Raw genomic sequence first — 492,615 nt, forward strand, 5'->3', positions numbered from 1 at the left:
TTACCAGAGGTCCACTCCAGACCCTGTTTGGCTGGGTGTCAGCAGCGGTGGCTGCAGAACAGCGGATTTTTGTGAGACCACAAATTCAGCTTTCTGATAGTTCCTCTGGAAGTTTTGTCTCAGAGGTGTACCCGGCCGAGTGAGGTGTCAGTCTGTCCCTACTGGGGGGGTGCCTCCCAGTTAGGCTGCTCAGGAGTGAGGGACCCACTTTAGGAGGCAGTCTGTCCGTTCTCAGATCTCCAGCTGCATGCTGGGAGAACCACTACTCTCTTCAAAGCTGTCAGTCAGACAGGGACATTTAAGTCTGTGGAGGTTCCTGCTGACTTTTTGTTTGTCTGTGCACTGCCCCCAGAGGTGGAGCCTACAGAGGCAGGCAGGCCTTCTCGAGCTGTGGTGGGCTCCACCCAGTTTGAGCTTCCTGGCTGCTTTGTTTACCTAAGCAAGCCTGGGCAATGGCAGGTGCCCCTCCCCCAGCCTCGCTGCCGCCTTGCAGCTTGATCTCAGACTGCTGTGCTAGCAATCAGCGAGACTCCGTGGGCATAGGACTCTCCGAGCCAGGTGCGGGACACAATCTCCTAGTGTGCCGTTTTCCAGGCCTGTTGGAAAAGCACAGTATTAGTGTGGGACTGACCCGATATTCCAGGTGCCGTCTGTTACCCCTTTCTTTGACTAGGAAAGGGAACTCCCTGATCCCTTGCACTTCCCAAGTGAGGCAATGCCTCACCCCGCTTCGGCTCGCGCACAGTGCGCTTCACCGACCGTCCTGCATCCACTGTTTGGCACTCCCTAGTGAGATGAAACCAGTACCTTAAACAGAAATGCAGAAATCACCTGTCTTCTGTGTTGCTCAGGCTGGGAGCTGTAGACCGGAGCTATTCCTATTTGGCCATCTTGGCTCCACCCCTTACCAGTTTCTTAATTGGATTACTGGCTTCAAGGTGGCACCCATGGAGGAACAGCATCAGGAAAGCATGGCATTTCTAGGGCCTAATAAGAAGGCATAGCTGGAAGACAAAAACATATCCCCAAAATTAAGGGTGCCATTTGTGTACTGCATCCTGGATGCCCCCCAAAAGAGGGAGATGCTATGGGAGAAAATAATGTAATGCTTCTACCATGCATGTCATTGCAAAGCAACCCAAAGCCAATCAGCCCATTTTGAAATCAGCCCATTCTCCATGGGAGTCTCCCCTCAGTTGCGGGTTGGGATGTTTCCATATCTTCCAGGTAGCCAAGAGCATGCTTCTCTAATCCAAAAATCCAAGAGCCAAGCATCCCTCTTAACTGCCATTAGCCATTCCTTAAAGTATATTTCCTACCTGGTTATTACACACCAAGACTAAAAGCTCTCAAATAATGCAAAGTAATTTTTGATACCTGCCAAAGTAAAAAATGTCAGGTAATGTAATGTAAAACAGAACACAGCCTTAGATTTTGAGAGGGATCTATTCTTTTTCAATTCCTAGGGTTCCATGAGAAAAACAGAGGTTTTTCCCAGAATGGGGTCTGTGGCACCTCCTCTGTTTTTCCCTAAGAGTCTTAGGCTGTTAGAATTTATCTTAGGTTCTCTCATGTGGGCATCAAGAGTGTTGAGAAGACGAAAGTGGAGAAAAACTATTCAGTCAAGCGAGAAGAAAAAAACCTTTTTTTCTTTAGAAAAATAAGATCTAAGAAGAGAAAAAAGAAACCACAGAAAGGTATTTTAAATATATGTACAGTTTGGATATCTGCTTTTAATGAAGTTGATTTTAACCATACAGCTCTTTAAAAAATTATTTTTTAAATATCTAATTATTAGACTCTAGCCAGGACAGACAGTCAATATTCCTTGCTTTTGAAATTTACCTCAGGTAACTTCCCATGTGAAATTAATGTTTTAAATAAGGTTATAATGGATACATAAAGTGTTTCAAAGAGATAGTAAGCAGTTTCTTTTCTTTTTTTTTTTTTTAACAAGATCTAGAATCTTTCCAAGGTAGTTTGAAGGTAAACTCAAGACAAGAAATCAAAAGTGGTCCATGGGGGAAAAAGAATCAATAAGTGGCAAAAAGTTACACAAATAAACCAGAAAAGACTCATTCCCTAAGAATTGAACCCAGGCTGCCATTGTCAAAAGACAAGGCCTTTGCTACTGAGTTACAGCATTGAGCAGTTTCTATTGCTTTTCCTAGAAGAAGCCTAGAGCAGCCAATTTTGAGCTTGCAAAGGCTTTTAACTGCTCAAGATAACTTTTAGGGTTAACTATGATATGAACCCCCAAATTCCTGTCCTCTGGTTGGCAGAGACCAAGAGAAAGTATCTCCACATGGTCACAAGTTTGGACTCTTAAAGACATAAAACAAGACAGATAAATTTCATCTGGTATTGGTTTCAGGGACACACAGCAAAGTTTGTAACTGAGCAGCCTGGCAGGCTGGCTTGAAAAGTGGGCTTACAGGAGTCCTAAACCCACATTCTATTCTGTGATTCCCTTCTCTCCATTGCAGAACAGCACAGAAAGACAAATTCTTAGCACAAAGTACACCAGATTTGCTACAGCCTAAGACTAGTCTCAGAAATCCTTTCTTCTATTAATCAAACCCTTGCAGAGGAGAGAGTGATGTTTATCATTTATACACACACACAGAGAGAGAGAGAGAGAGAGAGAGACCAGAAACTTGGCTGGTAAGAACTTCCTATCCTTTTTGCTGGCATACCAGGTTTCTGTGTCCCCTTTCTCTGAAGCTTCCAGAAGAATGAAGCAGCTTTTGATGACCCTGCTTACTGTGCCATAGCTGTGGGGGCCAAGCCCTGTCACAAAAGAAAATCATCCATTTCTATTTTGTGGAACCATAGGCAAAAGCTTCTCACTTTTGCAAAATGCTGCCTGACAGGTTGCATGGGGAACTGAATTAATATTTTCCATCCCAGCCGAAGCAAAATACACATAACAAAACAGACACTAGTCACCTCGTTCAGCACCCAATATTGACCTGGCAAGGCTCAAACTTTCTCATGTTGGTTCCTATAGTCTTTGATCCACTCCAAGTGGAGAGGGATGACCTCCAACCAGTAATTAAATGGGTGGTCTCTGGGCAAGATGAAGACTGGGCAGTCATCCCATATCAGGCCTGTTGAGCTTTCTTCAGGGCTCATCAGATGTAACCTGACTTATGTAGAGTTCTCTGAGTTAGGCCTGCTGCACTTCCATGAGCAATTTCCTCAGAGATCCCCTCAACATATGCAAACACACACACAACAAAGACAAGACAGACAGAAGGCCTTTGAGACACAGATTCCAGACCCAGTCGCAAACCAAGAGTATTCCTCCAAACAAGTCTCCTATTCTCCATCCAATTAGACACCCCACCAGTAGACATTTCATGATGGGGCTAAAGACAGACACCCCATGATGGAGCTACAGACAGACACCAACCAAGAGACAGCAGCACCTCCAGAGAGCTTGACAAATAGGAGAAGGAAGGGGCTGTTGGCAGCATCTAGAATCCTCACCAAATCAGACACCCCATAATGGGGCTACAGCTACAGACACTCCATGACAGGGCTACGGACAGACACCCAATGATAGGGCTACAGTCGCAGACACCCAGTGGTGGAGCTGGAGAGAGACACCCTACCGTAGGGCTACAGACAAACATTCCACCATGGAGCTACATTTATGGGATATCTCCCAGGACTATTTTTCTATTGCAATTAAATTCATGCACAATGGATGAGCAGCACCCCACCAGTAGAGCCAGTACTAGAGTCAGCCCCCAGTCCAAGAGAACTAGGTGGCCACTTGGGCTGGCCTCTGGATCTGTTGCTGGAGGGAGTCTACCAAACCATGGGCAGGCAGCCACAAGGGCAATTCCGAGCAAGCCCCAAATTTGTAACTGCCCAATGAGTTCACCTTGCCTGCTGCCTAGACAAAGCCAATTTATCAAGACAGGGGAATTGCAATAAAGAAAGAGTAATTCGTGCAGAGCCAGCTTTGCGGGAGACTGGAGTTTTATTATTACTCAAATCAGTCTCCCCAGGCATTCAAGCATACAGAGATTGGCGTTTTTAACGATAATTTGGAGAGTGAGGGAAAACCAGTGAGTCAGGAGTGCTGATTGGTTGGGTCGGAGGTGAAATCTTAAAGGGTCAAAGCTGTCTTCTTGGGCTGAGTTAGTTCCTGGGTAGGGGCCCCAAAATCAGATGAGCCAGTTTATCAATCTGGGTGGTGCCAGCTGGTCCATCAAGTGTGGGGTCTGCAAAATATCTAAAGCACTAACATTTCATTTTACAATAGTGACGTTATCCCCAGGAGCAATTTGGGGAGGGTCAGAATCCTGTAGTCTCCAGCTGCGTGACTCCTAAATGATAATTTCTACTTTTGTGGCTAATTCGTTAGTCCTACAAAGGCAGTCTAGTCCCCAGGCAAGAAGGAGGTTTCTTCTGGAGAAGGGCTGTTATCTTTGTTTTAAACTATAAATTAAAAACTAAGATCCCCCCGAAGTTGGTTCAGACCATGCCCAGGAATGAAGAAGGACAGCTGGTAGGTTAGAAGCAAGATTTTAGGTAAGATCTCTTTCACTGTCTCAGTTATGATTTTGCAATGGTGGTTTCACAGACACACTGCTAATCCTCTTACCTAATCCAGTAGACTTTGCCCCAGCCCTTGAAGTTGTCTCCCCCTGGCCCGCCCAACATACAGGGCACAGCCTGTACTTTCACCAGTAATCACCCCTTCCCCAAATGCACTGGAATCCCACAGATGACAAGGCCTCATTTCTTAACCAGGATTTGATAAAGTGCTCTCTACAGCATAAAAGCCCCCCAAAAATTTGATGATGAGGACAGATCAAGCTCTGGAGCCCCACTAATGACAAAAAAGGAAGTGTGTGTGTGTGTGCATGCACGTGTAGGTACAGGGTGGGGGAGCATTACAAGATGTACAAAGCAGTGGAATGGATTTTTGCAGGGACTACTTATAGAATCAGTCAGGTCCTTTGCTTTTAGATACCTCCCACAGCTCTTAGCTGTGCATGACTGATTCCTTCAGTAGCTCCTGCACTTATCAGCTAAGCAGGTCTTGCTTGGAGAGATGAGGTACTTGCCTTCACTTATGCACTGAATTTAAAACCGAGTTTAACTCTCCTTGCTTTATGGGGTTTCCTCACAGTCTTCTAAGCATGTCCTTCCAATGGGTGAAGCTGAAGGAGAAGACCCCAGGAATGGCTTTAGAGCTGAGGGCCACTTTAAGGAGACACTCCTTGGACTTTAAATTATGAAAACAAAACACACAGAACCAAAGCAAAAGCCACTGGAATAATGACGTAATGGCCACACTGGAGTTGTATTTGTTTTCTCCTGAGCGGTAACATTTTAAAGCTGTTGTGAAGGTTGCTGCCTGGTAGCAGAGATTTGGAGGAGGGGAAGGCAAATTTAGAAATATATTCTATGACTAGGACTCTTTATAGAAAAGGTAAAAGGATGAATTGATAAGGATTCTGTTTTTCAGAGCAGAAGAACTTGATAAGGAGTCTTAAGAAACTGACATTTTAAAAACAAAAAAATCAAGTTGTTATTATAGCATTGTGACACTTCTGCACAATTTCCTAACAAAGACCAGCATTCATAGTGCTGAGGAACAGACTTTTCCAGGCATTTTACTGAATAAGCTGTAAAACGCTGCCTTTGCCTTTGCTAGTGGCCTGCTTGGCATAGCTTCTATGGGCCTCTGCTTAACTTTCCCAGACAGCACAGCACTTTGAAACACTCTCCCCACTGAATACAACTAACAAGTTGTTGATAAATCTCTAATATCAAAACTTATTTGGATTCTTACCAGGCAGGGGAGATGCCATGATCATGAAGGTGGTTTTTCCAGGGTGAGGCTCATCCATTGCATTCCGTAGGTGTGCTTCCCACTGTGATTTCCCCAAATGCGGGAAACTCGACTGCATAATGTGTGGTAGTGAGGAACTGTATTCATGCTTTCCCCTGGGGGAAAAAAAAAGAAAAAGGAAAAAACTTATTTGGAGTTTAAAATATAATTAATTAAAAATTAACCCTGTGGAGTCACATATCTAGGGGAGATTTTGGTGTATCACCGATACTGGATCTGGATAACCTGCAATAACCCAGTGTCTGTGATGGGTTAGTCTCCCCTTAACTTATCACAGATACTGGGTTATTGCAGGTCTGGATTACATAGTGTACTAACAAGAAAAATCAGTGTGCCATAGGTCCTTGGTGTTCCGAAGGTCAGAACAGTTATAAAATCCTGACTATGGCTTTCTCCATTGCTTCATCAGCTATTCAGTTACTCACACCAGCTATTCACAACAAAAGAAAGAAGCAACCAAAAAACCAAAAACCATAAAGTTTCTTGAAGAACTTGGAAATAAGGTTGACAACGAACATTAAACTAGTAAGATCTGTATGCAATAAAAGAGATTAATAGAGGCCACCCTGAGGAACCATTAACACACTTTCTATTAACAAACCTGAAGAAAGCACTAAGAAGAGTTAGGAAAAGAGAGTCAGAGAGCAGGAATTTTAGTCTAGAAGTATCCAAGGATAGAGGCACTTTGGTAGTGGTAGCAGGGCTGGTGGCATAGGAAGAGTGGAAGCAAGGAGACCAGTTGAGGTTCCTGCTATATACCAGCTGGGAATGGTGATTTGGACTTGGATAAATGGTGGAAGTGGAGGTGGAGTGAAGTAGACAGTTCCAAGATTTATTTTGGAGGTAGGATCCATGGAACTTTGTAAGGCGTCAGCTTATGGGAGTTGAGGAGAAGATAGCAGAAAGGCTGACTCCCAGATTTCTGGCATGACTAACTGGAAGGATGAAGATACTCTCAGCTGAGATTTGGGGAGGAGCAGATTTGGGGAAAATGTCAAACGTGTAATTTTGGGTAGGCCAAGTTTGAGATGATGTCTTTGTCTATTTTGTGTTGCTATAAAGGAGTATCTGAGGCTGGGTGATTTATAAAGGAAAGAGGTTTATATGGCTCATGGTTCTGCAGGCTACACAATAAGCATGGTGCCAGCATCTGCTCAGCTTTTGGTGAGGGGGATGCAGGTTGCCTCCACTATTGGCAGAAGGGAAGGGGGAAGGAGAGCGAGCATGTGCTGAGATCACATGGTAAGAGAGGAAGCAAGAGAGAGCAGGGAGGTGCTAGGCTCTTTTTACCAACCAGTTTTCATGGAACTAACAACCAGCATAATAGAGTGAGAACTCACTCACTTTACCTGCCCCCACCACCCCACAAAGGGAGGGCATTAATCTGTTCATGAGAGGTCATCCTTCCTGACCCAAACATTTCCCATTAGACCCCACTTCCAACATTCAGATCAAATTTCAACATGAGGATTGGGGAGACAAACATTCAAACTATAACGTTCTGCCCCTTTCCCCCCAAACTCATGTCCTTCTCACATGCAAAATACATTCTACCCCAATAGTGCCCAAAGTGTTAACTTGTTCCAACATCAACTTAAAAGTCTAAAATCCAAAGTCTCATCTGAGACTCAGGGCAAATTCCTTCCAGCTATGAGCCTGTAAAATCAAAAACAAGTTATTTAATTCCCAGATGCAATGGTTGTACAGGCATTAGGTAAAGATTTTCATTCCCCAAAGGAGAAATTGGCCAAAAGAAAGGTAACAGGCCCATGCAAGTCTGAAACCAAGTAGGGTAGACAGGCAGACATTAAATCTTCAAGCTCCACAATAAACTTTGACTCCATGTCCTGCATTCTGGGAACACTGGCCTGAGGGATGGGCTCCCAGTGCCTCAGACAGCCCTACCCCTATGGCTTTGCTGAGCGCTGTCTACATGGCTGCTCTTATGGGTTGGAGTGAGTGCCTGAGGCTTTCATAGACTGAGGTGCATGCTGCTGGTGACTCCATAATGCTAGGGTGGAGGCCAGCAGCCCTGCTTCCACAGCTACTAGGCACTGCCCTAGTACAGTTTCTCTGCAGTGGCTTGCCCCTGTGGCAGGCTTCTGCCTGGGCATTCGGGATTTCCAATACATCCTCTGAAATCTAGGTGGAAGCTGCCAAGCCTCTACCACGCTTGCATTCTAGGAGCCTGCAGACAACACCGTGAAGAAGCTGCCAGAACTTAATTAAGGCTTACGCTCTCTGGAACAGCAGCCTGAGTGGTACCTGGGGCTGTTTGGAGCAATTAGAGCTAGAGCTAGAGCAATTGGGATGCTCCCCACATCCTACGGTGGCACAGGGCAAAGCACCCCAGGCCTGTCCCCTGAAACCATTGTCCTCACAGGCCTCTGAGCCTGTGGTGGGAGGGATGACCTCAAAGATTTCTGAAATGTCTTTGAGGTCTTTTCCGCATTGTTCTATTAGCACAATTTCCCTTTTATCCACGGTAATCTCTCTAGCAAGTGGTTGCTCCACATCACCCTTGGATTCCTCACTTGAAAACATTCTTTCCTTCTCTACCACATGACCAAGTTATAAATGTTCCAAATTGTTTTGCTCTGTTTCTTTTTTAATTAGAAATTCCACCTTTAGATCATTATTTTGCTGCTGTATCTGATCATAAGCTGTTAAAAGTAGCAGGCTGGGCACGGTGCTCACGCCTGTAATCCCAGCACTTTTGGAGGCTGAGGTGGGTGGATCACGAGGTCAGGAGATCAAGACCATCCTGGCTAACACAGTGAAACCCCGTCTCTCTAAAAATACAAAAAAATTAGCCGGGCATGGTGGCGGGCGCCTGTAGTCCCAGCTATTCGGGCGGCTGAGGCAGGAGAATGGCATGAACCCGGGAGGCAGCGGAGCTTGCAATGAGCGGAGATCGCACCACTGCACTCCAGCCTGGGCAACAGAGCAAGACTCCATCTCAAAAAAAAAAAAAGTAGCCATGCCACTTCTTGAATGCGTTGCTGTTTAGACATTTCTTCCACCGGATACCCTAGGCCATCACTCTTAATTTTGGCCTTCCACAAAGCCCTAGGCCATGAACACAATGCAGCCAAGTTCTTTGCTACGGCATAATATGGGCGACATTCGCTCCAGTTCCCAATAAGTTCCTCATTTCCATCTGAGACTTTGTCAGCATGGCCTTTACTGTCTATATGTCTATAAACATTTTGGTCACGACCATTTAACCACTGTGTAAGAAGTTCCTAACTTTTCCTAGTCTTTTTTCTTCTTCTGAGCCCTCCAAACTCTTCCAGCCTCTGCCCATTAACTAGTTCAAAGCCATTTCCATGTTTTCAAGGATCTTTATAGCAACACCCACTCCTCAGTATTAATTTTCTGTCTTCATCTGTTTTGTGTTGCTATAAAGGAATACTTGAGGCTGAGTAATTTATAAAGAAGAGGTTTATGTGGCTCACAGTTCTGCAGGCTGTATGATAAGGATGGCACCAGCATCTGCTTCTGGTGAGGGCTTCAGGCTGCTTCCACCCATTGTGAAGGTAAAGAGGAGCCAAGGTGTGCAGAGGGTACATGGTGAGAGAGGAAGCAAGAGAGAATAGGGGGTGCCAGGCTCTTTTTAACAAACAGCTTTGGTGGGAACTAACAGAGCAACAATCCACTCACTCACTCTCAATTCCCCAACCCCAGAGGGAGGGCATTAATCTATTCATGTGTCGTCTATGCCCATGGCACAAACTCCTCCCATTAGGCCCTACCTTCAACATTGGAATCAAATTTCAACATGAAGTGTTGGGGGACAAACATCTAAACTATAGCAAATGCTTATAGCAGACATCCAGGTGAAATGACCAAGCAATAGAGGGCACGTGCTATGTAGGAGACTGGGAAAGTCTAGGCTTGAAGGTCTAGATGAAATTTGGAAGTCATTGGTATATAGACTGTATTGAAAGTGGTAAGTGAGAATAAGATAATCTAGGGACTGAACACACAATTTGAAAAAGGACATAGCTCAGGTCCAAGCTCTGAGCATCAAACATCAAGGAACTAGGAAAAATGAAGAGGAAACAGCAAAGGATCCTGAGAATAAGTGAAGGCACAAAAAGCAGTGTTTTAAGAAAAAAGTGCTCAAGTGTTTAATACTGGTAAGAAGTCAAGATGGAAACCAAAGAATATCTAGTGGATTCAGCAACAAGGAGGTAATTGGTAATCACGCAAAACGAGTTTTGGTGAAAAGATGGGATTGGGAGCCATATTGGGACAGGATCATTCATCCATTTATTCAGCAACTATGTAATAAGTGTCTATGACATTCTGGTACAAGGTGCTGGGGATACAATGAATCTGACAGACACAATCCCCACTTAGGGGAGGAGAAGCCATTAAGCAGATAATCATAGAAGTAATGACTCAAACACAATTATGGTAAGGGCTATGAAGGAAAAGAAAAGAAAACCATGAAAGTGTGTAGCAGAGGAACCTAGTCTAGCTTGAAAGCAAGGGAAGTTTGCCCTGAGGGAGTGATAGATAAAGCTGTACTTGAGAGACTTGAGTTGTGACAGCAGTGAGGCTAGGGAGGGAGATTGTATGTTCCAGGCAGAAGGAACCACAAACATGGAGTCCAAGAGGGTGAGACCATCATGAAAAGTCAGCAGTGTGGCAGAATCACAGCGAACAAGGAAAGAGTGGCACAAAACAACAAAAACAAAACAACAACAGCGACTAGAGCCTAGCAAGTGACCCAACCCAGGGGTTCACATAGATCACACTGTAGGAAATGCAAGGGTGCAGGAAGAAAGGTAGTAAGAAGGCCTATGGCTGAAGACCTTAGGGCAAAAGCTGGAAAATTATACTTCTCTAGGGTGAGGCGTTCACTCTGATGTACAAAGTCTATTTTTTTTCAAGCAAAAAATAATCAAATAGCACTAACTTTTATTCATTCATGTGAAGTCACCTGAAATGATATCTGTTGCATTTAAATGCTCATTAACAATATAAATGACTTAACAAATCCATCTCAATAGATATTCAATATTCCACTTAGATAAGTCACACAGCCTCATGACAACTCACATAACATATATAAACAGACAGAGATAAACACCCCCTCCCCCTCAGTTGATTTATTCAGCATGTTAGAGCAGTGAAGAATGGTTTCAGTCTTATAACCAAGTTAGAATGAAGACACTGGCCACATAATACACATGCTCCATTTGTAAAACAATTCTGAGTCTTGGGCAACTGTTCTCTTGAAACCTTACAGTTTTTAAAAGCAGTCATTGTCGAAAGCTGGGAGAACTTAAGTCTTCTCAAATGAGCATGTGAATGAATGGAGGGAGGTAAACAAAAAATAAAATTTAAAAAGATGAGATCTGATATGGGAGCAGCTGGATAAGAAACTAAAAAAGGGGCCGGGTGCGGTGGCTCACACCTAGAATCCCAGCACTTTGGGGGGCCAAGGCAGGCAGATCGCTTGAGCTCAGGAGTTCGAGACCAGCCTGGGCAACATGGTGAAACCCTGTCTCTACAAAAAAATAAAAATAAAAAATAAATACAAAAATACAAAAATTAGTTGGGTGTGGTGGCACACGCCTGTAATCCCAGCTACTTGGGTGGCTGAGGCAGGAGAATCACTTGAACCCGAGAGGCGGAGGCTGCAGTGAGTGGAGAAAGAGAGAGAGAGAGAAAGAGAGAGAGAGAGAGGAAGGGAGGAAGGTAAAAAGGAATAGTAATTTAACGTTTATTTCAGCTATAATACAGGTTATTCTGACTTCAAGGTAGCATCACATGGCATACTTCTGAGTCAATTCTCGACATATTCTGTTGTGTTTATCTTTGTGTGTTTATATAAAAAGGCACAGTGAGACATTTCTAAACATGGCAGGATCTCAAGAAATATTGTTTCCATGAGCTTTCCTTGAATAAACTACTAGAAGATGAACTTCAACCAAGAAATAAATGGGAAAACTATGGCAAAAAGAGAGGTCATCAAGAGCAGGATTGGGAGAAGATGAGAAAATATTCTAATTTCATCATTTATTCATATTAGGGGATTGATAGATAATGCCTAAGAGAGGAAGATTAAGTATATACATTATAAAGACAATCACAAAATAAAAATATAACCTTTCCAGATTTTCAGAAAAAATAAAACCAAATACATACCAGAACATCAGAATTTTTAAAGGATCTATGAAATAATGGAAGGCATCATATAAAGTTATATATATTAATAATTAACACCAAGTATTACAATTTGATAAATATAAATGTGCTAAACTAATGTATTAAAATAAAATAAATTTCAGCCAGGCTTGGTGACCCACATCTGTAATCCTAGCACTTTGGGAGGCTTAGGCAGGAGGATTGTTTGAGCCCAGGAGTTCATGACCAGCCTGGGCAACACAGTGAGACCCCATCTCTGTTTTTTATTTAAAAAATAATAAAAATTGAAAGTAAAATAAAATAAATTTGCATTAAATCATAAAGCAAAATTCAACTCTATGCTGTACACAAGGGATCCAAAATAAAATCAATCAGAAACCTTTACAAATGTAAATTAGAAGAAAGCAATTGTTATAAGTTTTTTTTGTTTTGTTGTGTTTCTCTTTCTTCCTTTTTATTTTCTATTACACTTTAAATTCTAGGGTACATGTGCACAATGTGCAGGTTTGTTACACAGGTATACATGTGCCATGTTGGTGTGCTGCACCCATCAACTTGTCATTTACATTAGGTATTTCTCCTAATGCTATCCCTCCCCCAGCCTCCCAAGCCCTGACAGGCCTCGGTGTGTGATGTTCCCTGCCCTGTGTCCATGTGTTCTCATTGTTCAACTCCCACCTATGAGTGAGAACATGAGGTGTTTGGTTTTCTGTCCTTGTGATAGTTTGCTGAGAATGATGGTTTCCATCTTCATCCATGTCCCTCCAAAGGACATGAACTCACCCTTTTTATGGCTGCATAGTATTCCATGGAATCGCCACACTGTCTTCTACAATGGCTGAACTAATTTACACTCCCACCAACAGTGTAAAAGCATTCCTATTTCTCCATATCCTCTCCAGCATCTGTTGTTTCCTGACTTTTAAATGATCACCATTCTAACTGGTGTGAGATGGTATCTCATTGTGGTTTTGATTTGCATTTCTCTGATGACCAGGGATGATGAGCATTTTTTCATGTGTCTGTTGGCTACATAAATGTCTTCTTTTGAGAAGTGTCTGTTCATATCCTTTGCCCACTTTTTGATGGGGTTGTTTGTTTTTTTCTTGTACATTTGTTTAAGTTATTTGTAGATTCTGGATATTAGCCCTTTGTCAGATGGGTAGATTGCAAAAATTTTCTCCCATTCTGTAGGTTGCATGTTCACTCTGATCACAGTTTCTTTTGCTGTGCAGAAGCTCTTTAGTTTAATTAGACCCCATTTGTCTATTTTGACTTTTGTTGACATTGCTTTTCGTGTTTTAGTCATGAAGTTATTGCCCATGCCTATGTCCTGAATGGTATTGCCTAGGTTTTCTTCTACAGTTTTTATGGTTTTAGGTCTTACATTTAAGTCTTTAATCCATTTTGAGTTAATTTTTGAATAAGGTGTAAGGAAGGGATCCAGTTTCAGCTTTCTATATATGGCTAGCCAGTTTTCCCAGCACCATTTATTAATAGGGAATCCTTTCCCCATTGCTTGTTTTTGTCAGGTTTGTCAAAGATCAGATGGTTGTAGATGTGTGGTGTTATTTCTAAGGCCACTGTTCTGTTCCATTGGTCTATATATCTGTTTTGGTACCAGTGCCATGCTGTTTTGGTTACTGTAGCCTTGTGGTATAGTTTGAAGTAAGGTAGCATGATGCCTCATGCTTTGTTCTTTTTGCTTAGGATTATCTTGGCTCTGTAGGCTCTTTTTTGGTTCCATATGAACTTGAAAGTAGTTTTTTGCAATTCAGTGAAGAAAGTCATTGGTAGCTTGATGGGGATGGCATTGAATCTATAAATTACCTTGGGCAGTAAGGCCATTTTCATGATACTGATTCTTCCTATCCATGAGCATGGAATGTTCTTCCATTTGTTTGTGTGTTCTTTTATTTCATTGAGCAGTGGTTTGTAGTTCTCCTTGAAGAAGTCCTTCACATCCCTTGTAAGTTGGATTCCTAGGTATTTTATTCTCTTTGAAGCAATTGTGAATGGGAGTTCACTCATGATTTGGCTCTCTGTTTGTCTGCTTTTGGCGTATAGGAATGCTTGTGATTTCTGCACATTGATTTTGTATCCTGAGACTTTGCTGAAGTTGCTTATCAGCTTAAGGAGATTTTGGGCTGAGACAATGGGGGTTTTTAAAATATACAATCATGTCATCTGCAAACAGGGGCAATTTGACTTCCTCTTTTCCTAATTGAATACCCTTTATTTCTTTCTCTTGCCTGATTGCCCTGGCCAGAACTTCCAACACTATGTTGAATAGGAGTGGTGAGAGAGGGCATCCTTGTCTTGTGCTGGTTTTCAAAGGGAATGCTTCCATTTGTTGCCCATTCCATATGATATTGGCTGTGGGTTTGTCATAACTAGCTCTTATTATTTTGAGATACATTCCATCAATACCTAGTTTACTGAGAGTTTTTAGCATAAAGTGCTGTTGAATTTTGTCAAAAGCCTTTTCTGCATCTATTGAGATAATCATGTGGTTTTTATTGTTGGTTCTGTTTATGTGATGGATTATATTTATTGATTTGTGTATGTTGAACCAGGCTTGCATCCCAAGGATGAAGCTTACTTGATCATGGTGGATAAGCTTTTTAATGTGCTGCTGGATTCAGTTTGCCAGTATTTTATTGAGGATTTTTGCATCAATGTTCATCAGGTGTATTAGTCTAAATTTCTCTTTTTTTGTTGTGTCTCTGCCAGGCTTTGGTATCAGGATGATGCTGGCCTCATAAAATGAGTTAGGGAGGATTTCCTCTTTTTCTATTGTTAGGATTAGTTTCAGAAGGAATGGTACCAGCTCCTTTTTGTACCTCTGGTAGAATTTGGCTGTGAATCCGTCTGGTCCTGGACTATTTTTTTATTGGTAGGCTATTAATTATTGCCTCAATTCCAGAACCGGTTATTGGTCTATTCAGAGATTCTATTTCTTCCTGGTTTAGTCTTGGTAAGGTGTATGTGTCCAGAAACTTATTCATTTCTTCTAGATTTTCTAGTTTATTTGCATAGAGCTGTTTATAGTATTCTCTGATGGTAGTTTGTATTTCTATGGGATTTTAAATTAAAGAGCTTCTGCACAGCAAAAGAAACTGCCATCAGAGTGAACAGGCAACCTACGGAATGGGAGAAAATTTTTGCAATCTACCCATCTGACAAAGGGCTAATATCCAGAATCTACAAAGAACTTAAACAAATGTACAAGAAAAAAAACAAACAACCCCATCAAAAAGTGGGCAAAGTACACGAACAGACACTTCTCAAAAGAAGACATTTATGCAGCCAACAGACACATGAAAAAATGCTCATCATCACTGGTCATCAGAGGAATGCAAATCATTTTTTATTGTGGCTATTTGATTCTTCTCTCATTTCTTATTAGTCTTGCTAGCGGTCTATCTATCAGGTTGATCTTTTCAAAAAACCAGCTCCTGGATTCACTGATTTTTTTGAAGAGTTTTTGTGTCTCTATCTCCTTCAGTTGTGCTCTGATCTTAGTTATTTCTTGCCTTCTGTTAGCTTTTGAATTTGTTTGCTCTTTCTCCTCTAGTTCTTTCCATTGTGATGATAAGGTATTGAATTTAGATCTTTCCTGCTTTCTGTTGTGGGCATTTAGTGCTATAAACTTCCCTCTACACACTGCTTTAAATGTATCCCAGAGATTCTGGTACATTGTATCTTTGTTCTCATTGGTTTCAAAGAACATCTTTATTTCTACCTTCATTTCATTATTTACCCAGTAATTCAGGAGCAGGTTTTTCAGTTTCCATGTAGTTTTCCGGTTTTGAGTGAGTTTCTTAATCCTGAGTTCTAATTTGTTTGCACTGTGGTCTGAGAGACAGTTTGTTGTGATTTCTGTTCTTTTACATTTGCGAGGAGGGCTTTACTTCCAATTATGTGGTCAATTGTGGAATAAGTGTGATGTGGTGATGAGAAGAACGTACATTCTGTTGATTTGGGGTGGAGAGTTCTGTAGATGTCTATTAGGTCTTCTCGGTGCAGACCTGAGTTCAAGTCCTGGATATCCTTGTTAGCCTTCTGTCTCGTTGATCTGTCTAATATTGACAGTGGGGTGTTAAAGTCTCCCATTATTGTGTGGGAGTCTAAGTCTCTTTGTAGGTCTCTAAGCACTGGCTTTATGAATCTGGGTGCTCCTGTACTGGGTGCATATATATTTAGGATAGTTAGCTCTTCTTTTTGAATTGATCCCTTTACCATTATATAATGGCCTTCTTTGTCTCATTTGATCTTTGTTGGTTTAAAGTCTGTCTTTTCAGGGACTAGGATTGCAACCCCTGCTTTTTTTTGCTTTCCATTTGTTTGGTAGATCTTCCTCCATCCCTTTATTTTGAGCCGATGTGCATTTCTGCACATGAGATGGGTCTCCTGAATACAGCACACCGATGAGTCTTGACTCTTTATCCAATTTGTCAGTCTGTGTCTTTTTTTTTTTTTTTTTTTTTTTTTTTTTTATTATACTTTAGGGTTTTAGGGTACATGTGCACAATGTGCAGGTTTGTTACATATGTATCCATGTGCCATGTTGATTTCCTGCACCCATTAATTCGTCATTTAGCATTAGGTGTATCTCCTAATGCTGTCCCTCCCCCTTCCCCCCACCCCACAACAGTCCCCGGAGCGTGATGTTCCCCTTCCTGTGTCCATGAGTTCTCATTGTTCAATTCCCACCTATGAGTGAGAACATGCGGTGTTTGGTTTTTTGTCCTTGCGATAGTTTACTGAGAATGATGTTTTCCAGTTTCATCCATGTCCCTACAAAGGACACGAACTCATCATTTTTTATGGCTGCATAGTATTCCATGGTGTATATGTGCCACACAGTCTGTGTCTTTTAATTGGGGCATTTAGCCCATTGACATTTAAGGTTAATATTGTTATGTGTGAATTTGATCCTGTAATTATGATGTTAGCTGGTTATTTTGCCCATTAATTGATGCAGTTTCCTCCTAGCATTAATGGTCTTTAAAATTTGGCATGTTTTTGCAGTGGCTGGTACTGGTTGTTGCTTTCCATGTTTAGTGTTTCCTTCAGGAGCTCTTGTAAGGCAGGCCTGGTGGTGACAAAACTTCTCAGCATTTGCTTGTCTGTAAAGGATTTTATTTCTCCTTCACTGATGAAGCTTAGTTTGGCTGAATATGAAATTCTGGGTTGAAAATTCTTTTCTTAAAAATGCTGAATATTGGCCCCCACTCTCTTCTGGCTTGTAGAGTTTCTGCTGAGAGATCCACTGTTAGTCTGATGGGGTTCCGTTTGTGGGTAACCCGATCTTTCTCTCTGGCTGCCCTTAACATTTTTTCCTTCATTTCAACCTTGGTGAGTCTGACAATTGTGTGTCTTGGGGTTGCTCTACTCAAGGAGTATCTTTGTTGTGTTCTCTGTATTTTCTGGATTTGAATGTTGGCCTGCCTTGCTAGGTTGGGGAAGTTCTCCTGGATAATATCCTGAAGAGTATTTTCCAACTTGTTTCCATTCTCCCCGTCACTTTCAGGTACACCAATCAAATGTAGATTTGGTCTTTTCACATAGTCCATATTTATTGGAGGCTTTGTTCATTTCTTTTCACTCTTTTTTCTCTAATCTTGTCTTCTCACTATATTTCATTAATTTGATCTTCAATCACTGATACCCTTTCTTCCACTTGATCGAATCAGCTATTGAATCTTGTGCATGTGTCACGCAGTTCTCGTGCTGTGGTTTTCAGCTCCATCAGGTCATTTAAGGTCGTCTCTACACTATTTATTCTAGTTAGCCGTTTGTCTAACCTTTTTTCAAGGTTTTTAGCTTCCTCATGATGGATTCAAACATCCTCCTTTAGCTTGGAGAAGTTTGTTAGTATCGACCTTCTGAAGCCTACTTCTGTCAACTCGTCAAACTTATTCTCTGTCCAGTTTTGTTCCACTGCTGGCGAGGAGCTGCAATCCTTTGGAGGAGAAGAGGCGCTCTGGTTTTTGGAATTTCCTGCTTTTCTGCTCTGGTTTCTCCCCATCAGGCAAGGCTAACATTGGGACAAACAAGTGTTAAGGGGTACAAATAGATAATCTATAATGATAAAAAATGCAGTTCACCAGTTACAATGTTATGAAAACCTAAGCACCAAATAACTTAGCACCAACATGACTGTTAATTAAAACACAAAATCACAGGATATACAAGAAAAAATGGAAACATTGTAGTAGAAGCCAAAACGACAGAGAAGGGCTAAATAGCATAATTAATAACACAGATAAAACTTGGTACTCAAGAAAGAGAATACACCTTTTTTTAAATTATCTGTGGATAAGTCACAAAAATTGACCATTTATTAGGCCAAAATGAAAATATTTGTGAGGTATAAACTATAGAAATAGTACAGATAACATTGTCTAAATACAAGGCATTAAAAAAGAAGAGAAGAACCGGGTGCAGTAGCTCATGCCTATAATTCCAGCAGTTTGGGAGGCCAAGGCTAGTAGATCCCTTGAGCCCAGGAGTTCGAGACCAGCCTGCACAACAAGGTGCAACCCTGTCACTACCAACAACAAAAAAAAACAGAGAACACTTTATAACTTGTTTTATGAGGCCAGCATAACCTTCATATCCAAAACAGACAAGGACATTACAAGAAAGGAAAATTACAGGCTGATGTCTCTCATCAACATAGATGCAAAAATTCTGAACAAAATATCAGCAAATCTAATTGTATTAATACATTCAAATTCAAAGCATGTATAGTTTTTTTGTTGTGTTTTTTGTTTGTTTGTTTTTGAGATGGAGTTTTGCTCTTGTTTCCCAGGCTGAAGTGCAATGGCACGATCTTGGCTCACCACAAGCTCTGCCTCCCAGGTTGAAGCTATTCTCCTGCCTCAGCCTCCCGAGTAGCTGGGATTACAGGCATGTGGCAAGACACCTAGCTAATTTTTTGTATTTTTTGGTAGAGACAGGGTTTCTCCATGTTGGTCAGGGTGGTCTTGAACTCCTGACCTCAGGTGATCTGCCCGGCCTCCCAAAGTGCTGGGATTACAGATGTGAGCCTCCACACCTGGCCAAGCATGTATAGTTTTTAAAAGCTCAACAACATGATCTGATGTGCGGTCAGGTTTGATCCACTGTTGTACATGATACAAGATGTCATCATCACAGACCATAATAGTAAATTCCCAGTTGAATTGCCAGTTTAGAAGCTTGACTTTTCCCAGTCACTTCAGCATTATGTAGGAAAAGACTGAACTTTAAAATCAGACTGATCAGGGATGGAATCACAATTCTTTTTGTTGTTGTTGTTGCTGTTTTCACAGATTCTCGCTCTGTCACCCAGGCTGGGGTGCAGTGGCTCAATCTCAGCTCACGGCACACTCCACTGCTCGGGTTCACGCTATTCTCCTGCTTCAGCCTCCTGAGTAGCTGGGACTACAGGTGCCTGCCACCACACCCGGCTAATTTTTTATGCATTTTTACTAGAGATGAGGTTTCACCGTGTTAGCCAGGATGGTCTCGATCTCCTGACCTCCTGATCTGCCTGCCTCAGCCTCCCAAAGTGCCGGGATTACAGGCATGAGCCACCGCGCCCAACTGAAATCACAGTTCTTAGAATTTACTAGCTATGTGATTTTGGACAAGTTACCAAACCTGTTAGTGTCAGTTTTTTTCAGACGTAAAATAACAATAACACTAACTCTCTGTAATGTTCATTTGTGGAATTAAGGAGACAGTATTTATACAGGCAATATGTTGGGATGACACCCCAAAGTATCCCTAAAACTTAGAATAAAATCAATGGGACCCAAATAAAAAGGAGGAGGTTAGACACCAGTAGAAATGACACAGCCAAAGAGATTATTGGATTATTTGTGGGTGTGTAATAGTTTCACCAACACCCAGATCAAATTTAAGTGACCTGGGTATACTGTCATCTCTGGAAAATAGGAACTGGACTGCACTGGATTAGGTTAAGTCTCAACCTAATCAGTTGCATAATAACATAGGAAGAAAACAATGTGCCAATCCCCACAGTAGGGACACCCTAATTACAGACACGGAGGCATCAGGCCACTGAAGCAGGGTGGCATCAGCCGTTAGAACCATGGAGCCTCCCCTACCCCACCCTTCAGGTTTCATGCTCACTGGGCCACCTTCTGGTGACATTTTTACAGATGTGCCTATGGAAAGGGGATGACATGATGAGCCAACAAGCACATCCATCAAATCCCCTAGAGCGGTATCAGTGGAAATCTAAAAGCCCTGGGACTGGGACCTTGGCCACCTCACTGCCCTTAGTGCCTGGGTGATGCTAGAGAGGATATTTGTAAGCCTCCATCTTTTTCTCCCATCCCAGTCTAGTCAGTTTATATGGCAATGAGGTGAGGAAAGGAAGCTTTGGTGATTCAGGTTTCTGGGGTGGCCACTACATGATTCATCATGACAAGACTGTGATGATGATTTCTCAGACTTAGCAAATACTAGCACTTACTCCTTCTGAAGTAAAGCAGGTCCATTATGAGATGGTTTTTTAATATGGCCACTTCTGGTATCTTTCATTTTTCAGAGAAAATCTTCTATAACTCAAACTCCTTCTCCTCTCCTTCCTTAGAGCTGCAGCCTTGTTTGCTTCTTTCATCTCCCAGAATGCAGTCTGAACTTCAATCACTTCCACTGCCCCCCTTTTCCTCCACACGACTCTTTTTCCCATGATCATTCAGAATACTTGTCACTGACCCTATGGAGCTCTCTTTCTCCACAGTTCATTTCCCAGTTTCACTTTCTCCTACTCAATGATGTCCATCTCCTACCCATTCCCAGGATATGCTGAGTTTAACGACAGTCCATCATGCCAGAAAGACTAGTATGTGCCGCATGAACGAAACACTGTTTATTTTTCATGGTACAAAATGTAATGTTTTCCTGAAGGGTTGTTGTTGTAATCTCTACCTGTACCAGACCAACAGACAGGCTGACCTTTAGAAGGTAAAACAAAACTTCTTCCTTTTCAACTCACCCCTCTCACCATGCCAGCCTCTAGGGGTTGGCAAATAAGGAGGTAGAGCTTGTTCTGTTTGATCAGTATTCTTGCACTTAATGATCCTTATGTGTTCCAGCTTTGGCAGTTAAATCAACGATATTAATTTTGTTTTCAGTATGTGCAGAGCACCAAACCACAAGAGAAAGTGCATGACAGACAGACTCCTTGTCCTGAAAGAGATGACACTCTATGGGGAAAGACCACACCTACTCCAAGAATAGATACAACAACTCAAATGATTCAAATGGAAAAGCAGAGTGAGTGTCACCCTTACCACAAGTGCAGTCATAGGTGTGCTCCCCAAATCAGCCTGTACGGAGGCTAAGAGCATGGGCTCTGACACTTGCCATCTGATTTTAGGCAACCGCTTAAGCTCTCTAAGCCTCTTTCTTCTCTGTAAGATGGGATACCCATAGTCTCTGCTTCATAGTGTTGTAGTGAGGATTAATTAGCACATAAAAAGTGCTTAGCACAGTAATAATAATAGCTAGTTTCTTAAGCATTTACTTTATACAACTGTGGTGGCTAAATAATGGCCGTGAAAGATATCTAGGTGCTTATCCCTGGAATCTGTGAATGTTACCCTAATGGAAAAAGGGTCTTTGCAGATGTTATTAAGTATCTTGAGATGGGGAAATTATCTTGGTTTACCTGGATGTAATCACAAGTGTCCTCGTAAGAGGGAGATAGAGGGAGTAAAATCTAGGAAGGGTTTTACTGAGGAAGGCAGCAATGTGATGATGGAAACCAGATGCTATGCCGCTGGCCCTGGAGATGGAGGAAGGTGCCACTTTCATCCTAACCTAATGTAAAAATCCAAATTACAAAACAAGTCAGTGAAAAGATAATTATTTTTTCCTTGTTGCAACTTCTTTCACTCTGGACCCTGGGTTATGGGGTTATGGGATTCGTGAGGAGTGGTTTTGGAGAAAGCTGTGGCTTGAGGCTCTTCAGGTCTCTCCCTGGCCTAGAATAAAGTGGGTCAGGAAGGTTCTGCACATGTGAGTACAGGGTGTGGTGTGTGGTGAAGCCTAGTGAGGATGGTAGATTAGTAAGTATGATCCCTGGATTCACCTCCCCACCATCAGTGAGGAGATGGGAAGAGGTGAGAGTTGGATGAACCAATACAAGGGAGTTCTTTAGAATAGTGCCTGGCTGTATTCTTTTCCCATGGCTGCTGTTATAAATTACCACAAACTTGGTGGCTAAAAACAATACACATTCATTCTCTCACAGTTCTGGAGGTCAGAAGTCTGAAATCAGTGTCACTGAGCCAAAATCCAAGTGTCTGCAAAGTCGAGCTCCCTCCAGAGGCTCTAGGGGAGAATCTGTTTGTTTCTCTTTTCCAGCATCTAGAGCTGCATTCTTGGGCACCTTCCTTCATCTTGAAAGCTGGCAGCGTAGCATCTTGTTTCATTCATCACCTTGCCACCTTTTTCTGTATAGAAGAAGTCACCTAGGTAAGCAGTATGCTAACTGATTAATGATCAAAAGCTTAGTTGCTATTATGGAAGACTCTACCAGACCGGCTCCTTATCATTGCCATTTAGAAGCTATTTGTGTCTTCAAGGAAGCTGCTTGAAAGAAACACAAAAAACAAACCAACACCCTGTCACATTTGTCCTTGTCGCCTGAGTCACAGGGAAACACAGAACGGAGAGAACCAAGTTTCCTCTCTGTGACCTGACTCCACCATAGCCTAGACCCAAGTGATACCTATAGCACTTCCAAAGTCCCTGGGAGTTTGGATCCAGGTCAGGACTGGTAAATACCAGTGGGACTGGGTCCCGGCTCAGTATCAAAATCTATGTTTCCCCCAGGGGTTTTCCAAATTTCCTAGGGTACCTGACCCTGGGGAACAGCCTTTAGAACAGCACTGTCCAATAGAAATACAGTGGTCTCTTGGGATATGCAGAGGACTGGTTTCAGGACACCTCCAATACAGCTACCCAAATCCACGATGCTCAAGTCCCTTATATCAAATGGTGTAGTTTGTGCTTATAACCTACACACATCTTACTGTATACTTTAAATCATCTCTAGATTACTTGTAATACCTAAGACAATGTAATTCTATGTAAATGGTTGTTATATTTTTTAAATTTATTTTTATTGTTGTTATTTTTTTCTAGATATATTTGATCCGCAGTTGGTTGAATCCACAGATGCAGAACCCACAGATATGAAGGGCCAACTGGATAATGTGGGCCATGCACAGTTTTATTTATTTATATTTTTAGAGACAGAGTCTTGCTCTGTCACCCAAGCTGGAATGCAGTGGCACAATCATAGCTCATTGCAACTTTGAACCCATGGGCTCAAGTGATCCTCTTCCCTCAGCCTCCCATGCAGCTGAGACTACAAGGATGCATCACCATGCTCAACTAATTTATTTATTTTTATTTTAGAGATGAGAGTCTACACCCTATATTGCCCAGGGTGTACCTAACTTTAAATGGTCAAGTAGTCACATTAAAAAAGTTTAAAAAAGGCCGGGCGCAGTGGCTCACGCCTGTAATCCCAGCACTTTGTGAGGCCGAGGCGGGTGGATCACAAGGTCAGGAGATTGAGACCATCCTGGCTAACACGGTGAAACCCCGTCTCTACTAAAAATACAAAAAAGTAGCTGGGCGTGGTGGTGGGCACCTGTAGTCCTAGCTGCTTGGGAGGCTGAGGCAGGAGAATGGCATGAACCTGGGAGGCGGAGGTTGCAGTGAGCCGAGATCACGCCACTGCACTCCAGCCTGGGCGACAGAGCAAGACTCCATCTCAAAAAAAAAAAAAAAAAAAAAAGTAAAAAAAAAAAAAAAAGAAACAGGTGAAATTAATTTCAACAATATATTTTATTTAAACCAATATATCCTAAATATTATTTTAACATGTAATCAACATGAAAATTATTCTGTTTTTGGCTGGGCACAGTGGCTCACGCCTGTAATCCCAGCACTTTGGGAGGCTGAGGTGGGCAGATCACTTGAGTTCAGGAGTTTGAGAATAGCTTGGCCAACATGGTGAAATACCACCTCTGCTAAAAATACAAAAATTAAAACAAAAAATAAAAATTAAATAAATACAAATACAATTCAAAAATTAGTCGGGCTTGGTGGCACATGCCTATAATCCCAGCTGCTCGGGAGGCTGAGGCACGAGAATCACTTGAACCTGAGAGGCACGAGGTTGTAGTGAGCAGAGATGGTTCCACTGCACTCCAGCCTGGGTGATGGAGTGAGACTCTCTGTCTCAAAAAATAAAAATAAAAATAATTCTTTTTTTTGTGCTAAATCTTCACAATCCAAGGTGTATTTCACACTTAATACATCTCAGTTCAGACTAGCCACATTTGAAGTGCTCACTAGCTACATCTTGCTATATCAGACAGCACAGGTCTACAGCAACTTGACTTGCCTGCTCCTACCCACTCTACCTCACACTCTCATCAAATGCAGAGACAGAGCCAGGGATTTGATGAGAGGTGGGCCAGAAAAGCTCAGGGGGCTTTTTTTTTTATATAAGGCAATAAAGTATGTTGCCCAGGCTGGCCTCAAGCAATCCTCCTGCCTGGGCCACCCAAAGTGCTGGGAATCTGTAAAGGTGTGAGCCACCATGACCACTCACTTTTTTTTTTTTTTAACAAATCTTTGTTGTATATATTTATGGCGTACAATGTGATGTCTTGATATATGTATACAATTGGCATGATTAAATCAAGCTGATTAACATATCCATCACTTCACTTACCTACTATTTTTTATAGTGAGACATTTGAAATTTACTCTTAGCTATTTTGAAATATATATTACCATTGACTATAGTCACCCTGATGTGCAGTAGATCTCAAAACCTGTTCCTCCTACCTATCTGAAATTTTGTACCCTTTAATCAACAATTCCCCGTTCTCTCCCTCCCCACCTTCCCCTAAGCCTCTGTTAACCATTGTTCTACTTTCTACTTCTATGAGTTCAACTTTATTAGATTCCACATATAAGTGAGATCATGTGGTATTTATGTTTCTGTGCCTGGCTTATTTCACTTAGCATAACAGATTCATCCATGTTGTTGCTGGAAATGACAGGATTTCCCCCTTTCAGGGCCTTGTTGTTATCATGGTGATGCTATGAGTCCACCAGGAAAAACAAAGTTGCCCTTCTTCTGAACCATCCTGATTTTTTCCAATATCCCTCTTTTCTGCCCTGCAGAAACCAAGGACTAGTGCTCTCAGAGAATTTGACTTATATATTATTCTAGCACCTACTTCACTTTGCCTTACAGTCAGTTGTTTATATTTCCAACTCTCCAACCAGATTATAAATGCCTTAATGGAAGGGTCCCACTCCCTGTTATCTCACCTTACAGGAAAAGAAAAAAAAGCTGTGAGTTTAGCACTCAGTCATCAACAAATGTTTGTTGAATGAATGCATAAATGAATGAATGAGACAACCCTAGCAGGGTTGATGAATGTGTATTATGGAAGCCTTCGTTTTATCTGGCACCTCCAGGTCCATACAACCTGCTTCCTAATAGTGAAACCTGTCAGGGTTGGGTTGGGTCCAAGTCTGGAAACTGCAGGAAATACTTTCCTTTATCTTCTGGATTCTTACACGTATGAATTCAATTCATCATATAGTTCCTGAGTAACTCCCATATTCCAGGCACTGTGCTAGGTGCTGTGGGAGCTGCAAAGATTAGTAAGAAATAATCCTTGCCTTCAAGTACCTAACAATGTAGTAGGGGCCTTTGGCAGGTGAACACAAATAATTATAACTTTAGATTGAGTAACCTAAGTGCTCTGAGTGGACTAGACTCCTGTGGGGAGAGGGGGCAAGAAGAGGAGTTTGCCAAAGAAGTTTCATTGAGAGATATCCTTTGAGATGATGCCTGAAAGAAGGACAGTAGTTGGACAGATGGGAATGGGGGGAGGGAAAGAAACAGCTTTTAAAAACCTGACAAATGGGCTGCGTGTGGTGGCTCTTGCCTGTAATCCCAGCACTTTGGGAGGCCGAGGCGGGCGGATCACGAGGTCAAGAGACACAGAGCATCCTGGCCAGCATGGTGAAACCCCGTCTCTACTAAAAATACCAAATTTATACGGGCGTGGTGGTACACGCCTGTAGTCCCAGCTACTCAGGAGGCTGAGGCACGAGAATCACTTGAACCCCAGGAGGCGGAGGTTGCAGTGAGCCGAGATCGCGCTACTGCACTCCAGCTTGGCCATAGAGCAAGACTCCGTCTCAAAAAAAAAAATCTGACAAATGACGAAGAAACACAATACAGAGTAGGTACGGTGAGGAGCCTAACTAGGACAAGGAAATGAACCCGATTTTAAAGATAAGAGCAAAGTTAAATAAATCAAAACACTGTGACAAGGAAATGGACCTCATTAAGAGGGGTGAGGGCCCCACAGTTGGCAGGCACCCTCGTTTAAGTCAGCAACACCATGAAGAAAAGCTCTTGAGATTGGGAATTCCAGGAAGACATGAGATCTGTGTCACACCTTCATCTGTGTCACACCCTCATGACTACAGAGGCAAGGAATGGAGGAATAAAGGGCTCTCTGATCAAGAAAGAGGGAATCTCCTAAAGACTGTGACACAACCGGCTGGGCACGGTGGCTCATGTCTGTAATCCCAGCACTTTGGGAGGCTGAGGTGGGCGGATAACGAGGTCAGGAGATCGAGACCATCCTGGCTAACATGGTGAAACCCCGTCTCTACTAAAAATACACACACACACACAAAAATTAGCTGGGCATGGTGGTGGGCACGTGTAGTCCCAGCTTCTCCAGAGGCTGAGGCAGGAGAAGGCGTGAATCCAGGAGGCGGAGGTTGCAGTGAGCCAAGATCGTGCCCCTGCACTCCAACCTGGGTGACAGAGTGAGACTCCATCTCAAAAGAAAAAAGAAAAAAAAAAAAAGATGGTGACACAACCAGATTGAGCAAAGCCCCCGAGTGACAGAGAAAGGATGAGAAGAGATCAGATACGCTGGCAATAACTTTATGTAACACGGAAGACATGGGCAATATTCTGGCTAGTGAGTACTACATGCTCTGGAGATTAGGGGAACCATACGAACAGGAAATCAAATAGCAGGCTGGGAAACCACGCCAGGGTGGGGAGATGGAAGAAGAATGGAGACAGTGATAGTGAGGACTGGAGTGTAAATTCTAAGTGACAGCCTTTTCCAAGCCACTAAGGTCAGGATCCGAGGCCTGGAGTAGGGTAGGTGGTTCTGAACATATCACAAAAATTGTACCCACAACAGCGGGAAAAAATTCCAAGACTGATGTTGAGGCAGGTGTGCAAAACAAAAGCAGAGACAAGCTGATTTAAGGCAAAGATTTATTTACTTTCAATTTTATTTTTAAATTTCAGATCCACCTAATGCCCTGAGCAGTTTTACTTCAGAACAAAGAGGAGGCCCCTTTACCTTTCAGAGCATGCACACAAGGGAGCCTGAAGAACACACACATTCTGCATTCAGTGATACACCATAGCTGTAAAGAAACTAATAAAGGCAAGCATGCATTGATCATGTGGCACATGCTAGGCCCTGTGCAATGCACTTTTACAGGCATTTTCTCATTTAATCCTCCAATATTACTATGGCATTATATTACTATCTTCATTTCTCAGATGCAGAAACAGGTTACATAGCTCACTAAAATGACAAAAACTAGTAATTAGTGGGGCTGTAGGAAGATTTTTAATATTATAAAATCATTATTTTTCACAGTTATAGGACTGCTCAGATTTCCTCTTTTTTATGGTAGTTTTAGTAAGATATATTTCCTAGAAATTTAAATAGTTCATGTAAACGTTCAAATTTATTGACATTAATTTGGTCATAATTTTCTCTAGTTTTTTTAAATGTCTCTAGAATCTGAGATGTATTCCTCTTTTCATTTTTGATATTATCTGTGCCTTCTTTCTTTTTCTTGGCCAATCCTGTCAGAAATTTATAAATTTCTTTTAGTCTTCAAAACTCAACTTCTTGATTTGTTGATCATTTCTATTGTAAGTTTGTTTCCTATTTTATTAATTTCTTCTATCTCTACTATAATTCCGTATTATTTCCTTCCTTCTATTTTTTGGGGGGTTTTTTGGTGATTTTTCTTTTTTCGATTTCTTTCTTTTTTCTTTCTTTCCTTTCTTTCTTTCTTTCTTTCTTTCTTTCTTTCTTTCTTTCTTTCTTTCTTTCCTTCTTTCCTTCTTTTATTTTTTTTTTTCAGATGGTCTCGCTCTGTTGCCCAGGCTGGAGTGCAGCAGCACAAACATGGCTCCCTGCAGCCTCAACATCCCAGCTCCAAGCAATCCTCCCACTTCAATTTCCTGGGTAGCTGGGACTACAGGTGCACGCCACCACACATAGCTACTTTAAAAAATTATTTGTAGAAATGGGGTCTCCCTGTGTTGCCCAGGCCTGTCTCGAACTCCTGAGCTCAAGCAATCCTCCCGCCTTGGCTTCCCAAAATGCCAAGATTACAGGTGTGAACCACCACGTCCAGCCCCTATTTTCCATTCTTTTACTTTCAACATTTTAACATCCTTAAATTTTAAATTTCTTTTAAGAACAGCATATAATTATTTTAAAGCCCTTGCTGCCAAAAGTGGTGTTTTAATTGAAGCATTTAATCCACTTACCTTTAAGATAATTGTTGATATACTAGGGTAAGTAATAAACATTTCTACCATATATCTCCCCTAAAGAGAGAAAAAAATTTCCTTGGGAAGAAATGAGGGATAGTACACTGATGCCATCTACTGAAAAAACTAAAAAACTACTCCCAAGTAACATTGTTTCCATTAAGCAAACTTTTAAAAAGCTTTTGTTCAAGGTTTCAACTATGTTATTGTATTGGATAAACACATTCTGCTTTCAGCTATTCATAGATTCCTATCTCTTCCAACCTGTTAGGGTAAAAATGGAGCTGTCATGAACTCTTTGTGTCTTAGGAGGTAAAAAGCTCCCCAACTCTATCTACTTTCCCCACACTCAATAGCCCCAATTTGAGTGTTTTTTGGTTTGTTTGTTTTTTAGACAGAGTCTCTGTCACCCAGGCTGGAGTGCAATGGTGCGATCTCAGCTCACTGCAACCTCTGCCTCCCAGGTTCAAGTGATTCTCCTGCTTCAGCCTCGCAAGTAGCTGGGACTACAGGTATGCTCCACCATGCCCGGCTAATTTTTGTATTTTTAGCAGAGACGGGATTTCACCATATTGGCCAGGCTGCTCTCAAACTCCTGACCTTAAGTAATCCACCCATCTTGGCCTCCCAAAGTGCTGGGATTACAGGTGTGAGCCACTGCGCTCAGCTTTGAGTGTTTTATTGAACTTAATTTTTTAAGTAAAGACTGGGTTCTTGCTATGTTGCCCAGGCTGATCTTGAACTCCTAGCCTCCAGAGATCCTCCTGCCTTAGCCTCTAAAGTGCTGAGACCACCATACCTGGCCCCAATTTGAGTTTTCAAAGTACCAGTTTGATAATCATTTATCACTTACTTTGTGACAGGAACCAGAATATGCTAATAATAATGAAGCTGTATAGCTTTTTTATTGAGCACTTACTAAGTACCAGGTACGGTCCTAAGCACTTTACAGGTATTACCTCACTTAATCCTCAAAATTTCCCTATAATTTTGGCATTAAGATCCCCATTTACCAGGAAACTGAGGCACAGACAGGTTAAGTAACTGGTCCAAGATCAAAAACTAGGTAAGAGTTATAGTTGGAATTTAAACCAAGACAGTCTCTGAGTCTGTGCTCTTAGCCACTCCCTTATACTGCTACTGAGATGCAATGCCCTCTCTAATACAAAGGGTATGAGTTCAAGTATCATTTACAAGCATGTTTGCTGTGGTTTAATGTAGAATGCAAAGTAAACAGAAAAAAATAAGGTATTCTAGGGAAGTTCTGTAGATTTTAATAAAATTATTAATAGCTTTAGGTGGGTTCTCCTATCCAGCAGTAACAGGATGATACCTGTATCGCTGGGCCACTAGGCCTTTCATTTAAGTACTTCAAGGAATCACTCATACAAATAGAATTTTCTGCTAAATAGTTATTTCTGGGAATTATTTGTGCCTAGTAAAATTTTATAGACTCACAGATCTGGAAGATCCCTTAGAGATCTACTACTCCAGACCACTCATTTATAGTATTAGCAATTATCTTTGAAGGTGGTTTTGTTTGTTTCTTTGTTTGTTTTTTGAGACAGTGTCTTACTCTGTCACCCAGGCATACAGTGGTGTGATCACAGCTCACTGCAGCCTTGAACTCCTGGGCTCAGGTGATCCCCCTACTTCAGCCTCCTGGGTAGCTGAGACTAGAGGCACGTTCAGCTAATTGTTTGTATTTTTTGTAGAGACAAGGTTTTGCCATGTTGCCTAGGATGGTCTCAAACTCCTGGACTCAAGCTATTCTGCCATGGCTTCCCAAAGTGCTAGGATTACAGGCATGAGCCATCACACCTGGCCTGGAGGTGGTATTTTAAGGGCCTTTTTCTTTTATTTATTTATGTGATGTTTAATTTTTTACAAGAACATATCACACATAGTCAGAGAAATAAACTTAAAGATGGTTATTTCTGCTAAGATAAGTCAATGAAGGAAATAATAGTCACTTCAACAAATGGTGCTGGAACAACTGAATATCCACATGCCAAAGAACAAAACTGGACTCCTACCTCAAACTATACTAACTCAAATCATAGACCTAAATGTAAAAATTAAAACTATAAAACTCTTAGAAGAGAATGTAGGAGTAAATCTTCATGATCTTAGGTTGGGCAGTGGTTTCTTAGGTACAAACCAAAGGCACAATCAACAAAAGAAAGTATAGATAAATTGGACTTCATCAAAATTTAAAACTGTGTGTTGCAAATAATGTCATCAAGAAAGCAAAAAAAAAAAATACAAACCAATCCATGAATAGGAGAAAATATTTGCAAATCATATATATGATAAAGGACTTGTATCCAGAATATATAAAGAACTCTTATAATTCATTAACAAAAAGACAATTAACCCAGATTAAAAATGGCAAAGGAGGTGAATAGATATTCTATTCTTTCTATTCAATATTCTTCAGAAGATATTGAAGTATATTCAATATCTTCTTTTATTGGCTTCTTTTTTATCTCCAAAGAAGATATAAAAAATAGCCAGGCTGGGTACTGTGGCCCACGCCTGCAATCCCAACACTTTGGGCAGCTGAGGTGAGTGGATCACTTGAGTCCAGGAGTTCAAGACCAGCCTGGGTGACATGGCAAAACCCTGTCTCTACCAAAAAAAAAAAAAAATCAGCCATGCATGGTGGCCTGTGCCTGTAGTCCCAGCTACTCAGGAGGCTGAGCCAGGAGGATTGGTTGAGCCCAGGAGGTGGAGGTTTCCATGAGCCAAGATCATGTCACCGCATTCCAGCCTGGGTGATAGAGTGAGAACTCATCTCAAAAAAAAAAAAGCGGGAGAGATAGCCAATAAGCAGATGAAAAGATGTTCCATATTATTAGCCATTAGAGAAATGCAAATCACAGGAGACCACTTAACACCCACTAGGATGGCTATATTTAAAAAGACAGATAAATGTTGTCGAGGATGTGAAGAAATTAGAACCCTTATTCATTGCTGGTGAGTATGAAAATGGTGTAGCTACTTTGAAAAACAGTTGGCACTTCCTCAAAGTGTTAAACATAGTTATTACATGACATAGCAATTCCACTCTTAGATATATACACAACAGAAACAAAAACGTATATCCACATACAAATGAAATGTTCATAGCAGCATTATTCATAGTAGATAAAAAGTGTAAAGACCTAAATGTCTATCAGTTGATGAATAGGTAAATAAAATGTAGTATATCCATACAATGGACTATTATTATACTTAGCAATAAAATAATGAAGTACTGATACATGCTTTAACATAAATGAACCTGGAATACATTATGCTAAGTGAAAGAAGCTAGTCACAAAAGAGCATATATCGTATGATTCCATTCATATAAAATGTCCAGAATAGGAAAATATAGATAGATAGAAAGTAGATTCATGGTTGCCTAGGGCTGGGGTGTGTTTTGGGGGAATGGGGAGTGACTGCTAATGGGCAAGGGGATGATGAAAATGTTCCAAAATGTTCTTTTGGGAATGATGAGAATGTTCTAAAATTAGACTGTGGCGATGATTGTACAACCCTGTAAATGCTCTAAAAACCACTGAATTGTATACTTTATATGAGTGAATTGTAAGGTCTGTGAATTATTATTATTATTATTATTATTATTATTTTTTGAGACGGAGTCTCGCTGTCACCCAGGCTGGAGTGCAGTGGTGCGATCTCGGCTCACTGCAGGCTCCACCCCCTGGGGTTCACGCCATTCTCTTGCCTCAGCCTCCCGAGTAGCTGGGACTACAGGCGCCAGCCACCTCGCCCGGCTAATTTTTTGTATTTTTAGTAGAGACGGGGTTTCACCGTGTTAGCCAGGATGATCTCAATCTTCTGACCTCGTGATCCTCCCGCCTCGGCCTCCCAAAGGTCTGTGAATTATATCTTAATAAAGCAGTTAAAGGAAAAATGGCTATTCCATTAAATTGGAATATCAATATGATTTAAGATGCCATTCTATCTATTCATTATTAAACATTGAGATTATTTTCAGTTTTTCACTCTGCTAAATAATAGTGTAACCAAGCACTCCATTACAAAGAACTTTTTACTAAAGCTGCTATTAATCTAATAAACATGTGATGTCACTAAAGTCACCTACCTCACTTTAAGGTTACAAATCTGTCAATACTTTACAGATGTAAATAAATGGTATCTTCCACACAATTCTCATCCATAGACCAAGGTCAACAGCTTGCCCTTAAACCTCAATTATAATTGGTTTGGCAATAATAGGCAAAAATATAGTGACTTAAACAAAACAGAAGTTTGTTTGTCTGTCACATAAGTCTAGATGTAGGTAGCCCAAGGCTGGGATGGCAGATTTCTCCACAATATCCTCAGGATCTCAGGCTCTTTTCAGTCCACTGCTTTGCCAACCCCAGGGTATGGTTCTTGCTCTTATGGACTGAAGTGGTAACTACCACATCCTCTAAGTAACAGGCTGAAAGAACACAGAAAGAGTGGGAATGGAAGGAAAGGGAGATAAAGAGTATGTGCCAAGGCCTTTAAGAAAAGTTCCCAGATGCCATTTCTGCTGTATATCCATTGGCTAAACCACACTGACATAGCCATACTTAATTTCAAGTGAGACTGAGAATATATTCTTTATTCTTGGTAGCATGTGCTTAGATAGAAATTAGGGGTTCTGGGGCCAGGTGTGGTAGCTCATGCCCATAATCCCAGCACTTTAGGAGGCTGACGCAGGAGGATCGCTTGAGCCCAGGAGTTTGAGACCAGCCTAGGCAACATAGTGAGACCCTGTCTCTACAAAAAAAAAAAAATTAAAAATTAGCCAGATGTAGTGGTATATGTGTGTAGTCCTAGCTACTTGAGAGGCTGACGTGGGAGGACTGCTTGAATCCAGGAGTTCAGGGTAATTGCTCCACTGGACTCCAGCCTGGTGAAACAAGAAAGAAAAGAAAAAGAAAAGAAAAGAAGAGAGAGGAAGAAAGAAAGGAAGGAAGGGAGGGAGGGAGGGAGGGAGGGAGGGAGGGAGGAAGGGAGGAAGGACGGAGGAAAGAAAGAGAGAGAGAAAAAGAAAGAAGAAAAGAAAGAAAGAGAAAGAAAGAGGAAGGAGGGAAGGAAGGAAGGAAGGACGGAAGGAAGGAAGGAAGGAAGGAAGGAAGGAAGGAAGGAAGGAAGGAAGGAAGGAAATAAATAAATTAGGGATGCTATATCATCCTGGAAAAAAGAGAAACAGACATTCAGAAATTAACTGGCAGACTTGGCCAATGACTCATAACTTATCTAATTACAGAAAACAATACCAAAAGCTAGAAAAAAAAATCTAGTCACAAAAGATGAAATAACTAAGATGAACGACACACTAAATTAAACAGTATAGGAAATGACTATGCTTAATAGTTGAAAGCATCAGAGCAGACATGCTTGCAAAAGGATGGAGAAATAATCAAAAATTCTAAAGTGAGGAGAACATTCTTTTTTCTTTTTTTTGAGATGGAGTCTCCCTCTGTCTCCAGGCTGGAGTTCAGTGGCGCGATCTCAGCTCACTGCAACCTCCACCTCCCAGGTTCAAGGGATTCTCTTGCCTCAGCCTCCCAAGTAGCTAGGATTACAGGCACATGCCACCACGCCCAGCTAATTTTTGTATTTTTAGTAGAGACGGGATTTCATCTTGTTGGCCAGGATGATCTCAATTTCCTGACCTCATGATCTGCCCACCTCGGCTTCCCAAAGTGCTGGGATTACAGGCATGAGCCACCGCGTCCGGCCAGAGAACACTTTTTATAAGGATATTCAGAGGCAATATCCATCAGCTACATTAAAGCAATTTTTTAAAAAAGGTTACGTGAGCAATGACTAAGATCATATTGCTTTTCACTTCCCATTAAGACAATAAACTTAAAACTAGTTCAACTTTGCTTATTTTATTTTTTCATATGCTTCTAATTCCTGGAAGGCTTATGTTATCACTGATTTTATTGTGTCTGACAATATTTCAAGGATATAGGTTACATTTTGCTTTACTATATACATCCAAAGATATACTCACTTTGGGAAACAAACCTAAAAAAGTGTTTCATTATAATTTTTAATTTACACACGCATAATATATCAGAAAAATACTGGATACTCTCTTTCAAGAAATTCCAACATATACAACTTGGTGTACCTTTACTTAATCCTGTAAGTCATTAATTTAAGATTTATAGACAGGCTTGGTTTGTATACAAGAAACAATCAATGGTATGTAACTACGATAAAGTATTCAGGAGAAATGTGTTTCAGGGAAAGATAATTAACATTTAAGGTTTTTGTCTTTTCTGTTTTTTGTGTAATTTACAAGATCAGAAGGGCTTAACCACAGATGTGAATATAAATAAGGAAAAGTTATCATATGGAAAAATATAATTCTCAAATGCTGATGCCAAAAGTAGTGTTAAAATTTTGTATTATGAAATTTATGTCATGGGAGAAGGGCCAGGGCCAGGGCCCACATATACCTAAATGGTCCAAGCACTAAAAAAAGTGTGCATTTTCTTTAGATAATCCTACAGCTGGTATTATTCACTTGCTTGGAAGAAGTACAGTTCTAAGATGATAGCTTCACAAATAACACTGTCATTTACAAGTCACAAAAATGTAATAAACCAATCAGACTCTATATAGCATGGCCATATGAATAAAGATAACAAACTGCCTTCTTGAAATCACTGCAACTCAATACTAATGAAACTGTCTAGGGTCAATGGTCTTGTAGTCTGAGGTGTTATCTGAGCTCACTGTTTCACAACCAAGAAAATTAAGGAGCCCGGAGACAAGGGTGAGGTTGGAGCAAAACTTTTATAAGCAAAAGAAAGAAAGCTCTCCACAGTGGAGAGGAGACCCGAGTGGGCTGCTCTTTTTACAGTTGAATCCCAGTTTTTATGTGAAACTCCCCTCAACTCTGTAGCTGTTTGTGTAACTTCCCTTATCTATGAAGCTGTGTATGTAACTCTCCTTATCTGTGTATGTCTTGGGTGAGCACAAAGTGCAGCTTCTCTTGTTTGTGTAACTGTAGGTCTGTTTTAGGTAAGCCCCCCACCTCCCTGTGCAAGTTCCCACGGAGCCCACCACGTAAATGCCTGAAAAGGGGAGGAAATTTTTTCCTGAGAGCCTGCTAATCACACAAAGAATAAAGGCTCTATGCTGGGCCTTGCTTTCTTATCAGTGCAGCTGCAGTTTGGTTTTTCCCCAGGCTGCTCTATTTATGCCTGTAGCTGTAATTTTTTCAGGCTGTTTCTCAGAGGACTAGCCTTAGTGGTCTGCCTAACTGATTTTTCCTTTTCTTCTCCCTCACTATTTCAGCTTATTTAAAACACAAGTATGTTTGCTTGTTTCTGGGTCTGCTTTGCGGATCTGCAGTCCTATTATACCTGGCACAGAAGCTACAGCATATGCTATTTGGGAGAGTGGGGAAGTACTTGCCTAGAAAATCAAGAGGGTTGTGTTCCAATTCTGTTTTGGCCCCCAGTTAGTCCCCCTAAGTAAGACATCTTCTCAAGGTCCTTATTTCCTCATTAAAAGCAATAAGTGAACTGGACTCGTTCTTTAAGTTCCATTCTAGAACTGTGATTCTAAGGTGACTTGCAGGTTCATCTAACAAGACATAACACTCATAGTCTGTTTATGTTAAGTCGCTTTTGAAATATTTATTATCAGAAACCATCCAACATGAAATATGAATTATTAAAATGTTTTTCTTCATGTTTCAAATCAGAAACAGTAATTCAGAATTCAACTAGCATCCTAATTTTTAAAATCAAAATAAGATGACCAGAATAATAAAACTTAGCATTCACAGTATTCAATCTAGAAAATATATAATTAATAGAATGTTAAAGCCAAAAGAACATTTGAAAGACAGAAAGAGAGAAGGGGAGGAGAGAAAGAGAGAGAGAGAAGAGAAAGCAAGAAAGAGAAAGAGAGAGACAGGAGGAGGAGGAGGATTGAGAGATGGAGAGTTTGAGATTGAGATTTCTTATGAAATGTATTTTAATGACAATTACTCCTTAACAACTCTGCATTGAGAATATTTGAACATATTGTTAAAAGCTAGGGGAAAAAATGTCAAAACACAGAAGCAAAATGATTCTGTATTTCCTGAAGATATATTCTGAGAAACAGAAAAATTATTTCCCATTTCTCTATCCCCCAGTACCAAAAGGGAGCATTTTACATTATGCACATCTCGATAATATTTTATAGAAAATAAGTGCCAAGATATTTACAATTTAATTTAATATTTCTTCTTCAATTTGTTTTTTATAGCAGACATATTAATTTCATTTTGAACATGATATGCCAAATATCCTGAACTTCCAGGAATGAAGTCATGTAGCTCCCCAAGGAATTTCTTCATGGCATCAATTGATATATAACCTACAAAATAAAATTAAAAAAAATAGATAGATATATACTTGAAACCCTCTCATACTATTTGCTTTTCAGTGTCTTTGATTTATTAGAGTTAAGACTTCTAAAGAATGTTTTTAGAAAATAAGTAAAAAGAAGAAATAATACCAGTGAGAAGATTCTCCATGAAACCTTATAATTATCAGGGAACACCTCCTCTTCCCCTCCCCACAAATTTCTGCCACCTTTTAAAAGATTAAAAGGTGGATTAAAGCCACTTTGACTATTGAGATTGTGATGTCTAGGTTGGGGCTACAACATAAAAGCACTTAGACCAAAATAACTGGGAAGTGTATCTAGCTTAGAGGGTAATCACTTAGAACTATCCATCCAACTAGCTACTAACAGTGCAAACAGTTCAGCTTCCCTGTTTCAGCAGGCAACACTTTCCTGCACTGCTAACGCTGGAACAGGATTCTTTTAACAAAAAAAATTAATGAAAAATCGATGTTACTGCTCAGTCAACAAAGATCATGGGTGAGAGTAATTTTGATGTCAATTAGTTATCCAAAACAGATATGAGTCATATAAAAAAATGCTGCCTAGAATGGAGACAGCTTAAGGACTCTATGACTAGGCAATATTAACTTGATATCTATTGCTTACTATTTAAATGATCACATTTTATGTGTAACACAAGTGTTTGTGGGTTTTACTAAAATTGAAATCTAATTTAAAAATAAATATTGTGTGAAAAAAATTCTGATAAAGCTCAAGGATGACTGAATTTAGAACACCATACCATCGAGATCAACAGGATATCCATGTATCTTGTTTAATCATTTTTAATAAAAAATAATAAATTCACAGTTAATAAATTAACTATCGATCCAAGCACATAAAATTGACTAGTATCTTTAAAGATATTTTAATCATGGTCATTTACTTTAGGAGCTCTTGAAGCACTATTACTGTACTCTATGAGTTCATAATCTTTGCCTAATGGCTATGTATCTGTGTAAAATAAACTAGTGCAGAAAAATATCACTATTAGTGTTTAGCTAATTGCACATATACACTGTGCGAAACCTCTGAAGATGTGTGAGGATAGGAATTTAAAAATTACTACATTACTAAAAAATATTCCTGTAAGTATAAGAAGGATAGGACATTTATGGCATCAGAAATAGATTATTGTAGCATTTTTGAATAGTTAAGGACTTTAGGATGAAATGGACAGAAATCTAATTTAAACTAACTAAAACAAAAGGGGAGTTTACTGGAAGGACATTGCCATATCATCCAAGCTGTGAGGAAGGCAGGCATATCGCTGGGACTCAGAGTTAATTAGAACCAGCTATGATCGCTCTCACCAGTCTGAAGTTTTTAGGGTTTTTTTTTCTGGTGCGTGTGTGTGTGTGTGTGTGTGTGTGTGTGTTTTGACAGGGTCTTATTTTGTTGCCCATGCTGGAGTGCAGTGGCACTATCACACCTCATTGCAGCCTTGGTCTCAAGGTTTTCTCTATGTATTAGCCTCATTTTCCTTTTTGGAGGCAAGTTGGCTTTCTTTTCATGGTAGAAAATATGGCCAATGACAGCTCCTAAGTTTTACATCTCAGAGTTTTGATCACCTAAATGAGAATGACTTGATTTGCTATGTTCCACATCTAAAAATCCAGAAGAAGATCTGCAATTAGCCCAGTTCAAATCAGGCATTCACTCTCAAAGCAAATGTTGAGGGTGGGGAGCAAGCTCATGTTTAAAAAAATGTCTGTCCCTGTGTTACCCAGATAAATTGGGAGGGAGAAGGGAATTCCTAAGAAAGGCACTCCTGGTGGACAATCCCACATGCATCTGTGATAGCCAGCCACCCAGTGGCCCCAACTGATCCCCACCTCCTGATATTCACAGTCCACTACCATTTTGTACTTGGTTTGATCTGTGTAACCAATGGCATATGACAGAAGTGATGCAATGTCACTTCTGAGAGTCGGATGTAAAAAAGACTATGGCTTTTTTTCTTGGGCATGCTCTTTCTTATTCTTGGATTTTTCACTTTGAGGGAAGCAAACTACCTACCATGTTGTGGATGGTCCATATGGAGAGGCCCATTTGGTGAGGAGTTGAAGCCTTTGGCCAAAATCCAGCAAGGACCCAACACCTGCCAATAACCACTTGAGTGACGTTTGAAGTGGATTTTCCAGTCCCAGTTGTGCCTTGGAATGACTGCATTCCAGCTAACAACTTGACTGCAACCTTACAAAAGGCTATGAGACAGAAGTACCCAGCTAGGATACTCCTGGATTTCTGACCTTAGAAACTGTAATAATACATGTTCACTGGGTCAGGTGCGGTGGCTTGTGCCTGGAATCCCAGCACTTTGGGAGGCCAGGGCAGGAGGATTTCTCAAGCCAGGAGTTTGAGCCCGACCTAGGCAACACAGTGAGACCTCATTTCTATAATAAATAAATAAATAAATGTTCATTGTTTTAAGCTGCTAAGTTTTGGAGCACTTTGATTTACATCAATAAATAACTAATACAGCATCTATTACAGATTTCCAAACTTTTAATTATCAGAATCTTTTGATTTGAAAATTGTTGCCAGCAAAGTATTCACAATTATTAGTAATTGCTTTTTTACTCTTATTAATCACATATGTAACTGTCAATCAGAACTTCTTATCATGGGTGATAATAAGTGATATTAGTCTGAGAAAATTTAATTCCAGTCAAAAGCTGAAAACAAAACAAAAAATCTTTTGATGATTTAAGGAATATTTGGCAATGTCTAGGGACATTTTTGGTTGTCACAACTGGGGGAGAGATGGGTGATGCTATTGGTATCTAGTGGGCAGAGGCCAAGGTAAATATGCTACAATGCACAGGACTGACACTCACCTACCCTCGCCCTAACAAAGAATTATCTGGCCTAAAATGCCAGTAATGCCAAAACTGAGAAACTCTGTTCTAGGCTATTGCCCCAACTTGTATTTTCTATAACAAAAGACCACAATTAATTCTATTTTCAGAAATTTAATAGCCAATGTGTTGAACCCAACCCATTCCAAAGAAGAGATAGTCAAGTTTCAGTCACAAAAATTGATACCACAGCCTAAATCAGAACTCTTAGTCACTAAATGTTTAATTAACACAAGCTGATTTTTTCCAACAAGAAGTTATTCCTTCCTGTGCAGCAGATGGGCATGATAAAAAAAAGAGAAGTACTCGTCATTTCACATCAAAATTAAAAACAAATACATTATCTCTAAAAATGAAGATTTCTTCCAAGAAATTGCTATTATTTAATGCAGAAATACAAAAAAGGAAATTTATTCAACTGAGCAAGTAAAAAGATTAAAAATTTTTAGTTTAGTTCTACCAATAAAATTCACAACAGAGTATTACCACAGGTTGAAATTATACTTTTAAAATTCTGACTAATTTTTTAATGGCTTTTTTTTTTTTTTTTTTTTGAGTCGTAGTCTTGCTCTGTCCCCCAGGCTGGAGTGCAGTGGCGCGATCTCGGCTCACTGCAAGCTCCACCTCCCGGGTTCACGCCGTTCTCCTGCCTCAGCCTCCTGAGTAGCTGGGACTACAGGCGCCCGCCAACGCGCCCGGCTAATTTTTTGTATTTTTAGTAGAGACGGGGTTTCACCGTGTTAGCCAGGATGGTCTCGATCTCTTGACCTCGTGATCCGCCAGCCTCGGCCTCCCAAAGTGCTGGGATTACAGGCTTGAGCCACCGCGCCCGGCCTAATAGTTTTTTAAAATTTGTTTTTGTGTTACACTGTTATGTCTTTTTGAACAATCAGACTGTTTCTTTATCCAGCAATAATACAAAAAGCAGCACTATTACATGTCCAAATGTAGGTATATGTCCTTATCTATGGTTGATTTTAATATTTATCATTGCTCTTTTAAATATATTAATAAACGTTTGGTAAGTCCAAATGAACAGGGATAGTAACATGGCAAGACATCTAGGATTTAGGAAACTGTGGACTAGCTGCAAGAGGTAGTTTTAACATTGCTAAATACAGAGAAAATGATAAATATACAAATTATTTTTTAAATAAGCTTTCAAAAACCCAGACTTTAAAAATTGCTCCTTTAAAAGCAATTTTTTAAAAATCTCTATTTTTGGCCGGGTGCGGTGGCTCATGCTTGTAATCCCAGCACTTTGGGAGGCCGAGGCAGGTGGATCACGAGGTCAGGAGATCGAGACCACAGTGAAACCCCGTCTCTACTAAAAATACAAAAAATTAGCCGGGCGTGGTGGCGGGCGCCTGTAGTCGCAGCTACTCACAGAGGCTGAGGCAGGAGAACAGCGTGAACCCTGGAGGCGGAGCTTGCAGTGAGCCGAGATTGCGCCACTGCACTCCAGCCTGGGCGACAGAGCGAGACTCCGTCTCAAAAAAAAAAAAAATCTCTATTTTTAAAATTGTTATCAGTGACTCCACTGAATACTACTCAGATCAAAGTATCTAAATATCCATCTCACTCAACACAATTCAAATCCCAATGGCCACTTTTCAGTTGGTTCCCTTGGTTCTATCCTCTCAATGTCAGCCGTGGTTAGTTGTCTTCTCTTTATGTAGGGCACTAGGATAGGAAACCCAAATAAGGAGTCCATGGATATCTGGGTAATCCATGTATAGACTTCTGGGCATCTCTGAGCCTTTTACAATTATATGTAAAGTTTGTGTGTTCTGTTTTTGTTTGGTTTTTAAAATATTTATATATTTGATATTGAATGGAATGGCAGTGTGTGTGTTATGTTTGTATGTGCGTATGCTGAGGAAAGGGGCCTATGTTTCATCAGATTCTCAAAAGAAACTCTGATTGGAGCTGTTCATATAATTTATCTTCCAAACTGGGACACTTGAGAATTAAAAACTAATGCCAGAACAACAGCATAAACTGGGACTGTCTCATGTAAATAGGGACATGTGGTCACCCTACCTTGATACCATTGTTTCAGCACAGAAAATATAAAAGCATATTCCTGGGTCAATTCTGCAGGTAATTTATTCAATATATAAATGACGTGTCCTCCATTACCAGGCTTAATAGAGAAGGCTCTACTCTCTAGGTATCTGAAGTACAACAGCTTTATTCAACACAATATTCCCTTGTTTCTTCCCTACCTGAGTTTACTCTAAATTTTATTTTAAACTACCTGTTACCATGTTGTTAACTGGGTAATTCTGTAGAGGGAAGTACATCTGCTTTTCTACAACTGGAGTTCTTATCAAATGCTTTTCTGGGCTGTAAAATAAAACGTACAGAAAGTCACATATACATAGTATATATATGTATGTCTATATGTATTATATTTATATTAAAGTATATAAATAAATATTTATAATACATATTTACATTTACTATAGTATATTACACCACATATGTATATATTTGGATTTGTTTTACAAGTGAGAACTTATTCCAGGCAATATATATAGTGATTTTTAAAAAATATATAGAATGCTTCGCAAATTTGCATGTCATCCTTGAGCAGGGGCCATGCTAACCTCTGAATAGTTCCAGTTTTGGTATATGTATTGTCAAAGTGAGCACATATACAGTAATTTAATTGCTCTTAGATCAGACTTCAGTCTTAATGGGTGAAAATGTTAATTATGAACTTCTTTTGTGCTTTTAAGTAATATAAAGACCCATATAGATATTCTAGTGTTCTTGGCCACTTCACAAAACAAGTATTTGAGTCTATAGAGTCCTGGGTCTTTTTCTCAATATCCCTGAAAGTACAATAATGCAATACTATATATTTAGACAAAATACACATATACATATACAATATTAAATCTGCCAAAAGAAAAGCATAGTAGATTCTATTTTAAATGATCACAATATTTTTGTTAGTGTTCAAATAATTGGGCCTCTATTAACTATTATTTCCATAGTTTACTATAACAACTAAAAACTGATGTCTAGACCAGGCACAGTGGCTCACACCTGTAAATCCAGCGCTTTGGGAGGCTGAGGCAGGTGGATCACCTGAGGTCAGGAGTTTGAGACCAGCCTGGCCAACATGATGAAACCCCATCTCTACTAAAAATACAAATCAGCTGGGTGTGGTGGCACGTGCCTGTAATCCCAGCTACTCAGAAGGTTGAGGCAGGAGAATTGCTTGAACCCAGGAGGCGGAGGTTGCAGTGAGCCAAAAACCTTGCCACTGCACTCCAGCTTGGGCAACAGAGCGAGACTCCATCTCAAAAAAAAAAAAAATTGATGTTCTAATTATACAATTATAAAATCTAAAAAAATTATATTCTTATTTTTAAAAGCTAAAAGGTGACCAGGAACAGTGGTTCACGACTGTAATCCCAGAATTTTGGGAGGCAGAGGCGGGCAGATCACTTAAGGTCAGGAATTTGAGACCACCCTGGCCAACATGGTGAACGCTGTCTCTACTAAAAATACAAAAATTAGCTGGATGTGGTGACAGGCAGCTGTAATCCCAGCTATTTGGGAGGCTGAGGCAAGAGAATTACTTCAACCTGGGAGGTGGAGGTTGCAGTGAGCCAAGATGGCGCCACTGAACTCCAGCCTAGGTGACAGAGCCAGACTCTGTCTCAAAAAAAAAAAGCTAAAAGGATCTTGGCTAAAAGATCCTATTTTCATTCATGCCTTTTTGAACAGTCACTATTCAAAAATGACAATGTTTACTATACTTAGACCACATATAACTAATAATGTAATTGTATAAAAATAAAAACCTCAATAATTAAAAATTGGAGTCATCCTTAAATTTATTATTTTCCTAAAAATCTAGAAGTACACTGAGTAATAGCAAAGGCTTTATTTTCCATTTTTAAGGTCTGGTACAGTAGCTCATGCCTGTAATCCCAGCACTTTGGAGGCTGAGGCTGGTAGATCACCTGAGGTCAGTAGTTCATGACCAGCCTGGCCAACATGGTGAAAACCTGTCTCTACTAAAAATACAAAAAATTAGCCGGTTGTGGTGGCGCATGCCTGTAATCCCAACTACTCAGGAGGCTGAAGCAGGAGAATCACTTGAACCCAGGAGGCAGAGGTTGCAGTGAGCCGAGATCGTGCCATTGCACTCCAGCCTGGGCAACAAGAGCGAAACTCCATCTCAAAAAAATTTAAAAAAAGCTTCTATTTCATTTAAACTCTCTCAAAAGAAACTCTACTCATTAGGATGAGATCCTACAAATAAAGCAAAATTGTGTTCCCAGAAAAGTCAGGGACCACCCATTATTTAATTCTGGCCAAACAATAAAAGATAAAGGGAAAAAGAAGGGGGGAGGATGAAAAGGAAGAGATATTGTGAAAGAAGGAATACTTTCATTATTTTATTTTATTATTTTTTTGGGGGAGGACAGAGTCTCGCTCTGTCGCCCAGGCTGGAGTGCAGTTGCGTGGTGTCAGCTAACTGCAAGCTCAGGCCTCCCAGGTTCAGGCCATTTTCCTGCCTCAGCCTCCCGAGTAGCTGGGACTACGGGTGCCCGCCACCACACCTGGCTAATTTTTTGTATTTTTAGTAGAGACGGGGTTTCACCGTGTTAGCCAGGATGGTCTCGATCTCCTGACCTCCTGATCTGCCCGCCTGGGCCTCCCAAAGTGCTGGGATTACAGGTGTGAGCCACCACGCCCAGCTGGAATACTTTTATTATTAACAAATGATATGACTATGCACCCTGAAGAGCCAAGAGAATCGATTAAAATATCCTTAGAATCAATTAAAATATCCTTAGAATCTTAAGGAGTTCCAAATGGGTAGATATAAGACCAATACCCTCAATTCAATAACTCAGAGTGGCTGCTTTTGCTGGTAAAGTGGAGGTTATCTTTAAGGAAATCGGAACCTGTGGTGATCCCTAGCAACCTGATCTGTTTTTGGCTGTTTCTAAGCATTAGGGAATGGAAACTCGGTGGTGGCCTTAAGTAGCCTGGTTTCGGGCTCTCTTGGATGCACTGATAGAAGGTGATACCTGTATGCTAAATTATGAGAAAACTCCAGCAACTCCAGTTTCAACATATTGAGGAGATGCTTCTGTTGCTTCCCAATTTGCCCATATGAAGACATCAAAAAAGGACTTAAGGATTCAGAGAAAGAGAAATCTTATGTTAAAGAAAAGAATTAGATTTTTGGAAGAAAAGCTTATAGGAGCTCAATTAGATGAAGAAACAAGTTTTGTGGAATAGCAACAAGTAAATAAGGCCTATTATGTATATTGAAAGATTTGCATTGAGAGATGATTTAAAGAGCAAATTGGATAAAATGAGTAAACACAACTCTGAATCTTTAAAAGTATTGAATAAACAGATGCAATCTAAAGAAGTAGAACTCTAGCTAAGGACAGAGATGGAAACTCAACTGGTGATGAGGAATTTCAATCCACCTTCATCAAACTGGGAGGTGGAAAAGTTAAGCTGTAACCTGAAGATCCACGGTTTGGAACAAGAGTTGATGAGGAAAGAGTGTAATGATCTCAAAATAGAACTACTCAAAAAACCAAACAAACCTATCTGTATCAGGAAGACAATCTGAAGAGCAGAGATCTCTGAAGAGTAAGAACTTCAAGTGATAATATGTAGAATGTATACTGGCAACTGAAGAGATAAATGTCTAATTTATATCTGGTGACTCAAGTGCTAGCTGAACTATTAAGAAAACTGGAAACCCCAACTGCAATCAAGAAAGCCTGCACCTCAGTAGGATGCATTGAAGACCCTTGGAAAGACGGCACAAAACTGCACATGATGAATTTTACTGCAATATATACAAGACTTCCCCTTCTCTCACCAAATAGCAAAGCTCTTTGTTATACTACATCTTCCCCTTTACCAGGAGATATAAAGGTTTTATCAGAGAAAGCAGTCCTCCAATCACGGACAGATAATGAGAGAGCCATTCCTAATGAGGGCACACACTCTTATGGCAGAAATTCTCTGGAAGATCATTTTGAGTATTCCCAATCCGTCCTGACTCAAGTGAGACAGCATTTAGGGAAATTAAAGTAAAATTTTGCCTTCTAACCAGTGTGCCACTACTGCATTACTTGGATCAACATAATCAAAATTTTCTTTATAAGACTTAACTCTGTAAAGACTCATCATTTGATCACAAGGACACTATCTCTTAGTGGTTCTCTCAAGAAATTACTTAATAAACTAAATGTAGATTTTGGTTAAAATTTTGTAGAGTTCTTCAGTACATGCATTTGAACATACTGTATGATATTATGCAGTTTATTTCCGGTATGAAAGAATACCCTCCAGCTCCATATTCTAAGAAACAGATACATGCTACTAATTTTTTTTTTTTTTTTTTTTTTTTTTTTTTGATACATGGCCTCACTCTTTCACCTTGGTTGAAGCACAGTGGAATGACCATAAATAGCTCACTGCAAACCTCAACTCCTGGGCTTAATCAATCCTCCTGCCCTAGCCTCCCAAGTAGCTAGGACTACAGGAGTACACCACTACACCCAGTTAACTTTTTTTTTTTTTAATCTTTCGTAGCGACTGGCTCTCTCTCTGTTGCTCAGACTGGTCTTGAACTCCTGGCCTCAAGCTATCCTCATGCCTCAGCCTTCCAAAGTGCTGGGATTACAGATGTGAGCCACCATGCCTGGCCTGCTACTATACTAATTAATAAATACCTTGGGCCCAGAAGTTCAAGACCAGCCTCAGCAACATAGTGAGATGCCACCTTGACAAAAAAAAAAAAAAAAAAAAAATTAATTAGGCTGGGCGAGTTGGCACACACCTGTAATCCCAGCACTTTGAGAGGCCTAGGGGGGTGGATTGCTTGAGGCCAGGAGTTTGAGACCAGCCCGGTCAACACTGGAAAAACAAGTTTCTATTAAAAATACCAAAAAAACCTGGCTAGGTGTGGTGGTACACACCTGTAGTCCCAGCTACTCAGGAGGCTAAGGCACGAAAATTGCTTGAACCCAGGAGGTGGAGGTTGCAGAGGATATAGTGAGCCAAGATGGTGTCACTGTACTCCAGCCTGGGTGACAGAACGAGACCCTGTCTAATTAATTTTTTTAATTAGCCAGGCGTGGTGCCACACATCTGCGGTCTTAGCTACTCAGGAGGCTGAGGTGGGAGGATTGCTTGAGCCTGGGAGTTCCCGGTTGCAGGGAGCTATGATCATGCTACCTCACTGCAGCTTGGGTGACACAGCAAGATCCTGTCTCTCTCTCTCTCTCTCTCTCTCACACACACACACACACACACAAATTAAGTAAATAAATAAGTAAACATAAGGTGTTTAAGAAAGAAAAAAAATCCTCTTTATACCATAATTTCCACATCTGATAATTTACATGAAGAAAACTATCAAAAAAGTAGAGTAAGATTTATTTTTTAAAAGATGTTCATGGAGGTGTCATAAAAGTAACAAATTCTAGGCCAGGTGTGGTGGCTCATGCCTGTAATCCTAGTGGCATTTTGGGAGGCTAAGGAGGGAGGATCTCTCACTTCAGCCTTGGAGGTTGAGGCTGCAGTGAACTGAAATCACGCCACTGCACTCCAGCCCTGGGGGGTCAGAGTGAGCTTTCGTCTCAAAAAAAAAAAAAAAAAAAAAAAAAGGTTAAACAAAATGAAATGCCATATGCTGCCATACACATCATAATATCAAGATTTTTCAGCCAGGTACAGGTGGTTTATGCCTGTAATCCCAGCCCTTTGGGAGGCTGAAGCAGGTGGGTCACTTGAGGCCAGGAATTTGAGACCAGCCTGGGCAACATGGCCAAATCCCATCTCTACTAAAAATACAAACAATTAGCTGGTGTGGTGGGGTGGCATGTGCCTGTAGTCCCAGCTGCTTGGGAGGCCAAGGCATGAGAATTGCTTGAACCCGGGAGGCAGAGGTTACAGTGAGCCGAGATCACGCCACTGCACTCCAGCCTGGGCAACAGAGTAACATTCTGTCTCAATTAAAAACAAAAAACGAAGGTTATTACTGGAAAGGTTATTACTGGGAGAGGATTTGGGAGAAATTAGGATTTTATACTAATTCTGTACTGCCTGATTTTTGTACATCAAGTTTGTATGATGTAAAAAATCAATGTCCCTGGTACTATGCTAACAAATGCTTCAGCGGGTAAATTGAGGGTATATTTTATCTGTGTTCACACTGCACCCTCTGGTGTTTCCACAAAGAAAAGGCTCTAAGTAGACACCTACCTAGGGTTTATTCATATCCTTTGTCCATTTCTGTTGTTTTTGGATTGGACATATTTTTCCCAGATTTGTAATACCTCTTTGTATATTAAGGAAATTAGCCCTTATGGGAGAAAAACTTGAAAAAATTATGTAAATTACATCGTTACTTTTTATTTTGAAGAAAGATAACTACTATTTGATCATTTATATTACAGCAGCTAAATACCAGACTGTAGGGTGCCCCAGTCCCATCCTCCCCTCCCCCAATTCCACTCCTGGCTTGCTTTCTGTGTCCTGACCAAAAATCACAGAGTGCTTTGACTGCTCTGTGACACAGCCCAGTGCAGGGTTTTCCCATCGGGCTTGAACTCAAACCAGGACCTTAAACATTTCCAGACACTGATAAAGGTATCTAGGTTGCTGCTCAAAACACTGAAAGAAACTGGCCTCAGCCCTGAGTCAGATTCCTTAAACCCTCATATAAACTCCATACCCAGACCCCCTCACTGTGGATATACCTAGGTAGAACACCCCTTATATCTCGTCCATTGCAAGGATTGGTGCAATGCTCTACAAGTTCCCTCAATAAATGCTTTAGACTGATTACTCCAGTTAGTGGTTCTTTCTTTAGAATCCCAACTTGGGACAGTTTGGGGCACGCCCTTGTGGGGATTCCCCTGCCTCCACTTTTAGGTTGACTCCGACCACAGGTTTGGAGGGATAAAACATAGACTTCTGAAGAACCAATGTTCCCTATGAATATTTGAAAACCAACTGAATTGGAAAATATGGAACTAGGACTAGATCATGTAAAAGCCTGCAATGAGAAGGCCTCTCATAAACTGGTCCTAATATAACGGCAAGGCCATGTTTGTTTGTCTTCTTAAATTAATTTCTTGTTTTTCTTTGAGACAGAGTATTGTTCTGTCACCCAGACTAGAGTGCAGTGGCGTGATCACGGCTCACTGCGGTCTCAACCTCCTGGGCTCAAGCGATCCTCCCACCTCAGCCTCCAAATAGCTGGGACTACAGGTATGTGCCACTATGCCCAGCTAGTATTTTAAATTTTTTATGGAGATGGGGTATCCCTATGCTGCCCAGACTAGTCTCAAATTCCTGGGCTCAAGCGGTCATCTGGCTTCAGCCTCCCTAAGTGCTGAGATTACAAGCATGTGCCACAATGCCCAGTCTAAATTTAATTTCTTAAACCAACGTAATATATTACAAGCAATTTGGAAAGAAGAGGGAAAATCACTCATCACTTTTCATCCTAATTAAATTACTGCTAATATGTAGTGTATTTCCTTCCAAGTAAAAAATATATTTTAAGATTCTTTTGTAGTTCATAAGCATGATGATTGGGTTTTCACACACAGATACACATAATTTTTAAATGATTTATTAACTGTTAACATACATAAAATCCTTGTCTCCTTTCTGCAGAGACAGTATAGTGTGCTATATTATGAGATAGTATAGTATTCTACATAGTAAATACCTGGTATAGTATTTAATGACTACCATTTAAATGAATGGGCTCTGACTCAGTTCAAATCCTGCTTCTCCCCTACTTAATAAAGTTTGTATGACTTTGGGGAAATTGCTTTACTTTCTAATCATAGATCTCTTTTTTTGTATAATGGGAATTATTATAATGCTATCAATCTCATAGGAAAACTGAAAATTGAATGAGATAAGCACACAATCAGTGCTCACAGATTTCTACATTGAATTGAATATCAATGAAGTTTATGAATTCAATACCTTTCGGATAATTCTTTTTTGTGCTCTGTTGCTAGTTCACTGTTTTCCCTAAGGGTCTTTATTTCATTTGGTGTTACTTCATCATGCTGTGGATAGAAAAATAAATCACATTTAAAAAAATCGTCATTCCAATGATCCAATCAGTAATGTTTTTAAAAAGGAAAAATAAACTGGCAATATATATATCAAGAGTCATAAAAATATTTACACATTTAAGTCCACTCAATCTAGCTTGGTGGAGAAAATTTACAAAATTTTGTCCACACACACATGTAATTATACTATATATTTTTAGAGACACATAAAGAAGACCAGAATTTTAAATATACCAGCTGTGGTTATGTCAGATAAGTAAAACTTTAACTGATTTTTTTCTCCTTTCAATTATTGAAATTTCCTCTAATGTGGTTATATTACCTTCTAGTCACAAAAATAAGGAAACAAAAAAACTTGCTACTAATTTAAACTTTCTTAAAATCCTTGACTTAAGGATTCCTGTGAGCTACAAATCAAAAATATAAAGTAAGCTGAACAAATTATATTTCTCCTTCAAAAGGACAGTGAAGTATTTAGTTGTAAAGACGTAAAATAACTAAATGTATGTTAAGCTTTTACTAAATAATTCTGTGAAAGCAACTTAGATACTGGTACCTATCACATAATCTATTTATTTTATATACCAGTAAGAAGTTTCTTTTTTTTTGAGACAGAGTCTTCCTCTGTCACCCAGGCTGGAGTACAGTGGCACAATCTCGGCTCACTGCAACCTCCGCCTCCCAAGTTCAAGCAATTCTCCTGCCTCAGCCTCTCGAGTAATTGAGATTACACGCACCAGCCACAACATCTGGCTAATTTTTTGTATTTTTAGTAGAGATGGGGTTTGCCATGTTGCCCAGGCTGGTTTCGAACTCCCAAGCTCAGGCAATCGGCCCGCCTCAGCCTCCCAAAGTGCCAGGATTACAGGCACGAGCCACGGCGCCCAGCTACCATTAAGAAGTTTCTATAGTTAAATAAAAACTTAAATCCACTCCAAACAATAGTAATGCTCCCCAGATTTACCCTTGTTATTGCCATTCAGTGAATACCTTCCACGTATATATGCTATGGTTACATGATTATAATTGGCTAATACTCATATCAACCAATATTTTGAAAGAATTGAAAAACTCTTTTATCATGTAATAAAATAACTTCTAGAGTCAACATCCATACAAGCATGTTTTAGTAATTTTTTAGTAGAAAAACATTGGATTGGGTTAGAGCTGAGAAAATTTGGCTCCACTTTGCTAGTATCTGCCAATGTGTACTAAAATGGGTCATTATATTTTCTTTACCTTAGTTTTCTCGTGTATAAAGCTAAATGATGAAATTAATGATCTTTAAACTCTAAAGTTCTGGTAAAGTCAATAATTACCACCAAATAACAACCACTGCATTACTGCTCACGTTCCTGGAAACACTGTGAAAAGTCAAGGATTAGATATTTCAGTCCTTAGTACAGCATACTATTACCTCCTGGGCAAAAAGACTGAAGGAACTATTATTTTCAGATGATGATGCCTTGGGAAGAAAAAGCAAATTAATGACAGAAATATAAAATATATAAGTTGATAGCCTGATTTTGGACATAATGTAAAGGTTTTCTATATGATATGGCTGTGGGTTTAAAGTTTTAAAAAATAAAAAATAAAAATGAAAGATTTTCTCCCTAACTCTTTATTGTGAAAAATTTCAAACTTACCAGAAAGTTAAAGAATAGTACAATAGGCCAGGCGCGGTGGCTCATGCCTGTAATCCCAGCACTTTGGGAGGCCAAGGCAGGCGGATCACAAGGTCAGGAGATCGAGACCATCCTGGCCAACATGGTGAAATCCCGTCTCTACTAAAAATACAAAAAGTAGCTGGGTATGGTGGCAGGTGCCTGTAATCCCAGCTACTTGGGAGGCTGAGGCAGGAGAATCACTTGAACCCAGGAGATGGAGGTTGCAGTAAGCTGAGATCCTGCCATTTCACTCCACCCTGGTGACAGAACGAGACTCCGTCTCAAAAAAAAAAAAAAAAAGAATAGTATAGTAAATACCATATACCTTTCACCTAGATTCACAAAGTGTTAACATTTCCAACACCTTGAGTGCCTCCTCTCTCTTTTTATTTTTGTGGAACCACTTGAAAACATTTGCAGATATGACATTTCCACTCTCTAATACCTGGCATGTGTTTTCCAAAAATATACATTGTTTTATCTTTACAACACCACTATCACACTTAAGAAAATAAAATGTAATACAGTATCACCCATTATACAGTTCATTGTTAAATTTTCCCAATTGCTCTCCAAATGTCTTTTATACCTCTTCTTTATTTCTCTTAATCTACTATGCTCCTATTGTTTTTTTGTATTTTGTGACATTAACTGATGTTAGAGTCCAGGTCAGTTAATTGTTTTGTGGTATGGTCCATATTCTGGATTTGTCTGAATGTTAACTCATAATTAAATTCGGGTTAAATGTTTTGAACAAGAATACTACACAGATAATATTGTGTATTTATTATATCATATCAGACTGAACATAATGAAAGGTTGCTCCAATATTGGTGATGCTAAGTTTGCTAAGTTAGTTAAATGGTGCCTGCCAGATCGCTCCATTGTAAATGTACACTGTTTAACTATGTAACTAATAATCAATCTGTGGGTGATAATTTAAGATCATAGGTTTAGAATCCATTAATGACCTTATCTAAATCAATTATTATATTGAGGGTTTTTAAAATGGTGATTTTTCTATTTTATCTTTCTTTCTATATTTACTAGCTGCTATTTTTGTAAAGGAAGATTTTCCTTATCCCACCCTTATCTTCCTTATTTTCTTCCTTCTTTCCTTTCTTCCTTCTGTCCGTCCTTTTTTCTTTATGTCTGCTTTTGGAGTATCATATACACGTATGGAATGCTTCACGAATTTGCGTGTCATCTTTGTGCAGGGGCCATGCTAATCTCTGTATTTCTGATTTTAGTATGTGTGCTGCCGAAGCAAGCACATGGATGCTTTTTACCTAACATATTATGATCCAGTATTGTCATTATTAGTTTTAATGCTCAATTGTTCCCAAATTTGACTATTACCTAAAGATTTTGAAGTAAGTCAAAAGCATAAGTAAATCTGAGGCAGGATGGCGAAAGCTACAAAACAGCTATTTTTCCAGTATTGTACACTTTTTTTCTTCTTCTTTTGGTTAATTAGGCAGCCCCCGAACCAGAATAGGTTCAGACAGACTCTTGTACACATTTATTGAGGGGTGTTATTCAAAACATTGAACAAACAGCACATCATAGGAATTAACCAATCAGAGTCCACACTGGCAGTAAAGAACTGGTAAATGGCAGGGCGCGGTGGCTCACGCCTGTAATCCCAGCACTTTGGGAGGCCGAGGCGGGCGGATCACGAGGTCAGGAGATTGAGACCATCCTGGCTAACACAGTGAAACCCCGTCTCTACTAAAAATACAAAAAAAAATAGCTGGGCGTGGTGGCGGGTGCCTGTGGTCCCATCTACTCTGGAGGCTGAGGCAGGAGAATGGCGTGAACCCAGGAGGCGGAGCTTGCAGTGAGCCGAGATCGCACCACTGCACTCCAGCCTGGGCGACAGAGCAAGACTCTGTCTCCAAAAAAAAAAAAAAAAAAAAAGAGCTGGTAAATACTACGCACCTATTATTCTCTTCGTATTACTAACAGAAGCAAATTTTCAAGTTTCTTATGGGAATAATTTTATTTACACAAAATAACCTCAGTTTTACTAACGTACTACTATAAAACAATGTCAAACCAAAGAATATTCAATAACAGCATGTCCTTTAAATTTCTTATTCTGGGCCGGGCACAGTGGCTCACGCCAGTAATCCCGGCACTTTGGGAGGCCAAGGTGGGCAGATCACTTGAGGCCCGGAGTTCGAGACCAGCCTGGCCAACATGGTGAAGCCCATCTCTACTAAAAATACAAAAATTAGCCGGGCACAGTGGCACACGCCCATAATCTCAGCTACTTGAGAGGCTGAGGCAGGAGAATCACTTGAAACCAGAAGGCAAAGGTTGCAGTGAGCCGAGATCGCGTTGCTACACTCCAGCCTGGGAGACAGAGTGAGACTCCGTCTCAAAATAAATAAATAAATCTCTTAATCTGACTTATTGGTGCTAACATGTCACAAGTAAACATTTTAAGGATGACTTTGCTTTCAGAAAATGTTGAAACTGCAGATTCTAATCAAGTACCTTAATTTACTCTTACCTTTTCTATCAGAAAATGTTGGTCTTGTTCCCAAATAAAACTACCAATTTTTCTTCTTATTTCTGTGATGAGAAAAACAAATCCAATACTGGTTTGTTTGTTTTTTTTTTTAGAATCTTCTGAATTTTGCTTAAAGTCTGAAATTTCTAGGCCAGTGTTATTCTATTTGCAACAAAATCACATAACACACTTGTTAAAATGCAGATTCCTATTGAATCAGATTATTGAGGAGGAGCTCTGGAATTTGCGTTTCTAACAGACTCTCCAGATGATTCTAATACACTTTGCTAATCATTGTTGTAGATGTTTCCTGCTAGAATATATCTATATATATATTTGTATCTGTATATACATTAGATATGTGTGTGTGTATATATATATAATATATACATCATTGAGGTATGTTCATCCACTCTTTTTATATCTATATTTGTATATACATATATATTAAATATACACCAATATCTATATCTGTATCATTAGATATACATTAGATGTGTATATATATGTATGTATAGATATACCTCTGCATTTATAGATATATATATAATAATGCATGTATCTATATAATGCATTAGCTATATATTAGATGTATATCTAATGTCTATATAGCTATAGATATTGATACAGATACACATATATAGATATAGATATAAATAAAGGGTGGATTAACAATATGTCTAGTAAACATGGGTACAGGAATTCTACAATGGTCAGCATGTCAAAGGACAATGTCATCATCCAAAATCAATGATCTCAAAAGTTTTCACAGTAGCCAAAAGGACAAAAAAGGTAATATTACTCTAGACTTCTGCTGTCCAGTATGGCAGCCACTAGCTACATGTAGGTACTGAGCACTGGAAATGAGTGGTTAATCCAAATTCAGAGGTGCTGTAAGTATGAAATAAATACAGGATTTTGAAGACTTAGTATCAAAAACAGAATGTAGGGTATCTCAATTTTTATAGATTATATATTGAAATAATATTTTAGATATATTAGGTTAAATAAAATATATTCCTAAAATTAATTCTACTCACTTAATTATGTAATTAATTTTTTTAGAGGAGGTGGTCTCACTACGTTGCCCAGGCTGGAATGCAGTTGCTCTTCACAGGGGTGATCATGGTTCACTGCAGCCTCAAATTCCTGGGCTCAAGGGATCCTCCCACCTCACCCTCTAGACTAGCTGGGATTACAGGTGCATGCCACCTCACCCGGCTATTTTTTTTTTTTTTTTTTTTTTTGAGACGGAGTCTCGCTCTGTCAGCCAGGCTGGAGTGCAGTGGCGCAATCTCGGCTCACTGCAAGCTCCGCCTCCCGGGTTCACGCCATTCTCCTGCCTCAGCCTCTCCGAGTAGCTGGGACTACAGGCGCCCGCCACCACGCCCGGCTAATATTTTATATTTTTAGTAGAGACGGGGTTTCACCGTGGTCTCGATCTCCTGACCTCGTGATTCGCCCGCCTCGGCCTCCCAAAGTGCTGGGATTACAAGCGTGAGCCACCGCGCCCGGCCTCACCTGGCTATTTTTTATTCTTAGTAATGTGGCTACTAAAAAATGTGAAATTAATATGTGGCTCACATTTGCATCTCACACTTCTACTAGACAATAGGCAGACTAGAAAGGTATACTTTTAATTTTTTATAAGAGGCATGTTTTCATTTAAAACAGATTTTTGAAAGTTTAAATACATGTTAATATAAGATGCTGAACTCAAAGATAGAATAGGAGTGATAATTTAAAATCATATAAGTAAATAGGAGTGATAAATTAAATCACAGCCATTCTACAATATAAGCTCCTTGAAGGTGGGTATTCACTGATTGGCACAAGTAGTTTTTAAAATCAATTCCCCCATCCAGCCATTAATTGATTTATGTAACGACTTAGAACAATTTAGTGTTGTTACTTATAAGTAGGTTTCACCAGGACATCGACTATGGAAGGAACCAAATCTCTGGGGTTTCTAATGGCTTTTTTATAGAAATAATTTTTAAGTTGTTTGTTTTCTTTTCTTTTTAATACTCTCCTCACTGGGAATATGTACTCATCTTCACTCTGTCTTTCGGGAGATGAACACGTATCTATGATATGTATGATAACACGTATCTTGATATGTAGGCAAGCTACATATCAAGAATTGATATGCTTGCCTACATATCAAGAATTGGGTAATAATACAAAACCTACCCATGGGGTAGTTAAAGTTAGCCCAGGCCAGGCACAGTGGCTCACGCCTGTATTCCCAGCACTTTGGGGGGCCGAGGCAGGCGGATTACTTGAGGTCAGGAATTCAAGACCAGGCTGGCCAACATGGTGAAACCCCATGTCTACTAAAAATATAAAAATTAGCCGGGTGTAGTGGTGGGCGCCTGTAGTCCCAGCTATTTAGGAGGCTGAGGCAGGAGAATCGCTTGAACCCAGGAGGTGGAGGTTGCAGTGAGCTGAGATCACACCACTGCACTCCAGCCTGGACGACAGAGTAAGACTCCATCTCAAAATAATAATAATAAAGTTAGCCCAGAAAAAATAGGCAGGATTTGGGTAGAAGAACAGGATAAGAAAGGGTGTTCCAAGCAGGGAAAACTAAAAGCACCAATCTCAGAAGCAGTTTATTTACTTCCCCATCCTATTTCCTAGGGCTGCTGAAAAAAATGATGTGAAGGTGCTTTCAAATGTATTTTAAAAAATACAAATACATAGGTTTATTATCATAACCAGTCTTTAAATATCAGAAGAAAAAATTAGAAAAATAATGAAGAGATTCAAAACTAGCAAAGAATACATTTATTAAATGCTCACCATATCAGACAACTTAATATATTATCTTATTTTTAGAAATAATTTGAAATTATTAAAATAAATAGAGACAGTGTCTCACCATGTTACCATGTTGCCCAGGCTAGTCTTGAACTCCTGGGCTCAAGTGATCCACCCACCTCAGTTTCCCAAAGTGCTGGGATTACAGGCACGCCCTACCACACCCAGCCTATTATCTCATTTTATCCTCAAAACAACTTCAGAGAAGTAACTTGCTAAATGATCACAAAACTAGTAAGCATCAGATCCTAGCCTGTGAAGGCAAGATCTGCATCTGTTTTATTCTCCACTGAATCCCCAGCACCTACCCAGGTTGAAACCTGGCGCACAGGAAGAGCTCAATGAATGTATGAATAAACAATACATAACCAAAGTCAGGATATACACCCAAGGCAATCTGATCCAAAGTCCATGCTTTTTCCACTTAGGTTAAATAGATATAAAATTCAAAAATATGTGACTGAGAACAAAATAAGTACAGTTGAATTTGGCTGTTTAACAGAGATTAGCCAGATTTGGCTGTCTGACAGGGATTGGCTGAATGATCTTTGCTAACCTTTTTGCAGGCACGCAGGAGGAAGAATGAAATGACCCAAAGCCACCGAGTTTTTTATTTCGGCATTAGCTACTGCAGAGAGATAGTAGGCATGAAAAACTGTAGCATTATCTTCTATGTAATCAAGGCTCTGATATATTCTAGGAGAAAGAAAGGAAATATTTTAGGTTATGAAAGAAACAAGAATGTATTTAACCTTTCAAAAGAATAAATAACTGGAAGTAGGGAGACAATTACATTGAAGCATACATGTATGCTGTCCTTTTCTGGCAAGGAAGGAAAAACATATGGCATAAGATACTACTTTCTGGGGACCTATATCTGGCACATCTCAGCTTTACAGGGTTGGTTAATGACCATATGAATTAGGAAACTTGATCTAAAACGGTCGTGTTTACTGGGCATCAACAGTGGATTGAGCTAGCAGCCTATGGGGCTTATCCATGGTCATTGCTATAAAGAGGGATCAATTAATCCTGAGGTGAGGAGTGTGCATGCAGTCAGAGAAAGCTTCACATGTAAAAAGCAACATCTTTTCTATAGGTGGAGATAAGAAGAGCATTACAAGAAAAAGACATGCATGAAGGCACAATAATGGCAGTTCGAGTTGACTGGGCTACGGAAGGCATGAGAAAAACTGGGAAATAAACAAGGTAGGCACAGCCACGATCTAAATCTGTAGGAAATCAGCGGGGGGCGGGGTGGGAGTGGGGAAAGGAGGGTGGTAGGGCTCTGATTTGATGTCTGGTTTGTAAACGAAATCTGACAGCCATGCGAAGGGGGATCTCAGGGAACAGATTCGAGGCACAGTAGCGGCTTGGGAAGTTACTTTGATAGTCCTAGCCAAAAGGGAATTAAGGTGCTACTAAGTTAGTGGCAGTGAGGATGAAGAACAATTACAGGGATCTAATTCATGGTATTCGGCCACTGACTGATTCATGGCGTAGGGTTGTTATTCAAAGTTTTGGAGAACACAGGCCCTAGCCCAGGTATGAGGGGAAATGAGAAGATTTGATTTAGACATTGAGTATGAGGGGCCTTCAAGGCGCTACATGCGGGTGTAGAAGAGGCAGCTGGAAACACACACTTGGAATTCAGGAAGAGGCCCGAGGACCAGAGAGAAGCCTGTGACACTGCAGCAGAAAGGAAAGGAGGTTGTCTATTTCTTTCCCTCAAATCTAGGACTGAAAACTTGCCCGTTTCCAGTCTCACCCTATCGTCAATATTATTTATTTATTTATTTATTTTATTATTTTATTTATTTTTTTTTGAGATGGAATCTTTCTCTGTCACCCAGGCTGGAGTGCACTGGTGCCATCTTGGCTCACTGCAACCTCCGCCTCCCGAGTTCAAACGATTCTCCCGTTTCAGTCTTCCGAGTAGCTGGGATTATAGGTGTCCGTCACCGCGCCCAGCCTCATCAATATTTATTAGTGGGCTGCAACTTCCATCCCTAACTCCCGGCTCATCCTAAGATAAGAGGCACTGCCAGGTCGCCCTCAGTACCTCAGCGTGTCTGGGTGCGAGGCATCACAGCTGAACAAGAAGTCGGCGGCTCGCGGGTCACTGATCGTTCCCCCTTCAGCCACTGTGGAGGTAAGAACACAGGGTGAACCTATCAAGCACCCGGGACCCAAAGCATCAGAGAGAGGAGGATGCTCCCCTCACCACCTAACCCGCTGCTTCCACTCAGCTTCCTACCCCAGAATTGCCTCAGATCGCGGCTAACGCTACCGCAAAACCAACCGCGCTGCCCTTGAAACATGGCGTCGCCAAGCCTGCCGAGACGTGAGAGAGGAGGCCGCAGAGCTGAGATCCCTGATTGGTTCCAGGACCAAAGCCAAGCTCGATGATTGGTTCTCAAGAGAAATGGCCGGGAAAGGCCTGAGGCCCTCAGATGAGGGACAGTCACTACCAGACTGAGCTGACTGGTTCTCGGGATCACTTAGGGGCCTCTCAGCCTTCCCCTGATAAGAGGAGGGCGGCGACTCGAGTTGGTGAGGGTTTTTTTTTTTGTTTGGTTGATTTCGTTTTAAATTTTGAGGTGGGGAGTTTTAAACCCTAAATATTAACATAGTTACCATGCTGTATGTGTACAAGCATAGGGCAGATTCCGCAGCATCAAGTATTATTTTTGAAGCAAAATTCATTTCATCATTTCATCTATAAATGTTTCACTTTGAATCCCTTAAAAGTGAGGACTTACAAAACACACACACAACCGCGACACCATTCTCGCACTTAAAAGATAGTTCAATATAGTCAAATAGCACCAGTGTTCAAATTTCTGTTTTACTCAAAATTGTTTTCCTTTTACAGTTTCCCGTCTCTTACATCAGTTGTGATAAGTAGTTATATTTTTCTGGTGTTGTGTTCCTTTAAACATTAAAAAATTGTTTATGTAAAGTTGTCCATAAAATCTTTCACTTTTTAAATATCTGTGGGATCTCTAGTCATGGTTCTTGTTTTCATTTTTTTGTCCTTGTTTTTAAATTTTTCCTCCTACTTTAGTCACCTGTCTGACAATCTTTTTCATTTCTGATACTGGTTATTTGTGCCTTCCCTTTTTTTGTTTCCTAGTCTGATTGGAACTTTGCCAATTTTTTAGCTTTTTCAAAGAACATACTTCTGGTTTTATTGATATTCTCTTCATGTATTTCTTTTCTATATCATTAATTTTAGCTCTTTATAATTTCCTTCCACTTTTCTTTCTTTAAAATTGCTGTTCTTAGGCTGGGCGCAGTGGCTCATGGCTGTAATCTCAGCACTTTTGGAGGCCGAGGTGGGGAGATCACTTGAGGTCAGGAGTTCGAGATCAGCCTGGCCAACATGGTGAAACCCCAACTCTACTAAAAATACAAAAAATATCTGGGTGTGGTGGCGCATGCCTATAATCTCAGCTACTAGGGAAGCTGAGACAGGAGAATCTCTTGAGCCCGGGAGGCAGAGGTTGCGGTGAGTTGAGATCACACCACTGCACTCCAGCCTGGGTGACAGAGCAACACTCCACCTCAAAAAAAAAAAAAAAAAAATGCTGTTCTTTTTCTAATTTCTAGAACTGGATAATTATTTTTGATCCTTTATTTTTCTAATATGTGCATATAAAGCTATAAATTTCCTTTGAAATGTGTGTCACATGTTTTTAAGAGGTCTTTTTTTATTATTATTCAATTCAAAGTATTTTCAGATTTCCCATATGAGTGTTGTGACTTGTGGATTATGTGAAATGTTTTTAAATCTCTAAGTACATATGATTTTCTAGTTCTCTAGTTGTTATTGATTTCTGGAGTTCGAGACCAGCCTGGCCAACATGGTGAAACCCTGTCTCTACTAAAAATATAAAAATTAGCTGAGTGTGGTGGCACGCGCCTGTGGTCCCAGCTTCTTGGGAGGCTGAGGCAGGAGAATCACTTGAATCCGGGAGGTGGAGGTTTCAGTGAGCCGAGATTGTGCCACTGCACTGCTACAGCGTGGGCGACAGAGCAAGACTCCATCTCAAAAAAAAAAAAAAAAAGGTGTTTTGTGTGATCTTTTCTCTTGAAGACCAGAAAGAGTTTATCTTTAAATGTTCCATTTTACTTCATGTGCCCTTCACAATTGTAAATTATTCTTCACCTTTTTTATCCTAATACATGCATAGTTACATTGATATATTTGTTTTTAGCCATAACAAGTTTTGATGTGCATTCTTGACAATATTGTTTGCTTCAAAATCTACAAAGGCTAATGATTTTTCTAGCTTATGACTTAAAGTTTACTGTTTCAAGAGAATTTTCCCAAATACTCAGTTGACTCAAGTTTATTTCAGCATAAATGTCTTGCAACCTACTTTTAAATATTATCTCTTATTAGTTTATTCCATTGCTTTATTACTTTTTTGCTGGGACTCCAACTTTGTGAATAGTGCCTTTGCTTAACTTTGATTTCTTTTTTTTTTTTATTAATTTTTTTTGAATACAAAAACAATAAACATTTTCTAAAAATACATACAAACAAAAAGATGCGTATCAAACATATTAGGAAGGTTGCACATGGGAAGTCGGGGAATAGAAATGGGGGTGGGAGTTAAAATAAATGAGAGAGGGACTTTATATGGATCAGTGATAATAACTCAATCCTCTATTTGACAAAGAAGAGGGAGAAGGAACAGGAAGAAAAAGAAAGTGGGATAAAGGATCAGAAAGGGAGGAAAATAGAAAAAATTAGAGTATGACTCCAGGGTAGACCTGTTTTGTTGTCATTGAGTTGGTTGGTTGGTTTGTCTGTTGTATTCTTCATGTTTCGCCAAGTTGGCCAGACTGGTCTCGAACTCCTAGCCCGAAGTGATCAACCCGCCTCGCCCCCCAGAGTGCCGGGACCACAGGCGTGAGCCACCACGTCCAGCCCCCACATTGCTTCTGGCCTCCGTGGTAGACCTCCCAGACGGAGCGGCCAGGCAGAGGAGCTCCTCACTTCTACCCACACACGGGGCGGCCGGGCAGAGGGGCTCCTCACTTCCCAGATGGGGCGGCCAGGCAGAGACGCTCCTCACTTCTTCCCAGACGATAGGTGGCCGGGCAGAGGCGCTCCTCACTTCCCAGACGATGGGTGGTCGGGCATAGGCGCTCCCCACTTCCCAGACGATGGGTGGCCGGGCAGAGGCGCTCCTCACTTCCCAGACGATGGGCGGCCGGGCAGAGGCGCTCCTCACCTCCCAGACGATGGGTGGCCGGGCAGAGGCACTCCTCACTTCCCAGACGGGGCGGCCGGGCAGAGGCGCTCCTCACTTCCCAGACGGTGGGTGGCCGGGCAGAGGCGCTCCTCACCTCCCAGACGGTGGGTGGCCGGGCAGAGGCGCTCCCCACCTCCCAGACGGTGGGTGGCCGGGCAGAGGCGCTCCCCACCTCCCAGACGGTGGGTGGCCGGGCAGAGGCGCTCCCCACCTCCCAGACGGTGGGTGGCCGGGCAGAGGCGCTCCCCACCTCCCAGACGGTGGGTGGCCGGGCAGAGGCGCTCCTCACCTCCCAGACGGTGGGTGGCCGGGCAGAGGCGCTCCTCACTTCCCAGACGGTGGGTGGCCGGGCAGAGGTGCTCCTCACCTCCCAGACGGGGCGGCCGGGCAGAGGCGCTCCCCACCTTCCAAATGGGGCGGCGGCCGGGCAGGGGCTGCAATCCCAGCACCCTGGCAGGCCAAGGCAGGCGGCCGGGGGGAAGAGGCTGCCGCGAGGCCAGACCACGCCACCGCACTCCAGCCCGGGCAACACCGAGCACTGGGTGAGCCAGACTCCGTCTGTAGTCCCAGTACCTCGGGAGGCTGAGGCGGGCAGAGCACTCGGCGTCAGGAGCTGGCGACCAGCGTGGCCAAGATGGCGAACGCGTGCCTGCAGCGAAAGGAGAAAAGGCAGGCGGTGGCGCGCGCCGGCAGTACCAGGCAGTCCGCGGCGTGGGCAGCAGCAAGCCGAGTAGATTGCAGCCTGCGCCAGAGAGGGAAAGGAAGGAAGGAAGGAAGGAAGGAAGGAAGGAAGGAAGGAAGGAAGGAAGGAAGGAAGGAAGGAAGGAAGGAAGGAAGGAAGGAAGGAAGGAAGGAAGGAAGGAAGGAAGGAAGGAAGGAAGGAAGGAAGGAAGGCAGGCAGGCAGGCAGGCAGGCAGGCAGGCAGGCAGGCTTAACTTTGATTTCTACCACTTTTCTGTGACCTCTTCTTTCCTTATGTCATTTTCATTATCCAGGTGTTTTTCTACCTTTCTTCAATGCTAGTCATTATATTTTCATTTGAGTCTATTCTCCTTTGTGACCTTGTGGTTCCCTTTTTCTTTAGGAGATAACTTTTTCTTTCTTTCATTTATCTTCCGGCTTTAATTAACTATATTTTCATTCCCTTATGTTTTTGCCCATTTTTGTTTGTAGTTTTAGATATGTGACTCCAGGGGCTTTTCATATCCACAAATGCTTATTTGAATAAATTTTATTCTATTTGAAGTGTTGGCTTAGAATTTTATTCTGAGTCATAGTTATTTTATTTGGGGAGATTTGAATTAGTCAAAGTATACTGGATCTGATTTTTAAATTTGTTTATTAATGATTTACGTAAGTTACATGAACTTGAAAATTTCTTAGACTGATTTAAATAATTTATGAACACTCTTAGACTGATTTAAATAATTTATGAATACTCCTGACCTCAGGTGATCTGCCTGCCTTGGCCTCCCAAAGTGCTGGGTTTATAGGCGTGAGCCACCACACCTGGCCTATCAGACCTTTCAGAAACAACATACAAAGCAAAACAATCATGAGGTGGGTAGCAAATTCAAAATACTCTATAATATACACAGGGCTTTATATCCAGCCAACTACCCTTGTGTAGTACCAGGACTACACAAGAAAGTATTAAAGATATAAGAACATATAAAATCATTTACCTACAAGCCTTTCTTGAAGAAACTACAGGATGAGTTTCATCCAAACAAATAATACTGGGAAATCCTCATTAAAATGATGAGTGTGAGTATTTACACATATTGTAGCTCTAAGGCTAAAATGAAAATAGGAGAAGGGTGAGTTACTAATATGGAAATCTTATGTATTGTGTAAGTTAAAAATAATGAAACTAAAAATGGGAGGAGGAGAGAGGGAAAAAAGAAAGTAGAATAAGTTAAATTTTTTTAAATACAGAAGCAATTAATACAGGACTTGTAGAAAAGGAAACACAGCAATTATAATAAAAATAATTATAAAATATTGTGATACAGTTGAGGCCAAATCTATCAAAAGTCATACTTATCCATACGAATGGCTTAACTACCAAAACAGGACATCACTTTGAATCACAAAATACAGCCCAAATATTTGCAGAATATAAGAGACACACCAAAACCAAAGTGATTAAGAAAGGATAAAAATTTACACACAAGGCCGGGCGCAGTGGCTCACACCTGTAATCCTAGCAATTTGGGAGGGTGAGGTGGGCAAATCACCTGAGGTCAGCAGTTCAAGACCAGCCTGGCCAACATGTTGAAACCCCATTTCTACTAAAAATATATAAATTAGCTAGGCATGGTGGCGGGTGCCTGTAATTCCAGCTACTCAGGAGGCTGAGGCAGGAAGGCAGAGGTTTCAGTGACCTGAGATCGTGCCATTGCACTCCAGCCTGGGTGACAAGCGCAAGACTGTCTCAAAAAAAAAAAAAAAAAAAAAAAAATGCACAAAGGCATACTAGGCAAATGAAAACATTAAAAAAACAAGGTATAGCAATCCTTACGTAAGTAGTATTCAGGCCACAAAACATTAAGCATGACAAAGAAAGCAAGCTTTTAATGCTAAAACCCCATTCAGGATGAAGATACAATACTTATGAATGTCTGCATACAAAAATCACATTCTGTGTAAATAGAAATCGGAGGCACCAATCAGAGGTAAATAGAAATCAGAGAGGCACTAATGAGTAGTTAGGAAGGCTGTCATCATTGGTAACTTTAAAACTCTACTCTCAATACAACACAGATCAAGTGGACAAAATAACTAAGGATATAGAAGACCTAAACATCATACAATCAATAAGAAAAATCTTAAGAATAACTACAAACATTACACCCTTAGAAAATATACTTTTTTTTGGAGACACAGTCTCACTCTGTTGCCCAGGCTGGAGTGCAGTGGCACGATCTCAGCTCACTGCAACCTCCAACCCCCTGGTTCAAGCAGTTCTCCTGCTTCAGCCTCCCAAGTAGCTGGGACAACAGGTGTGTGCCACCGCACCTGGCTAATTTTTGTATTTTTAGTAGAGACAGGGTTTCACCATGTTGGCCAGCTGGTCACGAACTCCTGACTTCATGATGCACCCACCTTGGCCTCTCAAAGTACTGGGATTACAGGCGTGAGCCACCACGCCCAGCCTAGAGTATATATTTCGTCAAGAACACATAGAATAGTCACAAGAAATTATCATATAATAGATTACAAAGACATATCTGCAAGTTCCGTAAGTATAAATATTATAAACAACACTTGCCAGTTACAATGCAATGACGCTAGAAATTATTAACAAAGTCATAAACACAAACACTCTTTCCCATGAAAAATTTTTAAAAATTGTTAACTATGGAGTAAAAGGGGAGATGGAAAAATTCTAAAAACAATGATAATTAAAATATTACAGATCAGCATCTATGGGTCCATTTAATGTAGAAATCAGAGGAAAATTCTTAGCACTGAGCACTGTATTAGACCATTTTCACACTGCTGATAAAGAAATATCCGAGACTGGGAAGAAAAAGAGGTTTAGGTGGACTTATGTTTCCATGTGGCTGGGAGGCCTCAGAATCATGGCGGGAGGTGAAAGGCACTTCTTACATGGTGAGGGCAAGAGAAAATGAGGAGGAAGCAAAAGCGGAAACCCCTGATAAACCCGTCAGATCTCGTGAGACTTACTCGCTATCAGGAGAGGAGCACAGGAAAGATCTGCCCCTATGATTCAATTACCTCCCCTTAGGTGGCTCCAACAACACCTGGGAATTCTGGGAGATACAATTCCAGTTGAGATTTCAATGGGGACACAGCCAAACCATGTCAAGCACATTTATTAGAAATGAAAGAATTCAATATATGATTTAATTTCACAGATGGAAAATATAGAAAAGTAATACAATAAAAAAGTAATACGAAAAACAAAAAACACAAGAAAAGTATAATAAAGATGAAAGGAAAAGTAAATGAGATAGGGAATAGAAAAACAAGAGTGAAATGCAGTCATTTCTCCAATTTGGTCCATGGAGAAGACAGACCGATATTGGAGAATGATAGTGGATTATCATAAATTATTCAGATGGTGACTCCAGTTGCAGCTGCTCTTCCAGATGTGGTTGTGTTGCTTTAGCCAATCAACCATCCCCTGGTACTTGATTTGCAGCTACTGATCTGAAGAATGCCTTTTTTATTTTCTTTATACCTATTAGTGAAGACCACTAGAAGCACTTTGATTTCAGCTGGCTAAGCTAGAAATACATTTTTGCTATCCAATCACAGGTGTTTATCAACACTTCAGCCTATACTTGATCACCTTTCCTTTCCACAGCACCTCACACTGGTCTATTACTTTTACGATATTATATTGCTTGAACTTGGTGAGCAGAAAGTAGCAATTACTCTGCAATGTAAGTGTCTCAGGAAATAGATCTCATAAATATTCATGGACCTTCTGTCTCACTGAAGTTTCTAGGGGTACCATGGTAGGAGAATCCCTCCCAAAGTGAAGGAAAATTTGTTGCATCTGGCCCTCCTATGACCACAAAAGAGGTGTAATCCCTACTCGGTCTCTTTGGAGGCAAGATGTAGCTCATTTAGGTGTGCTATGCCAGCTCATTAACCATGACCTGAAAAGCTGATAGTTTTGAGTATAGCCCATGACAAGGGACAAGAGAAGGCTCTGTAACAGGTCCAGGCTGCTACATTTGTATTACCATCAGCAATGAGATTTTTCCAATAAAGTAATTTTTGCCAATTTACATGGACGTAATAAAATATCTTGCTGTATTCCTGCTTTTCTTTTAATTGGTTATTAAATGGCATGTTGGCCATTTGTGCTTACTCTTCTGTGAATTGTATGTTTGAGTCTGTTGCCCCCCATTTTTTGTATTGAGTTGTCTTTTCCTTATTATTTTATAGAACATTTTTATATTCTTTAGATATTCATTCTTTCTCATATGTTACCAGAAAATAAACCAAAAACAAAAGAAAGCAAAAAAAAATACAGATAATTTTCTTTATTTTCTTTTCTTTTTTTTTTTTTTTTTTTTTGAGACAGAGTTTCACTCTTGTTGCGCAGGCAGAAGTGCAATGGCACAATCTCGGCTCACCACAACCTCTGCCTCCCAGGTTCAAGTGATTCTCCTGCCTCAGCCCTCCCGAGTAGCTGGGATTATAGGAATGTGCCACCACGCCGGGCTAATTTTGTATTTTTAGTAAAGACTAGGTTTCTCCATGTTGGTCAGGCTGGTCTCAAACTCCCGACCTCAGGTGATCCACCCACCTCGGCCTCCCAAAGTGCTGGGATTACAGGCATGAGCCACCGCGCCTGGCCTATTTTCTTTTTTATAACTGAAGTTCTTATTATTATTTTAGCAGTTGTCAACTTAAATAATACACAGAAGGACTCTCTAAAATAAAGATATTTGAGAACAAAGGATTGTGATGAGAATATGTGTGCCATGGTAAACTATGAGCACATTCAGGGAGGAAATGGAAGACAATCGTTTTTAAAGGTAATAATGAAGAGGTTTACATTATCGTTCTCAATAAAGGAGATTCCAGTCCAAGGTTGGACAGGCAGTTGCTAGGCAGATGTCATCACAGAAGCATTTTTTGTATAAGGTTACAATGACCTTTGTGCAAAGTTGTGTTTTTTGCAGTCTTTTGTGATACTTTTTGTTATCAGGCATACAAGAATTAGAATTCTCTTTTCATGGCCTTCCCTGGCTCTATTTGTTAAGCTTTCTTTTTTTTTTTTTTTTTTTAACATTAATGACTCCATTTTGATTTTGAAAACGTTCATACAGTATTTATCATTATTTCTACTTTTTGATTCGTGTTTTATAACAATTTTAAGAAATCTTTATCACAAAGTCTTCTTTATTTTTTATAACAAATTTAGAGTATGTCTTTGCTATTATGACCTTAACCCTTCTGGAGTATTTTGTAGATAATAAATTATATGAAGTAAGAGACTTTTTTTTTCTTTTTTTTTTTTGAAACAGAGTCTCACTGTTGCGCAGGCTGAGTGCAGTGCTGCGATCTTGTATCACTACAGCATCAGCCTCCTGAGTTCAAGCAATCCTCCCAACTCAGCCTCCTGAGTAGATGGGACTACAGGCACGTGCCACCATGCCTGGCTAATTTTTCATTTTTTTTGTAGAGATGGAGTCTCACTATGTTTCCCAGGCTGTTCTAGAACTCTTGGACTCAAGCAATCCTCCTGCCTCAGCCTCTCAAAGTATTGGGATTATAGGCATGAACCACCACATCTAGCCATATAAACTATTTTTTTTTTCTCTCATGTGGATAACCAACTGTCCCAGCACCTCTGCTGTCCTTCCTCCTTAGCCTTCTGCTGTGATAACTTCATCATATGTAAAATTGTCCTCAATGTTTAGCTCTGTTATGTGGCTCTCCATTCCACTCCAATGCTTCATTGATTTATCCTTGAATCAACACTAGTGTGTCTTAATTACACTTTTATGGTAGATTATATTGAATTACTGAAAATATTTCAAAGTGGCTCGTAAAAAAAAAAAGAGAAGATATGACTTCTGATAAATGGAATTTTTCCGATTTGTATGGATCGGGGTTTCCAGTTAGATGGTCAGATCTTCCTATGAGATGGTAAACCGTCCTTCCTGTCTGCTGGGATAGGCCCTTGAGCTTCCCCTTCAGATGCTTTTGCCTCTGCTTGTCCTTTACTCACATCTTACATTGTTAGGGTCAGCATGCGAAGGAGTTCCCCATGAGAATTTTGATGGGATTTCACTGAATCTATAAATCCTCTTGGGAATTATTCACAATGAAGTATAATTATGTAATTTTACAGAGATGGACATTGTATGAGTCTGCTAGGACTGTCATAAGGTAATACCACAGACTGGGTGGCTTAAACAGCATAAATGTATTTCTCACAGTTCATGAGGCTGGATGTCCAAGATCAAAGTGTGAGCAGGTTCGATTCTTCCTGAGGCCTCCCCACTTGGCTTGTGGACGCCACCTCACTGTGTCCTCACGTGGCCTTGTCTCTGGGCACTGCATCCCTGGTGCCTCTCTCTCTTCTCATAAAGACACCTGTCCTATTGTATGAGGGCCCCACCTACACGAGCTCATTTACCTTTAGGAGCCCCCTAAAGTCCCTGTTTCCAACTACAGTCACATTGGGGGTTAGGACTTTAACATATGAATTTTAGGGGGACACATTCAGCCTGTAGCAGACATTTCAGTTGTTTCTCGTGTCTTAATCTAATTCAAACAGCAGTGAGAGCTTCAGTAATCTCAGCCTCTGCCATCTCTCATAGCTGGGTAACTACTAGCCTTTCACAGGGTCTCACCTTGCTTGCTGAGGGTAAGTGTTAAATCACCCTTGTGACTGGCAGCTTTAAGCAAATACCTCATGAGGTAATAACCTACATTGGTCACATTTATTTTTTATTTCCTTTTTTTTTTTTTAATTGAGACAGAGTCTCACTCTGCCACCCAGGCTGGAGTGCAGTGGTGCGATCTCTGCTCACTGCAACCTCCACTTCCCAAGTTCAAGGGATTCTCCCACCTCTGCCTCCTGAGTAGCTGGGATTACAGGTGCCTGCCACCATGCCCAGCTAATTTTTTTTTTTATATATTATTAGTAGAGACAGGGTTTCACCATGTTGGCCAGGCTGGTCTTGAACTCCTGACCTCAAGTGATCCACCCGCCTTGGTCTCCCAAACTTCTGGGATTACAGGCATGAGCCACCATGCCGACCTCATTTCTTTATTGCAAAATAAATAGATAACAGAATAAAAATTTTAAGATGTAAACTGATATTAAATGAAAAGCATCTCGTCTTCCCTTCCTATCCCACTATCACATACCTCTTAATTTTCATAATTTCCATTACTTTCATAAATAAGGGCTGTTTCTTTTATGAATTACTGAAAGCAATTCAAACTGGCCTGTAAAAAAGTGAAAATGAATGACCTCTGAAAAATGAACATTTTCAGATTTGTCTGGATTGGGTTTCAATTTCAATTTTTTTTCTTTTTTTTTTTTTTTTTTTTTTTGAGACAGGGTCTTGCTCTATCACCCAGGCTGGAGTACAGTGACACAATCTCGGCTCACTGCAGCCTCAATCTCCTGGGGTCAAGCAATCTCCCCACCTTAGCCTCCCAAATAGCTGGAACTACAGACATGCACCACCACGCCTGGCTAATTTTCATCATTTTTGTAGAGATGAGATTTTCCATGTTGCCCAGGCTCGTCTCAAACTGAGCTCAAGTGATCCAACCACCTCAGCCTCCCAAAGTGCTGGGGTTACAGGCGTAAGCCAGTGTGCCCAGCACTTTACTGTCTTTTACCATTTATCTCTTATATGAGATGAAGCACAGTGATTCACCAGGCCTGAGTTATGTGACTACTTTTATGGTGTGGACTCGGATGGATAATGTGTTTTCTGGAAAAAAAAGAAAAAGAAAAGAAAAGAAAGAAAGAAAAGAGAGAGAAAGAAAGAAAGAAAAAAGAAGAAATAAAGAAAGAAGAAAGAAAGAAAGAAAGAAAGAAAGAAAGAAAGAAAGAAAGAGAACACAAGATACAGTTAACAGAAAAGGAAACAGGCGATAGGTAAGTCAATGTTACAGATATTCACATTTAATGACAATTTAAAATATAATGCATATATTTCTTTTTTCCCTTCTCCCACCCTTTATTTTTTTAGACAGAGTTTCGTCTGGTTGCCCAGGCTGGATGCAATGGTGTGATCTCGGCTCATCACAGCCTCCGCCTCCTGGGTTCAAGTGATTCTCCTACTGCAGCCTCCCGAGTAGCTAGGATTACAGGCATGTGCCACCACACCCGGCTAATTTTGTACTTTTAGTGGAGACGGAGTTTCACCATGTTGGCCATGCTGGTCTTGAACTCCTGACCTCAGGTGATCCACCCGCCTCGGCCTCCCAAAGTGCTGGGATTACAGACATGAGCCACCACACCTGGCCAGAAGTAGATTTTTTTAAAGTTAATACATGATAAGATTTTGCCGGGCATAGTGGTTTATGCCTGTAACCCCAGCACATTGGGAGGCTGAAGTGGGAGAATTGCTTAAGCCCAGGAGTTGGAGACTAGCCTGGGCAACGTAGTAAGATCCCATCATTACAAAAAATAAAATTTAAAAAAAAGCCAGGTTTGGTGGCCCACGTCTATCGTCCCAGCTACTCTGGAGGCTGAGGTGGGAGAATTGCTTGAGCCTGAAAATCGAGGCTGCAATGAGCCATGATCACACCACTGCACTCCAGCCTGGGCACCAGAGTGAGACCCTGTCTCAAAAAATAAATAAATAAATAAATAAAGATGATATTTAACTCATTAAAAAGAAAACTGGCAAGGTGTTAAAATCAGTTCAAAGGACAATCCAGGAGAGGTGCGGTGGCTCATACCTGTAATCCCAGCACTTTGGGAGGCCAAGGCAGGTGGATCATTTGAGGTCAGGGGTTCAAGACCAGCCTGGTCAACATGGTGAAACGCTGTCTCTACTAAAAGTACAAAATTAGCCAGGCATGGTGGCACGCGTTTGTAATCCCAGTTACTCTGGAGGCTGAGGCAGGAGAATCACTTGAAGCCGGGAGGCAGAATTTGCAGTGAGCCAAGATCATGGCACTGCACTCCAGCGTGGGCAACAGAGTGAAGCTGTGTCTCAAAAAACAATGAACAATAACAACAAAAAAAGGATAATCCAGGCCTTGTTCGGTGGCTCCCAGCACTTTGGGATGCCAAGGCAGGCAGATCACCTAAGGTCAGGAGTTAAAGACCAGCCTGGCCAACATGGTGAAACCCCGTCTCTACTAAAAATATAAAAATTAGCCAGGCGTGGTGGCATGTAGTCCCACCTACTCGGGAGGCTGAGGCATGAGAATTGCTTGAATCCAGGAGGAGGTTGCAGTGAGCTGAGATTGTGCCACTGCACTCCAGACTGGGTGACAGAGGGAGACGCTCAAAACGAAAGTGCTATCCAAAGAACAGATCGGGAATATTAACATAAATGTTTAAGGGAAGGTGAAACATCTTTCTTGCTTTTTGTTTTGTTTTGTTTTTTTAGATGGAGTCTTGCTCTGTCACCCAGGCTGGAGTGCAATGGCATGATCTTGGCTCACTGCAAAGTCCACCTCCCGGGTTGAAGCAATTCTCCTGCCTCAGCCTCTGTAGTAGCTGAGATTACAGGCACATGGTTGTAATCCACCACACCCGGCTAATTTTTGTATTTTTAGTAGAGACGGGGTTTCACCATGCTTGCCAGGCTGGTCTTGAACTCTTCACTTCCGGTGATCCGCCTGTCTCCACCTCCCACAGTGCTAGGATTACAGACGTGAGCAACTGCGCCGGGCTTGAAACAGGTTTTTCCTTGGAGGTGGTGGTAATGAAGGGGGAGAATCGTCACTCCATTGTATGGAGTTCGTTTGCATATGTATAAACAATAATTATTTTCCTTTTTGTTTTCTTTTGATATGGACTCTTGCTCTGTCACCCAAGATGGAGTGCAATTGTGCGATGTCAGCTCACTGCAACCTCCACCTCCTGGGTTCAAGCAAGTCTCATGCCTCAGCCTCCCAAGTAGCTGGGATTACAGGCACCTGCCACCATGCCCAGCTGATTTTTGTATTTTTAGTAGAGACAGGGTTTCACCATGTTGGCCTGGTTGTTCTGAACTCCTGACCTCAAGTGATCCACCAACCTCGGCCTCCCAAAATGCCGGGATTACAGGTGTGAGCTACCACGCCCAGCCTATTTTCCATTGTTATAATTTATCTGTAATTTATAAAGTTGTAAAATAGGCTGGGCGCAGTGGCTCACGGCTGTAATCCCAGCACTTTGGGAGGCTGAGGTGGGCAGAGCACCTGAGGTCAGGAGTTCAAGACCAGCCTGGCCAACATGGTGAAACCCCATCTCTACTAAAAATAAAAAATTTAGCTGGGTGTGGCGGTGGGTGCCTGTAATCCCAGCTACTCGGGAGGCTGAGACAGGGAGAATTTCTTGAACCAGGGAGGTGGAGGTTGCAGTGAGCTGAGATTGTGCCACTGCATTCCAGCCTGGGCGACAGAGCGAGCCTTTGTCTCAAAAAAAAAAAAAAAATGTAGAGAATGTGGATTTCTAGAGAATATGAAGGGAGGACATTGCAAAACGAAGCAGCCAGGGGGAGGAAATATCCTGGAGGAAGTTGAACTTCACTCTGATTGGGAATCTATCCAGGTTGAAGCCCCTCTACAGAGGTCCCCAGAATGCTCCCCTCTTTCCCCACTGAGTCGGCTGGGAAGTAAAGTCCAAGATGACAGCTACAATTGTTCCCATGTGGAAGTGTCCTCCAAGGGATCCAAATAAACTTAGAGTTTTCTTATCCTGACTGTGCCGACAAGGAGAATGGCCAACCCGGGTACACAAAGTGGAGGCCACTGTCCAGTATCTCTTGGCAGGTCACACTCTATCCTTTTCTGCTCACATCAGCTGGGCTGCTAACACCTCCCAGTAATAGTGTATCCAGGCTGGTCACCCGATGATGGTGTCTTGTCCATTTGCAAGGCCCAGACCAATCAGCAGAAGTGAAAAACTCACCCCACAATTTACTGCTCCTAGAACAAATTCTTTGTCTTGCTGATAATTCTCTTGTGCGTAGCTGAAACTACCAGCTCTGGGACAATGCGCATAACTTTGCATGGATGATAAAGCTCCATTTATTTACTTGGCTGAATAGAGTTATTATACTATTACTTCCTCTATGAGTTTCTGACATAAAGTCAGACAAACTCAAATGCAAGCTTATTTATTTTTATTTTTATTTATTTATTTTCTGTTTCATGTAACTTTTTATTAAAAATCGTTTTTATATTAGACACATGTTTACAGATACCATTTTAAGAGGACCTAAGTCATACAAATGTGGGCTCTTGGCTTGCTTCACTGAATGAAGATAAAGATATAAAAACCCAGATCTGTCTGAGGGTAGTCATTTAAAGACAGCCGCTACGTGGAATTCTCACAATTGTTCTTTTAAGGGATATTTTAAGCCTTGTTCTCTTATCGTCGTAGGTAAGTAAGCACTTGTACCATGAAAACTGTAACCTGTACTTCAAGAAAACATTCACATTTCTGCTACAAGAAAAGGTTCTGATGATTTAAATGTTTAAGGCTTATGGCAGCTCTTCAGAAAGAAAAAGGGTCTTCATAAGATACAGAGATAGGCCGGGCGCGGTGGCTCACGCCTATAATCCTAGCACTTTGGGAGGCCGAGGCGGGCGGATCACGAGGTCAGGAGATCGAGACCGTGGTGAAACCCCGTCTCTACTAAAAATACAAAAAAATTAGCTGGGCGCAGTGGCGGGCGCCTGTAGTCCCAGCTACTTGGGAGGCTGAGGCGGGAGAATGGCGTGAACCCGGGAGACGGAGTGTGTAGTGAGCCGAGATTGCTCCACTGCACTCCAGCCTGGGCGACAGAGCGAGACTCCGTCTCAAAAAAAAAAAAAAAAAAAGATACAGAGATAGGGAGGCTGAGGCGGGTGGATCGTGAGGTCAGGAGTTCAAGACCAGCCTGGCCCAGATGGTGAAACCCTGTCTCTACTGAAAATACAAAAATTAGCCTGGCACGGTGATGGGCACCTGTAATCCCAGGTACTCAGGAGGCTGAGGCAGAGAATTGCTTGAACCCAGGTGGCAGAGGTTGCAATAAGCCGAAATCATGCAACTGCACTCCAGCCTGGGCAACAGAGCAAGACTCAAACAAACAAACAAACAAAAAGTAACTAGGAAAGTGTTTTACATGTGGGCTTATTATAAGAAGAAATTTACTAAAAGCTGAAAGATGGGTCTCGATAAAACTTGCTGATTCAAAGAAAGTGGATGGGAACTTTACTGATCTTGGTTTAAAATATCCTGAGTCAACTGCCTTATGAGGTGGAAGGTCTTTCTTTCTTATTATATGTACACCTTTAACTGAAGAGGTGAGAAAAGCTCCATACTGTGATGCTATGATTTCCCCAAGGCTTACCTTCTATAAGCAGTCAGTGATAAAGTGCCGTTGACCCGCATTTGTTTAGAATTATTTCATTAAAATTGGGGTATGACCTAGCAGTTTATAATAAATATTTATGGATAATTTTATTGGCTTTTAAAAGATACTGTAAAATTGACATATCTCAAAATGGAGTTAATTTATATTTACAACAAACCAAACACAAACATCAATTATGGAATTACAGGGTCACATTTTAATTCCTGAATTTTACAGTTTAGCATTAATATCACCACATGTATACAAATGGTGTAAAACAAGCACAGTGGTATTTTTAATACAAAATAAACATCTGTTTTATGGAAAAACTATACTTCATATCTACACAGGCAGCTCATCTTTTCCAAACAATAGCCAAAATTAAAATTAACTACAAAATCTCCAAAACAGGGGAAACTGCTTTAGATTAAACTATTCCAGGAAAAATGGACCCATAACACATTACAAGGGTGATCTAAAGATTGTGGCTGGAATTACTGTTAAAATTTTTCTTCCCAATGCATTAAATTGTATTTTGGGGACATTTTTCTCACTTTGGCAGGATCTCAGATCATAGATGAGCAAACTAACATTAAAATATTTACAGTTAACTTGTTGCTCTAAAAATAAAACCTTTTAACTGTTTGCCTCAATTTATTTTAAAAATTCACTTACGTACATGGAATGTGCCTTTACTCTTCTTAAAAAAGCAGCTTTCATATCACACCCTTGTTTACAGAAAAGGTACATGTGCTGCATGCTGACTTTGACACTTAAGTAGCTTCTTGGATCAAAATGGCTTCTAGATACTAAATGCCACTTAATTCAGCACTATTCTTTGTTGGTCTGTATAAGTAACACTTTAAAACTTGCAGCTCTGGAAAGAGAGAGAACTTTACTAACAAACTAGAAAGTGATTTCAAAGTATCTTCCACAAAAGATTGTACTGGCAGTTGAAAACATTCTATTCGACCCACTTTCAAATTTCTAGAGAAAATCATTTTGGAATACTACTGTACTGATTCTTGGCCTTTGTTGTCTCTAAAAGTGCTGATTTTAACATTATCTTAAAACTGTCCAGTTTGAATTGAGCTTGTTTTCATCAATATACATATTGAAAACTCCTGGTGTAGAAAACTCAACATGTGCTGAATACGGGGTGTACTTCCCTTCAACTACCTAAAAGGCAGAACTTTTGTTAAATCTTAAAGAAATGGTCCCAACAGCTTAACTTCATTTTTTTAATGATAGTTGAATGTGTTTTCCATAAAAATTTCTTTTAAAAAGAGGCAACTGATTGAAACAACAACATGGCCATCACCATTATAAAAGTAATGTTATTGAGTTTACAACTGAAGTTCCGTAAAATTGTTTCTAGATCGATACCCCGAGGAGCAACCCTGCATTATTATATCAACCTTTTCCCCTCCCCTAAACCTTCTCCAAAAAAACTCTGGATTAGCACACTGAGCTAAGCCTCTGTCTCAAACAAAAAAAAAAAAAAGGAGGGGGCAGTGAAGAAAGAGGATACCAGCAAGATGCAGGAACAATATGCCTGGTGTACTAATACTTGTGTGAAAATATATTTTTAAATACTATTTAAACCTAGATGCTGAGTTTGCAGACACTCTCAGAAAAGATACACAAGAATGCAGTCACACTGGTAGTCTCTTGGGAGGGGAGCTGGGGCCGGGAGAAGGAAGGGATAAGAGAGAGATTTACTCTTCACTCTAGGTCCTTTGCATCTTTGAATGTTGTACTCTGTGCATGTACTATCTATTCAAAAACAAACACAGATAGTCCCCAGCTTACGATAGTTTGACTTAATATTTTTTGACTTTACAATGGTGCAAAGTGATACCCATTCAGTAGGAACTGTACTTCAAGTACCCGTACAACCATACTGATTTCTACTTTCAGTATTCTATAAGTTACATGAAATATTCAACACTTGATTATAAAAGAAGCTTTGTGTTGGGTGATTTTTCCCAACTGCAGGCTAATCTAAGTGTTCTGAGCGTGTTTAAGGTAGGTTAGGCTAAGCTATGATGTTCAGTAGGTTGGGTGTATTAAATGCATTTGCAACACGATATTTTCCATCTACAGTGGGTTTATTGAGATGTAACTCCATCATAAATCGAGACCATCTGTACAATACACACAAAGGGACACGATTCTGCCTTAAGACGAATAAAACTCTGATACAGCCTACGACATGGATGAACCTTGAAAACATTATGCTAAGTGGAATAAGGCAGACACAAAGACAAAACTGTATGATACTGCTTTCATGAGGTACCTAGAATAAGCAAATTCACAGAGACAAAAAGCGGAATAATGGTTACTAGGAGCTGGGGAGTCACTGTTTAATGGATACAGAGCTTCTGTCTGGGATGATGGAAAAGTTCTGGAAATGGATAATGGTGATGGTTGTACAGCATTGTGAATGCACTTTAGTGGCACTGAACTGTACATTTAAAGTGGTTAAATGGTATGTTTTATGTTACAAACATTTTACCACAATAAAAAAAAACAAATATAGGCTGGGCAGAGTGGCTCACGCCTGTAATCCCAGCACTTTGGGAAGCCAAGGTGGGCGGACCACTTGGGGCCAGGAGTTTGAGACCAGCCTGGGCAATATAGTGAAACCTCATCTCTACTGAAAACACAAAAATGAGCTGGGCGTCAGTTAAAAGAAAAAAATGAAATATATGCATTATATTTTAAATTGTCATTAAATGTGAATATCTGTAATATTGACTTACCTATCACCTGTTCCTTTTCTGTTAACAGTATCTTGCGTTTTTTCTTTCTTTCTTTCTTTCTCTTTTTTCTTTCCTTTTTTTTTTTTTTTTTTTTTTTTCAGAAAACACATTATCCATCCCAATCCACACCATAAAATTAGTCACATAACTCAGGCCTGGTAAATCATTGTGCTTCATCCCATATAAGAGATATATAGTAAAAGACAGTAAAGTGCTGGGCACACTGGCTTACGCCTGTAACCCCAGCACTTTGGGAGGCTAAGGTGGGTGGATCTCTTGAGCTCAGTTTGAGACGAGCCTGGGCAACATGGAAAATCTCATTATACAAATAATGAAAATTACCCAGGCGTGGTGGTGCATGTCTGTAGTTCCAGCTATTTGGGAGGCTAAGGTGGGGAGATTGCTTGAGCCCAGGAGATTGAGGCTGCAGTGAGCCGAGATTGTGTCACTGTACTCCGCTTGGGTGACAGAGCAAGACCCTGTCTCAAAATAAAAAAAGGAAAAGAAAAAATTGAAACCCAATCCAGACAAATCTGAAAATGTTCATTTTTCAGAGGTCATTCATTTTCACTTTTTTACAAGCCAATTTGAATTGTTTTCAGTAACTCATAAAAGAAACAGCCCTTATTTATGAAAATAATGGAAAATATGAAAATTAGGAGATATATGATAGTGGGATAGGAATGGAAGATGAGACGGTTTTCATTTAATATAATTTTACATCTTAAAATTTTTTTTCTATTTATTTTGCAATAAAGAAATAAGGTCAGCATGGTGGCTCATGCCTGTAATCCCAGAAGTTTGGGAGGCCGAGGTGGGTGGATCACCTGAGTTCAGGAGTTCGAGACCAGCCTGGTCAACATGGTGACACCCCTATCTCTACTAATAATACAAAAAAAAAATTAGCTGGGCATGGTGGCAGGCACCTGTAATCCCAGCTACTCAGGAGGCAGAGGCGGTAGAATCCCTTGAACTTGGGAAGTGGAGGTTGCAATGAGCCGAGATCACACCACTGCACTCTAGCCTGGGTGGCAGAGTGAGACTCTGTCTCAATTTAAAAATAAAAAAGGAAATAAAAAATAAATGTGACCAATGTAGGTTATTACCTCATGAGGCATTTGCTTAAAGCTGCCAGTCACAAGGGTGATTTAACGCTTACCCTCGGCAAGCAAGGTGAGACCCTGTGAAAGGCTAGTTACCCAGCTATGAGAGATAGCAGAGGCTGAGATTACTGAAGCTCTCACTGCTAAGTTTGAATTAAATTAAGACATGAGAAACAACTGAAATGTCTGCTACAGGCCGAATGTGTCCCCCTAAAATTCATATGTTAAAGTCCTAACCCCCAATGTGACTGTAGTTGGAAACAGGGACTTTAGGGGGCTCCTAAAGGTAAATGAGCTCGTGTAGGTGGGGCCCTCATCCAATAGGACAGGTGTCTTGATGAGAAGAGAGACAGGCACCAGGGATGCAGTGCCCAGAGACAAGGCCACGTAACGACGAGGTGAAACAGGCGGATCACAAGGTCAGGAGATTGAGACCATCCTGGCTAACACAGTGAAACCCCGTCTCTACTAAAAAGAAAAAAATACAAAAAAATTAGCTGGGCGTAGTGGTGGGTGCCTGTGGTCCCAGCAACTCGGGAGGCTGAGGCAGGAAATGGCGTGAACCCAGGAGGTGGAGCTTGCAGTGAGTAGAGATCTCACCACTGCACCCCAGCCTGGGCAACAGAGCGAGACTCTGTTGCAAAAAAAAAAAAAAGTAATAGACCAGTGTGAGGTGCTGTGGAAAGGAAAGGTGATCAAATATAGGCTGGAGTTGATAAACACCTGTGGTTGGATAGAAAAAATGTATTTCTAGCTTAGCTCGCTGAAATCAAAGTGCCTCTAGTGGTCTTCACTAATAGGTATAAAGAAAATAAAAAAGGCATTCTTCAGATCAGTAGCTGCAAATCAAGTACCAGGGGATGGTTGATTGGCTAAAGCAACAAAACCACATCTGGAAGAGCAGCTGCAACTGGAGTCACCATCTGAATAATTTATGATAATCCACTACCATTCTCCAATATCGGTCTGTCTTCTCCATGGACCAAATTGGTGCATTGAACAGGAATGTGGTGCAATCATCACCCCTGTATCCTAACGGTAGCACTGATTTCTGCAATCCTTCCAGAATGCGGTATTGCCTGTGGCTAATTATTTTTATAGAAAGAGCAGCACTTCTAGGGGCTTCTCCTTGACCTTGCCTACCATAATAGCCCTTACTCCACGGGTTGGAAAACTGTGGATTTGGGGATTCTGCCAGTTGCTGAGACTGTCTCTTCCAATTATGAATTCCAGAATTAAGGAAATTAGTGCAGGTTGGGTTCAGGGAGACAGTCGGTCAACTATGAGACAGGTCTGAGCTAAAAGTCCATCAATCACCTGACCTGCATGAAGACCTATTCTGACTGATGGGCCAACAGGTAGTATTCATCTTCAGGAATTAGTGTCAGCTTAGAGCCAGCAATCCCTTAAAAGTCTTATTACTTCCCTTTCCTCAAGGCACCCACTGTGACAAAGGACTGTGGGTGCCTTTGGGGATGGCTGGGAGGAAAATCAGCATTACAAGTTTCTGACATTGTATTGTGTTCCTTCCTCAAGGGAACCTTTCCTCTTAATTCAAAGGAAAGAATTCTATAAACTGGTTCTAGTTTGTGAATTGATTGTGGAGCCGTAACTCTCTTTTGATGATTTAAGTCAGACTTCTGTTCACTGGACCTAGATCTTTCTGACTGCACAGGCTAATGAGAATTTAGTAAACTGGCTGCTGTGGTTTGGATATGGTTTGTTTGCCGCCACCAAAATAAGTGCTGAAATTTGATCTTCAAGGTGAGGTGTTGGGAGGTGGGGCCTAGTGGGAGGTGTTGGGTCGTAGATGGTTTGGTGCTGTTCTCACAGCAGTGATCTAACTTTATAACTAACTTATATCACAGCCTGATCTAACTTTCTATTGCTTCTGCCTTGATCCCACTTAATGTCTATATAAATTGGGATACTGTTATTAAAATAGGTTCTGGTGAGACTCAGCAGTGTCTTTCAAGTCAACTACCTCACAGGGGGGCGTTACATGTTCTTCAGGCAAAGGGAGGTACCCTCCTCAGCTGAGTGCTGAAGGGCTGCTTTGACCAGGGGATGGAGAGGGGAGAACTCCGTAAATTTAGTTTGAGGTCCACTCTTTCACTGGGGGCTTGCCTGTGTTTCCCCATTTCAATCTTCAGGGTTCAATTTCTTCTCAATCAATGTTCTAATATTAGCAGATACCCTGGTCACTAGGATTACCTTTAAAAAATATTGCTGCAGGCCGGGCACGGTGGTTCACGCCTGTAATCCCATCTCTTTGGGAGACTGAGGCGGGCTGATCACAAGGTCAGGAGACGGAGACCATTGTGGCTAACATGGTGAAACCCCATCTCTACTAAAAATAAAAAAAATTAGCTGGGCGTGGTGGTGGGCTCCTGTACTCCAGGCTACGGGGGAAGCTGAGGCAGGAGAATGGCATGAACCCGGGAAACGGAGCTTACAGTGAGCTGAGATCACGCCACTGCACTCCAGCCCGGGCGTCAGAGCGAGACTCCGTCTCAAAAAAAAAAAAAAAAAAAAAAAAAAATTGCTGCATTTGATTCGCCAATATTTTGTTAAGAAATTTAGCATCTATGTTCGTAGGGATATTGTTTGCTTCTGGGGTTATGCTGGTCACTTAAAATACGTTGGGTACATTGGGAATTGTCCATTCCTTTGTTGCAATTGTAATAGTAGCTTCCTTTTCATTCTAGATATTAGTAACGTACTAAAGTGTTACCAATTTTATGGATCGTTACCAAAAAAACCCTTTTGTTTTCATTGTTTCTCTCTATTGCTCATTAGCTTTCATTTTCATCAATTCCTTCTGTCACCTATGTTTTTTTCTACCTACTTACTGTCATCTAAATTTGCTCTTTTTGCTTTGCTTAGCTTCCTAAGATTTAAATGTAGCATTGACATAGAGCTTTTGCTTTATTTCCTAACATATACATAAATCTATACATCTGCACTGTTTTCCATACCTCTCAGAAACATCGATACGCTGTGTTTTAATTTTCATCCATTTCGAAATATTTTCTGTTTTTAGTTGTGATGTGTTCTTTGAGCAATCTGTTGTTTAAAAGTGAGTTGTTTAGCTTCCAGATATTGGGGAATATCTAGATGTTTTATTTCTGTTAATTTGTAATTTAGTATAAATTTGGTCAGCAAACATATTCTGTAAAATTTTAAATTTTAAAGCTTATTGAGCCTTGTTTTATGACGCAGTATGTGCAAAATCTTGGTAAATATATTGCATTTGGACTGGAAAGGATATTTATTCTCAACGTTTAGGATTTTTATAAATACATTTTACTTTGATTAAAGTAGTTGATGGCATTCATCAGATCATTTATTTGGAAATGGTTTTTTTTGTCACCTCTTCTATTAATTGCTGGAAGATTAGTATTAAAATCTCCAACTATGATTTTGGAGTTTCTTTTCTCCCATTAGTTGTTAAATATTTTATATTCTACTTCTGTTTGGGGGCACATGTGTAGCGATAATTTTTATGTATTACTGATAAATTGACACTTCTAACATTATTAACTGTCCTTCTTTGTCCCTTTTGTCTTGATGTTTGATATTTACATAGAATTTTTTGCTTATAATGTGCATGGTATTTCATTTCCCATTTGTTCAATTTCATCTATCTGTGTCATCATATCTAAATGTTGTACCTAATAAACAAGAATTCAGTTGTTTCTTGCTTTTATATTCTGTCTGGTCTTCTGTGCTTTTTGGTTAGGGTCATATACCTATTTACATTTAATGCGCTACTAATATAGTTCTATTGAGGACTGCATTTCACTCTTGTTTTTCTATTCCCTATCTCATTTACTTTTCCTTTCATCTTTATTATACTTTTCTTGTGTTTTTTTGTTTTGTATTACTTTTTTATTGTATTACTTTTCTATATTTTCCATCTGTGAAATTAAATCATATATTGAATTCTTTCATTTCTAATAAATGTGCTTGACATGGTTTGGCTGTGTCCCCATTCAAATCTCAACTTGAATTGTAGCTCCCAGAATTCCCAGGTGTTGTTGGAGCTGCCTAAGGGGAGGTAATTGAATCATAGGGGCCAATCTTTCCTGTGCTCCTCTCCTGATAGCGAGTAAGTCTCACGAGATCTGACGGGTTTATCAGGGGTTTCCGCTTTTGCTTCCTCTTCATTTTCTCTTGCCCTCACCATGTAAGAAGGTGCCTTTCACCTCCTGCCGTGATTCTGACACCTCTCTAGCCACATGGAAACATAAGTCCACCTAAACCTCTTTTTTTTTCCTAGTTTCAGGTATGTCTTTATGTCTTTGTCAGCAATGTTTAAATGGTCTAATACAGTGCTGAGAATTTTCCTTTGACTTTTACATTAAATGGACCCGTAGATGCTAATCTGTAATAATTTAATTATCATTGTTTTAGAATTTTTCTATCTCCCCTTTTACTCCATAATTAGGAATTTTAAAAAATTTCCTCCGGAAAGTCTGTTTATGACTTTGCTAATAATTTCTAGTGTCATTGCATTGTGACTAGCAAGTGTTGTTTATAATATTTGTACTTATGGAACTTGCAGATATGTCTTTGTGATCTATTATATGATAATTTCTTGTGACTATTCTATGTGTTCTTGACGAAATATATACTCTAGGCTGGGCGTGGTGGCTCACGCCTGTAATCCCAGTACTTTGGGAGGCCAATGTGGGCGGATCACAAGGTCAGGAGTTCGTGACCAGCTGGCCAACATGGTGAAACCCCATCTCTACTAAAAATACAAAAATTAGCCAGGCACGGTGGCACACACCTGTTGTTCCAGCTACTTTGGAGGCTGAGGCAGGAGAACTGCTTGAACCAGGGGGTTGGAGATTGCAGTGAGCTGAGATCGTGCCACTGCATTCCAGCCTGGGCAACAGAGTGAGACTGTGTCTCCGAAAAAAGTATATTCTCTAAGGGTGTAATGTTTGTATTTATTCTTAAGATTTTCCTTATTGATTGTATGATGTTTAGGTCTTCTATATCCTTAGTTATTTTGTCCACTTGATCTGTGTTGTATTGAGAGTGGAGTTTTAAAGTTCCCAATGATGACAGCCTTCCTAACTACTCATTAGTGCCTCTGGTTTCTATTTACACAGAATGTGATTTTTGTATGCAGACATTCATAAGTATTGTATCTTCATCCTGAATGGGGTTTTAGCATTAAAAGCTTGCTTTCTTTGTCATGCTTAATGTTTTGTGGCCTGAATACTACTTACATAAGGATTGCTATACCTTGTTTTTTTAATGTTTTCATTTGCCTAGTATGCCTTTGTGCATAATTTTTTTTTTTTGAGACAGAGTCTCGCGCTTGTCACCCAGGCTGGAGTGCAATGGCACCATCTCAGGTCACTGAAACCTCCACCTTGTTAAAGCGATTCTCCTGCCTCAGCCTCCTGAGTAGCTGGAATTACAGGCACCCGCCACCATGCCTAGCTAATTTTTATATTTTTAAGTAGAAACGGGGTTTCACCATGTTGGCCAGGCTGGTCTTGAACTGCTGACCTCAGGTGATTTGCCCACTTCACCCTCCCAAATTGCTAGGATTACAGGCGTGAGCCACTGCGCCCGGCCTTGTGTGTAAATTTTTATCCTTTCTTAATCACTTTGATTTTGGTGTGTCTCTTATATTCTGCAAATATTTGGGCAGTGTTTTGTGATTCAAAGTGATTTTTTTTTTTGGTAGTTAAGCCATTCGTATTGATAACTATAACTTTTGATAGATTTGGCCTCAACTGTGTCACAATATTTTATAACTATTTTTATTATAATTGCTGTGTTTCCTTTTCTACAAGTCCTGTATTAATTGCTTCTGTATTTAAAAAAATTTAACTTATTCTACTTTCTTCTTTCTCTCTCTCTTCTCGTCTCATTTTTAGTTTCATTATTTTTAACTTACACAATATATAAGATTTCCATATTAGTAACTCACCCTTGTCCTGTTTGCATTTTAGCCTTAGAGCTACAATATGTGTGAATACTCACACCCATCATTTTAATGAGGATTTCCCAGTAATATTTGTTTGGATGAAACTCATCCTGTAGTTTCTTCAAGAAAGGCTTGTAGGTAAATGATTTTATATGTTCTTATATCTTTAATACTTTCTTGTGTAGTCCTGGTACTACACAAGGGTAGTTGGCTGGATATAAAGCCCTCTGCATATTATAGAGTATTTTGAATTTGCTACCCACCTTATGATTGTTTTGCTTTGTATGTTGTTTCTGAAAGGTTTGATAGGCCAGGTGTGGTGGCTCATGCCTGTAATCCTAGCACTTTGGGAGGCCAAGGCGGGTAGATCACCTGAGGTCAGGAGTATTCATAAATTATTTAAATCAGTCTAAGAGTGTTCATAAATTATTTAAATCAGTCTAAGAAATTTTCAAGTTCATGTAACTTACGTAAATCATTAATAAATATATAAAAAGTCAGATCCAATCTACTTTGACTAATTCAAATCTCCCCAAATAAAATAACAATAACTCAGAATAAAATTCTAAGCCAACACTTCAAATAGAATAAAATTTATTCAAATAAGCATTTGTGGATATGAAAAGCCCCTGGAGTCAGATATCTAAAAACTACAAACAAAAATGGGCAAAAACATAAGGAAATGAAAATATAGTTAATTAAAGCCAGAAGATAAATGAAAGAAAGACAAAGTTATCTCCTAAAGAAAAAGGGAACCATGAGGTCACAAAAGAGAATAGACTCAAATGAAAATATAATGACTAGCATTGAAGAAAGGTAGAAAAACACCTGGAGAATGAAAATGACATAAGGAAAGAAGAGGTCACAGAAAAGTGGTAGAAATCAAAGTTAAGCAAAGGCACTATTCACAAAGTTGGAGTCCCAGGAAAAAAGTAATAAAATAATGGAATAAACTAATAAGAGATAATATTTAAAAGTAGGTTGCAAGACATTTATGCTGAAATAAACTTGAGTCAACTGAGTATTTGGGAAAATTCTCTTGAAACAGTAAACTTTAAGTCATAAGCTAGAAAAATCATTAGCCTTTGTAGATTTTGAAGCAAACAATATTGTCAAGAATGCACATCAAAACTTGTTATGGCTAAAAACAAATATATCAATGTAACTATGCATGTATTAGGATAAAAAAGGTGAAGAATAATTTACAATTGTGAAGGGCACATGAAGTAAAATGGGACATTTAAAGATGAACTATTCCTGGTCTTCAAGAGAAAAGATCACAAAAAAACACCTTTTTTTTTTTTTTTTTTTGAGATGGAGTCTCACTCTGTTGCCCATGCTGTAGCAGTGCAGTGGCACAATCTCGGCTCACTGAAACCTCCACCTCCCGGATTCAAGTGATTCTCCTGCCTCAGCCTCCCAAGAAGCTGGGACCACAGGCGCGTGCCACCACACTCAGCTAATTTTTATATTTTTAGTAGAGATAGGGTTTCACCATGTTGGCCAGACTGGTCTCGAACTCCAGAAATCAATAACAACTAGATAAGTAGAAAATCATATGTACTTGGAGACTTAAAAACATTTCATGGCCGGGCACGGTGGCTCACGCCTGTAACCCCAGCACTTTGGGAGGCCGAGGCTGGCGGATCACGAAGTCAGGAGATCAAGACCATCCTGGCAAACACGGTGAAACCCCGTCTCTACTAAAAATACAAAAAATTAGCCAAGCATGGTGGCAGGTGCCCGTAGTCCCTGCCATACCTGCGCCAGGGCCTGTGTTCTCCAAAACTTTGAATAATAACCCTACGCCATGAATCAGTCAGTGGCCGAATACCATGAATTAGATCCCTGTAATTGTTCTTCATCCTCACTGCCACTAACTTAGTAGCACCTTAATTCCCTTTTGGCCGGGACTATCAAAGTAACTTCCTAAGCCGTTACTGTGCCTTGAATCTGTTCCCTGAGATCCCCCTTCGCATGGCTGTCAGATTTCGTTTACAAACCAGACATCAGATCAGGGCCCTACCACCCTCCTTTCCCCACTTCCTCCTGCCCCCACGATTTCCTACAGATTTAGATCGTGGCTGTGCCTACCTTGTTTATTTCCCAGTTTTTCTCATGCCTTCCGTAGCCCAGTCAACCCGAACTGCCATTATTGTGCCTTCATGCATGTCTTTTTCTTGTAATGCTCTTCTTATCTCCATCTACAGAAAATATGTTGCTTTCTGTATGTGAAGGTTTCTCTGACTGCATGAGCACTCTTCACCTCAGGATTAATTGATCCCTCTTTATAGCAATGACCATGGATAAGCCCCATAGACTGCTAGCTCAATCCACTGTTGATGCCCAGTGAACATGACCGTTTTAGATCAAGTTTCCTAATTCATATGGTCATTAACCAACCCTGTAAAGCTGAGATGTGCCAGATATAGGTCCCCAGAAAGTAGTATCTTATGCCATATGTTTTTCCTTCCTTGCCAGAAAAGGACAGCATACATGTATGCTTCAATGTAATTGTCTCCCTACTTCCAATTATTTATTTATTCTTTTGAAAGGTTGAATACATTCTTGTTTGTTTCATAACCTAAAATATTTCCTTTCTTTCTCCTAGAATATATCAGAGCCTTGATTACATAGAAGATAATGCTACAGTTTTTCATGCCTACTATCTCTCTGCAGTAGCTAATGCCGAAATAAAAAACTCGGTGGCTTTGGGTCATTTCATTCTTCCTCCTGCGTGCCTGCAAAAAGGTTAGCAAAGATCATTCAGCCAATCCCTGTTAGACAGCCAAATCTGGCTCATCTCTGTTAAACAGACAAATTCAACTGTACTTATTTTGTTCTCAGTCACATATTTTTGAATTTTGTATCTATTTAACCTAAGTGGAAAAAGCATGGACTTTGGATCAGATTGCCTTGGGTGTATATCCTGACTTTGTTTATGTATTGTTTATTCTTACATTCATTGAGCTCTTCCTGTGTGCCAGGTTTCAACCTGGGTAGGTGCTGGGGATTCAGTGGAGAATAAAACAGATGCAGATCTTGCCTTCCCAGGCTACGATCTGATGCTTACTAGTTTTGTGACCATTTAGCAAGTTACTTCTCTGAAGTTGTTTTGAGGATAAAATGAGATAATAGGCTGGGCGAGGTAGGGCATGCCTGTAATCCCAGCACTTTCGGAAACTGAGGTGGGTGGATCACTTGAGCCCAGGAGTTCAAGACTAGCCTGGGCAACAGGATAACATGGTGAGACCCTGTCTCTATTTATTTTAATAATTTCAAATTATTTCTAAAAATAAGATAATGTATTAAGGTATCTGATGTGGTGAGCGTTTAATAAATGTATTCTTTGCTAGTTTTGAATCTCTTCATTATTTTTCTAATTTTTTCTTCTGATATTTAAAGATTGGTTATGATAATAAACCCATGTATTCGCATTTTTAAAATGCGAATTTTAAAATTCCTTGAGCCCAGGAATTTGAGGCTGCAGTGCACCATGATCTCCCCTGTGAATAGCCACTGCATTCCAGCCTGGGCAACATGCTGAGACCTCCTTCTCTAAAAAAATTAATTGAATAATTAAGTGAGTAGAATTAATTTTAGGAATATATTTTATTTAACCTAATATATCTAAAATATTATCATGTCAATATATAATCTATAAAAACTAGATACCCTACATTATTTTTTGATACTAAGTCTTCAAAATCCTATATTTATTTTACACTTACAGCACCTCTGAATTTGGATTAACCACTCATTTCCAGTGCTCAGTACCTACATGTAGCTAGTGGCTGCCATACTGGACAGCAGAAGTCTAGAGTAATATTACCTTTTTGGTCCTTTTGGCTACTGTGAAAACTTTGGGATCATTGAGTTTGGATGATGACATTGTTGTTTGACATGCTTATCATTGTAGAATTCCTGTACTACCATGTTTACTAGACATATTGTTCATCCACCTCTCTTTTATATCTATATTTATATATCTCTATCTGTATCAATATCTATAGCTATATAGACATTAGATATACATCTAATATATATCTAATGCATTATATACATACGTATGCATTATTATATAGATATATATCTATATATGCAGATGTATATCTGTATATGTGTATACATATACATCTAATGTATATCTAATGATACAGATATAGATATTGATGTATATCTAATGTATATGTAGATACAAATATAGATATAAGAGTGGATGAACATATCTCAATTATATATATATATACATCTAATGTATATAGAGATACAAATATAGATATAGATATATTCTAGCAGGAAACATCTACAACAATGATTAGCAAAGTGTATTAGAATCATCTGGAGAGTCTGTTAGAAATGCAAATTCCAGAGCTCCTCCTCAATGATCTGATTCAATAGGAATCTGCATTTTAACAAGTGTGTTATGTGATTTTGTTGCAAATAGAATAACACTGGCCTAGAATTTTCAGACTTTAAGCAAAATTCAGAAGATTCCAAAAAAAAACATATTGGATTTGTTTTTCTCACCACAGAAATAAGAAGAAAAATTGGTAGTTTTATTTGGGAACAAGACCAACATCATCTGATAGAACAGGTAAGAGGAAATTAAGGTACTTGATTAGAATCTGCAGTTTCAACATTTTCTGAAAGCAAAGTTATCTTTAAAGTGTTTACTTGTGACATGTTAGCACCAATGAATCAGACTAAGAGATTTATTTATTTATTTTGAGACGGAGTCTCACTCTGTCTCCCAGGCTGGAGTGTAGCAATGCGATCTCGGCCCACTGCCACCTTTGCCTTCTGGGTTCAAGCGATTCTCCTGCCTCAGCCCCCAAGTAGCTGGGATTATGGGCGTGTGCCACCACACCCGGCTAATTTTTGTATTTTTAGTAGAGACGGGGTTTCACCATGTTGGCCAGGCTGGTCTCGAACTCTGGGCCTCAAGTGATCTGCCCACCTTGGCCTCCCAAAGTGCTGTGATTACAGGCGTGAGCCACTGTGCCCGGCCCAGATTAAGAAATTTAAAGGGCATGCTGTTATTGAATATTATTTGGTTCGACATTGTTTTATAGTAGTACATTAGTAAAATTGAGGTTATTTTGTATAAATAAAATTATTCCTATAAGAAACTTGAAAATTTGCTTCTGTTAGTAATAGGAAGAGAATAACAGGTGCATAGTATTTACCAGTTCTTTACTGCCAGTGTAGATTCTGATTGGTTAATTTCTGTGACATGCTGTTTGTTCAATGTTTTGAATACCACCCCTCAATAAATGTGTACAAGAGTCTGTCTGAACCTATTCTTGTTCAGGGGCTGCCTGATTAATGAAAAAAAAGAAAAAAATAGTGTACAATACTGGAAAAATAGCTGTTTTGTAGCTTTCGCCATCCTGCCTCAGATTTACTTATGCTTTTGACTTACTTCAAAATCTTTAGGTAATAGCCAAATTTGGGAACAATTGAGAATTAAAACTAATAATGACAATAATGGATTATAATATGTTAGGTAAAAAGAATCCATGTGCTTGCTTCGGCAGCACACATACTAAAATCAGAAATACAGAGATTAGCATGGCCCCTGTGCAAGGATGACACGCAAATTCGTGAAGCCTTCCATACGTGTATATGATACTCCAAAAGCAGACATAAAGAAAAAAGGACGGACAGAAGGAAGAAAGGAAAGAAGGAAGAAAATAAGGAAGATAAGGGTGGGATAAGGAAAATTTTCCTTTACAAAAATAGCAGCTAGTAAATATAGAAAGAAAGATAAAATAGAAAAATCACCATTTTAAAGCCCTCAATATAATAATTGATTTAGATAAGGTCATTAATGGATTCTAAACCTATGATCTCAAATTATCACCCACAGATTGATTATTAGTTACATAGTTAAACAGTGTACCTTTACAATGGAGCGATCTGGCAGGCACCATTTAACTAACTTAGCAAACTTAGCATCACCAATATTGGAGCAACCTTTCATTATGTTCAGTCTGATATGATATAATAAATACACAATATTATCTGTGTAGTATTCTTGTTCAAAACACTTAACCCGAATTTAATTATGAGTTAACATTCAGACAAATCCAGAATATGGACCATACCACAAAACAATTAACCGACCTGGACTCTAACATCAGTTAATATCATAAGATACAAAAAAACAATAGGAGCATAGTAGATTAAGAGAAATAAAGAAGAGGTATAAAAGACATTTGGAGAGTAATTGGGAAAATTTAACGATGAACTGTATAATGGGTGATACTGTATTACATTTTATTTTCTTAAGTGTGATAGTGGTGTTGTAAAGATAAAACAATGTATATTTTTAGAAAACACATGCCAGGTATTAGAGAGTGGAAATGTCATATCTGCAAATGTTTTCAAGTGGTTCCACAAAAATAAATAGAGAGAGGAGGCACTCAAGGTGTTGGAAATGTTAACACTTTGTGAATCTAGGTGAAAGGTATATGGTATTTATTATACTATTCTTTTTTTTTTTTTTTTGAGACGGAGTCTCGCTCTGTCGCCAGGATGGAGTGAAGTGGTGGGATTTCAGCTTACTGCAACCTCCATCTCCTGGGTTCAAGTGATTCTCCTGCCTCAGCCTCCCAAGTAGCTGGGATTACAGGCACCCGCCACCACACCCAGCTACTTTTTGTATTTTTAGTAGAGACGGGGTTTCACCATGTGGGCCAGGATGGTCTTGATTTCCTGACCTCGTGATCCGCCTGCCTTGACCTCCCAAAGTGCTGGGATTACAGGCATGAGCCACTGCGCCTGGCCTATTGTACTATTCTTTAACTTTTTGGTAAGTTTGAAATTTTTCACAATAAAGAGTTAGGGAGAAAATCTTTTGTTTTTATTTTTTGTTTTTTAAAACTTTAAACCCACAGCCATATCATATAGAAAACCTTTACATTATGTCCAAAATCAGGCTATCAAACTTATATATTTTATATTTCTGTCATTAATTTGCTTTTTCTTCCCAAGGCACCATCATCTGAAAATAATAGTTCTTTCAGTCTTTTTGCCCAGGAGGTAATAGTATGCTGTACTAAGGACTGAGATATCTAATCCTTGACTTTTCACAGTGTTTCCAGGAACGTGAGCAGTAATGCAGTGGTTGTTATTTGGTGGTAATTATTGACTTTATCAGAACTTTAGAGTTTAAAGATCATTAATTTCATCATTTAGCTTTATACATGAGAAAACTAAGGTAAAGAAAATATAATGACCCATTTTAGTACACATTGGCAGATACTAGCAAAGTGGAGCCAAATTTTCTCAGCTCTAACCCAATCCAATGTTTTTTCTACTAAAAAATTACTAAAACATGCTTGTATGGACATTGACTCGAAGTTATATTATTACATGATAAAAGAGTTTGTCGATTCTTTCAAAATATTGGTTGATATGAGTATTAGCCAATTATAATCATGTAACCATAGCATATATACGTGGAAGGTATTCATTGAATGGCAATAACAGGGGTAAATCTGGGGAGCATTACTATTGTTTGGAGTGGATTTAAGTTTTTTTTTTAACTACAGAAACTTCTTAATGGTGGCTGGGCGCCGTGGCTCGTGCCTGTAATCCTGGCACTTTGGGAGGCTGAGGCAGGCCAATTGCCTGAGCTTGGGAGTTCGAAACCAGCCTGGGCAACATGGCAAAACCCCGTCTCTACTAAAAATACAAAAAATTAGCCAGACATGGTGGCTGGTGCATGTAATCTCAATTACTCGAGAGGCCGAGGCAGTAGAATTGCTTGAACTTGGGAGGCGGAGGTTGCAGTGAGCCGAGATTGTGCCACTGTACTCCAGCCTGGGTGACAGAGGAAGACTCTGTCTCAAAAAAAAAAAAAAAAAAAGAAAAGAAACTTCTTACTGGTATATAAAATAAATAGATTATGTGATAGGTACCAGTATTTAAGTTGCTTTCACAGAATTATTTAGTAAAAGCTTAACATACATTTAGTTATTTTACGTCTTTACAACTAAATACTTCACTGTCCTTTTGAAGGAGAAATATAATTTGTTCAGCTTACTTTATATTTTTGATTTGTAGCTCACAGGAATCCTTAAGTCAGGGATTTTAAGAAAGTTTAAATTAGTAGCAAGTTTTTATGTTTCCTTATTTTTGTGACTAGAAGGTAATATAACCACATTAGAGGAAATTTCAATAATTGAAAGGAGAAAAAAATCAGTTAAAGTTTTACTTATCTGACATAACCACAGCTGGTATATTTAAAATTCTGGTCTTCTTTATGTGTCTCTAAAAATATATAGTATAATTACATGTGTGTGTGGACAAAATTTTGTAAATTTTCTCCACCAAGCTAGATTGAGTGGACTTAAATGTGTAAATATTTTTATGACTCTTGATATATATATTGCCAGTTTATTTTTCCTTTTTAAAAACATTACTGATTGGATCATTGGAATGACGATTTTTTTAAATGTGATTTATTTTTCTATCCACAGCATGATGAAGTAACACCAAATGAAATAAAGACCCTTAGGGAAAACAGTGAACTAGCAACAGAGCACAAAAAAGAATTATCCGAAAGGTATTGAATTCATAAACTTCATTGATATTCAATTCAATGTAGAAATCTGTGAGCACTGATTGTGTGCTTATCTCATGTAATTTTCAGTTTTCCTATGAGATCGACAGCATTATAATCATTCCCATTACACAAAAAAAGAGATCTATGATTAGAAAGATAAGCAATTTCCCCAAAGTCATACAAACTTTATTAAGTAGGGGAGAAGCAGGATTTGAACTGAGTCAGAGCCCATTCATTTAAATGGTAGTCATTAAATACTATACCAGGTATTTACTATGTAGAATACTATACTATCTCATAATATAGCACACTATACTGTCTCTGTAGAAAGGAGACAAGGATTTTATGTACGTTATGATAACAGTTAATAAGTTATTTAAAAATTATATGTATCTGTGTGTGAAAACCCAATCATCATGCTTATGAATTACAAAAGAATCTTAAAATATATTTTTTACTTGGAAGGAAATACACTACATATTAGCAGTAATTTAATTAGGATGAAAAGTGGTGAGTGATTTTCCCTCTTTTTTCCAAATTGCTTGTAATATATTACATTTGTTTAAGAAATTAAATTTAGACTGGGCATTGTGGCACATGCTTGTAATCTCAGCACTTAGGGAGGCTGAAGCCAGATGACCGCTTGAGCCCAGGAATTTGAGACTAGTCTGGGCAGCATAGGGATACCCCATCTCTATAAAAAATTTAAAATACTAGCTGGGCATAGTGGCACATACCTGTAGTCCCAGCTATTTGGAGGCTGAGGTGGGAGGATCGCTTGAGCCCAGGAGGTTGAGACCGCAGTGAGCCGTGATGACGTCACTGCACTCTAGCCTGGGTGACAGAACAATACTCTGTCTCAAAGAAAAACAAGAAATTAATTTAAAAAGACACACAAACATGGCCTTGCCGTTATATTAGGACCAGTTTATGAGAGGCCTTCTCATTGCAGGCTTTTACATGATCTAGTCCTAGTTCCATATTTTCCAATTCAGTTGGTTTTCAAATATTCATAGGGAACATTGGTTCTTCAGAAGTCTATGTTTTATCCCTCCAAACCTGTGGTTGGAGTCAACCTAAAAGTGGAGGCAGGGGAATCCCCACAAGGGAGTGCCCCAAACTGTCCCAAGTTGGGGCCAGTTGGGATTCTAAAGAAAGAACCACTAACTGGAGTAATCAGTCTAAAGCATTTATTGAGGGAACTTGTAGAGCATTGCACCAATCCTTGCAATGGACGAGATATAAGGGGTGTTCTACCTAGGTATATCCACAGTGAGGGGGTCTGGGTATGGAGTTTATATGAGGGTTTAAGGAATCTGACTCAGGGCTGAGGCCAGTTTCTTTCAGTGTTTTGAGCAGCAACCTAGATACCTTTATCAGTGTCTGGAAATGTTTAAGGTCCTGGTTTGAGTTCAAGCCCGATAGGAAAACCCTGCACTGGGCTGTGTCACAGAGCAGTCAAAGCACTCTGTGATTTTTGGTCAGGACACAGAAAGCAAGCCAGGAGTGGAATTGGGGGAGGGGCGGATGGGACTGGGGCACCCTACAGTCTGGTATTTAGCTGCTGTAATATATAAATGATCAAATAGTAGTTATCTTTCTTCAAAATAAAAAGTAACGATGTAATTTATATAATTTTTTCAAGTTTTTCTCCCATAAGGGCTAATTTCCTTAATATACAAAGAGGTATTACAAATCTGGGAAAAATATGTCCAATCCAAAAACAACAGAAATAGACAAAGGATGTGAATAAACCCTAGGTAGGTGTCTACTTAGAGCCTTTTCTCTGTGGAAACACCAGAGGGTGCAGTGTGAACACAGATAAAATATACCCTCAATTTACCCGCTGAAGCATTTGTTAGCATAGTACTAGGGACATTGATTTTTTTTACATCATACAAACTTGATGTACAAAAATCAGGCAGTACAGAATTAGTATAAAATCCTAATTTCTCCCAAATCCTCTCCCAGTAATAACCTTTCCAGTAATAACCTTCGTTTTTTGTTTTTAATTGAGACAGAATGTTACTCTGTTGCCCAGGCTGGAGTGCAGTGGCGTGATCTCGGCTCACTGCAACCTCTACCTCCCGGGTTCAAGCAATTCTCGTGCCTCGGCCTCTCGAGCAGCTGGGACTATGCCACCCCACCACACCAGCTAATTGTTTGTATTTTTAGTAGAGATGGGGTTTGGCCATGTTGCCCAGGCTGGTCCCAAATTCCTGGCCTCAAGTGATCTACCTGCTTCAGCCTCCCAAAGTGCTGGTATTACAGGCATAAACCACCCGTGCCTGGCTGAAAAATCTTATTTAATATTATGATGTGTAATGGCAGCATATGGCATTTCATTTTGTTTGTTTAACCTTTTTTTTTTTTTTTTTTTTGAGACGAAAGCTCACTCTGACCCCCAGGGCTGGAGTGCAGTGGTGTGATTTCAGTTCATTGCAGCCTCAACCTCCCAGGTTGAAGCGAGAGATCCTCCCTCCTTAGCCTCCGAAAATGCCACTAGGATTACAGGCATGAGCCACCACACTTGGCCTAGAATTCATTACTTTTATGACACCTCCATGAACATCTTTTTAAAAATAAATCTTGCTCTACTTTTTTGATAGTTTTCTTCATGTAAATTCTCAGATTTGGAAATTATGGTATAAAGAGGAGTTTTTCTTCTTTTTTAAACACCTTATCTTTATTTATTTATTAATTTGTGTGTGTGTGTGTGTATGTGTGTGTGTGAGAGAGAGAGACAGGATCTTGCTGTGTCACCCAAGCTGCAGTGAGGTAGCATGATCATAGCTCCCTGCAACCGGGAACTCCCAGGCTCAAGCAATCCTCCCACCTCAGCCTCCTGAGTAGCTAGGACTGCAGATGTGTGCCACCATGCCTGGCTAATTAATAAAAAAAAAATTTTTTTTTTTGAGACAGGGTCTCGCTCTGTCACCCAGGCTGGAGTACAGTGGCACAATCTTGGCTCACTGTAACCTCTCAACTTCCACCTCCTGGGTTCAAGCGATTTTCGTGCCTCAGCCTCCTGAGTAGCTGGGACTACAGGTGTGTACCACCACACCTGGACAACTTTTTTTGGTATTTTTAATAGAAACATGTTTTTGCCATGCTGGCCAGGCTGGTCTCAAACTCCTGGCCTCAAGCAATCCACCCTCCTAGGCCTCCCAAAGTGCTAGGATTACAGGTGTGCCCCAATTCACCCAGCCTAATTAAATTTTTTTTTTGTCAAGATGGCATCTCACTATGTTGCTGAGGCTGGTCTTGAACTTCTGGGCCCAAGGTATTTATTAATTGGTATAGTAGCAGGCCAGGCATGGTGGCTCACACCTGTAATCCCAGCACTTTGGAAGGCTGAGGCATGAGGATAGCTTGAGGCCAGGAGTTCAAGACCAGTGTGAGCAACATAGAGAGACCCAGTCTATACAAAAGATAAAAAAAAAAAAAAATTAACTGGTTGTAATGGTGTACTCCTGTAGTCCTAGCTACTTGGGAGGCTAGGGCAGGAGGATTGATTAAGCCCAGGAGTTGAGGTTTGCAGTGAGCTATCTATGGTCATTCCACTGTGCTTCAACCAAGGTGAAAGAGTGAGGCCATGTATCAAAAAAAGAAATTAGTAGCATGTATCTGTTTCTTAGAATATGGAGCTGGAGGGTATTCTTTCATACTGGAAATAAACTACATAATATCATACAGTATGTTCAAATGCATGTACTAAAGACCTCTACAAAATTTTAATCAAAATCTATGTTTAGTTTGTTAAGAATTTCTTGAGAAAACCACTGAGAGACAGTGTCTTTGTGATCAAATGATGAGTCTTTTCAGAGTTAAGTCTTATAAAGGAAATTTTGATTATGTTGATCCAAGTAATGCAGTAGTGGCACACTGGTTAGAAGGCAAAATTTTACTTTAATTTCCCTAAATGCTGTCTCACTTGAGTCAGGACGGATTGGGAATACTCAAAATGATCTTCCAGAGAATTTCTTTTTTTTTTTTTTTTTTTTTTTTTTGAGACGGAGTCTTGCTCTGTCGCCCAGGCTGGAGTGCAGTGGCGCAATCTCGGCTCACTGCAAGCTCCGCCTCCCGGGTTCACGCCATTCTCCTGCCTCAGCCTCTCCGAGTAGCTGGGACTACAGGCGCCCGCCACCACGCCCGGCTAATTTTTTGTATTTTTAGTAGAGACGGGGTTTCACTGTGGTCTCGATCTCCTGACCTCGTGATCCGCCCGCCTCGGCCTCCCAAAGTGCTGGGATTACAAGCGTGAGCCACCGCGCCCGGCCCTTCCAGAGAATTTCTGCCATAAGAGTGTGTGCCCTCATTAGGAATGGCTCTCTCATTATCTGTCCGTGATTGGAGGACTGCTTTCTCTGATAAAACCTTTATATCTCCTGGTAAAGGGGAAGATGTAGTATAACAAAGAGCTTTGCTATTTGGTGAGAGAAGGGGAAGTCTTGTATATATTGCAGTAAAATTCATCATGTGCAGTTTTGTGCCGTCTTTCCAAGGGTCTTCAATGCATCCTACTGAGGTGCAGGCTTTCTTGATTGCAGTTGGGGTTTCCAGTTTTCTTAATAGTTCAGCTAGCACTTGAGTCACCAGATATAAATTAGACATTTATCTCTTCAGTTGCCAGTATACATTCTGCGTATTATCACTTGAAGTTCTTACTCTTCAGAGATCTCCGCCCTTCAAGATTGTCTTCCTGATACAGATAGGTTTGTTTGGTTTTTGAGTAGTTCTATTTTGAGATCCTTACATTCTTTCCTCATCAACTTTTGTTCCAAACCGTGGATCTTCAGGTTACAGCTTAACTTTTCCACCTCCCAGTTTGATGAAGGTGGATTGGAATTCCTCATCACCAGTTGAGTTTCCATCTCTGTCCTTAGCTAGAGTTCTACTTCTTTAGATTGCATCTGTTTATTCAATACTTTTAAAGATTCAGAGTTGTGTTTACTTATTTTATCCAATTTGCTCTTTAAATCATCTCTATTAATGCAAATCTTTCTTTTTTTTCTTTTTTTTTTGAGACAGAGTCTTGCTCTGTCGCCCAGGCTGGAGTGCAGTGGCGCAATCTCAGCTCACTACAAGCTCTGCCTTCCGGGTTCACGCCATCCTCCTGCCTCAGCCTCCCAAGTAGCTGGGACTACAGGCACCTGCCACCATGCCCAGCTAATTTTTTGTGTTTTTAGTAGAGATGGTGTATCACCGTGTTAGCCAGCATGGTCTCGATCTCCTGACCTTGTGATCCACCCGCCTCAGCCTCCTAAAGTGCTGGTATTACAGGCGTGAGCCACCGCGCCCGGCCACAAATCTTTCAATATACATAATAGGCCTTATTTACTTGTTGCTATTCCACGAAACTTGTTTCTTCATCTAATTGAGCTCTTATAAGCTTTTCTTCCAAAAATCTAATTCTTTTCTTTAACATAAGATTTCTCTTTCTCTGAATCCTTAAGTCCTTTTTTGATGTCTTCATATGGGCAAATTGGGAAGCAACAGAAGCATCTCCTCAATATGTTGAAACTGGAGTTGCTGGAGTTTTCTCATATTTAGCATACAGGTATCACCTTCTATCAGTGCATCCATGAGAGCCCAAAACCAGGCTACTTAGGGCCACCACCGAGTTTCCATTCTCTAATGTTTAGAAACAGCCAAAACCAGATCGGGTTGCCAGGGATCACCACAGGTTCTGATTTCCTTAAAGATAACCTCCACTTTACCAGCGAAAGCAGCCACTCTGAGTTATTGAATTGAGAGTGTTGGTCTTATATCTACCCATTTGGAATTCATTAAGATTCTAAGGATATTTTAATCGATTCTCTTGGCTCTTCAGGGTGCCTAGTCATATCATTTGTTAATAATGAAAGTATTCCGGCCGGGCGTGGTGGCTCACGCCTGTAATCCCAGCACTTTGGGAGGCTGAGGCAGGCGGATCACGAGGTCAGGAGATCGAGACTATCCTGGCTAACACGGTGAAACCCCACCTCTACTAAAAATACAAAAAATTAGCCAGGCGTGGTGGTGGGCGCCTGTAGTCCCAGCTACTCGGGAGGCTGAGGCAGGAGAAGGTGTGAACCCAGGAGGCGGAGGTTGCAGTGAGCCAAGATCACGCCACTGCATTCCACCCAACCTGGGTGACAGAGCGAGACTCCGTCTCAAAAAAAAAAAGAGAAGAGCAATGATAAATATTAAAATCAGCCATAGATAAGGACATATACCTACATTTGGACATGTAACAGTGCTGCTTTATGTATTATTGCTGGATAAAGAAACAGTCTGATTGTTCAAAAAGACCTAACAGTGTAACACAAAAACAAATTTTAAAAAACTATAAAATAATTAGTCAGAATTTTAAAAGTATAATTTCAACCTGTGGTAATACTCTGTTGTGAATTTTATTGGCAGAACTAAAGTAAAAATTTTTAATCTTATTTGCTCAATTGAATAAATTTCCTTTTTCGTATTTCTGCATTAAATAATAGCAATTTCTTGGAAGAAATCTTCGTTTTTAGAGATAATGTATTTGTTTTTAATTTTGATGTGAAATGATGAGTACTTCTCTTTTTTTTTTATCATGCCCATCTGCTTGCACAGGAAGGAATAACTTCTTGTTGGAAAAAATCAGCTTGTGTTAATTAAACATTTAGTGACTACGAGTTCTAATTTAGGCTGTGGTATCAATTTTTGTGACTAAAACTTGACTATCTCTTCCTCAGAATGGGTTGGGTTCAACTCATTGACTATTAAATTTCTGAAAATAGAATTAATTGTGGTCTTTAGTTATAGAAAGCACACGTTGGGGCAATAGCCTAGAACAGGGTTTCTTAGTTTTGGCACTACTGGCATTTTAGGCCAGATAATTCTTTGTTTGGGCGAGGGTAGGTGAGTGTCAGTCCTGTGCATTATAGAATATTTACCCTGGCCTGGCTGGGCGCAGTGGCTCACTCCTGTAATCCCAGCACTTTGGGCGGCCAAGGTGGGCGGATCACGAGGTCAGGAGATCGAGACCATCCTGGCTAACACAGTGAAATCCAGTCTCTACTAAAAATACACAAAAAAATTAGCCGGGCGTGGTGGCGGGCGCCTGTAATCCCAGCTATTCAGGAGTCTGAGGCAGGAGAATGGTGTGAACCCGGAAGGTGGAGCTTGCAGTGAGCCGAGATTGTGCCACTGCACTCCAGCCTGGGCGACAGAGCGAGACTCCATCTCAAAAAAAAAAAAAAAAGAATATTTACCCTGGCCTCTGCCCACTAGATACCAATAGCATTACCTATCTCTCCCCCAGTTGTGACAACCAAAAATGTTCCTAGATATTGCCAGATATCCCCTAAAACATCAAAAGATTTTTTGTTTTGTTTTCAGCTTATGACTGGAATTAAATTCCCTCGGACTAAAATATCACTTATTATCACCCATGATAAGAAGTTCTGATTGACATTTACATATGTGATTAATAAGAGTAAGAAAGCAATTACTAATAATTATAAATACTTTGCTGGCAACAATTTTCAAATCAAAAGATTCTGATAATTAAAAGTTTGGAAATCTATAATAGGTGCTGTACTAGTTATTTATTGATGTAAATCAAAGTGCTCCGAAACCTAGCAGCTTAAAACAATGAACATTTATTTATTTATTTATTTATTATAGAGATGAGGTCTCACTGTGTTGCCCAGGTCGGGCTCAAACTCCTGGGCTCGAGCAATCCTCCTGCTTTGGCCTCCCAAAGTGCTGGGATTCCAGGCACAAGCCACCGCACCTGACCCAGTGAACATTTATTATTTCAGTTTCTAAGGTCAGAAATCCAGGAGTATCCTAGCTGGGGACTTCTGTCTCATAGCCTTTTGTAAGGTTGCAGTCAAGTTGTTAGCTGGAATGCAGTCATTCCAAGGCACAACTGGGACTGGAAAATCCACTTCAAACGTCACTCAAGTGGTTATTGGCAGGTGTTGGGTCCTTGCTGGATTTTGGCCAAAGGCTTCAACTCCTCACCAAATGGGCCTCTCCATATGGACCATCCACAACATGGTAGGTAGTTTGCTTCCCTCAAAGTGAAAAATCCAAGAATAAGAAAGAGCATGCCCAAGAAAAAAAGCCATAGTCTTTTTTACATCCGACTCTCAGAAGTGACATTGCATCACTTCTGTCATATGCCATTGGTTACACAGATCAAACCAAGTACAAAATGGTAGTGGACTGTGAATATCAGGAGGTGGGGATCAGTTGGGGCCACTGGGTGGCTGGCTATCACAGATGCATGTGGGATTGTCCACCAGGAGTGCCTTTCTTAGGAATTCCCTTCTCCCTCCCAATTTATCTGGATAACACAGGGACAGACATTTTTTTAAACATGAGCTTGCTCCCCACCCTCAACATTTGCTTTGAGAGTGAATGCCTGATTTGAACTGGGCTAATTGCAGATCTTCTGGATTTTTAGATGTGGAACATAGCAAATCAAGTCATTCTCATTTAGGTGATCAAAACTCTGAGATGTAAAACTTAGGAACTGTCTTTCTACCATGAAAAGAAAGCCAACTTGCCTCCAAAAAGGAAAATGAGGCTAATACATAGAGAAAACCTTGAGACCAAGGCTGCAGTGTGATAGTGCCACTGCACTCCAGCATGGGCAACAAAATAAGACCCTGTCAAAACACACACACACACACACACACACACACACACACACACACCAGAAAAAAAAACCCTAAAAACTTCAGACTGGTGAGAGCGATCATAGCTGGTTCTAATTAACTCTGAGTCCCAGCGATATGCCTGCCTTCCTCACAGCTTGGATGATATGGCAATGTCCTTCCAGTAAACTCCCCTTTTGTTTTAGTTAGTTTAAATTAGGTTTCTGTCCATTTCATCCTAAAGTCCTTAACTATTCAAAAATGCTACAATAATCTATTTCTGATGCCATAAATGTCCTATCCTTCTTATACTTACAGGAATATTTTTTAGTAATGTAGTAATTTTTAAATTCCTATCCTCACACATCTTCAGAGGTTTCGCACAGTGTATATGTGCAATTAACTAAACACTAATAGTGATATTTTTCTGCACTAGTTTATTTTACACAGATACATAGCCATTAGGCAAAGATTATGAACTCATAGAGTACAGTAATAGTGCTTCGAGAGCTCCTAAAGTAAATGACCATGATTAAAATATCTTTAAAGATACTAGTCAATTTTATGTGCTTGGATCGATAGTTAATTTATTAACTGTGAATTTATTATTTTCATTAAAAATGATTAAACAAGATACATGGATATCCTGTTGATCTTGATGGTATGGTGTTCTAAATTCAGTCATCCTTGAGCTTTATCAGAATTTTTTTCACACAATATTTACTTTTAAATTAGATTTCAATTTTAGTAAAAGCCACAAACACTTGTGTAACACATAAAATGTAATCATTTAAAAAGTAAGCAATAGATATCAAGTTAATATTGCTTAGTCATAGAATCCTTAAGCTGTCTCCATTCTAGGCAGCATTTTTTTATATGACTCATATCTGTTTTGGATAACTAATTGACATCAAAATTACTCTCACCCATGATCTTTGTTGACTGAGCAGTAACATCGATTTTTCATTAATTTTTTTTGTCAAAAGAATCCTGTTCCAGCGTTAGCAGTGCAGGAAAGTGTTGCCTGCTGAAACAGGAAAGATGAACTGTTTGCACTGTTAGTAGCTAGTTGGATGGATAGTTCTAAGTGATTACCCTCTAAGCTAGATACACTTCCCAGTTATTTTGGTCTAAGTACTTTATGTTCTAGCCCCAACCTAGACTTCACAATCTCAATAATTAAAGCGACTTTAATCCACACTTTAATCTTTTAAAAGGTGGCAGAAAGTTGTGGGAGGGGAAGAGGAGGTGTTCCCTGATAATTATAAGGTTTCATGGAGAATCTTCTTACTAGTATTATTTCTTCTTTTTACTTATTTTCTAAAAACATTCTTTAGAAGTCTTAACTCTAATAAATCAAAGACACTGAAAAGCAAATAGTATGAGAGGGTTTCAAGTATATATCTATATATGTTTATTTTATTTTGTAGATTATATATCAATTGATGCCATGAAGAAATTCCTTGGGGAGTTACATTATTTCATTCCTGGAAGCTCAGGATATTTGGCATATCATGTTCAAAATGAAATTAATGTCTGCTATAAAAAACAAATTGAAGAGGAAATATTAAATTGTAAATATCTTGGCATTAATTTTTTATAAAATGTTATCGAAATGTGCATAACGTAAAATGCTCCCTTTTGGTACTGGGGGATAGAGAAATGGGAAATAATTTTTCTGTTTCTCAAAATATGTCTTCAGGAAATTCAGAATCATTTTGGTTCTGTGTTTTGACATTTGGGCTGGGTTTTTTCCCCTAGCTTATAATAATATGTTCAAATATTCTCAAGGCACACTTGTTAAGGAGTAATTGTCATTAAAATACATTTCATGAGAAGTCTCAATCACAAACTCTCCATCTCTCAATCCTCCTCCTCCTCTCTCTCTCTCTCTCTTCCTCTTTCTCACTTTCTCTTTTCTCTCTCTCTTTCTCTACTCCCCTTCTCTCTCCCCTGTCTCTTTCTGTCTGTCGAATGATCTTTTGGCTTTAACGTTCTATTAATTATATTTTTTCTAGATTGAATACTGTGAATGCTAAGTTTTATTATTCTGGTCATCTTACTTTGATTTAAAAAATTAGGATGCAGCCAGGCGCAGTGGCTCATGCCTGTAATCCCAGCACTTTGGGAGGCCAAGGTGGGTGGATCACGAGGTCAAGAGATCGAGACCATCCCGGCTAACACGGTGAAACCCCGTCTGTATTAAAAATACAAACAGAAATTAGCCGGGCTTGGTGGCGGGCACCTGTAGTACCAGCTACTCAGGAGGCCGAGGCAGGAGAATGGCATGAACCTGGGAGGCGGAGCTTGCAGTGAGCTGAGATCGCACCACTGCACTCCAGCCTGGGCAACAGAGCGAGACTCCGTTTCAAAAAAAAAAAAAATAGGATGCTAGTGGAGTTCTGAATTACTGTCTCTGACTTGAAACATATGGTGAAAAACATTTTAATAATTCACATATCATGTTGGATGGTTTCTGATAATATTTCTTTTTTTTATTATACTTTAAGTTTTAGGGTACCTGTGCACAACATGCAGGTTTCAAAAGTGACTTAACATAAACAGACTATGGGTGTTATGTCTTGTTAGATGAGCCTGCAAGTCACCTTAGAATCACAGTTCTAGAAAGGACCTTAAAGAACGAGTCCAGTTCACTTATTGTTTTTAATGAGGAAATAAGGACCTTGAGAAGATGTCTTACTTAGGGGGACTAACTGGGGGCCAAAACAGAATTGGAACACAACCCTCTTGATTTTCTAGGCAAGTGCTTCCCCACTCTCCCAAACAGCATATGCTGTAGCTTATGTGCCAGGTACAATACGACTGCAGATCCTCAAAGCAGACCCAGAAACAAGCCAGCACGCTTGTCTTTTAAATAAGCTGAAATAGTGAGGCAGAAGAAAAGGAAAAATCAGTTAGGCAGACCACTAAGGCTAGTCCTCTGAGAAACAGCCTGAAAAACTCACAGCTACAGGCATAAATAGAACAGCCTGGGGAAAAACCAAACTGCAGCTGCACTGATAAGAAAGCAAGGCCCAGCATAGAGCCTTTGTTCTTTGTGTGATTAGCAGGCTCTCAGGAAAAAATTTTCTCCCCTTTTCAGGCATTTATGTGGTGAGCTCCGTGGGAACTTGCACAGGGAGGTGGGGGGCTTACCTAAAACAGACCCACAGTTACACAAACAAGAGAAGCTGCACTTTGTGCTCACCCAAGACATACACAAATAAGGAGAGTTGCCGGGCGCGGTGGCTCACGCTTGTAATCCCAGCACTTTGGGAGGCCGAGGCGGGCGGATCACGAGGTCAGGAGATTGAGACCACGGTGAAACCCCGTCTCTACTAAAAATACAAAAAGTTAGCCGGGCGTGGTGGCGGGCGCCTGTAGTCCCAGCTACTCGGAGAGGCTGAGGCAGGAGAATGGCGTGAACCCAGGAGGTGGAGCTTGCAGTGAGCCAAGATTGCGCCACTGCACTCCAGCCTGGGCGACAGAGCGAGACTCCATCTCAAAAAAAAAAGAAAAAAAAAAAAATAAATAAAAAATAAAAAAATAAGGAGAGTTACATACACAGCTTCATAGATAAGGGAAGTTACACAAACAGCTACAGAGTTGAGGGGAGTTTCACATAAAAACTGGGATTCAACTGTAAAAAGAGCAGCCCACTCAGGTCCCCTCTCCACTGTGGAGAGCTTTCTTTCTTTTGCTTATAAAAGTTTTGCTCCAACCTCACCCTTGTGTCCGGGCTCCTTAATTTTCTTGGTTGTGAAACAATGAGCTCAGATAACACCCCAGACTACAAGACCATTGACCCTAGACAGTTTCATTAGTATTGAGTTGCAGGGATTTCAAGAAGGCAGTTTGTTATCTTTATTCATATGGCCATGCTATATAGAGTCTGATTGGTTTATTACATTTTTGTGACTTGTAAATGACAGTGTTATTTGTGAAGCTATCATCTTAGAACTGTACTTCTTTCAAGCAAGTGAATACCAGCTGTAGGATTAGCTAAAGAAAATGTACACTTTTTTTAGTGCTTGGACCATTTAGGTATATGTGGGCCCTGGCCCTGAGCCTTCTCCCATGACTCAAATTTCATAATACCAAATTTTAACACTACTTTTGGCATCAGCATTTGAGAATTTATATTTTTTTCCATGTGATAACTTTTCCTTATTTATATTCACATCTGTGGTTAAGCCCTTCTGATCTTGTAAATTACACAAAAAGACAGAAAAGACAAAAACCTTAAATGTTAATTATCTTTCCCTGAAACACATTTCTCCTGAATACTTTATCATAGTTACATACCATTGACTGTTTCTTGTATAGAAACCAAGCCTGTCTGTAGATCTTAAATTAATGACTTACAGGATTAAGTAAATTTACACCAAGTTGTGTATGTTGGAATTTCTTGAAAGAGAGTATCCAGTATTTTTCTGATACATTATGCATGCATAAATTTAAAATTAAAATGAAATGCTTTTTTTGGTTTGTTTCCCAAAGTGATTGTATCTTTCGATGTATATAGTAAAGCAGAATGTAACCTATATCTTTGAAATATTGTCAGACACAATAAAATCAGTGATAACATAAGCCTTCCAGGAATTAGAAGCATATGAAAAAATAAGCAAAGTTGAACTATTTTAAGTTTATTGTTTTAATGGGAAGTGAAAAGCAATATGATCTTAGTTATTGCTCATGTAACCATTTTTTAAAACTTGCTTTAATGTAGCTGATGGATAATGCCTCTGAATGTCCTTATAAAAAGTGTTCTCTGGCCAGGAGTGGTGGCTCATGCCTATAATCCCAGCACTTTGGGAGGCCAAGGTGGGCGGATCGTGAAGTCAGGAGATTGAGACCATCCTCGCCAACAAGGTGAAACCTGGTCTCTACTAAAAATACAAAAATTAGCTGGGCGTGGTGGGAAATGCCTATAATCCCAGCTACTCGGGAGGCTGAGGCAAGAGAATCCCTTGAACCTGGGAGGCGGAGGTTGCAGTGAGCCGAGATCGCGCCACTGAACTCCAGCCTGGAGACAGAGGGAAACTCCGTCTCAAAAAAAGAAAAAGAAAAAAGAAAAAAAATGTTCTCCTCACTTTAGAACTTTTGATTATTTCTCCATCCTTTTGCAAGCATGTCTGCTCTGATGCTTTTAACTATTAAGCATAGTCATTTCCTAAACTGTTTAATTTAGTGTGTCATTCATCTTAGTTATTTTATCCTTTGTGACTAGTTTTTTTTTTCTAGCTTTTGGTAGTGTTTTCTGTAATTAGATACATTATGAGTCATTGGCCAAGTCTGCCAGTTAATTTCTGAATGTCTGTTTCTCTTTTTTCCATGATGATATAGAACCCCTCATTTCCTTCCTTCCTTCCTTCTTTCTTTCCTTCCTTCCTTCCTTCCTTCCTTCCTTCCTTCCTTCCTTCCTCTCTCTTCTTTTCCTTTTCTTTTCTTTCTTGTTTCACCAGGCTGGAGTACAGTGGTGCAATCACCTTGAACTCCTGGATTCAAGCAGTCCTCCCACGTCAGCCTCTCAAGTAGCTAGGACTATAGGCGTATACCACTACACCTGGCTAATTTTTAAATATTTTTCTAGAGACAGGGTCTCACTATATTGCCTAGGCTGGTCTCAAACACCTGGGCTCAGGTGATCCTCCCGCCTCAGCCTCCTAAAGTGCTGGGATTATGGGCATGAGCTACCACACCTGGCCCCAGAACCCCTAATTTCTATCTAAGCACATGCTACCAAGAATAAAGAATATATTCTCAATCCCTCTTGAAATTAAGTATGGCTGTCACAGTGATTTAGCCAATGGATATACAGCAGAAATGGCATCTGGGAACTTTTCTTAAAGGCCTTGGCACATACTCTTTATCTCCCTTTCCTTCCATTCCCACTCTTTCTGTGTTCTTTCAGCCTGTTACTTAGAGGATGTGGTAGTTACCACTTCAGTCCATAAGAGCAAGAACCATACCCTGGGGTTGGCAAAGCAGTGGACTGAAAAGAGCCTGAGATCCTGAGGATATTGTGGAGAAATCTGCCATCCCAGCCTTGGGCTACCTACATCTAGACTTATGTGACAGACAAACTTCTGTTTTGTTTAAGTCACTATATTTTTGCCTATTATTGCCAAACCAATTATAATTGAGGTTTAAGGGCAAGCTGTTGACCTTGGTCTATGGATGAGAATTGTGTGGAAGATACCATTTATTTACATCTGTAAAGTATTGACAGATTTGTAACCTTAAAGTGAGGTAGGTGACTTTAGTGACATCACATGTTTATTAGATTAATAGCAGCTTTAGTAAAAAGTTCTTTGTAATGGAGTGCTTGGTTACACTATTATTTAGCAGAGTGAAAAACTGAAAATAACCTCAATGTTTAATAATGAATAGATAGTTGCGCCACTGCACTCCAGCCTGGGCGACAGAGCGAGACTCCGTCTCAAAAAAAAAAAAAAATAATGAATAGATAGAATGGCATCTTAAATCATATTGCTATTCCAATTTAATGGAATAGCCATTTTTCCTTTAACTGCTTTATTAAGATATAATTCACAGACCTTACAATTCACTCATATAAAGTATACAATTCAATGGTTTTTAGAGCATTTACAGAGTTATACAATCATTGCCACAGTCTGATTTTAGAACATTCTCATCATTCCCAAAAGAGCATTTTGGAACATTTACATCATCCCCTTGCCCATTAGCAGTCACTCCCCATTCCCCCAAAACACACCCCAGCCCTAGGCAACCATGAATCTACTTTCTATCTATCTATATTTTCCTATTCTGGACATTTTATATGAATGGAATCATACGATATATGCTTTTTTGTGACTAGCTTCTTTCACTTAGCATAATGTATTCCAGGTTCATTTATGTTAAAGCATGTATCAGTACTTCATTACTTTTTATTGCTAAGTATAATAATATTCCATTGTATGGATATACTACATTTTATTTACCTATTCATCAACTGATGGACATTTAGGTCTTTCCACTTTTTATCTACTATGAATAATGCTGCTATGAACATCTCATTTTTATGTAGATATATGTTTTTGTTTCTACTGCGTATATATCTAAGAGTGGAATTGCTGGGTCATGTAATAACTATGTTTAACATTTTGAGGAAGTGCCAACTGTTTTTTCAAAGTAGCTACACCATTTTCATACTCACCAGCAATGAATAAGGGTTCTAATTTCTTCACATCCTCGACAACATTTATCTGTCTTTTTAAATATAGCCATCCTAGTGGGTGTTAAGTGGTCTCCTGTGATTTGCATTTCTCTAATGGCTAATAATATGGAACATCTTTTCATGTGCTTATTGGCTATCTCTCCCGCTTTTTTTTTTGAGATGGGTTCTCACTCTATCACCCAGGCTGGAATGCGGTGACATGATCTTGGCTCATGGAAACCTCCACCTCCTGGGCTCAACCAATCCTCCTGGCTCAGCCTCCTGAGTAGCTGGGACTACAGGCACAGGCCACCATGCTTGGCTGATTTTTTTTTTTTTGTAGAGACAGGGTTTTGCCATGTCACCCAGGCTGGTCTTGAACTCCTGGACTCAAGTGATCCACCCACCTCAGCTGCCCAAAGTGTTGGGATTGCAGGCGTGGGCCACAGTGCCCAGCCTGGCTATTTTTTATATCTTCTTTGGAGATAAAAAAGAAGCCAATAAAAGAAGATATTGAATATACTTCAATATCTTCTGAACAATACTGAATAGAAAGAGTAGAATATCTTTCTATTCACCTCCTTTGCCATTTTTAATCTGAGTTGTCTTTTTGTTAATGAATTATGAGTTCTTTATATATTCTGGATACAAGTCCTTTATCATATATATGATTTGCAAATATTTTCTCCTATTCATGGATTAGTTTTTTTTTTTTTTTTGCTTTCTTGATGACATTGTTTGCAACACACAGTTTTTAATTTTGATGAAGTCCAATTTATCTATACTTTCTTTTGTTGATTGTGCCTTTGGTTTGTACCTAAGAAACCATTGCTCAACCTAAGATCATGAAGATTTGCTCCTACGTTCTCTTCTAAGAGTTTTATAGTTTTAATTTTTACATTTAGGTCTATGACTTGAGTTAGTATAGTTTGAGGTAGGAGTCCAGTTTCATTCTTTGGCATGTGGATATTCAGTTGTTCCAGCACCATTTGTTGAAGTGACTATTATTTCCTTCATTGACTTATCTTAGCAGAAATAACCATCTTTAAGTTTATTTTTCTGACTATGTGTGATGTGTTCTTATAAAAAAAATTAAACATCACATAAATAAAAAAAAGAAAAACGCCCTTAAAATACCACCTCCAGGCCAGGTGTGATGGCTCATGCCTGTAATCCTAGCACTTTGGGAAGCCATGGCAGAATAGCTTGAGTCCAGGAGTTTGAGACCAGCCCAGGCAACATGGCAAAACCTTGTCTGTACAAAAAATACAAAACATTAGCTGAACGTGCCTGTTGTAGTCTCAGCCACCCAGGAGGCTGAAGTAGGGGGATCACCTGAGCCCAGGAGTTCAAGGCTGCAGTGAGCTGTGATCACACCACTGTATGCCTGGGTGACAGAGTAAGACACTGTCTCAAAAAACAAACAACAAACAAAACCACCTTCAAAGATAATTGTTAATAGTATAAGTAAGTGGTCTGGAATAATTGATCTCTAAGGTAACTTCCAGGTCTGTGAGTCTATAAAATTTTACTGGCACAGACAATTCCCAGAAATAACTATTTAGCAGAAAATTCTATTTGCATGAGTGTTTCCCTGAAGTACTTAAATGAAAGGCCTAGTGGCCCAGCGATACAGCTATCATCCTGTTACTGCTGGATAGGAGAACCCACCTAAAGCTATTAATAATTCTATTAAAATCCACAGACCTTCCTTAGAATATTTTTTTTCTGTTTACTTTACATTCTACATTATGCCATAGCAAACATACTCATAAATGATACTTGAACTCATACCCTTTGTATTGGAGAGGGCATTGCATCTCAGTAGCAGTATAAGGGAGTGGCTAAGAGCACAGACTCAGACTATCTTGGTTTAAATTCCAACTGTAACTCTTATCTAGTTTGTGATCTTGGACCAGTTACTTAACCTGTCTGTGCCTCAGTTTCCTGGTAAATGGGGATCTTAATGCCAAAATTATAGGGAAATTGTGAGGATTAAGCGAGGTAATACCTGTAAAGTGCTTAGGAACGTACCTGATACTTAGTAAGTGCTCAATAAAAAAGCTATGTAGCTTCATTATTATTAGCATATTCTGGTTCCTGTCACAAAGTAAGTGATAAATGATCATCAAACTAGTACTTTGAAAACTCAAATTGGGGCCAGGCATGGTGGTCTCAGCACTTTAGAGGCCAAGGCAGGAGGATCTCTGGAGGCTAGGAGTTCAAGATCAGCCTGGGCAACATCGCAAGAACCCAGTCTTTACTTAAAAAATTAAGTTCAATAAAACACTCAAAGCTGGGCGCAGTAGCTCACACCTGTAATCCCAGCACTTTGGGAGGCCAAGGTGGGTGGATTACTTGAGGTCAGGAGTTTGAGAGCAGCCTGGTCAACATGGTGAAACTCCGTCTTTGCAAAAAATACAAAAATTAGCCGGGCATGGTGGAGCCTGCCTGTAATCCCAGCTACTTGGGAGGCTGAGGCAGAAGAATCGCTTGAACCCAGGAGGCAGAGGTTGCAGTGAGCCGAGATCGCACCACTGCACTCCAGCCTGGGCAATAGAGGGAGACTCTGTCTAAAAAAAAAAAAAAAAAAAAAAAAAATCACTCAAATTGGGGCTATCTAGTGTGGGCAAACTAGATAGAGCTAGGGAGCTTTTTACCTCCTAAGACACAAAGAATTCATGACAGCTCCATTTTTACCCTAACAGGTTGGAAGCGATAGAAATCTATGAATAGCTGAAGGCAGAATGTGTTTATCCAATACAATAACATAGTTGAAACCTTGAACGAAAGCTTTTTAAAAGTTTGCTTAACGGAAATAATGTTACTTGGAGTAGTTTTTTAGTTTTTTAATTTTTTCAGTAGATGGCATCAATATGATATCCCTCATTTCTTCCCAAGGAAAATTTTTCTCTCTTTAGGGGAGATATATGGTAGAAATGTTTATTATTTACCCTAGTATATCAACAATTATCTTAAAGGTAAGTAGACTAAATGCTTCAATTAAATCACCACTTTGGGCAGCTAGGGTTTTAAAATAATTATATGCCATTTATAGAAGACATTTAAAATTTAAGGATGTTAAAATGTTGGAAGTAAAAGAATGGAAAATAGGGGCTAGACATGGTGGTTCACACCTGTAATCTTGGCATTTTGGGAAGCCGAGTTGGGAGGATTGCTTGAGCCCAAGAGTTCGAGACAGGCCTGGGCAACATAGGGAGACCCCATTTCTACAAAATTTTTTTTAAAGTAGCTATGTGTGGTGGCGTGCACCTATAGTCCCAGCTACCCAGGAAGTTGAAGTGGGAGGATTGCTTTGAGCTGGTCTGTTGAGGCTGCAGGGAGCCATGTTTGTGCTGCTGCACTCCAGCCTGGGCAACAGAGCGAGACCATCTAAAAAAAAGAAAAAAGGAAGAAAGAAATTGAAAAAGAAAAAAATCACCAAAAAACCCCAAAGAAAATAGAAGTTAGGAAATAATACAGAATTATAGTAGAGATAGAAGAAATTAATAAAATAAGAAACAAACTTACAATAGAAATGATCAACAAATCAAGAAGTTGAGTTTTGAAGACTAAAAGAAATTTATAAATTTCTGATAGGACTGGCAAAGAAAAAGAAGGCACAGATAATATCAAAAATGAAAAGAGGAATACATCTCAGATTCTAGAGACATTTAAAAAAACTAGAGGAAATTATGACCAAATTAATGTCAATAAATTTGAACATTTACATGAACTATTTAAATTTCTAGGAAATATATCTTACTAAAACTGCCACAAAAAAGAAGAAATCTGAACAGACCTATAACTGTGAAAAATAGTGATTTTATAATATTAAAAATCTTCCTACAGCCCCACTAATTACTAGTTTTTGTCATCTTAGTGAGCTATGTAACTTGTTTCCGCATCTGAGAAGTGAAGATAGTAACATAATGCCATAGTAATATTGGAGGATTAAATGAGAAAATGCCTGTAAAAGTGCATTGCACAGGGCCTAGCATGTGCCACATGATCAATGCATGCTTGCCTTTATTAGTTTCTTTACAGCTATGGTGTATCACTGAATGCAGAATGTGTGTGTTCTTCAGGCTCCCTTGTGTGCATGCTCTGAAAGGTAAAGGGGCCTCCTCTTCGTTCTGAAGTAAAACTGCTCAGGGCATTAGGTGGATCTGAAATTTAAAAATGAAATTGAAAGTAAATCTTTTCCTTAAATCAGCTTGTCTCTGCTTTTGTTTTGCACACCTGCCTCAATATCAGTCTTGGAATTTTTTCCCGCTGTTGTGGGTGCAATTCTCTTTTTGTAATATGTTCAGAACCACCTACCCTACTCCAGGCCTCGGATCCTGACCTTAGTGGCTTGGAAAAGGCTGTCACTTAGAATTTACACTCCAGTCCTCACTATCACTGTCTCCATTCTTCTTCCATCTCCCCACCCTGGTGTGATTTCCCAGCCTGCTATTTGATTTCCTGTTCGTATAGTTCCCCTGATCTCCAGAGCATGTGGTACTCACTAGCCAGAATATTGCCCATGTCTTCTGTGTTACATAAACTTATTTCCAGCGTATCTGATCTCTTCTCATCCTTTCTCTGTCACTCGGGGGCTTTGCTCAACCTGGTTGTGTCACAATCTTTAGGATATTCCCTCTTTCTTGATCAGAGAGCCCTTCATTCCTCCATTCCTTGCCTCTGCAATCGAGGGTGTGACACAGATGAAGGTGTGACACAGATTTCATCTCTTCCTGGAATTCCCAATCTCAAGAGCTTTTCTTCATGGTGTTGCTGACTTAAACGAGGGTGCTCGCCAACTGTGGGGCCCTCACCCCTCTTAATGAGGTTTGTTTCCTTGTTACAGTGTTGTGATTTATTTCACTTTGCTCTTATCTTTAAAATCGGGTTCATTTCCTTGTTCTAGTTAGGCTCCTCACCGTACCTACTCCGTACTATGTTTCTTCCATGTTTGTCAGATTTTTTTTTTTTTTTTTTTTTTTTGAGATGGAGTCTTGCTCTGTCGCCAGGCTGGAGTGCAGTGGTGCGATCCCAGCTCACATTGCCAACATTGCTGGTGTGGGATGGAGTTGACAGTGTGAGATTTGCTAAGTGTTTCTGTGCAATCATTGTGAAAGCAATCATATCTCCAGAGTGAGAAAGGTCAGTGCCCTGTAGCTGCCAAACTTCACCACACGAAGGGGACATGAAGGGGACTGCCACCCGCAGAACACAAATCAGGCTAAAAAAATGAATATCTTTTGCAGTTGCAGTCAAATAGCACCGAATGTCAAATGATATTACTTTGGGAGATTGTTAAGCCCCCTTCTCAGTGCACAGCTGTGTATAAATCCCCTCATCTCATTTGATTAATCTGAGAGACGATAGAATATGTTGTTAGGCACAGAAAACGCGACTGCAATGTGATAGTCTAGTATTACTGAGCATGAAAATTCCTTTAAGTCCTGATTTTTTTCTGGTTCCACATTGTTTGAAAGTCGGGGAACACTGATCTTAGTGAAGGGGTGTCCTATATAAATCAATGTTAGTGAGTACATATATAAGTGAAAAATATGACTTGTTTATACAGTGAATCAGAACCCCCCCCTTCTACAGCATCAGAACTCTTTCTTTTACTCTCTTACAGCCTGTAGCTTGGCAGGAAGGAGACTATAATACTAGCCGTGTTTATCTCTAGCTGGTAAGATTACAAGTGATTTTTAACATTCTTTCTGTTATATCTTATACTTTTTTATAGTGGGCACATATTATAACAAGAACTACCTTTGTTCATTTAAAAGTGATCCTTTTCCCCAGAAAGGTCCCTGAGGAGACTTTTTCTCCCATCCTAAAATGGAGGAATGTACCTGAAATGCTGTGTGAAATAGATTAACTGAGCCCTGCCTAGGAAGCATGCCGCTTCTTCTTTTTCAAGACCTGCAGTCACTGTAGCCTGACAAGCAGTAAGAAATGTGATAATAAAGACGATGAGCCACTCCAGGGCTGGATTTCATTTCTAGCTTAATTAAATCCTAGAAACACACCTGACCTCTAGCTTTGAAGAGCTGCCGCCAAAGCCAGATGCCCTCATCAGCTCGGGCTCACCCTGCAGTGATTGTGGGAAGCCAGCCTGAAAGGAGAGGGTAGAGGGAGGCAGAAGCCAATGGAGATGAAGCAGTGGAGTCAGGAAGCAGTATTTCAGAGACAGCCATTTTATCTGGGAGACTGTCTGTTTGCCCTTCTGCTTAAAAGGTAAACAGCAACGCTAACCTACAAATATACTGAATCGAAATTCCTCCAACGGCACCCCACTGCCCTGCCACCTGTCCCCTTCCACCACCTCCTCTCCAGCTCCCTGCCCCCACCAGCTGTGGTAAATTGGGTACAAAGTGCACTTGGTTGGCACAAGTCCTGACTGGCCCATCAGTACACGTGGGCTGATTGGCGCCTCCTGCGTTTACAAACTGCTAGTTGCTCTAGTCCCTCAGCTGCTGCTGACACCTGATGGTGCTACCTGGTGTCTCTTTGTTTCATATCCCAGAGATCAGAAATTCTCCTGAAATATAAAGAAGAAAAAAAATCCTTGCCATGATTTATTAAGCCCAGAATTACGCAAGGAACTTAAAACTACATCGCCTTGTTTTCACAGCCACCTGTGATGTATTATCAGGGTTTTACAGGTGAGGAAATGCAGCTCCAGAAGAGCTTCTTAGGTAACTGGCTTATATCCAAGGGCTTGACACAAGGATCTGGGTTTATGGGATTTTTTGAGGGGGTGCTATCAAGAGAAGCCTGCAGGGAGGCATGGGGTGGGAGAGAAAAGGGGAAGGGTGAGCAGGGGTTTGGTCTCTGATACGGTTTGACTGTGTCCCCATCCAAATCTCATCTTGAATTGTAATTCCCATCATCCCCATGTGTCAGGGGCAGGACCAGGTGGAGGTCATCGGACCATGGGCGTGGTTTCTCCCATCCTGTTCTCGTGATAGTGAGTAAGTCTCATGAGATCTGTTGGTTTTATAAGCACTTGGCAGTTCCTCTGCTTGTGCTCACTCTGTCCTGCCACCCTGTGAGGAAGGTGCCTGCTTCTTCTTCACCTTCTGCCGTGACTGGAGGTTTTCTGAGGCTTCCCCAGCAATGTGGAACTGTGAGCCAATTAAGCCTCTTTTATTTTTAAATTACCCAGTCTCAGGTATTTCTTCATAGCAGTGTGAGAACAGACTAATACAGTCTCAGTATGCAATGGAGTGCCCAGGTTTGGGGGTCCAGGGAAGGTTTCCATCTGAGAAGGGGTCAACCGGGATTGAGAGTGTTATCACTGAGCAGAAAGTACCATCCTTTCCCCCACTACCATCTGTCAACATCTTCCTTGTCTTTCAAGAACCATCTCATAGTTTTTTTTTGTTTTGAGACGGAGTCTCACTCTGTGGCCCAGACTGGAGTGCAGTGGCATGATCTCTGCTGATTGCAACCTCCGCCTCCTGGGTTCACCCCATTCTCCTGCCTTAGCCTCCCAAGTAGCAGGGACTACAGGCGCCGGCCACCACGCCCGGTTAATTTTTTATATTTTTAGTAGAGACGGGGTTTCACCATGTTAGCCAGGATGGTCTCGATCTCCTGACCTCGTTATCCGCCCACCTCGGCCTCCCAAAGTGCCTGGATTACAGGCGTGAGCCACCGTGCCCGGCCTCATATTTTATCTCCTATGAAGTCTCGTGACCCCAATCTGTGATGATGTCCTTTCCCGTTTGGTTTTTGAGCAGTTTATACCTTCAAAAAGGTTGCCTAATTTTTAGAAAATAAGAGCATATCTATCTTCTTGACTCAAGTGTGAGCTTCTTGAGGGAAGAAATCTTGCCTTCTTTCATGTATAACACCCCTGCATTGTACACAATGCCTTGTCCATAGTAGGCTACAAACTAACATCTGTTGAGTTCAGTACTCCTTGAATTTGGGGAGCATTTCCTGGTGTTATTACTTTGGTCACAGTCATTCAACGTTAATACAATGTCTATTATTTGTGAATAGCTCAAGGGGCACTGTGTTGGTGGCTGCCAGTTTCACTTCCTGACCACCTGTCCAAGAGTCTCAGAGTCCATGAAACAGCAACAGGAAGGTGAACATCGAGGTAATTCCAGCAGAGGTTTAGTTACTGGACCAGGAAGAAAGGCAGCTACGTGGGGGGAGGGGAGGGGACGTAGAAGAAACAGGTTTATTAGAATCAGGAGACTTGAAGCACCACTCATTAGTCAGTTTGTGCAGCTATAAAATTGCACAAAGGTGCTGCCTGGCTGAACTTATGGAGCTATTGTTGAGAGTCAAAGGAGACAAGATAGGTTAACTCTACAGATTGTGCAGAGAAAATTAATACATGTTTATAACCAATGTTGGCTAAGAGGCAAGGATGGCAGGCAAAATGGCTTGGAATCCCTTCCTGATATTCAGGTGGCATAATTTACCTTCACCTGTGTGTGGACTCAATTCAGTGCCTCAGGGGGAAAAAAAGAGAAAAAGGAAAAGCACTGTTCCTTTCTCTTTGCCTCCTGACTTTAGGTATCTATGTATGCTATAATTAGGGCCCCAGATTACACCTCCAATTTCAGAAAGTTTCCTGTTTAATTTTACAAGGACATACACACTTTACAATGCCTGACACCTGCTTAAGGAGGCAAATGATTGTTTTGACACTGTGACAGTGGTAGAAAGTATATTAAAATATCTGAAACCTGCCAATGGGATAATTTGGATCTAATTCTCATTTGTCAGTGCAATGAGCTCTCCAGGCCGAATGACTCCCTGATGGTGTGCCAGACAGCTTTCCTGGTCCCCATGTGCTGGTGGAGATTTAGTTCCAAATAATTGTTACATTCCTCATTGATGACTGATTTTCAACCTTTAATGATAACACCAATTATGTATTGAGTGTTTCACTTGTGGATTTCTTTGGATAGGGATTTTACTACAACTCATTGCTTGAAAAATGGCTTTAATTTAATAGTAGGGTTATTCAGAACTTCACTATCCAGAGTGACCCTGTGGCTGACCCAAGGCTGTGGGACATAGGGCACAGAACTGGTACTCCTCTTCTGGGAAAAGGTGGCCAGGGAAGGAGGGATGGCCTAAGACACTGAGTCCACTGAAGCAGATAAAGAGCAAATCCAGGACATGAGGCAAAGGATCAGTAAGAGAAGTGGCCAGAAGCACCATCTTGTTTCTTTGGGTCAGATTTAGTAGAGATCTTGGAAATGCTGGGGGTGGAGAAGATGGCGTTGTTTCTTTCTGGGACTGCCAGGGCTGCACTGCTGAACCATAAACTTGGGAGCTGTTAAAATGCTCAGGCCAGGCAGCCTTCCACAGCCTTAGACTTGCTCAGGGTCTCCAAAGAACATCTGTTATGTTTCTATCATCTTGTGGATGAGGAAACTGAGAATCAGATTAGTGAAGTGGCTTGTTCCAGGTCACACAGCTCAAATATATTCAGTCCAGGCAAAATTTACTCGGCTGGATCTTCCAGGTGACACAGAAAAATGCTCCAGTGTCTAGCCAGCTGCCAAAAACCTTTTTTCACATCCTATTCAGACTTGTGATTAGGTGAATATTGAAATGTCTTTAAGATCTATAATTTCTTTTTCGAGGGGTATGTCTTAAATCTCATCTACCTGCGTGGACTAAATTGGTCATTGACACAGAAGGTTGGATTTTATTCTTGTTCATTTTACAGATGAGGAAATAGATCCCAAGAGGTGAAAGTGGCCTGTTTAATGTTACATGACTAGTAACTGACTCAGTGCAGTCGAGAACTATGAATTGGTCCATGCATGTTTGATTATGCTGGACTTTCTAGGTACACAGAGGGAGTTAATCAAGGCATTTGTAAGTCACTTACGGAGGCAAGGGTTTGTTAGCTACTCCTCTCAGGCAGAGGCTGGTGCCTAGTAGAGGGGGTAATGGAGGGCTGAGCTATCACTTTCCTGGGTCCTGGGATTGCACTACGTGGAACAGGTAGACACATGGGGAAACTGTTCTCTGAAGGTGAGAGAAACATCAGAGTTAAGACAGTCACAAATGAGAGGTTGTCCAAGTGGCAGAGGAAGAACAGAAGCCAGGTGAAATGTTTATACACACAGAAATTTAAATGCAAACAATGTAGAAGCACATACAATGAAAATCAACTGTTCTTGTCCCATCCCTTTTCTCCTCTGATCCACTTCCCACAGATGAGCCCTTTCTGCCCAGTGGTTACCTATATAATTCTGAATAGTATGTGAAACCTTTGTTTCTCCAATTATGAATTTTAAATATCAGCTATAGACTCCCTGTTATGAGTGGTAAAGAACTGTCTTCTCCCATTTTCTCTTCCCTCATCCTATTTTTATACTTATATTATTAGTTCGGGTTCTTCTATTGGTACGTTAATAATTTTAAAAAGTATACATCAAATGCTACATCTTGATCCATCAAATTGAAACCAATTTGACTTGCTGCTATGAGAGATGTAAGATGAAATTAGAAGCCCTGAATTTTCACTTTTCCTCCTACCAATTCTCACAGTCTTCCAACAACATCATTAAACATCATCAAGGTTTATTACTTTTTCATTGTATTTTATAAATATGTTTTGCCTGTGGCTTGAATTCAAAAATCAAGCACCAATGCAGGTCATTAGCAATATAATGATTATATATTATTCACCCGAAGACCAAGTAGAGTGACTTGCCCTTCTGAGATGAGAAATAACACAGAGCATCTGCAGCTTATGGCCACTGCCTTCTCAACACCAAAACTTATTTCAATTTGCTTCAGCATCTCAAAATCATGACATATGAATTTGCTTCATATTTGTAGCTTTTTGTATAGATTTTGTCTAAAGCTTCTAATTTTCTTTCATTTTTCTTATGAAAAAGAAACAAATTCTTCGCCATTTTACAAAGATGTTCCTGCTTCATCACATTACCTATCAAATTGGAATCTAATTTTTTTTTTTTTTTTTTTTTTTGGAGATGTACTCTCTCTCTGTCGTCCAGGCTGGAGTACAATGGCATGATCTCAGCTCACTGCAACCTCTGCCTCCCGGGTTCAAATGATTCTCCTGCCTCAGCCTCCCCAGTAGCTGTGATTACAGGTGGCTGCCACCATGCCCAGCTAATTTTTGTATTTTTAGTAGAGGCAGGGTTTCACCATGTTGGCCAGACAGATCTTGAACTCCTGACCTCATGATCTGCCCGTCTCGGCCTCCCAAAGTGCTGGGATTACAGGCGTGAACCACCGCACCTGGCCCTGGAATTTACTTTTTAATGGAGACTTTTTTCTTGGAACTCGATCTAAATGTTCTTGTTGGGGCTTTTTATTTTTCACAGCCAATTGCATAGTTCTGTCTCTGGTTTTTATTTTCAAAACTAGTCACTTTGGCCTACTGTTTTCATGGTTTCTGTTTTGTGTTTTTTTTCTTTTGGTCTCAAGTTTATCCTCAAGTATTTTTTTCCCCTCAGGGTGTATAAGGAGACATCTCTGAGTCTCACATGACTTAATATTTAGCCTTCACATTTGAGTAACAAGTTTTTGTCTAAGACTAGAGATTCAAGATTACTTTTCCTCCAGAGCATTGAAGCCATTTGCTGCAGGTTGAGTTCTCCAGAAGCAGAGATGGAGTTTAGGGAACAAAATATTTATTAAGGATCAACACCTGTGAAAGGAAGGCAGCAACAGCAAGATTGGGCTGACTGAGCAGTTGAACTGAGACACAGGCTTGAAAATGCCTCAGCCGACATGGCAGGTGCTCTGGGTCATGGGTATTCATAATACCCATGGATATTATTTGCTGGGCAGAAATGGTTGAACCCTTATGCCCTCCCTCTCTCTGACACCAGATACAGGTTGCTCTGGGAAGAGAATGACCTTGGGTGAGGTGGCTGAAGCTGACCCTGAAGGAGCTGACAGCTGGAGGCTGTGTGCTCACTGTAGTCCGCGCATCGGGTAGCAGGTCTTCCTTGAAAGGGGATCAAGGTAGTGCATCTCTATGTCTACCATAGCATTGATAGATGGTATTCTTATAAAAACCTGTTTTTTAAATTTTTTTCTTTCTCTATAAGATTTAGGACACTTTCTTTTCCCTTGGCGGTAGGGTTGCTGTTACGGCATATTTATGTGGAGTACAAAAAGTGTCCTTCCTCAGAATGGCGTGAACCCGGGAGGCGGAGCTTGCAGTGAGCCGAGTTCACACCACTGCACTCCAGCCTGGGTGAGAGAGCGAGACTCCGTCTCAAAAAAAAAAAAAAAAAAAAAAAGAAAGAAACTGTGGTATATTTATATGCTGGAATACTACTCAGCCATAAAAAGGAATGAATTAACGGCATTTGCAGTGACCTCGATGAGATTGGAGACTATTATTCTAAGTGAAGTAACTCATGTAATGGAAAACGAAACATTGTGTGTCCTCACTGATATGTGGGAGCTAAGCTGTGAGGATGCAAAGGCATAAGAATGATACAGTGGACTTTGGGGACTTGGAGGGAAGAGTGGGAGGGGGGCGAGGGATAAAAGACTACAAATATGATGCAGTGTACACTGCTTAGGTGATAGGTGCACCAAAATCTCACAAATCACCACTAAAGAACTTACCTAACCAAATACCACCTATACCACAATAACTTATGGAAAAAATTTTTTAAAGTAAAAATAAATAAATAAAACATGTTGCTTTAGTTCAGTGGCTGTCTGCCCCAGCCACACATTAGAATCGCCTGACAGCTTTCAGAAACTAGTGGCCTGTAGCCACTGTACACTGGGACTCTAGCAGGGTTTCACTTGCTAGAGATCTTTACTAAATTGGTCTTGGCTGGAGTCCAGGCATCTAAATTTTTTTTAAAGCTTCCTACATGAATCTAATGTGTATCCAGGGTTAAGAACCATTGCATCTTAAGAATAATATATTTCAAGCCTGGGCAACATAGTGAGACCTCGTCTTTACTAAAAATAAAAATTTAGTTGGGTGTAGTTGCCTGCACCCATAATCCTAGCTACCCGAGAAGCTGAGGTGGGAGGATCCAAGAGTCCCAGGCTGCAATGAGCCGTGTTTGTGCCACTGTACTCTAGCCTGGGTGACAGAGTAAGACCTTGTCTTAAAAAAATAATAGTAATATATTTCAGCTGTAACTTTTTATACCTTAGAAGTGAATTAATTTTTAGTCAGATTACTTTCTATTGGCATGCCTTTCTTTTTATGCTGCTTTTATACCCTTTAAGACATTAAGCAAGATTCCAGGCACAAAATATGTTCTTACTACATTCTGATTGAAGTGAATTCATAAAAAAAAACAAGGCAATTTCTTAAATGTAGTCTTAATCCTGTTATGGCTGTTTATCCAAATCAGTTGTAAATGTATGAATATTGTATATAACAAACTGCATGAATATTGTCTGTAGTATTTGCATTATTTTTCACATACATACATTTAAGCTTTTGCCCTGACCCCCTCCAAAAAAACAAAAACTGTGCTAATTATAATTTCAGAGGGCCAGTGCTGAAGGTCCTAAAAAGTCCCCCCAAAACTGTCAGCTATAGAGAATAAAGCCCATTTAGATGAGGACTTCCAAAGAAAGGAAATAGGGACAGTCAATCAAGAGTACTGTTGAGATCAATGATGTTAAGAATTTTAGACTTGGAACAAGCTCAAGGATGAGTATATTGGAGAGAACAAGATGCAAAATACTACTTAAATTATAGGCAGGAATGATGAAAAAGGATGTAGTCAAAAGTAGATGGAGGTTGGGTGTGGTGACTCATATCTGTAATCCTAGAACTTTAGGAGGTCAAGGTGGGAGGATGCTTGAGGTCAGGAATTCAAGACTAGCCTAGGCAACATAGTGAGACCCCATCTCTCAGACTGCATATATATATATATATATATATGCATGTCTCCTGCAGACAGATAAAGCAGGGAAATGGAACTGAGAAAGGAAGGGAAAGAATCACAGATTTGCTGGACTAAAATATATCTTGAGAGAATTCAAGACAAGATTATAAACTAGTCCAGATCATTTCCTACTTTTTTATTTAAGCCTGTGGAGCATGGTTTAAAATTACAGGACAGACATGGTATCTCACACCTATAATTCCAACACTTTGGAAGGCCGAGGCATGAGCATCTCTTGAGCCTAAGAGTTCCAGAAAAGCCTGGGCAACATGATGAAACCCCATCTCTACTTGTGGTGGTGTGCGCCAGTAGTCCCAGCTACTCAGGGTCTGAGATGGGAGGATTGCTTGAGCCCAGGAGGTTGAGGCTACAATGAGCCATGATCATGCCACTGCACTCCAGCCTGGACAACACGGTGAGACTCTGTCTCAAAAAAATAAAATTACAGCAGTAAGTTCTAAAAAAAAAAGAGAAAGATAAAAATGTATATCAAAAAATAATTAAATAGAAAAGTGAACACCTGAAAATTCCACTGCTAAGGGTCATTAATCTGGAAAATATGACAACATGATCATTTTTGGGCATATTTGAAAAGGGTTTCCAAACATCACAAACTGAAGTTGCAGTTTGCTGCAGTAACAGTAGCGTGATGATCACTCTCATGAGAGTGGCTCCTGTGTCATGAAAGACCCCAGAGAAGAATAATACCTTGAAAGCCTCCAGTGAAATCTATTTAGGATACTGAAAGAATGGAATTTGATTTGTGCATCCTCTTTTCATTATTACATAGTTCCCCATAAATTGAGAAGAGAATCCAGTGAGACTAGTAAAATATTTCAATACCTCTTTAATAACACTCTGAATTTGTATAATAGTAAGACTCATTACTGTGGATGTAAGATGTGCAATGGTTCTTTATTCTCTCCGCCATCATTAAGGCAGGGGCAGAAGTAGGGATAAAGTTTCTCCATGAAAGTGTTACTGAAGGTGTAAATGTGAGTCATGGTTTTAGCATCGTAGAAGGACACCTGTCCTCCTTCATAATCCAGGTATATGCCCACCTTCTCGAGGTTGTTAGTCAGTGTCAGACTGCAAGAAGGCAAATCCAGAGCCTTTAGATCAGTTTGGTTCCTTAGTCTTAAAAGCCAGAATCCTTGCTCAGGAGTTAGAGGACAGCTGCCCTTCCGAATGATGGATTCTCTGACAACTCCAACTGTCCATTTTGTCTTCTTTGCTACTTCTACTTCCCAGTACCACTTTCCAGAGGTAAAGCCTTTTGAGCCCAGCACAGCCACACTTGAGTCAAACCTCTCTGGATCATCAGGCATTACCTTCTTAATGTCACCGTGCCAAACGCTGGTTTGGCTTTTGGAGAGCACCAGATTTGGGTGAGCTGTTTTACGGTCCAGAGTTAATGGAGATAGGCCTAGTAAGAAAATAAAAGAAAGCAGAGCGTGGGAGAAAAGGGGGTAAACACAAATTCCCACAGTAAAAGTATTTCATATTCAATAGTACTTTATCTCCCCATACATATAGACTCAGGCAAGCAATTACTTATATGTTTTTTTTTTTTTTTTTTTTTTTTTTTTGAGGCAGACACTGTTGCCCAGGCTGGAATGCAGAGGTGCGATCTCGGCTCACTGCAACCTCCGCTTCCTGGGTTCAAGCAATTCTCATGCCTCAGCCCCCCAGGTAGCTGGGATCACAGGTGTGCACCACCACACCTGGCTAATCTTTGTAATTTTTTAGTAAAGACAGGGTTTCGCCATGTTGGCCAGACTGGCCTCGAACTCCTGGCCCCAAGCAACCCACCTGCCTAGGCCTCCCAAAGTGCTGAGATTACAGGCATGAGCCACCATGCCTGGCCACTTACATGCTTTTTATTGTTTGGGTATCCATGTTACCATATTCGAGACATTTTTATATTTAGGGTAAAAATCAGGGTTTACTCGGAAGTAATTTATGCTCTACTAAAGGAAACAATACAAATAATATAAACCTGTACTAATAAATATAAGAAAATACAAATGCCAAAGGGGTAAAAATTAGGTAAGGATGTTCTAGGAAAGCTTTCTGAGGAAGGTAAGTATTGAGTTGTATATATATGAGATGTATTTAGGATGTTTTGAATAAACAGAAAGAAATGGATTAAAAACAGTCACCTGTGTGGAAGAGAACACAAGAGCTTGCCTGTTAGACACAGGCAAGACTGAACTAATTGGTACAGAGTTTAGAGGACAATAGTGAGGTTTATTTTGGTTTAACAGATAATGAGATTTTTGAGATCTAGAGTGGTTTATATCATTGCTACTCATAATGTGGTCCACATACTATGTGGTAAACAGTCTGGGACAAAGATAGTATAGAAATTAAGAGTAAACTTTTAGAAACTTTCATAGCAAATTGACAGTAATTTTATGTCAGTTGAATCTAATAATTACAAAATTGGACTTGTACTTTGTAATCTTTGCCTTTTTTAATTGTACTTTTTCAAGTAATTTATATTGTATTCTACAAAAGTATCGGTCCATGACAGATTGAGATTTTTTTAATTGGCCCTTCATCACAGATAATTTTACAAGCATTGGTTTAGACAATTCAAAGGGCGGCAGTATAAAAAAGAATATCTAAACCAAATGAAGAGAGGTTGAAAGCTGACCAGCAAGAGGATGACACAAATTCCAGATGTGAGATCATTGGACATTGACATGAAATTTGATAAAGGAGACATAATAGCTATGTATGTTCACACAATGGACACAGATATATATATGCATGCAGTTGTTGTTATTGGATTTATTTATCCTTGGAAGCAAAATCAATCTAGTTTCTCTCTCTCTCTCTTTTTTTTTTTTTTTTTTTTTTTTTGAGATAGAGTCTTGCTCTGTCCCCCAGGCTGGAGTGCAGTGGCACAACTTCGGCTCACTGCAACCTCCGCCTCCTGGGTTCAAGCAATTCTCCTGCTTCAGCCTCCCGAGTAGCTAGGATTACAGGCATGCACCACCATGCTCAGCTGATTTTTTTTGTAATTTTAGTAGAGACAGGATTTCACCATGTTGGCCAGGCTAGTCACAAACTCTAGCCTAACTCTATCTTCTCAGAAAAGCCTGAGTCTTTTCCATCATCCCAGGGACTTCTCTTTCCAACAAGATGCTTTGAAGAATTAAGACTCTTGAATTTTTCCATATAGGCTAAATCCCTATCCCCTTACATATCCCCATTCACTTTGGGTTGTTAATCTTTCGAATGTGAGGACTGGGTTTTCTTTGGAGGTACCATAAAGACTTTTTAGCAACCTTTTGGAATCCCAGTCTGCTGTCTTTGCTAAGCCTCTGACACATCTCTAGCTAGTTCAGCATGCATTGGCTCTGAAGATTCCTATGAGTCAGTTTTTTGTCCTCTCTTTCCTTCTCATGCCATATTCATATAATGAAAAGTTCTGTCAGCTCCACCTTCAAAATATATCTTGTGCCCAAACACTTCTGACTACTTCCAGAAATATCACTGGCCTGGAAATACTGCAATAGCTTTTCACTCTTCTGCTTCCTCTCTTGCCCATCTGCACCCTATTCTACACATATCATGAATGAGATCATGCCATTTCCCTGCTCGGCATACTCTTATGTTTACCATCACATCTGAGATAAAATCCAGAGTCCTTACAGAGGAAAAAAGAGCCACCTGATTTACCTACCTCTCTACTTCATCTCCCACTACACCCTCCCTCATTTACTTTGATTCATCCACCCTTGCCTTTTGGCAGTTCCTTGAACATGATGAAGATCATTCCTACTTCAGGGTCCTTATCGTTTCTTCTCTTGTCCTAGAATGCTTTTTCCCCATATGGTTCACTCCACATTATTTGGGCATTTTTTCATGCAAATATTTTAAATTGAATAATTCCCTAAGCTAGAATAGGCAAACTACAACCAACAGGTTAAATCTGGCCCACTGCCTACTTTGTAAGTAAAGTTTTATTGGAGCACATTTATGACCATTCATTTATATGTTGTCTGTAGCTTCTTTTTCACTACAAGAGCAGAGTTAAGTAGCTGCAACAAAGACCATACACCTGCAAGGCCTAAAATATTTACTCTTCAAACATTTACAGAAAAAGTGCCAGCTCCTGCTCTAAAGCAACAGCCTAATTTATAAAGCTGGCAGAAAAGGAGAATATATGGATCTACAAAATAAGCAAAGACTTATAAAAAGTATGGAATATATTTTACAAAGGTCTGACCACAGTTACCATAGAAAAACGATTTCCCACTCTGTATAGAGGGAGAGTATATGGATAAATAATTCATTATTAGTAAATAGTCATATATTAAATCTCATTTGGTTTTCTTGATGTAAAATTATACCAAAAATTTAAAAATCAGTTTGCACTTTAAAAGATTGCTAGAAGTGAAGTTTGGCTTTACAGAGCAAAGTATACAGGAAGAAAAACTCTGTGTCATACCAAGGCAGCTACAATTTGCTGAGCAGAGTAACACAGAGGAGGGAACTTCACAGAAACTTTCAAACATCTACAGAGGGATTCTCTCAAGGCTGTCGCTGAGTACTAATCTGCACATGCATACAGTGAAACTCATCAAGGCCAGAGAAAGAACCTCCAGAAATCAGTAGACTGAGCAATTTCTGGAGCTCACACAAGGCTGGGAATAATTTTCAATCTTGCCAACCAGAATAGAAAAATGTCATAATATGTCAACATCAGGTAGGGTAATCAGAAGGGTATATTACTTTAGAAAATGGGCTAAGTTAGCCCTAGATTAAAGGCTGTTCTTGAGCCACTCTAACTAGACTTTATTTAAGCCTTAAAAGGAACAAAATGATTTCATACAATGTTAACTGCGTGCCAGAGTTAAATTCAATAGAACTGAAAGAACAACAAAATCCAGCAAATATAAAATTCACCAATATGAATTCATCAGTACGAACAATATGAAATTCATCATATTTGGCATCCAGTAAAAAATTACCAACCAGAAGAGACAAATCTCCAGGGCAGCAAAATTTCAAATAATTTACATTAGTATGCTACCCTCAGGGAGAGGCAGCATAACTACCCACTCTTTAAGTGTGGGCTGTGCACAGTGACTGCCTTCCAAAGTATACAAGTATAGAAGGAGGAAAAAAGAGTACAGTGGAGAAACCTGACAGACACTTCCTCAGCCAGGTGATTAAAGTCAACATCCATAGTCATAAATCATGTTGACGGTATGAACACTTAATGTAATGTGATGACAATGGCACTTTAACGCTACTGTCTTCCTCTCCAAACTCATAACCCCAATTTTATGAGGAAAACATCAAACAAATTGCAATAGTGCAGCATTCTTACAAAATATATGACCAGTACTCCTCAAAACTGTCTGAGTCATAAAAAATAAGGCAAGTCTGAGAAACTGTCACAGCCAAGGGGCACCTAAAGAAAATGACAACTTAGTGCAATGTGGCATCTTAGATGGGAATCTAAAACAGAAAAATGACATTAGGTGAAAAATAAGAAAATCTAAAGGAACTGTGGATTTCAGTTAATAATGTATCAATTTTGGTACATTAGTTGTTTAAAATGTTAAATCTAAGATGTTAATAATAGGGAAAACTGAGAATGGCGCATATAAAAAACTCAATACTATCTTCTCAGTTTTTCTGTAAAATTAAAAAATCTAAAAGTGTCCTAAAAAATAAAGCCCATTAAAAAGAAAAAGATTACTAGTCAGACAAAGCAGCAGGAAAATATGACTCTCAGGAGAACAATCAAACAATAAAATCAGGCCCAGAAATGACAATGATGATAGAATTAGCAGACAAGGACATTAAAATGGATAAATGTCTTCCATTTTTTCAAGAATGTAGAGGAAGGCATGAACATGGTGAGACGAGATAAGAAAGATATAATAAGACCCAAATGAAACTTCTAGAAATGAAATGTATATAAAATGAAAATATCTTGAACAATATTAACAGAAGATTAGACCATGCAGAAGAAAAGATGAGAACTTGAATAACAATAGAAACCATTTAAAATAAAGTGGGAGGCGAAAAAAGGCTAAAAAAAATGCCGAATATCAATGACATGAGGCAACTTGACAATATCAAGTTGTCTAAAATAGGTAAAATTAGACTCCAAGAAGGAGAGGAGAAAAGGGGTTAGTAAAAAAGTATTTGAAGTCATACCAGGTGATATTATTCCAAATTTGATGAAAATTACAAACCCTTAGATCCAAGAGGCTCAATGAAGCACAAGCAGAATAAATACAATCACACCAAGACCCCGTATAATCAAATTAATGGAAGCAAGTGACAAAAAGCAAGTCTTAAAATTAGGCAAAGAGGGCCGGGTGCAGTGGCTCACGCCTGTAATCCCAGCACTTTGGGAGGCCGAGGCAGGCAGATCACCAGGTCAGGAGATCGAGACCATCCTGGCTAACATGGTGAAACCCCATCTCTACTAAAAATGCAAAAAAATTAGCCGGGTGTGGTGGTGGGCACCTGTAGTCCCAGCTATTCAGGAGGCTGAGGCAGGAGAATGGCGTGAACCCGGGAGGCAGAGCTTGCAGTGAGCCAAGATTGCACCACCCTCCAGCCTGTGTGACAGAGCGAGACTACATCTCAAAAAAAAAAAAAAAAAAAGGCAAGCCATGGAGTGAGAGAAAATATTTAAGAAACATATATCTGATAAAGGATTTGTATCCTTTACAACTTAATAATAAAACAATTTAACAAAAATATAAAGACTGAACACAACCAAAAAAATATATGAATGGCAAGGAAGCACATGAAAGGATGCTCAACAGGATTGCTCATTAGGGATTTGCAGCCGGGCACCACAGCTCATGCCTGTAATTCCAACACTTCAGGAGGCTGAGGTGGATGGATCACTTGAGGCCAGGAGTTCAAGATCAGGCTGGCCAAGATGGCAAAACCTCGTCTCTACTAAGAATACAAAAATTAGCTAGGCATGGCAGTGCACGGCTATAATTCCAGCTACCTGGGAGCCTGAGGCACAAGAATCACTTGAGCCTCGGAGGCAGAGATTGCAGTGAGCTGAGATGCACCACTGTACTCTAGCCTGGGCATCAGAATGAGACTCTGTCCCACCCTCCCATCAAAAAAAGAGATAGGCAAATTAAAACCACAATAAGATACTACTATACATTCAATAAAATGGTTTAAATTAAAAAGATTGACAATATCAAGTTTTGGAAAGGATATAGAGAAACTGAGATTTTCATTAATTGCAGGATGGATAAAACTACCATGGACTACCCCATGTCCATCAATTGGCAAATGAGTAAACTGAATAATCATGATTATTGATACATGGAACACCATAAGTGCTCAAAAAGTATTATGCGGCCTGGCACAGTGGCTCACGCCTGTAATCCCAGCACTTTGGGAGGCTGAGGTGGGCAGATCACGAGATCAGGAGATCAAGACCAACCTGGCTAACACAGTGAAACCCCATCTCTACTGAAAATACAAAAAAATTAGCCAGGCATGGTGACGGGCACCTGTAATCCCAGCTACTCGGGGGGCTGAGGCAGGAGCATGGCATGAACCCGGGAGGCAGAGCTTGCAGTGAGCAGAGATGGCGCCACTGCACTCCAGCCTGGGCAACAGAGTGAGACTCCGTCTCAAAAAAAAAAAAAAAAAATTATGCTAAGTGAAAAAAACCAGACACAAAACACTAATAATGTATGCTATCACTTAGACAAAAATTTAGAAAAGACATATTTAAAGTGAAATAAAACATGTCAGTGAATGTTAGAGGCTGAGAGTAGAAGGAAGAGATTGATTGCAAAGGGGCATGTAGGAACTTTTTGGAGTGATAAAAATCTTCTATATTTCGATTATGGAGATGTTTACCTAAGTGTATATATACATCAGAGCTCATCAAATTGTGCCCTTAAAATTGGATAATTTTACTTTATGTTAACTATATCTCAGTATAGTTGATTTTTCTTCAATGTCAATTACCTGGAAAAATTTGTGATTTTTCATTAAATCAGGGATATATTTGTGATTTCTCATTGAATCACTAACCATAAACAATAATAATAATGATGAGCATGAATTCTATAAAAACTCTATTTAGAATTTTATTTCTGTAAAGATTTTTATTTAGGACTTTATTTGATGTTCTTGAAATGCCATGTGTGTTATTTTGTCTTGCTCAGTCCTTTGGTATCTGCAGGAACACAAAAACTTAGTGTCCTTCTTAGGTATGTTTATTTAAATTATTGGTTTTCTTCTGAAGCACTGAAGATCTAAACAATATTCTAAAATGTTCTACGCTGTAAACATCAAGCACAAAAGAAACTGTAAAGACCCAGTGTACATAAAAAGAGTATGTTCAGAAACCTTCTCCTTCAGAGAAGCCTCTGGGATTCATATAGCTGATTTAGCAAAACAAGATAAAATTTTGGCTGTTGCCACTTTTCATAAAACAGTCAAAATCATACGCTAAGAAGTAATTCTGATATCAAACTCGTATCTATTTACGAGCACAAAGTCATAAATTCTTAGGTCATGGCACTAGAAAAAATTCAGTCGTACCAACTAGCCTCCTTTTGGCCAAACTGTACCCCTTCCCTATCCCAGACTGTGAAAACCTAATTAGGGCCACAGAAGAGGTCCCACAGATTAAACATAGATTAGGAGCCTCAAGAACCAATAGTTACTACCCACTGATACCTGGGCAGAGAGTGTCCTGCATTTCCCTCCATACCATGTACTGGATAGGACCTTTGTACTGGCCCAGGTTCAGCTTTCTGGAAATAAGCCCTCTGGTTGCCAGCACCCTCATTCCTTGCTCCAAGCTGCAGGGGACATAAATCATTTATCCTTAGACATCCTCCAGAGACTCAAGGAATGATATTAATAGTACCATAGGGAAACACTTACCTATCTAAGAGAGTTGTGATGTCCTAGAAGAAAGGAGAAAGAGAGACATGAGATGCCTGTTCATCAACTCTCAAAATTTCTTTGGTGATACCAGCCACCACCAGAATTTGTGCAGATGGTCCCCAACTGATCTCTACCACCTTCTTCCATCTTTCATACACTTTTTCTAATCTTCATCCCTGATCCTAACCCAGGTTAAACTGATCTTTTGCTCTTTCTAGAGTTCCCTTCTACAGGGAGCGAGACAGAAGCCAATAAGACAATACTTAAGGTTAAGCTATCTTTACCTATACTTTCAAATAGTCTCCGAAGAAAAACACAGCAGGTATCCCAGTCCCAAGGCCACTTTTCCTTACTCTAGCTAATTAAACTTCTGAGTGCTGAGATGGTAACCAATGCTTCTTTAGAGGTGAAGCTTAAGGAAGCAAAGGTTAGAAAACAGCTTTTCAGACAGGTCAACTTACGATTGCTAAGAGCCAAAGATACAACTCAGGCTGCAACATTTTTATTTTTGAGAAATAAAGCATCAAGCTGTTTATGGAAAAATATTAAACCATTACTATATACTATGATTAATGGAATTTAAAAATTGTATTTCCTAAGAGGATGAAAGTAAAGCTTTCTGCTGTGCATATAGCTGAAGCAGCCTCCTCCTTTTCTTCCAGCGAATCTTAAAAGCACTATAACAGTTTTGTTTTGTTTTGTTTTCCCTGAATGTGAAAAGCCACTTCTGCATTCTTTCCAAATCTCTTCCCCCCTCTAGGTAGGAAGGTACCCATAATCATATTGGTGTGGATTCTCACTTTGAGAAAGTCGAAGGAGTTCTGTTGTTCCGTCTTTGCCTGAATGCTCACCAACATATCCTTGGCTAAGAGACATTGCTCCTGAAGCTGGCTCAGATTCAGCTCCATCTCCTCATTCAAGGCTTTCCCCTCTTCCCGGAGCTCAGTTAAAATGTCCTTTTCTTTGCTGTGCAGGAACTGATGCAGCTTTAAAAACTCCATGGACATATGTTGCTGCAGATGTAGCTTGTTTTCCTGGAAACCTCCATGATTATAACCATGGTTACTGCAGAGACTAGTGCTTGGGGATGGGGGCTAATACCACCAACACTCACACACTTGGGAAATACCATCACAGAAAAATGCATACAAATGGCTACTGAATATCAAATTCAACCATACTAAAATGAGTCCTTTGGGAGACTTACTCCTTTTCCAACTAATTTAATAGTTCAGAATGAAATAGTCAAAAGTGACCTCTAGTTTCCTATTGCAGTACTGAGATGGTAGACAATATCATATTAAATAAGACTGTGGAGTTAATCAAACATTCTAGAATGAATGATCATACCCTCCTAGATTGGTAAACCAAAAGCTGCCAAGTGGTACTGTTAGACTGGGGGTATTGGGAGGCTGGAAGAACTGTCCTTACCTAGAAATCAGAACTGGGGGAATGCCACTGCTACACTTGCAGCTTTTTCCTTGGGTGACCTCAACATCCTCACAGGGAAACCATTTGACATCCTGGCTTCTCAGTTCCTCATTCTCCCCATTTCTAGTGATTTCCACATTTATTGATACATTCCTATAGTCTCACCTAGGATTTTGTCACCCCCAGCAATTGCATCATCTCCAAAATAACTTTTTATGCACCAGGCTCACTCACATACTCCTATTGCAACAATTATTGGATCTCATTGAAACCTCCTATTCACCAATCCCTCCATTTCTATTCAGGAACTTCTACCTTCATGTCCTCTCTTATCTAGCTTGGATCCCATGGTCCATAATTATTATTGCACCTTTAAGACAGTCTTGGCTGGGCACAGTGGCTTATACCTGTAATTCCAACACTTATGGAGGCCAAGCTGGGAGGATTGCTTAGAACAGGAGTTCAAGATTGGGCAACATGGTGAGACCCAGTCTCTCCAAAAATAAAATAATTATCCAGGTGTGGCAAACTAGTCCCAGATACTCAGGAGGCTGAGGTGGGAAGATCTCTTAAGCCCAGGAGTTTGAGGTTACAGTGAGCCCATATCCACCTCTTCAGTATCATCTCGCTTAGCATATTCCACCTTTATTGGCCTTTTCTCTGTTTAACATAGCAGCTAACTTTCCATCTCAGGACTTTTCCATATGCTCTTTTCTATTCCTAGAACATTCTTCTCCAGGCCACCTCCTTCATATCCCCACTCACCCACTTCACTTGAGTAAGTTATTTATCCTTCAATTCTCAATTTTTAAGAGGTGACTTCTTCAGAGAACACCCCTCCCCCAGTCTAGATTATGTTCTCCATTTATTTGCTATCATCATACCCTATACTTTCATTTATAGTACTTATCACAGTTGTTATTTTATTATTACTGGTGAGATTATTTAATTAACAGCTGTCTCCCATCCCCAATAGCTAGTATTATGCCTGACCCACTCAATAAATATTTGTTAAATGAATGAATGAATGCTCACACTAATAGGAACTTTTACAACAGGAACAAGATTTTCTGAAGACATCATTACTTCCATATATCCTTATTCTTTCCCTGAGTCTACATATTTTTTCTTCCAGATGCCAAATACCTGAGAAGGCTCTTCTCCATAGAATAATGAATAAAGAAACAGAACTTCCAATTTAGCACCCCCAACCCCAACCTAGGGGCTGATTTGCCAAATCTCTAGCCATTAATGTTGTCCTAGAGTGCCTATGAAGTTGAAAGTGCAGACAATAGCTTTATTTAGTTTGGAAGAAGCTAAGAAATATCAAATCAACTGGGAAAAGCCTACAACCTTAGAGACCTAGTCCAGAGGTGTCTGGTTATAAACTCAAAGGAAATAAAGGTATTTCTTTGGACATAGCAATCTTTAGTGATTGATTTTTTTTCTGATAAATTCCTTTTTTTTTTTTTTTTTTTTTTTTTTTTGCCATAGATAAAGCCAAAGGCCAGACACATTTCAACCCCACGACGGTCACCTGGTGACTGAACCATCAAAAAGATCAGCATATTAGGGTAAAGGTTTATCTGCTCTGTTGATCAGCTATTAGGAACCTACTCCACCACCATATTCCTTTCCACCTTACAGACTCAGTTTTCCAATTCTATAGCCTAGGTACCATTTAGTGTGTTGATAATATATGTTAGGCACCTTTGTACCCATAGCTGAAGTTACATGGAGGGTGTGTTCCAGTTCTATCTCATAACCCCTCTTTCTTGCTCCTCACCTTGTGAGCAGCAATAGCTTCCTTCTGCATGTTCCTCAGGGACTGAAGCTCCTTCAGAGTTGTCTCCAGTTGACTCTGTTGGATGGCAAGCTCCTCCTGGGAATACCAAATAGAATTAACCCAGACTAACTCAGGAGATGAAGGACTGTAAAGGACATCTTCCCCAAATCCCCAGTGTGCAAGAAAAAAGCAAGCTCTTGCTGCAAAAATCTTCCCCTTCCCCTGTATCATAGTTGTTGTCTTGTTCAAGAATTGTGAAAAAGAAAAGAAAAAAAAAAAGGCCGGGTGTGGCAGCTCACATCTGTAATCTCAGCACTTTGGGAGACTGAGATGGGAGGGTCACTTGGGCCCAGGAGTTTGAGACCAGCCTGGGCAGCATAGTGAGACCTCATCTCAAAAAAAAAAAAAAAAAAAAAAAGAGTCATGGAGTAAATTGCAGCTTAAAACTTAGTTTTTCTCTCTTAGTAGCTAGCTACAGGGGTTTGAAGAAGGGAATAGAACTTTACACATTTTCCACTCTAGTTATATACTGTTCTCAGCATCTATAATTTTACTTGTGTTGTTCTCACTTGGAACACTTGTTTCTTCCATCTGCCCTTCCAAATCCAAATGATTTCCCAGTTCAAGTCCTTTCCCTTTCTTTCACTATATGTACCCTATTTCGTCTTTCTCTAATAGTCTCAGAAATTCTAAACTCTTAAGAATTACAAATGTGACAAAATTTAACTTTTAACAGTAGACTATCTTATATTGCTTCTGTTGTTTTCTTCATTTTAAACTTAACCAAATTTTGAATTTTTTATAACAAGAGCAATATCTTATATATATCCATATTCTATACAGTGTTTAGCAGAGTGCTACCATGGCAGAGTTTAGGTACAGATTTGACTGAGGCAGTAAGCCAGGGCTCCTCCACTGTTCCTTTCCTATAAGCAGCAACTCTAGAAAAAGAACTTTGCCAGATACATTGTACTTTCTGAGCAGTCTGGGCTTTCTAATCAGCATTTGAATAAAGGGATGGGGTTGGAAGAAAGAAGAAGCCCTATAAAATATTTTTCCTAGTTTTTCTAAGGGATTGTTCAAGGCCCAGAGTTCACCCACCATGAAGAAACGGACAGCATCAGAGATTGGCAGGAACTCCTTAGACTGCCCCACAGACAACCGAGCATCCTTGCATTGAAAGCAGATCAGTTTCCCATCTGGTTTACTGAACAGTTTCAGGTTCTCTCCATGCTCTGGGCACTGTGGATGGCCCTTGAGTAGGGGTAACTTCTTAATCTTCTCTACCAACTTGTCCAGTACAAGGTTGAATGTACAGTTGCTATACTGACATAGCATCTTACACTCAGGACAGAATGTTTCCTTTGTTTGCAGCCTCCAAAAGTCTTGGATACAGGCTTGACAGAAGTTGTGGCCACAGCTTAGCATCAGTGGGTCACGGAACCAATCATTGCACAGTGGGCAGTGTAGCTCCATAGTAATATCTTGTATCACCACTTTAGAGGGTAGGTGGGTGATTGAATCATTCATTTCAACATAGTTGCCTGGATCGATGTTGGAGGAGGGGTTGAAGGATACCTTTAGAAAAGAACAGCTAAAATGAGTTTATCTTTCTTGTTGCCCATTTTAACACTCCAGGATGATGGCTTCATTCCTAAAGGAGATGAAAATTGGTACAACTAAAGTAAAAGCACATAATCTCTCCTTTGAAAGTGAACCAGTAACTTGAGTGTTTTCTGACATTATAGTATATGATGCTATTTAAACCTTAATAAAGAATCAATGCAGAGGAAGAAACAGTACTAAATCAAAGAAATGTACTTTGTTGTACATCTCTCTCTTTACCCACTTTCCCCAGGTGTCTGTTGAAAGTTTTATTTTCAACTTCTGCTCTACTCGTTATTACATTTATTTTATTTTTGTTTTCTAGAAATTATGTACAAAGAATTGGAAAATCAATCAGATTCTTCAGTCAGTAGTATTCTATCATCAACTATCCAGGGTCCCCTCCACTCCTTTTTAAAAAACACATTTCAGGCCAGGCGCAGTGGCTCATGCCTGTAATTCCAGCACTTTGGGAGGCCGAGGCGGGCGGATCACAAGGTCAGGAGATTGAGACCATCCTGGCTAACACAGGTGAAACCCCATCTCTACTAAAAAATACAAAAATTAGCTGGGTGTGGTGGCAGGTGCCTGTAATCCTAGCTACTTGGGAGGCTGAGGCAGGAGAATCGCTTGAACCCGGGAGGCAGAGGTTGCAGTGAGCTGAGACCACGCTATTGCACTCTAGCCCGGGCAACAACAATGAAACTCCGTCTCAAAAAAAAAAAAAAAAGAATGACCAACAATGAACTGAGCCTAAGAGATCCACAAGACACTATCAAACAGACATAATAAGAATTCCAGAAAGAGGCCGGGCGCGGTGGCTCACGCTTGTAATCCCAGCACTTTGGGAGGCCGAGGCGGGCGGATCACGAGGTCAGGAGATCGAGACCATGGTGAAACCCCGTCTCTACTAAAAATACAAAAAATTAGCTGGGCGTGGTGGCGGGCGCCTGTAGTCCCAGCTACTCGGAGAGGCTGAGGCAGGAGAATGGCGTGAACCCGGGAGGCGGAGCTTGCAGTGAGCCGAGATCGCGCCACTGCACTCCAGCCTGGGCGACAGAGCGAGACTCTGTCTCAAAAAAAAAAAAAAAAAAAAAAAAAAAAAAGAATTCCAGAAAGAAAGGAGAAAAATGCAGAAAGAATGTTTGAAGCAGCCAGGTGCAGTGGCTCAAGCCTGTAATCCCAATACTTTGGGATGCCGAGGCAGGTGTATCACCTGAGGTCAGGAGTTAGAGACCAGCCTGGCCAACATGGTGAAACCCTGTCTCTACTAAAAATACAAAAAATTAGCCAGTCATGGTGGTGGGCACTGGTAATCCCTGCTACTTGGGAGGTTGAGGCAGGAGAATTGCTTGACCCGGGAGGTGGAGGTTGCAGTGAGCTGAGATCATGCCACTGCACCCCAGCTTGGGCAACAAGAGTGAAACTCTGTCTCAAAATATATATATATATATATATATATATATATATATATATATATATATATATTTTAAAAAGTAATGGCTGAAAACTTCCAAAATATGATGAAATTATACATCCAAGAAGCTCGACAAACTCCAAGCAGGATAAATTCAAAGAGATCCACAATGAGACACATTATAATTGAAGTGTCCAATGACAAGGAAGGAATCTTGAAAGCAGCAAGAGAGAACTGACCCTTCACATACAAGGGATTCTCAATAAGATTATTAGCTGATTTCTTTTCAGAAAATATGAAGGCCAAGAAGCAGTGAGATGACATATCTGAACTGCTGAAAGAAAAAAACTATTAACTAAGAGTTCTATATCCAGCCAGGCACAGTAGCTCACACCTGTAATCCCAGCACTTTGGGAGGCCAAGGTGGGCAGATCACTTGAGCCCAGGAATGACATGGCAAGACCCTGTTTCTACTTTTTTTTTTAATTAAAATTTTTAAAAATAAAGAATTATATATTCATGAAAAGAGGAATTAAGATATTCCCAGATAAACAAAAACTGAAGGAGTTGTCTAGTAGTCTTAATCTATAAAAAATGTTAGTAGATCTGCTCTAGAAGAAATGCTAAAAGGAGTCCTACAGGTTGAAATGAAAGGAAACTAGGAAGTATCTTCAAGCCATATAAAGAAGTAGAGACCAGTGAAAAAGTAGCTACATAGGTAAAGTCCAATATTGCAGTTTTTGGTTTCTAACTCCTCTTTTTCCCCTATTCAATTTAAAAGACAAATGCACAAAACAATAGTTATGTGTGTTAATGGATATGCAATGTATAAAGAGATAATTTGTGATAATAACAAAAAGGAGAAAACAGAGCTGAAAAGGAACAGAGTTTTTATAGTAAAATCTTTTTCTTTGTACTATTAAAACTAAGTTGGCATTAATTCACCCTTGATCATTATAAAGTTGACTAATTATAACCCCCTGGGTAACTACTAAAGAAAAAACTGCTAAGCAATATAAAGAAAAAGAGAAGAATCAAAATGTTATGCTAGAAAAAAATCAATCACAAAAAAGGGAAGTAATGAAGGAATTTAGAAACAAAAAGGCACATATAGAAAATAAATAACAATATGGCATATGTAAGTCTTTCTTTATCAGTAATTACCTTAGATGAAATAGATTAACTTCTGATTAAAAGGCAGAGATTAGGAAAATGGATAAAAATAATATGACCCAACTATAGGCTATCTACAGGAGACCCACTTCAGAACCAAATACACAAACAAACTGAAAGTAAAAAGTTGGAAAGATAAACCATACAAATAGTTACCCAAAAAAGATGGAGTAGCTCTACTAATATCAGGTAAAAAAGCTTTTAAGATAAAAATTGTTAAACTTGTTATAAGAATACAAAGAAGGACATTATCAAGGATATGATAAAAGGGTCAATCCATCAAGAAGATAAAACAATTATAAACATGTACACCCCCAACAACAGAGCCTCAAAATACATGAAGCAAAAAGAGACAGATTTGAAGATAGAAATAGTTCTACAAAATCATACAAAATATCTCTGAGTACAGTGCAATGAAACTAGAAATCAATAACAGAAGGAAAACTGGAAAATTCATAAATAAGTGAAAATTAAACAACACAGTCTTAACTAATTGGTCAAGGAAGAAATTACAAGTAATATTACAAAATACTTTGAGATGAGTAAAAACAAAAATACAGGCTGTGCACAGTGGCTCACACCTCTAATCCCAGCACTTTGGGAGGCTGAGGCAGGCCAATCACTTGAGCTCAGGAGCTTGAGACCAGCCTGGGCGACCTAGTGAAACCCTGTCTGTACCAAAAATACAAAAAGAAAAAACATTAGCTGGGCATAATGGAACATGTCCGTGGTCCCAGCTACTGGGGAGGCTGAGGTAGGAGGATCACCTGAACCCAGGAAGTGGAGGTTGCAGTGAGTCAAGATGACACCTACGCACTCCAGCATGGGTGACAAAACAAGACCCTGTCTCAAAAACACACAAAAAAACACAGCATGCCAAAACTTATGGGATACAGTGAGAACAGTGCTAACAAGGAAAGTTATAGCTATAAACACCTACATTAAAAAAGAAAGACCACAAATCTATAGCCAAAATTTTCCCTAGAACTAGAAAGAGAGGTACAAGCTAAACCAAAGAAAGCAGAAGGAAAGAGTAAAGAATAGAGGCAGAGCATGGTGGCTCATGCCTGTAATCCCAGCACTTTGGGAGGGCAAAGCAGAAGGATCACTTGAACCCAGGACTTTGAGACCAGCCTGGGCAACACAGTAAGACGTCATCTCTACTAAAAATTATAAATAATATTTTTTTTAAAAGGCCAGGTGTGGTGGCTCATGCCTGTAATCCCAGCACTTCGGGAGGCCGAGGTGGGCAGATCACCTGACGTCAGGAGTTCAAGACCAGCCTGGCCAATGTGGTGAAACCCCATCTCTACTAAAAATACAAAAATCAGCTGGGTGTGGTGGCGAGCACCTGTAATCCCAGCTACTCGGGAGGCTGAGGCAGGAGAATCGCTTGAACCTGGGAGGGGGAGGTTGCAGTGAGCTGAGATCGTGCCATTGTACTCCAGCCTAGGCAACAGAGTGAGACTCCATCTAAAAAAAAAAAAAAAAAAAGCCAGGTGTGGTGCATGCATCTGTAATCCCAGCTATTTGGGAGACTGAGGTGGGAGAATCATGTAAGCACGGGAGGTCAAGGCTGCAGTGGGCCGTGATTGTGCCACTGCACTGTAGCCTGGGCAACAGAGCAAGGCTCTGTCTCAAAAAAAAAAAAAAAAAAAAAAAAAAAAGGCAAAAGAAAAGAAGCAAAATAGAAAATAGAAAAACAATAGAGAAAAATTAATGAAATAAAAATGCGATTCTTTGGAGGGAAAATCCACAAAATTTAGAAACCATTAAGTATACTGATGAAGAAAAAAAGAGAGAAGATTTAAATTACTAAAATCAGAAATCAAAGTGGGTAAATTAGTACAGATCTTATAGAAATAAAAAAGGATTATAAGAAACTATGACCAATGGTATGCCAACAAATGAACAACCCAGAAGAAATGGAAAATTTCCAGAAACATACCAACTACCAAAACTGACTCAAGAAGAAATAGAAAATCTGAACAGACCTATAACAAGTAAAGAGAGTAGATCAGTAATCAAAATCCTCCCAACAAAGAAAAGCCCAGGACCAGACGGTTTCACTGGTAATCCTGCCCACTATTTAAAGAATTAATATCAATCCTTCTCAAACTCTTCCAAAAAAACAGGAGGGAACACTTCCTAATTCATTCTGTGAGGCCAGCTTGTCTTGGTCCTAAAGACAGATAAAGACATCACACAAAACAAACTATTTTTGGTTTTCCTTTTGCAAAAGAGTGAAAATACAACTCACATAATGGAAGAAAATATTTGCAAATCCTATACCAGATAAAGTCTATTATCCAGAATAATGAACTCTTACAACTCAATAGCAAAAAATAACCCGATTTTTAAAATGGACAAAGGACTTGAATAGACAATTATCCAAAGAAGATAAACAAATGACCAACAAGCACATGGAAAGATACTTAGTATTACTAGTCATTAGGAAAATTCAAATCGAAGCCACAATGAAATACCACTTCACACTCACTAGTATTGCTATAATTTTTTAATGGAAAATAGTATTGGTAATACAGAGAAACGGACTCTTGTACATTGTTAACTGAGAATATAAATTGGTGCAACCACTGTGGAAATCAGTTTGGCAGTTCCTCAAAAACTTAAGCAAAAAATTACCATAAGACAGACCTACCAATTCCACTTCTAGGAATATACCCAAAAGAACTGAAAACAGATATTCAAACAAAAACTTGTACATAAATGTGAATAGCAGCACTATTCACAATGGGCACAGGTGGAAGCAGTCCAAATGCACATTAACTAATGGAAAAGTGTGCCATATTCATACAATGGAACGTTATTCGGTCAGAAAAGGCAATAAAGTACTCATACATGCTACAACATGGATGAACCAAAAAAACATTATGCTAAGTGAAAAAACCCAGACACAAAAGGTCACAGACACAATAGGCAAGTCTATAGAGACAGCAGATTATTGGTTGCCAGGGCTGGAGAGAAGGAGATATGGGGAGTGACTGCTCATATCACTGGAAGTGACTAGGCATTGGGGTTTCCTTTTGAGAGGACAAAAATGTTTTGAAACTAGATAGAGGTGATTATTATACACCATTGTGAACGCACTAAATGCCACTGAATTGTACATTTTAAAATATTTATGTTGTATGAATTTTACCTCAATTTTTGAAAAAATGGAAGCTATAGGCCGAGCATGATGGCTCATGCCTGTAATCCCAGCACTTTGGGAGGCCAAGGCAGGCAGATCGCTTGAGCCCAGGAATTTGAGACCAGCCTAAGCAACATGGTGAAACCCTGCCTCTACCAAAAAAAAAAAAAAAAAAAAAAAAAAAAAAAAAAAAAAAAAAAAAGCTGGGCGTGGTGGTGCGTGCCTGTAATCCCAGCTACTCAAGAGGCTGAGGCTGGAGAATCGCTTGAACCTGGGCTGTTGAGGCTGCAGTGAGCCTAGATCATGCCACTGCACTCTAGCTTGGGCGACAAAGTAAGACCCTGTCTCAAAAAGTTAATAATAATAAATTGAAGCCATTAGATTCTGGAGCCAGAATTTTTTTTTTTTTAGACAAAGTCTCACTCTGTCGCCCGGGCTGGAGTGTAATGGCATGATCTTGGCTCACTGCAACCTCTGCCTCCCAGGTTCAAGCGAGTCTTCTGTCTCAGCCTCCTGAGTAGCTGGGATTACAGGCATGTGCCACGATGCCTGGCTAATTTTTAGTAGAGACGGGGTTTCACAATGTTGGCCAGGCTCGTCTTGAACTCCTGACCTCAAGTGATTCCCCAGCCTTGGCCTCCCAAATGCTGGGACTACAGGCGTGAGCCACCACGCCCGGCCCAGAGTCAGAATTTTTATACTGAATAATATCATTCTTTGCAGAATGCTATATAATGCCTTCCAGGGTGGGCTGCTATTTGATGAACAGCCACCAGAAGTGGCCACCAGAAGTGGCTTCAATCTCAGTGTCTAAAGGTCTAATGGTGTAAATAAACATTCAGTGATGGCAGCTTTGTTTCTATGCCCATACTTCCTGGGGCATAGAAATGAATAACATAGAGGCTCTGCCCATTAGCTGCTCATATCTGGACCTCCACTACATTTATGGGACCAGGACAAAGTGCAACTAGAAGTCCCTGGCTTCTATTTTTCAACTTGCATATCATCTTCCTCTGAAGGATAAAAAAATATAGACAGAAGATGGTATTCTGAGGCAAAATCCCTGAGTTTGTCCAGAGGTTACTCTCCTATTCTTGAGAGGAAAACTGGAGATCAGAGGAGTACGAACTTGCTCTGACACTCAAGTCATTGGTGGAATCAGGGAATTCAAACAACTCTATCCTGAAGGCCAAAGCTATTTCCATCTGCTATACGTCCACTTGAGAACTGGAGTATCCAGAACTGCTCTGTTCCTCATTCCTAACCTTGCGCATTCCCAGTTAGAAGTTTATATTTACCTCTTGTTATGGGCTTAGTTTCCCTTATATTCAGATTTATTCTAGCCAGGGGAACATGGCTAAACATTCTTTGCCTCATGATCAAATTCCATTCTCATTAATAGCTATTTATATTTCCCTCATTCCATATCTAGATTCTCACTTTTGTTGTCAAAATGCTTTTGCTTGAGTCTCTAGCCGTTTGCGCTATAGTTTCTCACATAGCCTGTGTTCCCTATTGCTGATGCCTGACCTTCCCAAACCTGGGTCTTGCCTGTCTGGACCTAATATGGCCATCTTCTCTTTGAATGTTGCCTTTCAACCATTCTCTATAGCCTCTTTTTCTGAGACTCCTATCAGACAGACATTGAAGCTTCTCACTCCAGTCTTTATTTCTATTTCTTTTTCATATATTCTAACTCCATAACTTTCTGTGCTTTGCTTTGGACATTTTCTCCCATTGTTGTTTTACAGATGCTATTTATTTTGTATTTCTCTAAACATCTTTGAATGAGGTGAGTTCTTCCTGAATCAGCTATTTGCAAGAGACTTGTATGAGGATGGAAGCAGGGTTATATTTGAGGCTGTTTTCTTTATAAAGCAATGTTTGCATGGGTTCTTTTTTCCCCATGATCAACACTGCAGGGTTGTTTGCAATGAAGAGTCTCTCTCCTCCATTATACCTCAGCAACAGACTGCTTTCTGAAAATATGGCATATTTGTCCTTGTTCAACTTCACCTTTCCTATGTCTCAAATCTGTGTAACAAATGTGTACAGGAAAGCTCCAGCTTAAGCTTGCTTCCCTGTTCTCCTTGTTCTGTACCAGGGCTTATGGGTCACGGCCAACAGGATGGGGTACTTTCTTTGGAAAAGTACCACCTCCCTTCATGTACGGTCCACATCCCTAGGCATCCTCTGTCACATTCCTGCTTGACTTTCACTATATTTGGCAGTCCTTCCTCATAGACTGTAGTTCAAGCTATTTGATGTCTCTAGATTCATTGCAAATTTTTTGTCTATTTTTCATTCTCCTTGTGGTTTTTGACTTAAAGAAGGATGAGTTTCTAAGAGAAGGGGGAAAATCAGTTTTTAATCCACCATTTAAAAACTAACAAATTGCTTTTGACACTTTATTTAACGTTTCTGTATATTTAAAGGAAGATGTGGAGGGGGAGGTGCGCGCACGTGCGCGCACACGCTGGGGATGGGCAGAATATTTCAAATGTCCTCAGTATATGAACTTGACTAGATTGGGAAATGGACTTTCAGCATTTATCAGTGTGGATACCTTTACTGAAAGATAAGTTAAATTTACCTCCAGCCCACAGGAATGGGAATGCAAAGTCAATATTTAGCAGTGTTATAGAAAATACTATGTACTATTCTTTGCACACTTGAATTTTAAACTAAGATTGATCCCTAATACCTGCTAGATATCTTAATCACAGTAGCTGTACTTCCCATAGTACATGCTAAACATCAGGCCTACACACACCATGTGGCGTCCACTCCCTCTCCTAGGCCACAGATGGGCTTCAAACTCATTTCATAGGCTGTCCAGCAATCCAAGACATGACCTAATACAAAAAGATGATCCGGCAAACCAGAACTTCTCATGAATTTGAATTTTTAAACAAAAGGAGAATCCAGAAGTCGAAAGTAAAAACAAAAGTTTAAAGACCGCCGTGAGGTAGTGCTTAGGACTTGAAAGAGGAAACAGAATAAAGGAGATGAATTTTCAACAGAAATCAGAAGAAATGCAGAGATGCAGGGTGGAGAGAGTCAGTTGGTAGAGATGAGAATTAGAGAGAGAAATAAATGTGGAGAGTGGCTGTATTACGTTAACCACAGCACTGTCCTTTGGTTCTTCCTGGATTTCTGTGCCTAGCAGGATGCCTTGCTCAACAAATGTTTATCCTCAAAGTAAGTGAAGTTACCTCTTCACTTAAGGTAACTTGCCTGAATTTCTGCTCTTGTAATGGACCCTCTACCATAGCATTCTGTTGAAATTTTTTCTTAGGGTGCTGAGGTAGAGTTTGCCAAACACTCTTTAATGACACTGTCAATCTCTATCTTCCTTGACTTATTTAACATTTCCTTTGGCCCTTGTAATACAATACTGTCCTAGTTCTTCTGCCTCTGACCACTTTCTTCTTACCGAGCCATTCATTCCCATATCTTTACATACAGTCTGTAAATAAAGATAACTCCCAAATCTCTTGAGCCCACAACTGGGTCCTTGGAAATCAACCTGACTGAAATGGAACGCATATTTCTCCCTAAATCAGTTCCATCTCTTGACTTCCCTATTTGTATTTATTGTACCAACAATCTCCCAGTTTTGAAATCTGAGTTATCTTTAGATATTTTATTCAATTATTTCTTCCCTATCATCTAATCAGTTGCAAAGTCTAATTATTAATAATTGCCAACCCTCCTCTGTCTCCAAAATCTTCTGGTGTTTTTCACAGCCTACCAAAATAAGTTTTTTGGTTTTTTTAAAAAGGGCCTCAGAATTTAGAATTCTCCATAACATGTTGAAAAGTCATATTTCTAGTCTTATTCCCCATGGTTTTATTGTACAATGAAAATTTTTAATTCACCATCCTTTTCCATATTAATAATTTACTAAAGGTTACATTAACCGGCCAGGCGCGGGGGCTCATGCCTGTAATCTCAGCACTTTGGGAGGCCGAGACGGGTAGATCACGAGATCAGGAGATCGAGACTATCCTGGCTAACATGGTGAAACCCCATCTCTACTAAAAATACAAAAAGTTAGCCAGGCGTGGTGCAGGCGCCTGTAGTCCCAGCTACTCGGGAGGCAGAGGCAGGGGCAGGAGAAAGGCGTGAACCCAGGAGGCGGAGCTCGCCACTGCGCTCCAGCCTGGGGGATAGAGCGCGACTCCATCTCAAAAAAAAAAAAAAAAAAAAAAGTACATTAACTATAAGATAATAAAAAGCTTTAAAAAGAAGATGACTTCATTCTTTGTACTAGGCTGAATGGGCAATTCTGTGGAAGGGAAGAGAAAAATGTCTTGTTTATTTTCCACCCCCTCAATATGTGCTTAGAAAACCAAATCTAGGGCAGGGTATGATGGCTCATACCTATAATCCTACCACTTTGGGAGGCTGAGTCAGGAAGATTGCTTGAGGCCAGGAGTTGGAGACCAACCTGGGCAACATAGTGAGATCCTGTCTCTATTTTTATAAATTAAAAAGAAGACCAAACCCAGAAAAATATGCCTATCAAGGAATACTCAAGTTCAAAAAAAAGACTGCATTTTAAGCCAGTCAGAGCTGTCTCAAAAACTTTAAAAAGAGATACATTCTGAATAAGATAAAACTTGTAGAAGAATCTGGCCACTTGAAGGTAATCTAGGAGAAGGAATACATACCAGAGTCAGTTTGTAATCCTAGTGAATGTACTGTCTTTTGAAGGTGGATATCACTCAGGAATTTTATTCAATGTGTTTTTAAAGTATATTTAAAGTATATAGTGGTTACCAAGGTGGGGCAAAGAGGAATGGGAAGTGACTGATAATGGGTATGGAATTTCTTTTGGGGGTAATGAAAACGTTCTGGAATTAGTGGTGATAATTGTACAACTTTGTGAATATGCTAAAAACCACTGAATTGTAAACTTCAAAAGGGTGAATTGTATGATATGAAAATATATTTAATGTTATTAATTGTTGATATTATATAATTGATTGGTTTTATATGGTTAATTCATCTTGCTAGCTGAGGGTTTGCCAATTCCCCTGACTTTCAATAATATATCCTTTTCTGTAAAACAAGGGATTAATTATATTAGCTAATGTTTACTGAGCATTCACTGTGGAAGAGGCTTTACATACATTATTTCATTTAATCTCAGAACAACCCTATGAGATAGGTATTATTACCACATATTTTAAGGAAACTGAAGCTTAGATTGTTTAAAGTATCTTGCCAGAGTCACAATTATTAAGTAGTGGGTCCCAGATTTGAACTATTTATTTGACCCCAAAGCCTATTAACCATTGAATCAGCAGAGAGCCTATCAATATGTTTTGTGGAATTGAATTTATTAAATGGATCAAATTTGTGAGGCAAAATATCTGCAATAACTTCCTACTGCTCTAGAGGGAGACATAGAATTGGAAACCAAAGGAGATTCTAAAATTTCTGGACCTGGAAATCTTTTAGGAAACACATCTACTGCCAGAAGTCTAACCTTAAGGCAGAGAGAGAGAAACTCAAGTCAGGAATTGATATTCATCCTTATAAAGCCCTGGCTGGCAGGAATCACTTTATAAGAAAGCACATCAGCAGGGTGCAATGGCCCAGGCCTGTAATCTTAGCCTCACTTTGGGAGGCCAAGGCAGGAGGATTACCTGAGGTCAGGAGTTCGAGACAAGCCTGGGTAACATGGTGAACCCCATCTCTATTAAAAAAAAATACAAAAATTAGCCAGGTGTGGTGATGCGCCCCTGTAGTCCCAGCTATTTGGGAGGCTGAGGCATGAGAATCACTTGAACCCTGGAAGCGGAGGTTGCAGTGAGCTGAGATGGTGCCACTGCCCTCCAGCCTGGGCAACAGACTCTGTCTTAAAAAAAAAAGAAAGAAAATATGTCTCTTCCTCCTCTGGTTCACTGTGCACATTCTCAAAGAGCAGAGAAAAGGCAAAGATTAGAGCTATGAAGTCCTTGGAAGCTTGCATAAGAAATCCTTAATTTTTACCAGAGATTTTTTTTTTCCTGAGAATTTTTGTGTTGTAAATTTTTGAAATCATGGTTAAGATATCTAAGGAGAGTTCATTTGTTGCTTTTCAACCTTTATTCCTTCAAAGTAATTTTTAAACTTTGATGGGCAGATTTTATGAAGAATTAACTTTGAGGGCAGAAAAATATAATTCATCCACAGAGACAAACTATATAGCACAGCCAGCTTAAACCTAAGAGCAAGACACACTCCTGCTTCATGAGTCATGCCATTTTCACATAAGAAGGCAAGATTCTGAACTTTCTGACTTCTTGGAGCTTCCCAGAATTGAAAGAAATTTTAAGCCATTTAATTCACTCCTTTCCAACCTCTGTCTGAACACCTGAAGTAATGGGAAGCTCACTATCACACAAACAATTTTTTTACTATTATGGAAAAGTGTCTATTTTCACTGACTTGGCCTTAAAGTAATAAGAATATTGTAGGTATAGGCAATAGTATTTATTTTTCCCCTAGAAATTATAAACAAAATGCCTACAGCCCTGTTTGCTTCAATAGCTAAGGACGGAGATGAGTAACAGCAAACCTAAAGGTCCTATGATAGAGGAAATTAGAAACTGATCTTAATGATTAATATAATGAAATTAAACTTTATAAGAAGTGGAAACTGGTGGAAATGGATGATAACTCAGGATTCAAGGGCCCCTGTGTCAACATTTCTTGTCGATGAATTTTAGTGAGTTTTTCAAGCTTTCATGTAGTAAATAGCATTTTCTTTTTTCTGACAATCAGGAAAACACTAAGTTCAGAAGAACATAACTTCCTTTATTGTAGCTCTGAAGAGGTCTTAAAGGAAGGAATTCAATTAAAAATGTTTATTATCTGAGTATCAACTCTGCCTTAAATATAAAATAATCAAATGTGAAGGTATTATAAGCAAACCAAGTTATACATAATAATTTTTAAATCTAAAAAATAAAATGATTACATTGATAATGAAAGTAAATTTTGTATAGTATATAGTTTAATTTTTCTCAAAATGTTTTGGTGGATTTCATTACTTTCCTACCAGCTTCTCTAGTCTAAATTATCAGTTATTCCAAGTCCTGGAAAGAGTATAGTAGCTACCAGCTGTCACAAGTTAAATACTTCCCTTCATGAATTTCCTTTTGTGCTCTCAAATCCATATCCTCTTCTATGATCCTGTTTTCCACACTATTCCTAGAAGCCCTGCTAAGTAAAAAAAGAGGGTCACTCGCCTCCATGAAGCTTCAGCCCACCCAGGGGCAGAGGCAGGCACTTGAACCAGAGCTCAGCAGGCCCAGGATGGCTGCAGACCAGGAGTCAGGGACCTGTTAGTTTTCAAGGAATGGGCTCAGAGCATGATGAAAGGAAGAAAAGTTCAGGAACTGGAGAGAAGCGGCAAGGCCAGAGTGAGGTCTGGCAGATTCCGTGACAGTTTGTCAGTTGCTTTGATCATCATTTGCTTAAGAGAAAGAGAAACCCTCATTAGAATACCCTACCTGCCCAACTTTTCTTTTGTAGGAGACGAGGGCAGCTCATTTAGATTCGAGTTGGTAGTCTAATCTTAAGGTTCATAGCTCCCCATTTCTGGACTAAGGATGCTCTGTGAAAGAGGAAACACACGTTAGCAGCAGCCTATATTAAGCCTAACTCATGAAAAATAACCATCTCACCCCTGTTCATGATCCCATCACACCATCAAGACACCAGCTGAGTGGCTTTAATAGAGAGCTAGTTCACCTCTCATATTCCAATGAAGCAGCCCTGACTTTATCTCTGAGACAGTAACACAGTCCTGGAAAACACCAGGCCCTAAGAAAGCAGGATGAAGAAAGCTTCATTTCATACAGCTTTCTTCAGCAGTTTTAGCTCACAGAGAGATGTACCAACACTGTGCTCCTGAGTGACTTATAAAGAGCCACCATAGAGCCAAACAGTTTTTCTTACAGTAATTCCTCTAACTCAGTATGATTTCGTGCACGTCTAGCTCCTGCCTAGCTGTCCAGACTTAATGACCACAGCTCTTTCCCCGGCGTTTGGGATTGCCCAAATATGTCACGCTTCTGCAGCTTTGTACATGTTGTCCCTTCGGATGGGAGTTTCCCTTCCCCCACACCCCCATCATTATCTCTTTACTAAACTCTTCCCTAACCACCCCCTCATCCCCAAACCAAGCTTTACCCACTTCCCTGTCTCTTGTAGAAGATATTTTGCTGGCTCTATACCAGAGGTTACCAACCTCAGCCCTATTGATATTTTGGGCCTGCAAGTCTTTAAGTTAGAGGGGCTCTCCTGTGAATTTTAGGATATTTAGCAGTGTCCCTGGCGTTTACACACTAGATGCCTGTAGCCACCCCCTCCCTCTCCAAGTCATAACAAAAATGTCTCCAGGCATTGCCAAATGTCTCCTGGGGGCAGGGTTTGGAATCACTCCCCAGTTGCGAAACACAGCTTTCCTTCCTTCCTTCCTTCCTTCCTTCCTTCCTTCCTTCCTTCCTTCCTCTTTCTTTTTTCTTTCTCTTTCTTTCTCTCTCACTCTTTCTGTTTTCTTTCTCCCTTTCTTTCTCCGTTTCTTTCTCTTTCTTCCTTTCTTTTTCTTTTTTCTTTTTCTTTCTCTCTTGCTCTCTCTTTTTTCTTTCTCCCTTTATTTCTCTTGCTCTCTCTCTTGCTCTCTCTTTTTTCTTTCTCCCTTTCTTTCTCTTTCTCTCTTTTTCTTTCCTTCTTTTCTTTTCTCTTTTCTTTCTGACAGGGTCTCACTATGTTGCCCAGGCTGATCTCAAACTCCTGAGCTCAAGCTGTCCTCCCACCTCAGCCTCCCAAAGTGCTAGGATTACAGGTGTGAGCAACACCACTCCTGGCCTAGTTTTACACATTTCTATAGCACCCTACATCTTTGTACATGTGGCTTTAACAGAGTGTATTCTAATTGTTTGATTGCATGTCTGCCCCTCCACTAAGTTGTGAACAACCGCAGGATAGGTAGTACTGTATCTTGCTCACCTTGGCAGTGCATGGCATTTGTTGGATCAGAACCTTTGTCAAATAAATGTCTATGAAATGCTGGTGATCACTTAGTCAAAAAAGTAATTTTGTTTCATCTTTATTATTTTTGTTGTTGGCTAAAACATTTGACAATGCTTAGTATAGCTGATTTTACTAAAGCCAGTGCCTGCACATTTTGGAACCTTTAGCCTAGGGGTAAGAGTACTGGCCTAGAAGATGGAAGCCTTGTCTCTCACCAGAGCACTGAGTAGCCTTAGCTAAGACATTTAACTCCTATGGGTATCAGTTCCACCTTCTTTAAAATGTGAATTCCTAAGACCCCTTCACTAACACAGTGAAACCCTGTCTCTACTAAAAATACAAAAAAATTAGCCGGGCATGGTGGTGGGTGCCTGTAGTCCCAGCTACTTGGGAGGCTGAGGCAGGAGAATGGCATGAACCCAGGAGACAGAGTTCTCAGTGAGCCAAGATCGGGCCACTGCACTGCAGCCTGGACGACAGAGCAAGACTCTGTCTCAAGAAAAAAAAAAAATTGCTTATCTCAGCTGGTGCTTGTTTAGCTGCTAAACAAAAAGAAAAAGGGACAGGGCAGAACTCCGTCTCAAAAAATAAATAAATATATAATAGAAAAACTTGTGGCAGTTAGAACATAGTTTATTCTTTAAGTGTAGGAGTGCATGACATAAAACTTGCCTGGCATGGCCTTAGATCTTACGAATAATTTGTTATTACCACAAAGGGTCTGTTCTGTCAGCCTTATGATCTTTATTTTGACATTAATGCTGGTCAGTTGTTGTGTCTAAACCATAAAAGAGACGGGGGTATAATGAAGCGTGTCTGACCTCCCGTCCTGTCATGGCCAGGAACTCGGTTTTAAGCTTTTTCTGGGGTCACTTTGGTCAAGAGGGGTTCCATTCAGTCGATTAGGGGGCTTGGGATTTTATTTTTAGTTTACAACTTACTTCACCATCTCTAGGGTGTTGTCTTTATTTATGTGGTCCAGAATGTCCACATGTGGCCAACTAAAAATTGATGACTGTAAGAAAGAGAAAGTTGCTTTAAGGACGACCCCAGTATCTGGCACACTCTGGCAACTGAAGTCCAGCGCTGAAACATAAAACCAAAGGAAACAAAAAGCAGTCTCAGAGCATATGAGAAATCAAAGAGATTTTTATACACTGCAGATAGCAATTTTAAAAATCAGTCTTTTTAAGCTCAGAGCATTGGATGCCAACAACCCATAGTTCCTGCAAGACATGGAAAAATCCAGCCACAGGATCTGTCTTGAGCAATAAGGCACACATCATATATAAATGCAGTGATACTGATGGAGGCTGATTTTTTTCAGACAAACTGGGCAGTGTTAGTATGTGTAAAGGAAGTGCAGAAGCACCGACTACAGATGTGGCCGCATTCTATAGAGTAGATGTGTTGTATACTAAGTTCAATCTCTGAGCATCCATCCATGCAAACTTGACACTGAATATAACCAGGTAATAGATGACAAAAAAAATTTTTTTGCAGGGAATTATGGTGGGCACTGTTGGTTATACATACATCTCTGTCCCTTTTCACTCCCTCCTCATCAGTGTTCACCACACAACTGCCAGTTTGGTCTTGGAGTGACCTTGTGTTTGCTCTTGGCCTCCTCCTTTGTTCAATAATCACTACAGAGTCATGGTGAGGTAGGTCAATCACTACAGGTGCTAGAGATTCACAGGTGAGGTCAGCTACTTAATCACTTTCCCCAAGTTCTATCAGTTCTGCATCCAAGGCTACGTTAGGTGTTGGGCCTCCTTCTCTGGCTGTAGGGAATGCTCAGGCTTGTCTGGAATTCACCATGCTGTCTCAGCTTATTATAGTATTCCATTGTGCTTTTTGGATTCAGCCTTAGAGAAGTAAGTGATCTGTGCCAAGGTTTACAGCAAATATTAAAACTCTTCAATGTCTCACTGTTGTTGTTCAGTCACTCTCTGACTTATAAGAATTTAGAGGTCAGATTTTCTGGCATATTTGAACTCTTATTCTGGGTCCAGTCCTGTCTTCACCTCCACAACTGCTGTGCTCCCACAGGGAGTGGATCTTCTGGGAGCCATTTGTAAGATAGTTCAATCTGAATTTTTAACTGAAAAAAAATGAGAGAAAAATTAAGCTTTAGTAATGTCTAAATCAAGACTGATAGTAGTATATGTATAAAATGTATAGCTATATATAGAGAATGTATACCCAAAACTTTTTATAGTTATGCATTTGAACAAAATTTGGAGACCACTGCTGTTGAAACTGAGTGCCCCTCCCTATTCCATGACCTGATGGTAGTGAGGAGGAGGAATCTAAGGGGCACTTACATGAAGAGAAGCACAATATCATTAAACACCCAAGAAAGGGTTACTACTTCAATTAAGAGCTTTTTCTTTTCTTTCTTTTTTTTTTTTTTTTTTTTTTTTTTTTTTTTTTTGAGAAAGAGCCTCACTCTGTCACCTAGGCAATCTTGGCTCACTGCAACCTCTGTCTCCCCGGGGTTCAAGCAATGTTCATGCCTCAGCATCCCATATAGCTGGAATTACAGGCACATGGCACTACGCCCGGCTAATTTTTGTATTTTTAGTAGAGATGGGGTTTTGCCATGTTGGCCAGGCTGATATCAAACTCCTGACCGCAAGTGATCTGCCCGCCTCGGTCTCCCAAAGTGCTGGGATTACAGGCATGAGCCACAGTGCTTGGCCCACTCATTCATTTTTTATAAAGTAAAAATGGGAGACCAAAAAATCTCCTTACACACTCCTAACAGCAAATAAGAAATAAACCATTTAGTCTACTTGCAGGTTCATCTTGCCCAGTGTTTTCTTTCTAACAGAGGCAACAAATGGAGTTCTGAAAAATTTATCCCAGATTGTCTTCTAGGAAAGAGAGGATGGAGTTCGAGCATTAGCCATAGAGAGGCTTGGTTTGGGTCTAGGCTCTGTGACTTTTGAGCATGTAAATCTTTGTAAAAATTAATTAGCTTATAATTTTAAAATAATGCATAATTAGTCATTAGGGAAATACAGATCAAAACCATAAAGAGATACCATTTCATATCCACTAGAATGGTTATAATAAAAAAAGATAAAAAGTATTGGTGAGGATGTAGAAAAATTGGAACTCTCATATACAGTGGTACATTCAGCTTTGGAGGACAGCCTAGTAGTTCCTTAAAAGATTAAACCTAGAGTTACCATACACCCAGCAATTCCACTCCTATATTATACTCAAGAGAATTGAAAATCTATGTCCACACCAAAAATTTATACACGAATATTGATAACCACATTTTATTCTCAGTAGCAGAAGAGTGGAAACAACCCAAATGCCCATTAACTAATGATGGATAAACAAAACTTAGTATATCTATACAGTAGAGTGTTATTCATCAATAAATAGGAATGAAGAACTGATCCTTGCTAAAATATGATGACCTTTGAAAACAGAAGCCAGTTACAAAAGACCACATATTATATGTTTCTGTTTCTATGAAATACTAATAGGCAAACCCATAGAGACAGAAAGATTGGTGGTTTCCTAGGACTAGGGGTTTGGGAGAAATGGGAGTGACACCGAACTGGTACAAAATTTCTTTTGGGAGTGATGAAAATGTCCTAAAATTGAGGTGGTTACACAACCCCGTGAATATACTAAAACCCACTGAAATGTACACTTAAATGTGTTAATTGTATGGTTTGTGAACTATATCTCAGTAAATAAAGATGTAAGCTGCCAAAAATGTTACACAATACAATGGGACACGAGCTGGATTTAGATGGGCAAACCATAGAACCTAGTGAGGAAATGAGAAGCCCAGCAGGAAAACGGCCAGAGCCCAGAGAAGGGCTTAGGGCTCTGCGCTCCCCTGCATGCCCCGGCCTACTTACCGAGATGGTACTTCTCTTGGGCCCCACAGACACCTGCTTCTCCCCAGATCGCTATTCTCGACTATTTGTGTTTCGCGACCAGCCTGCCCCTCCTCTTTCCCGCTCTGCCCAGGAAAAGAGAGCCCTCGGAAGAAACCTGGGCAGCCCCAGAAAGCAGTGCCCATCACTTTCCAGCTCCATCCACCCAGCAGCCCATCAATGACCTAGATATGCTGTCTGTTCCACCCAGTCCTGCCCGGTAGTTATTCAGCGATGAGAGAGTTAGGAAGCTTGCGCTCCAGGAGTGTGCCACTTTCCCGGCCCTCCGTGGCTTCCCAGTCCCGGACAGAGACCCGAGCAAGCTGAACCCGGGTGCCTGGCTACACCGGGCTGGGAAGGAGGACCGGGCGGCCGCAGGCCAGGGAGGGCAATTGGAGACAGAAGCACAGGGAGAGGGAGGCAGAGGAGAAGGTATTCGACGACGGACGCGCCCAGGCTGGGGGCGGCGCCCACAGAGCAGAGCCAAGGTCACAAAGCAGAGCGTCTCGGTGCAAACTCCCGGAACTGGATAGGCTAAAGCACTAGCCTGTCACCCTTTTAATTCGCTTTTACAGTTTCCGAACTGCCCAATCGAAACCCGAGCCCAGGGTCGCTCGTCACCGGTCTCTGGACAAAAAGCGCCGTTTCAGATTAGAAATCAGGACTTTCCCGTCCTGGTTTCTCTTTCTTCAAAGCCAGCTGCTTTCCGAGAAAGGGGAAGGGCAGGGTTGCTTCCCTCACCCCGCCCTACGCAGTGATGAGATCAGCAACTTCCCACTCTCTAGATAAGTGATTCTCAGTGGTTGTTCCAATAAAGTCACTTGGAGTATTTATTAAGAGGCTGAGGGCCAGAGGTCGCAGTCTCATGCAAGCACACTTAATGTATAGAAAAGCAGCCGGGCGCTGTGACTCACGCCTGTGATCCCAACACTTTGGGAGGCCGAGGCGGGCGGATCACTTGAGGTCAAGAGTTCGACATCAGCATGGCCAACATGGTGAAACCCCTTCTCTACTAAAAATACAAAAATCAGCTGAGGGTGGTGGCGCGTGCCTGTAATCCCAGCTACTCAGGAGGCCGAGGCAGGAGAATCGCTTGAACCCAGGAGATGGAGGTTGCAGTGAGCCCAGATCTCGCCACTTCACTCCAGCCTGGGCAACAGAGACTCCGTCTAAAAAAAAAAAAAAAGCCTGCATATAATCTGGGCTTACAAGCACCAAGGACATGTAAGAAGTGTGTTTTATATTTTTATATTTTTCGATTATTTTATTTCTTGAGTATTTATTGACCATCTACTACCTCAGGCTCATATACACTGAATTTTCCAGAAATATAACTACCAGGTAACTCAAAGGAAGATGTATGTTGTTTTTTTTATTTTTGGAGTTTTACCTAGAGATTTTCGCCATTTTAGAAAATTACACCAGAACCTGCAATACCATACCTGAATCTGAGCCATCAATACAGCGTGCCTCTCAGTCTTCCGTGCCGCTGGTTCACAGAGATCCTAGACAGTTGCAAGTGTCCCGCGTTTCTTTATACCAGCAGTGCAGCCAAGCTAGAGCATTCACAAGCTAAATTACTTAATTTTCATAATCATATTAGTAAAAGAATCACCACAAAACAATTGTTATAAAAAGAGGTTGTTGGGGGAAAGGGGGCTGTTGACTATGATTGGGGTTGAAACCTCCAATGCACACTGCAATCCTGGGGACGGTGCCCACCTCAGTCTGCCAAGCCTGAGCTTGGATACTGAGTTTCTATCCTAGAAATCTGTCAGATAAGGCTCCATTACATAAATGACTTGGTTGCTGCATCATCACTAGGAACCCTTCATTCTCTTAACCTTTCCTGGCCTCAGTAAAAAAAAAAAAAAAAAAAAAAAAAATACACTTTCATTCTGGAAAACCCCTATGCTGCCAGAAAAGAGCTCTACCTGTAGGCCTACCTTTGGAGGAACTGTCCAGAATGAGTCAGGGCCATCTTGTTATCGAAAGCCTTTTAGGGAAAGGGATTCTCCCGTAGTTTCTTCTTTCACCAGATCAGTGCCAAGAAGTTTTCCATTGTACAAAAATGAGTATCCCTAATCCGAAAATCTGAAATCCTAAATGCTCCAACATCTCAAACTTTTTGAGCACCAACATGATGCTTAAAGGAAAGGGTCATTGGGGCATTTTGGATTTTAGATTTTTACATTAGAGATGCTCAACTGATAATTAGCAAATATTCCAAAAATCCGAAAAAAATCCAAAATTTAAAACACTTCTGGTGTCAGGCTTTTCGGATAAGGGATACTCAACCCGTATCTCCCTGCTGTGGTAATTTGCTCTAATGAGCTGTGAAAATAAAGAACCACTGGAAGTAAAAGCAGTTGCCTGGAGTCTTGCATCTTACAGAGCCCTTCTCAGAACCACCCTAAAAGAGTGCCCGGCACAAAGCAGACACTCCATATTTATTTAACAAATGATTAAGTGAATAAATAAGTAAATTTATGATATAGGAATAATTATCCCATTTTATGGATATGGTGACAAACGGTCAAGTCAGTAATATGACTTCCAATTTCTTTTGTGGAATTAGGATTCAAACTCAGGTCTGAGTCCAATATCATACACACTGTAATGCTATCCCCTCAGAAACTTTGAACTTGTAATGGAAGTTTGGGGTTGCTTGTGTTATGGGCCCAGCAGAGGATGTTTACAGGAAACATTCCTCACCCCGATCTGGCTTTATGAGCCAGTCCTCAGCTTTTGCATAGTTTGCTGCTAACAGCTAGCATCTGCGATTACCCTCAGTCCTGCAGATTACCCTCAGACACTGGAGGGAGCTGGAAGTATCTCGGAGTTTTATGTTTCACCTCATTCCACAACCCTGGATAGCCAAAGACAGGCTGATGAAGAGCACCAAAGCCCAGCTCCTTTGTGTTGAGGCAGGAAAAACTCTGAGGTGTGTTCTTTGTTCTAGAGCTTCCCGTGTGATCAGGCTGAGTGTAGGACTTCTGAAATCACGCTCTCGCTTGGCTTCTTCCCATTCCCTGTCCTTCATCCCCCACTCCTTTACTGTTCTTTTCCTAGGAGCCCCCGACTTTTTTTTTTTTTTTTTTTTTTAGACAGTTTCACTTTTCTTGCTCAGGCTGGAGTGCAGTGGTGAGGTCTCGAAGAGCCCTTTCGTAACAAGTCATTTGCATCCAAATCTTTGGCTCAGGGCCTGCTTTTGCAAGACTCTACCTAAGACACTCACTGACTCTCAGATGATGAAAATGGCATGCACACTTGCAGACAGCTAAGGATTCTGTCTTAGTCTTCCTGTTGCTATAACAGAATACCTGAGATCAGCTAATATACAAAAAAAGAGGCCAGGTGCGGTGGCTCATGCCTGTAATCCCATCTTTTTGGGAGGCTGAAGGCTGGAGGATCACTTGAGGCCAGGAGTTTGAGACCAGCCTTGGCAACACAGAATCTATCTCTACGAAAAGTTTTTAAAAACTAGCGACGTGGCCGGGCGCAGTGGCTTACACCTGTAATCCCGGCACTTTGGGAGGCCAAGATGGGCAGATCATGAGGTCAGGAGATCGAGACCATCCTGGCTAACGCGGTGAAGCCCTGTCTCTACTAAAAATACAAAAAATTAGCCTGGCATGGTGGCAGGCGCCTGTAGTCCCAGCTACTTGGAGGCTGAGGCAGGAGAATGGTGTGAACCCAGGAGGCAGAGGTTGCAGTGAGCCGAGATCGCACCACTGCACTCCAGCCTGGGCGACCTAGCAAGACTCCATCTCAAAAAAAAAAAAAAAAAATTAGTGGTGCGTGGTGGTGTGCATCTGTAAGCCCAGCTACTCAGGATGCTGAAGCAGGAGGATCACTTGAGCCCAAGAGTTTGAGGCTGCAATGACACAATGACAGAGAAGATCCTATCTCAAAAAAAAGAAAGAAAGAAAAATGTATGGAAGAGGCTGAGAAGTTCAACGTTGAGGGGCTGTATCTGGTTTGCTTTGGGTGAGGGCTTTGTTCCGCATCATAACATGGCTAAAGATATCAGAGAGGCATCATAACATGGCTAAAGATAAAGATTTAGAGGGGCACAAGAGCGAGAGCGAAATTGGCTTTTATAACAGACCCATTCTCAGGATAACCCATTAATCATTAATCCATTCATGAAGGAGCCCTCATGACCCAGTCACCTCTTAAAGGCCCTACTTCTTAATACTGTTATATTGAGGATTAACTTTCTTTTCTTTGCCTCATTATTTTTTATTTTTTAATTTAATTTATTTTAGATAGATAGATAGATAGACAGACAGACAGACAGACAGATACGAGGTCTCATTATATTGCCCAGACTGCTCTTGAACTCCTCCTGGGTTCAAACAATCCTCCTGCCTCAGCCTTCCAAGTAGCTGGAACTACAGGTGTGTGCTACCACATCCAGCTAATTTTTGTTTGTTTTTGTAGAGAGGAGGACTCACTATGTTGCCCAGGCTGGTCTCAAACTCCTGGGCTCATGAGATCCTCCAGTCTCAGCCTCCCAAAATGCTGGGATTAGAAGTGTGAGCCACTTGCCCAGCCAGGATTAAGTTTCAACATGAATTTCAGAAGGGACAAACACTCGAGCCATAATAAATGACGAGAAAACCGCTTCAACTGTGCTGTGTCATTCAGTGGCAGCAAAAGTCCTCTCTGTTTTTCTAAGTGAAAACAGTAAAAAGAGGAAGTGCCTGTAATCCCAGCACTTTGGGAGGCCAAGGCGAGCAGATCACGAGGTAAGGAGTTTGAGACCAGCCTGGCCAGCATGGTGAAACCCCATCTCTACCAAAAACACACTCACACAAAAATTAGTCGGGCATGATGGTGCATGCCTGTATTCCCAGCTACTCGGGAGGCTGAGGCAGGAGAATCACTTGAACCCAGGAAGCAGAGGTTGCAGTAAGCCGAGATTGTGCCACTGCACTCCAGCCTGGGCGATACAGTGAGACTCTGTCTGAAAAAAAAAAAAAAAAAGAAGAAGAAGAAGTGGTCCATGTGGTCCGTAGGGGAGGGGAAGCCTGTACATCATTGCAGGCTTCAGTTGGGCCTGTGTGTCTTACCAAAGACATAGATAACTCCTCAGTTTCTTAGACTTTTTAATCACCTATGTTGTGGAGGACCAAAGATGTCTAATAATTGCATCCAACTAATGACAGGAGATATATAGAGTTTAGTGCATAGTAAGTGCTTAATTATGCTCGACTGTTATTTTAATTGTATTTATCAGTTTTTTTCTATTAGGCCTTCTCGTAGCTCTCCAAAGTACCAGAATAATTTCTATGCACAAACTTTTCAATCAAGGTAATCACAGATGTTTTATTACTTAAGATATCTAGAACCCAAATATTAGCCTTCAATTTTTTTCCTATAGGTCTAGACTCCAGGGAAAGACAATGCCAATTTTTCCCTCTAAAACTTTGATGGCTGCATCACAGACAAAATATTTTTTTATTATAGGAAACGGCTGGGTGTGGTGGCTCTGTAATCCCAGCACTTTGAGAAGTCAAGACTGGAGGATCGCTTGAACCCAGGAGTTCAAGACCAGCCAGGGAAACATAGTGAGACCCCTATCTCTACAAAAAAATACACAAAAAAATTAACCAGGAATGGGTGGTGCACACCTGTGGTCTCAGCTACTTGGGAGGCTAAGATGAGAGGATTGCTTGAGTCCAAGAGGCTGAGGCTGCAGTGAGCCAAGACTGTGCCACTGCACACAAGCCTGGGTGACAGGGTGATACCCTGTCTCAGAAAAGAAAAGAAAAAAAAAAAAACCTTTGAGTTTTGCTTCAAGGGTTTACAACACAAAAATGACAAGTAAAAAGCAACAGCCCAAAAATACTGTGAAAGTGGTTGTTGACGAAACTAGAAAGACATGTCCATTTGTGACATGTTTTCCTTAGGGATCATGAAAAAAATAAGATATAAAAATTATTATTTAACAGTAACCCCTTTTTTTTTTTTTTTTTTTTCTTTTTTTTCGAGATGGAATCTCGCTCTGTCACCCAGGCCGGAGTGCAGTGGCGCGATCTCGGCTCACTGCTAGCTCCGCCTCCCGGGTTCACGCCATTCTCCTGCCTCAGCCTCTCCGAGTAGCTGGGACTACAGGCGCCCGCCACCACGCCCGGCTAATTTTTTGTATTTTTAGTAGAGACGGGGTTTCACCGTGGTCTCGATCTCCTGACCTCGTGATCTGCCCGCCTCGGCCTCCCAAAGTGCTGGGATTACAAGCGTGAGCCACCACGCCCGGCCTAGTAACCCCTTTTTTAAAGGAGGATACAGTTAACCTTTGAACAATACAGGTTTGGGGTGCAAGGGTCTACTTTTTTTTTCCTTTTTGAGGGACTTTCTTCGTCGCCCAGGCTAGAGTATAGTGTCCTGATCTCTGCTCACTGCAGCCTCAACCTCCCAGGCTCAAGTGATGCAAGCGTCCACTTTTTTTTTTTTTTTTTTGTGACAAAGTCTTGCTCTGTCACCCAGGCTAGTGTGCGGTGATGCAATCTCCGCTCACTGCAACCTCCGTCTCCTGGGTTCAAGTGATTCTGCCTCAGCCACCCAAGTAGCTGGGATTGCAGGTATGTACCACCACACCCAGCTAATTTTTGTATTTTTAGTAGAGATGGGGTTTCACCATGTTAGCCATTTTTTTTTGAAGAGACTGGGTCTCGGCTGGGCACGGTGGCTCACACCTGTAATCCCAGCACTTTGGGAGGCCAAGGCGGGCGGATCATGAGGTCAGGAGTTTGAGACCAGCCTGACCAACATGGTGAAACCCCGTCTCTACTAAAAATACAAAAAATAATTAGCTGGGTGTGGTGGCAGGTGCCTGTAATTCCAGCTACGCAGGAGGCTGAGGCAGGAGAATCGTTTGAACCTGGGAGGTAGAGGTTGCAGTGAGCCGAGATCGTGACATTGCACTCCAGCCTGGGTGACAGGACAAGACTCCATCTCAAATAAATAAATAAATAAATATATACATACATAAATAGAGAGAGAGACTGGGTCTCACTATGTTGCCCAGGCTTGTCTCAAACTTCTCAGCTCAAGCAGTCCTCCTGCCTTGGCCTCCAAAAATGCTGGGATTATAGGCTTGAGCCACCATGTCCCACCTAGTTTGTTTTTTTAAAGTGGCTTCTTACATATATTTTCTAGAAACAAATTTTTGTTTCAGCAATATAGTATGGGTATTCTTCCATGTCAGTATGTAGGATCTACTTCTTTATTACTGATGTTGGGACTTGTCCATTTAATTTGCATTGCACGATTATATTTAATAAGGTTAATTAAGCTTCCAGTATTCCTCCTCTTTGCTTGCTCTCTTCTTCTGAAAAGAGGAACTAAGGCATGCTCCAAAGGAACTGTGAAAGTTGATCATACAAACTGGGTCATTTTTGTCTTACTCAACTAAAACAGAGTCAAGAAGCCAGGGAGAAGCACTCAGGGCACAAAACATTGTTCCAAAAATGCAATTTTCTGCAAGCCTGGCAGCTGAAACTGCCTGCTATCACCTGAAACCAGGTTTAACTAATGGCTACTGAAATGACCTGCTACAACTCTGAGACTAGTTCTGTTCATCGTCATCATTTGCCAGTCAAAACTTGCCAGCTCCTCAAAACCTTACTAGCACCAGTGAAATTTTCTCAGAGCAATAAGTAACATTTTCCCATTTTATAAAACCTTTTTGTACTTCAGACATGCCAAAGACCAGCTGGTCTGTGTGTATGCCCTGAGTTGCAATTCTTTCCTCCCAAATAAAACATTCTAATTTCAGCGATTCAACTCTATATTTCATTTGACTTTGACATACTATTACCTTGTAATATCAGCCAGCAGAGCAGCCCCTCACAAAATAGCTCTGTTGAATGATATGGAATGGAGAGAGAGTTCTTTATGATTGAACTCAATGGGTCTGTCAATCTTGGATGTACATTAAAACTATCTAGAGGTTTTTAAAAAAATAACACTATACCTGGGCTCCATACCGAGAGATTATGATTTAATTGGCCTGGATGGGAGTCTGGGAAGCTGGTGAGGTGTTGTTGTTGTTGTCGTTGTTGTTGTTGCTGTTTTTGAGACGGAGTCTCACTCTGTCGCCCAGGCTGGAGTGCAATAGCATGAACTTGGCTCACTGCAACCTCTGCCTGCGAGGGTCAAGCGATTCTCTTGCCTCAGCCTCCTGAGTAGCCGGGATTACAGGTGCATGCCACTATGCCCGGCTAATTTTTGTATTCTTAGTAGAGACAGGGTTTCACCATGTTAGCCAGGCTGGTCTTGAACTCCTGACCTCGTGATCTGCTCACCTTGACTTCCCAAAGTATTGGGATTACAGGTGTGAGCCACCGTGCCTGGCTTGTTGTTGTTGTTGTGTGTGTGTGTGTGTGTGTTGTTCTTATAAACTCTACATGTAATTTTAGTTTGCAGCCAGGTGAAGAGTTAATGAATGGCCTAGGTAAGTGTGGTATAATATGAAACACATTTGGTCTTTGTCCCCAGTTCCTGTCAGAAGTTCCTAAAAGTCTTTGAATTTTGAGTGATAGGAGTGTCTTTTGTTATTAATAATAAGCCTCTTTGGTAACCCTTGAGTATACGCTAATGAGGTTATACTCACTATAGGTTTGGGCCCCCAGATAGCCTCAGGATGGTGCTAGTCACCAGAAAGACCAAGAGATGAGAATATTAGTGTGTTGGAACTTCCACCCCCACCTATCCACCTCTGGGAAGGTGAAGGGGAGCTGGAGATCAAGCTCTATAAAAACTCTTGAACAATGAGCTTCCTGTTTGCTGAATGTGTGGAGGTTCTGGGAGGGTGGCATACACCTGGAGAGGGCATGGACTGTCACCACCACAACCCCCTACATATAGCCCTATTCATCTTTTCATCTAGCTGTTCGTCTGTAGCCTTTAATCTTTTATAATAGATTGGTAAATGTGAACTGTCCTAGCAAATTAACCAAAGTCAAGGAGGGAGTCATGGGAGTCCTGGTTTCCAGCTGGTCAGTCAGAAGTAGAGGTAACAACCTACAATGTGTGATTGGCATCTGAATTGGAGGGCAGTCTTGTGGGACTGAACCCTCAACCAGTGGGATCTCACACCATCTCCAGGTAGATCCCATCAAAATTGAATTGAATTATAGGATACCCAGTTGGTGTCTGCTGGAGATTGTTTGGTGTTGTTAAATTAAGTTTAGCCTAGGCAGGGCACAGTGGCTCATGCCTGTAATCTCAGTACTCTGGGAAGCTGAGGCCAGAGGATCACTTGAGGCCAGGAGTTTGAGACCAGCCTGGACAACATGGTGAAATACCATCTCTACTAAAAATACAAAATTAGCCAGGCATGGTGGCGCATGCCTGTAATCCAGTTACTCGGGAGGCTGAGGAACAAGAATCACTTGAACCCTGGAGGTGGAGGTTGCAGTGAGCCAAGATGGTGCCACTGCACTCCAGCCTAGACAACAAGAGGGAAACTGTCTCAAAAAAAGGTTTAACCTAAAGTTGCTTTGGCTGGGCGGGGTGGCTCACACCTGTAATCCCAGCATTTTGGGAGGCTGAGGCGAAAGAATTGCACAAGGCCAGGAGTTCATCTCTACTAAAAATTAAAAAACAAAATTACCCAGGCATGGTGACATGTGCCTGTAGTCCCAGCTACTCTGGAACCTGAGGCGGGAGGATTGCTTGAGGCCAGGAAGTTGAGGCTGCAGTAAGCCATGATCATACCACTGAACTCCAGCCCAGGTGACAAGTGAGACCTTGTCTCAAAAAAAAAATTAAATAAATAAATAAAGCTGCCTCCCTATGTAAGTTCAGGCTAAAGATTTCTCTCTGCACAGTGAACTGTAACCTAACTGGATGTGTAAACAGACTGTAACTTACTCTTATACCACAAAGCCTCAGCCAATCACAGGTGGCCAACTCTTCAAACCCGGTTTAAATGAGGCAAATGCTGAACTGCAACCAATCTGGCTGTTTCTGCCCCTGACTTCCATTTTCTGCACATCACTTTCCTTTTTCTGTCCCTAAATGTTATCCAACCATGTGGCACCCCCAGAATCATTTTGAACCTATTCTGGCTCCGGCAGCTGCTTGGTTTGAGAATCATTTTTGCTCAGTTAAACTCTGTTAAATTTAATCTGTCTGAAGTTTTTCTTCTAACAGAGTGTGGGGGAAAACCCCTACATATCTGCTCACAGAAGCGTTCTGTGTTAAGTGTAAGAGTAGAAATTTTAAAACTTTGTTTTTCTTTCAGAGTATCATCCTCCAATTTTTTCAGCTGAGTTCCTACAAGTCTTCCCCCAGATACCCTTGCTCCACTGTTTGGAATTACCCAAACCTGCCATGTGGCTGTCCTTCCTGGCTACAATGCCTGGAAACCCAGGCCCCACCCACCAATCAAGAGAACCACTACCAGCTTACTCTCAGCTCAGGCAAATGGCTTCTCTAACACCTCCCTAGATTTTTGTTGTTGTTCCTTGAACAACAAAATTTCTTTTTTTAAAAAATTATTTTTTGTTTTTTTTAATTCAGTTTTTTTGAATTGAGACAGGGTCTCGTTATGTTGCCTGGGCTGGTCTTGGACTCCTGGGCTCAAGCGATCATCCTACCATGGCCTCCCAAAGTGCTGGGATTACAGACATGAGACACCTCGCCCAGCCTGAACAATAAAATTTCGATTGCCAAGTTCTTCGCGCATACCTATGCTATATTCTTATCAGGATATATTTTAATTATTTTTTTGAGTGCATATCTGTCCCTCCGCTAAACTGAGAAGATTGGGAGCAGTGTTGTGTTTTATTTATCCTGTCAATACCTAGAACTAGCTAACTCAGATTCTTGGTCAAATAAACAAAGCTGGCCATCAGGTATAAAACTATGCCTTGAAAATTTTAAATCTGTTATTTGTCATTCAAAGTACAGTTGGCCTTCCGTATCCAGGGGCTCCACATCTGTGGATTCAGCAAACCATGGATCAAAAACATTGGGGAAAAAAAAGGGATGGTTGTGTCTTTACTGAACATGTACAGACTTTTTTTCTTGTCATTATTCCTTAAACAATAACAACTATTTGCATAGCATTTACATTGTATTAGGTATTATAAGTAATCTAGAAATTATTTAAAGTATACAGGAGGATGTGCATAGGTTATATGCAAATACTATACCATTTTATAGAAGGGACTTAAATATCCATAGATTTTGGTGTCCAAGAAGGGGTCCTGAAACCAATACCCCAGGGAGACCAAGGGATGACTGTATATCTTTCCTTGCTAAAATATTAAATCCTTCAGATACTTTTGCTCCCTCTTAGAGTCTGCATACTCCTCATGACCTGGCTCACAGGAAAGAACTCTGGCTAAAATATAGAAGGCTGGCCTCCCACTAGACAGCTGTGTCACCCCAACTATGCCATTTAACTTTTTTGAGCATCAGATTCCTAATCTGGAAAATGTGGATCACTGAGGCCCTTTACACTGTGAGCCAAACCCTATATACAAGGGGTTCACATTTTTTACCAAGTGGAACTTGAGGACTGTTTCCCTATTTGAAAATAAAGGGGTAATAGTGGGAGTGAGATATAAGAGACAACACATCAAGTTTTATGATTTATTTAACTTGTGGAACAAAAATAAACCAGATTAACCACAACCATGCCTTACTTTATCAAATGTATAAGAAGTAAATATGAATCTTATATGACAAAATGTTTCATTATAACAAACTTCCAATAATCCTGTCAATTATATTTCTAAATTTTTCCCCCAAATTCTAAGCAGAGTATGTAAATTGGAAGTTAACTTATGCACGCATAACTATCTTATCAAGCTTTGAGTGCAAGAGATTGAAGAGTTCAGATCTGACCAAGATGTTGATGTTGGATAAGAGAATTCTCTGCTCCCCAACTCTAAGTTGCCAGCCCTCCTAGAGCTACCTGCGGAGCAACCTGCCCAGATACATCAAACATGGAGACAGCACTCAAAGTAGAATTATAAAGAAGATCATGTCTATGTTAACATTATTATAACCCTATATTTTGTGCATAAAGTGTAAGTGTATAAGCATATCAATATTAAAAAGCAAGCAAGCAGAATTTGGAATTCATCCAATCCAAATGCCACATCTTCAAACCTGAAAAGAAAAAGGTTAGCAATGAATTTATTTTATTTGGATTGCAGATCTCATTACCAAACTTTTCTAATTTCTACTGTGTAGATCACTTTTTTAAAAGAAGTAACTGCACACAGTTCTCCAAACCCATTACAAAGAGTATATCCTGTTAGTGTATCCCTTTGGTGCTCCCAAAATCTTAGAAGAAAAAATGCTGATATGATGTTTTGGTCAATGATGGACTGTATATATGACAGTGGTCTCATAAGATTAAAATAGCATATTTTTACTGTAACTTTTCTATGTTTAGATACACAAATACTTATCATTGTGCTACAACTGCCCACAGTATTCAGTACAGTAACAGGCTGTACAGGTTTGTAGTCTAGGAGCAATATGCTATACCATGTAGCCTATGCGTGTAGTAGGTTACAACACCTAGGTTTGTGTAAGCATTTCTCAGAACATGTCCCCGTCATTAAGTAACACATGACTATATTAGAGTTCAGGTCCTGGCTCTACAATTTACTAACAGTGTGACTGGGCAGATCATCCACCTTCCCGATGCTCTCCCAAATCAATTCCCTGTTCTAGAATATAACAGGAGATTTGAATGGGTTTTCAGCATCAATGTACCCTGGGCAGTAGAATTTCATTGAAAAGCCTTTGGACTCCAACTAAAGATGCAGAGAAGTCCGAGTTCCTCCCTCTCTCTTCTTCTGGAGCTCTTTGTAGTTACATCTGTTATAGTATCATTATATCAAGTTACAACAATCTGTTTCCCTTTATCTCCTCTAGTGGCCTGGGAGCCTCTAAGAGGCAAACACAGTCCCCATACAGGAATGGGATGTGTGCAGAACTGTATAACTCCTCTCTTCTGCCTGAAGAATAAAACAACTATTATACAAAGGAAAAGAGTGGTTCATTTTCTCTTCTCAGCAGAGATGTCCAATGTGGAAATGGCAGAAGAAAGATCAAAACCTTGCAGAGATAATGTGGGTAACCACCTGCCTTTATCCTGCAATACCATACTGACAGTTCCTTTGCCCTCTCTGTAGAGGGTCAGTAATATGGCCATACCTGGGGCCATACGCCTTCTTCATGCCACTCCACAGGAGAAGGGAATGTGACCCTGTAGGATTCTTCTTTGCCCGCTAAAATGCTACTCTGTCAATGTTCTCCACATAGTGAGGGTTATCATGTTAGAGCTGTCTATACATAGTCCTCAGGAAAGTGAAACAAAAACATTTTCTTAAGGTCAAAAACTTACCTCCATGATGCTGCTTACATGTCGCGATCTATGAAAAAGACAGTGGAGAAAAAAAAAGGAAGACATTAAGTTTTACTTTTAAAATACCATGTACTAACAAATGTCTAAAATGGTTAGAAATAAGACTGGCAGAATAGGCTGCTGTTCCTACCCATGAATACCTTGTTTAGAGCTACCCAGCAGGAACAAGCCCTTCCTACTAGCCTCAGATACCAATCCAGCCAGAAAGTACTGGAGGAGTCCAGGATTATAGGATGCTAGGATAGCAGGACTTACAAACAAAGGCCTATACCTTCTTGAGATGTTCGTTAGTGCTAAATACACCTGAAGCTGCCACGAAAGCTAGAGGAAGGCAGTAGGTAAGAAGTGTTAAGAGTGTATATGTATTCGTGCAAGTGCTGCTGCTGCTCCCTGCTCAACTGCAGGGAAACTACTGGTTCAGAAACCATGCCGTGCATCAGTATCTCAGCAAGTGCCACTAATCTGATCTTTAAGGACATTCCCTGACAATCCCAATATGCAGATTGTTTATATCTGATGGGATGGGACTCATTCAGGGTAGTATGGCCATAGCCTTTTTTTATATCAAAGCAGCTTTATGATATGACTACTCATACACAACTTTCAGCAGCTTACAAAAGAATGTAAGACTTACCCCACTTAACTGTCTTGGGCTGTGACAAAGTCACATGGTTCACACGGCAGGCATACTCATCTTTTTCAGTGGGGGTGAATTCAGTGTAGTACAAGAGATAGAAAGACCAGTCCTTGCTGAAAGACAAGTCTGAATGCTCCACTTTTTCAATTTTCTTTCCATTCTTCAGCAAGTCAACTTCAATATCGGATGGATGAAACCCAGATACATAGCAATTCAGGAAATTTGACTTTCCATTCTCTGCTGGATGACGTGAGTAAACCTGAATCTTTGGAGTACCTGAGGAATATCGGGAAAAGACACATTAATATTGCCAGGGTATTTCACTTGGGGCTAACTTGGTGTCAAGCTACATCAGGCACCAAGTGTTTACATTTGGTCATCGATTTCTCCCAATTCCATTTCCGCTCTGGCCAAATGAGCTTCCACCTTCCCAACAAGCCACCTCCATTTTGAAGAATAAACCATGACTTGGTAACTTGGTATCTTTCCCTCATAATTCCTCTATACAGGCTTTTTTTTTTTTTCCTAGCAGATTTCTAGCAGTATCTTCTGTCACTGGAGATTGTGCTGCATTTTTAAGAGCCTTTTTCTGGAGGCTTTCAAGGACTTCTGATGCCTTCTCAGCACTCATAGCATTCCTTAACACATCACTCAAGAGTCTACATGATTTGGCCCCAAGCTACTTTTCAAAGTTCATTTCTCAGTTCATAATAGCCCCATCAAATTACTCATGTTATTGTACTCTGTTTCCAACCCTTCCATTTTTTTTCTTATGTTTACTCCTTTCTTTTTGGTTCCTGCTCCTGCCTTGATCTACACCCATCTGATTTTCTAAATTGTATGAAGTGTCTAGTAGAGTGCCTGGGACATAGCAATTGCTTTATACGGTGGCAGATGTTATTATTATTACCTGAGGTTCCTAAGTGGATCAACCCAAGGTATGTTCTTTATTTTTTTATTTTTTTTTTGTGGGGGGGAGGGATGGAATCTCATTCCAAAGCCCAGGTTGGAGTGCAGTGTGCAGTGGTGAGATCTCAGCTCACTGCAACCTCCGCCTCCTGGGTTCAAGTGATTCCTGGGACTACAGGCACACACCACCATGCCCGGTAGTTTTGTATTTTTAGTAGAGACATGGTTTCACCATATTGGCCAGGCTGGTCTCGAACTCCCGACTTCAAGTGATCCGCCTGCCTTGGCCTCCCAAAGTGTTGGGATTACAGGCATGAGCCACCGCGCCCAGCCAACCCAAGGTATGTTCTTACCAAACAACAAAACCTCTTTATTTCTGCTGAGGGTTTATATGCCAGACCCCTCTCTGATTTTGTACCTAATTTCATGAGCTAGAAAACAAAGAAACAAAACCTAAATGCATACAAGAGCTGGCAAATACCTTAAATGGTTGAGTTGGACCCGATAAAATACAACAGGGATAGGTGAGGACTATGGCAAATGGGACAAAACATACTTTCCATTATGACCAAATGGAGTAACGCATATGACAGTGCGATTTGCGTTTTAATTAGCATCCACAGGTGATTGCTGTAAACTAGCCAGACTGGGAATACATTGCCTAATGTTACAGAAACAGCGCTTTCCAAAATGAGAGGCATGACTAGACCATCCATGGGGAAGTGGGAAGAAAATATTATAAACTCTCTATTTTTCATCGAAAATGAAGAGAGGTGTTAGTGCTACTAAATACACAGATTGACACTAAATATATGTGTACAAAATTCTTTTAAATACACTTATATTCAGGGTACATGATCACTAAAAGGCAGCTACTCCTCCATGTCTGGGAGGCTGTGGGGAAAAGGAGAAGTACCAGGCCACCTTGACCAGATATATCTCTCTAGAAACACCCCATCATCAAGGAAAGGCTACTAGCCCCATCAAGAGGTGGATTGGGGAATCTAATGAAGACCTGATTTTTTTCATAACATTAAAAGCTAACAGAGCCCTTTGCATCTGAGCTTCTAATAATAAGAACATAATAAATGCCTCAGGGGTCAGAGCACACATTCATCCTGCCTGGAACTCTCTGTTTCAGGGAAGGCGGCAAGATTTTGTGAGAGCATCACTGTAATCTTTTCTAAGAAGAGGACAAGTATCAGACAGGCTGTGTTTGAATTTGGGCTCAACCAGTTACTGGCTTTATGACTTTTGGAGAGTTATTTAAGCTTCCAAAACTTAACTGAAAAATTAATTTATGCCCACAGTAAAACAAAAACAAAACCCACACACAGGTCAGAGGAGGAAAATAGACCTTCAGAGGCAATCACCATTACATGTTTCTTGTGGTATCTTCCAGAAATGGTCTATGCATGGCACGTATTACTTTGGAAATTTTCAAAATCAGATTTTTTTTTTAAATATCAGATTGTTATTTTTTAAAATGACATCTAACATAACCAGCAAATACCAGTAATGGTGATGATATATACATTATCCTTTATGTTGTAAATAAATTGTATTCAAATTAAATGCAATTTTCTCATGATCAAAACATTCTGCTTTCGATCATGTTTTGCCAGGGGAAAAGGTGAGAGCGCTTAGTGTATTGCCAGGTATTTAGAAAGTGCTCAAGGTCTTTGGTGTCCTCAACAGTCTTGGTAACCATCTTGGATTATCTTTATTAATGATTTTACAACTCCCATGACTGACAAACCTTCACTTCTTTCTTTCTTTTCTTTTCTCTTTCTTTCTTTCTTTTTTTTTTTTTTTCTTTTTTAAGAGACAGGGTCTCGCTCTGTTACCCACGCTGGAGTGCACTGGCGCCATGATAGCTCAAACTCCTAGGCTCAAGAGTTCCTCCCGCCTCAGCCACCGGAGCAGCTGGGACCACAGGCGCGAGCCACCACACCTGGCTAATTTTTGTTTTTATTTTTTGTAGAGACGAGGCTTCACCATGTTGGCCAGGCTGGTCTCAACTACTGACCTCAAGCCATCCTCCCGCCTCGGCCTCCCTAAGTGCTGGGATTACAGGTGTGAGCTACCACGCCCAACCCCCTCATGTTTTCAAAACCGAAAGTAAGAGGCACAGTACATCTTGGAAAGAACGAGGCAAAGGGCCAAAGAGGAAGCCCTCTGTACGAAAAGACCACAGGGCCCATGCCGCCCAGTTTGCTCTGGAGAATCTCACGCAGAAGGCAGGCGTTTTTCTTAAAAAAATGCACGAATTACAGCCAAAAGGCATGCGCTCCCGCAAAAGGCCCTGGTTAGGCTTGATTTCAATCTCGATTGCTGCCATTTATCCCCTGTGTAATTAAGCTTCTTAAAATCTCGGGGCCTCAGTTTCTTCATCTGTGAGAGGCAGAGGATAACCATAGTAGTTATCTATGGCGGAAGATAACTATTTTCAAAATTAAATGACGCAAAGCACGTAAAGTCCTTGGCACACAGAAAGATGTCAATAACGGGTAGTTCTTATAATTTTTTAAAAGTGACATGTGATGGGAACAAATAAGTTAATGATCTGAAACTGCTTTGTATCACAGCCAAGCATTCTACAAACGTCGCGTGCTGTTTCCTCGCCACGGTGTGGCCCCACATAGACCCGGAGATGCTAGGGCAGGCGAACTTAGCGGGCGCCTAGACGAAGTCCACAGCTCTCCAGTCCAAGGGAAGCAGAGCTGCAGCAGACAGGCTTACCCGGGCGACGCCTGCCCCAGACCCCAGGCGCCCCTCCACGCGTTCACAGCCCTCAGCGCCGCGCCTTTGAGACGAGCCTACCCGTCCCCCACTCCAGCTGTGCCCGGGGAGCCAGAGGCCCCGCGAAAGAGCGGAAGAGAAACCCTCCCCCAACCTCGGCGCTCTGCCGCTTATCAACGCCCTAAACTTTGTCCCGACCCTCCCGTCGCCATAGGCCAAAGGTCTCCCCTGCTCCCCGCCGAAAGTGGCAAGAAGCGCGCATCCCGGGTGCGCACCCCCTTCCCCACTCCCAGGCCACCCCACCGCTTCCCCGAGACCCAGCCCTGGACTAGCCCCACGGCAGGCCACCAAGGAGAACTTGGAGAAGGGAGGTCACGGAGCGAGAGAGCATAGAGAGGGCCACAGAGGGTGCGGGGCGGGAGAGGAAGGACCAGAGCGGGAGGGTAGGAGAGACTCACGCTGGATAGCCTCCAGGCCAGAAAGAGAGAGTAGCGCGAGCACGGCTAAGGCCACGGAGCGAGACATCTCGGCCCGAATGCTGTCCGCTTCAGGAATGCCCGCTGGGCGCGACGCCTCCACTTATATTCCACGCGTGCACAGCCAATCAGGACAAGGCCCGCCGGGACCGTCACCTGTCTCCAAGCCAGCGACGCAGTGCCAGGTTAGAGAGAGGGACTTTCCCGTTTTCAGTTTCCTTTTCTTAGAGTCTCATGATGTTTAAGAAGGCATGCACTAGATTGGGTGGGTTTGTTGTCTGTACATCGGCGCCCTCTGATCTGGGGTGCGCGCCCCAGCTTGGGACACGGGGAGCTCATTCTCGGACTTCAGGCTGGAGGCACCTTAAGGCCGCCCCCTGGCTTTGCAAACTGGCTCCAGAGATGCTAAGTGACTTGCTAATGGTGCCCCAGCCAGTTAACGGCTCGGAGCTGCATTTTTCATTCGAGAAAACTGAAACCCAGATTAAGATCTTTGAATGCTACTTAGCAGAAGGAGAACTTCTGTTTATAACTAGAGCTTGGGAATTCGCTGCAGGGTTTCTCGATTCTCTGGGAAAGAAAAATAGTCCCAGAAGCATCCTGAGGACAGCTCAGAGAAGGTCCTAGCGAAAGAGTACCTTTCTTGCTTTTTGAATCCCTTCAGGAAAAAGTGTTCGGAAAGTTCTGTGCCAAGAAGTTCCTCCCTATGTCCTTGCTGTTTAGGTAATTTTCTTTGTTCTGTTGATTTGTGGGGGGTAAAAAAAAAAAAAAAAAAAAAAAAACGACCACTAATAGTAAAAACAGTAACTGCTAGGGCTTTAGAGCTTCCAGCGCCCTCCAGGTACATCATTCTCTTAGTTTCCACCCTAGAACAGGGGCTGGCACATAGTAGGTACTCAGTAAACTGAATGAACGAATGGATGGATGAATGAATGAATTAGTGAATATATAAATAAACTGTAGGAGGAAAGAATTACCCCCATTCATTTTATGGACAGGGGAAACAAAGGCTAAGAGACTAGAATTCAAACTCTGGCCTGATTCCATTGACATTAGTATTTTAGGCGCTGGAAGACAAAGGGCTTGGCAATTTTAGTGAGAGTTCGGACTGCATCTGCCTTGGGCCCAGCCAAGGACGTTAAACGTGACAGGCAGACCCATTAAGAAAACCTACACTCTAAAGTGACCATAAATAAGGTGCTGCCATTTCGTGGTGGTGGAGTCCACAGGTCTTTTCTAAGAGGAACTGTGAGAAGAGGAAGTGGACCATGGGGACGGGGAGAGGCAGAGATCTTGGAAGTCACCATGGTTTTCAGTTGAAAGGATTTGCCTAGCTTCCCCAAGGAGCACAACAAATACCTTCTAAGTTTCTTTTACATATTTTTAGGTTTTTGATAATCCTTATTGTGGAGGCCATGCCTAAACTAAGAAGATGCAATACTCTCCATAGACCTAATGAAATGAGGTAATGCACAAGAGAGAGCCTCCCACAATGCCTGGCACATAGTAAGTGTTCTGTAGTGTTTAATAAGCACTGTAATTATTAATATTATTTACCTAGTTTTTCTACCAGCCCTCTCAATAACTAAAATATAAGAATAATTGTTATGCAGAAATGTATGAGTTAAGACACTCTTGCTCCCTCCCTTTTCCCCTCTTTAAAAACTCATATAAGGCACTAAAGGCCTGAAATGTTAGTGTTGAGTTGTACTAGAAAAGTGCCTTAGAAGTTTAGCAAGGGACAGGGCTATTTTTGCCTCTAGTTTCTTGTTTACTACATCACAGAGAAATACTAAGTTTAAAATCCATTACAGGTAGATTCTGATTTACTCACTTGGAAAACCAACTTAAAAAGCAATAAAAAAAAAACAGTACAGGCAGAAAAAAGTCTATTTTACAGTTTTCTATTGGGGGAGGGAATACCTGTATTTTTCTTGGATTTACCATTTATGACATGTTTTGAATAGTGAGGGTGAAAATTATATATACAACTATTTGTTTAAAAACAAGAGCACTGTTTGCCTAGGAGGACAAATTTGGGAAGTCTACAAACATGACAATTTCCTTTTTTTTATTTTTAATTTTTTTGTGGAGACAGAGTCTTGCTGTGTTGCCCAGGCTGGTCTCGAACTCCTGGTCTCAAGTGAGCCTCCTTCCTCAGCCTCCCAAAGTGCTAGGATCACAGGCATGTGTTACCACGCCCAGCCACAAATATGACAGTTTAATAGCTTTATTTCCCAGTAGTGCCATTAACAGATTAATAGCGGCCTTTTTTTCCCCATATAACCTTCTTAAAATTTTTTTACAATGAACATTTATTCCAAATAGTAAATGTTGGCAAGAATTTAGAAGAACTGGAACTCTCATACAATCCTGATGGGAATATAAAATGGTATAAACCATTTGGGGCTGGGCGTGGTGGCTCACACCTGTAATCTGATCACTTTGGGAGGTCAAGGCAGGCGGATCACTTGAGATCAGGAGTTTGAGACCAGCCTGACCAACATGGTGAAACCCTGTCTCTACTAAAAATACAAAAATTAGCTGGGCATGGTGGCAGGCATCTGTAACCCCAACTACTCAGGAGGCTGAGGCAGGAGAATTGCTTGAACCTGGGAGGCAGAGTTTGCAGTGAGCTGAGATTACGCCACTGCACTCAAGCCTGGGCAACAGAGCAAGACTCCATCTCAAAAAGAAAAAAAAAGGAAAATACTTCGACAGCTCTTTATAAAGTTAAACATACACTGGCCATAAGATCCAGCCACTCCATCTAAGGTATTTGCCCAAGAGAAAATGAAAGCATATGTCTATACAAAGACTTGGACTTTAATGTTTATAGCAGTTCTATTTGTGATAGCTGAAAACTGGAAACGATCCAACATACATCAACAGGTAAATGAATAAACCCATTGGAGTATATACCTATACAATGAAATACTATCATCAACAAACAAGGAATAAACTGTTGATACATGTAACATGGATGAAATAATCATGGTAAATAAAAGAAGTCAGACAGAAAAGAGCATATACTATATGATTCTGTTTATATAAAACTCCAGAAAAGGCAAACTATAATCTATATGACAGAAAGTAGATGAGTGGTTTCTAGAGGGAAAGGAGATCATATAAACATGAGGAAACTTTAGGGTTGATGGATATGTTAATTATCTAGAGTTCGATGATGATTTCACACTTATATTTTAGAACTTATTGTATACTTTAAATGTAATTTATTGTATGTCGATTATAAATATTTAAAAAGACATAGCCAGGGGAGGTGGAGCAAGATGGCTGAATAGAAGCCTCCACTAATCCTGCTCCCTGCAGGAACACCAAATTGAATAACTATCCACACACAAAAAAGCACCTTCATAAGAACCAAAAATCAGGTGAGTGATCACAGTACCTGGTTTTAACTTCGTATCACTGAAAGAGTAACTGAAGACGGTAAGACAGTCTTGAATTGCTAAATGCTATCTCTCCCCCACTCCCCGGCAGCAGCCACCTGGCATGGAGAGAATCTGTGCTTCTGGGAGAGGAAGAGTGCAGTGATTTTCAGACTTTGCATTGGAACTCAGTGCTGCCCAGTCATAGCACAAAGCAACACTGGGAAGAACTCACCCAGGTCCCATGGAGGGATCATTTAGACCAGCCCTAGCTAGAGGCAAATCATCCATCCCAGCAGTGGGAACCTGAGTTCCAGTAAGCCTCCCCACCATGGGCTGAAGTGCTCTGAGGTTCTACATAAACTTGAAAGGCAATCTAGACCACAAGGATGGCAATTCCTGGGTAAGTCCTGTTGCTGTGCTGGGCTCAGAGCCAGTGAATGTGGGGGGCACACAACCTAGTTAGACACTAGCTGGGATGGCCAAGGGATTGCTTGCACCACCCCTCTCCCAACCCCAGGCAGGGCAGCTCAGAGCTCAGAGAGAGACTTCTTTCCTCTGCTTGAGAAGAGGAGAGGGAAGAACAAAGATGACTTTGTCTTGCATTGGATACCAGCTCAGCTGCAGTAGGATAGGGTACCAGGCAAAGTCCTGAGGCCCACATTCCAGGCTATAGCTCCAAGCTGACATTTCTAGCCACACCCTGGGCCAGAAGGGAACCTGCTGCCTTGAAGGTAAGGACTAGTCCTGGCAGGATTCCTCACCAGCTGACTAAAGAGCCCTTTGGCCCTGAATAATCAGAAGTAGCCAGGTAGTACTCATCATGGGCTTTGGGTGAGACTCAGAGACGTGCAGGTGTGACCCAGCACATTCCAGCTGTGGTGGCTATGGGGAGAAATTCCTTCTGCTTGAGAAAAGAAGTGGAAAGAGTAAAGGGGACTTGGCCACTGTGGGGTTAGAATACCAAGTGGGCTCTTAGGGTCCCTGATTCTAGGCTTTGGCTCTTAGATAGCATTCCTGAACCTGCTCTGGGCCAGAGGGGAGCCCACTTCCCTGAAGGGTGAGTCCCAGGCTGGGCAGCATTCACCACAAGCTTACTGAAGAGCCCTTGTGCCTTGAGTATACATCAGCAGTAGCCAGACAGTACCCACTACAGGCCTGGGGTGGAAGTGGCCGTGGCAAGAGACTCCTCAGCTTGTGGAAAGGGGCGGGAAAAGTGGGAAGGACTTTGTCTCATGGCTTGGATGCCAGTTCAGCTGCAGTACAGTAGAGTACCAGGTAGATTCCTAAGGCTTCTGACTAGGCCCCAGCTCCTGGAAGGCATCTCGGGATTCTCCCCAGGCTGGGGGGAACTTGCCACCCTAAAGAGAGGGACATAAGCTTGGCTGGCTTTGCCACCTGCTGATTTTAGAGCCATAGGGCCTTGAGTGAACATAGGTAGTAGCCAGGCGGTGGTTACCACAGGCCTTGGGCAAGACCCAGTACTAGTACTATGCTGGCTTCACGTCTGACCCTGCACAGTCCCAGTGGTGGTGGTCACAGGGGTATTTGTGTCACTTCTCCCCCAACTCCAGGCAGCTGATCACAGAAAGACTTTGTCTGGGGGGAAATAAGGGAAGACAATAAGAGTCTCTGCCTGGTAATCCAGAGAATTCTTCCAGATCTTATCCAAGACCACCATGGCAGTGCCTCTATGAGTAATCAGTGTTAAGTTGTCAGCAGTTTAAAATAATGAGTGATAAAATGTTATCTGCAAACCTCATGGTAACCTCAAATCAAAAAACATACAACAGACTGTGAAAGAGCCACAGCATTTCTGTGCTTGGTGTGCCCTCTAATGCAGATACAGCTGCAGTGACCAAAAACTTAGATCACAACACCCAAGTTCCTCTGAATTCCTGGAAAGCCTTCCCAAGAAGGACAGATACAAACAGCCCAGACTGCGAAGACTATAATAAATATTTAACTCAGACACTGATGAACATCCACAAGCATCAGGACCAGCCAGGAAAACATGACCTCATCAAATGAATAAGGCACCAGAGGGCAATCCCAGAGAAACAGAGATATGTGACCTTTGAAACAGAATTCAAAACAGCTGTTTTGGCCAGGCACAGTGGCTCACACCTGTAATCCCAACATTTTGGGAGGCCAAGGTGGGTAGATCACTTGAGCTCAGGAGTTCAAGACCAGCTTGGCCAACATGGTGAAACCCTATCTCTACTAAAAATACAAAAATAGCTGGGCGTGGTGGCGTGTGCCTGTAATCCCAGCTACTCAGGAGGCTGAGGCAGGAGAATTGCTTAAATTTGGGAGGTGGAGATTCAGTGAGCCAAGATCACACCATGCACTCCAGCCTGGGCAACTGAGCAAGACTCTGTCTAAAAAAAAAAAAAAAATGTTTTGAGGAAACTCAAAGACATTAAAGCTAACACAGAGAAGGAATTCAGAATCCTATCATATAACTTTAGCAAAGAGATTGAAATAACTAAAAAGAAGCAAAAATTATGGAGTTGAGAAATGAAACTGACATACACAAGGGTGCATCAGCGTCTCTTACCAGTAGAACTGATCAAGTGGAAGAAAGAATTAGTGAGCTTGAAGACAGGCAATTTGAAAATAGAAGAGACAAAAGAAAAAAGAATAAAGAATGAAGCATGCCTACAAGATCTAGAAAATAGCCTCAAAAGGGCAAGTTTAAGAGTTATTGGCTGCAGCCAGGTGCGGTGGCTCACGCCTGTAATCCCAGCACTTTGGGAGGCCGAGGTGGGCAGATCACGAGGTCAGGAGTTTGAGAGCAGCCTCGCCAACATCATGAAACTCTGTCTCAACTAAAATACAAAAATTAGCTGGGCGTGGCAGCGGGTACCTTTAATCCCAGCTACTCTGGAGGCTGAGGGAGGAGAATTGCTTGAACCTGGGAGGTGGAGGCTGCAGTGAACCAAGACCACAGCACTGCACTCCAGCCTGGGCAACAAAGTGAGACTCGGTCTCAAAAAGAAAAAAAAAAAAGAGTTATTGGCCTTAAAGAGGAGATAGAGAGAGAGATGAGGTAGAAAGTTTATTCAAAGTGATAGTAACAAAGACCTTCCCAAACTTAGGGAAAGATATCAATATTCAAGTATATGAAGGTTATAGAACACCAAACATTCAACCCAAAGAAGATTACCTCAAAACATTTAATAAACAAACTCCCAAGGTCAAGAATATAGAAAGGATCCTAAAAGCAGCAACAGAAAATAAACAAATAACATACCATGGAGCTCCAGTATGTCTGGCAGCAGACTTTCCAGTGGAAACCTTGCAGGCCAGGGAAGACTAGCATGGCATATTTAAAGCACTGAAGGAAAAAATATTTTATCCTAGAAGAGCGTATCTGGTGAAAATATCCTTGAAATATGAAGGAGAAATAAAGACTTTCCTAGACAAACAAAAGTTGAGGGATTTCATCAACACCAGACCTGTCCTACAATGAAGGGAGTTCTTTAATCTGAAAGAAAAGGACATTAATGAGCAATGAAAAATAATTTGAAGGTGTAAAACTCACTGGTAATTGGAAGTACACAGAAAAAAAACAGAATATTATAACACTGTAATCATGGTATGTAAACTACTCATATCTTGAGTGGAAAGACCAAAAGGTGAACCAGTCAAAACTAATAACTATAACAACTTTTCAAGACATTAGACAGTACAGTATGACATAAACACCAACAACAAAGAATTAAAAAGTAGGAGGACAAAGTTAAAGTGTAGAGTTTTTATTAATTTTTTCTTTGCTTCTTTATTTATGTAATCAGTGGTAAGTTGTCATTGGTTTGAAATAATGGACTATGTTGTGAATATGCCAAAAATAATAAATAATGAGTTATAAAATATTAAATACAAGCCTTATGGTAACCTGAAATAAAAAAGCATACAACAGGGGCTGGTGGTGGTGGCTCCCACTTGTAATCCTAGCATTTTGGGAGGCCAAAGCAGGCCTTTGGCTTGAGCTCAGGAGTTTGAAACCAGCCTGGAAAACACAGTGAAAGTGCTGTCTCTACAAATGTGCTTGTCTCTACCAAAAAAAAATTAGCCAGACGTAGTGGCACTCACCTGTGGTCCCAACTACTTGGGAGGCTGAGATGGGCAGATCACTTGAGCCTGAAAGGCAGAGGTTGTTGCAGTGAGCCAAGATCGCACCACTGCACTCCAGCCTGGGTGACAAAGCGAGACCCCCATCCCAAAAAAGATCCCCAAAACAACATACAACAGATACACAAAAAATCAAAAGCAAGAAATTTTAAAATACTACCAGAGAAAATCACCTTCACAGAAAGGAAGACAGGAACAAAAGAAGGAGGGAACAGAGGACCACAAAACAACTAGAAAACAAATAACAAAATGGCAAGAGTAAGTCCTTACTTGTCAATAATAACATTGAATCTAAATGGACTAAACTTTCCATTCAAAAGACATAGAGTAGCTGAATGGATTAAAAAAAAAAAAAAAAAAAAAAAAAAAAAGCAAGACCCAGTGATTTTTTGCCTACAAGGAGCACACTTTACCCATAAAGACACACATAGACTAAAACAAAGGGATGGAAAAATATATTCCATTCCAATGGAAACCAAAAAGGATCATGAATAGCTATGCTTACATCAGACAAAATAGATTTCAAGACAAAAACTATAAAAAGAGTCGAAGTTCATTATATAATGAAAAGAGGTTAATTCAGCAAGAGTATATAACAATTGTAAAAATATATGCACTCCAACTGGAGCACCCAGATATATAAAGTAAATATTATTAGAGCTAAAGAGAGAGATAGGCCCCAATACAATAATAGCTAGAGACTTCAACACCCCACTTGCAGCATTGGACAGATCATCCAGACCAAAAATCAACAAAGAAACATCAGACTTAATCTTCACTATAGATCAAATGGCTCTAATAGATTTTTTTTTTTTTTGAGATGGAGTTTTACTCTGTTGCCTAGGCTGGAGTGCAGTGGCATGATCTCGGCTCACTGCAAGCTCCACCTCCCAGGTTCACACCATTCTCCTGCCTCAGCCTCCCGAGTAGCTGGGACTACAGGCACCCACCACCATGCCCAGCTAATTTTTTTGTATTTTTAGTACAGATGGGGTTTCTCTGTGTTAGTCAGGATGGTCTTGATCTCCTGACCTTGTGCTCCACCTGCCTTGGCCTCCCAAAGTGCTGGAGTTACAGGCGTGAGCCACCGTGCCCAGCCAGATCTAAGAGATATTTACAGAACATTTTATCCAATGGTTACAGAATACCCATTCTTCTCCTCAGCACATGGATCATTCTCAAGGATAGACCATATGTTAGACCACAAAATAAGTCTTAAAAAATTGAAATTATATCAAATATCTTCTCTGACCACAATGGAAAAAAAACAGAAATCAATAACAAGAGGAATGTTTGAAACTATACAAATACATGGAAATTAAAAAGTATACTCCTAAATGACTGTGGGTCAACAAAGAAATTAAGAAGGAAATTTTTTAAATTCTGGAAACAAATGATAATGGAAACACAACATACCAAAACCTATGAGATAGAGAGAAGGCAGTAATAAGAAGAAAGTTTATAGCCATAAGAACCTACATTAAAAAAAAAAAAACAGAAAAACCTCAAATAAACAACATAATGATGCATTTCAAAGAACTAGAAAAGCAAGAGCAAGCCAAACCCAAAATTATTAGAAGAAAAGAAATAATAAAGATGACAGCAAAAATAAATGAAATTGAAAGGAAGGAAACAATAGAAAAGATCAACAAAAAGAAAAGTTGTTTTTTAAAGACAAAAATCAACAATTCTTTAGCCAGACTCACTAAGAAAAAAAGGAGAGAAGACTCATATAAATAAAATCAGAGATGAAAAGGGAGACATTACAACCAATATCACAGAAATTCAAAGGATCATTAGAGGCTACTCTGAGCAACTACATGCCAATACATTGGAAAACCTAGAAGAAATGGATAAATTCCTAGACACATACAACCTACCAAGATCGAACCTTGAAGAAATCCAAAACCAGAACAGACCAATAACAAGTAACAAATAAAAGCCCAGGACTCTATGGCTTCACTGCTAAATGTTACTAAACATATGAAGAAGAACTAATACCAACTGATATAGTTTCAATATTTGTCCCTACCCAAATCTCATGTTGAATTGTAATCCCTAGTATTGGAGGTGGGGCCTGGTGATAGGTGTTTGGATCATGGGGGCAGATACCTCATGGCTTGGTGCTGTCCTTGCAATAGTGAGTGCATTCTTGAGAGATCTGGTTGTTGGTAAAATGTGACACCTCCCCCCACCACCTCTTGCTCCAAATCTTACCATGTGAAGTGCCTGGCACCCTTCTGCCATGAGTAAAACTCCCTGAGGTCTCCCCAGTAGCTGAGCAGATGCCAGCACCATGTTTGTACAGCCTACAGAACCATAAGCCAATTAAAACTCTTTTCTTTGTAAATTTCCCAGCCTCAGGTATTTCTTTTTTTTTTTTTTTTTTTTTGGAGACGGAGTCTCGCTCTGTCACCCAGGCTGGAGGGCAGTGGTGCAATCTCAGCTCACTGCAACCTCTACCCCCTGGGTTCAAGCAATTCTCACGCCTCAGCTTCCTGAGTAGCTGAAAGAACAGGCATGTACCACCACACCCAGCTAATTTTCATGTTTTTAGTAGAGATGGGGTTTCACCATGTTAGCCAGGCTGGTCTCAAACTCCTGGCCTCAAGTGATCTGCCTGCCTCAGCCTCCCAAAGTGCTGGGATTACAGACATGAGCCACCATGCCCAGCCTCAGTTATTTCTTTATAGCAATGCAAGAAAGACCCAAAACACCAACCCTACTCAAACTATTCTGAAAAATAGAGGAGGAGGGAGTATTTTCAAACTCACCTACATGGCCAGTATTACCTTGATGCCAAAACTAGACATACATATAGAAAAAAAATACTGCAGGCAAATATCCCTGATGCAGAAATCCTCAGCAACATACTAGCATGAATTCAACAACACATTAAAGTGATTATTCATCTCATCTGCAGTATCTTTCCAATGAAAAAAAAATCATTCATCATGACCAAATGGGATTTATCCCAGAGATGCAAGGATGGTTCAACATACATAAATCAATCAATGTGATATATCATATCGACAGAATGAAGGGCAAAAACCATATGATCATTTCAACTGATGCTGAAAAAAACAGTTGATAAAATTCAACATCCCTTCATGATTAAAACCCCCCCAAAAACTGGACATAGAAGGAACATACCTCAACACAGTAAAAGCTATATGACAAACCCATAGCTGGTATTATAGTGAATTAGGGGAAAACCTAAAGGCTTTTCTCAAAGATCTGGAACATGACAAAGATGCCCATTTTCACCACTATTATTCAAAAGTACTGGAAGTCCTAGCTAGAGCAGACAAGAGAAAGAAATAAAGAGCATCCAAACTGGAAAGGAAGAAGTCAAATTATCCTTATTTGCAGATGATATGATCTTATATTTGAAAAAAACCTAAAGACCCCACCAAAAAACTATTAGAACTGATAAATTCAGTAAAGTTGGAGGATACAAAGTCAACATACAGGCCAGGCATGGTGGCTCACGGCTGTAATCCCAGCACTTTGGGAGGCCAAGTTGGGCAGATCACTTGAGGTCAGGAGTTCAAGACCAGTGTGGCCAATGTGGTGAAACCCCATCTCTGCTAAAAATACAAAAATTAGCCAGGTGTGATGGCGCATACCTGTAGTCTCAGCTACTCGGGAGGCTGAGGCAGGAGAATCACTTGAACCCAGGAGGTGGAGGCTGCAGCGAACCAAGATGGCACCACTGCACTCCAGCCTAGGTGACAAAGTGAGGCTCCATCTCAAAAAAAGAAAATAAAAAGAAAATCAACATATAATCATTTATTTTTATTTTACAAATAATATTAAATTTAAATACCTAATATTAAATACCTTCTTAACCAAGAAGTAAAAGATCTCTACAATGATAACTATAAAACACTGATGAAAGAAATTGAAGAGGACACAAAAAAATGGAAAGATATTCCATGTTCATGGATTGGGAGACTCAATATGTTAAAATATCCATACTACCTAAAGCAATATACAGATTCAATGTAAACCCTATCAAAATACCAATTACATTCTTCACAGAAATGGAAAAAACAATCCTAAAATTTATATGGAACCACAAAAGACCCAGAACAGCCCAAACTATCTTGAGCAAAAAGAACAAAACTGGAACAATCACATTACCTGACTTCAAATTATACTACAGCTTCCTTCCTTCCTTCCTTCCTTCCTTCCTTCCTTCCTTCCTTCCTTCCTTCTCTCTCTCTCTCTCTCTCTCTCTTTCTTTCTTTCTTTCTTTCCCTCTCTGGCCCAGGCTACAATCTACTCGGCTTGCTGCTGCCCGCGCCGCGGACTGCCTGGGACTGCCGGCGCGCGCCACCGCTGCCTGCGTTTTCTCCTTTCGCTGCAGGCACACGTTCGCCATCTTGGCCACGCTGGTCGCCAGCTCCCGACGCCGACTGCTCTGCCCGCCTCAGCCTCCCGAGGTACTGGGACTACAGACGGAGTGTCGCTCACCCAGTGCTCGGTGTTGCCCGGGCTGGAGTGCGGTGGCGTGGTCTGGCCTCGCGGCAGCCTCTACCCCCGGGCCGCCTGCCTTGGCCTGCCAGGGTGCTGGGATTGCAGCCCCTGCCCGGCCGCCGCCCCATCTGGAAGGTGGGGAGCGCCTCTGCCCGGCCGCCCCGTCTGGGAGGTGAGGAGCACCTCTGCCTGGCCGCCCCGTCTGGGAAGTGAGGAGCGCCTCTGCCCGGCCGCCCCGTCTGGGAAGTGAGGAGCGCCTCTGCCCGGCCGCCCGTCATCTGGGAGGTGAGGAGCGCCTCTGCCTGGCCACCCATCGTCTGGGAGGTGAGGAGCGCCTCTGCCCGGCCACCCATCGTCTGGAAAGTGAGGAGCGCCTCTGCCCGGCTGCCCCATCTGGGAAGTGAGGAGTGCCTCTGCCCGGCCACCCATCGTCTGGGAGGTGAGGAGCGCCTCTGCCCGGCCGCCCATCGTCTGGGAAGTGAGGAGCGCCTCTGCCCGGCCACCCATCGTCTGGGAAGTGGGGAGCGCCTCTGCCCAACCACCCATCGTCTGGGAAGTGAGGAGCGCCTCTGCCCGGCCACCTATCGTCTGGGAAGAAGTGAGGAGCGTGTCTGCCTGGCCGCCCCGTCTGGGAAGTGAGGAGCCCCTCTGCCCGGCCGCCCCGTGTCTGGGTAGAAGTGAGGAGCTCCTCTGCCTGGCCGCTCCGTCTGGGAGGTCTACCACGGAGGCCAGAAGCAATGTGGGGGCTGGACGTGGTGGCTCACGCCTGTGGTCCCGGCACTCTGGGGGGCGAGGCGGGTTGATCACTTCGGGCTAGGAGTTCGAGACCAGTCTGGCCAACTTGGCGAAACATGAAGAATACAACAGACAAACCAACCAACCAACTCAATGACAACAAAACAGGTCTACCCTGGAGTCATACTCTAATTTTTTCTATTTTCCTCCCTTTCTGATCCTTTATCCCACTTTCTTTTTCTTCCTCTTCCTTTTCCCTCTTCTTTGTCAAATAGAGGATTGAGTTATTATCACTGATCCATATAAAGTCCCTCTCTCATTTATTTTAACTCCCACCCCCATTTCTATTCCCCGACTTCCCGTGTGCAACCTTCCTAATATGTTTGATACGCATCTTTTTGTTTGTATGCATTTTTAGAAAATGTTTATTGTTTTCGTATGCAAAAAAAATTAATAAAAAAAAAAAAAAAGGCCGGGCGCGGTGGCTCAAGCCTGTAATCCCAGCACTTTGGGAGGCCGAGGCCGGCGGATCACAAGGTCAGGAGATCGAGACCATCCTGGCTAACACGGTGAAACCCCGTCTCTAATAAAAATACAAAAAATTAGCCGGGCGTGGCGGCAGGCGCCTGCAGTCCCAGCTACTAGGGAGGCTGAGGCAGGAGAATGGCGGGAATCCGGGAGGCGGAGCTTGCAGTGAGCAGAGATCACGCCACTGCACTCCAGCCTGGGCGACAGAGCAAGACTCAGTCTCAAAAAAAAAAAAAAAAAAAAAAAAAAAAATTATACTACAAAGCCGCAGTAACCAAAAGAGCATGATACTGGCATAAAAACAGACACATAAACCAATGAAACAGAATAGAGAACCCAGAAACAAATCCATACATCTACAGTAAACTTATTTTCTACAAAGTTGTCAAAAACCTACTTTGGAGAAAGGACACTCTCTTCAATAAATGGTGCTGGGAAAACTGGATATCCATATGCAGAAGAATGAAACTAGACCACTATCTCTCACCATATACAAAAATCAAATAAAAATGGAATAAAGACTTAAATCTGGCTGGGCATGGTGGCTCACACCTGTAATCCTGGCACTTTCGGAGGCCAAGGTGGGTGGATCACTTGACCAGGAGTTTGACACCAGCCTGGCCAACATGCTAAAACCCTGTCTCTACTAAAAATACAAAAAATTAGCTGGGCATGTTGATGAACACCCGTAATCCCAGCTACTCAAGAGACTGGGGCACGGGAATCGCTTTAAGCTGGGAGGCAGAGGTTGTAGTGAGCTGAGACCACTGCACTCTAGCCTGGGTGACACAGTGAGACTCTGTCTCAAAAAGAAAATAAAAAGACTTAAATCTAAGACCTCAAGCTATGAAACTGCTAAAAGAAAACATTGGGGAAACTCTCCAGGACATTAGACTGGGCAAAAATTTCTTGAGTAATACCCTTAAAGGCTTCTGCACAGCAAAGGAAACAACAAAGAGAAGAGACAGCCTACAGAATGGGAGCAAATATTTACAAACAAATCCGTCTCACAAGGATTTATATATATATATATAAAATGAGCTCAAACAACTCTATAGGAAAAAAATCTACTAATCCAATTTTAAAAATGGGCAAAAGATCTGAATAAGCATTTCTCAAAAGAAGACATACAAATGGCAAACGGGTATCTGAGAAGGTGCTCACCATCACTGATCATCAGACAAATGCAAATCAAAATTACAATGAGATATCACCTCACCCTCATTAAAATGGCTTTTATCCAAAAGACAGACAATAACAAATGCCGGTGAGGATGTGGAGAAAAGGGGAACCCTCATACGCTGTTGGTAGGAATGGAAATTAGTATAGCCACTATGGAGAACAGCTTGGAGGTTCCTCAAAAAACTAAAAATACAGCAACCAGATGATCCAGCAATCCTACTCCTAGGTATATACTCAAAAGAAAGAAACTCAGTCTATCAAAGAGATATCTGCATTTTCATGTTTATTGCAGCACTATTCAAAATAGTCAAGATTTGGAAGCAACTTAAGTGTCCATCAACAGATGAATGGATAAAGAAAATGTGGTACACATACACAATGGAGTGTGTTTGGCCATAATAAAGGGTGAATTCTTGTCATTTGCAACAATATGGATGGAACTGGAGGTCATTATGTTAAGTAAAGTAAGCCAGGCATAGAAAGACAAGCTTTGTGTGTTCTTCTTTGTGGGAGCTAAAAATTACAGCACCTGAATTCATGGAAATAGAGAGTAGAATAATGGTTATCAGAGGCTTGGAAGAGTAGTGGGGGAGGGAGAAGGACAAATGGTTAATGGATACAAAAATATAATTAGATAGAATGAATAAGATCTGGTATTTGATAACACAACAGGGTGACTAGTGTCAACAATTTATTGTATAGTAAAAATAACTAAAATAGTATAATTGGATTATTTGTAACACAAAGAAAGGATAAATGCTTAGGGTAAGAGATACACCATTTTACCTGATGTGATTATTATACCTGTATCAAAATATCTCATGTACTTCATATGTATATACACACACACCCATTATGTACCCATGAAAATTAAAAGTAAAAATTAAAATTAAAAAAATTTAAAGACAGAAAATAAAAAAAATTAAACAAAATGACCAAGCCAGGCATGGTGGTATGCACCTGTAGTCCCAGCTACTTAGGAGGCTGAAGCAGAAGGATCACTTAAGCCCATGAGTTCGTGACCAGCCTGGGCAACATAGCAGGAGCCCCATCTCAATTTTTTAAAATAATAATAAAAAAAATAAAGTGGGAAAGCTGCTGACCCAAAGTACACAACAATCTAGAAGGTAGGTGTTATTTCCTTTACAGATACGGAGACTGAGATGCAGAGAGGTAAGATACTTCCCATGATTTCACTGAGCTGCGATTCAAATCTTGGTCTAGTGGATTCCAAAGGCCTCAATCTTTCCGCTAGAAAATAACTCTGGGCACTTTCTGCGAAGGGATCCATAAGAAGAAGTAATTGGGAGGCTTTGGAGACCAGGGCAAGAATAGAAGCAAATGAGAAGGTGAGGGGGATGTAGCTACAGAGCAACTAGCACCAAGATATGAAGCAAATGAGAAGGTGAGGGGAAGTAGATACACAGGAACCAGCACCAAGATGTGTAATATTATTTTTTTTAACTGCCATTTACTTTTTTCTGTTTATAAAAGTAATATATGCACATGATGGAAAACTAGAACATACTAAAAACTATAAAGATGAAAATTAAGGTTGGTTCAAGTACAGTGGTGTTTACAACTAATTCATCACAGTCACAGATTTCTTTGTTCCTTCTCCACTTCCACTGCTTCACTTGATTGGTCAAAAAGGAGAAGAAGGAAGAAGAAGGAGGGAGAAGAAGGAGGAAGAAGAAAGAAGAAGAAGGAAGAAGAATGAGTAGGAGCAAGAAGAAGAAACAAGAAAAGGGAGGAGGAGGAAGAGGAAAAGGAAGAAGGAGGTGGAGGAGGAGAAAAAGAAGAAAGGAGGAGGAGGAGAAAGGAGGAGGAAGGGGAAAAGAGGGAGGAGGAGGAGAAGAAAGAGGAAGATGAGAAAGAGGAGGAGGAGGAGATAGTTAAAACCATTGTTAAATGGTATAATTTAAGGAGTTTGAAGATTGCTACCTGCTCCAAACTACCTCGTGGTTAAATCTGTTTTGGAACTCAAAATCCTCAATCTTATGCGTTAATTCTATTAAATTCAGCAAATTTTGGTTGAGTGCAGGCTTTTTGGCAAATGTAAGTACCTCTAAGAAATTCAAAGCAGAAGACGCCAGACGCTGCCCACCAGGAGATTCCAATCTGTAATTAAAATCAGCCCAATAATTAATGAGCAGCTACCTAAGATGTTCAGCCTGACTGACTTCAGATTTGAGAGCAGTTGCATAATGAGCAACAGGCCCCCAAAAAAATAGAACACAAAGAGGGATTTTTTTTTTTAATTGGCAGTTACTAAGTCAGACACTATACCTTGGAGGGGGAAAAAATCTCCCAGGATCCATATGAGGCGAGTACTATTATCTTTATTTGGGGGAGAATGAAAGGAAAGACAAAAGTTGGGAATTAAATTATCCAGTAGGCAGAGAACCTGTCTCACAGGCTTGTGTGTAACCATTGCAGTCTATCAGATGCCAAATTTGTTTTTACTGGGAAAATTATATAAACTTGATGTAAAAAAATCAAGTAGTACAGAAATATAAAAGTCCTAATTTCTCCCAAATCCTCTCCCGGTAATAACCATAGTTGTAAATGTATTGTTCATCCTTAATTATAAGCCCATTAAAAGCATAAAAGGCATCAGAGGTAGCATCACCTGTCAGCTTGGATGCAGAAATGGATTAGGTAAGTGTTGAAGCCAAAATCTCTTAATTGTGTCGGAGTAGTAGGACAGACCCAGAATTTTCCCTGGGGAAGATTATACCTAGTTACTAAATTACTGGCGCAGCCTCCTTTAGGGATGTTTTCCCTTGTAGGTACAGTACTTGGCTCTTCATCTCAGTTCCTACTTAAAACTGCAGAATTCTAACCTGGATATTTTCTATCTTGCCTTGGATTCCGTGCACCACTATTAAAAATCAACATTCTCCTCCAAATATTCTTTTTCCCTTTTGACAAATGCTTCTCAGCCATAGCTTCCCACTTTCCAGCTTGTGGAGCTGACACTTGCCTCTGACCAGTTAGTGTGGGGTCCTTTCTGGCTGCCCCCTGACACTGTTAGACCTGCTTCTAATCAGGTGCTCTCTACTCTCTGGTGGTTTGGATCTTTCTGAACTCTTGCCCTAAAACAACTGTGAGGAAGCCAGGAAGAATTATTTGGTAAAGAATCAGAAGTTTAAAACAAGATAAACAGCACAAAATGGTGAGAGATGTGTCCACAGATCCATCATAGACACAGAAGGAGCAGGCAAGGCCACGGGAGTAAACAGAACTTGGTGGGCTTGTGACTGTTTTTGTTTTGAGTTTAGGAGTGGAGGTTTAATAGGCAAAAGAAAGAGAAAGGAAAACAGCTCTCTCTCTAGTGAGAGAGAGGGAACTTCTGAGGAAAAGGCCGGCAGGCAGCCGGTGCCCTGGATTTTATAGTCAGGCTTTAGGAGGCAGTGTGTGATTTACATAGGGCTCACAGATTGGTTCCGTCAGGTATGACATTTACAGAGGTGAGGGGAAGGCTGGCCATCCCACCCCAATCTTATTATGCAAATGAACTTTCCCCTTGGCCAGCGCCATCTTGTCTGCTCCTTACTGTATAAGTGGCTGACAAAGAGAACGGAAGATGGAGCCGCCATCTTGAACATGAGTGGCTCAACTGTAGGCATCTATGTCTGCAGCTCAATTTTACAGGCTGCTCTTTGTTAGAAAGGAAAATAATTTGGGGCTGCTTTTCGTTAAAAGGCAAACTTCTGTACCCTAATTAATTTCGTCTTAACTCCTGTATCACTCTCCCCTCTGGAGTGGTAACCCTAACTGCTTTTTTTTTTTGAGACGGAGTCTCGCTCTGTCGCCAGGCTGGAGTGCAATGGTGCAATCTTGGCTCACTGCAACCTCCACCTCCCGGGTTCAAGTGGTTCTCCTGCCTCAGCTTCCCTAGTAGCTGGGACTACAGGCGCGTGCCACCACGCCCAGCTAATTTTTTTTGTATTTTTAGTAGAGACCAGGTTTCACCATGTTGGCCAAGATGGTGTCCCTAACTGCTTTTAGTGGGTGGTGGACGATGACTCTTTCTGGCCACTTCATGCTGAAAAGGGGCGTTGTGTGGGTAACAACAGCTAAGGCTCCTCCTGGGGTTGATCTAAGGGTCCTCGGAAGAAAGGCATGTCCATGCGTGGTTCTGTCTGTAGCACCATTTGGAGTTTGATTGGTGTCAGCCATTGCAATGGGTCGTAACCAGTGGTTTGCCTCCACCAGATGTTGCCACCCGTTTTTGTTTCTTCAAGTTGCAGATCATCACTTGATTCATAGGAATAAGCAGGGTTAGTCTAAAATGTAGGCAAAAGCTTGTAAGTTTCCTTGACTCATTTCGATGAATGCTGTACTTTGGTATCCTGGATGAGGTCCTCAGTAAGAAGAGGCTATGTTGACTGGGGTAAATACCCAGGGTTTGTCGTCTCATGCCAGGAAAATTTAGGAGACAGACACACACAAGGAGTTTAGGAGCAGAAGTTTAATAGGCAAAAGAAAGAGAAAGGAAAACAGCTTTCTCTCTAGTGAGAGAGAGGGGACTTCCAAAAGGAAAAAGCTGTGACTGTTTTTATTTCATGATTTCTTATCATCATTACTATTATTGTTTTAACTGTGGATAACTTGCCACAAATGAGTTTTCTAAAAACAATTTATCATATATCAAATTAGCCAAAAATCTATTTATCTAATAACCACTGACAGCAAAACCTGAGGTGGGACTGCCCCTCTGCTCATCCAATGTTCTGCAAGTATGAGTAGGGGAGGTGGGTTCCACCATCTATCCCCGGAAGCCAGGCTATGACAGGCAGGAGGTGGCTCAGTCAGCACATAACTCAGAGTTTAGTATGGGGAAGGGAAGGTTCCACAAAATTGGGATTATTTTATATGTATATTCATTGAATTTGCTTATCTTAATTTAATAAAATATTGATATTTTCCATGTCACTTGATACAGAACTGGCTTCTAATTATTGACATTTTTAGGCTGGGTGTGGTGGATCACACCTATAATCCCAGCACCATGGGAGGCCGAGGCTGGCAGATCACCTGAGGTCAGGAGTTTGAGACCAGACTGGCCAACATGGCGAAACCCTGTTTCTACTAAAAATACAAAAAAAATTACCCGGGCATGGTGGCACATACCTGCAATCCCACCTAATTGGGAGGCTGAGGCAGGAAAACCGCTTGAAGTGCGATTGAAGTGAGCCAAGGTTGCAGTGTGCCGAGATCACACCATTGCACTCCAGCCTGGGAGACAGAGCAAGACTCTGTCTCAAAAAAAGAAGAAAAGAAAAAAGAAAACATTTTTTGGACTTTTCTCTATATCATGCCTTGTGGTAGGCAGAATAATGCTCCAGAACCTGCATAAACATTACTTTATGTGGTATAAGGGATTTTGCAGATGTAATTAAGGTTAAGGACCTTTAAAAAAGGAGATCATCAGGAATTATTTGGGTACACCCAGTGTAATCACAGGGGTCCTTAAAAGCAGAGAACTTTTCCTGACGGTAGTCAGAGGGAGATGTGACTGCAGAAGAATGGTCAGAGATGCCACAGCTGGCTTTGAAGATGAAGGAACAGGCCATGAATCAAGGGATGCAGGTGGCCTCTAGAAGGTGGAAAAGCCAAAGACATGGGTTCTCCCATAGAGTCTCCAGAAAGGAATGCTTCTCTGCTGCCGCCTTAATTTTTAGCCCCATGAAATTTGTGTTTGGACTTCTGAGCTACAGAAATACAAGATGATAAACTGTTTTCTTAAGCCACCAAGTTTTTGGAAATTTGTTACAGCAGCAATAGAAAATTAGTTCTTCCCCTTTTTCCAGAATCATGGACATTTTGGCCTTGGTTTCCGGGAGCTTAGTTCAGTATAAATATTTGCCTTTTCCAAGTCAAGTTTACCTCTTGGTTAACTAGGCACTGGCCACACAGAGCATTCTGAGCACACTCATGTTGGAGGCAGGTTATCATCAGCTCCATAGCTGAGGAAGGTAGGAGTTTAGCCAAAGCCTGGCTTGATCAGGAGCCCTGGTCTTCCCCTCCTATCACTGCCACAAACCAAGCTGAGTTAGCCCCAGTGATGTGGGCCCAGCATATCACATGAGAATCACAGGCCTGAGTCCTGGCAGTGCTGCCATTTCTGGGCCATTTCTCAGATGCCACGCTCCAAGTGGGCCAGACCACTCCTGCTCTACCTGCTGTTGCCAGTGTTGAAGAGGGACAAGAGTAAGAGGAGGGGCCTTCAGCCCCCGAGACAAAGACATCCCAAAGTTTTGGCTTTCTTCTTCTTAGCCTGGCCTAAATGCCTCTACAACCTGGCCCCAACCTATCCATCTGATCTCAGTGTTCACCACAGTCGTTCAAGGATTCTTTACTGAATACCTGCTAGCTCCTCGGCACTGGGGAAAGTTCCTCCTCTGGAGGAGGCTCTGGTTATAGGCTATAAGTAGATTATGATACCAGGAAATTAGCCCTATCAGGAGGAGCCTGCAGAAGACTTTAGTGTCAAGGTAAAGAATGTGAACTTTATCCTTTAGACTGTGATGCAGGTGCCAACAGAGCTGGTTTTTTTGTTGTTGTTGTCGTTCGTTTTTGTCTTTGGGGTATTTTTTGTTTGCTATTTTACAAACCTTATCCACATAGCTTTATTTTTTCTAATTATAAAATTCATGGCCATTGTGAAAACTTCAGACAATAGGTAAGGATAAAGATAAACATTTAAATTACCTGTTATTCTATAAACCAAAGATAACCACTGCTAATGCATTGTTTATTCTTTCTCTATTTATATACAGATATGAATATGAATATATATGTTTACAAAGATGCAATCATTGTGCAGAGATTTCTCTGCAAACTGCTTTTTATTTAACCGTTTATCATGGACAGTATATCTATTTCTATAATAATAGAGATCTATATTGTTTTTTCATATGTTCACAGTATTTCATTGTATAAAACATGCCATACGTTTTTTTTTTTTTTTTTTGAGACGGAGTCTCGCTCTGTCACCCAGGCTGGAGTGCAGTGGCGCAATCTCGGCTCACTGCAAGCTCCGCCTCCCGGGTTGACGCCATTCTCCTGCCTCAGCCTCTCCGAGTAGCTGGGACTACAGGCGCCCGCCACCACGCCCGGCTAATTTTTTGTATTTTTAGTAGAGACGGGGTTTCACCATGGTCTCGATCTCCTGACCTCGTGATCCGCCCGCCTCGGCCTCCCAAAGTGCTGGGATTACAAGCGTGAGCCACCGCGCCCAGCCAAAACATGCCATACATTTTTATCTAATCCTGTATTGAAGATGTTCGCAGTTTTTCCCTATTATAATTCAGCCTACACACTGTGAAACTGCCTCCAGAGTCTTTGTACCAGGTTACCCTCCCTCTATAAAATAAGGAAGATACTTATCTCCCCACACTCTTCCCCTAGCTGGTCATTATCATCAATTGTATCTCCTTGTTTTACTTGTATCTTATTTATTTATCTATTTATTTGAGACAGAGTCTCTTTATGTTGCCTAGGCTTGCCTTGTCTTAGCCTCCTGAGTAGATGGTACTACAGGTATGTGCCACCATGCCCAGGTTTACTTTATATTATTTTTAAATTTTATTTATTTTTTTTTTGAGGTAGAGTCTCACTCTGTGGCTCAGGTTGGAGTGCAGTGGTGCTGTGATCTCAACTCACGGCAACCTCCACCTCCTGGGTTCAAGCAATTCTTGTGCCTCAGCCTCCCAAGTAGCTGGGATTACAGGAACATGCCACCACACCCAGATAGATAACTGCTGTATTTTTAGTAGAGACGGGTTTTTGCTATGTTGTCGAGGCTGGTCTCAAACTCCTGACCTCAAGTGACCCGCCTGCCTTGGCCTCCCAAAGTACTGGGATTACAGGCATGAGCCACCATGCCTGGCCACAATCTGTTTTGAAAGTTTCTCCTACCTAGAAGTTTCTCTGTAAGCGTAGCAGTTATAGATTAATCACAGAAAATCTTTTTATGTTACGTTATAAATCAGCAGACAATTACCTATTGTGGGTTGAACATAGGTTTGGTAGACAAAATCTCAACTTTGTCTATATGTGCACCTTTCCTGTAATGTAAATAGAGGCATAGTTTTGAAAAACAATAACATTTTTGAGTTTTTTATAACCAAATATATTTTAACATAAAATATCAGTAAAAAAAAAGTAGTTTTACACACTTAGCCTATATTCCCCAAAGCTCATATTTTTATAATTAATTAAAATATAAATTTAAATTATTATTTAAATCAGGACAGTTTTTCTATTTGAAAAAGTAAAAAGCATGGTCAAAGATTTCTCAGTCTCCATAAGGACACAGACATTCTATCTTAACAGACATTCGCACTTAACTAAAGTATAGGATTTTCAAAGTAAATGTCAGAGAAAACAGCAAACTTATTTTTATGTTATCTGTCAACAGCATTATGTTAATTTTGACATGGTTACTGATTGGATAATATGTGATAACAAGCAGTTGTGAAGAAGCTATTGCTAAAAAGATCTGAGCTTAACATAAATAGCTCTTGTTCTGAACTCTTAACAGCTTTAGAAACAACAAAAATAATTTTTACCCATAAGTTTTTTTTAATGACTTTCAAAGGTAAATTTAAGATTACCAGATAAAAATAAAGGCATGGTGGCTCAGGACTAATCCTAGCACTTTGGGAGGCCAAGGTGGGAGCACCACTTGAGCTCAGGAGTTCAAGACCAGACTAGACAACATTGTGAGATGCTGTTTCTACCAAAAAAAAAAAAAAAAAAAAGCCAGGCATGGTGGTGTGTGCCTGTGGTCCTGGCTACTCAGGAAGCTGAGGTGGGAGGATCACTTGAGCCCAGGAGGTGGAGGCTGCAGTGAGCTCTGACTGTGCCATTGCCCTCCAGCCTTGGCAACACAGTGAGACCCAGTCTCAAAAAAAAAAAAAAATTATTTTGACTTTATTTATGGTTTTATATTTGCCACTCAGCAATCTTAAATTTTTATGTAGACAAATTTGTCAGCCACCCTTCATAGCCTATGGATTTGGGGTGATAGTTAGAAGGTCCCTCTTTACATTTAGAAAACACTCACTTTTTTTTTGAGATGGAGTTTCGCTCTTATTGCCCAGGCTGGAGTGCAATGGCGCTATCTCAGCTCATGGCAACCTCCGCCTCCCATGTTCAAGTGATTCTCCTGCCTCAGCCTCCCGAGTAGCTGGGATTATAGGCATGTGCCACCATGCCTGGCTAATTTTGTATTTTTAGTAGAGATGGGGTTTCTCCATGTTGGTCAGGCTGGTCTCGAACTCCTGACCTCAGGGGATCCACCCACCTCGGCCTCCCAATGTGCTGGGATTACAGGTGTGAGACACCATGCTTGGCCAACATTCATATATTTTCTTTTAGTATTTTTGAGATTTTCTTTTTATTACTATACTTTAAGTTCTGGGGTACCTGTGCAGAACGTGCAGGTTTGTTACATAGGTATACACATGCTATGGTGGTTTGCTGCACCCATCAACCAGTCATCTACATTAGGTATTTCTCCTAATGCTATCCCTCCCCTAGTCCCCCACCCCACAACAGGCCCTGGTGTGTGATGTTCCCCTCCCTGTGTCCATGTGTTCTCATTGTTCAACTCCCACTTATGAGTGAGAACATGCAGTATTTGGTTTTCTGTTCTTGTGTTAGTTTGTTGAGAATGATGGTTTCCAGCTTCATCCATGTCCCTGCAAAGGACATGAACTCATCTTTTTTAATGGTTACATAGTATTCCATGGTATATGTGTGCCACATTTTCTTTATCCAGGCTATCATTAATGGGCATTTGGGTTGGTCCCAAGTCTTTGCTATTGTGAACGGTGCTGCAGTAAACATACCTGTGCATGTGCTTGCAGTAAACATACCTGTGCATGTGTCTTTATGGCAGCATGATTTATAATCCTTTGGGTATATACCCAGTAATGGGATTGTTGGGTCAAATGGTATTTCTCGTTCTAGATCCTTGAGGAATCACCACACTGTCTTCCACAATGGTTGAACTAATTTACACTTCCACCAACAGTGTAAAAGCATTCTTTCTCCACATCCTCCCAGCATCTGTTGTTTCTTGACTTTTTAGTGATCACCATTCTAACTGGCATGAGATGGTATCTCATTGTGGTTTTGATTTGCATTTCTCTAATGACCAGTGATGATGAGCCTTTTTTCATATGTTTGTTGGCTGCATAAATGTCTTCTTTTGAGAAGTGTTTGCTCATATCCTTTGCCCACTTTTTGATGGGGTTGTTTGTTTTTTTCTTGTACATTTGTTTAAGTTCTTTGTAGATTCTGGATATTAGCCCTTCGTCAGATGGATAGATTGCAAACATTTTCTCCCATTCTGTAGGTTGCCCATTCACTCTGATGACAGTTTCTTTTGCTGTGAGAAGCTCTTTAGTTTAATTAGATCCCATTTGTCAATTTTGGCTTTTGTTGCCATTGCTTTTGTTGTTTTAGTCATGAAGTCTTTGCCCACTCCTATGTCCTGAATGGTATTGCCTAGGTTTTTGTTTTTTGGTTTTTTTTGAGACGGAGTCTCGCTCTGTCGCCCAGGCTGGAGTGCAGTGGCGCGATCTCGGCTCACTGCAAGCTCCGCCTCCCGGGTTCACGCCATTCTCCTGCCTCAGCCTCTCCGAGTAGCTGGGACTACAGGCGCCCGCCACCACGCCCGGCTAATTTTTTTGTATTTTTTAGTAGAGACGGGGTTTCACCGTGGTCTCGATCTCCTGACCTCGTGATCCGCCCACCTCGGCCTCCCAAAGTGCTGGGATTACAAGCGTGAGCCACCACGCCCGGCTGCCTAGGTTTTCTTCTGGGGTTTTTATGGTTTTAGGTCTAACATTTAAGTCTTTAATCCATCTTGAGATAATTTTTGTATAAAGTGTAAGGAAGGGGTCTAGTTTCAGTTTGCTGCATATGGATAGCCAGTCTTCCCAACAGCATTCATTAAATAGGGAATCCTTTCCCCCACTGCTTGTTTTTGTCAGGTTTGTCAAAGATCAAATGGTTGTAAATGTGTGGTGTTATTTCTGAGGCCTCTGTTCAGTTCCATTGGTCTATATATCTGTTTTGATACCAGTACCATGCTGTTCTGGTTACTGTAGCCTTATAGTATAGTTTGAAGTCAGGTAGCATGATGCCTCCAGCTTTTTTTTTTTTGCTTAGGATTGTCTTGGCTATGGGGGCTCTTTTTTGGTTCCATATGAAATTTATTTATTTATTTATTTTTATTATTTAGGTTTTAGGGTACATGTGTACAATATGCAGGTTTGTTACATATGTATCCATGTGCCATGTTGTTTTGCTGCACCCATTAACTCGTCATTTAGCATTAGGTATATCTCCTAATGCTGTCCCTCCCCCCTCCCCCCACCCCACAACAGTCCCCGGAGTGTGATGTTCCCCTTCCTGTGTCCATGAGTTCTCATTGTTCAATTCCCACCTATCAGTGAGAACATGCAGTGTTTGGTTTTTTGTCCTTGCGATAGTTTACTGAGAATGATGTTTTCCAGTTTCATCCATGTCCCTACAAAGGACATGAACTCATCATTTTTTATGGCTGCATAGTATTCCATGGTGTATATGTGCCACATTTTCTTAATCCAGTCTATCGTTATTGGACATTTGGGTTGGTTCCAACTCTTTGCTATTGTGAATAGTGCCGCAATAAACATACGTGTGCATGTGTCTTTATAGCAGCATGATTTATAGTCCTTTGGGCATATAGCCAGTAATGGGATGGCTGGGTCAAATGGTATTTCTAGTTCTAGATCCCTGAGGAATCGCCACACTGACTTCCACAGTGGTTGAACTAGTTTACAGTCCCACCAACAGTGTAAAAGTGTTCCTATTTCTCCACATCCTCTCCAGCACCTGTTGTTTCCTGACTTTTTAATGATGGCCATTCTAACTGGTGTGAGATGGTATCTCATTGTGGTTTTGATTTGCATTTCTCTGATGGCCAGTGATGATGAGCATTTTTTCATGTGTTTATTGGCTGCATAAATGTCTTCTTTTGAGAAGTGTCTGTTCATGTCCTTTGCCCACTTTTTAATGGGGTTGTTTGTTTTTTTCCATATGAAATTTAAAGTAGTTTTTTCTAATTCTGTGGAGAAAGTAAATGGTAGCTTGATGGGGATAGCATTTTTTTTATTATTATTATTTAGCTAGTTAGTTTTTTTTTTTTTTTTTCGAGACAGAGTCTTGCTCTGTCACCCAGGCTGGAGTGCAGTGGCATGATCTTAGCTCACTGCAAGCTCTGCCTCCTGGGTTCATGCCATTCTCCTGCCTCAGCCTCCCAAGTAGCTGGGGCTACAGGCACCCGCCACCATGCCTGGCTAATTTTTTGTATTTTTAGTAGAGATGGGGTTTCACTTTGTTAGCCAGGATGGTCTCGATCTCCTGACCTCGTGATCCGCCCACCTCGGCCTCTTAAAGTGCTGGGATAGCAGAGAATCTATAAATTACTTTGGCCATTTTCACGATATTGATTTTTCCTATCCATGAGCATGGAATGATTTTCCATTTGTTTGTGTCCTCTCTTATTTCCTTGAGGAGTGGTTTGTAGTTCTCCGTGAAGAGGTCCTTCACATCCCTTGTAAGTTGGATTCCTAGGTACTTAATTCTCTTTGTAGCAATTGTGACTGGGAGCTCACTCATGATTTTGCTCTCAGTTTATCTATTATTGGTGTATAGGGATGCTTGTGATTTTTGTACATTGATTTTGTATCCTGAGAATTTGCTGAAATTGCTTATCAGCTTAAGGAGATTTTGGGCTGAGACTGTGGGGTTTTCTAAATATACAATCATGTCATCTGCAAACAGAGACAATTTGACTTCCTCTCTTTCTATTTGAATACCCTTTATTTCTCTCTTTTGCCTGATTGCCCTGGCCCGAACTTCCAATACTACATTGAATAGGAGTGGTGAGAGAAGGCATCCTTGTCTTGTGCCAGTTTTCAAAGGGAATGCTTCCAGTTTTTGCCCATTCAGTATGATACTGGCTGTGTGTTTGTCATAAATAGCTCTTACTATTTTGAGATATGTTCCATCAATACCTAGTTTATTGAGAGTTTTTAGCATGAAGGGGTGTTGAATTTTGTTGAAGGCCTTTTCTGCATCTATTGAGATAATCATGTGGTTTTTGTCATTGGTTCTATTTATGTGACGGGTTACGCTAATCGATTTGTGTATGTTGAACCAACTTTGCATCCCAGGGATGAAGCTGACTTGATCATGCTGGATAAGCTTTTTGATGTGCTGCTGGATTTGGCTTGCCAGTATTTTATTGAGGACTTTCGCATCCACGTTCATCATGGATATTGGCCTTTGAAATTTTCTTTTTTTGTTGTGTCTCTGCCAGGTTTTGGTATCAGGATGATGCTGGCCTCATAAAATGAGTTAGAGAGGATTCCCTCTTTTTCTATTGTTTGGAATAGTTTCAGAAGGAATGGTACCAGCTCCTCATTGTACCTCTGGTAGAATTCGGCTGTGAGTCTGTCTGGTCCTGGACTTTTTTGATTAGTAGGCTATTAATTACTGCCTCAATTTCAGAATTTGTTATTGGTCTATTCAGGGATTCAACTTCTTCCTGGTTTAGTCTTGGGAGGGTGTATGTGTCCAGGAATTTATCCATTTCTTCTAGATTTTCTAGTTTATTTGCATAGAGGTTTTTATAGTATTCTCTGATGCTAGTTTGTATTTCTGTGGGATCAGTGGTGATATCCCCTTTATCATTTTTTATTGTGTCTATTTTATTCTTCTCTCTTTTCTTCTTTATTAGTCTGGCTAGTTGTCTATTTTATTGATCTTTTCAAAAAACCAGCTCCTGGATTCACTGATTTTTTGAAGGGTTTTTCATGTCTCTATCTCCTTCAGTTCAGCTCTGATCTTAGTTATTTCTCGTCTTCTGCTAGCTTTTGAATTTGTTTGCTCTTGTTTCTCTAGTTCTTTTAATTGTGATGTTAGGGTGTCGATTTTAGATCTTTCCTACTTTCTCTTGTGGGCATTTAGTTCTATAAATTTCCCTTTAAACTCTGCTTTAAATGTGGCCCAGAGATGCTGGTATGTTGTGTCTTTGTTCTCATTGGTTTCAAAGAACTTATTTATTTCTGCCTTAATATCGTTATTTACCCAGTAGTCATTCAGGAGCAGGTTGTTCAGTTTCCATGTAGTTTTGCGGTTTTGAGTGAGTTTCTTAATCCTGAGTTCTAATTTGATTGCACTGTGGTCTGAGAGACTGTTTGTTATGATTTCCGTTCTTTTGCATTTGCTGAGGAGTGTTTTACTTCCAGTTATGTGGTCAATTTTAGAACAAGTGCAATGTGGTGCTGAGAAGAATGTATATTCTGTTGATTTGGGGCAGAGAGTTCTATAGATGTCTATTAGGTCCACTTGGTCCAGAGCTGAGTTCAAGTCCTGAATATCCTTGTTAATTTTCTGTCTCGTTGATCTGTCTAATATTGACAGTGGGGTGTTAAAGTCTCCCACTATTATTGTGTGGGAGTCTAAGTCTCTTTGTAGGTCTCTAAGAACTTTCTTTATGAATCTGGGTGCTCCTGTATTGGGTGCATATATATATTTAGGATAGTTAGCTCTTCTTGCTGCATTGATCTCTTTACCATTATGTAATGCCCTTCTTTGTCTCTTTTGATCTTTGTTGGTTTAAAGTCTGTTTTATCAGAGACTAGGATTGCAACTCCTGCTTTATTTGCTTTCTATTTCGTTGGTAAATATTCCTCCATCCCTTTATTTTGAGCCTATGTGTGTCTTTGCAGATGAGATGGGTCTCCTGAATACAGCACACTGATGGGTCTTGACTTTTTTTTTTTTTTTTGAGACAAAGTCTTGCTCTGTTGCCGAGCCCGGAGTGCAAAGGCGCAATCTCAGCTCACTGCAACCTCTGCCTCCTGGGTTCAAGCAATTCTCCTGCCTCAGCCTCCCAAGTAGCTGGGATTACAGGCGTGTGCCACCAGGCCCAGCTAATTTTTTGTATTTTTAGTAGAGATGGGGTTTCACCATGTTGGCCAGGATGTTCTCAATCTCTTGACCTCGTGATCCACCTGCCTTGGCCTCCCAAAGTGCTGGGATTACAGGCGTGAGCCACCGTGCCTGGCAGGGTCTTGACTTTTTATCCAGTTTGCCAGTCTCTGTCTCTTAACTGGGGCATTTAGCGTGTTTACATTTAAGGTTAATATTGTTATGTGTGAATTCGATCCTGTCATTATGATGCTAGCTGGTTATTTTGCCCGTTAGTTGACACAGTTTCTTCATAGTGTTGATGGTCTTTACAATTTGGTATGTTTTTGCAGTGGCTGGTATCGGTTGTTCCTTTCCATGTTTAGTGCTTCCTTCAGGAGCTCTTGTAAGGCAGGCCTGGTGGTGATAAAATCTCTCAGCATTTGCTTGTCTGTAAAGGATTTTATTTCTCCTTCACTGATGAAGCTTAGTTTGGCTGGGTATGAAATTCTGGGTTGAAAATTCTTTTCTTGAAGAATGTTAAATATTGGTCCCCACTCTCTTCTGGCTTGTAGGGTTTCTGCAGAGAGATCTGCTGTTAGTCTGATGGACTTACCTTTCTGGGTAACCCAACCTTTCTCTCTGGCTGCCCTTAACATTTTTTGCTTCATTTCAACCTTGGTGGATCTGATGTTTATGTGTCTTGGGGTTGCTCTTCTCGAGGAATATCTTTGTGGTGTTCTCTGTATTTCCTGAATTTGAATGTTGGCCTTTCTTGCTAGGTTGGGGAAGTTCTCCTGGATAACATCCTGAAGAGTGTTTTCCAGCTTGTTTCCATTCTCCCCATCACTTTCAGGTACACCAATCAAATGTAGATTTGATCTTTTCACATAGTCCCATATTTCTTAGAGGCTTTATTCATTCCTTTTCATTTTTTTTCTCTAATCTTGTCATCTTGCTTTATTTCATTAAGTTGATCTTCAATCACCGGTGTTCTTTCTTCTGCTTGATCGATTCGGCTATTGATACTTGTGTATGCTTCACAAAGTTCTTGTGCTGTGTTTTTCAGCTCTATCAGGTCGTTTATGTTCTTCTCTAAACTGGTTATTCTAGTTAGCAGTTCCGCCAACCTTTTTTCAAGCTTCTTAGTTTCCTTGCATTGAGTTAGAACATGCTCCTTTACCTTGGAGCAGTTTGTTATTACCCACCTTCTGAAGCCCCTTCTGTCAATTCATCAAACTGATTCTCTGTCCACTTTTGTTCCCTTGCTGGCAAGGAGTTGTGATCCTTTGGAGGAGAAGGGATGTTCTGGTTTTTAGAATTTTCAGCCTTTTTGTGCTGGTTTTTCCTCATCTTCATGGATTTATCTACCTTTGATCTTTGATGTTGGTAACCTTAGATGGGGTTTCTGTGTGGATGTTCTTTTTTTTGATGTTGATGCTATTCCTTTCCATTTGTTAGTTTTCCTTCTAACAGTCAGGCCCCTCTGCTGCAGATCTGCTGGAGTTTGCTGGAGGTCCACTCCAGACCCTATTTTCCTGGGTATCACCAGCGGAGGCTGCAGAACGACAAAGATTGCTGCTTGTTCCTTCCTCTGGAAGTTTTGTCCCAGAGGGGCACCCACCAGATGCCATCTGTAGCTCACCTGTATGAAGTGTCTGTTGACCCCTGCTGGGAGGTGTCTGTTGACTTCTGCTGGGAGGTGTCTCACAGTCAGGAGGCATGGGGGTCAGGGACACACTTGAGGAGGCAGTCTGTCCCTTAGCAGAGCTTGAGCACTATGCTGGGAGATCCGCTGCTCTCTTCAGAGTCAGCAGGCAGGAATGTTTAAGTCTGCTGAAGCTGTGCCCACAGCTGCCCCTTCTACCAGGTGCTCTGTCTGTCCCAGGGAGATGGGAGTTTTATATATAAGCCCCTGACTGGGGCTGCTGCCTTTGTTTCAGAGATTCCCTGCCCAGAGAGGAAGAATCTAGAGAGGCAGTCTGGCTACAGCAGCTTTGTGGAGCTGTAGTAGACTCCACCCAGTTTGAACTTCCTGGCGGCTTTGTTTACACTGTGAGGTGAAAACCACCTACTCAAGCCTCAGTAATGGCAAACGCCCCTCCCCGCACCAAGCTCAAGTGTCCCAGCTTGACTTCAGACTGCTGTGCTGGCAGCGAGAATTTCAGGCCAGTGCATCTCAGCTTGCTGGGCTCTGTGGGGGTGGGATCCACTGAGCTAGACCACTTGGCTCCCTGGCTTCAGCCCCCTTTCCAGAGAAGTGAATGGTTCTGTCTCGCTGGCATTCCAGGCGCCACTGGGGTAAGAAAAAAAAAAATCCTGCAGCTAGCTCAGTGTCTGCCCAAACAGCTGCCCAGTTTTGTGCTTGAAACCCAGGGCCCTGGTGGCATAGGCATCTGAGGGAATCTCCTGTTCTGTGGATTGTGAAGAGCATGGGAAAAGCATAGTATCTGGGTCAGAGTGCACCGTCCCTCAAGGCACAGTCCCTCACAGTCCCTCGGCTAGGGGAGGGAGTTCCCCAACCCCTTGCACTTCCTGGGTAAGGCAATGCCCCACCCTGCTTCAGCTCACCCTCCGTGGGCTGCACCCACTGTCTAACCAGTCCCAGTGAGATGAGCTGGGTACCTCAGTTGGAAATGCAGAAATCACCCACTTTCTGCGTTGATCTCTCTTGGAGCTACAGACCAGAGCTATTCCTATTCGGCCATCTTGCCAGCCACCCTTTTGAGATTTTTTTATGTTTAAATCTTTGCTCCATCGAGCATTTACTTTGGCATAAATATGTCTTCAATATAGAAGTTTAACTTTCTTTAGTGAAATCTGTGTATTTTTTCTCTTACGATTTCTGGCTTAGAAATTCTGGTTTGTTCTTGGAATGAAATTTCTTGGGAAGAACGTGAGGAGTGAGCTGGAGTAGGACACACCCAGGTGGCTGGCAAGAAACCCCTCTGAAGAAGTCTCTCTCTCAGGGGAAGTTCCATAATTTTTCATTCCAGTTCAGCTCAGTCAACATCTACTAAGAACCTACTCTGTTCCAGAGACTGTGTTAAGTGCCAGGAGCACAGAGATGAGGAACATCTCTGCTTGCAAGTGGGAGTGACAAATTTAGAAACATAATGACAACACAGTGAGGTAGGTGCAATGAGCAAAAGGCATAAGGATCAGTGAGCACACATAACGGCGCCTATCCCAGGCTGGAAGGGAAAAGCCTATCTGGGAAGGCCTCCTGGAGGAGATGAAGCCTGAGCCGAGTTTGTTTTTCCCATTTGAATAAGTAGAATATTAGAATAAGACAGTTCAATAAAGACAATTCTGAAATCACCTTCCAATTAAAACAACTCTTACTTTGTAACTTCATTTTGCTTATATGACATAATGCACAGCATATTACCTGCTAAGATACACACTTTCAATATCATTGAAAAGACAGAACTGGAACAGAAAGCTGCCTTAATCAACAACAGAATATAGCTCCCAGACCAAGGGCGAGAGGTCTCCAGCGTAGGGACAACCTGGTGCACAGCAATTATGAGACAAGGTTAAAGTGGAACCCTAATTTCCCCATGCAGCTAAAAGCAGTTTACTACTTCTGAAACTCAATCTAGAAGGTAGGGAACTTTAAGATAGGAGACTGGTTGCTTTCTATGACAGTCAGGGTCAGATTGTAAAGGGGCGTATGCTTTATGTAAAGAGTGGGACATGAGAAACACTGAGGTGTTTTAAGTTGAGGGGTGTCCGATCTGACAAAAGAACTTGGAAATCATCAGCATGAGATGACATTGCCCAGGGATATCAGGTTGCAGAGGATTTAACCTTTGCATATCCTTGATCCCTTTGAGGATGTGATAAAAGCTACAGATGCTCTTTCCAGAAAAATGAACATACTGAAAACCACACCAACATATACACAATTTCAGGGGATCCTCAGATTAAGAATATTTGATATATAGAGGACTAAGAAGTAGCCTGAGGAAGCAGATATTTAAAGGATGGGAAGAAGATGAGGGGAGCAGGAAAAGGGCCAAAGAAAAATGACCCAAGAGGTACTGGAAGAGCCAGGAGACAAGTGTTGGGAAGCTGTGGGAGCACAGAGATCCAAGGAGGACATGTTCAGCAGTGTTGAATGCTGTAGAGACATCAGCTAAGGTCAGGACTGAAACATGTCTTTTGCACTTAAGAAATCACAGCCGAGAGAAGTGGCTCACATCTGTAATTCCAGCACTTTGGGAGGTCAAGGTGAGAGGACAACTTGAGCCCGGGAGTTTGAGACCAGTCTGGGCAACAAAGCGAGACGCCATCTCTATAAAAACTTAAAAAATTAGCTGGGTATGGTGGTGTACGCCATAGTCCCAGCTACTTGGAAGGTTGAGGCAGGAGGATCACTTGAGTCCAGAAGTTCAAGTTTGCAGTGAGCTATAATCGTGCCACTGCACTCCAGCCTGGGTGAAAGAGCGAGACCCCATCTCTAAAACTAAAAAGAAAGAAAAATCATTGGTAATGGTATTGAGAAAAGTCTCTGCAGAGTAACTAGTAATGGTAGCTCCAGATATACTTTTTTAAGCCTGAGAATTATATAGGTGGCATCTAGGTGGAAGTAAGGGTAGGGGACTTGTCTTGACCCTGCATTTGCAGAGAACTAATACGTCAAATAATTGTCAATTGTCCAGAAAAAGTGTTGAAGGGGCTTATGAAGATTATGTCTGTTTGTCCCTGTTGCCACCACTATGATGGAGTCAAAAGCCACAAAGCAACAGTTGAAGGAATGATGTGAGGAAATGGAGAAGTTTGGTTTGTTGGGTAGGAGAGACCTGAAGGGCAGTTAAAATAAGAAACAAAAACAAGACAGGGATTTGTCTCCAAGAAGTGGACACATCCTGATATTTCTATCCTATACACTAAGAAAAAGAGGGGAAAACAGAGAGGCTCAAGACACAGAGAGAAGTGGCTGAAGGGCCAAGCATCCAGGAAGAGAGTCTGGACTTGAACAGGAGGAGGGCCCCCCACCTGGAAGTGCAAGGTGAGGAGGCCTGTGGCTGTGTATAATTTCCTCCAAGTGTGAATTGAAGTGGATCAGCCCCAATGGCCTCTATTTTCCCCATAACAGAAGAGGTGAGGTTGACTGCTGAGAGTAGAGATGGGAGTTGTATGGAAGACTGGAGGAGGACAATGCCTATTTTTTAGAATCACTGATGAGGGATGGATGGGAAAGGAAGCTAAACAAGGACAAATTAAAGAACAGCTCAGCAGGCTGGTGATAGAGCAGTGTCAGTCATGGTCCCGACAAGAAGCAGATGGCACATTCAAGTGGTGTAACTGAGGAGCATGTCCGGAAGGGAATATTCACCAGGGTGTGAACAGGGTGAAGGGAAACTCGTAAAGGCCAGTGAAGCACACTGGAACTAGCAAGAGTGGGGAGCCTTTCCCACCCCCAGACCTCAGGGGCAAGAGGAGGGAGCAGATCCCAGATCCAGAGGGAATTGGTGTAATTTAGGAGAGGGCTGCCACACTGGCTGACATTATCTGAAGCCAGGCAGCCTTCTCTGTCTCCAGGTTCTGGTGACTGCTCCATCCTCTTGTCCCAGTCCCAGGGGATTCTGCTATTACTCGTGGTTTCACTATACTCTTTCTATACTTTTATAAATATCTCTTTATTAGATTATCCAGTTTGAGTACACCTTCTATTTCCTGAAGGAAACCTGACATACATGGTTCTTTTAAAAGACTAATAAAATAGACAAACTCTAGAAAGAAGAACAAAGGAGGAGATGAATAATGTTAGGAATAAAAAGGGAGACAAAAGGCCAGACGCAGTGGCTCACGCCTGTAATCCTAGCTCTGGAGGCCGAGGCAGGTGGATCACTTGAAGCCAGGAGTTCGAGACCAGCCTGGCCAAAATGGCAAAAGCCCATCTTTGCTAAAAAAAAAAAAAAAAAAAAAAAAAAAGAAAAAAAAATTTGACCAGGCAAGGTGGCTCACGCCTGTAATCCCAGCACTTTGGGAGGCCAAGGCAAGTGGATTAGCTGAGGTCAGGAGTTCAAGACCAGACTGGCCAACATGGTGAAACCCCGTCTATACTAAAAATACAAAAATTAGCCGGGCATGGTGGCACACCCCTGTAATCCCAGCTACTCGGGAGGCTGAGGCAGGAGAATTGCTTGTTCCCAGGAGGCAGAGGTTGCAGTGAGCCGAGATGGTGACACGCACTCCACCCTGGCCGACAGAGCGACTCTGTCTCAAAAAAAAAAAAAAAAAAAAAAAAAAATTGGCCAGGCATGGTGGTGTGCACCTGTATTCTCAGCTACTCCGGAGGCTGAGGCAGGAGAATCGCTTGAACGCAGGAGGTGGAGGTTGCAGTGAGTTGAGATCGTGCCAATGCACTCCAGCCTGAGCAACAGGCAAGACTCTGTCTCAAAATAAATAAGTAAATAAAAAGGGGCGGGAGAGACAAAGTACAATTATAGCATGGATTTTTAAATACTCTTATACTATGAACAACTTTATGCCAATAAATTTGAAAATTTATAAGAAATGGACAAATTCCTAGAAGATATATAACTTAAAACTCAAGAAGAAATTGAAAGCCAGACTAGATCTACTGCTATTAAAGAACCTGAAACAATGGATAGAAAATCTCCCCATCCTCCTCTTCACTGGTCTGTGTCCTATTCTCCTGGAGGCCCAGTCTCTGTGGCCCTGTGACCTACAGGTATTGGGAGATCCACAGCTAAAACACCAGGACTCCCTGGAAGCCTAGAAATGTTCTTCAGACGTAAAAACGAACTTCTCTGAGCCAAAGGAGGCTGTTCAAACCCATCGCAAAGAAGCTGGAAACCTTGAAAAAATATTAGACAAATCGCTAACTATAATAGACAATGGAGAGAAGACCTTAAATAACCTGATAGAGCTGAAAACCATGGCCCAAGAACTACATGACGAATGGACAAGCTTGAGTAGCCAATGTGATCAACTGAAAGAAAAAATATCAGTGATTGAAGATCAAAGGAATGAAATGAAGCGAGAAGAGAAGTTTAGAGATAAAAGGATAAAAAGAAATGAACAAAGCCTCCAAGAAATATGGGACTATGTGAAAAGACCAAATCTATGTCTGATTGGTGTACCTGAAGGTGATGGGGAGAACGGAACCAAGTTGGAAAACACTCTGAAGGATATTATCCAGGAGAACTTCCCCAACCTAGCAAGGCAGGCCAACATTCAAATTCAAGACATACAGAGAATGCCACAAAGATACTCCTCGAGAAGAGCAACTCCAAGACACATAATTGTCAGATTCACCAAAGTTGAAATGAAGGAAAAAATGTTAAGGGCAGCCAGAGAGAAAGGTCGGGTTACCCACGAAAGGAAGCCCATCAGACTAACAGCGGATCTCTCGGCAGAAACTCTACAAGCCAGAAGAGAGTGGGTGCCAATATTCAACATTCTTAAAGAAAAGAATTTTCAACCCAGAATTTCATATCCAGCCAAACTAAGCTTCATCAGTGAAGAAGAAATAAAATCCTTTACAGACAAGCAAATGCTGAGAGATTCTGTCACCTCCAGGCCTGCCTTACAAGAGCTCCTGAAGGAAGCACTAAACATGGAAAGGAACAACCGGTACCAGTCACTGCAAAAACATACCAAATTGTAAAGACCATCAATGCTAGGAAGAAACTGCATCAACTAATGAGTAAAATAACCAGCTAACATAATAATGACAGGAACAAATTCACACCTAACAATATTAACCTTAAATGTAAATGGGCTAAATTCTCCAATTAGACACAGACTGGCAAATTGGATAAAGGGTCAAGACCCTGGCAGGTGCGGTGGCTTACACCTGTAATCCCAGCACTTTCTGAGGCCGAGGCGGGTGGATCGCGGGGTCAGGAGATCAAGACTATCCTGGCTAACGCAGTGAAACCCCATCTCTAGTAAAAATACAAAAAATAGACCAGGTGTGGTGGCGGGTGCCTGCGGTCCCAGCCGCTCAGGAGGCTGAAGCAGGAGAATGGCGTGAACCCGGGAGGCGGAGATTGCAGTGAGCCGAGATCACACCACTGCACTCCAGCCTGGGTGACAGAGGTTCCGTCTCAAAAAAAAAAAAAAAAAAGGGTCAAGACCCACCATTGTGCTGTATTCAGGCGACCCATCTCATGTGCAGAGACACACATAGGCTCAAAATAAGGGGATGGAGGAAGATCTCCCAAGCAAATGGAAAAAAAAAAAAAAAAGCAGGGGTTGCAATCCTAGTCTCTGAAAAAACAGACTTCAAACCAACAAAGATCATAAAAGACAAAGAAGGCCATTACATAATGGTAAAGGGATCAATTCAACAAGAAGAGCTAACTATCCTAAATATATATGCACTCAATACAGGAGCACCCAGATTCATAAAGAAAGCCCTTAGAGACCTACAAAGAGACTAAGACTCGCATACAATAATAGTGAGAGACTTTAACACCCCACTGTCAACATTGGACAGATCAATGAGACAGAAAGTTAACAAGGATATCCAGGAATTGAACTCAGCTCTGGACCAAGTGGACCTAATAGACATCTACAGAACGCTCCACCCCAAATCAACAGAATATACATTCTTCTCAGCACCACATCGCACTTATTCCAAAATTGACCACATAATTGGAAGCAAAGCACTCCTCAGCAAGTGTAAAAGAACAGAAAGTATAACAAACTATCTCTCAGACCACAGTGCAATCAAACTAGAACTCAGTATTAAGAAACTCACTCAAAACCGCTCAACTACATGGAAACTGAACAACCTGCTCCTGAACCACTACTGGGTGCATAATGAAATGAAGGCAGAAATAAAGATGTTCTTTGAAACCAATGAGAACAAAAACACAACATACCAGAATCTCTAGGACACATTTAAAGCAGTGTGTAGAGGGAAATATATAGCACTAAAGGCCCACAAGAGAAAGCATGAAAGATCTAAAATTGACACCCTAACATCACAATTAAAAGAACTAAAGAAGCAAGAGCAAACACATTCAAAAGCTAGCAGGCAAGAAATAACTAAGATCAGAGCTGATTTTTTTTAATGGGTTTCATTGATGTTATTGCAGAGGACATGATTTTTTTTTAATGGTCACGGAGTATTCCATGACGTTTATGTGCCATATTTTGTTTTTTACTAAATCTTTTATTTTATTTTATCTTTGGATGCAGGGTCTCACTTATTGCCCAGGCTAGATTACCATGGTGTGATTTTGGCTTACTTTAGTCTCGGCCTCCTAGGCTCAAGCAATTCTCCCTTACCTCATCTTCTCAACTAGCTGGGACTACACGTGTGCATTACCATGCCTGGCCACTTTTTCTTTTTGTATTTTCCGTGTAGACAGGATTTTGCTATTTTTTTCAGGCTGGTCTCAAACTTCTAAGCTCAGGCAGTCCACCTGCCTCAGCCTGGCAAAGCTCTGGGATTGAAGGCATGAGCCACCACTTCTGACCATACCATATTTTCTTTATTGATAGGCGTTTAGGGCCTGTCCATGTCTTTGCTACTGTGCATAGTGCTGCAATGAACATGCATATGGATGTGTCTTTATAATAATTTATATTTCTTTGGGTATGTACCCAGTTATCAGGTTCCTGAGTCAAATGATAATTCTGTTTTCAGTTCTGTGAGGAATTGCCACACTGCTTTTTACAGTTGTTGAACTAATTTAAACTCCCACCAGCAGAGTATAAGCTTTCCCTTTTCTCTGCAACCTTGGTAGCATTTGTTCTTTTTTGACTTTTTAAAAATAGCCATTCTGACTGATGTAAGGTGGTATCTCATTGTGGTTTTTCTTTTAATTAATTAATTAATTTTTTTTTTTGAGATGGAGCCTGGCTCTGTCACCCAGGCTGGAGTGCAGTGGCGTGGTCTCGGCTCATTGCAACCTCCGCCTCCCGGGTTTAAGTGATTCTTCTGTCTCAGCCTCCTGACTGGCTGGGACTGCAGGTGCCCACAACCATGCCAGCCTAATTTTTGTATTTTTATTAGAGACAAGGTTTCACCATGTTGGACAGGCTGGTCTCGAGCTCCTGACCTTGTGATCTGCCTGCTTAAGCCTCCCAATGTGCTGGGATTACAGGTGTGAGACACTGTGCCTGGCTTCTTTTTAATTTCTTTAATGATAACCATTGAGCTTTGTTTTTCATATGCTTGTTAGCCACATGTATGTCTTCCTTTGAAAAGCGTCTGTTCATGTTTTTTGCCTACTTTTTAGTGAGGTTTGGTTTTTTTCTTGCAAACTTGTTTAAGTTCTTATTAATTCTGGATATTAGACCTTTGTCAGAGGCAAAGTTTGCAAATATTTTCTTTTATTCTGTAGATTGTCTGCTTACTCTGTTGATAGTTTCCTTTGCTGTGAATAATCTCTTTTGTTTAAATAGGTCCCATTTGTCAACTTTTGCTTTTGTTGCAATTGCTTTTGGTAGCTTCATCATGAAGTGTTTGCAGGTTTCTATGTCTAGAATGGTAGCTTTTATGTTATCTTGCAGGGTTTCTTATAATTTTATGTTTTACGTTTAAGTCTTTAATTTTTCTTGAGTTGATTTTTGTATGTGGTGTAATTAAGGGGTTCAGTTTAAGTGTTCTACATATTACTAGTTAGTTATTCTAGCACCATTTATTAAATAGAGAATTTTTCCCACAAAAAAAAGAAAATCTCCCCATAAAAGAGTGTTTTATGTAGCAAATGTAAATATTTCTAATGTCATTTTTTTCTTTAAGAAAAAAATTTTGGCCGGGCGCGGTGGCTCACGCCTGTAATCCCAGCACTTTGGGAGGCCGAGGCGGGCGGATCACGAGGTCAGGAGATCGAGACCATCCTGGCTAACACGTTGAAACCCTGTCTCTACTAAAAATACAAAAAAAATCAGCCGGGTGAGGGGGCGGGCGCCTGTAGTCCCAGCTACTCGGGAGGCTGAGGCAGGAGAATGGCGTGAACCCCGGGGGGCAGAGCCTGCAGTGAGCCGAGATCGCGCCACTGCACTCCAGCCTGGGTGAAAGAGCGAGACTCCGTCTCAAAAAAAAAAAAAAAAAAAAAAAAATTTTAATAGAGATGGGGTCTCACTATGCTGTCCAGGCTTGTCTTGAACTCCTGGGCTCAAGCGATCCTCCTGCCTCAGCTTCCCAAAGTGCTGGGATTACAGGTATGAGCCATTCTAATGTCTTTTTGAAATCTGACCCAACAATCCTGTGTACCTGTGTGTACTTCTTATTCTAGAAGAAGCTCTAACAGGCTGTGGGAAGCATCTGCTTTATTCACTGTGTACCCCAAGCCTAACATAAGCTTGGCTTAAACTTAACATAATTAAATGATGGCAGGAAAGTTAGAACATCTAGGGGATCAGTAGACATATGAGACTTCAGATAAGGGTAGGGGACCTTCATAAAAAACAGTAGGTCCCAAATGAAACTCCAAACAGCCAGGGCAGGGCTGTGGTCTTTAAGACTGAGCCCTAGTCCACCTGCTTTGGTACTAGTCAGTACCAGAAGTCCCTTCAGAATGAAAATCTTCATGTAATAAGTTTCTCCTTAAGATCTAGTCTCTACAACAACCTAATGAATCACCTCTGGAACACTGAAATTCACCATGTGGTCCTTTTGTTAATAGTGCCAAAGTACATTATTAGGAAGTTCCTGAGAGAAACAGCTGAATAACATTACCAAAAAGGCAAGGCCAGAACCCAGCTGGGTGTGGTGGCTTGTGCTTGTAATCCCAGCCTTTTGGGAGGCCAAGGCAGGTGGATTACTTGAGGTCAAGAGTTTGAGACAAGCCTGGCCAACACGGTGAAACCCTGTTTCTACTGAATATATATATATATATATATATATATATATATATATATATATACAAAAAAAAAATTAGCTGGGCATGGTGGTGGCCACCTGTAATCCCAGCTACTCGGGAGGCTGAGGCAGGAGAATCTCTTGAACCTGGGAGGTGGAGGCTGCAGTGGGCCAAGATCATGCCACTGCACTCCAGCCTGGGTGACAGAGTAAGATGCTGTCTCAAGATATATGAGAAGTTTTTCAGTAACTTTCAAGCTACTTATATTTGTTCCCCCACCCATATAGTTATGACCTGCAGTAAAACTTCTGAAACAAATATTTTCCTTTAAAGGCACCAAGAATCATGGTCTTATCACCATGGCAAGAGGGTCCTAACTTTCATTTTCGATGTAGGGAAATTAACTTAGTTTTTATTTTTATTCAGAAGTTCTACAAAGTCATGTGGGTTTCAGCTGAACACAGGATGTGAGCACAGAACCCAGGGTTGCTTGAGGGTTAGATGAGACTTGGGAGGGTGTTGGGTTTTGCCTACCAGGAGCAGCTATGTTTTTGTTATTGTTGATTTGTTTTTACTCCTGAGCTTCTGGACCAGTTTGCCAGTAGAGCAGCCAAGAAGATGTAAGACTGTGTATCTCATGCAAAAGTGTTTTTACCATGAAGATCTGACTTCCAAATTCACAGGAGTCTCTCATCAGTCAGAGCTGAGTAGCTGACTTAAGCTCACACGACCCGGTGAAGGGCAAGCATCATCAGGTGGACTTGAGGGCTTCAAGTACGCTGCCCTGAAGCGCCAGGAACGGGGTTGCTAGGCATCCTCCCCAGGATCTACCCAGGACTTTCCTATCCAATTTTGTTGAAGCAAAACCTAGGGATTAAATGAAATGCAACCTCACAAAGTACCAATGAAGGGTGTGGAAAACAGGGATCCTCTTTTTAAATATCTGCCCCCCAAATATCAATCCCAATAAACTATACTAAAAGCCATGGATGGCTAAAAATGCAGTTTATGTCTTTTCTCTGTTCAGGGATTTTTTTAATCATTAAACTATGTTCTCATATTTCCATCAGGCCCCAGTGGATGGAGGATGCTGGCCCTTTAATGGGTGAGCAGGGGAGGAGCTGGGACTTTTAAAGCCAGGAGCAGCAAACAGGTCCTGGCCCAGGCTGCTATGAATAACTTAAACAGAAAGGACAGCAACAGTCAGGTGGTGGGTGTCGGCAGCAAGGCATCACCGCACTCAGACGGTGACTGGTGATGTCCGTTGGGAAGTACTTCTCTTCCTGCTTCTAGCCTGTGCCTCATTTCTGTCCCTTTGTGGGACAGCTCCCTAGAGCTGAGCTGGGAGGGTGGGGGTTTATGGCAGTCTGAGACCCCAGGGTCTCTCTCCTCAACACCACGGCCAAGAATTCTCTAACCATCTTGCTGGGAGGATTCCATGGCTGTTTTAGGGTGCCATGACATCCTTACTGACTGAGGATGGTGCCTCTTGGCCTCTTTCTTGTCTCAGGTTTACCTTCCAGAGGCTGGCAATGCTGTTTCACTGGAGGACACAGCTAAGAAGGAAGTTCACCAGCCTGCCAAGATGAAATGGCTTGAAGGTATCAACAAGTGGGCCATGGTGTTATATAAAATGCCCCAGCAAGCAGAGCTTGCTGGTCTGTTTCACATATGGGCTTGGATGTCCAGAGTCACTGGAAGTTATTCCAAATTCTTCCACTTGCTAATTATATTATAATGGGTGACTGAAAGGTCACTCTTCTGGGCTTTATTTTTCTCACCAACCTAGTAAAATTATCAACAACAACCCAGGACAGCCTCATATGACTGTTAAATGAACATATGCACGTAAAGCATATGGCACACAGTAGGGTTAAATTGCAGTGAGTCAGGGCAGCTGGAACTTGTTCAAAAAGACAACAGAAAGGGAGTGGGTGGGGCAGAGCAGATGGAAAAGGCTGTGCTAGAACTTAACGAAGGAACTGAAGAGGGGATGTGAAAGTGAAGATGTTTGGTATCTGCCAGGTTCCTTTTGTTTGCTTTTTAAATTTTTTACTGAGAGACAGGGTCTCACTGTGTTGCCCAGGCTGATCTCAAACTCCTAGGCCCAAAGATCTTCCCGCCTTGGCCTCCCGAGTAACTGAGACTACAAGCACAAGCCACCACACCTGGCTCAGTTTCCATTTGACTTACTGGGGGATGGTTCGGGGCACCTTGGGAGAAGGGAGGCCAAGTTAAACCCACAGAACAGGAGGCGTTATATTCAAAGGTGGTGCTGGAGATGGCTTATGAACAGAAGTGCTATTGAGTAGCAGCCTCTCTATACAAGACTCTCACCTGAGCCCCCATCTTACCTTCTCCTCTGGCCCACACTTAAACCAACGGCCAGGTAAGACCTGTGGCCCTTTGGCTCCTGAGGAGGAGCTGGTGTCTGCCTGCCAATTGGAAAAAGAAGAAGAGAATGAAGGGGAGGAGGAGGACGAGGTGGATCTGGACCCAGACCTGGAGGAGGAAGAGGAGGAAGAGAATGATCTTGGGGATCCAGCTGTACTTGGTGCTGTCCACAACACCCAGGTACCATGGCAGGAGGGAATGGGAGAGGGTTGTCCTGAACTGTCTGTGGCTCACAGGCTGTCACTAAACATTCCTCTTCTCTTTTCTACGACAAGTTCTGGATTAACATTTTCTTTTTAAGCCTTGAACCTGAGTTAGGGACTCTCTCCTTCCCTCTTTCTCCTGTCTCCCACTTGGTTTCTGATGCTGTTCTCGCCTTAAAACCAGGTCCTAGCAGAGCTATGCATCGCCCACAGGTGGTGGCCCTGCTACTAGCGTTAAACGTGAGTCACCTTTGCCTGATCCTGGGCCCCTCTGTCTCAGTAGTCCATTCCTGGTATTTATTCCCTTGGATCCCATAACTAGTGGAGAAGGACAAGGACTCCTATGTAGATATGAGGTGACTCAGAACTTCCTTCAACCTACTACTAAGGTACAGTAGTCCATGGTTTCACTTTCTGCCATTTCAGTTACCCTTGGTCAACTATAGTCTGAAAATAGGCGAGTATAGTACAATCAGGTATTTTAAGAGAGACTACATTCACATAACTTTTATTACAGTATATTGTTATAACTGTCCTATTTTTATTGTTCATTTCTTATTGTGTCTAATTCATAAATTAAACTGGCCAGGTGCAGTGGCTTATGTCTGTAATCCCAGCACTTTGGGGGATTGCTTGAGGCCAGGACTTCCAGACCAGCCTGGGCAACAAAGCAAGACCCTGTCACTACAAAAAAAAAGAAAAAAAATTTTCAAAACTTAGCCAGATATGGTAGCATGTGCCTGTAGTCTCAGCTACTTAGTCTGAGGCAGGAGGATGGCTTGAGCTCAGGAGTTTGAGCCTGCAGTGAGCTATGATAGTGCCACTGCACTCCAGCCTGGGTGACAGAGCAAGACCCTGACTCTAAAAAAAAAAAAAAAAAAAAAAATTTTTAATATATATATAAACTATCATAGACATGTATATATAAGAAAAAAGCACTATACACAGGATTTAGTACTATCCAGTTCTAGGCATCCCTTGGGGGTCTTGGAACATATGTCTCATGAATAAGGGACTAGTCTTCACTGCACTAGTCTTATTCCTCCCAGGAGAGGGAGAGGGATCCTGGCCCAGCTGACTTTGAATCTGAGGGAGGGCCAAGCTGCCACTGCACTGGATGTTGGAATACCTGGTCTTGCTGCTTCCTCCCACCTCCTCAAAAACACAGGTGAATGCAGAATACACTACAGGGGCCCATTCGAGCCTGGTTTTTCCTCCCTCCTGTTTCAGAGAGCTCTGCTTAGATCCCCTGGAGTCAAGGCCCCTGGTGTGCTGGGAATGTCACTTGCCTCCTTGCATTTTCTGTGGCAGGTGAGTCTGCTGCAGTCTCCATAATGTGGTTAGTGAGGATTCCATCCATTATGTTCATTTTACCCCCAACCCTGGTCTGGAGTTAAGGCACCCAAAGTGAGATATGGGTACGGGAGGTGAGAGTTGCCCCATCATAGAGGAGCTTGATAAATGACAGAGGTGGTGTGCCCAACCAGGGGCATGGATGGACACCTTAACAGGTGGTACTGGGACAACTGGCCATTTGTATGAACAAGGACAAACTAGATCCCTACTCCTGCCTTAGGCAATCTTTCAGCAGATGGCCAGCCCTTAGCTGGAAAGAGCACCTGCCCTGCAATTAACTGTGTAATGGGAACATGGCCTGGGGTAGAGGAATTCAAGAACCAGGATATCCTGCAGGGAGAACTAGAAGGAATTAGAGCTCTGAGGAGGGCTTTGAGTGAGTCAGAAAAGACAGATGAATACTGCCCCAGCGGCTGAAGACAGCCCAAGAGAAGACTATTATAGAGAGGAGAGAGAGAGGCGTTGACTTTCCAAATGGTAGGAAAAGCACATGACCCCGCATTGTCAGGGAATGATGAGCTGCTTCCTAGTCAAGCCCTGTTGAAACAAGGGCAGGAACCATAGTCTGGTGCCCCCAAAGCTGCCTTGAGGGACTCACAAGACGGCACAATGTTGGGTGACGTTCTTGAGGGGAAAAGGCAGGAAAGGAGCTGAGCCCTCACAACAAGAGCAGCATTCTTTTGGTGGAGATGGCGTTCTCCCAGACCTCTTAATTCCTCTCTCAGACCTTGGACTACCTGTCGCCCATCCCTTTCTGGCCTACATTTCCCAGCACCAGCTCTCCAGCACGGCACTTTGGACCTCGGCTGCCCACACAAGACCCAACTCTCTTCTGCAGCCTGCTGACCTCGTGGCCCCCTAGGTTCAGGTACTGGTTTGAGGTTCTCCCCAGAGGTCTCAGGAGGTGCTGGCTGAGGAGGGGTGGGGACCATGCCTACCAGTTGCCACAGGAAAACACAGAAATCTAGTAAGAGAAGTCTGAGGTATAGTCTAATTCCTTCTCCCTCACAAATGTAGCCCCAGGGAGATTAAAAATTTATTTAAAGCCGGGTACTGTGGCTCACACCTGTAATCCCAGCACTCTGGGAGGCCGAGGTCGGAGGATCACTTGAGGCCAGGAGTTCGAGACCAGCCTGGCCAACATGGTGAAACCGTGTCTCTACTAAATATACAAAAATTAGCTAGGAGTGGTGGTGAGCGCCTGTAATCCCAGCTACTTGGGAGGCTGAGGCAGGAAAATCACTTGAACCCAGGAGCCAGAGGTTGCAGTGAGCTGAGACCGTGCCACTGCACTACAGCCTGGATGACAGAGGGAGACTGTCTCAAAAATTAAAAATAAAAATTTATTTGCGATCAGCCAGCATGATGGAACTGAGACTACTATTCAGAACTCCTGATGACCAGGCCAAAACGTTTTCTACTGTTCCAAGATTTCCTGCAGCCAAATTGCAGGAAAATAGATGTTGGAGGAGCTTGGGAACCCTGTGGGTCTAGGACTGTGATGTGCCATGTGGCTGACTTTGGGAAAGTACCTAAACAGATAAAGTTCCTTAGATGTCCATCTGAGCTGACCTGGGCTGAATGAATGGAGGGGGGCAGAGAACTGAAAGCTTCCTTCCACCCAGCTGGTTACTTCTTATCTTCCCAGTCATCTGACCCAGCTCCACCCTCAGCACCAACGAATCTTGCAGCAGCAGCAGCATAGTCAAACACCAAGGTAAAGCCCAGACCAGGAGCAGGGTTGAGGGGAGCCCATCTGCATGCCGGGTCTCCCCTTGTGACCAGTTGTCTCCCTCAAAGCTCCCATGTGGTAGTTAAAACTCTCATACTGTTGCCCACCTCTGTGCTTGCTCCATCCTTCCCACTTCCTGCTCACCATACTCCTTAGGAAGTGGCAGTGGTGGGTAAGTCTAAAGGGTTGTTTCTTCTGGCTTAAAGTCCCCCAGCCAAGAAGCCTTGGTCTCAGCAGCCAGACCCCTATGCTAACCTCATGACCAGAAAAGAGAAGGACTGGGTGATAAAAGTGCAGATGGTGCAGCTGCAGAGTGCAAACCCCTGCCTGAATGACTACTACTACCAGGTGAGCCCCGCAGTACTCAGCCCAGCCTCTGACCTTGGGTCAAATGGGCCTGGACTCCGGGGTCCTCTCTGATCCTCTCTTTAGCTCATAGAGGTCATGTCTGTTCAGGTGGGAGAGAGAATCATTACAGGATGGGGGCCATATTTCTAAAATTGACATCCCAAGCTCATTTCTGTCTATCTTCCTACATTTCAGCCAACTAAGATTATTTCCAGTTCCCCAAACACACTTGGGTTTTGTCTCCACTCTTTGCTAAGAATTTTCCCTGTTCACCCAGGAAATATGGATTTTCCCACCTTTGTATGCTGAGAAATGTCTTGTTATATTCATCTACTTTCACTTTTTAGATCTAAAGCACAGGGATGTTATAAATAGTGGGATTCAGTTTGTTTAATTGAACAAATGACAGCAGACATTTTTACTCATTTTCCCCTGCTTCCTTCTGCCTTTATTTATGGGGCAAGTCTTTGTCGACAAGTTTTTGGGTTGTCTAGGCTGCTTTCTTTTTTTTTTTTTGGAGACAGAGTCTCCCTCTGTCATCCAGGCTGAAGTGCAGTGGCACCGTCTCAGCTCACTGCCACATCCATCTCCAGAGTTCAGGTGATTCTCCTGCCTCAGCCTCCCAAGTAGCTGGGATCACAGGCATGCACCACCATATGCAGTTACTTTTTATATTTTTAGTAGAGACGGGGTTTCACCATGTTGGCTAGGCTGGTCTTGAACTTCTGACCTCAAGTGATCCACCCGCCTCAGCCTCCCAAAGTGCTGAGATTACAAGCGTGAGCAACCGTGCCCGGCTGGCTGTTTCACTTTCACCTCAACATCTGGGAGCCTCCTATCCAGTGCCCCACCCTTATTCCCTTCTCATTTACATTAGGTATTTTTCCTTTCTTTCCACCAAGCTTCAAAAGCCCTCCTTTTTCTGCAAGGGTCACTGAAAGTGAAACAGTTTTGTATTCTTGCCTTTTTGGCATTGCTTCTAAATAAAAGAGCCTTTTTCAAATCCTTGTTTGGCTTGTCAGTGGATTTTAGTTTACGATTTCTCAACTTTAAGAAAATGTCAGAGCTGCTGAGCGAATCCACAGAAGTATAAAACTGGCCTAGAGGGCAACTGAAAAACACATCCCTATAGCTAGTTCTGTGCTTCAGCCTCTGGATGGCCTTCATATCATCAGATAACTGATTTGTAGAAAGCACAGGTGAGGTCACAAGATTAAATGGGGAAGTGGGGAGGACAGGTGGTGTGCAGTGTGTGGGTACTAGGACATGAGGAATGCAGGAAGGTTACAGACGCTGGAACAGGTTTGCTCACTGGCTCTCCACTTTGCTCTTTGCCCTTTCATCAGACTTGGTGGTACCTAGTCTTTAAGTATTTGGTATGTGAATTCCAATATGGGTGATGTGGGGCCCAGGGTGCTTAAGACACTTTAGAATAACTGCAAGGGGGGCCTAAGGTGCCAGCATCATTTCTGGAATGATTGTTGTAGGAAAGAGTGTTAAGAGGCCGTGCTTGTCTGGGTGCAGTGGCTCGCCTGTAATCCCAGCACTTTGGGAGGCCAAGGAGGGCTGATTACTTGAGTCCAGGAGTTCAAGACCAGCCTGGGCAACATGGTGAAATCCCATCTACAAAAAGTACAAAAATTAACTGGGCATGGTAGCACGTGCCTGTGGCCCTAGCTACTGAGGAGGCTGAAGTGGGAGGATCACTTGAGCCAGGGAGGTTGCAGTGAGCCAGAGATTGCACCACTGCACTCCAGCTGGGTGACAGAGGGAGACCCTGTCTCAAACAACAAAACTTATAACACACACAAAAACTAAAGAGGTTGCACTTGAGAAACTTAATTCTAAATTCAAAAGATGAATATAGGGTGTTTTGTTTTTTTGTTTCCTATTCCATACATTCTCAGGAATATTACCAGAAGCTAGAAAAGAAGCAAGCAGACGAAGAGCTACTTGGACGAAGAAACCGGGTTGAGTCCCTCAAGCTGGTAACGCCTTACGTTCAGAAAGCAGAGGCTTATGAGTCTGGTAGGGTCAGGACTGACGTGCTGACTTGGGCTGGGCATCTGGGTGGACAGAGTGTGGGAGGGGGAGGGAAATGTGCCTCTCTTCTCATGCAGTGGTCCGGATCAAGGGTTCCCTGGGCCAGGTAGCTGTGTCGACATGCTTCAGCCCTCGCCGAGCTATTGATGCTGTACCCCATGGAACTCAAGAGCAGGTGGGAGCACTATCTTCCCAGACATTTTTCTCTCCCCTTTGGAAGAAGGGTCTAGAACACTCTTGTGTTAAGACTGTGACCTAAGAGGGAGGAAGAAGTGTGATCAGACTTTGTTTCTAGCCTTTCCAGCTCAATCTCTAGCTAGTCGGGGGCCTGGGCTAGGGCTGTGGCAGTGGCAGTGGCAGTGTAGCTGATAGCTGGCGACTCTCTTCTCCTAGGATATAGAAGCTGCAAGCAGTCAGAGGCTTCGGGTATTATACCGGATTGAGAAGGTGAGATATCAGTTCCTTAGGGACGAGTTCCGAACCTACCTTTGAGAATGAGATATTACCCAAATTTACCTCTTTTTCCACCCTCAAATTCCCAGATGTTCCTTCAGTTACTAGAAATAGAGGAGGGCTGGAAGTATAGGCCTCCACAGCCCTGCTTTTCTGAGCAGCAAAGCAACCAGGTTGAGAAGCTCTTCCAGACCTTAAAGACCCAGGAGCAGAACAACCTGGAGTGAGTGTGGGAGGGTTCCACCTCAGCCCAGGAAGGGAAGGAGCAGCAAAGACACTGGTCTTGCTTCTGCCTCTCCTTTCTGGCATGTAGCCCTCTCCTCTATGCAGAGCTCTGAAAATGTTCTCTTCTCTCCCTTGTAGAGAGGCAGCAGATGGCTTCCTGCAGGTGCTCTCTGTGAGGAAGGGGAAGGCCCTGGTGGCCCGGCTGCTCCCCTTCCTGCCCCAGGATCAGGCTGTTACCATTCTTTTGGCTATCACCCACCATCTGCCCCTCCTGGTCCGGAGGGATGTGGCTGATCAGGTACTGTGGCATTGAGTGGAGAAGAGGATGGTCTCCTGAATAGGTTAGGGGTCGTTCCTCCCCTCCAGTCCCCACATGCCCCAGAGATGCCAGAGAAGGTGCTGGGCAAAGCGAGGGATGCTGGCCTTGCCACCCTCAGGCAAGGAAGTTACCGAACTATTATAGGAACAGTGGATCATCTTCAGGTATGACGAACAAAAAGCAACAGGTGTATGGTTGCACAGGTGTCAGTGTGCTGAGGAGGTCTGAGTAAAAGATTAGGACGCCCTGATAAATGTTGAGCCCCTATCTACTTTTCTTAGAGAAGGCTTCCTAGGACAAGTAGGTACTGAAGGTGTCAGTGTTGGGGATGGAGAGTCATAGTTGTGATAAGCCTGGTAAGTAACCTCACCAGGACGTGCCAAAGACAGGTCAGCGAGGGAAGGGACTGTGGAAGCAAGGTAAGGGGAAGTGAAGTTGTAGTGGAATTTGGGAGGTGCTTACTGATCTTCTTGCAGGCCCTACAAATGTTACTCAAACCTCTGGGCAAATGTATCAGTCACTTGACCCTCCACGAACTCCTCCAAGGACTTCAGGGATTAATGCTGTTGCCACCTGGCTCCTCAGAGCGGCCAGTCACTGTGGTGCTTCAGAATCAGGTAACATGTCTAGGAGGCTTTTTTCCATAGATGGCTTCCAGGTTGGTATCACTGATAAGGGATAAGTTGGGGGACAGTCTCATCTCTCCACAAATCTTATCCTCTGCAGTGCTTCTCTATTTCTAGTAAGCACACGATCACCTGGCAGGCTTATTAAACCCAGCTCCTTGGTCCCACTCAGTCATTCAGTGGGTCTGGGGTGGGGCCCATGCACCTGCTCTGCTTTTCTAATAAGCTCCCTGATTGCTGCTGATGTGAGTCTCTAGAGCAGGTCTCCAAACTCTTGTATACCCCTTTCAGTAAAAAATATTCTAAACCACACTACCATGTGTTTAAAAATCAAATACATGTAACACTAGTAATAATAGGTACATAATATTTTTTATTTTTTTAGATAGTCTCGCTCTGTCACCCAGGCTGGAGTGCAGTGGCATGATCTTGGCTCACTGCAACCTCCACCTCCTGGATTCAAGTGATTCTCCTGCCTCAGCCTCCCAAGTAGCTGGGATTACAAGTGTGTGCCACCACACCCAGCTGATTTTTGTATTTTTAGTAGAGACATGGCTTCACCATGTTGGCCAGGCTGGTCTTGAACTCCTAACTTTAAGTGATTTGCCCGCCTCGGCCTCCCAAAGTGCTGGAATTACAGGCATGAGCCACTGCGCCCAGCCAATAGGTATATAATAAAAGATAGAAATTTTTAAAGAATGAGACTCTAGATGTGATAATTTTGATGCTCTCTTCTAATATCCCAGTGGATTATCTCATGTATGCCACACTGAAGGTCTTTGCTTAAAGAAGTGGCTCTAAAAGTGAGGTCCACAGACTACCTGCCTCAGATCCCTGGATGCATTCCTGATCTCCTACTCCTAGGAGTTAAGCCTAGAAGTATGCATTTAATCAGCTCTCCAAGAGTGTCTTTTGGAAAAGTTCAGAGCAGTGATTCCTATGGAAAGGTTAGAGAGTTCTTTGGCTCACCAGTGTAAAACCTGACAGCCCTTGTGGATATTTTGAGCTCTATCTCTAAATGTGAACCTGTCCTTTGGGAAGATAAGAGTCAGGAAAGCACCAAATGCCAAGTGTGAACTATTTTTCCCTGGAATATATGTATGTCCCTTGCAGTTTGGAATATCTTTGCTCTATGCCCTGCTGAGTCATGGGGAGCAGCTGGTATCGCTGCATTCTTCCCTAGAGGAACCCAACAGTGACCATACAGCTTGGTAAGATCATAAAGGCCTTGTAAATACTATCTAGTACCCTTGGGATGTGCAGACTGAGCCAGATGAAGTATTTCCTGAGGCATTTTCAAGTACTGAGGAGGAGGTTGGATAGAGAAAGAAGTAGCAGTGTTGTAGCTGTTCTGCTTTTTTTCTATGGTGCCCTAGAGTTTTGGTTTCTTCTGGGAGACAGTATAACATAGTACCTAAGGGGACAAGCTTTAGAGTTTAAAAAGACCTACCTTTGAATTCTGGCTGTATCACTTCCTAGTAATATAACTTTAGGGCAAGTTCTTTCACTTCTCACTTCTCTTAGTTTGTTTCTTTATCTACAAACTAGGGATGATGGTATTAGCCCCTCATAGTTCTTAAGATTAAATAGGAAGGGAAATGTGTAAAGCACTAAGCATTGCTTGGCATGTACCAAACATGCAAATGTTACCTCTGAATTGCTACCTGGGGGTGGGGGTCAATGGTAGTAGTAATGGAAAGATAATAAGAAACCTTGGCCCTGAGTCTGTTTCTTAAGCAAATTTATTTGCTTATATCTATATTTATGCTCTCTAGGACAGACATGGTGGTTCTGATTGCCTGGGAGATAGCCCAAATGCCTACAGCCTCTCTGGCAGAACCCCTAGTTTTCCCCAGCAACCTACTTCCCCTGTTCTGTCACCACGTAGACAAACAATTGGTTCAGCAGCTGGAGGCCAGGATGGAGTAAGTAATGGCAGAAACAAGGTCAAAGCCCCTTGTTCAAGCCCAGTCTATGTTCTGTTACTTGCTTCACTACTTCCTTCTTCTAAATTATGAGCATGAAGGATCATGTGTTTTTAGAAGTGGTTCTACACACTGACATTTACTGAGTAACCAGTCTTGACTAAGTCTTCAGCCAACCTTTTATTCCAGGCACTTTGGTCATTTATAGTGCTAAGCTATTTGAGGGCAAGAATTAATTTAAGAACCTGAATTATTCATTCAAGAAACACTTGAGGGACAACTATTCTAGGATATAAGCATGAATAACATGGTCATCTCTGTCCTCAGAATTACTGCTAGAAAGAGTCAGATACTAATTAAATCATATAAATGCTTGCAAAGTAGAATTGTGCTTGCAGTTAACATCTGTTCTCTTTATAGGTTTGCCTGGATCTACTGATCTGTTTGTTCTGGAATACATGTATGTGGGAAGTTGAATCATCAGACATTAGCTATATAGACTATGTTTACAGGGATCCAGAGAGTCTGAAGACATTTCTTATGCCTTTATATATTGGAGAACCCTTCCCCATTTTCATATCCTTTCTTCAAAAATCTACATGATGTGCCTAAAAATAAGACACGGCTTAATAAGGTACAATTAAAGAGATAATAGAATGATGTGTTGGAACTTGCTTGTAAGTTAAAACCTATAATGAAGGCTATCTTATGTGTGAGTGCTCCAGGAATGTCCTTTTTCTTTTTCTTCTTTTTTTTTTTTTTTTGAGACAGGGTCTTACTCTGTCACCCATGTGGGAGTGCAGTGCCACCAACATGGCTTAATGCAGCGTTGACCTGCAGGCTCAAGTGATCCTCCCACCTCAGTCTTCTGAGTAGCTTGGATTACAGGCATGTGACACCACACCCAGCTAGTATTAAAAAAAAATTCTTTTTGGCCAGGCGCAGTGGCTCATGCCTGTAATCCCAGCACTCTGGGAGGCTGAGGCAGGCAGATTACCTGAGGGTCGGGAGTTTGAGACCAGCCTGACCAATGTGAAGAAACTGCGTCTCTACTAAATATACAAAGTCAGCCAGGCATGGTGGCACATGCCTGTAATCCCAGCTTCTCGGAGGCTGAGGCAGGAGAATCGCTTGAACCTGGGAGGCAGAGGTTGGAGGTTGCAGTGAGCCAAGACTGCGCCATTGCACTCCAGCCTGGGCAACAAGAGCGAAACTGTCTCAAAAAAAATTTTATTAATTTTTTTTGTAGAGACAAGGGTCTCCCTATGTTGGCAAGGGTGGGCTCCAGTGATCCTCCCAACTTGGCCTCCCAAAGTGCTGGGATTTACAGGCATGAGAAGACTGTCCTGATTATAAGGGACAAGGCCTTGTTGTAGCTAACACAACTGTAACCTTAGAAATTGCTTTAACGTTGCCATTTTTTATAGAGAGAAAACAGCCCAGCTAAGCTTAGAAGGTTGAATATATCTCCCTTGTGATAGAAAATGTTTGGTTTCAGCCGGGCACAGTGGCTCACGTCTGTAATGTTAGCACTTCCAGGCTGGGACAGGTAAATCATCGAAGGTCAGGAATTCGAAACCAGCCTGGCCAACATGGTGAAACCCCGTCTCTACTAAAATACAAAAATTTAGCTGGGTGTGGCGTGCGCCTGTAATCCCAGCTACTGGGAAGGCTGAGGCGGAATTGCTTGAGCCTGGGAGGCGGAGGTTGCAGTGGGCCGAGATCCCGCCACTGCACTCCAGCCTGGGTGACAGAGTGAGACTCCATCTCAAAAAAAGTTTGCTTTTATTTTGACAAATAAGGTCATGCACTGATCAACAAATGCTGGAGTACCTTTCATGAAACAGGCACTGTTTTAGGTACTAGCCGGGACAGTGGTGAGCAACAAAGTCCTTGCTCTTTCGAAGTTTACATTCTTATTGGACAGGAACTGGCAGAAAATATCAAGTAGTGATAAATACTATGATTAAAAATAAAACTAGGTGAGAGACTGCAGTAGAAGGGACTTCAGGTTGAATGGCTTAGGGAGGCCTGTCAATAGAGGTTACATTTATGCTGAAATGTTCTGAATGTGGAAAATGTGTTAAGAAGGTACAGCTGTCTTTTAGGAGACTTTACCAAAATGCCTATTCAACCCCTCTTCTCACCTCAAACCCTTTGCTCCTCTCCTTCTCTTGATCTTGGATCATACTTCCCTGAGAAAACAGACAGGAGCTCTACCATCTCCACCCCTTACTTACCCCGTCTCTCTGACTGTTACAATGGATATTATTTGACTTCAACTTTCGGGTCAACACCCTTCCTATGGATCCACACTGTAAGACTTGGTCCATGCTACCAAGGAAATGGCACCACCCCAGAGCCTGTAAGCAAACAGCACAATAAGAAAAGCGAAGAAAAGAGGCAGGAACTGGGTTCCAGGGGAGCTGGAGGCATCTGGACCAAGAAGGCAAAGAGCAATGCCACAGAGCGAGAACGGCTGCAACGGCCTGCTACGCTAAGCTAGGCCTTCAAGCATGCCAGGGCAATTAAGCAGAGTGGGACTGGGGACAGGAAAGATGTGGCTTTGCTAGAGAGGCTAGTACTGCCCCCCACAGGAAACGGATGGAATCGACCGGAGACAGCCGACAGGTCTCCGCGGGAGTCACGAGGCCGAGCGTGAGCCGCTCCGTACACCGCGCATGCCCACGAGGCAGTCAGGTTCCGGCGAAAGTGACCGGAAGTAACCGCCGGGCCAAGATGGCTGCAGAGGAGGGGGTCGCGAGCGCTGCTTCCGCCGGCGGTAGCTGGGGCGCCGCGGCCATGGGGCGGGTTCTACCGATGCTGTTGGTGCCGGTCCCCGCCGAGGCGATGGGGCAGCTCGGCTCCCGGGCGCAGCTGCACACACAGCAGGAGGCTCTGGGGAGCCTGACGGCTGCAGGCAGCCTCCAAGTGCTTTCTTTGGCTCTTGGCAGCCGGGGCGGGGGTCGCTGCTGCCTGGAGGGCCCCTTCTGGCAGTAAGTACTGAGGGAGAGCTGGGCCGTGGGGGGAGTCCAGAGCCTAGGCTCGGCTGGCTGAGCCCCAAGGGCTCATGCCGAAGCCTGCCTGCAGCCATAGAGGTGGCGGGAGAAGGGTGCCAGCTGCAGGAAACGCCCCAGAGGCGAGCCTGGTTTCCTCACAGAACCTTTCCCCCGACCTGAAACGCTCGCCTGGTTGCATTCTGGCAACCCGGCTCCCCTGTTCCGGGTGGGCGGAGAGGGCATCCAGCTCCTCTGCCACCTGCGGCGAACCCGGAACGGGTCTCAGCTGAGGCGCTGATTCTTTCATTATTCAACACAGGTTGATTAACTGTCATAGGGTCGAGGCCCATGCCCATTTCTTCCTTCAGTTAAAGATGCCAGCTGAGGCTCATCTCTAATTTGAATCATCCTGATACTTTTTTCATGTCCTTGAAATGAATAGCGTTTTCTTTCACATGTAGTCCTCTTCTTCAAAGACAGAGTCCAGTTTGTCCCCTCACTTATTCAACAAATATTGTGTGCCTGCTGTTACATAGGAGCAGTGCCTAAAAAGTTGAGTAAGACACTTCTTTCTTGCGAGGCGCGCACGTTTGGAGAAGACAAACGTGATTACAATAATGCATTACTTTATACTTCCGTAACTCTTCGTTCAGTACTTAAGAGTTTACATCATAAAGTTTGGGAATGCCCTCTTAGTGTTTTGAATGGGCTGCTGCCTTTTTTTTTTTTTTTTTTTTGAAGATAAGGTCGCTGTCGCCCAGGCTGGAGTGAGCTCAGTCACGGCTCACGGCAGCCAGCCTTGACCTCCCGGGCTCAGCCTCCCCAGCAGCTACGACTACAGGCGTGCACCACCAGGCCTGGCTAATTTTTCTATTTTTTGTAGAGATGAGGTCTCACTGTGTTGCCTAGGCTAGTCTCAAACTCCTGGACTCAAGTGATCCCGCCTCTCCCTGCCAAAGTGTTGGGATTACAGGCGTGAGCCACTGAGCCTACTTGTGCTTTTAATAATTATTAATAGTAAATATTTTCACAACTCTTTAAGATGAGTAGCCAAAAGGTGTCTTATTAATCTTGGAATCTCCAGCTCCTCTAACAGCTCCTGACATTTAGAGATTCATTTGATAAATCAGTGAATGCTTAACGCTTCTGGGTTTGTCTTCTCTACCCTTGATGTCTAGTTGCTCGAAAGAGGAATCTCTGCATTTAGTTTATAAACTATTATAAACTAAGTTATTTATAAACTAGGGGAAATCAGTTTATTTAGCAGTATCAAGTACCTATGAATGTGGCTCTGTAAGGAGAGGAATGGGGCAAAGAAAAGCCGAAATCTTTAGGTGTTTGAGAACCCAGCAGGGAAGGTAAGACCCAGATGAAATAAAGGGGGCGTTCATATGCTAGTTCATGAAATTAGACGGGAGGAGGACCAAGAAAGGACTTTTTTTTTTTTTTTTTTTTTTTTTTTGAGACGGAGTCTCGCTCTGTCGCCCAGGCTGGAGTGCAGTGGCGCGATCTCGGCTCACTGCAAGCTCCGCCTCCCGGGTTCACGCCATTCTCCTGCCTCAGCCTCTCTGAGTAGCTGGGACTACAGGCACCCGCCACCACGCCCGGCTAATTTTTTGTATTTTTAGTAGAGACGGGGTTTCACCGTGGTCTCGATCTCCTGACCTCGTGATCCGCCCGCCTCGGCCTCCCAAAGTGCTGGGATTACAAGCGTGAGCCACCGTGCCCGGCCAAGAAAGGACTTTTTAATTTTTTTATTTGAATTGAATTTTAATTCAGTTAAAATACTTCATAGGGTAAAAATAAGGGCATGTTTATAGTATTTAGAGTTTACTTCCTACTTTTTCAAAGTACATAGGTCTTTTTAATATTGTTGAAATTACATCATATATCTTGTTTATTGCATTGAAAATTTCCTGTCTTTCCATGTGGCAATATTGTCCCTATGCTAATGATGTACTCTACCTTTTAAGTGTATCTTAGTTTAACCTTTTGTGTATTTGACATTTAGGTTATTTTCTATATTTATCAATATGAACAGTCAGAAACGTGTCAATTTTTTTATCTAATAAGGACATAATACTATAATAGTATAAAACTACTATAGTAGTATAAAATACATAATAGTACATAATACTATTATGTACTCATTAGTTTTATTACTAATTGAATTAAATCATATATGTTACACAGTAGTTTTATATACTACTCCAGAAGTATAAAATTTACTACTTCTGTAGAAAAAGCAAGTTTCTTAACAGATGAAATTTTATCAGCATGGTATAGCCTCACCTCTTTCCACTGTGTTGTTTTCAAATTTGGGGCTTTTATTTGTAATATGTAATTTAGTTTTAATATTTAATTCGAAGCTGAAACACCATCAGTCTTGCCAGTGTTGTTATTTTGACATTTCAGTTTAAGAATTCCATAACTGTACTTGTTCAGTAATGGTAGTCATTAGCTACATGTGATTGTTAAAGTAAAAAGTTTGGTTCAGTTGCCCCACATTTCAAGTGTTCAGTAGATGCATGTGGCTATTGACTACTGTGTTGGGCAATGCTAATATAAAACATTTCCATCACAGAAGGTTCTATTAGGCAGAGTTTTTCAAGATTTGGAATCGTCAGTCTATAAATACAAATAATCGCTTTCTTTTTAAAAGTCAAAACATTTAAGTTATCGAAAGCCTATTTTATTGTGAATACCACCTCATATAAATAATATACATATTTTGTTGTTGATACCTACCCTTGATCATGACAGTTTGTTTAAACATACTAGTTGGGATTAGAGATGAAAGAATAAATGGAGCCATCATTTCTTGCTCTGAGCCCCACATTTTTGTTTTTTACTACCCACTCCTGTATTTTTGTGTTGGTGTAAAAGGGAAGCGGGAAGAGGAGGGAGGTCCTAGAGCAGTTTACGTTCTCTTAAATTGAAGCATAGAATGAATATACCAGGTCAGCTAAACTGTTCTCTACTTATTCAGCCCTTCTACCCCCACCATTGTGGGTAAATATTATTGCGGATATAGAATATAATAAATCTAAACTTTTTTTCTTAGCTTTATATGGGAGGATTCTCATAACAGCAGCACACCCACTGAAAAGCCCAAACTGCTCGCTCTTGGTGAAAATTATGAACTGCTTATCTATGAATTTAATTTGGAAGATGGAAGATGTGATGCAACCATTTTATATAGCTGTAGTGGGGAGGCATTGCAAAAGCTCACTGAAGATCAAGATATCAGTAAGTATCTACAGGTGGTCTTTCAGCATATTTAAATTTGTGTCATTACCATGTAGTTATATACTTCAGGAAAAGTTGTCATAGAGGTGAAATCAGGTCTACGCTGTCCGATATAGTAGTCACTAGGCAGATGGGCTATTGAGCACTTGAAATATGGTTAATATGAATTAAGATGTACTTTGTGTCATATACATATTAGATTTTGAAGACTTAATACTAAAAAAGTAAACTATCTCAATTTTTTGTATTTTGAATATAAGCTAACGTATATTATTAAAATTAATTTCACCTGTTTCAATGTGGCGACCAGAAAATTTTATTTATTTTTATTTTATTTTTTTGAGACAAAGTCTCGCTCTGCCACCCAGGCTAGAGTGCAGTGGTGCCGTCTCAGCTCACTGCATGCAACCTTCGCCTCACCAGTTAACTGATTCTCCTGCCTCAGCCTTCTGAGTAGCTCGGACTACAGGCGCCCGCCACCATGACCAGCTAACTTTTATATTTTTAGTAGAGACAGGGTTTCGCCATGAAGCCCACCTGGGCTTCCCAAAGTGCTGGGATTATAGGCGTGAGCCACCCCTGCTAGAAAATTTTAAGTCATGTATGTGGCTTACATTATATTTCTTTTGGATGGTGCTCATCTAGACTGCTTATAGAGCTGTTGACTGCAGGGAGCAGAAATCAAAGCACTCAGGCCTCTATTTTTAAAGCAGTAACATACTCTTCACCCTTGATTATAAGGTTTCTTCTTTTTTTCTTTAAAAAAAAAAAAAGTGCTTTTATGGGGTCCCATGGGTAAGTTGGCTTTTTTGAATATTCGTTCTAGTGTGCTATCAGACTAGCATAAATGGAACCAGGGACATTGTAGGCCATCTTTATTCATCCTCTTACCCCCCTCCCAGTGAGTACTTCCTTAGGTGGGTGTGAAGCTAACTGCGTAAAGTTAGACTAAGTCCAGTTCCTTTTTTGTTTTACTTTTTTGTATTAGGTTTATAAAATCAAATGTACCAGTTGTAAAATTGTGACCAATGAGTTTGAAATAATATCCTTTTGTTTTGTAGGTATTTCCTTATTGTCTTTGAGAATCCTGTCATTTCACAATAACACGTCATTATTGTTCATCAACAAATGTATCATCCTACATATTGTATTTCCTGAAAGAGATGCTGCAATTAGAGTACTCAACTGTTTCACGCTACCCTTGCCTGCACAGGCAGTGGACATGATTATTGACACGCAGCTCTGCAGAGGAATTCTTTTTGTTTTGAGTAGTTTAGGCTGGATCTGTATCCTTGGTGGTAGAAGTGTTGATCGATATGTAGAGGAGAAGAACACCTATAAAGATGAGCCTTTTTAGGCTTTAGTTTTGGGAGCTGGGATATAGGAAGCGTGGTTAGTTTTTCAGTAAAACTTTTCATGGAAAAAGATCCTCATAAACTTAAAATACTAAATTGTGTATTACTTTATATTCTAGTTGAATATTTTCCAGTATATACATTTTTAATAGTATTAACTGTACGTATTTGTGTTCTTTTAAAATTGTATATTCTCTGCATTACCTATTTATTCAAAACGTATGTCTTGAATATCTACTATGTGCTTATGTGGCCGGGTGCGGAGGCTCACGCCTGTAATCCCAGCACTTTGGGAGGCCGGGGTGGGCGGATCACAAGGTCGAGACCAGCCTGGCCAATATGGTGAAACCCTGTCTCTGCTAAAAATACAAAAAAATTAGCCAGGCATGGTGGTGCATGCCTGTAATCCCAGCTACTCGGGAGGCTGAGGCAGGAGAACTGCTTGAACCTGGGAGGCGGAGGTTGTGGTGAGCCAAGATCGTACCACTGCACTCCAGCCTGGGCAACAGACTGAGACTCTGTCTTAAAAAAAAAAAAAAAAAAATGCTTGTGTTATGATATCTATCTTTTCATGTATAAATATAGTCTATCTCTTGTCTCTAATGATGTTTCCATCATATTAATGAATGTTTGCTTTGCCACATTAATTTGATCTTGGAAAATATTATGGGTTCTTTGTCTCCAGTAGATCTATTGGTCATCAGCAAAATTATTCTGAAGATTTGACAAATTACCCCTTATATGATTTTGGAACTTTAATTTCTGAATTAAAGTAATGGTTTTTATATTTTGTAATAGGTATATAATTTTTGCAAAAATATCATAAATACTAAATTAACAATTTTTATTGCCAGGTTATAGAACTGCACTGTCCAAAACAGTAGGCACTAAGCGTATGTGGCTATTAAGCATATGAAATTGGCTAGCATAACTTGGGAATTGAATTCTTAATTTTGTGTAATTAGATTTTTTTTATTCTCCTGAGACAGGGTCTCACTCTCACCCAGGCTGGAGTGCAGTGGCGTGATCTCGGCTCACTGCAACCCCTGCCTCCTGGGCTCAAGCGATTCTCGTGCCTTAGCCTCCTGAGTAGCTGGGACTATAGGCATGGGCCGCCACGCCCAGCTAATTTTTGTTACTTTAGAGTTAAAAGCTGATACTCAGTTGAGTCATTAGAGAACTTTTAAGGATGTTTGTTACAACTTTAGTTGTTCCAACTTTCAGCCTTAAGTTTTATGAAGTCTCAATACAGATCAGGTATTTCTAATGAAAATTTAGTATCCAAATTAAGATGTGCTCTAAGTGTAAAATATCAGACTTTGAACATTTATAGATGAAAAAACACAAAATGTCTCAGTTTTTATACTGACTGCATGTTGATAATGCTTTGGATAGACAGTATTGGGTTACATAAAATAGTAGGTTTACCTCATCTCTTGGCCAGTGCTGTTGGAAAATAGCAGTGCCTCTGGGCCTGGCCCAGAGTAGATGTTCAGCAGGTATTACTGAAGAACTTGGTATCAGGTTCTTTATTGTGCCACCAACTTCATAGTCATCTGGTTGTTATAATGGGGGCTTGCCTCAGTTTTCAGTCTTCTTCTGTTATACCTACAAAATTGGAGTGATAAAGTCTATAGCTCTATCCCAACCTGTGCTTTAAATGGTTAGGCATACTTACAAAACTAGCATTTTCTTTTAACTCTAACTCAAAGACATTTTTGATGTTGTGGATGGTACATATGTAGCTCATGTGGATTTAGCACTTCACAAAGAAGATATGTGTAATGAGCAGCAACAGGAGCCAGCCAAGATTTCTTCATTTACTTCACTGAAAGTTTCTCAAGACCTCGATGTTGTAGTGATTGTCAGCTCCTCCAACTCTGCAGTTGCTCTTAACTTAAATTTGTATTTCAGGTATGTAGATGACTGCAGTTTCTAATTTGAGGTAAATAGACGGATAAGAGGTTAAAAATATCCTTGTTCATTTTTTTTTTTAACTAGTGTTTCTTTTTCTATTCAGTTAGATCATGTTCTAGCTAATACATTGTAAAGTAGTTACTGAATAATATGTATAACTGACCACTGGCTACCTTTTATATTTTTACATGTTCATCAAAATTTTGATTTTGATTTGACTTATATGTTATATATGGGTTATGTCATGTGAGTCAAAATTACACAATTTTAAACCACAGTTTAGCACTCAATTGTATAGACATGTTATTTCCCTAATTTTCTCATGTTTCCCATAGAGTTTATAAGCTCCTTGAGAACCCAAGTTCATGATTTGTTCTTTAAATTCATTGTCAATGACTTTTTCTTCCAGTTTGCCTTAGCTTTCCACCTCCACAGCCATACCCTAGGCTTTGTCAATATTTGAAGTCGCCCCTCCCCCAAGTCACTACTTTTTACATCTCGGTCTCTAACCACAACTTCCCAAACTTTCCAGCTTGCTTACTCAAGTACTCCCACTTCACCTGTCCTCTGACCTAACTGGAATTTCCAGTTCATTGACCTTCCACTCTTTACCCCCTCCTGTCTTCACTTCCCTCTCTTTCCAGCATAGATTCTGTGATCCATCATACCAGTTACTTTCTTGCATGTACTCTAAACTCTTGCTCCTGCCCTTTGATAGCACTTGGTCTGGCAAAATTTCAACCCTGATTGAAATCTTTTTTTCTGCCTTCACAGTGTCTACAGTCAGACAGCTGAGTACTTGTAGAAAACAACAAAAGAAAATTGATACCACTCTAGGTTCACACTTAGTACCTTTAATTGGTCTTAATGTTGCCTGGAAATTTTACAGTGATTTTTCATGAGCCCATTCTTTACAACTGTATTTTTAAACCTTCTCTGTTTTCCTCAAACCTCCATTAATCTCTTTATTCCCAACTTCTCTTGGATGACCTTGCCTCTTATGAAGGCCCATCCCTCTGTGTGTGCTTTAGATCCCATTCCTTCCATCCTTCTTAGGGGCCTTTCTCCATTTCCTCCCTTTTTTATATAGTTGTCACCTTTATCCACAGTTACACTTTCTCCTGGTCAATTGTGGTCCGGAAATATTACATACAGTAAGATATTTTAAGAAAGACTACATTCACATAACTTTTATTACAGTATGTTGTTGTAATTGTCCTATCATTAGTTATTACTCCCTCACTGGACCTAATTTATAAATTAAACTTTATTATAGGTATGTATGCATAGGAAAAAACAGTACAGTTGACCCTTGAACAACTCAGGGATGCCATCCCCCTGCACGATCAAAATGCCACATGTAACTTTTGACTCCCCCAAAACTTAGCTACTAATAGCCTACAGTTGACCAGAAACCTTACTGATAACATAAACAGTTGGTTAACACATATTTTGTATGTTATATGTATTATACTGTATTCTTACTATAAAGTAAGCTACAGAAAAGAAAATGTTAAGAAAATTTTAAGGAAGTGAAAATATATTTACAATACTGTACTGTATTGATACTCTATTACATAATCTGTTTACAAGATGAATAGTCTGTCTGAAAAGGCAAGCAACAGCAGCATACCTCAACCCGTGGTACATGTCAGGCAATTCATGTTTTTCTTACAATGTCATGACTTTTCTCTACTTGGGAGCACTTCCAGCATTACATTTCATATGGGTCCCATGGTGTTATATAAGGTTATGGTATGGCACGAAACATGATGAAAAATACATGAGAACCACAAGAAATCACTTTTTAAAAATTATGTTATTATTATTTTAGAGACAGGGTCTTGCTATGTTGCCCAGTCTGGACTCAAACTCCTGGGCCCAAGCAGTGCTCCAACTCAGCCTCCCGAGTAGCTGAGATTGTACGTTCACGTCACCATGCCAGCTAGAGAGATCACTTTTTACTGTGATACACAATTTACTGGAGAGAAGAACTGCTCACACAGAGATTATTAGTATCACATGGCATTTTAAGCAGATACTTACTAGGGCTCACTGCAATAGCAACAGGAAGTGGCTATGAGATTATTACAGCAGTACAGTATATACTATGGCTAATTATATGCAGTTATTTAATACTGCATCTTGACATTTGTTTACATTTTCTTTGGCTTCCAGTGGTATCATGTACAGTCTGTAAGTGTGTACATAGGTTCTGATAAATGTTAACTTTTTTTTTTCTTTTTTAAGATGGAGTTTCGCTCGTTGGCCGGGATGGAGTGCAATGGTGCGATCTCAGCTCACTGCACCCTCCGCCTCCTGGGTTCAAGCGATTTTCCTGTCTCAGCCTCCTGAGTAGCTGGGATTACCCACCACCCAAGCCTGGCTAATTTTTTGTATTTTTAGTAGAAATGGGGTTTCACCATGTTGGCCAGGCTGGTCTTGAACTTACGACCTCAGGTAATCCGCCCACCTTGGCCTCCCAAAAATGCTGGGGTTACAGGCGTGAGCCACCACGCCCAGCCAATCTTAACTTTTTATAATAAGTTTGTGGGGTTTTTTTGTTAATTTTGAGATGGAGTCTTGCTCTATTGCCAAGGTTGGAGTGCAGTGGTGCAGTCTCGGCTCACTGCAACCTCCGCCTCCTGGGATCAAGTGATTCTCCTGCCTCAGCCTCCCAAGTAGCTGGGATTACAGGCATGTACCACCACGCCCTGCCAATTTTTGTATTTTCAGTAGAAACAGGGTTTCGCCATGTTGGCCAGGCTGGTCTTGAACTCCTGACCTCAAGTGATCCACCTGCCTCAGCCTCCCAAAGTGCTGGGATTACAGGCATGAGCCACCGTGCCCAACCAATTTGTGCATAATTTATGGTAGAAAATGATAAAATAGAGTAGCAACTATGTAACTTTTATGCATTCATGACATACCTAACTTAATCTTGATTTTAAAAAATATTTCTAGGCTAAACTGGGTATGATAGTACATGCCTATGGTCTCAGCTACTCCAGAGGCTGAGGCAGGAGGATTGCTTGAGTCCAGGAGATCAAGGCTACCGTGAGCTGTCATTGCACCACTGCACTCCAGCCTGGGCAACAGAGCAAGACCCTGTCTGAAAAAAATATATTTCTAGGCTACATGGTTCATTTGTGAGTTTAAACAAATTGTTGCAAATCTCTAAAAATTTTTCCAATATATTTTTGGAAAAAAAAATCATATAAGTGGACCCATGGAGTTCAAACCTGTGATATTCAAGGGTCAACTGTATGATAGGATCTGGTACTGTCTGCAGTTTCAGGTACCTACTGTGTGTCTTGAATGTATCCGCTGTGGATAAGAGGGAACTACTGTATCTCCAACTTCTTTCTGGTATTATATCCACATCCAGTTAATCATCAGGTCCTAGCCATTCTGTCTCCTAAATGTTTCTTTTGTCCACTTTTCTCAACTCTTCTGTCCTCACTCTATGCCACCATCATCTCTTAATTGAACTATTTTAATAGTCTCCTACTTGATCTCCTCATGCCTATTCTTACCCCCTCAAATCCATCCACAATAGAGTAGCTAAGAGTAATGTGGTTAAAATGCATATTTTATCAGAGGTGTAGCCAGGCATTAACATCTGGGGCAGGGGTATCTACCTTTTATTTTGTTGATGGGGCAACTGTTTTCTCATGCATCTTCTCATTTTCGCCCTACCTTCTCTAACTTCTTTTCGTCATCATCCTTGGACAGTGTCATATGGTTGTGTCAACAAATTACCTTCAAGTTGTTTAAAGGATTAATATTTAATAATGTAAGTGTCCGAGGAGATGAAATCCTTCCCCTTCTTCCCCTAGCTACTCTTCTGCATCTGTTCATATTGCTTTTCTGCTTTGAAAGCCTTCTTCAGGTTCCTTTTCCCCCTCAGATAAAAGTTTAAATTTTTAATAGCCTGTGGGGCCCTGAACCATCTTTCTAGCCTCATCCCATTCCATCTAACTTCTCATTTTCTATACATTAGCCACCCTAGCCTTCTTTGCATCTCAAATGTAACAGCCCCCTTTTCCACATGTATTCTCCCACCTATACCCACATACATACTTTGCCTTCTAGTTCATGCATTCCTCTGGTCTCAGCCTAAATCTTACTTTGTGGTGGCAGTATAATGAGTAATTTTAAAATCTGGACTGGAGGCCGAGGCAGGCAGATCACTGGAATTCAGGAGTTTGAGACCAGCTTGGCCAATATATAGTAAAACCCTGTCTCTACTAAAAATACAAAAATTAGCCAGGTGTGGTGGCATGCACCTGTAGTCCCAGCTACTTGGGAGGCTAAGACAGGAGAATCACTTGAACCCGGGAGGCAGAGGTTGCAGTGAGCTGAGATTGCGCCACTGCACTCCAGCCTGGGTGACAGAGTGAGACTCTGTCTCAAAAAAAAAAAAAAAAAAAACTAGACTTGATGGTCACATTAGTCTGTTTCAAAATGTTTCTGAACCTTAGTTTCCGTATCTATAAGATGGGGTTATATTTACCTCACAGGGTTGTTGAGAGGCTTAAATAAGAGTTTGTATGAAGTGTTTAGCATAACATCTGAAATATAGTAGACAGTAAGTGTTCTTATTGCTTTATCAAGCTAACTGCCCTTAATAGAGTAAAATTCTTACAGTTCACTCTATTACTATGGCATAAGCAAGGGAGATAAGGAGTTCTCTTCTGGGGAATTTGTTGTACTATTCCTTCTCTGTAATCTCTTATTTTTAACAGGAGCAATAGTAACACAAATTTGGGTTTGATCATCATTTTTTCATATGGCTATCATTATTTTTAAATGTAGGCAACACCCAGGACACCTACTGTGTGAAAGAATACTAGAAGACCTTCCTATTCAAGGACCTAAGGGGATAGATGAAGATGATCCTGTTAACTCTGCCTACAACATGAAACTGACCAAGTTTTCCTTCCAAATTGATAGGTACAGAAACTTCCTTTTCATTTAGTTTATTGTTCTTATTTTTTATCATGCTGACACTGTACCCTTTCATTAAAGGTCTTTATTTGATAGATACTTTTTTTTCTTAAAAACATCTTTGCCCTGGTTTAGTGTTTCACATAGTGCCTTTTACTGTGACAGGTGTTAAGTTATATTTTACCTTGTTTTCCAGGTCTTGGAAAGCCCAACTATCATCATTGAATGAAACAATAAAGAACTCCAAACTGGAGGTTTCCTGTTGTGCTCCATGGTTCCAGGATATTTTGCATTGGGAGTCACCTGAATCTGGTAACCACAGTACAAGTGTGCAGAGCTGGGCTTTCATTCCACAGGACATAATGCACGGGCAATATAATGTTCTACAGAAAGATCATGCCAAGACCAGTGATCCAGGAAGATCATGGGAAATAATGCACATCAGTGAACAAGAGGAACCCATAGAGCTTAAATGTGTGTCTGTGACAGGATTCACTGCACTGTTTATTTGGGAAGTGGAAAGGATGGGCTATACCATTACCCTCTGGGATTTGGAGACCCAGGACATGCAGTGTTTTTCCCTTGGCACAAAGTGTATTCCTGTAGACAGTAGTGGAGACCAGCAACTGTGCTTTGTTTTGACAGGTGAGACTGTCCTGTATTAGACTGAAATCCATTGCTGAGATGTATGCTTTCCTGCTGTATTTTACTTCTGCCTCAGTGCCTGCTCTCGCCTTTAAGTGGTATTATAATTGTTTATAGAGGAAGTTTCTTGTTATTCTTGGTAATAGTGTCTCATACATTTGGCTTTTAATTAACGTCTTTTCTGCCCAGCTAAATGCTAAGATACTAAGAGAAAGTTTGAGAGAAATGAAGTTTATTATTATTTTTAACCCAAAGAGTGTTCATTTGACTTCACAAGCAGAGGTTGTAAGCTAGCTGCTCGTGGGCCATGTATGAACTGTATATTTATTTTGCTTGGCTTGCACTGTCTAGGCTTTTAAAAAAGATTATAAACATTCAGAATTAGAGGATTTCACACAAATTCTAATTTCCAGCTGTTACTGAAAAATTATAAGATCTCCCGGGCATGGTGGCTCACGCCTGTAATCCCAGCACTTTGGGAGGCTGAGGCAGGTGGATAACCAGAGATCGGGAGTTCAAGACCAGCCTGACCAATATGGTGAAACCCTGTCTCTACTAAAAATACAAAAATTAGCCTTGCATGGTGGCCGGCACCTGTAGTCCCAGCTACATGGGAGGCTGAGGCAGGAGAATTGCTTGAACCTGGGAGGCGGAGGTTGCAGTGAGCCAAGATTGCGTCACTGCACTCCAGCCTGGGAGACAGAGCAAGACTCCGTCTCAAAAAAGAAAAAAAGAAAAAATGATAAGATCTGGCAACACTGGGTCTGCATTCCTGCATAGTAACTTAGGGGTTGGCAGTGAGTTTCAGTTCTCTTAGATGGGCCATTTTATTTCTGTCTTTTTTTTTAATTTACTTTTTTTTTTTTTTAGACAGAGTGTCACTCTGTCGCCCAGGCTAGAGTGCAGTGGTGCGATCTTGGCTCACCACAACCTCCACCTCCCTCCAGAGTAGCTGGGACCACAGGCACGCACCACCACGCCCAGCTAATTTTTATATTTTTAGTAGAGACGAGGTCTTGCTGTGTTGGCCAGGCTGGTCTCAAACGCCTGACCTCAAACAGTCCACCTGCCTCAGCCTCCCAAAGTGCTGGGATTACAGGTGTGAGCCACCACATCTGGCTGTACTTTTATTTTTTAATAGAGATGAGGTCTCACTACCTTGCCCAGGCTAGTCTCAAACTCCTGAGCTCAAGTGATCCTCCTGGCTTGGCCTCCCAAAGTGCTAGGATTACAGGCGTGAGCCACCATGCTTGGCGTGAGCCATTTTATTTGTGATTAGGTTTTTCTTGCACTTCTCTAACTACCTACTTTGCCCCTCTATGCATGGGACGTTTTGATATTTCAGATATGCATTCATTCACCACATAATTCATCTTCTGCAAAGGTATTGAATGTTGTAATTGGAATTAACCATGTGTTTCTTCTATACCCAAATTTTGGTAATCATGTATTTCTATGTGTCAGGAATATGCTATGAATTATTTTATTTTATAATAGTAAACCAGAAATCTGACATCCATAAATGATTAAAGGTTCCAGGATTGATTATGCAAGATAATATAAAGTAGAAATGTGGAGTTTAGTGCTTTTTTTTTTTTTTTTTTTTTTATATGGAGTCTCACTCTTGTCTCCCTGGCTGGAGTGCAATGGTGTGATCTGGCTCACTGCAACCTCTGCCTCCCAGGTTCAAGTGATTCTCCTGCCTCAGCCTCCTGAGTAGCTGGGATTACAGGCACCCGCCATCACACCTGGCTAAATTTTTGTGTATTTTTGGTAGAGATGGGGTTTCACCATGTTGGCCAGGCTGGTCCCAAACTCCTGACCTCAGGTGATCTGCCCACCTCGGCCTCCCAAAGTGCTGGGATTACAGGCAGGAGCCTCTGTGCCTGGCTAATTTAGTGCTATTTCATAAAACGCATTGCTCTTATAAGAATTTGCCTTATGGTCAGTGTTTTAAAGACAAATTTTCTTGGTGGGTGCAGTGGCTCACACCTGTAATCAAAGCATTTGGGGGGCCAAGGTGGGAGGATCACTTGAAGCCAGGAGTTTGAGACCAGCCTGGGAAACAAAGTGAAACCCTATCGCTACAAAACAATTCTAAAAATTTTTTAAATTAGCAAAACAGTTTTTTAAAAATTAGCTGGGTGTGATGGCACGAAACTGTAATTCCAGCAACTCCGGAGGCTGAGGCGGGAGGATTGCTTGAGCCCAGGAGTCTGAGGCCGCAGTGAGCTATGATCACACCACTGCCCTCCAGCCTGGGCAACAGAGGGAGACTCTGTCTCTAAAAAGGAAAAACCCACAAAACTCTCCTATAAAAATTTTGAAAAACCATGATGAGTTAAGATCATTATAGTACATGATATCCAGTAAATATATTTGTAATTATAGTACTGAAGTATTGGGTAATTAAAAATCATTTTCTAAATCATAATCCTAAGATCTAATCTGATTTATTAAAGCTAACTTTTATTTTTCCTGTAGAGAATGGACTCTCTCTGATTTTGTTTGGTTTGACTCAAGAAGAGTTTTTAAACAGACTCATGATCCATGGAAGTGCCAGCACTGTGGACACTCTTTGTCATCTCAATGGCTGGGGAAGATGCTCAATTCCCATACATGCACTAGAGGTAACAGTTAAATGCCCAAGAACATTACTTAATTATTTTGTGTTACATACTTTTATTCAACTTAGGATTTGAGAGAATTCATTTAATTTAGCAGCAAAAATAACTATAGCCTTTGCATATCTATTTAAACAGTTCTGGCTGTTTCATTACCCTAACTGCTTAGCAGTTTACCCTTTTTGCTTTAAAAGATATAAGATTGTAGTAAATAATAAGAAAAAGGTACAGGAAATGGATGCAACATTAAGCTAATGAGACTAAATGAAGTGGAAATAAGCTATGGAAGGCTTGAACAGTAATGATCTTTTATTCCTACCTTATGCTTCCTACTTGTTTTTTTTTTTTTTTTTTGGACACAGGGTCTCACTCTATTGCCCAGGCTGGAGTGCAGTGGTGCAATCTCAGCTCATTGCAACCTCCACCTCCCAGGTTCAAGCGATTCTTCCACCTCAGCCTCCCCAGTAGCTGGGACTACAGGCACGCGCCACCATGCCCAGCTAATTTTTGTATTTTTTGGTAGAGGCAGGGTTTTGCCATGTTGGCCATGGCTGGTCTCGAACTCCTAATTTCAAGTGATTCACCCGCTGTGTCCCAGAGTGCTGGGATTACAGGAGTGAGCCACTGCACCCGGCCTGCTTCCTACTATTCTAATCCAACTTCAGAAGAGGCATAACCTGAATTTATTTAGCATTTTATAATTCACAAACACTCTTTTACATGGAATATCTAATTTTGTCCCAAAACAACCACATGAGACAGATTGGGTAGTTTATATTCTTTTTATTTTACAGATGAAGAAACTTAGGCTTTCAGTGATTGAGTGGGTGACCCAGAGCCATATTAATAAAGACAGGAGCTAGAATCAAGGGCAGGGTACCTTCTGCTATACTACACAGTCCCTGAAGTTATTAATGTTATGTGCCAGTTTCTTTAAATGACAGCTTTATTGAGATATAAATCACATACCCATAAAATACACCCTTTTAAAGTGTACAATTCAATGGCCTTTGGTATATTCAGGGTTGTGCAGCCATCACCACTAACTCTAGAACATTTTCATCACCTCAAAAAGAAACTCCATAAACATTAGCGGCCACTCCCTATTTCCTGTTGTCTCCAAGTCTTAAACACCAATCTACTTTCTGACTAGATTTTTCTATTCTGGACATTTCATGTAAATTGAATTATAAAATATTTGACCTTTGTGACTGGCATCTTTGACCTAGCATGTTTTCAGAGTTCATCCATGTTGTAGCATGTGTCACTACAACTTCAGTCCTTTTTGTGGCTGAATATCCCATTGTATCAATATATACTGCATTTTGTTTATCCATTCATCAGCTGGTGGACATTTGGGTTGTCTCCACTTTCTAGCCATTATGAATAATCCTGCTATGGACATTTGTGTACAAGTTTTTGTGTTGACATATGTTTTCATTTCTCTTGGGTATATACCTGGCTATGGAATTACTGGGTCATTTATTATTTTTGAGGAATCCCCAAACTTCCACAGTGACTGCACCGTTTTACATTCCCATCAGCAGTGTATGACGGTTCTGCTAGCTGCATGTCTTAGCTAACACTTGTTATTGTTTGTTTTTTATTGCAGCCATTCTAGTCAGTGTGAAGTCAAAATGAAATGGCATCTCATTGTGGTTTTCATTTGTATTTTCCTGATGACTAAACATGTTGAACATGTTTTCATATGCTTATTGGCTATTTGTGTGTCTTCTTTAGAGAAATGTCTGTCGAATTACTTAGCCCCTTTTTAAATTAGGTTGTCTTTTTATTGAGTTCTAAGAGTTCTGTATATATTCTGGATGCTAGACCTTATGACATACATGATTTACAAATACTTTCTCCCATTCTTTGGGTTGTTATTTCACCTTTTTAAAATTTTTTTAACTTTTATTTTAGGTTCGGGTACATTTGCAGGTTTGTCACATAGGTAAATTGCATATCATGGGGGTTTGGTGTACAGACTGTTTCATCACTCAGGTAATAAGCATAGTACCTGATAGGTAGTTTTCAATCCTCACCTTCCTCCTACCCTCCACCCTCAAGTAAGCCCCAGTGTCTGTTGTTCTCTTCTTTTTGTTCACGTGTACTGTGTTTAGCTCCCACTTATAAGTGAGAACACCCAGTATCTGGTTTTCTGTTCCTGCATTAGTTCACTTAGGATAATGGCCTCTAGCTCCATCCGTGTTGCTGCAAAGGACATGACCTCGCTCTTTTTTATGGCTACATAGTATTCCATCGTGTATATGTGTCACAAATTCTTTATCCAATTGATATGGTTTGGCTCTGTGTCCCCACCCAAATCTCATCTTGAATTGTAATCCCCATGTGTCAAGGGAGGGAGGTGATTGGATCATGGGAGCAGTTTCCCCAATGCTGTTCTCCTGATAGTGAGTTCTCAAGAGATCTGATGGTTTAAAAGTGACAGTTTTCCCCTGTGCTCTCTCTTCTGCCACCATGTAAGACATGCCTTGCTTCCCCTTCACCATCTGCCATGATTGTAAGTTTCCTGAGGCCTCCCAGCCATGCAGAACTGTGAGTCAATTAAACCTCCCTTCTCAGGTAGTATCTTTATAGCAGTGTGAGAACAGACTAATACACTAGTTTGCCAACCTAAATGCCAATCATGGGCATTTAGGTTGATTCCATGTCTTTGCCATTGTCAATAGTGCTGTGAGGAATATATGTGTGCATGTATGTTAATGGTAGAATGATTGATATTCCTTTGGTTATATACCCAATAATGGGATTGCTGGGTTGAATGATTGTTCTGCTTTAAGTTCTTTGAGAAATTGCCAAACTGCTTTCCACAGTGGCTGAGCTAATTTACATTCCCACCAGCATTGTATAAGCTTTCCCTTTTCTCTGCAACCTTGCTAGCACCTGTTGTTTTTTGACTTTTTAATAATAGCCATTCTGACTGGTGTGAGATAGTATCTCATTGTGGTTTTGATTTGCATTTCTCTAATGATAAGTGATATTGAGCATTTTTTCGTATGCTTGTTGGTCATGTGTATGTCTTCTTTTGAAAAGTCTGTTCCTGTCCTTTGCCTACTTTTTAATGGGGTTATTTTTTGCTTGTTAATTTAAGTTCTTTATAGATTCTGGATACTAGACCTTTGTCAGAGGCATGGTTTGCAAATATTTTGTCTTATTCTCTAGGTTGTCCGTTTATTGATAGTTTGTTTTGCTATGCAGAAGCTCTTTAGTTTAATTAGGTCCCATTTGTCAATTTTTGGTTTTTGTTGCAGTTGCTTTTGGTGTCTTTGTCATGAAATCTTTGTCAGGGCCTATGTCCAGAATGGCATTTTCTAGGTTATCTTCCAGGGTTTTTATAGTTTTAGGTTTTACTTTTAAGTCTTTAATCAAACTTGAGTTGATTTTTGTATATGGTATGAGAAAGGGGTTCAGTTTCAATCACCTGCATATGGCTAGCCTTTTATCCCAGCACATTAATTGAATAGGGAGTTCTTTGCCCATTGTTTTTGTCAACTTTGTGGAAAACCAGATAGCTGTAGGTGTGTGGCTTTATTTCTGGGCTCCCTGTTCTGTTCTATTGGTCTGTGTGTCTGCTTTTGTACCAGTACTATGCTGTTTTGGTTATTGTAGCCTTGTAGTGTAGTTTGAAGTCAGGTAATGTGAAGCCTGCAGCTGCAATTGTTCTTAGACAAAAGGCCGAGAAGTGATGATGTCTCCAGCTTTGTTCTTTTTGCATAAGATCGCTTTGGCTATTCGGGATCTTTTTTGGATCCATATGAATTTTAAAATAGTTATTTCTAATTCTGTGAAGAATGTCATTGGTAGTTTGATAGGAATAGCATTGAACATGTAAATTGCTTTGGGCAGTATGACCATTTTAACAATATTGATTCTTCCTATCCAAGAGCATGGGATGTTTTTCCATTTGTTTGTGTCATCTCTGATTTCTTTCAGCATTGTTCTGTAATTCTCATTGTAAAGATCTTTCATCTCTCTAACTGTATTTCTAGGTATTTTATTCTTTCTGTGACTTTTGTGAATGGGATTGCATTCTTTATTAGGCTCCCAGCTTGGACGTTGTTGGTGTATAGAAATGCTGCTGACTTTTTTTTTTTTACATTGATTTTGTATCCTGAAACTTTGCTAAAGTTGTTTATCAGATCCAGGAGCTTTTGAACAGAGACTGTGGGGTGTTCTAGGTATAGAATCATGTCAGCTGCAAACAGAGATAGTTTTACTTCCTCTCTTCCTATTTGGAGGCCTTTTATTTCTTTCTCTTGCCTGATTGTTCTGGTTAGGACATCCAGTACTATGTTGAATAGGAGTGGTGAGAGTAGAATTTTTGTCTTGTTATGGTTCTCACGGAGAATGCTTCCAGCTTTTGCCCATTCAGTATGATGTTGGCTATGGGTTTTTCATGAATGGCTCTTGATATTTTGAGATATGTTTCTTCAATGCCTAGTTTGTTGAGGGTTTTTAACATGAAGGGATGTTGAAGGGAGGATTACTTGAGGAGCAAGCAATGGTTTTTGTTTTTACTTCTGTTTATATGATGAATCACATTTATTGATTGCATATGTTGAACCAGTCTTGCATGCCAAGGATAAAGCCTACTTGATTCTGTTGGATTAGCTTTTTGATGTTTCGCTGGATTCAGTTCACTAGTATTTTGTCTAGTTTTTTTTTTTTTTTTTTTTGAGTTGGAGTCTCGCTCTGTCACCCAGGTTGGAGTGCAGTGGCGCAATCTCGGCTCACTGCAAGCTCCACCTCCTGGGTTCACGCCATTCTCCTGCCTCAGCCTCCTGAGTAGCTGGGACAACAGGCGCCCGCCACCACACCCGGCTAATTTTCTTTATGTATTTTTAGTAGAGACGGGGTTTCACCGTGTTAGCCAGGATGGTCTCAAACTCCTGACCTCTTGATTCACCCACCTCGGCCTCCCAAAGTGCTGGGATTACAGGCGTGAGCCACCGCACCCATCCAGATAATTTTTATATCTATATTCATTAAGGATATTGGCCTGGTTTTCTCTTTTTGCTGTGTCTCTGCCAGGTTTTGGTATCAGAATGATGCTGACGTCATAGAATGAGTTGGGGAGGAGTTCCTCCTCAGTTTTTTTGGCTTTTCACCTTCTTGATGGTGTCCTTTGAAACACAGAAGTGTTTTAGTCTTATGAAGTCAATGTATCTTTTTGGGGGTGATGAGGGGGTCATTTTTGCTTTTGGTGTTGAATCTAAGAAAGCATTGCCTAATCTGAGACGGTGCAGATTTATTCTTACAAGACTTTTATAGTTTTAGCTCTTACAGTTAGGTTTATTATGCACTTTAAGTTCAATTTCTTATATGGTATGAAGGAGGAGGCCAACTTCATTCTTTTGCATTCTTTTGTGGATCTTCAGTTGTCCCAGACCATTTGTTGAAAAACTTATTTTTATATAATCTAAAATATCATTGTGAGAAAAATAATTAAGTCTTCTGTAAATCTACCATCCAGAAGTAATCATGTTTACTATTTGGGTGTTATTTCCTTATAGTTATTTTTTCTATGTTAATAATAGACAAGTGTTATCTCATTAATTTTCTTATTAACCCTATAGGGTTAATACTGTTAGCGCCATTTTATAGATCAGGGAGCTGAAGCACAAAGAGGTTAGGAAATCTAATTCAGCTATACATGGGCATAGGTGGTAGCACCAGGATTTTAATTCACACAGTGCCTCTCCCCTTACACAGTACACATGTCTCTGTGTGAATTTAATTAGTATTGCATTGTATATACAACATTGCTTTGGCCCGGTCTCCTCCTACATAAAAAAGAATGAGTAATATATATTTTAAGTGATAACAATAATAAAACAAATATTCTTGTATCCACCATCAAGGCAAGAAATAGAATATCATGGCTATCTTTGAATGTGTATGCCCTGCCCGATCCTAGTCCCTTACCTTGCCTAGCCTCAGAATTAACCACTCTTCTGAAATTTTATTTATTTATTTGTTAATGAGACAGTGTCTTGCTCTGTCACCCAGGTTGGAGTGCAGTAGTGTGATCATAGTTCACTGTAACCTTGAATTCCTGGGCTCAAGTGATCCTCCTGCCTCAGCCTCCCAAGTAGCTGGGACTACAGGTGCATACAACTGCACCCAGATAATTTTTATTATTTATTTTTTGTTGTTGTTGTAGAGATGGAATCTTGCTTTGTTTCTCAGGTGAGTGTCGAATTCTTGGCCTCAAGCGATCTTCCTGCTTTGGTCTCGTAAAGCACTGGGATTACAGGCATAAGCCACCATGCCCAGCCATTCTGAAATTTTTAACCATTCTCATGATTTTATTTTTCTGCATATAAATGTATCCCCAAATAATGCTTTTTAATTGTAGCTAATGTTGAATTTTGCATAAAATGGAACCACTGTGTATGTGTGTGTGTGTATATATATATTATTTATTTTACATATATATTTTTTTCTTTTCTTTTCTTTTTTTTTTTTTTGAGACAGAGTCTTACTCTGTCACCCAGGCTGGAGTGCAGTGGAGCTATCTCAGCTCACTGCAGCCTCCGCCTTCTGGGTTCAAGCGATTCTCCTGCCTCAGCCTCCTGAGTAGCTGGGATTACAGACACATTCCACCACACCTGGCAACTTTTTGTATTTTAGTAGAGATGGGGTTTCACGATGTTTGCCAGGCAAGTCTCGAACTCCTGACCTCAGGTGATCCTCCTGCCTCAGCCTCCCAAAGTGCTGGGATTACAGGTGTGAGCCACCATGCCTGGCACTGTATATATATTTTTTGAGACTCAACATGATTTTTTTGATTCATCCATGTTTAATGTATATAACTATAGTTCATTCAGTTTCACCCCTGTATAGTATCCCACTGTATAATATGTCTTTATCCAGCTTTGTGTTGTTTCCTTTTTTTTTTTCCTGTTAACAAGCAGTGTTGCTGTAAAGTTTCTCATGTATCTGCTGCAGCACATGTGCAAGAGTGTCTCTAGGGTGAAAGCAGAATTGCTCGATCATACGTCATGCACATCTTTAATTTTATTGATAATACTCTAGTTTTCCAAAATTGTTTTATCAGTTTATGCTCTCACCAGCAGTGTATATGAGTTCTCATTGTTGCATGTTCTTCATGTTCTTGCCAGCACTTGATTTATAACATTTTTTCCAGTATGATGGTATGATGGATTTTCATTTGCATTTCCCTGATTAAGGTTTAGCGTGTGTGTGTGTGTGTGTGTGTGATATTTGGATTTTTTTTCTTTCATAAGTAACTGTTCAAGTTTTTTGCCTATTTTTCTTTTGGGGTATTATTCTTTTTCTTGTTGGTTTGTAGTGTTGGATATTCTGTAGATACCAATTCTTTGTTGTTTGTATGGTGGATGTATTCTAGTCTGTGGCTTGTCTTTTTACTTAATTCGTGGAATCTTTAATATAGTTCTTAATTTTAATGGAATTTAATTAATCAGTCTTTTCCTTTATGACTAATGCTATTTGTGACATCTGTCCTTAAATTATATAGTTTTTGTTTTTTCCTAAAAGTTTTTCAATTATGAATTTTTTTTAATGCAGTGGAGAGATCTCGGCTCACAGCAATGTCTGCCTCCCAGGTTCAAGCCATTCTCCTGCCTCAGCCTTCCAAGTAGCTGGGATTACAGGCACCTACCACTACACCCAGCTATAAATTATGATTTTCACATTTAAGTTCTTTATCCATTTAAAACTTATACATGATATGGGCTATTTTAATTTTTTCTCATACTGAAAACCATTTGTCTCAGCACTTTTTTGAAAAGTCCTGGCCGAGCGCGGTGGCTCACTCCTGTAATCCCAGCACTTTGGGAGGCCAAGGCAGGCAGATGACAAAGTCAAGAGATCGAGACCATCCTGGCCAACATGGTGAAACCCCGTCTCTACTAAAAATACAAAAATTGCTGGGCATGGTGGTGCACACCTGTAGTCCCAACTACTCGGGAGGCTGAGGCAGGAGAATCACTTGAACCTGGGAGGTGGAGGTTGCAGTGAGCCAAGATCACAACACTGCACTTCAGCCTGACGACAGAATGAGACACCACCTCAAAAAATAAAAAATAAAAAAGTCCTGTCTTTTACTGCTGATCTGAAATGTCTTGAGTGTCATATATTAAGTTTCCACATATGCATGAATTTGTTTTTGACCTCTCTATTCTGTTCATAGGTCTTTCCTTAGGCCAATTCCATCTTGCCTTTATTATCGAGGATTTTAATTAGGGCAAATTCCCTTATTCTTCAGGGGTGGCTTTATTGTTGTCTATTCCTTAATCTTTACTTTTTAAGATTAGCTTGTCAAGTTTCATGAAAAATTGTTAGGATTTATATTAGAATTACATTAAATCTATATATCAATTTGGGAAGAAATGACATCTTTAGGATATTTAATCTTTATATCCGTAGTCTCTCTTGTCATTTTGGGGGTGGGGGGCAGGTCTTCATCAATGTCTTTCACTAAAACATTCCAATTTTTACAATTTTTCCATTAAAAGCTTGGCATCTTTTCCTTTATTTTTGGTGTGTGTGTTGTGTGTATATTTAAATACTATAAGTATTGTTCATTCTAAGTGTTTTTTTTTTTTTTTTTTTTTTTTTTTTGAGACGGACTCTCGCTCTGTCGCCCAGGCTAGAGTGCAGTAATGTGATCTTGGCTCACTGCAACCTCCATCTACCAGGTTCAAGCGATTCTTCTGCCTCAGCCTCCCAAGTAGCTGGGACTACAGGCACGTGCCACCACGCCTGGCTAATTTTTTGTATTTTTAGTAGAGATGGGGTTTCACTGTGTTAGCCAGGCTGGTCTCGATCTCTTGACCTCATGATCCGCCTGCCTCGGCCTCCCAAAGTGCTGAGATTACAGGCGTGAGCCACCATGCCCGACCCCAAGTGGTATTTTTTAAATTACATTTTGTTAATTGACAGTGTAAGGAAATATAATTAATTTTTGTGTATTGATTTTTATATCCAGCAAATTTGTTAAATTAATCCTAATAATTTGTTAGATTTTATTGAGTTTTCTATATAGTTAATATGCATATAACATCAGAATAATATAGTTTTCTTTCATCTTTTCAAATGCTTGTATGTACTTTTTAGCACTTTTTTTTTTTTGAGACCAGGTCTCACTCTGTCACCTAGGATGGAGTGCAGTGGCATAGTCCTGGCTCACTGCAGCCTCCGCCTCCCAGTTGCAAGGGATACTTCCATGTGAGCCTCCGAGTAGCTGGGACTAAGGTTGCACGCCACCACACCCAGCTAATTTTTTTATTTTTTTGTAGAGACAGGGTTTTGCCATGTGCCCCAGGCTGGTCTTAAATTCCTAGCTCAAGCAATCCTCCCTCCTTGACCTTCAGAAGTGCTGGGATTATGGGCATGAACCACCACACCTAGTCACCACCTTTTTTCTTAATTGGGGTACTAGGATCTCTAGTATAACATTATCCAGAAGTAATCTTTGCCTTATTCCTGAGTAGAGCACACGCTCTCTCTCTCTCTCTCTCTGTCTCTCCATCTCTGTGTGTGTGTGTATCTGTGTTTGTGTGTGTGTGTGTTTTAAGATACCCTTTGTAAGTTTAAGTTCCCTTATGTTCCCTTCTATGAGGTTTTATCATGAATGGGTATTGGATTTTATTGAATGCCTATTCTGTATCTATTGAGATAATCATATGAATAGTCTCCTTTAATTTGTTACTGTAATGAACCACATTAATACATTTTTATTTTTGTGTTGTGAAATACAATATGTAAAAACATACGCAGAATACAGTTTAACAAATAATAATAGTTACTATTATTATTATTTTTTTTTTGGAGACAGTCTCACTCTGTCGCCCAGGCTGGAGTACAGTGGCACAATCTCGGCTCACTGAAACCTCCGCAACCCGGGTTCAAGCGATTCTCCTGCCTCAGCCTCCTTAGTAGCTAGGATTACAGGCATGCACCCCCACACCCAACTGATTTTTGTATTTTTAGTAGAGGCAGGGTTTCCCCATGTTGGCCAGCCTGGTCTTGAACTCCAGACTTCAGGTGATCCACCCACCTCGGCTTCCCAAAGTGCCGGGATTACAGGCATGAGCCACTGCGCCTGGCCAACAAATAATTATCAGCAAAAACTCTTGTAACCACTATCCAGGTCAAGAAATAAAACATCACATGCACTCCAGGAGCTCCTTTCTGCCCTATACTAGTTTAGAAATTATTCACTTTCTGTTCTTTAAGAAGCTATCCTAGGGAATATAATGTAGATACTTAAATTATCAGATCTAAAGTTTGTTTTTTTGGTGTGTGTGTGGGGGGGGGGGGTTGTGTTTTTGTCATTGTTTGTTTGTTTTTGAGCTGGAGTCTTGCTCTGTCCCCCAGGTTGGAGTGCAGTGGCACGATCTTGGCTCACTGTAGCCTCCACCTCCTGTGTTCAAGTGATTCTTGTGCCCCAGCCTCCTGAGTAGCTAGGATTACAGGCACCTGCCACCATGCCCAGCTAATTTTTTGTATTTTTAGTAGAGGCATTTCACCATGTTGGGCAGCTGCTCTTGAACTCCTGACCTCAAGTGACCCACCCGCCTCGACCTCCCAAAGTGTTGGGATTACAGGCGTGAGCCACCACACCCAGCTCAGATCTACAGTTAATAACTAATTATTTTGAATAATACAGGTCCGTTGAATGCTTTAACTTCATTTACTCTTAGCCTATTCATGTTATTGTTGTGTTTTATTTTTTTAACCACATTAGACATTATGTATTTAGGTTCATTTTCCACCATTTATTTTGCTTTTTAAACTTTTTGCTGAAAATGAAGGCACAAACACATACATATCCTAGGCCTAGGATCATCGATATCACTGTCTTCCACCTCTACATCTTGTCGCACAGGACAATCTTCAGAGGCAGTAACATGCATGGAGCTATCGTCTCATATGCCTTTTTCTGGAATACTGTGAAGGACTTACCTGGGGCTGTTTTATAGCCAGCTTAAAAAAGAAATAAGTAGTACATTCTAAAATAACGAAAGTATAGCATAGTAAATAATAGGCTGTAGGAATTTTCAGCTCTATGATAATCTTATGGGAACCACCATTGTAAATGTAGCCAGTTGTTGAGTGAAATATTGTTATGTGGCACATGACTACTCAGTTTTAATAAAAGTTCCATGTGCTTGAAAATTGAAAACGTATTTTCCAGTCCAGGCACAGTGGCTCACACTTGTAATCCTAGCACTTTGGGAGGCCGAGGTGCTCAGATCACTTGAGGCCAGGAGTTTGAGACCAGCCTGGCCAACATGCCAAAACCCCATCTCTACTAAAAATACAAAAAAATTAGCCGGGCATGGTGGCTCACACCTGTAATCCCAACTACTTGAGAGGCTGAGGTAGGAGAATCGTTTGAACCCAGGAGGTGGAGGTTGCACTGAGTGAGATTGAGGCACTGCACTCCAGCCTGAGCAACAGAGTGAGATCCTGTCTCCAAAGAAAAAAGGAAAACAAAATGTATCTTCCATTTGTCACATTGGTCTTTCAATCAGAAGTAGTTAGACTGTTGACACTTTGCTCAATCCTTCTTAACTGCTATGAGACCTTGTTACATTGTGGATAATTTCTTCATATCTCCCAGTGCACTAATTCTTTCTTCACCTGTGTCTAATCTGCTATTAAACACATCTGTTCCTAATTTAAATTTTTATTTTTAGAATTACTATTTGGTCATTGTTTTTATATGTGTGATTTTGAAAATTTTTAAATCTATAGAAAAACTTCAAAAATTAGTAAAATGAACATTAAGTTAAATTTCACCTAGATTCACCAACTATTAACATTTTACCACATTTGTGGGGTTTTTTTTGTTTTTTTGGTTTTTTTTGAGATGGAGTCTTGCTCTGTTGCCCACACTGGAGTGCAATGATGCAATCTCTGCTCAGTGCAACCCCTGCCTTCTGGGTTCAAGTGATTCTCCTCCCTCAGCCTCCCGAGTAGCTGGGATTACAGGTGTGCACCACCACGCCTGGCTAATTTTTGTATTTTTAGTAGAGATGGGGTTTTACCATGTTGGCCAGGCTGGTCTCAAACTCCTAACCTCAAGTGACCTGCCTGCCTCCCAAACCACATTTGTCTTTTGTTTTTTGTTTTTTTTTTTTGAGACAGTCTCACTCTGTTGCCCAGGCTGGAGTGCAGTGGCACAATCTCGGCTTACTGCAAGCTCCGCCTCCCAGGTTCACGCTATTTTCCTGCCTCAGCCTCCTGAGTAGCTGGGATTACAGGCGCCCACCACCACATCCGACTAATTTTTTGTATTTCTTAGTAGAGACGGGGTTTCACCATGGTAGCCAGGATGAAACCACATTTGTTTTAATTGTACTTTTTTTTTTTTTTTGCTTAACCGTTTTAAAGTTGCAAACTTTATAATCCTTCACTCTAAGTACTTTAGTATATATAAGAACAAGAATATTCTATTCATTGATAATTTAGTTTTTATTCCCATCACTCAGAACAAAGGCATAGTTTGTTTATAGTCTCCCCTGGGGCCAGTAATTTTTTCTAGTTTATCTTTTTTTGGTGGGTGTCACCTCACATGGACCCTAGGTTTGTCCTGTTTTTTCTTCCTCCAACATAACTCCCACCAGTATGTCTCACCTCCCTTGGTATATTAACACCCAGAACTTTGGCCCATTGTCTCTCAAAATCTGGTTTCTGGACCAGCAGTTCACCATGACCTGTAGATTAGAAATGCAAATTTTCAGGCCTCTCCCAATATCTGTTGAATTAGAAAGTCTAGGGGCAGGGTTTTGCAGTCCACAGCTTGACAAATTCTCCAGGTGATTCCTATGCACAATGCTTTATGCTAAGGGTGGCAAATTTTTCTTTTTTTTTTTAGATGGAGTCTTGCTCTGTCACTCAGGCTGGAGTGCAATGGCGCAATCTTGGCTCACTGTAACCTCCACCTGCCGGGTTCAAGCAATTCTCCTGTCTCAGCTTCCCAAATAGCTGGGACTACAGGTGCACACCACCACACCCGGCTAATTTTTTTTTTTTTTTTTTTTTTTTTTTTTTTTTTTGAGACAGAGTCTCGCTCTATCGCCCGGGCTGGAGTGCAGTGGCGCAATCTCGGCTCACTGCAAGCTCCGCCTTCCGGGTTCACGCCATTCTCCTGCCTCAGCCTCCGAGTAGCTGGGACTACAGGCGCCCGCCACCGCGCCCGGCTAATTTTTTGTATTTTTTTAGTAGAGACGGGGTTTCACCGTGGTCTCGATCTCCTGACCTCGTGATCCGCCCGCCTCGGCCTCCCAAAGTGCTGGGATTACAAGCGTGAGCCACCGCGCCCGGCCTAATTTTTGTATTTTTGGTAAAGACAGGGTTTCACCATATTGGTCAGGCTAGTCTTGAACTCCTGACCTTAGGTGATCCACCTGCCTCAGCCTCCCAAAGTGCTGGGATTACAGGAGTGAGCCACCGTACCTGGCTTTTTTTTTTTTTTTTCTTTTTTCTTTTTTTTTGTTTTTGAGACAGGGTTGCATAGGCTGGAGTACAGTGATGCAATCACAGCTCACTGCAGCCTCAACTTCCTGGGCTCAAGACCCTCCTGCCTCAGCATCCCCAGTAGTTAGGACTACAGGTGTGCGCCAACATACCCAGCTACTTTTTTATTTTTTTTAGTAGAGACAAGGTCTCTACTAAAACCTTTTTAGAAACAAGGTCTCACTATGTTGCCCAGGCTGGTCTCAAACTCCTGGGCTCAATCAATCTTCTCGCCTCAGCCTCCCAAAGTGCTGGGATTGCAGGCATGAGCCACTGTGCCCCACCAGCTTTGTAAAGGATCACACGGTAAATATTTTAGGCTTCTCAGGCCACATGCTCTTTTGTTTTTGTTTTTTTGAGACAGCATCTTGCTGTGCTGCCCAGGCTAGAGTGCAGTGGTATGATCTCGGCTCACCACAACCTCCACCTCCCGGCTTCCAGTGATTCTCCTGCCCCAGCCTTTCGAGTAGCTGAGAGTACAGGTGCCTGCCACCATGCCTGGCTAATTTTTGTATTTTTAGTAGAAATGGGATTTCACCATGTTAGCCAGGCTGGTCTCGAACTCCTGACCTCAGCTCATCCACCTGCCTCTACCTCCCAAAGTGCTGGGATTACAGGCATGAGCCACCATATTTGGCCATCATACTTAAAAAAAAAAAGAATGTTTATTTTATTTTTATTAAAAATATAGAATGCAGCAAGGTGCAGTGGCTCACGCCTGTAATCCCCGCATTTTGGAACGCCTAGGCGGGAGGATCACCTGAGGTCAGAAGTTTGAGACCAGCCTGGCCATCATGGTAAAACCCCGTCTCTATTAAAAATACAAAAATTAGCTGAGTGTAGTGGTTCACACTTGTAATCCCAGCTACCTGGGACTCTGAGGCAGGAGGATCACTTGAACCTGGGAGGCGGAGATTGCAGTGAGCCAAGATCAAACCACTACACTCCATCCTGGGCAACAGAGCAAGACTCTGTCTCAAAAAAGACAACTGAGAATCTGGTTGGGCGCAGTGGCTCATGCCTGTAATCCCAGCAATTTTGGAGGCCGAGTTGGGTGGATCACTCTAGGCCAGGAGGTCAAGACTAGCCTAGCCAAACACAGTGAAACCTGTCTCTATTAAAAATACAAAAAAAAAAAATTAGCTGGGTGTGGTGGCGCATGTCTGTAGTCGCAGTTACTCTGGAGGCTGAGGCACGAGAATCACTTATGCTGAGCAGACAGAGGTTGCAGTGAGCTGAGATCATGCCACTGTACCTCAGCCTGGGTGACAGAGTAGGACTTTATATTGTACTGCCATAACATTTTAATTCAAATAGAATATAACTTAATTGTAAGAGTAATCCCTAATATTTAGCTTTGAATTGTAGAATTATAAAATGGTAGAGCTGGAAAGGTTTTGTAGTCTAATAACCTCCTTTTTCTGTTGAAGCAGAAATTGGACCAGGCGCAGTGGCTCGCACCTGTAATCCCAGCACTTTGAGAGGCCAAGACAGGTGGATCATTTGAGGTCAGGAGTTCGAGACCAGCCTGGCCAACATGGTGAAACCCTGTCTCTACTAAAAATACAAAATTTACCTGGACATGGTGGCGGGCACCTGTAATCCGAACTACTCGGGAGGCTGGGGCAGGAGAATCTCTTGAACCTGAGAGATAAAGGTTGCTTTGAGCTAAGATCATGCCATTGCATTCCAGCCTGGGCAACAAGAGCAAAACTCTGACTCAAAAAAAAAAAAAGAAAGGAAAAGAAAGGTTACAGAGTTTTGCCCCAGATTGCATAATCAGTCATTTTCAAAATCCTCACTGGAGCCCACGTACTCATACAGTCTTTTGCCTCCTGTAGTCTCACCACATTAAATTGTAAAGTTTGTTTAAAAATCTGAATCGTGATTTTTTTTCCTATTGTAATTTTTTTCTGATTTTTATTTTCCTCCTCATTTCAGGCCGGGTTAGAAAATCGTCAGCTGGACACAGTAAATTTCTTTTTGAAGAGCAAGGAAAATCTTTTTAATCCATCCTCGAAATCTTCTGTATCTGATCAGTTTGATCACTTGTCATCCCATTTATATTTAAGAAGTAAGTGGAATAAAGATTTCTACATTTGTATTTATCATTTGATCATCTTAATAACTTTCAAATTATGATGTTGTGTTTTCTGATGACTCATTTACTTGCCAAAACTTAGTCATGGGATTTTATATACTTTTTGGAAACTTTCTTTTTTTTTTTTTTTTTTTGAGGCAGAGTCTCACTCTGTTGCCTAGCCTGGAGTGCAGTGGTGTGATGACAGCTCACTGCAGCCTCACCTCCTGGACTCAAGCAATCCTCCCATCTCAGCCTACTACAGTAGCTGGGACTACATGTGTATGCCACCACACTCAGCTATTCTTTGTAGAGAATGGGGTCTCACTGTGTTGTCAGGCTGGTCTCAAACTCCTGGGCTCAAACAATCCTCTGCCTCCCAAAGTGCTGGGATTACAGGCGTGAGCCATCATACATGGACAACTTCGTGGAAATTTGGCAGTGTTATCAGATTCTATAAATGTCATCATACTATATGGGCTATTTATTGCTCATATCTTTTACTGTGTTCGGTATTTTTGGTATGCAAGGAAGAGACAATCTTTCAAATTCAAGACAGTTTTATACACGACAGAAAAACATTTATTTGGAAAATTGCCTGCCCCTGCAACCATCTGAGATGTGTATTGATGGTGTGGCTTTCCGAGTTGTGGATTAGGATTTGTTATAAGAATTTTTGGGGGGATGCAGTGGCTCGCCCTGTAATCCTAACACTTTGGGGGCCAAGGTGGGAGGATCGCTTGAGTCTAGGAGTTTGAGACCAGTCTGGGGAACATAGCAAGACCCCATTCTACAAAAAAATTTTTAAAATTAGTTGGCCATGATGGCACATCCATAGTCCCAACTACTTGGAAGGCTGAGGCTGAGGATTGCTTGAGTCTGGGAGGTCTAGGCTGCAGTGATCTGTGATTGTGCCACTGCACTTCAGCCTAGTTGCAAAGTAAGACTGTCTCAAAAAAAAAAAAAAAAAATTCACCCAGACTTCTCTGCTTTTTTGCCACATTATCAACACTTTTCAAGATTTTGGCTTTCCTTTTTAATAAATAGGAAGCCTAATTTTTTTTATTTTTATTTATTTTTTTTTTAGACGGAGTCTCGCTCTGTGGCCCAGGTTGGAGGGCAGTGGCGCAGTCTCGGCTCACTGCAAGCTCCGCCTCCCAGGTTCATGCCATTCTCCCGCCTCAGCCTCTCCGAGTAGCTGGGACTACAGGCGCCTGCCACCATGCCCGGCTAATTTTTTGTATTTTTAGTAGAGACGGGGTTTCACCGTGGTCTCGATCTCCTGACCTCGTGATCCGCCCGCCTCGGCCTCCCAAAGTGCTGGGATTACAAGCGTGAGCCACCGCGCCTGGCCTGCCTTTTATTCTTGGACCAGGTAGCCATGCAAATTCTCTCCTTAGAACAACAAGGTAATAAAGTATATTTTCCCCTTGTTAAATAAAAATTATAGGAGACTATTGTTTTGGTGTGAGCTGTACTAGGCCCCGTCAGACCAGAACAGAAATCAAAATGGAGTCAACTATGCTAAAGTTCCATAGCATCAAACTTAAAATAAGGTGGTCTTCTGACATTGGGAGAAATTAGGAGAGAGCCAATAATCCCAAAAAGTCCAGTTTCAGTCTTCAATCAGCGTGATAATGAAGTTCCTCTGATACAATCCTTACGTAAAAGAAGTAACGTAGGCCAGGTACAGTGGCTCATGCCTGTAATTCCAGCACTTTGGGAGGCTGAAGCAGGAGGATCTCTTGAGCCCAGGAGTTTGAGACTAGCCTGGGTAACATAGTGAAACCTTACCTCTACAAAAAAATTTAAAAATTAGCTGTGTGTGGTCTCAGCTACTCAGGAAAGGGAGGTAGGAGGATTGCTTGAGCCTGGGAGGTTGAGGCTGCAGTGAGCCGGCATCACGCCATTGCACTCCAATCTGGGCAACAGAGTGAGACTGTCTCAAAAAAAAAAAAAAAAAAGCAAGCTGGGTGCAGTGGCTCACTCCTATAATCCCAACACTCTGGGAGGCCCAGGCGGGAGGATCACTTGAGACCAAGAGTTCATGACCAGCCTGGGCAACATAGTGAGACTCTGCCTCTATTTTTAATTGAAAAAAAAAAAAAAAAAAAGCCTGAAGTAGCTTCATGTTAAATGATCAGTATTTTTTGTATTATTCTGTCCTCCTTCATCTTACAAAAAAAGTAGCTTTGAAACAACTAATGTGCCCTTTTTTCATTACTTCTGCTTTCTTCAACTCTTCCATGTCTATAAAGCCAACCCCTTCTGCTCAGCTCACTAGAACACCTTTTCCATGTTATGAAATTAAGTGTTGCCACATTCTAGAGTTGCAGTAAAACCAGTTGAGATCTTTAATCTAAATTGTTGTAATTTTGTCCTTTGACACTCTGTAAATACGGTTTTATAATCTGTGTTTTTTCCCTACTTTATACTATAGACATCTTTCTTGTTAATATATACTTACTAAATATGATGACATAGAATTTCATTGTGTGGGCTGTACCATAATTCACCAAGCCAAACTCCTGTTAGACATTTAGATTTATTCTAGTTCTTAGCTATTAACAGTGTGCTAGAAATGCTGTGTGTGTGTGTAATTTCACATATATAATCATTTACTTATATTACTAGAATTTATTGTTAAATTCTAGACCTGGAATTTCCAGGTTTAAGAGTATGCACAATTTATATTTTTAAACACCTTGATAAATTGTCCTTCAAAAGTTGTATCAATTTGTAGTCTACTTACATGGAGAAAATTACAACCTGCTCTTTTTCCACTGATGTAGTATTAGCTTTCACTAAGAAAATGAATTGGATGTTTTCTTTTTTTTTCTTCCTAAATCTCATATATGGTGGAAAGATATTTTCTTTTAAAAACACATTCCCAGACTGGGTGCAGTGGCTCACGCCTATGATCCCAGCACTTTGGGAGGCCGAGATGGGTGGATCACGAGGTCAAGAATTCGAGATCAGCCTGACCAACATGGTGAAACCCCATCTCTACTAAAAATACAAAAATTAGCTGTGTGTGGTGGTGCATGCCTGTAATCCCAGCTACTCGGGAGGCTGAGGCAGGATAATCACTTGAAGTGAGGAGGCGGAGGTTGCAGTGAGCCGAGATCGCTCCATTGCATTCCAGCCTGGGAGACGAGTGAAACTCCGTCTGAAAAAAACAAAAACACGTCCCATCAATACCTAATTTATTGAGAGTTTTTAGCATGAAGGGTTGTTGAATTTTGTCAAAGGCCTTTTCTGCATCTATTGAGATAATCATGTGGTTTTTGTCTTTGGTTCTGTTTATATGCTGGATTACATTTATTGATTTGCGTATGTTGAACCAGCCTTGCATCCCAGGGATGAAGCCCACTTGATCATGGTGGATAAGCTTTTTGATGTGCTGCTGGATTCGGTTTGCCAGTATTTTATTGAGGATTTTTTGTGGCACATATACACCATGGAATACTATGCAGCCATAAAAAAGGATGAGTTCATATCCTTTGTAGGGACATGGATGAAACTGGAAAACATCATTCTCAGTAAACTATCGCAAGGACAAAAAACCAAACACGGCATGTTCTCACTCATAGGTGGGAATTGAACAATGAGAACTCATGGACACAGGAAGGGGAACATCACACTCTGGGGACTGTTGTGGGGTTGGGGGAGGGGGGAGGGACAGCATTAGGAGATATACCTAATGCTAAATGACGAGTTAATGGGTGCAGGAAATCAACGTGGCACATGGATACATATGTAACAAACCTGCACATTGTGCACATGTACCCTAAAACCTAAAGTATAATAAAAAAAAAAAAAACAAAAACGCACACATTCTATTTTGAGTGCAGAGTTTGGTCTCCTCTTTCTTGAATTGCCAGCTTTTCTAATGCTCTGATGTTTTAAAAACTGCTTAAATTTATAGAAAAAGGCCTAGTTTCTGATATTGAGCAGGCCTCCATCAGCAGTTGTAGAGTCATTATTCACTTCTGTTGTTTGGTGGTTAGTGATTTCTCCTCATTCCACTCTCACCTGCACTGCTCAGCTGTAAAGGGTGGAGATGGATCCGGAATGAGAAGCACTGGGAATAGCCTTACCTACTCCCCTAGGGGGAAAACCCGTTTCCCATAATTCTCATACATCTCACAGATGTAATCCGCAGGGGGTGGTGGGGGGAGTGCTGAGACAAACAGGAATCACTTAGAGCCTTCAGCTACAGACACAACATCCAGGGGCCCACACTTCTTGCTTTCACTTGAATGTTTAGCACAGAATAGCTTTGCAATCAGACAGGCTTAAATTCAAATTTTGGCCCTGCCACTTACTTTGTTTTTCCTTTTTCACTCTGTTGCCCAGGCTGCTGGAGTATGGTGGCGCAATCTTGGCTCACTGCAACCTCTGCCTCCTAGGTTCAAGCAATTCTCCTGCCTCAGCCTCCTGAGTAGCTGGGATTATAGGCACCCACCAGCACGCCTGGCTAATTTTTGTATTTTTAGTAGAGGCGGGGTTTCACCATGTTGGTCAGGCTGGTCTCGAACTCCTGACCTCAAGTGATCTGCTTGCCTTGGCCTCCCAAAGTGTTGGGATTACAGGCATGAGCCACCGCGCCTGGCCCTGCCACTTACTTTCTAAATTAGCTCGGGCAAGTTACTTATCCTTTCTGAACCTCAGTTTTTTTAATCTATGGAAAGAGAATGTAATACACACCTACCTCTTAAGTTGTTGAAAGCAATAAATGAGATAGCATTTATAAAACAACAAGTACAGTACTTAAGATGTAGGTGGTCGGCAAAAGGGTAGTTAGCAGTGATATCAGTAAATGATAACTATTAATAATTAGAATCATTAAAGTTTGCAGGTAATAAGCCTGCAGAAAAGTTTTGTGAGCTTTTTGAAGATAAGATGTTGGTCCCTGTTTTATGTTTAAAAATATTGTGACATGATATTTTTGATAATGTTAATTTTATTGTGAGAATCCTAGTGTTCTTTAATTTCTTTGGTTCTTTCTCAGATGTGGAAGAGCTGATACCAGCGTTGGATTTACTTTGCTCAGCAATTAGAGAAAGTTATTCTGAACCCCAAAGCAAACACTTTTCAGAACAATTGCTTAATCTTACACTGTCTTTCCTTAACAACCAAATAAAGGAGCTTTTTATTCACACTGAAGGTAAGAATAGCAGCTAGGAAGGGGTCAATTCTACTGTTCCTGTGTCAGAACAGATACAAGTGCTGCTATTGGGTGACACAGCATAAACCAGTGGCACGCCATTTACTACATTTGGGTAAGGTCAGTGTGTAATTGAGTAAGTGAAATGGGTTTTGATACTGAGAAAGTTGGTAGAAACACCCAGGACTAATCGTGAAGGACAAGGAAAGGAAAGGGTTGTATTAAAATACAGAGCTACTTACTTGTAAACAGGAAAATCCTCAAACATATTGTTTGAAATTTAAAAATACCAAGTTTGAATTTTGACTTTCTTTAGAATTATTTATAACAGCTCATGGTTTATATTTATACACACACACATACAAATTGGCACATTGGTATTTTCCATAGAACTAGATGAACATCTGCAAAAAGGAGTGAACATTTTGACTAGCTACATTAATGAACTTCGAACCTTCATGATAAAGTTTCCTTGGAAGCTAACAGATGCTATAGATGAATATGATGTACATGAAAATGTCTCCAGAGTAAAGGAGAGCAATATATGGAAGAAACTCAGCTTTGAGGTAAGTATGAATAATTATCACTTCTTTTATTTGCCAGATTCAGAAGATCTGAGAAAACAATAGAAAAAACAGAATTCAGACTCTATGTACTTGTGATTCAGAATGCTTGGCAAAGGTTTTAGGTTTTATCGGTTTTGGGATTTCTGATTATGACTTCAAATTTATGTCTACAAGCTCCAAAATTTATTTAATTCACTATATGGGTAGGCTCTCAATGCTAGATCTGCCCACTTGGGTTCAGTAACAAACACCCAACTCTAAACCCATGTGAAGTGGCACTCGTTAGCAATACTCCTGGTTCTTTGGACTCATGCATTCTGCCTGACCTCTGGATAAATTGAATTGCTGCTGCTGATTAGATCTTTGGAAATTTTTATTTTACCACATTATTACTTAGAAGTATACTTAATTTTAGTCCTATCTGAAATTCTATTTAAGACATTTTGCCAGTTAAATTTGTTTCCATCTGTTTGCCTTTTTCCCCCCCACAGTAAAAGTTATAATAATGCAGCTAAAATTTACTACCATCTGTATGACTTAGGGACTGGAAAAATTCCCTCATCCACTGGAGGGTATTGGTATTGGAAAAACAAAAGCTAAAACAGCTTAACACAGATGATCATAATCAATAGGGAATTAAAGTGATAAGATGGAGATGCTGCTAGCTTGTTAAGATTCCTGTTCTTGGGGTGGAGGGATTAAAGTACCTGGTGTGACTGCATTTTCTGTATCTCTTATTCATTCTGTAATCTTAAAAAGTAAGAAATTATCCGGGCACAGTGGCTCACGCCTGTAATCCCAGCACTTTGGGAGGCCGAGGCAGGCAGGTCACAAGGTCAGGAGTTCGAGACAAGTCTGACCAAATGGTGAAACATTGTCTCTGCTAAAAATACAAAAAAATTAGCCAGGTGTGGTGGCAGGTGCCTGTAATCCCAGCTACTCAGGAGGCTGAGGCAGGAGAATTGCTTGAACCCGGGAAGTGGAGGTTGCAGTGAGCTGAGATCGCACCACTGCACTCCAGCCCAGGTGACAGTGTGAGATTCTGTCTCAAAAAAAAAAAAGTAAGAAATTACTTACTTTTCCTTCTACTTTTTTGCCTCCTTTTTCCTGTCTCCTTCGCAGGTTTCTTTTCCTGTTTACCTCCTTTATTGTTCTGCAAGGCTCTGTCTATGGTCCTCTTTTTACTCAAAATCCTTGATTTTCAACTTTTGCCAGGGGAAGGGGTTATAGTTTACTTTGATAAAAATTGTAGACCCTGTCTTCAGAAACAGGCATGTGAATGTGTACACATAGACAAAATTTTATACATGGCTTAATGGGGTTTGCAGATCTCTTTAAAGCCGTAGGTTAAGAATGCCTCCTTTCTGTTCTCTCTAGGGTTTAGATCTTCAGTTTAAGTATTTCTTTTCACATGGATTATTGGTAGTAGCCTTCTAATGCCTCAATATCTTGAGCTTGAATCACTTTCAGTCCACTCTCTATATTGCTGCCTGGATATCTTTCTGTAAATATGTATCTGATTACACCACATCTTGCTTTTATGGTCTTTCAGTGGCTCCACGTAGTTTCAGGATAAAATCTACCTCAAACGCAAGGCTCGTCATGATGGATCCTCTGCTTTGCTTTCAAGTCTCATCTGCTACTCTCTCCAATTACATTGAGTAATTTGTAGTTCTCTGAAGGCTTGATGCAGTTTCTTTTCTTTGTCCCTTTGCATATGATATTCTCGCTTTTTGGAACACCTGTCCTCTTATCTCAGTATATCTATGGAACACTTACTGGTCTTTAAATGTTTTGCCTCATCAGTTACTAGTTACTTCTACTAGCAAGCCTGTGCGGGGGGACACGGGGGCGGGGGTGGTCGTCCTTCTTATTTAGGTGGTTCTCTTCTAGACCTTCCTCTCTAGCACCCTGGGTTACTTTTATCACAGCCCCTATCATACAGTACTATAATCAGTGTGTCTTCCACTAGCTCCTGGAGTGTAGGGTCTTAGTTTTACTCAATTTTCTATCCCTTGAACCTAACTCCAAATCTAGTAATAGATTTTAAATAAAAGTTCCTTTGTTAGATGTTAAATAAATGTATAAATCCCATGTTGATAATCATAATAAGGAAATGAAAAAGAACTTAAAAGGCAAACATTTTTCTTTTCCTAGGAAGTTATTGCCAATGCCATTTTAAACAACAAAATACCAGAGGCACAAATTTTCTTCAGGACTGCTAGTCATTCTGCTCAAAAACTTGAGGAGCTGATTGGCGTAGGCCTAAATTTGGTCTTTGACAATTTAAAAAAGAGCAATATAAAGGAAGCCTCTGAACTTTTGAAGAATATGGTGAGTGGTATAATCCATAAAGTCTTAAAATGTATTTAATATAATTTCTAGTTACTATAAAATTGGTTTGTATTCATAATTATTTCATAAACTAGGAAACTTATGTAGTAAATAATGACACTAAGAAATAATGACATTAATAACACTGAGAATGGCTGGGTGTGGTTGCTCATGTCTATAATCCCAGCGCTTTGGGAGGTTGAGGCAGGAAGATCGCTTGAGGCCAGGAATTCAATACCAGCATGGGCAACATAGCAAGACCCTGTCTCTACAAAAAATAAAAAAATAAAAAGGACATGGTGGCTTGTACCTTGTACCTTGTATTAGTCCGTTCTCATATTGCTATAAAGAACTACCAGAGCCGGGCGTGGTGGCTCATGCCTGTAATCCCAGCACTTTGGGAGGCTGAGGTGGGTGGATCACCTGAGGTTAGGAGTTTGAGACCAGCCTGACCAACATGGCAAAACCCCGTCTCTACTAAAACTACAAAAATTAGCCAGGTGTGGTGGTGGGTGCCTGTAATCCCATCTACTGGGGAGGCTGAGGCAGGGAAAATTGCTTGAACCCAGCAGGCGGAGGTTGCAGTGAGCCAAGATGGTGCCACTGCATTCCAGCCTGGGCAACAGAGCAAGACTCTATCTCAAAAACTAACTAAATAAATAATAATGAACTACCTGAGACTGGGTAATTTAGAAAGAAAAGAGGTTTAATTGGCCCACAGTTCCACAGGCTATACAAGAAGCCTAGCTGGGGAGATCTCAGGAAACTTACAGTCACGGCAGAAGATGAAGGGGACTCAGGCATGTCTTACATGGCAGGAGAAAGAGGGAGAGCAGTGGGGAGGTGCTACACACTTTTAAACAACCAGATATCGTGAGAACTTACTTCCTATCATAAAAACAGCAAGGGGGAAATCCACCCCCATAATCCAGTCACCTCCCACCAGGCCCCTCCTCCAACACTGGGGGTTACAATTCAACATGAGATTTGGGCAGGGGCACAGATTCAAACCATAGCACACCTGTAGTCCTAGCTACTCAGAAGGCTGAGGCAGGAGGATCTCCAGGAGTTCTAGGCTGCAGTGAACTACGATTGCACCTATAAATAGCTGGTAACAGAGCAAGACCCTGTCTCTAAATCTAAAAGAAATAACACTGAGAAATGTTTTGGTACTGAGAACTTTTTTTTTTTTTTTTTTTGGAGACAGAGTTTCACTCTTGTTGCTTAGGCTACAGTGCAATGGTGCGATCTTGGCTCACAAAACTTCCACCTCCCAGGTTCAAACGATTCTCCTACATCAGCTTCCCGAGTAGCTGGGATTGCAGCATGCGCCACCATGCCTGGCTAATTTTGTGTATTTTTAGTAGAGACGGGGTTTCTCCATGTTGGTCAGGCTGGTCTGGAACTCTCGACCTCAGGTGAGCCACCTGCCTCGACCTCCCGAAGTGCTGAGATTACAGGCGTGAGCCACCATGCCTGGCCTGAGAACTTTCTTGAAGATATTTTCCCCCTAATTTTATTTAGATATGAGTGACAAAAATTACATGTATTTAAGGTATACAATATGATGTTTTGATATGTATGTACATTGTGAAAAGATTACCACAAGTAAGCTAATTAATATATCACCTCACATAGTTACGTGTGTATATATGGTGAGAACACTTGAGATCTACTCTCAACAAATTTCAAGTGTACAATGTATTATTATTAACTTTAGTTACTATACTGTACATAGGTCTCCAGAACTTATTTATCTTATATCTGAAAGTTTGTACCTTTTGACCAATATCTACTCCTTTCCCCTACCCCACAGTCCTTGGTAATATCATTCCACTCTCTATTACTGTGAGTTCAGCTTTTTCTTAGATTCCATATATAAGTGAGAATGAAGAATTTGGCTTTCTATGTCTGGCTTATTTCATTTAGCATAATATCCCCCAGGTTCAGCCATGTTGTTTAAAATTGCAGGTTTTCCTCTCTCTCTCTTTTTTTTTTCTTTTTTTATAGAGACAGGGTCTCACTATGTTGCCCAGGCTGGTCTCAAACTCTAGGGCTTAAGCAATCCTCCTGCCTTGGTCTCCCAAAGTGCAGAGATTATAGGCATGAGCCAACACACTTGGCCTTTCCTTTTTTTTTAAGGCCAAATAATATTCCTTGGTATATATACACCATATTTTCTTTATCCATTCATCTGTTGATAGACACTTAGGTTATTTCCATATCTCTTGAAGAGATTTTTAAATGGCATTTAAAAGTACTCTCTGAGCTGGGTGCAGTGGCTCACACCTGTAATCCCAACAATTTTGGAGGCCGAGATGGGCAGATAACTTTTGAAGCAGGAGTTTGAGACCAGTCTGGCCAACATGGTAAACGCTGTCTCTACTAAAAAGGCCAAAAATTAGCCAGGTGGGTGATACATGCCTGTAACCCCAGCTATTCGGGAGGCTGAGGCACAAGAATCATTTGAACCCGGGAGGCAGAGGTTGCAGTGACCTGAGATCACACCACTGCCTTCCATCCAGCCTGGGTGACAGAGCGAGACCCTGTCTCAAAAAAAAGAAAAAGAAAAGAAAAATACTCTGTTAGACCTGACTTTGATTAGGAGGAGATAGTGTTTCTCATAGAAGACTTCACACTTGTCGAAGCATGCATAGGAGCTCATTATTTGTTGGAGGACATTCTGTGTTGTTGATGTGACTCCTTACATCTCCACTTGAACTTTCTAGTAAATTATGCCTTTGCTGGGCTTTATGCTCTCTGGTTTTATTTCATATGAGAAGGGGAAGCCCTAGAAGTAGGGCTCCTAGACTAAGCTGAGATCTAGCCCTAATCTGCATGGTTGGGGTCTTGCCTGTGGTAACTTTCAGGAAGGGTAGAGGAGTGGAACTATGTGAAAGGGATGTTGTTTGCATTGATCATTGTTTCCACTTGAATCAGCATACCAGATTGCTGTCGTTTTGGTCCTGTGGTAGCCTAGCATTTTTGCCTTAAGTTGTTCTGTGTGCTGCCTTTGCTCTGGCAAAATGCTTAAGGACTTTAGGGATAGGCAGTAAATACATATAATGAATGTAGGAGGGCCAGGCAGGGTGGCTCACGCCTGTATTCCTAGCACCTTGGGAGGCTGAGGCAGGAGAATCACTTGAGCCTAGGAGTTCAAGACCAGCCTGGGCAACATGAAGAAATCCCATCTCTACAAAAAATACAAAAATTAGCCAGGCATGGTGATGCACACCTGTAGCCCCAGCTACTTGGGAGGCTGAGTTGGTAGGATCGCTTTGAGCCTAGGGGTCGAGGCTGCAGTGAGCTGTGATCATACCACTGTACTCCAGCCTGGGCAACACAGCTAGACTGTCTCAAAAAGAAAAAAGAAAGTAGGGAAATGAATGTTTGAAGAGCAGAAAGCTATGGAATTCTAACAAGATAGATGTTTATAATAGGGTGTTTCTGTATCTAACACATACTTATGTTCAAAATAGTTCCATTACAAAATGTAACTTTTTTTGGTTTTCTATGTTTATTTTAGGGGTTTGATGTAAAAGGCCAATTGCTCAAGATATGCTTCTATACAACTAATAAAAATATACGTGACTTTTTGGTAGGTAAAGGTGAGACTACGTAGTATACATTTTCTAGAAAGCCTGGGTGAAAAACTTGGAAGAAAACCTTGGAAGAAAAACTTTAAGTAATTTTAATGTTCAACTAATATCTAATAAGTAAAAGTGTGACAACCCTTTCATCTTTTTTTCTCCTTCATCTTTCTTCAGTGACTATTTTACATTTGTGGCAAAAGAAAATTTGTGTTAATATACATTAACTCAAATGTTCAAACTATAATTCTTGAATGGCATATTATCTCATGACTTTTTTTATAATGTTTAATTCCCAGCACTACCTTCTTTGATAATCTCATGACATTTTTTGCAAATGTGCTTGATTTTTTGTAAAGTCACTGCTTTAATTACTTTTTATTCAAGGTTGAAATTTTAAAAGAAAAAAATTATTTTTCTGAAAAAGAGAAAAGAACTATAGACTTCGTGCATCAAGTTGAGAAGCTTTATTTGGGACATTTCCAAGAAAATATGCAAATCCAGTCATTTCCCAGGTAGTCTCATTAGTCCCCTTTTGATAATACTAGAATACCATTAGATAGTATTTCATTTATAATTGTTAGTGAACACAAGTTTCTTATGTGGAACTGAGCCTGCATTCTCCATGGAGATAAAACTTGTATCAGACAGAAGGGACTCAAGAGTTTTTTGTCATTTTAATATTTGCACAATCAGAATTATGTGTTCCCCAAAAGAGTAGATGTTCTTGAGCAGATAAAAAGGAATGATGCCTTTTTCTCCAAAATTAAAAAAAAAAAAATTTATATCACTGTTTTTAGGTACTGGATAAAGGAACAAGATTTTTTCAAGCACAAGTCTGTTTTGGACTCATTCCTGAAATATGATTGTAAAGATGAATTTAACAAACAGGACCGTAGAATTGTGTTAAATTGGGCTCTGTGGTGGGATCAACTAACACAAGAATCCATCCTTCTACCCAGGATAAGTCCAGAAGGCAAGTGTTAGAGAGCCTGAAATATGAACATACTGAATGAGGATTAAATTGGGTATTGATATTTTAATATTTTGATGTGTCTCAATTTTAGAATTCCTTTCGGGAAATAATATTCGGGTTCTTTAAAATGCAAATCATTGCATTAAGATCTCTTTCTCATCCCAGAGTTTCTGGGAGGGATTTATAATGTGCTAATAAAAGAAAAAAATAGTTAATTGAGATTTCAAGGTTGAGTTTGCATTCCAGCTTCAAAGTGACAATCTGTTTTTGCAAATAGTCTTAAGTTTCTTGTGTAAATTGGGGATCTGTGCCATCTGATGTAGGGGATCTGGGGCATAACTAACAGTGGTAAACAGTAGCAATTCAGAGAGTAAAATTCTGGCTTACTATTATGGCTGAAGTTTTTATTTGTTTATTATTTTTAATTTTTTTTTCCTTTTCATCCTTCCCCGTCTGAAACAAAGTTTTTATTTACATTAAGGGAAAGAGAAGAGAAAAAGAGGGTTGAACAGGTTAAGTGAAATGTACAGCTAATACGTAAGTTTCATTTTAACCACCATAGTAACTAGAAGCTACATCTAGCTCTTTGGCTGTAGTATTAATTATAAAATGAACAATGTGGCCAGGCATGGTGGCTCACACCTGTAATCCCAGCACTTTGGGAAACCGAGATGAGAAGACTGCTTGAGGCCAGGGGTTCAAGACCAGCCTAGCAACATAGTGAGACCCCCATCTCTACAGAATATATTTTTTTTAAATTACCTGGGCAGACGGTCGTGGTGGCTCACGCCTATAATCCCAGCACTTTGGGAGGCCGAGGCAGGCAAATCACCTGAGGTTAGGAGTTCAAGACCAGCTAGGCCAACATTGTGAAACCCCGCCTCTACTAAAAATACAACAATTAGCTGGGTGTGGTGGTGCACGCCTGTAATCCAAGCTACTTGGGAGGCTGAGGCAGGAGAATTGCTTGAACCTGGGAGGCGGAGGTTGCAGTGAGCCGAGATTGTGCCACTGCACTCCAGCCTGGGCTACAGAGCAAGACTCTGTCTCAAAAAGAAAAAAAAAATTTACCTGGTCATGATGGCACATCCCTGCAGTCCCTGCTACTTGGGCAGCTGAAGTAGGAGTACCACTTGAGCCCAGGAGGTCGAGGCTGCCACGAGTGCACCACTGCACTCCAGTCTGGGCAACACAGCGAGATCCTGTCTCAAAAAAAGGAAAATAGTAAAACAGAGGACCTGAATAATTAATATATTGTATAAATATCTAGGTCCAAATTGTTATATTTACTCAGTATTTTAGTGTTGAGTTACGTGTCAATAAGCATAATTAATTATATTTTTAAATGTGTTTTTTCATGTAGAATACAGATCATATTCCCCGGAAGCCCTCTGGAGATACCTCACAGCTCGCCATGATTGGTTAAACATTATCTTATGGATTGGAGAGTTTCAAACCCAGCATAGTTATGCTTCACTTCAGCAGAGCAAATGGCCCCTTCTGACTATTGATGTTATTAACCAGAATACTTCCTGTAACAACTACATGAGGAATGAAATTTTAGATAAGCTGGCCAGGTATTATAACTGTTGAACTAATCCCCAATGGGAAGAATACAAGGGAAGAGCAAGAAAAAATAATGGTATAGCTTTTCCTTTGAAATGCCATAAATCCAATGCAGTGCTGTTTCATATTACTATAAAATTTAAAGGGCATCATCTTCAGTGAGGTTTTAAAATCCTACCCATTTGGCCAAGCGTGGTGGCTCATGCCTGTAATCTCAGCACTTTGGGAGGCCGAGGCGGGCAGATCACCTGAGGTCAGGAGTTCAAGACAAGTCTGGCCAACATGGTGAAACCCTGTCTCTGCAAAAATACAAAAATTAGCCAGGCATAATGCCAGGTAATCCCAGCTACTTGGGAGGCTGAGGCAGGAGAATCGCTTGAACCCAGGAGACAGAGGTTGCAGTGAGCCGAGATTGTGCCATTGCACTCCAGCCTGGGCAACAGAGTGAGACTCCGTCTCAAAAAAAAAAAAAACAAAAAATCATATGCATTTCATATCATGTGAGTAGTAAATAAGCTCTCAAGTTCTAGATGCAGGTTCCTCCCAAAACATTTTATGCACTTTGGTACAGAAATGTTAAGTTTTCAGTAGGGCTATAAGGAGCAAGTGACAAGAGCTGAGATGGGGATACCTTAGTATCCTGTCACCTGTGCTTCATATCGCTACATGTGTGCTGTGCATGTTTTTGAACTAAGAGAACTGCTGAATTAAGAAATAATGGGGGGAAGTAGCTCTTGAAGTGATGTGAAGATTTTAAAGTTTAATTCATTTAGAAAAACCTGTTAAATTGAACCATATGAACTTGCCATTTGTGTGGGTCAAAAATGACTGAGTTATCAACCATTTCATATGGCTCCATTTAATCTATCTTTCTAACCTGTTGAAATAGTATAAGGAAAGCTAATAACATGTATGTTAAGTTTCTTAAACATATTTTTATGTGTTATTTTCTATTTATACTTACTGGGGTATACTTACAGCTGTATTTTCCTCCCCAGCTTAAAGATGTGGAGAGTCAGATCCAGGGATATTAAGTGCTTTGCCCAAGCCAGTTAGTTACAGATTTAAATCCCTTAGCCCCTAATTTTCTATTCATTCTTCTCTCCATTGCACTAAATGCTCTTGTTTACTACTAGTAAATATTATAAAACTTGTATGCTTACCTAATATTTTGCTTAGCATTTGGTTTTTAAACTAATGTATATATGGTTTTGGAATTATGAAATTAGTAAATTAATGAACTCCATACCACCAGATTAAAGGGGAAAAATCATACCACCCTGTTATATACAGAAAAGCATTTGATAAAATTCAGCCTATTTACAATCAAAACTTGGCAAACTAAGCATAGATGCAAACTCCCTTAATTTTTTTTTTTTTTTGAGACGGAGTCTCGCTGTCGCCCAGGCTGGAGTGCAGGGGCGTGATCTTGGCTCACTACAAGCTCCGCCTCCTGGGTTCACACCATTCTCCTGCATCAGCCTCTGGAGTAGCTGGGACTACAGGCACCCGCCACCACGCCCAGCTAATTTCTTTTTGTATTTTTAGTAGAGATGGGGTTTCACTGTGTTAGCCAGAATGGTCTCGATCTCCTGACCTCGTGATCTGCCCACCTCGGCCTCCCAAAGTGCTGGGATTACAGGCGTGAGCCACCACGCCCGGCCTTTTTTTTTTTTTTTTTTTTTTTTTGAGATGGAGTCTCACTCTGTCGCCCAGGATGGAGTGCAGTGGTGCTATCTCTGCTCACTGCAAGCTCCACCTCCCAGGTTTACCTCATTCTCCTGCCTCAGCCTCCCCAGTAGCTGGGACTACAGGCGCCCGCCACCATGCCTGGCTAATTTGTGTGTGTGTGTATTTTTAGTAGAGACGAGGTTTGACAGTGTTAGCCAGATTGGTCTCAATCTCCTGACCTCGTGATCCGCCTGCCTTGGCCTCCCAAAGTGCTGGGATTACAGGCGTGAGCCACTGCGCCTGGCCTAAACTCCCTTAACTTAAAAGGGGTATCTAGAAAAATCCTTTTAGCCAACATCATACTTACTAGTGAAACATTGTGAGCATTCTCTTTAGATTTGGAGCAAGACAAGCCTGCTATCTATCAAGTCTTACCAAGTTGATCTTTAAATATAGTACAATCTCAGTAAAAATCCCAGCGGTTTGTTTTTTGTTTTTTGGCTTTTTGTGGATTATGACATGCTGATCATAAATATTTATATAGAAATTAGAGGGTCTGCCAGGCACGGTGGCTCACACCTGTAATCCCAACACTTTGGGAGGCTGAGGTAGGCAGATCACTTGAGGTCAGGAGTTTGAGACCAGTGTGGCCAACATGATGAAACATCATCTCTACTAAAAATACAAAAATCAGCTGGATGTGGTGGCACTTGCTTGTAATCCCAGCTACTCAGAAGGCTGAGGCAGGAGGATCACTTGAACTCAGGAGGTGGAGGTTGCAGTGAGCCAAGATCAAGCCACTGAACTCCAGCCTGGGAGACAGAGTGAGAGTCCATCTCAAAAAAAACAACAACAAAAAGAAATTAGAGGATTAAGAAGAGCCCTGAAAAAGAACTTGCCCTACCAGATATCAAAACTTATTCTAAAGCTGTAGCAGTTAAGACAGAGTATTGGTGCCGGGATAGAGAACAGAAGTGTGAGCCTAGAATCAGACCTATACCTGTATGATCATTTTACATATGACAGAGGTGGTCCTGCACAAGAGTGGAGAAAGAACCATCTTTTTGACAATGGGGCTAGAATAACTGAATAGCTGCATGGGGAAAAAAATCTAATCAGATTCCCCTCCCTACCTTATGTTGTACATTACATCAATTCTGGGTAGATATTAACACCTAAATGTCAAATATGAAAGTATAAAATTTGGAAAATGCTGTAAGTGAATATCTTCACAACCTTGGGAGTAGTAGGATATATGCTTTCTAAAAGGCCTAAAGGGGCAAAGATCTGGCACTGAGACCAAGAGAGCTGCTTGGCAGGAGTTGTGACCTTTAATGTAGGGTGTCAGCCAAGCTGTAGTCACCCAGCACAGAGAGAGTATTCCTTTTATCTCCTGATGGAGCCCTCCCATTGAGTGAACTAAAACAGAAGTCTGAGGACACTGGGGTCTTATAGTAGAACCCATAGAGGTGAGCCTCCAGGAACAGAGTAGGGTGACAGAGTAGAGCTTGGATCTGAGGAGAAGGATACCAGCACATAGGCTTCTCACAAAAGAGGAAGCACAAATGGCTAATAAACATAGGAAAAGATGCTCTTCCTCATTTGTAGGTAAGGAAATGCAAATTTATTTTACCCGAAATTTAGGAACAACTAAAATGTTTCACTAATAAATTTGATGTTGGCTAGAAGGATTTTTCTAGATACCCCTTTTAAGTTAAGGGAGTTTGCATCTATGCTTAGTTTGCCAATAGTTTTTATCATAAGTATGGCTAAATTTTCTCAAAGGTAGAGTGGATAAATATGGTATATTCATACAATGGAATACTGTATAATAATGAAAAATAAACTATACCCAGAGGTATCAACATAGGTAAATCACACAATGTTGGGTAGAAGAAATAAGGTGGAGAACAGTATATCCAGAATGTTCCACATAATACAAAGTTCAAAATAGGCAAAACCTTAAATTATTGGGATTGCATATATGTGTAATAAAACTATGAATAAAAGTAAAAAGGCCAGACACAGTGGCTCACACCTGTAATCCCAACACTTTGGGAGGCCTATGCAGGAGGATTGCTTGAGTCCAGGAGTTCAAGACCAGCCTGGACAACATAAACCTTGTCCCTACAAAAAATTTAAAAACTGAGTGTGGTGGCACATGCCTGTCGTCCCAGCTACTCAGATGGCTGAGGTAGGAGGATCACTTGAGCTCAGGAGGCGGAGCTTGCAGTGAGCTGAGATGGCACCACTGCACTCCAGCCTAGGTGACAGAGCAAGACCCTGCCAAAAAAAAAAAAAAAAAAGGGCCGGGCGCCGTGGCTCACGCCTGTAATCCCAACACTTTGGAAGGCCAAGGCAGGTGGATCACGAGGTCAGGAGATCGAGGCCATCCTGGCTAACATGGTGAAACCCCGTCTCTACTAAAAATACAAAAAATTCTCCAGGCTTGGTGGCAGGCGCCTGTAGTCCCAGCTACTCCGGAGGCTGAGGCAGGAGAATGGCGTGAGCCCGGGAGGCGGAGCTTGCAGCGAGCGGAGATCGCAACACTGCACTCCAGCCTGGGTAACAGAGCGAGACTCCGTCTCCAAAAAAAAAAAAAAAAGTATGGGAATGATTATCATAAAAGTCAGGATAGTGGCTACCTCTGGAAGTAGCAAAGGGCATGCAGTGGGGGAGGAATATACCAAGGGCTTATAATGTTCTATAATTAGGTTAGTGGTTCCATGATGTTTCTATGAACTCCATATACAGGTATATATTTTCTTTACTCCTTTGGTATGTATGATGTCACAGTAACTTTGTAAAAAGTAATATTTACATGCAGATTTCTATTCTTGTTCAGTAGTTGGTCTATTTAAATTATTCTGATGTAGCATGATGATTTTGTTTGCATATTTTGGTGAATTTCTCAGTGCTTAGAGCATCCAGCTTCAAGGGTTAACCACTGTTGCTATACTGGGTCATGATTCCCATCAAAAACCAAAAAATGGAAATAGCTTGATTTAGGTTTTTAAAATAATAAAGATAACTTGAGTCTGTCATTACTACCTTTAAATACTACAGTGGTGCAGAAAATTTTATTAGAAACCAGCAAAATATGTGTCTGAGAACATGTAGAGTAAGAACTGGCGGCATTAATTTGTAAATGCTTATTTTTAAGTAATTGAGACCTAAACTATGGGTGTGATTTGGTCTACTCTGAACATAGCGACTTTTTAACTTGCTGTCCTATAAATCTGTCCATAGGAATGGGGTTTTTCTGGCATCTGAACTGGAAGACTTTGAATGCTTCCTCCTAAGACTGAGCCGTATTGGAGGTGTAATACAGGATACCCTCCCTGTTCAAAACTACAAGACCAAAGAAGGTTGGGATTTCCATTCTCAATTCATTCTCTATTGTTTGGAGCACAGTCTGCAGCATCTTCTTTATGTCTACCTTGACTGTTACAAGTGAGTACTGAGAATGCATTTGTCCTTGAGCAGGTCTTCACATTTTCTCTTTGCATATGACTCCTGAATGTGACTTTTAGGAAAATAGTAAGCATTCACATGAGGAATACTGATCTTTTTGAGGTAGTTTTCTCCATCTCAACAGTTGGTACATCTTTGAGTTCAGTACTACATTCAGCAAAATGCTTATGTGTTTTTTGGTGATGTTAATTCTGTAGTATCTCTGTTAACCTTTTAAATAACTTGACTTTAGAATACAATGAAAGAAATGCTTTAAAAGGTTTGAGAGGAAGATTCTAAAGTTTTACTTGGAGTTTTCTTTGATACTTCGATTACCAAGATAATGCTAAACAACTTTGATTTCATAGCAAGGTGTATTTCACTTCAAGGTATATTAGATATGCTCTAAAATTTATATTTCTATAGACACAAGCACAGAGAGAGAGCAATACATCAGTATATGTCTACCTAAGATTAACCTGCAGAATCATATCTGTGGCCAGTGTTAATTGATATTGAGTCAGTAATAACAATAACAATAGAAGTAGTCTTTAATATGTGAGTGTTTACAGTGTTGGCACTAAGCTAAGTACTTTATATGCATTATCTCATTTAATCTTCACAAAAACTCTATGGGGTGGTTACTCCCATGTCCATTTTACAGATGAAGAAACAGGCTTTGAGAGAGACTAAGTATGTTACTTAAGGCACACAGCTAATAAGTGGAAGAGCTGATTTAATTCTACTTAATTTTTATTCTGGAGCCCACGTTTCTACACTCATAGGCAACATTTTTATTTTATTTTCTGTAGTAAAGACTAGGAATTGGCTGGGCACAGTGGCTCACATCTCTAATCCCAGCACTTTGGGAGGCCAAGGCAGGAGAATCACTTTAGCCCAAAAGTTCAAGACCAGCCTGGGCAATGTAGTGGGTCTTCTTCTTTACAAAGAAGTAAAAAATCAGCCAGGCATAGTGGCACACACCTGTAGTCCCAGGTACCTGGGAAGCTGAGGTGGGAGGATTACTTGAGCCTAGGAGGTCCAGGCTGCAGTGAGCCATGTTTGCACCACTGCACTCCAGCCTGGGCAATACAATGAGACCCGGTCTCAAAAAAAAGCAGACTAGGAGTTGCAACAGAAGTTGTATTTTTGGTATGTCATATCATTAGTCTTACTTAGAATTGTTGTCTCCAAAGCTACTGGCAAGAGAACAGATTTAAGAGCTGTATTTTCAAAGTATGTATTCTGAGCCATAATTCCTCAGTTGTAACCTCTCTCTAGTTGTGTAAGCTTTTATTTGTTTTTTATTTTGAGACAGTCTCACTCTGTCACTCAGACTGGAGTGCAGTGGCACAATCATGGCTCATTGCAGCCTCGAACTCCTGGGCTCAAGCAATTCCCCCACCTCAGCCTCCCAAGTAACTGGAACTACAGGTGCACACCACCACACTTGGCTTGTAAGAGTTTTTTAAAAGCCTCTTATTAAGTTTGAATATGCTAAAAAGTTTTTGCTGTAAAAACCAATAAAATATGGAGTATCTTAAAGTACAAGGTATCTATTAATCTGATAAAGATTTGGTTAAATTTCATCATGGTAGTGAACGTATGATGTCTCTAAAATCTCTGTCTCTAAAATTGTTTCCAGATGATGAAGAATACGTAAAATAAAACACAAGAGTGGGAGTATTTTGTGTTATATTTACTTTTTAATTCCAAGATTCTTTTTTTAAATGCTAATCATTGCCTGAGCAAACATGGTTGTAATTGTCTTATCCTGTATGTTAATCAAAGAAGTTTTTTGTTTGTTTTATATACAGACTTAGTCCTGAAAATTGTCCCTTTTTGGAAAAAAAAGAGTTACATGAAGCACACCCTTGGTTTGAATTTTTAGTTCAGTGTCGACAAGTTGCCAGTAATTTAACAGGTATGGGGGTATACTGTATTAAACTCAGAAACTCTTTGGATCAGTCACTGGTCTGTGGAATAGTATTAAACTTGTGAACTCTTTTAAATAAATTATTTGGCTGTGGTCAGCTATCTGAATGTAATCTAGGCTCACGCTTTAGGTAAGAAGCAGAAGGAAGGCCAAAAAGGTTAACCGTCAGCCAGCCAAGAAAAGCTAGACCTGGAGCAAAGAGCTTCTGTGGTTTTGTCCCCCTTCCCCTTAGCATCATGCTCTAGAATTTCCCTTATCCCACCAGTTTGTCACAGTCTGAATTCCTGCTCTCTCGTAGACTGACACCCTTTTTCCATGAAGAAGTGGTCTGTCTTCCAGATCTCTGTTTTGAATTTTTAGTAAGGAACTCCAAATGGAGTTAAAAGAAATCCATAGTATGTGTGAGATTGTTGTGTCCTCTGCAGTGGAGCTGCTGATGTAGAGGCTTACTCTGGTTGTAATCAGACAGAAGAGCCTTGTTATCCCTGAGGACTTAGCTGGTGTTATCCCAGAAATATGGGAAAGGGGGCAGGCTGAATGACCACAGACAAGGAATGTCAGCAGTCTTTCAGTTACATGTAATGTCCAGTTTCTCTCGAAATGCAGAATTTTTTCATAATGTGGGTTTTGTTTTTTGGTTTTGCATGCTGATTATGAAGTGATAGATGTTCATTGTTAAAAAAAAAATTAGAAGCCACAGACAACTATCAAGAAGGTAATACTGGCCAGGTGTGGTGGCTCACACCTGTAATCCCAGTGCTTTGGGAGGCAAAGTGGAAGGATCACTTGAGGATAGGAGTTCAAGACCAGCCTGGGCAACATAGCAAGACCCAGTCTCTACAAAAGATTTTTAAAAATTAGCTGTAGTGACATGCTCCTGTAGTCCCAGCAACTTGGGAGGCTGAGGTGGGAGGATCACTTGAGCCCAGGGGTTAGAGGATGCAGTGTGCCATGATTGTGTCACTGCACTCCAGCCTAGTTGACAAAGCAAGACCCTGTCTCTTTTTTAAAAAATAATTAATTAATTAAAAAGTAATACCTCCATAGGTAGATAGCCTAGGTACATAGGAAAATAACCACCCATAGGTAACCACTGATAATATTTTAATGTATTTTGTTCCAGTTATCTTCACTGTACTTTTTAAAAACCTAGTCTCTTGTATTTCATTCACCCAACAAATATTTATTGAGCTCCTACCCTGTGACAGATTATTGTAAGTGCTAGTAGAACAACAAGAAACATCTGTTTTTATATACTGCTTTTTTGTGTGTAATATTATAACAATTTTCCCACATTCTTAAAGACAATGACCATTTTAAGCCGGGCGCGGTGGCTCACACCTGTAATCCCAGCACTTTGGGAGGCCAAGGTGGGTGGATCACGAGGTCAGGAGATCCAGACCATCCTGGCTAACGTGGTGAAACCCCATCTCTACTAAAAATACAAAAAAAAAAAATTAGCCAGGCGTGGTGGCGGGTGCCTGTAGTCCCGGCTACTTGGGAGGCTGAGGCAGGAGAATGGCGTAAACTGGGGACGTGGAGCTGCAGTGAGCCGAGATAGCACCACTCCAGCCTGGGCGAGAGTGAGACTCCGTATTTAATTTACTGTTCTCTCATTTTCTGACAATAAGGCCATTTTCCATTTTTTTCTATTATAAATAATAGTCTTGAATATATTTCAATATAAAACTTTGTCCTTATTTCAGGTTATTTTCTTAGCACAGATAGGTTTTGGGATATAAAACTGTTGGGTCAGAGGTTACACATGTTTTTAAGGTTCTTGCTGTAGGACCAGATTGCTTTCCAAGGGAGTTGTACAATTTTATTTTAAGTCCCAGTCTCTACTCACTGTGACCAGCTCTAATGCTTGATGATGAGTTTTTTTAAATTATTGCTAATTTTATAGGTAGTATATGGCATATAATTAATTTGCATTTCTTTGTTGCTAGTGAATTATATAGTTTTATGTGTCAGGTATTTCTATTTCCTCCTTCATAAATTGGTTATTTCTTTTGCCCATTTATCTGTTAGAGTCAGTATTTTTGGCATTGATTTGGATGAGCTCTTTGTTGAGGACAAACTCAGCAACTCCTTAGGTTGTCATTTGTTATAATTTTTCTCTCAGTTCATTGTTACCTTTTAATTTTCTTTGAACAGAAGTTTTTATTTTTATGTAGACAGATCTTTCATTTTTTTCCCTCTGTGATGTTTTCCCATTGCTTTTAAACTTCGGAGGTCCTTTTTTTTTTTTTTTTTTTTTTACTGTGGATAGAGTTAAAAATTAATGTTATTTTTCTCCATTTATGTAATTCTTAATTTAGTATTTATCCCTCTTAAGGAGAAAAACACTGTCTTTTATTTTCCAGATCCCAAACTGATCTTCCAGGCTAGCCTTGCAAATGCTCAGATTTTGATTCCCACCAATCAGGCCAGTGTAAGCAGTATGCTATTGGAAGGACATACCCTCCTGGCCCTTGCTACTACAATGTATTCTCCTGGGGGTGTCAGTCAGGTATGGATAGTACTTTATGACAAAATAGGAATGATTTCTAAATTTAGCAGAATTATCTATGGATTGTCTAGATCTAAGCTGATATTAAAATATAACTATATTCAAGTGTTTCATTAGATTAAAGAGCAGAGAATAAGGCTGAATTTAAAAATTTTATATCTCAGCCCGGTGCAGTGGCTCACGCCTGTAATCCCAGCACTTTGGGAGGCCGAGGCGGGTGGATCATTTGAGGTCAGGAATTCGAGACCAGCCTGGCCAACATGGTGAAACACCGTCTCTAATAAAAATAGAAAAAACTTAGCTGGGCGTCTTGGCGCACACCTGTAATCCCAGCTACTCGGGGGGCTGAGGCATGAGAATCGCTTGAACCCGAGAGGCGGAGGTTGCAGTGAGCCGAGATCGCGCCACTGCACTCCAGCCTGGGTGACAGAGTGGGACTCCGTCTCAAAAAAAAAAAAGAAAAAAAGGAAAGAAATTTATGTCATCTTCAGTTTAAAGGGAATGAAGCCAGGTGCGGTGGCTCACATTTGTAATCCCAGCCCTTTGCGAGGCCAGGGTGGGTGGATTGCTTGAGTACAGGAGTTTGAGACCAGCCTGGGCAACATGATGAAACCTCCATCTCTACAAAAAAAAAGATTTAAAAATTAGCTGGGCATGACCGAGTGCGGTGGCTCACACCTGTAATCCCAGCACTTTGGGAAGCCGAGGCAAGTGGATCACTTGAGGTCAGGAGCTCAAGACCAGCCTGGCCAACATGCTGAAACCCCGTCTCTACTAAAAATACAAAAATTAGCCGGGCATGTTAGCGTACGCCTGTAATGCCAGCTACTCAGGAGGCAGAGGCAGAAGAATTGCTTGAACCTAGAGGTTGCAGTGAGCTGAGATCGCGCCAGTGCACTCCAGCCTCTGTGACAGAGCAAGACTCCGTCTCAAAAAAAAAAAAAATTAGCTGGGCATGGTGGCGTGCTCCTGTAGTCCCAGCTACTTGGGTGGCTGAGACAGGATTGCTTGAGCCTGGGAAGTCGGGGCTGCAGTGAGCCAAGATCATACCACTGCACTCCAGCCTGAGTGACAAAGTGAGACCCTGTCTCAAAAAAAAAAAGGCGGGGCTGGGAGGGGAATGAATATGTTATATAGAGATTCTTTTTTCCCTTTAGTTTGTTTTCCAATACTCCAGATTTGTTTTCAGAATACAATTAGGATCTGCTTGCTTCTGGGAGTAAGAATACTTTAGATCTGTGGCTTGGTAATTATTCTCTACTATTTGCCCTCTTAGGTCAAAGGAAACCATAATCTTCAGCTACCCATATAAACTGTATTGAGGGACCTAGTGGAAATGTGCCCATCTTTGCTTTTTAGAAGTAGAGTGGCCTGTTTAGAGGGAAATTAAGAATGTTGTTTAATATCTAATCTTCAAAAGTTTCTTACTGGTGCTAGCTTAACTTAATGCCACCTTTTTTAGATTGTTGCAGTATGCCTTACACAACTATTTAATCCTCTGTTTTTAATCACCTGTCAGAAATTAGAGTCATAGAATAACTTTAGAGTTGAGTGAGAAGTCATCTAGTTTAGCAGTTTGTAAATATTTTAAAATATATATTATTGAATTAAATATTGGCAGAGCTATTTTTCAAACAATTCCTTTACATACAGCTTGAAAACCACTGATCTAGCTGAACTTCCTAATTTTGCAAATGGGGAAACAAAGACCTGATATTAAATATCTAGCTAAGGTCACATAGCTAGTTTGTCTTAGAACCAGAACAAGAACTGTTAACTTATGACTACTTGTCTAATGCTATATTCACTACCACATACTCTTCTCAAGCTAATCTTCTTTCACAAGGTTCTTGTGAAAAAAAAAAAAAAAAGACTTAAACTTTGAGAAGAGAAAAATGCTACTCTCCAACCTGTTATCTGTTTTTTTACTTAGGTTGTTCAGAATGAAGAAAATGAAAACTGTTTGAAGAAAGTGGATCCCCAGCTATTGAAGATGGCATTAACTCCTTACCCCAAGCTAAAAACTGCTCTCTTCCCACAGTGCACTCCTCCTAGTGTCCTGCCATCTGATATTACACTCTACCATCTTATTCAGGTACAGTATTTAGGTGGCCAATATTTAGGTCTATCAGAGTTCAGCCAGGAAAACAGAAATCACTCTAGATCTTTCAACTGGAGGGCATTTAACATAGTGAATTATTTACACAGCATGATAGCAGAATGGGGAAACCAAACGTGATAGTGAGACAACCCAAAAATAACAAAATAGGAAGCCATCATCACCCCTAAGTCTGCAAGAACAATGCAAAAAAGTGGTGTTACCAGAACCCAGAAGCTGGAGCCATCTCTGGGAGTTAAACTAACAACCAGGCTGCCTAATGGGAACTGGGAACATAGGTTATGGAGGTAGAAACTTAGCGGAGATGCCCCAGGAAAATGAAGGGGGAGAATATCTTGGCCTCTTCCCTCTTCCCATCTTTAGTCTCCCACAGTGTCTTTGTGGCTATATTTATCTGGTAGCCAAAGGGCAAAGGAGCTTGGGAAATGTAGTTTCCTGCAATGCTGAGCAGAGTGGGAAGGGTGGAGGTGGGTCAGAGCAAACAGTTGACCAGCATACCTGTTTGCTGCTTTCATCAAAAGCTTCTCTATTCTGCCACTTTTAACTTCTAACTATCTCTTCTCAATGAATCAGGGATGTTTTTTTAAATCAGTGCTTTTTAATCTTTTTCAGAACCTCCAAGAATGTGAGAAAGCTTTAAACCCTCTACTCAGAAAAATTACACATATGCATATAATTTTGCTTACATTTCAAAGTGATTCACAGACTCCCTGAAGCCTATTCAGGGATCCTTGGTTAAGAACACTTTCCTTTGCCCATTTCTCATTTCAAAAGGTTTTTCCTTTTTCCCTGAATACACATATTCTCATAGTATCTTCAACTCAACGTAAAGTTTATAATTCTATAAAGGAGCCGGGTGTGGTGGCTCATGCCTGTAATCCCAACACTTTGGGAGGCCAAGGTGGGCGGGTCACCTGAGGTCAGGAGTTCAAGACCTAGCCAACATAGTGAAACCCCATCTCTACTAAAAATATAACAATTAGCCAGGCACAGTGGCACGTGCCTATAGTCCCAGCTACTTGGGAGGCTGAGGCAGGAGAATGGCTTGAACCTGGGAGGCAGAAGTTGCAGTGAGCTGAGAGATCTGCACCATTGCACTCCAGCGTGGGCAACAGAGCGAGACTCCGTCTCAAAAAAATAATAATTCTATAAAGACACAATCTCTTACTCTAATGCAGAGACTTCTTAGGGTATTGACTGGTGCTACTTAAAAGTGTGGTCAGCACTTGTATACTGCTTGTTGCTGGAATGTGATGAGATTAGTATCTTGCACCAAAATATATATCTGCTGTGTCCCTAAGTACACTGTTCAGTAAGGGTTTTTTTGTAGCAAGACTTTGAAGAAGGAAGCAGTATTCTAGATTTATATTGATAGAAGTGTCTTATCTTGTTTTACACCAGCACTTTGAGTAGCACTGGTATAAATGATAAGTGGATTATGTAAAAACATAGTTTTACTGGGAAAGCACAGGTCACAGATGCCCCTGTATCTTGTTTTTTTCCCAGGCAAAACAAACATAGTTTCACTACGTAAAGTAGTTTGAATCAGCTTGAAATACAAGTGGTTTCATGTTGTTCTTTGTTGTGTTTTCAAGTGGACTGATTTAATTTTTTTAGTGGTTATTTTAGGAAGAGTATTCCTTCTTTAATAGATCACAAAATCTTCTTTAATTTTACATCAAAGCTACTCTTTTTTGGGCCATCCAAATCCTGACTTTTTTTGTTCTGTTTTTTTCCTGTATTTTTCCTGTATTTTTCTCACGATCTGTTTATAGACTTTGCTAAACATTTGGCCTAGAAAAATTCCAAACAACCACTACTTGCTGCTGCCAGACCTTTTCTGATTGACTTCACCTTGGTCTGCTATTTTTTCTTTGTTGTTCATGTTGTTGCTCATCACATTCCTTCAACCATTTATCTAGTTTTTTCTTCTTTCTCTTTTCCTTTCCTTCCCTACCCTGTTCTTTGCTCATCTTACCATGTTTACCTGGTAACGTTTTCTAGTCTTTTAGCCCTCTTGCTTTTTGATTCCAAAAGCATTTCTGAAGCCCATTTTACTTTATAGTTGATGCTCCCTCTACCAAAAGAGTATAGCCTTTGCAGACGTAGTTTGACATAAGGAGAGTCTTTAAAAGGAACATACCCAGTTCTGTTTTAATTAAGATATGAAGATGTCTCATAATTCTATTTTATTTTTAGCTGTGTTCAAAGAATTTATGTCCAGAATGATAAGCCTTAAATTGCCTTGGAAAAGGGGAGCAGACTACCTCTGAAGTCCTTTCATATAATTTTTTTTACCTGTTTTATAATCAATGAACTTCTAATTCTGTTTAACTTTTCCCCTTTTTCAGTCATTATCACCCTTCGATCCTAGCAGATTGTTTGGCTGGCAGTCTGCTAACACACTAGCTATAGGAGGTAAGTCATCATGGGTACTTCTTGAGACATGTTTTAGCAGTGTCAACTATAGAAGTTAATATATGTAAAGCCAATCTAGTTTTCTCATTGATTTTTATTTTAAAAGTAAAGGTGTATTCCAAAGGAAAAACAGTTTGCAGAGACAGTATTGAAAACATATTGTGAGTTAAAAGTGAATGTATTAGGTTACTAGTGCTGTACTTGCTGAGAAATGTAATGTGTGACTATTTGCTTATATTTCTTCCTTTCTTTCTTTTTTTTTTTTTTTTTTTTTTTTTTTTTTTTGAGACGGAGTCTTGCTCTGTTGCCCAGGCTGGAGTGCAGTGGCGCCATCTCGGCTCACTGCCAGCTCTGCCTCTCGGGTTCATGCCATTCTCCTGCCTCAGCCTCTCCGAGTAGCTGGGACTACAGGCGCCTGCCACCACGCCCGGCTAATTTTTTGTATTTTTAGTAGAGACGGGGTTTCACCGTGGTCTCGATCTCCTGACCTCGTGATCCTCCCACCTCGGCCTCCCAAAGTGCTGGGATTACAAGCGTGAGCCACTGCGCTCAGCCTATTTCTTCCTTTCAAAAAAATTATTCTTCATTTCCAGTATAGTATCATAAAAATTAAAAGCATAGGTGTCAGCATTAAACAAATCCTAGCCCTACCATGTAATTAATACCTGTATGACCTTGGTCATGTGATCTAACCTCTTTAATTTTCTATGAAATTAGGTTAATCACAGTGACCACCTAACACATTACTATAAGAATAAAAGGAGGCAAGGCATTTAAGTACCAGATTCACACACATTGCTGTCCTATAAAGACCATAAGACTTTCTCTGATTTATTTTTTTCTGTTCTTAAACTGTTTTTTCTATTTCTTTTTTATCTTTAATATCATGTTACCTGTGGTGCCTCTGCCTATATTACCCTAAATTACACTTTGCATTAGTACTTTGTACATAGTATGTACCCAATATCTATTGACATACATAAAAATGAATTTCTTAATGTATATGTTTTATAAGTTCAAATTTTGATATATAGAATTTACCTCATGCCCAGAGTCCAGTGCATGCCAAGCCTACAATAGATGTTCAGTAAATGTTTGTTGAGTGCTGAAAAAAGTAGTGCTTATTGCATTACAAATAGAAATACTCTCTCAGTGAAGTTACTAGAGAGTAGACAAAATCCCCTCTCCTCTTGTGATGGCTCCAACTCCATCACTTAGGTGGCATCTTGACCTGGCATTCTAACTCTTGGACATTGAGCACTCTGCCAGGTAGAGTAGAGGCACAGAGAAGTTGAAAGCATATTCCCTGCCATTTTTGGAAGTTTAAAACATACTTGAGGAAATAAAGCACAAAGTAAATGAAACTGTTATGAAAATGTAATACTTTTTTTTTTGGAGGTGGAGTCTTGTTCCGCCCAGGCTGGAGTGCAGTGGCACAATCTCGGCTCGCTGCAAGTTGTGCCTCCCGGGTTCATGCCATTCTCCTGCCTCAGCCTCCCGAGTAACTGGGATTACAGGTACCCATTACCACGCCTGGCTAATTTTTTGTATTTTTAGTAGAGATGGGGTTTCACCGTGTTGGCCAGAATGGTCTCAATCTCCTGACCTCGTGATCCACCCACCTCAGCCTCCCAAAGTGCTGGGATTACAGGCGTGAGCCACCACGCCCAGCCAATACATATTTATAAAATTGGGAACCTGTATTTAATTTGAATGTTGACTTCTTTTTTCTTATGGTTTTACCACTGAACAGGGATGTAAGAACACTGTGTGGTGACTTGGCTTCTGCACCAGGCCAGAGTAAAATTTCCCTCTAGATTAAATTTTCTCTTATACACAGTCTCCACACTAAGCCCCAACCTGCTAAAAAATTATGGTCTTATTTGAATAAAAAACTCAAATGTGCTCATTTCAGTACTGTGTGCCTTACACACGCTCAGCAAATATTTAATGAATGGCTTTATATGTAATTATAAGTTGCCAAAGTCGCTCTGTTCTCACAAGAATACAAATAGGGCATGTGACAGTTTTTTTAATCTCAAAGAGGGAATGTACTTTCAGGTAAGACCTTTGTAAGATGAAAGATACCTCCAGGGTCTTCAAGCCTTTTTTTTTTTTTTTAGGAATCAGGTCACAATGTGAAAAGTCCTTGGAATTCCATGAGAAAACACAACTTTATTTCAGAAATAAGCTTTGAACTTTGAAAACAAGAGCAGATACACTGTTTTCCAGAACTAGTTTCTGGAACCAGATCACAGTGTTGTCTTTTTTAAAAAATAGGTAGTAAGTGGTTAAGAGACAATTGAATAGTACATGACAGGAGTGACTCTTTCTAACTGGAGTCAGCCTTCCATATCCTTGGGTTCCACATCCAAGGATTCAACCAACCTCAGATAGGAAATATTCAAGAGAACAAACAAACAATTTAAAAAAAAACAATAGAACAATAAAAAAAATACCAATTTAAAAATACAGTATAACAACTATTTACATAACATTTACATTTATTAGGTATTATAAGTGATCTAGAGTAATTTAACGTGTATGGGGAAATGTGCATAGGCTGTATATAAATACTATGCTATTTTACAGGGACTTGAGCATCTTTCTGTGGATTTTGGTATCCAAGGGTTTCAGGAACCAGTCCCCCATGGATACCAAGAGATGACTAGACTCATATCAAAATATCTTCTGACTTCAAATTTATCTAAAAAGAGACATTTTTGTTTCATATTTTCTTGGGTTTAGAGGAACTTTAAACTGAGCTATTCTGCTGGTCTTATTAATAGAAAGATGGTGCCATCTTTCTAAGATGTTCATGTTCTATGAATACAGCATCAGAAAGTAAGTGATAACAAATGGAAGTTATAGAAGGGTAATTAGTGTAGAGGGAAAAATGTTCTAAAATTACCTGTTGGAGGCCAGGCGCAGTGGCTCATGCCTGTAATCCTAACACTTAGGAAGCTGAGGTGGAAGGATTGCTTGAGGCCAGGAATTCAAGACCACCTCGGACAACATAGCAAGACACTGTCTCTACAAAAAATTAGCTGGGTATGAAAGGTAAGGGTCAAGAAGGTGAAAGAAAAATGTTAAAATTAGCCAGGCATGGTTGTGTGTGCCTACAGTCCTACAGGAGGCTGAGGCAAGAGGATTGCTTGAGTTAAGGAAGTCAAGGCTGCAGTGAGCTATGGTCATTCCACTGCACTCCAGCCTGGGCAACAGAGCAAGACCCTGTGTCCAAAAAAAAAAAAAAAAAAAAAAAATGCCTGTTGGAGAAAGGTACAGTGAGTTGGCTTTGGTGAACAGAGGACTCATATAAATATGTTAATGTTAAAAGGGATTTTATTGCATAATGACCTTTTGTGAATGAATTTAAAAGCTCCTTTTGCAGATATTTAACAGATTTTATAACTATAGGGTTATTGGCTATTGCCTTTCTGAACTTAAAGGATCATCAAATACAGAATTAAAACCAGGATGGTTCAACATACACAAATTAATAAATGATACACCACATTAACAGAATGAAAGACAAAAACCAGGCCAGGCACGGTAACTCACACCTGTAATCCCAGCACTTTGGGAGGCCGAGATGGGTGGATCACGAGGTCAGGAGATAGAGACCATCCTGGCTAACATGGTGAAACACTGTCTCTACTAAGAAATACAAAAAAAAATTAGCCAGGTGTTGTGGCGGGCACCTGTAGTCCCACCTACTTGGGAGGCTGAGACAGGAGAATGGCGTGAATGCGGGAGGCGGAACTTGTGGTGAGCCAAGATCACGCTACTGCACTCCAGCCTGGGCAACAGAGCGAGACTCCATCTCAAAAAAAAAAAAGACAAAAACCATATGATCATATCAATAGATGCAGAAAAAGCATTTAGGAAAATTCAACATCCTTTCATAATAAAAACTCTCAACAAATTAGTCATAGAAAGAATGCATCTCAACATTATAAAGGCCATATATGACAGGCTCACAGCTAATATCATACTCAGCAGTGAAAAGTTGAAAGCTTTTCCCCTAAGATCAGAAATAAGACAAGGATGCCCACCCTTGCCACTTCTGTTCAACATAGTAGTTGAAGTCCTAGCCAGAGCATTTAAGCAAAAAAAAATGAAAGGCATCCAAATCAGAAAGGAAGAAGTGAAATTGTCATTGTTTGCAGATGGCATGATTTTGTATATAGAAAATCCTAAAGACTCTACCAGCAAAACTGTTAGAACTAATAAACAAATTCAAGAAAGTTGCAGGATATTAAATCAACATACAAAAATCAGTGTTTCTATATATCAACAACAAACTGTCTGAAAAAGATAATGAACAAAACTATCCCATCTCTATTTTTTAATAGAACACAAAATACTTGGGAATAAGTTTAATCAAAGAGGTCAAAGATCTGTACATATTAAACTATCAAACATTGGTGAAAGAGGCTGGGTGGGCTGGGCGCAGTGGCTGGCTGGACACAGTGGCTCACGCTCATGCCTGTAGTCACAGCACTTTGGGAGGCCGAGGTGGGCAGATCACCCGAGGTCAGGAGTTCGAGACCAGCCTGGCCAACATGGCGAAACCCCGTCTGTACTGTAAGTACAAAAATTAGCTAGGTGTGGTGGCACGTGCCTATAAGTCCCAGCTACTTAGGAGGCTAAGGCAGGAGAATCGCTTGAACCCAGGAGGTGGAGGTTGCAGTGAGCCGAGATTGTGCCATGGCACTCCAGCCTGGACAGCAGAGCAAGACTCTTAAAAAAAAAAAAAGAAGAAGAGGCTGGGCACACGCATGTAATCCCAGCGCTCTGGGAGGCCAAGGCAGCAGATTGCTTGAACTCAGGATTTTGAGATCAGCCTGGGCAACATGGTGAAACCTCATCTCTACCAAAAATACTAAAGAAAGCCGGGTGTGGTGGCATGCACCTGTGGTCCCAGCTACTTGGGAGGCTGAAGTGGGAGGATCACCTGAGCCCAGGAGGTGGAGATTGCAGTGAGCCAAGATTGTGCCACTGCACTCCAGTCTGGGCGACAAAGCCAGACCCTGTCTCAAAAAAAAAAAAAAATAAAACCCAAAAAACAAAGTCAATTATGTTGTATACTTTAAATATATACAGTTCTTAAAAGTTAAATAAGTTGCTCAAGGTCATGCAGCTAGTGATGTCAAGACCAGGGATCTCACACTTTATTTTTTTGAGATGGAGTTTCACTCTTGTTGCCCAGGCTGGAGTGCAATGGCGTGATCTTGGCTCACCACAACCTCTGCCTCCCAGGTTCAAGTGATTCTCCTGCCTCAGTCTCCCAAGTAGCTGGGATTACAGGCATGCACCACCACATCTGGCTAATTTTGTATTTTTAGTAGAGACGGGGTTTCTCCAAGTTGGTCAGGCTGTTCTCGAACTCTTGACCTCAGGTCATCCGCCTGCCTCGGCCTCCCAAAGTGCTGGGATTACAGGCGTGAGCCACCGTACCCGGCTGGAGCATCATTTCTTACCAGAATTTTTATGCAACTTCTCAGGTACACATCTTTGTATAAAATGAAGGCTACCTCTATACATTGAAGTAAAATAAATCAGATTTTGGTAGGTTCAAAGTGATACATAGTGATGCAAAATGATTACAGCAACCAGTTTTATCATTAGAGAGTTTTCCATGTGCAAATCTGAAATTAATTATGGTGATATACAGATAATTAATATTGTTTTACTTTCCCCCCAGATGCATGGAGTCAACTCCCACATTTCTCTAGCCCTGACCTGGTTAATAAATATGCTATAGTGGAACGTCTGAATTTTGCTTATTATTTACATAATGGACGGCCATCATTTGCATTTGGTACTTTTCTGGTCCAGGAATTAATCAAGAGCAAGACTCCCAAGCAGCTGTGAGTATTTAAAATATAATTTTGGCTGGGTACAGTGGTTCACACCTGTAATCCCAGCACTTTGGGAAGCAGGAAGATCACTTGAGCCCAGGAGTTCAAGGAGGCAGTGAGCTATGGTCATGCCACTGCACTCTAGCCTGGGTGACAGTGAGGCTCTGCCACTAAAAAAAAAAAAAAAAAAGTAAAATAAAATATAATTTGTATTCTAAAAAAGGGCATATCTGTGTAACATTTTACATGTACATTGAAAAACATACTGGAAACATACCACAGTTAACAGTGATTACATTTGGATGGTGATTATTGTTGTTTTCATTTGTGCTTCCCTGTGTTTCCCAAGTTTTTGGCATTTAGTGTGTGTGATTTTTGTTAATTGGAAAAAAGATAAATATGTTTTGAAAAATAATAAAATTTAAAATCATACAGGAGTTTGTCAAGTATTAGCAGTTAAAGAGGGAATTCTAAGGGAGGGAGAACATTAGGACAAATACCTAGTGCATGCGGGGCTTAAAACCTAGATGACAGGTTGATAGGTGCCACAAACTGCCATGGCACATGTATACCTATGTAACCTGCATGTTCTGCACATGTATCTCAGAACTGTAAAAAAAGGGAATTATATGATGAGATGTGAATTCTATATTTAATGTCTTTAATAATTCATTTAATTCATTTTTATAAAGCACAGAATTGAGAGGAGCATTTACTATAATGAACAGCTAATTATAGATTTACTTTATTGGTTTGTTTTATAATTAACAAAGTAATACCTTTTTTATGGTAAAGTATTCAAGTAGTTCAGAAAGGTGAAAATGAAAGCCCTCAGCCTCCCATTCCACATGGTAAAAACATGGTTAATAATGTCTTGTGTGGGCTGAGCACAATGGCTCACACCTGTAATCCCAGCATTTTGGGAGGCCAAGGTGGGTGGATCACAACGTCAGGAGTTTGAGACCAGCCTGGCCAATATGGTGAAACCCTGTCTCTACTAAAAATACAAAAATTAGCCAGGCATGGTGGTGGGTGCCTGTAGTCCCCAGCTAACTCAGGAGGCTGAGGCAGGAGAATCGCTTGAACCTGGGAGGTGGAGGTTGAAGTGAGCCAAGAATCACGCCACTGCACTCCAGTCTGGGTGACAAAACGAGACTCCATCTCAAAAAAATAATAATAAAAATAAAAAATAGTAATTTCTTTTGTCTTTCCCAAATTTTCTATTCCTATAAAAGGCCTATGTGAGTTTTTTTAAATGTGCTTTATGATGTCAAACTTACATTTAAGTGGCATTGATATTCTTTGTAGTTTGTATACATACTCATAATTGATAAGATCACAAGTTGGCAGTCTTTCAGAAGTTATACTTCGTGTCTTCTTGATGAAGTTGGAGGCAAGAATAATTTAGACTATGACTAAGCGTTTTAGAAAGTCAACTTAAGGGAAGGGGGTGCTCTTGTGCCAAAAGACAACTGAAAAGCTACCAGGAACCTAAACGGGTATGTGCAAGGGGCAAAAGGTAAGGGAGAGGAGGCCACAAATCACATGGCTGGCACTCCATGTGTCACTGATTTAATCCCATTTGCTTTTCCTGGTGAGACATAATTTTCATGTGCTGATGTGATTTTGATTCCTTTCTTTTTCAGGATCCAGCAAGTAGGCAATGAAGCCTATGTTATAGGGCTCTCCTCCTTCCACATACCTTCAATAGGAGCTGCATGTGTTTGTTTCTTAGAATTGCTTGGCCTTGACAGCCTCAAGCTCAGAGTTGATATGAAAGTGGCCAATATAATTTTGAGCTACAAGTGCAAAAATGAAGATGCTCAGTACAGCTTTATCAGAGAGTCTCTAGGTACAGCAACTTTTCTTTATCTGGCCTGCTTTGTTTAGAGAAGGTGTGACTAGGTCTAAGGCATTGAATTGTGAGTGCTTGGGGGGAAAATTATTATCTTCTTGGTTTTATCCTTTTCCTGCAGAGTGTGTGTTCTTTATCTCACTTTCTTGGGCACTTTAATTGGGTTCTGAAATGGCCCTGAGCCACACTATTCAAACAGAAATGCTCAGGTTTTGACTTTTTCTCTTGACCATATTTTGTTGTTTATATTTCCTACAGCCGAAAAACTATCTAAACTAGCTGATGGTGAAAAGACAACCACAGAAGAATTGCTTGTTCTCTTAGAAGAAGGTACATGGAACAGCATTCAGCAACAGGAAGTAAAGAGGTTTGTGAGTTGCAGTCTCAGCCTCTTTTCTAACAAGCTTATTGTGCCAACCTGTGTTTTTCTTTGAACAACTCTGGTGTTTTCACTAAATCCCCCTAGACCTTATCTTCTTCTTTATCTAGCATATAGCAGATACTCAGTAAATGAATAATGATTTTAATTGCATCTTGCCATCAGTGAAAAGAGGGTGAAAATAGCAATTCTCTCTTTAGAGATGGACTTACCAAGAGACAGAGAGCAGCTTTGTCTCCTCCACTGCCCTGCTAGTCAGAGAAGTCTTTTAAATGGTACATGTTGAAATGCCAGAAGATGTGGGTTCAGATGTCTTGGAGGATTGGAAAAAAATGAAGAAGAGGATGATGTAGGATGAGTCTTCCAAAATTTGACTTTAAGTAATGTCCTTACTTTTTTCATTTTATTATGTCAGTTGATAATGGAAGCTGAAGTGACTGTATGTAAAAGCACCTCCTTACACTTCATGCCTTCTTTATGCTGCCCCACTGGGGCTGACCTAACCACTCCAGACCCTGAGAACGCACCCTTTTTCTGTACATCCTATCACTGATTCTGTTCTTGGCAGAATCCTGCTTGCAGCAGGAACATGTACCCTCCCCCTGGTGAGGAGGCCCAGGCACCCACCAGGCCTCTGAGTACTCTAAAGTGAATAAAGCAAGAGACATAAGTGCTCAGAAAGTTTCTTGACTGACAACTTACTCAGTTCTCCTAAGGATGCTACACAGCCAGTATAAATAGGTACTTGATTGATGACTTGGGGAAGGAATGAATTGTGCCAGTATGCTAAGCTAGCTATTCTGCCTTATGGGTGAAAGAGTCTACTTTTTTTGGCGGGGCACAGTGGCTCACACCTGTAATCCCAGCACTTCAGGAATCTGAGGCGGGCGGATCACCTGAGGTTGGGAGTTCAAGACCAGCCTGACCAACATGGAGAAACCCCATCTTTACTAAAAATACAAAATTAGCCAGGTGTGGTGGCACATGCCTGTAATCCCAGCTACTCAGGAGGCTGAGACAGGGAAACTGCTTGAACCCAGGAGGTGGAGGTTGCAGTGAGCTGAGATCACACCATTGTACTCCAGCCTAGGCAACAAGAGCGAAATTCTGTCTCAAAAAAAAAAAAAAAAAAGCTACTTTTTTCAAAGTAGCCTAATATTTAGTATTTGTTGGAGAATATACTGTGCTTTAATTTATATCATTTTTACTCATTTTCCAGTTCAAGCTAAAGCTATATTTTAATGAGTTTTTTGTTTTTTTCTTGACCACCCCCACCTCTAATTCTGATTATAGGTTATCCAGTGAATCTAGCAGCCAATGGGCATTAGTGGTACAGTTCTGCAGGCTACACAATATGAAACTAAGCATATCTTACCTTAGAGAATGTGCCAAAGCAAATGATTGGCTGCAGTTCATTATTCACAGCCAACTCCACAGCTACCACCCAGCAGAGGTAAGCCACTAATTGTTAGCAGTCACTCAAAAGGAAATAGGAACACTTCTCAGAAGATAGCATTCTTTCTGTTGTGTAGACATGACATAGGCCTTTTTTTTTTTTTTTTTTTTGACAACCAGGATACATACTGGATACATGGGCTTTTGTTTCATATGATACTATTATTTTTCCTAAGATTTCAGTGGGTTGGCGTCAGACAAGGCACTAGTACTGAAGCGCTGAAAAGCTTTTGTGACTTCAGATTGAATATGGAAATTCATTCAAAGGCACCATACAACTTTGTAAAATTATATAGTAGTCACTCCGACTTAGTTCAGGGTGATAAAGCATAATTTTATCTATGCTTTTCTCTAACATTTTCAGCTCCAGCTGAAACTGAAAGTTGGGTTTCTGTTTAATCATCTGATATGCCTTCTAGGTGAAATCCCTTATCCAGTACTTCAGCCCAGTCGTTCAAGACCACTTAAGGCTGGCTTTTGAGAACTTGGCCTCAGTGCCCACCTCCAAAATGGACAGCGATCAAGCCTGCAATAAGTCCCCCCAGGAACTTCAAGGAAGCAAAGAAGAGATGACCGATTTATTTGAAATTCTGCTCCAATGCCCAGAGGAGCCAGACTCCTGGCACTGGCTTCTGGTTGAAGCAGTGAAACAACAGGCCCCTATCCTCAGTGTTCTGGCCTCGTGTCTCCAGGTGAGGATCATGAGAAGCCTAAATTAAGTACCCAGAGAACAATAGAATAAATGATGAGGGACAGGAAAGGCTGATAATCAGAAGTGGGGTGATGATGACAGTGAGGTTCCAGCATGTGTTTCCAAGTTCACTGCAACATTTTGTGCTTCTCTAGCTTAGGCTCTGGGCCATTTAGTGTACTTTCTTGTGCCTTGACATTCAGTGAACTCAAGTGATCAGAGCCTTGGTTCCTGGTTGGCAGTCACAGAGAAAGACGCTTTGGTGGACTGACAACCACTGTTTCTTTGGTGCCTTCTTTAGCAGGGAAGAGGGACATTCCAGACAGTCCTTTAATCAGCAGATCAGTGGAGGGCAATCCTACTCTCTTACGATTAGTACTTCCCTGACTTTCACATATACCCCTTTCTGTCTGCTTCTTGGTCTTTTGACCTGCAACACTCTGCAGGACAGTTTAGAATGGTCCCTTGGTTGCTCATTAGTTTGTTTCATGTTTGAAGGCTTTTCAAGCCATTTTAACTAATTAAATTGGGTGACTTATTCTAAACAGGAAATATCCATCTGTAGTATTTGTACATTTGCCAGGTAATCCAGGCCTAGTTGTTATTTTATTTATCCCATGGCAGGGTGCCAGTGCCATTTCTTGTCTCTGTGTTTGGATGATCACTTCTGTGGAGGACAGTGTTGCAACTGCAGCAATGGGACACATTCAGGACTCGACAGAGGACTATACCTGGAACCTTGAGGATCTTTCAGTCATCTGGAGAACATTATTAACAAGACAGAAGAGCAAAACTCTCATCAGAGGTTTCCAACTTTTCTTTAAGGTAGTGATAGTTGCTTTACTTCTTTCCAGAGCTTAGGGGGTTACTTCAGCATATCCCCTCTTGGCTTTTTCTTATTTCCATCCCTGGATTTTTTTTAGCCAACAACAGATGATGATGATAATATTAGAAGTACCACTTACTGGCTGGGCGCAGTGGCTCACGCCTGTAATCCCAGCACTTTAGGAGGCTGAGGCGGGCGGATCACTTGAGGTCAGGAGTTTGAGACCAGCCTGTTCAACATGGTGAAACCCTGTCTCTACTAAAAATACAAAAATTAGCCAGGCATGGTGGCATGGGCCTGTAATCCCAGCTACTCGAGAGGCTGAGGCAGGACAATTGCTTGAACCTGGGAGGTGGAGGTTGCAGTGAGCCGAGATCGTGCCACTGAACTCCAGCCTGGATGACAGAGCAAGACTCCGTCTCAAAAACAACAACAACAACAACAACAAAAGTACCATTTACTTACCAAAGTCGTATTTATTTATTTTATTTTATTTTTTGAGACAGGGTCCTACTCTGTCACCCAGGTTGTAGTTCAGTGTCATGATAAGGATCACTCCAGCCTCAACCTCCAAGGCTCAGGTGATCCTCCCAACTCAGCCTCCCAGGTGGCTAGGAAAACAGGCACATACCACCATGCCTGGCTTTTTTTTTTTTTTTTTTTTTTTTTTGCATTTTTAGTAGAGACAGGGTTTCGCCATGTTGACCAGGCTGGTCTTGAACTCTTGGGCTCAAGTGATCCTCCTACCTCATCTTCCCAAAGCACTGGGATTACAGGCATCAGTCACCACACCTGGCCCAGGGTGGTTTTTTGTTTTTGTTTTTGTTTGAGACAGAGCGAGACTGTCTCAGGCTGGAGTGCAGTGGCATGATCTTGGCTCACTGCAACCTCCACCTCCCGAGTTCAAGCAATTCTCCTGCCTCAGCCTCCCGAGTAGCTTGGACTACAGGTACGTGCCACCACGCCCAGCTAATTTTTTGTATTTTTAGTAGAGATGGGATTTCACCACATTGGCCAGGCTGGTCTCAATCTCCTCACCTCGTGATCCTCCCACTTTGGCCTCCCAAGGTGCTGGGATTTACAGGCATGCGCCACCGCTCCAAGCCTCAGGGTGCTTTTTATACATTATTTTAGTGAGTTTTCACAATAATCCTATGTGAAAATAATATTAGGTATTATGGGCCAGGCACGGTGGCTCACACCTGTAATCCCAGCACTTTGGGAGGCTGAAACGGGCGGATCATTTGAGGCCAGGAATTTGTGATGAGCCTGGCCAACATGGCAAAACCCTGTCTCTACTAAAAATACAAAAAATAAAATAAAAAAAAGCCAAGTGTGGTGGGATGCACCTGTAAACCAAGCTGCTTGGGAAGCTGAGGCACGAGAATCACTTGAACCCGCGAGGTGGAAGTTGCAGTGAGCCAAGATCGCACCACTGCACTCCAGCCTGGGTGACAGAGCAAGACTATGTCTCAAAAAAAAAGATTATGAAGTGATGTTGCACTCATTTGACAGACTAATAAATCAAGGCTCACAAAACTTAAGTAACTTACCCAAGGTCTCAAAATACTTTAGTAAGTGGTGTATTTACAGTTCAGAGCCATACTTACTAATTCAGAACTCCTATTACCTGACTGAGCGACTCCCACTGACAACAATAAAATGTATGAATCAGTGCCACAGGCAACAGTAGGTGAGGTGGATCAGTAGAGCAGATTATCCAGGTGTGTGTGTTTAAAATGTTATGCCTGGGCATGCTAGCGCACACTTGTAATACCAGCACTTTGGGAAGCCTAGGCAGATGGATCACTTGAGTCCAAGAGTTCAAGACCAGCCTGAGCAACATGGCGAACCCCGTCTTACAAAAATTAGTCGGGCACAGTGGCACGCACCTCTAGTCCCAGCTACTGTAGAAGCTGAGGTGGGAGGATCACCTGAGGTCAAGGCTGTAGTGAGTGAGCTGTGATCATGCCACTTTACTCCAGCCTGGGCGACAGAATGAGGCTGTGTCTCAAAAAAATAATAAATTAAAAATAATAATAAAGGTGTCATAGCACCATCTAGTGGAATGCTTCCTGCCTATGTGCAATAGGCTAAGTATAGAATAGACAGAAAATGGATTGTTGAGTAGGTATATAACTGGCCCGAGTATCATTTTTCCAAAAGGAAAAGAAAATATATTTAACGTTCTTTTTGACGTACATGACTTAATCTGTGAAGCTATTGCTAATAGCATTTTTTTTTTTTTTTTTGAGGCAGAGTCTTGCTCTGTTGCCCAGGCGGGAGTTCAGTGATGTGATCATAGCTACAGCTTCGACCTCCAGGTCTCAAGTGATCCTCCCTCAACTTCCCGAGTAGCTGGGACTATAGGCACATGCCACCACACTTGGCTAATTTTATTTATTTATTTATTTATCGAGACAGAGTCTCACTCTGTCGCCCAGGATGGAATGCAGTGGCACAGTCTTGGCTCATTGCAACCTCCACCTCCCAGGTTCAAGTGATTCTCATGCCTCAGCCTCTGGAGTAGCTGTGATTGCAGGCATGCACCACCATGCCTGGCTACTTTTTTATATTTTAAGTAGAGATGGGGTTTCATCATGTTGGCCAGGGTAGTCTCAAACTCCAGGCCTTAGGTGATCCCACTGGCTCAGCCTCCCAAAGTGCTGGCATTACAGGCATGAGCCACTGTGCCCTGCCTTATTACTAGCATTTTTAACATTCTCTTATTTGGCATTATTCACTGAAAAAATATTAAGTTCAAAATTTTGTAATTTTTTTCAAACTCTTTGTCAAAGGATTCCCCGTTACTACTGGTGATGGAGATGTATGAACTGTGTATGTTCTTCAGGAATTATAAAGAAGCTGAAGCTAAACTTCTGGAGTTTCAGAAGAGCCTTGAAATGGTGAGTTAGAATTATGGTGCTCTTTCTCACTGATCTGCACTTGGTTGGCGGTTGGCATGCATGGCCTTTTTTGTTTTTGTTTAAAGACTTGGTGTCTCACTCAGGCACAGTGTTACGATCACAGCTTACTGCAGCCTCGAACTCCTGGGCTCAAGGGATCCTCCCAGGTAGCGTGGCTAATTTTTAATCTTTTTTTTTTTTTTTTTTGAGACAGTATCTGGCTCTGTCGCCCAGACTGGAGTGCAGTAGCAGGATCTCGGCTCACTGTAACCTCCACCTCCCAGGTTCAAGTAATTCTCCTGCCTCAGCCTCCGGAGTAGCTGGGATTACAGGTGTCCACCACCACACCCAGCTAATATTTTGTGTTTTTAGTAGAGACGGGGTTTCACCATGTTGGTCAGGCTGGTCTCGAACTCCTGATCTCAAGTGATCCACCCACTTCAGCCTCCTGAAGTGCTGGGATTACAGGCGTAAGCCACTGCACTCGATCATTTTTAATATTTTTTTTGTAGAGAAGAAGTCTTACTTTGTTGCCCAGGCTGGTTTGGAACTCCTTGCCTCAAGCAGTCCTCCCGCCTCCGCCTCTCAAAGTGTTGGGATTACAGGCATGAACCACCATGTCCGGCCACATTGGTCTTCACTGTAATGAAGATTTGAAAGTTATATATTTGAAAATACCAAATCAGTTATTTGAATATGCCTAGGATTCTAAAACCACAGAAAATAGGCACATTAATTTCCTTAGCCAATTACTCCCTATGGCTAGTTGGCTACCTCCCAGGTATCTTCTTATTCTTGCCTGAGTAGCTTAACCAGTTCCATCATCTGTTCACATTAGTTCCTCTTCTTAGAGCAACAGAGTTAGGTGTACAAGTAATTAAATAAAGACTAAGGACTAATGCCCTAATCCCAGCTAATTTTATCAAGGACACTCAGGAGGATAAAGAATCAAGAAGAGAAATATTTTTTAAAAAAGAATAGAAGTATTATATAACTTATATTCTTCTAAACATCAAAATCCAGTCAGAGTGGTTATAGAAAACATTCAGGAACAGTGTCTAAGCAGGAATAGTAGCAATTTAGAGAGCTGACTACCAGTGTTCTTTCTCATAATAATTCCCTTAAACAACTTCGCATTAAGGGAGACGCTGCAAAAGCAAAATGATCTTTTTACTTACCAGTAGGTAAGTCCTATTGGAATTTAAGAGAAGAGGATGAGAAATGGACAGGGAGGACCACATAGGGCATAGGAAAGACAGTAGAGAAGGAAATCCATTCCAAATAGAGGTAAGAAGATAGCAGTAATGTGACACATGATTTTATAAACCATTCCTTAATTTAAGATCTTGGCAGTCTTGAGAATCCCATTGAAGGGAATATTGTCTTCTAAAACCTACATCACAGCCAAAAAGCCCTGCATGTTAAACTTACCTTCAGAGTGACTTTTATAGTGTGTTCAGAAGTATACAGGAAGTATTCAGCCAAGACTAGGGCCTAACTCAGCACTAGGCACAGAGGTACTGAATTATAAGTTTTTGGTGCTTATTAACATATACCTTTTTTGAAACCCAGCAGTTAAGTTTCTGTTCCACCAAAACGCCCAGTATTTTTTGTGATTATGTTGAATGAAGTCTAGAGTGAACTATGAGACCATAGTGACTGAGAACCAAATATTAGTCTTCCAAAAATAATACGAAGCGAGAGCCAAAGTAAAAATCAGGAATGAAGTCACAAAAGAAACATCTGTCAGGCGCAGTCATCATACCTGTAATCCCAGCACTCAGGGAGGCAGAGGCGGGAGAATGGCTTGAGGCCAGGAGTTTGACCAGCCTGGGCAACATAGTGAGACCCTGTTCTCTACCAACACAAAGGAAAGAAAAAAAAACAGCAGCAGCAGGTAAGAAAGCACCACTCCTCTGAAATCAGCCTTTTCCTGCAGCATCCTAGAAGATATTTTTGCCACATCTACTTGTAGAAATGCAGCCTGCCACTTGAATTCATCTTCCTATTAATATTTTTAGCATTCAGTTGAAATGATGTAAATCCAAGCTTCTTAACTGAGACCGTTCTCTAACGAGAATAAACCACAAGCAAAGTGGTAGAACTAGTGAAGTAATGTTAGGCACGTCTTTCTAAGCGGTTTTTATAATGTGAACTTAAAATCCTCTGGATTCAAGGGCAGGCCCACATCCCTCTTTAAAGAAGCTGCTAGGCCAGGCATGGTGGCTTACGCCTGTAATCCCAACACTTTGGGAGGCCAAGGCAGGCCCGGAGTTCAAGGAGTTCAAGAGTTCAGATCAGGAGTTCAAGACCAGCCTGACCAACATGATGAAACCCCATCTCTATTAAAAATACAAAAAAATTAGCCAGGCGTGGTGGCGCGTGCCTGTAATCCCAGCTACTCAGGAGGCTGAGGCAGGAGAATCACTTGAAGCCGGGAGTTAGAGGTTACAGTGAGCCAAGATTGCACCACTGTACTCCAGCCTAGGCGACAGAGTGAGACTCCGTCTCAAAAAATAAAAATAAAGAAGGTGCTAAGTGAAACATCTGGTTAATTTCACAGCAACTCAGAGGGCTATTAATTTGACAGTCACTAAGTAGGAATATTTTACATTAACTCTGTAGTTAGCATTCAGTCTTTAGGACTCTTGCCCACCTTTTTCACACATGCAGCTCTATACCAGAACTTTCCACAAAGAGACAGTGTGCAAAGCTGCTGAGGAGGGCTTGTTTTTGCCAGTCCTCTGAGCCCCATTACCAGTTCCTGCCATTTGGAAAGGAACTGAGTAAGCGCCTCATGACAGGCGATGGCTTTTGAGGGAATTTTAGCTTTCTTAGAGGTTCCCAGATTTGGAGGTTTTGATTTGCTATTCTCATGAAACTGTTTTCCCTAAGCCTCTCTTTTTCTTTCATAGCTTAACACAGCAGCCACAAAGGTCCACCCTGTCATCCCTGCCATGTGGCTGGAGGATCAGGTGTGTTTCCTTTTGAAGCTTATGCTACAGCAGTGTAAGACCCAGTATGAGCTGGGGAAGCTTTTACAGCTCTTTGTTGAAAGAGAGCATCTCTTCTCTGATGGTAAGACAATCCTTACAGTTAAGTTGCTATTAAGACGTTAGCTTTCTTAATCTTGAAAATACTTTAGAGGGGTAGTTAGGAAATTAAAATGCATGTAACATTAACTTACAGTCTACAACTGGGAGTAAAGAAGTTACAGAGAACTTTAAATTGTGGTTAAAATATTCAAGAAATAATACAGCAGCATAAAACATAAGTAATATAACCAATCATCTCATTCTAAGCAGTTACCAAATAGCCACATTTCCTCCTGGCTGGCTTCTGCATTACCCTGTTGTGGGGGTCCAACCCACAGACGCTGACCTAGCGACGGATCAAGACATAACACTGACAGAGATATTTTGCCTGTCAGTCCGGCTAAGGGGCTCTGCTCTGAGTCTGGAGCATTGCTTCATAAGCTGGCAAAGTTCGCGTTTATTTAGTACAGATTAAATGGCAAAGGTTTTGAGTAAACACCATTAGACGGTAATTAACATTGCCGATCCCCTGAGTAGAGAGCAATTATGCACCCGCGGCTGATCAAAGGTTGGTCTTAGGACCACATGAATAAACAAGCTATTTAGATATACTTCCCCACATTCCCATTTTTGCTATCAACTAAAGGTAAAGAGGATTAGGCTGCCTTCAGCCAAATCTGCCACTGAAGCTGTGCAAACTGCCCAGCCTTCTGAGAAGGTTTGTGTTTATTTCCTATAACTATCTTATATAATTTTTCCTATATTAATATATAATTATCCTTATGTAGTATTTCCTATATCTATTATAGTTTTTCCTCTACAATTTTTCCCACCACCCTGACTGAACTCCCACACCCTGTCACTATCTTCTTCTCTATGGCAAGTAACCTTAGCATTGCTCAGGGTCACAAACCCTGTTTCAGAAATGCACAATTCATTTTTAAAGTTTCAGAGAAAATTGTGCTTGTTTTTTTTTTTCCTTTTTTTCTTTGCAGATTCCTCAAGATGTTGGCAGTCTCTAAACTTGTTGCTGATTGAATCAAACAAATATTGCCTTATTGTCTTTTCTACTTGTTTGATAATTTCAAGTTTTTTATTGAATGATAATGTTGTTCTTTTATACTATATTCTGACGGTTTGGCTACTAGGGTTATTTTCTCACATTTAAACTCACAGATGTTCAGCTGGAGAGCTCAGATTTGCACAGAACACTGACAGAATCCTGAGCTCAGAGCCAGTTGTTGCAGGCTGTGGATCTGATGACTAAAAGGAAAAAGGGGTGTTTCCAAAATGTAGTGGATATAAGATGGCACTTATCAGTTACTGTGCAGACCAAATGATAAGTCCTTTTAACATATAGGTGTTTTCATTGATCTGTAGTAATAATTTTTTTCAAAAATGAATTTCCTGTTGTTTGCCATAATCTATCTTTGAATAATTACAAGAATTGACTACATTGTTAAACATGACTATAATAGTTTTATTCTATAATTTTTTATATTTTTAGAAATTGTGTTACTATGTGTGCGTATTTAACATTTATTTGCTTAGAGAACAGGAATACTTTTTTTTTTTTTTTTTTTTTTGAGACAGAGTCTGGCTGTGTTGCCCAAGCTGGAGTGCAGTGGCACGTTCTCAGCTCACTGTAGCTGCAACTTCTGCCTCCCGGGCTCAAGTGATCCTCCCACCTCAGCCTCCTGAGTAGCTGGGATTACAGGCACACACCACCACACCTGGCTAATTTTTGTATTTTTTATTAGAAATGGGGTTTTGCCATGTTGCCCAGGCTAGTCCCAAGCTCCTGAGCTCAAGCACTCCTCCCGCCTCGGCCTCCCAAAGTGCTGGGATTACAAGCATGAACCACTGTGCCCAGCCAGGAATATGTTCTTTAAAAATGTGTGTTTTATATGATTGTGCAGAGTGTCTTACTGTCCCCAGAACTACCTAAATCAGACTGCTGCCCAGCAGGTGGCATTGGAAATAACCTCCTGTGGAATGTTTCTCATGCCCCTCTCTTATGGTAGGACATACATAGACTACTTAGACTGGGAAAGGGAGCAAACCCAGCCACATAAATTGTTGGCAGAGAATTCTTTGTTTTTGTTTAACAGAGACAAAGGTCTTACCATGTTGCACAGGCTGGTCTTGAACTCCTGGCCTCAAGCGATCCCTCTTGCCTTGGTCTCCCAAAGTGCTGGGATTATAGGCATGAGCCACTGCACCTGGCCAAGAATTCTTAGTGTTACTAATAATTTCCAAGGGACATCAGGAGGAGCTCAGTTAGGTCTCCCTGGGTTAAGTAGATAAATTTTAGAGGTGCAAGTGATGCTCCATTCTGAATACAATGTGCCACATTAGAGCCTAGGCTATTGGCCAGCTGGAGATTTAACTGTTCTACAAGTTCTTTGTCTTGATCCACATGATTCCTGCATTGAATGAACAAATGACCACTAAATCAGACAAATTTGATCAAGGTAGGAGATAAATCCAGAAAGAGAGAGACCAGTCTGAATGACTAAAATCTTCCTGCTGTGTTTCTACTACATTGAAGGCCACCAACCTCTGTCCTGTATATAAAGCCAGATGTGTAGATTGAGTTCATGTGCTAATCTCTAACAGTTTTTTTTTTTTCTTTTTTGAGACAGAGTCTCACTCTGTTGCCCAGGCTGGAGTACAATGGCATCATCTCAGCTCACTTCAACCTCTGCCTCCCAGGTTCAAGTGATTATCCTGCCTCAGCCTCTCGAGTAGCTGGGATTACAGGTGTCTGCCACCACACGCCTGGGTAATTTTTGTATTTTTAGTAGAGACGGGGTTTCACCATATTGGCCAGGCTGGTCTTTCCTGACCTCAAGTGATCCACCCACCTCGGCCTCCCAAAGTGCTGGGATTACAGCCGTGAGCCACTGCGCCCAGCCATTAATCTGTAACACTTCTTACTATATGACAAGCAAGTTCAGTCAGACTTTACCACTAACAATTTTGCAGGACCATTTTTTTTGGTATACAGCTACCTTATGGCTTCCTCTGCTAGTCAACCAGAGTAGAAAAATAGCTTTTTTTGGCTGGGCACGGTCGAGAGCAGCCTGGACAACATGGTGAAATCCCGTCTCTACTAAAAGTACAAAAATTAGCCAGGTGTGGTGGTGCACGCCTGTAGTCCCCACTACTCAGGAGGCCGAGGCAGGAGGATCCCTTGAACCCAGGAGGTGGATGTTGCAGTGAGCGGAGATCACACCACTGCATTCCAGCCTAGGTGACAGACTCCATCTCAAAAAAAAAAAAAAACAGCTTTTTATTTTCCCTTTAACCACATTACTATGTTAAACACATATATTTTCCCCCTGATATATATTACTCTTGAAATGCTGTAGTGGCGTTTTATTGACTAAATGTTTATATCCTGTTCTCTTTGGCACAGGTCCAGATGTGAAAAAGCTTTGTGTCCTTTGCCAAATTTTGAAGGATACATCCATAGCCATTAATCATACAATTATTACCAGCTACAGCATTGAGAATTTTCAGCATGAATGTAGATCTATTTTGGAAAGACTGCAGACAAATGGACAATTCGCTTTGGCCAGGAGGGTAGCAGAATTAGCTGAGTTACCTGTGGACAACTTGGTTATTAAAGAGGTATCATCGGTCTTTTTTTTTTTTTTTTTTTTTTTTAGTTACGGGGTCTTGCTCTGTCGCCCAGGCTGGAGTGCAGTGGTGCGATCTCTGCTCGCTGCAAGCTCTGTCTCTCGGGTTCATGCCATTCTCCTGCCTTAGCCTCCTGCGTAGCTGGGACTACAGGCGCCCACCACCACTCCCGGCTAATTTTTTTTTTTTTTTTTTTTTTTTTTTTTTAGTAGAGATGGGGTTTCACTGTATTAGCCAGGATGGTCTTGATCTGACCTCGTGATCCACCCACCTCGGCCTCCCAAAGTGCTGGGATTACAGGCGTGAGCCACCACGCCCGGCCTCATTGGTCTTTTTAAGTTATTTAAAATCTTAGCTTTTAAAATCAGCATTAAACAGTAAATCAAATGAGATGTATAATTTATAGGAGATAAGGCTTTTTTTTTACTTTTGACACACACATTACTTTCAGAAATGGATGAGCCTACAATTCCCGTTATTGAGAAATGTGTGCTGCAAATGTAACATTACCTTTGAATAGAATTAAATATAAGGGGGCTTCCACTTAAACCCCATTCCATGAGATCAATCAAGAATTTTTTTTCATACCATAACCTTCCAGATAAAATATCTAAGGTCATCTGTAGCCAAATCTCTGTTCTCTGATTTTATTTGGTTTTAACAAGTATGATAAGGCCAGATGCAGTGGCTCATGCCTATAATCCCAGCACTTTGGAAGGGCAAGGCAGGAGGATTGCTTGAGCCCAGGAGTTTAAGACCAGCATGGGCAACATAGGGAGACCCTGTCTCTACAAAAATTTAAAAATTAGCCAGGCATGATGACACACACCTGTGGTCCCAGCTACCTGGGAGGCTGAGGTGGGAGGATCTCTTGGGTCCAGGAGGTTGAGGCTGCAGTGTGCTGTGATCACCACCACTGCTCTCCAGCCCGGGTGACAGACTGAGACCCTGTCCAAACAAGTATGATATACTTAGGGAACATTAGCATTTATGATACCTTTTTATCCAAGAAAGGCTAAAATCTGCTTTGTTAAATTTCACAGATAACACAGGAAATGCAGACCCTAAAACACATTGAACAGTGGTCACTAAAACAAGCAAGAATTGACTTCTGGAAAAAATGCCATGAGAATTTTAAGAAAAATTCAATTTCAAGCAAAGCAGCTTCTTCCTTTTTCTCAACCCAGGCCCATGTGGCATGTGAGCACCCAACTGGATGGAGCAGCATTGAGGAGCGCCATCTGCTGCTCACCTTGGCAGGGCACTGGCTTGCCCAGGAGGACGTGGTGCCCTTGGACAAGCTGGAGGAGCTGGAGAAGCAGATCTGGCTCTGCCGCATCACCCAGCACACTCTTGGAAGACATCAGGAAGAAACAGAGCCCAAATTTTCTCGACAGATCTCAACTAGTAGTGAACTTTCTTTTGATAGTTTAGCCAGTGAGTTTTCCTTCTCCAAGCTGGCTGCTCTGAACACATCAAAATACTTAGAACTTAACAGCCTTCCATCCAAGGAGACATGCGAGAATAGACTGGATTGGAAAGAGCAGGAGTCACTAAACTTTTTGATTGGGCGCCTACTGGACGATGGCTGTGTGCATGAAGCAAGTAGAGTATGCCGGTATTTTCATTTTTATAATCGAGATGTCGCCTTGGTATTGCACTGCAGAGCACTGGCCTCAGGGGAAGCTAGTATGGAGGATCTGCACCCGGAGATCCATGCTCTCCTACAGAGTGCTGAGCTGCTTGAGGAAGAAGCGCCCGACATTCCCCTACGGAGAGTCCACAGCAGTAAGTGAAGGAGATCAGACGGCCCAGAGTCTTAAATGGCACTGTTGGTACTGTCTCCAAGAAGGAAGGGACCCTAGTGGCAGAATAGTTATACCAGGTTAAGGGGACAAACAACTTTTTTCCAGGTAATCTGTAGACTAGCCAATTAACTAGGCAATGAAATAGAAAGATCTATGTCTTTTAAACTAGCTATGTTTCAAAGTTAAAGGGAATCTATCTGATTTGTAGCTAGTTCACTGAAATTTATTCTACATATTCTATACATCTATAAATTTAATCATTTCCAGTCTGACATTGATAGTATATAGAAATATGGTTTTTTGTTTTTCTTTTTGGTTTTTTGTTTGTTTTGTTTTTTGAGATGGTGTTTCACTCTTGTTGCCCAGGCTGCAGTGCAATGGTGTGGTCTCGGCTCACTGCAACCTCCGCCTCCCGGGTTCAAGTGATTGTCTTGCCTTAGCCTCCCAAGTAGTTGGGATTACTGGCTAATTTTTGTATTTTTAGTAGAGACCAGGTTTCACCATGTTGGCCAGGCTGGTCTCGAACTCCTGACCTCAGGTGATTCGCCCACCTTGGCCTCCCAAAGTGCCAAGATTACAGGGCGTGAGCCACCGTGCCCGGCCAGAAATGTGTTTTTTATGTTAACTTTATATGACTTTGTTAAACTTGCATATTCTAGGAGATTTCTTGTAGATTCCTCAAGATTTTCTACGTAGACATTCATGTCATCTGCAAATAGAGTTGTATTTCTGCCTTTCCAATCTATGCCTTTTATTTCTTGTTCTTGCTTTATTGCACTGACTAGGCCTTTCAGTACTGTGTTGGATAGGAGTGGCAAGAGTGGACATCCGTACCTTTTTACTGACCTTAAATGGAAAATATTTGATCTTTCATCATTAAGTATGGTATTAGCTATAGGTTTTTGAAGATAGGCTTTATCATGTTGAAAAAGTTCCCTTCTATTCCTGGTTTGCTGAGAATTTTTATCATGAATCAGTTTGAATTTTGTCACGTTATTTCTGTATCTGTTAATCTGATCATGTGGTTTTTTTCATTAGACTACTAATATAGTAGATTACATTAGTTGATTTTTAAATATTGGACCAGCCTTGAATTCTCCATTTACATAAATCCAATTTGGCCCTGGTGCATTATTGTTTTTGATTTTTTGCTGGAATCAATTTGCTGTTTTGCTAAAGATTTTTACATTTATGTTCATGAGGAATGTTATTCTGTAATTTTCTTTATTGTACTGTTTTTGAGATGGAGTCTCAATCTGTCGCCCAGGCCAGAGTGTAGTGGCACAATCTCGGATCACTGCAACCTCCGCCTTTCAGGTTCAAGTGATTCGCCTGCCTCAGCCTCCCGAGTAGCTGGGACTACAGGTGTGTACCACCACGCTTGGCTACTTTTTGTATTTTTAGTAGAGATGGGGTTTCACCATATTGGCCAGGCTGGTCTTGAACTCCTTACCTCAAGTGACCCACCCACCTTGGCCTCCCCAAGTGCTGTGATTACAGGCTTGAGCCACCGTGCGCGGCCTTTTTTTGTACTGTTTGGTTTTTGTATCAAGGTAATGCTGGTTTCATGAGTTAGAAAGTATTCCCTCCTGTTTTATTTTCTGGAAAACATTGTGTAGAACTGGTGTTATTTCTTCCTTAAATGCTCAGTAGAATTTACCAGTAAAATTATCTGAGACTGGAGATTTCCATTTTGGAAGATTTTAAACCACAAATTCAATTTCTTAAATAATTACAGGACTATTCAGGTTATCTTTCTCATCTTGGGTGAATTTTAGCATTTTGTGATTTTCAAGGGAAACTTTTTCTTCCGCTTTTTGGGTTATTTGAACATTTTTTAGTCTTCCATTTTAATTTATTGTGATTTTGACTATGCATCTTTTGATTTTTTTTGTTTTTTTTTTTTTGTTTTTTTTTTTGAGGAGTCTCGCTCTTTCACGCAGGCTGGAGTGCAGTGGCGCGATCTCGGCTCACTGCAGGCTCCGCCCCCCGGGGTTCACACCATTCTCCTGCCTCAGCCTCCCGCGTAGCTGGGACTACAGGCGCCCGCCACCTCGCCCAGCTAATTTTTTTTTTGTATTTTTAGTAGAGATGGGGTTTCACCATGTTAGTCAGGATGGTCTCGATCTCCTGACCTCATGATCCGCCCGCCTCAGCCTCCCAAAGTGCTGGGATTACAGGCGTGAGCCACCGCGCCCGGCCAACTATGCATCTTTTTATAGTTTGTTTTTTTTAGAGATGACAGTGTACATCCTTAACTTTCCACAGTATACTTAGAATCAATATTTTACCACCTCAGCTGGAATGTAGGAGGAATCTTACCACCATTTTAGGTCACTTTGCTCTTCTCCCTTTACATCCTACTTGTCTTTTATTACTTCTGCATACATTGAAAACCTCATTAAACAATGAGGTTTTTGCTCTTAGCCAAAAAATATATTTTAATAAACCCTCCTCGGCCTCCCAAAGTGCTGGGATTACAGGTATGAGCCACCATGTCCAGCCTTTTTTTTTTTAATAATCAGTTTTTCATCATCTGAGAATGTCTGTATTTTACCTTCATTCCTAAAGGATGTTTTGCTGGATATAGAAAATTAGTTATTTTCAGGCCAGGTGCAGTGGCTCACACCTGTAATTCCAGCACTTTGGGAGGCTGAGGCAGGCAGATCAGTTGAGCTCAGGAGTTCAAGACCAGCCTGGGCAACATGGCAAAACCCCGTCTCTACAAAAAATGCAAAAATTAGCCAGGTGTGGTGGCACATGCCTGTAGTCCCAGCTACTTGAGGGGCTAAGGCACGAGGATCGCTTGAACCCAGGAGGATAAGGCTGCAGTGAGCCGTGTTCATGCCACTGCACTCCAGCCTGGGCAACAAAGTAAGAACCTGTCTCAAAAAATAAATAAGAAAATTAGTTATTTTCTTTCAGCACTTGAAAATGTTGTTCACTTCCTTTTCGCCTCCGTGGTGTCTGATGAAAAATCTGCAGTCATGGCCGGGCGCAGTGGCTCATGCTTGTAATCCCAGCACTTTGGGAGGCCGAGGCGGGCAGATCACGAGGTCAGAAGATCGAGACCATGGTGAAACCCCGTCTCTACTAAAAATACAAAAAAAAATTAGCCAGGCATGGTGGTGGGCGCCTGTAGTCCCAGCTACTCGGAGAGGCTGAGGCAGGAGAATGGCGTGAACCCTGTAGGCGGAGCTTGCAGTGAGCCGAGATTGCACCACTGCCCTCCAGCCTGGGCGACAGAGCGAGACTCTGTCTCAAAAAAAAAAAAAAAAAAAAAAAAAAAATCTGCAGTCAATTGTTCATCTATATAAATAGTGCATATTTCTCTGGTTGCTCTCAATGTTTTTTTTCTGTCGTTGGTCTTCAGCAGTTTGATTATATTGTGACTGGATATGTATTTCTTTGGCTTTATTCTATTTGGGGTTTACTGAGCTTCTTGAATATGTAGGTTTATGTGTTTCACCAAACTTGGGTAGTAATCAGCCATAATTTTGTCAAATACTTTCTCAGCACCATACCCTGTCTCCTCTCCTTCTGGAACTTCAAGTACATGAATATATAATTTTTGTTATTATCTCATAAGTCCTTGAAGTTTTGTTCAGTTTTTGTTTGTTTGTTTGTTTTTGAGACGGAGTCTCGCTTTGTCGCCAGGCTGGAGTGCAGTGGTGCAATCTCGGCTTACTGCAACCTCTGCCTCCCAGGTTCAAGTGATTCTCCTGCTTTAGCCTCCCAAGTAACTGGGACTACAGGTGCGCATCACCACACCCGACTAATTTTTGTATTTTTAGTACAGACAAGGTTACACCATGTTGGCCAGGATGGCCTCGATCTCGACCTCGTGATCTGCCCGCTTCAGCCTCCCAAAGTGTTGGGATTACAGGCGTGAGCCTCTGCGCCTGGCCAGTTCAGTTTTTTTTTTTTTTTTTTTTTTTTTTGAGACGGAGTCTTGCTCTGTCACCCAGGCTGGAGTGCAGTGGCGTGATCTCGGCTCACTGCAAGCTCCACCTCCCGGGTTCACGCCATTCTCCTGCCTCAGCCTCTCCGAGTAGCTGGGACTACAGGTGCCCGCCACCACGCCCGGCTAATTTTTTTGTATTTTTAGTAGAGACGGGGTTTCACCGTGGTCTCGATCTCCTGACCTCGTGATCCGCCCGCCTCGGCCTCCCAAAGTGCTGGGATTACAAGCGTGAGCCACCGCACCCGGCCCAGTTCAGTTTTTTTAAAACTTTTTTTCTCTCTGTTGTTCAGATTAGATAATTTCTGTTATTGAATTTTATTTCTATGATTTTAAAATTTCAGTTACAACCATGCGTTAACAATGAGGATACATTCTGAGAAATGCATTGTTGGGTGATTTCATCACTGTGCAAACATCTTAGAGCATACTTATACAAACCTAGGTGGTATAGACTTCTACACACCTATGCTACATGGTATATAGCCTACCGTACCTGGGCTACAAGCCAGTACAGCATGCTACTGTACTGTAGTTGATTATAACACAATGGTAAGTATTTGTGTATCTAGACATATCTAAACATAGAAAAGGTACAGTAAAAAATACGAAATAAAGATTTTTTAGCTTCAGGAAATAAACAGTTGGAGATTTTCATTTTAAAAAAATATTTTAAATGGTACAATTTGTAAAGGGCTCTTAATGTTAATGGAGCTTGCAGGACTAGAATTTGCTCTGGTTGTCACTAAGTGGTAAGTAAATGTGAAAACTTAGGACATTACATTACTGTAGACTTTATAAATGCTGTACATTTAGGCTACACTAAATTTATTTAAAAATTAAGTAATTGTGCTGTGTCACAATGACTATGATGTCACTAGGTGATAGGAATTTTTCAGCTCCATTATAATCTTACAGGATCCTCGTTGTATATGCAGTCCATTGTTGATGGAAACATTGTTATACAGTGTGTAACTGCATTTTTCAGTTCTAAAATTTTCATTTTATTCTTCACATCTTCTATTTCTTTGCTGAGACTTTCCATTTTTCTGTTTGTCTCAAGAGCATTCAGAATTGCTTATTGGAACATTTGTATTATAGCTGCTTTAAATTCTTTGTCAGATGATTTTAACATTTGCATCATTTTAATGCTAGCTAGCATCTTTTCTCATGTGAGTTGAAATCTTGCTTTTTCTTTTTTTTTTTTTTTTGAGACGGAGTCTCGCTCTATTGCCCAGGCTAGAGTGCAGTGGTGTGACCTCGGCTCACTGCAGCCTCCGCCTCCTGGGTTCAAGCAATTCTCCTGTCTCAGCCTCTCAAGTAGCTGGGACTAGCGCCACCACGCCCAGCTAGTTTTGTGTGTGTGTGTGTGTGTGTGTGTGTGTGTGTGTGTATTTTTAGTAGAAATGGGGTTTCACCATGTTGGCCAGGCTGCTCTCGAACTCCTGACTGCAGGTGATCCACCCACCTTGGCCTCCCAAAGTGCTGAGATTACAGGCGTGAGCCACCACGCCCGGCCCCTCTTCCTGCTTTTTCTTATGCTAAGTAATCTGGGGTTGCATCTGGACATTTTGGGTTTTTTTGTTTTCTTGTTTTTGTTTTTTGAGACAGAGTCTCGCTCTGTCACCCAGGCTGGAGTGCAGTGGTGCAATCTCAGCTCACTGCAACCTCGGCCTCCCAGGTTCGAGCGATTCTTGTGTCTCAGCCTCCCGAGTAGCTGGGATTACAGGTTTGTGCCACCACACCTGGCTAATTATTTTGTATTTTTAGTAGAGACAGGGTTTCGCCATGTTGGCCAGCTGGTCTCGAACTCCTGACCTCAGGTGATCCACCCGCCTTGGCCTCCCAAAGTGTTGGGATTACAAGCATGAGCCGCCACGACTGGCTGCATCTGGACATTTTGAATAGCGTATTAAAATATACTATTTGAGACTGTGGATCTTATTTAAATCCTATGAAGGATGTTGATATTTTTTAGCAGACAGTTGACCTGGTTAGGTTCAGGCTGAAGTTCTAAACCACTGCCTGTGTGTTGTGGTTTCAACATCAGTTCCTTTTCCTTTGCAGTAGTATTCAGATCTGTCCTGTGTGTGCACGCCACCTAGTGGTCAATCTGTGACCTTGGTAGTGATCTATGCTAGTTAGGATCAAGGCCATGCATGTGCAGTCCAGGAGTGAGCCCTGTAGTTCATAAAAATGTATTGGGTTGCTTTCCTGGGGCTCTCCCAGCTCATTTTTTCCCTGAGGCTTCTCTTTTCAGTTATTTGGCCAAAAGCTGGAGGTTTAGTTACCTCCACTCTGTCTTGCACTACCCTGACTATTCCTACACCCAGGGCCAGGTGACAGGAGGGTAATGCAAAAGCAACAGGGGTCTACTCTGCCCTCCTGAGACCAGAGCGCCCCTGCTCAGAAAAGGAGGCTTCCCTGGCCAGGCGCGGTGGCTCACGCCTGTAATCCCAGCACTTTGGGAGGCCAAGGTGGGCAGATCACCTGAGGTCAGGAGTTCAAGACCAGCCTGGCCAACATGGTGAAACTGCATATCTACTAAAAATACAAAAAATTAGCTGGGCATGGTGGTGCACACGTGTAATCCCAGCTACACCGGAGGCTGAGGCAGGAGAATCGCTTGAACTCAGGAGGCAGAGGTTGCAGTGAACCGAGATCGTGCCACTGCACTCTAGCCTGGGCGACAGAGTGAGACTTCATCACAAAAAAAAAAAGCCAATTCAACACTACTCCCACAAACTTCCCCAGAATAACTATCTTGTACTTGCTTGGTATGCATTTTCTACTTGTAAGCACACACACAATATTTATTTTTTTACAAAGAATAAGATTACATCATACTGATCTACATTTTTGTCCTCTCAGTACAGTACATATAGATTGACCCCCTTCTTTCTTTTTTTTTTTTTTTTTTTTTTTTTTTGAGACAGAGTCTCACTCTGTTGCCCAGGCTGGAGTGCAGTGGCGTGATCTCCACTCACTGCAAGCTCCGCCTCCCGGGTTCACACCATTCTCCTGCCTCAGCCTCCCAAGTAGCTGGGACTACAGGCGCCCGCCACCATGTCCAGCTAATTTTTTGTAGTTTTAGTAGAGACGGGATTTCACCGTGTTAGCCAGGATGGTCTGGATCTCCTGACCTCGTGATCCGCCCACCTCAGCCTCCTAAAGTGCTGGGGTTACAGACATGAGCCACCGCGCCCGGCCTGACCCCCTTCTTTCTAATGGCTGCAGAGTATTCCACTGTACAGATATACTAAGCTTGAATAATGCTTTATTGATAATACATTTAAATTTTTCTATTTTGTTTTTGCCATTACAAAGTGTGATATAAATATTCCTTACTTTTTTTTCCTAATAGAAACCCTTTATCAAATTAATATCTTCTCCTATTTTAAGCTAAGAGCTTTCTTTTTTCTTTTCTTTTCTTTTTTTGAGATGGAGTTTCACTCTTGTTGCCCAGGCTGGAGTGCAATGGCACGATCTCAGCTCACCGCAACCTCCGCCTCCCGGGTTCAAGCAATTCTCCTGCCTCAGCCTCCTGAGTAGCTGGGATTACAGGCATGTGCCACCACACCCAGCTAATTTTATATTTTTAGTAGAGACGGGGTTTCTCCATGTTGGTCAGGCTGGTCTCAAACTCCCGACCTCAGGTGATCTGCCCGCCTCAGCCTCCCAAAGTGCTGGGATTATAGGCGTGAGCCACCGCACTCAGCCAAGAGTTTTGTTTTTAAAAAAATCAGGAATAGATTTTAATTTTACTATAAATTAAAGCATATTTGCAGGTGGGTGCAGTGACCCATGCCTGTAACCCCAGCACTTCTTATGGAAGTCGAGACGAATGGATCAGTTGAGGCCAGGAGTTTGAGACCAGCCTGATCAACATGGCAAAACCTCATTTCAACTAAAAATGCAAAAATTAGCCAGATGTGGTGGTGCACGCCTGTAATCCCAGCTACTCGAGAGGCTGAGGCACGAGAATCGTTTGAGCCCCGGAGGCAGAGGTTGCAGTGAGCTGAGATCGTGCCACTGCACTCAAGCCTGGGTGACAAAGCGAGACTCCATCTCAAAAAAAAAAAAAAATTATGTCGGAGACCGATTGGGGGTGAGGGGCTGGCAGCAGGAGACAGATAACAGCTTCTCAGAATGCAGTGATGAAGGCTGGAACTAAGGCCACAACTGGAGAGATGTTATGGAGATAGTCAGCTATACTTGGTGACTTATTTGATACAGGAGGGAGGACATATAGAGAAGACTTTGGCAAGCATCTTTGGTGCTGATCTCTAGAGCACTCATTAGGTGGCCTTGAGTCTTTGTAGCATATGAGGTCTTTGAAGTATCCCAGGCTGGGATTTCCTGGAAGAAGGCAGTGAAAGAAGTTGAAGTAGGGCCCTGTCAGCAGTGGTCCTATCCCCAGTCAGAGTCATGGGAGTGCAGTGCAGGGAGCTTCAGAGAGGTAGAGCCATAGAGAGCTAGGGATAGGCCAGAACCTCCCAGCTTAGAGCCCCTCAGACTTGTATTTGCTTCCAGCTTCAAGTCTGGATAGTCAGAAGTTTGTGACAGTGCCCTCCAGTGATGAAGTGGTAACTAACCTGGAAGTGCTGACAAGCAAATGCCTCCATGGGAAGAACTACTGTCAACAGGTCCTCTGTCTGTATGATCTTGCCAAGGTATGTACCAAGGGGTGGGGCTCCTCTTTCTGAGAGGGACGGAAATGAGAAGTTTGAGGTTGATTTTGGACATTGCCAAGTCAGCCTTTTAGATGATAATCATGACCTGAGAGTAGAGTTCTTTCAGGATGTTGGCCCTCATAATTTTATCTTTGCGGAATGGTGGGGAGGACACCAGGCCAGGTGCCAGGGCGATCTGACTCCTGGCTGCAGCACAGCAAACCAGAAAGCTAGGGCTGTGGGCCCGTTTCGTCATCTGTAAATGATGATTTGACCATGAGGGTCTCTTCTAGACTTAATATCTTGGGTTTTGCATTATGATTGTTTGGAGCATTCCATATGGAATATGATGACTATAAAGACAAGAGCCAGAGGAAGCAGAAATCATCTGTACCTTTGTGCTGCTTTGGGGAGAAAAACAGTAGACTGGAAGTAGAAGAGCACGAGAGAAATAAAGCCAAACCCTAAAGCCCTCGTCTTGGAAAAGACTCAAAGACTTCTTTGGAAATTGAGGGTTTTGCTGCTGCTCTGGGAATAATAAAGGCTCTTGCATTTTAGTTGGTGTTCTTACATTTCATAATATTTTTAAAAATCAGGCCGGGCACAGGGGCTCACGCCTACAATCCCAGCACTTCGGGAGGCCGAGGTGGGTGGATTACTTGAGGTCAGGAGTTTCAGACCAGCCTGAACAACAAGGAGAAACCCCGTCTCTACCAAAAATACAAAAATTAGCTGGGTGTGGTGGCACATGCCTGTAACCCTAGCTACTCGAAAGGCTGAGGCAGGAGAATTGCTTGAACCCAGTAGGCAGCGGTTGCGGTGAGCCAAGATCGCACCATTGCACTTCAGCCTGGGCAACAAGAGTGAAACTCTGTCCTCCCCTTCCCCCCACCCCCCTGCCAAAAAAATAAGTGTTCAACAAGAGAATAACCTGATGCTTTCTGAAGACAAGCCTTTCTTTTACCTGGATTTGGCTTTGGTGAAATGATAGAAAGGGTTAGAAAACAGTACTTGCTTTTTCTAAGGTTCCTGCTGAGGGTGAGGAGTCTGTAAGCTCAGAAAACAGTGGAGTCTGTCCACATCAGATTTCAGAAAGGGCTCTTTTGCTTTTTCCTGGCTTCTAAAAGTGGCCTTGACTGGCTTTATCTTCCTCTCAGGAGTTGGGCTGTTCCTACACAGATGTTGCTGCTCAGGATGGTGAAGCCATGCTCCGGGAAATCTTGGCCTCTCAGCAGCCTGACCGATGCAAACGAGCCCAGGCCTTCATCAGCACACAGGGCCTTAAGCCAGATACTGTGGCCGAACTCGTGGCAGAAGAGGTGACACAGGAGCTGCTTACTTCATCACAGGGAACAGGTGCCCTACCCCCCAGGGATTCCCAACCTCTCCGACAGCATTCTCTAGTTCCCAGTGTTAAGGATTTGGATGTTGTGCTTATATACATCCTGTATGTGGTTCTCTCAAGTTTCTGGATTCCAGTAATGTATTTTGTTTAAATACAACAAAATACATGCTTTATTTTTTACAAAATACATGTACAAAATACATGCTGTTGCTTTTTATTGTTTTATGATTACATTGGGAGTAGCTGTGGCTTTCTGAGCTAAAGAACTGTCCTGGCCGGGTGCGGTGGCTCACGTCTGTAATCCCAGCACTTTGGGAGGCCAAGGCTGGCAGATCACAAGGTCAGGAGATCGAGACCATCCTGGCTAACATGGTGAAACCTGCCTCTACTTAAGATACAAAAAAGTAGCTGGGCGTGTTGGTGGGCACCTGTAGTCCCAGCTACTGGGGAGGCTGAGGCAGGAGAATCGTTTGAACCTGGGAGGCTGAGGTTGCAGTGAGCCAAGATCTCCCCACTGCACTCCAGCCTGGACAACAGAGTGAGACTCCATCTCAAAAAAAAAAAAAAAGAAAAGAACTCCTGTCCTATAAAATGACCAACAGGCCAAGGGTTTCGAGCTCAGCAAGCGGAGAGCTGCAGAGGTCCATTAGCATTACCTCCTGATGCCCAAGCCTGGGCAGAGTGGGCCTCTCTTAGGATAAAACCAGCACCTGTCTTCACACCTCTCTGTACAGGACATAAGCAGATGTTCAGCCCAACAGAGGAAAGCCAGACATTTCTTCAGCTGACCACTCTGTGTCAAGACCGCACATTGGTAGGCATGAAGTTGTTGGATAAGATTTCCTCCGTTCCCCATGGGGAACTGTCTTGCAGTAAGTTATTGGCCTTTTTCTTACATATTTTGGCTCTAAACAGGTCTCAAAAGGTCTTCTAGTCTCTCCAAAACTTGATTTGGGTCCCTGTTCCTGCTCTGGATGCCTAGCCCTCCAGCAGGGGTTATAAGTTCTTGGTAGAAAGCCTTGACTTCACTGAAGAAAATGTAGAAATTATGGATGAGTACCCCCAAATTTAAAATCATACAAAAAGGTAACCTTTACTCAACATACTTATTTCACTCTTATATTGCCCTGCAAAGTGAACATTATTGTCCCCATTTTAGAAGGGAGACAAACTTTACCTTAGGAAAGCTGATTACATCTGTTAAGTGGCAGAGCTGGTCTTCGAACCCAGTCCATGGATTCAAAGCCTGTTTATTTTCCGTAATGTCTGACTAATGAGTCAGACTAATGAGAATGAGGCCTTCACTAGAACGTGTGGTAAGTTCACTTTTTTAAAAAATGACATTATACTCTGTATAGTTTATAATTTTTTTTACTTTATGAATATGCTGTCATTAACATTTTTCATGGCATTGAATATTGTATATAACTTCTAATGGTTACACAGATTTCTTATATATAATGAAAAATTGTATATTAGAATGGGGAACAGTGGCCCACGCCCATAATCCCAATGCTTTTGAGAGGCCGAGGGCAGAGGAAAATTAGAGACTAGGAGTCTGAGACCAATCTGGGCAACATAGTGAGACCCTGTCTCTAAAAATATTTTTAAAAACTTAGCGGGGCATGGTGATGTACACCTGTAGTCCCAGCTATTTGAGAGGCTGAGGTGGGAGGATCCCTTGAGCCCAGGAGTTCGAGATTGCAATGAGCTCTGATTGCAACACTGAACTCTAGCCTGGGCAACAGAGTAAGATCCATCTCTAAAAGAAATCTAAGGCCGGGCACGGTGGCTCACGCCTGTAATCCCAGCACTTTGGGAGGCTGAGGCGGGCGGATCACGAGGTCAGGAGATAGAGATCGTCCTGGCTAACACAGTGAAACCCCATCTCTACTAAAAATACAAAAAAATTAGCCGGGCGTGGTTGCAGGCGCCTGTAGTCCCAGCTACTCGGGAGGCTGAGGCACGAGAATGGCCTGAACCTGGGAGGCGGAGCTTGCAGTGAGCGGAGATGGTGCCACTGCACTCCAGCCTGGGCGACAGAGCGAGCCTCTGTCTCAAAAAAAAAAAAAAAAAAGAAATTTACATAAAAATAGCCTTCTCTATCTCTTCTCGGTCCAGTTCAACAATATTTACTGAGTGCCAACTGTGTGCCAGGCACTATAAGCATCTAGGATAAGGTGTATAAGCAATTCCTGGAGCTCAGACTAGGGTCTTAAGACAGTAAGAGCCAGAATGATGGGGTCAAGATAGAGTTCTGGAGGAAATGTCCAAAGGAAGGCCTAAAGGATTTATTGTCAGTGATGCTTAGGAGTCAGTAGGACTGGAGAGGGCCCTGCAGATCCAAAAGCCCAGAGGCTATAGCATGTTTTAAGGATGGAGAACCTTTTTCAGTCCTCACATTGCAGGTGTTTTTCCCAGTTTGCCTTTTCATTGTGCTTACAGTGATTGTAGTGTTTTTAAATCTGTACATGTCAGACTTTCACTACTCTAGAAAGCCAGAACACCAAATGGCACTTGATTAGGCCCTGAGACCTTCCGCTGGGATACAAGCAGAGAATGCCCTTGGATTCAGGTTGGCAGGAACTCCCATCAGTTTGTCTGCAGAAAGTTTCTCCATGTTTAGAAGGCGAGGGTGCTATGTTCTCATTTTGGGGGCCTTTTGGGGAAAAACAGTCACTACATGATTGTCTTTTGAGGATTGTGCCATGACTGAGAGAACGATTTGGATGTCATCAAGGGGCTGTCTCAAAGCTACAGCTGCTGATTTCAGGGACTTCAGAGGGCTAGTGGGAGGGCCCTCTCCAGACAGGCCTCTTCTCCACCAGGCCCTTTTCCCTCCTGCCAGGCAGAGGTTGACAGTGGGCAGCCAGGGTTCATAATCCTATCTTACCAGTGCCCACCCTCCCAGCCACAGAGCTCCTGATCCTGGCCCATCATTGCTTCACCCTGACGTGCCACATGGAGGGCATCATCCGAGTCCTACAGGCTGCCCAGATGCTCACAGATAACCACCTGGCCCCAAGTGAGGAGTATGGGCTGGTGGTAAGTAGCCCCCTCAACCCCAGTCTCCATCCTGTGGAAACCTTTGAAAGGAGTAGAAAGGGTGGGGGCCAGCCCAGAGCTGATGTAGTCATAGGGAGTTCTGCCCATCTGGATACCACTACCTACTTGAGAGTTGGCTGGGCAGCCCAACCCTCTGCTCCAAGTTATGATTTCTGTCAGAATCAGAGGTTGCTCCAAAGGAGCAAAAGGGAGAAGATCCTGCCAGGTTCCAGGGCCATCCCACCCCCTAGTCAGGGCAGTTAACTTTTCTAGATAGAGGGCTAAGACAGCTGCATTTTTCCTCAAAACAAGGTTTGGACCTTCCCCCCATCTCTGAATTGAAGTAAGTTGGCAACTCAGTTCCCATGTGCCTCCCTAAATTCTCTGGGCTTGAAACTGACCTGAGTGGCGGCTGAGCAAGCCACTGGGCCACTGTCATGAGTAGTGGTGAAAAGAGGAAGAGTGCCTGCCCAGGAGAATGGCACTTTAGCACTTGAGAGTCACATTTAAGGAGAGCAAAGCCGGGCATGGTGGCTCACGCCTGTAATCCCAGCACTTCGGGAGGCCGAGGCAGGCGGATTGCCTGAAGTCAGGAGTTCAAGACCACCCTGACTAACATGGTGAAACCCTGTCTCTTTACAAAAATTAGCCAGGCATGGCACATGCCTGTAATCCCAGCTACTCGGGAGGCTGAGGCAGGAGAATTGCTTGAACCCAGGAGGCAGAGGTTGCAGTGAGCCAAGGTCGTGCCACTGCACCCCAGCCTGGGTGACAGAGCAGGAAAAAAAAAAACAAAAAAACCAGCCAATGGTGGCCCAGTGACTGACATTTCTGAATCCTCCAGAGGCTCCCTGTTGGGCACATGGGAGGGAGCTAAGCGTGGTAGCCTGGAAATTAGCCCTTCTCCTTCTGGAGCTTGGCATCTGAAAGCAACCACTGATGGTAGTTGTCTGGCTAAGAGAACTCCAGACTCCAGGTGATGCTCATGCGAGCTGTCCTCCCACTTCACAGGTACGGCTCCTCACTGGCATTGGAAGGTACAATGAGATGACATACGTATTTGATTTGCTGCATAAAAAGCACTACTTTGAAGTGCTAATGAGGAAGAAGTTGGATCCGGTAGGTGCAAAGTAATGAGCTCCAGGATGGAGTGTACTGCTGATAATTCAGGAGCCCCAGCTTTTCTCGGGAATAATCTCAATCAGGGTAGACTCTTGGGAAAATGGAGGGAAGGAATTAGGGACCTCCCCAAGACATACACTGTCACCAGTGGCTTCAGATTCTGGTGCAGATCAGTCCGTGAATATGCTGATGCCATATATATATATATATATATAATTTTATTTATTTATTTATTTTTTTTGAGATGGAGTTTCGCTCTTGTTGCCCAGGCTGGAGTGCAATGGCGTGATCTCAGCACAACATCCGCCCCTGGGTTTAAGCGATTCTCCTGCCTCAGCCTTCCAAGAGGCTGGGATTACAGGCATGCACCACCACGCCCAGCTAATTTTGTATTTTTAGTAGAGACGGGGTTTATGTTGGTCAGGCTAGTCTTGAACTCCCGACCTCAGGTGATCTGCCCATCTCGGCCTCCCAAAGTGCTGGGATTACAGGCATGAGCCACCGTGCCCAGCCGATGCTAAATACTGAAGAAAATAAGTTTGTCCTCCTCCACCTCAGCGTCTGGTCACCTGCCTCTACTGTCTTAAATGCCTTCTCTGGCAGAGGCAAAAACCCTGAGCCAGGCTGAAAGTGTAGACAATCCACTTTCCACTAGCTCTGAGGTTGTTTGAGGGCTTTTAGAGTGGAGAGTTTTTAGGAGACTGTGAAAAATTGTGCTGCTAAGAGCCAAGTTAGGAATCAAACACAAAAGTTTAGACCAAAAAGCTGTGGAGCCATTTATTATGATGAACAGGAAGGCGGCTTGGAAGCAAAGGCCTGACTTGGTTAGGTCTTGGGCTCTGTGAGCCCGTGTGTCCTCAGTGTGCTCTGTGACACCAACCATACCCCTCACAGTACCTGTTTCCAGATCATTTGTCTGGATGATTCATTGCTTCTGCTCATTTCACCTTTGGCTTCTGGGAACATGGGCCCAGCCAGGCAGGATTAAGAGACAAAGCAGAAAAAAATCTCTCTTTAATATTGGGCCAATGTCAGGACAGACCAATCTAGTCATCAAGCGAGGAGCAAGTCCTGGACATAGGTGCATCTTCAAGATCTCCCAGAGGGTTTTTAAAATTGTTTTTGAGGCACTTTTCCTTCTGCATTTAAATATTTTAATAACTTTTTTCTGATTACAAAAGTAATGCATATTCCAGGGTAAGACACTTGGAAAACAGAACAACACAGAAAAAGCCCTCAGTGTCTATCCATCATCTGGCGACAGTCACTAACAATTTGGTATAAGCCCTTTCTTTGCACATGTACCTGAAAACATCTATATATAATTACATTTTAATAAAACTTATACGGTGAAGAAATATCCTGCTTTTCTTACTTAACAAAGTATATCGTGACTATTTCCCAAATCAACAAATCATCTACGTAAGTTTTAATGGCTACATGGTATTCTCTTCCCCTTATTTTGGACATCTGGATTGTTTCTCATTGTTTGCTATTAAATATCCCTGTTACATTCATCTTAGCACTTTTCTCTGCTTATCTCTTTAGGGATAGATTCCTGGAAATTGTTAGATCAGCTTATGCGGGTGTATTTTTAAGGTTTCTCCCTTTAGAAAAAGTTTTGCCTTTCACACTTCTAACAGGAAAGCACACGCATGTTTCCTCATACTTGGGACAGCATAAAACTTGTATTAATTCTCATTTTTGCTCCTCTTCCTTGGGAGGTTTTTTTTTTTTTTTTTTTTTTTTTTGAGACGGAGTCTTGCTCTCTCCCCCAGGCTGGAGTGCAGTGGCACGATCTCGGCTCACTGCAAGCTCCGCCTCCCGGGTTCACGCCATTCTCCTGCCTCAGCCTCCCGAGTAGCTGGGACTACAGGCACCCGCCACCGCGCCCAGCTAATTTTTTTTTTGTATTTTTTTTTTTTTTTTTTAGTAGAGACGGGGTTTCACCATGTTAGCCAGGATGGTCTCGATCTCCTGACCTTGTGATCCGCCCGCCTCGGCCTCCCAAAGTGCTGGGATTACAGGCTTGAGCCACCGTGCCCGGCCTTCCTTGGGAGTTTTTAAGGAATGCAGAACCAGGTAACTCAGCTAGTCCTGTCTGCCTTGCAGTCCCTGACTGACACCTTGCTTTTCCCTTTTATTCTGGGCAGAGTGGTACCCTGAAAACAGCCCTGCTGGACTACATCAAACGCTGCCGTCCTGGAGACAGTGAGAAGCACAATATGATTGCCCTGTGCTTCAGCATGTGCCGGGAGATTGGCGAGAACCACGAGGCAGCTGCCCGCATCCAACTGAAATTGATTGAGTCTCAGCCCTGGGGTGAGTGAGGTCACAGCAGCACTACCAGAACAGTGCTGCTAGCTGGGTAAAATTATTTTTTTTTGGGACAGAATCTCGCTCTGTCCCCAGGCAGGAGTGCATGGCACCATCTCAACTCACTGCAACCTCCACCTCCTAGGTTCAAGTGATTCTCCCACCTCAGCCTCCCAAGTAGCTGGGATTACAAGCACCTGCCACCACACTCGGCTAATTTTTTGTATTTTTAAGAGATGGGGTTTGACTATGTTGGCCAGGCTGGTCTTGAACTCCTGACCTCATGAACCACCCACGTCGGCCTCCCAAAGTGCTGGGATTACAGGCGTGAGCCACCATGCCCGGCCCTGGGTAAAATTCTTACAGCAAAGGACAAGAGCCCATGAGATGGGCTATTAGAATCTTGAGGTAGGTAGCCCGGCACAGTGGCTCATGCCTGTAATCCTAGCACTTTGGGAGGCCAAGGCAGGTGGATTGCCTGAGCTCAGGAGTTCAAGACCAGCCTGAGCAACATGGTGCAATCCTGTCTCTACTAAAATACAAAAAAAAAATAGCCAGGCGTGGCAGCGTGCGCCTGTAATCCCAACTACTTGGGAGGCTGAAGCAGGTGAATCACTTGAACCTGGGAGGCGGAGATTGCAGTGAGCCAAGATCGCACCATTGCACTCCAGCATAGGTGACAGAGTGAGACTCCGTCTCAAAAAAAGAATCTTGAGGTGGATATGTCGCTCAGCAGGACCCCGACTTGGGCAGACAGATGGAATGGAGACTTTGAAGGCATTTGGAACTTAGGATTGTACTCTTGGATCTATAGCCTGTACATCCAGGGTATCATCCACCAGGAACCAACATGCACGTTGATACCATGTAAGCCTTCCTTGATGTTTTGGAGAAATGAGGCATTAGAAGGGGCACTGAATCCTACTCCAGAGTGAAGTTACAATAAGCCTATGCATTTCTGGCCTAATAACCTTTATCTGAGTGAGGTGTTCCTGCCTCCCTGTGAACATGGCTGGGATGTTTCTATTCTAGCCACCATCACGATGAGTGGGATGAGAACAGTCGGCTTTGGGAATCAGACTCTGCAAATCTTTATTTCCCCTACAGAGGACAGTCTCAAGGATAGGCACCAGCTGAAGCAAATGCTGCTGAAGGCCCTGACTCTGATGCTGGATGCAGCAGAGAGTTACGCCAAGGTAACCAAAGGCTTTTTCCAGACTGGCCTTGGGACTTGCTGTCTACAGTAAAATTATTTTCTTTTGTCCTTGGGCTCTTTCCAGGTGAAGGGGGAGGGCATCATAGGCCAACCAGGAACAGAAGGGGTGAATACCGTTGTGAGGGTTCACACAGGAGGTGACAACTAGGTCTTTCTCTACTGTGCCTCTCTCCACCCTTGTTCCTCAGGACTCCTGTGTGCGACAGGCCCAGCACTGTCAGCGGCTCACCAAGTTGATAACTCTGCAGATTCACTTTCTGAACACTGGCCAGAACACAATGCTCATCAACTTGGGCCGCCACAAGCTGATGGACTGTATTCTGGCCCTACCTCGGTTCTACCAGGTGAGCAAGAAAGCAAACTGTAGCCAGCACTGCTAGCATCCTCTCTCCTTCTCTCCCACTCATGGAACCCAGAGGTAAGGTCTCAGGGCTAGTGACAGAACCAGGACAGTCCAGTTCTGACTTAACTCTCTGATACCAACATAAAACGGCAATTTGATGTATTTCTCTCTAGTACATTGTTGGGCAGAGGTTAGAGAATGGTAAGACAGTGCTGTCTCCCTTTCCTGTGCTATTAGGCCAGCAGAGGGGCAGACACCTTTGGCCCTTTAACCCCAGGCTGTGGACTGGTACTGGCCCATGGCCTGCTAGGAACCAGGCTGCACAGTAGGTGAGCGCTGGGCAAGCAAGCATTACTGCCTGAGCACCACCTCCTGTCAGATGAGCGACAGGACTATATTTTTATAGGAGCATGAACCCTGTTGTGAATTGCACATGCAGGGGCTTCTTATGAAAATCTAATGCCTGATGATCTGAGGTGGAACATTTTCACCCCAAAACCATCCCCTCCCAGTCTGTGGAAAAATTGTCCTCCAGGAAACCTGTCACTGATGGGGGACCACTGCCTTAAGACAGTTGAAGTTCAGAGTAATACTCTTGCTAGTGGTCCTGCAAGAACCTCCTAGCCCCAGCAGTTATAGAATGCCACACTCAGGTTAGTACAGGAAGTCAGGGAGATTGGTTCTAGCCCTTCAAAGAAGTGGATTATCAGGGAATCAGCCCTTTCACTGTTCCTCATACTGCTGAGTTAATGGAAATAATATATTCTTAGCAGTTTCAGTTCATTGTGAGAAAGATTAAAAACACTGAAAGAAGTTAGGCATGGTGGCACATGCCTGTAGTCCCAGATATGCAGGAGGCTTAGGCAGGAGGATCTTGAGCCCAGGAATTTCTGGTCCAGCCTGGGCAACATAGTGAGACCCTTTTTTAAAAAAGGGTTTAAGATAATTTGGGGATTCATGAGAGGGAAAATGCCAAACACACACCAGACTTTTCACCACCTCTGATACATACAGCCTTTTAACATAATTGGTAATGACCATATTCACTACATGAGTGAGTATACAGTATTGTTTTCTACAACAGTTTGTTTTTGATTTTACATCAGATGGGCTCTGATGGTGTCCTTCTTCACTTCTCTCCTTTTAAGGCTTCTATTGTGGCTGAGGCCTATGATTTTGTTCCAGATTGGGCTGAAATTTTATACCAGCAAGTGATTCTTAAAGGAGACTTTAATTACTTGGAAGAATTTAAGCAGCAAAGGTTATTAAAGTCCAGTATATTTGAAGAGATTTCCAAAAAGTAAGTATTAAAAGTTGACTGTAAACATTGCTCCTTGCCTCTGCTTTGAGGTGAGACAAGTGTAAGAATTTTATGGCTAAGTACACCATGCCTTTAGATTACCTCTACTTAAAATGGCAAAGCAGTTATCAAGAATCCTTAGAAGGAAGTCTTTTAACAGATTTATGCAAAGAGACGAACAAGAACAGTTTGCTCATAGTGCTTTGTAGTTTAAAATGGGAGGATAGCTACTCAGTGCCAAAAACCTAAAACACTGGCCAGGCACAGTGGCTCATGCCTGTAATCCCAGCACTATGGGAGGCCAAGGCAGGAGGATCACTTGAGGTTAGGAATTCGAGACCAGCCTTGCCAACATAGCAAAACCCTGTCTCTACTAAAAATACAAAAATTAGCTGGGTGTGGTGGCTGGCGCCTGTAGTCCCAGCTACTCGGGAGGCTGAGGCAGAAGAATCACTTGAACCTGGGGGCACAAGATGCAGTAAGCTGAAATCGTGCCACTATACTGCAGCCTGGCAACAGAGTGTGACTCGTCTCAAAAAAAGAAACAAAAAACACTAAAACATCAGAGGTGCCTTTTGGAGTACTAAATTTACTCTATAAGGTGAGCATTAACATACTCATTTTTAATGAAATATTTTATCAAGCACCCCTAATACTAGTCTGAGATAACCCAGACTCCAGCACCCTCTCCTCTATAGGTAATAGTAAGTGGTACTTCAGAGCTGACAGCCCTCACTCAAAATACAGTATCCTAAGGTGGGCACAGTGGTGCACACTTGTAGTCCTAGTTACTCGGGAGGCTGCAAGAGAAGCAGCTGAGCCCAGGAGTTCACACTCTGAAAAGCCACTGTACTCCAGCCTGGGCAACACAGTGAGACCTCTATCATCTTTTATTTAAAAGAAAAAAAAAAAAGGGCAGGCACAGTGACTCACGCCTGTAATTCCAGCACTTTGGGAGGCCAAGGCAGGCAGGTAACTTGAGGCCAGGAGTTCAACACCAGCCTAGCCAACATAGCAGAACACTGTCTCTACTAAAATTACAAAAATTAGCCAGGGTGGTGGCACACTAATGTAATCCCAGCTACTCGGGAGGCACAAGAATCACTTGAACCAAGCAGGCAGAGGTTGCAGTGAGCCAAGACTGCTCCTCTGCACTCCAGCCTGGGCAACAGAGTAAGACTCTGTCTCAAACAAAACAAAAAAAACAACAGTATCTTAACCTGTACATTATGTTTCTTTATCTAGATATAAACAACATCAGCCTACTGACATGGTCATGGAAAACCTGAAGAAATTACTCACATATTGTGAAGATGTTTACCTGTATTACAAGTTGGCATACGAACACAAGTTTTATGAAATTGTAAATGTGCTTCTGAAGGACCCTCAGACAGGTTGCTGTCTAAAGGACATGCTAGCAGGTTAGATGATTTCATAGGTGCCTGTTTGTTTTCTTGTACTGTTAGCAGATTCTGACAGATGTGATGAGAAGAATAATGCATTGGAGATCTTTGCTAAAGTTGAACAATCCCGGTACTGTACCATATCAGTCCTTTGTGGGTAGTAGGTAGCGAGTGAGAAACTTTTCAGAAGGAAATTCCTATTTAAAATGGATTGATTTTAGATGATTGTTCATCCATACCATTTTATATAGATACTAGTATTAAGATCAAAAGCTTCCTCTTCCTCAGGACAGCTTCTACTTTAGATGATCCAATGATTAAAGAATACCTGTACCTGCAGATTCCAGTTTCAAAGAAATTTAATTATTATTTACACAGTTAAGGAACAGGTGATACATTTTCATTTGATTGATAGAAACTGATCTTTCTGTAATAAAATAGATTTTCAATTCAGTGTATGTCATTATTACTGCTAAGGAAATCTTAGCCCTTGTCTGCCTTAAAAGAATATTTACTGTAATTATTGCTGTGTAGTCACTACTTTTTGTTAATTCCTCAAATCACTTAGATGGTCTTGTTTTCCACTTAGTAGTCTACAGAGCTTTGACGTTCCTATTTCCTATGTAAGAGAAATTTAAAACATTTTTTGTTCTTTCTGTCTTAGGGGAATAAAAAAACACTAACCACACATTTGGTTAAACTGCTTAGAAGACATAATAAAGATTCCCCAATCTATACTTAACAGCCATAAACCTGAGTTACAGGCTCAGTTACTCCAAATAAATAGTTCTTATAGGTATTTAATTAGGCCTTGGTATCTAAATAACAAAATAATTTCCCCAAATAAATAAGAGGAAGGCAGCCCTATACCTTTGTTGCTCTATGGTGACAATATTAAGGACCTGGCAAATCACTCATGTTTTAAAGCTGTAACTATGTCAAGCATTTATTAAGATTTAGTATATAGAGAACGTAGAGAACTGTACTCCCAAGAGCTGTGTTCTATACTCTCAAAAAGTATCTATCTCTTGGGAGGTAACACAAAATTTAAGTCCTCACAATAGTGATTTTATTAAATTAGTTGCTTTATAAAACATTGCAGATGTCATAATTGTTAACATAACAATTTACCAAACTGTAGTTAACTGGTGCAGTTTGCTGAGCATGTTTTATAAAGGAAAGGAAATGCCAAAACCCTGGTAAAGTTGTTCCATTGCAGCCTAAGAGAACAAAGATTTGTTTCTCAGACACTTAAATCAGGCAAATAAAAATAAGTTTCCCTCCCCCACCTGAAGCACTTCATCAGTAGAAACAGCCTGATAAATAACTAGACAGTCTTTTTGCACTCAAGAGATTCCACAACATGTAATGCAATAATGGAAAGGTTTACCTTCTTTAGCTTCAAAGTTGGAGGGTTTTGGTCATTTTAATTTTATATCAAACTAGTGCTTTTCAGCCGCAGTATCTTCACTGAGATAAGCAGTCTTCTTCACAATGTATTTTTAATATCCTCATGTTCAATTTTTAAGACAAAGCAATTTTAATACTAGGTGCATACCACATGCCCTTGCTGCAAACTGCTTTTCTTGACAAGTTATGAAGTAGTTCAAGGAGGTATGGTTAAGGCTGTATTACTGAATGGTGCTGGTAAATACTACACAATTTTTTTTGTTATGTTGCAACCTTTTGTTTCCAATTTAGTGACTGCTGCTATGAAATCGGATAGCAACAATGACAACATTATTAGGTTTTGAACTATGATTTAGTAGCAACTTAGGTTCCCAATTTTAACCCCTTGGCAGCAAGATCCAAGTTCCCTCATTTGCACATTAGCACCTAAGTGTCAAGGGGTTAAATAACCAGCACAAAAGATACTGCACTTCTGATTGTAGCATTTGGCAGAACTGAAAGGAAAGGAAGTTGTGCTACATGTTCAAGGGATTGTGGGCAACATAAAGATGACACCAAGAAAAGATAAAATGTCACATGAAGTCTTCATAGTCTTGTACATATCCTCCATCATAACCACCATAATCTGCCAGATCATCTTTCATGGTGGCTTTTAATCCCCCTCCAGGAACCACACCTTTCTTCTTCTTTTTGGCTTTGCTTTGCTAAAGATGAAAGAGAGTTAATTCATGAAACTTTATGTGCTATGGGCATCTTATCTGGTACAGCAACCCTCATAAACACACAAAAACCTTTGGTCCCAGAAACACTAGTTCTGTAAGGGACATCCGAGCCTACATGTTTTGGACCTGAACAGGTCTCCCAGAGTCAGTCTCTCCAAAACTTGATCTGGGTCCTTGGTCCTGCTCTGGATACCTAGCCCACCGGCAGGGGTTATAAGTTACTGGTAGAAAGCCTTAACTTCGCTGAAGCAAATTTAGAAAAGTGTGGATAAGTACCCCCACCCAATTTAAAATCACAAAGCTAACCTTTACTTGACATACTTCTCTTACTTTACTCTTATAAATACTATGCAAAGTGAGTATTATTGTCCCTATTTTAGAAGGCAGAAGACTGAAGCTTAGAAAAGCTGATTTGCCTATAGCTATTAAGTGGCAGAGCTAGTATTTGAACCCAGTCTGTGATTTCAGCAATTTCTATTAACTCAGGAAAGGGGAACATGTCTGGAAACAAAAGGACAGTAATAGCACCCATACTCCTGTTCTAGTCTAACTTAAATGGTATTAGTGAGTTGCTTGACTTTTAAGTAATTAGGACAGGCTCCTATTATATTTGTTGAATGTTAGACCTATAACCCCACTCTAATTTAATACACATTTCCCTACACAGCTTGCTCTTACCTTTTCTTGCTTCTGTTTTTCACTGCAGAGCACAGTCAGTGAATTGGTAATTTTTTTCAAGTCATCAATTTCCACTTAAAAAAAAAAGGGCATACCATTAAACTTGAATTTTTAAGCATTTTGAAAAGTTACAGCTAAATATGTACATTCCATATATATCTATATATCCCAAAATGTACATTCCAGAAGTGTTATGAGAAATCCAATTTGTTCATTGTTAAACTAAAGTAACTTTGAAAGGACCATGAATTTCTCCTTTTTAGACATAAGGTGGCCGGGCACAGTGGCACATGCCTGTAATCCCAGCATTTTGGGAGGCCTAGGTGGGTGGATCACTTAAGCCCAGGAATTCGAGCCCTGGTCTCGAGTTCCTTAATTCAACAGAGCTAGACCCTGTCTCTTGAAAATAAAATGTATTTTATTTATAATGATGACCTGTAATCACCAACACACCATTGCTCAACCAAAGAGAAACTGTCTTTATAGCTCACAATGCTCCCTAATATCCTTCCTCAGTCTAAACAAATGGGGGAGGATAACATGCCCTTCCATTAACACACCCCCAGTAATCAGGGAGAACAGACAAATAAACATGGAATGACAATTATTATTTTTTTTTTTATGAGATGGAGTCTCATTCTGTCACCCAGGCTAGAGTGCAGTGACGCAATCTCGGCTCACTGCAACCTGCACCTCCCGGGTTCACGCCCTTCTCCTGCCTCAGCCTCCCGAGTAGCTGGGACTACAGGTGCCTGCCACCATGCCCAGCTAATATTTTGTATTTTTAGTAGAGACAGGGTTTCACTGTGTTAGCCAGGATGATCTCGATCTCTTGATCTCGTGATCTGCCTGCCTCGGCCTCCCAAAGTGCTGGGATTACAGGTGTGAGCCACCGCACCTGGCCTATTTTATTTTTTTTGAGATGGAGTCTCGCTCTGTCACCAGGCTGGAGTACAGTGGCGTGATCTCGGCTCACTGCAACCTCCATCACCCAGATTCAAGTGATTGTCCTGCCTCAGCCTCCCGAGTAGCTGGGATTACAGGTTTGCACCACCATGCCGAGCTGATTTTTGTGTTTTTTTTTTTTGTTTAGTAGAGATGGGGTTTTACCATGTTGGCAAGGTTAGTCTCAAACTCCTGACCTCAGGTGATCTGCCAGCCTCAGCCTCCCAAAGTGCTGGGATTACATGCATGAGCCACCATGCCCAGCCAGAATGACAATTCTTAAACCTACAATGACAACACTCTATCCCATGATGTCTCCATTTTCTTTTTTTTTTTTTGAGACAGAGTCTGGCTCTGTCCCCCAGGCTGGAGTGCAGTGGCACCATCTCGGCTCACTGCAAGCTCCGCCTCCTGGGTTCACGCCATTCTCCTGCCTCAGCCTCCCAAGTAGCTGGGACTACAGGCGCCCGCCACCACGCCCTGCTAATTTTTTTGTATTTTTAGTAGAGACAGGGTTTCACTATGTTGGCCAGGATGGTCTGGAACTCCTGGCCTCATGATCCGCCCACCTCAGCCTCCCAAAGTGCTAGGATTACAGGCTTGAGCAACCGCGCCCGGCCGATGTCTCCATTTTCTTGCACGGGAACTACAATGAGAACAGTGACCATCTCTATGTCCTACCAAGAAATACTCCTGTTCAGTGGACAGCATTATCAGCTTTATAAAAATATGAAGCTGGAAAGAGACACCAGTTTTTAGCTAACAGAAAGTGTTCAGTTTTGGTTAGAGAACACCTCCAAAAACCAGAAAAAAATTAGTACATGCAGAATAAAATATCAACTCTGGGCACATTACCAATCAAATGTAGAACCCTCAGCTTAGTGATAATTTCTCAAAGAAAACCCAATTCATTGTGTAGCATTCCTTTTTCTCCATCTTAAAAACTGCAAATAGGCTGGGTGCAGTGGCTCACACCTATAATCCCAGTACTTTGGGAGGCCAAGGCAGGGGGATCACCTGAGATCAGGACTTCCAAAGCAGCCTGGCCAACATGGTGAAACCCCGGCTCTACTAAAAATACAAAAAATTAGCCGGGCGTGGTGGCGGGCGCCTGTAATCCCAGCTACTCAGGAGGCTGAGCAGGAGAATTGCTTTTTTTTTTTTTGAGACGGAGTCTCACTTGGTCACCCAGGCTGGAGTGCAGTGGCGCAATCTCAGCTCACTGCAAACTTCGCCTCCCGGGTTCACGCCATTCTTCTGCCTCAGCTTCACCGTGTTAGCCAGGATGGTCTACAATCTCCTGACCTCATGATCTGCCTGTCTCGGCCTCCCAAAGTGCTGGGATTACAGGCATGAGCCACTGCGCCAGACCAGGAGAATTGCTTTAACCCAGGAGGCAGAAGTTGTAGTGAACTGAGATCGTGCCACTACATTCCAGCCTGGGCAACAAAGCAAGACTCCATCTCAAAAAAAAAAAAAAAAAAAAAAACTGCAAATACTAGCAAAACCAGTCCCTTCCATACATTCCTGCCACACCACCCATGGCTGTCACTCCCATTCACCCTGCCCTGAAGTGTATGACTCCTATCAAGGTGTGGCACCACAACCATGGACCCAGAGAATAGGTGCCAGCCCTGTCACTCAACTTGCACCTTGTCTAATTCTGATTTGTAACAGACAGTGGCTGATGTCTCCCCAACCCAAATCCTACAGTGCCAGAGACCTTTTCCCTCAAAAGATACTTCCCAGCCCCTCTCAAGTGATAATCAGATAAAAAGAATAGGCCAGTGTTTTATTAGCAGCTTTGCTGACAAGCCCAGGTATCTCTTAGGGAAGCCATCGTAAAACAAGAAGTCCTCCTACCCCTACAAACAAACAAAAAGATCCAGCATTCAAATTCACTGTGTATCTGTAGAACAACATTCACAAGGTAATTGCTAAAAACAGCAAATCATGAGTCTGTATTATAGTATCCTTGAAAATAAAAAATAACCTTCAACCTCCTGAAGATAACATCCTACTAAAAATCTACCCAGAGGGGCTAGAAATTAGAATTACTTACATGAAATACACACATCTCGAACTAAGACTTCCAAAAAACTGGCATAATATAGTGACTTTTCATATTGTGTAATTTTATCTTTTAGTAACTTTCCAAACTCCGTAAAGTCATCTCTTGAAGATGGGTTCATAGCATCTATTCCATAAACTGTATTATTAACACCTGTAGGAGAAAAGAAGCACTGAAAAGTATCAGGTGGTTAGGATTTTTAAAAATGAAACCTTACAAGCCAATTAGCTATCTGAATAACCCTGTTGTTTCATTCTAAAGCAGGGGCTCTGAACCTGGAGCCAGTGGAGTCATTGGATAGAATGACTGGGTTGGGGGGGAGGGGGGGTAAAAACTTAAATCAGAAAAAAAGTTACATCTTTATTAACTTCTAATTCAGCATTTCCTTCAGTTTCAATTGACTGGCAACAAATCACAGTGGTATTAGCAAAACATGACTTACCAGGAGAGATCACAAACACTCTTCTGACATTACAGATATCTTTCAATATTAATATTGTTCAGTCATCATTACTCTCAAACAACATTATTTATTAGACCTGCCACTACACCTTATTTAATGCATCGATAAGGAAGCATATAATTCTGTATCACAAATTTGTCATTTTAGTATTCTGACATCTATTTATATATAACAGGTTTTCTTTATAAATAAGTATTTTATTCATTTAAAAACAATATATCAAGGCCAGACACAGTGGCTCACACCTGTAATCCCAGTGTTTTGTTTGGGAGGCCTAAGAGGGAGGATCGCTTGAGGCCAAGAGTTTGAGACCAGCCTGGGCAACACAGCAAGACCTCGTCTCTACAAAAAAAAAATTTTTTTTAATTAGCCAGGTGTGGCCAGACACAGTGGCTAACACCTGTAATCCCAACACTTTGGGAGGCCTAGGCAGGCGGATCACCTGAGGTCAGGAGTCCGAGAGAGAAGCCTGGCCAACATGGTGAAACCCCGTCTCTACTAAAAATACAAAAATTAGCCAGGCATGGTGGTGGCATGTATCTGTAATCCCAGCTACTTGGGAGGCTGAGGCACGAGAATCACTTCAACCCAGGAGGCGGAGGTTGCAATGAGCTGAGACTGCACCACTGCACTCCAGCCTGGGTGACAGAGTGAGACTCTGTCTCAAAAAAATAAATAAAATTAGCCAGGTGTGGTGATATTCACCTGTAGCCCTTGCTACCCGGGAGGCTGAGGTGGGAGGATTGCTTGAGCCCAAGAGTTTGAGGCTGCAGTGAGCTACGGTCATGCCACTGCATTCCAGACTGGATGACTGAGCAAGACCCTTTCTCTAAAAACAAAACACAACATATTACATTACAAAAGGGATACTCTGTTCTTCTCCAAGAACACCCCCACAGTAAAGTGGGGAGAGAGGGAACAAAAAGAAACAAAGATGGATCCTGTGAAAGTATTTGTCTAACTCCAGAAGCTAAGCAGGGGTAAACATGTTAAATCCCAATAGAAGAAATCTGGCCTAGGCTGTGCATGGTGGCTCACGCCTGTAATCCCAGCACTTTAGGAGGCCAAGGCGGGCAGATCACTTGAGCCCAGGAGTTCAACAACAGCCCGGGCAGCATGGTGAAACCTTGTATCTACAAAAAAACCCCCAAAAAACAACAATTACCTAGGCATAGTGGCATGCGCCTGTAGTCCCAGCTACTTGGGAGGCTAAGGTGGGAGGATGGCTTGAGCCCAGAGGCAGAGGTTGCAGTAAGCCAATCTCAGCCACTGTACTCTAGCCTGGGTGACAGAGCCAGACCCTGTTAGAAAAAAAAAAATCTGGCCTAGATGAGTTTTACACTAAGATTAGTATGCTTCTGTATCCTCCATGCCAAGTAGATTAGTTATTAACAATATTACATGTGGTATTTTAGTATGAGAAACACAACAGTAAAATCCTATTAACAATGACTGTATGAATGCGTGTTTTAGATCGGGTGCGGTGGCTCACGCCTGTAATCCCAGCACTTTGGGAGGCCGAGGCGGGTGGATCACACGAGGTCAGGAGATCGAGACCATCCTGGCTAACACGGTGAAACCCCGTCTCTACCAAAAATACAAAAAATTAGCCGGGCGAGGTGGCGGGCGCCTGTAGTCCCAGCTACGCGGGAGGCTGAGGCAGGAGAACGGCATGAACCCCGGGGGACGGAGCCTGCAGTGAGCCGAGATCGCGCCACTGCACTCCGGGCTGGGTGAAAGAGCGAGACCCCGTCTCGAAGAAAAAAAAAAAACAAAAAAAGAATGCGTGTTTTTACCTTTTAGTCTATAACAGGTGTCCCATGCTAGGCTTTATGCACACTTCATAAACCTGCCTCTTTAATAAACACATGGGCAGCTTTTACCATCCTAGGAAGACACATAATAACAGCCAAGAGCTCTCTATAATTAGATGAGTGCAGTTAAGACCTGCCAAGCATACAATGGTGCACAGGAGCATTCACAGCAACTCCTGATATTTGTACAGATCCACTGACAGATAAGGTCATACTTCCCCATGAAAAGGAAAACAATCACTACAGTCAGCCTGTTGATCTGTTTTAGAGTAGAGAAAGTATGAAAGTGGGGGAGGGGTATCAATAACTAGAGCTTTCCTTCTTGGCTATAAATTTCAGTGATTTAACTGTTTCAACATGATCTTCTACTCTGAAAAGTACTCAACAGGTAACGATAACTTGGTTAAATGAAGTGAGGTCTTTGACTATTTCTCTAGCCATGTCTCTTACTCTGGAACACTCTGAATGTATCTATTTATAGGATCCTGCACTTTTATCTCATGCACTAACCACAGCTGCAGACACCGCGCAAAGAAATGGAGGCCCTCTAAAGATAGGGCATGGTAAGGGCAAAGGAGGATTGCAGAAGGAAATGACACTGAGCACAAGAAGGCACAGCAAAAGGTGCATGCCTCACCTGGAGCAACATCCTACTGTCTAAGTCTTAAGACAACAGGACAGCCCTGCAGTCCATTTCAAACCTACAGACCTCACACTTCATGCAAATTTCATCCAGCTGATAAAAATATTCTATGCAGTAGTGTACTTCATCTGAGTCTACTCCTTTTTGCCCTTCTTGCTCTGCTATAAATGACTTATCTTAATAATCTTTTACTCAAAACAATTATTCAAAAATCTGAACATGTAATGAAATCGCAAATATACACAGAGATTAAAAACTGCTTTCTAATATCTACATTAGCCAGTGTCATGTTTCTTTTAAGAAAAGGAGATGTTTTCTGAACTTTCTGGGTCTTCACCTGTAACCGTTTAATACTGTATTGCAATCATACTCCCGTCTTACCAAAAGTTTCCTTTGCTAATTCGAGGTCTGACTCTTCCTGTAATTTCTTTAGCCGCAGTTTATCTGCTAATTGTTCTTCTGGTGTTAGCACTTTAGGTTCTTCAGGTTCTTCTAACTAAAATGAAACCAAAGTTTTTTAAAAGCACTGGGATTATGATGCACTCAGTACCCTTCTGTATTGTACGAATTCTTAAATAAGCGTATATAATTATAAATAAAAGTGAACACTGGTAATTACTGTTTCAGGCATTCTTCTAAACACTTTAGATTTTTTTTTTTTTTTTTTTTTTTTTTTAAGACAGAGGCTCACTCTGCCACCAAGGCTGGAGCGCAGTGGCACGATCTTCGCTCATTGCAACCTCTGCCTCCTGGATTCAAGTGATTCTCATGCCTCAGCCTCCTGAGTAGCTGGGATTACAGGCGTGCGCCACCACATCCAGCTAATTTTTGTAGTTTTAGCAGTGACGGGGTTTCACCATGTTGGCCAGGCCGGTCTTGAACTCCTGGCCTCAAGTGATCTGCCCGCCTCAGCCTTCCAAAGTGTTGGGATTACAGGTGTGGGCCACTGTACCCAGTCCACTTTAGGTATCCTTAACCCAATTTTAAAGATAAGCAATGGAGGCACAAAGAAACAACCTGCCCAAAATAATAGAAGGTAACACAGCTGGTAATGTGACAGATCTGTACCCAGGAAGACTGGGGTTACTTCTATAGCCTTTTTTAAAAAAAGGAATTGAGACTGTGGACAAGGTAAAAATACTACTTTCATACACTGCTACTAAAACTATATTGGAAAAACCTTTCTAGGGCAACTTGGTAATATGTATCAAGTCTTAAATAATATTTTTACATGCTTTAATCAAGTATTCTACTTCCAGGTATTTACCTTAAGAAATAAGATGCACACAAATTTGTAAGCCCAAGAATGTACATTAGAGTATTATTCATAATTTCAAATAAATTTACAGACAACCTAAATGTCCAACAGAATGGTTCAAAACATTTCCCCTTTTCATCATATTGTATAATTATAAAATTATCACTATAACAAATTTTAAAGATATAATAGTAGATGTCATTTGTTTCCCAAACCCACTTCTCTGAGATGACAGTTGACAGCTTAGTGTATATCTATCTTCTCTTTATACTGGGATATAATTATTTTTTCTTTCTTCCTTTTTTTTTTTTTGAGATGGAGTCTCGCTCTGTCGCCCGGGCTGGAGTGCAGTGGTTGTGATCTCCGCTCACTGCAAGCTCCGCCTCCTGAGTTCATGCCATTCTCCTGCCTCAGCCTCCCAGGTAGCTGGGACTACAGGCACCCACCAGGCCTGGCTAATTTTTTGTATTTTTTAGTAGAGACGGGGTTTCACCACGTTAGCCAGGATGGTCTCGATCTCCTGACCTTGTGATCTGCCTGCCTCGACCTCCCAAAGTGCCAGGATTACAGGCATGAGCCACCATGCCCGGCCGTTTTCTTCTTTTTTTTTTTTGTTTTGAGACAGGGTCTTGCTCTGTCACCTAGGCTGGAGTGTAGTGGCACAGTCATGGCTCACTGCAGCCTCAACTTCCTGGGCTCAAGTGATTCTCCTACCTTAGCCTCCCAAGCAGCTGATACTACAGGCATGTGCCACCATGCCCAGCTCGTTTTTCTATTTTTTGTAGAGACGGGGTCTCCCTATGTTGTCCAGGCTGGTCTCGAATCCATGGACTCAAGCAATACTCCCACCTCAGCCTCCCAAAGCGTTGCAATTACAGGCATGAGCCACCACGCCAGGCTGTTTTAATTTTTGAACCATGTAAATGTGTTCTGAAATAGAAAATAGGCCGGGCACAGTGGTTCACGCCTATAATCCTAGCACTCTGGGAGGCCAAGGCGGGTGGATCACCTGAGGTCAAGAGTTCGAGACCAACCTGGCCAACATGGTGAAATGCCATCTCTACTGATAATACAAAATTAGCTGGGCGTGGTAACACACGCCTGTAGTCCCAGCTACTCTGGAGACTGAGGCAGGAGAATCACTTGAACCCGGGAGAAGATCGCAGTGAGCTGAGATCACGCCATTGCACTCCCGCCTGGGCGACAAGAGTGAAACTCCATCTCTCAAAAAAAAAAAAAAAAAAAAAGAAACAGAAAATAGGCTGGACATGGTGGCTCATGCCTGTAATCCCAGCACTTTAGGAGGTTGAAGCAGGCAGATCACTTGAGGTCAGGAGTTTGAGACCAGCCCAGCCAACATGGCGAAACCCCATCTCTACTAAAAATACAAAGATTAGCCAGGCATGGTTGCATGTGCCTGTAATTCCAACCTGGGACGCTGAGGCATGACAATTGCTTGAACCTGGGAGGTGGAGGCTGCAGTGAGCCAAAATCACACCACTGCACTCCAGCCTAGGTAACAGAGTGAGACTCTGTCTAAAAACAAAAACAAACAAACAAAAAAAGCAAATATTTCTGATCCTGTGCCAAATAATCAAAAACAAATACATTTATATAGCACATGGCACAGAAATGAACAATTTTTATATTTTGTTCAATATATACACTGCAAATAAAAACTAATCCTGGCCAGACACGGTGGCTCACGCCTGTAATCCCAGCACTTTGGGAGGCCGAGGGGGGCAGATCACGAGGTCAGGAGATTGAGACCATTCTGGCCAACATGGTGAAACCCCATCTCTACTAAAATACAAAAAATTAGCTCGCCGTGGCTCCTGTAGTCCCAGCTACTCAGGAGGCTGATGCAGGGGAATGGCTTGAATCCGGGAGGCAGAGGTTGCGTTGAGCTGAGATTGTGCCACTGTACTCCAGCCTGGAGACACAGCAAGACTCTGTCTCCAAAAAAAAAACAAAAAACAACAACAACAAAAAAAACTAATCCTGCTGACTAGAATGAATTACAGGCACTGGCAAAAATCACTGACTGTAGTCACTGCACTATCATGACTGTTCTGAATGTTTGTGAAAACTTAAAAGACACTCATATATAAAACTTGGTTCTGTTTTTGCAAAAACCACAAATCAATTTGTTTGGATTTTACCTATCTTATGGTATCAATTTACGGTCTTTACAGAGCCCTTCAAATTGCTACGTAATATGTGCAGCCTGTTAGAAACTATACCACTACCGACGTGAGAATTCTGTATTTTAGAAAATAGAATTTACCCTCTTTTTAATTTCTTCTTGCCTTTTCTTCTGTTGCCGTTCTTTCTCTTTTATCTTCTCTGCTATTTTTTTCTTTTCTGAAATTTTTACCTCTAGAAGTAAAAAAAAGTTTTATTCACAGTTCTACTATTTTCCAGTTTATGGATGAGACAGACATGATACTTATATACTGTTAAGAGACCAAACCTTTCCCAGCTTCAAACAGTGATTTTTCTCACAAATAATGGGAAACTTCTGGGACTCTTCCTTCTCCTCTCTAATGTAACCCCTAAGATCCAAATATCCCTTCATATTTCCCCACCGTCCTATAGGCAGGGCTTAGATCATTCAACTATAATTAATGCCAAAACCTCTACCCTTTCCTACTAACAAGCACTCATACAGAAATACAACAAGTATCTAATCTGATTATATTTTGAGGCGATAGAGAAAAGTTGCAGGGAAAACAGAATAAAGTGGGAATGGAAGGACACTTAGTTTCTAAATACCCAAATCTTCCATTTTGTTAGCGTTCTGTCATCTGTCTTAATACAAGTCACAAATGCTTAGCAAGACATAAAAACAAAAATGGAGAGGCCCCAGTGGCTCACCTGGTTTTACTTCTGCTTCCTCTTTTTTTTCATCATCATCGTCATCCCAGTTATCCTAAAGAAAAGGACTTCCATTAATAATTCTTGCATGTTTGTTTTTCTACATGAACCTTATTATCAACTTGACTAACTCCAGAGAAATGTTTGTTGGTATTTTTTTGTACTGCATTAAATTTGTAAATCAATGTAGGGAGAACTGACATCTTATAATGCTGAGCTGCCCTAACCAAGAATAAGAGCTGTCTTTCTATTTGATCAAGTACATTTTTGTATCTTTCAGAAGTGTTTTAAAGTGGTTTCCCTATTAGAGGCTCTGGGCATTTCTCTTTAGATTTATTCCTAAGTATTTCATCTTGTATGTTGCTATTATAAATAGTGTGTTTTCCTATTATGTCCTCTATGTGGCTATTATTTGTGTATAAAAACCTATTGGCAAGACCTGATCTCTGCAAAAAAAAAAAAATTTAAAAATTAACTGGGCGAGGTGGCATGTGCCTGTAGTCTCAGCTACTTGAGAAGCTAAGGTGGGAAGATCACTTGAGCCCAGGAGGTTAAGGCTGCAGTGAGCTATGATAGTGTCCTATCATAGTATCCTAGGCAACTCACCATCATAAAAATCCTGTCTCAAAACAAATAAACAAAAATGACTATTGGCTTTTTTATATGTTAATATCCTGCTACCTTACTGAATTCATTTATCACTTAAGTTAGATTTATCGTTGCATCTCTAGGGTTTTCCAGGTATGCTACCTGGAAAACTATCTGCAAACAAAAGATAGCTTTACTTCTCTACCAATCCTTAGGCCCTCACAAGTGATTTATCTAATTGGGCCAGCTAAACCTCTAGTGCAATGTTGAACAGCAGCAGAGGTAATGGGCATCCTTGGTTTCTTGATGGAAATGCCTCTATTGTTTCCCCATGAAGTGCTATGCATCCCAACAAATTTATGCAGTAAAATTTACCAGACTTTTTTTTTTTTTTTTGAGACGGAGTTTCGCTCTTCTTGCCGAGGCTGGAGTGCAATGGCGCAATCTCAGCTTACTGCAACCTCCACTTCCTAGGTTCAAGCAATTCTCCTGCCTCAGCTTCCCCAGTAACTGGGATTACAGGCATGCACCACCACGCCTGGCTCATTTTTTTGTTTTTTTTTTGAGACGGAGTCTTGCCCTGTCGCCCAGGCTGGAGTGCAGTGGCGTGACCTCGGCTCACTGCAAGCTCCGCCTGCTGGGTTCACGCCATTCTCCTGCCTCAGCCTCCCAAGTAGCTGGGAATACAGGCGCCCGCCACTACGCCCGGCTAATTTTTTGTATATTTAGTAGAGACGGGGTTTCACCATGTTAGCCAGGATGGTCTCGATCTCCTGACCTCGTGATCCACCCACCTCGGCCTCCCAAAGTGCTGGGATTACAGGCGTGAGCCACCATGCCCGGCTGGCTCATTTATTTTTAGTAGAAATTTTTTTTTTTTTTTTTTTTGAGACAGAGTCTCGTTCTATCGCCCAGGCTGGAATACAGTGACAATCTCGGCTCACTGCAACCTCTGCCTCCCAGGTTCAAGTGATTCTCCTGCCTCAGCCTCCCGAGTAGCTGGGATTACCAGCGCACGCCACCATGCCTGGCTAATTTTGTATTTTCAGTAGAGACAGGATTTCACCATGTTGGTTACACTGGTATCGAACTCCTGATCTTGTGATCCGCCCACCTCGGCTTCCCAAAGTGCTGGAATTACAGGTGTGAGCCACCGTGTCTAGCCCCAGTCTTTTCTTTCATTGCCTCCGGATGGATTTCAAGTTAATAAGGAAGTCTTTTCTTGTTTTTTTGTTCTTTTGTTTTGTTTTTGAGACGGAGTTTTGCTCTTGTTGCCCATGCTGGAGTGCAATGGCATGATCACGGCTCACTACAACCTCCACCTCCCGGGTTCAAGCAATTCCCCTGCCTCAGCCTCCCAAGCAGCCGGGATTACAGACATGCGCCACCATGCCTGGCTAACTTTGTATTTTTAGTAGAGATGGGGTTTGTCCATGTTGGTCAGGCTGGTCTCGAACTCCCAACTTCAGGTGATCTGCCCGCCTCAGCCTCCCAAAGTGCTAGGATTACAGGCACGAGCCACTTCGCCCAGCCAGAAAGTCTTTTCTTACACCTAAGAATTCACCCACCATTTTTTCTAGAATGTATAGGGTTTCATTGTTTTTTTTATTTAGATCTCTGATCTATTTGGAGTTTTTTTCTTGTGTATGATGTGCGACATGGATCTAATTTTATTTTTTTCCCAAATGGCTACCCAGTTGTCACAGCATCATTTATTTAAAACCCTTTAATAAATAATGGTTTTTTTCCCTGGGCTATGGTTTGAATGTGTCCTCCAAAGTTCATGTGATGAAAACAATCTCCAATCCAACAGTGTTGAGAAGTAGGGTCTTTCAGAAATGATTAGAGGCAAAGCCCTCATGAATGGATTATTAATACCTTTATCTTAGGGGTAGATACCTGATAAAAGGATGAGTTCTGACACCTCCTGCAATCCTTTGTGCTCTTTTGCCCTTCTGCCCCAGGATAATAGAGCAAGAAGGCCCTCGCCAGATGCCAGCACCTTGATACTGGACTTCTCAGCCTCCATAACCATAAGAAATAAATCTGTTGTTTATAAAATACCCAGTCTATTGCATTCTATTGCAGCAAAAAACATTTTAAGATACCCTGTGACTTACCATATACTAAATTTTCATATGTACTTGGTCTATTTCTGGGCTTTTGATCCTATCCCACTAGTCTACTGTCTCTCCATATAACAGTACCATACTGGGTTTTTTTTGGTTTTGTTTTTTGAGGCAGAGTTTCACTCTTGTTGCCCAGGCTGGAGTGCAATGGCATGATCTCAGCTTACTGCAACCTCTGCCTCCTGGTTTCAAGCAATTCTCCAGCCTCAGCCTCTGGAGTAGCTGGGATTACAGGTGTCCACCACCATGCCCGACTAATTTTTGTATTTTTAGTAAAGATGGGGTTTCTCCATGTTGACCAGGCTGGTCTCGAACTCCTAACATCAGGTGATCCACCCACCTCAGCCTCCCAAAGTGCTGGGATTGCAGGCGTGAGCCACCATGCCCAGCCCGTACTGTTTTAATTACAGAGGCTTTACAATGTATTTTAATGTCAGCTAGGGCTAGTCCTTCCTTGTAGGTTTTCAGATTTTTTAGTGTTTTCTTGGCCTTTCTTGCATGTTTGTTTTTCCATATGAACCTTCATATCAACTTACCTAACTTCATAAGAAAGCTTCTCCATTAGCAGTTAGGACAACCTAGCTGAAATCAATAGCCTCTCTGAAAGTGATTCAGTTATTAATAAATAAAAAAACTGAGAGAACTTTATAGTTTTTACTTTCCCCCAAATGTAAAAAGCATCCTATACTCTGGCTAATAGCTCATTTATTTCAAGGAATATTCCATACAACATAATCCTGGTTAATGAATTAAGTCTATATAATTCTTAAGCCCACTATTAAAAAGGAGTCAGGACGGGCAGGATGTCTCACGCCTGTAATCCCAGCACTTTCGGAGGCTGAGGTGGGCGGATCACGAGGTCAGGAGTTTGAGACCAGCCTGGCCAACATAGTGAAACCCTGTCTCTACTAAAAATACAAAAAATTAGCTGGGCATGGTGGCAGGCACCTATAATCCCAACTATTTGGGGGCTGAGGCAGGAGAATCGCTTGAACCCAGGAGTGGGAGGTTGAAGTGAGCCAAGATTGTGCTACTGCACTCCAGCCCAGGTGACACTGCGAGACTTCGTCTCAAAAAAAAAAAGTCAAGGCCGGCTCATGCCTGTAATCCCAACACTTTGGGAGGCCAAGGCGGGCAGATCACCTGAGGTCGGGAATGCAAGACCAGCCTGACCAACATGGAGAAACCCCGTCTCTACTAAAAATACAAAATTAGCTGGGTGTGGTGGCACATGCCTGTAATCCCAGCTACTCGGGAGGCTGAGGCAGGAGAATTGCTTGAACCCAGGAGGCGGAGGCTGTGGTGAGCCGAGATCGTGCCATTGCACTCCAGCCTGAGCAACAAGAATGAAACTCCGTCTCACAAAAAAAAAAAAAAAAAAAAAAAAAATCAAGAGCTAATCAAGCCTTCATGGATCCCACTCTCTAACTCAGGGCACTTTAATCCCAGCACTTCGGGAGGCCAAGGCAGGCAGATCACTTGAGACCAGGAGTTCCGAGACCAGCCTGGCCAACATGATGAAACCCTGTTTATACTAAAAAATACAAAAATTAGGCGGGCATGGTGGTGCACGCCTGTAATCCTAGCCACTCAGGATGCGGAGGAATAAGAATCATTTGAGCTCAGGAGGCGAAGTTGCAGTGAGCCAGGACCGAGCCACTGCACTCCAGCCTGGGCAACAGAGACTCTGTCTCAAAAAAAAAAAAAGATCTATACTCTGTTTTTTCTATGCCTAACTCAATCACTGAGTTAAATATAAACACAATTTTCTAAAAGCTCCACAGAACTTAGAAGGCTCAAGTTTAATAGAGACAGACACAGCTCTACGATTAAAGACGGCTTTAATCATAGGTAGCCTGGCCATTGTCTCAGCAACCACCAGGCACACTATGACATGCCATTTGAAGCTGAGTGGCAAGAAGGCAAAAGCAGGGCAAGAGGCCCTGACGCTACTAAAGAAGCAAAGGCTGACTAGTATGACTAATATGCCACACTATGACACCAAGCTTCTGGTTTCATAACACGACAGATCACAAATTTGTGTCAGTCTAGGAATATAAACTAACCAAGCCTTGATTCTTAATAAAAATCTCTAAGTCCACTAAAGAAATTAAAAATTCAACATCCTGATTAAGGCCGTCATACAGTCTGCAAGCATAATTAAAGGAACTTTGTATTAAAAAGTAAGTGTATTTTTATATTCATCTTACTTCAGCAATTTAACCCACAGCTCGCAGTTTTAACAGATTGAAAGCAAACCAGCTAGTCATTATTTGAGTAACTGTGATACTAGAGTTAGAAATTAGAGATCAAACGTTTGTATTTCGCCGTTAGTTTGCTAAGTGCTATACATCACAGTACAAAAGGAACCAAAGAGCTAAAAATAAAAGTGAATTACTAGGCATTTTTTGTTGTTTAAATCTTCACAGAACACAGGAAGGCTGGATCTGTGAGTGATATGCGGCAGTGTTTCATATAGGAGGACCATTTGCTTACTTCCAGAAGATGCATATTTACAACCCTTCTGAGAAACAGGTGTAGTAACAAGGTTAATTCTCACAACAGTCCTGTAAGGAAGGTAGTGTTATTCCCCCATTTTACAGAAAAGGAAACCGAGGCCCAGACATAGCCATCCCACAATCTTAGTGAAAAACTAAGGGACCTGCTCTGAATGGACCAAAGTTCTTTAAAGTGTCATAGGTATAAAGTTACAGTTAGAAGAATAAGTTCTGGTGTTCTGTTACCCAGTAGGGTGATTATAGCTAATAACAATGTTGTATATTTCAAGATAGTTCCATGAGAAAATTTTGAATGTTAACATCACAAAGAAATGATAAATGTTTAAAGTGACGAAATGGTAATTACAATGTATACATGCATTGAAACATCACAATATACCCCATAAATATGTACATTATGTGCCAATTATAAAAAATAATTTTAAAAAAGTTTTAAATAACTAAACATTTGACTGACCTTTTTATTGAAAATAAAATGATTTACTTTTTAAAAAAGCATGTTTTAAACACTTGCTTACAAAGTTCATGGTTTAGTAGAGTTCAATTCACTGTAATAAAGCAACTTACAACACATCTTTAGAGTAACATGCTGAGATACATCCTTTAAATGCATACATGTAAACAGCTTCATTTAAAGCTTTAAACACAATGTTAAGGAAGGTCTTTAAAAAGCATGTTTTAAACACTTGCTTACAAAATTCACAGTCTGGTAAACAATTTAATTCGCTGGAATAAAGCAGCTTACAATGCGAAATAATAATAAAAATAAAAATAGTATTATAGTGGCCGGGCGCGGTGGCTCATGCTTGTAATCCCAGCACTTTGGGAGGCCGAGGCGGGCGGATCACGAGGTCAGGAGATCGAAACCACAGTGAAACCCCGCCTCTACTAAAAATACAAAAAATTAGCCGGGCGTAGTGGCAGGCGCCTGTAGTCCCAGCTACTCGGAGAGGCTGAGGCAGGAGAATGGCGTGAACCCGGGAGGCGGAGCTTGCAGTGAGCCGAGATTGAGCCAATGCACTCCAGCCTGGGCGACAGAGCGAGACTCCATCTCAAAAAAAAAAAAAAAAAAAAAATAGTATTATAGTAAATATGACTTCTTCCCTGAGTCCTGAAGTATAAAATAACTAACTGGGAACTAAGTCCCTCTCCTGGGAACTCTGGGAATCTTGTTAAAGAGAAGGATTATTACACATATTAAGATATGCCCAGGCCGGGCGCGGTGGCTCACGCTTGTAATCCCAGCACTTTGGGAGGCCGAGGCGGGCGGATCACAAGGTCAGGAGATGGAGACCACGGTGAAACCCCGTCTCTACTAAAAATACAAAAAAAAAAAAAAATTAGCCGGGCGTGGTGGCGGGCGCCTGTAGTCCCAGCTACTCGGAGAGGCTGAGGCAGGAGAATGGCGTGAACCCGGGAGGCGGAGCTTGCAGTGAGCCGAGATTGCGCCACTGCACTCCAGCCTGGGCGACAGAGCAAGACTCCGTCTCAAAAAAAAAAAAAAAAAAAAAAAAAAAAAAAAAAGATATGCCCAGCTAGAGGTATACTGGTTACCAACCTTCTCACCTTAAATTGCCTGTAGTGGTTCTCTACTGATCTTTTTTTTTTTTTTTTGAGACGGAGTCTCACTCTGTCGCCAGGCTGGAGTGCAGTGGCGCAATCTCAGCTCACTGCAACCTCCACCTCCTAGGTTCAAGCAATTCTCCTGCCTCAGCCCTGAGTAGTCGGGACTACAGGTATGCACCACCATGCCCAGCTAATTTGTGTTTTTAGTAGAGACCGGGTTTCAGCATGTTGGCCAGGATAATCTTGATCTCTTGACCTGGTGATCCGCCCGCCTCAGCCTCCCAAAGTGCTAGGATTACAGGCGTGAGCCACCATGCCTGGCCCCTCTCACCTTTTTTATTTATTTATTTATTTTTTTGAGATGGAGTTTCACTCTTATTACCCAGGCTGGAGTGCAATGGCACCATCTCGGCTCACTGCAACCTCTGCCTCCTGGGTTCAAGCGATTCTCCTGCCTCAGCCTCCCAAGTGGCTGGGATTACAGGCATGTGCCACCACAAACTGGCTAATTTTGTATTTTTAGTAGAGACAGGTTTCTCCATGTTGGTCAGGCTGGTCTTGAACTCCTGACCTCAGGTGATCCACCTGCCTCGGCCTCCCAAAGTGTTGGGATTACAGGTATGAGCCATCACGCCCGGCCAGTTTTCTACTAATTTTAAGAAACTGGGCCAGATGTGCTAGCTCACGCCTGTAATCCCAACACTTTGGAAGGCCAAGGCGGGTGGAATACCTGAGGTCAGGAATTCAAGACCAGCCTGGCCAACATGGCAAACCCGTTTCTACTAAAAATACAAAAAAAATTAGCAGGGCGTGGTGGTGTGCACCTGTGGTCCCAGCTATTCAGGAGGCTGATGCCCAAGAATCACTTTGAACCCGGGAGGCAGAGGTTGCAGTGAGCCGAGATCACGCCACTGCACTCCACAGCCTGGGTGACAGAGAAGGCCTCTGTCTAAAAAAAAAAAAAAAAAAAAAAAAAAGAAAAGAAAAGAAAAAAGAAAAAAACTGGTCTGCAAGCCTCTGGTACTACGAAGTCAAGAAGTAAGAAGTATGGCTGAAGCCAGGCACGGTGGCTCACACTTGTAATCCCAGCACTTTGGGAGGCCGAGGCAGGTGGATCACAAGGTCAGGAGATCGAGACCACGGTGAAACCCCGTCTCTACTAAAAATACAAAAAATTAGCCGGGCGTGGTGGCGGGCACCTGTAGTCCCAGCTACTCGGAGAGGCTGAGGCAGGAGAATGGCATGAACCCGGGAGGCGGAGTTTGCAGTGAGCCGAGATTGCACCACTGCACTCCAGCCTGGGCGACAGAGCAAGACTCCGTCTCAAAAAAAAAAAAAAAAAGTATGGCTGAAAATAGGGAGCTCCATCTCAATACCCCAAGGTAAAGAAACAAACTCAACATAGGAGCATTTTTATTTAATGTTGATGCTCTTCAGTTACCCTTCCCAGAAAAATATCACCCCAACCCCACCCATATCACTTCTCCCTCAGTACATTCACACCAACTCTATGTCCACCTCTATCCCTGTCCCTAGTTTCTCCCATCAAAGCATAAACCTTACACCAGACACACATCAATGCAGACATAATGAAGCTACCTAGACATTCCCTACTCCATCACAGAACAGACTTTAGTAGCAAAAGAAGTGATTCTGGCCAGGCACAGTGACTCATGCCTGTAATCCCAGCACTTTGGGAGACCAAGGCAGGCGGATCACGAGGTCAAGAGATCGAGACCATCCTGGCCAACATGGTGAAACCCCATCTCTACTAAAAATACAAAAATTAGCTGGGTGTCGTGGCACACACCTGTAGTCCCAGCTACTTGGAAGGCTAAGGCAGGAGAATCGCTTGAACCCAGGAGGCAGAGGTTGCAGTAAGCCAAGATTGCGCCACTGCACTCCAGCCTGGAGACAGAGTGAGACTCCGTCTCAAAAAAAAAAAAACCCAGGCGCAGTAGCTCACGCCTGTAATCCCAACACTTTGGGAGGTTAAAGCAGGTGGATCACCTGAGGTCGGGAGTTTTGAGACCAGCTTAACCAACATGGAGAAACCCCATCTCTACTAAAAATACAAAATTAGCTGGGTGCGGTGGTGCATGCCTGTAATCCCAGCCACTCAGGAGGCTGAGACAGGAGAATCGCTTGAACCCAGTAGGCGAAGGTTGCAGTAAGCTGAGGTCGTGCTATTGCACTCCAGCCTGGGCAACAAGAGCAAAACTCCGTCTCAAAAAAAAAAAAAAAAAGAAGTGGTTCCTATCAACATGTCCCAAGAAGAACCATGACATCTGCTCCTCAATTCATAAAAGGACCATCCAAACCTTGACTGTCGCTCTCTCCCCAAAGTGCTTACAAGTCTGCCCTGAAGTTACTACCAAACTAGCACTAAGCCCCTAAAGAAAGGAGCGTAGTGTCAGCAAAAAGAGACTGGTCACACTTCCAAACAGATGTAATTATAAAAGCAAAAGACCAGGTAGCTTTCCCCAGGAAATTAGAGTTTTTATTTCCATAGTTATAAAATTAAGTGTCTGAAAAGTAGATTTAAGGTAGAATGTTCACCATGCTGCTTCAAAAAATATGCCCAATTTTCTTTTTTTTTTTTTTGAGACAGAGTCTCGTTCTGTCACCCAGGCTGGAGTGCAGTGGCGCGATTTCGGCTCACTGCAAGCTCCGCCTCCCGGGTTCACGCCATCCTCCTGCCTCAGCCTCTCCGAGTAGCTGGGACTACAGGCGCCCGCCACCACGCCCGGCTAATTTTTTGTATTTTTAGTAGAGACGGGGTTTCACTGTGTTAGCCAGGATGGTCTCGATCTCCTGACCTCGTGATCCGCCCGCCTCGGCCTCCCAAAGTGTTGGGATTACAAGCGTGAGCCACCGCACCCGGCCCGACCAATTTTCTGTAAACATTAGAAGTTTGTAAATTCCAGCAGCAAATTCAGATAAAATGTAAAAAGGGTTCCTAGAGAAACAGCTAAAATTAACATTTAAAATAGGAAGCAAGTCTACAACTCACTTCAAAGAGCCCTAAATGGTTATTTGGTTCAAGAGACTACCTATGAACATCCAATTAAATCCTTTACCCAATTATTTTTGGCAGCCAATTAATCTTTCAACTGTAATATCCAATTTATCTTCAAAAGAATCACCCAGGCTGCTCTCCTAAAATGGCTAGCTTCTTAGAATACGGCCTGTTTATAAACTACTTGGCTTATCTATACTCTTGCCCTGCAGATACACACCCATCTTTTAAGCTATTTCTATGAAAGAGATGGCTGCTTTTTAACTTTAAAACCTGCTTCCAAATTGAACACAACTAAGTATCAGAAGCAAAGCAGAAAACTTTAAATCTTGCTTTCTTTTTATTTCTAACAATGTGGCCAGTAGTTAGCTGGTTCTGTCTTCATAATATAAAACTACATTATGTCACATGCAATGAGAACACATTTAGGGCTGAAAATGCTTTCCAACTTAAGCAAGATGTATTTATAGACTGTCAAATAGAAGTAGCTTCAAACGAGCAATAAAACTCTTTTGCCCTATAACAACAGCCTAGGAACTAACATATACTCCTTCTCCTTTTTTCTTTAAATAATTTGGTTTAGGTAAAACATAATCTCTTGCTGGGGAAAAAAAAAAAAGCCTTTAATTGGTGTTCTGTAAGCTGTGCAGTTCTACTCAGAGAACTCAGAACTGTGCAACGAGATCTTGGCAAGGGTAGACTTCCCAGCAAACTTCAGTTTTTTAAAAGCCAAAATGTTCTTCCACCATCTCAGAACTATGCTGGGTGCCTAGAAGCCAAGGTGCCCGCCTTAGTAAATTCTACTTCATTTAATTCAATTCATTAAGCTTCTAACATACTACAATGGATCAGCACTCAGCTGAGTTCCATCTCAATGCCTACCTGTCTCATATTCAGGACAGTTATCAATCTACTTTAAATTCCTGGCTAAGCAATATCAAGACACTGAACACTAAACAAGTGGTTTATTTACAATGATCCATCATGACAAGAAAATATTTTTCAGTAACAAACATGCTTCCTAATTCAAAACTTGCTAGTTTATAAAAGTGGCAGGGTATGAAATGATATGACTGAGATTTTCTTGAAAATAATCTGGTTGGAGGAGGAAAGTGGGGATACAGAGGAGACAAGACTGGTCACTGGTTTATTAAATGTTTCTCTCTACTGCATGTTTGGAATTTTTCATAAGTTACACATACACACACTCTCTTCAAAATATCCATTTTCTGGCAAAATGCCCACCTTCTGGGTATTTCCTAGTAATTTCACATTTCTGTAAAATACAGATCCTGTTCTTTAGAAGTTGTTTCCAACCCCTGAAAAATGTCCTTATCTGGTAGACTCAAACTATTTATTGAAATAGGATCCTAACAGAGGGTGAATGAGTAGGACAAGAGAGGCTCAACTAAATCTGTTCTTCAGGATCGCTCTCTTGAAATGTGTTGGGGTCTTGCTATGTTGCCCAGGCTGGCTTCAAACTCCTAGGCTCAAGCAATCCTCTTGCCTCAGCCTCTTCAGGATCTTTTAAAAGAAATGCTACATGATTACAGAGGCAACTGCCTGAGATGGCTGAACACAGCTAGAAGTTTCTGCAAACTCTGTACCCTCTGAATAAATCTAGCTTCTAAACTGTTCTACTGAAATGCTAGGAGACTAGTAAAATGGAGCAAAAGTTATGTTGTCCTTGCTTCCAGTAGGTACTCACTGCCTTCTCAGTCAACACATCCTGCGTATCATACCAGCAATGGGGAAGGAGTCAAATACGCCAAGTGAACAGTTCTTCCCACTGCCTCTGCACAACTATCAGGATAGTAAAAAAGGTAAATAAAGCCAGGGTGATGGGAAAGTATGCTCCCAAGTTCTCATCTTTTTAACTGGGGAAAAGCATAGCCTTTTCTCACCATATATATTAACAGTTGTACAGTTTCACCTAAGTCCACTTCTGCCACTGCCAGACAGCTATTTGAAAAGTCAAGGACAGCAAAATACTAAGTCTGCTAAATGATAGTAAAGTGCTGGAGCAAATTATAATAACAAAAACATCAGTTTTCTTTTCATTTCCCAGGACATTACAAATGACATTAAACCTGTATTTTTAAAGGTTAAGTACTAGATGCTGACATAAACAGAAGACCTCACGGAAACTAAGCCTTGTCTGCAACTCCTCATAAAAAGTACAAAAACATAAGAATTCAGAAATTTGGTGATATGGCTGAGCCTGCTGGCTCACGCCCATAATCCCAGCATTTTAGGAGGCTGAGGAGGATAAATCACTTGAGCCCAAGAGTTCGAGACCAGCCTGGGCAACTTGGCGAAACTCCAACTCTACCAAAAACACAAAAATTAGCCAGTCTCACAAATCTGTCTCAAAATAAATAAGCCAGGTGCAGTGGCTCACACCTGTAATCCCAGCACTCTGGGAGGCCGAGGCGGGAAGATCACTTTGACCTCAGGAGTTTGAGACCAGCCTAGGTAACATGGCGAAACCTTGTCTCTACAAAAAAAAAAAAAAAAAAAAATATATATATATATATATAGCCAGGCGCGGTGGCTCACGTCCGTAATCCCAGCACTTTGGGAGGCTGAGGCGGGTGGATCACAAGGTCAGGAGTTCAAGACTGGCCTGGCCAAGATGGTGAAACCCCGTCTCTACTAAAAATACAAAAATTAGCTGGGTGTGGTGGTGGGCGCTTGTAATCCCAGCTACTCGGGAGGCTGAGGCAGAGAATTGCTTGAACCTGGGAGGCGGAGGTTGCAGTGAGCCGAGATCGTGCCACTGCACTCCAGCCTGGGCGACAGAGCGAGACTCTACCTCAAAAAAAAAATATATATATATGTGTGTGTGTGTGTATAAAAATTAGCTGGGCACGGCGGTGCACACCTGTAATCCCAGCTACTAGAAAGGCTGAGGCTGGAGAATCACTTGAACCCGGGAGGCGGAGGTTGCAGAGATTGTGCACTCCAGCCTGGGAGACAGGGTGAGACCTTGTCTCAAAAAATTAGATGAATAGATAAATTGTTTTAAGTTAAAAAAAAAAGAAAAAAGAAATTTAGCACTAAAACAGCAACTGGGGCCTGGTGTGGTGGCTCACGCCTGTAATCCCAGCACTTTGGGAGGCCAATGCGGGCAGATCACAAGGTCAGGAGATTGAGACCATCCTGGCTAACACGGTGAAACCCCGTCTCTACTAAAAATACAAAAAATTAGCCGGGCGTGGTGGCGGGCACCTGTAGTCCTTGGGAGGCTGAGGCAGGAGAATGGAGTGAACCCGGGAGGCAGAGCTTGCAGTGAGCGAAGATTGTGCCACTGCACTCCAGCCTGGGCGACAGAGCGAGCCTCCATTTCAAAAAAAAAAGAGCAGCTGGACAAGATAAGCTTTGTGGTCCCTTACAACATGTAAATATCCAAAACTTGTTCCAAGTGATCAGAATTATATTGATCAGAGGCTGAGTGAGGTGGCTCATGCCTATAATTCCAGCACTTCAGGAGGCCAAGGCGGGCAGATCACCTGAGGTCGGGAATGCAAGACCAGCCCAACCAACATGGCGAAACCCCGTCTCTACTAAAAATACAAAATTAGCCAGGCGTGGTGGTGCGTGCCTGTAATCCCAGCTACTTGGGAGGCTGAAGCAGGAGAATCGCTTGAACCCGCAAGGTGGAGGTTGCAGTGAGCCGAGATCGCTCCATTGCACTCCAGCCTGGGCAACGGGAGTGAAACTCCATCTCAAAAAAAAAAAAAAAAAAAAAAAGAATTATATTCATCAAGATCGAGGGGGGAGGGGGGAGGGACAGCATTAGGAGATACACCTAATGCTAAATGACGAGTTAATGGGTGCAGGAAATCAACATGGCACATGGATACATATGTAACAAACCTGCACATTGTGCACATGTACCCTAAAACCCTAAAGTATAATAAAAAAAAAAAAAAAAAAAAGATCGATACCATTTAGATCCCCTAATCCCAAGGAAGTTATTCCATGACATTAGTCTAGACTATCCATTAAAACTTCATTTTCTGCAACTTCTTTCCTAATATCTCTAATCTTTTCTCTGCATTTGTTAATTTATTCCCAAATTTCATAACAGATATCTTAATTGCCACTTCCTATATGCATGGAAAAAAATGAAAGGGCCAATATGAACCCAAGGCTCAAAACTGAAAATCTGCTACAATGTAGGGGGTAACTAATATCTTGTAATGCGGCTGGTAACCAAATCTAGTCCCATGTTTCTACAACACGTAAATAAAGCATCTAAGTGTCTTCAAACAATAATCAGTCGATTTATTAACTTCAATGTGTGCAAAGCTCACAACATTCTTGAACCTCAGGCTGTCAATAAATTGGACATCCACACATTCAACCTCATCGGACTGGGAAGAGAAGAGGAAAACTCAAAACAACATCCCTATTAAGTTCATAGTGATTATATAGCTTAAACTTTTCAGCCCAGGCAGGATTTGTAGGGTTCTCCGTTTGTGTTTATAAATTAGGAGAAATTCATTAAATTAGGCAAAACCACAAAAAAAAATTTTCCATTTCACACAAAACTTTATCTGCACAAATATAACAAGATTTTGAGAACTTTGTTAATAAGAGTCTTAACATTTTGGATTTGAGATTTCTGTAATTACTGTAAAAAAAAAACCACGTAAAAGTAAATGTCACTTAAAGCTGTATAATGAACCCTTCGAAGTTTTCAAAATAAACGACTGAGGTAAAAATGATTATCTACAAGGCATAGACAAAAAAACAACAACAACAAAAAAAACCAGGGGCCCGTCATCTACAATCACCACCAAATCTTCAATATTTCCTTAGGAGTCGTATGTGTGTAGTTGAGTAACTGTCGTCTCTCCATTTCTCAGGTCACGGTGTGAACTACCTGGGTTTCTGTCCACTAACTGCGGGCTATCTCAGTGTTCAGTTCATTCTTTTTACCACAGGGTGGGGGAAGGGAGAGCCAAAAGTTATTTCCCTTTACTGTTTCTAGCTGTCTCATGTGGGAAAAAAAGATTGAAATTCAACCACAATATTCCACTCATCTAATCCCTCGAACAAACTGTATAAGCAGACCTCAGGGTCATAAATGAGTTACTGGCCCTGGGCTGACCTGAGCTCGAAAAGACAGGCGAGTTTCAAGCCCTTCCATATGGATAAGCTACAAGGCTCAATTTCCAACTTCCCGGTCTCATTCCTGCGAGAGGCTCCCAACCGCGAAGCTTGCACGTGGGCCGACCCCGCCGATGCTGTCACCTTTCGTCGCCAGCCGGCAGGTGGGATCCAGGCTGGAGAGCAGACCCTCAACCGGCGAGGGAGTCCGGGAGGCCATGCTGCCAGTCTTCGGCCCACACATGGCCGGCAAACCGAGGGGAAGAGAGCACCGCCAGGCCCTAGGCTCGCGCCTGGACCCACGGCCCGCAGGCCCCGGCAGCGCCCCAGGGCCCACAGTCGGCTGGCAACAGCGCCAGCCCGCTACCGCGCTGCCCGGCGCCCTAGCCCGCACCCACCTTGACGTCCTCGTCCTCGTCCTCGCCTTCCCAGCGGTCCCCGCCGGCAGTGCCGCCGCCCCCCACCTTCCGCACTGGGTCTTCCACAGAGAACGCGTCGGCGTCTACGGAAGAGAGCGAGCCGCGTTAGTGCCTGCCACTGCGTGGGGCCGGCGCCGGCCCGGGCCCTGCCCCAGCAACTTCTCCTCACCCCAGGAGTCCGAGTCCCCCGCCGCCGCCGCCGCCGCCGCCGCCGCGGCCGCCATCTCGAGCCGGGTGTGAGTGTGTGTGAGAGGGAGAGCTAACGAGGAGTTAGCACGGCGGAGGTGAGTCACTGGATTTGCTCTCGTTGGCCGGCGCGGAGCAGGATGGGACCGTGGCTGACTGTGCGCCGAGCCGAGGCCACGCCCCCTCAGGCGGCGGCGGCGGCGACGCGCGCGGGTAAGAAGTGGGCGGGGACCGCGGTCGGCGCTGCGGGGCGGAGGGAGAGGCGGAGGGAGAGGCGGAGGGAGAGGCGAAGGGAGGGGCGGAGGGAGGGGCGGAGGGAGGGGCGGACCGAGCAGAGGGAGGGGCGGGCCGAGCAGAGGGAGGGGCGGGCCGAGCAGAGGGAGGGGCGGACCGAGCAGAGGGAGGGGCGGAACGAGCAGAGGGAGGGGCACAGGGGGCTGAGGAGTGCTGGGTTGGGCTTCCAGCTCCCTGCAATGCAGAACAGTACTGGAGTTCGTGGAGCTGGAAGACCGCCAACCGACTCTGGGCCCCGGGCAGGAAACGTAAGTGCCAGGAAGTTAGCAGGGTGGTTCTTTGGCTGGCGCCTGAACCTCGCCAGTCTTCGTCGCCCCTCCCCTGTCAACGCCTACCCCGCTTCGACCCGAGGGTGCGCTGTCCCTCTGGTCACTGTGATCACCGTCCATGGCCGCCTGCGGATACCCACGCCGCGCTCAGAAGAGGGCTCTGAGGCCATGCCTGACTGTGGGGGCGGTGGCCGGGCTTCCGGGACCCCAGAGGGAGTCGTCGCGCGCTAGGTGGAGGGGACCCCTCTGGAATCCGGCGGGCTCCGGGCGCAGATGCAGGAGCGAGTGGGGAGAGCCGCGTTCCTGGCATGTTTGCCTCGAGTTAGTCACGAAGGAATCGAAGAGAGCCTCAGTCTTCGAGGCTTTTCCCTTCCTGTGAGCCCCTATGAGGCCAGCACATTGATTTTTTTTTTCTTTCGCAGAACAATTTCGGACCTCCTGGGGTCTATGCTAGGTATAAGGTGTATCTTTGTCCTCCATGAAGTAGCAAAGATAGACATATGAACAAATTTCGACACTGTGATGACTGCCACAAAAAGCAGCATTATGGGGTTGAATGTAAAAGGATAACACTAGCGGCGGCGGGGGCCGGAGGATGAAGGAAGGCTTCCTGAGGTAGGCGCTGGCGAAACTGAAGTTGGAGAGAGCAAGTGGCATTTGCTGAAGTGCATTTCCGGTAGAAAGAACTCCAGTGGTCCCTCACCTGACTGAGTGGCGCAGTCAGAGATAAATGGAACAGGTACACTGACTAGAAAGGGCAAGATGGACTAAACTTCGCCGTTGGGCCACTGGGCTCCCCCGCAGGATTTTAAAGGGCTAGCCAGTGGATGGATTTTGTTTTGTTTTGTTTTGTTTTGTTTGAGAAGGAGTCTCGCTCTTTCACCCAGGCTGGAGTGCAGTGGCGCGATCTCGGCTCACTGCAGGCTCCGTCCCCCGGGGTTCACGCCGTTCTCCTGCCTCAGCCTCCCGCGTAGCTGGGACTACAGGCGCCCGCCACCTCGCCTGGCTAATTTTTTGTATTTTTAGTAGAGACGGGGTTTCACCGTGTTAGCCAGGATGGTCTCGATCTCCTGACCTCGTGATCCGCCCGCCTCGGCCTCCCAAAGTGCTGGGATTACAGGCGTGAGCCACCGCGCCCGGCCTGGATTTTGTTTTTGTTATTTTCGCTTTTTATTTTCAAATATGTATTACGCGAACTTGGTACAACATTCATGTGACAAAAAGGTAGATACGTGGGCAGGACACGGTGGCTCAGCCTGTAATCCCAGCACTTTGGGAGGCCGAGATGGGCGGGTCACTTGCTGTCAGGAGTTCGAGACCAGCCTGGCCAACATGGCAAAACCCCGCCTCTACTAAAAATACAAAAATTACCTGGGCGTGGTGGCGGCGCGCCTGTAATCCCAACTACTAGGGAGGCTGAGGCAGGAGAATCGCTTGAACCCGGGAGGCGGAGGTTGCAACAGTGAGCCGAGATCGCGCCACTGCACTCCAGCCTGGGCGACAGAGTTAGACCCGTCTCAAAAAAAAAACAAAAAAGGTAGATACAATGATCAGCTGCTCCGCTCCGTTCTTTCTAGTGGTAACCATTGTTCCCCCTTTCTGGTGTATCTTTTCAGAGTCTACAAATAAACATTTTATAAAGATGGTCCTTCAATACATATTCTACAGCCCAGTTAAAATGTGAGAGGCCATGATCTACAGGCAGCCATTTATAAAGGTGGATTGGATTTTATAAAGATTGTCCTTCAGGCCGGGCGCGGTGGCTCACGCTTGTAATCCCAGCACTTTGGGAGGCCGAGGCGGGCGGATCACGAGGTCAGGAGATCGAGACCACGGTGAAACCCCGTCTCTACTAAAAATACAAAAAATTAGCCGGGCGTGGCGGCGGGCGCCTGTAGTCCCAGCTACTCGGGAGGCTGAGGCAGGAGAATGGCGTGAACCCGGGAGGCGAAGCTTGCAGTGAGCCGAGATCGCGCCACTGCACTCTAGCCTGGGCGACACAGCAAGACTCCGTCTCAAAAAAAAAAAAAAAAAAAAAAAAAAAAAAAAAAAAAAGATTGTCCTTCAATACATATTCTACAGCCCAGTTAAAATATGAGAGGCCATGATCTACAGGCAGCCATTTATAAAGGTGGATTGGGGCCGGGCACGGTGGCTCACGTCTGTAATCCCGGCAATCTGGGAGGCCAAAGCGGGAGGATCGCTTGAGCCCAGGAGTTCGAGACCAACCTGGCCAACATGGTGAGACCCCATCTCTACAAAAATATATATATATCCAGACATAGTGGTGTGCACCTGTGGTCCTGTGGTCCCAGCTACTCAGGAAGCTGAGGCAGTCGAGGCTGCAGTGAGCCACGTTCTGGCCACTACACTTCAGCCCGGGCATCAAAGTGACAAGACCAAAAAAAAAAAAAAAAAAAATGTGGATTGGAAAGAGGCAAGAAAGAAGGCAGGAAAAGGATGGAATGTAAGTCCCAAGGACACAATCTTACTCACAATTGTATCTCCAACATTTGGCATAGTGCCTAATACGTAAGTATTTTATGAATTAATTAAATGAGAAGAACACAAGCCTAAATTAAGGCAATGGCAATGGAGAAGAAGAAACCAACTTGAGAAATATTTAAAGGTCATTGTCAATGGAACTTAATGACTTTAATGGTTAATTTTATGTATCAACTTGGCTAGGCGATGGTACCCATTTTACTCAGTTTTTGGTCAAACACTAGTCTAGTTGTTGCTATGAATTGTATTTGTTAAATGTGATTAACATTTAAATCAGCAGACTTTGATTAAAGTAGATTACCCTCTATAATGAGGGTGGGCCGCATCTAGTCAGTTCAAATTAAAACGAGACCCTTAAGGAGCAATTCAGCCTCCAGACTGCAGCATCAAATCTCCCTGGGTCTCCAGGCTGTTTGTCTGCCCTGTAGATTTCAGACTTGCCAGCTCCCAGAATAATGTGAGCCAATTCCTTAAATCTCTTTCTGCATATACACATCATATTGATTCTGTTTCTCTGGAGAACCCGTACTAATATAGTGTCTGACTGGATATGGAGGAGGAGGAGAAGGGAGAAATAGAAGATAGACAATGCCTTTGGAGATTGAGTGACACTTATCTAGTTGCTTAAGTCAAAAACCTGAAAACTGGCCAGGCATGCCTGTTACGGGCTCACGCCTGTAATCCCAGCACTTAGGGAGGCTGAGGCAGGCAGATCATTTGAGGTAATTCAAGACCAGCCTGGCCAACATGATGAAACCCCAAATACAAAAATTAGCCGGGCATGGTGGCACATGCCTGTAACCCCACCTCCTCAAGAGGCTAAAGCAGAATTGCTTGAACCCAGGAAACAGAGGTTGCAGTGAGTCGAGATTGTGCCACTCCACTCCAGCCTGGGAGAGACTCCATCTGAAAACAAACAACAAAAAAAATGCTGGGCGCAGTGGCTCACGCCTGTAATCCCAGCACTTTGAGAGGCTGAGGCAGGTGGATCACCTAAGGTCAGGAGTTCAAGACCAGCCTGGCCAACATGACAAACTCCATCTCTACTAAAAATAAAAAAAAATTAGCTGGGCATGTTGGCGGGCACCGTAATACCAGCTACTCGGGAAGCTGAGGCAGGAGAATTGCTTGAATCGGGAAGCAGAGGTTGCAGTGAGCCGAGATCACGCCATTGTACTTTAGCCTGGGCGACAAGAGCGAAACTCCGTCTCAAAAAAAAAAAAAAAAAAAGAAGAAGAAGCCTGGGCGCAGTGGCTCATGCCTGTAATCCCAGCACTTTGGGAGGCCGAGGCAGGCTGATCACTTGAGGTCAGGAGTTCGAGACCAGCCTGGACATGGTGAAACCTGTCTCTACTAAAAATACAAAAATTAGCCAGGTGTAGTGGCTCATGCCTGTAATTCCAGCTACTTGGGAGGTTGAGGCAGGACAATGGTTTGAACCCAGGAGGCAGAGGTTGTAGTGAGCCGAGATTGTGCCACTGCACTCCAGCCTGGGTGATACTCTATCAAAAAAAAAAAAAAAATGGGGGCATGTGGGTAGAAGGTGCTACGGAAAAATTCATGGGCTATGTGTATGCAGCATTGTTTTCAAAGCAGAAATTGAGAATTCATTTATAGTGGTGTGCATACTGCTTTTTCAAATGAGGAAACAGGAAAACAAGGGTCTAGACCTATGTGTTAGGGACTTCCTTTAGTCCATAAAACTTGCGCCGGGCGTGGTGGCTCACACCTGTAATCCCAGCACTTTGGGCGGCTGAGGCAGGTGGATCACCTGAAGTCAGGAGTTCCAAGACCAGGCTGGCCAACCTGGTGAGACCCCTCTCTCTACTAAAAATACAAAAAGTTAGCCGGGTGTGGTGGTGCACTCCTGTAATCCCAGCTATTTGGAAGGCTGAGGCAGGAGAATCGCTTGAACCTATGCCTCATAGGTTACAGTGAGCCGAGATCATGCCACTGCACCCAGCCTGGGCAACAGAGCGAGACTGTCTCAAAACACACACAAAAAACTTGTGATTCACAGAGTAGTCTCTAGGGGAGCTCTATAATCACAAATACAGTGACAGTATTCCCATTTTACAGATGAGCAGACTAGGTAATCAATGTTTCTTAACAAATTAACATTAAAACTTCTGTCAGGAAGTTCCAGGCCAGGCACAGTGGCTCACATCTAAAATGCCGGTACTTAGGAAGGCTGGGGCAGGAGGATCACTTGAGCTCATTTCAAGACCAGCCTGGGCAACATGGCAAGACTCCATCTCTACAAAAAATAAAAAATTAGCTGGGCATGGTGGCGCACACCTGTAGTTCCTGCTACTCAGGAGGCTGAAGTGGGAGGGCCACTTGAGCCTGGGAGGTTGAGGCTGCAGTGAGCCATGATCGTGCCACTGCAGTCCAGCCTGGATGACAGAGCCAGCCCGTCTCAAAAAAACTTTCATCATGGCTGGGTGCAGTGGCTTATGCCTGTCATCCTAGCACTTTGGGAGGCAGAGACGGGTGGATCACCTGAAGTCAGGAGTTCCACCAGCCACTCAGGAGGCTGAGGCAGGAGAATCACTTGAACCCAGGAGGTGGAGGTTGCAGTAAGCTGAGATCCTGCCACTGCACTCCAGACTAGGTGACAGAATGAGACTTCATGTCAAAAAAAAAAAAAGTTTCATCATTAAAGCTACAGAAGAGTAAATAAACAGCACAAATGAAGCAGAGCTACTTATAGGTTCTTTTTTTTGAGATGGAATTTTGCTCTCATTGCCCAGGCTGGAGTGCAGTGGTGCAATCTCTGCTCACGGCAACCTCCGCCTCCCAGGTTCAAGCAATTCTCCTACCTCAGCCTCCTGAGCAACTGGGATTACAGGTATGTGCCACCATGCCCAGATAATTTTTTGTAGTTTTAGTAGAGATGGGTTTCATCGTGTTGGCCAGGCTGCTCTCGAATTCCTAACCTCAGGTGATCCACCCGCCTCAACCTCCCAAAGTGCAGGGATTACAGGTGTGAGCCACTGTGCCTTGCCTTATAGCTTCTTTTTAAGAGGAAGTACCTTAAGCATCAGACTCAAAATCTTTTTTTTTTTTTTTTTTTTTTTTTTTGAGACGGAGTCTCGCTCTGTCTCCCAGGCTGGAGTGCAGTGGCGCAATCTCGGCTCACTGCAAGCTCCGCCTCCTGGGTTCACGCCATTCTCCTGCCTCAGCCTCTCCGAGTAGCTGGGACTACGGGCGCCCGCCACCATGCCCGGCTAATTTTTTGTATTTTTAGTAGAAACGGGGTTTCACCGTGGTCTTGATCTCCTGACCTCGTGATCCGCCCGCCTCGGCCTCCCAAAGTGCTGGGATTACAAGCATGAGCCACCGCACCCGGCCTCAAAATCTTATAAAGATGGACTAGGTTAAGGCTGAAGAGCAGATTGTTTTAATTGGAAATAGGGGCAGGTCAAAACTCCTATTTATAAAAGTGCAAAATTATGGAGTCATTACATGTTTTTTCTAATGATTTCTTGGGAAAAAGAGTACATGTAAAAACAAATTTTGGCAGAGCACAGTGGCTCATGCCTGTAATCCCAGAACTTTGGGAGGCCAAGGCAGGTGGGTGGATCACTTGAGGTCAGGAGTTCGAGACCAGCCTGGCCAACATGGTGAAACCCTGTCTCTACTAACAGTACAAAAATTGGCTGAGCATCATGGTGCATGCCTGTAGTCCCAGCTACTAGGGAGGCTGAGGCGGGAGAATCGCTGGAACCCAGGAGGCAGAGGTTGCAGGGAGCTGAGATCCCACCACTGCACTCCAGCCTGGGCAACAGAGCAAGACTACATCTCAATAATTAAATAAATAAAGTTTTTGATTTATATGATTTGATAAAGTTAAATGTTTTATTTTAAACCAAAACGAAAAACCAAAACCCTACCCCCATAAGTCGTAAGACATGAAACTGTCTCCATTCAACTTCCATATATTTTTCCATACTTACAGGGTGCCATAAAATCCTAGAGTACCTTCCCGTTCCTGTCTGGCCAGCGGAAAAAAACATGCCTTCCTCAGGGAGTGCCTAAAATCCACATGGTTAGTAAGCTCTCAGTAAGCCACACAAGCCGTACTCTCCCCAGAACCTTAACAATCTTCTGACCTGACTGTCCACTATGATGCTATCACCCAGTGCATTAACTGTCTTAGAGAAAGGGAATACTTTGCATGGAGAGTCATATAACTGCTAACTGTCCTCCCACCCACCCACTCTATTTCCAAAGCGATCTTTTAAAATACACACCTGATCGTTTACTCCCCTGAGCCTCCTCTCCCCACAGCCAAGCCTAGCTTTAGCCGTTTAACAAATATTTTAAGGATCTTGACTTTCTCTACTGGTAGATTTTAAGCTTAAGATTTTAAGGCATTATCTGTTTTGCCACCTTCTACCATTCACAGAGCCTGGCATGGTGCCTAATACATAGTAGTGGTTTTTCTTTTCTTTTTTTTTTTTGAGATAGAGTCTCTTGTCACCGAGGCTGGAGTGCAGTGGCACAATCTTGGTTCACTGCAACCTGCCTCACGGGTTCAAGCGATTCTCCTGCCTCAGCCTTCCAAGTAGCTGGGACTACAGGCGTGCACTACCATGCCTGGCTAATTTTTGTATTTTTAGAAGAGACGAGGGTTTCACTATGTTGTCCAGGCTGGTCTCAACTCCTGACCTCAAGTGATCTGCCCACTTCAGCCTCCCAAAGTGCTAGGATAATAGGCGTGAGCCACCGCACCCGGCCTAATAGGTCTTTTAAAAAATGCAAACCACTGCTATGTCTTTCTTAAAAAGCCTCCCTGACATCTGTGGTCCTGTGGTATTACAATATCCTGATCCTACTGCTCATTCCTGCCTTCTGGCTTCAGGCATCTCTCAGAACCCGGTATTTAGTTCTCATCCCTCCTTCAGAGAACTACCTGCTTTAACATCTCCATCCTCGTATGTTACTTGTATATTGCTTTATGGCTTATAACATGTTGACATTTCATTTGATCCTTGTAATTCTAAAAGGTAGGTAACAACCCTCTTGCTTAGTAAGTGGCTGGGTTTTCAGGGACTTGAATTCAATTTTCATTCTGAATTTCATGCTTTCATTGACCATGCTCTCAAGTCAACTATCTGCCTGAATAGACTGTTATTTCTCAAGGATTACTGCAGTGGCTTTCAAAACTGTGTGTGCCTCAAACTCCTTTGGAGCTTAGGGAAAATAGCTATCACAAAGTCTCATCACAGAAACTAGTGTGGGACCAGAGTGTACTATGCTATAGTGATACTCATTATTTTAGCCCATACGTCGAGTATATTCCTCATCTTAGTGCACTACAATCTGGTTCACTCTTGCCATCTTCTCTCTTCTTTTCAAAACCAACCCCTTTTATTCTGGTTGGTATCAAGTGTTTTTCACCTCTGCTCACAGTAGTTCCAGCAATAAAGAATGCCCTTCCTTCTAAAATCATTAGTAAGTAATGTTAATTAAGAGACCTACATTCTAGTCCTAGCTCTGTGATCTTGGGAAAACACTGTAAAATAAAGAGTACACCTAGAACTTGAAATTCCCTTCTAGTACAAAATGAATTATTACCTACAGGTCTAGTTTGTACCACTGTATATTCCTTACATTTTTTTTTTTTTTTTTTTTGAGACAGAGTCAGGCTCTGTCACCCAGGCTGGAGTACAGTGGCACGATGATCTCGGCTCACTGCAAGCTCCGCCTCCCGGGTTCATGTCAATCTCCTGCCTCAGCCTCCCGAGTAGCTGGGACTACAGACACCAGCCACCATGCCCGGCTAATTTTTTGTATTTTTAGTAGAGACGGGGTTTCATCGTGTTGGCCAGGATGGTCTCGATCTCCTGACCTCATGATCCACCCGCCTCGGCCTCCCAAAGTGCTGGGATTACAGGCGTGAGCCACAGCGCCCGGTCTATTCCTTACATTTTATAAGAACATTTTTTTTTTTTTTTTTGAGACGGAGTCTCGCTCTGTCGCCCAGGCTGGAGTGCAGTGGCGCAGTCTCGGCTCACTGCAAGCTCCGCCTCCGAGGTTCACGCCATTCTCCCGCCTCAGCCTCTCCGAGTAGCTGGGACTACAGGCGCCCGCCACCACGCCCGGCTAATTTTTTGTATTTTTAGTGGAGACTGGGTTTCACCGTGGTCTCGATCTCCTGACCTCGTGATCCGCCCACCTCGGCCTCCCAAAGTGCTGGGATTACAAGCGTGAGCCACCGCGCCCGGCCTATAAGAACATTTTGTTGGCCAAATAGACTTACAAACTTGAGAAAGCTTCGTATTCATGAACAAACATAATCATACAAAATGCCAAGGCACTAGGAAATAGAATATTATGGTGATAACTAAATTCAAGTCTCCCAGAGGAACTGCATAGTCTCAGTTCACAGCTTTCTCCAAGTCTCAATTTCCTTTATGTTTTTCAACATCAAAAGGGAAAGTAATGTGAAAAAAGATATGCTTCTAAACAAAAAAAGCACTGTACAAATGTTGTTAGAAATTATATTGTTGCTGATGGCTGATAAAATATCATCAAAGAGAAGTGCTTCCATAAAAGTTTTATTTATCCCCACAACAACCCTGTGAGGTAGGGTGATCAGGGCATTTGAAGATGAGAAAACTAAATCTACATTACTTGTTCACGGCTATACTGCATAGTAAATAAGAAGAAATTAAATTGAGATTTTAAAATGTCCATGACTTTATATTGATTCACGTGGAAACAAGGCAGAGAGAATATTAACTCCCCCCTACCTTAATGCCAAAAGGACACTGCCTTGAAAAATCCCATTTCAAAAGATGAAAGTAGTATTTCATTGCTTATTTCTACAAACATTTATAAAATAAAAAAATAGTGAAATATTTTACAGATAATATATATAATGGTCTCATTCAGGGACATGTCCTTTAGCTATGTATATGGTCAACTATTCCAAGTCCTAGAAATGCAAACCCTTAAAAAAGTATGAAAGACAAAAATGATAATGAGCAGTAGCCTTAATCTTCTTTATTATTCCTCCAAGTATCTTGAATAAGCTCTGTGAAATCTGGTCCCAGTTTAAAAAACAAAACAAAACAAAACAAAACTCTACCACAAAGAGATGTCTGGTGAACTTTAATTTTGTTGCCTACTCTCAAACCAGTGTCACATTTAGCTAAAACATTGATTACCCAATACTGGCTATTAGAATCACCAGGAGAGCTTTAAAGAAAAAAAACAAAACCAACCAACCAAACAAACAAAAAAGCCAGAACTCTCAGGCCCCTCTCGAGATCCAGTGAGACAATTTTCCAGGGGTAGGCCCCAGGAATCTATTTTAAAAGCTCCTCAGAGTAATTCTAATGGTCAGGTTTCAGAATCAACTGATGTATCTTAAAATACTAATATCAAAAGCATAAACTAGTACAAACTTGTCGCTCTCTCCCCCCCGCTGCCCCACCCTTTTTTAAAAAAGATCTCAAATCATGTTATATCCCCAGAACTCTTGCCTCTGGGCAAGTAATTTCAATTCAAGATACAGAGAAACATTTTATAAAAATGTATCCTAGTTAGTGAGACTTGGATTCCAATAATAACTTAAGTAGCATTTAAATATAAGATACTGAGTTTTGTGGTTCATATTCTGAAAATTCTTAAATGTATTTTATACAGGTTTGTCGTAGGCTTTCAACTCAGGGGAAGACATGAGAAGTAATGACATCAGCACTAAAAAAATACTATATTCAATTATAGCTCATGAGAGGAATAAGAAAGTGAATGAATGACAACCCTAAGGCCTTTTGGCCCATACATTTTTGTTCCCAGTCCACTCTTCCCCTATAAGGGGAAATAAAACATTCTTTACTAGTTGCTTGGCATAGTTATTCAGTGGGTAACTTAACTAAGTTAATTTAGATACACAAGATTAAAAGAGATAACAAATAAATACCTAGGAAGACAAAGAGAAGTCAGGTCAGAAAACCTTAACTAGCTAATGATGTAGTATATAACACCATCATATTAGTACAATTAAATAAAGGTTTCAATGTCCTTTACATTTTAGCTTTATGTGATTGACACAGACATGGAAGAGATCTGGTCCTTATGAAGAATTCTGTGCTCGCAGGAAAGATTTGTAGGAATAATGAAATGCTTTCTTCATTGATGAGATGAAGTCTCTGTTTTTCAGGCAAGTTGATGGAACAAAACAATGAGAAACAAACTTCTTTAGAAGGTTGAATGAAAGTAAGATCTAGCTGAAAAAGTCATTGGCCAAAGATAATTTTTTAAAAAAACCATTCTATGTTAACCCTTGGAAAAAAAAAAAAAACCCCAGAGAAATACAAAAAAACAATGTACACATTCATTTCACTGACAGTTACAAGAAAATAGCCGTTTATAGAAGTTACACAATGCTTTCAACAAATCCCAAACAAATTTTGGGAAACAGATAAAGCCATTGGGTAAAAATAAATATACATACTAGCTAATATAAAACAATTTATGGTTACGAATTGTCATCAATTCTCTTAGGACACAAGGAGAAATATGGTGATATAAATCTGATGAGGGCTACATATATTACATGGAATTAAAAAACAACTGATTAAAACATCCTAACAATGATACAAATATTTAAAAGAATGTCTTAAAAGTCAGACATTTACCACTGGAAATAGCACGACTTTAATATGTACTCCAGAGTTGTAATGTGTACACAGGTCACTTTCGCTGTGGTCTCATCGGGTATCCACCTCTCCTGCATTTACTAGTCAGTTTTTTAAGAGTCCGTGTTTCCTGTGTGAGCTGAAGGGGCTGGGCACATTTCAATTTAAAAAATATACACCTCCAATTAACTAAATGGAAGTTTTTTACGTCTACCAACAGATAAAGAAGAGAGAGGATAATGGGAAGACAAAACATTGTATTAAGGTAGAAGAAAGCTGGCTAAATTGTCTCTGTAAATTATCTTAAATTTCGTATTAACAAATTTAAAATGACTCAAAGTAACGAAGAAAAAATATATTAATTTGGCCTCAAGAAATTTTCTCAAGCCATATAAAATTTTCTTAGTTTATTTCTTTACGGAAGCATCTTATGCTTGATCAGCTGACTTAAAGGAACTCTCCTAGTGCGGGACTGAAAACAACTTGATCATTGATAAAAGATGATTAGTTTAAAAAGTTGGTTTTTATTATTGAAGTGCCCACAGGCACAAGAGTATAGGTGCTTACATTTTCCCTTTAGATTATGGGAAAGCCCTTTGAGAATGCACTAAATCAGGAAATCTTTCAGCAATCAGAATGCTGAAAGTTCAGATCTTTTAAGTTTTGGGTTTCGCTGTTTGAGCATAACATAAAAAGGAAGGGAGCAGGGAGAAATGTAACTAGGTTCACAATTTTGAGCAAGAGCATATGTAAAGGTAACGTATGTACATTTTATTTCAAGAAAGACAGAAGACAAACAGCATAAAGATGCCCAGATGCCCTAAAGATAAATACATTTCAAAGATTCTCATTAAAATGAATCTGTATTTTTTTCCTGCAAGCAAAATACCTTTCTTTAAATAAAATTAAAAAAATCAGTATTCTGAATTGCAAATGCTTTTGCTTTTTTTTTTTTTGCAGAAAATCTGCCATGATTATTTTTTTAATGAATAAGGATTTTCCACAAAACAGGCTTGCTCTACATGCTAGATTTTTAAACAGTTCAGTGACACAATATGCTAACTACATACACAACAGATAATATAGTAAGAAAACACTCAACCTGATGAAAAGTTAAAATCTTCATTAATACACTGAAAATTGACATAACTCATGCCTTTAAAATCAAAAATACAAAAATTAAATGTTTTCCTAAAAAGATTTCCTTATTTTAAGGATTCATTTGAAAATGAAGCTGCATGTAATTTGTACAGTAAGTTGTACAAGTAAACAGGTAATATACATAAAAAATTAATTGACATACTCCTCAATTATCAGTTGTCCACCTTTAATTTCCAATACTGTACTTTCTTAACAAGCATACAAAATATCAAACTTCTCTTTAGAAAAAGTGCCGTTCTTTGACATCCTTTACACAAAAACAGTCTGAGCCTGTGGCATGTTAATGCAGTTGAGAGGCAAAGCATACGAACTTTTACAAATTCTACCTTCCATAAAAAGCCTCCCGAAAAGGAGATTACACGCCACTATAAAAATATCAACCTCTTGTGGTAGCTGCATTAGAGAACCAAGGCTTGAAGACTATTTTCATATAGCATAGAAAAACCACTATGAGAGCATATTAACTGCATTGGTGGCTTGGGAGTTTACTGTGCCACAGGATTATGCATAGCTACTGTTAGGTACCAAGACTGTTACACAGTTTTAAATTGATTGTAACTGAGAGCATAACAGAGGTACTACCAGCCCATGCAAAATAACTAAAAATACTGAGTCACTGTGCTGAATACTTCATTCCTGGAGAAAACCAAAGGCAGCAGTAACTAAATCAAGCCAAACAGGTGACCAAACTTTCTCCTCAAAGATTTGTGAGCACAGTGAAGTCTGAGGTATACCTTTATCCATTGAATCTGTGTGCCATTGCAAGATATTACCATTTGAGAATATACGCCATCACAATGGTTTAAATCTTTTGTATATTAGTCATTCATATATTCTTATCTACCCAGTCTCTCGATTTTTGAAAAGATTTCACCTACAGTAGAATATTACAGAAACAAAATATAAATGCATGTCTTTCTAAATGAAACTTACGTGGACTAAAAGTAGAGAATATTTTTAAACAAATATACAATGTGCAGGCAGACAAAGCAGGAAAACGGCCATTCAAATGTATAATAAAAAACTAAAAATTGACTATCTCCAGAAAACTATGAAGCGCCTCAACTAAAAGGAATGCATAATGAAATTCTAATCTAATACAGGTCAAAAATGTAAAAAGGTTATAAACCTTAACAGGAAAAATAAAACAACTTTTACTGGCCATTCCTGTTGAAATGAGAATCATAAAGTAACAGAAAAGTGGCTACAAACCCACTTAGAGCACCAAACAGAGAGAAAATAAAAGTCCATTTTCATCTCTGTTATTATCATAAAATCCTGTGTGACTACAGGTCAAACTGCTGGTGGCAGAAACAGAATTCTTTATAAACTGCAGATGTCCTGTACATAAAAAATTTCACTGGAGTTGCACTAGTTCTAAAGACTCTTCTGTTTTAGCCTACCTACTATATGTATTCGATCTGAGATAGATAAAGTCTCTTTCTGTAACCCTTGATTATTATTGGGCACCAAAGATAAGAAAAGCAAGACGGGGTACAAAAATGCAAAATTTCAACAGTAATGGCAATGTTTTTGTCTTAGTCCAAAAGGGTCCTGCATTCTCTCCCCCTTCAGTGATCTGACAAGTCTTTGTACTTAATCTGGGGGCAGCAAATCATGCAAGCGAAATCTGTCTCTGATGTGTGGTCGAACATCTTCATTCTGTGTGGAAAAAAGACAATTTTTAAAAAGGCATAAAATTTCAAAGGTATGATCTTCATAACACAGACATTCTTACCTTGCAGAGGAAACATACCAGTTGTTACTTTACGAAATATTTTATTTGCCAAATAGAGATACTACATAGATGCAGTTAAATTTAGATTTTGAAAAGAATTTCATTGAAGATTTTTTTTTTTTTTTTTTTTTGAGACAGAGTCTTGCTCTGTTGCTCAGGCTGGAGTGCAATGGCACAATCTCAGCTCACTGCAACTTCTGCCTCCTGGGTTCAAGCGATTCTTGTGCCTCAACCTCCAAAGTAGCTGGGACTACAGACGCCCACCACCACGTGGGTCTGGCTAATTTTTTGTAATTTTTGTAGAGGCAGGGTTTCACCGTGTTGGCCAGGCTTGTCTTGAACTCCTGACCTCAGGTTATCTGCCCACCTTGGCCTCCCAAGAAGATTTGTTTATTTATAAATGAACGAATGAATGAATGAATGACAGGGTCTTGCTCTTTCACTCAGGCTGGAATGCAGTGGCACAATCCTGGTTCACTGGAGCCTCAAACTTCTAGGCTCAAGTAATCCTCCCACCTCAGCTTCCTGAGCAGCTGGAATTATAGGCACACGCCACAATGCCTAGCAAGCTTGCTTATGTATGTATGTATGTATGTATGTATGTATGTATGTATGTATGTATGTATAGATGAGGTCTCACTATGTTGCCCTGGCTAGTCTCAAACTCCTAGCCTCAAGCAATCCTCCCACCTTAGCCTTCCAAAATGGTGGGATTATTGCTGGGTGCAGTGGCTCATGCCTGTAATCCCAGCACTTTGGGAGGCCAAGGCAGGTAGATTACCTGAGGTCAGGAGTTCGAGATCAGCCTGGCCAACGTGGTGAAACCCAGTCTCTACTAAAAATACAAAAAATTAGCCAGGCGTGGTGGCGGGCGCCTGTAATCCCAGCTACTTGGAAGGCTGAGGCACGAGAATCCCTTGAACATAGGAGGCGGAGGCTGCAGTGAGCCGAAATTGCGCCACTGCACTCCAGCCTGGGTGAAAGCACAAGATCCTGTCTCAAACAAACAAACAAAAAACAGTGGGATTAAATAGGTGTGCACCACTACATCCCGCCAAAGTTTCATCAAGCAGTAGAGGCCAAACCAAGACAGGTAAAAGGAAATTCTACTTTCTACATTGGTCTTTAAAGCTAAGTGTTCCATGTGATATAGAAATAGAATTCCCAGAATAAAGTTTCAGTAGCATAAGCATTAATTCTAGATGTGAATTGTAAGACCAAAATGAAACATTTAATTTTGTTTGTTTGTTTTGTTTTGTTTTGAGACGAAGTCTCACTCTGTTGCCCAGGCTGGAGTGCAGTGGTGCAATCTCGGCTCACTGCAACCTCCGCCTCCCGGGTTCAAATGATTCTCCTACCTCAGCCTCTAGAGTAGCTGGGATTATAGGCGCCCACCACTACGCCCAGCTCATTTTTGTATTTTTAGTAGAGATGGGGTTTCACCATGTTGGCCAGGCTGGTCTCGACCTCCTGACCTCAAGTGATCTGCCTGCCTCGGCCTCCCAAAGTACTGGGATTACAGGCGTGAGCCACCACACCCGGCCAATTTAATGTTATTTCTAACACAACTGCTTAGCAACTTGTAAGAGAAAGACCACTGAAATAGTAAAGATATTCAATCTATAAATTAAGTACTTATAAGCATAATATAATATATAAAGTCTGAAAATGTGGTTGGGCATGGTGGCTCACGTCCATAATCCCAGCATTATGGGAGGCTGAGATGGGCAGACAGTTTGAGCCCATGAGTTCGAGACCAGCCTGGGAAACATGGTGAAATCCCATCTCTACAAAAAATACAAAAATTAGCCAGGCATGGTGGCACATACCTATAGTCCTAGCTACCCAGGAGGCTGAGGCAGGAGGACAGATTGAGCCCAGGAAGTCAAGGCTGCTGTGAATAGTGATTGTGCTACTACACTGCAGCCTGGGTGACAGAACGAGACCCTGCCTCAAAAAACAAAAAAAGTTTGAAAATGCACATAATCTTTTTCAACCTTTGCCCTTATCTCCCGTGACAGATGACTTTATCATCATCATCATTATTATTTTTTAAAGAGCTGGAGTCTCACTATGTTGCCTAGTATGACCTCAAATTCCTAGGCTCAATCAATCCTCCTGCCTCAGACTCTAAAGTAGCCAGCACTACAGGTGCCTATGATGGCACCTGTGACCTGGCTCACAGTTGACTTTATAAGTCAGTACACACAAAGCAAAGACATATAAAAATATTTATTTCTATATAGTTGAGCTAACAAAAACACAACAGAAACAGATGAGCTATACTTACCAGTTCTACAAGCTTCTCCAGGAATGGAATCAATTTTAGGAGTTCATTGTCATTTTTATCCATAAACCAACTTTCTATAGGGATTCCATTAGAAAGCTAAAACAATAAATAAGTAATTAAATCCTCTTTTACTTATATTTTACCTAGTTTGGAAAAAGTTAAAAAATAAAGATTAAGTAAACACTTATCTAAAAGTTCCTTTGAAAAGTAATGTCACCAGACTTTGACAACTCAATAGTGCAAGAGACAGAGGATAAGGAAATAAATTGAAACCCATTGGTTTTTCAGTGTCATTTCTTCTCAGAGTATATAAAACTAAACAAGAAAGTTCCATCAAAATACATTTTAGAAGGATCATTAATATAACTAAAATATTCCATTATTCCTTCAAGAAATAGTTACAATTAGTACAAGCTAGGTAGGCACTGTGAAAGATGGGACACCGCCAATCTAAAGAGAATACAGAAAAGCCTATACTTTTTCTTTCCCTTAAATACAGTGACCATATCTCCCATTCATTATTCTATTCCCATCCAGTAGGATGATAACTTGAAATACAGCAGAAACTTAACAAATTAATGGTATTTCATTGAAGAGGAGCCTAAAAACAAGAATGCAAGCCATATTTATTTTATGGTGAATAATCTCTGGGATAAAATGTTTTAAAATTTAGGCTAAATGGGCCGGGCGCGGTGGCTCACGCCTGTAATCCCAGCACTTTGGGAGGCCTAGGCGGGCGGATCACGAGGTCAGGAGATCGAGACCATCCTGGCTAACACAGTGAAACCCGTCTCTACTAAAAATACAAAAAATTAACCGGGCATGGTGGCGGGTGCCTGTAGTCCCAGCTACTCGGGAGGCTGAGGCAGGAGAATGGCGTGAACTCAGGAGGTAGAGCTTACAGTGAGCCGAGATCATGCCACTGTACTCCAGCCTGGGCGACAGAGCGAGACTCCGTCAAAAAAAAAAAAAAAATGTTGTATATGAGATGGAGGATAATTGATATAATTTTATCAAGGAACCAAGATGAAATTCTTAAAAGACATTTTTAAATGTAAACAAATAAAAGTAAGGACCTAAATATAACTTAATATCGGCCGGGCGCGGTGGCTCAAGCCTGTAATCCCAGCACTTTGGGAGGCCGAGGCGGGTGGATCACGAGGTCAGGAGATCGAGACCATCCTGGCTAACACGGTGAAACCCCGTCTCTACTAAAAAATACAAAAAAATTAGCCGGGCGTGTTGGCGGGCGCCTGTGGTCCCAGCTACTCGGGAGGCTGAGGCAGGAGAATGGCGTGAACCCAGGAGGTGGAGGTTGCGGTAAGCCGAGATTGCGCCACTGCACTCCAGCCTGGGGGACAGAGAAAGACTCCGTCTCAAAAAAAAAAAAAAAAAAAACTTAATATCGTATACAGCTTTTCCCTTGTTTTCTTTTTATTACAGACATTTTGAAACACAGGACAAATCTAGTTTATACTCCAATCCACTTTCCATCATCCCTATTCTGGACTGGCTTATTGTGAAGTAAATCTAAGAAATCCTATCACACGGGGCTGGGTGTGGTAGCTCACACCTGTAATCCCAGCACTTTGGGAGGCTGAGACAGGTGGATCACCTGAGGTCAGAAGTTCGAGACCGCCAGGAGCGGTGGCTCACGCTTGTAATCCCAGCACTTTGGGAGGCCGAGGTGGGGGGATCACGAGGTCAGGAGATCGAGACCACAGTGAAACCCCGTCTCTACTAAAAATACAAAAAATTAGCCGGGCGTGGTGGCGGGCGCCTGTAGTCCCAGCTACTCGGAAAGGCTGAGGCAGGAGAATGGCGTGAACCCCGGAGGCGGAGCTTGCAGTGAGCCGAGATTGCGCCAATGCACTCCAGCCTGGGCGACAGAGCGAGACTCCGTCTCAAAAAAAAAAAAAAAGGAAGTTCGAGACCAGCCTGGCCAACATAGCAAAACCCCATCTCTACTAATAATACAAAAAAATTAGCAAGGCATAGTGGCGCGCACCTGTAGTGCCAGCTACTAAGGAGGCAGAGGCAGGAGAAGCACTTGAACCTGGGAGGTGGAGGCTGCAGTGAGCTGAGATAGTGCCAATGCACTCCAGCCTGGGAGACACAGAGAGACTCCGTCTCCAAAAAAAAAAGGAAAACAAAAAAAGAAAAAAGGAATCATATCACATGGACATATTCATAATCTAAAATATACCTTGAAAGGATGACTCATCAGGCAGGCGCAGCGGCTCACACCTGTAATCCCACCACTTTGGGAGGCTGAGGCAGGCAGATCACCTGAGGTCGGGAGTTCGAGACCAGCCTGACCAACATGGAGAAACCCCGTCTCTACTAAAAATACAAAATTAGCCAGGCGTGGTAGCAGGCACCTGTAATCCCAGCTACTTGGGAGGTTGAGGCAGGAGAATCGCTTCAATCTGGGAGGCGGAGGTTGCAGTGAGCCGAGATCGCGCCATCGCACTCCACTCCAGTTTGGGCAACAAGAGTGAAACTCCTTCTCAAAAAACAAAAACAAAAACAAAAAAAGGAAGGAAGGATGACTCATCTATATTTGTAGTTATATGTCAAAGAAATATTAACAAAAGGTACAAATATATTGACAAAATAGTCTAAGAAAATATTTCAGAACATTAAACCAAATAACCAGACCAGAAGAACATAAACTAACTATAGTACTCAAATATGTTTATGATTAAATTACTAATTACTGATTTAATAACTGATAAGAATGCTATTAAATGATGCTTATCTTATAGTTTTCTTACTCAGGTTTTTCTTCATTTATGCTGCATGCCATTTAAGTAAAAATTTTCCAAAAGGAATATACCATTTTGTCATTTCTAATTCTAAAAAAATGACACATTAAAGGGAAATTCCACCAGTGAAAATTCTCTTCTTCTTCTCCCATCATATTCTGTCTGGCAGCGTGTGTCTTCATTGTATTTTTTCCAATCTGAGTTTGTTTATCAACTTTCTTCCTACCTGATATGCAAAGGCTTGTGGTGAGTTGTCAATTATTATAGTTTTTGAAAGATCTCTTCCAAGAATATTTAAGTCCTTTATATAGTTTCCTTGTACACAAACACAATGTTCACGGAAAAGCCGGTGCCTAAACATAAAAATAAAAACAAATAAAAAAAAAACTTTCTAAAAAGTAGAACATATACACACATATATATATACCACAGGCTTTATAGGTTAAGCCATATTAGTTTCTCTCTTGAAGGAAATTCAAACACAAATATGGGTCTAAGCGTTGGGCTGCCATTTTACTATAAAAATTCTTAGCAATTACTGAAAGCTTACAACCAAATATTACTATGCCTTAAAGAACTTGAGTTTATCCCAAAATGTTATTATTAAATTATAAAGGGTAATTAAAAATTCTAAATTGTTTTTGTAATTTATTTACCCAAGAAAGCTCAGCTCAGATGCAGCATCTGGTTGTCAGCGAGGTCCTGCTTTTTAACCAATTTTCCAGATGGCTGACTGAGGAACAAGGAGGTCAAGTGACTTGCCCAAGGTCACACAGTAAGTCAGTGGTTAGCCCCGCATTGGAACCCAGGATCCTCCTGGCTTCCAGTCCTTGGCTCTAACCAGTGGACCACACAGCCTCCCTATCCCTGTACATGCCAGAATAGAAAATATAAGAAGGAATGTTTTTGTGTTGGCATTTGAAAAAATGCTTTTTAGATTTCCTTATATTTTTTGAGAAAAGGTCCTAAGACCAAACATTCCATCATTTCAACTTTTCCTAAACACCGCTCTTTCTTTTAGTATATGTATATGATCATTTGAAAAAACAGATTAAATGAAATGAGGAATTCAGATTTAAGTATCAAGTATTATAAATGTAAACTGATGTTTCACCCAAATAGAAAAATGCTACATCATTTTAGAAAGCTATTAAAGGTTTTATAATAATAAATACTAAAGTGATTATTATAATCTCAATTTATATTCAAAATACTAGTCTCTGAACATTACTAATAATTGATTCACATAATTTTTTTCTACCTTGAAGTACTCTATTCTGTATATATTAATAACTGGTAAGTTGTCTTCCCTGTGTCTTAATCACACTAACAATTTTGCAAAACCTGACCTATTTGGACCTGTATTTCAAATTATGCAGTTTCAAGAAATGGATATTTTCTACCCGCAAAATCTGTCACAATGCTACCAAGAATAAATAAAAATCTACATATACACACACAAATAAAAACTCAACCTTAAAATTATCAGTGCCAGTTGGTATGGCAAAAAGGAAGAATTTAACAAACAGACAAAATGTGTAAGCAGTTCTTTCCCCCCTATTATAAGGAATAACTTTAATAATCACAGTCAAATGATCATCTGGCCCCAGGAAGGTTTAGTCAGTTCTACTTTGAAAAAACAAACAAAAAAAAGACTAAGCAAATTAATTCAAGCCTTGGTTGGGCCTAAATAAGATTCATTGTTTTATTTCTATAAACATTTGGATATGAGGAAATTGGAAAGGCAGATACAGCATGTAAATTCAAGTCACTGTTGATGCCTCTTCAACAACAGTGGCAAACTCATTGAGACAGGAGACGACTGAATCTGTATGCAGATACTACAGTTATTTTAATTAAATTACAGTAAAAGCCTTCCAATTATTCATTCAGGAATCTGAGGGTGTATAGCATGTATTCGCATTTTTAGAAAAAAACTATTTGTACCAGTCGTCAAAGAGCAGATCATCCATGTGACTATAGACTTGCGTTAGAAACTCATGAGATTTAGAGATCACAGGAATTTCTTTTTTTTTCTTTTTTTTTTTTTTTGAGATGGAGTCTCCCACTGTCGCCCAGGCTGGAGTGCAATGGCAGACTCTCGGCTCACTGCAACCTCTGCCTCCCGAGTAGCTGGGATTACAGGCACCTGCCACCATGCCCAGCTAATTTTTTTTGTATTTTTAGTAGAGACGAGGTTTCATTATGTTGGCCAGGCTGGTCTTGAACTCCTGACCTCGTGATCTGCCTGCCTTGGCCTCCCAAAGTGCTGGGATTACAGGCGTGAGCCACGGCGCTCAGCCTAGATCATAGGAATTTCTTAGAATCTACCTTGTCACCGACAAATTCCCTATAGCACTCACAATCTACTGTTTGAAAAGCTTTTGTTGGCCGGGTGCAGTGGCTCACGCCTGTAATCTCAGCACTTTGGGAGGCCAAGGTGGGCAGATCACGAGGTCAGGAGTTCCAGACCAGCCTGACCAACATGATGAAACCCCGTCTCTATTAAAAATAGAAAAATTAGCTAGGCATGGTGATGCGCACCTGCCATCCCAGCTAATCAAGAGGCTGAGGCAGGAGAATCGCTTGAATCTCGGAGGCGGAGTTTACAGTGAGCCAAGATCGCACCACTGCACTCCAGGCTGGGCGACAGAGCAAGACTCTGTTTCAAACAACAAACAAACAAAAAAACAAGCTTTTGTTTCAGATTTCCCAAAATACGTCTAGATAAAACAAATGGAAACCCTCAAGTGTGTAGGTTTTATAAATCTAGTTTAAAAGAGGATTGTTAATTTATAACACATTGTCATAGCATGACTATCATTTGCTCCTCATTAGTAAATGAAAGCAGCAAGAGGGAAGAGCTTGTGTTGCTCACCACTGTTCCCTGGAATACTGGAGGTGCTGAACAGAAATCATTATAATGAATGAAGTCATCAAAACAAAATCACTGGGTATACTTTAGTAAAGTGAGGTAAAATTAGTATAAATTACAATATACTTTTGTGAATAGAAAATACCATTTCCCATTTGTGTGACTGCAGCTTACTTATTTTGACCCTTTAGATTAAAAAACAAAAGATATCACAGCTTTATTTAGAAGAAAAAACCTTCCAAAATACGAACATTAGGAAAAGCCTTTCAGTATACTTGCAACCACTGAATAATAAAGGTACTGTTAACAGCAGAAAATACAGTTTAGGATTTTCCAGTAAGACAACATGGGAAAAGTATTTAAGAAAATTTATACTCAGCTGGGCTGGGTGCGGTGGCTCACACCTGTAATCCCAGCACTTTGGGAGGCCAAAGTGGGTGAATCACTTGAGGTCAGGAGTTCAAGACCAGCCTGGCCAATATGATGAAACCCCGTCTCTACTAAAAACACTAAAAATTAGCCAGGTGTGGTGGCATGCACCTGTAGTCCCAGCTACTCGAGAGGCTGAGGCAGGAGAATCTTTTAAACTCAGAAGGCAGACATCGCAAACTGCACTCCAGCCTGGGCAACAGAGTGAGAATCCGCCTCAAAAAAAAAAAAGACAAAGAAAGAAATAAAGAGAGAAAGAGAGAGGAGAGAGACAGAGAGAGAGAGAGAAAGAGAGAGAAAAAGAGAGAGAGAGAAAAAGAAAAAAGAAAGAAGGAAGGAAAGAAAGAAAGAAAGAAAGAAAGAAAGAAAGAAAGAAAGAACCAACCAACCCAGCTATTAAAGTCTTTTTTTTTTTTTTTTGAGACAGAGTTTTGCTCTTGTTGCCCAGGCTGGAGCGCAATGGCACGATCTCGGCTCACCACAATCTCCGCCTCCCGGGTTCAAGTGATTCTCCTGCCTCAGCCTCCTGAGTGGCTGGGATTACAGGCATGCGCCACCATGCCCACCTAATTTTGTATTTTTAGTAGAGACGGAGTTTCTCCCATGTTGGTCAGGTTGACCTTGAACTCCTGACCTCAGGTGATTAGCCGGACTTGGCCTCCCAAAGTGCTGGGATTACAGGCGTGAGCCACCGCGCCCGGCCCTATTAAAGCTTTTATGAGCCGTTTTTGTCATCTCTCTCAGCTTTTGATCAAAAATTCAAAGATTAACCCCTCATCTTAAAGGATACAGCAAGACTGCTGCAGTCTTACTATCTCACTTCAGCTGACAAAACAATGGAACTAATTATCATAATGTTTTAAAATCACCACGGCACTCCCACTAACCAGGAGAACACTGCATCTGCTGGCTCAGGGCACACACAAGGAACTGAGTCCAGTCAGGATAACTTGAGTGACTAAACCCATTGTAATTTCCAATCAGATTCATGTAACCTTTTCTTTCCATGGAAGATACATTTGCTTTCAAAAAAAGCAAGGGCTTAATTTGATCCTTTCTGTTAAAAAATAAATTTTCTCTATGCCATTAAAAAGTAAATTAACATGCATTACCTCAGAGACATACGGAGATGAAACATCATGCACAATGTGGAAAAATTCCACACAACCCCCCCAACCCCTGTCTCCCCCAATCCCAAAAGAAATGAGGATATAGATGTCACAGTGAATAAAGGCACTGGATCTTTGTATCCTTTAAAGAACGTCTGTCTGGAGTTGCATCATTAGGAACTCTTTTAAAGAGTTTAGGGGCTTAAAAAATTCATTTATATTCACCATTTAACACATATGCAGCCAAATGAAAATGGCCATTAAAATGAAATAGAATCAGTAATTTCATAGATCAGTGTGACAGACATTTCCACTATTTCTTAATTAAATTTACCTGACCAGTTGCTTTTTAGGGTCTAGTATGTTCAGTAACTTGTCTGCATACACCTTCTTAGAAGCAGTAAAAAGAATGATCTATAAATTCAGGGGAAAAGAAGTAATCATTATACATGGTCTAAATATGGGTACTATATTGAATAAAATAAAAATACATATGTAATTAGCTTAAGCATGTTTACCTCATACATCTGAGACATTCGTTCCAGGAATTCCCTGAAAAATGGTCTTAATCTCACATAAACCTAAGGAAATACAAAGATAAGTTTCAGCAAATAAACATACAATGGGAAACCACTTCTTTTTAAGATGTGCTGTATTCTAACTTTGACTATAATGAAAAAGTTCATGTTTTCAAAGTATAGAAATATTAACTAAGTACCACTCAAACCAAGTATATTTCACATACAATTGATCACTTAAACCAATCTCTTTGGTGGGATAATAATCATCACTGATGATCAAGTCATTTTTACTAATAGCAGCATACAGTACTTCACTGGTATGTAATTTTAATAAACATTTAAGCTAAAAATGGAAAGTTTCCCTCTGAGATTGTGATCCACCAATAAGCTCCATCTTCCAGCCACGTAGCATCCATCCAATTACTGTGTCCACCTCTAGCTGACCTGTCTCAATGACCTTCCTCAATAATTATTCAGAATTCCTTCAAACAACCACCTGCTAAAAATATCTCTTTTAAATTTATATCAAGGTAAATAATATTCAAAAGGAGACATCTGGATTGGTGGGTTTAAATAACCTCAGTTTTTCAGAAATCAATCTTCCTATTCTACATTTAATGACTCAGATGTGGCATCTAAATTAGCACTATTGGCTACTTGAAATTAAAATTGTAACAGTCAAACACAACAGTTCTCAAAACCTACTGGTCAGTATCGGAAAAGACTACAGTTCCCACAGAGCTGCTTTACATATATTATTTTCTTATTTCTGTGTCTCTCTTTGCCTACATTTAATATAGCTCCTATAATCTAATATTCAAAAAGCCATGAGCAACCATTAAAACCATTTACATTCTGACTCCTCTAAATTGTATTCATTTTGTTACAAAATTTTACAGAAAGAAAAATACTGTACTCCATATACCACGAATAACAAGTATTTATTGAACTAGATTCACGGATTCAGATTAAAAACAAACCAAACACTTTGTGGTAGCAACAAATTCAAATCTAGGCTTAGTGGAGTTTCAATTCTGGCATCCACATACATGCACACAAAAATGCCCCCATGACAAAAATCTAGTTCTAGGAATGTTTTAGGGCAAAATAGAGAATTTCCTTAAGAACTGACCACTTATAGGAGACAAATTTTGTTTGTTTGAGATGGAGTTTCACTCTTGTGGCCCAGGCTGGAGTGCAGTGGCACAATCTTGGCTCACTGCAACCTCCGCCTCCTGGGTTCAAGTGATTCTCCTGCCTCAGCCTCCCGAGTAGCTGGGATTACAGGTGCTCGTCACCACGACTGGCTAACTTTTTGTACTTTTAGTAGAGACGGGGTTTCGCCACGTTGGGAAGCCAGGTCTCAAACTCCTGACCTCAGGTGATCTGCCTGCCTTGGCCTCCCAAAGTGCTGAGATTATAGGCGTGAGCCACCAAGCCAGGCCAGAAGACAAATTTTAAATGATCATTACTATGCTAATAATATCACTCTGTCCCCATCTCTGGGCTAGATAAAGGTTTACTTGTTTTTAATCCTATTAGTTTTTTTTTTTGAGGAGTCTTGCTCTTTCCCTCAGGCTGGAATGCAGTGGCGCCATCTCGGCTCACTGCAACCTCCACCTCCAGGGTTCAAGCAATTCTCCTACCTCAGCCTCCGGAGCAGCTGGGATTACAGGCATGGGCCACCATGCCTGGCTAATTTTTGTATTTTTAGTAGAGATGGGGTTTCACCATGTTGTCCAGGCTGGTCTCAAACTCCTAACCTCAAGTGATCTGCCTGCCTCCCAAAGTGCTGGGATTACAGGCGTGAGCCACTCCGCCCGGCCTAATCCTATCAGTCTTGACTAATCAAAAACAAAGTAAACCACATACCCCTCCTCAAAGCAGAAAAAAAAACCCAAATCCTCAGCACCCAATCACCATCATTTAGGATAAGGTCTAAAACATTTAACTATAGTTGTTCTTCTAATCAATTTTAACATTTTCATCCTGAAACATTTGGTGTAGTTTGTAGCCTTGATTGAAAACCACACACACCTTATTTCTTTGGTAAGCCAAATAACAACAGATTTGTATATATATTATTTTACTAACAAAATCACTTTAATCAACTGAGTCTTTTCAAAACAGATTTGTGATGGTTAAGAAAAATCCATCAATTATGCCAATACTTTTTCTGAATTCCATCTCAAGGTAGATGATAAACTATAAACTATCAGAACCTTTTACTTGTTGCCGGTGTTCATCACTCACATGCGGTTAGTAACCAAAAATATTTCATTTTTTCATACATATATAAATGTTTTATTTTCAATATCCCTATTATCACTTGCTCCATATACAGGCTGAGTGTCCCTTATCTGAAAATGCAAAATGATCCAATGAGCATTTCCTTTGAAAGTCATGTCAGTGCTCAAAAAGTTTCAGGCTGTTTTTGTTCTTTTTTTAAGACAAGGTTTCACTCTGTTGTCCAGGTTGGAGTGCAGTGGTGCAAACATGGCCACTGCAGCCTCGACCTGCTGGGCTGAAGTGATCCTCCTGCCTTAGCCTTCCACGTAGCTGGGATGACAGGTGCATAACACCATGCCTGGCTTTAAACAATTTTTTTTTGGTAGAGATGGGCTCTCACTATGTCACTATATTGCCCAGGCTGGTCTCAAACTCTTAGGCTCAAGCAATATTGCCTTGGCTTCCCAAAGTGCTGGGATTATAGGCATGACCCATCACACCCGACTAAGTTTCAGATTTTCTTTTTTCTTTTTTTTTTTTTTTTTTTTTTTTTTTTTTGCGAGACCGTCTCATTCTGCTGCCCAGGCTGGAGTGCAGTAACATGATCTTGGCTTACTGCAACCTCTGCCTCCCGGGTTCAAGCAATTCTCATGCCTCAGTCTCCTCAGTAGCTGGGGTTATAGGCATGTGCCACCACATCTGGCTCATTTTTGTATTTTTAATAGAGATGGTTTTCACCGTGTGGACCAGGCTGGTCTCAAACTCTCAAACTCAGGTGATCTCCCCACCTCGGCCTCCCAGGGTGCTGGTATTACAGGCATCAGCCACCACACCTGGTGATAAATTTCAGATTTTGAGGCATTTCTGATTTTGCATTTTTTTGAATTAGGGATATTCAACCTGCAGTAAACTAAGATAAGCAGGGCCTCTTTGAGATTTATTGCCTCTGAACACAACACAATTCCACCGCACAAGAATATGTCGAGTTAACAATATTTTCCAGCCATAGTAAGTGGAACATTGTTCAAAGGTGACATTTTCCAACTTCTCATACAGTGACTTCCAGATTAGGTCAAAGCTGTAACTTCATTGTGCATACTACTACTTTAACTATACTTAAATATAACATGCATCTTAAAATTTGACATTGCTTTCAAAATGTGTTTGTTTACTGGGGATAAAAGGTGGCACTGAAGATAAAGGAACATATTGCTAGAGTATTTCTTTACTATGAGAACAGAAAGAGTAATTGTTGAAAGTAATAGTTCCTATCCTCAGAACACATTCACCATGTGAACAAGAAGGTATTTCAGTATTAAAAGACACAGGCAGAGAATGAGGGAGGAAAGTGGGAAGAAACATAGAAAGGTACCGGGTTGGGGTTAGGGCCACATGGGGTTGTGCCATGTGATGCAAAGGCAAAATCTCAGAAACAGAAGTAGAGATGAGATATAAGGCCAGCAGCGTCTAAGTCATTTGGATATAGGTAAGCGTGAACAGAAATATGTAAGTCAAGAAGCGCTACGTACGTACAAATAAAGAACATCTGTCAGGTACGTACAATACAATGAGCTTAACTTTTGAGACTACCATTACTTTATTGTGTTAGGTCAGAGATACAAAAACAGACAGAATGCACACATAGACATGCATCCAAATGCTTTAAAATCTATTCTACAAATAGCATTAACTCCATTTTTCTTCTAATTTTACTCTCATACAAAGATTCCTTTCCTGAGCTGCCCACTTCCCATTTTCTACATTCCCTTAATCCACACCTTTCTCTACTTAGTATTTTACCTTCTTGAAACTTGCAACTCTTCAAAATTATGTAATCTCCCAAAGGCCAAAAGCTTCATTTCAGTCTAGTATACATGTTTCTTCAAATCGATAATACTTTATTTAAAGTACAAATAATTTTAATATTTTCTCAGTAAACCAAATATATTGTGGAAAATGTCAAAAGTTTAAAAATAATGCCTAAAGTCATAATAAGAAATAATTACATTAAAAAACTATTCAAGATTGACTACTACTTGAAGATACGGATTTATGAACATGTTCATTATGCAAAACTTTTAAAATGAAAATCTATCAGAATATCTGTAAAAGAGTGTTGTGGTGCCAGGCATGGTGGCTCACGCCTGTAATCCCAGCACTTTGGGAGGCCGAGACGAGTGGATCGCCTGAGGTCAGGAGTTTGAGACCAGCCAGACCAACATGTTGAAACCCTGTCTCTACTAAATATACTACTAAATATACAAAAATTGGCTGGACGTGGTGGCATGCACCTGTAGTCCCAGCTACTGGGGAGGCTGAGACCGGAGAATTGCTTGAACCCAGGAGACAGAGGTTGCAGTGAGCCAAGATGCGCTACTGCACTCCAGCCTGGGCAACAGAGTGAGACTCCGTCTCGGGGGGGGAAAAAAAAAAAAAAAAAGGTGTTGTAAACTGATTTTACCAAAATTTAAATTTTACACAGAAAATGAATATATAATTTTTTTTTTTAATAGAGTCTTGCTCTGTTGCCCAGGCTGGAGTGCAATGGTGTGGTCTCAGCTCACTGCAACCTCCGTCTCCCCCAGGTTTCAGCGATTCTCCTGCATCAGCCTCCCAAGTAGCTGGGGCTATAGGCGCATGCCACCACAACCGGCTAATTTTTGTATTTTTAGTAGAGACGGGGTTTTGCCATGTCGGCAAGGCATGTGATCTGCCTGCCTTGGCCTCCCAAAGTTCTGGGATTACAGGCGTGAGCCACCGCGCCCAGCCATATACATAATTTCAAAAAACCCACTACACTAATACTACTTGATATGAGTAATACTTGATGGTCTATTTTTTTGTATTAAGATAAAAATTGTATATAGATAGTACTGAAAGGCTATTAATAGTTAACATAGCTGGATTTTTAAAAAAGTAGTCATTGGCTGGGCGTGGTAGGTCACGCCTGTAACCTCAGCACTTTGAGAGGCCAAGGCAGGTGAAGTCAGGAGTTCAAGACCAGCTTGGCCAACATGGTGAAAACTCCGTCTCTACTAAAAATACAAAAAATTAGCTGGGCATGGTGGTGGTGCACGCCTGTAGTCCCAGCTACTTGAAAGGCTGAAGCGGGACAATCACTGGAACAGGGAAGGTGGAGGTTGCACTGAGCTGAGATCACACCACTGCACTCCAGCCTGGGTGATTAAGCAAGACTGTGTCTCAAAAAAATTAAAAAAATAAAAAATAAAAAGGTAGTCATTAAAATGACAATCCACTTATAAACTGATTCTAGATATTATGTGGTAAAGTCTGTCTAAATTAAAACTCATGTCGAATTATATAATTTCAAGTCATATACTTAGTAATTTTTATTAGTTTATCAAACCTTAATCTAATATCAGATAATCTCAATAGTATGACCCCCCAAAAAATTACATGTTAGTCTTTTTAGGAAAAACATTTCTAAATGATTTTTAGGCCCAGATAATACGACCATAACTTTATTTTTTTATTTTTTGAGACAGAGTCTCACTCTGTCACCCAGGCTGGAGTGCAGTGGTGCAATTTCAGCTCACTGCAACCTCCACCTCCCGGGTTCAAGCAATTCTCTGCCTCAGCCTCCCCAATAGCTCGGCTGACAGGGGTCCGCCACCATGCCTGACTAATTTTTTTGTATTTTTAGTACAGACGGGGGTTTCACCATCTCGGCCAGGCTGCTCTTGAACTCCTGACCTCGTGATCCACCCGCCTCAGCCTCCCAAAGTGCTGGGATTACAGGGGCTAGCCACAGCGCCCGGCAGACCATAACTTTCAAAAAGAAACATCTTTGAAACTTTTTCCACGACATCCTTCCAACCTATTGCTACACTGTAGCAATAGGTTTTAAAAAATGATGAATCCAAGGAATCACCCACTTTAGAATATGACATCTGTTTTCTTTTAATCAAAAAGATGACTGGTAGGTGCTATTTCTTACTTAATTAAGAAGAATTAAAACAGTAGAAAATCAACAAAGTTGAGGAATATAAAGAATGAGATGCAGCCAGGTGTGGTGGCTCAATGCCTATAATCCATTTTGGGAGGCCAAGGTGAACAGATCACTTGAGCCCAGGAGTTTTCAGACTAGCCTGGGCAACATGGCGAAACCATGTCTCTACAAAAAAATACAAAAATTAGCCAGGCGTGGTGGCACTCGCCCATAGTCCCAGCTACTCAGGGGGCTGAGGCAGGAGAATTGCTTGAACCCAGGAGGTTGAGGCTGCAGTGAGATGTGATGATGTCACTGTACTCCAGCCTGGGTGGCAGAATGAGACCGTCTCCAAAAAAAAAAAAAAAAAAAAAAAAACAGAAAGAATGAGATGCTACAATTAACTGAAAAAATCTTTTTTTTGAGACGGAGTCTTGCTCTGTCCCCCAGGGTGGAGTGCAGTGGCGCGATCTCGGCTCACTGCAAGCTCCACCTCCCGGGTTCACGCCATTCTCCTGCCTCAGCCTCCCGAGTATCTGGGACTACAGGCGCCCACCAACACGCCCGGCTAATTTTTTGTATTTTTTTTTTTTTTTAGTAGAGACGGGGTTTCACCGTGTTAGCCTGGATGGTCTCGATCTCCTGACCTCGTGATCCGCCCGCCTCGGCCTCCCAAAGTGCTGGGATTACAGGCTTGAGCCACCGCGCCCGGCCGAAAAAATCTTACCATCAGTAGATACCACAAGTGTACAAGTGGCTGTACCAATTTTTTAACTCTTCTGTATACCTCAGTTTCCCTATCTACAAAATATAGGATATAACAACAATATCTACATCATAAGGTGGTTGTGAAGATTAAATAAGTTAATACATGTAAAGTACCTAGAACACTGTCTGGTACATTCAAAGTGCCAATAGCTATTAGCTATTATTATCTATCTCATTGTTTAAAAGTAATCAGTCACAAGAAGAGCTGGAGTGAGTATGATTCTATTGGGCAGAACTGGGCAACCTCAATTCCAAAGAGAAAGCCCTACAGACACAATCTATACTTTTGGAAGAGGGAGATAACAAACTGTTTCAGTAAACTGTTTAATTTAGTTAACATGTTCTTAGCATCAATACCAGAGCTTAAAGATAAAACCCAAACCTTCTCTAAAGCAAAAGGATTGCTCAAGTAGGCCCTAGAGTGGTCTCAATTTCATAACCCACCGAGTGATTTTACAGTAGTCATCTTTTGCTTCACAAAAATTCCAGTAAGAGGCAGACAGATGCTGGGGGTAGTATTTGTAGGTGGATAAATTTGGGATGAATAGGTAAACACTAAAACCAATAAAAATAAAAACACAAAAAATCCCTAAATTAAAAGCTTCTGCGGCTGGGCGCAGTGGCTCACGCCTACAATCCCAGCACTTTGGGAGGCCGAGGTGGGCAGATCAGTTGAGGTCAGGAGTTCGTGACTAGCCTGGCCAACATGGTGAAACCCCATCTCTACTAAAAATACAAAAATTGGCCAATGTGGTGGCCCATGCCTGTAATCCCAGCTACTCGGGAGGCTGAGGCAGGAGAATTGCTTGAACCCAGGAGGTGGAGGTTGCAGTGAGCTGAGATGGCGCCACCATACTCTAGCCTGGACGACAGAGCAGCAAGACTTAGTCTTATTAAAAAAAAAAAAAAAAAAAACCCAGGCGCGGTGGCTCACACCTGTAATCCCAGCACTTTGGGGGGCCGAGGTGGGCGGATCACTAGGTCAGGAGATCGAGACCATCCTGGCTTACACGGTGAAACCCTGTCTCTACTAAAAATACGAAAAAATTAGCCAGGCGTGGTGGCAGGCGCCTGTAGTCCCAGCTACCTGGGAGGCTGAGGCAGGAGAAAGGCATGAACCCGGGAGGTGGAGCTGGCAGTGAGCCAAGATTGCGCCACTGCACTCCAGCCTGGGCGACAGAGTGAGACTCTGTCTCAAAAAAAGAAAGAAAAAAAAAAAAAGTTCCTGCAAAACCTTACTCAAACAGAAATCAACCTGAAAAGAAATTTTTTAAAGAGTACAGGCAGGGCATGGTGGCTCACATCTGTAATCCCAGCACTTTGGGAGTCTGAAGTGGGTGGATTGCTTGAGCCCAGGAGTTTGAGACCAGCCTGGGCAACACAGAGAAACCCCGTCTCTACAAAAAATACAAAAAAGGGCATGGTGGCACATTCCTGTAGTCCCAGCTACTATTTGGGAGGCTGAGGTGAGAAGACGGTTTGAGCCAGGAAGATAGAGGCTATAGTGAGCGGAGATTGTGTCAATGCATTCCAGACTGGGTGACACAGCGACACCATGCCTCCAAAAAAAAAAAGTCAAAGTAGGATGAAATAAAGCTTAATGTATTCATATACGTGATTTATATGATTTATATTAAAAGTTGCCAATGGGGCTGGGCATGGTGGCTAATGCCTGTAATCCCAGCATTTTGGGAGGCCGAGGTGGGCAGATCACTTAAGGTGAGGAGTTCAAGACCAGCCTGGCCAACAGGGTGAAACCCCATCTCTACTAAAAATAGAAAAATTAGCTGGCCTCAGTAGCACGTGCCTATAATCCTAGTTACTCGGGAGGTTGAGGCAGGAGAATTTCTTGAACCCGGGAGGCAGAGATTGTGGTGAGCCAAGATAACGCCATTGCACTCCAGCCTGGGCAACAGATTGAGACTCTGTCTCAAAAAAAAAAAAAAAAAAAAAGTTACCAATGAAGCAAAATTTTCATCAAGGAAAAATTGGCCATTATATTGTATGTACATATATTTGCATATATTAAAAAACTTGATGTATTTACATTAATAAAAGTTTAGTCAAAACAATGGCCAGTTTAGTAAAACAAAAATGTTACCTTTAAACTCAAACTCTGAACTTCAAAGGAAATGAAGCCTCCAATTTACTGTAATCAACTGTCATGCCTTCTAAATTTATAGCCATTAAATAAGAACTTTCCACATAGTATGTTTTCTTTTCTTTCTTTCTTTCTTTTTTTTTTTTTTTTTTTTTTTTTGAGACAGAGTCTCACTCTGTTGCCCAGGCTAGAGTGCAATGGTGCGATTTCGGCTCACTGCAACCTCTGCCTCCTGGGTTCAAGCAACTCTCCTGCCTAAGCCTCCCGAGTAGCTGGGATTACAGGCACCTGCCACCACGCCCAGCTAATCTTTTTTTTTTTAGTAGAGACAGGGGTTTCACCATGTTGTTTAGGCTGGTCTCGAACTCTCTGACCTCAGGTGATCCACCTGCCTCAGCCTCCCAAAGTGTTGGGATTACAGGTGTGAGCCACCACGGCTGGCCCGTATGTTTTTTCTCCTTCTTTTTTTTTCTTTTTGAGACTGGCTCTCTGTCACCCAGGGTGGAGTGCAGTGGCATGATCACAGCTCACTAGGGCCTGAAGCTCCCCGGGTTCAGGTGATCTTCTCACCTCTGCTTCCCAAGTAGCTGGGACTAGAGGTGTGTGCCACCTATTTTCGCATTTTTTGTAGAGACAAGGTCTCACTACATTGCCCAGGCTGGTCTTGAACTCCTGAGCTCAAGCCATCCACCCACCTAGGGCTCCCAAAGTGCTATCATTACAGGCATGAGCCACCATACCCGGCCTGTATTTTATTTTAATGAATTGCTCCTAATTTTAAAAGATACATTTTAGACAAAGAATCCCCATGAAATATATTTTCCATATTTTTAAGAAGTAGAGAACTATTGGTTTCATTTGTATCTTTTCCTTTTTTAGCCAATTAATAATGAATAATTATGATGAAAAAATTAGTACCAATAACTAAACTTACTAATAAGGATGGGAAAGTGCCTTTAAAATCATTCTAAAGTAGTATTTTTAATATTCATCTATAATTAATTATTGAATTATTATTCCCTACAAGCTAAAATATTAGTTTTATCCTCCATACGATGCAACTATGACCCTGAAATGGTTGTCTGATTTCTCAGCCTCCTGGCTCAAGCAATCCTCCTGCCTCAGCCTACCAAGTAGCTGGGACTATAGGCGCTCCCCACCATGCCGGGCTAATTTTTTTTTTTTTTTTTTTTTGTAGGGACAGGATCTCTCACTATCTTGCCAAGGCTGGTCTCAAACTCCCAGGCTCAAGCATTCCTCTCACTTCAGCCTCCCAGTGCAAGGATTACAAGCAAGCCACTGTCCCTGGCCTCAAAAGATTTTTTTTTTTTTTTTTTTTTTTTTTTTGAGACAGAGTCTCGCTCTGTCGCCCAGGCTGGAGTGCAGTGGCGCAATCTCGGCTCACTGCAAGCTCCGCCTCCCGGGTTCACGCCATTCTCCTGCCTCAGCCTCTCCGAGTAGCTGGGACTACAGGCGCCTGCCACCACGCCCGGCTAATTTTTTTTTTTGTATTTTTAGTAGAGACGGGGTTTCACCGTGGTCTCGATCTCCTGACCTCGTGATCCGCCCGCCTCGGCCTCCCAAAGTGCTGGGATTACAAGCGTGAGCCACCGCGCCCGGCCAAAAAGATTTTTTTTTTTTAAGGCTACTTTTGTAGAACAAAAATATGGTTTATGAATCTCAAGAACAATGTGCATGTTGGTTAGTATCAATTTAAGCCAGAACTTGAGAAAAAAATTAGGTATTTACTACAAAATTATAAATTTAAATGATTGGTTTCTTTCCTTCATGAAGCAAAAATAAGCTGACTCTTCTAGAAAAGACTATAAAGAGGAGACAGAAGCAACTGACCCTCTACTTCTCTTGTTCTTTCTTTTCTTTTCTTTTTTGAGATGGAGACTCGCTTTGTCACCCAGGCTGGAGTGCAGTGGCACAATCTCGGCTCACTGCAACCTCCGCCACCTGGGTTCAAGTGATTTTCCTGCCTCAGCCTCCTGAGTAGCTGGGATTACAGGTGCCCGCCACCACGCCCGGCTAATTTTTTTTATTTTTTGTGGAGATAGGGTTTTGCCATGTTGGCCAGGGTGGTCCTGAACTCCTGACCTCAGGTGATCTGCCCATCTCGGCCTCCCAAAGTGCTGGGATTACAGGCATGAGCCACTGCGCCTGGTTCTACTTCTCTTGTCTGTGATATGAAAATTATCCTAAGCTGTAAGATTCCCAAGAAAACTGAAAGAATGGGGACGCGGGTAAGCTTTGCTAACCGTGGCCTTCCCCATCCACCTCTTCCCCCAACTTTTCCCATAAAAGCAACCTCTACTAATAAAACAAAGCATCTTTTACAAGTAGCTCCCTACAGGGATCCTATCTGTCCTTGAGTGCTTACCACAATCTGATTTCTGGACAGCTGACCCAAAGTTTGTTGATTTTACTGATCTTCAGAAAGCCACTGACTGGCTAAGTCTTATTGGTGAACAGAGTCAAAAATCAGATGCCCCTGCCAAGCTTTACAGAATGAGGAGTTGGACAACACAGTTACGTTTGGCTGCACTGTGGTGAAACATATGAGGTATCTTCTTTTTGTCTTCAATCAGCCACATTTGGGCTGAGTAGTTCTATTACATCTTCAAAAAACTGAGCTCCAGTTCTTGATGGAGACAGAGGAAGGTCATTGAGGAGGTGGTTCAGCTCAAGAGCTAAGTGAAAAATGTCTTTTGATTCACTCCTGCTTGTGGATAGAAGTCATCTTCGGGATGGAAGAGGGAGTGAGATGACCTAGAGTCTTGAATTGGTGGATCTGCAGGAACAGAAACTAAATACAGTGGAGACCTCTTAACTGAGTAACACCACGAGATGGATTTCCTGACAAAGTGCCAATATAGGCTAAATATAAAGATTAAACATGTGCAATAAAAGTGATCATGCACTTGTTTTTCCAGATATCAAATGCATTTGTACCATTTTATGAATACATGTTTTCTTAATAACTGATTATAAAACAATGTAAAAAAAACCAATTTAAGAAAAATAGACCCGTTCAAACAAAAAGCCTTAATTTTGCCTATATGAGTGCCATTTCCTCACGTTTAACAAGTCGGTTCTTCTTTCAAATGACTTTTTCTCCATATACAAACTACAATCTGTCTAGTCCACATACTGTCAGTAGTAACATACATCAAATTTTAATTTGAGATAGATCTTTCAGGTTTTTTTTTAATCCTCTAGAGAAATGAAATTCAAATTACACCTCAAGGTACTAATTTAGAATAATCTACCTGCTTACAAATTCTAAGACCTGCATTAACCAAGTTTATTCCTACATATTAACCAAAAGAAGAGTACATATAATTAAGTCAGGCAATCTTTAAATGTGAGTAGTGGCCACCTCAAATTTCCCTCAAACTTTGATTTAAAAAAAACTTTAAAGGCCCACAACCAGATTACTGTGGATCTAATTTAAATTTTCTACATACATTTACAAGAATTTTGATGAACATTTGATTACTTACTTCTACTTACAATTTGAATATGTAAATTTACTGTATATACTCTCATAATTATTAGACCAGGAATCAGCAAACTATGGCCAGTTGGCCAAATGCAGCCTGCCACTGATTTTTGTATATAAAGTTGTACTGGGACACAGTCATGCTTTTTCATTTATGCATTGTCCATGGCTACTTTCATGCTGCAATAGCACAAAAAGCAGTCATGACAGGGACCACAAAACCTAAAATATTTACAACTGGCCCTTTATAGAAAAAGGTTGCCAACCCCTGATATAGACAATTATTAAAACATATACGATACAATTAAATTATTTTGAAAGGAAACAGAAATAACATGTAGAATTAAAATTAGTTATAAGTCAACCATAACAAATTCACCACACAAAGAAAAAAAACGTAAAATAAGTCCCAAGAAGACACTCCATCTGGCTTTCAGATGAAAAATTTGATCTTTACATATAGAATATATATACATATATATGTAAATGCTATAAAACTAACATTCAAGAATATACAGATACACGCTATGGAACTGTTCATTTAAAAATGGTTAATTTTGTCATGTAAATTTCGCCTCAATAAATTTTTTTAAAAATAAGAGTATATGCAGTACTTTACAGATTTCTACCTTTAAGTGGGCCACATCATAGTATAGTGGTTAAATATTTAAGTTACATCTTACCTAATAATGTGGTTTCTCCAATATCTCTTAGATCATCTCAGACCCTTGTGTATATTTCTTCTTTGCCAGTAGATGGAGACAACACCACTGAAAGTTTAAAAGACATCATTCCCTGTTTAAAGGGAGCTTGCTGGTCTGAAAACTGGGGGAACCCTAACCCAAAGATTTCTTCATTTATTTTTTAAAAGACAGAATGGCTATGCCAAAACAAGAAATCCAAGGGAATGAACCCAATATTAACTACGGATATCCTCTAAAAATTTACTAAAAAGTAACTAAACTCTGTCTGTGATATGGTAACTAAATCATATTAAAATGCAATCATCTCTATAGCTTATAAGGTTCAAACTACCTGCTCTGTGCTCTCATTTAGGCTAGATCATTTATTTTTCAGTTTCAGAAAGTGTAACTCAGAATATATAAGAAAAATAGTTCTTTGAATTCCACAGAGGTAGATGCAGTACATATATATAGTATTTGAATTAGTCATATATGCTGCTAGAAGCTTTTTATTCAAAATAAGACAACTATCCAGATCCACGTGAAATAATAAGAACTTTAAAAAGAGAGTTAAAGCAGAAATGGTAGAAGCAGTAAGAAAAAAATTCAATTTTATGATCATACTGAAGAGAAACGCTCATGAAAGGGAAGAATCAAATTTATCTACTTAAGTTTCTTATTTCACTACTAAAAATTACATAAACAGAACAAAAACCATCTGTAAGAAATAAATTTCAATTTCAAACCTAGCTTAAGAAGTCATCTCAAAATCATTATTTATCTATATTTTTCAATTAATAGCTTTCCTTTCCAAATTCAAAGCCTTAAAGCCACTTTTTTCAAATGCAATCATGAAAAAAACCCAAAAGCAAAAAACAAAGAAAAACCCCAACAAGGTTATCGAGCTTATTAAAAGAGAAAACTAAGATATCACTATACTATTTACATCTGCCACAAGGACTCCTGTCCTTAAAGTCCACTAAACAAGAACAACCAATTTGATAGAAAATGTCTTAAGAAAAATATTTGCCTTAAACCAAATAATCATCAGTTTTGAAAGGGAACAGAAAAATCTTTAAATCTTTTAATTTTATGTACATTTTGTGGACCCCCTGATTATATATCAGGACTAAAATCAGCTTACATAAAAAGTCAATTCAGTATTCAAATATTTATTGCCATAGCTATAATACCTACCCTAGGTTAAAACTAGAACTGACAACTAAAATAAATCCTCTTACAACTCATTACTAGACAAAGTAGGTTAAAGTAACCATGAACCACAAACTTCTATTTAACTCTTAAATTTCACGGTTTCTGTGAGACATCAACTATTATCTGCCAAGAAAACTATAACCACATTCTAACTGCCTTTAAGAGCACATAAACAACCAAACACATTTTCATCATCCACATGGCAAGCGCTCTGTGACTTTACTAAGTTAATCTTTAGGCTGGCTCCCTCTTGAAAGACAACAAACTTTTCGATCCCCAATCTTTCAACAACTATTATATAATGAAAATAATGCCAGTTAAATAACAACCTCCAAAACAGAAAGGCACTTTGCAATTTTCAAAGTGTATTCACTTATATTATTAACTCAATCTTATAATAATGGAAAAACCTTAAACATAAAGTAAAAACTATGGCCAGCACACATAATTGACAATGAAATGTTAATGATACTTGTATTTTGCACTGTTACCTGTCCATCAGCACAGATGAGAGAGAAATGCTTAAACTAAAATGCCTTAAGTAAAATAATAACTAGAAGAGTGTCCTGGAATTCTGAGATTAATTATAAAAGAGATGTACTAAAGTGTAATTTTCACAGACCACATTACTACTATAGGAAATAAAATGATCAACAAGGAATGAGTTTTCTTTGTATTAACTGGACTTTTGGAAAACAAAAAAACACCAGGAGTTAACCTGGCAAGTTCCTCTTGAATATCTATGATGTCAGTGCTCCTGCCTCCACCTGCTGGCAAACAGATTATGAAACTAGCTGAGATCTCAAGGTAAGAAAGTTAGCATTTTTGGAGTAACAAATTAATGTTGTTTTATGTAATATCTAGCATGATGCTAATTTTGTTAATAAATCGTTAAGATGTTGATGAAATCCATTATACTTCTACAGAAAAACACATTTAATGTCACATACACACACAAAAAAATACAAAAGATTTCTTTTATCACAATGTTAACTATCAGGCCAAAAATCATCAAAAAATTTTTAATTACCTGATAAATGACATCTTGGAAAAGGACTGGAAAAGTAAGTGCTGCATCTTCTAGCTCATTTAGACTACAATGCACTAGTGTTTCATCCTTAAAATAAAAAACATATATTGAATGAAACAAGATAGTAAAAGAAACTTCAAAGGATAATTTTATCCTTAATCACCAAAACACTAAAGCACCCATTCATATGTTGGTTTTTACATTTATAATACATTACTATATGTGGCACAGCAATTTGGGATAGGAGTTTCTAAAGTCACTAGTTCTCAGGTGTAGCTCCTGGACCAGCAAGCAGAATAAACATCATCTGAGAACTAGTTAGAAATGCAAATGTTAACCTCACTTCTGATGATCAGAAACTCAGGGGAGGGGATGGGTCTCAGCAATCCCTGTGTTTATTTTATTTTATTTTTTTGAGACAGAGTCTCGTTCTGTTGCCCAGGCTACAGTGCAGTGGTGCGATCTCAGCTCACTGCAACCTCCGCCTCCTGGGTTCAAACGATTCTCCTGCCTCAGCCTCCTGAGTAGCTGGGATTACAGGCGCCAGCAATCACGCCTGGCTAATTTTTGTATTTTTAGTAGAGACAGGGTTTCACCATGTTGGTCAGGCTGGTCTCGAACTCCTGACCTCAGGAACATGCCTCGGCCTCCCAAAGTGCTGGGATTATAGAAGTGAGCCACCGTGCCTGGCAACAATGTCTGTTTTTAGAAGCCCTTCAGATTCTGACACATGCTCAAGTTTGAGAAACAAGGCTCTGAGTTCTGCAGTTGCCAACTTTCAGTTAAACCCACATGCATGCTACTTTTTTACAATTAGCAAATGTTAAGTGTAGAATCTAATTATTAAAAATATATATTCTGTTCATGTAACTCCTTATCCTACAACTTTTTATAAAGCATCTTACTTTAAGTAGATGTTTTAGTATCTCACAAATTATGTTTCATGCAATTTTACTCAACATCAGATGATCCAGGTTCACTGCAACCTCTGCTTCCCGGGATCAAGTGATTCTCCTGCCTCAGCCTCCCAAGCAGCTGAGATTATAGGCACGCACCACCACGCCCGGCTAATTTTTGTATTTTTAGTGGAGATGGGGTTTCACTATATTGATCAGGCTGGTCTCAAACTCCTGGACTCAAGTATCCACCCGCCTTGGCCTCCCAAAGTGCTGGGATTACAAGTGTGAGCCACTGTGCCTGACCTAGATAAATTTTCTTTCCTTTCTTTTAAAATTGAAATGAGATCTCACTTTGTTGCCCAGACTGCAATGCAGTGGCACAATTGCAGCTCACTGCCGCCTCAAACTCCTGGCCTCAAGGGATCCTCCTGTCTTGGCCTCCCGAGTAGCTGGGACTACAGGCTTGCAACACCAGGCTCATTCATTTTTTGTAGAGACATGGGTCTCACTATGTTGTCTGGGCTGGTCTCGAATTCCTGGGCTGAATGGAGCCTCCCAAAGTGCTGGAATTACAGGCATGAGCCACTGTGCCTGGCTAAGATAAATTTTCTATGAGAGCTAAACCACATCTCCAATTATAGGGTACCAGTAACAAATGCTTAATAATAAAATATTTCCAGTATGACATGAGATACATTTTTTACTAATATCAAGAAATTAGTTCCTTCCTCAATCCCAGTGCTTCACTTTACTACCCTTAAAAAAAGTAAACAGATTTTAAAAATACAAAATTAATAAGAAATCAAGAGGCAGAGGGGAAATGTGACTATATATTAAATTTGGTTAGCAAATGATAGGAGATAATTGTTTTCAAAATTTTCTGGTACCCTAAAATATCATTTTTTTTTCCGAGACAGAATCTTGCCCTGTTGCCCAGGCTGGAGCACAGTGACATGATCTCACCTCACTGCAACCTCTGTCTCCCGGGTTCTAGTGATTCTTGTGCCTCAGCCTCCTGAGTAGCTGAGATTACAGGTATGTATCACCATGCCCAGCTAATTTTTGAATTTTTAATAAAGAATGGGTTTTGCCATGTTGGTCAGGCTGGCCTCAAACTCCTGGCTTCAAGTGATCCGCCCAAAGTTCGGTCTCCCAAAGTTCTAGTATTACAGGCATGAGCTACCACACCCAGTCCCTAAAATACAAATTTTTAAATCACATCAAGACATCATACTGGGGCCGGGCGCAGTGGCTCACGCCTGTAATCCCAACGCTTTGGGAGGCCAAGGCGGGCAGATCATGAGGTCAGGAGGTCGAGACCATCTTGGCTAACACGGTGAAACCCTGTCTCTACTAAAAATACAAAACAAAAAATGAGCCGGGCACGGTGGCAGGCACGGGTAGTCCCAGCTAATCGGGAGGCTGAGGCAGGAGAATGGCGTAAACCTGGGAGGTGGAGCTTGCAGTGAGCTGAGATCACACCACTGCACTCCAGCCTGGGCGACAGAGCAAGACTCCATCTCAAAAAAATAAGAAATTGTGCTTTTGAGACTATTAATAAAAAGTGTATTGGTATAATATATATGTAAAAATAAGAATAAGAGCAGGGTTATGGTCTTGCATATGGTTAATTAAGTTGACCCAAATTATATTTGGTCCTTCAGGAAAACATGATCCTGACAAAAAAAGGGGAAAGCTAACATAGGCATGATTCTAAAAAAGAATTTCACCCCTTTATTCTATCTCTACAGATAATATACTTACCAAGTCTAAAACTAGGGAGAATTCCGGTGTGCTTCTTGTTTTCAACGGGAGAGCAGGTTTCCTATTTAGTTGTTCTTCTGTCAGTGGCGGGACATGTTTGATGAAATAATAGCTATAAATCAGATTTTAAGAAAATTTCAACATTTTACTTTTTATAAATATAAAACATTACTAAGCTCAACCCATTTAAAAATCTATAAAGCAGTTAACCCAGAAAACAAAACTTATAAAACATGTTAATAAAAGTGAAAATATATACAAATTAGTATCTCTGTAAAATAGTAACAACTGTTTCTGTTTGTTTGTTTTTGAGACAGTCTCACTCTATCACAGGTCACTATAACCTCTGCCTCCTGGGCTCAAGTGATCCTCCCACCTCACCTTCCCTAATAGCTGGGACTACAGGCGTGTGCCACCGTGTCCGGCCAATTTTTGTATTTTTTATAGTGACGAGGTTTTGCCATGTTGCCCAGGTTGGTCCTGAACTCCAGGTTCAAACAATCTGCCTGCCTGGGTCTCTCAAAGTGCTAGGATGAGCCACTGCACCCAGGCCCAGTAAAAGTTTCAATACCTACAGGTCACATATCTTGCCAATATACTATTTAGCCACCAATCCACATATATAACGTACTTTCATCATGCTCCAAAAAGGAAAGAAGAAAAGAGAAAAAAGCAACTCACGGGTCAAATACTTCCCAGTCTTCTTCATAGGTGGCCTCCGCGTGGGCTGATGAATAACCACTATCTGGAGTTACTGGTGCTATTTAACACAGTGAAAGAAAAAAATGTTGCTTTTACTTAATGCTTCATGAAATATATATTTTTACTGCTTCTATGTAAGATATTCCTAAAGCCTTGTGTATTTTAAGACAGAAATAATTTGTAAACAACACCTAAAAGCCAATTAATTAACATATAGATCTAACTTTAGATCTAAAGGGAAAAATGACCACTATAGAAAAAATGGCAAACCAGATCATGGCTAGAATTAAGACGTTTATCAGCTAAGAAAAAATCTACTACTTATGACTAGAAAAATATACACCAAAAAATGCAATTTCTAATTGTATGGTGTTTACATGTAATCACCAAAAAATTTCATGGTGCTCTTATAGGGGTAATAGTTCATAAAATGCCTTGTACATACACGCAGTCAGTAAATGTATGCTGACAACAGACCCAAATGTAGGGTTTTTTTTTTTTTTTTTTTTGAGATGTTGTCTCGATCTGTCGCCCAGGCTAGAGTGCAATGGCACGATCTCAACTCACTGCAACCTCCGCCCCACGGGTTCAAGCGATTCTCCTGCCTCAGCCTCGTGAGCAGCTGGGATTACAGACGTGTGCCACCACGCCTGGCTGATTTTTGTATTTTTGGTAGAGACGGGGTTTCTCCATGTTGGTCTGGCTGGTCTCAAACACCCGACCTCGGGTGATCTGTGCACCTCGACCTCCCAAAGTGTTGGGATTACAGGCGTGAGCCACTGCGCCCGGCCCATGAACAGTCTTTAAAAAGTTCATGAACCTTTTGAAGATTTATTTCTAAAAATTGTATGTTCCCAGGAATCTCAAGACTATGATCTTTTTTTTTTTTTGAGGCAGAGTCTCGCTCTGTCACCCAGGCTGGAGTGCAGTGGCACGATCTCGGCTCACTGCAGGCTCTGCCTCCCGAGTAGCTGGGACTACAGGCATGTAAACTATTAGCCACACCCGGCTAATTTTTTGTATTTTTAGTAGAGACGGTTTCACCGTGTTACCCAGGATGGTCTAGATCTTCTGACCTCGTGATCCAGCTGCCTTAGCCTCCCAAAGTGCTGGGATTCCAGGCGTGAGCCACCGCACCCGGCCATGACTATGATCTTAAAAAATTAAGAAATGCAGCCAGGCATGGTGGCAGGCGCCTGTAATCCCAGCACTTTGGGAGGCCAAGGCAGGCGGATCACCTAAGGTCAGGAGTTCGAGATCAGCCTGACAAACATGCAGAAACCTCATTTCTATAAAAATACAAAATTAGCTGGGCATGGTGGCACATGCCTGTAATCCCAGCTATTCAGGAGGCTAAGGCAGGAGAATCGCTTGAACCCGGGAAGTGGAGGTTGCAGCAAGCCGAGACTGTGTCGTTGCACTCTAGCCTGGGCAACAAGAACAAAACTCCGTCTCAAAAAGAAAAAAAAAAAAAATTAAGAAATGCTACTCTGTGCAGACATTCTGTTTGTTTGTTTGTTTGTTTTGAGGCGGAGTCTCAGTCTATTGCCCAGGCTGGAGTGCAGTGGTGCGATCTGGCCTCACTGTAACCTCCGCCTCACTGGTTCAAGCAAATCTCCTGCCTCAGCCTCCCGAGTAGCTGGGATTACAGACACCTGCCACCACGCCTGGCTAATTTTTTGTATTTTTAATAGAGATGGGGTTTCATCATGTTGGCTAGGCTGGTCTCGAACTCCTGACCTCAGGTGATCCACATCAGGTGACCCGGCCTCCTAAAGTGCAGGGATTACAGGCATGAGCCACTGCGCCCAGCCAGAAATTGTTCTTTTAATCTTTTTTTTTTTTTTTGAAACAGGGTCCTGCTCTGTTGCCCAGGCTGGAGTGCAGTGGAGCAAACATTGTGGACTCAACCTGGGCTCCAGCAATCCTCCTCAGGCTCCCAAGTAGGAGGTGGGACTACAGGTGTACCACCACACCTGGATAATTTTTAAAATTTTTTTTGTGGAGACAAAAAAGTGTCTCGTTATGCTGCCCAGGCTGGTCTTGAGCTCCTGGGCTCAAGAGATCTTCCTTCCTAGACCTCCTAAAGTGCTGGTGAGCCACTGTACCTGATCAAAATCACTGCTTAGAAGACTTACTATTTTACTTCTAATTTATAAACACTTAAAAATGATCAAGAAGTAATTCTTTTTTTTTTTTTTTTTTTTTTTTTGAGACGGAGTCTCGCTCTGTCGCCCAGGCTGGAGTGCAGTGGCGCAATCTCGGCTCACTGCAAGCTCCGCCTCCTGGGTTCACGCCATTCTCCTGCCTCAGCCTCTCCGAGTAGCTGGGACTACAGGCGTCCGCCACCACGCCCGGCTAATTTTTTTTGTATTTTTAGTAGAGACGGGGTTTCACCGTGGTCTCGATCTCCTGACCTCGTGATCCGCCCGCCTCGGCCTCCCAAAGTGCTGGGATTACAAGCGTGAGCCACCGCGCCCGGCCGATCAAGAAGTAATTCTATATTGCATGCCATAGTTCATTCCCAGTTTGAGCTAAGAGCCTATCTTTTGATAGTGCTTTAGAAATTATGCTAGGAATTTTCCAAGACAATAATTCTAACTTAAAGGTAAGAAGACAAAAGTAACTTACAAGCCAAATAGGTAATGTCTCAGATATAAAAATTTAAAGTGGAACCCAATAAAAATTTCTGTAATCTTTCTATAGAAATGAAATGGTAGATAATAGTCTTTCAAGACAAAAATTAAGCTTTTGTGCAATTATCATGTATTAACACCTTTTGAGACAGAGTCAACGTGGTGTGTATGTTCACTGGATGACATCAGATGTAAAGCAGAATTTTTTTTCATTTCTGACATTATGCTTCCAATAATTCATTAGCACAAAAAAACATATCTCCAACAACTTTACCATTTCAAGTTCCTATGAATCTCACATAAAAGAATATTTTAATTTATTTATTATTTTTTGAGACAGGTCTCACTTTGTTGCCTAGGCTAGAGTGCAGTGGCATGAACACAGCTCACTGCAGCCTTGACCTCACAGGCTCAAGCAATCCTCCGACCTCAGCCCTTCAAGTAGCTGGGACTATAGTATGCGAGCCACGATGCCCAGCTAATTTTTTTGTTGTTGCTTTTGTAGAGACAGGGTTTCGCCATATTGCCCAGGCTAGTCTCGAACTCTTGGGCTCAAGTGATCTGCCCACCTCGGCCTCCCAAAGTGCTGCGATTGCAGGCATGAGCCACGGCACCCAGCCAAGAATATTTGTTAAGTGCTTATATGCTAAGTATTTTGCATATTTTATCTCCTTTAGCCTGCAAAACCTTGTATTACAAAAACCATGTTAAAGCTAAGAAAATTGTTTTTGAAACTGTCTCAAGAGCTTAAATAAGTTGTCCAAAGTAACACAGCTGCTAACTTCCTATCTTCTTGTTCTCTTTGGCTATGTTCTCAAAGTTAAGGAAAAGAATACTTTTGTCACTCATACTAAATGCCTCTATCTATATTCTCATGATCATCTCAATCAGAGTAACTGCAATGTGACATACCATGTCATTTAGCTCACTTCTTTGTAGCAGCACTCACCATACTGTATAGTGATGTTTCTGTATATTTGGCTCTTCAGTTAGATCACAAACTCCTCAGGAGTCAATTCATCAACAGTTCCCATCACAAAAAAAAAAGGTGCTCATAAATGTTGGGAGAATAAATAAATGACTGTGACAACTATAGTATATCTTAATTTTCCCTTCTAGAAACCGCGAAGGTTACAGAAATCCTTTCTCCATCTTCAAAGTTGTCAGAAAAAATAAATACAAAGGCTTATACAGCAGCATGAAAATATAGAACAAACATCAAACAGAAAGCCAAAGCCCTGAACTTTAGTCTATACTTTACTTTATTAGTCTTATACCATTGGGCAAAGTAATAAACATAAAATGATGGGTCAAAGGTGGGTTAAATTGCAAATATTACCCACAAAAGAATGAACGTAATTGTACTGATTTGCTTGTTAGATTCTGTATTATTTTTAAATTCTAAATTTAACATTATACATATGAATCTTTTACTTTATGACTTTAAAATAAATCTATTTTGCTGCTTGTCTCTTCATCTTGGTATTACTTCATAATTGTATCTTTTTTTAAATGTTTTCTGCTGTGTCAATTACTTTTTTAAAAGTTTCCTTTTTATAGCTGAGAGAAGTACAGATGCTCCTAGACTTATGATGGGGCTACATCTCAATAAACCCATCATAACTCACAAATATCATAGGTCAAAATACATTTAACACTCTGATAAATCCATTGTAAAGTAAAAGAATTGGAAGTTGAACCACTGTAACTCAGGAACCATCTGTATATTGTATTTCATTAAACCAAACTATGTTTCTTTTGTCTTTCCCAAGACTGGATCTTGCTCTGCTGCCTAGGCTGGATTGCAGTGGCTCAGTCATAGCTCACGGCAGTCTGGAATTCCTGGGCGCAAGCAATCCTCCCACTTCAGCCTCCTGAGTAACTAGGACTACAGGCACATGCCACCATCTCCGGCTAATTAAAAAAAATTTCTTTTGGCCGGGCGCACTGGCTCACACTTGTAATCTCAGCACTTTGGGAGGCCGAGGTGGGCAGATCATTTGAAGTCAGAAGTTCGAGACCAGCCTGGTCAACATGATGAAACCCCGTCTCTACTAAAAGTTAAAAAAAACACTAGCTGGGAGTGCTGGCACATGCCTGTAATCACAGCTACTCAGGAGGCTGAGACAGGCGAATCGCCTGAACCCAGGAGGTGGAGGTTGCAGTGAGCCGAGATCATGCCACTGCACTGGTCCAGCCTGGGTGACAGAGTGAGACTCCACCCCAGACAGGGTCTGGCTCTTTTGCCCAGGCTGGTCTCAAACTCTTGACCTCAAGCAATCCTCCTGCCTTGGCCTCCTGAAGTGCTGGGTTATAGGCCCGAGCCATCATGCCTGGCCCCAAACTATGTTTCTTAACTAATATATATTTACTGGGCTCTCTCAAATACGTGGTACCACAATAAACAACAACAACAAAAACAAACAAAACAAATTTAAGATAAAATCTCCATGCCCTAATAAGAAGATGGCCTTCTTCAGTTTTATTTCTGCTTTTAAGAATGGTGGAACATAATTCCATCTTGTACCCTGTCTATCCACCACAGTACTCAGAGGTAATAAATTCCTGATCCATATGTTTCCACATTTCAAGGACAACTGGCTCCGAAACCCAATAATTATGTTTGGCCTTTACAAGGTTCCAAGTCAGGCTGCAAACTTAGGTATATGGGGAGATCTAGGAACAGAAGCACTTTTTGGGGGGATGTCATCGATGTAATCAAATCTGAAAGTATGAGACTGCCTCTAGCTAGTGACCTCAGACATAAGGGTCTAAGACTTGTGCAATAATAATAAGGATATTCATAAACATGAGCATGTATTTTGTTAGTTGTATTAAATTTCTCCAAGCAATAAGATTAGTGGTAATAATTAAACTGTAAAATGACTAATACTTAGTCAAAATCTTTTTAAAAATTTCAATTTCAAAATGTCTTTGGATTTTTGGGACAAAGCTTTGTTTCCGATTTTAATTTTCTCTTAACTTCCAGGAAGAAAAACCTATGCATATAATCTGCTCATTAAGAAAAAATATGAAATACTGTATTTTTTTTTTTTTTGAGACGGAGTCTCGCTCTGTCACCCAGGCACCCAGGCTGGAGTGCAGTGGCGCGATCTCGGCTCACTGCAAGCTCCGCCTCCCGGGTTCACGCCATTCTCCTGCCTCAGCCTCTCCTAGTAGCTGGGACTACAGGCGCCCGCCACCACGCCCGGCTAATTTTTTTTTTGTATTTTTTTAGTAGAGACGGGGTTTCACCGTTGTCTCGATCTCCTGACCTCGTGATCCACCCGCCTCGGCCTCCCAAAGTGCTGGGATTACAAGCGTGAGCCACCGCGCCCGGCCAAAATACTGTATTTTTTATCAACTACTCATGAAGATGTATAAGAAAAGAAATTTTCTTCACCTGTAAGGGGTGGGATATCACGATTAACTGTTTCTTCTGCTTCTTCTAAACCATTGTTTATTGATGGTCTCACTTGAACTGCTTGATTTGAGTAAGCTGCTCCATTAGTTGATGTAGTAGTACTGGTAGTGATCTCATCCACCTGTTCCATATCAAGTTGTTTTACTATTTCTTCAGCTTCCACAGCCTGTCCTGGAGAATCTGATCCTGATGTTCCTGAAATCATGATTCAGCATACTATCATCATTTAAAAATGCAACTGTTTAGAAAAACTAAATGCAACATCACTGTACAATATATTTATTTAGACTGATCATTCCTGCAGGAACAAAGCTGAGGATATTGCTTTTAGAGAATCTTTGCTATTTCAAACAATGAAGAATAAAGATTTACAGGCTAGAATAACATCTGTGAGCAAAGTTTCTGCACCCTAGTCATATGTGCAATTGTAATTTTTCAACCCGAGCTATAAAAAAATTAGCTGTTCCCCTAATCATGAGAACCTTTTAATTAAAAGATATAAAAATAATTTCTCAGCAAAACTCCATCTCAATAACAAAGACTGGGCCAGGTGTGGTGACTCATGCCTGTAATCCCAGCACTTTGGGAGGCTGCGGCAAGCAGATTGCTTGAGCTCAGGAGTTCAAAACCAGCCTGGGCAACATGGCTATCTCTACAAAGAATATAAAAACTAGCTGAGTGTGGTGGTGCACATCTGTGATCCAGCTACTCATGAGGCTGAAGTGGGAAGATCACTTGGGCCCAGCAGGAGGTCAAGGCTGCAGTGAACTGTGATCATACTATTGCACTTCAGCCTGGGTGACAGAGCAAGACCTGTCTCAATTAAAAAAGAAAAAATAATAATCCCAAGTCTTTCCATTTCCTTCTGGAATCTTCAAAATGTCATTTTAAACAAAAATAACAAAAAAAATTAACCTCTAATATTCTCAACTTCCTTACAGAACATTCCTTCTCCCTTATTGCTTTAAGTTTAACCTCTTTCCTAAAAGGTTTTCCTGATACCCTTCCCTCAATGCTCTTTATTCTCCCAAACCCAATATACTAATTGAAACAGAATTAATTTATCTCCATTACTACTAACCAATCACTGGTTTTCCACTAATGTGCAAAAAAAGTCTGCTCTTTTGAGACTGATGTCACATGGCTATATAATTCTTCACTTATCCTCACTGCTGGCACCTACCATCTACTGCCAGAATCCTCTCAATCACAAAGAAGTTTAATACATAGCTACTAGTTTACTGCTCTATTTAACACAGTACTTTTTCTAGTTGTTATTACAGATGATGTCAATGACTCATCCAATGACTAATCCTCAAAGTTCTTGCCCTCTTCAGCTCCAACCATCTTCACTCATACTGCTCTATATCAGTTACTACCATAGCTATAACCTGGACATTAACACTGACAAGCTGGGCGCGGTGGCTCACGCTTGTAATCCCAGCACTTTGGAGGCTGAGGCGGGCGGATCATGAGGTCAGGAGATCGAGACCACAGTGAAACTCCGTCTCTACTAAAAATACAAAAAAATTAGCCGGGCGTGGTGGCGGGCGCCTGTAGTCCCAGCTACTCGGAGAGGCTGAGGCAGGCGAATGGCGTGAACCCGGGAGGCAGAGCTTGCAGTGAGCCGAGATTGTGCCACTGCACTCCAGCCTGGGTGACAGAGCGAGACTCCGTCTCAAAAAAAAAACACTGAGAAACTTCACCTCTGAAGCCTAAAATTCTAATACTGTATTAACCACTTACCACAACCTCCTAACCCTCAAATTATGTATCTCATACTCCCATTATATGTGATCTTCAAACTTGATAACGGCCAGTCTGTTTAATTCCAAACACGTCCCTCAAACACTTCTTCTCAACCCTCCTCATCTAGTTAGACTTCGTGGTGTATCACTTAAACACACTGTCAAACTGGCAGCCTCAGTATCCTTGATCTCTCATTCCTCCACTGTCATCCATCAAGAAATCCCTCTTGAATCAACGTAACCAACAGGCTTCTCAGATCCTAGTTCCAGGCTATGGAACAAAAAAATACAATTACAAAGACTGGTCGTAATCCAAATAAAACAGAGACCCAGGCCGGGCGCGGTGGCTCACGCTTGTAATCCCAGCACTTTGGGAGGCCGAGGCGGGCGGATCACGAGGTAAGGAGATCGAGACCACAGTGAAACCCCGTCTCTACTAAAAATACAAAAAAAAAATTAGCCGGGCGTGGTGGCGGGCGCCTGTAGTCCCAGCTACTCGGAGAGGCTGAGGCAGGAGAATGGCGTGAACCCAGGAGGCGGAGCTTGCAGTGAGCCGAGATTGCGCCACTGCACTCCAGCCTGGGCGACAGAGCGAGACTCCGTCTCAAAAAAAAAAAAAAAAAAAAAAAAAAAACAGAGACCCAGAGACAGGGAAAGGCGGGGGGAGGGGGGAGGGGGGAAGGGAGGGAGGGAGGGAGGTGCAGGGGAGGGGGGAAGAGAGAGATGGGGGAGTGGAGAGAGAGGTGTGTGTGTGTGTGTGTGTGTGTGTGTGGAGGGAGGGAGGGAGGGGGAGGGGGGAGGGAAGGAGGGAGAGAGAGAGACACACACACACAAAGAAAATATCACTGTAAACCTTCACTATTCTTCCCAAGTCCCTTCCACTAGAACTATCTCATTAATGTCACCATCTCTTCCTTCCAAGAAAACTCTATCAAACTTCAACTCCTTCTTCCCCAGACATCTATTTCTGTACACACCTTCAGAGATATACACACCTTCAGAGATTCTTTTTTTTTTTTTTTTTTTTTTTTTTTTTTTTCTGAGACGGAGTCTTGCTCTCTCGCCCAGGCTGGAGTGCAGTGGCGCAATCTCGGCTCACTGCAAGCTCCGCCTCCCGGGTTCACGCCATTCTCCTGCCTCAGCCTCTCCGAGTAGCTGGGACTACAGGCGCCCGCCACCACGCCCGGCTAATTTTTTGTATTTTTAGTAGAGACGGGGTTTCACTGTGGTCTCGATCTCTTGACCTCGTGATCCGCCCGCCTCGGCCTCCCAAAGTGCTGGGATTACAAGCGTGAGCCACCGCGCCCGGCGCAGAGATTCTTTAGTTCAGCATGAGGGGAAAATATTACTATTGGTTTTTTTTTTTTTTTTTTTTTTTTGAGAGGGAGTTTCACTCTTGTTGCCCAGGCTGGAGTGCAATGGTGCGATTTCAGCTCACCACAACCTCGGCCTCCCAGGTTCAAGCGATTCTCCTGCCTCAGCCTCTTGAGTAGCTGGGATTACAGGTGGGTACGTGCCACCATGCCTGGCTAATTTTTTTTGTATTTTTAGTAGAGACACAGTTTCTCCATGTTGGTCAGGCTGGTCTCGAACTCCTGACCTCAACTGATCCACCCACCTCAGCCTCCCAAAGTGCTCGGATTACAGGCGTTGAGCCACCACACACATCCTGAATATTTTCATTTAAACATTTCATGGCATCTCAAACTCAGCATGGCCCAAATTACACTCAATTATCTATCTCCCAGGAACTTTATTTTCCTTGAATCTTCTACTCTTGTGCCATCTTCATCTCTATTCTCTTGCACCTCCAGTCTGCACCAAAAATGTGTCTATTTTCTATCCTCTGATCCTTCCTGTCTTCTCTAATACAATTAAGGTCTCATCAAGTCTCAACAAGTCTACTAATTGTTCTACCTGCCTGTGGCCTCTTCAGAATCTAGTCTACACACTATTGCCCAAGTGATCTTTATAAAACATAGATCTGATCATATTATTCACCAATTTAAAACCTTTCAGGCTGCTCTACCTATGGAGTAGCCATTCTTTATTCCTTTACTTTCCTTTTTTTTTGAGACGGAGTCTCGCTCTGTCACCCAGGCTGGAATGCAGTGGCATGATCTCAGCTCACTGCAACCTCCGCCTCCCGGGTTCAAGCGATTCTCCTGCCTTGAGTAGCTGGGATTACAGGTGCATGCCACCACACCCAGCTAACTTTTGTATTTTTCTTTAGTACAGACATGGTTTCACCATGTTGGTCAGGCTGGTTTCGAACTCCTGACCTCATGATCCGCCCACCTCGGCCTCCCAAAGTGCTGGGATTACAGGCATGAGCCACGGTGCCCGGCCTATTCCTTTACTTTCTTAATAAACTTGCTTTCACTTTGGGGAAAAAACAAAACAAAACAAAACAAAAAAACCTTTCAATTATCCCATACTTGAATAAAGTTCATCAACTTACTATGTTAGCTCTATAATATGACTTCTTCATAGCTCTCCTACCTTATCCCTTCTCAAATGCAATGCTCCATCAATTACTAACTACAAACGGCTCTCAAATACACTATGCTGTTTTCTGCTGCAAGGCCTCTACGCATGCTGCTCCTTCTACCTGGAATGCCTTTTGCCACTTTTCCAGATTCGGCTTTTCTTTCAAGCCTTGCCACTATCCCTGCCACCCAGAAGACAGGACCATTCCATTCCTTTTGTTTTTTTTTTTTAAGTGGACCCCCTACTTGGCTGTCCAAGCTTGAGTGCAGTGGTGCAATCACAGCTCACTGCAGCCTCAAACTCCTGGATTCAAACTGCTGGGTTGAAGCATTCCTCCCACCTCAGCCTCTGGAGTAGCTAGGACTACAGGCGTGCACTACCACGCCCGAATAATTTTTACATTTTTTTGTAGTAGAGACAAGGTCTCACTATGTTGCCCAGGCTAGTCTCAAACTCCTGCCCTTGAGCAATTCTCCTGTCTCGGCCTCCCGAAGAGTTCAGATTACCGGAATCAGCCACCACACCCAGCTCCCAAGGAGCTGTATATTATTAATGAGGTGGAAAACATACATGAGACATTGACAAAATACGCTAATAAAATAAAAAAGATCTTTTTAAAAACTACGTATTTTTTTTGCTGGGCACGGTGGCTCACATCTGTAATCCCAGCACTTTGGGAGTCTGAGGTGGGCGGATCACTTGAAGGTCAGGAGTTTGAGACCAGCCTGGTCAACATGGTGAAACCCCGTCTCAACCAAAAATACAAAAAAAATTAGCCGGGCATAGTGGCAGGCACTTACAGTCCCAGCTACTTGTAAGGCTGAGGCAGGAGTATCGCTTGAACTTGGGAGGCGGAGGTTGCGTCACTGCACTCCGGCCTGGGCAACAAAGAGACTTCGTCTCAAGAAAAAAACAAAAACAAAAACAAAACAAAACAAAAAACACTATGCATTTTTTTTAAAAATCCAAATCACAGTTAACGGCTTATACTTACCATTTTTATTTGCTGGTGAAAAAAAGTTGAAGACAGGTGAAAATATGGTCCCCAACAAAGTAGTCCTTGGAGGACTGCCAGAGGAAGGATTATCTTCTAATTTTCCATTTTGTTTTACATGTTGATTTGTCATTTCATAACTACCAGCTTCTAAAAAAGAAACAAGAAAAAAGTCATGATCTAGAAAACACTGAATTTCAGAAATGTGTTATAAATCATTGATTACAGAAGTAACTCTTTTTCCCTCAAAATACTTCATGAAAGCTAATTAATGTTAATGTTCAGGAGAGCTTATTAAAGAAACACTGAGGTAAATTACTCGTAAGTCAAATGCTCTTTATGTATCAATGTGTTTATAATGCTAACATTTAGTGAGTTTTTTCAAAGTAGATTTACACCTATAGACTGAAAGCCTTCAAATCAACACAGTATAACACAAAATGAAGAAAATTCTTTGTAGACAAACAAACTAGTTCCCACCACCTAAAACACAAATAATTTTATTTTTGTTTATATTCTAGGATGGTTCTAATTCATAAAACCTTCCCTCACATCTGTTTCTATCTAATCAATGACAGCTAAATGAATAGAGGCAACATAACTCTACTGAAGCAGAAGGCTACATACAGCAGTGTCAAAAATTACTTATGGACCCTGAAACACCATCTCAGAGTGGCTAGGGAGAATAATTTTAAGTTTCCTGTAAATAAAAATGTTCCACAGATCTTTTAAGAATATAAAAGTAAAATCAATCAACTGTTCTAATTAATCACCCTTTGATTCTCCTCAACTTTTGATGTCTACAACATTTATTTCCTCCTTTGCTATGGTTCTTTTAACTTGTTTCTTTCTCTATTTTGTCCCCCTTGTCTTGTCTCCGTCTTTTCCTCCCTCCTGGTTTGTTTTTTCTAACAATAAAGATATATTGCTGCACTGGGCAGAGACAAGGGAAGAAATTGCTGCTGTGTTTAAGATAGCATTGGTTAAAATAGTACTCCATACTCTAAAGCAGGGGTCCCTAACCCCATACCTGCTGGTACCAGTCCGCAGCCTATTAGGAACTGGGCCACAGAGCAGGAGGTGAACAAGCATTAACGCCTGAGCTCTGCCTCTACTACCTTATCTGCAGATAAGCTGCTGCATTAAGATTCTTTTAGGAACATGAACCCTATTGTGAACTTTACATGCAAGAGATCTAGGTTGTGTAATCCTTACGAGAATCTAACTAATGTCTGATGATCTGAGATGGAACAGTTTCATCCTGAAACCATTCCCATCACTGTCAGTGGAAAAACTGTCTTCCACAAAACTGGTCGTTGGTGCCAAGAGGTTGGGGACTGCTGCTCTAAAGTGTTATTCTTTATAGCTGTCTCTGCTTTTCCTTAATGCTTTTCTCCTTCTTTTTGACTTTGAGGAGTTTCTCTGCTATGCAACAAGGTATTGACAGTTTATCAACAGCAGCACTATTGACATTTCAGTCTGGTAATTCTTTGTTTTGAAGAGCTGTCCTGTGTATTGTAGGATGTTTAACAACATATCTGACATCCACCTGCTAGACACTGGTAGTCACCCCTCCACATGTGACAACCAAAAAGGTCTCTAGATATTGACAAATGTCCCTTGGAGGAAAAAAAATCACCCCTAGTTGAAACCTACTGAACTAAGTGATGCAAGTCCCCTCTGAGCTCTTAAGTAGAATAATCTACGAAGAAATTTGGCATATATTTCATAAATTAAGTCGCAATTATTATTGCTTTAAGAAATGAGTTTATTTAGATGTTCAAAATGTTGATCCACATACACTTTTTTTTTTTTTGAGACGGAGTCTCGCTCTGTCGCCCAGGCTGGAGTGCAGTGGCACAATCTCGGCTCACTGCAAGCTCCGCCTCCTGGGTTCACGCCATTCTCCTGCTTCAGCCTCCCAAGTAGCTGGGACTACAGGCGCCCGCCACCACGCCCGGCTAATTTTTTTTTGTATTTTTAGTAGAGACGGGGTTTCACCGTGGTCTCGATCTCCTGACCTCGTGATCCGCCTGCCTCGGCCTCCCAAAGTGCTGGGATTACAAGCGTGAGCCACCGCGCCCGGCCCACATACACTTTTATGCTAAATAGCATAAAGGTATATACTCTACCTTTACTTACTTTAATTCAAAGTACGATTCAAATTAGCACATTTTTATTTCACTTCATGTTACTAATAATACAAAGATTACAAAATTAAGGCAAAAATTACTCAAAGTAGTTTTGTTTTGTTTTTGAGACAGAGTCTCACTCTGTCACCCAGGCTGGAGTATAGTGGCACAATCTCAGCTTACTGCAACCTCTGCCGCCCGGGTTCCAGCGATTCTCAACCTTCAGCCACCTGAGTAGCTGAGATTACAGGCATGCACCACCACGCCTGGCTAATTTTTTGTGTGTGATTTTAATAGAGATGGGGTTTCGCCATGTTGGCCAGGCTGGTCTCAAATTCCTGGCCTCAAATGATCCGCCGACCTCGGCCTCCCAAAATGTGAGGATTACAGTCATGAGCCACTGCACCTGGCCTCAAAGTAGAGTTTTAAAAATAGATAAGAAATGTGTCAGGTGAGATCTCTGCTTACACCTAAATAAAACAATATCTAAATATTAACAAACCTCCATTTACTTGACTTTTCCGTCTTACTCGAGATATCTGTTTGTTAGGTTTTTCTCCTGCTCTTGGTGTTGACGTGATCAAATTGTTATCTATATCACGTTCAATTCTACTCCGTTTTGAAGGATTTTCTCTCTCTTCCTTAAGATATAAGAGAAAAAAAAAAACACACTAAGCACAGTCATTCTGCCTTATAGGTTACAATATTAAAATGAAAAAATATGGTATAATATACTTTCCTCTGCTTTTCATATCCAGGAAAAACAAAATGCAATTATAGGTAATATCAACACAGAAAAAATTTGACAGGGCTGTAAGAATATGAATGCAATTACAATATACAAATACAATTACAGCATCCCCACAATTCAGATCCCTTCCCCAAGGTCCATTAAGTTTTCCATGCTATCAAAATACTGAATTATAGAATGTGCTCTGAATCTTCAAAAGCTTTCTCTCATTTTTAGAACTGTCCTAAAGAACAGAGATCATTTCCTTAAGCGACCGACTCAGGGTAGGAGAGGGAGCCCCACTGAATGTGCTGGCAAGTCACATATTGCCCAAAAATAGGGGGTGGGGATAAAGGTGGGGCCTGGCACTGCCACACCCGCACTGCCTACCTCAATTATTTAATTACCAGAATAAACAGCATAGAGTCTACGCCTTAACAAAGCTATTTGCTACCTTATATGGGGCAAGTCCACATGACCAGTTTATACTATTCTTGCAGTATTAATGGACTAAAATGGTATACTTTCAGCCATTAGGATGATTTATGTTTTTCTATTTATATATACAGTTTTCTAATTTGTAAATTTTTTTTTTTTTTTTTTTGAGACAGAGTTTTTCCTCTGTTGCCCAGGCTGGGATGCAGTGGCATGATCTTCGCACACTGCAACCTCAACCTCCTGAGTTCAGGCAATTTTCCTGCCTCAGCCTCCTGAGTAGCTGGGATTACAGGCACCCGCCACCATGCCCAGCTAATTTTTGTATTTTTAGTAGAGACAAGGTTGGGATTACAGGCGTAAGCCACTGTGACCGGCCTCATTTGTAAATTTTTTCTAGAGTCATGCACATGAGTTTTTTTTTTGAGACAGTCTGACTCTGTCACCCAGGCTAGAGTGCAGTGGCACAATCATGCCTCACTGCAACTTCCGTCCGAGTCCCAGGTTCAAGCAATTCTCCTGCCTGAGCCTCCCGAGTAGCTGAGGTTACAGGCATGCACCACCACACCCAGCTAATTTTTGTATTTTTAGTAGAGACAGGGCATCACCATATTGGTCAGGCTGGTCTCGAACTCCTGACCTCATGATTCGCCTGCCTCAGTCTCCCAAAGTGCTGGGATTACAGGCATGAGCCACAGCACCTGGCCACATGAGTGATTTTCTAGTATTACTATAATACTGCCCTACATAATTCCTTGCTGTTTTAATGAGACTACCTGAAATCTTTTGGTAAGGATTAGATCTTCGAATTTATATATTATATATAATTGATACATATAATCAACATTCTCATCTCTACTTTTTTGTATTTAATGTTTTTACCCTACAGCAACTAATAAAATACACTAACATACATTTTCTAAAAGTTGGACATTGCTGCATTATTTCTGAAACAAAACTTGGCACTGTAAATGGTGAAAATTACAATAGCATACAATAATGCCTCAGTGATCCACAATAAAATCCTTCAAATTCTGACCATGTACTATTCTCCTGTATTTTAAAATGAGGATCGGGGAGCCTCCTATCACAAACATGGAATCTTCATTATCAAAAAATACAGGAGCTCTCTTTATAAAGTCTTTCAAGAACAGAAATAATACAGCAAAGTTTCAACTACATTTAAGTCCTAGCCTCCCCCTGAAATGTCCTAGTATAGCCGCTATAACATACATACATACATACATTCATGAAAACCTTGCACTCTGCAACAATAAAACTAACAAAACTTGTGGAAAAAATGGGTCCAGAAGGGGAGAGAGGTATGATGGGGCAGATTAGTTCATGCCCCTGTAACTTTGTAACCATAGCACTAATAAAAACAATGATTGGAGCTGGGCTTGGTGACACATGCCTGTAATCTCAGCTACTTGGGAGACTTAGGTGGGAGCCCAGGAGTTCAAGGCTGCAGGGAGCTATGATTGCACCACTGTACCCCAGCCTGGGCAACAAAGTGAGACCCTGTCTCTAAAACAACGACGACTGGGACCACTAGAGATAACCTGGACGTGCCTACCCAAGTAAGGCAGCTAAGAGGGCTGGAATGCTACCTCAGGGGATAATAAAGGTACTAAAAACAATGAAGCAGAAACAGGGGCTTATGGGAGAAGTGAAGCTTTAAGCTAGCAGGGCTGCTGTTAAGTTGGGCACAAAAGGAAATGCAAACTGCCACACGTGAAGAGTCCCTGCTAGACCAGGGTGTACCTCTCTGGAGAGAGAACGTCTGCTGCAGATTATTACTTTTAATTAAAAATAAAATTAGGCCGGGTGCTGTGGCTGAAGCCTGTAATCCCAGCACTTTGGGAGGCTGAGGCAGGCAGATCACCTGAGGTTGGGAGTTCGAGACCAGCCTGACCAACACAGAGAAATCCTGTCTCTACTAAAAATACAAAATTAGCCAGGCATGGTAGTGCATGCCTGTAATCCCAGCTACTTGGGAGGCTGAGGCAGAAGAATCGCTCGAACCCGGGAGGTGGAGGTTGTGGTGAGCTGAGATCATGCCATTGCACTTCAGCCTAGGCAACAAGAGCGAAACTCCATCTCAAAAAATAAAAATAAAAATAAATATACAGTTGAAAGGACTTGTGCCTATGTAGCAGCTGAACTGGAGGCTTTTTACTTTCCTGATGAAGAGAATATCAAATTCAACTCTAATTATTCAGTTTGTTGTCTGGTTTAGAAGAAAATCATCTGGCCGGGCGCGGTGGCTCAAGCCTGTAATCCCAGCACTTTGGGAGGCCGAGGCGGGCGGATCACGAGGTCAGGAGATCGAGACCATCCTGGCTAACACGGTGAAACCCCATCTCTACTAAAAATACAAAAAATTAGCCGGGCGTGTTGGCGGGCGCCTGTAGTCCCAGCTACTCAGGAGGCTGAGGCAGGAGAATGGCGTGAGCCCGGGAGGCAGAGCTTGCAGTGAGCCGAGATTGCGCCACTGCACTCCAGCCTGGGGGACAGAGCAAGACTCCGTCTCAAAAAAAAAAAAAAAAAGAAAATCATCTACAACCCCCTCTCCACCCCGCACTATGTTATTGATACTACTCCCCTGTTTACCAATAGTGAGTAAGCTAAATAATATTATTGTAGGGGCACCACATATTGTTGCAGAACAGACTATAAGGTGATCACTTTAGAACACATTCAAATACTTCAAGTTACATATCTAAAATGGAAGAGGAAGCTATTAAGGTCAAGACTAAAATTCTGCAGTCATTGACAGTAAAACCGTACTCTTCAGAATAATTCATTGAAATGCCTGATGATCCAATCCTTTTTTTCCCCTCCGGTAGAGACAGGGTCTTGCTATGTTGTCCAGACTGGTCTTGAACTCCCGGCCCCAAGCAATCCTCCTGCCTCAGCCTCCCAAAGTGCTGGGATTACAGGCATGAGCCATGGTGCCCAGCCTGATGATCCAATTCTGAAAGACAATTTGTCACCCAATCCTAGTCTTCTGTGAACATTCAACTGTAAAATTTGGGAATACTTTGAACATGGTAGGATATTTTAGAAGAGGAAGACGAACTAGGAAAGACACAGTTTCTACATTACTATATAAGCTGTTTCACTAAATACAATAATCCTACAATGTCTTCTCTAAAATCTGTATTTTTCTTTTTTTTTTTTTCATGGAGGCAGGGTCTCTCTCTGTCGCCCATGCTGGAGTGTAGTAGCACAATCATGGCTCACTACAGTCTCAAACTCCTAGGCTCAAGCATTCTTCCTGCCTCAGCCTCCCAGGCAGCTAGGAATACAGACACATAACATCACGCCCTGTTAATGTTTTTATTTTTTGTAGAGACAGGGTCTCGCTATGTTGCCCAGGCTGGTCTCAAACTCCTAGCCTCAAGCTATCCTTCCACCTCAGTGCAAAATTTGTATTTTTCAAAGTTGTCTCTAAGATAGGTAATTAAGGGGAAAATCATGGGAAGGTGTTCTTAAATATATGAATCCCCATGTAAATACAGAGAACCGAAAAGGCAAGAAAAACCCATGGGCAACATTTACAACAAAACCAGAAGACAAGGTATCCCCCCACAAACTCAAAAATGCAAGCAGATGAGGACAAACCAACAGGCACAATAACTAAATGTCCATATATACCAGTGCAAAGGAAAACAGAAGTAAGCAACAAGTGAGGAGGCACACCTGAGAAAAGAAGCCCCAAATACCTAACAGGTAGGTAGTCACTGGAAACCATGGCAGGCCAATTTGAGAATAGCAAATGAAATAAGGGGCAGGGGAGTTGGAGAGTTGCTGTCCTATCCAATAGCATAGGTGGTCTATGGCTAGAATTGAAATGACAGTAACAGTCTGCTCCTATGAATTCTTGAAACTGACCAACTATGGCCCCCTTCTAGAACAAGTTTCCATACTCAGGAGGAAGTATTGGGAGTGGAATCAAATGTGAGTAGGGCAGGCACAGAGAGAAAAGAAAGAGAAATTCCAAATAAACACATGGTAGAAATAAAAGACAAAACTCAAAAAGCATCACTAATATTTAAAAACACTACATAAAAACAAAATTTGTTCAAAGAGATACCCTGAACTACACAGCTTTCTGAAAATTCAGAAAAACTAATTTAACATAAAAATGAGCAAGAAAGTATAGATATCAAATCCCACACAAAACTACTATAATGAAACACACATGGAGCAGAATAATACCTTTATAGATAAAGAACACATGTCAGAAAAACATGCATAGGGAAAAGATAAAAATTATAATCTTCTATTTCAATCAGACAAAATACATTAAGAAAATATGAGGCCGGTGTGGAGGCTCACACCTGTAATTCTAGCACTTTGGCAGGTCGAGGCAGGAGGATCACCTGAGGCCAGGAGTTTGAGATCAGCTTGGGCAACATAGCGAGATCCCATTTCTACACAAAAATTTAAAAATCAGCCAATCATGGTGGCATGTGCCCATAGTCCCAGCAACTCAAGAGGCTGAGGCAAGATGATCACCTGAGCACAGGAGTTTGAGACTGCAGTGAGCCTCTGATCATGCCACTGCACTCCAACCTGGGCAACTGAGCAAGATCCTGTCTCAAAAAAAAAGGAAAGAAAATATGAGACATACAGCAGAGGAAGAAGAACTCAGAAACTAAGAGACAGAACAAAAAAATTCAAAAATTGTTACAAATCATTTCAGAAATAAAGACTATACTACAAGGGGCCCGAGAGAGTAAACAAAAGATTATACCTTATAAGAAAGAGGGTAAAATGAACAATTTTGTTTTTTTGAGAGCCAGGGTTTCATTAAGTTGCCCAAACTGGTCTTGAATTCCCAGGTTCAAGCAATCCTCCTGCTTCAGCCTCCTGAGTAGCCAGGACTATAGCTGTTGGCCACCACACCTGGCAAGGGAGAAAACTTGTTTTTTTGCTTTTTTTTTAAAGAAATGAAGACAGACATAAAAAGAAATGAAGAAAATGTAAAAGCCAGGAGTGGCATGTCAATTCAAGACACGTTTTATTATTTTTTATCTGTTTTTGAGACAGAGTCTCACTCCGTCACCCAGACTGGAGTGCAGTCAGTGGCTCCACATCCTGGGTTCAAGCAATTCTTCTGCCTCAGCCTCCCAAGTAGCTGGGATTACAGGCGCCCACCACCAAGCCCAGCTAATTTTTGTATTATTAGTAGAGATGGGGTTTCGCCATGTTGGTCAGGCTGGTCTTGAACTCCTGACCTGAAGTGATCTGCCTGCCTTGGCCTCCCAAAGTGCTGGGATTACAGGCCTGAGCCACCATGCCCGGCTCAATCCAAGACATGTTCTAATTTAGCAACTTAAAAAAAATTATATTATCAAACATTTGACAGAAACGCTTTTCATGTTGTAAGAAAATAGAATAACATTTAAATAACCAAGAAAAAATGTGAGTTAAGGATTTTATATCCAGCAAAACTGATTTTCAAGCATAAGGGCACTGTTATCAACATGCAAAAGCTCAGAATATGGTTCCCATAAGTCTTTTTTTTTTTTTTTTTGGAGACAGAGTCTTGCTCCTCTCGCCCAGGCTGAAGTACAGTGGTGCAATCTCAGTTCACTGCAACCTCCACTTCCCAGGTTCAAGCGATTTTCCTGCCTCAGCCTCCCAAGTAGCTGGGATTACAGGTGCCTGCCACCACGCCGAGGAAATTTTTGTAATTTTTTTTTTTTTTTTAAAGTAGAGACGGTTTCACCATATTGGCCAGGCTGGTCTCGAACTCCTGACCTCAGGTATCTGCCCGCCTCAGCCTCCCAAAAGTGCTGGGATAATAGGCGTCAGCCACCATGCTCAGCCCCACCAATCTTTTCTGAGTAATTCACTACAAAAATGAGCTTCAGGCAATGATGCTAAGACTAAGCATAAACATCAAGCACATCAAACAGATGGAGAACCTGTAGAACTAAGACAAATTTGAATAAAGGATAGCATGTAGTGAGTATGTGCTCAAAAAATGTAGATATAAAACTAAGAAAACTGGTGAGAGACACATACTAAATTAAGTTCCGCAGGCATCAGATAAATAGTACCAGATAAAATCCTAAATGCATTGAGTGAATAATATAATGGAAAATATGTGAATACATATAAAAGATCTTTGTGTTAAGCATTTTTTTTTTTTTTTTTTGAGACTACATTTCGCTCTTGCTGTCCAGGCTGGAGTGCGATGGCACGATGTCGGCTCACCGCAACCTCCACCTCCCAGGTTCAAGTGATTCTCCTGCCTCAGCCTCCCAAGTAGCTGGGATTACAGGCATGTGCCACCATGCCCAGCTAATTTTTTGTATTTTTAGCAGAGACAGGGTTTCTCCACGTTGGTCAGGCTGGTCTCGAAATCCCAACCTCAGGTGATCTGCCCACCTTGGCCTCCCAAAGTGGTGGGATTACAGGCATGAGCCACCGCGCCTGGCAAGTACTTTTTTTTTTTTAAAGACAGGGTCTTGCCTTGTCACCAAGGCTGGAGTGCAATGGCACGATCTTAGCTAACTGCAGCCCCGACCTCCCAGGCTCAAGTCATCCTTCCACCTCAGCGTCCCAAGTAGCTGGGACTACAGGCACACACCACCAAGTCCAGCAAATTGAAAACAAAATTTTTTTGTAGAGACGGAGTTTTGCTATGTTGCCCAGGCTAGTCTGGAACTCCTGAGATCAAGGGATCTACCCACCTTGGCCTCCCAAAGTGCTGGGATCACAGGTATGAGCCACTGCACCTGGCCCCCTTTTCCCCCCTTTTTATTAAAGACAGGGTCTTGCTCTGTCCCTCAGGCTAGAGTGCAGTGGTACAATCTCACCTCAGTGCAGGCTTTGTCTCCTGGGATCAAGTGATCCTCCCACCTCAGCCTCTGAAGTAGCTGGGACTATAGGTGTGCAGCACAACCCTCGACTAATTTGTTTTTAAAAGTTTTTGAAAAGATGAGGTCTTACTATGTTGCACAGGTTGGTCTCGAAATCCTGGGCTCAAGCAATCCTTTCACCACAGCCTTCCAAAGTCCTAGGATTAAAGGTATAAGCCACGGTGCCCAACCTTGTGTTGCACACTTCTACTGTGTCTTACTAATTATCTAGTTATACCTGCTATAATCTCTGTAACTTCATTATGATTTAGTAAATTATTATTTTGCAATTTCAAAATTTTTCTATATAAAGTAATGCATCACATAACAACTGGGATATGTTTTGAGAAAAGCATCTTTAGCAATTCCATCATTGTACAATCATACAGCATATTTACACAAACCAAGATGATATTGTCTACCACACACCTATCGCTCCTAGGCAACCCACCTGTTCAGCATACTACTATACTGAATACTATAGGCAATTATAACAAAATGTTAAGTACTCATGTACCTAAACACAGAAAAAAGTACAGTAAACATATGGTATTATAACCTTATGTGACCATAAGGTGGTCCATGCTGACCTAAACATCATTATGTGGCACCTGACTGTACATATATATATATATATATATATATGTGAAAATATAGCAAGAGTACTCTTCTGGTTTTACTTTGCAATAATATATTTATTTAAAACACATTTACTTCTAAATTTTAAGTTTTACATAAAAGTTATTTCAGAATTTAGTAATATTTTAAAATAAAATTTGTGGCTGGGTGCGGTGGCTCACAACTGTAATCCAGCACTTTGGGAGGCCAAGGCGGGAGGATCACAAGGTCAGGAGATCGAGACCATCCTGGCTAACACAGTGAAACCCCGTCTCTACTAAAAAACACAAAAAATTACCCGGGTGTGGTGGCGGGCGCCTGTAGTCCCAGCTACTCAGGAGGCTGAGGCAGGAGAATGGCGTGAACCCGGGAGGTGGAGCTGGCAGTGAGCCGAGATCGTGCCACTGCACTCTAGCCTGGGCGACAGTGCGAACACTCCGTCTCAAAAAAAAAAAAAAAAAAAAAAGTAACTTTTTAATACTTAATAATGAATCATTAGATTACAACAGGGAGGTAAGAAGAGCTGTGATTTCAATCCATTGCTGCACTGCTGAAAAATAAGAAACTAACATATCAGGATTCTCTGACTCACAAAGCAGTAAATCTAGTCCAGAGACTCTAGATGCAATTGTAAATAACAAATGAAAGCATGATAAAGATATCTTCCCTTTGGCTGCATAATGTTGTCTTACTACATCTTACGTAATGGAACATACTTAAATAGATGAGACATATTTAAATGGTGATAATTTAGTATATTGTCATTTGAGAATAGTTTTTTAAAAATGAATTTAATATTTTAAATATATACATAATGAGTTCTTTAAAAGCAAAAAGTGGTTACAGTTTTTCAAACTAAAAATGAAAAAGCCTCTGAAGAATCTTTTTTTTTTGGAGACGGAGTCTTGCTCTGTTGCCCAGGCTGGAGTGCACTGGCATGATCTCGGCTCACTGCAAACTCCACCTCCCAGGTTCAAGAGATTCTCCTGCCTCAGCCTCCTGAGTAGCTGGGATTACAGGTGCCCACCACCACACTCAGCTAATTTTTGTATTTTCAGTAGAGACAGGGTTTCACCATATTGGCCAGACTGGTCTCGAACTCCTGACTCAGGTGATCCACCCGCCTCAGCCTCCCAGAGTGCTGGGATTATAGGCGTGAGCCACCGCGCCTAGCCTGAAGAATCTTAAAGTTATCACACTGCATTGGTTGAAAAGGGGTAAACAATATCAGAGAGATAAATCTTTGCATAGTACATAGTGCTGAAAGTCTGCTAGATAAAAAGTCAATAAAAGAAGAATGCCCTCCCACTTTCCAATGCTAAGTTAAATCACTGAATGAAAGATTTATCTGCAAACATAAAAAAAGAAGTAATATCTAGTATGTAGAGAATTGCACTTCTGTGCCTTATTAATGTGGCCGGACTTCGTATTTTGCCTACATGTATTTATTTGATACCAGCACCAACTAATTATCAAAGAGTTTTGTTACTGTGAATGCATGGTAACAAACACAAGTGGTGAATCCATTTATTTATTTATTTATTTATTTATTTATTTATTATTCATTGTCTTTCAGTCCATTCTAGAACAACTTGTGTTAACATTTGTGCTAGTTATGCAAGAGCAACACTGTACGTAGTAACTGGCACCTTAAGACAAATCAAAGCATTGAAACCCAATAGTCATTGTATTCTTTTCTTTTGAGATGGAGTCACCCAGGCTGGAGTGCAATGGCGTGAATTTGGCTTACTGCAACCTCTGCCTCCCGGGTTCAAGCAATTTTCCTGCCTCAGCCTCCTGAGTAGCTGGGATGACAGGCATGTGCCACCATACCCGGTTAATTTTTATATTTTTATAGTAGAGATGGAGTTTCACTATGTTGGCCAGGCTGGTCTCGAACTCTTGACCTCAGGTGATCCGCCTACCTCAGCCTCCCAAAGTGCTAGAATTACAGGCGTGAGCCACCAAGTCCAGCCCATTGCATTCTTTATTGCCACGTTTAGCAAGTTGGGAGAGCCAGTTCCTCTCAAGAAAGTTCTTAAAGTTCTTTCTTCTTTTTTAAAACAAAGACAACAGAGTCTCACTTTGTTACCCAAGCTGGAGTGCAGTGGTGCGATCTCGACTCACTGCAACCTCCGCCTCCTGGGTTCAAGCAATCTCCCGCCTCAGCCTCCTGAGTAGCAGGTACTATAGGCGTGTACCACCATGCCCAGCTAACTTTTTGTATTTTAGTAGAGATAGGGTTTCACCATGTTGCCCAAGCTGGTCTTGAACTCCTGAGCTCAGGCAATTCGCCCTCTGCCCTCCTCGGCCTCCTAAAGTGCTAGGATTACAGGCGTTACAGGCGTGAGCTACCGCACCTGGCCCCAAGAAAGTTCTTGATGAAGCTGTAAAACTGTTAAATCTCGGCCTTTATATATGTGTCTTAACATTCTGTGGGTGGTGGCTCACTCCTGTAATCCCTGCACTTTGGGAAGGCGAGGCAGGTAGACTGCCTGAGCCCAGAAGTTGGAGACCAGCCTGGGCAACACGGCGAAACCCCATCTCTTATAAAATACAAAAATTAGCCAGGTGTGGTGATGCAAACCTGTAGTCCCAGCTAGCTGAGGCATGAGGATCACCTGAGCCTGGGAAATGGAAGTTAAAACAATAAGATACTCTACCCCGGTAGAAAGACTAAAGTTAAAAAGACTGACAATATCAAATACTGGTAAGAATGTGAGCACGGGAAACTGCTTGAAATTGTTAAACGGAATGTTAGATGGTGAAATAGCTGGGCAGTTTCTCAAAAGCTAAAAAGTGTCTTCAATAAATGGTGTTGGGACTTAATGAAAATGAACATGCAAAATAATGAAGATGACTTCTTATCTCACACCATCTATAAAAATTAACTCAAATGTATCAAAGAGCTAAAAGTATAAAACTCATATAAGAAAATCAAGGGATACGGCTGGGCACAGAGGCTCACGCCTTGTAATCTCAGCACTTTGGGAGGCCGAGGCGGGTGGATCACAAGGTCAGGAGATCGAGACCATCCTGACTAACACAGTGAAACCCCGTCTCTACTAAAAATACAAAAAATTAGCCGGGAGTGGTGGCGGGCGCCTGTAGTCCCAGCTACTCAGGAGGCTGAGGCAGGAGAATGGCATGAACCCGAGAGGCGGAGCTTGCAGTGAGCTGAGATCGTGCCACTGCACTCCAGCCTGGGCGATACAGCGAGACTCCATCTCAAAAAAAAAAAAAAAAAAAAAATCTAGGGATAAATATTTGTCACCCACGCTGATTTTGCCAAAGTTTCTTGGATATAACACCAAAAGCACAAGCAACAAAATAAAAAATAAACAAAGTGGACTTCATCAAAATATAAAAGTTCTGTGTTTCAGAAGGGGTCCACAGAATAGAAGAAAATATTTGCATATCTCTGAAAAGGGACTTGTATCTAGATTATATCAAGAACTCATGGCTGGGTGTGGTAGCTCACACCTATAATCCCAGCACTTTGAGAGGCCAAGGTGGGCTGATCACCTAAGCCCAGGAGTTTGATACCAGCCTGGGCAACATACTGAAACCCTGTCTCTACAAAAAATACAAAAATTAGGCCTGGCATGGTGACTCAAGCCTGTAATCCCAGCACTTTGGAAGGCCAAGGCAATCGGATCACCTGAGGTCAGGAATTCAAGACCGGCCTGGGCAACATGGTGAAACCCCGTCTCCACTAAAAATAAAAAAAATTAGTTGGACGTGGTGGCACATGCCTCTAATAGTCCCAGGTACTCAGGGGGCTGAGGCAGGGGAATCGCTTGAACACAGGAGGTAGAAGTTGCAGTGAATGGAGACTGCGCCACTGCACTCCAGCCTGGGTGACAAAGTGAGACTCTGTCTCCAAAAAGGGGGGGAAGAAATTAGCTGGGCATAGTGGCACATGCCTGTAGTCTCACCTCCTCAGGAGGCTGAGGTGAAGGATCACTTGAGCCCAGGAAGCAGAGGTTGCAATGAACCGAGATCATGCCAAAAAAACACAGCTCTTACAACTCAATGATAAAAATAATACAATTAAAATACCAGACATTTCTCTAAAGAAAATGTAAATGGCCAAGAAGCACATAAAAAAGATGCTCCATACCATCAGTCATTAGGGAAATGCAAATCAAAACTACGACACACTGCTTCACACTCACCAGGATGGCTATAATAAAAAAGACAGACAATTACAAGTGTTGATTGTCCTCAAGACAACTGGAATCCTCATATTTTGCTAGTGGGGCTGTAAAATGGTGCAACCACTTTGGAAAACAGTCTGGCAGTTCCTTAAAAAGCTAAACACAAAGTTATCATACCACCCAGCAATTCAAGCTCCTATCCAAAACAATGGAAAACAGATGTCCATACAAAAATGTATACATGAATGTTCACAGCATTCTTCATATGGTCAAAATATGAAAACAACCCAAATATTCATTATTTGACAAACGGATAATCAAAATGTGGTCTATCCACACAACAGAATATTACTTGGCAATAAAAAGGAAATACTGATATAATACATGCCACAACACGGATGTACTTTGTTTTTTCCTTCTTTTTTTTTTTTTAATTTTTATTCAATTCACAGGACACAGCCCCAGGAGATCCTGAGAACAAATGCACCATGGATGCACTTTGAAAACATGCTAAGTGAAAGAAGCCAGACATAATAGACTATGGTTTCATTTACATGAAATGTCCAAAATACAGCAAAATCCATACAGACAGGAAGCAGATTAGTGACTGCTTAGGGCTAGAGAGGAAGGGGAAATTTAGGAGCTAGAGGTCTCTTTTGAGGGTGATGAAAATATTCTGAAGTTGAGGCAATGATTGCACAATTCTGTGCATGTACTAAAAGCTACTGAATTTATACTTCAAATGAATGAATGAATGATACTACTATACAACATAGTGCTGGGCCTATACTTTATTACATATTTAAAGTTTTCTAAGACAGTAGATCATAATAAAGGGGCAGGGTAAACTCTGGGAGGTGACAGATACGTTGATGGCCTTGATGATGGTGATGGTTTCACAGGAATATACTTATCCCCAAACTCAAAGAGCTGTATACATTAAGTACAGCTTTTTATATCAAAAAATAATAAGTAAATAAAAGCTTCTACACTCCAAAAAAAGGGTGAATTTTCTGGTATATAAATTATATCTCAATAAAGCTGCTACAAAGAAGTTAAGCATACATCTTATGATCCAGCAATATCAATCTTATTTATCCAAATATTCGTAACAACTTTATTTATAATAGCCAAAAAACAGAAACAACTTAAATAGACAAATTGTGGTAGACTCACACACAGGAATATTACTCGGGGAGGGGAGGGGAAGGAATAAACTACAGATACATGTGGTAATGTGGAAGAAACCAAAAAATGTATGTTGTGTGTGTGAAGGAAGCAAGATACACTGATTATAATCCTATAATGACAGAAAGATCAGTGGTTGTCTCAGGTGATGTTGGGTATAAAATAAAGATACTTTTTGGTCATGTGCATAAATCTGTCAGAATTCAAGAAAACATACACTTTGAATAGGTGTATTTTATTGTGTTTAAGGTTTTTTTTGAGAAGTCAATATAGGACGATAAATAAAATTCTAAAAAATAGCTAGTTCACTCAAATGACAGGAAAAGAGAAACAAAAGATGGGACAAATCCAGAATACACAGTAAGACAGACGACTTTAAACTCAAACATATTAATAATTACATTAAATATAAATAGACAAAATATGCCAATGTAGGCCGGGCGTGGTGGCTCACACCTTTAATCCCAGCACTTTAGGAGGCCAAGGTGGGTGGATCACCCGTGGTCAGGAGTTCAAGACCAGTCTGGCCAACGTGGTAAAACACTGTCTCTACTAAAAATATACAAATTAGCTGGGAGTGGCGGCAGGTGCCTGTAATCCCAGCTACTTGGGAGGCTGAGGTAGGAGAATTGCTCGAATCCAGGAGGTGGAGGTTGCAGTGAGCCAAGATTGCACAGCTGCACTCCAGCCAGGGTGACAGAGTGAGACTCTGCCTTTAAAAAAAAAAAAAAAAAAAGCCAATGTAAATATATATACACAGGTTTTATAAAGGCTGGAAAAAGATATATCATGCAAATAGTAAGTAAGAAAACTGTATGGCTATATCAATATTAAAATAAACTTCAAGACAAATAATATTACTTGAGATAATGAGATATATCATAATGTTAACAAGTCATACACTTATAAATACATGAAGCTTCAACATACATGAAGCAAATATTGACAGATAAGCAGACAAATGCACAAAAATAAGTGATTTTAACATCCCTCTCTTAATAACCAATAAAACAAGTACATTAAAAAAACAAGATAGCTGACTACGCAGTTGCCATTCTTTTTTTTTTTGAGACGGAGTCTCGCTCTGTCGCCCAGGCCGGAGTAGAGTGGCGCGATCTCAGCTCACTGCAAGCTCCACCTCCCGGGTTCACGCCATTCTCCTGCCTCAGCCTCCCAAATAGCTGGGACCACAGGCACCCGCCACCACACCCAGCTAATTTTTTTGTATTTTTGGTAGAGACGGGGTTTCACTGTGTTAGCCAGGAAGGTCTCAATCTCCTGACCTCGTGATCCACCTGCCTCGGCCTCCCAAAGTGCTGGGATTACAGGCGTGAGCCACCACGCCCGGCCACCATTCTTTTGTTTCTTTACCTCTTTAATTAATTTGCTTTCACTTTAAAAGAAGATATAGAAAATTAGAATATTATCAACCAACTGGATCTAACTGATATTTATAGAATACTGCACTGAACAACTCCAAAATAACACATATATTCCCAAATACATATAGAACATTCAACAAGATAGAATACATGCTAGTAAGTACCAAAAAATACCAAAGAAATCAAATTATACAGAGTATATTAATATTCTTGAATCGAAATGAATAATCCATGGGTCAAAATAAATCACAAGAAAAATGAATAAAAAATAATGTATCAAAATATATGGCATATAGAGAAAGGAGTACTTTAAAATTCATACCTTTAAATACCTACATTAGAAAAAAAGAAAAGTGTAAAATTAATGTTCTAATCAAGGAAGTAGCAAGCTACAGCCATAGGCAAAATTCAGCACACTAATTGTTTCATATGGGCAAGAAAGTAAAAATCTTTTTGTACTTATAAATAGTTGGAGGAAAATACATCAAAAGAACAATAATATTTCATGGCACATGAAAACTATATGAAATTCAAATACAGTAGTTCCCCCTTATGCTCACGTGATACCTTTCAAAACCCTCCAGTGGTTGCCTGAAACCACAGATAGTGCCAAACACTACATGTACTGTTTTTTCCTCCATATATATACACCTATGATAAACCTTGAATTATAAATTAGACACAGTAAGAGATTACCAATAAAATAGAACAATTATCAGCATCACTAGTCTTATACTCTGGGGCCATTATTAAGTAAAATAAGGATTAATTGAATACAAACAGAGTGGTATCTACACAGCTGATCTGATAAACAAGAAAGCTACTAAGTGACTAACAGGAGTACAGCGTATACATATGGATACTTGGGCAAAGGGATGATTAATGTCCCAGTTGGGATGGAGCAGGATGATGTAAGATTTTATCATGCTACTGAGAAAGATGTCTAATTTAAAACTTACCAATTATTTCTGAAATTTCCCATTTAATATTTTCAGACCCTGGCAACCACAGGTAACTAAAACTATGGAACACAAAACCAAAGATGGGGGGAACTACTGTACCAGTGTCCAAAGCCATGTTCATTCATTTATGTAGCCGTCTACAGTGGCAGTTGAATAGTAGCTGCAACAGAGACAATATTGTCCACAAAGCCTAAAATATTTACAGAAAAAGTTTACTGATATCTGATTTAAGCTCTCACTTCGAGAAGCTACAAAAGTAAAAGTAAATCAAACTGAAAACAGAAAATACTGAAAATAGTGGAAATCAATTAAACAGAATGAACAGTTAATATTAAAAATCCCTTTGAACAAATAATGAAATTGATAAACCCAAGCAAGACTCATCAAAATAAAGATCAATAAATTATCTAGATCAGGAATGAAAAGAGGAGCACCATTACAAATTCTACAGACAGTATTAAATTAATAAATACCGACAAAATATGATGTCAAATAAATCAACTTAAATTCCTTAAAAACATGGATGACTAAAACAAACAAGAAAGAGAAAAGCTAAATAATCTCATCTATATTAGAGAAACTAAATTACACTAAAAGATACCCCACAAAGAAAATTCCAGTTACATTTTAGAAATCCCACTCCAGAATTCAACAGTGAATTCTGCCAAATATTTGAGAATGAAATAATACCAATCAAACACAAGCTCTTTCAGAAGAGGAGGAACAGTCCTCAACTTGTTTTATGGCACCAGCTTAATCTTAATCCCAAAATTTAAAAACATTACAAATCAAGACAAAACTACAGAACAAATCCTCCATGAATACAGATATGAAAATTCTTAAAAAAAAAAAATCCTCAGCAAATCAACTCCAAGTTATGATTTTCCATTAAAAAAAAATTATGTACTACTCTACATTATCCCAGTTACTTGGGAGATTAAGGCAGGAGAATTGCTTGAACCCAGAAGGCAGAGGTGTGGTGAGCTGAGATCGCACCACTGTACTCCAGCCTGGGCGAGAGAGTGAGACTCCGTCTCAAACAAAAATAAAATAAAATAAATAAATAAATAAGAAAAGAATAAGAGAAATCTGAAGCCGAAAAGCCTTTGACAAAACTCAACAAAATAAAAACATTTTACAAACAGGAATAGAAGAGAACTTCCACAAACTAATAAAAGATAACTAAGAAAAACATCTAGCTAACATCATACCTAATGGTAAAACAAATTCTCTTCCCCTAAGGACAAGGCAAGGGTGTTGGCTCTCACCACTCTACTGAACATGGTACTACAGATCCTAACTAATGTAATAAGTGAAGAAAAAAATAAGTCCCAGTGATGAGAAAGGGTAAGCAAAACTCTCATTATTTGGCATATGACCTAATTATATATGCATAAAACAAGACAGAACCCTAGTTCCTTTAGTGGAGAACAGTATTTAGAAACCAAGATCTGGAGCCGGGCGCGGTGGCTCACGCTTGTAATCCCAGCACTTTGGGAGGCCGAGGCGGGCGGATCACGAGGTCAGGAGATCGAGACCACGGTGAAACCCCGTCTCTACTAAAAATACAAAAAATTAGCCGGGCGTGGTGGCGGGCGCCTGTAGTCCCAGCTACTCAGAGAGGCTGAGGCAGGAGAATGGTGTGAACCCGGGAGGCGGAGCTTGCAGTGAGCCAAGATTGCGCCACTGCACTCCAGCCTGGGCGACAGAGCGAGACTCTGTCTCAAAAAAAAAAAAAAAAAAAAAAAAAAGAAACCAAGATCTGGGTGCTATGCGCACACAGTTCAGCAGACAGAGCAAGGAAATAGCATCATGTGCCACACTATGTTTCGGTCAACAGCAGACCACATATAGAACAGTGGTCTCATAAGATTATAATACTCTATTTTTACTGTACCTTTTCTATGTTTAGCTATGCTGAGAAACATAAATAGTTAACATTGTGTTACAACTGCCCAGGATAATCAGTACGGTAACATTCTGGTTTTTTTTGTTTGTTTGTTTGTTTTTGTTTTTGAGACGGAGTCTCGCTCTGTCACCCAGGCTGGAGTGTAGTGGTGCAATCTCAGCTCACTGCAAGCTCCGCCTCCCGGGTTCACGCCATTCTCCTGCCTCAGACTCCCAAGTAGCTGGGACTACAGGCGCCCACCACGAAGCCCAGCTAATTTTTTTTTTTTGTATTTTTGGTAGAGACGGGGTTTCACTGTGGTCTCGATCTCCTGACCTCGTGATCCGCTCGCCTCGGCCTCCCAAAGTGCTGAGATTACAGGCGTGAGCCACCGCGCCCAGTCAGTCAGTACAGTAACATTGTGTACAGGTTTGTAGCCTAGGAGCAAAAAGCTATACCACATAGCCTAGATAAGTAGTAGAATACAACATCTAGATTCACATAAGTACTATGATGTTCACATGATGACAAAATTTCCAATTAATGCATTTCAGATTGTCAAGTGACACATGACTAAATATAAATACATGCTTGTGTGTGTGGTGGTGGGAAGAGAATGAATGAATATGAATGAATCTTAAACTGTCACTTCCTCCATAAATTCAACCAGTTAGTCTGGGCTGATTTTTTTTCATTCCATAATAAGTGGCAAATTACTTCAATTAATCAAGTAGTTAAAGAACACAACTAAAGAAACTTAATAAGGCTGGGCATCATGGCTCAAGCCTGTAATCCCATTATGGGAGGCCAAGGCAGGTGAATCACTTGAGGTCAAGAGTTCTGGCCGGGCGTGGTGGCTCACGCCTGTAATCCCAGCACTTTGGGAGGCTGAGGCGGGTGGATCACCTGAGGTCAAGAGTTCGAGACCAGCATGGCCAACATGGTGAAACCCCGTCTTTACTAAAAATATAAAAAAATTAGCCAGGCGTGGTAGTGGGTGCCTGTAATCCCAGCTACTCAGGAAGCTGAGGCAGGAGAATTGCTTGAACCCAGGAGATGGAGGTTGCAGGGAGCCAACATGGTCCCACTGCACTCCAGCCTGGGTGACAGAGTGAGATTCCGTCTTAAAAAAAAAAAAAAAGAGTTCAAGACCAGCCTGGCCAACATGGTGAAACCCTGTCTCTACCAAAAATACAAAAAATTAGCCAGGCATGGTGGCACATGCCTGTAATCCCAGTTACTTGGGAAGCTGAGGCAGGAGAATCGCTTAAAACCAGCAGATGGAGGTTGCAGGGAGCCAAGATTGTGCCACTGCACTCCAGCCTGGGCGACAGAGCAAGACTCCGTCCAAAAAAAAAAAAAGAGGAGGAAAATTCCCAAATAAAACTACAAAGTTTGGCAAATAAGAGTTTGAACAAAAGTCTTCCTCTAATCATGTTTTTCAAACTAAGAAATGCAACCCATCAATGTATTATCAAATCAATTTAAATTAATACAATCACCTTTAGAAGAAGAAACAAAACAGAAAAGAAAAATCAGAGCACATCACATAAATTAAGGGTGATTTTTGTTTCGCATGTAAGTATTAGCCATGTGTTTCTTTTTGTAGACCACAGTTAAAAGGTCTAAAAACAGGTATTTCATTAAAACTGCATTCATATGGAAATTTATGATCCTTAACTGTAACACCATTTAGTTAAGAATAGAGGAAAAGGTCATTTTGTTATGAGGGAAACTCTGGAAATGCCGTATTTGGAAAAATATAGAGATTCATGGTAGAAAACAAATATATTTTAGTTGTGAGGCCTTCAATTACGTATTAGAAATCTCATTGTGCTAAAAAGCAGAAAGGATGCACATGAACAATTCCTGAATAATCTTGCTGATAATTTCATAAATCTGAAGTCTTTGAATCACAAAATTTGTATTTGAAAGAGACCAAAGATTTCATTCACACTGAACAGTGTCACCCCAAAGTTTATGTTGAAGCCCTAACCTGAATACTTCAGAATGTGACCATATTTGAAGACAGGGCCTTTAAAAAAGTAATTAAAAGGGTTTTCTTGGCCAGGTGTGGTGGCTTACGCCTGTAATCCCAGCACTTTGGGAGGCCGAGGCAGGCAGATCACTTAAGGTCAGGAGTTCAAGACCAGCCTGGGCAACATGGCGAAACCCCGTCTCTATTAAAAATACAAAGTAGCCGGGTGTGGTGGCACACACCTGTAATTCCAGCTATCCAGGAGGCTGAGGCACGAGAAATCGCTTGAATCCAGGAGACAGAGGTTGCAATGAGCTGAGATAGCGCCACTGCATTCCAGCCTTGCCGACAGAACGAGACTCTGTCTCACATACACACACACAAAAAGGAGGATTTCTTCGGGTGGCCCCTAAAGAAGTATGATCAGTGTCCGTAAAGATGCAGACACAGACCATACACAGACCGAAGACTGACCATGTCAGGGGTGTCAGGGGCAGCCATCTATAAGTCAAGAACAGAGATCTAAGAAGGAAGCATGTTGGCCAACATCTTGTTCTTGGACTTCTAGACAGTGTCCAGCCACTCTGACAGGGAATAATAAAGGAGAAAGAATACAGGTATCAGTTAAATACATCTGGGTTTAAATCCTAGCAGCGTCACTTATTGGATACAGTGGTTAGGAATGTAGGCTCTGGAGCCAGGTAAACTAGGCTCCAGCTTTGCCACTTAAAACTAAGCAACTTTGCACAAGTTATTCTTTAACCTCCCTGTGCCTCAGCTTCCTCATTTGTAATATAAAAGTAACACCTATCTCATACGGTTTGTAAGGCTTAAATTATTACACTTTAAAAACTGAGGACAGTGCTTGGCAAACAGTAACTGCTCAATAACTATAAGTAAGAGCTGTTGTGGGTGTAGTGGCACATGCCTGTAGTCTCGGGAAGCTGAGACAGGAGAATCGCTTGAACCCAGGAGGTGGAGGTTGCAGTGAGCCGAGATCACGCCATTGCACTCCAGCTTGGGCAACAAGAGTGAAACTGCGTCTCAAAAGAAAAAAAGGAAAAGCTGTCGTATTGGTCTTCACTGTTATTTTTTAACCTGGGTAGGTTATTATTATAATTATTGTTATTGTTACTATTGACACTGCAAGTTACCTAAATTCACTAAGTCTGTTGTTCTCATCTATAAAACATCAAAAGATGGTTAATATTCAATAGGTTTTAGCTGTGAACTCCTACCCAAATTTTGAAAAAGACAGTGACACTGTATTTAAGCTACATACATAAGCAAGCATTGTCTAGATACTCAACGCAATTTTAGAATATGTGATGAAGAACACGGTTTATGACATTGTAGATAAGAAAGCAACAATAATTAAAAGCCATATAAGCTCATTAAGACTAATATGTGACAAATTAACCTCATTATTTACTCTTAACACAGGATTAGTTGTCTGGGAAAAGACAACTGTGATTTCACTCCGATTTTAGTAAAGCATTCAAATATTAATTTCAATAATAATCTTATAGAATATGATTTTTAAAATCTGAGTTCAGTTACAGCACAATAAAGTGAATTTGTAGCTGTATGAAAAACCTTATCCAAAAATGTTAATTAATAAATAAGACAGCCCAGCACAGTGGCTCATGTCTGTAATCCCAGCACTTTGGGAGGCCGAGGTGGGCAGATCACTTGAGGTCAGGAGTTCAAGACCTGCCTGGCCAACATGGCAAAACCCCGTCTCTACTAAAAATACAAAAATCAGCCAGGTATGGTGGCAAGCGCCTGTAGTCCCAGCTACTCGGGAGGCTGAGGCAGGAGAATCACTTGAACCCAAGAGGCAGAGGTTGCAGTGAGCTGACATCGTGCCACTGCATTCCAACCTGGGTGACAGAGCAAGATTTCGTCTCAATCAATCAATCAACATTAGCTTACAAACAGGTTTTTGCCTTATCTTATGTAACATCTTTGAGTAATGAGGCATTAATGAAAGATCTCAGATTTAGTTAAAACAAAAAAAGAAACTTGGACAAAAATTTCTATAGAAAAATCCTTCTGAGTGGCTGGGCACGATGGCTCACGCCTGTAATCTCAACACTTTGGGAGGCTGAGGCGGGCAGATTACTTGAGGCCAGGAGTTCAAGACCAGCCTGGGCAACATGGTGAAACTCCATCTCTACAAAAATACAAAAATTAGCTGGGCATGGTGGCACACGCCTATACTTCCAGCTACTTGGGATGCTGAGGAAAAGGATCGCTTGAACCCAAGAGGCAGAGGTTGCACTGAGCTGAGATATTGCCACTGCACTCCAGCCTGGGCAACAGACCAAGACTCTGTCTCAAAAAAAAAAAAAAAAAAAAAAAAAAAGTCCTGAGTGTTTTAGTTCAAAGGTCCCCAGCCTCTGGGCCATGGAACGGTACCTGTCCATGGACTGTTAGGAACGAGGCCACAGAGAAGGAGGTGAGCGGTGAGCCAGCAAGCATTACTGCCTAAGCCCTATCTCCTGTCAGATCAATAGTAGCAAATTCTCATAGAAGCACGAACTCTAGTGTGAATTGTGCATATAGAGGGATCTACACTGTGTGCTCCTTATGAGAATCTAATGCATGATGATCTGAGGTGGATCAATTTCATCCCCAAACCATTAACCAAACCCCACCCTGGCTGACCTGGTCCCTGGAAAAATTGTCTTCCCTGAAACCAGCTGCTGGTGCCAAAATGGTTGGGGACTGCTGTTCTAGTTGACATGAGCCAAAATTTGCTGACCAACAGAGATTAAGCTACTAAAGAAGGACAAAAAGTGTAATTTAACATAAAACCACATTAACATAAACAATTCAGCCAGGCGCAGTGGCTCACACTTTGAGAGGTCCAGGCAGGCAAACAGCTTGAGACCAGGAGTTTGTGACCAGCCTGAGCAACATGGTGAAGCCTTGCCTCTATTAAAAAATACAAGCAATTAGCCAGACATAGTGGCAAAAGCCTGTAGTCCCAGCTACTTGAGACGCTGAAGAGGGAGCATCACCTGAGCCAGGAAGTCAAGGCTGCAGTGAGCTGTGACTGCACAACTGCACTCTAGCCTGGGCAATGGGAATGAAAGAAACAATTCACTGTCAAAAGAAGTACGCTGATCCTTGAACAACCTGGGTTTGAATTGTATTGGTCCATTAACACACAAATTTTCTGCCACCTCTGCAACAGAAAGACCAACCCCTCCTCTTCCTCAGCCTAGAAGATAATGAGGATAAGACCTTTAAGATGCTCTACTTCCACTTAAATAGTAAACATACTTTCTCTTCCTTATGATTTTCTTAATAACATTTTCTTTTTTTCTAGCTTACTTTATTGTAAGAATACAGTATAAAGCCAGGTGTGCAATACCAACACTTTGACAGGCCAAGGTGGGATGACTGCTTGAGGTCAGGAGTTCAAGACCAGCCTGGGCAATATAAATGAGACCTCATCTCTTTAAAAAAAAAAAAAAAAAAAAAAAAAGGAGAGAAATTTTAAAAATAGCTGGGCATGGTGGTACATGCCTGTAGTCCTAGCTACTCAGGAAGCTGAGATGGGAGGATCAACTGAGCTCAGGAGTTCAAGGCTGCAGTGAGTTATGATAGTATCACTGCACTCTAGCCTGGGCAATAGAGTAAGATCCTGTCTAAAAAAAATAGAATACAGTATAGAATACACATAACATACAAAATATGTGTTGAATGATTGTTTATGTTATTGGTAAAGCTCTGGTCAACAGGAGGTTATTAGTGTTAAGTTTTTGGGGAGTCAAAAGTTGTATGTGGATTTTCAAACACATGGGAGGGTCAGCATCCCTAAACTCCACATTGTTCAAGGGTCAACTATAAATATGAATAGAATTCTGAAGACATAATAAAAACCTATCTTCACTTCTGGTTTTTATCTTTCATGAATAACAGATAAAGGTGACCAAGATGATGATAAATATCATATAATGTCATATAAGGAAAATTAGAAATAGCTGCCCTGTATGACTGAAGGTTTGTACTTGCACATGTAAGGAAACACAGTATCTGTTTTCAAGTGGAAAAAACTATAAAAAAGTAACATGAGAAAGCAAAAAGATGAGGACGCACTTTATGACAACTAGAGCTGCTCAGAATGAAGTAATAATACGTAGCAAGGTTCCCATCAACAGAGGCTGATGACAACCCATTAGGAATTTATGGAGATGGAAATTCAGGTTTCTGGAAGATATTTCATCTTTGTTATATGATAATACTAGAATATTTTCTGTTTACATAAATTCAGAAACATTTTAAAATTTCTAATTACTTAAAATTAACAAAGAAATTATAGTATTAGAAACAAACAAAAACAAAAAATAAAACCACCAAAACAAAAATTAAAACTCTATGCAAACCAAGAATACTTCCAAATCTTGCCCAGTGACTTACAGTAATTAAGCTTTGTTAATTCTATTACAACAAAATCTATCCCTATGAACAAGTCAGCCAGTAATTTATTTTCTGCTTAAGAAAGTAATAAACTTCCATTATAATGAAAAATTTACCATATGAATAATTATTCTAAGAAAGAATACAAAAATAGCAAAGTCATAAAAAATCTACACACAATCAATAATACTATACACTGACATAGTGCATTAAAGTTGATCAAACTGAGGCCAGGCGTGGTGGCTCACGCCTGTAATCCCAGCACTTTGGGAGGCCGAGGCAGATGAATCACAAGGTCAGAAGATCGAGACCATCCTGGCCAACATAGTGAAACCCCGTCTCTACTGAAAATACAAAAATTAGCTGGTGTGGTGGCGGGCGCCTGTAGTCCCAGCTACTCGAGAGGCTGAGGCAGGAGAATCACTTGAACTCGGCAGGCGGAGGTTGCAGTGAGTGGAGATTGCACCACTGCACTCCAGCCTGGAGACAGAGCGAGACTCCGTCTCAAAAATAAATAAATAAATAAAATAAAATAAAATTCATCCAACTGCTTTTCTACCTGTTGTACCATCTAATCTGAAAACAACTCTGAGACAGACGAAGCAGTTGGTATCAGTGCCATTTTACTATCTTCCTGAGGCTCGGGGGGTAAATGACTCTCTCCTTAGGTCACTCAAGTTGGTCCAGAATATGAATCTGGAGTACAAGACTCCTGGTCAGTGTCCATTCTTTCTTTTAGTAATGTTCTTTTCTCTTTAATGAAGCAATACGTCTTCATCATACAAATGTTAGAACTTGAATAGATGGGAGACATCACCTCCCTAGACAGTGAATATTAACAAGAAACTTTAACTTTTCTTTGAAAGAAAATGGAAGTAAAAGAAACAACTCAAGTAAAAGAACAAGGAAGGCCGGGCGCGGTGGCTCACGCCTGTAATCTCAGCACTTTGGGAGGCCGAGACGGACGGATCACGAGGTCAGGAGATCAAGACCATCCTGGCGCTGTAATTCCAGCACTTTGGGAGGTCGAGGTGGGTGGATCACAAGGTCAGGAGTTCGAGACCGGCCTGGCCAATATGGTGAAACCTCGTCTCTACCCAAAGTACAAAAAAATTAGCCGGGCATGGTGGCATATGCCTGTAATCCCAGCTGCTTGGTAGGCTGAGGCTGGAGAATTGCTTGAATCCGGGAGGCAGAGGTTGCAGTGAGCCGAGATCACGCCACTGCACTCCAGCCTGGGTGACAGAGCGAGATTCCATCTCAAAAAAAAAAAAAAAAAAAGAACAAGGAAAAATTTATTTTGCTTCCCATAATACTATGTTGAAAAGCAGAAGGCTAAGTGGATTAGTTCAGTGGAATAAATAATGTTCTTCTTAAACTGCCATTAAACATTCTGCATGTAAAACTCTTAGAAGTAAAATTAACACCAAAATGTAGATTTTGGTGCACTATCAGATTTCTCATCTACACATGCTTAGAGAAAATATCATAATTTTCACTTTTTTTTTTTCTGAGACGGAGTCTCACTGTCGCCCAGGTTGGAGTGAAGTGGTGCGATCTCGGCTCACTGCAGGCTCCGTCTTCTGGGGTTCACGCCATTCTCCTGCCTCAGCCTCCCAAGTAGCTGGGACTACAGGCGCCCGCCACCTCGCCCGGCTAATTTTTTGTATTTTTAGTAGAGATGGGGTTTCACTGTGTTAGCCAGGATGGTCTCGATCTCCTGACCTCGTGATCCGCCCCCCTCGGCCTCCCAAAGTGCTGGGATTACAGGCGTGAGGCACCGCGCCCGGCCAATTTTCACTTTTAATGATATGAAAGTATATGGTAAAATCATTACCTTAGGTGTGCTTCCTTTAATAAATTTTTTAATTGAAGACAACAAGCCGGTTTCATTCTTCGATGGTTTTTCTCCTCCTGAAGGCAGGCTATCATCAACCTCTGAATATTTCCTCTTTGCTCTGGCAGTGCGTTGTGTTTGGATTTGATTTGACTGCTGAGAAGCTTTCCGTGTTCTCAGCCTCATCTTTTATGGGTGCCACATGTAAAACTGTAAGAGAAAAATAATAAATGTAATAAAAAATTAAAAGTTTTTAAATTCAACCTTCTCTACCCAAATGTGCCCAGGTTATATAATAAAAATATCTTGGCTAAAAAAACAAAAGTCCTAGACTCTAGAAGACTGCAGTAAGAAACCAACATTTTAAGTAAAAGGCATTATGCTCTATACTTTATTTATATTATCCCAAGTAACCTTCCCAACAACCTCTGAAATATTATAATATATCCTATGTTCTAAAGTAAGGGTAACACCAAAGAGTGTGCATGCTCTTTACATAATACTATACTGCCTGCCAACACTACTATTCGTTTAATCATTCGTTTGACAAATATTTATTGCATACTTAGTCACATTCAAGGCACTGGGCCAGGTAAGAATTGAGTAAATAGTAAACAAGATAAGGAAAGGTTTTGCTTTTCTGTAACTCACCAGGTAGTGGAAAAGTAATGTCAGCCAGTGAATGAATGAATTCCATGAGCACAATTCTAATAATCAACAACCATATAAGTGTAACAACAGAATTTGGATCATTTTGAGAGAGTCCTATCTTACCACATTTAATGATACTTTTAAAACGATTCACATCAGAAAGAAAATATGAGGCTATTTATTTGAGCTCTCTCGTTTTATAGGTAAGACAATAAATTGCTGGCAAAATTGTCCTAATACTTAGAATTAAAGACATAACTGAATTAGAATCTGTGAAACAGAATACAAATACTACTAAACGAAGAATTAAGAGATGTAAATTTTAATCCTACTCCAATCATGGCTAATCTGTAGTCACTTAGTTATGTTTTATCACATGTATAAAAAAAAATTTACCTTACCATCCTGAGGCTCAAAATGAAAAAAGGATTAGTAAAGCCTATAATGTGCAAAGGACAATAAAGCTATTCACCACGGTGGATACACTCACAGAACAACTAACTCCAATTAAGCACTCTGAACTCTAAACGTACAGAAATTCCTGGCAAAGATTAGAGTCTCAGAAATTGTTTTTAGTAACTCAACAAAACAATCATAGAAAAAAAAAGAAACTTAGGCCGGGCGCGGTGGCTCACACTTGTAATCCCAGCACTTTGGAAGGCCGAGGCGGGCGGATCACGAGGTCAGGAGATCGAGACCACAGTGAAACCCCGTCTCTACTAAAAATACAAAAAAAGGCCAGGCGCGGTGGCTCACGCTTGTAATCCCAGCACTTTGGGAGGCCGAGGCGGGCGGATCACGAGGTCAGCAGATCGAGACCACGGTGAAACCCCGTCTCTACCAAAAATACAAAAAATTAGCCGGGCGTGGTGGCGGGCGCCTGTAGTCCCAGCTACTCGGAGAGGCTGAGGCAGGAGAATGGCGTGAACCCGGGAGGCGGAGCTTGCAGTGAGCCGAGATCGCGCCACTGCACTCCAGCCTGGGTGACAGAGCAAGACTCCGTCTCAAACAAAAAACAAAAAAACAAAAAAAATTAGCCGGGCGTGGTGGCGGGCTGTAGTCCCAGCTACTCAGAGAGGCTGAGGCAGGAGAATGGCGGAAACCCGGGAGGCGGAGCTTGCAGTGAGCCGAGATTGCGCCACTGCACTCCAGCCTGGGCGACAGAGCGAGACTCCGTCTCAAAAAAAAAAAAGAAAGAAAAAAAAAGAAACTTTTTAAAAAAACAGAAACTACAGGCTGGTCACGGTGGATCACACCTGTAATCCCAGCACTTTGGAAAGCCAAGGCAGGTGGCTCACCTGAGGTCAGGAGTTCCAGACTAGCCTGGCCAACATGGAGAAATCCTGTCTCTACTAAAAATACAAAAATTAGGTGGGCGTGGTGGCAGGAGCCTGTAATCCCAGCTACTCTGAAGGCTGAGGCAGCAGAATTGCTTGAACCTGGGAGGCGGAGGTTGCACTGAGGAGAGATCACGCTATAGCACTCCAGCCTGGGCAACAGAGCGAGATTCCATCACTACCCTCTCCCCCCACCAAAAAAGTGCCACACCAATAAACACACAAAGGGTAACAAAGCAAAGCAGCCTTCTTGCTGATATGGAGAGTTTTAGTAGTCTGGATATAAGATCAAACCAGCCACAGCATTCCCTTAAACCAAAGCTAATCCAGAGGTGAAGAAGCTGCGTAAGAAAAGTTTGAAGCTAGCACTGTTTGGTTCATGAGGTTTAAGGAAAGAACCTGTCTCCATAATATAGATGTGCAAGGTGAGGTGAAGCAGCAGGTGCTGATATAAAAGTGGAGGCAAGTTATCCAGAAGATCTCGCTATGTCACACTGATGAAGGTGGCTATACTAAAACAACAGATTTTCTAAGTAGACGAAACAGCTTTCTGTTGGAAACAGATGCCATCTAGGACTTTCACAGCTATGAGAAGTCAGTGCCTGGCTTCAAAGCAGGCTGGGCACAGTGGCTCACGCCTGTAATCCCAGCATTTTGGGAGGCCAAGGCAGGTAGATGGCTTGAGCCCAGGAGTTCAAGACCAGCCTGGGCAACATGGTGAAACCCCACCTCTATAAAAAATACAAAAATTAGCTGGCCATGGTGGCGCATGTCTGTAGTCCCACCTACCTGGGAGCTGAGGTGGAAGGATCACTGAAGCCCAGGAGGTTAAGGCTGCAGTAAGCCAATACCGCGCTACTGCACTCCAGCCTAGGCGACAGTGAGAGCCTGTCTCAAAAAAAAAACAAACAAAAAAAAAAAGAAAAAAAGAAAAAAAAGATCTAAAACTGACACCCTAACATCACAATTAAAACAACTAGAGAAGCAAGAGCAAACAAATTCAAAAGCTAGCAGAAGAAAAGAAATAACTAAGATCAGAGCAGAACTGAGGGAGATAGAGACACAAAAAACCCTTCAAAAAAAATCAATGAGGCCAGGCGCGGTGGCTCATGCCTGTAGTCCCAGCACTTTGGAAGGCCGAGGCGGGCGGATCACAAGGTCAGGAGATTGAGACCATCCTGGCTAACACAGTGAAACCCCGTCTCTACTAAAAAATACAAAAAATTAGCCGGGTGAGGTGGCGGGCGCCTGTAGTCCCAGCTACTCGAGAGGCTGAGGCAGGAGAATGGCGTGAACCCCGGGGGGCAGAGCCTGCAGTGAGCTGAGATCGCTCCACTGCACTCCAGCCTGGGCGACAGCAAGACTCGGTCTCAAAAAAAGAAAAAAATCAATGAATCCAGCAGCTGGTTTTTTGAAAAGATCAACAAAATTGATAGACCGCTAGCAAGACTAATAAAGAAGAAAAGAGAGAAGAATCAAACAGACGCAGTAAAAAATGATAAAGGGGATATCACCACTGATCCCAGAGAAATACAAACTACCATCAGAGAATACTATAAACACCTCTATGCAAATAAACTAGAAAATCTAGAAGAAATGGATAAATTCCTGGACACACACACCCTCCCAAGACTAAACCAGGAAGAAGCTGAATCCCTGAATAGAACAATAACAGGCTCTGAAATTGAGGCAATAATTAATAGCCTACCAACCAAAACAAGTCCAGGACCAGACAGATTCACAGCCGAATTCTACCAGAGGTACAAGGAGGAGCTGGTACCATTCCTTCTGAAACTATTCCAATCAATAGAAAAAGAGGGAATCCTCCCTAACTCATTTTATGAGGCCAGCATCATCCTGATACAACGCCTGGCAGAGACACAACAAAAAAAAGAGAATTTTAGACCAATATCCCTGATGAGCATCGATGCAAAAATCCTCAGTAAAATACTGGCAAATCGAATCCAGCAGCACATCAAAAAGCTTATCCACTATGATCAAGTGGGCTTCATCCCTGGGATGCAAGGCTGGTTCAACATACACAAATCAATAAACGTAATCCAGCATATAAACAGAACCAAAGACAAAAACCACATGATTATCTCAATAGATGCAGAAAAGGCCTTCAACAAAATTCAACAGCGCTTCATGCCAAAAACTCTCAATAAATTAGGTATTGATGGGATGTATCTCAAAATAATAAGAGCTATTTATGACAAACCCACAGCCAATATCATACTGAATGGGCAAAAACTGGAAGCATTCCCTTTGAAAACTGGCAAAAGACAGGGATGCCCTCTCTCACCACTCCTATTCAATGTAGTGTTAGAAGTTCTGGCCAGGGCAATAAGGCAGGAGAAAGAAATAAAGGGTATTCAATTAGGAAAAGAGGAAGTCAAATTGTCCCTGTTTGCAGATGACATGATTGTATATCTAGAAAACCCCATTGTCTCAGCCCAAAATCTCCTTAAGCTGATGAGCAACTTCAGCAAAGTCTCAGGATACAAAATCAATGTGCAAAAATCATAAGCTTTCTTATACACCAATAACAGACAAACAGAGAGCCAAATCATGAGTGAACTCCCATTCACAATTGATTCAAAGAGAATAAAATACCTAGGAATCCAACTTACAAGGGATGTGAAGGATCTCTTCAAGAAGAACTACAAACCACTGCTCAATGAAATAAAAGACACAAACAAATGGAAGAACATGCCATGCTCATGGATAGGAAGAATCAATATCGTGAAAATGGCCATACTGCCCAAGGTAATTTATAGATTCAATGCCATCCCCATCAAGCTACCAATGACTTTCTTCACAGAACTGGAAAAAACTATTTTAAAGTTCATATGGAACCAAAAAAGGGCCCGCATTGCCAAGTCAATCCTAAGCCAAAAGAACAAAGCTGGAGGCATCATGCTACCTGACTTCAAACTATACTACAAGGCTACAGTAACCAAAACAGCATGGTACTGGTACCACAACAGAGATACAGGCCAATGGAACAGAACAGAGCCCACACATCTACAACCATCTGATCTTTGACAAACCTGACAAAAACCAGAAATGGGGAAAGGATTCCCTATTTAATAAATGGTCCTGGGAAAACTGTAGACAGCTGAAACTGGATCCCTTCCTTACACCTTATACTAAAATTAATTCAAGATGGATTAAAGACTTAAATGTTAAACCTAAAACCATAAAAACCCTAGAAGAAAACCTAGGCAATACCACTCAGGACATAGGCATGGGCAAGGACTTCATGTCTAAAACACCAAAAGCAATAGTAACAAAAGCCAAAATTGACAAATGGGATCTAGTTAAACTAAAGAGCTTCTGCACAGCAAAAGAAACTACCATCAGAGTAAACAGGCAACCTACAGAATGGGAGAAAAATTTTGCAATCTACTCATCTGATAAAGGGCTAATATCCGGAATCTACAAAGAACTCAAACAAACTTACAAGAAAAAAACAACTCCATCAAAAAGTGGGTGAAGGATATTAACAGACACTTCTCAAAAGAAGACATTTGTGAAGCCAACAGACACATGAAAAAATGCTCATCATCACTGGCCATCAGAGAAATGCAAATCAAATCCACAATGAGATACCATCTCAATACCAGTTAGAATGGCAATCATTAAAAAGTAGGAAACAGGCCGGGCGCGGTGGCTCACGCTTGTAATCCCAGCACTTTGGGAGGCCGAGGCGGGCGGATCACGAGGTCAGGAGATCCAGACCACGGTGAAACCCCGTCTCTACTAAAAATACAAAAAATTAGCCGGGCGTGGTGGCGGGCGCCTGTAGTCCCAGCTACTCGGAGAGGCTGAGGCAGGAGAATGGCGTGAGCCCGGGAGGCAGAGCTTGCAGTGAGCCGAGATTGCGCCACTGCACTCCAGCCCGGGCGACAGAGCGAGACTCCGTCTCAAGAAAAAAAAAAAAAAAAAAAGGTAGGAAACAACAGGTGCTGGAGAGGATGTGAAGAAATAGGAACACTTTTACACTGTTGGTGGGACTGTAAACTAGTTCAACCATTGTGGAAGACAGTGTGGCAATTCCTCAAGGATCTAGAACTAGAAATACCATTTGACCCAGCCATCCCATTACTGGGTATATACCCAAAGGATTATAAATCATGCTGCTATAAAGACACATGCACACGTGTGTTTATTGTAGCAAGCACTATTCACAAGAGCAAAGACTTGGAACCAACCCAAATGTCCATCAATGATAGACTGGATTAAGAAAATGTGGCACATATACACTATGGAATACTATGCAGCCATAAAAAAGGATGAGTTCATGTCCTTTGTAGGGACATGGATGAAACTGGAAACGATCATTCTCAGCAAACTATCGCAAGGACAAAAAACCAAATACCGCATGTTCGCACTCATAGGTGGGAACTGAACAATGGGAACACCTGGACACAGGAAGGGGAACATCACACACTGAGGCCTGTTGTGGGGTGGGGGGGATGGTGGAGGGATAGCATTGGGAGATATACCTAGTGTAAATGACGAGTTAATGGGTACAGCACACCAACATGGCACATGTATACATATGTAGCAAACCTGCACGTTGTGCACATGTACCCTAGAATTTAAAGTATAATAAAAAGAATTTAAGCAAAAAAACAAAAAAAAGAAAAAAATCCACATGATCATCTCAATTAATGCAGAAAAAGCATTTGATCAAATCCAACACCCTTTCATATTAAAAATAATCAACAAATGAAGAACAAACAGGAACTTCCTCAACATAATAAAAAGGTATTTATGAAAAACCCACAGGACCTATCATACATGATAAAAGGCTGAATGCTGTCCCTCTAATATCAGGAACAAGACAAGGATGGCCCCTCTCACCATTTCTATTCAATATTTTACTGGAAGTTCAAAGCAGGCAATTAGGCTAGAAAAATAAAAGAAATCCATATTAAAAAGAAAAAAAGGTGAAACTGATCTCTTTGCAAATGACATGGTCTTGTTTAAAGAATAATCATAAAGAAAAAACTGGATAAACTAGACTTCATAAAAATTAAAAACTTACCGTCTACCAAAAGATATCATTAGGAAAATAAGAAGGCAAGGAGCAAACTGGTAGAATATTCACAAAACACACATATCACAAAGACCTTGTATGTAGAATATATAAAGTCCTGCAACACAATAAGAAAACAAGCCAATAGAAAAAATGGGCAAAAATATGAGAAAATATTTCATAAAAATTAGATAACTGGTGATAGCATAAAAAATGATACTCAATATTATTCATAAGAATTTTAAGTTAAAACCCCAAAGGTATGCCAATTCACACCTCCTAAAATGGCAAAAATTAAAAAGAATGACAAATTTAAATAGTAACAATGATGGAGAATAAAGAGAAGTCTCACATGCTGCTGTTAAGGATGTATGTTTTTTGATAAAATTGGGCAATTTCTAATAAATATACACCAAACTCTTTGACTCAGTGATTTCACTTCTACATTTTTATCCAAGAGAAATGTAAACATGTTCACAATATATTTTTACAAAAATATTCCTGACAGCCTTATTCACAATAAGGCTGTTTCTAGTTCCAAACTGGAAACAACAAAAATGCCCCAAAACAGAAAGATGAATACTGTGGTGTTTTCATGTAAGTGAATACTAATCAGCATCAGAAAGGAACAAGTACTTCTATCATAAACAAACATGAAATAATCTCACAGACATGCTAAACAATGGCAGACAAAATAATACATATTTAATAACGTCATTAAAAAGCATTTTTATCGGGGACAGAAATAATCTATAGAGAAAAAAAGCAAAACAGATTTTGCCTTGAAGAAAGGAAACGCCCTCTAATGTTACAGGAGTGTCTTTTTGTCAAAATTTTACAGAATATAATTTTTGTCAAAATTTTACAGAATATTAATTTTTAATGGTCATGTAATATTTCAATATAAATGTTTCAATATTTCAATATAAATGTCTCATAATTTATTTGATCACTGACTTGTTGGAAAATAAACTGTTTCATAATTACTAACATCACCTCAAATGAAATAACCACATAAATTTCAGTCTGTATTTCTGATTCTTTCCTTAAGACAGTTTCTTAGAAGTGAATTTACTAGTTTAAAAATTTTACAGCTGAGATCTGTGTTCAAGGTGTTTGGGCTCATCATTGGTCCAATCATTAGCTGACCACTAGGCTATGCAAATATATAGGGAGGTATGCTTTAGTAAGCCAGGCTTAAAAATAAAAGCAAAAATATTTAAAAACAAAAAATAATAATTAAGCAGAGACATCAGTGTTTGCATACTGCAGGGAGATAAATTTCATAGATTTTTTTCTGCCTATGGAAGTTACTGCTAAACAACCAACAACCTTTGATGGGAGAAAAACCATGAATCAGAGTGGCTACAATATTATCTAAAATGGCCAATTTTCAACAAAAAATTATAAGACATGATAGAAACAGTAAAGTATGACCCAAACTCGGGGAAAAACTGCAGTGAAAACATATTAATCATGTGCCAGGCTTACAACAATCCTGTGAGAGATATATGTAATTATTTACATAAAACAAAATTCACTCTTGATCCCTTAAGAGTTGGAAAAATTCTTATTTTTGGGGGACATACTGACCCTTTTCTCTGATTATAAAATATACATCATTTTAAAACTTTAGGCTGAGCGTGGTGGCTCACACCTGTAATCCCAGGGCTTTGGGAGGCTGAGGCAGGAGGATTACTTGAACCCAGGAATTCTAGACCAGCTTGGGCAACACAGGGAGACTCCCCAGTCTCCACAAAAAATAAAAACAAAAAAATTATATGGGCATGGTGGTGCACACCTGTAGTCTCAGCTACTTGGAAGGCTGAGGTGAGACCACTTGAGCCTGAGAAGCTGAGGCTGCAGTGAGCCATAGCACACCACTGCACTCCAGCCTGGGCAACAGACTGAGACCCTGTCTCCAAAACAAAAAACAAGAAACAGAAAGACAGTAAAACATGAAATAAAATCTCCCATAATTCCTCAACCCAGAGATGACTGATAATGTGGGTATATTAGTCTGCTTGTTTTAACATGTATAAGTATTTTAATCAATATTTATAATTATACTATACGTATTACCTGTTTTTTCCCCCTTTTATACTATATTTTACCAATGTTGTTTTAAAAATTTGAGAATATTGGCCAGATGCAGTGGCTCATGCCTGTAATCCCAGCACTTTGGGAGGCCAAGGCGGGCAGATCATCTCAGGTCAGGAGTTCGAGACCAGCCTGGCCAACATGGTGAAACGCCCCGTCTCTACTAAAAATACAAAAATTAGCCAGACATGGTGGCGGGCACCTGTAATCTCAGCTACTTGGGAGGCTGAGGCAGAAGAATCACTTGAACCCCAGAGGCGGGGGTTGCAGTGAGCCAAGGTTGCACCCCTATACTCCAATCTGCATGACAAAGTGAGACTCAGTCTCAAAAAAAAAATAGTAAGAATATAATTTTTAATGGTCATGTAATATTGCAATATACAGATAAACATTTCATTATTTGATCACTGACTTGTTGGAAAATAAACTGTTTCGTAATTACTAACATCACCTCAAATGAAATAACCACATTAATTTCAGTCTACATTTCTGATTCTTTCCTTACAACAGTTTCTTAGAAGTGAACTTACAAGTTCAAAGATTGTTAACATTTGGTAGTATCTCTAGAAATACTAACAAACTGCTTTCTGGAAAAGTCGTTTGAACTAGCAGCGTACAAGGAGTGTCTATATGACTAAATCTTCCAAATCAGAATTTATTTTTAATATTTAAATGTTTCCTAATTTTAAGTTAAAAAACAGTAAAACTAAGTAATTTAAATTATATTTATAGGTTACCTCCAATTCCCTCTTTTTTCTAAAAATCTAAAACACTAAAATTGAAAAATACTCTTAATTCAACCTCTCCAACCACAGCAAAAACACCTCAGGTAGCATTCCTGAGGAAAAGTAACATAGAATCTAACGGAATGCTTAAGGAGACATAAGGGTCATTATTTTATAATGCAAATGTAAATAAATATTAAAAAAAAAATTTTTTTTTTTTTTTTGAGACAGACTCGCTCTGTCACCCAGGCAAGAGTGCAGCAACGTAATCTCAGCTCACTGCAACCTCCACCTCCTGGGTTCAAGCAATTCTCCTGCCTCAGCCTCCCAAGTAGCTGAGATTACAGGCATGTACCACCATGCCTGGCAAATTTTCGTATTTTTAGTAGAGACGAGGTTTTGCCATGTTGGCCAGACTGGTCTTGAACTCCTGACCTCAAAGTGATTCATCCTTCTCAGCCTCCCGAAGTACTGGGATTACAGACTAGTGCCACCACGCCTGGTTACTTTTTGTACTTTTAGTAGAAATGGTGTTTCGCCTTAAATGAGTTCTAACCAAAAAACTTTCTTATACTGAACTGAGGCCAGGAGTGGTGGCTCACATCTCTAATCACAACACTTTGGGAAGCCGAGGTGGACGGACTGCCTGAGCTCAGGAGTTCGAGACCAGCCTGGCCAACATGGTGAAACCCTGTCTCTACTAACAATACAAAAAAATTAGCCAGGCATGGTGGTGCCCACCTGTAATCCCAGCTACCTGGGAGGCTGAGGCACAAGAATCACTTGAACCCGGGAGGCAGGGAGGCAAAGGTTGCAGTGAGCTGAGATCACACCACTGCACTACAGCCTGGGCAACAGGCACTGAAGGAAAGTCAGGGGATGTGCTGTTACTGAATTCAAGATGGAAGAAAACATAAAAAAATCTATTCAGGTCCTAGACAAGCATAGTCTGAGTGGAAGACCAGTGAAAGTGAAAGATCCTGATGGTGAACATGCCAGGAGATGCAAAACGTGATGGTTACCACTGGTGGAATAGGTATGAGACCAAGTGGCCCAGAAATGATTACCATCCCACCTAGTATCTTAAATAATCCTAACATCCCAAATGAAATTATCCATGTATTACAGACAGAAAGACTTGGAAGCACAATATTTGTAGCAAATCAGGATTATAAAGTTGGCTGGAAGAAACTGAAGGAAATATTTTAGTATGGCTGATGTGGTGTTCTGAGCACATTCTTGAAGATAAAGATGAAAAAAATCATGGATTGGGCACTGTTACTTTTGAACAGTCCACTGAAGCTGTGCAAGCTATATCTACATTCAATGGCCAACTGCTATGTGATAGACCAACGCAGGTAAAGATAGATGAGACCGCCTTACCAAAGGATTTTTTTTCCCTCCTAAGCATCCACAGCTTCCCTATGGCCTTGGTGGTATTGGAACAGGGTTAGGACCAGGAGGGTAGACTATCGATGCCAATCACCTGAATAAAGCCACTGGAATGGGAAACAGGGCCTGCAGAAATTAGCATGGAAGGCATGGATTTAGAATAAAATGGGAGAAATGGAGGAGGGACCCCCATGGTGGTGGTATGGAAAATGTGGGTCAATTTGGATCTGGGATGAACATGGGCAGAATAAACGAAATCTTAGTAATACACTGAGGAGAGGGAAGATCACTACAAAGCAGAGAGGAAGTGGAGTTTGAGGCAGCATCCCCAAAATCGAGAGGATGAGGCCCGAGCACAGACCACATTGGGGGTGCCAGCATGGAACGCATGAGTCCAGGCCTGGGCCATGGTGTGGATCGTGTGGGTTCCAAGATGCAGTACGTGGGTCTGGTCATGGACCGCATGGGCTTTGTGGAGCACAAAGGCTCCCACAGGGAGCGCATGGGCCTGCTAGGCCTTGACCAAATGGCCTCTAGCATCCAGCACACAGGCAAGATGACAGAGCACAGTGGCTCCGGCCTGGAGCACATGGGTGCCGGCATGGACTTCAGCCTCAAGCGCACAGATGCTCCCATTGACCATGTGCACCAAACCATTGAGCACATGGGCTCTGGTGTGGAGTGCATGGTTCCTGCAGGCATGGGGGCTGGCCTGGAGCATATGAGCCCCATGATGGATCACATGGCCACTGGCCTGGAGCACATAGGTGCCAACAACCTGGAACATCCGGATGGAACTGGGGTGGACGGGTGCCAACAGTCTGGAGAGGATGGGCATTAACAGCCTTGAGTGCATGGGTCCCGTCATGGGCCAGACACTGGGTGCTGAGACTGGGTGTATGGGCCTAGCCATGGGTGGTGGTGGCCATGTCAGCTTTGACTGCGCCCACTTAAACTCTGGAGGAAGTTTGGCAGGGTCCTTTGGTGAGGCTTGAGGCCATGCTCCTGGGGCTGGCCAGGAAAGCCTACCAGGTATTTGTGAGAAATCTCCCATTTGATTTTACATGATCAAATTGACAAATATGGCCATGTGCTATAACCCAACGTTAAGATGAAGAATAGGAAGTCCAAGGGGTGTGGTTTGGTGAAGTTTGAGTTACCAGAGGTGGCTGAGAGCCTGTCAGATGATGAATGGCACGAAGCTGAGTGGCCAGGAGATTGATGGGCAAATTGATAGAAATATGCCTTTTTTTAAACATCAATATTTTGTATTTTTTCTTGTTAACTATTTTAACTTGTTGGCTGGATATATAAAGATGTTTTAAAAATTCTGCTGCTTTTTGATGAAATCTGAATTACTTTTTACTTTTTAAGGACTGGGGTTCTATTTGAACGTTTCCATTGAGATTGTAATATGCAAATTTTTTGTAGTTGTGACAACTTGCTGACATCAAACATAACTTTGATAATAAATACCAGTTGCTGGAAAAATAAACAAAGAAAACCAATTCTCAATCTATTCTTTTCCAAAAAAGTTCTAAAATACTATATTTACCTGAACATGAAAAAGGTTCCTATGTGCAAGGCACTGTGTAAGTGCCTTCTCATGTTATTTCACTTAATCTTCTTAACCACATAAAGTAGTGTCTGTTATTTCCATTTTATGAAAGAGAAAATATAAGGGGAGAAGACAGCAGAAGTGTTTTAAGTAAAAATTTCCACATAATTTCAACATAAATAACTTGCAATGTGAAAATAATATATTTATAACCAACAAAACATTTTAACTAATTAAAAAGTTACCAGGCTGGGTGCAGCGGTTCACGAGGTCAGGAGTTCGAGACCTGCCTGGTCAATATGGTGAAACCCTGTCTCTACTAAAAATACAAAAATTAACCAGGCATGGTGGCGGCCTCCTGTAGTCCTAGCTACTTGGGAGGCTGAGGCAGAAGAATCGCTTGAACCCGGGAGGTAAAGGTTGCAGTGAGCCTAGATCGCGCCACTGCACTCCAGTCTGGGCGACAGAGCGAGAAAAAAAAAAAAAAAAAAAAAAAAAAAAAGGCAGGGCACGGTGGCTCACACCTATAATCCCAGCACTTTGGGAGGCCGAGGCAGGTGGATCACGAAGTCAGGCATTCGAGACCAGCCTGGCCAACAAAGTGAAACCCCGTCTCTACTAAAAACACAAAAAATTAGCTGGGCATGGTGGCGGGCGCCTGTAATCCCAGCTACTCAGGAGGCTGAGGCAGGATAACAGCTTGAACCTGGAAGACGGAAGCTGCAGTGAGCCAAGATCATGCCACTGCACTCCAGCCCAGGCAACAGTGCGAGACTCCACCTCAAAAAAAAAGAAAAAAGAAAAAAAAAAAAGCTGTGTTTTCAAATTGGCTGGTAGGAGCTCAAAATTAAACTTCTGATAGAAACAATGTTAGAAATACAGAGTAGAGTTCCAGGGCAGCTCCTATGTACATAGTTAACCCATAATATAACTGAATTCAAAAATCTAGAACCTAGGCCAGGTACAGTGGCTCACACCTGTAATGCCAGCAATGTGGGAGGCCAAGTCAGGTAGATCACTTGAGCCCAGGAGTTCGAGACCAGCCTGATGAAACCCTGTGTCTACTAAAAATAAAAAAAAAAAAAAAATTGCTGGGTGTGATGGTGCATGCCTATAGTCCCAACTACTTGGGAGGCTGAGGTGGGAGGATCACCTGAGCCTGGGAAGTCGAAGCTGCAGTAAGCTGTGACTGTGTCACTGCGCTACACAGACAGGGCAACAGCTGGAGTGAGACTCTGTCTCAAAAAGAAAAAAAAAAAATCTAGAACCTAACCTATGAAAAACTACAGCCGGGTGTGGTGGCTCACATCTGTAATCCCAGCACTTTGGGGGGCCGAGGCAGGCAGATCACGAGGTCAGGAGATCAAGACCACCCTAGCTAACATGGTGAAACCCTGTCGTCTCTACTAAAAACACAAAAAAATTAGCCGGGCATGTGCCTGTAGTCCCAGCTACTCGGTAGGCTGAGGCAGGAGAATGGTGTGAACTCGGGAGGTGGAGCTTGGAGTGAGCTGAGATCGCGCCACTGCACTCCAGCCTGGGCAACAGAGCAAGACTCCGTCTTAAAAAAAACAAACAAAAAAAACTACATTCCATATCTCAACACCAGGCCTATCTGTACCCCTACTAAAGTTATAGATATCTGGTCCTGGGAACACTATATATCTAAATGCAAAAACAAACAAACAAAAAAAAACAAAAAAAACCCACTTACCTTATACTACATAGAAAATTAACTCAAAATTGATCAAATACCTAAACACAAGAGCTAAGACTCTTAGAAGAAAATATAGGCTGGGTGTGGTGGCTCATACCTGTAATCTCAGTACTTTGGGAGGCCAAGGGGGGTAGATCACCTGAGCTCAGGAGTTCAAGACCAGCCTGGACAACATGGTGAAACTTCGTCTCTACAAAAATACAAAAAATTAGCCGGGTGTGGTGATGTATGCCTGTGGTCTCAGCTACTTGGGAGGCTGAGGTGGGAGGATCATTTGAGCCTGGGAGGCAGAGGTTGCAGTGAGCTGAGATTGCACCACTGCACTCCAACCTGGGTGACAGAGTGAGGTCCTTTCCCAAAAAAATATGTGTGTGTGTGTGTGTGTGCGTGTATGTGTGTGTTTGTATGTGTATATGGGAAAAGCTCATGACGCTGCATTTGGCAATGGTTTCTTGGTCATGACAACAAAAACACACATAATAAAAACAGATAAATTGGGTGTCGAAATCCAAAATTTTTGAGCCAGGTGCCATGGCTCACACCTATAATCCCACCTACTTGGGAGGCTGAGGCAGAAGGACCGTTTGAGACCAGTCTGAGCAACAAGGTGAGACTCCAACCCTAAAAAACTAAAAAAATCAGCCAGGCATGATGGTGCACACCTACAGTACTAGCTACTACTTGGGAAGCTGAGGTGGGAGGATCCCTTGAACTCAGGAGTTCAAGAGCACAGCGAGCTACAAGCGCACCACTACACTCCAGCCTGGGTGACACAGTAAGACCCGACCTCTCAAAAAATTTTGTTTTTAACTTTTCTGTATCAAAGCACACTATCAACAGAGTGAAAAGACAAACCATGGAATGGCAGAAAATACTTGCAAATCATGTATCTCTTAAGAAGTTCTTATCTAGAATACATAAAGCATTACAATCAGAAAGAAAAAAAAACCAGATTTGAAAATGTGCAAAGGACTTGAATAGGCATTTCTCGAAAGAGGATATACAAATAGACAATAAGCACATGAAAACACACTTGACATCACTAATTATCTAATTATCATGGAAATGCTAATTAAAACCACAATAAGAAACAGCTTCACACTCATTTAGATGACTAGTATCAAAAAAATAAAAATAAAAAATAAAAAGTGCTGGCAAAAATGTGGAGAAATTGGAATCCTTGTGCTTTACTGGAGAGAATATAAAATAGTAAAGCTGCTGTGGAAAATGGCATGGCAGTTCCTCAAAAAAATTAAATATAGAATTGCCATATGATCCAACAATTCTACTTCTAGGTATACATCCAAAAGAACTGACAGTAGGGTCTCACACAGTATATCCACATTCATAGCAGCATTTTTCACAATAGCTAAAAGGTGGATGCAATCGAAGTGTCCATCAATGGAAGAATGGATAAACAAAATGTGGTACATACATACAATTAAGTAGTATTCAGCCTTAAAAAGGAAGGAAATTCTGATATATATTATGAACGTTGAGGACTGTTTAATGAACACGGAGTTTCAGTTTGAGAAGATGAAAAAGTTCTGGAGATAGATGGTAGACAACAAGGTGAATGTACTTAATACCACTGAACTGTATACTTACAAATGGTTAAAATGGTTTAATACAGTTTTACTATAGATCTTCATCTAATCCAAAGGTTTCCAAAAGAGTGAGAGACAAGGACTCGGGAATTGGAAAACAAAATCTCTTTTTTTTTTTTGAGACACAGTCTCACCCTGTCACCCAGGCTGGAGTGCAGTGGCAGGTTCACTGCTCACTTGCAGCCTCAACCTCCCAGGCTCAAGCGATCTTTGCACCTCAGCCTACAGAGTAGCTGGGACTACAGGCATGCACTACTACGCCCAGCTAATTTTTTAACTTTTTTTTTTTTTTTTTTTTTTTTTTGAGACGGAGTCTCGCTCTGTCGCCCAGGCTGGAGTGCAGTGGCGCGATCTTGGCTCACTGCAAGCTCCGCCTCCCAGATTCAAGCAATTCTCCTGCCTCAGCATCCCAAGTAGCTGGGATTACAGGCATGCACCACCACGCCTCATTTTTGTAATTTTAGTAGAGACAGGGTTTCACCATGTTGGTCAGGCTGGTCTCGAACTCGTGACCTCAGGTGATCTGCCCGCCTCGGCCTCCCAAAGTGCTAGGATTACAGGCATGAGCCACAATATATGCTTTTTTCCCCCTACGAATTTCATAACAGGAAATAGAAAAATAAGCAAGGCTGAGAGGAGACTGGGAAAAGATGACAAAAGTTACAGAGGAGGAGCTGACCACAAGACAGTTTTGAGGGAACCAGTGCTTAGGGAAGAAGAAAAAGCAATCCAGTGCTAATTGGGGAGTCTCTCTTTCCACTATCAATCAATCTAACCAATTCAAACCCTTTCCTTCCGTCTAAACTAAAGAGAAGGCAACCTGAGGGCAAAGAAGTCGGGGAATTACAAGCTACAGCCCCAGAAAGAGAAGAGTACTTCTATGACCCACTGGAGCTTTTCCTAGAGATTCATTCTTCTAAATTAACTGGGTTCTGCCTAGGCTATAGAAAGCTAGAAAGAATGCCACCACCAGCCTAACAACAAAAAAACATGAATAAACTACAAAATTGAACCTTTTAAAAACCCATCCGAGAGCTGAGGACTCAGGCAACCAGGAAACCTCAAATCAAAGAAAATACAACCCCTTCCTAGGAGAGACAGAATGCAAGCACTGGCTCACCTGAGGTAGATCACGGGAAGAAACAATGGTTCCATAAAAGCAGGTAAAAAGAATTCATCTAAAATTGTTAACAAACTGCTGAAGGCAAAGTATGGATTAGCATGAGAATGTATTATTCCTGAGAGACACAGATAACAAGGGAAATTCAAACCATTTGCAAGATCTTCCACAGACCTCCACCAAAGGCTCACAATATGGGAACATGGGACTGAAGAGAGCCCTCCTCTGTGGTGCAGTGCTGGAGGAAGGGAGCAGCTTCTACAATGGGAAAAATATGAAGCCCCAACCAGATCCTTCTCTTCTAGGGAACAAAAACTGGAAGTGACTGGTGGAGGAATAGCAAGCCCAGTTACCTGCAAGGCACAAGTGAATGGGGGGGAGTGAAAGAAAAAAAAACTCTACCACTGTAGGGGAAGGAAACAGTGTTGGACCCAGGGTCTTATACCAAAGACATTAGAGATCTTAGAGATCTAAGGTCTCTAATACCACTGAGGCAAGAGCAGAGAAACTCTTTTCCAGATAACACTTACAAAGATAAAAATTGCAGTCTGGCCTAGAGGAGCAAGATTATTGATAGAGTCCCACTCATGAGGCCAAGGCACACAAGCCAAACGCTGAGAGCTGATCAGGAAAATTCAGAAACACCTTCCCACATGCCAACTACCAATCTAAGCACAAAGTAACACAAGAGAAATTTGAAGCCAATGGTGCACTTAAGGTACCCTCTGCAACAACAAAACAGAAACTCAGCTTAACTCCTGACTACACTGACTCAACTCCCTAAAAGTCCACGAATGCAATGTTCCAGGTATAAATATTATTTACTCAGTCTTTACTACCCTATTCACAATATCCAGCTTTCAGTAAAATATTGCAAGACACACAAAAAAGGAAGAAACTATAACTGTCAAGAGAGAAAGCATTCAACAGACCAGAAATCAAGATGAATTTTTAAAAAATTTAAAAACCAGAAATTAAATTTTTTGCAAAGATCAGTAAATTGATAAACCTTTAGCAGTTTGAGAAAAAAAGACACAAATAACCATTAATAGGAAGGAAAAAGTGAACATCACTATAGATCCTATATACTTTTAAGGAGAATTTACAGAGTATTACCAACAGGACCAGGCGCAGTGGCTCCTGCCTGTAATCCCAGCACTTTGGGAGGCCAAGGCAGGCAGATCACCTGAAGTCAGGAGTTCGAGACCAGCCTGGGCAACAGAGTGACGCCCCATCTCTACTAAACTTACAAAAATTAGTCAGGCATGGTGGTGCGCACCTGTAATCCCAGCTACTCAGGAGGCTGAGGCAGGAAAATAGCTTAAACCTGGGAGGCAGAGGTTGTAGTGAGCTGAGATCACACCACTGCACTCCAGCCTGGGCAACAGAGCAAGACTCCATCTCAAAACAAAAACAAAAAAACAAAACAACAAAAAAAACAACTTTATGCCTGTATACTCAATAATTTAGATGAAAGTCAAATTCCTCAAAACATAAGGACCACCAAAGCTCACACATTAGATAACCTAATTAGCCCCATATCTATTAATTTCTAAAATTGAAACTGTAGTAAAAAACCTCCAACATAGAAAACTCCAGGCCCAAATGGCTTCACTGGAGAATCCTACCAATCACCTAAAAAGAAACAATATCAAATCTACACAAACTCTTCCAGAAAACAGAAGGGAACACTTCCCAACTCATTTTATGAGACCAACATTACCCTGATAACAAAACCAAACAAACATAATAAAATATTAATTTGGCCCAGTACAGGTTAGGAATTGCTTATGTAACATCAGCAACAACCTTATTTTATTAACTTTAAAATACAAAGGAAACAGTTTTAAACATAATATACAGCCTCACATTGGTAATGCTACTACTTATGCCAGGATTTACCATATCCTTTCAGTTCTTTAGAGTTCCATTACTAGATAAATTACAGGTTGAGTATCCCTAATTTGAAAATACAAAATCTGAAATGCTCCATAATCCAGAAACTTGAGTGCTGACATGACACTCAAAGAAAATGCTCAACCAGTATAATGCAAATATGCTCCCCCCCCCAAAAAAAACATAAAAATACAGAGACTTTTGGTCTCAAGTATTTCAGATAAGGGATACTCAACCTGTATCAGTAAAAAATGGACAAATAAGGCGCAGTGGCTCATGCCTGTAATCCTAGCACTTGGGAGGCGGGGGGGGATCACAAGGTCAGGAGTTCGAGACCAGCCTGGCCAATATGGTGAAACTCCATCTCTACTAAAAATACAAAAATTAGACGGGCATGGTGGTGGGTGCCTGTAGTCCCAGCTACTCAGGAGTCTGAGGCAGGAGAATGGTGTGAACCCAGGTGGCGGAGGTTGTAGTGAGACGAGATCGTGCCACTGCACTCCAGCCTGGGCGACAGAGCGAGACTCTATCTCAAAAAAAAAAATAAATAAATAAATAACAATAATAATAATAATAATATAAAGATTGGGAAAACGAGTATGCTTAGGAAAGAAATCTGTGAATGAAAATGATACAATTTAAGCATCACCACAAAACAAACATAGCAATAAGGGCAATATTTTAGCCTAAGAATTCATGACATTGGAGGGAAAAAGTACATAATGTAAAACAGTCCTACTTGTTCACAACACTGGTTGTGATGTGGTTCAAGATCTCCTTTCAGGAATACAAAAAGTTAATTGCCCAGCAATTCAAAACTGGGCAATAAAATTTCCTTTCTACTTGCCTGCAGCCCAGGTAAAAGGATTAAAGAGGTAGTGGGTTGGAGAATGAGCCTCTTTCAAATGTTCATTTAAACTGCATCATGAATTCTGCTAGAATCTCTACTGCCTCTAAATTTCAGACTCATACTCAACCACGTTCTCAACACTTTTACTTGGTACCTCAAATTCAACTCACCCAAAACTGAATTCACTTTTCCCATACCACTCCCATACCAAAACCAGCTCTTCCTACTGTATTTTTCCTAATACATTCTTCATCACAAGTAATGCTACTACCATCTACCTAATTAGCCAAGCCAGAAACTTAGAAGCCATCCTAAACATCCCAGTTATTATTCCTCTCCCTTATCTTAGTCAATCATCAAATCCTGATGATTTTACCTATAAAATATTTCTTCGTCTTGTCCCCTTTAAATTGATCCTGGGCACTGCACAAACTTGCCTGTTCCTCTCACCCAGGTTTCCCATCAACTGCCATCAAAATAAAGACTAAACTCTGAGGCCGGGCGCGGTGGCTCACGCTTGTAATCCCAGCACTTTGGGAGGCCGAGGCGGGCGGATCACGAGGTCAGGAGATCGAGACCACGGTGAAACCCCGTCTCTACTAAAAATACAAAAAATTAGCCGGGCGCAGTGGCGGGCGCCTGTAGTCCCAGCTACTCGGAGAGGCTGAGGCAGGAGAATGGCATGAACCCGGGAGGCGGAGCTTGCAGTGAGCCGAGATTGCGCCACTGCACTCTAGCCTGGGCGACAGAGCGAGACTCCGTCTCAAAAAAAAAAAAAGAAAGAAAAAAGACTAAACTCTGGCATTGCATATGAAACCCACAATAACACTTCCCAGTCTTTTTTCATTGCTATTTGCTGCCACATTCTTTTTTTTTTTTTTTTTTTTTTTTTTTTTTTTGAGACGGAGTCTCGCTCTGTCACCCAGGCTGGAGTGCAGTGGCGCGATCTCAGCTCACTGCAAGCTCCACCTCCCGGGTTCACGCCATTCTCCTGCCTCAGCCTCCTGAGTAGCTGGGACTACAGGCGCCCACCACCACGCCTGGCTAATTTTTTGTATTTTTAGTAGAGATGGGGTTTCACCGTGTTAGCCAGGATGGTCTTGATCTCCTGACCTCGTGATCCACCTGCCTCGGCCTCCCAAAGTGCTGGGATTACAGGCGTGAGCCACCGCACCCAGCCAGCTGCCACATTCTTAGCACTGCAATACTAATAGTTTCCTGCCCACACTGTGCTCTATACATGCTTCTGCTCTTTTTACCTCATTCTTTCAATTAACTATTATCTTCATTGTTTAAAACTCAGCCCAAGTATCATGTATAAGTAACCACCTCTATAGCCTCAAACCTGTGTAAACCCTGTGATTATCTCTAATTTAGCTCTTAAATTGTATTAAATAATCTGTTTCTTTCTCTTTAATTGCACTAGACTGTAAGAGTCTTGAAGGTAGATGCTGGATCCATAACTCTAGTAACCTGGCACACAAGTTAACTCAATCTTTGTTGAACTAAGCCACAATTTTTCTAATCTCTCTCAAAAAGGCCAGATAATTGGGGTGGAGGAGACTGTATCACTGAAACATAAACAATCTTCACATCAATACTCAATTCTTGCCTACAAAAAGGGGCTTACAAATAAAATTAAAAGTTTCTTCCTCATAAGATTTCCTTCCCCTTCACAAAATCCATGATACCAAGCAATTTTTGAGGCAGACAATTACGGTTTCAAATTGCCTTGTATTAACAATAAGATTACAATAATGATAAAAGCATAAACTCAGTTGATAATCTGCTCCTAAGGTCTTGAATGCACACATTTCTACCTAAACAACATTAAGAGAAAATAGCACATTGTATATGAAGAATTCTCAACAAATTAGAACTTACTTATGCGCCCTCTTTACAAATGTATTTGCTAATTGAATGAGAAGTGGTATACAGCTTGAACATCCCTACTAGGAAAATCTGAAATACAAAAATCTGAAAATCCGAAATGCCCCAAAATCCAAGTTTTTGAGCACCAACATACATAATGTCACAAGTGGAAAATTCCACCCCAACTTCATGTGACGAGTCAGTCAAAATGCAGTCAAAACTGTTTCATGCACAAAACTATTAAAAATATTGTTTAAAATTACCTTCAGACTATGTGTGTAAGGTACTTATGAAACATAAATGAATTTCATGTTTAAACTTGGGTCCTTTCCAAGATACCTCATTATGTATATGCAAATATTCCAAAATCCAAAAAAATCTGAAATCCAAAACGCTTGATACCAAGCATTTTGGATAAGGGATACTCAACCTGTTCTGATGTGTCATGCATTAAGAGAGAAACAAGAGTAGATAATACATATAAATAAAGAAAATTACAAAAAGATCACAAATCAAACATTAAAGGCAACAAAGTCAAGATTTGCCATAAAACTTTCTGTATATTTACAGTTGGCTATATAAAAAATAATACATGCATGCAAGATTCTAGAGTAGACTCCTGAAGGAGTTACTAAAAGAATGACCTCCAAACTAAGAGGTGGACACACTCAGGTTCCAGTCCTTAATCTATCATTAGTTAGCTGTGAGACACTGCTTAAGTCATGCAATCATTCTAGCACTTTGTCTCCTCAACAGCAAAAGAAATTATTGGACATCAGATCTGGCATTTCACATGTAAATTTTACCTAAAAAATAAACAAACAAAGAGCTGTCAAAATGGGAGAAGAGTCATTAATTAATCAGAGCTGTCTTCATCCTTCCATCATATACAACTCATCCTGCAGCACCCTAATTAAGACAAACATTCACTACATGTTAAGGAGTCTTCAGAATGATTCATCACAATAAAACAAAAATGTTACTGGACTAGATGACCTCTTTGGTCTCCTCCAGCTCTAAAATTCTCTGGGTCTGTTAATTTATACTCTACAAATGGTATGACTACTAAATTTACATTAACTTACTATATTCATGAAAGAAAAAGCTAAAGTCATTGCCCTCTTTGACACCAAATGACATTTTCAAAAGTAGCAGCATGTTTCCACTTAGTCTACATCTCTAGCCTGACTAATCTGAAATCAAGTTTCAGGTATTACAACTGTCCACCTTTACTCTCCACTACTTCCATAAGCCTTCATTATGAAAGGAGGAGGAAGAGGACTTGGGGAGAAAACAGATTTCTCTGTCACCTAAGAAAAAAAGTCAAGACAACTAGGGAAGAAGGACTAAGTATAGAAGCATTACATAAAATATCAACTTGGCAGGGTGCGATGGCTCACACCTGTAATCCCAGCACTTTGGGAGGCCGAGGTGGGTGGATCACTTGAGGTCTGGAGTTCGAGACCAGCCTGGCCAACATGACGAAACCCCGTCTCTACTAAAAGCACAAAAATTAGCCAGGCGTGGTGGTGCACACCTGTAATCCCAGCTACTCGGGAGGCTGAGGCAGGAGAATCGCTTGAATCGGGAGGCAGAGGTTGCAGTGAGCTGAGATCGTGCCACTGCGCTCCAGATTGGGTGACAGAGCGAGACTCCGTCTCCAAAAAAAAAAAAAGAAAAAAAAAAAAAAATCAACTCTACAATAGGAAGATTTTTTTTTTTTTTTTTTTTTTTTGGTTTTGAGACAGAGTTTCTCTCCTTGCCCAGGCTGGAGTGCGATGGCACAATCTTAGCTCACTGCAACCTCCGCCTCCAGGGTTAAAGCAATTCTCCTGTCTCAGCCTCCCGAGTAGCTGGGATTACAGGCACGTGCCACCATGCCCGGCTAATTTTTGTATTTTTGGTAGAGACTGGGTTTCGCCATGCTGGCCAGGCTGGTCTTGAACTCCTGACCTAAAGTGATCCACCACCTGCCTTGGCCTCCCAAAGTGCTGGGATTACAGGCGTGAGCCGCTGCGCACAGCCAGAAGGATTTTTTTTTTTTTTTGAGACGGAGTCTCGCTCTGTTGCCCAGGCTAGGGCACAGTGGCATGATCTCGGCCCACTGTAACCTCTGCCTCCCAGGTTCATGCTATTCTCCTGCCTCAGCCCCCGTGGCTGGGATTACAGGTGCACACCACCACGCCCAGCTAATTTTTGTATTTTTAGTAGAGACCGGGTTTCACCATGTTGGTCAGGCTGGTCTCAAACTCCTGACCTCGTAATCCGCCTGCCTTGGCCTCCGAAAGTGCTGGGATTACAGGCGTGCGCCTCTGTGTCTGGCCAAAGGTTCTTTTAATCCTATTCACAACAAAGTGTGTGATAAAGACAGGTGGTTTTTCTGGATTATCAATATTTCTGATATATGGTCTTCTCTGCTTTTCCATTTGGCTAATATTATAAAATTATTTAAAAACTACTAAATATAATAAACTTATCAAAAACATTTGGCAGGCCGGGCGCGGTGGCTCACGCCTGTAATCCCAGCACTATGGGAGGCTGAGGCGGGTGGATCACGAGGTCAGGAGATCGAGACCACGGTGAAACCCCGTCTCTACTAAAAATACAAAAAAAAAAAAAAATTAGCTGGGCACAGTGGTGGGCGCCTGTAGTCCCAGCTACTCGGGAGGCTGAGACAGGAGAATGGCATGAACCCGGGAGGCGGAGCTTGCAGTGAGCCGAGATCGTGCCACTGCACTCCAGCCTGGGCAACAGAGCAAGACTCCATCTTAAAAAAAAAAAAAAAAAAAAAAAAACATTTGGCAAAATACAGGACTATACAAAAAATAAAATAACTGAGGCTGATAAAATTATAGGGTTTTCTCTGACTTAAAGTTTTCTTCAATAAATAAGAAAAAAAAAGAATGTGTTTTCGGCCAGGCGCAGTGACTCACTCACACCTGTAATCTCAGCACTTTGGAAGGCCCACCCAGGAAGAGGTCACTTGAGACTAAGAGTTCAAGAACAGCCTAGGCAACAGTGAGATCTTGCCTTTATTTAAAAATTTTAAAAAATGGCCAGGCGTGGTGGTACACACCTGTAGTTCCAACTACTTGGGAGGCTGCGGCAGGAGGATCACTTCAGCCCAAGAGGTCAACGCTGCAGTAAACTGTGACTGTGCCATTGTACTCCAGCCTAGGTGAGAGAGTAAGACCCTGTCTTCTTTTATTTTCTTGAGACGGAGTCTCGCTCTGCCGTCAGGCTGGAGGGCTGTGGCACAACCTCAGCTCACTGCAACCTCCACCTCTCAGGTTCAAGCGATTCTCCTGCCTCAGCCTCCTGAGTAGCTGGGACTACAGGCATGCGCCACCATGCCCAGCTAATTTTTGTATTTTTAGTAGAGACGGGGTTTCGCCATGTTGGCCAGGATGAGCTCTATCTCTTGACCTCGTGATCCGCCCATCTTGGCCTCCCAAAGTGCTGGGATTACAGGTGTTAGCCACCACGCCCAGCCAAGACCCTGTCTCTTAAGAAAAAATAAATAAATAAATAAATAAATAAATAAATAAAAATGATTTTTCTAAAACCATTATCAATCTATTTTCTCTAGAGAAACAATATATAGGTTGTTAGATTACTGATAACTAAAACACACTCTTAAAATATACACTGAATTTTTTTTTTTTGAGACAAGAGTCTTGCTCTGTTGCCCAGGCTGGAGTGCAGTGGCGCAATCTCGATTCACTGCTACCTCTGTCTCCTGGGTTCAAGCAATTCTCCTGCCTTAGCCTCCCAAGTAGCTGGGATTACAGACATACAAAAAAAATTAGCTGGGCGTGGTGTTGTATTTTTAGTAGACGGGGTTTTGCTGTTGGTCAGGCTGGTCTCGAACTCAACTCAAATGATCCACCGGCCTCGGCCTCCCAAAGTGCTGGGATTACAAGCGTAAGCCACCGTGCCCGGCCTATAAACTTATTATTATTTTTTTTTTTTGAGGCGGAGTCTCGCTCTGTCGCCCAGGCTGGAGTGCAGTGGCGCAATCTCGGCTCACTGCAAGCTCCGCCTCCCAAGTTCACTCCATTCTCCTGCCTCAGCCTCCCAAGTAGCTGGGACTACAGGCGCCTGCCACCGCGCCCGGCTACTTTTTTGTATTTTTAGTAGAGACGGGGTTTCACTGTGTTAGCCAGGATGGTCTCGATCTCCTGACCTCGTGATCCACCCGTCTCGGCCTCCCAAAGTGCTGGGATTACAGGCGTGAGCCACCACGCCCGGCCTTAAAATCTTATATGTCATTAGCAGAAATTAGGAAAAAGGGGCCAGGTACAGTGGCTCACACCTGTAATCCCAGCACTTTGGGAGGCCGAGGCAGGCAGATCACTTGAGGTCAGGAGCTCGAGAACAGCCTGGCCAACATAATGAAACCCCATCTCTACTAAAAATACAAAAATCAGCCAGGCATGGAAGCATGCGCCTGTAGTCCCAGCTACTTGGGAGGCTGAGGCACAAGATTTGCTTGAACCCAGGTGGTGGAGGTTGCAGCGAGCCGAGGTTGCGCCATTGCACTCCAGCCTGGGCAACAGAGTGAGACTCTGTCTCAATAAAAAATAAATAAATAAATAAATAAATAAATAAAATTAGGACAAAGTCTGTAATGAGATATTTGTATTCCTTTACTCTAAGCTTTAACAGAACAATTTGAAGATTGTTTTAATTTTATTTAAAGATTTTATTTAAAAATTCTATTACATATAAGAAAATTCGTAACAATAAAACTTTATAACACAATGCCATTTTAGCAAAAATATACGTTATGAATTTGTAAGAAGTGAGTAATATAGTTAATTTTCTCAACAAGCTCAAAGAAGCTCAACATTCCCAGGCTATCATTTCTCACCATGTTACTACTATCCTATCATGGCCTGTGCCAACATATTGTTTTAATTTACTGAGCTCACCTATATATATATATATATACAAATTTCAGTGTATATATTGGATATATCAACAAAGACATTCTAAAAACTAAGAAAAGTGAACTAATTTTGGCAGAATTTTCCTAAGAGTGCTTTTTTTTTAAGAGACAGGGTCTCGTTATGTGGCCCAGGCTGGAGTGCAGTGGCTATTCACAGGTGCCATTCCACTACTGAACAGCAGAGGAGTTTTGACCTGCTCCATTTCTGACCTGGACCAGTTCACCCCTCCTTAGGCAACTTGGTGGTCCCTCGTTCCTGGGAAGTCACCATAGTGATGCTGAACTTAGTGTGGACATCCAATCGGCATACAACCCAGAACTCCTGGGCTCAAGCGATCCTCTTGCCTCAGCCTCTTGAGTAGTTGGGACTACAGGCACATGCCACTGTGCCCAGCAAGAGTGCTTTGTATTTAAATAGTTCTCACCAAAAATGGGCAAGGGGAGACATGTAACTACTTACTTATGCCCTTTTGATTAAACTTAACTGTCAGGCCAGGAGAAATTTGAAACCCTAAGAACACAGTAATGGGGCAGTAAGAAAAGAATCAGACCAGGCGCAGTGGCTCACGCCTGTAATCCCAGCACTTTGGGAGGCCGAGGCGGGCAGATCATGAGGTCAGGAGATCGAGACCATCCTGGCTAACATGGTGAAACCCTGTCTCCACTAAAAATACAAAAAAATTAGCCGGGTGTGGTGGCGGGTGCCTATAGTCCCAGCTACTCGGGAGGCTGAGGCAGGAGAATGGCGTGAACCCGGGAGGCGGAACTTACAGTGAGCGGAGATTGCGCCACTGCATTCCAGCCTGGGCGACAGAGCAAGACTCCGTCTCAAAAAAAAAAAAAAAAAAAAAAAATGAAAAGAATCAGGCCGGGTGCAGTGGCTCACACCTGTAATCCCAGAACTTTGGGAGGCCAAGGCAGGATGACTGCTTGAACCCAGGTATTCTTTTTTTTTTTTTTTTTTGAGACAGAATCTCGCTCTGCCTCCCAGGCTGGAATGCAGTGACGCGATCTCGGCTCACTGCTAGCTCTGCCTCCCAGGTTCACGCCATTCTCCTGCCTCAGCCTCAGCCTCCAGAGCAGCTGGGACTACAGGCACCCGCCACCACTCCGGGCTAATTTTTTTGTATTTTTAGTAGAGACGGGGTTTCACCATGTTAGCCAGAATGGTCTCGATCTCCTGACCTCATGATCCGCCCGCCTTGGCCTCCCAAAGTGCTGGGATTACAGGCATGACCCACCACACCCGGCCAGAGCCCTGGGATTCCTAACAGCCTGGACAACATGGCAAGACCCTGTCTCTACAAAAATTTTAAAAAAATAAAAAATTAGCCAGGCATAGTAGTGTGTGTCTGTACTCCCACCCACTAGGGAGGCTGAAGAGGAAGGATCAACTGAGCCTGGGAGGTCAAGGCTGTAGTGAGCCATGTTCACACAACTGCACTCCAGCCTCGGTGAGACAGCAAGACTCAGTGTCAAAACAAAACAAAACAAAAACCCCACAAAACTTTATATATATATATATATATATATATATATACACACAGACACATACATACATATACACTAAAAATCTTTAAAACAATAATGTAAAACATCATGGCCTTTGTCCAAAATAAATCTGCATTGAGTTATGTGAAATAACTCAATGTGGTGGCTCATGCCTATAATCCCAGCACTTTGGGAGGCCAAGGCAGGTGGATCACTTGAGCTCAGGAGTTTGAGAACAACCTGGGCAACATGGTGAAACCCTGTCTCTACCAAAAATACAAAAATTAGCTGGGCATGGTGGTGCTCTCCTGTGGTTCCAGCTACTTGGTAGGCTGAGGTGGGAGAATCACTGGAGCCCAGGAAGTCGAGGCTGCAGTCAGCCATGATCACACCACTGCACTCCAGCCTAGGTGACAGAGCAAGACCTGGTCTCAAAAATAAACAAATAAAATTTTAAAAATAAACTGAGGCCAAGCGCAGTGGCTCACATCTATAACCTCAGCACTTTGGGGGGCGACGATGGGCAGATCATTTGAGGTCAAGAGTCTGAGATCAGCCTGGCCAACATGATGAAACCTCGTATCTACTAAAAATACAAAAATTAGCCAGGCATGGTGGCGCACACCTGTAATCCCAGCTAATCAGGAGGCTGAGGCAGGAGAACTGCTTGAACCCAGGAGACAGAGGTAGCAGTAAGCCAAGACTGCACCACTGCACTCCAACCTAGGTGACAGAGTAAGACTCAGTGTGATGGGGAAAAAAAGTAATTTCCCACTATTCTTATCACTACCTATAAAGGAAAAATTAATTCATTATGACTGAGATGAACTATTAATATATGGGAGATAGAAGACAAGGATTATGAAGACTGAATTTTTACTTAAAATCACTGGTCAAAGATTAGGTATAATCATGATTCTCTAGCAGAGGTGTCTTCTTGCTTGCTACTACAAAACAAACAAACAAACAAACAAACAAACAAAAAAACACATGAGCCACCACGGTAGCTCATTCCTGTAATCCTAGCACTTTGGGAGGCCAAGGAGGGAGGATCACCTGAGATTAGGAGTTCAAGACCAGTCTGGCCAACATGGTGAAACCCTGTCTCTACTAAAATACAAAAATTAGCTGGGCATGATGGTGGGTACCTGTAATCCCAGCCACTGGGAGGCAGAGAATCACTTGAACCGGGGAAATGGTGGTTGCAGTGAGCCAAAATCGTGCCACTGCACTCCAGCCTGGATTGGCTGAGTGAGACTCCGTCTCAAAAAAAAAAGGGTATATTATTCCCAACACAGGAGGAAACGCATGATAGTTTCTCACATGATTCTCAATATTTTTCAAATAATTTTTATCTACACATCAGAAATTAAAGAATTATATAATTATCTTAATTCAACAAAATATACTAAGGCAGGTACTTGTAAGGTCAGTGAGAGGTTATTATTTTCAACTCAATAAGAAAACCATACATATTTGGGAGATATCAGGATGAAAGCATTATTACTAAAGCAAATAATCAGTTTTCTCTCAACTGAAAAGATATTTATGTGTCCTGGTTATTTTTTTTAAACAAATAGTATACCTTTTTTCTTTCGAGATGGAGTTTTGCTCTTGTTGCCCTGGCTAGAGTGCAATGGCATGATCTCAGCTCACTGCAGCCTCCGACTCCTGGGTTCAAGAGATTTTCCTGCCTCAACCTCCCGAGTAACTGGATTACAGGCTCCCACCACCACACCCAGCTAATTTTTCATATTTTCAGTAGAGACGGAGTTTTGCCATGTTGGCCAGGCTAGTCTCAAACTCCAGACCTCAGGTGATCTGCCAGCCTCAGCCTCCCAAACTGCTGGGATTACAGGCATGGGCCACCATGCCCTGCCTTTTTTTTTTTTTTTTTTTTTGACCCAGAGTCCCACTCTATCACCCAGGCTGGAGTGCCAGTGGCCCAATCAGGGCTCGCTGCAGCCTCAAAATCCCAAGGCTCACATGATCCTCCTGCCTCAGAACCGAGTAGCTGGGTCCACAGGCGTGCGCCACCACACCCAGCTAACTTTTGTACTTTTAGTAGAGATGGGGTTTCGCCATGTTGCCCAGTCTGGTCTCGAACTCCTGGGTTCAAACAATCTACCCTCCTCAGTCTCCCAAAGTGCTAGAATTAGAGGCGTGAGCCACCGCACCCACCCTTACTTTTCTTTTAATAAACATACGGGTTTTTTTTTTTTAGACAGAATCTCACTGTCACCCAGGCTGGCATGCAGTGGTGCCATCTCGGCTCACTGCAACCTCCACCTCCCCAGCCCAAGAGCCTCAGCCACCTCAGTAGCTGCGATTACAGGCATGCATGCATGCCACCATGCCTGGCTAATTTTTTTTTTTTTTTTAAGAGACAGGGTTTTGCCATGTTGGCCAGGCTGGTCTCAAACTCCTGACCTCAGGTGATCTGCCCACCTTGGCTTCCCAAAGTGCCGGGGTTACAGACGTGAGCCACCGTGCCCCGACTTTTTTTTTTTTTGGGACAAAAGTTCCTGCTCTGTCCCCCAGGCTGGAGTGTCAGTGGCCCAATCACGGCTTGCTGCAGCCTCGACCTCCCAAGGCTCAGGTGATCCTTCTGCCTCAGCCCCCCAAGTAGCTAGGTCTACAGGCGTACGCCACCAAGCCTAGCTAATTTTTGTATTTTTAGTAGAGATGGGGTTTCACCGTGTTGCCCAGGCTAGTCTTGAACTCCTGGGTTCAAACAATCCACCCTCCTCGGTCTCCCAAAGTGCTGGAATTACAGGTGTGAACCACTGTGCCTGGCCTTACTTTTCTTTTACTAAACATATGTTTTTTTTTTTTTTTGAGATGGAGTCTCACTCTGTCGCCAGGCTGGAGTGCAGTGGCGTGCTCTTGGCTCACTGCAACTTCCACCTCCCAGGTTCAAGTGATTCTCCTGCCTCAGCCTCCCAAGTAGCTGGGACTACAGATGCACGCCACCACGCCCAGCTAATTTTTGTATTTTTAGTTGAGACGGGGTTTCACCATGTTGGCCAGGATGGTCTCGATCTCTTGACCTCGTGATCCAACCGCCTTGGCCTCCCAAAGTGCTGGGATTACAGGCATAGGCCACCGCACCCAGCCTTTTTTTTTTTTTTTCTTTTTTTTGAGATGGAGTCTCGCTCTGTCACCCAGGCTGGCATGCGATAGCACCATCTCGGCTCACTACAACCTCCGCCTCCTCAGCTCAAGGGAGTCTTGTGCCTCAGCCACCTGAGTAGCTGGGATTACAGGCACGCATGCATGCCACCATGCCTCACTAACTTTTGTTTTTTTAGCTTTTTTTTTTAGTTTTTTTTTTTTTTTTTTTGTAGAAAGGGGGTTTTGCCATGTTGGCCAGGCTGGTCTTGAACTCCTGCCCTCAACCTCCCAAAGTGCTGGGATTAAAAATATACTTTTAAGGCCAGGTATGGTGGCTCACACCTGTAATCCCAGCACTTTGGGAGGCCAAGGCGGGCGGATCACAAGGTCAGGAGTTTGAGACCAGCCTGGCCAATATGGTGAAACCCCGTCTCTACTAAAAAAATACAAAAGGCCAGGCGCGGTGGCTCACGCCTGTAATCCCAGCACTTTGGGAAGCCGAGGCAGGTGGATCACGAGGTGAGAAAATCGAGACTATCCTGGCTAACACAGTGAAACCCTGCCTCTACTAAAAATACAAAAAATTAGCCAGGTGTGGTGGCGGGTGCCTGTAGGCCCAGCTAATAAGGAGGCTGAGACAGGAGAATGGCTTGAACCTGGAAGGCAGAGCTGGCAGTGAGCCGAGATCACGCCACTGCACTCCAGCCTAGGTGACAGAGCGAGACTCTGTCTCAAAAAAGAAAAACAAAAACAAAAAAAATACAAAAATTAGCCAGGCGTGGTGGCGTGCACCTGTAGTCCTAGCTACTCAGGAGGCTGAGGCAGGAGAATCACTTGAACCAGGGAGGCACAGGTTGCAGTGAGCTGAGATTGTGCCACTGCACTCCAGCCTGGGCAACAGAGTGATACTCCATCTCAAAAGAAAAAAAAAGTGTGGGCTGGGCGCGGTGGCTCACGCTTGTAATCCCAGCACTTTGGGAGGCCGAGGTGGGTGGATCATGAGGTCAGGAGATTGAGACCAGGGTGAAACCCCGTCTCTACTAAAAATACAAAAAATTAGCCGGTCGTGGCGGCGGGCGCCTGTAGTCCCAGCTACTCTGAGAGGCTGAGGCAAGAGAATGGCATGAACCCAGGAGGTGGAGCTTGCAGTGAGCCGAGATTGTGCCACTGCACTCCAGCCTGGGCAACAGAGAGAGACTCCGTCTCAAAAAAAAAAAAAAAAGAAAAAGAAAAAAAAAGTGTGTGTGTGTGTGTATATACGTATATAAAATATTTAAATTCCTACTTAGGCTGAGCACCGTGGCTCACACTTGTAATCCCAAGTATCTTCTACTAGTACGCTGTTTCGCTGTTTTCTGTCCCTTTTTTTTTTTTTTTTTTTTTTTTTTTTTTTGAGACAGGGTCTTGCTCTGTCACCCAGGCTGGAAGACTGGAGTGCAATGGATGGCACCCTCACGGCTCACTGCAGCCTCAACCTCCTCCTGGGCTCAAGCAATTCCCCCTACTCAGCCCTGCTAGTGGCTGGGACTATAGATGTGAGTCACCATGCCCAGCTAATTTTTATATTTTAGGTAGAGACAGGGCTTCACCATGTTGCTCAGGCTGGTCTCGAACTCCTAAGCTCAGGGGATCCGCCTGCCTCAGCCTCCCAAGTGCTGGGATTACAATCATGAGCCACCGAGCCCGGCCTATTGTGTTGTTTTAATCAAATCAGCAAACACATTTCCATGCTAGAATCCCATGTTGATCATTTATGTTTAATATAGACTTTCTCTTTTTTCTTCAATCTAACACAGGAATCAGCCAGGTGCGGTGGCTCACGCCTGTAATCCCAGCACTTTGGGAGACCAAGGCAGGCCGATCATCGTGAGGTCAGCAGTTTGAGACCAGCCTGGCCAACATGGTGAAACCCTATCTCTACTAAAAATATAAAAAATTAGCCAGGTGCAGTAGCGGGCACCTGTAATGCCAGCTACTCTGGGGGCTGAGACAGGTGAATCACTTGAATCTGGGAGGCAGAGGTTGCATTGAGCTGAGATGGCGCCACTGCATTGCAGCCTGGGAGACAGAGAGAGACTCTGTTTCAAAAAAATAATAATAATAGGCTGGGCGCAGTGGCTCACACGTGTAATCCCAGCACTTTGGGAGGCCAAAGCAGGCGGATCACAAGGTCAGGAGATCGAGAACAGCCTGGCCAACATGGTGAAACCCCATCTCTACTAAAAAAATACAAAAACTAGCTGGGCATGGTGGCATGCACCTATAATCCCAGCTACCTGGGAGGCTGAAGTGGGAGAATTGCTTGAACCCGGGAGGCGGAGGTTGCATTGAGCCAAGATCACACCACTGCACTCCAGCCTGGGCGACAGAGCAAGACTTCATCTCAAAAAATAATAATAATAATAATAAAATAATAATATAGGAACATATGGATATCACAAAATACATAGTCCCTAGTATAGTCAACTGGCCTACTGTGACCTTCATTAAAATATTTGTCTTTAAGGTCTTACAATTCTTCTTGGGGCCACACTTAGTCTCACTATTCCTTACTGTCAGGATCCCAAAGGACTCCAAGCAGCCAAAGTTTCTCACTATAATTCTATCCCTACCACGCCTGTCATCTTTCCGAGACAATGTTCCTATATTCTACACCCCTTCTAATCACAGCCAGTGCATAAAAACTTAACTCTCCTGGCCAGGCGCGGTGGCTCACACCTGTAATCCCAGCACTTTGGAGGCTGAGGCGGGTGGATCACTTGAGGTCAGGAGTTCATGACCAGCCTGACCAACATGGTGAAACCTCATCTCTAATAAAGAAAAAAAATACAATGTTAGCCAGCCGTGGTGGTCGGTGCCTGTAATCCAGCTGCTTGGGAGGCTGAGGCAGGAGAATGGCTTGACCCAGGAGGCAGAGGTTGCAGTAAGGTGAGATAGCCACTGCACTCCAGGCTGGGGAACAAGAGCGAAACTCCGTCTCAAAAAAAAACCAAAAAAAAACTTAACTCTCCTGTTTCCTTGTCTCTGAACCCTCACCCTGTGTGTGGTACCAGTAAGCTTATTTGATAGTCAATCTGTGCTAATACTGTCAACAAAAGACAATTTTTAAAGTTTCCTCTTTCAGAGAATTTGTGATTTTTAAACAGGACATTTAGAAAAACACTGGAGAGATATAAATAAAGTTAGGCATTGGCTACTACCTAGTCTACCTATTTGTAATGCAGGTCCAATTACAATTTAATATAGTTTAAATTAAAAAATTAATGTAGTCATACAAACACTAGTGAATATATGTCTGGCTTAGAAATATGCCTCCTGGCAAATGCCAAGTAAGTGAAAACTAAAGCTGCAATTAAACGGTTTTAACATGGGTTCCGTATCTGTCAAGTCTCCTCATCATGAGCCGGGTGCAGTGGCTCATGCCGGTAAGCCTAGCACTTTGGGAGGCTTAAGGAGGGAGAATCACTTGAGCCTAGGAGTTTGAGACCAGTCTAGGTGACATAGCGAGACCCCGTCTCCATTAAAAAAAAAAAAAAAAAAAAAAAAAAAAGTGGGCCAGGTGCGGTGGCTCACATCTGTAATCCCAGCACTTTGGGAGGCCGAGGTGGGTGGATCAACTGAGGTCAGGAGTTCAAGACCAGCCTGGCCAAAACAGAGAAACCCCATCTCTACTAAAAATACAAAAATTAGCCAGGTGTGGTGGCACGTGCCTGTAGTCCCAGCCACTCAGGAGGCTGAGGCAGGATAATTACTTGAACCCAGGAGGTGGAGTCTGCACTGAGCCAAGATCACACCATTCCACTCCAGCCTGGGCAACAAGAGCGAAACTCCGTCTCAAAAAAAAAAAAAAAAAGTAGCAAATGACCCCCTGTAGCCAATTTACTTAAAACAGTCAGGTACTTTTTAGCTTACTTTTAACCAGAAAAATTACTTAGAGCACACCACAAATAAACTCCTCTCAGCACACTTGATATTTGTGACTTAAAGTGTCTTTTCTACTGTATGCTTTCACAACTTGGTAAGTTACAATTAGATATTGCTTTTTCCAAATTCTGGCAAACCATTTTATTCATTATCTCATCAATCTAAAGCATAGTCTCCTATGACTAGGATAAATTAATACCATTTTGGAGTCGGCTTGGTGGCAAATACCCGTCTTCCCAGCACTTTGGGAGGCTAAGGCAGGAGGATTGCTTGTAGCTAGGAGTTGCAAACCAGCCTGGGCAACATAGTGAGACCCCATCTCTACAAAAAAATAAAAAAATTAGCCAGGTGTGGTGGCATGTGCCTGTAGTCCCAGCTACTTGGGAGGCTGAAGCAGGAGGACTGCATAGGCCCAGGGGTTCAAGACTGCAGTGAGCTATGATCGCACCACTGCACTCCAACCTGGGCCACAGAGAGAGACCCCCATCTCTAAAAAATTAAAAAAAAAAAAAAATGCCATTTTACTCAACTAACATCTATAGCTACAAATCCAGAATCTAGTACATTGTTGGTGAACAACAGGTCCAAGTTTCTTTAACCAGAATTAGATGGACTCTGTTATATAATAATCTCATGGAAAACCACTTAACCAGAAATCACAAACTTGAGATCAGCTAGATGAATCTGGAAAGAGAAGACTTCCCCAATTCTTAATTTCTTAACAGTGGGAAAATAGTAACATTACCAGCTCAAGTTAAATGCACAAGAGACACTATGTAGAATGGAATCTTTTGAAATATACAAACCCTGATATTCCTATGCAATCCTATTTAGATTTTCTATATAGCTACAAGTGCACAAAGGTTAAGGACTATATCATTTACAGCTTTTACATTCTTTTTTTTTTTGAGACGGAGTCTCGCTCTGTCACCAGGCTGGAGTACAGTGGGGTGGTCTTCAGCTCACTGCAACCTCCGCCTCCTGGGTTCAAGCGATTCTCCTGTCTCAGCCTCCCGAGTAGCTGGGACTACAGGTGTGCGCCACCATGCCCGGCTAATTTTTGTATTTTTAGTAGAGATGGAGTTTCACTATGTTGGCCAGGCTGTTCTCAAACTCCTGATCTTGTGATCCACCTGCCTTGGCCTCCCAAAGTGCTGGGATTACAGGCGTGAGCCACCCCACCCAGCCAGCTTATACATTCAACTCTGAGAAAAGCATTAAAAGAGTGCAAGTACTGAATGCATGTAGTACTACACAATTTAGGAGAACTCTTGAAAACAAGGTGTACAATGCTCACTCAGCTAGCTGCAAACTAATTTTTATTAAAAACATTAATGCTATTAACTACCCAAAAAGGTCATTAAAATACAGACAAAACCTATATACTAGACCAATGATTTAAGATCCCTTTAAGTTGCATATTTGGCTCCATTTTTTAAATAAACTGACTCGGCAAGTAGTTAACGTGCCTGTACCTCCACTATCCTATTGGCCTTAGGAAAGTATGAAGTTCAACTCAATCCTAAAAAACTCCTTCACATAAGAGCTACATTTTGCTTGACTTTCTTTATGACCTTGGGCAAAGTCTACCAAATGAGGATTATAATAACGTTTGTGTGTTCCTGTTTATTATTGAAAATTAACCATAACATCTTGCAAACAATAGTGAAATTCTCTAAGCTGGACCTATCCAGAAGTGAAAACTTGAGTTACAAATATCAACTGATATTCAATGTGAAAAGTTTCTAAAATTTTAATTTGATTAGTGAAAACAAAACAAAAAAACCTACAAAGATCCCAAATTCAACATGATTAATAAATTCCGAAAACACCAACAGCCTCCTTATTACTTCTCTTTATGAACAATTGGTCTGCAATGTAATTTTCAAAAAAGGAAAGAAAAAGTAAAGAAATACAGTAAAACTAGCTTTAACACGCCATTTCCCTTTTCTAAGAATAACAAATGGACCAGGAACGAAAATTTAAAACTGGGCAAAGAATGGGGAGACAAAGCAATCTACAATCTGAAAATCACACAGATAAATCCATCATTTCAAGTCACTAATTTGTATACCCACTTAAGAAATTCATCTTGGTACTGCGTTACCAGCATTAAGAAGATAAATCCCTGCCTCAGAGGAACATCTACTGAGTACGTTTCATTTCAGGATCTCAGGTAAGTTTACGAGCTCTTAGATCTCTATAGGTTTCCCTAAGGTACGCTGAAGTGTTTCACATCATTCACAAATCCAGCCACCACTAGGGTGAGAAGTAAATAAACAAGATTTACTTATGCAATTATTTACCACAGAACTCTGGTCTAGAATGCAAAAGTAAACACTCATACAGGCATTTAAAATCCAAAGAAAGCAGAGAATATTAAGGATAATAAGGTTCACTCTTTAACTGACCACTATGGAAACCAGAGGCCTTCCACATGGACTGTTCCTTACTACCACCCCGATTTGAAAAAGTAACAATGTCAACTCGAGATTTTAACAGTACAAAAGATAAACAGAACTTAGTCAAATCCCCTCTTCCAGATTCTGAAAAGGTGTTTATAAGAACTGAGATAAGAGCAACGCCCCCCTAAAAGCACCCTACTCGAAAAGAATGAAATGCCGAAAACATCAAGTGGGCCAAAAAGGTTAAAAAAGCTAAACTTCTAACTTAATTACCCAGAGGTTGGGGACTAGGAACGTGAGATCGGAGTGGGGGTGGGTAGCAAAGTGAAATCTAACCCCAGAAATCACAACGCAGGCCGCAACCTAGGAGGTGAAGCTGGCGGGAAGTGAGCTCCCTTTCTGTTCCCAGGGGAAAGTCCAGAAAGGAGCGGCTCCGCACAGCGGACGTACGAGGCGCCAAAGAGTGCATGCCTACCAAGGCGCCAGAGCCGCTGGAGGACCAGGTTTAGAAGGGGAGGAGATCCCGGCAGACGGCCCTGGAAGAGGAGGAGGACTAAGATTGGAAGCAGCGGCAGCGTCTGGACGAAGGGGATTACCTAACTGTGACGACAGAGAAGTGTCCTCAGGCTCCGGCGATGGTCCCGACTGCGCAATGTGTGGTGTCTTTCCCGCTTAACCCGCAGCAGCAACAGAACCAGCTCCTTCAGCCAGTCGCCATTTCCCGCCTACCGACCTGCTGCACCGCACGGACAGGGACCCGGATGGAAAGCGGCCTCTCCGCGCAGGCGCCCTGACTTCCTCCTCCCCCTCCCGCCACAATTCCGCGAGGTGGGAGGGAAGGAATGCGGGCAGCCACTACGGCAACAACAACCAAAAAAACACTTTTACTTCCGTGAAGAGCGTTGAAGTTCCTTACGCCGGAAGAAACTCTCTAGTCTGAATCCCAGAGAAAAATTGAACATAAGGCCTTAGTACTGGGTGGATTAAGAAAGGACAAAACCTATCAGGATAAGCAAGGGCCTGGGGGATATTTGTACGTTAGGGGCCTCCGTAGCCGGCTGTGTAGTGGTCGCAGGGCGAGTAGGGAGTAAAGCGTTAGGAGTGGAGAGGCGGGGACCCGAAAGACGGTTTTTCCTCCCGCTCCTAACGGAACTGCTTGGGCCGAGCTGGGAGGGGGAGCGCGCCCTTGCCCCGGAGGCGGGGCTTAGGAACGCGTCGGGCACCCTGGCGGCTAGGGTTTAGTAACTGTGGGCGCGCTGGGTAGGTGGAGCCGAGGGGATAAGGCGGGACTAACGGCTTGGCGCGCTGGAGGAGGTAGTTTGTAGGGAGCTCTGCCCGAGGCCGGGAGAAAGCGAATCTGGCGCCTTTCCTGGGATTTCGGTGGCCCTTGAAGGTTCCCTTTCCAGCTCATTGCCTAGAGGGCGTAGCAGTCGCTTTTGGGTCATAAATATTCATGTCCTTCGACTCAACCCTATGTTGGCGGTGATTCTGCAGGTTGAAAACTCGGATCTTTCAGGCCAGTGGGCTCCTACCTGCGACCCTAGGTCAAAGGACTGTCAGCTCCACACAGTGAAAATGTATCAGTCCGGAGAATCCAGTTCCAGTGGGGTATCGGAAAACCAAGCCTAGTGGTTGGAAGAACATTATTTTTCACTGAAACTCCAAGCCACTCTCCTTATTCGATCAAGAAATATTTATTGGCCGGGCGCAGTGGCTCAAGCCTGTAATCCCAGCACTTCGGGAGGCCGAGGCGGGCGGATCACGAGGTCAGGAGATCGAGACCATCCTGGCTAACACGGTGAAACCCCGTCTCTACTAAAAAAATACAAAAAACATTAGCCGGGTGCGGTGACAGGCGCCCGTAGTCCCAGCCACTCGGGAGGCTGAGGCAGGAGAATGGCGTGAACCCGGGAGGCAGAGCTTGCAGTGAGCCGAGATCGTGCCACTGCATTCCAGCCTGGGCGACAGAGGGAGACTCCGTCTCAAAAAAAAAAAAAAAAAAATATTTATTGAAAAAATAACTAGGTGCGACGGGTAAAACAGTGAGCCAGGCAGACACGGACACTGCCTTCCCCGAAGGTCATGATTTTTTTTTTTTTTTTTTTTTTTTTTTTTGAGACGGAGTCTTCACTCTGTCGCCCAGGATGGAGTGCAGTGGAGCGATGTCTGCTCAAACCTCCGCCTCCCGGGTTCAAGCGATTCTTCTGCCTCAGCACCCCGAGTAGCTGGGATTACAGGCTCGCGCCATCACGCCCGGCTAATTTTTGTATTTTTAGTAGAGACGGTTTCACCACGTTGGTCAGGCTGGTCTCGTACTCCTGACCTCGTGATCCGCCCGCCTCGGCCTCCCAAAGTGCTGGGATTATAGGCGTGAGCCACCGCGCCCGGCCAAAGATCATAATCTACTGAGGAAGACACTCAAGTAAACAGAATTTAAAAACTGATAAAGCGAATACAAGGATGGCATGATAGGCGTTGTAGAACACATGAGGGTGCCGGCGAGGAGGTCTGAGAAGGTTTCATAAGATAACATCTGAGACAAAAAGGAGGAGTTGGTGTTGCAGGGGAAAGAGTGTCTTGGGTAAAGGAAACAACAGAGGGAAAAGTCCAAAGATGAGACTGTGTTGAGCCATTGGAGAAGTAGTTCTGTGCGCTAGGAAAAGAGGATGGGAGGGCAGGGGGAAGATGGCAAGAGAGGCTGAGAAGTAAGCAGAAATAACATACCGCTGTGAATCTCATTATTTCTATTTCGAAGTATGGAGCAGGTGGGTTGTCTTCTGAAAACCTTGTATACTACAGATTCTTCCGTCAGAGTTCATTTGCACCCTAAATCTTCCTAGTACAAAAATGCTCTGAATGCGACATTTATTGGGAGCTGGTGGTATACACAGCACAGAACTATTAATAGTAACAGTCCACACACACAAAAATAGATTCCTGAAAAGTTCAGTGGAATCCAACAAATAATTAGTTTATCCAGAGTGTATCATGGAAAGCAGTAAAATACCAACTAAACAGTTACCCCATTATTACTATTTATTTTATTTATTTATTTATTTTTAGAGACAGGGTCTCACTCCGTTCTCCAGGCTGAAGTTATTAAAGCTCATTGCAACCTCAAAATCCATGGTTCAAGCCATCTTCCTGCCTTGGCCTCCCAAAGTGCTGGGATTACAGGCCTGAGCTACTGCACACAGCCCCTAAAGTTTTTTTGCTTTTTGTTTAGAGACAGGGACTTCCTCTGCACCCCTGGCTTGAGTGCAGCAGCATGATCATAACCCACTGCATCCTTAAACACCTGGGCTCGAGTGATCCTCCCACCTCAGCCTCCCAGTATCGAGGACTGGCTAATAAAGTTATTTTTAAATCAGGTAAAAATTAGAAATATTTCTGGGGGAAAAAATTTCCAAGAAATCGTTATTTCAAACCTTCATATTCCTAAAACTTAAGTAAAATATGCTATTTCCAAAGAGCACTTTTATATGCATTTTGATTCTCCTAATAACCCTATGAGGTAGGTAGAATAGGTGATATTTGTTCCCTGCCTTTCAGTTGAAGACACTGAAATTTGAAAAAAGAAGAAAAACATGCCATATCCAAAGACAATCACAATCATCTAGTAAGAAATGTAATAGAGACTCAAGCCCCTATTCTGCTCATTATACCACCTCGTATGGCAATATTATTACCATTGTTAAATTTGGTAAGTTTAGGGCCAGGCCATAATCTCAGCACTTTGGTAGGTTGAGGTGGGAGGATCATTGTATCTCAGGGGTTCAAGACCAGCCTTGGCAACATAGTGAGACCTCATCTCTATTAAAAAAAAAATTATTAAGTTTAGAAAGGTTGCTGATAGTAAGCCTAAGTCCACTGGCGATTTTTGTTAACATTTTAACACCATTTTTTCTTTTTCTTTTTTTTTTTTTTTTGAGACGGAGTCTCGCTCTGTCGCCCAGGCTGGAGTGCAGTGGCGCATCTCGGCTCACTGCAAGCTCCGCCTCCCGGGTTCACGCCATTCTCCTGCCTCAGCCTCTCCAAGTAGCTGGGACTACAGGCGCCCGCCGCCACGCCCGGCTAATTTTTTTGTATTTCTTAGTAGAGACGGGGTTTCATCGTGGTCTCGATCTCCTGACCTCGTGATCCGCCCACCTCGGCCTCCCAAAGTGCTGGGATTACAAGCGTGAGCCACCGCGCCCGGCCTTAACACCATTTTTTCACAAGGGATAATTGTTATGTTCTGGTTTTTACCTTAATTTATATCCCATGGTCTCTCTCCTAGCCTCCTTTTCTGCAATATCTAAGTGAATTGTTGTGAAGATCAAATTAGATTATTTATGAAAGCACTTAGCAAGATGCTTTCCTTACTCCTTAAACGGTAGTAGTTAATGTCTTAAAGCTTCCGTAACAATCTAGTCCAAAATTTTAGAATAAAATAATGGTCTAAAAAAATGAACTTAAAAAAGTATGAAGTATTTTTAGATGTAAAGCAGTGGCCACAGGAAAAAAATGTAATTAATGCAAAAAGCTAGTAGCAGGTATTTTTGCTTTCTGTTTTTTTTTTTTTTTTCAAGAGGTGGAGTCTTGCTATATTGCCTGGGTGGCCCAGACTGGACTCAAACTCCTGGGCTCAAATGATCCTCTCACCTCAGCCTCCTGAGTAGCTGGAACTACAGGCACATGCCACCATACACAGCTTGAATGCTTTTTAAACTATTCAAAACTACTGCTATATGAAGACACTAATGAAATAGAGTGTTCATTAAGTAATGTAATAGGGTCAGGCGCGGTGGCTCACGCCTGTCATCCCAGCACTTTCAGAGGCCGAGGTGGGCGGGTCACATGAGGTCAGGAGTTGAGACCAGCCTGGCCAACATGGTGAAACCCCATCTGTACTAAAAATACAAAAATTAGCTGGGTGTGGTGGCACGTGCCTGTAATCTCAGCTACTCAGGAGTCTGAGTCAGGAGAATTGGTTGAACCCGGGAGGCAGAGGTTGCAGTGGGCCAAGATCATGCTACTGCACTCCAGCCTAGGGGACAGAATGAGATTCCATCTCAAAAAAAAAAAAATGTAGGCTGGGCATGGTGGCTCACGCCTGTAATCCCAGCACTTTGGGAGGCAGAGGTGGGTGGATCACGAAGTCAGGAGTTCGAGAACAGCCTGGCCAACATGGTGAAACCTCGACTCTACCAAGGATACAAAAAATTAGCCGGGTGTGGTGGCACGTGCCTGTAATCCCAGCTACTCGGGAGGCTGAGGCAGGAGAATCCCTTGAACCTGGGAGGCAGAGGTTGCAGTGAGCCAAGATCACGTCATTGCACTCCAGCCTGGGCAATGGGGCGAGACTCCGTCTCAGAAAAAAAAAAAAAGTAATGTAATACAAATACCTCAAATCTTCAGCAGTCTTTCAGTAGGTCCTTATTCCAGAGTACATGGAATATATTTACCTTTTACCTGAAATATAAGGCATTTGTTCTTCACAGTTCATTCTTATGTTAATTCTACGATGTATATGTTTTTGTCACTTATTGCAACTCAGTAAGGCAATAATATTCATATTAAATATTGAAATACCAGAACTGCTATTTTGCTCCACTGTTGCAATTACTTGATGGCAATGGTCATCTGAAACTTAATGTGGTCAAAACTAAATTTTTAATTTTCTCTCAAACCTGCACCTCCTTAAGTATTCTCTGCCTTACTGAATGCAGTTTTTCTTTCTCATACCCAATGTGCAATTTTAAAGTACAATAAACTTTCAAAATGAATTCTGAATCGAAACACTTCTCATCACCTCAACTGCTTCTCTAGTTCGATAACCATCATATTTAACTTGGAATGCTATAACAGCCTTTAAAGTCTTTCAATTTCACTCTTGAACCCCTTCAATCTTTTCAACACAGCAGCCAGTTTTTTGCTGTTTTTTTTTTTTTTTTTTTGAGACAGAGTCTTGCTCTATTGCCCAGGCTGGAGTGCAGTGGCACAATCTCGGCTCATTGCAACCTCCACCTCCTGGGTTCAAGCGATTCATCTGCCTCAGCCTCCCTAGTAGCTGGGATTACAGGCATGCACCACCACCACTGGCTAATTTTTGTTTTTGTTTTTTTAAAAAATATGGAGTCTTGCTATTGTCACCCAGGCTGGAGTGCAATGGCTCAATCTTGGCTCACTGCAACCTCTGCCTTATGGCCGGGCGCAGTGGCTCATGCCTGTAATCCCAGCACTTTGGGAGGCCGAGGCAGGCAGATCGTGAGGTCATGAGATCGAGACCAGCCTGGCCAACATGATGAAACCCCAAAAATACAAAAATTAGCCAGGCGTGGTGGCGGGCACCTGTAATCCCAGCTACTGGTGAGGCTGAGGCAAGAGAATCACTTGAAACCAGAAGGCGGAGGTTGCAGTGAGCCGAGATTGCTCCACTACACTTCAGCCTGGGTGGAAGAGCGAAACTCCATCTCAAAAAAAAAAAAAAATCTCATTAGTAGTATTCTGTATTTAATACATGTTGGGTATATTGGTTAAGTAAAATATCAAAATCTCACTCTTTTTAAAAAAAATGTGGGCTGGACGCGGTGGCTCACGCCTGTAATCCCAGCACTTTGGGAGGCCAAGGCGGGTGGATCACAAGGTCAGGAGATCGAGACCATACTGGCTAACATGGTGAAACCCCGTCTGTACTGAAAAATACAAAAAATTAGCCGGGTGTGGTGGCAGGCGCCTGTAGTCCCAGCTGCTTGGGAGGCTGAGGCAGGAGAATGGCGTGAACTCAGGAGGCAGAGCTTGCAGTGAGCTGAGATCGTGCCACTGCCCTCCAGCCTGGGCGACAGAGCGAGACTCTGTCCCAAAAAAAAAAAAAAAAAAATGTGGCTACTAGAAAATTTAAAAATATATAGGTGGTTTCAATATTTCAATTGAATAGTGCTATACAAGATATTCACATTGCATGTTTTAACACCACCTCTTCAGAAAGGCCTTCCCTGATCATCCTATCTAAAATAGCACCCCTCCATCACTATTCATTTTATTTTTTGTTTGTTTTTGTTTTTTGAGGCTGAGTCTTGCTCTGTTGCCCAGGCTGGAGTGCACTGGCGTGATCTCAGCTCACTGCAACGTCTGCCTCCAGGGTTCAAGTGATTCTCCTGCCTCAGCCTCCTGAGTAGCTGGGACTACAGGCACATGCCACCATGCCCTGCTATTTTTGTATTTTTAGCACAGATGGGGTTTCACCATGTTGGCCAGGCTGGTCTCAAACTTCTGACCTCAGGTGATTTGCCTGACTCGGCCTCCCAAAGTGCTGGGATTACAGGCGTGAGCCACCGGGCTGGCCCTTTATTTATTTATTTATTTATTTATTTATTTTTGAGACAGATTCTCACTCTGTTGCCGAGGCTGGAGTGCAATGGCGTGATCTCGGCTCACTGCAACCTCTGCCTTCCGGGTTCAAGCTATTCTCCTGCCTCAGTGAGTAGCTGGGATTATAGGCACGCGCCACCACGCTCAGCTAATTTTTTTGTATTTTTAGTAGAGATGGGGTTTCACCATGTTGGTCAGGCTGGTCTCATACTCCTGACCTCGTGATCCGCCCAACTCGGCCTCCCAAAGTGCTGGGATTACAGGCCTGAGCCACCAGGCCCGGCCTACTGGCCTATTATTCACTTTATTCTGGCTTCTTTTTCTCAGCATTTATCACTACTGGTCATATAATAAGCATATAAAATAATTTTGTATCTCCCTCTAATATGTATGTTCCATGAAGTCAGGGATTTTGTCACGGCTGTATCCCCAGTACTCTGAACAGTTCTGTATACATATTAGGTATTCAATACATAGTTGCAAGAATGGTCATTGTTCTGCCATGATAGAATCCCATGTTAGAGAGTTGGATGGATAGCGTCTTAAGGGCTGTACATTAATTTTGACGAATAAATCCAAAATTCAAATTTCTGAGTCAACATTTCAACCCTCTGTTTCCAAATACTTGGACATGTTAGTTTGTATGTCTTCAAGTTCATTTTTCTGCCATCTCCAATCTGCTATTAAACCCATCTGATGAATTTTTCATTTCAGTTATTGTTCTTTGCAGTTCTAGAATCTCGTTAGGATTTTAATAATTTCCATGTCTGTGCTGAGATTCCCTATCTGTTCTTTCATTAACATATTTTCATTTAATTCTTTAAACATATTTATAATAGCTCCATTAACAAATACAATAAAGGCTGGATGCAGTGATTCATGCCTGTAGTCCTAGCACTTTGGGAAGCCGAGACAGGTGGATTGCCTGAGCTCAGGAATTCAAGACCAGCCTGGGCAACATGGTGAAACCCTGTCTCCACTAAAATACACAAAAATTAGCTGGGTGTGGTGTTGCGTGCCTGTAGTCCCAGCTACTCAGGAGGATGAGGCACGAGAATTGCTTAAACCTGGGATGTGGAGGTTGCAGTGAGCCAAGGTGGTGCCACTGCACTCCTGCCTGGGTGACAGAGCAAGACTGTCTCCAAACTGGGTGCGGTGGCTCACGTCTGTAATCCCAGCACTTTGGGAGGCCGAGGCGGGCGGATCACGAGGTCAGGAGATCGAGACCATCCTGGCTAACATGGTGAAACCCCATCTCTACTAAAAATACAAAAAATTAGCTGGGCGTAGTGGCGGGCGCCTGTAGTCCCAGCTACTCGGAGGAGCTGAGGCAGGAGAATGGCGTGAACCCAGGAGGCGGAGCTTGCAGTGAGCAGAGATCGCACCACTGCACTCCAGCCTGGGCAACAGAGTGAGACTCCATCTCAAAAAAAAAAAAACAAAAAACAAAAAAAAGACTGTCTCCAAAACAAAACAAATAAGAATAACAAAGTCCACCCCAATTTTAAAAAACTATGGACCACATTTTCTCATCTCTTTGTAGGTCTAGTCATTTTTTAGGGAACACTGGACATTATGAATAATAATGTTTTAGAGACTCTAGATTCTGTTGTCTTCCCTGAAAAGTGATGATTCTTGTTTTAGCAGGCACTTCAGTTACTGAGTGGTCATCTAAACTTGTTGATGCTTGGTTTTATTTATACTTTGTTAGTTCACATCTATGGAAAGCCTAAGGAGACTTGCAATCCCTACGTTGGCAGGACTCAAGCTCCATACTCTGTTTCCCCTGCTCATCTTGTCAAGGCTTGACTTTAGGCTTTGATAGGGCAGAGGTAGAGTAGGTCTTACTGTAGGGGATGGGGTTTACTCCTAATATGCAGCCTTTCTAATGTTTCAGCTGTTGCTGCAATTTTTTTTTTTTTTTTTTTTGAGACAGAGTTTCCCTTTGTCACCCAGGCTGGAGTGCAGTGGCATGATCTTGGCTCACTGCAACCTCTGCCTCCTGGGTTCAAGCGATTCTTGTGCCTCAGCCTCCCGAGTAGCTGGAATTACAGGCATATGCCACCACGCCCAGCTAATTTTTGTGTTTTTTTTAGTAGAGATGGAGTTTCGCCATGTTGGCCAGGCTGGTCTCAAACTCCCGACCTCAGGTAATCCACCTGCCTCGGCCTCCCAGTGTTGAGATTACAGGCATGAGCCACCTGCCTAGCCTGTTGCTGCAATTGTTAAAGATGTTCACCTTGGCAGGCCCAGAAATCCAATGTCCCTTAGCACTGCTTTTGTGCCAAAACTTCTTGGCCTCTGGTATCTCTATTCTGTTCTCAACCCTGTAGCAACTGCTATCTGTAAGCATTAGATGGTCTTTTTTCTGAGCATGTACAGCCCAGCCCTCGGCCATGGACTTGTGGGGACCTCTATATGGATTTCTGGGGCTGCCTCTGTGAACAGCTCCCTCTTCTCTGGTGTCCCACCAAACAGACTCCAAATGTTTCAGCTGCTCCCTATGATCTCTGCCTTCTCAGTTCAGCAGACCCACTGTGCTCTGCTCTTACTCCCAGTCTCTTTACACCATAAAAAGTGGAATGATTGTGGGGCTCACTGCCTAAGTTTCCCTTCTCTCAGAGATAGTAGTCTTGTGCTGGCTGGAAATAGTTGCCTAATACATCTTGTCGAGTTTTATAGGTGCCACTAATCCAAGAGGGCTAGTCAAGTTACTCCAACATAGCCAGAAGCAGAAGTCTCCCTTTCCTTACCTCAGACTTTTTTTTTTCTTTTTTTTTAGTCAGAGTCTCACTCTGTCACCCAGGTTGGAGTAGAGTGGTATGGTCATGGCTCACTGCAGCCTTGACCTCCTGGGCTCAAGCGTCCTCCCACCTCAGCATCCCAGGTAGCTGGAACTACAGGCATACACCACTACAGGCACATACCCGGCTAATTTTTGTATTTTTTGTAGAGACAAGAGTTTCACCATGATGCCCAAGCTGGTCTTGAACTCCTGGGCTTAAGGAATCCGTCCACCTTGGCCTCCCAAAGTGCTGGGATTACAGGCATAAGCCACTGTGCCTGGCCTCCCTCAGATTTTTGAAGTGAAACTAAGGGAAGAGGAGCAGCCCCTCCCAGGTAGCAAAACTAAGAAAATATGATCTGTTAGAAGCCACAGTTAGAACTTTGAGGAGGGAGCTAGTTTGAGACAAGGTAGTAAGTAGAGGGAAGTAGAAATGGCAGTTGGTGAAACAAAGTCCTGGCAGCATTCAAGTCCTTGTTTCAGTCGTCTTTAAGTCCAGGGGATTCCTATTCTTTATGCACTTTTCTTACATGAACCATTACATTTCCCCCCTTTTTCTGGGTTAGTTGGTTGAATTTTCATTTGGAACTCTTAGTGAAGAGAGTTTTAAAAGAAACTGGGAAGGGTGCGGTGGCTCATGCCTGTAATCCCAGCGCTTTGGGAGGCCGAGGTGGATCACGAGGTCAAGAGATTGAGACAATCCTGGCCAACATGGTGAAACCCCGTCTCTACTAAAAATACAAAAATTAGCTGGGCATGGTGGCACGTGCCTGTATTCCCAGCTACTCGGGAGCCTGAGGCATGAGAATCGCTTGAACCCAGGAGGCAGAGGTTGCAGTGAGCCAAGATGGCGCCACTGCACTCCAGCCTGGCGACAGAGCTAGACTCCGTCTCAAAAAAAAAAAAAAAAAATTAGAACTGAATGTCGTTGGCCCACATGTGATGTGAAAACTCTATAACCTAGACTGAAAATGTATTAATGACACACTGTCCCATTGAAACCATATGCCGCACATGAGAGAATAAGTGTTTCTAAGGTCAGCCCCATTATGGAAAGTGACTACCTTCCTGATACAGTTTGGCTCTGTGTCC

General features: G+C 41.6%; 7 protein-coding genes, 2 long non-coding RNA genes, 4 other non-coding genes and 3 pseudogenes across 55 annotated transcripts; 8 read left to right on the top strand and 8 right to left on the bottom strand.

Annotated features, from left to right (window-relative positions):
• Positions 1 to 4,066: 4,066 nt before the first annotated feature.
• TERB2 (telomere repeat binding bouquet formation protein 2) lies at positions 4,067 to 59,482 on the bottom strand. 5 transcript variants are annotated; one of them, XM_055276884.1, is made up of 7 exons: positions 59,387 to 59,476; positions 59,192 to 59,273; positions 57,686 to 57,825; positions 54,307 to 54,368; positions 50,027 to 50,112; positions 5,816 to 5,970; positions 4,067 to 4,235 (listed from the first exon to the last, which is right to left on the bottom strand). In XM_055276884.1, exons 1-7 carry the CDS (start codon positions 59,448 to 59,450, stop codon positions 4,153 to 4,155), a joined length of 672 nt encoding a protein of 223 aa, XP_055132859.1. In that variant the 5' UTR covers positions 59,451 to 59,476; the 3' UTR covers positions 4,067 to 4,152. The 5 variants fall into 5 exon arrangements, with proteins under 5 accessions (XP_055132859.1, XP_055132861.1, XP_063496821.1 ...); XM_055276886.1 differs by having other exon boundaries at positions 4,067 to 4,246; XM_055276885.2 differs by lacking the exons at positions 4,067 to 4,235; positions 5,816 to 5,970 and adding exons at positions 36,366 to 37,121; positions 42,276 to 42,364 and having other exon boundaries at positions 59,387 to 59,482.
• Positions 5,808 to 5,973, top strand: LOC129483739 (U1 spliceosomal RNA). The gene has a single exon (XR_008658238.1). It is a non-coding gene; the product is annotated as a U1 spliceosomal RNA (small nuclear RNA).
• On the bottom strand, positions 42,570 to 42,673 carry LOC129483604 (U6 spliceosomal RNA). The gene has a single exon (XR_008658125.1). It is a non-coding gene; the product is annotated as a U6 spliceosomal RNA (small nuclear RNA).
• LOC129481946 (5-azacytidine-induced protein 2-like) lies at positions 45,161 to 46,185 on the top strand (annotated as a pseudogene).
• On the bottom strand, positions 52,961 to 53,062 carry LOC129483609 (U6 spliceosomal RNA). The gene has a single exon (XR_008658127.1). It is a non-coding gene; the product is annotated as a U6 spliceosomal RNA (small nuclear RNA).
• A 25,780-nt stretch (positions 59,483 to 85,262) lies between the features above and the next one.
• LOC129481593 (uncharacterized) lies at positions 85,263 to 93,814 on the top strand. The gene is made up of 3 exons (XR_010121241.1): positions 85,263 to 85,377; positions 87,851 to 87,990; positions 93,729 to 93,814. It is a non-coding gene; the product is annotated as an uncharacterized lncRNA (long non-coding RNA).
• On the top strand, positions 90,764 to 90,865 carry LOC129483611 (U6 spliceosomal RNA). Its single transcript, XR_008658129.1, has one exon. It is a non-coding gene; the product is annotated as a U6 spliceosomal RNA (small nuclear RNA).
• A 3,827-nt stretch (positions 93,815 to 97,641) lies between the features above and the next one.
• LOC129481592 (5-azacytidine-induced protein 2-like) lies at positions 97,642 to 99,319 on the bottom strand (annotated as a pseudogene).
• A 25,035-nt stretch (positions 99,320 to 124,354) lies between these two features.
• TRIM69 (tripartite motif containing 69) lies at positions 124,355 to 157,829 on the bottom strand. Of its 13 annotated transcripts, none has more exons than XM_063639516.1 (10): positions 155,931 to 157,196; positions 153,577 to 154,144; positions 152,982 to 153,055; positions 150,516 to 150,619; positions 136,760 to 137,236; positions 135,659 to 135,754; positions 133,242 to 133,475; positions 132,439 to 132,461; positions 132,229 to 132,353; positions 124,355 to 124,948 (listed from the first exon to the last, which is right to left on the bottom strand). In XM_063639516.1, exons 5-10 carry the CDS (start codon positions 137,186 to 137,188, stop codon positions 124,407 to 124,409), a joined length of 1,449 nt encoding a protein of 482 aa, XP_063495586.1. In that variant the 5' UTR covers positions 137,189 to 137,236; positions 150,516 to 150,619; positions 152,982 to 153,055; positions 153,577 to 154,144; positions 155,931 to 157,196; the 3' UTR covers positions 124,355 to 124,406. The 13 variants fall into 13 exon arrangements, with proteins under 13 accessions (XP_063495586.1, XP_055132828.2, XP_063495588.1 ...); XM_055276853.2 differs by having other exon boundaries at positions 152,982 to 153,126; XM_063639518.1 differs by lacking the exon at positions 155,931 to 157,196 and adding an exon at positions 157,391 to 157,829 and having other exon boundaries at positions 152,982 to 154,144.
• A 9,718-nt stretch (positions 157,830 to 167,547) lies between these two features.
• Positions 167,548 to 174,389, bottom strand: B2M (beta-2-microglobulin). 3 transcript variants are annotated; one of them, XM_055276894.2, is made up of 4 exons: positions 174,100 to 174,389; positions 169,988 to 170,266; positions 169,333 to 169,360; positions 167,548 to 168,083 (listed from the first exon to the last, which is right to left on the bottom strand). In XM_055276894.2, exons 1-3 carry the CDS (start codon positions 174,164 to 174,166, stop codon positions 169,347 to 169,349), a joined length of 360 nt encoding a protein of 119 aa, XP_055132869.1. In that variant the 5' UTR covers positions 174,167 to 174,389; the 3' UTR covers positions 167,548 to 168,083; positions 169,333 to 169,346. The 3 variants fall into 3 exon arrangements, with proteins under 3 accessions (XP_055132869.1, XP_063495595.1, XP_055132868.1); XM_063639525.1 differs by having other exon boundaries at positions 167,548 to 169,360; positions 174,100 to 174,255; XM_055276893.2 differs by having other exon boundaries at positions 167,548 to 170,266; positions 174,100 to 174,255.
• PATL2 (PAT1 homolog 2) lies at positions 174,388 to 227,640 on the top strand. 11 transcript variants are annotated; one of them, XM_063639501.1, is made up of 18 exons: positions 174,388 to 174,840; positions 175,505 to 175,623; positions 177,619 to 177,909; positions 216,867 to 216,957; positions 217,746 to 217,930; positions 218,167 to 218,193; positions 219,184 to 219,264; positions 220,035 to 220,177; positions 220,958 to 221,026; positions 221,248 to 221,389; positions 223,297 to 223,417; positions 223,510 to 223,607; positions 223,826 to 223,879; positions 223,975 to 224,108; positions 224,249 to 224,408; positions 224,906 to 225,046; positions 226,831 to 226,980; positions 227,401 to 227,640. In XM_063639501.1, the coding sequence occupies exons 4-18, from the start codon at positions 216,942 to 216,944 to the stop codon at positions 227,581 to 227,583; spliced, it is 1,704 nt and encodes a 567-aa protein (XP_063495571.1). In that variant the 5' UTR covers positions 174,388 to 174,840; positions 175,505 to 175,623; positions 177,619 to 177,909; positions 216,867 to 216,941; the 3' UTR covers positions 227,584 to 227,640. The 11 variants fall into 11 exon arrangements, with proteins under 11 accessions (XP_063495571.1, XP_063495572.1, XP_063495569.1 ...); XM_063639502.1 differs by lacking the exon at positions 177,619 to 177,909 and having other exon boundaries at positions 174,400 to 174,840; XM_063639499.1 differs by lacking the exons at positions 174,388 to 174,840; positions 175,505 to 175,623; positions 177,619 to 177,909 and adding exons at positions 216,510 to 216,566; positions 226,169 to 226,266.
• A 1,996-nt stretch (positions 227,641 to 229,636) lies between these two features.
• On the top strand, positions 229,637 to 350,366 carry SPG11 (SPG11 vesicle trafficking associated, spatacsin). Of its 8 annotated transcripts, none has more exons than XM_055276767.2 (41): positions 229,637 to 229,976; positions 233,044 to 233,228; positions 234,290 to 234,514; positions 236,296 to 236,497; positions 241,319 to 241,456; positions 241,647 to 242,095; positions 244,580 to 244,725; positions 260,194 to 260,326; positions 265,347 to 265,502; positions 265,893 to 266,068; positions 268,226 to 268,402; positions 271,929 to 272,000; positions 272,380 to 272,507; positions 272,793 to 272,968; positions 274,332 to 274,545; positions 279,455 to 279,658; positions 281,476 to 281,582; positions 283,961 to 284,106; positions 286,040 to 286,201; positions 288,577 to 288,643; positions 294,351 to 294,516; positions 296,154 to 296,359; positions 296,621 to 296,729; positions 298,035 to 298,194; positions 298,616 to 298,888; positions 299,512 to 299,712; positions 302,512 to 302,619; positions 305,535 to 305,697; positions 309,076 to 309,290; positions 310,343 to 311,087; positions 319,602 to 319,741; positions 320,899 to 321,097; positions 321,821 to 321,958; positions 323,998 to 324,131; positions 325,143 to 325,250; positions 327,407 to 327,575; positions 328,677 to 328,765; positions 328,974 to 329,129; positions 330,277 to 330,428; positions 331,674 to 331,849; positions 340,416 to 340,852. In XM_055276767.2, exons 1-41 carry the CDS (start codon positions 229,720 to 229,722, stop codon positions 340,499 to 340,501), a joined length of 7,413 nt encoding a protein of 2,470 aa, XP_055132742.2. In that variant the 5' UTR covers positions 229,637 to 229,719; the 3' UTR covers positions 340,502 to 340,852. The 8 variants fall into 8 exon arrangements, 7 of the variants coding, with proteins under 7 accessions (XP_055132742.2, XP_055132743.2, XP_055132744.2 ...); XM_055276768.2 differs by lacking the exon at positions 340,416 to 340,852 and adding an exon at positions 349,859 to 350,366 and having other exon boundaries at positions 229,684 to 229,976; XM_055276769.2 differs by lacking the exon at positions 340,416 to 340,852 and having other exon boundaries at positions 229,684 to 229,976; positions 331,674 to 332,284.
• EIF3J (eukaryotic translation initiation factor 3 subunit J) lies at positions 332,173 to 360,497 on the bottom strand. The gene is made up of 8 exons (XM_055276883.2): positions 360,240 to 360,497; positions 360,050 to 360,153; positions 344,713 to 344,767; positions 344,123 to 344,214; positions 340,959 to 341,073; positions 337,649 to 337,810; positions 334,642 to 334,715; positions 332,173 to 333,945 (listed from the first exon to the last, which is right to left on the bottom strand). The coding sequence occupies exons 1-8, from the start codon at positions 360,292 to 360,294 to the stop codon at positions 333,814 to 333,816; spliced, it is 789 nt and encodes a 262-aa protein (XP_055132858.1). The 5' UTR covers positions 360,295 to 360,497; the 3' UTR covers positions 332,173 to 333,813.
• Positions 360,498 to 360,683: 186 nt separating this feature from the next.
• LOC134736667 (uncharacterized) lies at positions 360,684 to 367,161 on the top strand. Of its 2 annotated transcripts, none has more exons than XR_010120832.1 (2): positions 360,684 to 360,798; positions 362,436 to 367,161. It is a non-coding gene; the product is annotated as an uncharacterized lncRNA (long non-coding RNA). The 2 variants fall into 2 exon arrangements; XR_010120833.1 differs by lacking the exon at positions 360,684 to 360,798 and adding an exon at positions 361,046 to 361,558.
• A 2,713-nt stretch (positions 367,162 to 369,874) lies between these two features.
• CTDSPL2 (CTD small phosphatase like 2) lies at positions 369,875 to 483,363 on the bottom strand. Of its 7 annotated transcripts, XM_063639520.1 has the most exons (14): positions 458,253 to 458,340; positions 456,436 to 456,527; positions 443,629 to 443,838; positions 417,644 to 417,782; positions 415,010 to 415,159; positions 409,757 to 409,972; positions 403,697 to 403,775; positions 403,016 to 403,127; positions 400,353 to 400,439; positions 384,867 to 384,929; positions 384,683 to 384,762; positions 380,162 to 380,288; positions 377,168 to 377,263; positions 369,875 to 374,801 (listed from the first exon to the last, which is right to left on the bottom strand). In XM_063639520.1, the coding sequence occupies exons 3-14, from the start codon at positions 443,812 to 443,814 to the stop codon at positions 374,736 to 374,738; spliced, it is 1,401 nt and encodes a 466-aa protein (XP_063495590.1). In that variant the 5' UTR covers positions 443,815 to 443,838; positions 456,436 to 456,527; positions 458,253 to 458,340; the 3' UTR covers positions 369,875 to 374,735. The 7 variants fall into 7 exon arrangements, with proteins under 7 accessions (XP_063495590.1, XP_055132839.1, XP_055132842.1 ...); XM_055276864.2 differs by lacking the exons at positions 456,436 to 456,527; positions 458,253 to 458,340 and adding an exon at positions 481,987 to 483,363; XM_055276867.2 differs by lacking the exons at positions 456,436 to 456,527; positions 458,253 to 458,340 and adding an exon at positions 481,982 to 483,363 and having other exon boundaries at positions 415,010 to 415,156.
• On the top strand, positions 454,369 to 456,268 carry LOC129481719 (heterogeneous nuclear ribonucleoprotein M-like; annotated as a pseudogene).
• Positions 483,364 to 492,615: the final 9,252 nt, after the last annotated feature.

The sequence above is a fragment of the Symphalangus syndactylus genome, chromosome 5 (assembly GCF_028878055.3).
Source record: "Symphalangus syndactylus isolate Jambi chromosome 5, NHGRI_mSymSyn1-v2.1_pri, whole genome shotgun sequence".
NCBI classification, from domain to species: Eukaryota; Metazoa; Chordata; class Mammalia; order Primates; family Hylobatidae; genus Symphalangus; species Symphalangus syndactylus.

Excerpts from the sequence above, each read along its gene's own strand:
- B2M (XM_055276893.2), bottom strand. The coding sequence starts at position 174,166 with ATGTCTCGCTCCGTGGCCTTAGCCGTGCTCGCGCTACTCTCTCTTTCT. Across the intron at positions 170,267-174,099 it reads TGGCCTGGAGGCTATCCAGC|GTACTCCAAAGATTCAGGTT; the intron begins GTGAGTCTCTCC and ends GATATTCCTCAG.
- TERB2 (XM_055276884.1), bottom strand. The coding sequence starts at position 59,450 with ATGTTTCAAGGGCAGCGCGGTTGGTTTTGCGGTAGCGTTAGCCGCGAT. Across the intron at positions 59,274-59,386 it reads CGATCTGAGGCAATTCTGGG|TGGCTGAAGGGGGAACGATC; the intron begins GTAGGAAGCTGA and ends TTACCTCCACAG. Across the intron at positions 57,826-59,191 it reads TCGCACCCAGACACGCTGAG|AATATATCAGAGCCTTGATT; the intron begins GTACTGAGGGCG and ends TCTTTCTCCTAG.
- SPG11 (XM_055276767.2), top strand. The coding sequence starts at position 229,720 with ATGGCTGCAGAGGAGGGGGTCGCGAGCGCTGCTTCCGCCGGCGGTAGC. Across the intron at positions 296,360-296,620 it reads CTTTATCAGAGAGTCTCTAG|CCGAAAAACTATCTAAACTA; the intron begins GTACAGCAACTT and ends TATTTCCTACAG. Across the intron at positions 299,713-302,511 it reads GTTTCCAACTTTTCTTTAAG|GATTCCCCGTTACTACTGGT; the intron begins GTAGTGATAGTT and ends TCTTTGTCAAAG.
- CTDSPL2 (XM_055276864.2), bottom strand. The coding sequence starts at position 443,814 with ATGAGGCTGAGAACACGGAAAGCTTCTCAGCAGTCAAATCAAATCCAA. Across the intron at positions 384,930-400,352 it reads TCCAAGATGTCATTTATCAG|GTTTATGTGAGATTAAGACC; the intron begins GTAATTAAAAAT and ends GTATTTCCTTAG. Across the intron at positions 380,289-384,682 it reads CCTAAAAAGCAACTGGTCAG|GCACCGGCTTTTCCGTGAAC; the intron begins GTAAATTTAATT and ends TTTTATGTTTAG.
- EIF3J (XM_055276883.2), bottom strand. The coding sequence starts at position 360,294 with ATGGCGGCCGCGGCGGCGGCGGCGGCGGCGGCGGCGGGGGACTCGGAC. Across the intron at positions 360,154-360,239 it reads GGGGGACTCGGACTCCTGGG|ACGCCGACGCGTTCTCTGTG; the intron begins GTGAGGAGAAGT and ends TCTCTTCCGTAG. Across the intron at positions 334,716-337,648 it reads TCGAGATGTGTGTATTTCAT|TGGAAATTGATGACTTGAAA; the intron begins GTAAGTAATTCT and ends TTTTTTTTTAAG.
- TRIM69 (XM_063639513.1), bottom strand. Across the intron at positions 132,462-133,241 it reads ACTCCTTCGACTTTCTCAAA|GACATCACAACTCTCTTAGA; the intron begins GTGAGAATCCAC and ends CCTTTCTTCTAG. Across the intron at positions 124,949-132,228 it reads GCAGGACACTCTCTGCCCAG|GCCTATCTCCATTAACTCTG; the intron begins GTATCAGTGGGT and ends TTTTCTTACTAG.
- PATL2 (XM_063639497.1), top strand. The coding sequence starts at position 216,528 with ATGAATAACTTAAACAGAAAGGACAGCAACAGTCAGGTG. Across the intron at positions 223,608-223,825 it reads CCCATGGAACTCAAGAGCAG|GATATAGAAGCTGCAAGCAG; the intron begins GTGGGAGCACTA and ends CTCTTCTCCTAG. Across the intron at positions 224,109-224,248 it reads CAGGAGCAGAACAACCTGGA|AGAGGCAGCAGATGGCTTCC; the intron begins GTGAGTGTGGGA and ends TCTCCCTTGTAG.